The sequence below is a fragment of the Lagenorhynchus albirostris genome, chromosome 20, assembly GCF_949774975.1.
Source record: "Lagenorhynchus albirostris chromosome 20, mLagAlb1.1, whole genome shotgun sequence".
Classification (NCBI taxonomy): Eukaryota; Metazoa; Chordata; class Mammalia; order Artiodactyla; family Delphinidae; genus Lagenorhynchus; species Lagenorhynchus albirostris.
Window position 1 is genome coordinate 31,426,895 of NC_083114.1, and position 487,587 is coordinate 31,914,481.

At 37.0% G+C, this 487,587-nt stretch overlaps 4 protein-coding genes and 1 pseudogene across 5 annotated transcripts; 3 read left to right on the forward strand and 2 right to left on the reverse strand.

Annotated features, from left to right (window-relative positions):
- The first annotated feature begins 116,208 nt into the window (after window positions 1-116,208).
- On the forward strand, window positions 116,209-210,831 carry MED13 (mediator complex subunit 13). 2 transcript variants are annotated; one of them, XM_060133170.1, is made up of 30 exons: window positions 116,209-116,345; window positions 118,169-118,403; window positions 126,559-126,727; window positions 142,148-142,293; window positions 143,143-143,340; window positions 144,813-145,007; window positions 145,599-145,782; window positions 145,971-146,081; window positions 154,519-155,202; window positions 165,206-165,419; window positions 166,424-166,505; window positions 168,514-168,635; window positions 170,786-170,876; window positions 171,009-171,223; window positions 171,504-171,700; window positions 172,425-173,341; window positions 180,659-180,820; window positions 184,499-184,722; window positions 186,362-186,551; window positions 187,458-187,920; window positions 189,108-189,327; window positions 190,217-190,408; window positions 190,968-191,191; window positions 193,206-193,348; window positions 199,260-199,418; window positions 199,537-199,722; window positions 201,723-201,871; window positions 203,545-203,718; window positions 206,351-206,451; window positions 206,807-210,831. In XM_060133170.1, exons 1-30 carry the CDS (start codon window positions 116,280-116,282, stop codon window positions 206,937-206,939), a joined length of 6,546 nt encoding a protein of 2,181 aa, XP_059989153.1. In that variant the 5' UTR covers window positions 116,209-116,279; the 3' UTR covers window positions 206,940-210,831. The 2 variants fall into 2 exon arrangements, with proteins under 2 accessions (XP_059989153.1, XP_059989154.1); XM_060133171.1 differs by having other exon boundaries at window positions 145,620-145,782.
- Window positions 210,832-221,102: 10,271 nt separating this feature from the next.
- On the forward strand, window positions 221,103-271,612 carry INTS2 (integrator complex subunit 2). Its single transcript, XM_060134283.1, has 24 exons — window positions 221,103-221,437; window positions 222,703-222,841; window positions 225,221-225,323; window positions 226,158-226,271; window positions 228,296-228,426; window positions 228,674-228,847; window positions 231,870-232,096; window positions 233,768-233,893; window positions 238,414-238,485; window positions 238,573-238,687; window positions 240,944-241,012; window positions 243,572-243,706; window positions 245,061-245,237; window positions 246,616-246,724; window positions 255,831-255,935; window positions 258,108-258,272; window positions 259,308-259,509; window positions 262,278-262,403; window positions 266,110-266,308; window positions 268,371-268,622; window positions 268,977-269,084; window positions 269,217-269,322; window positions 270,301-270,477; window positions 270,581-271,612. Exons 1-24 carry the CDS (start codon window positions 221,145-221,147, stop codon window positions 270,748-270,750), a joined length of 3,594 nt encoding a protein of 1,197 aa, XP_059990266.1. The 5' UTR covers window positions 221,103-221,144; the 3' UTR covers window positions 270,751-271,612.
- Window positions 271,613-274,401: 2,789 nt separating this feature from the next.
- BRIP1 (BRCA1 interacting helicase 1) lies at window positions 274,402-478,617 on the forward strand. The gene is made up of 19 exons (XM_060135882.1): window positions 274,402-274,464; window positions 276,055-276,173; window positions 279,491-279,664; window positions 287,167-287,294; window positions 289,084-289,203; window positions 346,770-347,060; window positions 352,129-352,350; window positions 354,431-354,630; window positions 360,886-361,018; window positions 369,307-369,461; window positions 371,909-372,074; window positions 372,193-372,333; window positions 378,858-379,019; window positions 425,884-426,043; window positions 427,056-427,177; window positions 453,417-453,529; window positions 473,628-473,710; window positions 475,957-476,190; window positions 477,725-478,617. The coding sequence occupies exons 4-19, from the start codon at window positions 287,223-287,225 to the stop codon at window positions 478,459-478,461; spliced, it is 3,111 nt and encodes a 1,036-aa protein (XP_059991865.1). The 5' UTR covers window positions 274,402-274,464; window positions 276,055-276,173; window positions 279,491-279,664; window positions 287,167-287,222; the 3' UTR covers window positions 478,462-478,617.
- Window positions 326,410-330,195, reverse strand: LOC132511425 (LYR motif-containing protein 4-like). The gene is made up of 2 exons (XM_060134599.1): window positions 330,160-330,195; window positions 326,410-326,661 (listed from the first exon to the last, which is right to left on the reverse strand). Exons 1-2 carry the CDS (start codon window positions 330,193-330,195, stop codon window positions 326,410-326,412), a joined length of 288 nt encoding a protein of 95 aa, XP_059990582.1.
- On the reverse strand, window positions 376,059-376,554 carry LOC132511239 (protein tyrosine phosphatase type IVA 1-like; annotated as a pseudogene).
- Window positions 478,618-487,587: the final 8,970 nt, after the last annotated feature.

Here is a 487,587-nt window from a genome sequence, read left to right on the forward strand (position 1 = left end):
GTTTATCCATTCTATATGTAATAGTTTGCATCTGCTAACCCCAAACTCCCATTCCATCCCTCTCCCATCCCCCTTCTCCTTGGCAACCATGAGTCTGTTCTCTATGTCTGTGAGTCTGTTTCTGCTTCATGGATAGGTTCATTTGTGTAGTGTTTTAGATTCCACATATAAATGATATCATATGGTATTTGTCTTTCTCTTTCTGACTTACTTCACTTAGTATCATAATATCTAGTTTCATCCATGTTGCTACAAATGGCATTATTTCATTCTTTATGGCTGAGTAATATTCCATTTGTGTGTGTGTGTGTATACATATATATATATGTGTACACCATATCTTCGTTATCCATTCACCTGTTGATGGACATTGAGGTTGTTGCCATGTCTTGGCTATTGTGAATAGGCTGCTATAAACATAGGGGTGCATGTATCTTTTTGAATTATAGTTTTGTCCAGATATATGCCAAGGAGTGGGATTGCTGGATCATATGGTAATTCTATTTTTAGTCTTTTGAGGAACCTCCATAATGGCTGCACCAATGATTCTTCTTAATTAAAGTCTCCCCAGACACACCTCCACACTTTTATTATTTTATATTTAGATATCTAATTCATCGAAGTTCATTTTTGTACATGATATGAGGTAGAGGCTGAGTTTATCAAAATTTTCAATCAGCTATACATAATATAATCCCTGCTACAATGTCTTAATCAGATAGGGTTTTTTGTGTTTTTTTTAAGTATTTTTAAAATTTTTTTATTTATTTTATTTTTGACTGCGTTGGGTCTTCGTCGCTCCGCGCGGGCTTTTCTCTGGTTGCGGCAAGCAGGGGCTACTCTTCATTGCGGTGCGCGGGCTTCTCATTGTGGTGGCTTGTTGTGGGGTACAGGCTCTAGGCACACGGGCTTCAGTAGTTGTGGCTCACGGGCTCAGTAGTTGTGGCTTGTGGACTCTAGAGCACAGGCTCAGTTAGTTGTGGTGCATGGGCTTTGTTGCTCCATGGCACGTGGGATCTTCTCGGTCCAGGGCTCAAACCTGTGTCCCCTGCATTAGCAGGTGGATTCTTAACAACTGTGCCACCAGGGAAGCCCCAGATAGGGTTTTTTTATTTTTATTTTTTTCATGTAACATGAAGAATAGAAGCAAAAGATCAGGACTGGTGTGTGGCTCTACCATGCCATCAAGGATCTAGGCTGCTTCTCACTTTCTGTTCCACAATCCTTAGATTATGATTTTCTTTCTCATGAAATACAGTTTCTATACTCTAAGCATCACATTTATGTTATAGACAGGAAGAATTTTTCAGGGAGAAGGGTAAGAGGCAATTTCTTTTTTATCAGAAAACAATAGCTTTCCTGGAAGTTCTACCCATTAGACTTATAATTATGTCTCATTGAGTAGGGCATGGCCACCCTTATTTTCAAGAGAGTCTAGGGAGGTGAATAGTTTTGACTGGACACATTGCTGTCCTAAACAAAGTCAGGGTTCTGAATGGAAATTGTGTAGGCAGCTATCAGTGTCTGCCATAAGAAATAGGTTTATTTTCTTCCAAATGTATACTCAATTATTCCAGCACCATGTAATATATAAAACCATCTTGGTCCTTTGGTGGATTCTAATGTATAGTTTAATCAGTTTTGGACTCTCCATACTTTCTGCTGATCTATTTGTCTATTCCTGTGCCAATAGCATACTCTTGTTTACTATAGCTTCATTTTAAGTTGAATTACGGTAAGACATGTCTTCCTTTGCTGGTCTTCTTTTCCAAATATTCTTAACTATTCTCATGTATTCTTCCATATGAATGTTAAAGTTACTGTCCAGTAAAATCAATGTATCAATCAGTACATTATTGATGTAAAATCAGTGTATTCTGACTGGAATTGCATTTATATGTTAATTTTTAAAAATAAATGTATTCTGGTTGGATTGTTAATTTGGGAACAATTGACATCTTTATGATTTTAATTCTTCTTATTCAAGAACATGGTATATGTCTCCTTTTTTTAAAGTAGTATTTTATGTCATTTTAAAAGGTCTAAGTTTTTTTTTTTTATGTAGCAAAAATTTATAAAAATTTTTTCTTTATACAGTCTGAATTTGGTAACACATGCTTGAAAAGGCCTTTTCCACTCCAGGATTATAAAAATATTCATCCATGTTCCCCTTAGTATTTTTATACTTTCATATTTTATCTTTAAATTTTGATACATATGGACTTTATTTTGGTATAAAGTAATGATTCAGCTTTTAAAAAAAGTCTAACCAGTTGTCTCATTACATTTATTGAATAAGTCATCTTTCTCCCACTGATCTGGAATGCTTATCATATATTGAATTCAATATGTATTTGGGTCCAGATTTGGTTTTGCACTTTGTCCTGTTTCTATACTAATACAGTAAACATTCAGCCTCTTTATAGTAGTAGGTGATTTCGTCAAGACGATTAACCTTTAATTCCCTGTGAGTTCAGTATTTTTCTTCCATTTTGAGATAAGGAAGATGAGCCTAGCAAAGGTTATTTCTCATATGTTTGGATTTGGCAGAGAAGTCACTTGTCCTTTCCCCAGGGATGGCAGCTAGTCTTCATTACCTTAGGGTAGGGATGAGCATCTATATTAGAGGACACAGATGAGGTTCTGAGGTATTTTTACGGTATTAATTCAGAGACCAAGGAATGCCTGTGTCCCCTCCTCCCTTTGACGTCCCAGATTGAGGAAGCTTTAGGGAACTACATACAAGGATGAGAATGCAATAACTCCTACTATGGAGCTGTTATGTCTTTTTCTCCCTTTTCCAAAACTAACATGGCACAGTCTTCAGAGGAGACCCCAGTAACAGGCAGAAAAGAAGAGAGACCTGAATCAGGAAGAAGAAGCAAATAGGCCCAATAAATGCCTTGGACTCTGACCGGTCATATTAACCACTCATCCTAAGAGCTTATGCGGGACTTCCCTGGTGGCGCAGTGGTTAAGAATCCGCCTGCCGGGCTTCCCTGGTGGCGCAGTGGTTGGGAGTCCGCCTGCCGATGCAGGGGACGAGGGTTCATACCCCAGTCCGGGAAGATCCCACATGCCGCGGAGCGGCTGGGCCCGTGAGCCATGGCCGCTGAGCCTGCGCGTCCGGAGCCTGTGCTCCGCAACGGGAGAGGCCACAACAGTGAGAGGCTCGCGTACCGCAAAAAAAAAAAGAAAAAAAAAAAGAATCCGCCTGCCAATGCAGGGGACAGGGGTTTGATCCCTGGTCCGGGAAGATCCCACATGCTGCGGAGCAACTAAGCACAGCTACTGAAGTCTGCGCGCTTAGAGCCCATGCTCAAAAAGACAACAAGAGAAGCCACTGCAATGAGAAGCCTGTTCACCGCAACGAAGAGAAGAGTAGCCCCAGCTTGCTGCAACTAGAGAAAGCCTGTGAGCAGCAGCGAAGACCCAACGCAGCCAAAAGTAAATAAATTAAATACATAAATTTTTAAAAAAAGAGCTTATGGGCCCAGGAAAGCCTTTTCGGGTTGGTAGCATGAGGAGATGGAGCAGAAGTGTTCCCTTCCCTGAAATCTGCAAAAGTAAACCATATACCTCCAGTGTAACCAAAATGTTCCAGAGATTAAAAGTGAAGGTGGGGTTGGTAGTAGTTGTGGTTAGAGCCAATGTCCCCTTAGTCTTTTTGTGTTCTCAGCCTATGCATTTTCACACCTTTTACAAACCCCAGTTCCTCAGAATTTCTCACTAGAAAGTTCAAGAATTACCTTTAGGATATTTGACCTCCTAGTTGCTGGTATCTTCCTCAGCCTTTCTGAAAATATCATTATTTCAAGATCTTTTTTGAGGTGGTTTTGCTAGGACATAATTCTAGGTTGACAGTTATTTTCCTCTCAGACTTTAAAGATACTATTCCACTGTCTTCTGGCTTTCATTGTTGCCACTGAGAAATATCCTGTTATTTTCGTTTGTAGGTAAGCTGTATTTCTCTCTACTTGTTTTAGGATCTTTTTCTTATCTTTGGTTTTTTGTAGTTTCACAATGATGTGTCTTGGTGTGGATTTCTTTTTATTTAGATTGGGATTCATTTAGTTTCTTCAAACTCAGAATTTGAATTTCATTAATTATGGAAGATTCTCAGTCATAATTTTTCAAATATGACCTCTCCTCTGTTCTCGCCATTTTCTTCTTCTGGCTCCAGGTGTACATTGGACCTTTCCACTTTATTGTCTATGACCCATAATTTTTCTTTCATCCTTTCCATTTCTTTGTCTCTATTGTACATTCTAGGTAATTTCTTTGGGACTATCTTTAGGTCACTATTCAGCTGTTTAATCTTTCCATTGATTTTGTACTTTTAAATATTATATTTTTGTTTCAAAAATTCTGTTTGATTCTCTAATTACTACCCACTCTCGTGCCTTTTTTTTTTTTTTTTTTGGACATGCAAAATCTCAGCTCAACCAGGGATTGAACCCAGGCCACAACAGTGAAAGCTTCAAATCCTAACCACTAGAACAACAGGGAACTTCCATTGTTATGCTATTTTAACTAAGTCAAAATGCTTTTAGTTTCCCATATGTTGACAGTAGTTAAAGCTGGATGATGGGTATGTGGGGGATTCATTATACTTTTTTACCTACTTTTGATATGTTAAATAATTTCCATAGTAAGTTTAAAAATTGGAGGAGGGGGGATGTCATCAAACTTTAAAAGGTTGGAAACAATTGAATAATAGGCCACATAAAACCATGGGAATTTATACTGGGGCATGGAGAAGACAGAATTGTGGGACATGGAACTTTATTTTTAATGCAGTGGTGGATTCTGAATGGGTAGAGGACAGCAGAAAGGAAGGCTGTGGTATGTGGGAGATAGGAAAGGGGAAGCTGGAAGTAGGAAATGGATTCTAACCCTTGGTGGGAGGACCCCAAAACAGTCTATTCAATTTTCTACAGGGCCTAGAATCAGAGAATCACTAAGAATCATATCATATACTACCTACATTTGTACATCATGGTTTTGCTGGTGTTTTTGGTTTCAGGTATTTTGGAAAAATGAAAATGCTGGCTCTGCCAGGTTAGCATCATTGCTCCATTCTGGCTAGTCTAGTGTAGCCAATCTGACCTCTTGACTTAACTGGTATCCCCAACCAATCCATGCCCTGCCTTATAAAGAGAAAGAAGGTAAGAGGCAATGAGGAAAATAATAGTTCAGACTTCTTTTCTTAGGTGACAAAATTCTCTCTTCCCACTTTCTCTCCTGTCATGAAAATTTGAAGAAAAACTAATTTAAAGAAGTCAGTAGAGGGACTTCCCTGGTGGTCCAGTGGTTAAGACTCTGCGCTTCCACTGCAGGGGCATGGGTTCAATCCCTGGTTGGGGCTAAGATCCCACATGCCATGCAGTGCGACCCCCCCCCGCCCCGAAAGAGAAGTCAGTAGAGCCTCACGTTCAAAGATTTTCCACACGCAAAGCAACCCCTAAAATATGTCCTTGGAATCACCAAGGTTTCTCTTGCAAACATTTTAATAACATTTCTCTCTTTTAAAAGATGTGGTTACATATGTTATTAGATCTTTACAGTAACTCTCTTGGGTGAGGCATTTATTACTAAGTCATTTCATAAAAGGAGAAAAAAACAGTACTTTTTGCTTTACTTTAGTAACTTTGGGTTCCTCAGTTTGACATCTCATTCCTAGCACATAGTGGGAGCCCTCAATAAATACTTGTTGGATAAATGCCATTTAAAATATTATCAGGTTTATGAGATTTTTATTTTATGTACAGTTCCAAAAAATGAAATTCTCTTTTGGCTCCCTCCAATACAGTCTTTTTGAGTAGAAAGAAATCTCTTTGCAATGATTTAGACAAGTAAATTTTTATTTGGAAAAACTGAGTTAGGCTCCTTGAGCTGTTATCCACCCCTGAAAATGTATAGTCAGGCTATCACATATAATTAATAACTTAATTGGCTACATCTTTTCATTCAGGCATGATAATAAAATAACATTATAGTGAAAAACTTATCTTAGAAGATTTAAAGAAAAAACTCTTTAAGTCATTAAAATTTGAACCGAGACAAATAATAACTTCATTACTTTAGAATAATATTTGGCATATGAAAAGTTTGATAGTGAACTATCACACTCTTTAACATTTACTGAGTGATACTTGAAGCCATTATAAATGGGAAAATAATTTATAATTGTATTGCTGCTGAGATTAATACTATCTTTTTCAGATATCTAAAACATTACAACAAAGACACACATGAGGGCGCTCTAATCAGTCAGAAACTGGAAGTGCGTAAGTATTTGTTACCAGGAATTAGAATTTTAAGAAGTTAAAGCCACTACTATACTTTTAGAGATGGAAAAAGTAAGGTGCAAAGAGATTGTGGGTCTACATGCCCTATTATTTAGAGTAAATACATTGAGTCTTAAAAATTTTAAGAATTCCCTTGTTGGTGAATTTATGCTAGAGAATTTTGACTCTCATCCTGGCAAGTCTTTATTGAAAATCTTTATGCATGGCATGGGTAAAGATTTATTTATAGGGCTTCCCTGGTGGCGCAGTGGTTGAGAGTCCGCCTGCCAGTGCGGGGGACAGGGGTTCGTGCCCCGGCCCGGGAAGATCCCACATGCCGCGGAGCGGCTGGGCCCGTGAGCCATGGCCGCTGAGCCTGAGCGTCCGGAGCCTGTGCTCTGCAAGGGGTGAGGCCACAGCAGTGAGAGGCCCGCGTACCGCAAAAAAAAAAAAAAAAAAAAAAAAAAAAAAAAAAAAAAAGATTTATCTATAAGGTGTAAGAAGAAACAATTAGTTAGAATATTTATTTTTAAGAATTTTTGCTCCACAAAATGTTACTTGTGCTTTGTTTATACTTGAAACTCAACTGATTTCTTTGGTTACTATCCTTAGTCTTTTCCCCATCTCTGATATGTTCCTAGTTTGTTCTTTGGCTTTCAGATAAATATAAAGTTACCAGGCTGCCCACAGATTTTCCAAAGAGAAGGCCTATAAACATCCACAAGTATTTTATTATAAAGAAGCTATAATGAGAATATAGAATGTAGGTGTTTTTCACCCCTAAAACAGTATGTATATGGCAAGATTTGTTTTATAGGCAAATTTTCTTCAACTTAAATACTACCATTGTCACAGGATGATTTGTTTCATTAGGCACCCCACACAGCTTGGCCAGTTCCACATTTCTACTTTTTCAAAGGAGTTTCTTTTCCTTAAATAATAAACTAATTTTTTAAAAAACAGAACAAAGTAAAAAAAGAAACAAACAAACAAAACAAGACTCAGGGCTCTGAATGAAAAAGATTTCTCCTTTACGGTGCTATGTGATGGGAAAGAAAGTATATCATGAATTTTATTTTCTAATTTGTCTTTGTTAATAACATATATATATTTCAGTTCGAGACATGGCTATACATTTGATCACCTTAATTTATTTGTATTTTCCAATCAGAAACTAAGCTTTTTCCTGTCCTTGAAAGTACTTGACAATCCTACAATACAAAGCATAAGGTTTTTAAATCAAGGATGCAAATAACAGATTATATTACAAATACTGAATGTTGTGTTTTTATTCATGTTTTGTCTATATTTAGTTAAATATATCAGACAAGTAAAAATATAATAGTATGCATATGACTCTGTATGATCTGGCCCTGCCCACCTCTTCACTTCCTTTCTTATTACTCCCCATTGAGTCATTCCACATTAGTCACACTGGCCTTTCTACACAACAAACATACCAAGCATCTACCTGGAACAGCACCATTGTACTTTCTGTTCCCTCTGCCTGGAATATTCTTATTAATTTCTCTTCTTTGATCATCGGAATGAAAACTCTAAGCTAGCAGAGGTCTTGTCTGCCTGGTTTAGTAAAGGTCTCAATAGAAAATAGGTTATATGCTCAGAATAATTTTAGGAAGATTTATTTACAAAGTGGTTATTTATTTACTAAGGGGTTATTTGCAAAGATGCAATATAGGGAAACCACAAAGACTCCTACAGTATTCTGGGGCTGGTAGCAGCTGTGATGTTACCATCTTTAGGCCCAAAATGGCTAGAGGAGTAATTATAGTAGTTAGTAGAACCTAAAAGGGACAGTATGTAAAGTTGCCGCTCTTGGAAGATCAGTGACTTTCATTGGAGAGACACAGCAGGCACAAGGTGCCCTCTCAGTGAGGGAGCTGAAAGAATAAATATCATGATCCCACTTTCCTTCCCACTCTGATCTCCTGCCTGGGCTCCCTGTTGGCCAAATTCAACCAAGGCCTGAGAACCCTTTTGATGTGGTCTGTTAGATCAGCCCCTATGGGCAGAGCACATGATGGAGAAGGGTGGAGAGTGAATCTGGAAGGGTAAATGGAAAACATATGTCAGCTGCTGTATTTGTAGTGTCTAGAACATTGCGAGACATTTTTTTTTTTAATGTAACAGCTTTTTTGAGGTATAAGTCACATATCATAAAATTGACCTATTTAAAGTGTATAATTCAATGGGTTTTCGTATGCTCACATACTAAAGAGTTGTGCAACCATTATCATAATTAATTTTAGAACATTTCATCACCCCTAGAAAGAAACCCCATGCCCATTACTAGTCACTCCCATTTCGTCCACTTCCTGGTCCTGTGCAACCACTAATCAACTTTCTGTCTCTATAGGATTTGCTTATTCTGGACATTTCATATAAATGGTATCCTAAAATAGATGGTCTTTTATGACTGGCTTCTTTGGCTTAGCATGTTTTCAAGGTTCATCCATATTGTAGCATGCATGCATACTTCATTCCTTTTTATTGCTTAAAAATATTGCATTGTATGAATATACCACATTTTATTTATTCGGTCATCAGTTGATGGGTATTTGAATTGTTTCTGCTTTTTGGCTATTATGAATAATGCTGCTATGAACATTCGTTTACAATTTTTTGTATGACTGTGTTTTCTTTTTTTAATTTATTTATTTTTGGCTGCGTTGGGTCTTCATTGCTGCGCGCGAGCTTTCTCTAGTTGCGGTGAGCAGGGGCTACTCTTCATTGTGGTGCATGGGCTTCTCATCGCGGTGGCTTCTCTTGTTGCGGAGCATGGGCTCTAGGCATGCGGGCTTCAGTAGTTGTGGCGCAAGGGCTCTAGAGCGCAGGCTCAGTAGTTGTGGCACACGGGCTTAGTTGCTCTGCAGAACATGGGAATCTTCCCAAACCAGGGCTCGAACCCATGTCCCCTGCACTGGCAGGCGGATTCTTAACCACTGCGCCACCAGGGAAGCCCTATATGTTTAACATTTTAAGGAACTGCCAGGCTGTTGTCCAAAACTGTTGTACCGTTTTACATTCCCACCAGCAACGTATTAGGATTCCAGTTTCCCCACACCTCTCCAATACTTATTATCTTTTTTATTATAGCCATCCAGTGAATGTGAAGTGGTATATTACAGTGGTTTTGATTTATATTTCCCTGATGGCCAATGATATTGAGCATCTTTTCATATGCTTTAGGCCATTTGTATAATTTCTTTGAAGAAATGTCTATTCAGATCTTTTGCCTACTGTTATATAGGGTTATTTCTCTTTTTAAAATTGAGTTGTAAGTGTTCTTTATATATTCTAGATACAAGTCCATTGTAAATATATGATTTTAAAATATTTTTCCCATTCTCTGTGTTGTCACAAAAGTTTTTAATTTTGATAAAGTCAAATTTATCTGTTTTTTCTTTTGTCACTTGTGTTTTGGTGTCATATCTAAGATGACTTTGCCTAACCTAAGAGCACAGAGATTTACTTCTGTATTTTTTACTTCATATGTTTGGGCTGCTATAACAAAAATATCATAAAGAACAATAGAAACTTGTGGGTGGCTAATAAACAACAGAAATTTATTTCTCACTCTTCTGGAAACTGGAAAGTCCAAGATCAAGATGCTGGCAAATTTGCTGTCTGGTGAGGACCTGTTTCCTTGTTCATAGACTGCTGTCTCTCGCCATATCCTCACATGGCAGAAGGGGCAAGCGAGCTCTCTGGGTTCTCTTTTATAAGGGCACTAATCCCATTTATGAGGACTTCACCTTCATGACCTAGTCACTTCCCAAAGGTTTCACTTCTAAATACCATCACTTTGGGTGCTGGGATATAACATATGAATTTTGAGGGATACAAATATTCAGTCTATAGCAGTTGTCTTCTATGAATTTTACAGTTTTAACTCTCACATTTAGGTCTATGATCCATTTTGAGTTAATTTTATACATAGAAATTTTAATAAATATTGTTGAATAAATTAATAAATAGCATTGTTAGATTTAAACTGTTCATTATATCCAATATTGGTGCAGATATCTAAGAAATAAAAACTCTCGCACAATATTTTTGGGAATATAAACTGTGGCAACCTTTCTGGAGAACTATTTGACAATAGCTGTATAAGTTTCAAGTGCATATACCCTCTAATCCACTAATTTCATTTCTAAGAATTTATCTTACAAATATATGGTAGAAGTTCTCTTAATCAGTCTCCACTTAAACAACTCCCCAGAATAACCAACACTATAATTCCCTCTCTAAAGTACACTAACAGATACTGAACTTTACACTGAAAAAAAGCTGAAGTGGGGAATTGTAAAACTTGTGTTTTGGCAATGGTTTATGCAAGAAACATGATATAAAACTACATGTAATTAGTGAACTCATTCTCAAAATAAAAGACCCTATTTGTCAAAATATTGGAGAAGAGCACATTTATGTGTCAAGTTAATCTAAAGCATTTAAAACGTGTTGTATCAATTTTTATGATTCCTTGCTTGAACTGATTAACCAACCAACTACTGGTTCCAGTAGAGTTAGATGAGATGGCTTCTACTCTACTCATTCAAGAATATTCACTGCAGCATTACATAAAGTAGCAAAAGTTTGGAAATAACCAAATGTCCCACAGTAGGGGTTTGGCTAAATAAATTATGAAACACTTACGTAATGAAATGCTAAGTGACTATAAAACATGATGTAGATCTATTTATACTGACATCCACAGATGTTTAACATATATTAAATGAAAAATCACAAAGCAGAATGTATAATGTAATCTCATCTTTATTAAAATAACTCAAAAAACTCTTCATATAATAGATAAAGCCACACATGTATGATAAGGAAAGAATGTTAAATTATGAGTATTTTCCATTGCTGCTGCTGCCCTCCTAATCTTTCTGAGGAGGAAAGGTCCTTGATTTACTTGACTAATTAATAATGGGATCAGTCTGACTGAAAACTAGAAAAACCTACAAACTGCTTCACTTGAGAAAAGGGAAACATAAGAGACAGGGAAGAGGAAGGAGTTTTGAGAAAAGGTGGCTATGAGTTTGGAGGAAGAGACAGAGGGAGGGAGAGAGAGCAATTTTGTGATGTGGAGGAACAATAACTAAAGTGAACACTTCGGAAGTTTTATAATGACATGCAATGTAATTTTCATGTTATTCATTTTCTCAAAGATGCAATAAAGCTCTCTGTTGCTCTCCAAGGCTTTTGGAGTTGGTATTGTATTTTTAAACACAGATAGACGCTGATCTCATATTTGGATAGAAAAAACTTTTGAAAAATTATGTACCATATTCCTGGTAGTGATAATCTCTGGGGAGATAATTTTATGGGAGAACTTTCATTTTCTTTATTGTGTCTTTCTTTAAGGTTTCAATGTTCTGTAGTGAGCATGCGTTCCCTTAGTTAATAGGAAGCAAAATGTAAAACTGGGGTTTGTTCCCTTATTTCAGGGCAAAAGGTTAAAGTCGTGAAATAAAAATGACTTAATTCTAGCCAGTGCTTTTTTTTTTTTTTGCGGTACGCAGGCCTCTCTCTGTTGTGGCCTCTCCCGTTGCAGAGCACAGGCTCCGGACGCGCAGGCTCAGCAGCCAAGGCTCACGGACCCAGCCGCTCCGCGGCATGTTGGATCTTCCCAGACCGGGGCACGAACCCGCGTCCCCTAGCAACGGCAGGCGAACTCTCAACCACTGCGCCACCAGGGAAGCCCCAGTGCTTTTATTTTATTTAAAGATTTTCAATTTTTAAAAAATTAACTTATGTATTTATTTTTGGCTGCATTGGGTCTTCATTGCTGCTTGTGGGCTTTCTCTAGTTGCGGTGTGCCGGTTTCTCATTGTGGTGGCTTCTCTTGTTGTAGAGCACGGGCTCTAGGCCCGCAGCCTTCAGTAGTTGTGGCACGCAGGCTCAGTAGTTGTGGCGCATAGCTTTAGTCGCTCCGTGGCATGTGGGATCTTCCCGGACCAGGGCTCGAACCCGTGTCCCCTGCATTGGCAGGTGGTATCAATGAGAAAGCTTTGATCTAAAAACACTGCATATGGGACTTCCCTGGTTGCACAGTGGTTAAGAATCCACCTGCCAATGCAGGGGACGCGGGTTCGAGCCCTGGTCCGGGAAGATCCCACGTGCCACGGAGCAACTAAGCCCATGCTCCAAAACTACTGAGCCTGCACTCTAGAGCCCATGAGCCACAACTGATGAACCCAAGAAGGACAACTACTAAAGCCTGTGCATCCAGAGCCCGTGCTCCGCAACGAGAAACCACCACAATGAGAGGCCCGCGTACCGCAATGAAGAATAGCCCCTGCTCGCCGCAACTAGAGAAAACCCGTGCACAGCAACGAAGACCCAATGCAGCCAAAAATAAGTAAAATAAAATAATATGAATAATTTTTTTAAAAAATTAAGAAATGCTTTAAAAATACAAAAATAAAACAACCAGCTGCATTTATTTTTTTTATTGAGGTATAGTTGATGTACAATATATGTATCAAGTATACAACATAGTGATACAAAAGTTTTAAAGGTTATACTCCATGTATAGTTATTATAAAATTATAAATTATAAAATATTGGATATATTCCCTTTGCTGTACAATATATCCTGTCAGCTGCCTTTATTTTTGAAGGCATTGACTAAACTTAATTTTCATTACAGATATTTGTTCAAGTACTGTAGCACTTGGGATTGTCAGCTATGTAAGGGCTGTGTGTATGTGTGTGTGTGTGCACATAACCACATATGGTTGAACAACTTTTATCAACTTTAGTTCATAAGCCTTTTGCAAACAGTTTCAATGACTGCTTGCTCATATATAATTTTTTCTTGTTTTAAAAATAGACTATTTTTTAGAGAAGTTTTAGGTTCAGAGCAAAATTGAGAGGAAGGTTCAGAGATTTCCCATGTACACCCTGCCCCTACACATGCATAGCCTTCCCCATTATCAATATCCCCCACCAGAGTGTTACATTTGTTACAACTGATGAACCTACACTGACACATCATTATTGTCCAGCGTTCATAATTTACATTAGTATTCACTCCTGGTGTTGCACATTCTGTGGGTTTGGACAAATGTGTGATGACATATATCCACCATTATGGTATCATATAAAGTAGTGTCACTGCCCTAAAAATCCTCTGTGCTCCAACTAATTATGCTTCTCTCTCTCCTAAACCCTGGCAAAAACTGGTCTTTTCACTATCTCAATAGTTCTGTTTTTTTCCAGAATGTCATGTAGTTGAAATCGTATAGTATGTAGCTTTTTCAGATTGGCTTCTTTCACTTAGTAATATGCATTTAAGATTCCTCCATGTTTTTTTCATGGCCTGATGGGTGGCTCATTTCTTTTCAGTGTTGAATACTATTCCATTCTCTGGAGACACCACTGTTTACTTATCCAGTTACCTACTGAAGGACATCTTGATTCCTTCCAAGTTCTGGCAGTATGAATAAAGCTGCTATAAACGTTCCTGTGCACATTTGTGTGTGTGTGTGTGTGGACTTAAAACACAAAACTCCTTTGGGTAAATACCAAAGAGCGTGATTGCTGAATTGGTATGGTAAGAATACCTTTAGTTTTGTTAGAAACTGCCAAACTGTCTTCCAAAGTGGCTGTACCATTTTGCAGTACAAATAGCAGTAAATGAGAGTTCTTGTTGCTCCATGTCTTCGCCAGCATTTGGTGTTGTCAGCGTTCTGGCCATTCTAATTGGTGTGTAGTGATATCTCATTGTTTTAATTTGCATTTCCCTGATGACATATGATGTGGAGCATCTTTTCATGTGCTTATTTGCCATCTATATTTCTTCTTTGGTGAGGTTTCTCTTAAGGTCTTTGGCCCATTTTTAAATCGGGTTGTTTTCTTATTGTTGAATTTTAAGAGTTCTTTGTATATTTTGTATAACAGTCCTTTATCTGATATGTCTTTTGAAAATATTTTCTCCCAGTGTATGCTTTGTCTTTTCATTCTCTTGACAGGGTCTTTTGCAGAGCAGAAAATTTTAGTTTTAATGAAGTCCAGCTTATCAATTTTTTCTTTCTTGGATTGTGCCTTTGGTATTGCAACTAAAAAGTCACTGCCAAACCCAAGGTTATCTAGGTTTTCTCCTATGCAAAAAATTTATATATATAAATTTATATGTATATAAATAAATTTATATATAGATAGATACATATGGGTATATATATATTTAATTGAAGTATAGTTGGGGACTTCCCTGGTGATCCAGTGGTTAAGACTCTGCACTTCCACTACAGGGGGCGCAGGTTTGATCCCTGGTCAGGGAACTAAGATCCTGCATCCTGCATGCCGCTTGGTGCAGCCTAAAAATTTTCTTTAAATAAAAATAAAAAACAGAAATGAAGTATAGTTGATTTACAATGTTTCAGGTGTACAGCAAAGTGATTCAGTTTATATATATATATATACACACACACACACACACACACATATATATACTAGTATATATATATTCTTTTTCAGATTCCCATTATAGGTTATTACAAGATATTGAATATAGTTCCCTGTGCTATACAGTAGGTCCTTGTTGTTTATCTATTTTATATATAGTAGTATGTATCTGTTAATCCTAAATTCTTAATTTATCCCTCCTCCACCTTTCTCCCTTGGTAACCATAAGTTTGTTTTCTCTGTCTGTGAGTCTATTTCTGTTTTGTAAATAAGCTCCTTTATTTTTTGAGATTCCACATATAAGTGATATCATATGATATTTGTCTTTGTCTGACTTACTTAGTATGATAATCTCTATGTCCATTCATGTTGCTGCAAGTGGCATTACTTCATTCTTTTTTATGGCTGAGTAGTATTCCATTGTATATATATTCCCACATCTTTCTTATCCATTCATCTGTTGATGGACATTTAGGTTGCTTCCATGTCTTGGCTATTGTAAATAGTGCTGCTATGAACATTGGGGTGCATGTATCTTTTTGAATTAGAGTTTTTGTGTTTTCTGGATATATGCCCAAGAGTGGGATTACTGGATCATATGGTAACTCTATTTTTAGTTTTTTAAGGAACCTCCATACTCTTCTCCAGAGTGGCTGCACCAATTTACATTCCCACCAACAGTGTAGGAGGGTTCTCTGTTCTGGTCTGTGGTCCATTTTAAGTTAATTTTGTGAAGGCTGTAAGGTCTTTGTCTAGATTCTTTTTTTTTTTTTTTTTTTTGCATGTGGATGTCTAGTTGTTCTAGCACCATTTGTTGAAAAGAATATCTTTTCTCCAATGTATTGCTCTTGCTTCTTTGTCAAAGATCAGTTGACTATATTTATGTGGGTCTATTTCTTTTTTTTTTAATGGTATTATCTTTTTTAAAAATATTTATTATTACTTTTGGCTGCGTTGGGTCTTAGTTGCAGCATGCGGGATCTTTTGTTGCAGCGTGTGGGCTGTTTGTTGCAGTGCGCGGGCTTCTCTCTAGTTGTGGAGCACAGGCTCAGTAGTTGTGGTGTGAAGGCTCTCTAGTTGTGGCATGCGGGCTCCAGAGTGCGTGGGCTCTGTAGTTGTGGCATGCAGGTTCAGTAGTTGCAGCTCATGGGCTTAGTTGCTCCGCAGCATGTGGGATCTTAGTTCCCCGACGAGGGATTGAACCTGCGTCCCCTGCATTGGAAGGCAATTCTTAACCACTGGACCACCAGGGAAATCCCTATGTGGGTCTATTTCTGCACTCTGTTCTCTGTTCCACTGATCTATTTGTTCTTTTATAAATACCACAGTCTTGATTACTGTAGCTTTATAGTGCGTCTTGAAGTCAGGTGTCAGTCCTCCAGCTGGGTCTTTCTCTTTTAATACTGAGTTGGCTATTCTGGGTATTTTGCCTCTCCATATAAACTAAAGAACTTGTCAATATCCACAAAATAATTTTCTAGGGTTTTGATTGGGATTGATTGACTCTATAGATCAAGTTGGGAAGAACTGACATCTTGAAAAACTTGAGTATTTCTGTCCATGAACATGGAATCTCTGCATTTATTTAGTTATTTGGTTTCTTTCATCAGAGTTTTGTAATTTTCCTCATGTATATAATTTTGTATGTTGCAAACTGACCTTAGAAATTGTAACAAATAGTTCACCATATTTACATAGTAGGTCCAGGTTCAAATAAGCTGTGGGAACTGGGAGCCAGAAAGCAGTACTAAGGAGCTCTCAAATTTTCTTTGTTTGAAAGGGCACTTCTTCTTGGACTTTCATGTTTTAATGGAGAAAGCAGTAAAAAGTTACCAAATTCTATCCTTGCATTGAGATAGTATAACATGGTGTTTATCATAGCAGCTCTTAGTTTCAAATCCTAGTTTTGTGACCTTGAGCAAGTTAGTTCACCTATCTGTGCCTCCCGTTTTCTTATTTATAAAATGAAGGAATCATACCCTACTTTGTAAGGTTGCTATAAAAGTTAAATAAGGGAATACATATATAGCACCTGTTATATAGTTTGTACTCAATAAATGGTAGCTAGTAGTAGTTTGCCGTTATTGAATTTTCTTTCTCCAAGATTTTTAAGCTGTGTCAGAAACGACAAACAGCTATCAGCTTTACCAAATTGTACACTGAATTCAATCTGATGTAAATCTAGTTGTGATTATGATAAGGTAGTAATGTAAAAGGGTTTTGTTTGGCATTTGGTGTTTTAAAAAAATATTTATGTATTTATTTATTTTGGCCGTGCCGGGTCTTAGTTGCGGCATGCGAACTCTTAGTTGTGGCATGTGGGATCTAATTCCCCGACCAGAGATGGAAGCCAGGCCCCCTGCATTGGGAGCACGGAGTCTTATCCACTGAACCGCCAGGGAAGTCCCTGGTATTTGTTTTTTAAATTAAGTTATGAAAGGAGTTCAAAGGAGCAACAGAATCAAATATATATTTAAGTGGTGGAACAATATTCCCTTCCACCTACTTCCCCATTCCCCTGCAGTCATCAGAATTCAGTGCTTTGAGCAAAGGATGATACAAGTGAAAAGCTTTTGAGTTACAAGAACCTGAACTTTTAAGTTTCAGAAACCCAAAGCCTAAAAGATTCAAAGTATAAAGGTCTTGCCATGAATGGTGTATTTGGTAGAATAGACGCAGAACCAGGCTGCCTACTCCATTCTGGACTAATAGAGTGTTTATGGGCCCAAAAGGTTGTGGGAACAAAGGAATGTTATTCATGAGTGTGAACATGGATTGTGAGGCAATAGGCCTGAGAGAGAGCCTACCTCAGCAAAGGGGCCAGCAGACCCAAAAAGGTCAGAAGGAGGAAGGCATCCCAATACCTAGCAGGGCCCAGGTAGGAATGAACACATGTCAGCTTGAATAGATGGCAACTAGAGGCCCCAATATCATGTCCATCTCCGGAATTTAGGTGCAGCTCAGGAAAAGTAGGAGAGGGACATTCTGCTTTCACTGAGATTAAGTGCCTGCCCATTGGGCAGAATGGTAGCTCAAAATAGGAATTAAGTGTAGTGATATAAAAATAAAATTAATTTCTTACACTTCTGAGTTAAGGTCTTAAATCTGTAAAAATCTAAATATGCTCCCAATGTCTTACTAGAATGTTTTGAAATGCAGTATCTTTCTTGGATCTGAAAAACTGTCTGCTGCCTTCCAAACATCGTGACTAGAAAAAAGGTGTCATTGTCCATGATGCTGAGTACATAATTACATAAAGAGTAGATGTATTAACCATACTTGTGTAGAATTAAAATAGTACCTTGATATATACTCAACAAAAATATGTACTTATATTCACTAAAGGATATGCTCCAGAATATTCATAGCAGTATTATTTGTAATAGCTAAAATCTAGAAACTCACCAGATGCCCATGGACAGTATAATGGAGAAAGAAATTGTGGTATGTTTAAAAAATGAAATAGTATGTAAGAATGAGAAGGAGCAAGCTATATATGACAGTAAGACTACATTTCACAAATCTAAGTTGGGTGGAAGAAACCATTCACAAAAGTACTAATGTATTATCCCGTTTATATCAAGTATCAAAACAAGAAAAACTATCAGTTAGCAGTGCGGATAGTAGTTATCTTGGGGGTTGTGGTGGCTAGTGACCAAAAGTGAGTCTGAGTGCTGCTTCTGGGGAGTTAGTAACATTCTATTTCTTGATCTGGTTGAGGATTATATGGATGTGTTTGTTTTGTGAAAATTCATTCATCTGTACTTGTATGTGCCTTTAAAAAATGCTGTGGCTATTATGTATGTGTTCTTCCTTATGTAAGTCAATTGTGCAGTTTCCAGTTTATGATTTGTCAAAAGAAGATAGTCAGGTAATGAATAAAAGTTAAGGACTTCCCTGGTGGTGCAGTGGTTAAGAATCCACCTGCCAATGCAGGGGACACGGGTTCGATCCTTGCTCTGGGAAGATCCCACATGCCTCGGAGCAACTAAGCCCGTGCGCCACAACTACTGAGCCTGCGCTCTAGAGCCCGCGAGCCACAACTACTGAGCCTGTGTGCCACAGCTACTGAAGCCCATGCACCTAGAGCCCATGCTCCGCAACAAGAGAAGCCACCGCAATGAGAAGCCCAAGCAGCGCAACGAAGAGTAGCCCCTGCTCTCTGCAGCTAGGGAAAACCTGCGCGCAGCAACGAAGACTCAACGCAGCCAAAAATAAATAAATAATAACTAAATTTATATTAAAAAAGGATAAAAGTTAAGCCCTGAGAAATAGGATGATCAAAATTTTTAAAAGTTTTTTACTTTACATTATATTGATAGGTATTTTCTTCCACTTAAAAGATAATAGATTGCTCAATATAGTAGAGCAATTTTGGAAACACTCCTGAATTTTAAAGAAAACTACATTTTGGAATACCCAGTAGTTAAGATGATTTCTATGTATGGATGCTAAGGGGTCTAAACTTGCTTTATGAAGATGGACTTTCTTGAACACCACCACTCAGATAATACAGCATTCACAGCATCAGTGAAAACTTAGCACTTTAAATCTGGCTGGATTATAGATAGAGACTGTCATGTTAGATTTAGTACAACTGTAGAATTAATACTCAAAACCCCCATGCTGCACAGTTTTCCCATATGCTACATAAAAATGCTATATAGTTTTACACTCACAAGCTGCTATATTAGAGTGCTAGCTGATTTTATGCCTTCAGCTTGCTTAATGTGTTCATTTATATACAACAGAGTTTTACGCCACATTGGTCAATCTATTGCAAAATAGTTTACAGTAAAACTATAATAAATTTGTACAAAGTATTGGTTTAACATTAATTTTCAAACTATGAAAGTCAGTGAACTATAAATCTGTAAATAAATTAGTAAAGCAAAAGACATAAATGACAAAAAATTGGTCACTGTGTTGTGTATGTGTTTTTTAGATAGCTCCATAGGGAAAATATATAGGAGGAAGCTTCATAAAATTTAAAATTAGTAACATAAAAATAACGTAATGCACAAAGAAGTAGACTATCTCAACAAAATTGTGAAGAAAACCACCCAAGAATCTGGTTCATAATCTTGACATACTGGCTTCACAATTCAGTTGAATGATACCCCACAAAGGAAAGCATCTTCACACTCTCGCGCTTCCAAAGATTTCTGGAGGCAAATTGATAGCACAGTCTATTTAATTCTTAGAATATCATGTTTCTGTTTGTGTGCATATGTTTGAATATCTTTACTATTTAAAAGACCACATTGAAGACATCACCTTGGGAATATGATAGTCCAAGCCCCCAGTGGATATTTGAATCCCCTCTACTACATGCTTTAAACAGTCACTCAGCCTCGATTTGATCACCTGCGGTGTTGGAAACTCACTACCTCCAGTACATTTTGATCCATTTGTTCTAGCCTTGACTGGTTACTTAGGGATTATGGCAATGCCAGTTCAGTCTCATTTTGTCAGACAAAACTTTTTTTCTAGAAGACCCTTTGAAACCCAATCTCAATGGTGTCAACTGGGCACAGGAGAGACCAAACAAGAGAGTCACTATGTTAATGAAGATACCATCATCCTTGCTAAGAAAAAAACATGAGTCCTTCATTTTGACACATTTAATTGATAGCTGCTGTCTTCATTAGGGACTAGTAGTGAGAAAAAAAAAGTTGGGGTTTTCATTTGGAAAATTATGCCATAAGGATGTACATTCCCAAGGATCCCTGAGATCCACTCTGATTGGACTAGTTTAGGTTTAGTTCGTGCGCCCACCACTGACCCAGGGGCCAGGGGAATGGGATGTACTAGGCCTGGTCATGTGCTCTAACTCTAGGGTGATACCCTGTCAGATCATGTTAACTGTGACAGGGTGAGCAGTGAATCACAAAGGAAAATTACGGCTGTGGCTAGGTCTACTTTGAATGTTGTGCAGGTTGTGTGCTGCACAACTCCCAGGGTTACCTTTCACACAATCTGCAATGTGATTGGGACCCCCTTGGAGTTGTGTGGTGCACAACCTATGCAGCTGTATGCAGTAACTCTGGCTGTGACTTGGAAAAGGAATTATTATTATGCTGGAGAGGCAAATTACAAATATCCACTGTTCTGATTAACTGTATTTGCTTATCTATTTGTTCCCAAAAGGCTTAAGAGGGTACTTTTTTGAAAAAAAAAAAAAAGGTAAAAATTATTTTATTATTATTATTTTTTTAATTTTTATTTATTTATTTATTTTTGGCTGCAATGGGTTTTTGGTGCTGAGTGCGGGCTTTCTCTAGCTGCAGCGAGCGGGGGCTACTCTTCCTTGCGGTGCGCGGGATTCTCATTGCGGTGGCTTCTCTTGTTGTGGAGCATGCGATCTAGGTGCGCGGGCTTCAGTAGTTGTGGCACACGGGTTCAGTAGTTGTGGCTTGTGGGCTCTAGAGCGCAGGCTCAGTAACTGTGGTGCACTGGCTTAGTTGCTCCGCAGCATGTGGGATCTTCCTGGACCAGGGATTGAACCTGTGTCTCCTGCATTGACAGGCATATTCTTAACCACTGCACCACCAGGGAAGTCCCCTATTTTATTTTTTAACCTAATTTTATTTTTTAAACATCTTTATTGGAGTATAATTGCTTTACAATGTTGTGTTAGTTTCTGCTGTATAGCAAAGTGAATCAGCTACATGAACATCTCCATATCCCCTCCCTCTTGCGTCTCCCTCCCACCCTCCTTATCACACCCGTTCAGGTGGTCACAAAGCATCAAGCTGATCTCCCTGTGCCGTGCAGCTGCTTCCCACTAGCTATCTATTTTACATTTGGTAGTGTATATATGTCAATGCTACTCTCTCACTTCGTCCCAGCATACCCTTCCCCCTCCCCTTGTTGTGAGGTCCATTCTCTACTCTGTGTCTTTATTCCTGCCCTGCCCCAGGGTTAATCAGAACCATTTTTTTTTTTAGATCCAATACATATGTGTTAGTGTACAGTATTTGTTTTACTGTTTCTAACTTACTTCACTCTGTATGACAGACTCTAGGTCCATCCACCTCACTACAAATAACTCAATTTCGTTTCTTTTTATGGCTAATATTCCACTGTTTATATGTGCCACATCTTCTATATCCATGCATCTGTCAGTGGACACTTCGGTTGCTTCCATGTCCTGTCTATTGTAAATAGTGCTGCAGTGAATATTGTGGTACATGTCTCTTTTTGAACTATGGTTTTCTCAGGGTATATGCCAAGTAGTGGGATTGCTGGGTCATATGGTAGTTCTATTTATATATATATATTTTTATTTTGCGGTACGCAGGCCTCTCACTGTTGTGGCCTCTCCCGTTGCGGAGCACAGGCTCCAGACGCGCAGGCTCAGCGGCCATGGCTCACGGGCCCAGCCCCTTTGCAGCATGTGGGATCCTCCCGGACCAGGGCACGAACCCGTGTCCCCTGCATCGGCAGGCGGACTCTCAACCACTGCGCCACCAGGGAAGCCCCTATTTTTAGTTTTTTAAGGAACCTCCATACTGTTCTCGAAAGTGGCTCTATCAATTTACATTTCAATACATATCAAATTACATACAATTTACAAAAACATACGGTTTTTCTCTTTCTGACTTATTTCACTCTGTATGACAGACTCTAGGTCCATCCACCTCACTACAAATAACTCAATTTTGTTTCTTTTTATGGCTAAGTAATATTCCATTGTATATTTGTGCCACATCTTCTTTATCCATTCGTCTGTCAATGGAGACTTAGGTTGCTTCCATGTCCTGGCTATTGTATATAGAACAGCGATGAACATTGTGCTTCATGACTCTTTTTGAATTATGGTTTTCTCAGGGTATATGCCCAGGAGTAGGATTGCTGGGTCGTATGGTAGTTCTATTTTTAGTTTTTTAAGGACCTCCATACTGTTCTCCATAGTGGCTGTATCAATTCACATTCCCACCAACAGTGCACGAGGGTTCCCTTTTCTCCACACCCTCTCCAGCATTTATTGTTTGTAGATTTTTTGATGATGGCCGTTCTGACTGGTGTGAGGTGATATCTCATTGTAGTTTTGATTTGCAATTCTGTAATGGTTAGTGATGTTGAGCATTCTTTCATGTGTTTGTTGGCTACCAGTATATCTTCTTTGGAAAAATGTCTATTTAGGTCTTCTGCCCATTTTGGGATTGGGTTGTGTGTTTTTTTGATATTGAGCTGCATGAGCTGCTTGTAAATTTTGGAGATTACTCCTTTGTCAGTTGCTTCATTTGCAAATATTTTCTCCCATTCTGAGGGTTGTCTTTTGGTCTTGTTTATGGTTTCCTTTGCCGGACAAAAGCTTTTAAGTTTCTTTAGGTCCCATTTGTGTATTTTTGTTCTTATTTCCATTTCTCTAGGAGGTGGGTCCAAAAGGATCTTGCTGTGATTTATGTCATAGAGTGTTCTGCCTTTGTTTTCCTTAAGAGTTTTATATTGTCTGGCCTTACATTGAGGTCTTTAATCCACTTTGAGTTTATTTTTGTGTATGGTGTTAGGGAGTGTTCTAATTTCATTCTTTTACATGTAGCTGTCCAGTTTTCCCAGCACCACTAGCTTTATTGAAGAGGGTATCTTTTTTCCATTATATATTCTTGCCTCCTTTATCAAAAATAAGGTGATCATATGTGCGTGGGTTTATCTCTGGGCTTTCTATCCTGTTCCATTGATCTATATTTCTGTTTTTGTGCCAGTACCATACTGTCTTGATTACTATAGCTTTGTAGTATAGTCTGAAGTCCAGGAGCCTGATTCCTCCAGCTCCGTTTTTCTTTCTTAAGATCCTTTGGCTATTCGGGGTCTTTTGTGTTTCCGTACAAATTGTGAAATTTTTCGTTCTAGTTCTGTGAAAAATGACATTGATAATTTGATAAGGATTGCATTGAATCTGTAGATTGCTTTGGGTAGTATAGTCATTTTCATAATGTTGGTTCTTCCAATCCAAGAATATGGTATATCTCTCCATCTGTTTGTATCATCTTTAATTTCTTTCATTAGTGTCTTATAGTTTTCTGCATACAGGTCTTTTGTCTCCTTAGGTAGGTTTATTCCTAGGTATTCTATTCTTTTTGTTGCAATGGTAAATGGGAGTGTCTCCTTAATATCTTTCAGATTTTTAATCATTAGTGTATAGGAATACAAGAGATTTCTGTGCATTAATTTTGTATCCTGCTACTTTACCAAATTCGTTGATTAGCTCTAGTAGTTTTCTGGTAGCATATTTAGGACTCTCTATGTATAGTATCATATCATCTGCAAACAGTGACAGTTTTACTTCTTCTTTTCCAATTTAGATTGCTTTTATTTCTTTTTCTTCTCTGATTGCTGTGGCTAAAACTTCCAAAACTATGTTGAATAATAGTGGTGAGAGTGGACAACCTTGTCTTGTTCCTCATCTTAGATGAAATGGTTTCACTTTTTCACCATTGAGAACGATGTTGGCTGTGGGTTTGTCATATATGGCCTTTATTATGTTGAGGTAAGTTCCCTCTATGCCTACTTTCTGGAGGGTTTTTATCATAAATGGGTGTTGAATTTTGTTGAAAGCTTTTTCTGCATCTATTGAGATGATCATATTGTTTTTCTCCTTCAGTTTGTTAATATACTGTATCACATTGATTGATTTGTGTATATTGAAGAATACTTGCATTCCCAGGATAAACCCCACTTGATCATGGTGTATGATCCTTTTAATGTGCTGTTGGATTCTGTTTGCTAGTATTTTGTTGAGGATTTTTGCATCTATGTTCATCAGTGATATTGGCCTATAGTTTTCATTCTTTGTGACATCTTTGTCTGGTTTGGGTATCAGGGTGATGGTGGCCTCGTAGAATGAGTTTAGGAGTGTTCCTCCCTCTGCTATATTTTGGAAGAGTTTGAGAAGGATAGGTATTAGCTCTTCTCAAAATGTTTGATAGAATTCACCTGTGAAGCCATTTGGTCCTGGGCTTTTGTTTGTTGGAAGATTTTTAATCACAGTCTCAATTTCAGTGCTTGTGATTGGTCTGTTTATATTTTCTATTTCTTCCTGGTTCAGTCTCGGAAGGTTGTGCTTTACTAAGAATGTGTCCATTTCTTCCAGGTTGTCCATTTTATTGGCATATAGTTGCATGTAGTAATCTCTCATGATCCTTTTTATTTCTTCAGTGTCGTTTGTTACTTCTCCTTTTTCATTTCTAATTCTGTTGATTTGAGTCTTCTCCCTTTTTTTCTTGATGAGTCTGGCTAATGGTTTATCAATTTTGTTTATCTTCTCAAAGCACCAGCTTTTAATTTTACTGATCTTTGCTATTGTTTCCTTCATTTCTTTTTCCTTTATTTCTGATCTGATCTTTGATTTCTTTCCTTCTAACTTTGGGGTTTTTTTGTTCTTCTTTCTCTAATTGCTTTAAATGTAAGGTTAGGTTGTTTATTTGAGATGTTTCTTGTTTCTTGAGGTAGGAGTGTATGGCTATAAACTTCCCTCTTAGAACTGCTTTTGCTGCATCCCATAGGTTTTGGGTCGTCGTGTTTTCATTGTCATTTGTTTCTAGGTATTTTTTGATTTCCTCTTTGATGTCTTCAGTGATCTCTTGGTTATTAAGTAGTGTATTGTTTAGCCTCCATGTGTTTGTATATTTTACAGAATTTTTCCTGTAATTGATATCTAGTCTCATAGCGTTGTGGTCGCAAAAGATACTTGGTACGATTTCAATTTTCTTAAATTTACCAGGGCTTGATTTGTGACCCAAGATATGATCTATCCTGGAGAATGTTCCATGAGCACTTGAGAAGAATGTGTATTCTGTTGTTTTTGGATGGAATGTCCTATAAATATCAATAAAGTTCATCTTGTTGAATGTATCATTTAAAGCTTGTGTTTCCTTATTTGTTTTCATTTTGTATGATCTGTCCATTGGTGAAAGTGGGGTGTTAAAGTCCCCTACTATGACTGTGTTACTGTCGATTTCCCCTTTTATGGTTGTTAACAGTTGCCTTATATATTGAGGTGCTCCTATGTTGGGTGCATAAATATTTACAAGTGTCATATCTTCTTGGATTGATCCCTTGATCATTATGTAGTGTCCTTCTTTGTGTCTTATAATAGTCTTTATTTTAAAGTCTATTTTGTCTGATAAGAGATTTGCTACTCCAGCGTTCTTTTGATTTCCATTTGCATGGAATATCTTTTTCCACCCCCTCACTTTCAGTCTGTATGTGTCCCTAGGTCTGAAGTGGGTCTCTTGTAGACAGCATATATATGGGTCTTGTTTTTGTATCCATTCAGCCAGTCTGTGTCTTTTGGTTGGAGCATTTAATCCATTTACATTTAAGGTAATTATCGATATGTATGTTCCTATTACCATTTTCTTAACTGTTTTGCATTTGTTTTTGTACGTCTTTTCCTTCTCTTGTGTTTCCTGCCTAGAGAAGTTCCCTTAGCATTTTTTGTAAAGCTGGTTTGGTGGTGCTGAATTCTTTTAGCTTCTCCTTGTCTGTAAAGGTTTTAATTTCTCCATCAAATGTGAGTGAGATCCTGCTGGGTAGAGTAATCTTGGTTGTAGGTTTTTCCCTTTCATCAATTTAAATATGTCCTGCAACTCCCTTCTGCTTGCAGAGTTTCTGCTGAAAGATCAGCTGTTAACCTTATGGGGATTCCCTTGTATGTTATTTGTTGTTTTTCCCTTGCTACTTTTAATATCTTTTCTTTACATTTAATTTTTGATAGTTTGATTAATATATGTCTTGGAGTGTTTCTCCTTGGATTTATCCTGTATGGGACTCTCTGCACTTCCTGGACTTGGTTAACTATTTCCTTTCCCATATTAGGGAAGTTTTCAACTATAATCTCTTCAAATATTTTCTCAGTCCCTTTCTTTTTCTCTTCTTCTTCTGGGACCCCTATAATTCAAATGTTGGTGCATTTAATGTTGTCCCAGAGGTCTGTGAGACTGTCCTCAATTCTTTTCATTCTTTTTTCTTTTTGCTGCTCTGCAGTAGTTATTTCCACTATTTTACCTTCCTGGGCACTTACCTGTTCTTCTCCCTCAGTTATTCTGCTATTGATTCCTTCTAGAGAATTTTTAATTTCATTTATTGTGTTGTTTATCATTGTTTGTTTGCTCTTTAGTTCTTCTAGGTCCTTGTTAAACGTTTCTTGTGTTTTCTCCTTTCTATTTCCAAGATTTTGGATCATCTTTACTATCATTACCCTGAATTCTTTTTCAGGTAGACTGCCTATTTCCTCTTCATTTGTTTGGTCTGGTCGGTTTTTACATTGCTCCTTCATCTGCTGTGTGTTTCTTGTCTTCTTATTTTGCTTAACTTACTGTGTTTAGGGTCTGCTTTTCGCAGGCTGCAGGTTCGTAGTTTCTGTTGTTTTTGGTGTCTACCCCCAGTGGCTAAGGTTGGTTCAGTGAGTTGTGTATGTTTCCTGGTGGAAGGGACTAGTGCCTGTGTTCTGATGGATGAGGCTGGATCTTGTCTTTCTGGTGAGCAGGACGATGTCCGGTGGTGTGTTTTGTGGTATCTGTGACCTTATTATGATTTTAGGCAGCCTCTCTGCTAATGGGTGGGGTTGTGTTCCTGTCTTGGTAGTTTTTGGCATAGGGTGTCCAGCAATGTAGCTTGCTGGTCGTTGAGTGGAGCTGGGTCTTAGCGTTGAGATGGAGATCTCTAGGAGAGCTTTCACCATTTGATATTATGTGGTGCCGGGAGGTCTCTGGTGGACCAGTGTCCTGAACTCGGCTCTCCCAGCTCAGAGGCACAGGCCTGCAACCCGGCCAGAGCACCAAGACCCTGTCAGCCACATGGCTCAGAAGAAAAGGGAGAATAAAAGAAAGAAAAAAATTATAATAATAATAATGTTATTAAAATAAACAATAATTATTTAAAATTTTTAAAATTAAAAAAAGAGAAACAGAAGAAAAGAAGAGAGCAACCAAACCAAAAAACAAATCCACCAATGATAACAAGCACTAAAAACTATACTAAAAAAAAAAAAAAATGGACAGACAGAACCCTAGGACAAATGGTAAAAGCAAAGCTATACAGACAAAATCACACAAAGAAGCATGCACATACACACTGAAAGGGAAAAAAATATATATCATTGCTCCCAAAGTCCACCACCTCAATTTTGGGATGATTCCTTGTCTATTCAGGTATTCCACAGATGCAGGGTACATCAAGTTGACTGTGGAGATTTAAACCGTTGCTTCTGAGGCTGCTGGGAGAGATTTCCCTTTCTCCTCTTTGTACGCACTGCTCCTGGGGTTCAGCTTTGGATTTCCCTGTGCCTCTGTGTGTAGGTCGCCTGACGGCATCTGTTCTTCACTCAGACAGGACGGGGTTAAAGTAGCAGCTGATTAGGGGGATCTGGCTCACTCAGGCCAGGGGGAGGGAGGGGTACGGAATGCAGGGTGAGCCTGCGGCGGCAGAGGCCAGTGTGACGTTGCACCAGCCTGAGGCGTGCCGTGCGTTCTCCCGGGGACGTTGTCCCTGGATCACAGGACCCTGGCAGTGGCGGGCTACACAGGCTCCCGGGAGGGGAAGTGTGGATAGTGACCTGTGCTTGCACACAGGCTTCTTGGTGGCGGCAGCAGCAGCCTTAGCATTTCATGCCCGTCTCTGGGGTCCGTGCTGATAGCCGCGGTTTGCGCTCTTCTCTAGAGCTTGTTTAGGTAGTGCTCTCAATCTCCTCTCCTCGCGCACCCCGAAGCAATGGTCTCTTGCCTCTTCGGCAGCTCCAGACTTTTTCCCGGACTCCCTCCCGGCTAGCCGTGGTGCACTATCCCCCTTCAGGCTGTGTTCACGGAGACAACCCCAGTCCTCTCCCTAGGATCCGACCTCCGAAGCCAGAGGCTCAGCTCCCAGCCCCTGCCCGCCCCGGCGGGTGAGCAGACAAGCCTCTCGGGCTGGTGGGTGCCGGTCGGCACCGATCCTCTGTGCGGGAATCTCTCCGCTTTGCCCTCTGCACCCCTGTTGCTGTGCTCTCCTCTGTGGCTCCGAAGCTTCTCCCCACCCACCCCCTGTCTCCACCAGTGAAGCGGCTTCCTAGTGTGTGGAAACTTTTCCTCCTTCACAGCTCCCTCCCAGAGGGGCAGGTCCCGTCCCTATTCTTTTGTCTCTGTTTTTTCTTTTTTCTTTTTCCCTACCCAGGAACGTGGGGAGTTTCTTGCCTTTTGGGAGGTCTGAGGTCTTCTGCCAGCGTTCAGTAGGTGTTCTGTAGGAGGTGTTCCACGTGTAGATGTATTTCTGATGTATTTGTGGGGAGGAAGGTGATCTCCACGTCTTACTCTTCTGCCATCTTGAAGGTCTCTCTTTTGAACTTTTGAGTGTCTAAGAATAGAGGAAATACTGACTCTCCCCCACCATCTGCTTCATCACCTGCCCTTGCCCCAGGTTGAAGGGGCTGTACTGACCAGAAAAGCTGAGTCATATCCCAAACACAGAGGAATGACCAGCTCTCTAGGAAAACTAATAGGATTGGGGAAGGGGTGGCCAAAGGAGACTTTAGCCATAATTCTAGTGCTTGCTTTTTTGCAAAGAGAATGTATTTCAGCATTGCTCATATAATTAGAAATATTGGGCTAAACAAAACCCATAAGCACCTGAGTACATTTTACTATATTTCCCACTAACCTTTAACCTTTATTTCTCACTTAACAATCTTTTGCTGGTTTTCTTACTGGGCTCAGATGGAATTCTGTTTTCTAACTCATCTCAAATACTTGTCTCAGAGTAATGTCCTTTGCAAGGTTCACATAGAAACTTCAGGACTTGAGGCTATTTTACCACTAAATGTCTACTCTGGCTTGTCCTGTCACAGGCACTACCCATCAAGTGACCCTGTTTGGGGGTTGGGTTAAGTAATGAGGTGTCCTGCCTCAGGTTCCACTTCTTGTTTCTTCCCTCCTTCCTCTGTATGGTCCTGTAAGGATGTCTCCAAACAAGGAGCCTCTGAGAAAAAGAGCATTTCACTGAAGAATCCAGGTACCCCAGCTATTAGTTTCTCATACAGCATAGAATCACCACTTTAGCAATTGGTAATCTGCCAATTATAAAATCTTCATTTAATCCAGAAACTTTTTTCTAAAAGGGTCAACATATATAGCAGAATAAATGCTATCTTTAAGTCAAAATCCAATATTTAAGCCAAAAACATTTGGAAACAGAACTATATAATGTATTTTTATCACAATTCACTAAGAAGAGAGCAAAAGGAGATGGGTTTAGGTCTAGGTTTGCTAAAAGGAAGGACCTTCTCAAAATATAGATTATATATCAAAACAGGTTATTAGGGATTGCCTTCCTTGAGGATCTTTAAAAATAGAATAGATAATCATTCTTCTTGAATGATTTAGATGCAGATGTTAGAAGCAAGAACTGAAATAAATGCTCTCCTTCAGTCCCCTATGGTTTGTCTAATCTATGATTTCTGACAACCCTTGTCCCCACCCACTGACTTTATCCCAGGTCATCATGGAATAGCAGAGATGTGGAAGTGGATGAGAAGTAGACACTGGTAATGACATTTGGGTTACTTCATCACAAGAATTTAGAAGAAATGATTACAGTGCTCTGTCAGTCCACCAACTGAGCCATTAGTGTAAGCTAGCAGTACAGCATAATCCTTCAGTTATTTCTAGAATCTTGATGAATCAATCAATCCATTCTTGAACAAACGAAAGAAAATAGGTAACCCATCCCCAAAGAAATATGGTAAAGCTGAGGTTCCAATCTGAGCATAATATTGATCAGAACACAACAATGATATTCTTTTCTTCATACTCCTATATGATGTCCAACTCTTATTCAAAGTGTAATACATATGACATTTTTAGAAAGGTGTTTGGTTTGTGGTGTACATTTATTGAAAATTCTATAGGATGCATGTAATCGGCATAAATCTCATCATATATGAATTAATTTTTCAAGAAATGTACCTTTCTTCATTTTTATTTTTATTTTTTATTTTTTATTTTATTTTTGGCTGCATTGGGTCTTTGTTGCTGCGCGCAGGCTTTTCTCTGGTTGCAGTGAGCGGGGGCTACTCTTCGTTGTGGTGCACAGGCTTCTCATTGCGGTGGCTTCTCTTGTTGGGAGCATGGGCTCTAGGTGTGCGGGCTTCAGTAGTTGTGGCACATGGGCTCAGTAGTTGTGGCTCACGGGCTCTCGAGCACAGGCTCAGTAGTTGTGGCCACAGGCTTAGTTGCTCTGCGGTGTGTGGGATCTTCCCGGACCAGGGCTCGAACCCATGTCCCCTGCATTGGCAGGCGGATTCTTAACCACTGTGCCACCAGGGAACCCCCTTCTTCATTTTTCTACAACTTAATTTCCTCTTTCTTTAGTATCATTCTGCCAAGTGACAGATACTAAATCCTAGTCAGTTTAGGGTTCCCACTGCTCTTTTCCTCTGACATCTGGGGCCTTATATAGTGCCACAGCATCAGGGTGGGGATGGGTAGTGTCTTGTTCTTGTTCATCAGTCTATGCTAGCATCTGCTGGAGTGTACCACGTCCTGTCCAGTTCCTCTGTCTTTGGCCCAAGTGGCAGTTCCATTGTCTCTCTTCCTGACTGCAGAGCCTCTCTGGATACACTCTCTTTCCCTACTTCCATGTTCCCTCACCATTCCTGGACTGCAGAAAACTAGGTAGGGTGTCTAAGCTTCTGCCCCAAGTCTGTGTTATTCTCAGGTGTGTGGAAAACATTTTGCTTCTCTCCACACCACACTGAGGCCCGAGGGATGCTTCAAGGCTGCCTCTGTCCCACCTGCCAAGGCACAGATATTTCCTCTATGCCCTCACCATGCTGGGTGAGGAGGACTCTGGTATCTTGAAACCTCCTTGGGCTCTATCTGGGGATGCACCACAGGTTTCCTCTACCCCTGTTCCTCACACCACGCGGGAAGAATTGGAGAAGGACCCTGAACTCTTTCTTAGGAACCCACCAGTGTCTAAACCTTCTTCTTTCCTTTGGATTTTCTCTCTTCATCTTCCAGTCCACGTAAACTTTATTTACTTTCAGAGGTGGCACCTACAGATCTTCCAAACTGTCCATGCTCAGAGAGCTTCAGGGTTTGGGTTTGTCATATTCAAAAACCTTTCCTGCTGTAACAGCTCTTCTCCAAGGTAATCAGTGCTTCACAGTATAGCTTTAAATGGGGGTATAAATGAACTAGCAGGAATTATAAACATCTGTCAATATATCAAAATATGGTGCCCCACTATACTGTTATAAAAAATTTAATGACAAGAGGCAATGAGAGCTGGAAGATTTCAGTGCCAGGTAAGAAGTAGAGCGTCCCCTTCTCTGTCTGTCTCTCTCTGTCTCTCTGTCTGTCTCTCTGTCTCTCTGTCTGTCTGTCTCTGTCTTTCCCCCCTCTCCCCACCTCTGGTACCCAGCTGTTTCTTTTGGTTCAGTCTGATTTTAGTTTTTACTGCACTCTCAGGCAGGTATCTATTACTACATCAGTTGAGGTATACTTGATTGGCATCTGGAAAACCCTCTCCTGGGAAAAGGAGAGTGTATTTCTCTGCTACTTCAGGGTTTGAGTTAGAGCCTAATCCTACTAAACCTTGAGGGGGGTGTCCCTCAGTGGATGCATGATGGCTGCCCACATACCCTTAGATAGGAAAACTGGCAAGAAAAAAGTAGAAATAAATGAATCTCCCCTTGGAAATTAGTTCTTTCAACAGATTGCGTTAGCACTTGGAATCACTGCCTTAACTACTAAAATTGATTAAATTAGCAGCTCTGTATTTTGCCAAGATTTTTATAGGCTTTTTCCCCCTTCTCAACAAATTAAAACCTGGCTTGGAGGGGAGTGTAGTAGACTGGAGACATTTCTCCTCCTGTTGCTGGATGCTGGTGTAGCAAGCTTTTGACAGTTTTAAAGAGAAAATTTTAATTCTTGATTACTACTCCTTATATGTCTTATATCAAGACTGCAGTATGGGTATGTGGGAGGAAAACTGATGTAACATTGAAGAGTTTAATAAATATTTGTAATTTGGGGTTTTTTAATCATTGATTCACAGAAGTCTATTATTATTCTTATAAAGAGAATTATTTCATGTCAAAGGTTATGCTAGATCTTTGGTAATATGTTAATGAGTTGAATAAAATATTCCATGATATAAATGTCAGACCTAGTGCAATCTAACAAATTTAAAACATCATTTTTAATTTGTCATAAAATATAATAACTGCTAACAATCATATTCACTGTGCAAAATGATAACACTCTCCAAAATTTAGAAAAGATATAATATTCAACTTAAATAATGCAACAAAAGGATGTGGTAGAATGAAGAAATGTGTATTATGATGTTCAAAGTGATATTATAATCTTGACTTCCAATTCAAATGAAACACATATTTTTACTAAACTCTGTATTTGCAACTTTTGAAGTATCCATTTTTGCTTGTGTTATAATTGGAAGTGAAAATAGGACACACACACACACACACACACACACTATATATATATATATATATATATATATAAAATGATCAAAGGAATGTTTTTTTTTAAACTGACATGACTAAAAGCCCAAAAGGAAATCCAGTGAAGTATTATTAATGGTTATCTTTTGGATGGTGGGTATATAAACACGATTTTTTATATCTTTCTCCTTTTTGACACTCTCAAAATCTTCTATAATGAGGATGTATTTCTTTTATATTGACCAAATGAATTAAAAACTCTACTTTTAAAAGTAAGTATTTATTTCCCACACTATCACTTTTGTTTATTAAGTACAATCTTTTCCTTCTTTATGCTCCTCATGATTGTTTGGGAAGGTGGTATGAGCAAGAATTAAATGCTAAAGTGGACTCTGAGATGCATCAATCTGCTCCCTACAGTGTTACCAGGAAGCAGGTATCAGAGCAAGGATCAAACACACTTTGGTCTTCAAAGTAATAAAGACACTGAATAGTCATAATTTCAGTTTAACTCTCCTCCCTCTTTGACTAGATAGATGGCTTTGCCTTTGAACTGCCCACTGTAAGGATCCAGGTGTGTAAATGCTCAGATCTTTCTAAGGTTGACAACTGCTTCCCTTCACATTTCATTTTACACAATGATTTTGGTGTAGGAATGTCATGGTATAAAGTGGTAGGGAAATATAAAGTGCTAAAATAAGGTAAAGCGCTATAGCTAAAAGGCTGTGGAGTTGCCTGTTGATTGCTGAGGTTTCTGCAGATTTTATCTGTACACCCAGTGAATTCTACTGATGAGGAAAGCAATAGAATCCGAACAACTAGAATCAAAAGGAGAGGATGTCTTTGATCATCTATTTGACTGAAAGTAGTAGTCACAATTTACTTGAGTATTTTGTAGGTGCTAAACTCATCCAAAATAACTCTTTCTCATCTACTTTTAATGCAGTTATTGGCATTGGTTTGTACCAAAAATTTGTTTAAGAGTCTAGGAAAACAGGGACTTCCCTGGCGGGCCAGTGGTTAAGAGTTCACCTTCCAATGCAGGGGGTGCAGCTTTGATCCCTGGTCAGGGAGCTAAGATCCCACATGCCTCAAGGCCAGAAAACCAAACATAAAACAGAAGCAATACTGTAACAAATTCAATAAAGACTTTAAAAATGGTCCACATCAAAAAAACTTAAAAGTAAAAGCGTCTAGGGGACTTCCCTGGTGATGCAGTGGTTAAGAATCCACCTGCCAATGCAGGGGACATGGGTTCGAGCCCTGGTCTGGGAAGATCCCACATGCCACAGAACAACTAAGCCCGTGCGCCACAACTACTGAGCCTGCGCTCTAGAGCCTGCGAGCCACAACTACTGAGCCCATGTGCCACAACTAATGAAGCCTGCGCACCTAGAGCCTGTACTCTGCAACAAGAGAAGCCACCACAGTGAGAAGCCCGTGCACCACAACGAAGAGTAGCCCCGGCTCGCCGCAACTAGAGAAAGCCCGCAGTCAGCAATAGACCCAATGCAGCCATAAATAAATAAATAAATAAATAGGTAATTAAAAAAAAAAAGAGTCTAGGAAAACAGGCAAATGCGTACCTTCTATTTCCCTACCACTATTTCTTCAGCCTCTATTCTTCCCCAGCCCTATAACTCTAAGAAAAATCACTATTTTATTAAACTTGTATTCAGAGACTTAGGGGAAATCCCTAGTGCTATATCTCAGAGACCATCTTTAAAATTTTATAAATAAATTATTTAAATGAATCTCCAAAGATTGTTTCATTGTTTCCCTGTCAGAGAGGAGACCTTGGGTAATTATTTAAGATGTTAAGTAAAAGAAAGATCCAATGTATGCAACAAGATGTAGAGTAGAAATCACAAAAATATAGGTTTCCAGGACAGAATGAGCCTTGATGGGTGCCCCACTTGAGAGTGTTCAAAATATGATATAGCTCTGAAGCCTGCCAAAAAAGACTCCCACCTATTTTTTTTTATACTAACACCTTCTACACCTCGCAGAGTCCATGTGTTAGGACTAATTGACCAAGGCAGCAAGGAGGGAGAGGACAGGCTGGAATATTGGCTAAATGGGAAACTTTCTAGGTCTGGAACATGGTCAGGAGTGGATAATGACCCCCAAGTTCTGACAGGTGCAGTCAGTCAGGCCCAGGCAGATGGAGGTGCAAGGGTGGAACCAAAAGTAAAGAAATGGTAAAGAGTTGGATAGTGGGTCTACCTGTAAGAAGGATTCTAAGAGCAGAGAGAGACCTGGTAGCCAGAAAGGGGTGGAGAGTTGGAATGGATAGACAAAGACAAAGTCAGGATCAGTTCCTCCTGTATAAAAGGGTGGTAGTAATAAAACCACCCTCAAGATATTGTTGAAATAATTAAATGAGGAAATGCCTGGAGGAAAAAAAAAAAACCAAAACCTCACCAGGTAACCAAAAATGGATCCAGAGCAAGAAAGAGCATAAAAGAAATAAGCAAAGTAGATGCCCAGAGTGGATGTCCAGGATTCTTTGAATGGTTTTTATGTGCCCAAGTTTTCTAATTAGTGCTGCTTCTCATTTCTAGACTCTCAAAGCCTTCTGAGACAGGTATGTTTCCTGTCATACCTTCCAGCTAACACCAACTCTACAGAAGTATGATTTCATCACCACAACTAAAGTCAGGTTCTACATAGCAAAGCTATTTATGCAGCCCCCAAATAATGTATATCAATGGCAGTTTGTTTTCATCTGCTTAGTATTAACTCCCCATAGGGGAATAATCTTTTAGGCAAGTACATCGTCTCATACCTGATCATAGTTTCTCAAAGCCAAAGGGATCATAAAAGACAGAATAGTCCAACACAATACCTGAACCATCTATAATATCCCTGTATTTGTTGTCTGGTGCTACATAAAAAATTACCCCAATATTTATCGACTTAAAACACAATTATTATCTCACACATTTCAGAGTGTCAGGAATCCTGGAGTACCTTAGCTGGGTGGTTCTGTTAACCAAAAACTGCGTTCGCCTCTTGGTGGGTGTTGAACCAAAAGATACAACCAAGCCAAATATGGGAAGAAGGGACTTCCCTGGTGGTCCAGTGGCTAAGACTCCACGCTCCCAATGCAGGGGGCCTGGGTTCGATCCCTGGTAACTAGATCCCACATGCCGCAACTAAGAGTTCGCATGCCGCAACTAAAGATCCCGCATGCTGCAACTAAAAAAGATCCTGCACACGGCAACAAAGATCCTGCATGCCGCAACTAAGACCTGGCGCAGCCAAATAATAAATAAATTTTAAAAACCAAATAACAAATGGGAGAACACTATGGGGATCTTTCCCGAAGCAGTGTCTCCCCAAACAGCAAAATTGGGGAAGTTTTAAGCTAAGGTACATGCATATTCATGAAAGGGCTTGGGCAGTCAACAGAGTCCAAACTTGAGTTGATTGAAATCACAAGGATCAGAAAAGGTCAACATCATCATCCCTTAGGTTCCAGTTGATCTAGTGGTTGAGCACTTCAGGCTAATCTTTACCACTGAAACAGAACTGAGAGTCTTTACAATTGATATATTATCTTAGCTGTTGTTACTTCTCTTCCCTGATAATAGCCATTTGCTTGTGCATTCTTTTGTTCCCTTAAGATCATTAATTACTGAGACCTGTTCAACGGTAGCATTGTGGCCAGGCTTAGATCACAAAATGGCTTAGGCCAAAAATGGCTTCTCTTAATGTCAAGAAAGCCTGTGTGATGAAGGTTCCATAAAAATGCCAATAATATGGGGTTCAGAGAGCTTCCAGGTTGGTGAACACATCCATGTACGTGGAAGGTGATGCACCCTAACTCCACAGAAACAAGCTCCTGTGCTCAGGACCCTCCCAGACCTCTTCCTATGTATCTCCTTAGCTGGCTGTTGTCTGTATTCTTGATCATATCCTTTATTATGTAATAAACCAGTAAATATAAATAAGTGTTTCCCTGAGTTCTGTGAGCCATTCTAGCAAATTATCAAAGCCAAGAAGGGGGTCATGGGAACCCTGATTTATAGCCAATAGCCAGTCTGTCAGAAGTACAGGTGACAAGCTAGGACGCGTGATTGGCATCTGAAGTGTGGGGGGAGGGCAGTCTTGTGGGACTGAGCCCTTATCCTGTGAGATTTGATGCTAACTCCAGGTAGATAGTTTCAGAATTGAATTATAGGACACCCAGGTGATGTCACAGAGGATAGCTTTGTGGTGGAAAAACATCCACACATTTGGTGACTAGAAGTGTCACAAGTGAAGTGTTCTGTGTGAGTAGTAAAGGAGAAACACACAGGAGGGAAGAGTGAGTTTTTCCTACTCACATGCATAGACCATTATCACTCACTTTAATTCTTAGGTTGTAAGTAGAGGGCTGAACCTAACTTCCTTAAATTTCCTAAACACTGGAAATTTCCTAAATTCCTGCATCTATATATCTATCTATCTACCTACCTACAACTTTATTGAGATGTAATTTACATACTATACAATTCAGCCACTTAAAGCGTACCATTCAGTGGTTTTTAAGTATATTCACAGATTTATGCAGCCATCATCACTATTAATTTTAGAATATTTTTATCACCCCAAGAAGAAACCTCATACCCGTTTGACCCAGTAAGCACTCCCCATTGACCCCAACCCCCTAGCAGCCCTAGGCAACCACTAATGTACTTTCTGTCTCTATAGATTTATCTGTGCTGGACATTTCCTATAAATGGAATCATATGGTCTTTTGTGATGGCTTCTTTCACTTAGCATAATGTTTTCAAGACTCATCCATGTTGTAGCATGTATCATTTTTTCATTCTTTCTTATTGCTGAATAATATTCCGTTGTATGGATATACACATTTGTCCATTCATCAATTAATGGACATTGTATTCTTTCCATTACAGGGCTATTGTGAATAATGCTGTTATAAACATACATATACGAGTTTTTGTGTGGATGTATGTTTTCATCTCTCTTGGGTGGAATTGCTGGGTCACATAGTAATTCTATGTTTAATCTTTTGAGGAACTGCCCGACTGTTTTAAAGTGGATGAACCATTTTACATTCCCAACAGTAGTGAATAAGGGTTTTAGTTTCTCCACATCCTCATCAACACTTGTCACTGTTTTTTGACTCACATAATGATGGGTGTTAAGTGGTATCTCATTGTGGCTTAAATTTGCATTTCTCTAATGACCAATGTTGAGAATCCCTACATTATTAGTATGTTTACATAATGTTGAACGTTCCCTAATGGCGAGCATCTTTTCATTTGCTCTTGGCCATTGTATATGTTTTCAGAAATGTCTATCCAGATATTTTATTCATTTTTAGGTTGTTGGTTATTGGTCCTTTTTTCCTTTTTTTTTCTTTTTTACTCTCTTAACTTTCATATATAACATACAGCACTGTTAATTATATTTATCATCTGTACATTACATCCCTAGTACTTATTTATCTTATAACTAGAAGTTTGTACCTTTCGACTGCCTTCATCCCATTCTCCCTTCCCACACCCCTACTGGTCTTTTATTATTGAGTTGTAAGCATTTCTTAATATATTCTGGATACCAGTCCATTATCAGATATATGATTTGCAAATATTTTCTCCCATTCTGTTAGTTGTCTTTTGTCTTTCTTAATGGTATCTTTTGAAGCACAAAAGTTTTTAATTTTTGTGAAGTCCAACTTACCTTTTTTTGGGTCAGTTGTGCTTTCAGTGTCATACCTAAGAAGGCTTTGCCTAACCCCAAATCACAAAGATTTATACTTATATTTTCTTCTAAGAGTTTAATAGCTTTAGCACTTACATTTAGGTCTAGAATCAGTTTGAGTTGATTTTTGTGTGTGGTGTGAGGAAGGGGGTCCAACTTTATTCTCTTGCATGTTGATATTCAGTTGTTCCAACATCATTTGTTGAAAGACTTATTTTTCCTTTTAAATTGTAGGTTATTTTGGGTAAATATTAATACTGTCTAAAATTTGTTGAGCACTCTGTATGTGCTAAGCACTGTTCCAAGGCTTTTACATATGTTACCATATTTAACCCTTACACTAATCTAAGGGACTTTATCTCCCTATGAGGCAATGATTGGGGAAACAAGTATGGAGAGAAGAAGGAAGCTGAATGTTAATTGCTTCTCAATGGCAGAAGGAAGAACTAGAAAAAGGTAAACCCAGCTCTTTTATTCTTTTCCTTGCTTTTAGTAACAATGGCAGTAACTAGACTCCCTGATGTGGATGGAATAATGTTAAGGGAAAAGCAAAAGCGAAGGATGGGATCTATTCAAATTCTACTTTGCTGCCATCAAGAAGGATGGTATACTGATCAGAAAAGGTGATAAGATGTTTAAGAGACCAGCAATGGTGGTGGTGATGCTTAGAGAATACTGTATGATCTCAATGAGTTTAAAGCCCTTGGCCCAGAGGGATTATAGCTAAGAATGAAAGATTTTACAGGTGCAGTAACTCAGTTGTTGGCATCATTTTCACTGAAATGTGAACAACAGACATGCTGGAAGACTGAAGACTTGCTGGTTTTCAAAATGAATCAGGTGCTCAATTCTGTCAATCCTAGAAAAAAGGTTGGCAGCCAGTGCAGACAAAATCCTAGAATGGCTTTTAAAGTGGATGGTTTGTGATTATTTAGGAAGAGAAGTGGTGACCAGTGGGAGATGGCGTGGGTTCACCATTCAAGTTGACATCAATTCGTTAGTAATCCTCTATCTGTATGTGTACGAATAAGGTGTAATAGTTTGCAGTAACAGCTCTCCATAAATTATATTTTCAGGTTGAAAAACAATATTTGAAGGGATAGGATTGGCAATAATTTGAAGAAGTAGTACTTCTTTTCCAACAACGATTTGGCACTTTAAATTTGAATAAGGTTTAGAAAAAGATTTTATCTCTGTGTATAAGTGCATTCCTTTGTTGACATGATTAATTAGATCTGTTCTGTTTACATAAGAACATAAATATTTTAGAGTAAAATCCAATTTAATAAATGAACAGACTTATTAAGATATAATTACTTTTCTAAGATCTATGTTTTAAAAGTCATAATTAAAATGTGGATTGCAAACTATTCTACATGGAACCTTCAGAGAGGTTTGGCTTATATTTCTATAATTTTATTTGGTTTAAAGCTAAACATGCATTAATCTGGAGTGCAAGATTTATAATTGGAGTCATTTCATACTGATAAAGCAAAGTTTTATTAAAAACAAATTATTGGGACTTCCATGATGGTGCAGTGGTTAAGAATCCTCCTGCCAATGCAGGGGACACAGGTTCAATCCCTGGTCCAGGAAGATCCTACATGGTGCGGAGCAACTAAGCCCACTAGCCACAACTACTGAGCCTGCGTTCTACAGCCCGCGTGCCACAACTACTGAAGCCCATGTGCCTAGAGCCCGCAGCAAGAGAAGCCACCGCAATGAGAAGCCCGTGCACCATAACGAAGAGTAGCCCCTGCTCGCCAGAACTAGAGAAAGCCCACGCAGCAACGAAGACCCAATGCAGCCAAAAAACAAAAGAAAACAAAAAAGAAAAAACTGTTAAAACAAAAAACAAATTATTGTTTAAGGTGGGAAATGGGGAAGAAAAGCATCTCGAGTGGAAGGAATTTCTGATTAGGCTTCATGTTTCCCCACACATAAACATACATTATTTATGGACATAAAGTATGGATGTAAATATGGATAGTATGGATATAAGTAGAAAGAGTACAAAAGTGTGCATGGAAGTAATATAAGTCAGCTTTAGGATTGTGATTATCTCTGGAGAGATAGGAAAGAAGAAGGGAGAGTTTAGGGCTTTAGTTTTACCTATAATATTTCACTTCTAAGAAGAGTAAGAAAGAGGGTAGGTTTCTCTTTTTATTTTCTGTATGTTTGAAATATTTCATTAATTGAACATTTGAAAACAAAAAAAGCAGCTTAGTTTTGATTTTCTAAAGGATCAAAGTGTTTACCTCCTGTTGATTTGAAAATATGGTTAAATAAGGCTTAAAAGGTGCCTAGAGAGTTTATTTTTATTATCTTAGTATATACTACTAATAACAACAGCTGCCTTTGATTAAGTACAATACAGTATGCCAGGCATTATGTGAGGTGCTTTAAATAAGTTCTCTATTGCTGTAACAGTAACTGTGTGAAGAAGGTAGTTCCTTCATTCACATTTAACAGATGGCAAGGTGAGCTATAGTTCCAATCCATTACTGATGATAAAATATGCTAAATGAAGGGTTTCCCTGGTCGCGCAGTGGTTGAGAGTCCGCCTGCCGATGCAGGGGACACAAGTTCGTGCCCCGGTCCGGGAAGATCCCACATGCCGCAGAGCGGCTGGGCCCGTGAGCCATGGCCGCTAAGCCTGCGCATCTGGAGCCTGTGCTCCGCAACTGGAGAGGTCACGACAGTGAGAGGCCCGCGTACCGCAAAAAAAAAAAAAAATGCCAAATGAAAATTCAGACTTCCAACTGTCAAGTTTAGTATTCCAAAGATAATTTCTCATGTAATAGTTTTCTTTTTCCCAAGTATTATCTCTATATTTTAATATATTTGCTTGAGAAAAATAAACATGGATGGGAAAAAGAAGATAAAAATTGCCCGTAATTTCACTGTCACTGAGAGGAAATTACTGCTAGATCTTGATAGGCACCCTTTCATATGTTTTCCATGCAGAAATTTGTATGATTTTTCAAATGCTTTGAGAAGGAACTGTGTCAGGGATTTCTCTATTATTATTGCTTAATGGCATATAATATATTGGGTTGACCAAAAAGCCCACAATAGAATAAATTTTAAATCTGACTTTTTATTCCATACATGTTTATATTTTTAAAAGCAGAGTTTAGGGCTTCCCTGGTGGCGTGGTGGTTAAGAATCTGCCTGCCAATGCAGGGAACATGGGTTCAATCCCTGGCCCGGGAAGATCCCATATGCCACAGAACAGCTAAGCCCGTGTGCCACAACTACGTTGGCCTGCCCTCTAGAGCCCGCAAGCCACAACTACTGAGCCCAAGTGCCTAGAGCCCATGCTCCGCAACAAGAGAAGCCACAACAATGAGAAGCCTGCAAACCGCAAAGAAGAGTATCCCCCGCTCGCCGCAACTAGAGAAAGCCCACGCACAGCAACGAAGACCCAACACAACAAAAAATAAAAACAAATAAATAAATTAATTTTTAAAAGAAAGCAGAGTTTAAAACTAAAAAAAAATTTTTTTTAATCTATAAAACATATATGAAAAACAAATTAGATAGGTAACTTTTTTTTAAATCCTCGCAGGGAATTCCCTGGTGGTCAAATGGTTAGGACTTGGCACTTTCACTGCCAGGGCCCAGGTTCGATCTCTGGTCAGGGAACAAAGATCCTGCAAGCTGCATGGTGCAGCCAAAAAAAAAAAAAAAAAGAATAAATAATCCTGGCACTTATTATAACAATATATCTAATGCAAAGACCAACTGGACAATTACTACATTATATCTCCCAGTAAATTTTGGAGTCAATAATGAGGATGTTACTTACTGTGGATAGTTTATTTCAAAGGGCAGGTGGCTCTTCATTTTAAGAAAAAAGGAAAATGGCTGTATAAAATATGAAAAGCAGTATTTCTAAATTTTAAATTTCTATCTTGCAGTTGTAATCCAAAATGCTCAAAAGAGAAAAGCAAAAGTTAAATAGAGAAAAGGTACAACTTATATATTGTTTCTAAAAATCCGTATAGATATCTTATATTTTTCCCAAACTTCTTTGCTTAATTCAAGAAGTGTGCCATAAAGATTATGACATTTCTCTGCTCTTCATTCCTGGAGAATATCCCCATAAGAAATGAAACATTCAATAACAAATATTTATTAAGTACCCTCGTATTCAAGGTATTACGCTTTCATCAGTTACATAAATCCAAAGTAACAGTGCAGTTTTAGACCACCCAGGTAGGATTTGTTATGTGTCATGGACAGGAAACATTGATTTCTACTTTTTTTTTTTTTTTTTGCGGTACGCGAGCCTCTCACTGTTGTGACCTCTCCCGTTGCGGAGCACAGGCTCCGGATGCGCAGGCCCAGCGGCCATGGCTCACGGGCCCAGCCGCTCCGCGGCATGTGGGATCCTCCCGGACCGGGGCACGAACCCGTGTTCCCTGCATCGGCAGGCGGACTCTCAACCACTGCGCCACCAGGGAAGCCCTCTGCTTTTATTTCCAATTTTTTTTATCATGGTAGTGTAGATATAACATAAAATTTACTATTGTAACTGTTTTTGTGTATAGTGCAGAGGCATTAATACAGTGATATTGCTGTGCAGCCCTCACCACCATCTATCTCCAGAACTCTTTTCATCTTGCAAAAGTGCAACTCTAGACCCCTTAAAGAATAAGTCTCCATCCCCTCCTCCCCTAGCCCCTAGTAACCACCACTCTACTTTCTGACTCTATGAATTTGGTTAGTCTAGGTATCTCATGTAAGTGGAAGCATACAGTATTTGTCTTTTTGTGACTGGCATATTTCACTTAGCAAAATGTCCTCGAGGTTCATCCATGTTGTAGCATATGTCAGAATTTCCTTCCTTTTTAAGGCTGAGTAATATACCATTGTATGTATATAGCACATTTTACTTATCCATTCATCTGTTGATGGACACTTGAGTTGCTTTTGTGTATTAGCTATTGTGAATGATGCTGCTGTGAGCATGGGCGTACAGATACCTCTTCAGGACTTTGCTTTCAATTCTTTTGGTTATATACTCCAAAGTGGAATTGCTAGGTACGTGGTAATTCTATTTTAATTTTTTTAAGAACTTCCATACCATTTTCCATAGACACTGTACCATTTAATATTCCCATCAATGCACAGATGTTCCAATTTCTCCATATCTTTGCTAATACTTTTTTTTTTAGTTTTTGCCATTCTAATAGGTGTGAGGTGGTATTTTTCTGCAGTTTTGATTTATATTTCCCTAATGATTAGTAATTTTGAATATCTTTTCATGTGCTTATTGGCTATTTATATATCTTCTTTGGAGAAATGTCTAGTCAAGTTCTTTGCCCATTTTCGTGTGTGTGTGTGTGTGTGTGTGTGTGTGTGTGTGTGTGTGAGTTTTAGGAATTCTCTATATATTCTGGATATTAATCCTTTATCAGACATATTTACAAATATTTTCTCCCATTCTTTGGGTTGATTTTTTACCGTCTTGATTGTGTCTTTTCCCGTAAAACATTTTTAATTTTTATGAAGTTGAATTTGTCTCTTTTTCCTTTGTTGCCTGTGCCTGTAGTGTCATATCCAAGAAACCATTGCCAAGTCAAATGTTATGAAGATTCTGTCCCATGTTTTCTTCTAAGTGTTTTACAGTTTTAGGTCTTACATTTAGGTCATGGATCCACTTAGAGTTAATTTTTGTACATGGTGTTAGGTAAGGGTCCAACTTCATTCTTTTGCATGTGGATATCCAGTTGTTCTGTTCATTATTGAGAATGGGATATTGAACTCCAGCTGTTATTGCAGAACTATTTCTCCCTTCAGTTCTATCAATCTTTGCTTCATATATTTTGATGGTCTGTTATTAGGTGCATGAATTTCTATAATTGTTATATCTTGTTGTATTGAACCTTCTATTAATATATAATGTCCTTTATCTCTTATAAGCTTTTTTGATTTAATATCTATTTTGTCTGATATTAGTATAGCCATTATACTATTGCATGGATTTTCTTTTCCATCCTTTCACTTGCAACCTATTTATTTCTTTGTACCTAAGGTGAGTTTTGTAGATAGCATATGGTTGGATCATGTGTTTTTATCCATTTTGCCAATCTGTCTTTTGACTGGAGAATTTTATCCATTTACATTTAAAGTATCAATAACTACTGGTAAGGAGGGATTTACTTGTCATTTTGCTATTTGTTATCTATATGCCTTATAGCTTTTTGGCCCTCATTTCTTACATTACTGTCTTTTTTTTGTGTTTAGTTTGATTTTTTTGTAATGAGACATTTAAATCATTTCCTTTTTTTGTAAATTCTTTAGCTGTTTTCTTTGTGGTTACCATGGGGATTACAGTTAACATCCTGTAACTTTAATTATAACACTCTAATTTGAATTTATACCAGCTTACCTTCAATAACATAACAAAACCTCTGCTCCTTTAACAGTTCCATCTTTATCTCATTCAGTTGTTGATGTCAGAAAATTATACCTTTATACATTGTGTGTCTAAAAACATAAGTTAATAATATTTTAATGCATCAGTCTCTTAAATTATGTAGAAAACAAAAAGTGGAGTTACACAATACTAACTTTTATAACTGCCCATGTTTTTACCTTTACCGAGATCTTTATTTCTTCATATAGCTTTGAGTCACTGTCTAGTGTCTTTTTGTTTCAACCTGCAGGACTCATTTTAGTATTTCTTGCAGGCAGGGTCACAAATTCCCCACAGTTTTTGTTTATTTGGGAATGTCTCAATTTTTTCCTCACTTTTGAAAGTCAGTTTTGCCAAGTATAAGCTTCTTGGTTGACAGTTTCTTCTAGCACTTTGAATATATCAGCCCACTGATTTCTGACCTCCAAAATTTCTGATGAGAAATCTGCTAGTTATCTTACTGAGGATCCCTTGTATGTGACGAGTTGCTTCCTCACTGCTTTCAAAATTCCCTCTTTGGCTGTGGGCAGTTTGATTATAAAGTATCCTGGTGTTTGTCTCTTTGAGTTCATCTGGGAGTTCATTGAACTTCTTGGATGTTTATATTCAGGTATTTCATGAAATTTTATAAGTTTTTAGCCATTAGTTTTTCAAATATTCTCTCTGCCTTTTTATCTTTTTCTTCCTTTTAGGACTTCCATGATGTGTATGTCAGTCTACTGGATGGTATCCCATAATTCCCTTAGGCTCTGTTCACTTCAATCTTTTTTCTCTCTGTTTCTCGGATTCAATAATTCCATTGTCCTGTCTTAAACTATGCTGATTCTTTTTTCTGCCAGCTCAAACTTGCCTTTGAATCTTTCTAGTGAACTTTTCATTTTAATTATTGTACTTTTCACCTCCAGAATTTCTTTCTGTTTCTTTTAAGGTTTTTATCTCTTTGCTAATATTTCCATTTTGTTCATACATTGTTTTCTTTTTTTTACTGAGGTATAATTGACATTATATTAATTTCAGGTGACATCATAATGATTCAATATTTGTATACACTGAGAGATGATCACAATAAGTCTAGTTACCATCTGTCACCATAAAAACTTACAAAAAGTTTTTTTCTTGTGATATGAAATTTTAAGATTTCCTCTTACGGCAACTTTCAAAAATGCACTATAATATTACTGACTATAGTCACATGCTGCACGTTACATCCTCATGAGTTACTTATTTTATACATTGTTTTTTTGACTTTCTCCACATATTTCTTTAGTTCTTTGAGCATCTTTAAGACAGTTGTGCTAAAGTCTTTGTCTAGTAGATTCACCATCAGGTCTTTTTCAGGGACAGTTTCTGTTTTTTGTTTTTTTCCTTTTTCTTTAATAAAGTTATTTATTTACTTATTTATTTTTGGCTGCATTGGGTCTTCATTGCAGTATGTGGGCTTTCTCTAGTTGCGGCAAGTGGGGGCTACTCTTCATTGTGGTGCACAGGCTTCTCTTGTTGCGGAGCATGGGCTGTAGGCTCATGAGCTTCAGTAGTTGTGACACATGGGCTCAGTAGTTGTGGCTCGCGGGCTTAGTTGCTCCGCGGCATGTGGGATCCTCCTAGAACAGGGATCGAACCTGTGTCCCCTGCGTTGGCAGGCAGATTTTTAACCACTGTGCCACCAGGGAACTCCCTGTTTTGTTCCTTTGAATGGGCCATCTTTTCCTGTTTTTGTGTACTTTGTGGGTTTTTTGTTGAAAACTGTACATTGAATCTTATACTCTAATAATTAGAATCTAATAATGTGATAACTCTGGAAATCAGACTCTTCCTGTTTTTGGTTATAGTTTTTGTTTTTTTGATTATTGCAGGCTTTCTCTGTGCCAAGGATTAGCTTGAGGTGTAAACTTAAGGTCTGCTCAGGTCTTTTCTGAGTATGGGGCTTCCCCTGGCCATGCATGGTGACTTTCTAATTTTTCCTATATATGTGGTTGCTTTTGAATGTCCTAGTCTGGCCCTTTAGATCCCTTGAAAATCACTTCACTTGGTGGGGGGCATTTACAACAAGGGGTGTGGTGTGTGCAACAACAATGGCCACAGCCTCTTTATCTGCATCTATGGATTAGAAGCATCAATCAGTGATTAGAGCACAGATTCCTGATATTTGGAGGACAGGGTTTTTTTTGCCCACTCTGACTTCAGAAAGCTGTGTACAGGCTGCTTCAGAAACACATGCATAGCTACCTGCAATGGGGCTGAAGTGTGGGGGATGCTTCGCTGCTACTGTGCTAAGAGCTGAAATTGACTAAAATTAACCACAATTTACCATTCACCTTTCCTCTGGAAGTTGTGAGCCTTCCTCTAGAGTTCCAAAATTACATCAGACAGATTCTTCCAGTACCATTGTTGTCTAGATGGGGAGACAGATTTCTGTTGCTTTCTACTCTGCCATCTTCCCAGAATCCACTCTCTTAATTTTTTTAAAGCTATTGAGTGCTTACTATGTACCAGGCACTGTTCTAAACATCTAGTAGTTTATTGTAATTTTTTTCTCATTTTAAATAAACATATTCTTTTACACCTAAAAGTGTTCTTTTTGTTCTTGTAACTTTGCATTCTTTTTCTTTGTTTTTTTAAATGTAGAGTGTGTCTTTATGTATATATATATATATATATATATATATATATATATACATTTATTTATTTTGGCTGCACTGGGTCTCAGTTGCAGCACTCGGGATCTTTGTTGCGGTATGAGGGATCCTTAGTTGCAGTATGTGGGACCTTTAGTTGTGGCATGCAAACTCTTAGTTGTGGCCTAAATGTGGGATCTAGTTCGCTGACCGGGGATCAAACCTGGGACCCCTGCATTGGGAGCTCGGAGCCCTAGCCACTGGACTACGAGGGAAGTCCCTGCGTTCTTCTTCTTAAAGAGCATCCCCAACATTTTATAGATTTCAGAATACGCAAAGCTTGAATCTGCCCCTGCTGTGGCATCAAGAAAGTGACATGCTTTAATTCAAAATGATCCCTAAATTGTCTAATCTTCAGCGTGGGTCCTGACTTTCATTTTTGCTTCTTGAACACATTATTATCCCTATCCAACTCTCTGCCAATAGAAAAGTGTTACAAGATCTGGAAGGCAAGCTCACTGAAACACATCACCTTTTCCCTGCTGATAGAGTAAATTTCTAGGGTTGCCAGAATTAGCAAATAAAAATATAGGATTCCCAGTTAAATTTGAATTTCAGATAAATGTTACGTGGGACTAAAAAATGTTGTTTATCTGAAATTCAGATTTAAGTGGCAACCTGTATTTTATCTGGCAACTCTATGAATTTCTCAAAAATAGTCCCTCCAGCACAAGAATTAAGTTTTGTTTATCTTTCTATAGAACTAGAACAGTTCTCAGATCAGTGACAGTGGTGTTGAATACCAACATCAGTGGCTTTTCTTAACCTTTTCTGAGAAATAAATATCTAATGCAATTTATGGACCTTCTTCCCAGAAAAATGCACAAAAACAAAACACTTTCCACACAATTTCAGAGCCCTAAGCCCAACTTGTAAACTGTCCCCTCCTGCCCTCCCCCTAACTCAGATCCCTTATGTAGAGCTCCTCGTTTGTATAATGTTTTATGATTTACAAAGTACTTTTATCTTTACAACAGTCTTCTAATAAAACTAACCCATTTTGTAGATGAAGAAACTGAGACTTGCATACCCAATAATTATGATTTGAGCTTAAATTCAGTTCTTCCCATTTCAGTTCATGGGCTCTTTGCACCATGCTAGCCTGCCTCATAAGTCTTCCCTCTTAAAATGTTCTGATTTCTGCCAGTTTTTTTTTTTTTTTTTTTTGGTTGCCCTGCACAGCTTGTGGGGGATCTTAGTTCCCTGATCAGGGGTTGAACCTGGGCCCACGGCAGTGAAAGCACCGAGTCCTAATCACTGGACTGCCAGGGAACTCCTTTTACCAGTATTTTTTAATGAAAGTCAGAGTGAAAGAGTGAAAAGGACATTCGGATGAGGAGTCCTGGGTACTAGTCTTAGTGCCTTCACTAAGAAGCTATATGACTGGCTTCTGGTTTCCAGACAGCCTGCTCTCATCCTTTCTCAAGAGCATACTTCCCCTTTTGCTTAATAAAACTCTTGCTGCTTAATACTGCAAAAAACAAACAAACAAACAGAAAAAGAAGCTATATGATTTTGGCCAAGACACTTTACCTTTCTGGGCCTTAGGTTATCTATCTGTACAATAAAGGGGCTGGACAACATTCTCTGAAAAGCGCTAATATTCTATGATTCTAAAGGCCCTTACGTTGTCCCAATTTTCCTAGCGGGCCAAAATAAAACCTACTCTTTATTATTTTATTATTTACTCTGACCTTCTAAGGTGCAGAGATTGCAGATGTACTCATAGGAATTTGGGGTTGAAAAGGCTTAGGAGTCAGAGAGATATGAAGTTGCTCTACTTGAGGGGTTCCAGGAACTATAGTATAAAAAGTTCTGTCTCCACCCAGTTCTGTTTCCAGCCAGGGTATGAAGGGAGTCTCAAGGCACAGAGGAGTGGAATGAACCCCCCATGCAGACCCTTGGTTTACAGTGGGAGAAGAGCATTGCTATAGTTAAATTCTAGGCTTTGCTTTTACCATCACTCTTTGGCTCAGAGCCTAAGAGCTGGGAGATCCCACTCAGATCATCAGCTCTGTTCAACTGTCCTTGGCTACCTTACATGGAGCAAATGACTTACAGCCACTAGTACTTGGAGGTACTTTCCCCACTTCCGGATTTAAAGGGAGGCTCTTTCTTTGAAGTTCAAGGGAAGAGGATCCTGGATTCTATTCCCTGGTACCCCAAAGAGCAACAAACTAAATTCCTGTGCCAAAGGTTGTATTTTCTTCCCAAACATTGGTCCAACATGCCTGAGCCTAATAAACATTTGATACCTCATGGGAATCCTAACTAATAACCTTAAGTCAAAATAACGTGTCAAGAAATATCTTGGCAGCTATCTTAGTGGGTTTTCCAATTTGGAAAAGTTTCTAAGAAATCCTTACAAACCAAACTGCTATGCTTCACCTTCATGGTGGTGAAATGGTCAGAGTCAGGAAATGCCATTCCAAAGAGAGAACACAGCGTAAGAAATCAGAGACCTGCTTTGGAAGTTTTAGCCATGGCAATCGGAGAAGAAAAAGAAATAAAAGGAATCCAGGGCTTCCCTGGTGGCGCAGTGGTTGGGAGTCTGCCTGCCAATGCAGGGGACACGGGTTCGAGCCCTGGTGTGGGAAGATCCCACATGCCACGCAGCAGCTGGGCCCGTGAGCCACAATTACTGAGCCTGCGCGTCTGGAGCCTGTGCTCCGCAACAACAGAGGCCGCGATAGTGAGAGACCTGCGCACCGCGATAAAGAGTGGCCCCCACTTGCCGCAACTGGAGAAAGCCCTCGCACAGAAACGAAGACCCAACACAGCCAAAAATAAATAAATAAATAAAATTAAAAAAAAAAAAAGTAATCCAAATCGGAAAAGAAGTAAAACTGTCACTGTTTGCAGATGATATGATACTATACATAGAGAGTCCTAAAGATGCTACCAGAAAACTACTTGAGCTAATCAATGAATCTGGTAAAGTAGCAGGATACAAAATTAATACACAGAAATCTCTTGCATCCCTATACACTAACAATGAAAACTCTGAAAGAGAAATTAAGGAAACACTCTCATTTACCACTGCAACAAAAAGAGTAAAATACCTAGGAATAAACCTACCTAAAGAGACAAAAGGCCTATATGCAGAAAATTATAAGACAGTGATGAAAGAAATCAAAGATGTTACAAACAAATGGAGAGATATACCATGTTCTTGGATTGGAAGAATCAACATTGTGAAAATGACTATACTACCCAAAGCAATCTACAGATTCAATGCAATCCCTATCAAACTACAAAGGGCATTTTTCACAAAACTAGAGCAAAAAATGTTACAATTTGTATGGAGACATAAAAGACCCCAAATAGCCAAAGCAATCTTGGGAAAGAAAAACAGAGCTGGAGGAATCAGGTTCCCTGACTTCACACCATACTACAAAGCTACAGTAATCAAGACAGTATGGTACTGGCACAAAAACAGAAATATAGATCAATGGAACAGGATAGAAAGCCCAGAGATAAACCCACGCAATATGGTCACCTTATTTTTGATAAAGGAGGCAAGAATATATAATGGAGAAAAGATAGCCTCTTAAATAAGGCTAGTGGTGCTGGGAAAACTGGACAGCTACATGTAAAAGAATGAAATTAGAACACTCCCTAACACCATACACAAAAATAAACTCAAAATGGATTAAAGATCTAAATGTAAGGCCAGACACTATAAAACTCTTAAGGAAAACAAAGGCAGAACACTCTATGACATAAATCACAGCAAGATCCTTTTGGACCCACCTCCTAGAGCAATGGAAATAAGAACAAAAATACACAAATGGGACCTAAAGAAACTTAAAAGCTTTTGTACAGCAAAGGAAACCATAAACAAGACCAAAAGACAACCCTCAGAATGGGAGAAAATATTTGCAAACGAAGCAACGGACAAAGGATTAATCTCTAAAATATACAAGCAGCTCATGTGGCTTAATATCAAAAAAATACACAACCCAATCCAAAAATCGGCAGAAGACCTAAACAGACATTTTTCCAAAGAAGATATACAGATTGTCAACAAACACATGAAAGGATGCTCAACATCACTAATCGTTAGAGAAATGCAAATGAAAACTACAGTGAGGTACCACCTCACACCAGTCAGAATAGCCATCATCAAAAATCTACAAACAGTAAATGCTGGAGATGGTGTGGAGAAAAGGGAACCCTCTTGCACCATTGGTGAGAATGTAAATTGATAACAGCCACTATGGAGAACAATATGGAGGTTCCTTAAAAAACTAAAAATAGAACTACCATATGACCCAGCAATCCTACTATACTACTGGGCATATACCCTGAGAAAACCACAATTCAAAAAGAGACATGTACCACAATGTGCTCTGCAGCGCTGTTTACAATAGCCAGGACATGGAAGCAACCTAAGCGTCCACCGACAGATGAATGGATATAGAAGATGTGGCACATATATACAATGGAATATTACTCAGCCATAAAAAGAAATGAAATTGAATTATTTGTAGTGAGGTGGATGCACCTAGAGTCAGTCATACAGAGTGAAGTAAGTCAGAAAGAGAAAAACAAATATCGTATGCTAACACATATATATGGAATCTAAAAAAAAAAAGGTTCTGATGAACCTAGGGGCAGGACAGTAATAAAGACTCAGATGTAGAGAATGGACTTGAGGACACAGGGGTGGGGAGGGTAAGCTGGGATGAAGTGAGAGAGTGGCATGGACATATATACACTACCAAATGTAAAATAGATAGCTAATGGGAAGCAGCCGCATAGCACAGGGAGATCAGCTCGGTACTTTGTGACCACCTAGAAGGGTGGGATAGGGAGGGTGGGAGGGAGGCTCAAGGGGGAGGGGATATGGGGATATATGTATATGTGTAGCTGATTCACTTTGTTATACAGCAGAAACTAACACAACATTAGTAAAGCAATTATACTCCAGTAAAGACGTAAAATAAAAAAGAAAAAGAAATCAGAGACCTTGGTATAGTGAATCTGGGGGAAAAGGAGGGAGCATTCCTTTTTCTCCTCTTCCTCCTCCCAGACAACCTTCATCCCTAGAGGTACCCACAAGTCCCCTCGTCTGTGATGCCTTTACCATTCCATTCCTATTCTAGGGAGAGTTTGAGACACAGAGTATGCCAGACAGACTAATAATTTGGTGCCTCTTCAAAATAATGCATTTAGAATATTTATTCAACATCTATTTGGTGTGTTTAGGGACAAACCAATATTTTTATTATTATATGAAAAAAGACGTTCAACTACTCCCACTGCCTGAAGTAGAGTCAGTGTTCTGGAAAAGAGAAATCTTATTTTTCTGTAATTCTTGTTCTCATTTCTATTTTCTTTTGCAATTTACTGAATCAGACTACTTGGGAGACATACCAAAGAATTTAAAATTTAGGCTTTGTTCAACAATTTAAAATTCATTCCAGTAAAAACAGCTTGGTGCTATGCATGACTTGATTTCAGAATTTCGTTTGACTTCATCTGCAGCTGCTCATGGCAAAACTAATCAACAGACATAGGTCATCTCTAGAGAGGAGGTTTTTGGTTTTTTAATTTTAATTTTTTTCATGACATTTCTTTTTTTAATTTATTTTTATTTATTTGGTTGCACTGGGTCTTAGTTGCGGCAGGCAGGCTCCTTAGTTGCAGCTTGTGGGCTCCTTAATTGAGGCTCGCTGGCTCCTTAATTGTGTCATGCCAACTCTTAGTTGCGGCATGCATGTGGGATCTAGTTCCCTGACTAGGGATCGAACCTGGGCCCCCTGCACTGGGAGCTTGGAGTTTTAACCACTGCGCCACCAGGGAAGTCCCGATTTTTGGTTTTTTAAATTTCCGTGTGAAAGTATTGTCTTTGGTGGAAGCAAAACCAAATTACTTTTTACCAGGAAGGTAAGGAGTTCTGTACAGAAACCTGAGTTAACTAGCACATTTCTGGTTTTCGTGGCATCCTGTACTGGTGCCTAAACAAGTACCTGGATCTCTCATTCCTCAATACAGCTGTGTCCCTCAAATGAACAGAGCTGTGTGCTCCCTTTGGCTTTCCACAGCCCTCTACCTTGCCTTGATTAGGGATGATACTTATCGCATGATATTGCGATTGCTTTTATATCTTTGTCCTCTACTAGACTGTGAACTTGCTTAGGTCAGAGAGAGACCATATTATCTTCATGATGACTGGTGAGCCCTCAACAAATGAGTGAATAAATGCCATAGGAAGCTAAGAAAGATTAACAGGCACTAGGGCTGTATGTGGGACATCAATGAAAAATCTGAAGTCTCACTGGGCAGAGCCTTCTATGTGATGGTCAGGAACCCTGAGCAATCTTCAGTTGCAGAAAATTCAAAGAATTTAGTCATCCATTGGTCTTTTGTGTGTGTGTGTGCATAGTCCACATTAAGCCCTCACCATCTATAATTTGATATAAAGCAAAATTAACTGTAATCCAGGTACTGACCCAGGATCTTTACACATATTTCTTGTTAAATAATCATAACAAAACTGTGAGGAGGTGTTATTCATCTCTGTTTTATAGGTTAAGTAACTGAATTCAGAAAGGCTTAATAAGTTCACAATCACTGAGTCAGGAAGAGATGAAGCTGGCCTTTGAATCCACCTCTGCCTTCTCGTTCCACCATAATTCCTGTTATAGTCACACATTACATATCTCACTGTGGAGCTATATGGAACAAGGAACACTCAAGAGTTATATTAATTAGAACTTTCACATGATATTCAAGAAGTCAGAGACTAATTCTCTCCACCCTCAGCCCTGAAGTTGAAATACAGTAATGTTAGACATAAAAATCTATTTTGGTTTTCCTGCAAGGTATCTCCTTCTCTTATCCATGTAGTGAGCATTAACAATTAATGGGAATTGCTTTCCAAACCATATAACATCGTTCTTAATATTTATGATGCCCATGAAACACACAAACATCTGTTCTGTAGAGTGATAGCTATGAAATGTTGCTTAAGTGCCAAGCACTCTCATTCGTGTAGATGAGTCAAAGCTTTAATCAGTTGCCCCTCCGGAGATATCTAAACAGCAAGGATTCCAAGAAGATGGGAAGAAGATAATTTTAGACTCAACTAGTCTTAAGGAGTATTAGTTCATTTTATTATGACCAAAAGCATGTAGTAATTTTAAATGGAATAAAGTTATGTTTAAATGGTGGACATGATCTTTCATATTGGGGATGACTTTCCCCAATGAATTTCCCTTTGAGAAATAAAATTAGTAGACTCGGGACTTCCCTGGTGGCGCAGTGGTTAAGAATCCGCCTGCCAGTGCAGGGGACACGGGTCCTATCCCTAGTCTGGGAAGATCCCACGTGCTGCAGAGCAACTAAGCCCGTGCACTACAACTACTGAAGCCCGCGTGCCTAGAGCCCGTGCTCCACAACAAGAGAAGCCACCACAATGAGAAGCCCATGCACCACAACAAAGAGTAGCCCCCGCTCGCCACAACTAGAGAAAGCCCGCGCACAGCAACAAAGACCCAACGCAGCCAAAAAATAAAATTAAAAAAAAATTAGAAGACTCAAAAGTTCTTTTGGTAGATGAGATCATTCATCAGCAGGAATGAAAGATCTAAGAAATCTGCTGTTAAAGTAAGACTGAAGAATTGGGCACACCCAAAACCTAATCAAGGTGGCTCAGAGAGCAGCCTTGGCTTGAAGTATTTACTAAGAAAGTCTTGTACTCTGCTTGTAAGGAGAACATGTTGGGCTTCCCTGGTGGCTCAGTGGTTGAGAATCTGCCTGCCAATGCAGGGGACAAGGGTTCGATCCCTGGTCCGGGAAGATCCCACATGCCGTGGAGCAGCTAAGCCCATGCGCTACAATTACTGAGCCTGTGCTCTAGAGCCCGCGAGCCACAACTACTGAGCCTGCATGCTGCAACTACTGAAGCCCGTGCGCCTAGAGCCCATGTTCTGCAGCAAGAGAAGCCACTGCAGTAAGAAGACTGCGCACCTCAACGAGGAGTAGCCACTGCTCGCTGCAACTAGAGAAAGCCTGCACGCAGCAGCAAAGACCCAATGCAGCCAAAAATAAATAAGTAAAATTAATTTAAAAAAAAAAGAGAAAGGATATGTTAATGGAAGACAGTGGTCAGCTTGGATTTCTGATAGCAGCAGTTGAGACACTATAGCCAGTACCTTCACAGGAACTTCCTGACTATTGACAATAAATAACTATTTGTGATAAAATAACTAGTATAGTTGTATACATACATACATATATGTACAAACAAGTACTGCTACCTAGCCTTTCCCAGCTGACACTTCTTAAAATTGCAACGGGCACAAGATTAACATAAGAGCAGTAGCAACAACAACAATAATGGCAACTAACAATTGTTGAGTACTTATCAAACATCAGGCATACTTCCAAAGCTCTACATATGAATTACTCATTGAGTGTTCACAGCAATCCCATGAAGTAAAAGGAAAACCTGATGCACACATAGGTTCCATAATATGTGCCAGATCGTGTGCCAATGAGTGGTGAAGCCTAATTCTAACCTAGGTAGGCTGTAAAGCATTCTTAACCACTTGCTGAGGTTAGAGAATGGGATGAACAATATAAATAAATTTAAATTAGATGTTCAAGCAGGGGTTCTTTTGTTCTTTTGGCTGCAAGATACAGAACTTAAACTATTTTGAATAAAATGTCGAGTGAGGCTCACCCTAAGCCTAGTAAGGTATTCTTCTCCTGTAACATTTTGTATTTATCTCTGTCATTGCATTTACTGCCCTGTGTTATAATTCTCTGTTTATATGTTCATTATAATGACCCCACTTGATCCCAATAACTTCATTTTTTTCCCTTTTATTTACTACCATATTCCTCGTACAAAGAACAGTGTCTGACAGATGGTAGGTGCTGAAGAAATATTTGTTCAAATAAAAAGCAGGGTTGGGACACTGGGCAGGGTCAGGGGTGTTAGTTGATTACTTTAATAATTAAAAAAAGCAAGAAACAAAGTCAGCCAGACTTCATGGGAACTGAAAATTCAGGAACAGTGCTTATTCCCTTATCCTGCACCGTACCCATGGTGTCTTGCCTTTGCATTTTTTAGCATAAAAGCTCCATTCTCCTTTTTTTAAAATAGCCTTCCTTTGCTTATGTATAATTTCTGCGCCCTCATAATTTTGGCTTTTGTGAAACTTTGGATAACCTTGATACAAGTCTTCCAGGCTAATGCTGCAAACTCCAGGCCCCCTCGAGATGAGTCGGAACTCTTCAAGTTCTGGATCCCACTACGGGCTCAATGCCTACTAATTTAGATTTTCAGGAGAAAGATTCTGAATGGTTCAGCTTAGGTCAAGAGTTTTCCAGTTGTCCAATAAGCTGTGGCTAGAGTGTTATGTGACAAAACTCGCTGTGTAGGCTTATCTTTTTGTCAAGGAGTCAAGTTTATCAGAAAGAATTGTGGGCTGGGTATGTACCCGCAAAATAGGTCTCCTACAGATGTCAAACTGATATTTCTTTCATTTTCAAATGTAGACAATTTTTAAAACCATCAAGGAGTATAGTCTAAATTACAAAGAAAGTTTATAGTCACACATTTACTATATTTTAACAGGGAATTTCTATGGGCTGCCATTTTCCAGTTGCTCACATTTTCAATTTTGTTCTTTGAGTACTTAAAACACAGATGTATTTTCTTTCTTGTCATGCAATGAAAATGTTCTATTTTGATATGATATGTGTTATTCATAGTGTTTGCATTTTCTTTATGATATCAAGAAGTTAATCTGTTCCACTGTTTCTAACTCGTGTAGTTAAGAGCTTTTGATGGTTTCTTGTGATAATTGCATTATGATTTTCACCCTCTTATGTTTTTGACTACATAATTTCTGAAGCATTAAGAGAATTGCCTGAAATTTTACTTGTAGTTCTTGATTTAATACACATGCTGAAGATCCCTAGATTGCCCTTAATTTACAAATGAATTTCAAAAGATCACTTCTAAGTCAGTTGTTTGAAACTGAAATGCATTCTCCTAGTGTTTCACAAGAGGTTATTTAACCTATAATATATTCACTCAGTTATTCATTCCATTAGGAGCCACTATTTGCCTGGCACTGTGTTAAACAACTGTAAGTGCAACATGAAAGAAACAGATACAGTCTCTGTCCCCATGAAGCTTATACTCTATGGGAGGAACACAAATTGGCAATTACATTAGGGCTAATAGTAACAGCTGACCCTGCGTGCCTAGTGCTTAATAGGTTCTCCAAAAATATTCATGGATGTGTGACTCAATAGGTTAAAACTGAGTAATTTACATTCATTATATCATTTAATCTTAACAATTCTCTGAGGACTTAACCTTTTAAAATCTCTAATCATAATTAAACTGGTTAGTAATTCCATTCAGAAGACAAATTTACAATGGGTATATTTTTAAACTTTTATTGATAAATAAAATATATACAGAGAAGTGTGCCTATCTCAAGTACACCTCAATGCATTTTCAGAAACTGAAGCTGATCAAGAAACAAACTTTATCAGCATCCTAGAACCTTCCTTGTGACTCTTTATAGTCACTACACCCTCAAAGATAAAGAATATTATTTAAAACTTAAAATATATCGGCTTGCAGTCATTTAATAAGGTATTTGAGAAGAAAGATATTTAAGTAAATTCTAATTTGTCCATTTGGAATTCAATAAAATGTGCTACTAAGCTTGTTTATTTTGTTATGATTAGATTCAGCTGAACATAATTAAAAATTCAAACTAACAGTGGCTTAAGTAAGGCAGTTCTTTTTCACATGAAAGAGGTTTAGAAGGAGATATTTAGGGTTGGTTTGGCAGCCCCAGAGTTATCAGACACCAGGTTTCTCGACCTTACAGATCAACCATTCTAGTACAGAGCTAGTGATGGTCCAAGATGGCTATTGGAAATCCAACTATCACATCCATATTCCAGACAGGAAAAAGAAGGAAGGGCAAAAGGACTCTACCTCCCAGCTGCTTAAGTTCACCTCCGAGGGGTGTGTCCCCAAGTCCCTCATCATATTTCTGCTTTTATCTAATTGTCCAGAATTCAGTCATGAGGCCACATGGTTTTTAAGGGACACTGGGTTTTTAGCTGTGTACACTGATACCTCCAACAACATAGGGATTCTGTTAGTTAGGAAGAAGGAGAGAACATATTTGGAGTAGACAACTACTAGTGTTTGCTATAGTTATGTTAATTTTCATTATAATTACTTACCATACATCATATTGTCTAACGAAAATTTTCCTCCTAGGAAGGAAAAAAAAATGGAAACTTGAGTGTTATATATAAGAAAGTGAGGGATGAGAGTTCAAAGAAAGTTCATTTACTATACAAAGTGATCTTCTAGCCAGATTCAATTTCTTGCTGGAGGCCCTGGAAGCCTCTCTCAGCCCTAGACTCACTGGCAGAATGTGGAGATATACCTTCCCTTTAATTACAGCACAGAGTCATGGTTAGAAAAATTTCTCTAGGGGCTTCCCTGGTGGCTCAGTGGTTGAGAGTCCGCCTGCCGATGCAAGGGACACGGGTTCGTGCCCCGGTCCGGGAAGATCCCACATGCTGCGGAGCGGCTGGGCCCATGAGCCATGGCCGCTGAGCCTGCGCATCCGGAGCCTGTGCTCTGCAACTGGAGAGGCCACGACAGTGAGAGGCCCGCGTACTGCAAAAAAAAAAAAAAAGTTCGTTTGTAACATCTTACGGAAAAACCCAAACGAACTTTTTGGTCAACCCAATACTTTGCGGCCTTCTTGCATATCGTTTTGTTTTTTGTTTTTTTGCATATCGTTTTTTTTTGTTTGTTTTTTTTTTTGGTGGTACGCGGGCCTCTCACTGTTGTGGCCTCTCCTGTTGCGGAGCACAGGCTCCGGACGCGCAGGCTCAGCGGCCATGGCTCACGGGCCCAGCCGCTCCGCAGCATGTGGGATCTTCCCGGACCAGGGCACGAACCCGTGTCCCCTGTATCGGCAGGGGGACTCTCAACCACTGCGCCACCCGGGAAGCCCTGCATATCGTTTTTGAACAGGTGAAATCTGGTTAGAGTGAGCCTCAAGGGCAGTTTGTACTAGTAGAGTTAAGGATGTAAACATCAGGAAGAACAGGAGGTAGAAAGGGAGATCAACAGCTGCCAAAATGGCACGTCCCTAAAGAAGTATTGCCTGGGATTAACTAGGAGATGGTGCAGCGAAGCGAAGGTAAGAGATGAGAATTGTTGTAGAGGGAGAGAATGAAAAAAGGGAGGGAAGGGATAGAGGGAGGTTCCCAAGTAGGCAAGAGAGTTGCAGTGAGCGCATGCAGGGCCCCATGCTTCAGGAGAATGGCAATTGTAGTGGAGCGAGGGCCAAGTGATTGATTCAGTGGACGTGATGGAGCACCTACTATATCGAAGTCACTGTACTAGGAGCCACGGGGGACACAGATTTAAATCAGACATGGATCCTGCCCAGAGAGTGCTGTTGGTCACCAGCCTCCATCGAGAGAGATAAGAAGACATTTGCTTAAAGTATGTCACAAGGTTCAAGGTGATCAATGCTGTGAAAGAAGGGTAAGTGATGTATTTGAGAAGTTCAGGGGAGGGGGATAGCTGAAAGAACGATAAGGTGAGGTGAGGTAGGGAGAGGGAACTGTAGAAGGTTTGAGGAGACATGCCCTTGGAGTTGGATCTTGAAGGTTGAGCAGGAGGGATAGGAGTCTTAAAGGTAAGAAGAATAGAGTTCTTGGCAATGGGAGGATAGATCTTAAGAGACATATGGGAGCTGTGAAGAAGGCATGCTAAGAGACATGGCAGGATGTCAAAATTTTATTGTCCTGCAGAGCATAGATGGGCACCCAGGGCCTTATAATGGAGAATCTATTCTTGGGAATAGCCTCTGAAATGAGAGCAAGGAAAATACCTGCTCTTTCCCTCAGTCTGGAGTTTCTGCTTCTCTCCTAATTTCCCTGCCGTACCTCTACTTTGTCATCCCCATCTGCTGCCATCATCACAAGGAGACTTAGGGATACTGTGCTCTGTGACCTTTCAGCCTAGATGTAGTGGCTGTAGACACACCTGGAGAAGGTGGAGCAAATTAGAGAGAGACACGGGTGAAAAGAGAAAGTGGGGCAGAGAGAGAGAGAGGAAGAGAGAGAATGATGATTACAACAGTTGTCGCTTCATAATAAACTTGGTGGATTTATTCACAAGATTCTCTTGATTTGTATCTTTGAAATCCTTCCTGAGGAGTAATTTCCTTTAAGGTGCAGCAGAAGACACATTCTTCTCAAGTGCACATGAAACATTCTCCAGGTTAGATCATGTATTGGGCCACAAAACAAGCCTTAATAAGTTTAAGAAGTCTAAAATCATACCAAGTATATTTTCTATGTACCGTACTACAATGGTATGAAACTAGAAATAGGTAATAGGAAGAAAATTGGAATATTCACAAGTATGTGGAAATTAAACAACATACTCCTGAACAACCAATGGGTCAAAGAATAAATAAAGAGAGAAATAAAAAAGTATCTTGAGACAAACAAAAATGGAAACACAACATGCCAAAACTTATGGATACAGCAAAAGCAGTTCTAAGAGGGGAGTTCGTAGCAATAAATGCCTACACTTAAAAAAAAACCTCGGGACTTCCCTGGTGGCACAGTGGTTAAGAATCTGCCTGCCAATGCAGGGTTTAAGCCCTGGTCCAGGAAGATCCCACATGCCACGGAGCAACTAAGCCTGTGTGCCACAACCACTGAGCCCGTGCACCACAACTACTGAAGCCCATGCCCCTAAAGCCCGTGCTCTGCAAGAAGAGAAGCCACCGCAACGAGAAGCCCACACATTGCAATGGAGAGTAGCCCCCGATCGCCACAACTAGAGAAAGCCTGTGTGCAGCAACAAAGACCCAATGCAGCCAAAAATAAGTAAATAAATACCTTAAATAACAACCTAATTCACACCTCAAGGAGCCAGAAAAAGAACAAACTAATCTCAAAGTTAGCAGAAGGAAATAACAAAGATTAGAGTAGATGTAAATGAAACAGAAACTAGAAAGACAACAGAAAAGATCTGTGAAACTAAGAGTTGGTTTTTTTGCAAAGATAAACAAAACAAATCTTTGGCTAGACTGACGAAGATAAAAAAGAGGAATCAAATAAATAAAATTATAAATAAAAGAGGAAACTTATAACTGATACCACAGAAATGAAAAGGATCATGAGACACTACTAAGAATCACATGCCAACAAATTGGACAGCCTAGAAGAAATGGATAAATTTCTAGAAACATAAAACCTGCCAAGACTGAATCATGAATAGAAAATCTGAACAGATCTATAATGAGTAAGGAGATTGAAGCAGTAATCAAAAATCTCTCAACTAAGAAAAGCCCAGAACCAGATGGCTTCTCAGGTGAATTCCATCAAACATTTAAAGAAGAATTAATACCAATTCTCAAACTCTTCCAAAAATTGAAAACTCACTTTATGAGTCCAGCATTACCCTGATACCAAAGCCAGTTAAGGACACTTTTCTAAGTGAAAAGAAAATTACAGGCCAAATATCCCTGATGAACATAGATGCAAAAATCCTCAACAAAATACTAGCAAACCAAATTTAACAGCACATTAAAAGGATTATCCACCAGGATCAAGTGGGATTTCTAAGGATCCAATTTTAATTCTTCTCCATGTGATTATCTAGTTTTTCTAATACCATTTACTGTAGGAGAAGGAAACCCAGCAAGTACTTTCACCAAACTTCCCTGTTAACAGCCTTGCCAAGGGAGATTTGGAAGGTAGAAGAGAAGCAGAAGCCATTATTGTTTCTCCAACATCAAAGGCACATGGACTTCAAGAGACAGCAAAATGAACTTTTTCAGTGGCCACCTGAATTCCCTCTTCCTTGGCCATGCAGGTAGCTGAGAGAGCTTTCAGGATTTCCTTATTTCCTCGGATTTTTGGTGGTTTTCCATGACCTTTGCTCCCCCAACACTTTCCGAAGAGTTATAAGCATATTATTTCCCATATTAAATCCCCTCCTGCCTGAAACACCTACAGTGGTTTCTCTCTTCTTAGTACTTTCTGATTGATACACCTGATGGAATGGAAACTTTGAGAAGAAAGTAAGTATTATAGGAAAATAAACTTACATTCTTTGCACACCTGAATTTGTGGTTGAGATACACACATACTCACTTCACCACAAGCAGTTGCATCATGGATCTTTAATTAATAGCAACACCTCCTCCTCTATCTACCCTCCCCTCTGATTCATTGGACTAGGTCCAATGTAATCTTGAAATCCAAAAGAGTAGGGTTTAGGAAATGTGCCAGTTTCTGAATCCTAGGTATAACTATTTCAGGATGAACAAAATTTTGTTTCATACTTGCCCTCGTTTCCTTTCCATGTTTTCTGTTTTTTTTTAAGAATCAATTTTATTTATTTATTGGCTGCTTTGGGTCTTCGTAGCTGCTTGTGAGCTTTTCTGTAGTTGCGATGAGCAGGGGCCATTCTTCGTTGTGGGGCATGGGCTTCTCATTGTGGTGGCTTCTCTTGTTGCAGAGCACGGGCTCTAGGCACGCGGGCTTCCATAGTTGCAGCACATGGGCTCAGTAGTTGTGGCTCATGGGCTCTAGAGCGCAGGCTCAGTAGTTGTGGCTAGTGGGCTTAGTTGCTCCGCGGCATGTGGGATCTTCCCGGACCAGGGATAGAACTCGTGTCTCCTGCATTGGCAGGCGGATTCTTAACCACCCCAGCATGCAGGTGCTGGGAGTAAGGAAAATAAGAAAGGCATAATCCCTGCTCCGAGGAGCTTACAGAGTATTTTGAGATACTATATGTGATTTCAATTCTGATGTTACTCAAATGTTAATTGCAAAATGTCCTCTTTAAGGACATCTTGCAAAACATAGAATTAGATATGGTGAGACTATAATCCATAGATTTACGACTTGACTGAACTCTTGTATATCAGGTTTATTTAAAGCATGCCTACTTGGCTATTAGTGAGCTGTTCTTAATGGAAAGGAGTTGCATCAATTGATTTATTATACATAGGGCAAGATCCAAGCTAGCACTGGTTTGTATCTAAATTTGATTCCCAAAAGGTATCCAGGTGAAAGAATCATTTTTCATATGAAAGAAGAAAATTCTGAAGAACACATGATAGAGTCATAAATACTTATGTTAGCCTGAGGCAAGCAAAGTTTATGTACTACTCTTTTTGAATATTTATTTATTCCAGGAGTGGTTTAAATTAGAACTTTCACTCAAAGCCCCAAAGGCGTTATATTTTCAGCAAAACTTAAAGATCACTTCCTGATAACACTAACTGACTTATGTATGTTTTTCTTCTTATCTTGTTGATTAAGAGAAGGAAGTCATAAAGCTAAGCATCTGGTTTCAGTATTAGGTTTCAAAGAAAGAGATAGACCTATATTGCAGAGAACTGATATATTGAAATCCTTTTACTCTTTTAATTTACCTCCTAAATCTAGTTGTACAGTATAACCTGTGGACCACCCAGATAAGAAGGGGCCACCTTCAGTAATGATGCTCCTTACTTGGTATGTTCACTGAGCCCCAAAATCTTGTTCACGAAAGTCGGATTGAATCCAACAGGTTCAGGTACCATTCTTTAACAAAAGGATTCTTAACTTTATGACACCAGTAAGATATCAAAAGGATTATGTGTATATATATAGAGAGAGAGAGAGAGAGAGAGAGAGAGAGAGAGAGTTCAGCATAAATATGTGTATTAGGACTCTTGGTGAAGGTAACAGAAACCGACTTAGGTAACAGAAACCAACTTAAAGTAGCTAGAAGCTGAAGAGGGAATTTATTATATCGGTTAAAGGTTATTTCAGGCTGGGATACAGCCAGGTTTCAGGAAACTAGTGTCATTGGGTACAGGGGAATTATTAAGATTCTGGCTCTCTTGTAGTCTGCTTCTCTGTGCACAGCTTGATTTTTCTCTCCATAGACCAAGTTTTGTGCTACAGAGTTTTACTTTTGTTGTTGTTGTTTTGATTGTTTTAAATTTGGGGAATCATAAAGGCCTCTGGACAAATGGCTTGCAAATGTCAAAGTCTACTCTATGTTCACAAACATATTTAAACTAATGAATATCACTTTTAAAAACTAAAAAAACTGTAAAAGGAGTGTTTGAGACCTGGCATACTAGTAAATACAGATTCAATAGGGTTGCATTTTGAGAGCTTAATTACCTATGGGAAAAGCCTTTTTACTTTTCCAGGAAATTATAGTATTAATTTCAGATTGTATTACTAATCAAAGGAATGAAAAATTATACAGAAATCTTTTAAATCATGCCTTCCAATTTATAACACATTAAACCACTAGGCTGGTGTACCCTTATTAAAACAAATTAATCTTCATTTCTCATGAAGGGAAAATTGCATGTAATATGTCTACTAAACCCTCTCCTGTACTAAGAGAGTATGAGATGTTGAGTTTTTTTTGGTGAAATTCTTGAAAGAAGATCAAGTTTATGGACTTTGATTAGGGAAAGATAGTATAGACCTCTATTATTGCATTAAACATACACACCTATACAAAACAGGTAAACTGAATGTTGGTGGCAGGTAAGTCATCCAACTCAAAGCTACTTTAGTGGTAATCAGAAATTATTAAGGTATGCAGGAAATATAGAGAATAGGAGAAATAATTTTTAAATCGGTCTAGTGATTTTGAATTTATAGTATAAGGATTGAAAAATAAGACAGTATCATCAATATCATTTCAAAGAGTTCTCTCTCTTAAGATGTAGTATGAAAATATCAAACTATTTTGCTTTCTAATTGTTAATTAGTGTTTCTGGCTTGGGAACTTTCCAAACATTCTGAAAAATGTTTAAATAGCAGTAAATATATTTGCATAAAATTGGCTAAAAAAAAATTTAGAACTTGATTAATATGTAAATTTAGTCCAGTGGAAATACATCTATTTCGAGTTTATCTAGTAAATCTCTCTTGCTGCAATAGAAACCCAGGTGTATTTATTTACTTTAAAATTGAGCAAATTGGTTCATAAAATTTTTGATCTGAGAAAGTGAATTTGCTTTATAATCCTACAACCAAAAAAAATAAATTTTTTTATTTGTTATCAACTTAATTACAAGTCCTCAAACACAAAATGAAACTAGCTTTTTCTAATATAGTTATCCTATAAACACTTTTCCTATGTAGAAATTTTTCCTTACCATCTGGAATATAAGGTTAAAGATACACACACAAATGATGTGAATAAAACACCTCTTATTAGAGCTGTGTGAATAGACTGCTCCATTTGGAGAGAACATACAAGACCAGGAATTTAAAATCCCATGCCAGGAATGACTTCCATTATTGTCTTCCAGTAATTATGTAGGAAGCCTTTTTGAGATTCACTACAAAAAATTGGCAGTTAAATTCTAGAGGCTAATTATATTCCTCACTTATCAGTCAGAAGGATTAACCAGTGGCTTTTAAATCTACATTGTAAAAGTCCAGTTAAAAATGAGTCCTTTGGCGATTTATTTTTTTTTATTTTTATTATGTAACATTTGATGCATACCAAAGAGTAGAAGTGACATGTCTAAATATAATGATAATGAGTGCCTGCTACCTAACCCCCAATGTAAGAACTAGAACATTACCTTTGCCTTTGCAGTATGTGCTTCTCCCTATCATATTTTTCTGCTCTACCTCCCAGGAGGTAACTATTACGATAAGTATTGTGTATTTTCCTGTCTTGGTCTGTTCAGGCTGCTATAACAAAATACCACAGACAGGATGACTTATAAGCAACAGAAATTTGTTTCTCACAGTAACGGAGGCTAGAATTCCAAAATCAGAGTGCTCACATGGTTAGTGTCCATGTCTGGTGAAAGCGTGATTCCCAGTTCATAAACAGCCATCTCTTCACAGTAACCTCGCCATGGTGAAAGGGGTTAGGGAGCTCTCTCAGGCTTCTTCTAAAGGGCACTAATCGCATTCACGAGAGCTCTGTTGTCGTGACCTAGTCACCTCCCAAAGACCCCACCTCCTAATATCATCACATTGGGTTTCAACATAGGAGTTTGGGGGGGAGCATAAACATTCAGACTATAACAATTACTCTCTTGCTTTTAAAATAATTTAATCATATATATGTATTTCTAAGCAATGTATTACTTAGTTTTGTTTGTGTGCCTTATAAAAATGATATTCTGTATGTAGTTTTTTTTAACCCAGTGTTGTGTTTCTAAGATTCATCCTAAGATTATGTTCTAAGATTCATATGCTGTTGTATATAGCTGAAGCAGTTTTATGACCTACTTTTCCCACTCATTCTTGTGTTTCTAAGCTACATCCTTGTTGCTGCGTATCTGAGTGACCTTGAGCTTTCCTTCTGAGCCAGAGTTTTATTACCTTAAAATATGAACAATAATAGTAACTACCTCATAGGGTTGTTGTGAGCACAATAAATTATTGTTATACTTCCTTTTAAAAAAGTCTTCTGGTAGTTTATTGTTTGTTCCTCGTAGATGCCCTGGCTTTTTTCTCTGAGATTTTTTTTTTTTTTTTTTTGCGGTACGCGGGCCTCTCACTGTTGTGGCCTCTCCCATTGCGGAGCACAGGCTCCAGACGTGCAGGCCCAGCAGCCATGGCTCAAGGGACTAGCCACTCTGCAGCATGTGGGATCTTCCCGGATGGGGGCATGAACCCGTGTCCCCTGCATCGGCAGGCAGAGTCTCAACCACTGCGCCACCAGGGAAGCTCTTTCTCTGAGATTTTTAAGGTCTTCACTTTTGGTGTCACACCATTTCATTATCCCAGTATGTCTAGGTGTGGATTTCTCTTTATTTATCATACTTGATCTATGCTGTGCTTTATCTATGCATTTACCTTTAATGACTTCAGGAAAATTCTTGGCCGTTGCCTTTCAATTTCAATATTGCCTTTCTCCTATTTTTTTTCTATTCTTTTCTTCTAGAACTCTCATTAGACATATATTAAACCTTGTTCTATCCTTCATGTCTTTCAATCCCTCTTTCATATTTTCCATCTCCTGTACTCTCTGTGCTGCATTCTAAGTAATTTCCTCAGATACAGTTTCCAGGTTACTAATCCTGTCTTTAGCTGTTTTTGTTCTATTTTTAACACATTCACTGAATTGTTAATTTCAAAATCTATACCTATACCTATTGGCCAAAAAGTTCTACTTGGTTCTTTTACTGATCTTTTTGGTCATTTTATTTTTTTTTCTGGTCATTTTAGTAGTCTTTTGTTTCTTTATTTAATTCCATATTTGCTTTCTTTAAATAGTTCATAAATGGTTATTTAATAATCTGTAAATGACAGTTCCAGTTCTTCAGTTCTTATAAATTTATTTTTTATTGTTTCTGTTGATCCTAACTCATGGTGGCTTATGTGTTGGTCGATATTTTAAAATTGTGAGCTCACATTTTATTGAACTTAATTTATGGAAATCCAAGGACCCAAATTGGGAGTGGCTTTCCTCCAGAAAGTACTTACATTTGATTCTGAGGAGTGGTCTGGGATTCAGTTGATCAGAGATCTTTGAAGCTCCTCTTGCAGAACCAGGCTCAAAGCAGGAATCTCAGGTGTAATTCTCATACCTTGCAGTGTGTCCTCATGCTTTGTCTCCTTGTCCTGGACTGGTACTGGCATTTGCCCATGGCAGCTCTGACTTTTATGACTGCTTATTGCTTCCTGTTCTTATTTGAGCTCATTTTTTTTCTTTTTGAGCTCTTTCATGAAACCCCAGAAAAGCTTTTAAATGCCTTTTAGTTTTGATTCAAGTCAGTGTTTAACTGTCTCATAGCTAATAGCCCTTCAGGTTATCTAACTTTCCAGTTGCCAGAAATACATGTCTGTACAACCTTTCTAGCTGAGTAACAATTCTAGGATGAAAGCTGTGGAGGATTCTTCCACTAGTATAATATTAAGCTTCTCCTTTCACTAAAGTCCCTGTCACAGAACTTAAGTTCTGTGCAAAAGGAACACTCATTTGAAAGTATACATGTGAATTATTGTCTATGTTACCTTGGGAAAAATCACTTATCCTGGATAAATTATTTAACCTCTCTGTTTCCATTTGTTGTACTATAAAATGGAGATATACTTACCACCATACCTACCCACAAGTTGTAAGGATAAAGTGAGAAACTGCTAAAAACAAAAACACAGAAAAAACCTTGAAAAATAATGAGGTGAGAAACAAAATACAATGATAATTTATAGTAACTAACATTTACTGAGCACTTACTATGTTTGGCAGTTTGCTAATAAGCTCTTTATAAAGCTGTCATTGGCTGATTACAGCAACCCAATAAGATGGGTACTAATATCCTGACTTAACAGTTGAGGAAATTGAGACTCGGAAAGACTAAACGTATAAGATGATGGTACTGTAATTTAGGAGCTCCTTATTTTCATCACATCCAGTTCAGTTGTTATATTAAAGGGCAGATGATTCCTCCAAGTAAGTTAAGTACTGCCATATCTCAATTTTCTGGATGATTTTCTCTCAAGTAATGAGAAGTATTTTGCAAGGATGCATGCCCATAGAGATGCCTGTGATGTTAAAACTTCCACCCTGAAGAAGTGATGTGTTTTTGATAAAAGCAACTTGAGCTATGAAGACTCCATTGCAATTTGTACAGCTGTGTAATCGAAACTACTAAAAAGCAAGTTAATATATTATTCTACTCACAGAACAGCAGTTTGATTCCTATGACTTCTTGGCACATCTGTTTGGGATATAAATCCTAAGCAGACTGAGCAGTCACTTTCTAAATCTTCAAAATGCTTTACTAAGCAAAGTCTTTTGTGTGGTTAAGGGGGAAAAAAATTAATAGACTCGCAAGTGAGTGGAGTAGTCTAGCTCACTGCGGAGTGTTTAGGGTAGGTGCAGGCAGACTGGGAACTTGAAGAAGGTGCACTCTGAGGTAGAGGATGGCATGCAAGCCTAAAAGCACCAGAAGGTGAACTCTCTTGCCAACTTGAGATAACTAAAGAGAGTCTTTGGGAAATGGGTTGCCCATGTTTGCAACATGTTTCATTTTTCTTATTGGCAAGAGTTCAAATTCTATTCAAGTGGGCTCGATTAGAGATGCCAGTTATTACTGGCCTGCTCACATCCCTTTCTAATAAAATCCCTACCCAATGACCTTTCTGAGTGGTCTGTGGGCCACATGACCATGGCTAATTGGACACCTGGTCCAAGGGCCTGACCATAAATTATATCCAGTGACATATGCCTCATGTATTTTTGTTTAAAAGGAAAAAAAGAAGTCAAATCTTCTCTCTTGGGAACTTACAATAAGAGACACAAAGGGAAGCTACAATTTTGGTATATCCTGGAACTGGAAGGCCATAAAGGTATAGAGGCTAGAGTGGCCACTTTTGTAGACAGGTACAAGATGAGTCAGTGAAGAAGGCCGGTCCAGAGAGAGAGTGGTGCTGATTCACTGAGAGGTCAAAAAGCCCTGAGAGGGATGACGGAGTGGCTGTTGCATACTATCGCTACAGTTCCACCTCTTCCTTAGGCCTTCTGCTTCAGTTTACTGAAGTTTTAGTGCACATGTATGTTTTTTCTATAAACCCTCCTTTTGACTTATGTCTTAGTGATGAGTAACTTGTCTCTAGTAACTTGACTCAATCTCTGTTTCTTGCGAAGTAAAGAACCCAGTATGGATCAGACAGTTCATCACTATTCTGTCAAATGCTGCTCTGGGTGTTCATACCTAGACTATATTCAAAAGTACCCTACTTGTTTCCTGTTTTAGTAGGACTCCTGCATTGCAAGTGGCAGAAAGCCACTGACCTAAAAGGGGTAGTTTATGGGAAGAACTGAAATATCTGATGAAACTATCAAGTCTGGAGAAGGACAAGGATGCTCCTGAGCCTTAGGAACAACTGGAAGCAAGGACTCAAGCCCTGTTGGAATCTAGCTCTACCTCTTGTCTCTGCTTCTCTTCCTCCTTTTTTGATTTTTTCCTCTTGCTGCAGACTAACGTCTTCTATGTGATAGAAAACATGGCCTCTGAGCATCCCAGTTTTCTACAGAGCTGTATGGTTTAGTGATTAGGGAACATGGGACCCAAGTCAGGTGGGGTGGTTTTGAATGCAAACTTAGCCATCAACTGGTAGGGAGATCTTGACCTTTAAGCTTAACCTTGACTTTTGCATAACTTCTCTAAGCCTCTGTTTCCTCCTGTGTAAAATGGAGATTAAAAATAGGTGCCTATCCAGAAATAGAGACACAGATGTAGAGAGCAAATGTATGGACACCAAGGGGGAAAGGGGAAGTGGGATGAACTGGGACATTGGGATTAACATATATACACTAATATGTATAAAATAGATAACTAATGAGAACCTGCTGTACAGCACAGGGAACTCCACTTCGCTGTACGGTAGAAACTAACACAACATTGTAAAACAACTATACCCCAATTAAAAAAAAAGTAGGTGCCTATCTCCCAGCATTGTTGTGAAGATTATGTGTGATAATGTATGTAAAGCATCTAGCTCAGCATCTGACACTCAATTAAGTTAGTACTTAGCAGAACCAGAAAAGGCTTTTCCTTTGAGAATGTAGATCTTAGCATCTGATACAAATACATTTACAGGAAAAAGGAAGGCAGGACCTTCGGTAAATTTCTCCATCAGCAAGTTGCAGGAGGTTGAATTGCAAGGGACCAGTCAGAAGTAAGGTTTGCCAAGATCTGATAGTAGATTCTGATAGCAGCTCCTTTTAACTGTCACTGGAGGGCCCTAACAGGCCTGGGGATTCTCAAGTAGGATTTAGCTCTGAAACTCACTGCTAGCCAAGGCACAGCCATCCATGACCACCGGAGGGTGCCAGATCATCAGGATGGGGAGTTGGCACTTCAGCGGCCTAGGAGGCTGTTCGTGGAGAACAAGCTGAGAGAAGGAAAGAGGACCGATAAAGAAGTGTGTACCTAACTGGCTTATATATGGAGGTATCAGGCCAGCCAGGGACCCTGGAAACCTGGGAACAAGAAAATCCAGAGCCTCAGGAAATCTCTGTATGTGCTTGGTCTGGGTTGAAGTCTCAAACGAACAAGTCTCAAAGGGAGCAGGCTGGAAAACCAGGGAACTGGTAAAACATCAAGACAAGAGGGTTGTGAGAGGTAAAGAATCAAATTTGAGTTGAAGAGCCTACACAGAAGGCAAGCCAAGGCCAAGAAGAAGACGAAGATGGAGCCTAGAGATATGACCGAAGGCAAAGTCAGCAGAGGGCAAGAGCATCTAGGATGCTATCTGGGTGGGGTCTGCTGAAACTGTCAAACCAGTTTGGACTAAACTGTTAGAATGATTATTTCAGCCTTAAAGTAAACTCTGCTAATTAATTCAATCATGCTTCAAGATAATAGATATTAAAACACAGTTATCTAATATGTAATTATCTAATATATAGAATGGATTTGCCAGTTATTATCTAAGCTGCAGCTCTTTGTGCTCCATCAGAAAATTCATCATAGGATAAAGTTGTGGAAAAAAATGAAAGCGCTACTAGTCAGAAGTCCAGAGGCAATTTAAAGGATAACATTTATTGGGCTTCAAAAATATGGAAAATATAGAAAAGTATAAATAAAACAAAAGTGATTTGTACTCCCACAATTTTAGTTGGTCTTTTAGTCTTATTTTATTTATTTATTTTTTATAAATTTATTTATTTTTGGCTGCATTGGGTCTTCGTTGCTGTGTGCGGGTTTTTATCTAGTTGTGGCAAGCGGGGGCTACTCTTCGTTGCAGTGCGTGGGCTGCTTGTTGTGGTGGCTTCTCTTGTTGCAGAGCACAGGCTTTAGGCGCACGGGCTCCAGTAGTTGTGGCACAGGCTCAGTAGTTGTGGCTTGGGGGCTCTAGAGCACAGGCTCAGTAGTTGTGGCACACGGGCTTTGTTGATGCGCGGCATGTGGGATCTTGCTGGACCAGGGCTTGAACCTGTGTCTCCTGCATTGGCAGGCAGATTCTTAACCATTGCGCCACCAGGGAAGCCCTGTTATTCTGTCTTTTACACCTACCATCACTTTACAAGTATCTCTCTATGTAACATAATTTTGTGTGTGTGTGTGTGTGGTACGCGGGCCTCTCACTGTTGTGGCCTCTCCCGTTGCGGAGCACAGGCTCCGGACACGCAGGCTCAGCGGCCATGGCTCATGGGCCCAGCCACTCTGCGGCATGTGGGATCTTCCCGGACCGGGGCACGAACCCGTGTCCCCTGCATCGGCAGGCGGACTCTCAACCACTATGCCACCAGGGAAGCCCAACATAATTATTTTTAATGACTGCATATGGGAGCCATGAATTTCATGTGGATGTACCATAAATTACTTGAACACGCTTTCACTCTTACTGAATATTTTGTTTTCAATTATAAGTTATACTATGATAAATATCTTTTGTGCATAAAACTGTGTTCACATTTCTGATTATTTCTTTAGAAGCTATTCTGGGGACTTCCTTGGTGGTCCAGTGGTAAAGAATCTGCCTTATAGTGTAGGGGACGTGGGTTTGATCCCTGGTCAGGGAACTAAGATCCCACGTGCTGCGGGGCAGCTAAGCCTGCTTGCCACAACTACTGAGCTCTCAACTAGAGCCCACGTGCCACGAACTACAGAGCCCACGCGCCCTGGAGCCCATGCGCCACAACTAGAGAGAGAAAACCCCCCACGCCACAACTAGAGAGAAGCCCGTGCACCACAATGAAGAGCCCGTGGGCTGCAACGAAAGATCCCTCATCCCTTAACGAAGATCCAGTGTGCCGCAACTAAGACCCGACACAGCCAAAAAAAAAATTTAAATAAATAAGTAAATAAAAAATAAATCTTTAAAACAACAAAAAAGAAGCTATTCTGGAAAACAGAGTTGTTGGCTCACAGAGCCTGAGTGTTTTAAGACTCTTGGTATATAAGGTCAAATTGTTTTACAGAAATTTTGGCCAAATCTACATTTTTCTCTGCATTCTCACCAGCATTGAATGTTTTCTGCTTAAGTAATGTGGTTTTTGATAAACAATACTAATAGAACTGTAGATTTTAAAATATTTCTTTATTCATTTGTATTTTATCTGTTATGAATTATCTGTTTATGTCTTTTACCTATTCTTCTAAATTTGGACCACAGTGTTCTTCTTATGCATTTATTTAAATAAAACATAATAAAGATTTTAAAGTATATTAACCGTTTGTCATATTAACAATTGGCATTTTTAAAAACATTTATTTATTTGGTTGCACCAGGTCTTAGTTGCAGCACGCGGGCTCCTTAGTTGTGGCATGCATGTGGGATCTAGTTCCCTGACCAGGGATCGAACCCAGGCCCCCTGCATTGGGAGTGCACAGTCTTATCCACTGCACCACCAGGGAAGTCCTGGAGTTTATTTTTATTATGATACCTTGGTTAGAGAAGATATTTATTTTGTTTAATTGAATTTATTTATTATTTGGCATTTCATCTATTGATTTAATGATTATAAAGTTTTTCCTTATCTGAGAGATAAGATGAATATTCTTATCTTTTTATCTTATTGCATTTTCTTTTAGTATTTTAAGATTTTATCTTATATTTAATGCTTGAAATTAGCAGGATTTCCTTTTGAGCTATGATATAAGATGAGAATCAATGTACCCTTATAGTTAGGCCAAGTGCTTGTGACCTATAGCCACTGGACCTGGTGAAGGAGCTTCATAGCACTCAGGGTCTCCCTGGCTTGCTCCTGGGTGACTCTCGTTCTATGCTGGTTGCCTATGCTAGGCACCATGAACATCACACACTGGATTGCTTCTGTTAGTTGTAGCCACAGGAGAATTTCCAAGGTTTTCCCTACTCCCTGGTACTTTGAAATAGGGAACCCACCTGGCCATTTCACTCCCTAGTTTATAAGAGATAGAAAAATCAGAACACTCAAAGAAAGGGGTTCACTTGGGTCTATCTCAGCTGTTCCAGGCTCTAGTTGTCCAAGCACACTGTCACAGGATACTGGATACCTTGTATCCAGTTTGATGCTTTCAAACCTCTAAGGTAGCAGTGACAATAAATGATTCCCATTCTTAAATCAGGTAGTTGATATCAACCAGGCCAGCTTCTTCCACGTGTATTGATTGTTGCCAGAGCCATGGCTCTCTTGTGTAATATTTGGGCAACATGGCCCTCACTGCACTGTTAAGGGCATTGGTTTCAATGGTGTAGAGCTGTTTGGATCAAGGGAAGTGAAAGTTGGGAAGGAGACAAGCAAGTCATCAACTGCTATCATGCTTTATCTAACTCTGGATCTGAGGGAAACTTTTTCTTCCTTTTAAGAAGGTTAATTTTGGTCCAGGAAAGGCAGAGACCTGTGAGAATTCCAGGAATAACTCAATGCCTTTAGTGAACCTGGCTGAGTAGAAAGTACAAGGTCACCACGTAGACATCTATGAGGATCTCTAACACAGTTTTTGGAGTTGGCCTGGAGTCAGTCAGCCTGCTACTGCCAGCGGTCAAAGAACCTGTTTTGTGGGCTCATGTCAGATTGGGGAAGTATCTCCTGAAATTGTGCAGATAGAGCATGACCTCCAGGAAGCTGTACAAGTTGCTGTTCATAAATGATTAAGACGATGCATAGGCAACACGGCAATGCCACGTATTTAGACTTACTCAGTCATAGGCAGTCTTTCTTTCATTTTCCTTCCAGATCAGGGAGAAGTTGCAGGTTCCTTAAAGTTTTTATTTTGTAAAGACCGATGCCGGATGTCAGAGATCAGTAGGAGCAGATAGTGGTCTCAGATAGAGAACTTGTAGAAGTTGTAATTCTACAGAGGCAGAATTCCGTATTTATTACAAAGGACACTGGGACTGGGATGAAGGAGGTAAAGAGACTGATAAAACTGTCACAAAAGGGAGGTGGCCAGTTACACTGCTGAAGGTCTCTGACTCTAACTCTGAAGGCAATATACGTGAAGGACACTGGATCTGTTGAATGGTCTCACTTATGTAGTAGGGAGGCTCCTAAACTTCTATCTAAAACCACTTCCCTGAAGGTCTCGTGCTCATCCAGAATTCTGGAAACCGAGATCATGGGTGAGATCTGGCTTGGATGGGAGCTGGGGTGATGAGAGGCACAAGCTATAATGATGGCAGAAATATGACAGTGAGGAGAGGGAGTGGGTTTTCCAGGATATGGTAGGGTCATGGGCCTCTAGTCAGAGCCAGAAATCCAGGGACAACACATACATTGAATGTCCCCAGTTCCTATCCATGCTGCAGTGGCCTTATATCAGGTGGGAGAGAGACCAGCCAGACCAGAGAAAGCTGTCTGACCTACTTGAGTCCATCATTGTTTCAATCTAAAGACTGGAACCCACAAACCTATGTTTCACTGGCATGTGAAACATCCCTTCATGAGCCTAAGAACCAGGCTACCCCGTGGGCTGAGATCCAGCAGACTATCTGGTGGGATGAATGGGACCTCTTTGAACCAGGCATCAATAGATGAAGTAGGCTGCTCTTTCTCAGACAAGCCCAGCCACCCAGCCTGCTAGCTGTGGAACGAATAGAAAATGTCAACTAGTTGAGTTGAAACATACCTCACTTTATTTGGCCAATTGTTTGGTTTAATTAACAGACACTTCCAGACACACTTTGTCTCAGTTGTTCTTTTCAATTTAACATTGAATCTTAATTCAGTCCTTATAAATGATGACGAAGGAATGACATTGCAATTTGCCTGTTTTCCTGAACATCTTTCTGTTACTGTAAATAAATATATTTATTTCTGTAAATAAATGAGATAAAACCATGGTTACTATTGAGTACAACCATTGTAATTATTATGTCATGATGATATAGAGCATAGTGCAGGGCTAGTAATTGATAGCCTGCTCCCAGGGCAATGTTTATGTTAACCTTCCCTCTATCCACCCACCTTGGCCTTCTGAGGTAAAAGTGGAGCCCATTACTTCTCAATGACATGAATTATCTTTTTTTTTTTAGTTGTTTTTTTTTTTTTAAATATTTACTTATTTATTTGGCTGTGCCAGGTCTTAGTTGAGGCATGCAGGATCTTCATTGCGGCATGTGAACGCTGAGTTGCAGCATGTGGGATCTAGTTCCCTGACCAAGGATGGAACCCGGGACCCCACATTGGTAGCATGGAGTCCTAGCCACTGGACCGCCAGGGAAGTCCCATGAATTATTATTTTTGTATGTGGGGATGACATGGTATAACTATGTCCTTGGTAGATTTATGCTTTGAGTTGCTTTACAAATTGTAGTAGCAGATTTGCCCTGATTGATCAACGTTCTGCAGTTAGGGTCTATATTAGTTAGAGTTCCTCAGTTGTACACAACAGAAACAGACTCTGGAAAATTTGAGTAGAAAATAAATGTTTTAGAAGGATAATGGGAAAGTTGGGGAATCTTCCTAGAGAAGGACAGGAACCAGGATATCTCTAGAGGTTTGGACGGCAGGAAGTCCTCAAGAGTCTAAGGGCACAGCTGCGGGACAATGGGTGCCAACCAGATTTTCAGTGTCTAGGTCACATCATTCAAGATTCATATCTCAGGGGCTTCCCTGGTGATGCACTGGTTAAGAATCTGCCTGCCAATGCAGGGGACATGGGTTCGAGCCCTGGTCCGGGAAGATCCCAAGTGCCGAGGAGCAACTAAGCCCGTGTGCCACAACTACTGAGCCTGCGCTCTAGAGCCCGCAAGCCACAACTACTGAGCCCACACACCGCAACTACTGAAGCCCACGTGCCTAGAGCCCATGCTCTGCAACAAGAGAAGCCACCGCAATGAGAAGCCCGGGCACCACAACGAAGAGTAGCCCCCAATTCTCGCAACTAGAGAAAGCCTGCGCGCAGCTACGAAGACCCAACGCAGCCAAAAATTTAAAAATATTAAAAAAAAAAAAGATTCACATCTCAGGAGAGCCTGTTGGCCTAGCTCCTTGATTATGGGATAAACAAGGCAGTTTGATTTAGTCCCACCAAGACTATACACACTGGGGGCAAGGTAGTTTCCCAATCAGAGTGCTGTTCCAAAATAAGCCTTGTGTGGTACAAGGGCTCCAAGCCCCAATGGTCCACAGTTGCTCTAATCCTGAATGCCCCAGGGCTTTTTCTCCTTCAGTGGCTTCTGCAGCTCTCCTAGGGTCAAATTTGAATCCTCACCACTTCTCCTGGTCACCAGGACCACCACCTGTCATTGTCCTCCACCACTGTGGCTGGGACTTTGGATGTAATGAAAAGGTTTCCTACAATTCCAACTTTTATAGCCAACAGGCAAGACATTTTGCCTACAGAGAAATGACAGTTCTGTTTTTAGGCCCCCAAAATACCATATGGATCCTAAAGTTTTCTCCAAGTGAGCTCCCCAAGTGGGAATATGTGAGTGCGCTCCTCTGTGTCACACTCAGGAATACTTCTCCCTGCCAAAGTCATCAGTATCCTAACCTGAAGCGTGTTTCATCTTATTCTAACCAACATCAGGGTGAATTCTTTTCTTGATCATGCTATCCACTCTTCAAAGGTATTCCTAGGCTTATCCTCCCTCCCAGTGTTTCAGGGGTGGTATTAGTCCCAAAGTCTCCTACGCCACTTCTCTCATGAAATGAGGACTCCTGGTTGTGTCCGCTGATGTCCCAGATATGTGCAAGTGAGGTCCTTAATGTGACAGAGTTTAAGTGTCAGCTTGTGGTAGGGCATGCAAGGCATGTACAAATAAGAGGCTGCATATTGTGCTGGGGAGGCTAAACTTATCATGGGCCAGGATACATGGTGGGGGCTGGGATTGTTTCAGTGGAGATAAATTACTTGGAACTCCAGCTTGAATCCTGTAGCAACAGAAAGCAACGAATCTGCCCTCCACCACATATGGGGCCATTCTGATAAGAATCAGCACTGTGGGAATAAGGTCAAGAGTCCAGAGGACTCCCAGGGCTGAGGAATATGTGTTACTGGTACTAAAACTCTAAACGTACTTTCCCACAGAAATACCGTTATAAATAGTGGTCAGGGTCTTTAGTATTATTAGTACAATATTTAGGTACATTAGGGTTCTGTAAGCTTTTGTGGGCTTGCCTTGGGGCAGAGACACAATTTGTAATATTGTTTCTGTAGGAAAACTAGTTCCCAGTTCCAGACAACAACCCAACAAATAATCTAATAAGCTGGGAATTGCCTATTTTGAGGCTTTTCACTGGTAAACACAATAGATTCATAAGGCTTTCATAGTCAAAATGAACTTGCAGCCTGTAGTCTAAGATATTGGCTCTGAGCCCAGAAGCCCTCCTCTGCCCCTCTGTCCTCTCTCTGCTGAATGTTTTGATTGAATTCCTCGTAGCCTCAAGAGTCCCTCAGGGGCTCTATCCCCAGATCCACCTGCAGGCATTGCACTAAGTTAAAAGCTTAGTACAGTCGGCCCTCCATATTGATGAGTTCTGCATCCAAGGATGCAGAGGACTAACTATGGGATTTGAGCATCCACGGATTTTGATATCTGCAGAGGGTCCTGAAACCAGTTCCCCCACAAATACCGAGGGCTAACTGTACCTTTAATCCTAAATTTTTAAATGGAAACTTTTCAGAATTACAAAAAGGCATAAAGAATAATGAATGCTTATGTCTCCATCTTCAGAAACAAAGTATGAACTATATAGTTGAAGCCCTTATGGCCTGTCCCTGGTCTCATCCCATCCTGGCCCTAATCCAGGGGACTCAGCCCATGTTGTAGAGGTATCAATTTTAGGAAATGGAGAAAACAGTCAGTATGTGTCAGGCCCATATTCTAGAAGGAGGCAGGGAAGGCAGTCCAGGAAGAATCAGGACAGGGTGTCTCATGAGCCGGATTGGTCTAGCCCGGCAGTTGGTCTATGTCTGACAAGCATGGAATCAAGGCCAGGAAATCAGTAATCATAGGAAAGGGTGGGCAAAAATGGAAAAAGTCTCATCAGAGAGACCACCTCTCTGAGTTCAACATTTCTAGGCTACAGGAACAGGGCAATAATAGATAAAAGTCCATTCACTCACTCAATCATTCATTCAGTCATTCATCCAACAAATTCATCCCTGTCTAGGTCACAAGCATTAGAGGGGAGAAATATAAACAAGAACAACAACAACAACAAAAATGGCCCTGTTCTGAAGAAACCTTGATTAGAAGAGGACAGGACATATAAAAATAGTTACAATATAACATGGTAAGTTAAAAGATAAAAGGGGGCTTGACAGGGCTTAGGAGGCAGGCTGGGTCAGCATCAAACCCGTACACCAGGTGTTAGTTTAAGAAATAATCCAGAATGAAGCTTCTTAGGGAGGGAGTAGAGGGTTTGGTGGCACAGTGAGGATCTAAGAGATGTTCTGGGCCAAAGGAAGGAGATGAGATGGTGGAGGTCAGAAATTCAAATTCAGTGGGTAAAGATGAATCAGGAGCAGACAGAGATCTGGAATGAAACTGGAGTTCAGGCACTGGACAGGTGGGATAACCGTCACCTTGTGCTTACAGGTCCTCCTTTAGCTACCATTCTAGATACCACCTTCCTGACACCACCATTTGGACTCCATAAACCGCTCTAATCCCCATACTTCTCTATTTCTGCTTCTCTTTACCCCACCAGACATTTATTTGTGTCCTTACAACTCCTGTCTGTTGGTGAACAATTTCTCCTACTTCTTCACAGAACTAACTGTAGTAGACAAAATCTGGAGTACCTCCACAGCTCACAAAGACCTCATAGCACCTCCCCTCACCCATAATGGTTCCTCCCCCAACCCTCTACTCCCTACTGGCCACAGATAGCTAGAGTTGATTTCTGTTACATGCAACTAGAGACCTAGGTAATCTCCCACCACCTTCTAGCCTGAACTGAAACCTGGCTTTCCCCTGAGGTTACCACTTCCCCTGCAGTCCTTTCAAGTAGAAGCTATTTATTCCTCCCTGCCCCACGTAGAGAGAGGCACTAGCAACATTCTTCTAGCTCCTGCAGCTAGAAATTGAGCAGTTTCTCCTCTATTCTAGTATGAAAAACCTGCCCTATTGAGATCCGTGCCATTCAACTAGCCACCTTCTCTCCTGTCATCTACCAACCTGGTTACACCCTCATATTTTGTTAAACGCCTGGCTCATTTCTTCATCCTGTGGGGAGAGGGATTTTGCTGACTTTGTGGAACACCCACTCAGTGTCCCAGCTTCTTAGTTCCTTGACCTTTCAAACTCAGTGTCTTCACTTCCCAGTCTACTTCAGTGTACTCCTGTGACCACACCCTGTACTTTGTCACCACCGGTACAGTTTCACCATGGAAAATGTAAACTCTCTATCACTATGCCTACCTGTCCAGCTCTCTCTGACACAATCTGATGGATTGAGGTCTCTACAGATTTTCAGTATGTTTTCAGCGTATTGGATAAAGCTTTTTACTTGTTTCTCATTTTACTTGCCCTTTCATCCCCGGCAGTCATTACAAACCTTCACTATTCGTCCCAAGCTCTACACAATCAGGTGAAACTCTGTTCATTTATTAATTTACTCATTAATACTATTCAACAAATATTTATTACATACCTACTATGTGCCAGGTACTGTGGCTACAGTGGCACAACTTTGCCAGTGAGGAGCTCAGAGTCAATAAGGAGGCCAATCCAATAACCACAGAACATAATTACAAACCATGATAAGACCTGGGGGTGGAGCCAGGAGGTAGAAAGGAGACTATCAGGAAGAAACAGCATGAGCAAAACTCTGAGGCAGGGCTTCCCTGGTGGCATAGTGGTTGAGAGTCCGCCTGCCGATGCAGGGGACACGGGTTCGTGCCCCGGTCCGGGAGGATCCCACATGCCACGGAGCGGCTGGGCCCGTGAGCCATGGCCGCTGAGCCTGTGCGTCGGGAGAGGCCACAACAGTGAGAGGCCCGCGTACCGCAAAACAAACAAACAAACAAACAAAACAAAACAAAAAAACTCTGAGGCAGCATGGAGTGTAGTTTGAGGAAATGAAACAAAAAGACCTATATGATTGGAGACAGAAAACTAGAAAGAGAGTGGAACCAGGGGAAGCCGAGTGAGGGGAGTGATAGGGTAAGATCTGCACTTTGAAAAGACCATTGTCAAGGGATGAATAGGTGGAGCCCAGGGCCTTTTTTTTTTTTTACATCTTTATTGGAGTATAATTGCTTCACAATGGTGTGTTAGTTTCTGCTTTATAACAAAGTGAATCAGTTATACATATACACGTGTTCCCATATCTCTTCCCTCTTGCGTCTCCCTCCCTCCCACCCTCCTTATCCCTCCCCTCTAGGCGGTCACAAAGCACCAAGCTGATCTCCCTGTGCTATGCGGCTGCTTCCCACTAGCTATCTATTTTACGTTTGGTGGTGTATATATGTCCATGCCACTCTCTCGCTTTGTCACAGCTCACCCTTCCCCCTCCCCATATCCTCAAGTCCATTCTCTAGTAGGTCTGTATCTTTATTCCTGTCTTACCCCTAGGTTCTTCATGACAATTTTTTTTCTTAAATTCCATATATATGTGTTAGCATACTGTATTTGTCTTTCTCTTTCTGACTTATTTCACTCTGTATGACAGACTCTAGGTCCACCCACCTCATTATAAATAGCTCAATTTCGTTTCTTTTTATGGCTGAGTAATATTCCATTGTATATATGTGCCACATCTTCTTTATCCATTCATCCGATGATGGACACTTAGGTTGTTTCCATCTCCTGGCTATTGTAAATAGAGCTACAATGAACATTGTGGTACATGACTCTTTCTGAATTATGGTTTTCTCAGGGTATATGCCCAGTAGTGGGATTGCTGGGTCATATGGTAGTTCTATTTGTAGTTTTTTAAGGAACCTCCATACTGTTCTCCATAGTGGCTGTACCAATTCACATTCCCACCAGCAGTGCAAGAGTGTTCCCTTTTCTCCACACCCTCTACAGCATTTATTGTTTCTAGATTTTTTGATGATGGCCATTCTGACTGGTGTGACATGATATCTCATTGTAGTGTTGATTTGCAATTCTCTAATGATTAATGATGTTGAGCATTCTTTCATGTGTTTGTTGGCAGTCTGTATATCTTCTTTGGAGAAATGTCTGTTTAGGTCTTCTGCCCATTTTTGGATTGGGTTTTTTGTTTTCTTGTTATTGAGTTGCATGAGCTGCTTGTAAATTTTGGAGATTAATCCTTTGTCAGTTGCTTCATTGCAAATATTTTCTCCCATTCTGAGGGTTGTCTTTTGGTCTTCTTTATGGTTTCCTTTGCTGTGCAAAAGCTTTGGAGTTTCATTAGGTCCCACTTGTTTATTTTTGTTTTTATTTCCATTTCTCTAGGAGGTGGGTCAAAAAGGATCTTGCTGTGATTTATGTCATAGAGTGTTCTGCCTATGTTTTCCTCGAAGAGTTTGATAGTTTCTGGCCTTACATTTAGGTCTTTAATCCATTTTGAGCTTATTTTTGTGTATGGTGTTAGGGAGTGATCTAATCTCATACTTTTACATGTACCTGTCCAGATTTCCCAGCACCACTTATTGAAGAGGCTGTCCTTTCTCCACTGTACATTCCTGCCTCCTTTATCAAAGATAAGGTGACCATATGTGCATGAGTTTATCTCTGGGCTTTCTATCCTGTTCCATTGATCTATCTTTCTGTTTTTGTGCCAGTACCATACTGTCTTGATTACTGTAGCTTTGTAGTATAGTCTGAAGTCAGGGAGCCTGATTCCTCCAGCTCCGTTTTTCATTCTCAAGATTGCTTTGGCTATTCGGGGTCTTTTGTGTTTCCATACAAATTGTGAAATTTTTTGTTCTAGTTCTGTGAAAAATGCCAGTGGTAGTTTGATAGGGATTGCATTGAATCTGTAGATTGCTTTGGACAGTAGAGTCATTTTCACAATGTTGATTCTCCAATCCAAGAACATGGTATATCTCCATCTATTTATATCATCTTTAATTTCTTTCATCAGTGTCTTATAATTTTCTGCATACAGGTCTTTTGTCTCCTTAGGTAGGTTTATTCCTAGATATTTTATTCTTTTTGTAGCAGTGGTAAATGGGAGTGTTTTCTTAATTTCACTTTCAGATTTTTCATCATTAGTGTATAGGAATGCAAGAGATTTCTGTGCATTCATTTTGTATCCTGCTACTTTACCAAATTCATTGATTAGCTCTAGTAGTTTTCTGGTAGCATCTTTAGGATTCTCTATGTATAGTATCATGTCATCTGCAAACAGTGACAGCTTTACTTCTTTTCTGATTTGGATTCCTTTTATTTCCTTTTCTTCTCTGATTGCTGTGGCTAAAACTTCCAAAACTATGTTGAATAAGAGTGGTGAGAGTGAGCAACCTTGTCTTTTTCCTGATCTTAGTGGAAATGGTTTCACTTTTTCACCATTGAGGACGATGTTGGCTGTGGGTTTGTCATATATTGCCTTTGTTATGTTGAGGAAAGTTCCCTCTCTGCCTACTTTCTGCAGGGTTTTTATCATAAATGGGTGTTGAAGTTTGTTGAAAGCTTTCTCTGCATCTATTGAGATGATCATATGGCTTTTCTCCTTCAATTTGTTAATATGGTGTATCACATTGATTGATTTGCATATATTGAAGAGTCCTTGCATTCCTGGAATAAACCCCACTTGATCATGGTGTATGATCCTTTTAATGTGCTGTTGGATTCTGTTTGGTAGTATTTTGTTGAGGATTTTTGCATCTATGTTCATCAGTGATATTGGCCTGTAGTTTTCTTTCTTTGTGACATCCTTGTCTGGTTTTGGTATCAGGGTGATGGTGGCCTCATAGAATGAGTTTGGGAGTGTTCCTCCCTCTGCTATATTTTGGAAGAGTTTGAGAAGGATAGGTTTTAGCTCTTCTCTAAATGTTTGATAGAATTTGCCTATGAATCCATCTGGTCCTGGGCTTTTGTTTGTTGGAAGATTTTTTTTTTTTTTTTTTTTTGCGGTACGCAAGCCTCTCACTGTTGTGGCCTCTCCCGTTGCGGAGCACAGGCTCTGGATGTGCAGGCTCAGCGGCCATGGCTCGCGGGCCTAGCTGCTCTGCGGCATGTGGGATCTTCCCAGACCGGGCCACGAACCCGTGTCCCCTGCATCGGCAGGTGGACTCTCACCACTGCACCACCAGGGAAGCCCTGTTGGAAGATTTTTAATCACAGTTTCAATTTCAGTGCTTGTGATTGGTCTGTTCATATTTTCTATTTCTTCCTGATTCAGTCTTGGCAGGTTGCGCATTTCTAAGAATTTGTCCATTTCTTCCATGTTGTCCATTTTATTGGCATAGAGTTGCTTGTAGTAATCTCTCATGATCTTTTGTATTTCGCCAGTGTCAGTTGTTACTTCTCCTTTTTCATTTCTGAATCTATTGATTTGAGTCTTCTTCCTTTTTTTCTTGATGAGAGTGGCTAATGGTTTATCAATTTTGTTTATCTTCTCAAAGAACCAGCTTTTAGTTTTAATGATCTTTGCTATCCTTTCCTTCATTTCTTTTTCATTTATTTCTGATCTGATCTTTATGATTTCTTTCCTTCTGCTAGCTTTGGGGTTTTTTTGTTCTTCTTTCTCTAATTGCTTTAGGTGCAAGGTTAGGTTGTTTATTGGAGATGTTTCCTGTTTCTTAAGGTAGGATTGTATTGCTATAAACTTCCCTCTTGGAACTGCTTTTGCTGCATCCCACAGGTTTTGGGTCATCGTGTCTCCATTGTCATTTGTTTCTAGGTATTTTTTGATTTCCTCTTTGATCTCTTCAGTGATCACTTCGTTATTAAGTAGTGTATTGCTTAGCCTCCATGTGTTTGTATTCTTTACAGATCTTTTCCTGTAATTGATATCTAGTCTCATGGCGTTGTGGTCAGAAAAGATACTTGATACAATTTCAATTTTCTTAAATTTACGAAGACTTGATTTGTGACCCAAGATATGATCTATCCTGGAGAATGTTCCATGAGCACTTGAGAAAAATGTGTATTCTGTTGTTTTTGGATGGAATGTCCTATAAATATCAATTAAGTCCATCTTGTTTAATGTATCGTTTAAAATTTGTGTTTCCTTATTTATTTTCATTTTGGATGATCTGTCCATTGGTGAAAGTGGGGTGTTAAAGTCCCCTACTATGAATGTGTTACTGTCGATTTCCCCTTTTATGGTTGTTAGTACTTGCCTTATGTATTGAGGTGCTCCTATGTTGGGTGCATAAATATTTACAATTGTTATATCTTCTTCTTGGATCAATCCCTTGATCATTATATAGTGTCCTTCTCTGTGTCTTGTAATGGTCTTTATTTTAAAGTCTATTTTGTCTGATATGAGAATTGCTACTCCAGCTTTCTTTTCGTTTCCATTTGCATGGAATATCTTTTTCCACCCCCTCACTTTCAGTCTGTATGTGTCTCTAGGTCTGAAGTGGGTCTCTTGTAGACAGCATATATATGGGTCTTGTTTTTGTATCCATTCAGCCAGTCTGTGTCTTTTGGTGGGAGCATTTAATCCATTTACATTTAAGGTAATTATTGATATGTATGTTCCTATTCCCATTTTATTAATTGTTTGGGTTTGTTATTATAGGTCTTTTCCTTCTCTTGTGTTTCTTGCCTAGAGAAGATCCTTTAGCATTTGTTGTAAAGCTGGTTTGGTGGTGCTGAACTCTCTCAGCTTTTGCTTGTCTGTAAAGGTTTTAATCTCTCCATCAAATCTGAATGAGATCCTTGCTGTTTAGAGTAATCTTGGTTGTAGGTTTTTCTCCTTCATCACTTTAAATATGTCCTGCCACTCCCTTCTGGCTTGTAGGGTTTCTGCTGAAAGATCAGCTGTTAACCTTATGGGGATTCCCTTGTGTGTTATTTGTTGTCTTTCCCTTGCTGCTTTTAATATGTTTTCTTTGTATTTAATTTTTGACAGTTTGATTAATATGTGTCTTGGTGTGTTTCTCCTTGGATTTTTCCTGTATGGGACTCTCTGTGCTTCCTGGACTTGATTAACCATTTCCTTTCCCATATTAGGGAAGTTTTCAACTATAATCTCTTCAAATATTTTCTCAGTCCCTTTCTTTTTCTCTTCTTCTTCTGGAACCCCTATAATTCGAATGTTGGTGCATTTAATGTTGTCCCAGAGGTCTCTGAGACTGTCCTCAGTTCTTTTCATTCTTTTTTCTTTTTTCTGCTCTGCAGTAGTTATTTCCACTATTTTATCTTCCAGGTCACTTATCCGTTCTTCTGCCTCAGTTATTCTGCTGTTGATCCCATCTAGAGTATTTTTAATTTCATTTATTGTGTTGTTCATCGTTGCTTGTTTCATCTTTAGTTCTTCTAGGTCTTTGTTAAACGTTTCTTGTGTTTTCTCCTATTTCCAAGATTTTGGATCATCTTTACTATCATTATTCTGAATTCTTTTTCAGGTAGACTGCCTATTCCCTCTTCATTTGTTAGGTCTGGTGGGTTTTTATCTTGCTCCTTCATCTGTTGTGTGTTTTTCTGTCTTCTAATTTTGCTTATCTTACTGTGTTTGGGGTCTCCTTTTTGCAGGCTGCATGTTCGTAGTTCCCGTTGTTTTTGGTGTCTGTCCCCAGTGGCTAAAGTTGGTTCAGTGGATTGTGTAGGCTTCCTGGTGGAGGGGACTAGTGCCTGTGTTCTGGTGGATGAGGCTGGATCTTGTATTTCTGGTGGGCAGGTCCACATCTGGTGGTGTGTTTTGGGGTGTCTGTGAACTTATTATGATTTTAGGCAGCCTCTCTGCTAATGGGTGGGGTTGTGTTCCTGTCTTGCTAGTTGTTTGGCATAGGGTGTCCAGCAATATAGCTTGCTGGTCATTGAGTGAAGCTGGGTGCTGGTGTTGAGATGGAGATCTCTGGGAGATTTTTGCCATTTGATATTATGTGGAGCTGGGAGATCTCTTGTGGACCAGTGCCCTGAAGTTGGCTCTCCCACCTCAGAGACACAGCACTGACTCCTGGCTGCAGCACCAAGAGCCTTTCATCCACAGGGCTCAGAATAAAAGGGAGAAAAAGTAGAAAGAAAGAAAGAGAGAGAGAGAGAGAGAGAGAGAGAGAGAGAGAGAGAGCGAGAGAGAGAAAGGGGATAAAATAAAATAAAGTAGAGTTATTAAAATAAAAAGTAATTATTAAGAAAAACAATTTTTTTAAGGAAAAAAAACGGACAGGTAGAACCCTAGGTCAAATGGTGAAAGCAAAGCTATACAGACAAAATCTCACACAGAAGCATACACATACACACTCACAAAAAGAGGAAAAGGGGAAAAAATAATAAATCTTGCTCTCAAAGTCCACCTCCTCAATTTGGGATGATTCGTTGTCTATTCAGGTATTCCACAGATGCAGGTACATCAAGTTGATTGTGGAGATTTAATCCGCTGCTTCTGAGGCTGCTGGGAGAGATTTCCCTTTCTCTCCTTCATTCTCACAGCTCCCGGGGTTTAGCTTTGGATTTGGCCCTGCCTCTGCATGTAGGTCGCCAGAGGACGTCTGTTCTTCGCTCAGACAGGACAGGGTTAAAGGAGCTGCTGCTTCGGGGGCTCTGGCTCACTCAGGCCGGGGGGAGGGAGGGGTGCGGATGCGGGGCGAGCCTGCGGCGGCAGAGGCCAGTGTGACGTTGCACCAGCCTGAGGCGCGCCGTGTGTTCTCCTGGGGAAGTTGTCCCTGGATCCCGGGACCCTGGCAGTGGCGGGCTGCACAGGCTCCCCGGAAGGGAGGTGTGGATAGTGACCTGTGCTCGCACACAGGCTTCTTGGTGGCGGCAGCAGCAGCCGTAGCGTCTCATGCCCGTCTCTAGGGTCCGCGATGTTAGCCGCGGCTCACGCCCCAGGGCCTTTTTTAGGGCAGTGAAACTGTTCTGAATGACACTGTAATGGTGAATACATGACAATATGCGTTTGTCAAAATCCATTGAACTGTATAATACAAAGTGTGAACCCCAATAGGAAGATGGGCTTTAATTAATAATAGTATATTAACATTGGTTCATCAACTGTAACAAATGTACCACACGAATATGAGATATTAATAATAGAGGAAACTGGGAGTAGAGTAGAGAGGAGGTATAAGGGAACTCTATGTGCTCGATTTTTGTAAACCTAAAACTGCTCTAAGAAATAAAGTCTATAATAAAGTCTAAATAAAGAAATAAAATATAAATAAGGGGAAGGGAGAAGACCACTGGCTGCTGTGAGGAAAGTAGATTGGAGGCAGAGGAAATGTGGGCAAACCATTAGAAAGCTGTCTGAGAAGTCCAGACAAGAGAAGATGGTAGCTCGGACTAGAGTGGTTATAGAGAAAAAGGAGAGGGACTTCCCTGGTGGCGCAGTGGTTAAGAATCTGCCTGCCAATGCAGGGGACATGAGTTTGATCCCTGGTCCAGGAAGATCCCACGTACCACGGAGCCACTAAGCCCATGTGCCACAACTACTGAGCCTGAGTTCTAGAGCCTGTGAGCCACAACTACTGAAGCCCACGCGCCTAGAGCCTGTGATCTGCAATAAGAGAAGCCACTGCAATGAGAAGCCTGCATACTGCAATGAAGACCCACTGCAGCCAAAAAATAAATAAATAAATTTTTAAAAAAAGAAAAAGAAAAAAGGAGAGAAATGGTTAGAAGATGGTATTGACAAGACTTGGTATTGGATTGGATATGGGTTGGGGACCAAGGACCACTGAGATTTCTGGCTTGCCCTACTTGATGATTGAATGATGTCCCTTGATGATTAAATGAGGATCTAGGACAACTTTATCAACACTGTTACTACTTGCTAAGAAACCACTGAACACAGATTCTCAGCATGCATGTAAATATGACGCTCATACGAAAGACATTTCATTGCCTGCTTTTCAGCTCTGACTGTGATGATTCTCCACCAGACCTTGTTTAAAAGAGGGGGTCATCACATGAGTTTCAACCATTAACTGAAGTAGACAAGGTTATTTGGCTTTTCTGGGCCTCAGTATTTACACCAGTAACACAAGAAAGCTGAACCAGATGGCCTCTGAAGGGTAGTACAGATTTGGAGTGGGGGATGCCAGTGGTTTCTGGTAGCCAGAGGTCTTCCAAACACTGAGTACTCTTCATGACTGTCTCTCCTCAACCCCTGGGCTTTCACAGTGAATGCTAATATAGCCTATTGGTTGGTCATTGTTCTGCTCCTGGCAGAGCTACAGTTCCTGGATTCCTGCTTCCGTGTTCCAGGACCGTGACTAGGGTCTCTGCATGAACCACCATAACCTCAAGTAATTATGGACCAACATCAAATACTTCTCTCTAAGTCAGTTTTGGGACACAATACCAGATGGTCCCAGAGAAACTTTAGTCCTCTGTGTGTTTTTATTTCAAAATCGAGCCTGTCTTCAGACAGCAGAACAAATGTGCCGAAATCCTGTTCCAAAAACCAAAATACACAAACTCCAAGGAACCACCAGCCCTTTAGTCAATCTGCCTTCTAGAGAATGCTCTTACTATTCAGTACTCCTGGGTTTACCTCCTTTCCAGCCACACCACTAACACAGCATAGCACCTGTAGCCAATTGAGCCATGCCAACTTTGTTGCCAACCACAATCAACAGGTAGGGGGCTGCCCCTCGATCTGAATTTCTCCACATAAACTCCTATCTATGGGTTCCTACAGGGGAACTCAGGGTCATATGCTTTAGTTGTGGCCGTGATGCCTTTGCATACCATGGCTTGTCTAAAACACTTTATTGAGGGAATTCCCTGGCGGTCCAGTGGTTAGGACTCCGTGCTTCCACTGCAGGAGGCACGGATTCGATCTCTGTGGTTGGGGAACTGAGATCCCGCAAGCCATGCAGCACGGCCAAACAAACAAAAAATAAAATAAAGTACTTCATTGAGAACTGCCTAAAGTAAACACGATGACATAAGTCTGGCATAAAAACCAGCACTATGTTGAAAGCTTTGGCACTTAGGCTCAGACTAAGGACTGTCTCAGAGAATCCAAAGGCCTCTTGCTCTTGCCACATCTTCCAGCCAGCCCTAAGAAGCACACCTCATGGAAACTATCACTGATTTATCCCTACCTAAGGCTATGATACCTTCCAGCAAGGAACATGGCAGAGTTTCCCTACACCTCACTCTGGCCATGATTTGAGTGATGAACTCTGCCTTATGTTATGTTCAAGAGCACTCCTGCTCTCTGCCCTGCTTCCTTCTCAGAGTCGCTGAATCAGATAAGTACCTTCTAACTTTCTATCTCATGAATGAGAAAGCTCCCTATGGATGACATCCTTCCACATTTAGATTACTGCTCTGGAGTGTAAGCTTATTCCCCAGTGGTAAATATGTTAATTCTATATACTGTCTGCTACACTATGATTTCTTCCTTCTATGGGAAGCTTATTATTAATAGTTTGAGTCAAACTGCAGTTTCCTGGCCAGCCACTGTATTAATTGTCCTTGGTCAAATGCCAGCCCTTAGTCTGATCAGCTCTGTCTGGGGAAAGGGGAGTGTCGTAGTAATAAACATGACAACCTATTGCTGCTGCTCCTGAAGGCAGCCAGTTGGTCCACAGAGTTTCCAGCAACTGATCCCAACGCCTGGTTTGAACAAAGAAACTGAGGCAATTAGAATACACCTGAAGCACTTTTGTGATTATGTGATGAATGTCTCTCTTTCTGACTAAACAATAAGCTGCATGGGGGAACATAGTAAGTGGTCAATAGGTATTTTTCAAATTAATGAATAAATGCATAAATAAAGCTGAAAGGCGGTAGGATTAAGAGAAGTTGGGGGCGGGGGGCTTCCCTGGTGGCGCAGTGGTTGAGAGTCTGCCTGCTGATGCAGGGGACGTGGGTTCGTGCCCTGGTCCGGGAGGATCCCACATGCCGCGGAGCGGCTGGGCCTGTGGGCCATGGCCACTGAGCCTGCGTGTCCGGAGCCTGTGCTCCGCAGCGGGAGAGGCCACGACAGTGAGAGGTACGCGTACAGCAAAAAAAAAAAAAAAAAAAAAGAGAAGTTGGGGAAGTCAGGAGGAAACTTGAATGAGTCAAAGCTTTGACTAAGTCAAGTTATGAGTAACCTAAGTTATGAGTAAGCAGAGCCTATTATGCAGAAAAGACACAGAGTAGATGGTAAGAAAGCCAGGAGGTAGTGAGTGGAGAGTGTGGCGACACACAGGGAGTAGCTGAGTCACTTAAAAGTAAAGATTCACAAAATCTGTGGCTGAGGTCTTGGAACTGCCTGGAATCCATAGCCACTCTCCTATCCTGTTCTTCCTTACCCTGATTGCTCATCCTTCCCTGGGTTTCCATAAATATGTATCTTTATAATAAACCATTCAGTAAAGGTAACTTGAGTGAATTGCCATTTGTTGGGGGGTCTCAGCTTTGGGCAGCCTGAGGATAGTACATGAGCTCCAAGGAATCCAATTATTTGAAGCACATTATCCCTTTCTGTGGCCAGCCCATATGGAAGTGTCCCGACATGCTTGAATTCAGAGTGGAGCTGAGGCTCAGTCTACAACTCCTGCCATCCATATCTTATTTTTTTACTCCACATTTTAAGAAAACTCTCTTATCATTCTTGAGCTAGGGTAGCCAGATTTGCTTGGCCACATCTGCATTTTAAAATGGAAGATTAGAAGGAAAAAAATAAGTATTATTTTGGAATAATATTTATGAGTTATGAAGATCATTTTCATCATATCATCAATAATTACTGCTTGATTATTATGAGTCATCAGTTGGTTAATTAGACAGCCGTGCCATCAATTATCCCCATGGTCCTGAGCCATTTTTGGTGCCTGTATATATTGGTTTTTATTGCTGCTAGAACAAATTACCACACCTTTAGTGGCTTAAACAATAGAAATTTATTATCTTACAGCTCTGAAGTTTTGAAGTTCAACATGGACCCCACTGGACTAAAATCAAGATATTATCAGGGCTTCATTCCTTTCTGGAGGCTCTAGGGAAAAATCTGCTTCCTAGGCTTTTCCAGCTTCTACAGGATGCCTGCATTCCTTGGCTCATGGTACCCTTCTTCCATTTTCAAAGCCAGTAATGGTGAGTCAAGTCCTCTTTCCATCATATCTCTCTGACCCTCCAGAGTCACATCTCCCTCTGACTGACCTCACCTGGCAAAGGTTTGCTGCTTTTAAGGACTCATGTGATTATCTTGGGCCCACCTAGATAGTCCAGAATAATCTTCCCTTCTCAAGGTGTTAACCTTAATCACATCTGCAAAATCCATTTGCCAAGTAAGGTAACATATTCAACATACTTGCAGGTTACAGGGATTAGGACATGGACATTTTTGAGGAGCAATTATTCTGCAGTTACACACTGTAGTTACAAATTCTTTTATGTTTTATTATCTCCATTTTATAGTTGGGGAAACTGAGACTCAGAGTGGTTAAATAATTTGTGCAAAGTCACATAGCTGTTAAGTGGTAAAGCTGAAATTCAAACTAGATTAGTCAGACACTAAAACCCATGCACTTTCACTATGTCACTTGGCCTCCCAAATTTTCTGTGGAACTTAGCTCATCTATATAAAAATTGATACACCACCAGACAAAAGATTCCTTCAGGGGCTTTAAGATTGACATTTTTGGACTCTTTAAAGATGTACTTGGCATTGCACATCTGAAAGGAAAACATATTTCTAGGGCAATACTCTCTATTTCTCCACTGAGGTGTAAAACCAGAAAAACTACTAGACACATTAAATATTTTCCTTAGAAAGACACTGTGGATAATCCCGCCATTTTATTAACCAGGAACGCTGTGGACCTGAGGACTGCCCATGGGGATTTACTGATCAGATTCATGATTCAATCGAGTTTCTTTCCATCAATGACACTCAGATAAACCTGCCTCCAAGAAGTCAGTGAAGACAGCACTGAAATACTTTTCCAGAGAACTTTGTCAAGTCTCACCCCCACTCCTAATCATACAGTGACTTATCACCAGTAAGAGTACAGACCAGGCTCACTACAGATGCATTCTCACCAGGGTGAGAGGACTATAATGGCTGCTGAGGCTAAGAGAGCGCGTTGCTTCTGTATTGAGAGTCCTTCTCTGCTGGATCTGGGTACTGTATGTTCTCCCTTCAACTCTGCCTCTTCCACATTTCCTGTGACCCTCTCTGACGCCAGCTGTTTGACTGATCAACAGCTCTCCTCCCTGCAAATTGTTTGCATGTACTTTGGTCATCCTATCTTGCTCTGCCCTCTGATATTTATTTATTCACTCTTGATTTCTGTCGATTAATTGGCCTGTGTCTTATTGCTGCTCAAACCTTTGCATTTCGTTTTTTTTTTTTTTTTTTTTTTTTTTTTGCGGTACGCGGGCCTCACACTGTTGTGGCCTCTCCCGTTGCGGAGCACAGGCTCCGGACGCGCAGGCTCAGCGGCCATGGCTCACGGGCCCAGCTGCTCCGCTGCATGTGGGATCTTCCCGGACCAGGGCACGAACCCACGTCCCCTGCATCGGCAGGCGGACTCTCAACCACTGCGCCACCAGGGAAGCCCACCCTTGCATTTCTTGTTGCTGCCTTGTTCTCTCATACCCTCAGCCTGCTGCCACATTCAACCTGAACACTATTTCTCTCTAGAATTCTATACAGGTAGACTGAGCATAGAGTACTTTGGAGCCAACTTCCCTTAGGCCCTTCCACAGTCAACAGCCATTTATTGAGATCAGCAATGTCTTAGGACTGTGACTTTTTCTTGATTCTATCATTTTCTTACTATTTGTGTTTTTTAATGCATAATGTGATTTTGGTGCTTAATTTTTATCCTTGAATTGCATTCTTCTGCACCTCAGAATGTGCTTCTTTGCAGAGCTTGTTGTGTATTCTTCTCTTGGTGGATGCTCATAGAGAGGGATTCATTTGTGTGCTTCGCGGCAAATGCATTTTATTTTTCAGATCAGCTGAACTTCTTAACACTATTCAGTAACTGGGAAGGTGGATAATAACTGTTCTCATAACAAATCTTCCAATAATAATAACAAGCATTTAGTAAGTAGTTCACATAAGTCTCACATAATATTCCTTAATCTTCCCAACAACTCTCCAAGACTAGATCACTGTTTTACAAATGATGAAACTGGGGCTTAAAAAGGTCAGGTAACATGTCCAAAGTCTCCTTACTAGCAGGTGATAGACAGATTCAGGAATTCCACCCCATTTTACCAGTTTCCAAAATGCAGATTTCCACTACCCATTATTGCTGCTGTTGGTTCAGATCCTAGTTTGCAACATTTTAGGAAAGAGAATATCAAATAGCCAGGTAAGCAGCAAAAACTACCATAGAAACAAAGGGAATTTTGATTACCCTCTCCTGATAGGATAAAATGGAACAAAGGTGGCCAAGTAGGGTAGCATCCTAGAGGGACCAGGATACGGTGCCTGGTCCCCTCACTGTCCTAGAGTGGTGCCAAGGTACGGAGCCAATATGGGTAGGAAAACAAGGGGAGGCAATGAATAAGTAGAAGCAAAGGGGACAGAAAGGACTATAGCCTAGAGGAATTCCCAGCATGGAAACAGACATTAGTGGACTTTGTTATAAGACTCCCACGTCAACTTGGATGGATTTGCCAAGTACAATAACACAGTCTGAAAGGGACCAAACTAGAACAGGGGCAGAATAAGAGACAGTATATGGTGGCTCCAGCAGCAAAGAAATGATTCTGAGTTCTGAGACAACAGGCTTGCTTGGTTCCTTCTATCAAGGATCTCCTGCACCCCCTATCAGGGTGATGGTGACTGAAGGAGAGGAGTATGGTTGACCTGGGAGGGGTCAGGAGGTTGTTGGCTAATGTGTGGAATTTCTCACCCAAGACAGTGAGAGATGCCCAAGTCATAGAAGCCAGCAGAGCTGAGAAATGTTCAAGGAACCAAAATCCTAGAAGCTAGAAGGAGAGTTTGGAGGTAGGAAGTGAGTGAGGAATGTCACCCACACAAAGAGCCCAGAAAGGGAGGCTGGGTAGAACAGTGGAAAGAGTACAGCATTTTTGTCTAAAACAGCTCAGCCCTTTCACAGTTCTTTCCCAATCCGCTAAGACTGTAAAGGCTCTATGGCCAGCCTGCGGCTGCTCACTCCCATGCTCCATTTTCTACCAAATCCACTTTCTCTGTCCTGATGGTCTCCATTTCTATCCTGTCTTCCTGTACCTACCCTCTGCTGCTCTGCCTGTTTCTTTGGCTAGGTCAGAAAATTCACTAAGATAAGATAATCTAAGATAATCTTCTTGGTCCTCTATTCCAGCTTCAACCCTTGACAGTGTCCAGATTTGCTATGGCCCCATGCTCTGCAGCCTGCAGGCTGTCTTATCCAGCCAACCTGGTTAACTCATCCCAGAACACCCCCCTGAATCCTTCTTAAAGCTAGTGTTGTTCCTTCCATTCCACCTGGGAACCTGTAGAGTGTTGGCTGTGTGTCATACCACTGACCATGTCCTGCTAAATATTATGATGTTCACTTGGAGGTTGGGGGGAATGTTTCCATTACAGCAGAGGAATCTATAGGCTTTTTAGGTTAATAGGAATTGCTAGGTTTTCCAGAATGACAAATAAGAATACCAGAAAACCCATTTACTGAGCCACTAACCTTGAGTGTCCTTTATAATGACATTTTCAAGACAAGGCAAGGAAATTTTTCTTTCTGTCGTTCACTTTATTCACATATACCATATATAGGAAAATACATGAATCTTAAGTGTACAGCTGGATGAATTTTTGCAAAATGGACACACTAGTTTAATCAGTACACAGATTAAGAAACAAAACATTATCAGCATCCAGTCCTCTCATATCCCCACCTGATTACCACTCCCCATATGGTAACCACTTTTCTGACTTCTAACAACATCGATCAGTTTCTTCTGTTTTAGAATTTCACATAAATGGAATATATATCATGTATTTTTTTGTTTGTGGCTTTTTTGGGTCAACATTGTATCTGTAAGAGTCATCCACATTGTTGGGCATAGCAGTAGTCTGTTCTTTTTCATTGTTATATAGAATATTATATGAATATATATTGAATGAACTCTATTCATTCTACTGCTGTTGGACATTTGGATTGTTTCCAGTTTTTAGCTATTATGAATAATCCTGCTATGAGCATTCTTGTACATATCTTTTGGTGAACATATGTATGCATTTCTGTTGGGTATATATCTAGGAGTAGAATTGTTTGGTAAAAGTATACACACGTGTTCGATTTTAGCAGATACTGCGAAACAGTTTTCCAAAGTTGTTGTAACCAAGGATATTTTGTTATCCTTCCTAAATCTCTTGGATCCAGCAGGAAAGGGGTGCAGCGGCAAGCAGAAATTTGGCTGGCAGTGCCAGCAAGCGTGAGTTAAAAGCAACTCTTCCCTCTCCTCTGCCATTGTTTTTGTCAGGTAGTTTTCTTTCCAAGGCAAAGGGCTTGGAAAATAGATGCCACCCAGCTGCAGTTGGCAGGTGGAATTCCACAATACCAGGGCTTAGTATGAAAGAATGTCAGCTAAGTCAATATAGGATACCAAGCCAGAGGAGTTAGAACAACCGAAAACTGGGCAAGAGGTCAAAGTCCATGTGGCCTAGAGGAGAAAGTGGAGTCCCGCGAAGAAAGAAGTGGGATTGACACAAAGAAAGAGGGAGATGCCGACATCAAACTGGCATGTAGGGCCAAGAATCCAGGATGAGGAGAGAAAGAACAAGCAGGTGAAAGGTGAACGGGAATGGGTGTGTGGTTCATGACCAGCTTTTATACACCAGCCTAGAATGGTCAACCAAGTTAAAAGAAATGGGGAAAAAAAATCAAAACAAAATAATCTCATCCTACTGAAAACCAAAGTTGAGTAAGCCTTGTTTGGAAACAAGGCTTTTGAGGATAATTGCAAACTTCTGGGAACTTGAATGGAGAATGTGGGGGTGGAACAAATATAGAGTTTTCTGTCAGAGATGTAATGTTTGTGTAACACACATCTCTCCAGACCACTCTAGTTTGACACTACAATTGGATAATATGGACAGGAGCAGCCTCCACAAGAAGGTCATTGGAACCACAGGTCCCTTCTGAATCTCTCAAGGATGTGGGGGGAGACAAAATCTCACATGCATTTCTGAGTGGCTATTCACTGACTCATATCATTAACCACAGCCGGTGTGCAGCCACTTCTCTGCTGAAGTAGAGAGAGATGCCTTCCTCCCACCTGTTCCATAATTAAGCCACAAAAAAGGGTGACTTTGGGCCCTGTTTCCTTGGGTGTCTTTAACGGTACAGGATGTTCATTTCACTTGAACAAGAAACTGAGATGACAATGTGAGTGATTTCACATTGCGCCATACTCAAAACTCACCTCTTCTTACTGACCTCCCCCAGCCCACCCATGTCATTCCTAATACTAATTGTGTGACCTCAAACAAATTACTCAACCTCTCTAATATTTAACTTTCTCATGGGTAATATGGCAAGAAAAATATCTACCTTTCAGAGTTACTGTGAGGATTAAATGAGATAATATGTAAGGGGTCACCCGTGGTGTTCCCCTACCTCCATGGAGGAGTGACTAGTCTGGCTGGTTAGATTCCAAGACACTGACCAGGCCATTTCCCCCAGCAGATAGGGTCATGCATGATGTGTTGGATCATACACAAGAGAAGGATTGCTCCGGGTTTTTCTCCCTTTGTCCCCATGGGACCGAGTGACAATCCAACCCAGGCATGCGCTCAGGCTTAGAGAGAGGGAACAGCTAGGTTGTAGTTACACTGTGAAGGTGTGGCCTGGTTCAGCCAGTGTCCATTTTGATTAGGCAGCGTCCTAGCTGTCCTAGTGGTTAGATATTTTTAATTTGGCCCCTGAAAAAGGGCCCTGTAAGCCTCCAGTTCTAGGTATGTGACCTCAGACCACCTTATCAGAAAGTGTAAGCCTAGCTAAAATTCAGGTGTTATTTTTCTTCTGCCACTGTCTCCTGTGTGTAGTTCTCTCTCCAGACCTGGAAGGTGGGGGATGGTTGGGGTCTAAGATGGGATTCTGGTATTCTTTTTTTTCTTTAATTTTTACTAGGGTATAATTTATTTACAGTGTTGTGTTAGTTTCAGGTGTACAGCAAAGTGAATCTGTTATACGAAAACATATATCCACTCTCTTTTAGATTCTTTTCGAATTCTGGTATTCTTAAGCCTCTTGATCTAATATTAATTAATGGGACTCCAAACCAACCATAACCTTTAACATTATTAATATTAGTACTGTTTTGGTTATTTATTACTGCTTAGTAAACCACTCAAAAATGTAATGGCTTAAAACAACAATCTTGGGTTTTTGTTTGTTTGTTTTTGGCCACACGGCTTGTGGGATCTTAGTTCGCCGACCAGGGATTGAACCCAGGCCCTCGGTAGTAAGAGCACACAGAGTCCTAACCACTGGACCACCAGGGAATTCCCAACCACAGTCTTGTTGGGAATCAAGATCACGCAAGCTCTGCGGCGCGGCCAAAACAAACAAACAACAACAGTCTTTTGTTGTTGTTGTTATTAATTTCTCATGATTGTGTGGGTTGACTGGTTGGTGCTCTGCTGGTCTCATCTGGGTCTCTAACATGGCTGTAGTCAGATAGCAGCTGGGGCTGGAATCTCCAGGATGGCTTCACTTCCAGGTCTGACACCTTGTCAGGGATGTCCAGAAGGCCAGACCCAACTGGGATGGATGTTGGCAAGGCAAGAACTCACTTTCTCACCGTGAAGACCCAGGGCTTCTCCCTCTCCACATGGACTTATCAAATGGTGCTTGGGGCTCCTGCAAGCAGAGCAGTAGATGCTACCAGACATTCTTAAAGCATAGGCTTGGAACAGACACAGTGTCACTTCTGCCATTTCTATTCCTTAAAGTAAGTCACACATCCAGCCCTGATTCAAGGGGAGGGGCTACATAAGGATATGAATGCCATCAAGTGTAGTTGACTGGGGGTCACTGATGTAATTGACTTCCATAAGAAGTATTAGTATCTGTTTCATTTGCAGTTTCTAGATTCAGTAAATGTACACCAGGATTTACCTCTCTTCTGACTCAGGATAAGTTTTGTTCTGCATATGGTACGATCTCCATAAAGAGTTTCCTGAGAGTTGGGGGTCTCGGTGTATAGGACTGGTCATATAACCCCCACATATCCAGCCACTATCTTTTGTATGTGGTTTAATTTAAATCATTCAAAGAAAGCCTCTGTTGACCCACCCTCTCAAATTTGACCTCGAAGGGCTGTGTAGAGGATTAAGTAAAATCACCTGTGTAAATCGCCTGGCACTCTGTGTAAGAACTCAATAATGGTAATTATTATTTTATTATTACCAGGGTCCCTAAGGTATTGGGCTGGCCTTGGTAAAAACGTAATGAGATGACTTTGGGACGTCCCAGTTTCCCAGGGCACGTGAGTGATTAATACCCAAGAAAGCGGGTGGAATTGTTAACCTGAGATAATGGGGACAGAACAGGTTATCAGCTGCCCACATGCAAGATGAAAAGAGAATCAACAAGTGCAGTGGCAGGAAGTATCAGAAAAACAACAACAACAACAACAAGAAAAAATAGAAATAGTCTGAGATCAGGTGAATTGGAGAAAAGAATCTAGAGGATAGATATCAGAACAAAAGGAAGAACCATTTATTTCTTAGTCAGCAATAGGCCCCTAACAGGTGATAAGGGTAAGCTAATAGAGAGATTACCTGGGAGGGGAATGAGATGAGGAGCTGCCAGTTTCCACCTTGCAAGGAAGACAGAGCCAGGTACGGACTAGACTGAGAGACAAGTGGGACCCACATTCCCTTTGGAGCAGTATCAACCTTCCAACACAACCAATTATGGATGATCCAGACAGTGGAGGACAAAGGAAAAAACAGCCCTTGGAAGGTAATAAATCAACTCTGTCCAGAGTGAGGAACCTGAGCCAATCAAAACAGCTTTGGTCTCATCATGATTACAGGGTTAGCATTTAGTCAGTTTATAACTCACTATCTAGAAACTTCCTTTTCCCGCATCTATTACTCAAGCTTTCCTCTTAGTTCTCTGAGAAAAACAAAACAAAAACTAATAATCTGTTTGAGAACAAAGAGATTAAATAAGATGTAAGTAAGATCATAGAGGTAAAAAGCATTTTGTAGACTTACAAGCACTCTACAAATGGGAAGTGCTATTATTTTTAAGGGAAGGAGATTCAAGTGTTGCTCAGAGAGGGGGGTGTTAGAGCCCCATGACTGAGGTGAGCAGCTAAAGCTGAAGAGAGAGGGGAGTTGTAAAAACCACAGAGAGATGGTAGTAAAACCATTGCTAATTGTTGACCTTCTGAGCCCTCCTCCAACCTCACCACCCCCAACCCCTCACCTCTGACCCTCACCTCTGTCCCTTTTCCCAACAGCTTTGAGAGAGAAAGTGTTTGGTATTATTTACATTCAACTAAGTTTGTGAACTGAAGTTGCAAGGAAAAAGCTAATGAATATTTAACCACTCTATTAAATTAATAAACAAAAATCTAGATACAAGTAATTCAGAAAGAAGTGCTGAGAGTAAAGCATAGATAATCATCTCTCTCCTAGCTTCATTTCTACCAGAGAAAGATGACTTTCTGAACAGAAAGGGAGCAAAATTTATGGGGAAATACTTTAGTAGTAGGCTGAAAGGAGGGCAGTCATAGCAATAATTTAATTTTATCATAAACACAGCAGGAGGGTCTTTTGGTACTAAATTAGCCTGAAGCTACAAAGCTGTAGAACTGTATCAGAAAAGATATTTGACTTTGTCTATAAGGTTCAGTATAATTTTCATTTATTCTTTAATTCAGCAAGTATTTGTTGAGTATTTATACATATGGTCTGTCTGCCCTCATGGAACTTCTTTTCTGGAGGGTGAGACAGAAAATAAAATAATACATAAACAAACAAATATGTAAGTGGAATTTCAGGTAATGATAAATTCTATGAAGATAATTAAATTGGGAAAGGGGATGGAGAATAATTGTGTACTCATAGTATATTTGTTCCCTCTGAATTTAGCACGGTAAGGGTCCATAAGTGCCAACCAAATAAATGAATAAATGACCGCTTCCTCCCAAGTTCAAGCCCTCACTACCTCATGCCTAGCATATTGTCAATCGCCAATATGGGTCATTCTGCGTACATTCTCCCTTTGTTTTCAGGCATGATGCACACCATTGCCTGATTTAAAATGCAACTTTTTAAAATAGATTTTATTTATTTATTTGTTTGTTTATTTATTTATTTTTGGCTGCGTTGAGTCTTCCTTGCTGTGCGCGGGCTTTCTCTAGTTGCGGCGAGCGGGGGCTACTCTTCATTGCAGTGCGCAGGCTTATTGCGGTGGCTTGTCTAGTTGTGGTGCATGGGCTCTAGGCGTGCGGGCTTCAGTAGTTGCGGCACGTGGGCTCAGTAGTTGTGGCTCACAGGCTCTAGAGCACAGGCTCAGTAGTTGTGGCACACGCGGCATGTGGGATCTTCCCGCACCAGGGATCAAACTCACGTCCCCTGCATTAGCAGGCGGATTCTCAACCACTGTGCCAGCAGGGAAGCCCTGAGCCCCAGGTTTCTCATCTGAGGGAAGGGAATGACTACACAGTTGTATTGGTGAGGTTAGGCTAAGTTATGCTGCAGGAACAAACAATCCCAGATCTCAAGGTTTAATACACATGAATATGTATTTACCACTTATTTGATATGTCCACTGTGGGCCAGCATGGGCTTTGTTTCACCTGCACTGGTGGAGGCTCCACCCTCTAGTAAATGCCTCAGACTCCACGGCAACTAAGTCACATGATCTCACTAACAGCAAGGGAGCCTGGGAAATGTGAGCGGGCAGATAGAAGCTGTGGGGCATCCCTGGCACACCCTTTCCCATGCCCCACATTCTAGGCAGGAGGCTCAGCATGTGATCTGCTTGTTATGTTAAAAAATGGAGACAGTCTCTAGGTCCATCCACGTCTCTGCAAATGGCACAATTTCATTCCTTTTTATGGATGTAATATTCCATTGTATATACGCACCACATCTTCTTTATCCATTCCTCTCTTGATGGACATTTAGGTTGCTTCCATGTCCTGGCTATCATAAATAGTGCTGCAGTGAACATTGGGGTGCATGTATCTTTTGGAATCATGGTCTTCTCTGGGTATATGTGCAGGAGTGGGATTGCTGGGTCATATGGTAGCTCTATTTTTAGTTTTTTAAGGAACCTCCATACTGTTCTCCATAGTGGCTGTATCAATTTGCATTCTCACCAACAGTGTAAGAGGATTCACTTTTCTCCATACCTTCTCCAGCATTTATTGTTTGTAGATTTTTTGGTGATGGCCATTCTGACCAGTGTGAGGTGGTACCTCACTATAGTTTTGATTTGCATTTCTCTAATAATTAGTGATGTTGAGTCTTTTCATGTGCCTGTTGGCCATCTGTATATCTTCTTTGGAGAAAAGTCTATTTAGGTCTTCCACCCATTTTTTGATTGAGTTGTTTGTTTTTTGATATTGAGCTGCATGAGCTGTTTGCATATTTTGGAGATTAATCATTTGTCCTTTGCTTCATTTGCAAATATTTTCTCCCATTCTGAGGGTTGTCTTTTCATGTTGTTTATGGTTTCTTTTACTGTGGAAAAGCCTTTAAGTTTCATTAGGTCCCATTTGTTTATTTTTTTGTTTTTATTTTCATTACTCTAGGAGGTGAATCAAAAAAGATCTTCCTGTGATTTATGTCAAAGGGTGTCCTGCCTATGTTTTCCTCTAAGAATTTTATAGTGTCCAACCTTACATTTGGGTCTTTAATCCATTTTGAGTTTATTTTTGTGTATGGTGTTAGGGAGTGTTCTAATTTCATTCTTTTACATGTAGCTGTCCAGTTTTCCCAGCACCACTTATTGGAGAGGCTGTCTTTTCTCCATTGTATATTGTATATTCTTGCCCCCTTTGCCATAGATTAGGTGACCATAGGTGCATGGCTTTATCTCTGGGCTTTCTATCCTGTTCCATTGATATATATTTCTGTTTTTGTGCCAGTACCATACTGCCTTGATTATTGTAGCTTTGTAGTATAGTCTGAAGTTACGGAGCCTGATTCCTCCAACTCCATTTTTCTTTCTCAAGATTGCTTTGGGTGTTTGGGGTCTTTTGTGTTTCTATACAAGTTGTAAATTTTTTTGTTCTAATTCTGTGAAAAATGACATTGGTAATTTGATAAGGATTGCACTGAATCTGTAGATTGCTTTGGGTAGTATAGTCATTTTCACAATATTCATTCTTTCAATCCAAGAACATGGTATATCTCTCCATCTATTTGTGTTATCTTTGATTTCTTTCATCAGTATCTTATAGTTTTCTGAGTACAGGTCTTTTGCCTCCTTTGTAGGTTTATTCCTAGAGATGTACAGCAAAGGGAAGTCTACTCAACATTCTGCAAAAACCAGCTCCCCAGCAGCCTGCGCCCTCTTGGCTGTGACAGTCAGAGCCCTGGTTTGGGTGTAAGTGATAGCACCTGGTGCTGGTGCGTGGTGAGCACCCTAAAATGCATCTTTATCATGCCACTTTTCTACTCCAAAACCTTCAGTGACTTCCTATTGCCTTTTTGTTTTTTTAAACAAAGTTTAAAGAAAATAGTACATTTATCTATCACTGAATCTTATTTATTGATGAATATTATTTCTCTCCTAGGTCTTACTAAAGACATGTGGTATCCTTTTAATATTATTATTAACCTGAAAAACTTTACAGGAAAGAAGATAGTAAACAGTAAACTATATTTATGTCACTCCAAACCTTTGAACTATGAAATCACTAAACGTTAGCACTGAGAATGGCCTTGAAATCAGTCGAGATCAACTCCTTCATTTCATAGGTGAGGAAACTGAGAACAAGCAGATAAATTGCTCAGATATGGATACCCAGCCAAGGGAAGGCCCTGTCACAACTAGAACTCAGCTCTTCTATTCTCTCTTTCTTTCCACTACACTACATTATACGTATATTTACATATATACATTATACATATATTTCTACATGGTTTAATCAGTATACATGCTATTTTGTGTCTCTTCTATTTATATTACTCTATGTACACATTTCCACGTATGGACATTAAGCTAGGTTCTTGTCATTTTTGGTAGCTACATGGCATTCCATCATATCCGTATAGGCTATGGTCCTTTATAAACCATCATTTTGAGTTGCATAAGAAAGAAAACTAGCCTACACTAATACTTTGTGTTAACTGTTTTCAATAATAAAATAATATCTGCTGCTGCTTTGTAAATTAAGTTTGAAAACATCATATATTCTTAATCTGGTTTACTCATATTTTCTTTTCTAAAACCGGGCCTGCTCATTTTGTGTGTTTTCTAAGTGCCATTTGTATTTAAGTTTTTTAAAGTATGCAAATAGGTCAAGGTATAAATAATATGAAGTATGAAATTATTTTGCATTGAAAACTGCGAAACCCACTTACTACTGATTCAAAATATGTACATATTTATGTTCCTGATCATTCTTTGTAATTCATCTCTTTGATCATGGCTATTCTGCATTTGAATATATAAAAAGGGCTTTGGAAAGTATTATTCTTTTCCGCCTTCCATCTGAAAAACAGAGGGAAAGAGTCTTAAACAAAGGTGAATACCTCCAAAGTTCATTCAATACTTCTCAAAATGTCTCAAGATTTATGTCTTTGGGAAAATTAAGCCCAGAGTGGTAATCTAATGATCATTTTGTGGTGTTTCAGTATCTTATATTTCTTGAAATTCATTACTATAAGAAAAAGCAGATTTAAAAAATTTTTTCTAGTTCATATTTGAATTAGGTATTGAATGGACTGCTTTGCATCCAGAGAAAACTTTAAAGAGCAACACACTCATAAATTGAGCTTTTTAATCATTGTTATTTTTGTAGTTCCTTCATTTCAACGTTTGAAAATCACTAACCATGGATGCTGTGTAGAACTAGGAGTAGGTAAGAACTGAAGAGTAGAAGAAACTTCTCATGGGTAGCATTTCTTGCCCAAATTGTTAATAATAACTATCATTCATTGAGCCCTTACTCTAATTGGCATTGTGCTAAGCATTAATACTACATTATATCATCTAATTCTTATGACAGTTTGGTGTTATTAGCCCCATTTTACATATTGGTAAACAGAGGTTTGGAGAAGTTAGGTAACTTGCCCAAGGTCACACAGCTAGCAGAATCAGAATATAGAGCTTTAATACCAAAGCTTATGCTTTTCATACACCACACTGCCTCTGTTTGGCAAATCACTGAAGGAAAGGACAGTAGTTTACCTTTGGAAGGGTCTCATAGGGGAGAACTACATAAAGGGTGAGGTGGTTCCTATGAGAAGAATATAAGTCCTTTTATTAATTGAAATGTAACATCTATTCTGGACATATAATTTAGTAACTTATCCCACATTGAAAGATAAAGGTTTTGAATGAATGCAATGGGCTTATTAAAGAAAAAGAAATTACTGATTATTTACATAGTTTTCATGTTTTTTAAAAAGAAGCCTTCTAAAATCAAGCATGTCACATATTACACATACCTGTCCCAGAAGAAGACAGATGAATTTGTTTATGGTGAGCAGAGAAATGAAACTGGTGTCACGATAATACATTTCCTCATCAATGATGACTCTTCAGCCTTTGGATCAATCTTCATTCTTAAGAGGTTCCTGACTTGCTTAACTTGTGCAATAAGGACTTTTTTTTAAAAAAAAAAAAAAGATAGAAATTCAGAAGGCTGGCTTAATTTGTGCGGAAATTCTTTAAAATTTGACCAGGTAATATGATGTTTTTCAATACGGCATATATCTATTTTGAAAGTAGCTTTGTTGAGGGAAAGAGTATTAACAAAGGAACCTAGAAAGGTAGAAAACATGCTATGGTAGCCAGCCTTCAGGATAACCTAGAACAATCCTCATGTATTGGTATTCCCCTCATACATTGAATCAGAGCTGATTTGTGTGACAAATAGATTACTGTAGAATTGACAGTGTAGGATTTCTGAGGCTAGATAATAAAAGACATTGTAACTTCTGCCTTGGCGCCTTAGATCCCTTGCTCTAGGAAAAGCCACCTACCATGGATGCAAGGACCCCTGAAGACAGACCTATGTGAAAAGATTCTGAGGTCTCCTGCCAACAGCCAGCACCAACTTGCCATCCATGTGAGTGAGTCACCTTAGAAGCAGATCTGGTAGCCTCAGAAACTGTAAGAGATAATAAATAGTTGTTGCTTTAAACTGCTAAGTTTCAGAATAATATGTTACACAGAAATAGATATCTAATATAGATGTTGCTACCTGGAAGTGAGATTCAGCCATAACAAAATCCTAAGATGCATAAGTAACTTTGGAACTGGACAACAGACTTTGGGGAGAGTGTTAGTGAAAGCCTAAAGTACCTTGAAGAAACTGTTAATAGAAGTATCCCACTGTTTTATATGGCTACAGGTGAAGGCTTGCAGAAAAATGAGGTAATGTAATTGGAAACTGGAGGAAAGGCAATCCTTATTATATAGTGGCAGAAAGTTCAGTAACACTGTTCCCTGCAGTAACCAAAAGGTAGAAAATGTGTCTAATGAATTGGGTGATCTAGCTAGGGAGATTTCCAAGCAAAGGTTTCTTCTTGTTGCTTGTAGTAAAATGTGAGAGGAGAGAGGTAAACTAAAGGAAGAACTGTTAACAGTTTAAACAAAAAGGAGACAGAATTTGATGGTTTTGAAAATTCTTACCTTCTCTGAATGGCAGACAATGCTAAAATTAAGATGTAGCTTCTGAGCTACAAATCCAGGGCACTGCTAGTAAAACATGGTCCTAAGATGAAGCCAAGGGAGTGATTGTAAAATCTTTTGTTACAGTCTCAGAAAGATTTAAGGTTGTGCATCAGAATACTATTTGGCCAGACAAAAAGTCCTCTAAAGAGATTAAAGGTATGTGTCACACAGTCTCTCAATAAAATGATAAAGCACCTAGGAAGCTTAAGGGCATTGTCCATCAGTTATCTCACCAGAAGCCAAGGTAGAGAAGAGCTTATCTGAAAGATATTTGTAGGTGTGGCTTTCATCTAATGGAGTGGACCCCAATAACATTCATGGAAGGCTCATAACATTTAAAAAATAAATATGTATGAAGAAACATTGCCATCTTGGACCAAAAGGGATAGAGATAGTACAAAACGAAAAGAGGTCTTTGGATCCTCAAAGTTCCACTGGCAAGAAGTAAGCTGAGAAAAGTTCTCAGTGGTAAACATGGACTATCTTTCATAAAAAAAAAAAAAAAAAAAAAGGGAGAAAGGGAGGATGACTCAGGGGTCAGATCCAAAACTCCAGAACATGGAGCTGAGAGCCAGGGAGAATTATTCCCAGGATTTGAGACTTAATCAAGGAATGTTCAACATTTGTTCAGCTGGTTTTCAGAATTATAATGGACCAGTGACTCCTTTGTGCCCGCCATTTTCCCTCTTTTTGAACAGTTACCCTGTTACACCTGTCTCACCATGGTGTGTTGGGTGTATGGAGGGGCACATAAGTTGTTGTTTTAGTTTCACAGGGGGAGAGGAACTGTACTCAAGGGGCTGTACTTAAGGGACTACACCCAAGGAGCCTCAGATGTACCTGGACCTGATTTAGAGGATGAGATGTTGGACTTTAAGCTAACGCTATAATGAGATGAGACTTTTGGTGACTTCGGGAGGAAATGAGTGTATTTTGCATGTGGGAGGGACATGAATCATTGGAGACCAGAGGATGGACTGTGGTAGCCAGCCTTCAAGATAGCCCTTAATTATCCTTCCCTCCTTGTATTCACACCCTTGTGTAGGCCCCTCCCACACTCTATCACAGTTGGTCTTTGTGACCAAAATGATATAGCAGAAATGATGGTAAGTTACTTCTGAGAATAGGTTATTAAAAAAACTGCACCTTCCATTCTGGTATCTCTGTCTTTCTCTATCTCTATCTCTTGGATAACTCCCTATTGGAGAAACAAGCTGCCGTGTTGTATGCAGCTCTAAGGAGAAGGCCACCTGGAAGAATACTGAAGCCTCTGGCCAATGGCCAGCTAGGAACTATGTCCTGCCAACAACCATGTGAGTGAACTTGGAAATCAAGTCTTCAGCCCTCCTCTAGCCTTGAGATGACTGCAGCCCCAGCCAATATCTTGACTGCAACCTCATGAGAGAGCCTGAGCCAGAACCTGGCTAAGTCGCTCTTGGATTACTAAACCTCAGGAACTGTGTGAGATAATGAAATGTTTGTTGTTTTAAGATGTGAAGTTTCAAGGTAATTTATTATGCAGCAATAGATAACAAATACACCAGCCCAAGAGCCGGGACTTCACAGCAGAAGCTGAGACCACAGATGGAGGTCTGATGCACTCTTGCATATTGCCCCATCATCATAACACCTAGTACAGAACCTTGCTCATAGTAAATTTCAGTAGGTATTAAGTGAATGAATGAGTGAATATCAAAGCCAGTGATAGAAATGGTATAAAACTCTGCTACCTTCGTCTATATTACTATTAAATCCCTTATATACTCTTGGTAGAACCAAGAGATTCTAGAATAATCTTCCTATTTTCTTGGCTGGTCACATCCTTTGAACTCCTCTGAACCATTTCTTGGGGGAAGAGAACAATAAAATTGCAAACCGGTTTGTATCTTGGCAGGAGTAATTATCCTGCATGACCAAAGTCCTGCCTGGAACCTTTTAGCAGGAGGAGGAGGTTCAGCAAACTGCACTTGTCTCCTCTCTCAACTGTGGCTATTCTGAGAAAAATCATCTGCTCAATAAGAAAGGAATGCTCAGCATTTTGCAGAAGTGATTTCCTCTACTTCCCTATCTTCCTTGCTGATACCTTGATGGAGGGAATAAATGTGAAACAGAAAGAAAGGATGTTCTCAGATAAGCTCCTCTTAATTAGTTCAGGCCTCTTCACTTCCTGCCTGGATTACGACAATGCCCCCAACAAGTCTCTTGGCATCTTGTTTCTAAAAACAAATCTTAGCTCAGCACTCTCATGTTTAAAGTTTTCAGTGGTTATTCATCCTCTTCTGGACAAAATCCAAACTCTTCATGATTTGGCCTTGAGGGTTACTTCTTCAGCCAAATCTTTTCTTACCAACACCAGGCTTTCCAGTCCTCCCCCTATTCCTTCTGTCCCTCTCCTTCCCCTCTCATCTGCATCTTCAAGCTCAACCCAACTCATCCTTCAAGATTTAGTTTCAACGCCCATCCAGGAAGTTTCTCTTGAGCCCCTCACAATAGATTAGCATACTTTACAGACCTCTTTGGCCTTGGGCAAGTTGCTCTCTAAATCTCAGTGTCCCAATCTAGAAAATTGGGATAATATAGTACGTACTTACCTTAGAAGCTTGTGGCAAGGTTTATAGATAATTAATGCAAAATACTTAGCACAGGGCCTGACATATATTAAGTATTACATATTAGGTGATAAATCATACCAATTATTTAATCCAATCTGTTTATTATGTTTGAGGAAACAGAGATCCAGAGGAGTCAAATGACTATCTCAAGTAGGATAAAGATAGGGGGAGGGGAATATCTGATTTGCTTATGCAGGTTTACAAGCCAAATTTCAAAGTGAGGAAATTAGGGGGAACTGGCTTCAAACTTAATATTAAAATAAAACATTTATTGAGAAATAAATGAGGTTGAGAGTAGATGCTGTACTACTAAGAAAAATGGCAAGTCAGGGCAACTGTCAAGACAATTCAGGATATTTGAGGCTTAGAACTGTAAAGTGTTCTTATTGTCTCAACTTGCTAATTTACTTTATCTGTTTATTTCTATTTTCAACTAAGAGTGTCTGTGCATTCACTAAATAAAATGGTTTGTACTGCCTCAGGCTTTTGTTTTCTATTGAATTAAGTACAACATTAAACCATTAACATGACCTTAAGGAAATCAATATTGTCCCCGGGCTCAGGACCACTCACTCCACAGCTTAATTGGTCCTTAGCTTTAAGCTTTTTTTTTTTTTTTTTTTTTTTACAGTACACGGGCCTCTCACTGTTGTGACCTCTCTAGCACAGGCTCCGGACGCGCAGGCTCAGCGGCCATGGCTCACGGGCCCAGCCGCTCCGCGGTATGTGGGATCGTCCCGGACCGGGGCACGAACCCGCGTCCCCTGAATCGGCAGGCGGACTCTCAACCACTGTGCCACCACGGAAGCCCAGCTTTCAGCTTTTGACTGTAGACTTGTGTTATCCAACACAGTAGCCACTAGCCACATGTAGCTGTTAGGCACTTGAAATGTGACTGGTCCAAACTGAAATGTGCTATAAGTGAAAGTACATGCAGATTTTAAAGTTTTGGTTAGAAAAGCAAACCATCCCAATAATAAATTTTTATGTTGACTACATGTGAAATAATAGTATTTATGTTACATTGGGATAAATATAATACATAACTAAAATTAATGTCACCTATTTCTTTTTCTCTCTTTTAATGCGGCTACTGAAAAAATTTTAATTATTTATTTAGCTCTTATATTTCTACTGGACAGAGCTGCTCTAAACCCTGGAGCAGGGGATCAGGAGGGGAGCATAAGTCCTAAGGCCAAACATTGCCCTTTCCTGGACTTTCTCAGTCTCGGGTGATGTAAGTCTGTCACCCTTCCTGGAGGACTGGCACCTCCATTTTCCCATTCAGAATGGAGCCCTTAAAAGGATGAAGAAGTTAAAGAACAGTTTTATTGTTTTATTTTTTAACATCTTTATTGGAGTATAATTGCTTTACAATGGTGTGTTAGTTTCTGCTTTATAACAAACTGGACCAGCTATACATATACATATATCCCCATATCCCCTCCCTCTTGCATCTCCCTCCCACCCTCCCTATCCCACCCCTCTAGGTCGTGACAAAGCACCGAGCTGATCTCCCTGTGCTATGCAGCTGCTTCCCACTAGCTATCTATTTTACGTTTGGTAGTGTATATATGTCCATGCCACTCTCTCACTTCGTCCCAGCTTACCCTTCCCCCTCCCCGTGTCCTCAAGTCCATTCTCTATGTAAAGAACAGTTTTAAATGTAGATCACTGAGTGAATCCATGTTTCAAAGAGTAGAAGACAGTAGGTGATTATTGACTCAAGGCAACCTCTCAGTGTATCTTAAGATTCCTGGTTGGCTCTCCTATTTTACTTGGATTATCTCTTTTAATTTTCACAACAACACTAACATATATGTGCTCTTATTACATGCATTTTATAAATTAGTAAATGGAAGTTAGGGAGCTAGCAGGCATGGTGTGGAGTTTTGATCCTAGTTTGTCCAACAGTCCAAGTGCCATATCTAGCAAGATTATGAGCTCCTTGTGTATCCTGTACCTTGTCCTTACATGACCTGACTGACACATTCTAGATGACAAATATGTGTAGTAAAGTGTATATATAGTATGACTTCAACCATATATGTATATATGTATATATATGATATATATATGGAAAGTCATGGGCATATGGGGGGGTAATATACATTTAAAATTTTTTCATCTTTACACTTTTCTGTATCTTCCAAACTTCTGACAACATACATATACTGTTATTTCCCTTATTCTTTAAATCACACAAAATGTCATTTTAAGAGAATGTAGGTGGCTACTGACATGTTCTCTGTATGCTGACATTGCTCTTTTCTCTCCTCCCCATGATGTTTCCAGTCCTCTCACAGTTGGTGTCCCTTTCCTCCACTTTGTTTCTCAATTCTTTTTCTCTCAATCTCTCTTCTACTTTTTCACCTCTCCCTCCTGCCTCCCCGCCCCCCTCTCTCCCTTCTTTTTGAGAAGATTGACATTCAAATGAAAAGTCAATCAAATGTTACTTCCCACCTGGTGGGTTTCAGGCAGATTCTATCTGCCTCCTCTGAGGAAGGGGCTCAGGTTGGGGGGAGGGGGTGTGGGCAGTGGAGGGCAAGACTTCTAAAAAGGATGGTTTTAGATAAAATAAAAGGTGGGGGAGGACTTTTCAGAGTGACAAAAGCAGTGGGAACAAGGGTCTGAGGATTCTCTCAGGGAAACAGAGATGAGCAGAGGGTCTCTTACCTTACTGGGCCTGGAGATTGCTGCCTCCCAGTGTGGGAACTCAGTTAGAAAGGCTGTGAACCTTAGTTGATTTGAACTCCTGGATTGAATTAGTCCTGGTTGTATAATTGACTTTGATATGTGGCCTTTGGATCTGAATTGGGTTTAATAAGATTTAACTGTTTCAAAGGGCTTTATAAGAATTCATTTTATCCTTCAAATCTGATTTCAAATGCTACCTACTTTGAGATGCCTGCTCTGACTTTGGTGCTCCTCCTTCAGCACTCCTATTGTGACATAGTTGATACATACATATTAAAGCAATTACCTACTTTGTATTTTATCTTTTTTAAAAAATTAATTAATTTATTTCTGTATTGGGTCTTCGTTTCTGTGAGAGGACTTTCTCTAGTTGCGGCAAGTGGGGGCCCCTCTTCATCGCGGTGCGCGGGCCTCTCACTATCTCAGCCTCTCTTGTTGCGGAATACAGGCTCCAGACGCGCAGGCTCAGTAGTTGTGGCTCATGGGTGCAGTTGCTCCGCGGCATGTGGAATCTTCCCACACCAGGGCTCAAACCCGTGTCCCCTGCGTTGGCAGGCAGATTCTCAACCACTGCGCCACCAGGGAAGCCCCTGTATTTTATCTTTTTCTGTGGGAAATGGTTCCTTTATTGCCTTGCTTCAGGAATCTTTAGGGATATGCATGTATCTTATTCATATTTGTATCGCAGGCCTAGCACAGACCAGGAACATAGTCAGTTGAGCATCAGGTGCTCAATAATGATTTTTAAAAATATATTAATAGCTAACATTTAGTAAATACTGTGGCAAGCCCCATGCCTTCACCGTTTCATCCACCAGACACTTTAGGAGAAAAGTATTTTCATTATTTTTAAAAAATATTTATTTATTTACTGTTAAATTTTTGGCTGCGGTGGGTCTTAGTTGCGGTGTGTGGGCTCTTCCTTGAGGCTCGAGGGCTTCTAGTTGAGGCACGTGGGCTCCAGAGCGCGAGGGTTCTGTAGTTTGCGGCAGGCAGACTCTCTAGTTGAGGCACGTAGGCTTAGTTGCCCCGTGGCATGTAGGATCTTAGTTCCCCCACCAGGTATTAAACCTGCGTCTCCTGCATTGGAAAGTGGATTCTTTACCACTGGACCACCAGGGAAGTCCTGAAAAGTACTTTTATTATCACTATTTTACAATGAGAAAACTGAGAGTAAGAGAAATTAATTTGCCCTGAAGTCCAAGATCGGCAAGTGGCAGAACTTTTTCTATAGGCCTTTGGCTTCAAGATCTGGACTCTTCACCACCATGCATGAATCTATATAGGTAGAGGAGGAAAGCTTTTTAATCTGTGGCTGAGGAAGTGACATATAAGAATCCATCATTATTTTACAGAGGCAATTAAAATTAAAAATTGGTAAAGTCCTAACTCACTGATGTCTCCAATTTTTTGAATCACCTTTACTTCTTCCTCCCTCCTTCCTTTCCCCCGTCCTTTCTTTCTGTCTCTCTCTCTCTCCTCTCCCAGCTAAAACTCTCAGGCAAAAAATGTTTGAACTCCTACGTTGAAGTGTAATCCAGTCAAGAACTAAATGTTTTGTGGGAAAGGGAACTAACGTTTTATTTGACTCCTACTTTTTACCATTCATTCATTTGCAAATTTACATCTATCAAGCACCTACTGTGTGCTAGGAACCTTTTTTAGACACTAGAGGTGCAGCGGTGAACCAAAGTAAGTCCGTGTTCTCACAGAGATGATGCTCTAGTGGGCACTTACATACACTGGTTCACTTATTCCTCACAATAGCCACACCTAATGATGACAACAATAACAGATAACTCCAAACAGTGTTTATCTGTGCCGGGCACTGGGCTACGTGATTTCTTTGTGTTAACTCAATTACCACAACAACCTGTGAGGTAGGGGATATGTTTTCCTCATGTCGCAGATGAGTAAACTGAGACACAGAGAGGTAAGTGATTCGCTCAAAGTTCGAAACCAGGCAGGGTGCCTCTAACTCCCAGGCTGTTAACCACAGGCTATATTGTTCCGTTTATGTTTCTTAACATCACAACTTTCAAGTGACCGAATCCTCTCTCAGATCATCTGACTCCCAAGCCCAGGGGTTTGCTCTGCGCCCCACGGCCTTGTGGAATAAATGAGAATGGCTTGGAATTTTTGCAACACTTTCTCTTCCAAAGAATTCAAACTGATTTCAACGTAATTCTCAGATTTGTGATGTGAACCCTCTTGTACTGTAAATTCTCCGGCAAGGAGAAAGATAGCGCCAGGGCCCGGGTCATCTCACACTGGCCGGGGCACCCAGCAGATGGCGCTATTTTAGTGGCCACCAGCTGGCTACCCTGTGCCCCTGGGCTCACCGCCTCTGCTGAAAGCTTCCCGGCCCTCCCTCGCTCCCTCCTCTCTCCTCCTCCCCACGGAGACCCGGGCCCATGTGACCTTCAGGCGGCCAATGGGCGAGCAGAGAGGGCGAGCTGGTCCCTGTGGCCGCCATTAAAGCGAAGGGAAAACCCGTGAATTCGGATTAAAGGGGGAAAAACACCGCCCGCTGGGCCCACAAAATGGGGGAGTCTACGGCGTCCCGGAGGTGAGGCCGCAGGAGAGCGGACGCTGGTCCGGCTTGGCTCAGGGACGACACGAAGACACAGCCAGAGAATGGTCTGAGCCCGCAGACGCCGCCACCACCTCCGCCACAGAGGAGACTCTGGGCTTAAGGACATCGCCGCTGCCGGGCCGGGGGCCTCGGCTTCTCTCCCCGTTCTCGCCCTTCCCGCCCCTCTGCGGGCGCCTCTTTGCCCGGGAGAACCCTCCAGGGCTTGGGCTCTGCCCTCTCGGACTCGATTTTAATTATTTATTGTGTAATTTATTATTTTTTCTTGTGGCAGGGGCACACATCCCCTCTGTCCCCCAGAGAGGGACGAGCGTCCGCGGGCTCCGCGGCGGCCTCAGTCCGGCCGGCGGGGCGAGCGCGGCGCGGCCCTCCCGCCTCCGGCCCTCGGCCCCGGGCGGCTGGGTGCCGGCCGGGCGGCGGGGGCTGCTCGCGGCGGCGGGGGGGTGGGTGGAGAGGGCTGGCGGCCCGGCGGCCTCCTCTTCCACCGCCCCCCCCCAACCACCACCCCCCCGCCCTCCCCGGTGTCTGTGTTTCTCTCTCTGGTCGGAGGCGGCGGTAATGGCGGATGGTGGGTTGTGGCGCCGGCGGCGGCTGCTGTGAGGGACGATGAGTTCCTCCTTCGTGCCGAACGGGGCCAGCCTGGAAGATTGTCACTGTAACCTCTTCTGCCTGGTGAGTGACGGGCGGGGGCCGCGGCGAGTGGGCGGTGGGGGAGGGGCCGCGAGGTGCGCCCTTGGGCCGTGGGGGAGGGGGTCCGGGTCGGATCCAGATGCCCGAGTCCCCGGGCGAGGCCCAGCCGGAGCCGGCGCCGCGGCAAGCTCGGCACCAGCCCGGAGACGCGTTCCACCCCCGCCGTCCTGGGCTCTGTTTTAGGAGTGTCGGCCTTTTTTCTTGTTTCCGACTCCTTTTTCCTCACCGTAGTCTTGTCTTCAACTTGGGCTCCTTATCTGGCAGGACGCTAGCATTTCCCTCTGTGTTTCTTGCTTAACTGTTGCTTTTCTCCTTGTTGACCATGTACCCCCTCCTCCCACTTTCCACTGTCGCCCGTTCTCCCACTGCCTCACTCTGCTCATTTGGTTTCTCCCAGTAAACAGGACCCCGGAACTTAAGCACTCTTTTCGTTTTGCGTTTTTTCATATGAGTCAAACTGTAGGGGTCTAGTTTCTTCCTTGGGTGACTTCAGACTCTGTGTAAAAAACAGTAAATGCCATTTCATATGTTTTCTCTTTTAAACTCTGCAAAGAGTTTGCCATTTTGACAATTTCTGGCCGTCTTGCTTTTATTAGAACGTTATGTTTGTGTGAGAGTGGAGCGGGCTGATGGAGGAGGTTCTGTGGTTCTGTACTGAATGTTTTGATATTTGTCTGTTCTGCCTGCGTATTTAGAATGTTTTGAGGAGGCTGCTCCTCCTTTTATTGAAAAGTCAGGGGAAGCTGCATGTAGGGAAGACAATTGTGTAGGTTGGCCCAGGTCTGGGAACATCCAATAAAGACTTTGAAAGTACCAACTGTTGCAAAATTAAGTCTTCAGTTAGATAGTAGCTTAGCTTCATAAATGATTTAAAGTTTCGGTAACTTTCTTTTTTCGATTTCCCTGTCCTATGAGAAATATTAAGAGAGTGTGTGATAGGTAAGTGAATTGAGTGGGCGGAGCACAACTAGTTGGCAAGTGTAAACTGCCAGTCGTGTATCAGCAGTTTCATTTTTGGCACCTTAGGCTTTGCACCTTTAAGTTATATTAAAGAGTTATTGAATTTGCTCTGATGAATTACTTTCACAATGCTAAGTAGAGCTCTTTAACGCCTTTCCCCCTTATAAAATGTTTTCTTGTACAATATCCATTAATCAGCATCTCTTCAGATGTAATAAGACAAACGGGTTTTACGTTTCTGTCTTCTTCACCTCAGTCTATTTTTGGTACTTTTAGGATCAGGTTCTTTGAAGATAAGACTAGCACAAATCTGATGGTTCTTTGTAAGCAGCTATTTGACTTTTCCTAAAAGGGATGTGTAAAGATTTAACAAGATTTTTTTCAAATGTAGTTCACATTTCATTAGAGCCATGACTTCTATAAACATGGAATGATGAATCTTTAAAAGTTAATTTTGGTATAAGTTTGACACCAAGAAACAAATGTAACCAGTTACAGCAGAACTTAGGACAGAGTAAATGTTTACTCAGTGTGCAGCATTAAAGTACATGTTTATATTTAACATTGTTAAGTTTCTTTTATTTCTCCTTGGGACACATTTATTGACTTGCTATTCAGTGACATGTCAGCATTAATTTTTTAACTGTTTTTTTCCTTTAAGTTTTGGTTGCTGAATTATCAGAATAAGCTTTTTTTTTTTTTTTTTTTGGTCAGTCTGCTTTAATATCGTAAGCATATGTTGAAAAATTGTAATGTCTTAATGAAATAAGGGACTTTAATAGTGAGTACTTTTGATTTTGAGTGAATACGCAGTAATAAAAAAAATCATGCTTTCTTTTCTTCAGGCTGACTTGACGGGAATTAAATGGAAAAGATATGTATGGCAAGGCCCAACTTCTGCCCCCATTCTGTTTCCGGTGACAGAGGAAGACCCCATTTTGAGCAGTTTTAGTCGCTGCCTTAAGGCAGACGTACTTGGTGTTTGGCGGCGAGATCAAAGACCTGGAAGAAGAGAATTGTGGATATTTTGGTGGGGCGAAGACCCCAATTTTGCTGACCTTATTCACCATGACCTGTCAGGTGAAAGCAACTTATTTCTAACTGACGATATAGCAATGTTGTATACTTTTCTTAAAAACATTTGTATTAAAAATTAAGATTTTTTTGGTGGAACATTGTTGAGTATGAAACCAGATAAAAATTCAGCTTCATGTTTTAGTTCACTGGGGTTATTTTATTTTACTTAAAATTATGCATATTATGGCAGGTTTTTTAAGCCTTGAATAACTTTATTCTTTTACCACCCAGCTTTCTCATGAATTTCTGGCAGACAGGGCCCAAGGAAGGCATGTTACGTTAATTAACTTAAGAAAAATGGAATTGGGGAGCATTTCCTAACAAAGTCATAAAATACTTTGGAAGCCAAGTGTAACTCATCTTTGAGTCAGTTCTGCCACTGCTGTCTTCTGTATGAATGTGTAAACAGTTGTAGAAGGATCTAGAAATGTTGTATTGTAACTTTCACGTGTTTTTTTCCCCAAGCATATAGTTACTTTATTATTTTTATTTGTGGCTGTTACATTATTAACATATGAATGCATATGTTAATTTTCTTATTCTTGGAAAGTGATACTTTTATTTTAGATACTGTTCCATCAAAGACTGTCTTTGATATGAAACAGTGCCAACTTGTTAGCTTTTACAGTGGGACATGGAATCATAATCTGAAAAGTTAGAGAAATAATCTTATGAGCAAATCAGTAAAATTAAAGTAAAATTAAATGTAAGTTGTTTTGATGTATATTAAAATATTATGTGGGTATTTTTTTTCGATGTTTTATGTTATGTGTTTAAATATGTTTTCTCCTGAAACTTCAGTTATATAAAAAAAATTTCTTCTCTAGTTTAACTGTTTTTTAGCATATTTTCTTAAAAATGGTAATACCGACACCTTAAAATATTGATTTGAACATAATGAAAGTAATTTTGGAAGATTAGGCTTTACTTGTCAGATTTTGCTGAATGCCATTGAATACTAAGAGTTTATCAGAGTGAAAGCAATTGAAGTAGTAAAGAAAAATATATTAGTAGTTGTATGTAATCATATTTACTGTTCCAAGTCTGTCCTATACTGTTTTAAACAGGTGGTGTAGCCAATGGTATTTTTATAATGTTTTAGCTTTTTTTTTTAACTTGTCATTTACTTTAGAATGTTTATACCTAAATCAGACATATCTTAGAGAATAATAAGGTCTTTGCTGATAGAGTATATTTGTCGCGCCCTTTTGTTTGCTCCAGGGACACCGTCTGCCTCCCTTTTGGGGTAATTAGTCTGCCTCTGTCTCTCTAGCTAACCCCTTTTTCATTTCTTCCCATCTGTGGCACTCTATCCCCTTCTTTTAAGCTCCCCTGAGAAGAGAGCAGCTGGACAGTAGGGGTGGCATCAGCTGCAGGAGGCAATCCTCAGTTCCAAGTGGAGGTGTAGTAGTGAGGAAAAGGGAACCGGAATGACCCAGGTGGTAACAGAAAGCTGGTTAATTTAGTTTCAGCCTGCTCTTCACAGGCAGTGTCCTTCTGTTTGCTTCAGCACCTACCAGATCTTGTGACTGAAATATTTGTGATTATGGTGATAATGGTGCCCCTCTTGTTGGTGAGGGAAGGAGGGAGGCATTCCTTTTTGCAGATTAGAATTCTCAGTTTTTCTTATTAACTCAGTAATAAAAGTACAGAGTTGCCTTTGCTTAACCCCCTTAATCTCCTTTGTGTCATCCATAGTGTATATTTTAAAAGTAACTTTTTGTTTTAAAATAGTTTTAGATTTACATAAAAGTTAGAGATAGTATAGAGAGTTCCTGAATAACAACCCTCACCTAATTTCTTTTATTGTTAACGTCTTCCATCAAAATGTACATTTTTCACAGCTAATGAACCAGTATTGATACATTGGTATTACCTAAAATTGATAGTTTCTTTGGTTTTCTTTTATTGTTACCTAATGTCCTTTTTCTATCCTATGATCTTATCAAAGATACCATATTACATTTAGTTGTCATGTTTCCTTCAACTGTTCTAGACTGTGACAGTTTCTCAGACTTGCTTTATTTTTGATGATCTTGATAGTTCTGAAGAGTTCGGTCAGGTTCCATAGTGCCTTTTAAATTTCTGCCTGCCTCTTACATGTAGCACATGTTTGGGTCACCTTCCTTTCAAGATTTGCTGATATGTAGAAATAGAATGTAAACTGGTTTTATTGCTAATTGGTGAAAGTCTGTTACAGCAAACCAGATCTGATTTGATACATACTTTAACTCTCAGTTACCTGTTTTGTAGCAGTAGTTGTATTTAGTAATTTGCAAAGACTTGATGATTTTGGGGTCAGGATTTGTGCTAACTAGTACTGGCCTAACTGTTAACATTCCAGAAAGATCATTTGTTCATAATGTCCTTTGAATCCCAAAGCCAAACACTTTTTTTCTTGTACTTTTTACTCTGTTCCCTCTAAGAGAATGGATAGTTGGATCAGTATCCATATGTTTTGATAGAAAAAGAATTGGAGAACAGAACTCCTCTTTGATTACAACCTTTTAAATTTTAATTTTTTTTAAATAAATTTATTTTATTTTAATTTATTTTTGGCTGTGTTGGGTCTTTGTTGCTGCAGGCAGGCTTTCTCTAGTTGCGGTGAGCAGGGGCTACTCTTTATTGTGGTGGCTTCTCTTGTTGCGGAGCACGTGCTCCAGGGCGCAGGCTCAGTAGTTGTGGCTCACGGAGCAACAGGCTTAGTTGCTCCGCGGCATGTGGGACCCTCCCAGACCAGGGCTCGAACCTGTGTCCTCAGCACTGGCAGGTGGATTCTTAACCGCTGTGCCACCAGGGAAGCCTTAAATTTTAATTTTTTTAAATTTAAACTTTGTAGCAGTCCTCATTCAGTGGTTGTGTGATAGAGGTGTAAATGTGGTGGTGGGAAAATTTTAGTTTAATTCCTCTGGTCAAAAGTCTTTATATTGGTTCTTTTAAGTGTACTGTTAGTTTGCTTCAGAGCAAAGTTGTTTCATTATTATTAGTGTGTTCTCAAAGGAGAAGAGTTTTGTGGGTATTTTTATTCTGTGCCTTACCCTTTTTTGAATTTTATTGCTGTCATCATTGGCTTTTAGTTTTTCCCTTGAAACAAAAATAAAAACAACTGCTCCCTCTCTGAGGTTTGCATCTTAAAAAGAAAATCATAGTAGCTAGAATGTGATAAGACTCTTTGAGAAAACTGATACCTTGAGAACTGAAAAAACAGAATCAGTCCGGGCTAAAAATATTTATTTTTCCTGGCTCCTGTGGTATATATATGGGATTTCAGCAACATGTCCAAATACTTTTCATTATAACAGAATTTCATTGTAAATAGTGTCAAACTAAACAGGCCGTTGTTTAGTCTTAGAATTTAATTTTGGATGCTTTTACTGAAGGATTTTTTTTTTTTAATTTATTTTTGGCTGCATTGGGTCTTTGTTGCTGTGCACGGGCTTTCTCTAGTTGCGGAGAGAGGGGGCTGCTCTTCGTTGCTGTGCGTAGGCTTCTCATTGCGGTGGCTTCTCTTGTTGCTCTAGAGCACAGGCTCAGTAGTTGTGGCTCACGGGCTTTGCTGCTCTGCGGCATGTGGGATCTTCCCGGACCAGGGCTCGAACCCATGTCCCCTGCATTGGCAGGTGGATTCTTAACCACTGCGCCACCAGGGAAGCCCTGAAGGGTATTAATTACAGTGGAATTTAACCTTAAGTGGCAGCTTTAACAAGGTTGACAAATAGGTAAATAGCAGCCAAATATAGGAGTTTAGTGTCAGCCAAACTAAAAAATTGTTTTGTTCCCCAGGTAGCCGAAGAGAGTTAATTCATTTCTGTCTTCTGTTCCATAATTTACTTGTGACCCAACTTTTTATGTTTGCTAATCTCTAGGGACAACTTTGTTTGCCATGCTTTTTTGTGTACTATCAGTTTTGAGCAGGAAAGTGTGTCTTTTAAATCTTCAAATGAAAGGTAAGCATATTAGGCTTCTTTTAAACCAAAATTTTTCAGGTTTTGCCGATCAGTAATGCTGCCAGTTTAAGGCTGTCAGTAATATTTGTTGAATGAATAGCTTATGAATGGGCAATTGTTGTTCAAGACAGACACTGAGCTACACATTTAAACATTTCTCTTTATATACACAGTATTTTCTACAGTGATCATTTTTGGCCCATTTATTATTCATTAGTGCATGTTGCATTTTAATAGTTTGGCAGACTTACTTAGGAAAAGATTCCTTTTTTACTGGCTTACCGCCGTGGAGATATTTAAAGATGTCAGTTTTGAGAAAACTGAGTACAAGTGCTAGGTATATCAACTTTTTTTGTTTTTTTTCCCCCACTCATGGAAAATTATTCTGATGACCTATCACATACTTTTGCATCACTATAATATGTATCCTCAGAAAAATTTTTTTTATGGAAACCAAATTTAGCATTTGAACTTATGCATTGTTTTCTTCGAATACTTTGTAAAATTTTTTCAAGTAATGACGATTAAGAGTTCTAATGCTAAGGGTAATGGAACAGTACTAAAAACACAGAATTGAAACTGTTTTCTCTGGGGATACAGATACAAGAGGAGGAAAACATTTATTTAAATATATTAAGTAGACTTTTTCCAGTAGGCTATGGTTGATTAAGTTCAAAAGAGCTAGGTAAAGATTTGCTATGTGTTCCTTCTCCCTCCCTTTTCTGTTATAATACTGGTGTTGAGATTCAAGGACTTATTTTAATTAATGTAAGAGGTGCATATCACTATGTCTTGGGTGGCTTAGTTGTACCATTTCACTCTTCTTTTTTTTAATATTTATTGATTTATTTATTTGGCTGTGCTGGGTCTTAGTTGTGGTATGCGGGATCTTTAGTTGTGGCATGCGGGATCTTTAGTTGTGGCATGAGGGGATCTTTTATTCATTTTTAAATTTTATTTATTTTATTTTTGGCTGCGTTGGGTCTTCGCTGCTGCCCTCGAGCTTTCTCTAGTTGCAGCGAGCGGGGGCTACTCTTCGTTGCAGTACAAGGGCTTCTCACTGCGGTGGCTTCTCTTGTTGAGGAGCACAGGCCCTAGGCTTGTGGGCTTCAGTAGTTGCGGCTCGCAGGCTCTAGAGCGTAGGCTTATTAGTTGCTTAGTTGCTTCCCGATATGTGGGATCTTCCTGGACCAGGGATCAAACCCGTGTCCCCTGCGTTGGCAGGCAGATTCTTAACCACTGCACCATCAGGGAAGCTCTGAGGGAATTGTTTAGTTGCAGCATGTGGGCTCCTTTAGTTGCGGCATGTGGGATCTAGTTCTAGTTCCCTGACCAGAGATCGAACCCGGGCCCCCTGCATTGGAGCGCGGAGGCTTAATCCCACCATTTCACTTTTTATATCTCTGAATACAACATGTAGAAGTACTTTTATTATGGTTATAATATCAAAATAGAAGCTTGGCTCAGTAGGCTTCTTGTTGCTAAGTGACACCCCCCCCCCAAAAAAAAAAACCTTCAAGCTTTTCACTGAATGTTATTAGGATTATTCTTATTATTTCCTCAGCAATGAAAAATGAAATTATGTTACTTTTGTGATGGTTGCTTAGTTACCAACCATATAGATGAAGATATACTCAAGATATTTGTTGGCCTTAGAAAATCCTAACAAGTGGTCTGTTTGTTTTATGCGTAACTCCCATTTAGTGTTAATGAGCATTGTGGGCATTTGAGGGTATAATGTAAAATGAGTAGTAAGTTCACCTGAGTTTCTCTAGACAAAAAAATTTAGAGCAATGAGGGAGAAATGCTTGAATATTAATACTGGTTAATTTTCTAAACTATATTTATATTCTTAAACTATTTAAGTACAGGTTTAACTGAAATAGATTTTTAAAAATAAAGCCATAAAATATTCAGAATTTTATGTGAAAATTTATATAAATTGTATTTATGTAATACAGTCGTATTACTTACTATTCTAAAGATTTTTAATTTACTCTTTTGGGGAAGAAGGCAAATTCAGTCTCAAGTTTTCAGTGAATAATTTTCTGATATTTGAAGTTTATAGTGACTGTACAACTTTGAAATGTAATGGTAAACTGTGTGTCTTGGTTCTTTGTTGGTTTAAAACTTAGAAGTAGTCAGAAAAAAGATTTTGGTAGGGGCTACTTACGTATGACAAATGTTACTCCATTGTGCTTCGTAGAAGGTAAGGATTTTTGAGGTAAAAGGCAATAAAAGTAAAAGTACACTAAATAGGTTATGAAGAAGTGAAGAATTCGGCATAATTCTCTTGGAATTAAGAATATGTGTACTTTTAGTAATCATAAATCACATAACTTTAGATAAATCTCTTAATGTTGTAGGTATTTAATTTTGAAATAATAGAACCTGATTAGGCTGAAAGCAGATTGCAAAAGATTCACTTTTTTTTCTCTCAGCAACTCACAAATATGCTTGTGACCTTCTAAATAAAGTGAAATCACTATGTGCCACTTCCCTTTTCTTCTAGCCTGTTTTCTTTAATAATGTGAAACTTGTAAAATTTTGGCTTTAAATGGAAGTAGATAAGGATGTCTGTAATATAGTATAGTAGAATGTGAAGACCTTTCTCTGTTTATTATTAATGATTTAAAAATTATTTCAACTCTCAAGTATTGTCATTTTCTAAAGCTTACCTCATTTTTTAAGAGCTTACCTTTATTGAAAAAATACAATTAGTTTATTTGAAAGACTTCAACTATAATTTAGGAAACACTTTAAAGAGCAACGTAAAATCAACATTAACCTTTGTAGTGGCACAAATTTCTAGTGCAGTTAAAGTCCACTGTCATGCTTTTGAGTTAATGTTTATTCTGCCCATTTGTTTTGTAAGTTATGAATATAAACCATGTGTCACTCTTAATATGTGTCTCTGCTTTTATTCAAAAGCATCTTAGTTTATTTTTTTTCTATTGGAATGTTACATACATTTTTAGTGTTTAATTAAGAAAGATTATTTTTACTTAAATTGAAAGAAGACCCATATTTATAAAATGTTTATAAAGTTATAGAAGTTATAGAAGGATACTAAATTATATTTGAAATAGCAGTTTAAAATATTACAAAAGTTAAAATGCTGACGGTAGTAGCTATCATTTATAGTAGGATTCCTTGGATAGTTTGTTATAGGTATGAGATGGATAGAGAGTAAAAAGCTTTTTTTTCTGAACTACATCCATACTTATATCAAAATGACTGCATTTTTTTTTTTTCGCGCGCGGTACGCGGGCCTCTCACTGTTGTGGCCTCTCCCGTTGCTGAGTGCAGGCTCAGCGGCCATGGCTCACGGGCCTAGCCACTCCGCGGCATGTGGGATCTTCCTGCACCGGGGCACGAACCCACGTCCCCTGCATCGGCAGGCGGACTCTCAACCACTGCACCACCAGGGAAGCCCTGACTGCATTTTTTTTGTTGTTGTTGTTTTTGTTTTGGTAACTTCACTTGGGTGGTTAATAGATTTGCTGGAAAAATTGAGGCTGTATAGTTAGTGAAGATTGCTATAACTTTATATCAGATGTGCCATTTAAAATTTGTCTTTGAATTTTTAAGTTTCTCCCCCCAAGTAGAGAATCCTATACTGAATAGTAAACATGGGAATCATTAGGTTGTAATGAGACCTAAGGTGGCTGATAATGCACTGCTTGTTGGGCTCTTTGCCAAAAGCTTCCTTTTTATCCATCACTTATTTTTATAGTTGAGTCATGGATTAGAATGCTGATGGACATAAAATATTTTGAGTTTAATTATTAACTGTCTAGTTTTTTTGGCAAGGTCCGTTTTGTAAAGTAACTAACAAGTGAGCCAGCTTAGAAATTGGCATCTTAGGTGTAGAATGTGTATTATTTCCCTTGGTTATACAAATGTCCTTTACATTTATACAGAAACCAAATCAGTCTGTTTGCAGTATATCGTTGCCTTTTTATATGGTGGAAAAATAATTTTCTGGTAATTTAATAGAATACATGGCACTTTGGCCTTTTATTCTCTATGGAGTAGCTTTGAAACCTGATATTTTAATGTCTAGAGAGATACCGAAGTGATTGTAGCTCACTATTCTGAGGTGAAGTAGGGTTTATGAATTTAGGGGTTAAACTATCACACTTTTTACTTAGCTCTAAGTAGATATAGTGCCACAGTGTTACCTTTTGTTTCTTTCATTTCTTTTATAGAAGAGGAAGATGGAGTGTGGGAGAATGGACTTTCCTATGAATGCCGTACTTTGCTTTTCAAAGCAGTTCATAATCTGTTGGAACGGTGTTTAATGAACCGGAACTTTGTACGTATTGGCAAGTGGTTTGTAAAGCCTTATGAAAAAGATGAAAAACCTATAAATAAAAGGTAAGCTATCTTATTTAAACTCTTACTTGATATTTCTTTAGGCTTGTTAATTTTAATGACTTTATAGAAAATGTGTGATCAATTAATATCTTGCAGACATTCAGGAGGTTAAGTTTGGCAAAGTACTATAAGTATTTAGTTTTCTTGGACCCCTTCATTCTTTCTTTTACACATTTGAATAATTTTCTTGCAGTGAGGTTAGGCTGTGTGTCAATGCAGTGGCCTAAGTTTTGTTCTGGGATGGTAGAAAAAATGTGGGATGAAAAGCAGAGACTTATGCATTGAAGTATACTTTTTTTTTTTTTTTTTTTTTTGGCGGTACGCGGGCCTCTCACTGTTGTGGCCTCTCCCGTTGCGGAGCACAGGCTCCGGACGCACAGGCTCAGCGGCCATGGCTCACGGGCCCAGCCGCTCCGCGGCATGTGGGATCTTCCCAGACCGGGGCACAAACCCGTGTCCCCTGCATCGGCAGGCAGACTCTCAACCACGGCGCCACCAGGGAAGCCCTGAAGTATACTTCTTTAGTACTAGTGGAAATACAGTCATGGTACTCTGTTAAAATTAAGCAGTATTAATATTTGTTTTTAGATGGTGATCTGTAGTCATGTTTTGGGTTGAGGTAATCTTTCTCATTCTCAAGCCTCTGTTTTTGCTCTAATTAAAGTAATTTAAATCTGTAATTTTCTATATAAGACATATTTACTTTTGGGGTGTTTTTCAATTTTCTTCAACTTTGAATTAGGCAAATTTAGGACACTTAATTTGTAGGATAATTACAGATGCACAGAAGACTTTAAGACCTGTAGTCTTAAAAGCTTTAGGTTACTACAGTTCTCTGATTTAAATAATATAAGGCACGATCTGTTAGAAGATTTAGAGCCAAGCAGTTGTTGAATTAGTGAGACTTGAAGAGAGATGAAACAGTGGTGAGTAAGATGGGATGTGGGAAAAAGAGAAAATGAAGGAAATTTATTAGTTTTCCCTAAATGATGTGAGGATATGAAGTATTGGTTGTGACAGTAATCATTGTTGAGATGTCATTTTTTTACATCACGTGCACATCTATTTTCATGCGCACCCGAAATTTTTTCAGACTTCTCTTATTAGTTTCAGTGAAATGGATGACCAGGTAAGCCTGGAGAAATCAAGACTCTTTTCATTTTTTTCTCTCTGAAAATTAAAATAAACCTTTATTGTCAACAGAATAATTAATCGTAGAAGTTAGGAGTGCATTCAGTTGCAAATGACAGAAAACCTAACTACCTGGCTTATGTAGGAATTGAATTTTCTCAATAGCAAGGAGTCTGCAGGTAGATAATCTGTTCAATAACGTCATCAAAAACTAAGGTTCCCTCGAGTTTTCTGCTCTTTCATCTTTAGCCTTTGGGTTTTATCGTCATGGCCCCAGTAAGTGTTGCATCTCCAAACCTCACTCACAGTGGATTCCAGGCAGGAAGAGGAAGGGAGAGAGGAAGTGAGAAGTGATGACCCTTGGATCAGAAAGTAGATTCTTTTCTGGAAACTTTAGCTGACGTTTAATTGGCTGTACTACTGAGAGAAATATTTTTTTATATGGGAACACTGCCACTCTGAGCAAAATAAGGCTCTGATTAGTAAGAAATGGAGAATAGATACTAGGTAGGCAGTTAATTAGAGGAAGGGGAATAAGTATCAGGTAGGCAATTAGCATTGTTCACTGTATATATTTATATAGTTTTAAGAAGTCAAGCTGATTACCAAGATTTAAAATGAAATGCTATAATCCTGAGCCCAGCTACTAGATGTGCTCCTCAGAGGCAGTCCCTTTTAATTCTTTTAACTGTCTTTTAATTTATGTATTTAAAAACTTATAAGCAAATACTGTGCTGATTCCTGAGTTTTCTGTTATTTCAGTTATTCAGGATTTAATCTGTTGACTTTCTATTAATGGTTTAGCTATCTAACTACCCCAGATGCTTAGACATCGGCATACCTATATACTCTGTTCCCTCTTCCCTTCTCTTTTTTCCCAATATAGTTATGAGATTTGGTAAAAACAATACCTATTGTTTCTATTACTATAATTTTATAAATATTATTTTCAGTGAGCCATTTGGTATATTAAGATTACATTCCATTTCCTCTCTATAATTTTGTTTTCCCCAGTGTTAATGATTATCTCTTTTTTCACTTAATTTTCTATGCCAGGGGCTGGTAAACTACCACCCCACAGGGCAAGTATAGCCTGCCACCTGTTTCTGTAAATAAAATTTTTATTGTAACACAGCCCTGTTCCTTCATTTGGATTATTTTATGCCTGCTTTCACACTACAGCAGAATTGAATAGTTGTGACAAGAGACAGATGACTCCACAAAGCCTAAAATATTTAGCCTAAAATATTTCTCTGGCTCTTTACAGATAAAGTTTGCTGAACCCTGATCTATGTACTTATTGGTAATTTGCCCCTAGGCTATGTACCAGAAGTATAAAGTCCAGTTTGGACTTCTTGTTCTGTAAGTCCTGTTTCACAGCAGTCATCTTGGGAATTCTCGTCGCCTTTTTGTCTGTGTTGGATCCCTTATTTTCTGGATCTCATGTTTTCTTTTTTTGTCTTACTGTTTTGGTAGTGCCCATCTACCTGTAGTTTCCTGAAGTACATAAGAAGTAATATTTTTGAGCTCCTGAATGTCTGAATTACCTCCTTTTCTACTCTTAAGACTTTTGGGCACTAAAATGCTGACTGGAAATCCTGTGTATGTGAATAGCTCTGAAGTTGCAGGCTTTAGTATGGTGATTGGTCAGGAACCTGGCCATTTTTATTTAGAACTCTGTTGTTATTATAGTAACCACCAGCCAGTTGTAGCTATTTAAATTTCAATTAATTGAAAAAATAAAAATTCAGTTCCTCAGTTGTGCAGACCACATTTCAAATGCTCTTATGACTGCTGGCTATTGTATTGGGTAGTGTAGGTAGAGAATATTTCTATCATTGCAGAAAATTCTTTTGGATGGTATTGCTTCCACCAGAGCCTTTACACTTATAATTAAAATAATACCTTAGGAGCATCACTAAAGAAGTCAGTCAAGGTTTTTTTGTTTTATTTTTGGCAGTCAATGAAAGACTATACTTTAAATTTTACCATAAAGCTATGTTTATCTTCTGCCACACCTGTGGCTTTTACACAGTCTCTTTATCTCCATTTTCATTAAATATAAGCACCACAAGATTTAAGGTGGCATATTAGTAGCCATTTTATATAGCTTTAGGATGTCCTTTGGTTGGGTTCCTCAATACCTCTGAAAACCTGAACTTCTAGGGAAGCTAAGAGCTATCACTGTTATGTTTTCTAAGGACTCAGTTCCTTTCTTCTTGTCTTCTAAGGTAGCACTGTCTAATAGAAGTATAATGTGAGTCGAAATATAATGTGAGTCGCATATGTGGTTTTTTTTTTTTTTTTTTTTTTTTTTTGCGGTACGCGGGCCTCTCACTGCTGTGGCCTCTCCCGTTGCGGAGCACAGGCTCCAGACATGCAGGCTCAGCAGCCATGGCTCACGGGCCTAGCCGCTCTGCGGCATATGGGATCTTCCCAGACCGGGTAATGAACCCATGTCCCCTGCATCGGCAGGCGGACTCTCAACCACTGCGCCACCAGGGAAGCCCGCATATGTGTTTTTAAATCTGGTAGTAGGCACATTAAAGAAAGTTTTTAAAAAAGTGAAATTAATTTTAATATATTTAATCTAATATATCTATTTCAGCATGTAATTACATATAAAGATGATATGAGCGAGGTATTTTCTTTTCTTTTTTAACTAAGTCTTTGAAATCTAATATGCATTCTGTACTTAGAGTACACCTCGGCGTTGTCTGGTCACATTTACAAGTGCTGAATAGTCATTTGTATATTGGTTTGCATTAACAGCGCAGTTCTAGGGCTTGAAGCCCAGCCGGGCTTGGTAGTGCTTATTGGTAAAAGATCTCTTCTGTCTGGCTTATGAACCCTCTTGGAATTGTATGCTAAATTGTGACTGTACTCTAGCATCTCAAAGGTAGGGGAAACTTCCATCTTATGTCAAGGTATCCACTGTTTGCCAAGTTGGGCATAGTTACTGTCTTGTTTTTCCTCCTTTTAGCCTGTCTGTGCTAGTCTATTATTAATGTCTGTCATCAAGATTATTATGCATCCTATTTCTGAAGTCTTAAGTGATGATATATAATAGTACTTATGACCCATGAAATTTCTCTGTGATGCTTGAGTCATTAGGATTTGCATGGTCAGTTTTCCACATTCTCATGCTTTGCAGAAACATTAATGAGAAAAAAAATGAAGTGCTAAGAAAGACTTTTTTTCCTCCCCATTAAGCTTTTCTTACTATCGTTTCTTACTATGATTCTTAGCGATTCATACAAATCTGTCTTTTTCAACTGTTGGTTTTAGATATGAACCATAATAGAGAAATTTTTTTTCTGAAGGGGAGAAGGGAATGAGCATAACTGGCCAAGCAGTGTTTGAAATCAGGGCTTAATATGTATTAAATCAATTCTCAAAACAGACCTATTACTCCAGTTTTACAGTTGATAAATCTGAAGCATAGGAAGGTTAAGGAACTTGTCCAAGGTCATATTTCTTGCAGGTATTGGAGCTGGATTATAGGGCATGAAAAATATGAGACAGATTGTGGACCCTGTGGACCAGTGTATCTCCTGTACCTACATCTTTTTAAAGTTATTGGAAATAGTAAAACAGAAGACTTAAAAATTTAAAATATTAGGGAGATACGGTATTTCCTGAACACTTGAAGTTGTAAACCAGAATAATATGTCATTGCTTTCTAAGTATTCTTTACTGTATGATGTAAGTATTGTGTTCACTGAGTGAGCAGAAGTATGTACAAAATCACAGATAAGGTGTTTTATTCTGGATTTTAATATAGATCTTTTGTTCATTGAGATACGGCAAGGATACCTGATATTGAAATTACACTTATAAATTCAAGAAATTTAAAAAGTGACTGAGGGGGCTTCCCTCATGGTGCAGTGGTTGAGAATCTGCCTGCCAATTCAGGGGACACGGGTTTCATCCCTGGTCCAGGAAAATCCCACATGCCGCAGAGCCACTAAGCCCGTGAGTCACAACTACTGAGCCTGTGCTCTAGAGCCCGCGAGCCATAACTACTGAGCCTTCATGCTGCAACGAGTGAAGCCCGTGTGACTAGAGCCTGTGCTCCACAGCAAGAGAAGCCACCACGGTGAGAAGCCAGCGCACTACAACAAAGAGTAGCCCCCACTCACTGCAACTAGAGAAAGCCCCACGTGCAGCAACGAAGACCCAATGCAGCCAAAAATAAATAAATATATATATATTAAAAAAAAAAGAACTTAAAAAAAAAATTACTCTGAGGGCTACAGAAATACAGATTAATGCAGTGGTCCCCAAACTTGTCCGGATGTGGAATCACCTTGAGAGATTAAAAAAATAACCTGTGTATTAACCTGGGAGTGTGGTCTGGGCTTTGGAATTTTTAAAAGATCTCTGTGTGATTCTAATGAAAGACAGGTTTGAAAACTATTGAATTGATGGAATAAAAATCTAGGAATTAGGATGACTAGGATTTTTTTGGGGGGGGATGTTAATTATTTCAAATAATGTTAAAATGGATGATTGTGAAAGAGTTGTGCATAATTTTTAAAGTATCACCATAACGTGTTGCTATTAGATAACACAACATAAATAGAAATATAGGACCAATTACATAAATTTTATCAATCCAATGATAGAATAGGATTCTTTTTTTTTTCATTGTGGTAAAATATACATAACAAAATTTACCATTTTAGCCATTTTTCAAGTGTATGGTTCCGTGGCATTAAGTATATTCACATTGTCGTGCAGCCATCACATTATCTATCTCCAGAACTTTTTCATCATCCTAAACTGAAGATCTGCCCATTAAATGATAACTGAACTTTTTCATCATCCTAAACTGAGAATCTGCCCATTAAATGATAACTCCCTGTTTTCTCCCCCTCCCAGCCCCTGGTAACCACCATTTTGCTTTCTGTCTCTATGAATTTGACTGTTCTAAGTACCTTACACAAGTGGAATCATACAGTATTTGTCTTTTTGTGTCTGGCTTATTTCACTTAGCATAATGTCCTCAAGGTTCTCATCTAGGTTGCAGCATGCATTTTCATTTCTTTTTAAGGCTGAATAATTTTCCGTTGTATTTTTATACCACATCTTGTTTATCCATTCACCTGGCATCTGACATTTGGGTTGTTTCCACTTTTTGTCTATTGTGAATAACACTGCTGTAGATAGTGTACAAATATCTGCTTTCAGTTCTTTTGGGAATATACATAGAAGTGGAATTGCGAGATCATACAGTAGTTCTATTTTTATTTATTTTTTGAGGAATCGCTGAAGTCTTTTCCACATTGGCTGTACCGTTTTATATTCCTACGAGCAGTGCAGGAGGATTCCAATTCCTCCACATCCTCACCAACACTTCCTTTCTTTTTAAAAAAGTAGTAGCCATCCTTAGGGTGTGAAGGGGTTATCTCATTGTCGTTTTGATTTGCATTTTCCAAATGATTAATGATGTTGAGCATCTTTTCACATGTTCGGTGGCTATTTATGTATCTTTGGAGAAATGTCTCTTCAAGTCTTTTATCCATTTTTAATTGGTTGTTAGGATGACTAGAATTTTAAGTCAACATTCCCTTTAACTAGGTTTATGATTTTAAGACAAGTCACTTAACTTCATTGTGCCTTGAATTCCCTACTAGCAAAATGGGATGTCATCTTTCTGTAACTACCTAACAAGTGCTAAAAATAGATTAGATATAGTACCTCCTAAAGCAGTATAGATAACTGTTATATTATTAGAACAGCTAACTTTATTAGCATATTTTCATTTTCTGTCTTAGAATAAAGAATCTTTTGTTTAATTTCAGTACTTAAGGAACATTTTTCTACAATAGAAGATTATCTGTTGAGGTTTCATCTGTAAAATTCTGCCTCACTCATGCCTTTTTATTTTGGTTATTATAGTAAAAGCTCCTGGCGAGCAGTTTTACTGTATACAATACTTTATAGTAGCCTAACGGTACCTTGGAGTCTCATTGTAGTTGCACATATTTGTTTTAACTCCACTTTTCTAAGTGCTAAGTACCAAAAATCAGGTGATGTTATAAAATGATCTCTCTCCTTGAAAGACAAGACATTGTGAATTTAGTATGGCAGTATTATCTAACATTCGCTTTGGCCTATAATATTTTCTGACTAGATTACCTTTAATATAGACATACTTTGGAGATATTGCAGGTTCTTTTCCAGACTACCACAGTACAGCACATATAATAAATCGAGTCACAAGAATTTATTTGGTTTCCAGTGCATTTAAAAGTTATGTTTACACTAACTGTAGTCTATTAAGTGTGCAGTAGCATTATGTCTAAAAAAACAGTGTATATAGCTTAATTAAAAATACTTTATTTAAAAAATACTAACCATCATCTGAACTTTCAGCAAGTCGTAATTTTTTTGCAATAGTAACATCAGAGATCACTTATCACAGATCACCATAACTAGTATAATAATGAAAAAGTTGGAAATGTGAGAATTACCAAAATGTGACACAGAAATATGAAGTGAACATATGCTTGAAAAAATGGTGCTGACAGACTTGCTCGATGCAGGGTTATCATACACCTTCAGTTTGTAAAGCACTCAATTATCTGTGAAGTACAATAAAGCAAGGTATACCTCTGTTAAGAATTTCAGAAATTTTATCCCATATTTAGAATGTTTAGTTTTTTCCTCCTATATCATGCACAAACTTGGCTTATTTTCAACCGTTTTATAACTAGATCAGACTGTATTGGAAACATATGCTAGCAGTATAGGAGGTGATGTTTTTTTTAAAATAGGTAACTGAAAGTGAGAGCTTGCTGTTAAGTAGGGCAGTGCAGATAAATAGTGGGAGCAGAGAGATGATTCTCTTTTAGTATTTTATGTATGAAATGAAACAGTTGAAAGCTGTATTTTTTTTTTAGACTTTTTTTTGATGTGGACCTTTTTTTTTAAAAAATAAATTTATTTATTTGTCTGCTTTGGGTCTTCGTTGCTGTGTGCGGGCTTTCTCTAGTTGCGGCAAGCGGGGGCTACTTTTTGTCGTGGTGTGCAGACTTCTTGTTGCGGTGGCTTCTCTTTATTGCGGAGCACAGTCTCTAGGCATGCGGGCTGCAGTAGTTGTGGCACGCGGGCTCAGTAGTTGTGGCACGCGGGCTCAGCAGTTGTGGCTTGCGGGCTCTAGAGCGCAGGCTCAGTAGTTGTGTGGCACACGGGCTTAGTTGCTCCGCGGCATGTGGGATCTTCCTGGGCCAGGGCTCGAACACGTGTCCCCTCCATTGGCAGGCGAATTCTTAACCACTGCGCCACCAGGGAAGTCAGATGTGGACCATTTTTAAAGTCTTTATCGAATTTGTTATAATATATATTTTTTTATGTTTTGGTTTTTTGGCCATGAGGCATGTGGGATCTTAGCTCCCTGACCAGGGATCGAATCCACACCCCCTGCACTGGAAGGCAAAGTCTTAACCACTGGACCCCCAGGGAAGTCCCGAAAGCTGTATTTTTAAGAACTCTAGTTCACTAATTAAGTATGAGGATATAAAGTTCAGGTCTCCTAGCCTCTTTGTCTTTAAGGATAAAGAACATGAGACTGTTTTAGGTTGTTGCATAAACTTACAGATGTTCTTGGAAGTATTTGCAATTTAGATTTGGGAATTTGCTGTTGAGTTACTGAGTAAGCACACAGCAGTCATAATCATTTGTATAGAGAGCATACTTACTTGATCCCTAAAACTAATCAAATTACAATTTCTCTGTGTTTCGATTATTATTGCTTGAGTCATTTCCTTAATAAATGTTTTCCTTGACATAAAGTATTTTTAGTAATTTCCCTTTATACTCTTAAATTTTGCCCCTACCAAGAAATTTGTCCTTTAATGTTACCTGAAAAATACGTAAAAAGCTTGTAATGTTAAAAAATATATATTCGTTCTAACCAGTTTAATATGAAATTTTCTTAACTTTTTTAGCGTGTTGTGTTTTTGTTTTTGTTTTGCGGTATGCGGGCCTCCCACTGCTGTGACCTCTCCCACTGCAGAGCACAGGCTCTGGACACGCAGGCCCAGTGGCCATGGCTCATGGGCCCAGCCGCTCCGCGGCATGTGGGATCCTCCCAGACCGGGGCACGAACCCGCGGACCCTCAACCACTGCGCCACCAGGGAAGCCCTAGCGTGTTGTCTTTTAAATTCTCATATCCTTTTTTGCTGTTTAGAGAGAGATGCTTTGAAAATTGATTTCTGCCTGTTTTACGTCAATACACATAATGGGCATTTCCCTCTCAAAAGTTAAACACTAGTGTTTGCTAAGATAAAAATACTATCTAGAAATTGTTATGTATTTATACATTCTGTAACTCAACCTTAACAGTTACAGAAGAATTCTATCAGAAGACACTCGAAAGAGAAGCACAAATATCGCTTCATAGGCATTCCCACATTTAGTAATGAGATTAGTTGCATATATGTTTGTTTACTTTAGGTGCATTCTTTGAGGAAAATAAATGTATGAGACTTATGAATAATTTTTAAAAATTCTAATGTTTCAGCTGGTATCAAGAGTAATGTTTGGTATTAACAAAAGGTACGAGAGTCACACTCTTGATTTAGTGTTTTTCTTGATCTGTGTTATAACATAGGCCACACTATCGCTTTGTTGAGAAACTTTTCTTTTTCCAGCCCTACAGTTTTTGGGCTGTTTATATTTCCTTAAATTACGGTTGCAAACCAGCAAGTTGTTTTCTGAGTTCTTCTCTTTCTTTTAGTAGTTTATCAAGTGTAACTAGTAACAGTCAAACTACATTTTCACTTGATGTGTTCCCCCAATTCTGTAAGTTCATTTAGGCATGTTTTCTGCATTCCAGATTATTTCAGGCAACAGTTTTATGAAGTATTTATCCAATAACGTAACATGGGTTACCATTTTCCTCACTGTTTTTCAGTGTTTTATATTCCTTGCTACCAGTCCTCTGATTGCAAAACTAATGCCACATATTTAGGTTTTTGTCATGGTAGTCCCTCACCTTTGGTGCCAGTTTCTGTATCAGCTATTGCTGTGTAACAAACTACCCCAAAACATAGGGGTTTAAAACCACAGTTATGTATTCTCACTAATGTACCTACAGGTTAGCCAGGGGTTAGCCAATCTAGTCACACTATAAACCATAGTGTGGGTAGAAGTGTATTCTGTATGATTCTCATCCTATTTAGACCAGTGAGCCAGTCAAGGCATGTTCTAATGGCAATTAAAGAAGCACCAGAGGGCAAGCTAAATTGCATAAGCATATTTCAAGCTTCTGCTTGGCCAAAGCAAGTCACAAGGTGAACCTAAGTCAAAGGTTGGGGAAGTATATTTCACTTCTAATAAGAGGGACTACAAAGTCTGGATAAAGGGAGGGATGAACAAAACATGACGAAGCTACAGTAATCAAAACAGTGTGGTACTGTCATAAAGACAGACATGTAAACCAGTGGAAGAGAATAGAAAGTTCAGAAGTAAATTCTTGTGTACGTATTCAAATAATCTTTGACAAGGGTGCCAGGACCACTCAATGGGGAAAGGATATTCTCTTCAACAAATGGTATTGGGAAAACAGGGTATCCACATGTAAAAGAAAGAAGTTGGACCCTTATATACAAAAAATAACTTAAAATGGATTAAAAACGTAAGACCTATAACTATAAAACTTCTAGGAAAAAACATAGTGGAAAAGCTTCATGTCACTGGATTTGGCAATGATTTTGTGGTTATGACACCAAAAACATAGGCAGCAGAAGCAAAAATAGACAAGTGGGACTATATCAAGCCTAAATACCTTTGTGCGTCAAAGGACATAATCAACAGGGAAAAGGCAGTTTATGGAATGGGAGAGAATATTTGCAAGTCATGTATCTGATAAGGTGTTAATATCCAGCATTATAAAGAACTCCTACAACTCCACAAAATATCAAATAACCCAATCTAAAAATGGGCAAAAGACTTAAGTAGACATTTCTTCAAAGCATGACATATACAAATGGCGAATAAGCATATGAAAGATGTTCAGCATCACTAATCAGAGAAATATAAATCCAAACCACAGTGAGATACCACCTCACATATGTTAGGATGACTACTATGGCGAAAATAAAGAATAACAAATGTTAGTGAGGGCAGAGAAATTGGAACCCATGTGCACAGTTAGTGGGATTGTAAAATGGTGCAGTCACTATGGAAAATGATGTGGAGGTTCCTCCAAAAATTGAAAACGAAACTACCATATGATCCTACTACTACTTCTGAGTGTGTAACCAAAAGAAGCAATCCTACTTCTGAATGTGTATCCAAAAGAATCTAAAGCAGGATTTTGAAGAGATACTTGCACACCCATGTTCATAGCAGCATTATTCCTAATAGCCAAGAGGTAGAACCAACCCAAATATCCATTGATGGATGATGGCTAAGCAAAATGTGTTATATGCATAAAATGAATTATTATTCATCCTTAAAAGGAAAGAAATCCTGTTACGTGCTACACCATGGATGAACCTTGAGGACATTATGCCAAGTGAAATAAGCCAGTCACAAAAAGACATACTGTATGATCCTACTTATGCGAGGTATCTAAAGTAGTCAAGTTCATAGAAGCAGAAAGTAGAATGGTGCTTTTAAGGGGCTGGTGCGGGGGGAGTAGAAAGGGGAATTGTTGTTTAATGAGTGTAGTTTCAGATTTGCAAGATGATAAAGTTTTGAAGATCTGTTTTACAACAGTATGCATATACTTAACACTACTGACTGGTACACTTAAAATTGGTTAAGGTGGTACATGTTATGTTCTGTTTTTCTACAGTGATTAAGAAAATGAGAGAGGGTTGAAGAATTGGGACCAATAACTCTATCTTCCACAGATACTAAAGTTATGATTCCTTTTATCAAGGAATTTACAACCTGGCAGGGAGTTAAACTAGTAAATAATAGTAATTCTATGATAAATATTATTATAAGCATAGAATATTATGGGAGCACAGAAATCATGCTTAAAGGAGTCTTAAGGAATGATTAAGAAATGGAGAGAAATTTGTGGTAAACAAAGGGGTAGTTCTTGGTGGATTCAGTATCTGTCTAGAGAGTTTGGCAAGGATCAGATTGTGAAGGGTCTAAAGGGCTGTGCTAAGGTTTTAGGGGTTTTTTGACTTAGTCCTGAAGGCATTGGGGAGCTGTTGATTTTGAGCCTCCCAGTTACATGATTAGAATTAATTTTTAGATATCTGGCAGTGGTGTAAAGAAAGATAAATTAGAGATTTTAACAGCTACTCAGACCTTAAAGAGGCAAAAACCAAAAAATAATAAATTATTTAAGAACTAGAATCACTAGCAATTGGTGATAAATTAGCTGAACGTAGGGAGTTTCAGGAAAGTGAAAAATTTGGGATGATTTATATTTCTGGCATGTACAACTATATACAGATATAGACTTGATAAGAAAAGGAATATGTTTGGGTAGAAATAATAGGTGGTTCAGATGTGGACTTTACAGTATTTAGTACTGTGTGCCAAGGACCTATTCTAGATGCTGGGGATACAACATTGAACAAAGGAAACAGATTCCTCCTCCAATAGCACTTACAATCTTGGTGACTATAAGAAATAAACAAACTGTATAATATGTTAGATTGTGATTATTTTTTTAAGCCAAAACAAATCCCAGAAGAGGAATTGAGGGACAATTTAAAGTAGGGTGATCAGTGAGCACCTCACCTAGAAAGTCTTTAAACAAAAATCTGATGAAGGTGAATATAGCTATTTAGAGTGTTCCAGATGGAGTAACAGTAGGTAAAAAGGCCTGATGTGTTTAAGGAGCAGCAGAGAGGTCAGTTGAGGGAGAAGGGTAAGTATTAGAGGAAGACTAGTAAGAAATGAGATTGGCGAAGTAATAGGTATTGGGGGGTAGGCTGATGTAAGGCACCATAAGAAATAAGATAACTTTTATGACGTTACCCAAGTGTGATTCTTTTTCCCTTAGGAATTAAAAGTTTATTTTCATTATCTAGGTCTTGTTAAGACCGTATCTTAGTATCCTGTACCTGATTTTTGTTACAGCACTTACCATAACTGTAATTAAATGTGCTTAGCATAGTGTCGTGTGCTTTGCTATAAAATACTTTTTGAATAAAGCATTTTATACTTTTGAATAAAGGAATAACACTTGCCTTCACTTGGTGGTTTAGTATATCTGAATATAATACTAAGTTTAATGCAGAGTTGTTTTGAATGTGTGTGGGTGGGGAGGGTGACATGTATGTTTTGTTTTAAGCATTTAGAGTTAGGTTTGCGTTTGGTTACTTTTTTTTTTTCTTTTGTCTATTTTGTAGTATAGGTTCCTTGCCACTGCTGAAAAGCAGTAATAAAATTGAGTTTATTTTAAATGAGCATTAGCAATGGTCTGTCTTTGGATGGATGGTTTTCTAAGTATATTCGTTAACAAGTCTCTTATCTTGATTTGGTGATTATTTTAGATTTATATGTCGACCCTTGAACAGCACGGGTTCACTTATATGCAGATTTTTTTCAGTAGTAAATACTGTATAGTACTGCATGATCCATGGTTGGTCAAATCTGTGGATTCAGAACCTTGCATATGGAGGATGGACTAGGTTATATGGGGATATTCCATTGCATGGGGAGGGTTGGCACCCCTAACCCCCCTGTGTTGTTCAAGGGTCAACTGTACTCTTATATCAAAGCAAATGTCTGTAGTTTCTGTAATTACTCAACCGTAGTTATTCAAATAGACTTAGTTTTTTAATCAGAAGAAACAAGCTTAATTTATTAAATAATGTAAATAATTTTATTTCCTATAATCATCAATTATATCTCAATAAGGCAGGAACAAAAAAATTGGCTAAATGCAGTGTGGTATCTTGGATTGGACTCTGGAACATAAAAAGGGCATAAGTGGAAAAATCTGGTGAAGAAATAAAAGACTGGCGTTAGTTAATAGTAGTAATGTGCCAATGTTAATTACTTGTTTGACAAATGTAGCATGATTATGTAGGATGTTAGGGGAAACCGGGTGAAGGGTATATGGGAACTTTCTACACTATCTTTGTAACTGTTCTATAAATTCAAAATTATTCTGAAAATAAGTTTTTTTTTGAAGCAACAAAAGCTACTGGGATGGGGAAGAATACAGTAATCACTAATTAATGTATAGAATTCATAAATTTTTTAAATTTAAGAGTAAAATGATTCAGGTAGTACAGAATGGTATCATAAATTTAGAAAAAGCAAAGATCCTTGCTTAATTACTCTAGTCCTGTTCCCTGGAAGTAACCAGGTTTTGTTTGTTTTTTATTTTTGTTTTTTAATTTTTTGTTTACTTCTTCTGGTGGTTACTGCCATAATTCCAGAGATGCTTATACCTCTAGGCCTTGATTGATGAACTTTAGACAGTGTCTCCTGACTCTTTACCATGAAAGATTTGTTTTATTAGTTATATTATTAATTTTTTTTTTTGCGGTACATGGGCCTCTCACTGTTGTGGCCTCTCCCGTTGTGGAGCACAGGCTCCAGACGTGCAGGCTCAGCTGCCATGGCTCACGGGCCCAGCCGCTCCGCGGCATGTGGGATCTTCCCGGACCGGGGCACAAACCCATGTCCCCTGCATCGGCAGGCGAACTCTCAACCACTGCGCCACCAGGGAAGCCCTTGCGTATAACTTTGATTCTAGGATGCCTTCAGTTGTAAGACCCATCGTTGCTTTAAAAAAACTATTCATTGGGGATGGGGGACGCAGTACATTAAATGCTTGGTTAATTGAATTCAGCCCAATTTCAGAAATACTAAAATGAGAAAATATATCTGTAGTTAATGTTTTTATATAGAGGGGAAAACAAACAAAAAAATTAGGTCATCTTTAATTCTATTGTACACCTAGATTTTTTTTCACCAAAGTAACCTTTCTTTTTTTCTTTAAAAAAAAATTGAGACTATAAGCCTGCCTTTTCCATTAAACCCACTCCCCCACCTTTATTTATTTTGGTGGCTATATCATAATTGTATGTGTGGGTGTACCTAACTTGTTTAACTGGTTCCTTTCTTTGCAGCTCTTTCTATTATAAGCAGTACTGTGAAGAACATTTCTTATAGCTAAATCTTTGCTCATATCTATGGTTTTTGGGGTTTTTTTTCCCTTTAGATGATGAGATGGAATTTCTGGGTTAAAGAGAATGTACATTTTTGTGGTATAACTTCGTAAAAAAGAAAAGCAACTTGACTTTTTTTGGCTATAAATCATTACTAAAATATAACTTTTTCTTCTTTATTAGTGAACACTTGTCCTGCTCTTTCACCTTTTTCTTGCATGGAGACAGCAACGTTTGTACCAGTGTGGAAATTAACCAACATCAACCTGTATATCTTCTTAGTGAAGAACATATCACCCTTGCTCAACAGTCTAATAGCCCATTTCAAGGTAGATTATTTTATTGGCTTAGTTATTTGATCTTTTATTGTTGTTTCAAGAAAAAATCCTTACTGAAATTGGTAGCGATTAATGAGATTTCCCCGCTCTTTAGCCTAATGATGATTCTGATGTAGTTTACTTCTTTCCCATTTGAGTATTAAGTCAATGAAATAAGTTTTTTAATACAAATATTTAAAAAATTTCTTGTACATGAATGTTAGCGTAATTTAAAGTGTTTCTTTAAATAGCCTCTAGGTGGTGTACATGTTTATATTTTCAGAGTTATCTTGTGTTTCAGGTCACATAAGTCATTTTTAACATAGGTACACAGAACTTTTGATATAATTCTTACTGTGAAAGTGGTTGAACTCTAGAGGAAATATTTTATAAGATTGATGATTTGTTTTTAAGAACTGGCAGTATGTTCTTGTTTTAATTCTAAGCCTAGTATTTGCTCTTTAAAAATTTACATGGCAGCATATAATAAGTACTTAGATTTATTTACACACACACACACACACACACACACACACATTATTTTTCCTCAAATTGCTTTTCCTTAGGGGAAAGTCAAGAGAAGTTGAAGGATATACAAGTATTCCCAGTTTATGTAGGAATTCTGTCCATCTGAGATTTTTGGGTAGACAAAATTTTAAGTTTTTTATAATAAACTCAGTGTTGTACTTTGTCTTCAAAATAATGAAGTACAATAAATTGATATTTTCTGGAATTGATCATTATGGATTTCTTTTTCTTCCTTTTTTTGAATTGCATAATTACTTGCTGTACTGTTCAGTGTCATCTTATTTGGTATAATCATCTTTAGGTACTTACTTGATATCTGTTTTGGGTTTCTAGTTATCTTAAGCCCATTTGGACTAAATGGCACTCTCACAGGACAGGCATTCAAGATGTCCGATTCAGCTACAAAAAAATTGATTGGTGAATGGAAACAGTTCTATCCTGTCTCATCTTGTTTGAAGGAGATGTCTGAAGAAAAACAGGAAGATATGGATTGGGAAGATGATTCTTTAGCTGCAGTAGAAGTTCTTGTTGGTAGGGATTCCGAGTATTTAATCCTAAGGGGGGAAATATGTGACTATATGTATTAGTTAGATTTTGCTGAATAATAATAACTCTGATATCTTAGTGGCTTTTAACAGCAAACATTTATTTCTTCCTTATTTCCTGCTTACAGTACATAAGGGCTGCAGTTTGGTTGTGGTTTGGCTCCTTGTGTCTTCTCATCCTTCAGCCTAGGTTCAAAGAGTACCCCAGTATCTGGGACATACTATTCTTACAAGAACAGAGTCCCTATTATTCAATAGGGACTGAGCCTAACCATATAAGTGTATTTAAAGCTTCTGCTAGGGATATGATGTATGTTGCATCTGTTCACGCTCCATTAGGTAAAACTAGTCATATGGCCAAACCAAAGTCATTAGGGCAGGGAAATATATTCCACCTAGAGGGAAAAATGCTAAAGGTGGGAAGAAAATAATTATGAATGAATAATATTTGGAGGTTGGAAAGTTGACAGCGTGTGTGCTGCAGTATTTTAACATTTGGTAAAGCTGTTGCCTCTGATAAAAGACAGAAAATGTATACCAAAAGGACTTGTGGCTTTGATTTGCTTTGTCCAGGTCAGCACTATTTAGGTTGGCTTTATTATATTTATCTTCTTACTTAGGGACCTAGGTTAACAAGGTAAACTATATTTGAGACATGCCAGAGACAAGGCAGAGGACATAAAGTAGGAGAGGCTGCATCGATCCTGCAAGTACATCTGAAGTTCCTATTGGGTTGTGGCATCTATCACATGCGCTTACATTCCAGAGCAAGTTGCACAGCCCAGCTTAACAATGAGGTGAAGATGTATACTCCACCTTAGAGAGACATGGGAGGTGTGGGGAATGTATGGGTGAACAGATAATTGGTTGAGCAGATTAGAATTTGCAACACTGTATTTAATGGATTCATATGGTAAATGTTATATATGAGATTACCTTATTTTTTTTAGTAAAAGAAATATCAGTATTCAATTTCAGTAAATTTATTACCAGAGTAGTTGTGTCAAAAACAAAAACAAAACACAAACATATATTTGGCTTTTTAAATAGAGGCATATAAAGAAGAAAACAGAAAATGGTCCGTATTTCTAGTGCCAGTTACCTTTGTTAAAGTTTTAAAATAAACTTGGTCAAATTTGCAAATAAAGATCTTTTTTTTAAAAAAGAAATACACATTCATGGTTAGAAAATCCAAAAGCAAAAAGAGAAATCTGCTTTCTTCTAAGTCTCTGTCTGTCACTAAAGGTAACCACTACTACCAGGCTCTTGTGGCTTGTTCAAGAAAAACCTTATGCCAGAAAGAGTACATTTATAAAAGTACATTAAATGTATTTTTATTTTAACAAGTGTGATCATATTATATCTACTTTTCCGTTATTGCACTTTTGAGTGAAACTAATCCCACTACAGTCACAATAGTAATTGATTTTCTTATCCTTTTTTTTTTTTTCCTTTTAGCTGGTGTCCGAATGATCTACCCAGCATGCTTTGTTCTAGTCCCTCAGTCAGACATTCCTACTCCTAGCTCTGTGGGATCCTCTCACTGTTCAGCTTCTTGCTTGGGTGTCCACCAAGTGCCTGCTTCCACAAGAGATCCTGCTATGTCTTCAGTTACTCTTACACCACCTACATCTCCTGAGGAAGTTCAAACAGGTATTGTACTAGTTTGTTTCATTAGCTCTAGTGATAAATCTGTTATCTTGAATATAGTAAACACTTAAAAAATAATTATTTTGGAATAATTTCAAACTTACTGAAGTGTTTGTAAGTACAGTGCAAGGAACTCTTCTCATTCAGATTCCCAAACTGTTAACATTTGCTCCATCACCCTCTGTCTATGCATACATTCCTTATAACTGATCTTTTTCTGAACCATTTGAGAAAAAGCTGCAGACATGATGCCCCATCATGGGATGATGCCCCATCACCCCTAAGTGCTCAGTCTGTTTCCCAAAATTAAGTACGCTTTCCTATATGACTACCATTTAATCTTCCAAGTCAGGAAATTAACATTGATATAACACTATCATCCAGTTCCCATTCCCTGTTCAAATTTTTTTTTTGCTTTCTGTATTTTAAATAAAGTGACATGCTTTTTTGCCTCAAAATATAAGTAGGCTTACCAGATAGCTACTGGTAAGCTATCTATCCAGCTGTCTGTCTTACCAGGGCAAGTTATATCAGAAATTAAAAAAAACAAAAACAAAATAATGTTATTTTAAACCTACCTTTATTCTCCTACAGCCTGTTCTTTTTTGTTTTCAGTTGACCCTCAGTCTGCCCAGAAATGGATCACATTTTCTTCAGTATCTGATGGCTTCAGCTCTGATAGTACTAGCCATCATGGTGGGAAAATACCCAGAAAATTAGCAAATCATGTGGTGGATAGAGTTTGGCAAGAATGTAATTTGAACAGAGCACAGAACAAGTATGTATTTTCATCTTCAAGTTTAAAAATTGCATGTTGGTAGTTACTTGTAGATATTTAAAGTATAAACTGTTACTCATATGATTTTAATTGAAAAAATGGATTTTTAAAAATTCAACTTCAATGCTTAATTCAGGGTTACAAAAAATTTTATGAATTCTAAAGAGTTTTATAATTTCAAATCTTAGGAGGAAGTATTCGGCTTCATCAGGTGGTCTATGTGAAGAAGAGACAGCCGATAAAGTAGCATCCTGGGATTTTGTTGAAGCTACACAAAGAACAAATTGCAGCTGTTTGAGGTAGATTTTTTTTTCTTTTCCGTTTGGTTGATGTCGGTATATACATGTATGTGTGGTAGTTTCTTATGCTGTTGCATACTTAGGCCCCACTTTGTTTGAGATACCTTACGTAAACACAGGATTTTTTCCAAAAGAAAAAACCATGAGGAAAATAAAAATTCAGTAATACGGAGCTGATTGTAGAAGGACATACAAATGTGTAGGTTCTTATACAGTTACCAGAGCTGGACTGTGAAAGCTTGGATTCATAGCCAAATAAAAGAATTTTATACTGAATTATGGAATATATAGCATCTATAAGGTAAGAGGAACACAAGTCTCTTGAGAAAAGTGTTCATAAATGGCACTGTGCTTGAGAAATTTCTCCCAAGCGTTCTCATAGAAAAGATGATATATGATATACTGAGGTAAAATTTTTCTCAGTCTTTTTTTATAGTAAATACAATATTGGGTTTTGCGCAGCAGTTTCTTATAACATCCCTTTGGTCAAGCTGTAGGTGAAATGCTGAACTAAGATTCAGAAAATAAGATTCTACAAGGGACCAAAGCTGTTATGTAAAAATACAGGCTTTCTAATAGACTGTGTTGGTTGAAAGGTCGGTAGAAGAATGGATGTACTTGGAATTTTTTAGGCAATGATATTTATTTTATATATTGGGGATTTTGATGAGATTTGTTTATCACAGGCATAAAGATTATGTTGCCTAGCGTTTATTATTTTATTCTACAGATTAAAGATAGATCATATGTTTTTGCAGTCAAGTAAATAAATAATGGCATTGACGTCCCTAACCATGACTTACAAATGCACAGTTGGCCACCCCTTCTTGTCATGGCCATGAGCCAAAGGGATGGAGTGCTTGCAGGTTAGGGCTAAGGTTTTTCTTACATTAGCTCTGTTTGATTGAGTGCAGTGACAGACTCTCAAGTGTTCTGATGTGTTTTTGCATAGATTAAGTTTTCTTTTATATAGATTCTTTGGATTAAAGACTGTACAATTTTTTAAAGTCTGGCAACCTTGTTAAAAACTTGCCTCTGTTGTTGACAAGAGAGATTGGAATAAAAATATGGATAGATTAGCTCCTGTTTAACAGTTTAAAGTAGTAAAAACCACACTCACCTTGAGGGGAAAAAAAACCAAACTTAGTCTTTTATTTTGGCCGCGTTGGGTCTTCGTTGCTGTGCGTGGATTTTTCTCTAGTTGGCAGCGAGCAGGGGCTACTCTTCGCTGCAGCGCGTGGGCTTCTCATTGCAGTGGCTTCTCATTGCGGAGCATGGGCTCTGGGCATGCGGGCTCAGTAATTGTGGCTCGCGGGCTCTAGAGTGCAGGCTCAGTAGTTGTTGCACATGGGATTAGTTGCTCCGCGGCATGTGGGATCTTCCCGGACCAGGGCTGGAACCCGTGTCCCCTGCATTGGCAGGCAGATTCGTAACCACTGCACCACCAGGGAAGTCCCAAACTTAGTCTTGAAATGCAGGGCTTCAATGCATTATTTGACTAAGACCAGGGGTTGTTGGCAAACTACGATCTGTTGACCACATTTGGCTCACCTATTTTGTATGGTGTGTGAGCTGAAATGATTTTTACAGTTGTAAATATTTGAAAAAAATGAAAGGAAAATATTTTGCGAAAGTTATGTGAAATTCAAATTTTAGTGTCCATAAATAAGAATTTATTGGGACAGAGCCACATCTGTTCATACACATATTAACTGGCTGCTTTTACAGAGTTGAGTGGTTACAAGACAGACTGTATGGCCCCCCACAGTCTAAAATGTTTACCATCTGGTCCTTTACCAAAAAACGTTTGCCAATCCCTGGTCTAAGACCAATAGAATGCTTAAATGAAATTAGATTTTTCTTTCACTGTATTGGCATTTTTATCAAGCAGCTCTTCTTTTTTAGTTTCTAACCTAGGCATTGCTTTATTCTTTTTGAAAGATTTGGGTTTTAAGTCTATTTGTCTAGAATAGTTGTAGAGGAAGACACTCAAAATGCATGTTGGTAAACGTAAGTTTTAATTCTTGCTCTAAGCCGAACTTTTATTTTTAAAAACATACTTTCTTTCCTAATTCCAGAAATTCCTCCTAGGTATTTAGAGCTTTGATATGATGAAATTTCCTATAATATATATGTTCGACTAGCTTTGGTAAATTTACCCTTCTAGTAAATACAGTGTTTCTAATCATTTACTTTTTTATATTTTTCATTCACTTTTTTTTTTTTTTTTTACTACTGCATATTGTAAATTCCTCCTGTACCCCTGCCTCTCCCCCCCAAATCTGGTTCTCTTCTTTAGTTCATAAGTAAGGCTTGAAACAGACTTGGAGCCACCCTATTATGTGTATCCTCTCCTGGTATAGAATATAGGAGGTAGCACATACATTGATAACTGACTGTACTAGTCAGCCAGTCTGTTCTCAAATCTGTCCCTACATTTTCCCTGCTCTGTTCTGTTTTGCAGGGAGTTAGAATTCCTAGGCTCCCTTGCTTTTAACATGTGTTTTTTGGTTTTCACCCCCAGTTTTATTGCGATATAACTGACAAATGATATTGTATGATTTTAAGATGTCAGTGTGATGATTTGATTAGGCTCACTTGCTTTTTGGAGTTGGCTAGTTGGAGGTACTAAGAGAAGATTGGTTGATAAGAGGAGGAAAGAAGCCAGGGTATTTCCCCACCCCTTTTTCGAGCCAACTTCAGCAGCAGCTCTGTGTCCCGTTAACAGCCCCTTCTTCTGTGGTCCCAGTTACCATTGGGCAGTTCCTGCTGTGGTTGTAGCACCATCCCAAGCTTCTGTGATCTGATGAGACTACTTCATCTTATTGTCCTTCCAGCCATAGAAGTGATTGAAGCTCCCCTGCTGTTACTGCTTTCTCCGTTACCTCATTTTCCTCTGTTTTGTTTTTTGATAAATGATTGTAGTACATTTACTCTGTGTGAAAGATAGGACTGGACCCTTCTCTTAGAAATTGATTTGAAAAAAAAATTGCATAAATATAAGCAGTTTGCATGATATATATGTGATTTTAAGAAATTTAAATTACACAAATAAGGCTGAAGTACTGCTTGACCACTCTCTTTCCCAATCCTACTCTCTCTCCCTAGAAGTAACTACTTGCCAATTAGGTATTATCCTTTCATGCTTTTCTCTGTAATATTGTATGTATATGTGTTTTTCCTCCCAACACATGAACATAATACAGATGTATTTGGCAGTTTATTTTTTCACTTCATGTGCCTTAGATCTCTCCATTCTAGTTACTTGTGGATCTGCTTTACTGTTTTAAAAAAAATTCTTGGCATTCCACTGAATGGAAGTACCATAGTGTATTTAATCATTCTGGGTTTGATGGACAAATAGGTTGTTTCCAAAGGTTTTTTTGTTCTTGTTTACTTTTTAAAAAATAATACTTTTGTGACTATTAGTTATTTATTAGATTTTTTTTTGACACTCTGTGATAGATGATGTCCAAGGCTCAGGATACATTAGTGAACAAGGCTCCTGCTGTTGTGAAGCCTGCGTGCTAAGGGGAGTGGGGCAGATAATTAGTTTTCAAAAAAAATTCTTAATCCTTTTAAAATTTAAGAGTGGTGAGTGCTAAGAAGGAAATAAAATTAGGTGGGTGATGTGATAGAGAGTTGTGGGCAAGGGGGCTATTTAAATACTTTGCTTGTGACTTCAGAAAGCTTCTACCAGTTTCACTCCCACTTCTTGCATATAAGAGTGCTGGTTTTTCTTACGCTTTCACTGATCTGAGAACTGTCCTTAAAATTATTTTTTTCCCATTATAGTAAGTGAAAAGCATAAAATTGTTCTAATTGGCATTTTTCAGTTGTTAGTGAGATTAAAAACTGCACATTTATGGATATTAGGCTTTGGTCTCGTGGAATGTTCATAAGAAAATTAGCACTTAGCAAGCTGTATAAGTAGAAAGCAATACAATAAATTTTAGATATTAACACTAAAATACTAGGAACTTCAACTAATAGGAAAAATAATTAAAGGAATCACTCTGATGCTTTCAGGACAACTTCTTTTTTAGAAAGATTCTCCAACTTGGTTGACTTGTAATATGAAATGCAGTTGTCTCTAAAGAAGACTAGCTTTTAGAAGAAGGTCTATACAGAAGAAAGGAACTATGATTTAACGTTACCAAAGTTTTGGAGAGCCATTGCTATTCGTATATAGCCCAAATTAATAGTTTCTTTGCCTTATGGAAGGACAAAGGAATGTATGGCTGTTTACTTTTCACATCCCTTGTATACTTGGAATGTAACCAGGTAGCTCACCTCCGATTATTGGAGATTGTTTTTCTCCTTAGTGCCTTGCATAACTTGATGAATTCTTAAACTTTCGGTTTCAAAGCTCATTTACACTCTTAAAAATTATAGGGTATCCAAATATGCTTTTATTTATGTGGGTCACGTCTATTTATATCATTTTAGGGAAATTTTAAAGCAGTGCTTAGTTTATTTAAAAAATAACAAAAGCCAGTACAAATTAACATGAATAAAATACTTTTATAGAAATCAACTATATTTTCCAAAGCAAAAAGCAGATTAGAGGACTTCCCTGGTGACGCAGTGGTTAAGAATCTGCCTGCCAAAAACACAGGGGACACGGGTTCAAGCTTTGGTCCAGGAAGATCCCACATGCCGGGGAGCACCTAAGCCCATGCACCACGACTACCGAGCCTATGCTCTAGAGCCCGTGAGCCACGACTACTGAGCCCACGTGCCGCAACTACTGAAGCCCACATACCTAGAGCCTGTGCTCCGCAACAAGAGAAGCCACCGCAATGAGAAGCCTGTGCACCGCACTGAAGAGTAGCCCCCAGTTGCCGCAACTAGAGAAAGCCCACACACAGCAACAAAGACCCAACGCAGCCAAGAATAAATTAAAAAGAGAAAAAACTATATGTCATAAGATAACCTTAAAAAAAGAAACAGATTAGAAGAGATAGTTGACATTCTTTCCTTCATAAATGCCTTTAAAAATTGGTGGATATTTACACTTACAGCACATCTCAATTTGTACTCTTCCACGTTTTGAGTTCCTAGTTAGCCACATGTGACTTTGGATACCGTTCTTGGACAGCACAGCTTTAGAAATAGAGTTCAAAATAGGACTAATGTCTGGATATAGGGGAAAAAATATACATACACACATATATATAAATGTCTGATATAGAAAAGACAAGTTTCTAGTCAATATATTATTTTCTAACAACTGGAGGAGCTGCATTTCCTCAAGGTAATGTGGTCCTTGTCATTGAAAATATTCGAAGAGGGGTTGGTTAGAGAAGGGGTTATTCTTACATTGGATAGAACCTACTGTTTGTTTTTTTAATGACCAATAACTTCATTAAATTTTTTAAAATGCTATTTAAAAAATTTAAATAATGCACACGAATATAAAACTTAAAATAACAAGTTCTCCCTGTTATGCATGTATGTAGATCTGCCTGCCTGTTTTCTTTTCTACAAATGGAATCATGCTTTGTATACTGTTCTTCAACGTGCTTTTTTTGAAAAACAGTTATCCTGGGTATCTTTCTTTATTAGCACATATAGTTCCACTCTCTTTTTTCTTTTAAGTTCATAGTACTCCGTGATACTGTCGAGGTATAATGCTTTATTTGGCCAGTCACCTGTGCTGCACTCTTGCCGAAGACTTTTTTTTTTTTTTTTTTTTGCGCGGTACGCGGGCCTCTCACTGTTGCGGCCTCTCCCGTTGCAGAGCACAGTCTCAGCGGCCATGGCTCACGGGCCCAGCTGCTCCGCGGCACGTGGGATCCTCCCGGACCGGGGCACCAACCCGCGTCCCCTGCATCGGCAGGTGGACTCTCAACCACTGCGCCACCAGGGAATCCCTCTTGCTAAAGATTTTTAAAGCAAATCTTAAATACCGTCATTTCACTCCTACTTCAGTATGCAACTCTAAAAAATGTTAATATTTTCTTATGTAGCTATAATTCCATTATCACACCTGGTAAAAGGAACAGTATTTTATTGGTATCATCTGATACCTTCTACAGATATGTCTCAGAAATATCTTTTTGTAGTTGGTTGGTTTGACTAGGATTCAAATAAGGAGTAGACATTTGATTGTTAAGTTTTCGAGGTCTCTCTTTTAATCCTCTTCCTCCTTTCATGACATTGACTTGGTTGGAGAAACTAGGTCAGTTGTTCTATAGAATGTCCCACATTATGGATTTTCTCAATTTGTCATGTGTTTTAATTTGTTCTTCTGGTGTCATTTAACTTCTTTTATCCCTTGCATTTCTGTAAATGGAAGGTAGCTCTAGAGCCATGTCCCCTAATACTAGCTATGTTTGTAACCACTAGTGACTATTTAAATTTATTTATTTACTTGGCTACACCACTCGGCATGCAGGATCTTAGTTCCTGGACCAGGGATTGAACTCATGCCCCCTGCAGTGGAAGCATGGAGTCTTAACCACTGGACCACCAGGGAAGTCGCTGTGGCTATTTAAATTCAAAGTAACTGGATTTAAATAAAAATTTAGCCCCTCCATTGCACAAGTCACATTTCTAGTTCTCAGTAACCACATATAGAACATTTCTGTCATCACAGAAAGTTATTTTGGACACTGCTGATCTAGAGGCTTAATTAGGTTCAGGTTTAATATTTTTGGCGAGAATACTACATAGGCAGTGCTGTGTTGCTTTGTATGGTGTCACATCAGAAGAGACATATGCCTGGTTATCCCACTTTTAATAATGTTAAAACTAAGAAGGTGGGGATCAGCCTGATGCCGTCATTGTAAAGTTCTAATCATGTTTACTATGAATAAAGACAGTTTTTCTTCTTCTTTTGAAATCTCTGATCTCTTTTTTTTTCCTTGACTTATTGCATTGGCTAAAACTTTCAATAAAATTGTTGAAAAGAAATGTTGAGAGTTAATATTCTTGCTTTGTTCCCAGTCTTTGGGGAGAAAATATTTAGTCTTCCATCATTAAGTATGATGTTAGTTGTAGTTTTTCATAGACGTCCTTCATTGGACTAAGTTCTAATACTTGCTTGCTGCATCTTTTTATATGAATAGGTGTTGAATTTTGTCATGTTTTTCTATATTTATTGAGATAATCATATGGTTTTGTTTTATTCTGTTACGTGATGAATAATATTGGTTTTTTTCTTGTGAATGTTACACCTTACATTCGTGGGACAAATTCCATTTGGTTATGATGTATTCTCAGTTTATATATTACTCATTTGCTCATTTTGTTAATGATTTACATCTGTTTTCTTAAGGAATATTGATTTCCTTTTCTTATGATGTCTTTGGTTTTGGTGTCAGAGTAATGATGGATTTCTCCTGTGTCCTTTTGACGTAACTGCAGTTTTCTTTGATAACTTTCATGCTTTTTTTCCCCTCCTGTACAATAAGAGGTCCCAGGCTCTGTACAAAAGGGTGTCTCAGCATGTTCCCTCAGTAGAGAGGGTTCTTTGAAAAAGTGCCTGCCACTGCTTTTTAATAGTCTTTCAAGTTACCTCTGATATAACAAAACCATTAATAAAGTATATTGTAAAAAGAAAACAAACAAAAAAAACCTAATGAATACTTAATGCTTTAACTCCAAATCCCTACAAATTTTTTTTCTAGTTTTTTACTTAAAAAATATTTTATAAACATTAATATCAGTTGAGTTTGGAAATCTCCAAGTGCACAGTATTTTTACTGCACTGAAAGAAATCTTAAACTTTGAATAAAATTATTAGATTTTAAGGTATATAGTTTTAAATTCTTCAATTTAGAATTGCTTCACATCATGAGGAATAAATTCTTTTAGGTACTTCCTTTTCTTTTTCCTTTCCAGTCAGCTTATTCTTTCTGTATTGGTAAGCCTTGGGAGAAGGAAGGTAGGTATGGTATGGGGCATCAACCAGTCAATTCCAGAACTATCCAGATGGATATAACTACAATCTTGATTGATCTAACTTCAGTCCAGTAGAGTAAGTTTCCTAGCTGGTTGCTGTAGGATTGTAGATGATGACTGAGCTCAGCCAAGCTGTGACATTGATTTATAACAATTACTAATGGTAAAATATCAGGTACATTCATAAATGAATAAATTTGAGGACATTTTATACCTTTTTCTATTAAAATAACTAGAATCTTATCTCTGTATTCAGATACTAAGATATTTAGGTTATGTAAGGCAGGTCATCTTTGGCTATCTGTTCACATGTTAAATGAGGATGAGAGATTGGCTTTTATGAAGCTTTCTGCATGCTCTTAGTTTTAGGCCACTGAACAAAGTATTTTTTTTCTATGTAAATTCAAATAATTTTACTTTTAGGATTATGTGTGAAAAACAAATGACATCCAAAATTTCTAATGCCGTTAACTTGTACACTCTGATATAATAGTTATACTATAAATAAACCTTTCTTTTAACTTTTCAGGCACAAAAATCTCAAACCAAGAAATCCTGGACAACAAGGACAGGCACCAACTTTAAGTCAGCAACAACAAGTACTTCCGAAGCACAAGACCAATGAAAAGCAAGAAAAGAGTGAAAAACCACAAAAACGCCCCTTGACTCCTTTTCACCATCGTGTATCTGTTAGCGATGATGTTGGCATGGACACAGATTCAGCCAGCCAAAGACTTGTGATCTCTGCTCCAGACAGTCAAGTGAGATTTTCAAACATCCGAACTAATGATGTAGCAAAGACTCCTCAGATGCATGGCACTGAAATGGCAAATTCACCTCAACCACCCCCACTTAGTCCTCACCCATGTGATGTGGTTGATGAAGGAGTGACTAAAACACCTTCAACTCCTCAAAGTCAACATTTTTATCAAATGCCAACACCGGATCCCTTGGTTCCTTCTAAACCAATTGAAGATAGGATAGACAGTTTATCCCAGTCTTTCCCAGCTCAATTCCAGGAAGCTGTAGAACCTACAATATATGTTGGTACAGCAGTAAACTTGGAAGAAGATGAAGCTAATATAGCCTGGAAGTATTACAAGGTCCCAAAGAAAAAAGATTTAGAGTTTTTACCACCTCAACTTCCAAGTGATAAATTCAAGGATGATCCAGTTGGACCTTTTGGACAGGAAAGTGTAACATCAGTTACAGAGTATGTATTTTTTTTAATAGTCACTATTATAATTTAAGGGTGGAAATGATGTAGGTTCTTAATAGTAGGACTCCAGAATGGTTTCAGGGTAGAATTTACAATAATAAATCCTTTGAGTATTTGAGTATTAATTTTGCATAATTTCTTTACTGTGTTTTTTCCTCAGGGCAACTCTTTATTATGAAATATTTTAGTCACAGAAAAGTGGAGAAAATAATAACATTTATCCATCAACAAACTTAAGAATTTTACATACAGTTAGAACCCCTGTGTACTATTTTTCTTCCTCCATTTTTCCTTCCACTGTCCTGAATTTGGTATTTATCATTTCTATACATGTTTTTATTCATGTAGCTCTAGTCAATTCATTTTACTTGCTCTCTAGTATTTCTTTGTTATGAATATGCCATAATTTATCTACTCTCTTGAGATGGACATGTTGGTTATTTTCAATTTTTCACAAAGGATGTAGCAGTAAACTTTTTTGTACACATTTCCTTGTGTACGTATATATATAAGAATTCCTCTAGGGAATACAGCAAAAAGTGGAATTGTTGGGCCACGGGGTATGTCGATATTCAACATGAAGGGTTGTTGCCAAGTTACTCTCCAAACTATACTAGTTTACACCCTCATCAACCAGCAGAGTATGGGAATAGCTGTTCTACATTTTCCTCAGTACTTGGTATTATGAGACTTTTAATTTGGTTAATCTGCTGCATGCAGAATGGCCTGTTATTGTCTTACTGTATTTTAGATTTCTAGTGAGGTTAAGCATCACTAAAAGTGTTTACAGGCCTGTATATCATATGTTTTAGTCTATTTTCGTTTCTTTTTTTTCCTGATTTATTCTTTTCATATTCTGGTTATTAATCTTATATTAATTATATGTGCCTCGGATATCATTTTTAGTCCATTTTTTTTTCTTTTCTTTTCCTCCTAATTATTCTTTGTATATTCTGGCTATCAATTTTGTATTAGTTATATGTGCTACAGATACCTTCCTCTGTTCTGTGGTTTGCCGCCTTTGTCCACAATATGTATGACATACTTTGGGGCAGAAATAGGGTTTTTTTCAGGTCTCCCTTTACTTTCTGTGTTGTTCTGATTATATTTATTATCTGTCCCACAAGCTTTTTGCATTTTTATCTATAGTGGGTTTTTAAAAAATTTTTATTGGAGTATTAGTTTACAATGTTGTGTTAGTTTCAGGTGTAAAGCAAAGTAAATCAGTTACAGTGTTTTTTTAAAGGTGAAAGTCAACCAACCATTATATTCATTTTACCGTTATATTCATTAAAACTGTCTACCTATTTATTAATGCAAGGCCAAGTAGTTTGCAAAGATTACATTTCCTTCTCTATCAGTCTCTCAAACTTTTAGGGTCTTTAGCTTAGAATGTTGAAATTTTGCAAGAATATGTGTATACATAGTGGTCTTTTATTCAGTCCTTGTACTGAACTTTTGAGGAAGGCTGGTTCAATTTGAAGTCTTTTTTGTCCCGTCACTGGGAAGTTTCTCTTTTCTTGGAAACTATCTCCATTTTTTTCCCCCATTCTCTGCAGAACCTCTAGAATGAATTCAGATGTTGAACTTCTGTATTTTCTTTCATTTTCCATCTTTTTTTCCTGAGGGGATTCCTCAACTTCTAGCCCTTTTCTTAAAGTCTTAATATTTGTTTCTCATGTTTTTTTAATTTCTAAGCTTTTTTTTTTTTAAATAGCAACCCCTTGTTTAATGTCCTGTAACTTTTTTTCCTTTAGAATTACTTTGAGTCTTTTTCTTTACTATACTGATTCTCATATTTCTTCTTACTGTTTGAGCTTACACATTTTAGAATGAGGGAATGAATAGATGAGCTGATTGGAAATTTTGTGTATAAAGGCAGAGCCTTGTTGATTGGCAGGACTTAACTCACTCAACAAATATTTTAGAATGAACTGTATCAGTTCCAGAAACTTTGCTTTATGGTAATGGGGTAGGGGATGTTTAGGAGGGGAGACCTTGTACCTAAACTTCCAGGATGAAAAGGATCTTGTGCCTTCACCAGGTAGTTTATTCATTTTTCTTAGAAAAGGAACCCGTTCAGGACTGGGGGGCAGGGGCAGGGGAATAAATCAGGAGTTTGGGATTAACGTATACACGCTACTATATATAAAATAGATAAACAACAAGGACCTGCTGTATAGCACAGGGAACTATATTACAATATCTTGTAATAACCTATAATGGAAAAGAATCTGAAAAAGAATATATATATACACACACAAAACAGAATCACTTTGCTGTACACCTGAAACACACAACATTGTAAATAAACTATACTTCGATTTTTTAAATGGTTATAAAAAAATAGGAACACTTCGTTTCTCCTTTTTCAGCTTTTTTTCATTTCTGTCTAGAGATGTAAGTCCAGGTTTTCTCTGGTTTTTAGGCAGTTTGGCTCTCCTGTTGTTTATATAGTTTGCCCTTAGCCCCCTCTTGCATATTGTAAGCCATGAACTTTCTCTGCTGTGTTTCGTTGATTTTGAGCTTCCCTGAGACTAAGTAAAATTCCTGATCTATTTATAGCTTCTTTCTCATTTTCCCTACTGTTAGAGATGTATTTTCTTTTAAAATTTCTTGGTTATTATTTTAGTAGACAAACCCGTGTGCTTCATCTAGCACTTTGAATCTTAAAAGCATTCTAGTATGACTTTTTTTTTTTAATTAAAATTAATCTGGACTTGAAATTGAGGGACTTCAGAATACCCTTATGATCATGGAAGATGACTAACTTAGTTAATAAATTAGTCAGCAGATTTCTTGAAAGCAAATGATGTCTTGGAAGCAAGCCTTAAAAGGTCTTAATCTGTGCTGGATGTAATATAAAAATCCAAGCTAACTTCAACTCTTGCCTGAAACTGTTGGTCTCCTTGATTCTATACTTCTCTTTATGTAGTCTCTATACAGCAGTCAGAGTGATCATTGTAAGTTAAATATAATGTTACTCATTTGCTTAAAACTCTTCATATTTAGAATAAAATCCATACTTCTGCCCTCATCTGTAAGGTTCTACACAATCTCCTGCATACCTAGTTCTTTACTTGTATTTGCTACTCTCCTGTTTGCTTCCTGATTTAACCACACCAGCTTTCTTGCTATTCCTTCAAAAAAGTTAAGGTCATTCTTCATGGCCTTTAGAATTGCATTACGGGGTGGGGGGAATACCTCGCCCCTTACTGTTCAGTTGAACTCAAAAGTTACCTTCTCAGGAGGTATTTCCTTGACCACAGTACCTAAACTGTGACCTCTCTTTAATCCCCAAGTCACAACCTATCCTGTGTACCACTTTCATTTTCTCCATATATATAGTTATCTGAAATTATATATTTGTTAATGGTCTCTTCCCTATTAGAATGTAAGCTCTATGAGGGCAAGGACTTGGTCTTGTGCACTACTGTGTTCTTCCAACTTACATGCACGCACGCACGCACGCCTTCCCAGAACAATCCTAGGCACATAGACATTCAGCAAATGTTGGATGAATGAAATGACAATATGGTCCTAGATTACTTTATGATTTTAAAACATTTCTTTCTAGGTGTTATATTTTCTTATTTAATGTATGTAAAAATGTAGTGATGTAAATATTTTCAGTTTTAAGAACTTTAAGAGTGAGTTTTTATGGACATATTATATTCATTGGGTTTAAGAATTCTAGCCATAACTTTAGTTAGTGTATTGGCTGCTTGTGTGCATGAGCATCTGTAAGTGAAATGAGGGTCTCTTAGAGGTTAATACAGCTTAACCTTAAGAGTCGGTTCTAAAAGTACTTTGGCATTTTTCTCATTGAATAAGAATGAGAAAGAAGCATAGTGTATGCTGAGTAGAATGGTTCTGGGTCATGATTATGTAAATTAAGAAAAATACATGCCTTTACCTGTTCCTGGTCACCATCTTTTTCTGCCTTATAAAAAGAAGACATAAAAGATTGAATAGAGGTTTTTTTGTTTTTAAAGTTGAATATGAATACAGTTTTGGTTATGCTAGTTACTAAAATGTGTGTTGTGTCACAAATTACTTGTAGGTAGAATCCTTGTTTTCATATTGTAATACTAGATTAGGATAGGGTAGATATCACAGAAGGTCAACCATCAGAGTCCTCGTTGCTATATGAACTGAGAAATATTTGTGGAATACACCTGTTTTATACTTGGTAGGTTAGAAGTTTTGGTCTTACGTTTTAATCATCTAGATGATTTTATTTTATCTTCCTGAAGTTACTGGCAGTAGTTCTCAATTGGAGCAGTTTCTGGCCGCTTCCCACCCCCCCCACCCCCAGGTGACATTTGGCAATGACTAGAGACATTTTGGTTGTCACAGCTGGGTGTGTGCTACTGACATCTGGTAGGTAGAGGCCAGGGATGCTGCTAAATATCTTAACAGTGTATAGGACTGTCCCCCACAACAAGGAATTTTCCAGCCCAAAATGTTAGTAATGTTGAGGTGCCTTAATGTTACAAATAACTTACTCTAGAGTTCAAGTTTCTGTTAAAAGTTATTAAATTAGATACGCCAAACATGTTTAATGATTAAGTTTCACTAGGGAGCTCTCTCCCATACTGCTTTAGTCTCCCCAAACCACAGTAAAATACCTGGCATGGTCTTCAGTGTTCGTGTTATGCTAAAACAAAAGTTATTTTTTCTCATAGTTAAAAAGATCGTGTTGGAATAGCTTATTAATTCAAGTACCTGCTCTTAATATTACTTGAGATGGGATATCATGTGAGGGTCAGTCATCTCCTTGTAGCAAGTTGGCAAAGCCAGTTGACAAAGTCAGATGATGTCCCTTGTCATTAAAAATAAATTCTAAGAATTACTATTACGCTTTCTTAATGTCATTTAAACAATCTTAAATTCTTTGTAGAAGCATTCTGTATTTTTAAAGATACAATATGATCAAACATATTTCTGGTAATAGGAGTAATCCATTCAGAAACCTGGTTTGTTTTATATAAAAAAATTTGTGAATTTGTGTTACCCAGTCATTGTAAATTTCTATTATCTTTTTCCATGCTTTGAGTTTTGAAAATGTTTTAAAATATATAGCAGTTAATTTTAATGAGGTTAATTAGAGGGCTGTTGCAACTTCTATATTCTTTATCCTTTCTTAGGAAGATTATCTTTCTTTTTTAATTCATACTCCTCAAAGATGCACTTTTTCAGTTTGAATAAAACTGAAATTTCTATAATATACAAGATACTGTAAGGCACTGTTGGGGTATAAAGTAAATTTGGGTCCTGGCCTTAAATGAAATTGTAGTCTAATGGAAAATAGTATTAAATTCTCTGACACAGCTATATATATAAGATATAGTAGGGATGCAGAGCCAGAGTGGAGAATAATTCCATTTATGGAGATCAGAAGCTTTATGTAGTTTTGTATGGATAGATTATAGGGTGCTGCTTAGTGGTTTGGTGTGTTATGGTGAGAAATGAGACCTAAAGAGTGGGGTAGGGTTATATAATGGAGTGGCAAAATATTATTTATAAGGTGATACAGGGGCCTCATTAGGAAATTAGAAAGACATGGTAGGGATGGAGGGATTTTATAGATGTGGAGTAGACTAAAGAACTTTATGGCCAATTAGATATATAATGAATGCAGAGGGACAAGAATGCATCAGTAGAAATTTAAAAATGGTTTCTTTATAGTAGTTGACTTCTACAGATGTGTGCCTTTTTAGAAAATTATGGAGGAGAAATTTAGACCTTTGTTTTATTTATGCTAAGTGACAACTCAGTTTCCATTTGGCATAAATAAATGAAGTTTTCCATTGATTGGTATTAAGGGGTGGGCACTAGGCTTTCATAATAGGTAGTTAAAAAGAGGTACTCTTTTTCAGTTTTAGATGGTGGTGGCTGCTTAACTAGTGCAGAGAAATTACTTCATCATTTCTAAGCATTTCCTTTATTCTTAGACTTCATGTGCAGCAGTCGATGCCAAATTTTTTAGCAACTACTTTAAAGCGAAATTCCTTTTCTAATTTGTTAGAATTTATTTGGAGGGCAGAGAGAGGTTGGGGCTGGAGCATAGCATATCTCCTACACAAGATATACACATCTGTGGCAAATATCTTTATTTTCTTTTTGCTTCTAATTATTTTTAGTTTCTTTATTAGTTAATGATAACATCTATTTTAGAATAGTGGCTTAAGACCTTGTAAGTTTTAAAGAAAGCAAAATTTCTGCCAAGAAACATTACAGTTGTTTTTAAATATATTTTTTCAAGGGTCTAGCACTTAGTTTTAGTAGAATTTGTGCCAGCCTTAAAGAGTCTGTAACTCTTGATTCAGAAGGAACATTTCTAAACCCTGAGCAAAGAGCTGTACTTGAGCATAGTTCTTATTATGTCTTGTTCAGTATAAAAAATACATCATGATATCTTAACCGTAATATCCCTCAATAGAATTAGCTCTTACGTTGTATATAATATGTATATACCAGATTTTTATTGTATGTATCTAGTTATATAATGCATTATTTGATCTCTAAAAGATAGTTTCTAATTTTTTGTTTCATAGAAAGAAGTCTATGATGAAATAAACTTGTTTTGATTTATTGTATTCTAAATCTTAAGATTTTTTTCTTTTTAAGATTTTTTTTCTTTAAGTCTTCCTTATTTGATATCTTATTTTAATGCAATAAAGCTATACTTTTGACAGCTAGCTTGACTCAGTTTAAGGATTGGTTATGAATATTGGAGATGGTACTGGAAAAGTTACTACTAAAATTTTTTTGAGATTTATTGAATTCATTTCTTCATTAACATTTCCTGAACTGTAGCTTATCTCCTGTAATTGCCAATTCTAAAATATTGTCACACCTTGTCTAGAAGAATTTTTATTGAATAAAGACATAAAAGCATATGCCATAGGCCATGTTAAATTCTCTACAAGTATTTTAGGATAGTATATGTAACTGTCACAGTGAGAGGAAGGAGATATAGTTAATGAATAATATAAAAGTAATTTCAGTTTGCTGTGGGCATTGCAAAGCTTCCTGTTCATGGCTGTACCTAATTATTCTTTTCCAGTTTGTGTGTATTTAGCTTTATATTTGATTGAAACTATCTCTGTAGTTAACTATTTGGCTATATGTGAAAGTTCCTTTTAGAAAAGGAGAGGTGTGTTGTTCCTATTCACAAAAAGTGTATGTATACTATATAATTGGAGAGTGAAGAAATGCTAACTTGAGTTTTTAATCTGGCATCTCTTAAAAAAATAGCAATTTTAATTTCTATTTTTATCAGTTTTAAATATAGAAGGATGTGGAATGTAAATAATTTATATTTTTAATTTATTGTGACGATACTCTTGATATTATTGACTTCATTTAAATTCTTTGCATATCCCACTGTCTGTGAGAACCATTCAATAAAGTAACAAAAAGTTGTCTTTAGGTATTGCATTTGATTTACTCATTTTTATTCCTAGTAGAGCCCTGTGCAGTAGGATTTTTCCTTTTAATGTTACTGCCTACTAGCTTAACAACTACTTGCATAAAGAGTGTGGCAGTTTTTATGCTTCTGCTAGAGGACAACTTAATATGAAAAACAGTTGTTTTACTCACGTCAACACAGAGTAGTCTTTCAGCTTAGTGACTGGGGGTGAGGGGGGTAGGTTCTTATACTTTTCGCCTATGAATAGTTATGTGAATTGGCATACTTAAAATCTTTCCAGCCCTAACTCTGCCACCATGTGACGATTTCTTTCAACATAATTTTCATATCAAAGAGAGCACACCCTCTGGTTCCTATTTTCATGATGTTATTTTAAGTATTAAATAAGAAAATATATGTCAAAATAGATGGAAATGCTATTTTGAAAAGATTCACATTGATATCTGATAGACAATTCAGGAAACATTTAGGATCTGATATGGTGAGGTACAAAGCTTCTTCTAAGAAATAAATGCTTATTCATTTATAGACCAGAACTATTCTAACAGGTAATTGTAGAATATAGCCCATTGACAGTTATGTTAGCACTATGTTCCTATGGAAGAAAGTTTTTGTAGACTTGGGATTTTAGTTTGGGGATAAATCTGAGGTACATTGAAATAACAGTGACATATATCATATTTGATAGCATGTTTAGAAAATGTCAGTTATTCTTTTGATGACCTCTGTTTCAACCTTAGTGTATAGGGTATGGAGTGCTTCTAGTGCTGGACATTGGTGAATAGATTAACAAGATACGATATCTCTGTCATTCAAAGAATTTATAAACTAGCAAATACCTTTATTGATTCCAAACCTTACTTCTCTTATGATTGTTTTGTCCTGATACTCAGGACAGACAAGTAGTGGCAGCAGTATCACTTCCTAATGAATAAAGAGGATTTATTTCAAAGTACAGCATACTGTATTTTAGAATTATTAATGCAAACACAGTATCTCAATCCTGTGTGGCTTTTAGATTTCATGTATTAATTTAGCAGGTATTTATTGAGCACCTATTATGTGCCAGGCACTCTTCTAGGCATTTGGGATAGTTCAGTAAACAAAGTTAAGATCCCTGACATTTAGAGGCTTATAGTCTAGTGGGAGTGACAGACAACCATGAACATAAGCAAATTATATAGTATATTAAGAGATAAATGCTATGGAGGGAAAAACAGAGCCCGGTGAGATCAATGTTGAGGCAGTGGGCATATTGCAATTTTAAATAAGATCTCGTAGATAAGGTGACATTTAAAGACTTGAAGTGAGGGAGTTGGCCATGCAGATATTTGGAGGAAGAATGTCCCAGACAGAGAACAGCCAGAAGTGTGTCTGACCTGTTTGAGGAATATCAAGGAAGACCTTGGAAGAAGAGTAAGAGAGGGAGGAGTAGAATAATAGAAGATGAAGTTGGAGGGGAAAAGAGGAGACTGATCATGGAAAGCTTTGGTAGGATATTATAAGGACTTTGTTTTTTACTCAGGGTAAAATAGTCATTGCAGGATTTTGAGCATTATCTGACTAGAAGCCTGGCTGCCATTATTATGGCAGCATGGGAATCTCAGCTTTGCAAACCATAGAGAACATGAATTTGGGAGTCTAAAAGTGTCATACACAAACCAAAAATGAATCATTTCTCTATTCCCACTCACTAAGCACCTTGGTCTTCAGAGATGTAAAAGTCCTGATGATTTCCAGGGTTCTGTGGTGCAGATCAGCTTCTTTTGTCTTCCCTCTCTAAGCCGTAGATTTCACCTTTCTTTGGTCTCTTTCCAGTAGTTTATCTTTCTAACTTCAGTGTTGTCTTCTCGCCTGTTCTGTTGCCCTTTGTCATTTTATTGGATATTTTAGGAGAGTATAAACATATATTTATCATTCACCATGTGGAACCAAAAAACTAATAATTGATTTTCCAACGTGATTAGTAAAAAACCTCTGAGATACTTGCGCCGAAACTCTGTTTGACACTGTAAAACGTTTTGCTGGATTTATGGTAATAATGTTATTTTTATGAAACACAGGTCATGCTCTTAAGTTTTTTAAACTTAAAATATATCCACTCATGGCAGTAGGAAAAGGATAATCACTTTCATTGTAAAAAGGTATAAATTGTATAAAAGTAGTGTCTCACTGTATAGCCCACACTTTGAGAGTTTCTGTGCTGGAACAGTTTAGATTTGAATCCCTTTCAAGTGAATGGATTTGGACAAGTTAATGCAATTGAGGACTTGGGAACAGAGTGGATAACCAAAAGACAGCACATTTTGGTGGAAAGACTATGAGACCAGGATTTTAGCTCCATTTCTCTATTGCTAAATTTGATACTTCAGTAAATCACATAACCTTTCTATGCCTCAGTTTTTTCATTTGTAAAATGAAGGATTGAAAATTAGATCATCTTTAAATAATTCTTTTTTAATAATTCTAAAAAGTTTATGATACTTAAGTCATTTTGGAAATTTGTTATACTTTTATGGAGAATATGATTAATTTTCTATTGTTATTTTTTTTATGCAGGTTAATGGTGCAGTGTAAGAAACCTTTAAAAGTTTCTGATGAATTAGTGCAGCAATATCAAATTAAAAATCAGTATCTTTCAGCAATAGCATCTGATTCAGAACAAGAACCTAAAATTGATCCATATGCATTTGTTGAAGGAGATGAGGAATTCCTTTTTCCTGATAAGAAAGATAGACAAAATAATGAGAGAGAAGCTGGAAAAAAACACAAGGTAAGAGAAATCAAAGTACACCAGAGTGTCACTGATGATCTGTAGCTCTGCATATAGTACCACACTTGTATTTGGAAAAAAAAGAATCATCATTTTAACTTAGAAAAACATTTTTTAAAAATAGGTAAATCAGGCACATTGTACATAATTTAAGAGCTTGTATGGGCTTGAAATTGTAGCTGGTCTCTGATAATGAAAAGATCTTTATTTTTTGTTGTATAAGTTTTGAGGTTGGAGAAAGAGTGCATTAATTTCTGTTATATTGAAATCAGGACATTTAGGTAGACGAACTGTTTTGATTCTGAGTTAAACTATGCTGTAAGTGAATTACCAGTTTTCAAAATTGCAGTAAAATATACATCACTGAGTTTATAAAATACATGATACTTTGAATATGTGAATCAAGAACCTGTAGTGCCCCTGAAAGTAAATTGTTATGAGAATAAAGTGTGAGATGTACAAATACTTACTTGATTAAAATTTTAAAAATCAAATATTTGAGGATCTATTAAGGACAGAGAAATCTATTAAGATAACTCTGCTAGATAAGAATTTTGCCGTAAATACAAAATTGGAAATTGAAAGCTGTAAAATTGCAAAAAGGACCCAATAGTATGTTTAATACAAAGAATTCATTTCACAAAGTTTTATTTAGCCTTACTGTGTGCCAGGTACTTGACATTTTGTTCTTCTGTAAATGTGGAAACAGTAGTATCTGGGAAGGCAGTAGGTATTGTAGAAAGAACATGGACTTTGGGATTTGGCAGATTTAGGTTGAAATCCCAGCTCCACTACTTATCAGCTGTATTTCCTGGGTTATCTTTAGAACTATTTTTTGTCTGTAAAATGAGTGTACTATTTCCTTATCACGTAGGTTAGTTGTGAGAGTTATTGATGTCTGTACTACACCCAGCAGAATGCTTGATACATAGCTACTCAATAGTTGGTATATTTTATTATTGGTAAAATATGTATTTCAGTCTAATATGTAATATTGTGTGCAGGTAGAAGATGTGCCATCTAGTGTAACAGTGTTATCACATGAAGAAGATGCTATGTCATTATTTAGTCCCTCTATCAAGCAAGGTAAAACTTTAATTTTCTTTTTTAAAATACTGCATTCCAGGATTGTTACTCCAAAGTAATCTGACATTGTTGGACTTTTAGTGTTCCTTTTTGCATAATTCATATGTTTCATAGAAAGGGACCTATCTTAAAATGATGGATTTATTGTTTATCTTGTACTGGGAGAAGCAAGTTTAGGTGATAGAAATTCTGTTTTGAATTGTTGGAACGTCTTTCCTTTTTTTTTTTTAATTTTTATTTTTGACTTCCTTGGATCTTCATTGCTGTGCGTGGGTTTTTTCTAGTTGCGGTGAGTGGGGGCTACTCCTTGTTGCGGCGCATAGGTCTCTCACTGTAGTGGCTTCTCTGTTGTCAAGTACGGGCTCTAGGTGCTTGGGCTTCAGTAGTTGTGGCACACGGGCTTAGTTGCTCTGCAGCATGTGGGATCTTCCCGGACCAGGGATCGAACCTGTGTCCCTTACATTGGCAGGCGGATTCTTAACCCCTGTGCCACTAGGGAAGTCCCTCCTTTTTTAACAAATAAAAATAATTTTCAGCTGTAAAATGAAGGGATAGGATAAGATCATCGCCTGAGATCTCTCTCAGATCTAAAAACTCAATTTATGAATTAGACTTTACTGTAATTTAGTTGTCCTTTTCTGCCCCTCTCCCCAAGTTAGAAGAACTGTTGCTGAGGTCATTAATTTAACAAATATTTATTGAGCACGTGTTATGTGTAGGCACTGTTCTCGGCACTGGAGATACAGTGGTGAAGACTCCACTTTGAAAGTGTCTGACTTGTGCTACTTGTGAATAGAATAGAGAGACATGATATTATTAGTTCTTTTACAAGATCTATTTAATTTTTGATGGAGGCAGAAGAAGTTGTCCTTTGGTATGTGTCTTTTAGCGGCAAAGTTTTGTTTTAGTATTTGGAATAAATAGAGAAGGTCAGTCAGGCTCTGTGCAACCAAAAACAGGAATAAGAAAAAAAGTCCATCTGAATAAGGAAGAGATGGTCTTTCATGAAATAAATTTAGTGGTCAGTGGTTCTAAGTAGCTTAAAGTGAGTTAACAATTCGGGTTTTTTAGCCTGTTTACCTACCCTAGGATATAGGAAATGTGTAGTTGTCCCTGTGGTGTGGCTTTCTCAAAATGTGGACCGTCTGCCACATTCTGGAGCATGTTTTGAAGTGAAACTGGGAAATCTTGGTTTTTAATAAATGTCCTAGATGATTTTTACACACTCTAAAAATTTCACAACTACTGCTTTAGTGAATCTTTAGGACAATGTGCAGAGGCACTTGGAAAGTGACTTTCACCTTTCTGAAAGGGAGGGCTATTTCAAGTTGTTTAACCATTCTGAGGATGCTTTGGAAGGTTTATACACCAAATTGCTTTCTTTTTTTTCTTTCTTGTGTGGGAATATAAGAGGAATTTAACTTTCATTTGTATTTTTATTTTTTCTAAAGTCATTTTTTTCACTAAAACTGGGGGGAAAAAAAGGAAAATAAAATTTTAGAACTGAAATGAAACTTAACTAAGAGGTACTTAAGTGAGTACTTAAGTGCCTGGCACTGGGCAAAAGTGCTTTATCTACATTCTGTCACGTTTAATTCTTGTCATACTGTTAGTGTTGGCGTTGGGATTCAAATTAATAGTCTGTCTGACTCAAGAGCCAGAGAATCTGTGCTTCCTTTATATTTCAGGAAGATAGAAAAATTAAATGTGTGTGTGTTTAATTCTGTTTAATTCTGTTGTCCTGATAGTGTTTATATTTTTATTTGACATATTATTAATGTAGATTACTTAGCTGTGTTATGGATTACATAGCCTTTGGTGAGCTTCCTGGGGAAGGTATGACCATATATTTAAAAGTTTATTTCTATGAACTAAATTTTAAACAAGTCACCATTTCTTATTGCATAACACCCTTATAAAGTTATATGTCTAGCTTAAATAAATAGAATAATACCCATTTGGTCAGTAGTAGAATTTTTGATTTTTTTTTTCTGGTTGACATATGTAGATGCTCCACGCCCTACTAGTCATGCCCGTCCTCCATCAACCAGTTTGATTTATGACTCAGACCTGGCTGTCTCTTATACTGACCTTGATAATCTTTTTAATTCTGATGAAGATGAACTGACAGTGAGTATCTTATTAATGATTACAATTATAATTTGTTTTCCTTCATTTTATATAAGTTTATTTTTCAGAAGTGATATGTGACTTGAATACTATGTTTTAGCCCTGAACAATAGGATATATTTTGGAAGAAATTAATTGGTGTCCTTTTTTAACCTCATGTTTGAGCCTTTTTTGTTTTTTTCTCTGGCTGCACCGCCTGGCTTGCAGAATCCCGACCAGGGATTGAACCCGGGCCCTCGGCAGTGAAAGCAGAGTCCTAACTACTGGACCGCCAGGGAATTCCCTGAGCATTCTTGATATAATGTCACCTATAAACTTTGAGGGGTTTTTTTCTTCATTTTTTTGTCTTTGAAGGACATGTATAATTAAGCTTAATTTGAGCTCTGCCGTATGTTCTTTTTCTCCAGTCCTTAGGAAGCAGAATTATTATTATTACTTTAATAACTAGAATTATGACTTATAACATTATACCAGAACATATAAGATTTTTAGAGATTTCATGTAATGTCTGAAACATTTATATTAACATACTTGCAAACAAATAACCCAAAGAAAGTTTAGTATTGTTTTTTGTTCGTTTGTTTGTTTGTTTGTACTGCAGGTTATTATTAGTCATCAATTTTATACACATCAGTGTATACATGTCAATCCCAATCGCCCAATTCAGCACACCACCATTCCCACCCCACCGCGGTTTTCCCCCCTTGGTGTCCATGTTTCTTCTCTACATCTGTGTCTCAGCTTCTGCCTTGCAAACTGGTTCATCTGTACCATTTTTCTAGGTTCCACATACATGCGTTAATATACGGTATTTGTTTTTCTCTTTCTGACTTACTTCACTCTGTATGACAGTCTCTAGATGCATCCACGTCTCAACAAATGACTCAGTTTCGAGGAAGCAGAATTATTAACCTAATCTTTGATCCTCTAGTTTTAGAAATGACCGAAAAATTGACTCAATTAGAGAATAATAAGTAATTAACATTAAAGTTATATGCCTTGTCAATTTGTTAAGGAATACTACTTCTTCTGAATTTGTTTGGCTTCACAGCCATTATTATAAGACACCTACATACTATAATAATGAAAGAGGAAGAAAAAGTAATGCTTAATCTTTAACACCCATTTGCAGGGAAAGGTGAAGATAAAAGAAATTAAAGCTTAAAATGAGATTCCCTAGAATGTCAAGTCTCTGGCAAATTAATGAATTGGGTGCTGCATTATAAAAGGGAATTCCTTTTTCATCTGCATAAAGATAGCTTGGAAACTTATATAGTGCATTTGGTCTCTTCAATTAAGTGACATAAAGCAGATATCACTATACATAAACTTTTACTCCACATCCCGTAATATAGTATATTTTAGGTGAATATATCCCTGAATACTTTGATACTTTTGTACTTTGTCTACCATTCACGTATCAGCAGTGGCTCTTCTGAGGTCAAAGGTTGTAATCAGAGCTCAGTCTACATATTTAAGACAAGGTGGCTAACAGGAGACAAGGAACCAAGTTGTCAGCTCTAACAACACTGGTGACAGATTAGAGATTCTAAAACTTGTTTTGTTCAATGTATTAAAACTACCTTTAGTTAGGGATCCTATTGCTTTGTCGTATGAGATCTTTCTGAAGTTTTGCTTAGTTTTACCTGTTGTAGCGTTTTTGCAGGGCAAGAAGATTATTAAACAAGGTAAAAGTGTAAACAAGAATTTGGAGGGGTGATTGATTATATAGGAATCTTTAACGTCTTTTATTTAAAAGGGACAAATGCTTTATGAGTATCTTTTACTAAGAGGCAATTCTGATGTTAATTACAAACCCTTATAGTAGGTTTTCTTACTTTTTTTTTTTAATAGGTTTTAAGTAATAGGTTGTTCTGTGTATTTTGAAAGTATTGGTCATTTTCTTGAAGGAACTTTTTCCTCTGTTATTTGGAGCATTATCAAATCAGTAGAAAAACTAATCTGGGTTATTGATTACCTAAAATGTGTTTTATGTCTTTAAATTATTTTGTATCTTTAAATTGTATCTTGTATATATTTGGCTCTAGCACAAATGGGCTCTACTTTCAAGTTACTCTGAATGATTACTGTCTTGATCATGTTGGATTTAAATTTCAGAGCAATATGTGTATGTGTGTGTTTTTTAATAGCCTGGATCTAAAAAATCGGCGAATGGATCAGATGATAAATCCAGCTGCAAGGAGTCAAAGACAGGAAATCTGGACCCATTATCTTGCATAAGTAAGCTTCCCAAATCTGTGTTCCAGATAAATCTGCAAACTTAATCTCAACAAAGTTCTCCACCGCTTTGTTTTAAGCACAGAGTAACTTCTTTTTAGTCTTATGTTAAAATGTGTGTTTTATTAAATATAGGCACTGCAGATCTTCATAAAATGTATCCTACACCACCGTCATTGGAACAACATATTATGGGATTTTCCCCAATGAATATGAATAATAAAGAATATGGTAGTATGGATACAACACCTGGAGGAACTGTTCTAGAAGGAAATAGTTCTAGTATAGGAGCACAGTTCAAAATTGAGGTTGATGAAGGATTCTGTAGCCCAAAACCTTCTGAAATTAAAGTAAGTATTTTATTTTTCTAGAAAAATAATTCACTTCCTATATTTTTGTATAGAATTAGTTTATTGCTAGATTCAAAAATCCTTTCTTAGTGATTCTAATTTTGTTATTAACAAATTTGAATTATGGTGACACTATTAAGAATGCATTTAAGAAAAGAGTAGGATTACATTTACATTGTATTATTTTGTTTAAAGACAGGAAAAAAGGGCTAGAGTCAGTTTGTTGGTTTTTTTTCCCTTGGAAAATAAGATGCTAAAAGTCATGGTCTTTATATTGTAGGATTTTTCTTATGTCTATAAGCCTGAAAATTGTCAAGTTCTAGTGGGATGTTCCATGTTTGCACCTCTAAAAACTCTACCAAGCCAGTGTCTGCCTACTATCAAATTGCCAGAAGAGTGTATTTACCGTCAGAGTTGGACTGTTGGAAAATTGGAATTGCTTCCTTCAGGGCCTACAATGCCATTCATCAAAGAGGGGTATGATTTAAATGTATAGTATTGGTATAGTATATGAATGCTTATATAGCTTTAATTTTTTTCATAGAAGCACCTAGTATGTTGGTACCCGGAAAAAAGATACTGGTTTTTGAAAGTTCTAAAAATCATTTTCTGATTAATAGCTTATAATGGTGTTTGTTCGGTATGGTTAAAGTATTGGAACACTAAAGACCAATAAACTTTGTCTTTGGAAGCACCTTTTATTTTGGTCTGAAATCCTAATCACTCTCATTTGTACATTTGCCGTATTTCACACACTTTTTATATTTAAGTATCTCTGAAATTGGGGTGTCTTATAATTCGTAACATCTTAGAATTGCCATTGTCCTTTTTTTACACATAAATATCTCTAAAATTGGGTTTGTTTTTTTTAAACAGTGGCATCTTAGAATCAATGAAATACGGGTATTTGTAGTACAAGAAATATATAGATAGTAATTGTGGATGTCTAGGTGTGGAAGAGTGTATACAAATTTTATTTATAATGGAACTAGTTAGTTGGGTCTCACCCCACAACAATCACCTAGAGTGGATGTACTAACCAAAAATACATTTTAATTGTACTTGTAATTTTTGCACTAATCGTATTTTCATAATTTTTGGTGTTATTGAAAAACATTTGGGACATTTTTAGTTGTATTTAACATTACTAATATGTTCCTTTATGCATGTTTTTGATTCTCTTTTGCCCTGGTGACACTAGTGATGGAAGTACTATGGATCAAGAATATGGCCCTGCTTATACACCTCAAACTCATGCTTCTTTTGGGATGCCTCCTAGCAGTGCACCTCCTAGTAACAGTGGAGCAGGAATTCTTCCTTCTCCATCTACCCCTAGGTTTCCGACTCCAAGGACTCCAAGGACTCCAAGGACTCCTCGTGGAGCTGGTGGACCAGCTAGTGCTCAAGGTTCAGTCAAATATGAAAATTCAGACTTATATTCACCAGCTTCCACCCCATCCACGTGCAGACCCCTTAATTCTGTTGAACCTGCAACTGTTCCTTCCATCCCTGAAGCACACAGTCTTTATGTAAACCTCATTCTTTCAGAATCAGTTATGAATTTGTTTAAAGACTGTAACTTTGATAGTTGCTGTATCTGTGTCTGCAACATGAATATCAAGGGTGCCGATGTTGGAGTTTACATTCCAGATCCAACACAGGAAGCACAGTATAGGTGTACCTGTGGCTTCAGTGCTGTCATGAACAGAAAATTTGGAAACAATTCAGGATTATTTCTTGAAGATGAACTAGATATCATAGGACGCAACACAGAATGTGGCAAAGAAGCAGAAAAACGTTTTGAAGCTCTCAGGGCTACTTCTGCTGAACATGTTAATGGAGGACTAAAGGAATCTGAAAAATTGCCTGATGAGTTGATATTATTGCTACAAGATCAGTGCACTAATTTATTTTCACCTTTTGGAGCTGCAGACCAAGATCCTTTTCCCAAAATTGGTATAACTAACAACTGGGTACGTGTTGAAGAGCGGGACTGTTGCAATGACTGCTACCTTGCATTAGAACATGGGCGTCAGTTCATGGATAACATGTCAGGAGGAAAAGTTGATGAAGCACTTGTGAAAAGTTCATGCTTACACCCCTGGTCCAAAAGAAATGGTAAGTATGCTAATGGAATAATTTTTCTCTTTATTTTCCTTTAGTTGTATGACTTTTCTTTCTTAGGAAAAGGTATTAAAGGCAGTTTCCCATGTAGCTGATAGAGACACTTAAATTTGGACTTAAAACTCCTTTAAGAATGATATTTTTAGGGCTTCCCTGGTGGCGCAGTGGTTGAGAGTCCGCCTGCCGATGCAGGGGACATGGGTTCGTGCCCCAGTCCGGGAAGATCCCACACGCTGCACAGCGGCTGGGCCTGTGAGCCATGGCCTCTGAGCCTGCGCATCTGGAGCCTGTGTTCCGCAATGGGAGAGGCCACAGCAGTGAGAGGCCCGCGTACCGCCAAAAAAAAAAAAAAAAATGATATTTTTAAAGGGAGAATTTCCTAGCAGTTTCATTTCACCAACAGAAGTATGGTTATTAGAGGTCTGTAATTATGTACTTGAGTAGGACTATAAAAGGTGCTTTGCACATGTCAATTAGCAGAAAATTACTAGTTGTCTGATTTATTCAACATTCTATCACTCATTATTTATTGAGCAGCTAGTATGTGCCAGGCACTGTTCTTTTACAAAGTACAGTATTAAAACAAACATATTTCCTGCCCTTTTTGAGCCTGTAATTCTCAAAATAACAAAATAAACAAAAATAAGTAATTATATGATATCAGATAGCGACAAGTGCTTTGACGGAAAAGCAGGGTAAAGGAGTGGAAAAAGACAAGAATATGCTACTTTAGATGTATGTTTAGAGAAGATACTACTGAGGGACAGCATTTGAGCAAAGACCTACATAGAGTGGGGGAATGTGAGCTGTGTGGCTGAGAGAAGAGTGTTTTCAGGTAGTGCAAAGACTGTGAGGGAGTAGTGTGCCTAATATGTCTGAGAAACTGTAAGGAGGCCCTGTTGCTGGAATGAATTGAGTGATGGGGAGACTGTTAGGAGTTGGAAGGCTAAGAGATGGCCGAGCACCAGAATCATGTAGGGTCTTATGTACCATGTAAGTAAGGCCTTTATAGTTTATTCTAAGAGTTACGGGAAGCTGTAGGACAGTTTTGAGCAGAGAAGTAACATGATCCTTTTACTGTTTATTTTTTTAAAAGATCACTCTAGCTGTTGTGCTGTGGGTGGTGAAGGTGAGAGTAGAAGCAGATAGATCAGTTAGGAGGCGGTTACAGTAGTTCAGGTGAAAGATGACAGTACCTTAGACAAGATTGGAAGCAATAGAGATGTGAGTAGTAGGTTCTAGGCATATTTGGGAAATAGAACCTACAGGATTTGCTGATATAAGGAAAGATGAGGCATCAAGGATAGCTTGAGCGAATGGATGAATGATGGTGCTAATTATAGAGGAGGGGAACAACTGGGGGAGAAGGTCAAGTACTTATTTGGAGAAACGAATTTTAAATTCGGAGGAGTAGTTGGGGCTAGAGATTAAAAAATGTTGTGTGTGAGTTATCAGTATTTTAAGCTATGGAGATGGATGAAAAAACTTAGAGAGTGACTCTAGATAGAGAAGTCCAAGGATGGAACTGACATTTAGAGATGGGGGAGAAGAGGAGGATCCAGGATAGGCCACAAAGGAGGTAGGAAGAAAACCAAGAGAGTGTGTTGTGCTGGTAGCTAAGTATAGGAAATGTTTGAAGAAGGAGAGAAATGTCATCCATGTCAAATACTTGTGTGTAGTTATAAAGATCTAATGAGTTAATACATATGAGCTGCTTAACACAATCCTTGGCACATAGTAAGTACTGAATTTATATAAGCTGCCATTATTAAAGTCATCATTTAGGGTTTTTTTTCAGGCATAGCCACTGGGAAACGTATTTCTAAAAAGATGTCTCAGTATACCACTAATTAACTTTTTCCTAACTTTTGGTGGTTATGCAGAAAGTTAGCCTTCTTCAGAATGTGGTTTTTGTTAAGAATTTTTGTTCTTAGGTGATACATGACATTTAATAACTTTTATTTGGTTCCTTATGTCATTTGCTAATCCAGCCATTTTTGGACACGTGCAAAACAATGTGCTTGGTATTCTGGAAGATATGAAGATATCCTATATTTAAGTTGCTTATAGACTACTTGGAGAACTAAAACTGTAATACAGGGTTGAAGTAAAAATACTCTAAATGCCCATTGACAGGAGAATGGATAATATGATAGTACAGATAGAATGTTACATAAGCTCTGAAAATGAGTAAAACTCTTGTAACAGATGAATCTTGGTAAAAGTTTTGAGGGGAGGGAGAGGGAACAAGTCCCAGAAGATTGTATATAGTGAGATATTTCTTCATAAAGTTCTAAAACAGGCAAAACTAAATGTATTTTATAGATGCACATAAAATTCAGGATGGTGGTTAATTCTTAAAAGCTGAGGGATAGGATAGGGAGAAGCACTTAATAAGATTGAGTAATCTACTTCTTGGGCAGTGAGATCGTAGTTGTTCATAATATTATTAAGAAAATTTGTGAATAAGATAAGGCTATGCATGGACCAGTGGTTACATTTTGTTCATGATAATAGTTTGATGATTCATCAAACTCACTATACTCAAGGATCAAATTTTTAAAGAAAAAGGTATAAATAAATGTCATATAGATTTTCAAAAAAACGGCAGGATTATTTTCAGCCATAGATAGTAGTTAAGAACATAGGCTGTGGAACCGACTACTTGGGTTTGCAACATGGCTCCATCACTATATACTATGACCTTGGGCAAGTTATTTAACCTCTGTCTCAGTTTCTTGAGATAGTGTCAGTAATAGTATTTACCTCAGTGTTAGAGGATCGAATGAACTAATACATATAAAACAGACCAGTGCCTGGCACAAAGTACTCAAATATTACCAGTAGTAACAGGAGTAGTAATAGCAGCAGCAGTAGCATTAGTGGTATTCTGTTTATTTTTATTATTATTAATTGTTTTTAAGATCCAGCTTATCTTGAAAGTTGTCACAAGAAAAAAAATTTTGTAACTGTGTATGATGATGGATGTTAACTGGACTTACTGTGGTGATCTTTTTACAGTATATACAGATAACAAATCATCACTTCTTACACCTAAAACATAACTAATGTTATGTCAGTTATACCTCAAAAAAAAAATCCAACTTATTTGCCAAGTAATAGAAAATATTGAGTTGTTAACCTTGTGTGCATTTTTTCTATAACAATAAAGATTGATGTAAACAGATTACTCTGCCGCCATAAAGATGAATTTCATCCTAAGAATTTATATCGAGAAAATAATTCAAAACAAAAAAGAAATATCTTTATATTTCAATTTAAAATTTCAACATTAAAATAAATAATGCTGCAAAACCTAAATGGGCAATATTGGAATACTTTCTCATTCAATTATAACAGCTTCATAAAATAGTATCAAACTCCTGTATTAGGACCTTTGCCCTGATTGTTTCCTCTGCCTGGGACACTGTTCTTCCAAGTATTTACATGGGTAACTCTCTTGTCTTTTTAAATTTTGTCAGAAGTCATCTTCTCCATCCTGCTCCTTTTTTTTTTTTTTCCCCATAGTGTTTGCTTATTACCTTCTAATATACTGTATAATTTATTAATTATCTCTCCATTAAGTTCAGCCTATGCAAGTTCTGTTTAAGAGAAAGGGTTTTTGTCTATTTTGTTTGTTTGTTGATATGTCCAAGTACCTAGAACAGTGCCTGGCATATAGATGCCCAAGGTGTTGAAATATTTGTTTGAAGGAATTAAAAGTCTACAAACTGTAGTTTGTATAATTTAATGGTAATGTTTATTTTTCTCAAGATAGAAAAAGCTTTGTTCCAATTATAAAAAATACATACTTGCTGAAAAGAAAGTTAAGAATCTAAACAATACAGAAAAGTAGAAGTAAAAATTGCCCCCAATTTTTGCCCATCCCCATCATTACACCACTCCATGATCACTCATTTTTAAGCAACTTTATTGACATACCATACAATTCATTTAAAGTGTACAACTGAATGGTTTTTAGTATTCACAGAGTTGTGTAGCCATCACCACAATCAATTTTAGAACATTTTCATCATCCTCAAAAGGAGTCCCATGTTTATTAGCAATCACTCCCCATTTTCCTCCAACCACTCCCTCCCAGCACTAGGCAACCACCAGTGTACTTTCTGTCTCTATAGATTTGCCTCTTTTATACATTTCATATAAATAAAATCATATCCTATATGGTCTTTTGTGACTGACTTCTTTTTCTTAGAATAATGTTTTCAAGATTTATCCATGTTGTAGCATGTGTTAGGACTTCACTTGTTTTTATTGCCAAATAATATTCCATTTATGAGCATCCCACATTTTATTTACCCATTCGTCTGTTCATGGACATTTGGACTGTTTCCACTCTTCGGCTGATATGAATAATGGTACTATGAACATATGTGTACCAGTTTTTGTGTAAACATACGTTTTTATTACCCTTAGGTGGACTTGATAACTGTTTTACGTTTTGAGGAACTGCAAGACTATTTTCTAAAGCAGTGCACCATTTTACATTCCCATCAGCAATGTGTGAGGGTTCCACTTTTTCCATGTCCTAATTAACACTTGTCCTTGTGTGTTTTATTATTATTATAATCATCTTATTGGGTTGTGAAGTATTATCTCATTGTGGTTTTGATTTGCATTTCCCTAATAACTAATGAAGTTGAGCATCTTTTCATGTGCTTACTGCCCATTTCTCTTTCCTCTTTGGAGAAATGTCTTTTCAGATACTTTGTCCATTTTTAAATTAGGTTTTTTGTCTTTTCATTATTGAGTTATAAGTGTTCTTTATATCTTCTGGATACAAGTTCCTTATCAGATTATGATTTGCACATATTTTCTCCTGTTCTCTGGGTTCTCTTTTCACTTTCTTGATGGTATCATTTGAAGCAGAAAAGTTTTTAATTTTGATGTTCAGTGTATTATTCTATTTTGTTGTTTGTACTTTTGGTTTCATATCTAAAAAGGCTTTACCTAATCCTAAGTCATGGAGATTTACTTCTATGTTTTTTTCTAAGAGTTTTATAGATTTAGCACTTATATTTAGCTCTATAATCCATTCTGAATTAACTTTTGTATATAACATAAGGAAGGGGTTCCGTATTCATTCCTTTGCATGTGGATATCCAATTGTCCTAGAACCATTTGTTGAAAAGATTATCTTTCCCCATTAAATTGTCTTGGCACCTTTGTCAAAAATCAGTTGACTGTAGGGCTTCCCTGGTGGTGCAGTGGTTGAGAGTCCGCCTGCCGATGCAGGGGACACGGGTTTCTGCCCCGGTCAGGGAAGATCCCACGTGCCGCGGAGCAGCTGGGCCTGTGAGCCATGGCTGCTGAGCCTGCGCGTCTGGAGCCTGTGCTCCGCAATGGGAGAGGCCACAGCAGTGAGAGGCCCGCGTACCGCAAAAAAAATCAGTTGACAGTAAATGTGAAGTTTTATTTCTGGATGTTTACTTCTATTGATCTATCTATCTGTCCTTCATGATCACTCTTAAAAATCATTATATATTCTAAAAACCATTGCTTTCCACCAGATCTCAGTATAGAGACCTGGCACTTGTCATAATATACAATTATATTATTTTTCATGCATTCTCCTGCACAAGATTGTAAGATCCCTGAAGACATGAATAAGAATTTATTTACACAATATTCCCAGCAGCTAGCATAGTTCCTGACCCATAGTAGGTCTTCATTAAATATATATTTTTTTAAGAATGAAAGAGTATCTATGGGAATCTCTCTGAATTAAAATCAAACTGTAGTTTCCTGAGCTTCACTCAGATCAGAATTTCTCAGGGTAAGCTCTGTGTATATGTTTTTTAAAAGTTCCCCATTTGATTATGATAAACAACCTTAGCCAATGACAACTTTTTCTAGATTTTATGTAAATAGTCACATATGAATACACATAGTTCTGTTTGTGTAAAATTATCTGCCATACTTTTAAAACCTGTTTTTTAATTTATTAGTTTATTAGTCATTTGTCCATTTCAAATAGCTCTGTTATCACTTTTTTTTTTTTTTTTTTTTTTGCGGTACGTGGGCCTCTCACTGCTGTGGCCTCTCCTGCTGCGGAGCACAGGCTCCGGACGCGCGGGCCCAGCGGCCATGGCTCACGGGCCCAGCCGCTTCGCGGCACGTGTGATCTTCCTGGACCGGGGCACGAACCCACGTCCCCTGCATCGGCAGGCAGACTCCCAACCACTGCGCCACCAGGGAAGCCCTGTTATCACTTTTAATGACTAGTATTCTATTATGTATATAATAGTTTATTTAAACATAATAATTATTAAGCAGTATATCTGAAATTAAATTACTTCTGATTCTGTACACTATTTAGATATAGGGAATTAAAACAAGAAATAAATAAGGCAATAATAATAATGAATTAAAGTTGAATGATTTAACATAACAGAGTGCTCAAACAGGTTTAATGATACAGCTGAACCATAATGGAGGGACAGATTACTTATATCAGTAATATTTCATGGTTTTTTAAAAAGCCATTTGACATTTAAGAGCGACACCCTCCATATCCATCCTGATAGTTGGTCAGAAATGTAGGTCATAATAATTTGATAATCTGTAAATCTGTTACGTCTAGGTTAATAAAATATCTTCGGATATTACAGCACTTTTTAGCAGTATGAACAAGTTTATCTGTTACTGTACAAGTTGTATACTTCAGAGTTGTTACATACAGTCTACTATTTTTCACAAGTTAAGCTTTAATCATTGTAACCAGTCTTGTCCATCTGGTCATTTTACCAAAGTGGTGGTAATGAAGGTGCATAATTTATAACTCATTTCTGTGTGAGGCAAAGTTCTTTCTAGTAAGATACCTATAAGCACCAAAAACAACCAAAATAGGGACTTCCCTGGCGGTCCAGTGGTTAAGACTCTGCGCTTCCACTGCAAGGGGCACGGGTTTGATGCCTGGTAGGGGAACTAAGATCCTGCGTGCCGAGCTGCACAGTCTAAATAAATAAATAGATAAAACAACCAAAATAAATGCAAAAAGGAAGAAATTTATTTGATTAATTTATAAATTGATCAATGAGCTAATGAATGACTTTTTATGAAGACGAGTTACAATAACTTTTTTATTGTCTCTTCTTGGTTTTAAATACCTAGAAAAATCATTTCTACAGATCATTTTAGATACAACTTACTATAGTTCTCTACACAAGCAGATGCTTAATCTTGGTGATGAAGAGCTAAACTTCCCTAGATGTCTTGTTATCATAAAAATTTTTGTGTTGACAATAGCAATTCTTATTCTTTTTTCTTTTTTTTTTTTAATGGTTGTAGATGTGAGTATGCAGTGCTCACAAGATATACTTCGAATGCTTCTATCTCTTCAGCCAGTTCTTCAGGATGCTATTCAGAAAAAAAGAACAGTAAGGCCTTGGGGGGTTCAAGGTCCTCTCACTTGGCAACAATTTCATAAAATGGCTGGCCGAGGCTCTTATGGTAAGTAATTTATAGTAATGTGTATTGACTTATTTTATATCATTTCTCAGTTTTTTTGCCCAACTTTAATAAGCACATTTATCTTTAAATATTTCGGTGGCATATGCTTGACTTAAGGCCAGTGTGGTCAATCTTAGCCTTCCTTACTTTGAACGTTTTCAACATTCACTTTACTGGGTTCTCCAATCCCACTTCAGAAAGAACAGCTTGTTTTTACATATTTTACTGACCAGAAAGATTTTATGTGAAGAAAGAATCATACTGCCAAATAAAGACTGAAACACTACTTTTCTTGTAAGTTTACTATTTTACAAAATTTAATGAAAAATGGGGTAAAAAAGAGAGAGTAATACTAGTGATAAAAGGCCCCAAGGTCTTCATTTAAAAAAAAAAGAAAGAACAAAGACAGAAATTTGCCCCTTGTGACAAGAGTAACAAATGAATACTCTCAGTATGGTAAACAGTAGATTTATGGTCAACTGTAATGGAAGGAACATTCAAAATGCTTGAACTATCTGTTGAAGATTATCTCTGGGGAAAAAAAACCCAGAAAAGATTGGGGACTTCCCTGGTGGTGCAGTGGTTAAGAATCTGCCTGCCAGTGCAGGGGCCACGGGTTTGATCCTTGGTCCGGGAAGGTCCCATGTGCCATGGAGCAACTAAGCCCATGCGCCACAACTACTGAGCCTGTGCTCTAGAGCCCATGAGCCACAACTGCTGAGCCTGAGTGCTGCAACTACTGAAGCCCATGCACCTAGAGCCTGTGCTACGCAACAAGAGAAGCCATTGCAATGAGAAGCCTGCGCACCGCAACGAAGAGTAGCCCCCCACTCGCCGCAACTAGAGAAAGTCCACGCACAGCAATGAAGACCCAACACAGCCAAAAATAAATAAAATTTTTAAAAACCCCAAAAAAACAAAAAAGAGTGTTTCTGAAAGGTGGGATGTAATTGAAACTTTTAAAATATATTTGAAATAATAGTTTTTATTCTGAAGTCCTTGACTTTTTTTGCATGGTTTTAGAATGCATTATGTACAGAAGTAGTAGATGATTTGCTCATATTTTCCTTTTCCTCCTTTTATTAATGGCTGAATAATTTAAATTTCATTTAAAAAAACTTGATAATCAGTGAAAAATGCAGTTTAATTATAGTATTTATATATATATATTTTCTACTTTTTAAAAAATATTTCAGTTTTACTGGAGTATAGTTGATGTACAATGTTGTGTTAGTTTCAGGTGTACAGCAAAGTGATTCAGTTATACATATACATATATTCATTCCTTTTTAGTTTCTTTTCTCATATAGATCGTCACAGAATATTGAGTTAGGGTTTCCTGTGCTATACAGTAGGTCCTTGTTGGCTGTCTATCTTGTATACTACGAGTGTGTGTGTATGTTCATCCCAAGCTCCTGATTTATCCCTCCCTGCCACGTTTCCCCTTTGGTAACCATAGTTTGCTTTCTATGTCTGTAAGTCTGTTTCTGTTTTGTGAATAAGTTCATTTACATGGTTTTTTTTTAAATTGGATTCCACATATGAGCGATATCATATATTTGTCTTTTTCTGACTTACTTAGTATGATAATCTCTAGGTCCATCCATGTTGCTTCAAATGGCATTATTTCATTCTTTTTTTTAATAGCTGAGTAATATTCCATTGTACATACGTGCTGCATCTTCTTTATCCATTCCTTTGTCGATGGACATTTAGGTTGCTTCCATGTCTTGACTATTATAAATAGTGCTGCAGTGAACATTGGGGTGCATGTATCCTTCCAGGTTATGGTTTTCTCCAGATATATGCCCAGGAGTGAGATTGCTGGATCATATGGTAGTTCTGTTTAAGGAACCTCCATACTGTTCTCCATAGTGGTTGTACCAATTTACATTCCCACCAGTGGTGTAGGAGGGTTCCCTCTTCTCCACACCCTCTCCAGCATTTATTGTTATAGTATTTTTACGTTCTTTTTGAAGCCAAAATAGTAGACACATGCAGAGTTCTACACCTTACCGTTCAGTACATATGAGCTTTTATTTTTCGTTTTTTTTTAAATGGCTGCATATATTCCATTGTTCTTTTTTTTTTTCCCCATTGTTCTTTACATATGTTATTTTACCAGTCTACTGTTTATGGACTTAACATTATTTGCATCATTATCATTACAACTATTCTAGAATGCACACAATCCCTGGCTTAAAGCATGTGTATATTTAAAAATATATATATTGCCAAATTACTCTCTCTGATAGTGGTTTAAACTCCCACCAATAAAATGTTTGTTTCCCCAAACCCTTGCCAGTAGGGTGCTGAGTAGATGGGAGAAACTGGTTTGTTTCATTATAGTTTGAGACGTAGACTAGTACAGACTTTAAGGGTAGATTTCCTAGATTCTAAATCCCACCTCTGCCACTTCTTATGTGATACTGGGCATGTTGTTTAACGTCTCTATTCGTGCTTTCTCATCTCTAAAATAAGGTTGATATTAGTATCTGCTTCATGGTTTTTGTGGGGATTAAATGAGTGAATACATGTAAAGATCTTTGAACATTACCTAGCACATAGTAAATGTTACAATTGTTTGCTATTAATTATTTTAAATTCCTTGCTCTTAATGAGATTGAGCATCTTTTTATGTATAAGAGGTATTTCTGTTTCTGTGGACTTTGTTCATATCCTTTACCTGTTTTTCTGTTAGGATGTTGATCAATTCCTTACGGATTTATAGGTCCCCTTTCTATGGTAAGGAAATTAACCTTTTGTTATACACATTGCACATCTTTTTTCCAATTTATTGTTAATTGTTTGGCTTTGTTTATAGTGTTTTTTCATGCCAAAATTTAAAATTTATGTTGTCAGATTAATCAGTTTTTAAATGGACAGGTTTTACATTATGCTTAAAAAGGCTTTCCCCAGTCTTGAGTTTATTCAAAATAAAATGATGACAATTAGGTGACGTTGATTAAGAGGTACAGACTTCCAACTATAAAATAAATAAATCATGGGGATGTAATGTACACATGGGGAATGTAGTCAGTAATGTTATAACAACTTTGTATGGTGACGGATGGAGACTAGTCTTATTGTGGTCATTATTTCATAATGTATAAAAATATCAAATCACTATGTTGTGCACCTGAAACTAATATAATTTTTTTAAAAACCCTCCCATATCTTCTTTTGTACTAATAAGTTTTTTGTTCTAATTTTTTTACATTTAAGTGAAGGTATAAGTCACATATTTTATAAAAGGTCATTTAGCAAATTCCTAACTGTGAAAGTCTCAATCACTGGCTTTTAGGTATTTTTTGTCTTTAATTAAATATTTTTACTACTAATAATGACTACACTAACTCTTGACATTTAAATGTTCCTCTTGGGACTTCCCTGATGGTCCAGTGGTAAAGAATCTGCCTTCCAATGCAGAGGACACGGGTTCGATCCCTGGTTGGGGAACTAAGATCTCACATGCTGAGGGGCAGCTAAGCCTGCGCACCACAACTACTGAGCCCGCACGCTGCAATGGAAGAACCCGCAACGGAGATCCTGCATGTTGCAACTAAGACCTGACATAGCCAAAAATAAATAAAATTTTAAAAATATTCTAAAAATAATATATAAAAATAAATGTTATTCTTTTAAATCTTTTCTTAAAATATGTCTTTTCTTATTTAGGAACTGATGAATCCCCAGAACCACTGCCAATCCCCACGTTTTTGTTGGGTTATGATTTTGATTTTCTGGTGCTTTCTCCATTTGCTCTCCCTTATTGGGAGAGACTTATGCTGGAACCCTATGGATCTCAAAGAGATATAGCTTATGTTGTACTATGTCCAGAAAATGAAGCCTTGTTAAATGGAGCCAAAAGCTTTTTTAGAGATCTTACTGCAATATATGAGGTAGGTGCTTAAAAAGAGGTGTCGTTTTAAAACTACCTCATGATTTGTATGTTTATATATAAAATATACTGGATATTTCAGTTGATTGGTAAAGAATAATAACAATGTCAGACTAGGTGTTTAGTTCTCATAAAAGCCAGTTACATTCTTTACAGCTTTGAGCCAGACCCTTTGTGAGATGTGTGCACCATGGGTCACTGTGGAAATTGCCGTACTGGGGGAAAACCATTGAGAGCATGTATGTCCCATTTAAGATAATCTTTTTCTGAAACAAAGGGTAGCATTGTAAATGGCCAGGAACAAATTACATTTATAAAAATTCTAGTCTTGATTCTCTAGGACCTCAGGTTTAGACACTAGGCCTTACTTACCTCATATGTAAAATAAAGCTATGATAGGCCTCTCTAAGATCCATTTTATTTCTGAAATTCTTGGCTGGTCTTTTAAGTTACAATTCTCATGTTGTATCCATCATTGAGTACAATGATTATAAATTTTAAGTACCCTGGAACATACAGTCTTAACTTCATTTTATAGTCGTTCCTGAATATCCTGAGGGTATTGGTTCTAGGACCCCTTGCAGACACCAAAATTTATGGATGCTCAATCTTATATAAAATGGCATGGTGTTTGTATATAATCTATACACATCCTCCCTTGTACATTAAATCATCTCTAGATTACTTATAGATGATATTTACATAGCATTACATACCTAATGCTTTGTAAATAGTTGCAGACATGGGAAATTCAAGTTTTGCTTTTTGGAACTTTCTGGATTTTTTTTTTTTTTGGAATATTTTTGATCCATGGTCGGTTGAATCTGTGGATTCAGAACCTAAGGATACAAAGGGCCAACGGTATCTCCCTTTTCCCACAAATGCTTGGAAATCTAGTCTTTAAAATTTAGTTTCTTTTACAATCTGAATCGTTAGTTTGAGCTGGTTTAGCTCCTCATTAATGTTCTACTTAACTTTAATTGCAAGGTATCTGTAGTGTGTTTTGTAAAAGTAAATATTTCCAAAGAGTGTTATTTAGAACACTAGTCCTGCAAAATCTTCCCAGAAAAAAGTTCCATAGTTAGATAGGTTTGGGGAGACATTTTGTATCTATTTACCTTTTAGAGATTCACTATACATGTTAGCTTATTAAAGCCTTTGAAAGTCTTACAGTAAAGAAATCCTTGTCTAAACTTACTTAATCCAGTGTTGCAAACCTGTTTGAGATTGGGCTTCCTGTAACAAACATTAGTGGCCTGCAGAATTGGAGGGAGAGGTGGATAATGCATTTATATACATGAATTGGGATGGATGTACAACTTAAAATGACTGTATATTCATGCTCAGTTATTTCTGTATTCTGCAAGTTTTCATTATTCAAACTACGTGGATCTAGTGCCATTATTATCTAGGTGTTTTATTTCATTGGAGATATTTTAATTTTGATAGAAATTCAATGGATTTCTAATGTAGAAAAGTAAAAAGACCTGTGGCACCATTTCACCTTGATATTATTATTGCAAATGTTAGTTATAAATGATAAAGCTTATTTTTAAATAGCTTAAATCCTTTATTTTATGATATGAACTAAAAAACTATAGCACACTCACTAATTCTGATTTCTGTATCTGTATTTGTAGTCTTGTCGATTGGGTCAACATAGACCTATTTCTCGACTATTGACGGATGGGATCATGAGAGTTGGATCTACTGCATCAAAGAAACTATCAGAAAAGTTGGTAGCAGAATGGTTTTCTCAGGCAGCTGATGGTAACAGTGAAGCATTTTCTAAACTCAAGCTTTATGCACAAGTCTGCAGATATGACCTAGGTATTGAATTTGTATTTATTGTATAAGGTCATTTTAGCAAAGTATGACCCAGTCCACCAGCTTTTTGTAAATAATATTTTAATGCAACACAGCCATGCTCATTTATTTACAGATGTCTGTGGCTTCTTTTATGCTACAAGATCAGGGCTGAGTCGTTGTGACAGAGACTGTGTAACTTGGAAAGGCAAAAATATTTACTATCTGATCCTTTACAGAAAAAGTTTGTTGATCACTACGGTAGGGATCCCATCAAGTAGGAAGATTTGTGTTTTTATTTAAGTTTATTAAAATTAAGATTTTTGATTTGTTAATGGTTTAGAGGTAAAACAACTTGTAGTTCCCTCTACAACACAGAGAGACAGTTCTTTGTTGGAATTAAGAAATGACAGCTGTTGAAGACTTGCTTTTAACACCCTTGAATTAAATATCAATGGACTTAACTTTAGACTTAATCCAAAGAGACACAGAACCAAAACATTGAACCTCATTAGACATTCCTATAATTTGAACCCCATAACATTCCTCCATTTTATATTTAATTAGTTCCCAGTATAGTCACTATTCAACTTGTGACCTAGGAACTTGTTGAATGGTTTAATGAAAATTTGCTAGATACTGTTATTTTTATTTAATTAATTATGCCTTCAAAATAGAATTTTATTATATTTCATGGAAACCATTTCTTTATTTTGTATAAACTGGTTTATTTTTCAATTCCATTTAAAAATTTTTTTCACTTTGTAGGGGAAATAGAAAGCTAGTGTTTGCTACACTGTTAGCAGGCAAATTAGGGGGAGGGTAATGACCAAAAGAGTATAAACTAGAAATTATTATTCACATAGTAGATTAAATAAAGAACCAATCAGTGAAATAAAGAATTAAATATCCTGTTTTTATTGTCTTTAGGTCCTTACCTTGCTTCCCAGCCATTGGACAGCTCTCTACTTTCCCAACCAAATTTAGTTGCCCCTACAAGTCAGCCTTTGATTACTCCACCTCAGATGACAAGTACTGGAAATGCTAATATTCCATCTGCCACCCTAGCATCTACAGCAAGCAGCACTGTGACAATGACTTCAGGTGTTGCCATATCTTCTTCAGTTGCCACAGCTAACTCAACTTTGACCACAACCTCAGCTTCATCTTCATCATCCTCCAACTTGAATAGTGGAATGTCATCAAATAAACTACCTTCATTTCCACCCTTTGGCAGTATGAACAGTAGTGTTGCGGGATCCATGTCTACGCAAGCGAGTACAGTTCAGAATGGCCAGCTAGGAGGGCAACCACCATCAGCTCTACAAACAGCTGGGATTTCTGGAGAGTCGTCTTCGATTCTGAGTCAGCCACATCCTGATGTGTCTGAAAGGTATATTTAAATATACCAACCTTTGCAGAAGTATAAATATATGCTTCTTCTTGTCCAAATAACATAAAGAGCCTTTGGTCTTATCCTTGAAATTTTAGTTTTTATAATGTCGAATATTTATTCTATAAAATTATAATGAAGACTCTTCATAAAGTCTTTATCATAGAATCTCAGGGTGGGAATGAAGACCTTAAAAACCATTTAGTCTAACTATCCTGTGATGTTTGAGTCTGTTCTGTGACGTAACTGTCAAGTAGACTTGCCTATGCAAATCACTCCAGTGATTTAGAAGTCACTATTGAATGACCCTGTTCAGTGGCATAAGAGTTGTACCAGAATTTGAATCTGTCGTTTACTGGCTATGTCACTTTAGGAAAGTTACCTAACGTTTTTGAGCATGTTTTCTTATCTGTAGAGTGGGAGCAATAGGATATAATGCATATTATGCTCTTTACAAAATGCTTCCACTTAAGTTATTTATAACAACAATGATGGTGACAGCTCTCTATTACTTTATGAAGAAGGCATTCCCTTTGGATTTATAGGTTAAGTTAGCCTAAGCTTGGTTATATCTTTCAGCTACCTGGATGCAGTTTTGCCCAAAGTTATACTTACATGTGATTAAAAGCAGACTCTTAATTACCCAGCTAGATCTTGCATTTTGAACATCTAAAAAGATTTGGAGTTTTAAAAAATCATATCACCATCAAAGAATGAAGCTTAATCACCATTGAAGTTATGAAGTATGAAATGAATATATATATTCTAAAAATGTAATAGAACATTGACTAAGTCTGGAGAATTGGTTTCTTTTTGGTCTAGCTCTGCCTCTAGCCAGCCTTGTGATCTTGGGCAGCTCATTTAACTTATTTTTGTCTTACTTTTATCACTTAAGCACTAAGCTCTCTGACATTTCTAATGCTCTGTGGTTTTAAGAATTCTGTTTCTTCTTTTTAATGCAAGACCTCTTAATGCCAAGGGTCTTTGTACACCATCAAATTGTGAACTTTTTGGTTCTCTTTGGAGAGAAAGCTGTCCCTCATTTTTAGAGAGGCTCTCAACACCACACGCCCCCCCCCCAAAAAAAAAAAAAGAAAAAAGGGTATTAAGAACCTGTTTTGATGCTATTCCGAGAAGGTACAGGAGAACTTTTTCCCTAACTGTCTTATTTCTACTTCAAATTTTAGCACAATGGATCGGGACAAAGTGGGCATTCCCACAGATGGTGATTCACATGCAATCACTTATCCACCTGCAATTGTTGTTTATATAATTGATCCTTTTACATATGAAAACAAAGATGAGAGCACTAATTCTTCTAATGTATGGACTTTGGGGTTACTTCGATGTTTTCTGGAAATGGTCCAGACTCTTCCTCCTCATGTTAAGAGCACTGTTTCTGTACAGGTGAGAATGATAAATGTTATAAGTTAATTTATTTAAAACGCTTGACGTTGATAGAAGTTTCAAAGTTACTATTCTGTATCCACATTGATTTTCTAAAGGCCAGGTTCTATTATATTGACTTTATATAAATAATATTATAATAGAAATCTTAGTTTATAAAAGGTAAACTTGCAGTGATACAACAGTAAGAATAGAGAATAAAAAGACCACATTAAGTATGTTAAATATCTCTCCCGTGTTACTTTTATAAACTAATTTTTAAATTCATAAGCTTAGGGGCTTCCCTGCTGGCACAGTGGTTGAGAGTCCGCCTGCCGATGCAGGGGACATGGGTTCGTGCCCCGGTCCGGGAAGATCCCACATGGCGCAGAGCGGCTGGGCCCGTGAGCCATGGCCGCTGAGCCTGTGCGTCCAGAGCCTGTGCTCCACACCGGGAGAGGCCACAACAGTGAGAGGCCCGCGTACCGCAAAAAAAAAAAAAAGGATAAAATTCATAAGCTTAAATAGGAAAAGAATGGACTTATATAAACTAGAGTTCTAAATAAGAGGTTACAAACTAGAAGTAGAGAGAAATTAACCATATGAAGTTGTATGCAGAGAATTTGAATTATTCTTTATAGACTACAACAGGACTATGGCAGTCAGTGGCAGTATTGATCAGTATAACTGCTATGTAGAAATGTTTAAAGATTTTTACATAGCATATTAATAAAATTGAGTATTCATTAAAAATCTATATAATAGATAAGAAAATATCATTCTTTAGATTATCATTTTAATTATGTTTTGTTTAAATTTTCTAATAAAATGTTTAGAGTTTTAGACTCACTGTTCTTTTTATTCTCTTGTGGAAAGTCTAACATTTGTAATGTTTGCCTGTAATTCTTAGATTGTTCCCTGTCAGTACCTGTTGCAACCTGTGAAGCATGAAGATAGACAAATCTATACCCAGCATTTAAAATCCCTGGCTTTTTCGGCCTTTACCCAGTGTCGGAGACCACTTCCAACATCAACCAATGTGAAAACATTGACTGGTTTTGGTCCAGGTTTAGCCATGGAAACTGCTCTTAAAAGTCCTGATGTAAGTATGTTTTCCATTACCAAAGTTATTGAAAGACTACATTTTATGATTTTATGCAAAACTAAGTGCAAGTCTCTGATTAGCTCTCATTTTCCAGTTATCTTATAATGGGTAGATACACTATATTTCTTTTATTTTTATTTTTTAATTAATTTATTTATTTTTGGCTGTGTTGGGTCTTCGTTGCTGCGCATGGGCTTTCCCTGGTTGCGGCGAGTAGGGGCTACTCTTCGTTGCAGTGCGTGGGCTTCTCATTGCGGTGGCTCCTCTTGTTGCAGCTTACGGGCTCTAGGCCCATGGGCTTCAGTAGTTGTGGCATGCAGGCTCAGTAGTTGTGGCTCACAGGCTCTAGAGCACAGGCTCAGTAGTTGTGGCTCACGGGCTTAGTTGCTCTGTGGCATGTGGGATCTTCCTGGACCAGGGCTCAAACCCACGTCCCCTGCATTGGCAGGCGGATTCTTAACCACTGCGCGACCAGAGAAGTTCCTATCTTTATTTTCAATAAAAAATTTTTTTGTGATTGTATAGTACCGTAGTAACTTAATTTTTTACTTTACAGAGACCAGAGTGTATTCGACTTTATACACCTCCTTTTATTCTGGCTCCAGTGAAGGATAAACAGACAGAGCTAGGAGAAACATTTGGAGAAGCTGGACAGAAATACAATGTTCTTTTCGTGGGCTACTGTTTATCACATGATCAAAGATGGATTCTTGCATCTTGCACAGATCTATATGGAGAACTTTTAGAAACTTGTATCATTAACATCGATGTCCCAAATAGGTACTTTTATTTCCTTAAGTGTATCATTGTATCATCCCTTGAAAAAAAATTCATACATGCACATTATGTTTCATTTTTAATGAATAGAAAATGGTTTGGAAGGTATATATATTAAAATATTAAGTCTTGGGATTGTGGGTGCTTTTCATTTCTTTTGTAGTGAATATTTACATTGTATAATTTAATGGACTCAAAAATAATTTTGATTATCTCGGTTACATAGACAAAAGAGGTTAAAGCCCCTGTATTCTGTGTAATAAACCTTGAGGTAATGATTTTAGCCTAACAAATTTTGGGACATGGAACTAGAAAGCCATCTGCAAATTAAAATCTAGTAAGGTTTCCTAGAACATTTACTTTTCTCATATACCATCTAAGATATAGTCCCTAATAAACTGAGTTAACTTTCTTTACTAAAAATTTTCCTCTTTAAATGTTGGAGTGTCTTCTGAAAATGGTGGTCTTCTTTTTAGAATTCTTCTTGATAGTAGTTAGGTATCATGAGCAGTTATTCATGAAGTCTGTAACTAATAGGTCACAAAAGATGAGCCTCATTGAATTATCACTTAATAGACACTTGTAATAACATATTTCAAGGCTAGTGAACATTGCCTAAGAGAACCTGAAAAATCCATGAAGTAACTTTAATTTTCAGATTTGGTTCTGTTCTTTATTTTCTTCTTTATTATCTAAACGTTCTGTTCTTTTAATTTCAGAAATTGGTTATGTGCAAAAAAACTTAGTGATTATTTGGTTATAGTGGCGCTGAATATAGAAACATTAATCTGTGAAGGATGAGAAAGAGAATAGAGAAAGAATAATACCACCCTCCCAATAAAAAAATAGTGTATTGCCATTTTACTGAAAGTAGAAGTGAGATGACGGTTAAGAGGTCCAACTCTAGAGTCATAGAGATCTGGGTTCAAATCCCAGTCCTGCCACTTATTGGCTGTGTGATCTCGACAAAATTACTTTATCCGACTGAGCTGTAGCTTACTTCTCTGTAAAATTAGGAGGATAATTTTATCTGCCTTATAGGGTTGTTAAGATGAAATGAGGTATTACATGTAAATTGATTGGACATACTGCTTGGTACATAGGAAGTACTCAATAAATGGTAGCTACTGTTGCTCAGCCACAGAGCACTTAATGTTATGTACTTGCCTAATAAAGGATGTGCATGCAGAAAACAGCATTGTTTTGTTCTGGGAAGTGTGGGGAGGGGTTTGTTGGATATTCTTCAATTTAAAGTATGAAGCAAGGGACTTCCCTGGTGGCGCAGCGGTTAAGAATTCCACCTGCCAATGTAGGGGACATGGGTTCGAGCCCTGGTCTGGGAAGATTCCACATGCCACGGAGCAACTAAGCCCGTGCGCCACAGCTACTGAGCCTGCGAACCACAACTACTGGGCCCATGTGCCTAGAGCCCGTGCTCCGCAACAAGAGAAGCCACCAAAATGAGAAGCCTGAGTGCCGCAATGAAGAGTAGCCCCTACTCGCCGCAACTAAAGGAAGCCCGTGCGCAGCAACGAAGACCCGACACAGCCAAAAATAAATAAAAAAATAAATTTATTAAAAAAAAAATAAAGTATGAAGCAAGGGTTGGCAAACTCCAGGCCATAGGCCAAATCTGGCCACACTCATTTGTTTAATTATTGTCCATGGCTGCTTTAGTGCTGCAGCAGGTTGAATTCTTGTAGAAGAATCCTGATGGCCTGCAAAGCTTAAAATGTTGGCCCTTTAAAGAAAAAGTGTGCCAATCTCTGGTATAGAGCAGTGTTTCTGGTGAATTTTGGTGGTTCTTGGACAATTTTTAAGTATATATTTTAATATGTATTAAACAAAATACAAACTATCATGCCAAACCTGTGATTTTATATATATTCTTGCTTAGGACTTGTGTAAAAACTATCAAGCATTAAAATGAAGGGACCAGTTTTTCACAAATTTGAGCTCTTTCGAAATGTCATCATAGGAATTTTAGAAATATTTATGACTCTATTCCATACAACAGGGCTCGTCGGAAAAAAGGATCTGCTAGAAGATTTGGTCTACAGAAACTTTGGGAGTGGTGCTTAGGACTTGTACAGATGAGTTCATTGCCATGGAGAGTTGTAATTGGCCGTCTAGGAAGGATTGGTCATGGAGAATTAAAAGGTAAAATTGTGCTTTTATTATTTAATACTTAAATTTCTGTGTTTTTTTGAATTTTATTTTATTTTTTTATACAGCAGGTTCTTATTAGACATCAATTTTATACACATCAGTGCATACATGTTAATTCCAATTGCCCAATTCATCACACCACCATCCCCACCCCACCCCCCACCGCAGCTTTCCCCCCTTGGTGTCCATACGTTTGTTTTCTACATCTGTGTCTCAACTTCTGCCCTGCAAACCGGTTCATCTGTACCATTTTTCTAGGTTTCACATACATGTGTTAATATACGATATTTGTTTTTCTCTTTCTGACTTACTTCACTTTGTATGACAGTCTCTAGATCCACCCGCGTCTCACCAAATGACCCAATTTCATTCCTTTTTATGGCTGAGTAATATTGCATTATATATATGTACCACATCTTCTTTATCCTTTCATCTGTTGATGGGCATTTAGGTTGCTTCCATGACCTGGCTATTGTAAATAGTGCTGCAGTGAACATTGGGGTGCATGTGTCTTTGAATTATGGTTTTCTCTGGGTATATGCCCAGTAGTGGGATTGCTGGGTCATACGTTAATTCTATTTTTAGATTTTTAAGGAACCTCCGTACTGTTCTCCATAGTGGCTGTATCAATTTACATTCCCACCAACAGTGCAAGAGGGTTCCCTTTTCTCCACGCCCTCTCCAGCATTTGTTGTTTGTAGATTTTCTGATGATGCCTATTCTAACTGGTGTGAGGTGATACCTCATTGTAATTTTGATTTACATTTCTCTAATAATTAGTGATGTTGAGCACCTTTTCATGTGCTTCTTGGCCATCTGTATGTCTTTGGAGAAATGTCTATGTAGGTCTTCTGCCCATTTTTGGATTGTGTTGTTTGTTTCTTTAATATTGAGCTGCATGAGCTGTTTATATATTTTGGAGATTAATCCTTTGTCCATTGATTCATTTGCAAATATTTTCTCCCATTCTGAGGCTTGTCTTTTCGTCTTGTTTGTGGTTTCCTTTGCTGTGCAAAAGCTTTGAAGTTTCATTAGGTCCCATTTGTTTATTTTTGTTTTTATTTCCATTACTCTAGGAGGTGGAACAAAAAAGATCTTGCTGTGACTTATGTCAAAGAGTGTTCTTCCTATGTTTTCCTCTGAGTTTTATAGTGTCCAGTCTTACATCTAGGTCTCTAATCCATTTTGAGTTTATTTTTGTGTATGGTGTTAGGGAGTGTTCTAATTTCATTCTTTTACATGTAGCTGTCCAGTTTTCCCAGCACCACTATTGAAGAGGTTGTCTTTTCTCCACTGTATATCCTTGCCTCCTTTGTCATAGATTAGTTGACCATAGGTGCATGGCTTTATCTCTGGGCTTTCTATCTTGTTCCATTGTTCTGTATTTCTGTTTTTGTGCCAGTACCGTATTATCTTGATTACTGTAGCTTTGTAGTATAGTCTGAAGTCAGGGAGTCTGATTCCTCCAGCTCCGTTTTTTTCCCTCAAGACTGCTTTGGCTATTCGGGGTCTTTTGTGTCTCCATACAGATTTTAAGATTTTTTTGTTCTAGTTCTGTAAAAAATGCCATTGGTAATTTGATAGGGATTGCACTGAATCTGTAGATTGCTTTGGGTAGTATAGTAATTTTCACAATATTGATTCTTCTAATCCAAGAACATGGTATATCTCTCCATCTCTTGGTATCATCTTTAATTTCTTTCATCAGTGTCTTATAGTTCTCTGCATACAGGTCTTTTGTCTCCCTAGGTAGGTTTATTCCTAAGTATTTTATTCTTTTTGTTGCAATGGTAAATGGGACTGTTTCCTTAATTTCTCTTTTCAGATTTTTCATCATTAGTGTATAGGAATGCAAGAGATTTCTGTGCATTAATTTTGTATCCTGCAACTTTACCAAATTCATTGATTAGCTCTAGTAGTTTTCTGGTGGCATTTTTAGGATTCTCTGTGTATAATATAATGTCATCTGCAAAGAGTGACAGCTTAACTTCTTCTTTTCCAATTTGTATTCCTTTTATTTCTTTTTCTTCTCTGATTGCCATGGCTAGGACTTCCAAAACTATGTTGAATAATAGTGATGAGAGTGGACAATCCTTGTCTTGTTCCTGATCTTAGAGGAAATGCTTTCAGTTTTTCACCATTGAGAATGATGTTTGCGGTGGGTTTGTCATATATGGCCTTTATTATGTTGAGGTAGATTCCCTCTATGCCCACCTTCTGGAGAGTTTTTATCATAAATGAGTGTTGAATTTTGTCAAAAGCTTTTTCTGTATCTATTGAGATGATCATATGGTTTTTATTCTTCAGTTTGTTAATATGGTGTATCACATTGATTTGCGTATATTGAAGAATCCTTGCATCCCTGAGATAAATCCCACTTGATCATGGTGTATGATCCTTTTAATGTGTTGTTAGATTCTGTTTGCTAGTATTTTGTTGAGGATTTTTGCATCTGTATTCATCAGTGTTATTGGTCTATAATTTTCTTATTTTGTAGTATCTTTGTCTGCTGTTGGTATCAGGGTGATGGTTGCCTCATAGAATGAGTTTGGGAGTGTTACTTCCTCTGCAATTTTTTGGAAGAGTTTGAGAAGGTTGGGTGTTAACTCTTCTCTAAATGTTTGATAGACTTCACCTGTGAAGTCATCTGGTCCTGGACTTTGTTGGAAGATTTTTAATCACAGTTTCAGTTTCATTACTTGTGATTGTTCTGTTCATATTTTCTATTTCTTCCTGGTTCAGTCTTGGGAAGTTATATCTTTCTAAGAAGTTGTCATTTCTTCCCGGTTGTCCATTTTATTGGCATAGAGTTGCTTGTAGTAGTCTCTTAGGATGTTTTGTATTTCTGCGGTGTCTGTTGTAGCTTCTCCTTTTTCATTTCTAATTTTATTGATTTGAGTCCTTTCCCTCTTTTTCTTGATGAGTCTGGCTAATGGTTTATCAATTTTGTTTATCTTCTCAAAGAACCAGCTTTTAGTTTTATTAATCTTTACTATTGTTTTCTTTGTTTCTATTTCATTTATTTCTGCTCTGATCTTTATGATTTCTTTCCTCTGCTAACTTTGGGTTTTTTTGTTTTTTTGTTTTTTTTAAAATAAATTCATTTATTTTTGGCTGCACTGGGTCTTCCTTGCTGTGCACGGGCTTTCTCTAGTTGCAGTGAGCAGGGGCTACTCTTTGTGGTGGTGCAAGGGCTTCTCATTGCAGTGGCTTCTCATGTTACATAGCATGGGCTATAGACATGCAGGCTTCAGTAGTTGTGGCTCACGGGCTCAGTAGTTGTGGCACACGGACTTAGTTGCTCCGTGGCATGTGGGATCTTCCCGGACCAGGGCTTGAACCTCTCTTCCCTGCATTGGCAGGTGGATTCTTAACCACTGTGCCACCAGGGGAGTCCCTAACTTTGGGTTTTGTTTGTTCTTTTTTCTCTAGTTCCTTTAGGTGTAAGGTTAGATTGTTTGAGATTTTTCTTGTTTCTTGAGGTAGGCTTTATAGCCATAAACATCCCTCTTAGAACTGCTTTTGCTGCATCCCATAGGTTTTGGATTGTCGTGTTTTCATTGTCATTTGTCTCTAGGTATTTTTTGATTTCCTCTTTGATTTTTTCAGTGATCTCTTGGTTGTTTAGTAACGTATTGTTTAGCCTCCATGTGTTTGTGTTTTTTAGGTTTTTTGTCCCTGTAATTGATTTCTAATCTCATAGCATTGTGGTCAGAAAAGATGCTTGCTATGATTTCAATTTTCTTAAATTTACTGAGGCTTGATTTGTGACCCAATATGTGATCTATCCTGGAGAATGTTCTGTGCACCCTTGAGGAGAAAGTGTAATCTGCTGTTTTCAGATGGAATGTCCTATAAATATCAGTTGAATCTATCTGGTCTGTTGTGTCATTTAAAGCTTCTGTTTCCTTATTTATTTTCATTTTGGATGATCTGTCCATTGGTGTAAGTGAGGTGTTAAAGTCCCCCACTGTTATTGTGTTACTGTCGATTTTCTCTTTTATGGCTGTTAGTAGTTGCCTTATGTATCGAGGTCTCCTATGTTGGGTGCATGTATATTTATAATTGTTATATCTTCTTCTTGGATTGATCCCTTGATCATTATGTAGTGTCCTTCCTTGTCACATTCTTTATTTTAAAGTCTATTTTATCAGATATGAATATTGCTACTCCAGCTTTCTTTTGATTTCCATTTGCATGGAATATCTTTTTCCATCCCCTCACTTTCAGTCTGTATGTGTCCCTAGGTCTGAAGTGGGTCTCTTGTAGGCAGCATATATATGGGTCTTGTTTTTGTATTCATTCATCAAGCCTGTGTCTTTTGGTTGGAGCATTTAATGCATTCACGTTTAAGTTAATTATCGATATGTATGTTCCCATGACCATTTTCTTAATTGTTTTGGGTTTGTTTTTGTAGGTCCTTTTCTTCTCTTGTGTTTCCCACTTAAGTTCCTTTAGCATTTGTTGTAGAGCTGGCTTGGTGGTGCTGAATTCTCTTAGTTTTTGCTTGCCTGTAAAGCTTTTGATTTCTCCATCGAATCTGAATGAGATCCTTGCCGGGTAGAGTGATCTTGGTTTTAGGTTCTTCCCTTTCATCACTTTAAGTATATCATGCCACTCCCTTCTGGCTTGTAGAGTTTCTGCTAAGAAATCAGCGGTTAACCTTGTGGGAGTTCCCTGGTATGTTGTTTGTCGTTTTTCCCTTGCTGCTTTCAATAATTTTTCTTTGCCTTTAATTTTTGCCAGTTTGATTACTGTATGTCTTGGCGTGTTTCTCCTTGGGTTTATCCTGTATGGGACTCGCTGTGCTTCCTGGACTATTTCCTTTCCCGTGTTAGGGAAGTTTTCCACTATAATGTCTTCAGATATTTTCTCGGGTCCTTTCTCTCTTCTCCTTCTGGGACCCTTATAAAGCGAATGTTGGTGCATTTAATGTCGTCCCAGAGGTCTCTTAGGCTGTCTTCATTTCTTTTCATTCTTTTTTCTTTATTCTGTTCTGCAGCAGTGAAGTCCACCATTCTGTCTTCCAGGTCACTTATCCATTCTTCTGCCTCCGTTATTCTGCTATTGATTCCTTCTAGTGCAGTTTTCATTTCATTTATTTTATTGTTCTTCTCTGTTTGTTTGTTCTTTTAATTCTTCTAGGTCTTTGTGAAACATTTCTTGCATCTTCGTGATCTTTGCCCCCATTCTTTTTCTGAGGTCCTGGATCATCTTCACTATCATTATTCTGAATTCTTTTTCTGGAAGGCTGCCTATCTCCACTTCATTTAGTTGTTTTTCTGGGGTTTTATCTTGTTCCTTCATCTGGTACATAGCCCTCTGCCTTTTCATCTTGTCTGTCTTTCTGTGAATGTGGTTTTTGATCCACAGGCTGCAGGATTGTAGTTCTTCTTGCTTCTGCTGTTTGTAAGCCATACTTTGCAGGAGAATGGTTAATTTCTGTTTTATGTTAATTCATATACTATTCTGACCATATCTCGGAATAGGTACTGAATAAAATGCAAAGGTTATAAAAATCTAGTTTTTTGTTGTGTTTTTAAAGAGTAACCACATATGTCCAGTCCACAAATGGCTTAACTCAGATTTTAAAAGGACATATTGGAACTTTATATCAGTGTTATTACTACTATTCTTGTCATCTTCCATTTTTTCCCCCTTTCTGTTTAGTGTGCAACTCATCCTGTGTTCAGCAGGTCCTAATTGATATTAATGTACATTAAAGTTGGGATAAAGGATGTTGAGTAAAGTCAGCAATAAGAGTTTTTTGACTTAATGATGACTCTTGAAGAATACATTAATTTTAAAACCATCAGGTTTTAACTTTTTGTTCTATACAGTGTTAACAATGCTGTTACTTTAGATATTTTCTTTTTTTTTTTTTTACTGTTGATACCCACAGATTGGAGCTGTTTGCTGAGTCGTCGAAACTTGCAGTCCCTAAGTAAAAGGCTGAAAGACATGTGTAGAATGTGTGGTATATCTGCTGCAGACTCTCCCAGCATTCTCAGTGCTTGCTTGGTAGCAATGGAACCCCAAGGCTCTTTTGTTATTATGCCAGGTTAGCTATCTTTAGTTTATATCAGATTTAATTCTTTATGCACTTAAGTTTCTACGTATTTTGTAAAATCGATTTTTCATTTATTAAAAGAAAAAAATACCTTTCATTTTCTTTCCAGATTCTGTGTCAACTGGTTCTGTATTTGGAAGAAGCACCACTCTAAACATGCAGACGTCTCAGCTTAACACCCCACAGGATACATCATGTACTCATATACTTGTGTTTCCTACTTCTGCTTCTGTGCAAGTAGCTTCAGCTACTTATACCACTGAAAATTTGGACTTAGCTTTCAATCCCAACAATGGTAGGTGGATTGTTCTGTACAGGTTTGCAAATATAAAATAAATCTGGATGATTGTGGCTGATTATAGGGTGGATAATACCTCCCAAAACATCTGTGTCCTGTGAATGTTCCTGAAACCTGTGAATGTTGCCTTATATTCCCTCTCCCCCACCTAAAAAAAAGACTTGCAGATCTGATTAAATTAAGGATCCTAAGATGGAGAGATTACCCTGGCTTATGCAGGTGGGCCCAAAATGCAATCTTACAGATTCTTATAAGAGGGAGATAGAGAGAAATTTGACTGTACACAAAAGAGGAGAAGGGCATGTGGTGGAAACAGAGGAAAGCAAAGTCAGAGAGAAATGACTATGCCGCTGACCTTGAAGATGGATCTAGATGCTGGAAAAGACACGGAAACTGATTTTCCCCTGGAGCCTCAAGGGAGAACATAGCCCTGCCAGTACCTTCATTTTGGCCTAATGACTAACACTTTGATTTCAACCCAATAAAACTGATTTTGGACTTCTCGCCCCCAGAACTGTAAGAGAATAATGTATGTTGTTTCACGTCAGCGAGTTTGTGGTAATTTGTTGAAGTGCAACAGGAAACAGCCATTCTTCTACCTTATTGATATCAGAACTAGTGCTATGAATTATCCCATAAATGTTTACTTATTTTAAAAGTCAACATGGATCATAAAATATTTGTACAGGTTTTTTTTTTTTTAAGATGATGTCGGGGGTAGGAGTTTATTAATTAATTAATTAATTTTTGCTGTGTTGGGTCTTCGTTTCTGTGCAAGGGCTTTCCCTAGTTGTGGCAAGTGGGGTCACTCTTCATCCCGGTGCATGGGCCTCTCACTATCACAGCCTCTCCTGTTGCAGAGCACAGGCTCCAGACGCGCAGGCTCAGTAGCTGTAGCTCACGGGCCCAGTCACTCCATGGCATGTGGGATCCTCCCAGACCAGGGCTCGAACCAGTGTCCCCTGCACTGGCAGGCGGATTCCCAACCACTGCGCCACCAGGGAAGTCCCAATGTACAGGTTTATGTATGTGCTGTTGAGTTACCTGTACATGAACTTTGCAGGTCATTTTATATTCTTTTGTGTTTTGATTTGCCAGAATAATATAGTAATTTGTAAGTTTTCTAGATGAACCTATTGATTGCATTTTAGAAGAAGAGAAAATAAGTGATATTCCATTGTTGCTCTGAGTGGTTACCTTAGAAAATGGCATCTCTCTAAAATCACAAGTATGGGTATTAATTATTCTCCTCTTTTAGTGTGTTATACAGTAACTTGAATATTTTAATAGTAAAGAATTTAGGAATTAGTCAGGAATGGTCTCATTTTAAATATGTTTTCATTTCCAGCATTTGTATTAGTTTCCTATTGCTATTTGTAACAAATTACCAGATAGTTCGTGGCTTAAAACAACACACACTGTCTTACAGTTCTGGAAGTCAGAAGTCCCAAACTCAGTCTTACTGGGCTATAAAGTCAAGGTGTCTGCAGGGTTGGTTCTTTCCAGAGGCCGTAAGGGAGAATCTGTTTGCTTGCCTTTGCCAGCTTCTAGAGACCACCTACATCTCTTTCTCATGGCCCCTTTTTCCATCTTCAGTGCCAGCAGTTTAGTGTAGTCACATCTTCACTGACTCTTAATGGTACTGCCTCCCTCTTACTAGGACCCCTGTGATTACATTGGACCCACCTGGATAATCCAGAATAATCTCCCCATTTCAAGATCTTTAGCTTGATCACATCTGCAAAGTTCTTTATGGTAACATATTCACAGATTCCTGGGATAAGGATTTGGACATCTTTGGGGGGCCATTATTCAGACTACCACACGCTTATTTATGCATAGTTGATTATTTGGCTCCCAGCACAATAGTTGGCACATAGTAGACATTCGGTAGATGTTGATTAACTCATTTTGGTTAAAGTCCCTTAACTCTCTCCTGTAAATGACCATAGGATATGAAAAATGGAGTATTTAATTTTTTTCTTCCTCCTATATAGATGGAGCAGATGGAATGGGTATCTTTGATTTGCTAGACACAGGAGATGATCTTGACCCTGATATCATTAATATCCTTCCTGCATCTCCAACGGGATCTCCTGTTCATTCTCCAGGATCTCATTACCCCCATGGAGGTGATGCTGGCAAGGTAACCTTGTTATAAAAGTTCAGTTTATCTACGTGTCATTCATTAACTTAGTAATGGATTATATCAATGAAATAGAACACTTTTTTTCCTTGAAAATTAGCCAGAGCATTACAGCAGTACATTCATGTACTTCTACCTTAGAGACATCAGTATGTTGAGTTGTACGTTATTAAGAGAGTCTCTAAGGTTCTGCTTTCTCGGACTTCGTATTTTCTAGACTACTTGGCATTAATCCTTTTATATTTATAGTTTTCCTGCTACTTCACCATAGCAGGATATAGGATTATATTATCTGAGAATCAGTATATTACTCTAAGAGCTGCCATTCGTATCAGGGCTGTGACAAGGAACATAAAGGAAATAATTTTCTAATAAGAACAGAAAAAACAGACTCTCACATGCGCCCCTCCCCCGCCCCCCCTTATTTTTAGCAGCTATGGAAGCAGGCTGTCATGTCATTCTATTTGAACTCAAAACTAATTGGGCTTCATTTGAATAACATTATTTGAATGAAATTATATATAGTGGTTATTTGATTATTGTAATGTTACATAAGTTTAAAATAAAGCATCTTTGTCCAACCTTACCTTCCTCCTTTTTCTTTTTTAACTGGAAAGAAATGAGATTACAGAAAAAAGAGAAAAAATATATAAGGAGAAGCATACCTCTTTACTAAAATCAGTTTTACCTTTTTTTTGGCTGCTCTGTGCAGCTTGCGAGATCTTAGTTCCCAGACCAGGATTGAACCCGCACCCTCGTCAGTGAAAGTGTGGGGTCCTAATCACTGGACCTCCAGGGAATTCCCAGAAACCATTTTTGCTTTTAGCAAATTACCTTCCTTTCACATGTTGCAGCTTTCAAAAAGTGTAAGCAGCTTTTTATATTTTTTATTTTTGGCCACTCAGCTTGCAGGATCTTAGTTCCCCGACCAGGGATCAAACACGTGTACCCCTGCAGTGGAAGCATGGAGTCCTAACCACTGGACCGCCAGGGAGTTCCCTTAGCAGCTTTTTAATGTTACATTGTTGCTTTACCATAATTTGTTATATCATTCCCCAAACGTTGGACATTTAAGTCTTTTATTTTTTTCTGTTTTAGGTAATAATTGCAAAGAGCATTTCCATGTATATCATTTTTTTTCTTTTTATGTTTCCTTAAAATAAATACCAAAGAATGCGTTGACTAATCTAAAGGATATGAGCATCACTTTAATAGTTGGCTCTTCATGTTGCCATATTTCTTTCCAAAACACTATTAACTGCATTTTATAGATAGTGCTAGATAAACAAAGCTAAATTTAATCCACCTTTTGGATTGGGGTGTGATGGTCAGGAATTAGTTGAGGGCATATTAGGAAATAAGAAAGTTCATTGAGTATTTTGTATTTTTCAGTCAGATGCAAAGGTTTATATACACACACACTGAACACGGGCTTGACATAATAATACAAACTTGTTAAATACTTGGTATATTCATTTCCTCATGCAACTCTTAAAACTCATTATTTAATGCGAATTATGATACATAGCAATTGACTTTCTAAAATATCCTTCAGTATATTTTAAATTGAAGTAATAAAATAATGAGACTTATTGCCATAAACCATTCTGTATTTATAGCTAGTGCTAGCTATATCAAATGAACTAACACAGTTTTAATTTTGTCTTTTTAAGGGTCAGGGTACTGATCGGCTACTTTCAACAGAATCTCATGATGAAGTAACTAATATTCTTCAGCAACCATTGGCCCTTGGTTACTTTGTATCAACTGCCAAAGCGGGTCCGTTACCTGACTGGTTCTGGTCAGCATGTCCTCAAGCACAATATCAGTGTCCCCTTTTTCTTAAGGTATTGCTTTTTTTTTTTTTTTTTTTTTGCCAATTCCTAATTGACGGCTTAAGTCCTAAGAAACAGAGAAGTGGCGTTTTGAACTCTTGTAACTTTTGTCTGAGGTCTTAAATGCATTGCCATATACGACTCTCTAGACAAGATTACAGAGAGAATTATGAATCTAATTATGAAACAACTGTAATTCTTAAATTCATATTAAGTTTAAACCTTTAAATAACTTTAAATCGAATTTCTGGGACCCTTACTCTTAGTTATTTTCAGCTGCACGTATAGACGTGTAGAGCTGGGAGAAACCTTATATTACCCTTAATCTAACTTCTTCATTTTCTCGGTGAGCATATTAAAAGTTCAGGAAAACTCATTTGTCCAAAGTCATAAATTGGTAGTAGACTCAAGATTAAAACCCGGATCTTTTCATGATTATATAGTATTATTCTTTGAATTATGTCATTCTGCACTCCTATTATGCCTCATTTTGGGAATTAAAGGTTTCATAATCTTTGTAAAAATATTTGATATTTAGATCCATTTACTACCTCCTTAAAAAAGCTTTCTAGCTTTGTGTAAATTGCTGTTAAAACTATTGAGTGGTTTTCAAGTAATGAGATTCTCAGACCCACAGTGACTTATTTTATCGAAACAAATTCATTAGCAAGTGATATAACAAGGTTGAGATAAATCATAAAATGGTAAAACGAGACGTGAAAGCCCTATCTAGAGTTTGTTCCTGCTGCTACTACTCCTATTCCAAAATAACAAATTTAGATCTGATTTCACTTATGTAAACCCACCAGAAGTTGACTGATTTAGTCCATAAATCATGCTAACTTAACTACTTGCCAGCTGATTTTTATTTGTAGGGTAAAAATTGAATAGTATGCTTTAGTTTTTTAGTGTTATATTTTAGTGGTTACTTTAACCAATAGGCTTGTTGCTGTCTTTTAAGCCTGTTGCTATTAAATCTTGGTTCCCTTGGCTCACATACCATTGAGTCAGTGACATTTGTGATTAAGCAATGAATTGCTGTGGCACATTCATGAAGAATACAAGAGCTGTTGATCTGAATTGACTATTAGTGAGGTAATATAATTAGAGAGTGTTGGCCAAGGTAATAGTTCTAGCATATGACTTTTCTTCCTCTTTCAGTCTATTCTTTGTGCAATGGTCTATACAGATCTCATTACAAGAACATATTCCCAAGGGGGTTTCTGCATCATAGTAAACCTTGGAGTTTCTACAAAACAAAGTGTTCTTCGGTGCTTTCGGAAGTGCTACATGTGCTTTCTGCCCCCACCCCCCTTTTGTTGTTAGAATACACATTAAAAGCTCTGAAAAACAGCAGCAAATAACATTGTTTGCCTGCCATTTACCACCAAACTTACTTTAATACACAGGAAAAGGGTAACACCTATTAATAGTGTTTCACAGAACATATTTTTAAGAAACACCACTTCACAAAAAGTCCAAGGGACTATCCAGATTCTTTTCTACTCAATATTTGCAGAGAGGATAGTGTAAAGTGGGCATTCACCCTCAGATACAGTGTAACAAGATTAGGACTTCTGGTCTGAATTACCAGGTAAGGCATAACTTACCATAATTTTGTTCACCTTTTGTTTTCATACATCCCATTTTATTTCTATACCATAGGCAAATAAAACCATCTGGTATGTTTCTCTTGGCTTGGGAAAAAAATAGGTTGTTACCTAGATGATTAAAAAATCTTTTTATCATTGAAATTAGAGCACTGGTACTAAGTACATTCATTTATTTGTAGTGATCTGCCACATGAGAGACGTTTGCTTATAACTCAAATCAAGAGTTTATGGGCAGTTGAAACATATTTTTGGTTATATTTCTGAATATACAACAAGATTTTATACGTATATTACAATTGTAGAGGAGAGAACACCTAAATATAAAATAGTACCTTTTACAGTAGTATACAGAGTGAGACCTGTCAAGAGTTTCTACAGGGACTTCCCTGGTGGTCCAGTGGTTAGGACTGTGCACTTCCATTGCAGGGGGCTCGGGTTTGATCCCTGGTCGTGGAACTGAAATGTGAAACGAGTACCACATTCCTTTCTTTCATTCTTCATTGCCATACCTAAATGGGTGTGCCAGTTGTTATTAAGCCTCCATTGTGAAATTGAGTGGGCAAAGGAATGCATCTGTGCTCACAATTCCACCAGAGGTAGCTCTGCTTAAGGTTTATCACTTCCTAAGTAAAATATTTGCATATGCTTACTTCTATTACTGTTTTCATTGCTAGGCCTAGGTTAATTTGCACAGTCTATGTAACCTAGAGACTGTACTCAGGTTTATCAATTTTGTGCTTTCTTAAACATTTACTTTACATATCTAGGCAGGTTACACTTAGCAAATAATTAGAGATCCTTTTTCAGGATTATTATGCGGTCTCAAAAGCAATAAAGCTGAAAAAGTTTTAAGTTCACACTTAAAAATTACTTATGTAATGAATTAAAGAAGAAGATCGAACATGTTTATAGTGGCTCCCATTCATTACATAGATCTAAAATGTATTTCATCAAGGAAGAGACCTTGCGAGAATAAGGTAAAACCAACAGATCTTTTCCATTTGGCTGACTGATTACCTGTTATTTTTTAGGCCTCTTTGCACCTCCACGTGCCTTCAGTGCAATCTGACGAGCTGCTTCACAGTAAACACTCCCACCCACTTGACTCAAATCAGACTTCAGATGTCCTCAGGTACAGCTCTTTTTACCATTAAGAGTTCTCCATAACAACTTTGCAAGAATACAATGTTGATCCTTATGTATTTTTCTCATTTTTGGCGGTAGTTTACAGTTATGCACCCTTGGATTGCTAGATGAATTATATATCATTCAGAGTGAGTGCTTTTCTTTCTAACACGTGTAGTCTACTTTTGAGAACAATTTTAATGAAAATCAGTTTTCTTTAGTCTCCTCAAGACTCTCTATTTTCATACCTTCCACTTTTTTCTTTAAATTGACTTTGAATCTTAGATGCCATCATTGGAAATTGCTTCCAGAATTTAAAGTGCAAGTAAACACGTGACTTACATAGTTTACTTGCTTTTCAGGTTTGTTTTGGAACAGTACAATGCACTCTCCTGGCTAACCTGTGACCCTGCAATCCAGGACAGACGCTCATGTCTCCCAATTCATTTTGTGGTGCTGAATCAGTTATATAACTTTATCATGAATATGCTGTGATCTTCATTTGATGGAACTGTGCAAGAAAAGAACAAGGGAAAAAGATATTTCGCTGCAAGATTAAGTTACAATTATCTTCTCAGTGAAAGTCATTTGTGATGGGGTCTAATTCTTATTACTTCAACAAATATTGTTTTGACTTGGGGGTATGGGCGATAACCCTGTTATTTTTCATTGACTATACTGAACTCTTTAGGATGATGACTGATCATACAAAGCGTATTATAACATTTTCGTAGCAAAATTAACCTTTTTTTTCCAGTCACAGTATTTGTGAAAAGTAATGAGCCATAGTACCCAGTCATGTTAAATGAATATTAAAAGCATGGAGAAGGAAACATGAGGAACAATGAATTTCAACATATGGCTTCAGAACATCAAGATGTTCTTGTATTGGATTATAGTATCTAGTATTCAAAATGCCTGCATCTCTTATTTATTGTAAGTTTTTAAATGTATAAATTGTCTTATATTTCTTAACCTCTTTTATAAAAATTTTCCTAGAAGGTTTATACTGCCTTCTTGCTTTAAAGCAATTGGTCTAAAATATATGTAATCGTCTTAATTAAAAAGTTGCAGTAGGGTTGCTTTTAGAGTATTATTTTTTTGTAAGGGGGTGGGTGGGACAGTAAATTTGTATTGTCTTGATGTACAGTTTAATGGGGATAGAGGGGGAATAATGTCCATACCATTGTGTGTGGAGGATTTACAGCTAAGCTGTAGTTGCAGAGTACATGTACAGTAATGAAGTTCACTGTGTTTATAAATTGAAAAGGTACCAGGTCTTACAACATTTTATATATCAGTCACACCTTTACAGAATAACATGATGGCAATATACAAGTGATATTGTTAGGTGGTTTAACTTAGAATAAAATGAGAATTCTTCAGTTATATTTTGTACTATGGTTTAGGGCTATGACTAATATTTCAGGCCATTTCCAGTGAAAGAAACTTAGTTTTACAAGAAAAACATTTGCTACTGAATGCTTAAACTAATTTTGGTGTTTAATGTTACATGCTTACATTTTTTGTTGTTGTTTTAACAGTGGCACATCTAGGCATGGGAATATTATTACTTATGAAAATTATCTTCAGGATCTGCTATAAGGTTGAAATTTAGCCCAGCTCTAGGCATTTTACAAATTATTTTAAGAGCAGTCACTCTTGATTGACTTTTTTTTTTTTAATTAAAGATTGGGAATGTGTGTGAGAGTATGCATATGTATGGATGTGTGAGTGCAATCAAACTGTGGTGTAAATAGATCCTCAGTGAATTCTGGTATTCAGACTATTCCACTAGTTAAAGAACCATTTTCTAAACTTAACCCGTTTCCTTTTGCCTTTTTATTTATTTAATTTTCTTGGTTTGGAGATGGCAGTCCCAAACACCAGAGTCTGTACTTTTCTGTAACACAGCTCAGATTAAGGCAGGGCATATGCCAAGGAGGTTCTCACCTCCCTAAAGAAGGGACTTGAATTTTAGGGACTTTAATTCACCCCTTCCTTCAATACAGCTTTCCCTCTTCTTGTTTGCACATGCCAAGATAACTGCTTCTATGCAGGCTTTATCCCCTTAAAAAATCCTTTCTACAGTGCTGCTCACAAGAGAGTCCAAGTTAGCCTCCTACCTGTGTCGCTGACTTGAATTCACAGTCGCCAAGTCTACCTGTCTTTCTTGGAAGCAGTCTAGCTAAATTTTGAATTTGTATGTTCACTAATTCTCTACAAGGACAAAATTGATTGTATTTACAAAACTGTAATTTGGTATGTTTTGTTGTTTTTTGGTTGGCTTTTGATTTTTTAACTGAAACTTGTTTTGTAAATACTATATGCTTAGCTTAAATATCACTTTCTTATGAACAATATAATTTCTTCAAATTGTGTATATTGAAACATTAGCAAGTCTTGTTTTTCCTATAGAAAAAAACAATTGGTGACAGAGGTTTTTGATCATTTCTTCAAAATTATAATGCAATCCCAATGGTCAGCATATTTTGAAGTTAAAATTTAAAGATCACATCTCTGCATTTGTTCTTAAATTATGCTAACACACTACAGATTATGTTGGCATATTTTGTTCTGTACTTTAAAAAAACACTTGTCTGAGATTTGAGGGGAAAGATGCTTATTTGGAATTTCTATTAAAACAGTATCCTTTTTTATATGTTTTATTAACTCAATAGTGACTCTTACAAATAAAAGCTGTATTCTCAATTGTTTAAATCACTAGCCTATAGTAACCACACCTCAGTTTGAAAACAGATTTTTAAAAAATTATTCCCTGATAGTTTCTTTTATATGGAGCCATAAGGAAGGAACCCATTATACAATTCCTTTTTATCTGGGAATCAGGGAATAGTTCCCAAATATACAGGATTTACTGATAAGATTTTTTTTGCCCTTCATATATAAATTCACACTCAAATAGAAAATTATTAAATAGCCATTAGAAAAGGTCAGGAGATTTGGTTCAGGAAAAAAAAATAAATTAAGCCTTTCATGCAGGATGATGGATCTGACTACTAATGTACTGTCACAGACAAGTATGGGTAGTTTTGTTTTGTTTAAATAGGTAAGCAAAGTAATATACTTTATACCAGTTGATCACCAACACCTTGACTTCTTTGTTACAGTGCTAATGTCTGTTTTTTGTGCAGTTATCCATTACAAAGCAGGGTGGGAGTTGAATATTTTGGCATTTTAAAAGATTAGTTATATAATGTCTGCTTCCAGCCAGTGAGAAACATCTAGCCATACCTTTCTTATGCAAGCCATTCAGTTATCAGGACTGTGAATTAACACTGTATGAATAAATTTCTGTACACCTTATTGTTTGGCCAGAAGGCCACCAAGTGTACTTATATGTAATCCTTAAATTTTAAAGTAGCTGTAATTTTTAAATCTTTCTAACTTTTCTTAAACCACTAAAATTAAGCTCTTACTACTTAGTCAACTATCCTCAGCTGTATTCGTACTCAATTGTCAGTATGGCACAGATTACTGTATTAAAATATTCTCCTTTCGTCTTCATATTTACCTTCTGAGGTAATTTTTTAACTTAATGTGTTACTACAAAGATTTTCAGATCTTTAATCAAGCACTATGTTAATACTGTAATATCAAAGTACTATGTTGCATTATTTAAAATGTTCAAATTGAATACATTAAAAGGAAGTTTTTAAATGCTGTTGCATCATATAATTTGCTGTTCATCCACTATGGCATCGCATATCAGTCTGTTAATACATTTAATGTTGCATGAGTGATGTTTTGGTCTGGGTTTCCTCTTAAGAGTTTAGTTTGTCTAAATTAAGGAAAAATGTTTTTGACATACATTTTTTTTTGTTTCCCCCCACCCCTCAAAAAAATCTGCTAGAAATCTTGACCTTTCGATTTTTCCTGGTGTTTTAATGGGCCCAGAACTGTGTTTAAATTTTTATATATATGTTTTCTTTTTTGTGGAGTATTAATTTAAAAACTGGATTTGGGACCTAAAATACTCCTCAGGTTGATGTATTCATGAAGTTTTAAAATAGCTTTAGTTTTCAAAGTAAACTGGATTTGTGGACCTTAAAGTTACTGAGTTTAAACTACAAATTGTAATGTCATTACTGGACATGTCCGCATCAACTCTCTCAAAATAGCTTGGTCACTTTATGAAGGGGCGTTTTAAAGTTGTTTAGCAGTGAGATTTAATATGGTCCAATTGCTTTTTTTTTTTCTTTAACGCAACAAAAAAAGAAGAAGGAACAAACACTATTGCTGCCGAATGCCATAACACTGAGTTGTACAAATTGTGATTGAGGAAATGAAAAGGTTTATACTTTTTAAAAAAAAACAAAAACAAAAAAAAAACTTCAAATGGAATAAATTATTCATGAAGCCTTCATTGTGGTGTCTCATTCTGTTGAAAATATTTGTCTTAAATTTGTGTAAAAAGTAGTATTTTTATGTCACTTATAAATGAAAAGGGGCAACCTAAAAACTGACTAATGGAGTTTCAATTTCTTCATCTGAAGTATTTTATTTTTTTAAAGATTTTAATCATACCTCGGTGTATAATATACAGGAAAATTGTATATGTACCTACGTATTAATTCCTTTTAGGCTGATCAGTTTGATATGTTTTCTAGTCTAAACAAGTTACCTTCAAATATTTAAAGCTTAATTGTGTCTCTTTTAAATCACACAGATGTTTTTGAAACATAAGAAAAGTGGGTTTTTTTGTTTTTTTGTTTTTTTTTTTTTTTGGCTGTGCCGCACAGCTTGGGGGATCTTAGTTCCTGGACCAGGGATTGAACCTGGGTTTTTGGCAGTGAAAGCACAGAGTCCTAACCACTGGACTGCCAGGGAACTCCCAGAAAAGTGTGTTCACATATGAACAACCCACTGAAAATATCTCTGCTCATTTTTTATAAGCTTCTGTTTAAAATATTTTTGTCCAAACTTAAGCTGAGTAAGGACAGATCCCAAAATTGTTGTGGTCATTTTAAAATCGTTTCTGACAGCGGAAGTAAAAAGAAAGAATCCTGTATGTTGTTGGAACATTTATTTAAAATTTTTTTGTCTTATGGTTTATATTACCTCTGATTTTTTTTCTAACTATTAAAACAGTTTAACTTTATGTTAAAGTTAAAAAGCAGGGACTTCCATGGTGGTCCAGTGGTTAAGACTCCATGGTCCCAGTGCAGGGGACCCGGGTTCGATCTCTGGTCAGGGAACTAGATCCTGCATGCTGCAACTAAAAAAAATAGATCCCATGTACAGCAACTAAGACCCAGTGCAGCCAAATAAATAAATAAATAATTTAAAATAAATAAAAACACCTGCAAATCAAGCTTTTGGGGGGGAGGGGTACTCGTTGCCCAACTACGTACACCCTTTCTTTACTGTTTGTAGTTTTAAGTATTGAAAACCAATCTCTGAAAAATCCTATTTTGAGTGGCTTACTGATATTTTTTCTTCAGTATTTGTTAAGAATTCAAGCTGCTTAGAGACAGACATGTTCCCTACCTTAGGCAAATATACTTTTTACATTGTGACCCACTGTGGAACATCATGGCAAAATCTAAGACTTGAAAGCTCAAGATGGTAGTGAATCCCTGGGAATCTTTTCTTGCAGAACTTCTGCCAAGTTCTCCATATGAATTAAGAACTACAGATTGAGAGGTAAAATCATGGAATATGGTGAACATTTTGAAATGTTCTACAAGGAATATATTGCACATGCAAGTGACCTTGGCATCTTGATATTAGTAGCACATTATTTACGTAAGTACAGGCATATCTCATTTTACTGCACTTCACTTTATTGTACTTGGCAGATAATGGGTTTTTTACAAATTGAAGGTTTGTGGCACCCTGCGTTAAGTCAGTGCCATTTTTCTAGCAGCATTTTCTCACTTCGTGTCTCGGTGTCACATTTTGGTAATTCTCACAATATTTTTAACTTTATTATTATATTTCTTACGATGATCAATGATCTTTGATGTTACTGGTACTATAGGCTCAGATGATAGCATTTTTTAGCAATAATGTATTTTTAAATTAAGGTATGTACATTGCTTTTTTAGACATAATACTGTTGCATACTTAACAGACTACAGTATAGTGTAAACATAACTTTTACATGCACTGGGAAACCAAAAATTTCATGTGACTTGCTTCATTATATTTGCTTTACTGCAGTGGCCTGAAACCAAACCCACAATGTTTCCGAGGTATACCTGTATGTATTTGCTAATGAACTTGATGAGGTCACTTGAAATAATATCAGCTTATTACTAAAGGTACAAATATACATTTATCACAATTCTAGAATCAAAATTACAACATGTTCTAACAATTTTTTTTCTGTTTAATGATTTTATTATCAAAATATGCCCAAGACAAAATTGTTACTACAGAACTATTAAATATTTGGAGCTATAGGGTCATTGTAGGTTTTTAAGAAGTCTGGAGGCAGAACATCTACTTCAGGATAAAGGTAGAAATGCTGTTTGAGCTCTATTCAAGCTATTTGTAGTAAATAAATAACCTTTGAAATGTTAGTTTCTAGGGAAACGGACCGTTATCTCTCAGGCATGTTAAATGTTCAGGCTTTGCTTAACAAGATATTCAGGGTGTATTGCTCTATTAACAACTGGTTCAGATAAGTCAATTCCCCATGCCCCCAAGAACATATAGTTAAGAGTATAAAAGTCCCTTAACAAGATATTCAGGGTGTATTGCTCTGTTAACAACTAGTTCAGGTAAGTCAATTCCCCATGCCCCCAAGAACGTATAGTTAAAGAGTATAAAAGTCCAAAGGGCACACTGGGTTATTTGAAGGGTTCACATAAGCAAAAACAAAAGAGAAAGGAAGAGAGTCTGTGGTTTCGGCTCATGGTAAAAGATAAATTTAACTGTTGTGAAAGTATTCCTGAATCATCTATACTGATACTAAGTCTACAGTTTCCAATATCTTCCTGTGTATACACTAGAAAACATCAATCCTGGACTGAAAACTAAAGAGCCCTCATTCTCAGGGTCCTATAACTGTAACCAGAAATTCTGTTTAATATTGTTTGAGGTGTTTTTTTTCTTTCAGAGCGACCCACCAGCACTGTTTCAGGAATGACCTTTTGTGAAGGTAAAAGGTTGATGTTTTAAAAACTTCCTTACTTTGCCACTCCCTACTACAGAGAAAAAAAAATCTTAGTGATACATTTCAACAGTCCCCAAACCATGTAGCGTCTTACAGGCTTGCATTCAGAATGCCTGAGTTTGTCTTGATTCTGCTTTTGTTGTTTCTTGAGTAAATCTACTTTTAACTAAAGTCAACAATCTTCCTCCACAAAAACCACCTGGTCCTTAATAGTGTTCCTTGTCACTGTGAATGGCACTACCATCCATTCAGTTGTGCCAACCACAAACTCTTCCTTGTAACCAGTCAGCAAAAACTGTTGGTCTTCTGTATTTACTGTCATATATGTCCATTTTTGCCTCTATTGGCCTGACCTTAGTCTAAATTAGCACTATGCAATGCTATAAAGGTGATTAGGGTAGAAGAACCTTATCTGGGTGGACCACTGCAATATCCTCCTAACTTCGTCTCTCTACTTTCAGTATGTTCTTTACTTGGTAGCTTAAAACCCTAAAGGCTGCTTCTTGCTCTAAAGATAGATACCAAAAGTCTTAGATGATTTGTCCTCTGCCTACTTCTCCACAAGCCCCAGAATGGGCCTTTCTCCTGTGTTCTCCTAGCCTCCTAGGCATTTGAGTTCTTTGAAAGTCCCACGGTTATTCTTCCCTTAAGGCCTCCCCCTACTTACCACGTATACCCCTGCCTCAGATCAGGGCCCCTTGTTATATACTCTTATTGTTACATATTCTTATTGTAACACTGTATGGGGACTTCATAGTGTTTTTTGTAGTTTATAATTGATTGCCTCTGCTACGAAATGACTCCATAAGGGCAGAAATTTGGTCTGTTTTGCATACAGTTCCAATGCAACACTTAGCATGTAGTAAGGCACTGTAATATTTTTCATATAGACTTCTTGTAACATACCAGAAATTACACAACTTAGCTTTAGTGTGAGTTTTGCAAATAATTTAAATGAAGTTATAACATTTTAATTACTTGGAACTTTTTTCACATTAGTAGAAGTAGTTTGGCGTCACTGGATTAGGATTCTTGTACTCCTAGTTTTGCCACCTTCTTGCTTGTGACTTCAGACAAATCATTGAACCACTTCGAAGTCTCAATTTGCTCATTTGTATGTGAACTCAACCGTAACCATATCTTCCTAACCAGCTTCGTGAACCTCCAAGGAAACGGCAAAAAACACTTTGAAATTTTTAAAATACAAATGTGAGGGATGATTAATATAATACCTATGTTCTCTAGAAGAGTCAAATCCAGAATAAACTAAGGCTTGCAAGAGAAAAAAGATGCTTAATGGCAACAACAAATACGTTTCTAGCAAGAGCAAGGATGGAAAAGATACAAAGGGTAAAGTATTTAGTACTCAAGCTTTATCTCCCTTCTGTCCCAAACTACCCCCACTAAAAAGATATCAGCTTGAAGGGTCTTCAGGCTCTAAAATGTAAAATAACATGATGGAGTTAAAATCTGAGAGACAGTTAACTGATTTAAAGGAGTCTCAAGTCTCCACACCCAAACGAATTACATCCTGGGTGCTGAAAAAACTTGCAGATACGAATTCAGAAACACTGTAAAAATGAAAGGTTCTGAAAGAGTGGAAATTACAACTTGCCCAGTTTTTAAAGTTTAAAAAACTTATGTCCTAGGAGCTACTAACAAATTTACTTGACTCTAGGAACAAGATCCTCAAAAGCCAGGATAAAGCACTATGCGTTCAATAAATGAATTGATTATCTACCCTAGTAATGAAATACAAACCTTTGACCTTAAGCCCTCGGTCTACAGAGAAACATTTGTATAAACAGTTTGATAAGCCCTCTAAAGTGGTATGAGTGACAATGCAGTGCATATACAAGAGGGAATAGCTGATACCAAGCTCATATTTTATTTTCACAGCATTGATAAACTGATCACGGAAATCCACATTCAGCAGGTTCTTTAAGGTTTCATAATTCATGCTTGAATTAATTTAAAAAACCAATAGTAAGTGCCATACTGTGTGCCAAGGACAAAGAAATAAATATGAATCCTGCCCTCAAAGTACTTACTTTCTGGTGAGAGGGACAGACTAAAAATTCTAACAGTTACAGGGTAATATATGAAGTACTACGATGGAAAGAAGCAAAGGGTGGCTTGGGAGCACTGGAGAAGGGTACTTAGGTCTAATGAAGAGATAGGTGATTTGTCAGGAAAGGATTTCTTACAAGGGAACACTAGAAGTGAGACTTAAAGGATACTTGGGGGTTACTACATAAAGAGAATAAAAGGCATTCCACACAGGAAGAACAGTAGGGGAGAAGACCCATGAATAACATGAAGGATTTGGGAAACAAGCAGTTCAGACTGACTAAAACAGAGGCACCATGGTGGGACATGGCAGAAGTCTAGGCTAGAGAGGAGTCGGACCACGAAAAAACTGTCTTTTGAGTGCCACCTTAAAGAAAGTGAACTTTATCCCTTAGAAGGGAAGTGTTTTAGTAGTTGGGATGATTCATAATTGGTTGAACAATTATACCCAAAAAGGCTTGATTGGTGGAGCTATGTCAACTTGGAGGGATGTCTCTAATGTTATGCTACAGAACCTTGGCTGGACCCAATTGTACTCAACAATTTACCTATAAAATTAATGTAGGGCTTCCCTGGTGGCGCAGTGGTTGAGAGTCCGCCTGCCGATGCAGGGGACACGGGTTCGTGCCCGGGTCCAGGAAGATCCCACATGCCGCGGAGCAGCTAGGCCCGTGAGCCATGGCCGCTGAGCCTGCGCGTCCGGAGCCTGTTCTCCGCAACGGGAGAGGCCACAACAGTGAGAGGCCCGAGTACCACAAAAAAAAAAAAAAAAAAAAAAAAAATTAATGCAGGTATGATATGTTTAGCCAAAGCAGATAGCCGGTATAAAAGAAGAGTCCAAAGGTTCTTGACAGGCAGAAACAATTGAAGAAATTTTGTAAAATAGACACACTGTTGAGGATAATTATAAAAAGAGTTCCATGTTGAGAAAACTGGAGCTAGATATCTCCTGAGATCCCTTTACTTTTGAAATTCCGTGATTCTATTTCCAAAGAACATTGGTGCTCCTTTAAATACCTAAGTCTTCTAATTTGTTGAAGCTCATTTACTGGGCAATAATTTACATAAAAGCACCTAGAGTACCTGAAACACAGTAGATACTGTTTTTTTCTCTTTTTTTGTTTCTCTTTTTCTTTCTTCCCTTAGTCTGATTGAAAAATAGTTAAAGTAGGAAAGAATAAATCAAAGTAAGCCAGTCATGGTTGAGAGTCCGCCTGCCGATGCAGGGGACACGGGTTCGTGCCCCGGTCCGGGAAGATCCCACATGCCGCAGAGTGGCTGGGCCCGTGAGCCATGGCCGCTGAGCCTGCGCGTCCGGAGCCTGTGCTCCGCAAAGTAAGCCAGTCAGAGGTGAATGTTCACTTCATCCAGGACTTAAAGTATAGGAACTTTATAACATGTTTCATCAAATCTAAGACACCAGTAATTGCAAAACATTTTATGTACCACTAAGAAAAAAAAATGCTGTCAAGAACAGCTTAACACCTAGTAATTGTAAGATGTTCCAGTTTCAGAGATGTTAAAATGTGAAAAAAAGTCATCATAGAATTGATGAAACATATCTTTTCATGAGGAGAAAAGGTAATGAGCCTCAGTACCACATTGGTCTTAAAAAGGGATTATTTCCTCAAACATTTAATAACAAAAAGGTATGCCATAATTATATAAGATACTCTTGATAATCCTTTGATAAGATACTCCTTTGATAATCAAAGGCTAATTTCTAGCATTATTTACCATTCTAGAAGTTCCCGAATCTGCCTTAAGTAAACATCTGATCTGCCAAGTCTTTAAAAATTGGTTTTAGTATAGTTAGGGAGTAGGCCTCAGAGGAAGCCAATCTAAAACTCAAAAGCTCATGAATAAATCTTTTTTCACTAGGATTTCTGAGTTCTATAGAATGATTACAAAAATGATTTCACTGGCAAACATTACAATGTAGATTTGAAAGACTTTTGTTGACTAAGTGGATATGAGGGGGAGGGGTTGGAGTCTAGGATGACTTCCAGGTTTCTAGCTTGAGCAACTCTGGGTGTTAGAAATATTCACTGAGATAAAAATTGGAAGAGAAAGGTACTTGGAGGAAGATAAGTATCAATACTCATCACCATTACACTCTAGATATCTCATTCAGGTAGGATATGATTTGCTATTCTCTACAGATCAAGATGGATGTACATGTTGTGTCTCCATTAGTGATTACAGGATCATAAACAGAATTGGAAGAGATCTTAAAAATCACTTAGTTCGGGGCTTCCCTGGTGGCGCAGTGGTTGAGTCCACCTGCTGATGCAGGGGACACGGGTTCGTGCCCCAGTCTGGGAGGATCCCGCATGCTGCGGAGCGGCTGGGCCCGTGAGCCATGGCCGCTGGGCCTGCGCGTCCGGAGCCTGTGCTCCGCGTCGGGAGAGGCCACTGCAGTGAGAGGCCCACGTACTGCGCAAAAAAAAAAAATCACTTAGTTCATATCCACCTCCTCCTCTTATTCATCCCCCAAGCCAGTGTTTGAATTCCCTTCACTCTTGTGAAATGATCATCCAGGGAGAATGAAATTGCTTAACCTCTCACTCTCGATTCCCACAACTGTAAAATGGAAATAATATTACCTACCTCAGAGAATTAAATCAGATAACAGATACAAAGCACTAGTGCCTAGCAAGTGTTCAGTAAGTAGGTCCTTAATAGATTATCAGCCTAAAAAGTAACAATATTGTACAGTTTGTAACCCATTGTGAAATTGATTGTGAAATCAATTTTAGTGTGCAGTGACCAGCAATTTAAAGAAGTGAAATAGAATACATGACACGTAATATGTGTATTATGTCATAAAACATTTGTTTCCATGTAAATGTGGATATACATGTATATCTGTGCTCTGGGTCACAATGTGAAATGTATTACTGTGGGCCAGGTGGAAAAAAGTTTGAGAAACACTGTAACACACATTAGTTCTTTTCTTCCTTTGCTGATTTTTCGTGTTGAAAGCAGACCTTATTTTTAGAGAGATTATCCCTTTGTCAAAGCTTTAGAAACTATTAAGTACTCTATCTCTGTAAAATGTTTTTGTTTCGGCTCCCCGCATAATATCTGCTGAATAGAAGGTGTTAAATACACATTGGTTGAATCAGGAACCAGAAATAATATGAAAATATATAGAGACTAGAGGTTCTTAATCTACTGGGTGATCAAAACTCCTTTGAGAAGTTGTTGCAAGTTTTGGACCCTCTTTCCAGAAGAACTGTCAAACACTCACAATTTTGCACGGATTCTAGAGAATTCCTTAAACTCCATCCATCGTCCTCTAAGGATCTATGATTCCTGAGAACCCGAAATGAAGATGTTTAATTTTAACTGATGACTGTGTGTTGAGGTCGAGAGCAGAAGAAGGCTTGGGATTAGATTGCTTTTTAAATTCTCCAACAAATCCTAGGATTATAAAACTGGTGCTGAAAGGGCACCACAGTTGTATAGGCAGAGATGGAAAGAAATGTGTACAGTCTGGTTCTATTAGTGTTCTGGTCAAAGAATAGTGGGGGCAACTTTAACTTTTTTTTTTTTTAATTATTTATTTTTGGCTGCCTTGGGTCTTCGTTGCTTCTTGCGGGCTTTCTCTAGTTGCGGTGAGTGGGGGCTATTCTTCGTTGCGGTGCGCTGGCTTCTCATTGCGGTGGCTTCTCTTGTTGCGGAGCACGGGCTCTAGGCGCGGGGGCTTCGCTAGTTGTGGCTCTCGGGCTCTAGAGCTCAGGCTCAGTAGTTGTGGCGCACGGGGCTTAGTTGCTCCGCGGCATGTGGGATCTTCCCACACCAGGGCTCGAACCCGTGTCCTCTGCATTGGCAGGCGGATTGTTAACCACTGCGCCACCAGGGAAGTCCCAACTTTAACATTTCTTTTACACACGTTGTCATTTGAATGCCACGGTAGTCCTGTGATAATGAAATTGCAGTTCGGAGGGCCTTAATGATTTATCTAAAAGGATTCAGCTGGTATGCTCTGGAAAAGAGACTGCAAACAGCACGATCCTACAACTCCCAGGGGGAAGTTGGGTAGAGCACACAGAGAAGGCGGAAGTGGGTGGAGCCGCCCATGCGTGCCGTTGCATCATCGCCGACGTCTCCGGTTTTCCTTTCGCAGCAACCCTTCTTTTCAGTCCAGTACGGTGGCCGACGGGAGCCAGGCGCTGGGGATGAATGAAGGTGCTCTGTGCAGGTTGAAGCAGTCTCCTCCGCTTTCCCCTCCCTTCAGCCCGGGCTGTGCCTTTGTGCGGTGTCCTCATCGAGCCCCCATCGCACCGCTGCCCCGATTGGTCCCGGCGACTGGGTTTTTGCTGCCCAGGTCGACTCAGGGCACAGCCAGGGCTGGGGAATCCGGATTATCGCCTAGGCCCAACTTCGGACAGCGCTCTAGATTTCTACCGCGTCCCGCCTCTAGTGCCGCCTCTAGGGCCCCGAATCCCCGTGGGGTACCGGGAGGTTGGAGGGTAGATTTCAAGGTATGAAGCTTTCACTTCTCAGGCGTCAGAGCGTTTCGGGGTCCATGTCCGCAACCTGCCCGACTTTTCTCAGCCAGAGGGATTGGTTGGTTCTCGTTACGCCCGGGGCCAGACCTATGAGCACACATGTCTTGGCGCCTCGGCTCTATCAGCCCGCCCCTCTGTTAAAAGGCCAGCTCCTTTTGCTTAAAAGCAAAACGTTTCTGCCCAGCCCTCTGTTACCCACGTTTCTGCTAGTCTGTGGGTCTCAAAGGGGATGGCTTTGGCGACCTGCTACTTGCTTTTTCTGTTTCTGAGTGCTCTTGAAGACAGAGAAGTGCCCAAGTGGGACTCAGCTTTCTCCCACAGCTAATTGCACCTACACAGCTGGTTTTTTGTTTGTTTGTTACTAGTAACACAGGGGATATAGGATAGTGTTAAGGTCTCCAGGGCGTTATAACTGTCATAACTTCTGGCTAGTGAGGCGATTTACCAGTGCTTCCACCGACTCGTGGAGGGTGGGAAAGAGAAGCTTAATGGTTCTTCACATACGTTGGGTAGGCGTGTGAAAATAAAGAGGTACAAAAGGTGAGCGTCCTTAACTATGCTGTCCTTTTACTTGCATTGTGGCACTCATAGGACTGGTACAGTGGAGAAATTACTGGACTGGGATTTAGTAGATGAGGGTTCAGCCTTGGATTTTGCCACTGACTAGTAATACTCCTCTGGGCCTGTTACTTAATCTCTCTGGGTTTCATATTCCTTCTTTGCAAAATGGGAGTGTTAGAACAGAAGGTCCCTAAGTCTGAAAGAGACATTAATATACTCTGTTTTCTTTCTCATTTTCCAGGTGGCAGTAGAAACATAGGGAGCCTTTAATTGTGCCAGGAATATTGCCAACATCAGGGCCTATTAAAGATAAACCACGTTTTTCAGAGGTTTTAAAAAGAGGGGAACTCATACATGTGGAGTTATACCCCTACTTTTTTTTTTTAACCACTAGGATCAACAGTGATAATGACCGAGTGTACAAGCCTTCAGTTTGTCAGTCCTTTTGCTTTTGAGGCAATGCAGAAGGTGGACGTTGTTCGTTTGGCATCTTTAAGTGACCCAGAATTAAGACTTCTCCTGCCCTGCTTGGTGCGGATGGCACTTTGTGCTCCTGCTGACCAGAGCCAAAGCTGGGCTCAGGATAAAAAACTCATCCTTCGTCTTCTCTCTGGAGTGGAAGCTGTCAATTCCATTGTTGCTTTGTTGTCTGTGGACTTTCATGCTTTAGAACAGGATGCCAGCAAAGAACAGCAGCTTAGGTAATGTAATACTATATAATATGTGGATTGATTGGTATTTATTTCGATTTGCGTGAAAAGAGAGAATCAAACTTTTTTGGAGATTTTAGGGCTTCTTATTACAGTGCGCTCTTCCAAAAAAGAGAAGATTGGGAATCTGAACTTTGGAGAGCATTTTTTTTTTTTTTGCGGTACGCGGGCCTCTCACTGTTGTGGCCTCTCCCGTTGCGGAGCACAGGCTCCGGACGCGCAGGCTCAGCGGCCATGGCTTACGGGCCCAGCAGCTCCGTGGCTTGTGGGATCTTACCGGACCGGGGCACGAATCCGTGTCCCCTGCATCGGCAGGCGGACTCTCAACCACTGCGCCACCAGGGAAGCCCTGGAGAGCATTTTTTAAAGTTATTTTTTATTTATAATTAAAATTTTAGGGTCTTTTGTATTTTTATTTTTTGTGGTACGCAGGCCTCTCACTGTTGTGGCCTCTCCCGTTGCGGAGCACAGGCTCCAGACGCGCAGGCTCAGCGCCCATGGCTCACGGGCCTAGCCGCTCCGCAGCATGTGGAATCTTTCTAAGCCGGGGCATGAACCCGTGTCCCCTGCATCGGCAGGCGGACTCCCAACCACTGCGCCACCAGAGAAGGCCTCTAGGGTCTTTTGAATTCCATATTGTAAAATGTTGTGCTGAGAACTTTGGCTATATACACTGTTGTGCTCAGGCTAAACTGATTAGGCTAATTACTCTCAGTGGGAAGGGGGTAGGGTAAGTTCCCCTAGAGTAGAAGGATTTATTGGAATCTCCTGAGGGGCTTTTATTTTTATTTATTTTTTATTTTTTTTTGGCTCTGCCACACAGCATGCAGGATCTTAGTTCCCTGACCAGGGATCTTAGTTCCCCAACCAGGGATGGAACCCCCACCCCCTGCAGTAGAAGTGTGGAGTCTTAACCATTGGACCTCCAGGGAAGTCCTGTAGGAGGCTTGTTAAGCTTGTACTGAGTCCCCCAAATTCTGGACATTTGTTTTGTCCTTCCTCCCCATTGTGGATCCAGTAGTGAGCCACTGTTGTTAATGGAAGTGGATGTTAACTGTCAGTTGTAATGGAGTCTTTACACAGGTTGTGAATCTCTGAAATAGAAAAACAAAATATTTCAAAAGTAATACACTCATGAAATATATGAAAAGAATTCATATATTCTTTTGTAGATTATTTCTGTAAAAGGTCATTTTTATGCTTTTATTTCTATGCCAGTGTTCTCATAATTGTTTTACACGTTTGTACTTTATTAGGCATAAACTTGGAGGAGGCAGTGGAGAGAGCATCCTGGTATCACAGCTGCAGCATGGACTGACTTTAGAGTTTGAACACAGTGATTCACCTCGTCGATTGCGTCTTGTGCTTAGTGAACTTCTGGCAATTATGAACAAGGTGCGTCTATTTTAATCACAGCTCAAAATATGCATGACTTGATGTCTACACATAGAAGGTAGAAACAGGCAAGAAGGCAGGCAGGTTGCATCCTCTCGTACACATATTTCTATTTGTTATGTAAGTGTCTTCCTTTCAAAGGCTTGAAAGGATATTAAATGCCTGCTTTTAAAGGCTGTTTCTAATTACTGTTTTCTCTAATTTATGCCTATTCTGCATTCTCTATCATAAGGTTTTTTTCTGTATGGAGTCCATTCAACGGCTTCTTGATATTTAGAAAGATATATAGCTCAAGAGTTGTATAAATGACAAAATTTGAAAATATCTCTATAGGATGTAATTTCTCCCATAAAGTGTTGTGCAATATGTACGTGATTCCAAAAAAATGTGTGAGATTCCTTTAGATACTGATTGAATTATGTACCTCATACGTAACGGTGACTGGGGAGTATCAAAGCTGAATTGAACGTGGGATATTTGACTAGCTTCACTCACTAGGTGGCTGAATTGTTCCTGTATACTAAAGAAGGCTATTCAACCTCTCATCTCAGAAAAATGATAGGTTACTTTCTTTCTTTCTTTCTTTTATTTAAAAAATTTTTTAAAAAAAATTTTATTTATTTATTTTTGGTTGCATTGGGTCTTCGTTGCTGCATGGGCTTTCTCTAGTTGCGGCGATCGGGGGCTACTCTTCCCTGCAGTGTGTGGGCTTCTCATTGCGGTGGCTTCTCTTGCTGCAGAGCATGGGCTCTAGGCATGTGGGCTCAGTAGTTGTGGCACGCAGGCTTCAGTAGTTGTGGCTCATGGGCTCTAGAGCGCAGGCTTAGTAGTTGTGGCACTCGGGCTTAGTTGCTCTGCGGCATGTGGGATCTTCCCAGAGCAGGGCTCGAACCCGTGTCCCCTGCATTGGCAGGCAGATTCTTAACCACTGCGCCACCAGGGAAGTCCCTATTTATTTATTTTTATTGAAGATTTGCAATGTTATATTAGTTTTGGGTGTACATAGGTTACTTTAGGTCATGGACTTTTGGGTGATAATGGTTAATTGAAACTCTGAATTTTAAATTTGTGAATGTTAGGAGTTACCATACAGAGAACTAAATTGGATCTTCATATTAAGATGTCTTATATAAGATTGGGCCCAGAGTTTGAGAAGCAAATGTTTTGTACTTTGAGACTCTCAAGGTTAGTTAATTTATAATAAATAAAGTTTAGTTTTATCAATTGTGGACCAAAAAAACCTAAATTCTGTTTCCGAAGAAAATACTGATGGGGGGGCGGATTTAGTTAGTTCTAGATAGTTTTTAAGATGTGTTACAAATCTTAATTTTTTTTTCTATTACAAAGTTATTTACTTCAGCTCTTTTCTACTATACTGATAGTCTTTAATTTTTTCTTTTTCTTTTATTTTTGATTTTTCTTATTTTTTTGGTCACACCATGTGGCTTGCAGGCTCTTAGTTCCCTGACCAGGGATCGAACCCGGGCCATCAGCAGTGAAAGCACAGAGTCCTTACCACTGAACTGCCGGGGAATTCTTTTTTTTTTTTTTTTTTTTCCGGTATGCGGGCCTTTCACTGTTGTGGCCTCTCCAGTTGCAGAGCACAGTCATCCAGACGCGCAGGCTCAGCGGCCATGGCTCACGGGCCCAGCCGCTCCGCGGCACGTGGGATCTTCCCGGACCGGGGCACGAACCCGCGTCCCCTGCATCGGCAGGCGGAATCCCAACCACTGCGCCACCAGGGAAGCCCTGCCGGGGAATTCTTGACAGTCTTTAATTTTAACTAATATTTTCCTACATCTTTTTCTTAATACTGTACTTGATGCCTCTAATGAAATAAGTGACCTGCCTCCTCTGAGCGGTTTCCAGTTTTTCAGTTCAGCACCCTTCAGCATATGGGAGATGTAGCAATGAAACTTCTGTAGGAAATTTTCAGAAAAGCTGGTTGGTACTTTTGATGACTTAAATTTTTATTCTTTGTTTTTCCCACACTTCATTTAGAACATGAATTTATAGCTGTTATACTGCTTTAAGTTTATAGTTTTTTAGCTTTTTTTTGAACTACAACTTATGTAGGTAGCATTCTTAGTTCATTTCTTTGGCTTGTCTTATCTTTAATTCCAGATGTCTCCAAATATTTGTATAGATATAAATTATCAAGACTCATATTGCATGTCTGGAATAACAATGTGACTTGACTAATTGTGGTTAAATTGGTACGTTCATCCAGTACTGCATATTCTACTGTAGTATATTAATGACTTATTAAGAGACATGGTCTGTAAGCTCAAAAAATAATTACAAAAATAGTAAGGGGTCTAATTCATTACCTGAAATTAAGAGAATTCATCATTTCTTTTTTCTTTCTTTTTTTGAAAGGTATCTGAGTCTAGTGGAGAATTTTTTTTCAAGTCATCTGAGCTATTTGAGAGTCCAGTCTATTTGGAGGAAGCTGCAGATGTACTTTGTATTTTACAAGCAGGTACTATAATGAGTGCTAAGATAAATTTCAGATATAGTTTCTTGTTAAATGATACTGTGTAACTTCTTAACCTGGAGTGTTGTGCTATTTTAAGGTTCACCTAATTAAGAATGTACCTTAAAAGTTTAGGTCAAAAATGACTAATAGTAGGACAATGATTAAGTAAATTATATTATTTCTATAGTATAGCATACTGTGCAGCCATTAAAGTGGTGTATTTGAAGAAATTTAATCCTTTTGGAAAATGTTCACAATATGTTAAATGAAAAAAGCAAGTGGCAAAATGGTAAGTAGAATATAATCCCAGTTTTGTTAAAAGTAATACCCATAGGGGGATTAAAATAAAATCTTTCAAATTACTAACTTTGAGTGATGGGATTAGAGCTGATTTTATTTATATTCTTTGCACTTTTTGTATTTTCTGGGCTCTTTATAATAGGTATGCATGATCAGAATTAAAAGATAGAGGACATAAAAATGCAGAGAAAATTTTCATGAAAGTAACTCTTTTGACCAACACTGTCCACCACAGCGATGACAGTGTTCTGTGTTGTGCTGTCTAGTACAGTAGCCACTAGCCACATGTGGTTATAGAGTACTTGAAATGTGGCTAGTGTGATTGAGGAATGAAACTATTTGTAATTTAATTTGATTTTAATTTAAATAGTCACATGTGGCTACTGGCTATCCTACTGGACAGTTCAACTCTAGACTATGAAAAGAAAGTACTTTAATTACTTTTAAATGACATTGGTGAAATGTCAAAAGATGTTTAATGTATGATACAATGAAATATCCCTCCTTAGTAGTAACACTGATTTTGTTTTCTTATAGAGCTCCCATCCCTGCTTCCTATAGTTGATGTAGCTGAAGCCTTGCTCCATGTTAGAAATGGTGCCTGGTTCTTGTGTCTGTTGGTGGCCAATGTTCCTGATAGTTTTAATGAAGGTAAGTGTAATTTTAAAATGGGATATTGAAGAGATTTGCTTGGGCATGTACAGGACCTTTTTTTTTTTTTTTTTAATAAATTTATTTATTTTTGGCTGCGTTGGGTCTTCTTTGCTGTGTGCAGGCTTTCTCTAGTTGCTGCATGTGGGGGCTACTCTTCGTTATGGTGTGCGGTCTTCTCATTGCGGTGGCTTCTCTTGTTGTGGAGCACGGGCTCTAGGCTTGCGGCCTTCAGTAGTTGTGGCATGCAGGCTCAGTAGTTGTGCCCCGCGAGCTCTAGAGCACAGGCTCAGTAGTTGTGGCACACGGGCTTAGCCGCTCCTTGGCATGTGGGATCTTACCAGATCTCGAACCCATGTCCCCTGCATTGGCAGGCGGATTCTTAACCACTGCACCACCAGGGAAGTCCCTAGGACCTACTGTTTGAGCTAAGAAGAAACACTTATAGGGTTTTATTTGAGATTTTATTTTTTGAAAATTTATTAGTGCGTATTCATTGTAGAAATGCTGAGTTTAGAGAATTCAAAATTGTTTTGAGGTTACAGATTTAAGTGCAGTGAGTATGCAGCAAAATTTTTTTTTTTGGCCATTCGTCACCAGTGCTATAATAGGGAAGTAAAAAATACTAAAGAAATAGAATATATAATCCCTGTGTTCCGTGAACAAAGGGGAGAGAACATATATCTGTGAAATAGCCAAAGAGCAGTACGAGATATACGTAATCAGAAATACCAGCAATCAGACCTTTGTTTTTTAACCTTATTGCTATCAGCTTGCAGAAAAGTATAGGGTAGAAATTGAGAAAAATCAACTGAAATTTTCACCACTATTTCAAACTGCTAGTGACTGAAGATTGTTGTTTGGGTCTGAGTGAAATCAAAATTACATTTATTGAGCAAGGTAATTTGTGAATTGAGAGTCAAGCAGAAAAAGATGCTGGATCTGGGGGGCATAATTTCTTTTTTTTTTTTTTAATAAATTTATTTATTTATTTTTATTTGTTTATTTTTGGCTGCACTGGGTCTCTGTTGCTGTGCGCGGGCTTTCTCTAGTTGCAGCGAGTGAGGGCTACTCTTTGTCGCAGTGCGCGGGCTTCTCATTGTGGTGTCTTCTCTTGTTGCGGAGCACAGGCTCTAGGCACGTGGGCTTCAGTAGTTGGGGCACGCAGGCTCAGTAGTTGTGGCTTGCGGGCACTAGAGCACAGGCTCAGTAGTTGTGGCACACGGGCGCAGTTGCTCCGCGGCATGTGGGATCTTCCGGGACCAGGGCTTGAACCCCTGTTCCCTGCATTGGCAGGCAGATTCTTAACTGCTGTGCCACCAGGGAAGCCCTGGGGGGCATAATTTCTAACCTTGTCACTCACTCTCTGTGTGATCTCCATCAAGATACTTAACTTCTCATTTGAAAAATGGAGGTATTGATAATATTTCCCTTTTGTTTCTAAGAGATTTACTGAATATTACACGATAGGTTTAGGTTGACCTTTCAGCTCTTTAAAGATGTCATTCTGTTGTCTTTGGTAATTTTTATCTTTATTCCTTTGTACATGTTCCTTTTTTTCCTCTGGCTACTTTTATTTGTTTATATTTTTTTTTTATCCCTTCTGGCTACCTTTAAGATTTTCTCTTTATCACTGGTTTTCAGAGATTTGATTATGATGTGTCTTGGTATGATTTTCTTAGTGTTTATCCTTCTTGGGATTTATTGAACTTCTGGGTTTTTAGTTTTCATCAAGTTTGGAAAAATTTCTTCAAATATATATATTTGTCTTTCATTCTCTTTTTCTGAGACATTACAAGTATGTTTGACTATTTGATGTTCCACAGGTCACAGTTCATTTTTTTGAGTCTCTTTTCACTCTTGGCTTTATTTTGATCAGTTTCTATTGCTATGTTTTCAAGTTTCCTGATCATTTTCTTCTGTAGTGTCTAATCTGCATAAATGAGCGATTCTCAAGACTGAAAAAATTGTTTCTGATATCCTACTTACAAAGCTTAAGGTAATAGAGCCTATTAAATGTTCAGTTTGTAGGGGCCTGATCAAAAATGGAGAACGACAAGATGAAGAGAGTCTTGGAGGAAGGCGGAGGACGGATGCCTTACGCTTCTTATGTAAAATGAATCCTTCTCAGGCCCTGAAGGTCCGAGGCATGGTGGTAAGAGATCTTATTATTTTTGTGAGATAAAAGCCTTTATATTAGGACCAGGAACTCTTCTCAAGATGGTTTTAGAATATTATAGAGATTTGGAATTATAGTTATAGACTGGATGTATTACCTTCTTCTGTGGGTTTTTATATTTTGTGTTATGTCCTCCCCTAAACTTTAGATGCTTTAGATTCTGGCTCATCCTGGCCCTTTTCCTTATGATACTGAATTCAGTTTGTTTTCTTTGCTCTGTTAGGTGGAAGAATGTCACTTGCCAGGTCTTGGAGTGGCTTTGACCTTGGATCATACTAAAAATGAAGCTAGTGAAGACGGAGTGAGTGACTTGGTTTGTTTTGTTAGTGGTTTACTTCTTGGAACAAATGCGAAAGTCCGGACTTGGTTTGGAACTTTTATCCGAAGTGGACAGCAGGTGAGGGAGAAATACGTGTATAGACCAAGGATCAGGCTATTTTAGTAGTTAGTAAGAGAGGAAGAAACACTTTTAGAATGATGTCGTTAAGTCCGTGGTTCTCAAACTTCTTAGTCTCAGGACCTCCTAACATTTAAAATAAATCATTGAGAACTCCAAAGAGCTTTTGTATGGGCTTTTTTTTTTTTTAATTTAATTAATTTATTTTTGGCTGTGTTGGGTCTTTGTTGCTGCATGCAGGCTTTCTCTAGTTGCGGCGAGTGGGGGCTACTCTTCGCTGTGGTGTCTGGGCTTCTCATTGCTTTGGCTTCTCTTGCTGCACAGCATGGGCTCTAGGTGCATGGGCTTCAGTAGTTGTGGCACGTGGGCTCAGTAGTTGTGGCTTGAAGGCTCTAGACTGCAGACTCAGTAGTTGTGGCGCACAGGCTTAATTGTTCCACAGCATGTGGGATCTTCCCAGACCAGGGCTCGAACCCGTGTCCCCTGCATTGGCAGGCGGATTCTTAACCACTGCGCCACCAGGGAAGTCCCTGTATAGGATTTTATCTATTGATATTTACCATACTAGAAATGAAAACTGCAGTTTTTGAAATATTTATTTATAATTCATTGAAAAATAACAATAATAATCTCATTAAATGTGACTATAACATACTTTTTTAATGAAAAATAACCGTATTTTCCAAAACAAAAATTTACTGAAAAGAGTGGTATCATTGTGCATTTTTGCAAGTCTCTTTAATGTCCGGCCTTTGGAAAAACTGCACTGTATACTTGTGGGAAAATGAGTGAAAAAGATCTGTAATGTTAAGGAAATATTTTTGACCTTCTGGACCCCCAAAAGAATATTGGTAATCTCCAGGTTTCTGGGTCAGCCACGTGAGAACTGCTACGTGAGGTTGCTACATTAGGTCATCAATACAAGTTGTTATTGTAGTCTGTAATTTTAATATGTGTGTGTATATTATTATTATTATTATATTATTGTGGTAAAATATACATAATGTAAAATTTACCATTTGAATCATTTTTAAGTGTACAGTTCAGTGACATTAAGTACATTTACAGTGTTGTGCAACCAACATCACTATTCATTTTGAGAACTTTTTCATCATCCCAAACAGAAACTCTGTACCCATTAAACAATAATTTCCCATTCCTCCTTCCTCCCAGCGCCTAGTAATCTCTTTTCTACTTTCTGTTTCTATGAATTTGCCCATTCTAGGTACCTCGTATAAGTGGTATTTCTCTTTTTGAGTTTGGCTTATTTTCCTTAGCATAATGTTTATTTTATTTTTGGCTGCATTGGGTCTTTTTTGCTGTGCGTGGGCTTCCTTTAGTTGCGGCAAGCGGGGGCTACTCTTCATTGTGGTGTGCGGGCTTCTCATTGTGGTGGCTTCTCCTGTTGCAGAGCATAGGCTCTAGGTGCGCGGGCTTCAGTAGTTGCAGCGCGTGGGCTTAGTTGCTCCATGGCATGTGGGATCTTCCCGGACCAGGGCTCGAACCCGTGTCCCCTGCTTTGGCAGGGGGATTCTTAATCACTGCACCTCCAGGGAAGTCCCTAGCATTATGTTTTTAAGGTCCATGCATGTTGTGGCATGTGTCAGAATTTCCTTCCTTTCTAAGGCTAGTATTTTATTGTATGTATCTACTACGTTTATCCATCCATTGATGAATATATATTATATTTTGCAACAGTTTTTAACTTGCAAAATATTGTACTTTTTCAAAAAACATCTCATGGTAACTCTGTGAATAGAGTCCTGTCCCTACGAAGAAACTAATTCAGAATGGTTTTTAACTTGTTGAGGTCAGTGAGCTTGACAGTAACATGTATACTGCTTAGACCCTTCTTCAGTCTTTTTTTTTTTTTTTTTTTTTTTGTGGTTCGCAGGCCTCTCACCGCTGTGGCCTCTCCCGCCGCGGAGCACAGGCTCCAGATGCGCAGGCTCAGCGGCCATGGCTCACGGGCCCAGCCGCTCTGCGGCATCTGGGATCCTCCTGGACCGGGGCACGAACCCGTGTCCCCTGCATCGGCAGGTGGACTCTCAACCACTGTGCCACCAGGGAAGCCCCCAGTCTATTTTTTTTATGCCATGAATTCACCATACTTTTCTGTATCCAAGTTTTACTTTACTTCTAGCCCATTTGAAAACTAATTTTAAACTTTGCTTTTGAAAAGGAAGTGAATGTTTCTAGTATTCCTTCTATATGTCAGGCACTGTGCTAAGCACCTGGTATGATCCGCTTGTTTGTAATTGTTCTTTGTGTGCAATAAACTTTTCTTATTTGAACCTTATATCATTAATAAAACAGGCTTACCATATTTTACTTTGAAACACTCTAAAAATAATAACTAACTTTTGCCTAGTCCTTTACAGTTTAGAACTGCTTTCATATTTATTATCTTTGTTCATTCATCTATTTAACAAATATTGAACGCTTGCTGTATGTCAGGCACAATATGTCAGGCCCTGATGAGTAAGAGATGACTGGACATTATCCCTGCCTGAAGAACTGGGGGGGGGGGTAGACTTGTAAACTCCTAATTAGAGCACTCCTGGGAGTTAAATATTATTAATAAGATATTCATCTCCTTGTCATTTAAGACAAGGGGTTCAGAGAGGTTAACTTATATGCCTAAAAGTACATAATCAATTAATAGTAGAGCTTTTGTTTCCACTCAAGCCCTTGTGTCTTCACAATCTGAGCACTTTGTACATATGACTCCACTAGTCATTATGTATTTGAAAGCATCATTTACATGATGTTTTACATCTCAAATTGTTATTAATTTAGTATTTTCTGTACAACCAGTCCAAATTAGGGTGAGTAGAGTATTTGTCAAATCCACTGAATTTGCTGGATGGATTAAAATGAGATTCTGCAGTTATGATAGCCTCAGCCTCCTCAAATGGATCAGTTTCAAGTGTTTAAGTGGAGAGCTTTGTTTGAACTTCCTTCTGACTTAGTAAGTGCTCCATGCTTTCTTTCTTTTGTGGCCCATATTTTTCCCTTACAGAGAAAAAGAGAGACCAGTAGTTCTGTCCTTTGGCAAATGAGAAGGCAGCTTCTTCTGGAGTTGATGGGCATTCTTCCCACAGTAAGAAGTACCCGCATTGTGGAAGAAGCTGATGTGGAGATGGAGCCCAATGTGTCTGTGTATTCGGGGCTGAAAGAAGAGCATGTTGTGAAAGCCAGTGCACTCTTACGTCTGTACTGTGCTTTGATGGGGATCGCTGGACTCAAGTATTCAATAATTTGATATTTTACCTTTTTGTCATTTTACTTTCTTGTTTCTAATCCCAAGAAAGTGAGCCACAGGCCTTTTATTCAGAGGATTTGGGTTTTCTATTGGGCTTAGGTAGTGAGCTCGCCTATATCAAGAATGAAGGCCTCAGGCAAACATTCCTAGCTGGGATTTATCCATCTATTTTGGTCTGATTGTAAATAGAATTATGTAAATATGGGAGGAGCGAGAGCAGGTTAAGAAACCTATGACTCTACCACAGCTTCACATGACTATCATGAGCGATCTGTGAGTTATCCTTTACCTAGCCCATGCAGCTAGTTGAAGTAAATGTGTTCTGTGTTTCCTTTTACAACTGAGATCATAGATTGTTTAAAATTGATATGATGCGATTATTAAGCACGAGATTTCTTAGTCACTGGACTACATCCTTTTGAATACTGTCCTCAACTGTTATACATATAGTCCTCACTTTGCATGTCTCTGTTAACATGAGTTTCAGTTACCACACTTTAGTTAAATAACACTGCTCCCTCAACAACTACCATGATACATTAACCAAATTATTGTATAAAGTACAAACTTTGCTGAGAGCTTTTTAAGCCACAAATCACTGTGTAAATAAAAGAGGCACATCATGAGCAGTGACCAATCACATCATTTCTTTTAAAATCTTTCAGTAACTAGTCAATGTACAAGTATTACTCAGTTCATGAACAGACAGCAAAGTGAGTAGTAGTATCATCTCCTTGTCTCTCAGTGAATAAACCCATGTGATATTTTACAGAAATGGATAATTGAAAGAGGGAATTGGCCAATAAAAATGAAAGTGTAGCAAAGAAAGTAGTTAACGCTGGAAGTGACATTTGAGCCAAACGTAAATAGAAGAAACAGCTGACTGTGAGAATGTTGACAGTGCTGCCATTTGAGAGACCCCAGATACGTAGCCAGGTGAACTTAGTGAAGACGAACTTGAGGAAAGTCATTGTGACAAAAAGGATGAAGACCCAGAGGACTGATGCTGACAAAAATCTTCACATTAAAGGAATTCTCAGATATTTCATGACTGGAAGTACAAAGGATAAAATATTGGAAGCTGATCCAAACTTAGAAGGGGGTATGATAATTCATCAAGGCTTAGAGAAGATGCTCACTCCATATTATAAGTTATACAATGAGAAGATGGCAAGGGCTGTTCAAACTACTCTTGATAAATCTTTTACAAAGAAAACACTTTAATTCCCAATGTTTCTAACATATCCAATTATAGAATGCTGTATAAATATTAGTTTTACTATTTAAAAAAATTTCCCTATTCATTGTAACCAACAGTTTTTAATGTCCTGACAAAAATTTTAAAAGTTGTGGAACAGCTGTAATTTTCCCCATTGATTATTAAGATCTTGATGCAGTTTCAGCTTGCATCGTTATTTTTATGGTCCCACACTACTGTGCAAAGTAGGGACTACCTGTATTTGTGTCTGAGGAAAAACACTGGTTGTGAATTCAACAGTTTTGCTTTTGACGTCTTAAGATATTAAAGATTTTATAAATAGTGAGGTACATTATAAAGCTCAAGATTTGTATCTGAAAGGTTAAACTGTTGAGACGTCCCTTCTTCCTTCTCTCATCTGAAAAAAGCAAAACCTAATAATGTATTCCTTTTTTAGACCAACTGAGGAAGAAGCTGAGCAATTACTGCAGTTGATGACAAGCCGTCCTCCTGCCACACCAGCTGGGGTTCGCTTTGTTTCACTTTCCTTTTGTATGCTCCTGGCCTTTTCTACACTTGTCAGGTACCCAACTATATAATTGTACTATTTTCTCAAGGTCTGCTTTTGTTTATTTATTAAAACACATGTATAAAATTAATTAGGAGCTTACTACAAAATGGTCTAAGATAGGGACATTGGTATTATTTAATAAAGGGATATCAGTAGCATCTCTTGTATGCCAGTTATTTTATTTGTCTTTATCAAAGTTTCATGTACACATTGTTTAAAGGAGTCAAAAGAGTTCTTCAAGATTTGAGGCAAATTGTAGTCCTTATTCCCCCCTCTCCCTGTTTCCCCTTCCCTAGAAGCAGCTTCTTTCAGTTCTTTCAGCTGATTCTTTTGGTTTTTACTACCACATCTTTATTAACATGTTTGTATTCGCTACATCCTGATTTTTTGTTTTAGGAGTATTTGTTGACTTCCCACTATGAGAATAAGGAATTAGTTCTCTCTTTTCTCTCTGTCCTCAACATATCTACACATCCTTTCTATCTTCCCATTCTCCCAGTACAGTTATTATTTTGCTTTGACCAATACATAGTTGTTTATGTTACACTATTGGAAGCTCAACCAAGCAGTAGATGATTACTTTTCTTTTGCAAAACTTGTTTCTCCATTAATAATTATCCTGTGTTTTTGTTCTTTGTTTTTCATTTGCTCTGTATTTTGTGTGCTTACATTAATGCGATCTCAAACTCTCTGCCAATCTAAACCTCCTCTCAAGATGTTCAGACTCATTAGATATTCTGCCAGTTTCATTTTCTTGAGGAAATCTCTCCTGGAACATTTTGACCTCCCATCTGAACTGGCTACCTCTGTACCTGGTACACAGCTCTCATCTGGGAATTGCTCTTCACTATTATTTTGGGGACTTGCTTCAGCTGTCCTTTGTTGGGTCTTCTGTTTCCTGCATCTTATGTCTCCATCTTTTTACTTTTTTCTTTTATTTACTTATTGAGTTATTTATTTGGCTGTGCCAGGTCTTAGTTGAGGCACTCGGGATCTTCCTTGTGGCATGCGGTATCTTTAGTTGCAGCATGTGGGATCTTTAGTTGTGGCATGTGAGATCTTTTATTTGCAGCATATGGGATCTAGTTCCCTGACCAGGGATCGAACTGGGCCCCCTGCATTGGGAGCATGGAGTCTTAACCACCGGATTACCAGGGAAGTCCCTCCATCTTTTTAAATTTCCTCCCTCATTTTGCTTCTTTAGAATGGGTATGTGAGAGGTGAATTATTTTAAGACTGGGTATGTCTGAAAATGTCTTTATTCTGCTTTGACACTTGATTGATAGTTTGATGGGGTATAGAATTCTAAGTTGGAAATAATTCCCTTTGAGGATTTTGAAAGTCTTGCTCTATTGTCCTCTAACTTCCAATGTTACTGTTGAGAAATCTGATGACATTCTGATTCCTGGTCCTTTTTGTGGCTTGTTCTTTTTAAATATGGAGTCATGTAGGATTAGCCTTTTGTCCCTAGGGTTTTTTGTTTTGTTTTGTTTTGTTTTGTTTTTGCGGTACGCGGGCCCCTCACTGTTGTGGCCTCTCCTGTTGTGGAGCAACAGGCTCCGCACGCGCAGGCTCAGCAGCCATGGCTCACAGGCCCAGCCGCTCCGTGACATGTGGGATCCTCCCGGACCGGGGCACGAACCCGTGTCCCCTGCATCGGCAGGTGGACTCTCAACCACTGTGCCACCAGGGAAGCCCTGTCCCTAGGGTTTTGAAATTTCTGGATGATATGCCTTTGTATGGGTCTGTTTTGTCTTTCATCTTAGGTTTTTTTTTTTTTTTTTTTTTTTTTGGCCACGCCACATGGCTTGTGGGATCTTAGTTCCCCGACCAGGGTCGAACCCAGGGCCCTGACAGTGAGAGCTCTGAGTCCTAACCACTGGACCTCCAGGGAATGCCCTTATCCTAGGTATTTAGTTAGCCTTTTTAACCTGGGAACTCACAGTGTTCAGTTCTAGGAAATTTTCTTGAACTAGTTTGTTGGTAATGTCTACCACATGGGTTTTCTCTGTTTGAAACCTCCTCTTATTTGCATATTGGACTTCCTAAAATTATCATCTTATTTTCTTATTCTTTCTTATTTTCCTTATCTTTGTCTTGTTCTGCATTTTAAAAAACAGCTTTATTGAAACACAATTTACATACCATAAAATTCACCCATTTTAAAGTGTACAACTTAATAAACAATATAATAGTTTTTAGTATATTTACAAAATCATGCAGCCATTACCACAATGTAATTTTAGAACATTTCAGTCACCTCAGAAAGACACTGCCTATACTGCCTTTTAGGATTTGTTCTCAACCTTGTCCTCTAATCCTATTTAGTGTTTAATTTCTAAGAGCTCTTTTTTATTCTGATCTTTTTTTTTTTTTGCGGTACGTGGGCCTCTCACCGCTGTGGCCTCTCCCACTGCGGGGCACAGGCTCTGGACGCGCAGGCCCAGCGGCCATGGCCCATGGGCCCAGCTGCTCCGTGGCACGTGGGATCCTCCCGGACCGGGGCACGAACCCGCGTCCCCTGCATCGGCAGGCGGACTCCCAACCACTGCGCCACCAGGGAAGCCCTGTTTCTTTTTTATACTGTCTACTGCTTCATCGTGGCATGGTTTCTCTGATATTAATCAAAATGATTGAAGGGGTTTTACTTATTCTGTTTCTTTTCTCTAAGTTTCTTTTTTTCTGCCTTTTTTTGTTCTATATTTTTCAAGTTAGAAGCTTTTTTTCAAGTTTGGTAATTCTTGATTGTCTGTTCATATTTAAGAGTGGGAAACTAAAAAGCAGGTTAGAACTTCTGAATGCATAGATGGGAAACTCTTGGGCTTTTCAGAGTCTTAGAGAAGACTATTGTCTTGCTTGGGGAGTGGAGGCCTATAAATAAAGTGAGGGTTAAGGGCTGGGATGTCTCAGACTGCAGTATAAGCATTCACATAATTCTTCTACTTTCAGAAAGGTGCTCTAGATATCCCTGATTGTCCGTCAGTTCAGAGACACCCTCTTTTACTATATCCAGAGAATAGATCTCTAGTCTCCTCTCTACTGGGGGATGGGTATTCATCTAGGTGTGTAGAATGGAGGTGATTTGGAGGTCTACTGCTCATATAGACTGTCTATATTTAGTTTCTGTCTTCATTCTCACTCCCAGAACTGCCTGGAGTTGTCAGTTTCTGAGGCCTTTGGGGATTCTGTGGTGTAAGTGGTAGATTGGTTTTCCCACCTGTCAGTTTAGTATTCTGCTTTCTCGGGTCTGCTAAGTCAGTTGTCACTCATCTGTATTGGCTCTGTCTTCCAATATTTTGTGTTGTTGTCCCTCATCATCATCCTATGCATTTATGCCTTTTAAGAAAATCCCTTTAATGTAGTTTGAATTGTGTGTTTCAGGAAGGTATGAAATTAAGTACGTGAAATGAAGTACTTTCTTTTCTCTTTACCTGAAGTAGTTCCTTGCTTTTTTAAAAAATTTATTTTATTAAATTATAATTGATTTACAATGTTGTGTTAGTTTCTGGTGTATAGCAAAGTGATTCAGTTTTATATATATATATAAAACCTGAAGTAATTTCTAAGCATTGTCTCTAATCCTCATTACTTCTGTAAGGTGGGTATTTTTATCTTTATATTATACATAGGAAAGCTAAAGTTCAAAAAGATTATTTAAATTTCTTGTTCAGGGTCACACTAACAGTGATTAGCAGAGATGGGATTCCCACTCCGATCTGGCAGGCTCTAAAGCTGTAATCTTTCTACTACATAACACTGTCTTTTATTAGTGGAATGATTTAGGTGTGGTTGAGAGTGACCTTTTTAATTTTCTTAGCTTTGGGTAGCAGGCTTTGTAGTTGCTTTTCGTTTTACCTGTTTACACTGCAATGAAGTAGAAGGAGATCAATGAAAATTATTATTTTTTTTTTTAAATTATTTTTAAAAATCATAATTATTCCCTTTAAACAAGTCATTCTTGTTGGTGTGTTTTTATAACCATTTTTCATATCTGATGAGCCCCTGCCTGTTTCTTTTTACTTTTTGAATAGTGATCACTTTTTTCTCTGTCATTTTGAGTTCTGCTCAAAATGCTTCTATAAACTAAATTTCATTTTCCAGGTAAAAGATGGTCTGAGTTATTACTGTCCTTGTACTCAGTTTGTGACTTTTTGATGATTAAGTTTTAACACTAGATTTTTTTCTATATGAAATAAGTATCAGCTGTTAGTATGTACAGTTATCCTAACATTTTAATCCCAAAGGACCTTTGTTTTTCCAAGGAATGTGAGGACGTTTACTCTCTCCAACCTTCAAATGCAGTAACTGAGACTTTGAGAGGGTTTGACTGTTCATATTCATAGAGAAAAGTAAAGGTTCTCATTCTTCTTTTGTAGAACTGCTTCATATCTCAATGACAATTAATGGCCAATTCAACAAGCCATTATTTTGAGGAAAAAATAATTTCTATCAAAAATAATTCCAGAATGATGTTTTATTCTTATGCTAATATATCTGACTTAAACCAGTGACTTCTGATATGTTTTATATAGTACGCCTGAACAGGAGCAGCTAATGGTAGTGTGGCTAAGTTGGATGATAAAAGAAGAAGCTTATTTTGAAAGGTAAGACGACTTTTTGTTTCAGTTAGCTAAGTAAGTTTTTCTTATCCCTTTCTTTGGAAATTCATATTTTCTTTTCTGTTTCAACAGTACTTCAGGCGTCTCTGCTTCTTTTGGGGAGATGTTATTGTTGGTTGCTATGTACTTCCATAGCAACCAACTTAGTGCTATCATTGACTTGGTCTGTTCTACTTTGGGGATGAAGGTAATTTCTTTTTATCTTCTTTCTAAAGACGGTGTTTCTAAGCTGGACATTTTCTTGTAATGTTAAGTAAATAGATTGTTTTCATTTTGAAATAATTTTAGTTGTTTAATAGTTTGAAACTATCAAGAGCTCTTAGGAAAAAATACATTATGAAAACACTATTCACAAGAATAATAGGTGTTCTATGTAGAAAACTTAGAAAACACAATAAAGAAGGGAAAGATACAATTCCATGTTCAGAGATATCAGGTACTGTTAATAGTCTGGTATCTGTTCTTTCTTTAAATTGATATACATATTTTGTAATTTTAATGAATTTACCAATATATGATAAGTACTTCCTCATATCCATAAATATTCTAATACAATATAATATTTTTTTTTTTTTTTTTTTTTTTTTTTGTGGTACGTGGGCCTCTCACTGTTGTGGCTTCTCCCGTTGCGGAGCACAGGCTCCGGACGCGCAGGCTCAGTGGCCATGGTTTACGGGCCCAGCCGCTCCGCGGCATGTGGGATCTTCCCGGACTGGGGCACAAACCCGTGTCCTCTGCATCGGCAGGCAGACTCTCAACCACTACGCCACCAGGGAAGCCCTAATTTTTAATGGCTGCATTGTAGTTCATCATATGGACCAATCATGATATTCTTAATGGATCTTTTCTTATTTGCCGCGTAGATTTTCCAGTTTCTGAATAATGCTTAGATGAATATCCTTATGTATGTAAATATACGCACAGGCACTCATACATGTATATCTTCAAACACTTTTTGGATTATTAGGATGAAGTTCTAGAAAGCAGTACTAAGTAAAAGTATGGTGATGTTAAGCTGTTTAATGTGTATTGCCATATTATCTTCCAGAGAGATTATACCAGTTTAACTGTTCTCATTAGTGAATGAGAGTGCCTATTTTCCTAAACTCTCACCATCACTGGGCATTACCATTCTTTTTAATCTTTGCAAATATGGTGAAAAATCGTCTTACTTATTTTGCATTTCTTTGATTACTAGTAAAACTATGGTTATTATTTTTTATAGTTACAGTTTATATAGAAGTTTTTTTGGGTAGTTTTAAAAAATCTATGTGTTTTAGATGGTTTATTTCTTTTGTGAAAGGCTTATTGATGTCCCAGTTTTTCTATAGGGATTTTTATTGATTTATTTTTCCTTTTAGTGATTCAGAAGGGCTCTTTATATGTAAATGATATGCTCTTATGCCTTATATAGCATATTGGGTTGGCCAAAAAGTTCCTTTGGGATTTTCTATAACATCTTATGGAAAAACCCAAAGGAACTTTTTGGCCAACCCAATATTTCATTGATTTCAAGACATATTTTACCCAATATTGAAACTGGGATTCATTTCACAGTTGATGTGTAATGTTAATATGGTAGTGTTTCACCTCTTTTTTTCTTGAAAAGCTACTATTAAATCTGTGGTGCATCTTATAATCCTTATTGTCTTTAAAAGTGGAGAAGTACAGGGCTTCCCTGGTGACACAGTGGTTGAGAGTCCGCCTGCCGATGCAGGAGACACGGTTCGTGCCCTGGTCCGGGAAGATCCCACATGCTGCGGAGCGGCTGGGCCCGTGAGCCATGGCCACTGAGCTTGCGCGTCCGGAGCCTGTGCTCCGCAACGGGAGAGGCCACAACAGTGAGAGGCCTGCGTACCGCAAAAAAAAAAAAAAAAAGAAGTGGAGAAGTACAATATAATATGTCGCAGTTGATTTTTCCCAGTCTTTTTTGCCATGTGAAAATTATTATTTCCAATGTGTTCAATACATTAAATATTTTTTTTGTGGTTCTTACTTTGTTTTTCTGCTTAGAAATGTTTTTCTTTCCTTAGGTTTATAGAAACGGTCACCTATGTTTTCTTCTAGTGTTTTTGTGGCCTCATGTTTTAAATTTAAATTTTTAATACATTTGGAGTTGATTTTGGGTATGGTGTCATGTGCAAATCTTTATAGGTATTATCCAGAAAGATAGCTATCCTACCTCCATTTATTGAATAATCCACTTCTTCCTACTGACTTGAAATGCCAATAATGGTATATTTACTAAGTACTTTTATATGTTGGTTCAGTTTCTGAGGAAAACCACACTTTAATGTTGGGTTTGAGAAGCTACTTCTGAAATAGAGTATTTGAACATTAATTTTATATATCACAGTCATTTTAGATAATAAATTTACCAGAGAAAATTGTGCTTTATATATTTTATTTTCACATGCTGTTGAAATTCTTTTGGTTGTTTTAGATTGTAATTAAGCCAAGCTCCTTGAGCAGGATGAAGACTATCTTCACACAGGAAATTTTTACTGAGCAGGTACTTCTTTTAACTTTATTCTTAGGTACTTTAACTTTCTTTTACAACATTCTTTGGGGAAAAACTTGTATGTTTCAGTTTAGGAGCATTATATACTTTTTTTAATTCCTTTTTAGTTTCCAGTGATGATTTATTTAATCTTAGAAACTTCTGTAAAGAATAATCCTATTTAAAATTTACTTTTAAAGCTATTTACTACATACAAAAGCATGTAATAAATAAATTTACATATTTTGGAGACTTTGAATAGATACTTAAGAATATAGTCTTAGATATTGATGGTAGCAGTCTCACATAGGGTAATCAACTGGTATTGTCAGGAGAAAAATAATATAGAAACCTATTTAAACCTTTTCAGCTGTGAGGTGCATGTCTAACTAGATGATAAGCTAGAGTCTAAATTTCTTATTCTAGTATTTACCTGTTCTTATTTAGTTTTAGCACTTTTGTCCATGGGTAATCCTAATGATATTTTATTTTTCCAGTGATGGAGACTATTCTTTTTTTTTTTCTTTTTTAAAAATTGAATTATAGGTGATTTACAATATTGTGTTAGTTTTAGATATATAGCAAAATGATATGGTTGTACATATATATGTGTATATATCTATATTCTTTTTTTATTCTTTTCCATTATAGTTCATTACAATATATTGAATATAGTTTTCTGTGCTATACAGTAAATCCTTATTGTTTATCTGTTTTATATATGATACTGTGTATCTGTTAATCCTATACTCTCAATTTATCCCTCCCCATCCTTCCCCTTTGGTAATCATAAGTTTGTTTTCTATGTCTATGAGTCTGTTTCTATTTTGTAAATAAGTTCATTTGTACTGTTTTTCAGATTCCACATATAAGTGGTATCATACAATATTTTTCTTTCTCTAACTTACTTCACTTAGTTTGATAATCTCTAGGTCATTCCATGTTGATAAAAATGGCATTATTTCATTCTTTTTTATGGCAGAGTAATATTCCATCACACACACACACACACACACACACACACACACACACACACACCATTCATCTGTTAATGGACACTTAGGTCACTTCCATGTCTTGGCTATTGTAAATAGTGTTGCCATGAACATTGGGGTGCGTGTATCTTTTTGAATTAGGGTTTTTGTCTTTGACGGAGACTATGCTAAAATTTAAAATTAATTCCTGGGACTTCCTTGGTGGCGTGGTGGTTAAGAATCCGCCTGCCAATGCAGGGGACACAGGTTCGATCCCTGGTGCAGGAAGATCCCACGTGCTGCAGAGCAACTAAGCCCATGCACCACAGCTTCTGAGCCTGTGCTCTGGAGCCTGCAAGCCACAACTACTGAAGCCCGCGTGCCTAGAGCCCCTGCTCTGCAATTACAGAAGCCACTGCAGTGAGAAGCCCATGCACCGCAACGAAGACCCAATGCAGCCAAAAATAAATAAATTAATTAAGAAAATAAATAAAATTAGTTCCCAGGTTCATTTATCGATTTAAATCTCATAATACAAAAATATGTATATCTTAAAAAATGAAATATTTGAAAATACTCATAGATCTGTAATTCTTGCTTCTTTTTTTTTTTTTTTTGGCGGTACGTGGGCCTCTCACTGTTGTGGCCTCTCCTGTTGCAGAGCACAGGCTCCGGACGTGCAGGCTCAGCGGCCATGGCTCACGGGCCCAGCCACTCCGCGGCATGTGGGATCTTCCCTGACCGGGGCACGCGGACTCTCAACCACTGTGCCACCAGGGAAGCCCAATTCTTGCTTCTTTTAGTTTAATTAATGTTCTCGGGAATTCCCTGGCAGTCCACTGGTTAGGTCTCTGCCTTTCCACTGCCAAGGGCGTGGGTTCAATCCCTGGTCAGGGAACTAAGATCATGCAAGCTGTGTGGTGCAGCCAAAAAAAAAAAATTCTCATTCCTTTACCAAACTCTGCCTTCTCCCATCAATGCACATACACTCCCACATAACAGTCACACATAGGATGTAGGAGACTCATAAGTTATTTTTCATGTGTTTAGTTTGAACTAACTGGAAGACACCTTTGGGGAGGGTCTCTGAAAGACAGTTAGTGGTCTGTGCATGACACAGTGAGAATAACAATAAAAATTCCTGTTTATATTTATGTGATACTTTATAAGTCACATATATTTTTCCAAAGAAATTTATTTCCCTCTCGCAAAAACCTTTTGAAGCAAGTAAGACAATATTGTCTCGTTTTGTAGATGTGAAAATAGAAGATAAAATGACTTAGCTAAAGTCATTGAGTCCAGATTTTATGATTCCAAATTTTATATATTTTTTAACCTTACTCTAACCCCCATCAACATATCTGTGTTCAGAAGCAACTTTTAAAATGTAGAGAACTTTACAAATACCTAAATATTTGTATGATGCTACCTCATCACTCAAAAATAATTAAATCACGTAATAATTGGTTTTTATCATTCCTTCCTGAGGACCACATTTGTATTAAGTTTTGACAGTCTACCTGGCTAATCCTCCCTCTTTCAGAATAATTTTATATTTGGTTCTGTCATATGTATTAATACTATTTTTCCCTTTTAGGTTGTCACAGCTCATGCAGTTCGTGTCCCTGTCACCAGCAACCTGAGTGCCAACATTACTGGATTTTTGCCTATTCATTGTATTTACCAGCTTCTGAGGAGTCGTTCCTTTACAAAGCACAAAGTATCAATAAAAGTATGACCTTACATTTATATTTCAAGCTACAACCTAAGTTAGTGCTTTCTTCCCAGTTCCGTTTCAGTTTGTAGACCTTTGCTGTGGGTTTCGTGTGTGAAGTGTGTCTAGTTACTAGTCGTTTATATAGTTATAGTAATTAGGCTCTCAATTTCAGATTTTTTTTAAAAATTTTTTTTTGCGGTACGTGGGCCTCTCACTGTTGTGGCCTCTCCCATTGCGGAGCACAGGCTCCAGACGCGCAGGCTCAGCGGCCATGGCTCACGGGCCCAGCCGCTCCGTGGCATGTGGGATCTTTCCGGACCGGGGCACGAACCCGTGTCCCCTGCATCGGCAGGTGGACTCTCAACCACTGCTCCACCAGGGAAGCCCAATTTCAGATTTTTAAAACAGTATAACTGTTCAGTTATTTACAAAATGTACACTAGTACCTTTTAAATTCTCAGTAATATCGTTTAGCTATTTCGTTAAACCTTAGTAAAAATTGCCGTTTTCTGTACTTGGTTTTGTTCACCAAACTGAGAAAGTTGCTGGTTAGCCATGACCAGTATTTGTACATTTGTCATAAGGATATCTAACATCTAACTTGAACATATTTTTGATATGTTTTCAATTTGTTATGTAGTTGGCTATACCAAACGGTTAAAAGGTCCTCTAAAGAAAAGGCTGAACCCCAGGAGGTAAAAGAACTCTGGACCATTTCTAAGAGGCAATTTTATTTATAAAGAACCATGAACAATATATACATTGATATATCACATTTAATTATCCTTGTTATCATGATTTAGTGAAGTTATTTTCCACCTTGATTGTATCGTCTGCTTCTTTATATTTTTAGCAATATAATAGATAAGAATTAAGAGTCCAAATGCACACCCAGCGTATCTTCTTGGCCTCTATTTGTGTAGATAGTTAATCTCCCATAAGTGGTTGTCAGAGTCACTTTCTTAATCTGTCTGAGGGTTTGTTGTGAAGAGCTGTCCCTCTCGCTAAATTTCTTTCTGTTGTGGGGTCTTCTACAACAACACATATGGTGCTCTAAATACTGATATAGAAGGGACTTAACAGTGTTTTTCCCACTACTTGAAAACTAATAGATTAAAAACCCGAAGTCCAAACTCAAAACTCATCATTTTAGATTTATCTTCCACTTCATGGTATTCTCAACTTTAGGGTATAAAAGTATTTCCTATTTTTAAATCAAAGACAACTGTGAAACTGGATAATTAATAACTGCTAAAAGTTAATAGTTTCACTGATTCATAAATAATGTAAAATTATATGTGCTTTTAAAATTTTGCTTGCCTTTTCTTATCGCCATAATTGATTTGGTGCCTGCAACCTTCTTTTTTAGGACTGGATTTATAGACAGCTCTGTGAAACCTCCACTCCACTCCATCCTCAACTACTTCCTCTGATTGACGTGTACATAAATTCTATACTTACTCCTGCATCTAAATCTAATCCAGAAGCCACAAATCAGCCAGTCACAGAACAGGAGATACTCAATATTTTCCAAGGAGTCATTGGGGTAAAATAGTGGCTTTTCTACATTTATTAGCTTATTTTTCTTTTATTCTTTGGACTGACTCCATGTTTTTTCCCTGATTATTAGAGGAGAACAACTTCTAGGTGGTTCTGAATTTAAGATGGTATTCAGTTTTTTTAGATTACTTATAAATATTAAAAGAATGGTATTAGTTCCAAGTAGTTTGTTGAATAGGCACTTTTTGAGGAATTCTTTCAAGAGCTCCATTTTCCTTTTGTTTTTTTTTGGCTGCGCTGTGCCCCTTGCATTGGGAGTATGGAGTCTTAACAACTGGACCTCCAGGGAAGTCCCAGGAGCTCCATTTTAAAGCTTAAGGAGTGCTGTGGAAGTTGTGTGTTTACCAACGGACTACATGACATTTCCACACATTCAACCAGCTTTATTTAGTTTCCTGGGGATCTGAGATCTACCTAGACTATTAATGGAAAACTTGAAGAAAATCTTTTTTCTCCAAATATACTTAACTGTCCAATATCATTTTTAGGAATTATTTTCTTTGTGGTAATTTCAGATAATACTTGAGACTCCTGTAAAGCTTTTTGAGAAGCAGCCTGATGGGGCTGCTGTTGCCTTTTTTTCCCTATCTTCTTTTTTTTGTGGTACGTGGGCCTCTCACTATTGTGGCCTCTCCTGTTGCGGAGCACAGTCTCTGGACGTGCAGGCGCCGCGGCCATGGCTCATGGGCCCAGCTGCTCCGCGGCATGTGGGATCTTCCCGGACCGGGGCACGAACCTGTGTCCCTTGCATCGGCAGGTGGACTCTCAACCACTGTGCCACCAGGGAAGCCCTATCTTCTTTTTTTTTAAAAAAACAGTAACTTTTTAAAAATTTTATTTATTTTTGGCTGCGTTGGGTCTTTGTTGCTGCACGTGGGCTTTCTCTAGTTGCAGTGAGCGGGGGCTACCCTTCGTTGCGGTGCATGGGCTTCTCATTGCGGTGGCTTCTCTTGTTGCTGAGCACGGGCTCTAGGGCGCGCGGGCTCAGTAGTTGTGACACGTGGGCTCAGTAGTTGTGGTGCACGGGCTTAGTTGCTCCACGGCATGTAGGATTGTCCCGGACCAGGGTTCGAACCCATGTCCCCTGCATTGGCAGGTGGATTCTTAACTACCGCATCACCAGGGAAGCCCCTTCCTATCTTAAAAACTGTTAAGCATGTTGCTTTTCATCTCCCAAGCCATCTCAAATTTAACTTAGACTTCAAGTTGTCTCTTTGAGTTTAATGCGAACACAGCAACACTTCTCCCAACTTGTTCGAGCTTGGGAGCAGCAACACTGAATAATCTATTTTGAATGCTTTTGCTATCAAAAAGCACTCATGAAATTTAACAGTATTTTAAAGTATTTATAATATTACCTCCAGGGTGACAACATCCGCCTTAATCAGCGTTTCAGTATCACAGCACAGCTTTTGGTGCTTTATTATACACTGTCTTACGAAGAAGCTCTCCTAGCAAACACAAAGACTTTAGGTAAGTTGTGCATAGGCGAATGTTTCTAGTGATAGTTCATCTTATTTGCTTATATTTTGTTACTCTCTAGGCTGCTGTATGAGAAAATAAGGTCAAATATTCTAACAAGCTCCAGCATCATTCTACAGTCTTTGCAATGGAGGCATTGTGTACTCTGATGCATAAATACATGTATGTGTGGGCATATAACCACCTCTTAAGGCTCAGTGCTGCTTTTAGCAGGCTGAATTAATGGGTAACTGAATTGTTTGTATTTTAACAATTTTAGTGACCTTACTAACTAAATGTAAATTAAGAGATAAACCTAAAGGGACTGCAACTGAAATATTTTTACTTGATTTCAATCTGTGCCCTATTCTTCCTTCCATTAGTGTGAAGAGTAACAGTCTAATCAAAGCAGTAGAAAAAACTAGTAGTAGGTTTTCCTTTGCCATTGAAATTATCACTGAACTAGGCTTTCAGACTTAGCTATTTCATATAATATCAGAAGGTTAGATTTAGCATAAATGATATCAGTATAAAGTAGTACGTTTTCCTCTATTTGAAAAAGAATATTCACCTGTATTTTAGGCTTGTTAAATATATTTAGTTCCATATTTGAAACACAAAGAGTGTCATTAAAAAGTCGTAGGCATATAATGCAGGGAGAATTCTTTTAAGGGAGGTAATTTGTCATAGCTGAGTGGTTTTACTTTTTGAAAGTTATAAATTAAAGTTACTCTTCAGTGTGTGGCAGACCAGTTTCTTTTATTTTTCTGAAGTATTGTGTTTTAAGTATTCTGTGCATTTCTCAGCTGCTTTCTTTTCTGACTACAGGTGTCAGGGTTGTACAGATGATATACCACAACTGTAATTATAGTCTTTGTCATATCGGGGACAAGATGGGCTAATAATAAGCATTAGGGGGCTCCCACTTTTATCCACATGTAATGAATTCTGTTAAGGAATATGACACTTGTGATTTAATGGATAGTAGGGGAATGAGTTACGAGGAGGTATTCTGGGGAGAACTCAGACCATTAATACTGTAGCAGGGGACTAAGATACACCCTTAGTTTTTGTTTAAATTAATGTCTAGCAAAAAAAATCTTAATACAGAAAAGTACAGAGACTAGTGTAGCCAACTTTTGTGTATATACCATGCAGAATTAACAGGTCACTCAGAATTTTTTGGACTGGAAGGACCTTTAAAGATTATGTATCCCAGTCCCCAATGACATGCTCAGTTCAACCCTGGTTCGTGTGAAGCTGCTGTTCTTTATGCAATAGTCTGATGGATCTTAATTGGAAAGTTAAGGATTTTAGGTTAGGAGTACAACCCAGCCTGGATTGAGTCTTGGAAAAGGAACTGGGAGATTAGAGGAAAGTTGTTAGGTTTTTCTAAGATTCTAGGCAAGAGATGGTGGTGGTCTGGACTGGTAGCAGTGTATATGTATTTTTTTCTTTTTTGGCTGCGCTGGGTCTTCATTACTGCGCGCAGGCTTTTCTCTAGTTGTGGCGAGAGGGGACTACTCTTCGTTGTGGTGCACTGGCTTCTCATTGCGGTGGCTTCTCTTGTTGTGGAGCATGGGCTCTAGGCACGCAGGGTTCAGTAGTTGTGGCATGTGGGCTCAGTAGTTGTGGTTTGTGGGCTCTAGATCGCAGGCTCAGTAATGGTGCAGGGGCTTAGTTGCTCTGTGGCATGTGGGATCTTCCTGGACCAGGGATCGAACCGTGTCCCCTGCATTGGCAGGCAGATTCTTAACCATTGCACCACCAGGGAAGTCCCTGTATATGTATTTTGAGGGTAGAGCTGAGAGGTTTTGCTGATGGATTCATGAGGTTTGAGAGACAGGAGCCAAGGTTGATGTGGAGGCTTTTGGCCTAACCTATAAAATGGCTATGGACTGAAATAAATGAGCAGGTATGTGGGGGATCAGGAGCTCGTTTTGGATGTATGGAGTTTGAGATGTCTGATAGACTTTCAAGTGGGGATGTTATGGAAACAGTTGTAAATACTGGCCTAGAATTTAGGGGAGATACCAGCACTGAAGCTTTGAGATTCTTCAGCACATATATGGTATTTAAAATCATGACATTAAGTAAGATTACCAAACGGGAAGGTGTAGGAGGAGACTCAGGAGGATGTGTTGTCCTGGATGCCAAGGAAAGAATGTTTCAAAGAGGAGAGAGAGATCACCTGTGTAAAATGATGTTGATGGATCAAGTAAGGTTAGGACTCAGCTGATGACCGCATATAGCTTGCTGGAGGTCCTTTGACCTTTACAGTTTTATTAGTAAAGTGAACACTTGTTTTTAGGATGAAAGCCTGATTGTAGTGGATTCAAAAGAAAATTAGAGGAGATATACTGGAGACAGTGCGTACAGACAGTTCTTTTGAGGAACTGTAAAGAGAAGGAGAGAAATGAATGTGATAATTGGAGAGGAAAATGAGGTCAGGAGAGGACTTTTTTTTTTTTTCTTTTTAAGGTGAAAGAGCTAAGAGAATGTTTGTATTCTGTTGGGAGTAATCTAGTAGAGAAGGAAGGCTCATGAGAGAATCCCTGGAGGGATGTCCTTGATAAGTGAGAGGAGATGGGATGTAGAAGACAGATGGAGGGATCAACCTTTCCTTGGAGAATTTTTTCCCATAGTTCAGGAGATTTTTTTCTAGTCTAGTTTCTTATCTCCACAGGGAATAAATAATTGGAGAATATGTCACAACATGAGAGAATTTTGCTTTTCCACAGCCAAAAAAGATAAGTATTCTTCCTCAAATTTATTCCTACCTGTGAAGTTGTGTTGTAGTTTCAGTAGCTTGTTAACTGGTCTGTGGTTTTGGCCTTTATATTAAACATTATTAGCAGCCACCAGGTAGCTGTAGAAGCTCAAATATGGAATTCTGACACTTGAGATAGAGCCAAGTATTAGAATATCATAGTCATTAAAAAATGGGTTTGTATATGTACATATTTTTTCACATATGCATATTTTTGATTTGTTTTAAAATATTTATAATACATGTGTATATATTAATTTTAGTTAAATAGTGTATTGATCCAAAAGAATATGTGTAAGAAATAATAATACAATAAATCCCTGTGTAATAATACCCAATTAAAATATGAACATTACCATTATATTTCCAGTTTTTATACTTAAAAGTGTTTCCTATTTATTATATCTGAAGACTTTATTACTAGGTAAAAGTTTGTTTTTACATGCTTTTGAAGTAAAAACAATACTAATGAATATTGAACATATGAGAAACTGTTTATCTGCTCTTAAAGCAGCCAGTGGGATCCTAAACACAGTCTCACTCCTAAGTAGCTAAAAGTATTACTTGCTTAACTCTCTCCCTCAAGCTTAACTTCATTTAAAAACAGGGTCTGGCTGCCTTTTCTGCTTCTGTCCCGTTTCGTGTGAAGTTTCCTCCTTTGTCAGCAGCCGAACAAGACACATACTGTGGTATTTGGGAAACTGTAATGTTTACTGCCTCTGAATTCCTGAACTTGAAGTTTTTCTTTGCACCCGATAGTTAATTATTTTCTTCCTAGAAGAAAGTTAACTCTAACTGCCTCTATCAAAATGCAAAAACCTTTAAGCAAACACTGGCAGATGTTTTTTCTTGGCAGCTTGAAGTTTCAGTGCTGTAAAATCAAGTTTGACCAAAAAAGGTTCTAAGAGTTAAATGATTGTAGTGTAGAGTAACCGTATAAGAATTTTAAACTTATTTACCTGATTGCTTTCATATCTTAATGCAAAAGAACTGGCTTTTAAAATAAAAACATTTATTAAAAGTGTGTTTACTGGAGGAAATTGAGGAAGTGAAAAATGTACAAAGACCAAAGTAAAACCACCCATAATTCTGCTGCCCAGAGGTAATCACCATAGAATTTTGCTAGAAAACCCTTTAGTCTTTGCACATATGATAACTTTCACGAAGTTGGAATCATATGTTTTTAATCTACCCTTTTAATTTTTTACTTATTTATTTATTTTTTTGCGGTACGGGGGCCTCTCACTGTTGTGGCCTCTCCTGTTGCGGAGCACAGGCTCCGGACGCGCAGGCTCAGCGGCCATGGCTCACGGGCCCAGCCGCTCCGCGGCATGTGGGATCTTCCCAGACCGGGGCACGAACCCGTGTCCCCTGCATTGGCAGGCGGACTCTCAACCACTGCGCCACCAGGGAAGCCCCAGATTTGAATCTTTGAAAGCGACACGTTGGAAGAAAATTGGAAGTGTGATTGCTCATGTTGAATATATAAAACCAGTGATCTTCCCATAGGCCTTTCATAATTATAGTTTTGTCTTTTACTGGAAGATTAAGTATCCTTGATGTTGTATTTCACAGAGATGTTAAAGAGAAATAATTGCTTTAGGTAGGGCTTCATGGGCTGCTAGTTCTTTGATGGAATTATTAAGATGTGAACAGGATTTTGTCTTCAGTTTCATAGGTCCAGAAACTTAAATGTTGATACTTTACCCTAAGTTGATCTTGGGGACTCTAGATCTTAATAATACTGGCTAACATTTGCGTTCTTGTTATGTGCCAAACACTACTTGAAGCTCTTTACACCTGTTAACTCATGTAAACCCTCACAACAATTCTGTGAGATAGGTACTGTTGTTGTCTTTATATAACAGGTGAGAACACTGAGGCACAGGGAAGTTAAGTGACTTCCCTTAGTTGTAAGGGTTGGAACCAGGATTTGACCATCACTGGAACTTATATATATTTAATATTAATCCGTTTTTATTATTCAAAATAATCTATCTTTACTAGTGTATATTAGCATTTTGCCTAGTTATAATCAATCTATCTTAATACCATTTTATATTCCATTTTTCCTCTTTAATGTTATTTTGTACAAACAGTAATATTATTTTATATCCATCAAGATGGGCCACAGAGTTGTGGTTTCAAATTGGTTTTTAGTATTGAATTTCTTTTTCTTTTTTTTTCTTTTCTTTTTTCTCTTTTTTAGCTTTTGACGCTCTTCCCCTATTTCTTTTACCCCTCATCCCCTGTTATTTATTCTCTGTATTATTATTTCTTCTATTATTATTATTATTTCTCTGTAATTATTTCTCTGTATCTTTGAAGGTTTTTTTGTTTTTGTTTTTTTATGATTCCACATATAAAAGAGGTCATATGGTATTTGTCTTTCTCTGTCTGACTTATTTTGCTTAGCATTATGCCCTCCAGTTCCACCCATGTTGTCACAAATGGCAAAGTTTCATTCTTTTTTATGGCTGAATAACGTTCCATTGTATGTATATGTGTGTGTGTGTGTGTGTGTGTGTGTGTGTGTGTATGTGTATGTAGCTCATATTTTCTTTACCCATTCATCCATTGATGGACACTTAGATTGTTTCTATATCTTGGCTATTGTAAATAATGTGGCAGTGAACATGTGGGTATATATAATCTATTCAAGTTAGTGTTTTCATTTTCTTCAGATAAATACCTAGATGGGAAATTGCTGGATCATATGGTAGTTCTATTTTTAATTTTTCGAGTAACCTCATACTGTTTTCTTTCTTTTAATTAATTTATTTTTTATTTATTTGTTTTTGGCTGGGTTGGCTCTTCATTGCTGTGTACGGGCTTTCTCTAGTTACTGCAAGCAGGGGCTACTCTTCGTTGCGGTGTGCGGGCTTCTCATTGTGGTGGCTTCTCTTGTTGTGGAGCACGGGCTGTAGGCGTATGGGCTTTAGTAGTTGTGGCATGCAGGCTCAGTAGTTGCGGCACACGGGCCCTAGAGCGCGTGGGCTTCAGTAGTTGTGGCGTGTGGGCTCAGTAGTTGTGGTGTGTGGGCTTTAGGATGCGCGGGCTTCAGTAGTTGTGGCTCATGGACTTAGTTGTGCCACAGCATGTGGGATCTTCCCAGACCAGGAATTGAGCCCATGTCCCCTGCATTGGCAGGTGGATTTTTAACCACTACACCACCAGGGAAGTCCTTCCATACTGTTTTTTATAGTGGCTGCACCAATTTACATTCCTACCAATAGTGCACAAGTGTTTCCTTTTGTCCTTATCTTCATCAACACTTGTTTATTGTCTTTTTGATAATACTCCTTCCAACAGGTATGAGGTGATAGCTTATTGTGGTTTTGATTTCCATTTCCCCGATGATTAGTGACGTTGAGCATCTTTTCATGTACCTGTTGTACCTCTGTATGTCTTCTTTGGGAAAATGTCTATTCAGATCTTCTGCCCATTTATTAAAAATTTATTTATTTTTAATTTATTATTTATTTTTGGCTGCATTGTGTCTTCATTGCTGTGTGTGGGCTTTCTCTAGTTGCAGTGAGCGGGGGCTACTCTTCTTTGCAGTGCATGTGCTTCTCATTGTGGTGGCTTCTCTTGTTGCAGAGCATGGGCTCTAGGCGTGCAGGCTTCAGTAGTTGTGGCAGGCAGGCTCAGTAGTTGTGGCTTGCGGGCACTAGAGCGCAGGCTCAGTAGTTGTGGCGCATGGGGTTTGTTGCTCCGCAGCATGTGGGATCTTCCCAGACCAGGGATCAAACTGTGTCCCCTGCATTGGCAGGCGGATTCTTAACCACTGTGCCACCAGGGAAGTCCCCTTCTGCCCATTTTTAAATTGGATTGTTTGATTTTTTGCTCTTGAGTTATTAAATATATTTTGCATATTAGCCCCATATCAGATATATGATTTGCAAATATTTTCTCCCGTTTAGTAGGTTGCCTTTTCATTTTATTGATGGTTTCCTTTGCTGTTCTGAAGCTTTATAGTTTGCAGTAGTCCCACTTGTTTATTTTGCTTTTGTTGGTTTTGCTTTTGGTGTCAGATTCAAAAAAATCAGCCAAGACCTGTGTCCGGGAGCTTAGCACCTGTGTTTTCTTCTGAGAGTTATATGGTTTCCGGTCTTAGATTCAAGTCTTTAATCCATTTTGAGTTCATTTTTGTGTGTGGTGTAAGATAGTGGTCTAGTTTCATCTTTTTTCATGTATTTTTATCTTCAATTTCTTTCATTAATGTCTTGTAGTTTTCAATATATAGGTCTTTCACCTCCTTGATTACATTTATTCATAGGTGTTTTATTCTTTTTGATGCAGTTATAAATGGGGTTGATTTCTTTTTTTTTTTTTAACATCTGTATTGGAGTATAATTGCTTTACAGTGGTGTGTTAGTTTCTGCTCTATAACAAAGTGAATCAGCTATACGTATACATATATCCCCAAATGGGGTTGATTTCTTAATTTCTCTTTCTGATTGTTTGTTATTGGTGTATTAGAAACACAACAGATTTTTGTGTATTGATTTTATATCTTGCAACTTTACTGAATTTGTTTATTAATTTTAACAGGTTTTTTCTTTCTTTTTTTTTTATTCTTGTTACCTTTATGGAACTTTGACATCCAGAAAAGCCTCCTCAGCCCCTCATTTACCAACCAACTCTACTTTACTCTTTAGGAAATTATTTGGTTCTGGCACAAAGCCATGTACCCTAAGGTGCTCCTTAAATGCTAGCTCCCTCATCTTACTGTAGAGGTCCCAAGTATTCACCTCAGCGTTTGCATGAGAGTCACTTAAGTGAGCCGAAATACTTGTTGCTTTTATCACCTTTTTTTTTTTTTTTTTTAGTTCTAACAGTTTTTTGATAGAGTCTGTAAGGTTTTCTGTATAATACCATATCTGCAAATGGTGACAGTTTTACTTCTTCCTTTTCAATCTGGATGGTGTTGGGACCAGAATTTGACTGTCACTGGAAGCTATGTTTTATTTATTTATTTTTATTTTTAATTTTTTTGCAGTACGCGGGCCTCTCACTGCTGTGGCCTCTCCCGTTGCGGAGGCTCCGGACGTGCAGGCTCAGCGGCCATGGCCCACGGGCCCAGCCGCTCCGCGGCATGTGGGATCCTCCCAGACCCGGGCACAAACCCGTGTCCCCTGCATTGGCAGGCGGACTCTCAACCACTGTGCCACCAGGGAAGCCCTATGTTTTTTTTCAACTGTGCTTTGAGATACATTCTTACTCAGTTCATAAAAGATTTGTGTGGAAAACTGGGATGCTAATTTATTAATTTACAAGGGGGATTATATCTAACCTAGAGGTATATGGTCTGTTTAGGCAATGATTCTCAACCTTTATTCTAACACTTGCACTCATATGCTTCTTATCTTCAATAAAAATTTGTTGAGCTTTACACTGTGTGGTTTGTATTTGGAAAAGAAAAAGTATATTGGAAATGCTTTTTCAAACTATGGACACCCTGGTTGAGATGCTCATATAGTTTTGTTGTGTACAAGCAAAGTGCCTTGGAATGAGATGAGGGTGTCAGGCATATAGCATATGGTGGAGATAAGACAAAGAAAGATAGCGTTGATTTGCAAGGACCTTTACTCTGTGGGATCTGGGAATCCATGGAAGGTTTCTGAGCATGGAGCCAGAGACATGTGATCTGGCCAAATCTCAATTTAAATAAGAGGACTAGGGCAGCAGTGTGAAGGATGGATCAAAGACCAGAGAAATTGGAGTCTGGGAAATTGAGCCGTAATAGTTATTTAAATAAATGATGAGTAGGCACTGATTTAGGATAGCAGAAAAGGAACAGAAATTAAGATGGATTGGTTTAAAAAAAAAAAAAAGCATGTACTTGTTAGTTGAAGGTAGAAGTTGTGAGAGAAGGAAGTCATTCATATTTCCCAACTTTCATCAAAACGAGTCACCACTAATACATAATATGATTAATTTAAGGCTGTTGGCATCATGAAGCTTTAAGCCATGCTGGCATGACTGCATTTGGTCTTCCTAACTAGATTTGGGAGAGTCTTGACTGACTTCTCAGGTTTCGGTGTTTTTTTTGTTGTTGTTTTCTAGTGCAGGGCACTTCTGCAGGTGGCTTCTCTCACTCATGATTTTTCTTCCCCCTAGTTTCAGTTTTGGGGCATTTTCCGAGATATTGCCCTTAAGTATGTTCTTGCTTGTCCTGTGTATTCATTATTGTGGTAGTGATTCTTCATGTTTTATGAACTATATTCACAGATTAAGTGAATTAAAAGTAATTTGACATTGTGTTTGTTCCCATTTGTGTTGAAGGTTAAAATTTCTACTGTTACTGACACTGTATCTTAACATTTTTTAATCTTTGACTGACAGCTGCCATGCAAAGAAAGCCCAAATCATATTCGTCTTCTTTAATGGATCAGATTCCCATCAAATTTCTTATTCGACAGGCTCAAGGACTGCAGCAGGAGTTGGGAGGTATTTGTTTTATTTGCTTTTTACTGCTAACGTTTATTGTTTAAAAGTACCTACCGTTTATGATGTTATAAAGTGTAATAGGTGCTCAATGTTTAAAGCCCAATTCAAGAGTGAAATTCCTCTTTACCTCCCTTGCTGTCTTACTCCCTGCAAACCGCTCCTCACCCCCAAGGCCCTAGTTTCATTTTGGTGTGTAATTTCAGATATTCCTTTCTATAGGGTGAATCATATGAAATTACAGGTATTCAACTATTTTTGACCTCCAAAAATGCAGTTTCATATGGTTGAAGCTAATAGATACACAAGTAAAAAATTATTTTTTTAAGCTTTAAATGGTATTATACCCATCTCTTCTGAGATTTGCTTTTTTCTCTTTGAGTCTTGGAAATCTTATCATGTCACTTCATCTAGATCTACCTTATTGTTTTTAATTGCTCCATAACATTCCTTAGTGTGGAATTACTATAATATGTTTACTGTAAAACTGTCAAATAGAAATATAGTACTATTTTTTGAAATTCAAATTTTTTCTTAAATTAACACCTTTTTATAATGTTTGAATGTGTGGGTTGTGTTTTTTTCTTTTTGGTTTGTTTTTTTGAAGTTGGGGATTTTCTTTGTCTGTCTTTGTTACGGTTGGTTTCCAGGATGAACGGGAGCTTGCTTTCGTCATCTTTAGCCAGATGTCTGCATTTATTTTTTATATCTTTGCATTATCTCTTTCTAGAGAAATGATGTTATATTTGGCAGCTTTTGGCAACTAACATGTTTTACTGAAGAGATTATGAAGTGTAGATTAATTTACACTATTGTAAGCAGTCATTTTTGTGACTGTTTGGGAAAGTCTTGACTACACATGTACTTGTGCATTAAATTTAATACCACTTTTGATTGTTATAGTGCCTTTTCAAACAGAAGCATTTATTTTAAGCAGTTTCTATGAGAAAGGAAACAGATACTTAACCCTCTTGGGACTAAGCAGTGGTTTGATTTGATCTAAGTTGCATAATAAGGGGGTGATTGGATCTAACGTACTTTTATTACTACTGATACTCTTACTGCTAACTCTTGCAACTTTGGAGATGATGATAATTGTTTAGTAGCAGCAGCATTTATTAGGTAAATAACATAGTGACGCTTCATATGTCTAAATAGGCATTTTTACAGTATCATCATTTATTTTTCTCATTTTTAATATTACACAATAATAATAATGAGTAGTCTAACTGCTGTAAGCAAAAGATTAGAAACAAGACTTAGATTTAGTCAAAGGAAGGCTTCCCGATCCTTTTGAGCTTCCTTAACCCTTTTTAAAAGAAGACAAATGCACCCTCTTGTGGGTATCGTCAGTACTGCTTGGGTTGGGTGACAGCTGTGTGACTTTGGGAACATTAATAAGTATCTTTCAGCCTGTTTCTTCATAGTAGAATGGAGACAATATTGCTTACCTTGTAGGAATGTCAGGGTGAAATGAGGAAATGCACATAAAGTGTAAATTTAGGTACTCAAGTTGGGCAACTTTAATTTTACTCATCTGTAGCAATGATTCTCAACTGGGTTGGAGGAGAGGACATGTTCTCCTATAGAAGCCTATCAGAATTTCTTCTTTTAAAATCTTTTAAAATTTTTATTTATTTATGTTTTGGCTGTGCCGCTCAGCATGCGGGAGCCTAGTTCCCCAACCAGGGATCAAACCCGTGCCCCCTGCAGTGGAAGTGCGGCATCCTAACTACTGGACCGCCAGGGAATTACCAAGCCTATCAGAATTTCTGAGTGAGGCCTTTTTCAAACCATATATGATCTCCCTGAAATGAACATTCTTTTCCCTTCTCTTTTTCTCCTCCCCACTCAACTCTTGAACTACTGCTATGTCAAACTAATTTTCCTGATGGGAGACTTTTATGCTGGGATAGGGTGGAAGAAAGCTTGAGAACTTTTGACAAAAGTAGTGGCTTCCAGCTTCCTGTGTATCAATTCACTTGGCGATCTTTAAGCAGATTCCCTGGCTGAACTATTGAACAGAAGTTCTTAAGCTGTAGTATGCATGCATAAGAAGGGCAGATGCCTTTGGCTTGCTGTACATGAACGGGAGAAGAGAGAGGGGAAAGAAGAGAGAGAAGATTTTGATGTTTAAGAATAAAGAATCCAATTGACTTCTTTTAAATTTTCAAGGGTTGCATTCTGCTTTACTTCGTCTCCTTGCAACTAACTACCCACATTTATGCATTGTGGATGATTGGATCTGTGAAGAAGAAATCACAGGGACTGATGCCCTGTTAAGAAGAATGCTCCTGACTAGTAATGCCAAAAACCACTCTCCTAAACAACTTCAAGAAGGTATAATAAATTGGTATGCCTTTTACCCCTTTAGTAGTACACAGAGGTGTTAGGCCTGTGGAAATCTTAAAATCATGCAGAATTTTCCTGGAGATATAACAGGGTTTTGGTGAATATATTTAAAGTAATTCTCTTTGAGTTAAAGGATTTTTTACCATTTTTTTCTGACATGCTTGCATCTGTTTCCTCATAGGTTCTACGTTATATCACTAAACAGGTCATGTGGTTTTAGGAAAGTCCTAAAACTGGTCAGAAATAAGTACTGTGGAATAGAACAATGTATCTGCTGTTAATGGATAATAAGCTAGATCAGCACTTTAAAATAGAAATATGATGTGAGCCACACATGCAATTTTAAACTTTCTATATATTGCCACATTAAAAAAGTTAAAAAAAGGCAAATTTAAATAACTATTTTGTATAACCCAGTATATCTAATATATTATGATTTCATCACATAATCAGTATAAAAAGACTGTTAGATATTTTATTATTTTTTCATACTGAGTCCATGGATTTTATACTTACAGCACATCTCATTTTGGACTAGCTGCATTTCAAGTGCTCAGTAGCCAGAAGTGGTTAGTGACTATTCTATTGAAGGAGGACGGTTCTAGCTATTTTTTTGATAACAGTTGCTTACAGCCCATAAAGGGCTACCCGAAGGAAGGTGTCAAGAAGTTTGAATTTTTCAAATGAATGTTAATACCAAGAGCAATAGTTCGGTATATTTTCATGTTCCAGTCAGTTTTTTAAATCAGTGTGAATTGTTGTCTTTGGGTCACTCTCACTAATGTGATTTTTAAAATGAGGTATTTTTTGTTCTTTACGAAATAACTGCACCTTAACATGAATTTTTCTTAAGGGCCTAATTTTAAGTATACCCACAACTATGACTAGAATGGAAAGTTTTACTTTTTTTAAAGCAATATTGCTTTCTTGATTTGTTTCGCCTATAGTTTGATAGAGCAATATTACTTCCTATTTGGTAAGCTGTATAGTATTTAGATTATGACTATAAAGTTTTCCTTTTAGCATTTTCAGCTGTCCCAGTAAGTCACACACAAGTGATGCAGATTCTAGAACACTTGACTCTACTCTCTGCCAGTGAACTTATACCATATGCAGAAGTATTAACATCCAATATGAATCAGCTGTTGAATTCAGGGGTTCCGAGGCGAATTCTTCAAACGGTCAATAAACTATGGATGGTTCTTAATACTGTGATGCCTAGAAGGTAATTTCAGTGTATTGTTACATGTAATAGATAAGTGTATAGCAGTGATTGTATACAATAACTTAAACTTAAATGTTGAAAAAAATTGTTAAAAAAAACTTTTTGACAATATAAATCCTTTCTGAAGACCACTAATTAAAAGAGTTGTTATAACTTTAAGGAAAAGAATAAACTCTATCTTAAGAAACAGAGAGAAACCTTGAAGTATTTCCAACTTGGGAAATTTCTTTAAAAGGGAGTTCTCATGTAGAGTTATTTGTGGCTAATTGTGATTTAGATTACCATTGTGTCTTGCATCATTGCAGTGGCTCCAAATTTTGCTGTACATTAAAATCACCTGGAGAGCTTTTAAAACTCCTGATCCCCAAGTTGTAACCCATGCCAATTAAATCACAGTGGAACGCTGGATTTGTCTTTAGTCAAATGGGTCTCTGCTGTTCCATAGATTGCATCAAAAACACTTGGTCTGCTCTAGAAACAATACTGGGCTGGACTTACCTGAGATTCTGATTCAGTAGGTCTGGGAATATTTATACTTTTTAAGTTTGATTTTTACTTATATCAAATTAATAAATGCACGTAAGTTAAATAGTGTATAAGGTCAGCCCCCACCTTCCCATTTTAGACTATTGATCCTCAGAGACAATTATTCTTAGCTCCTTTATCTTTTAATTCTGGCATTTATGTCCCACCATGTATCTCAATCATATGCTTATAATTACTATGATTTCCTGACTTTCCAATTTAGAAATTATCTTTTGACTTCCTACAAAATCCTTCATACAAGATGAAGATTTAGCACTCTTACTTGCTTCCCCTGTGAGTCCCTCTTCTTCCATATATTCTCCCTTCCTCCATTTCTCCCAACAGTTATATCAGAATTTTTGGTTAAAGAAATATTCAGTGTGCATATTATTATGACTACATAAGTGTTATTTATGTTGATATATATGATATCCTTTGATTACAATTTCTTTCTTAAACAACTGCCCTCCTTCATACCCCACATACACACCCTGAGTTGTTTGCCTCTTTAACATTTGTTCAGGTTTTTTGTTTTCTTTGTATCAATAACCAATTCACTCTCAAACTCTATTATTGAATGGAAATTTACATTAATTGTTAACACATCAGGTAACATATTAGTAACATTTTTCCTTGGAAACCTTCCTTTCAGATCTTTCCACCCTTATGTTTCAATCTGGGACATTCACAGTAGCCATCTGGAATTGCTTTGTCTCTTGGTTTGAGTCCATGTTTTTGTCTTTCTTGATTTAGTTCCTTATTTAAGTGAGTGGAACTAACGCTCAAGTTGCTTCCTGGGAAAGATGTTTGGGAAATATTTTTTTTTTTGAGGCTTTCATATGTGAAAAGGTTTTTATTCTTCCCCTCACGTGATTGATATTAGGCTAGGTGTAGAATTCTAGCTTACTTTTCCTCTTAGCAATTTGAAAGCTTTATTCTATTGAAGTAATTAGAGCTTTCCTGATTACTTTTGAGTAATCTAATCTTATACCAATTCCCAATCCTTTGTATGTGACCATTGTTTTTTCTCTTAAAGGTTTTAGGTTCTTTTTCATTGTTTCTGAAATTTCATGATGATACATTTTGGTTTGGGTCTTTTTTAATTCATGGTGCTGGGCACTTGGTTGGCCTTTTTTTTTGTCGGGGGACTAATCTGATGTCTTCACTTCTAGGACAGTTTCTTGTATTTTTTTTTTTTTCAGTAATTTCTTTCCCTCTGTTTTCTGGAATTTTTTGCAATTTGGATTTTAAACCTCTTGAACTTACTCTGATTTTCTCCTTCTTTCTCCTCTATTTTTAAATTTCTCTTTTATGTACATTTTCTGGATATTTCGTCTGTTATCTTCTGATCTTTCCTTTGAATTTAAAATATTTCTGTTATAGTCTTAATTTCTAAGAGCTCTTTCTTATCTGAGAATCTATAAATGCCTCCTATTCTTGTTTCATATACGAAATATTCTGTCCTTTAAGGAAATTAATTATAGGTTTAAGAATTTTTTTTTCTTCTCATCTCTATATTGTTTCTTTGGCATTCCTTTCTTTCTGTTTGTATATTTTAATCTTTTTCAAAGTAGAAACTTTCTTTAAATGTCTGATGATTGTTGGCTATCCACTCATTTAAGAGTGGGCAAGCTCTGTGTGTGAGGTGGGGTTGATGGACTCCTGGGCTTCACTGTAAGAGGTCAGATACCCTACATATTGGCATATTCTTCAGTAATTCTGATGTGTAGTCAGGTTAGTAACCACTTTTATAGTCTATTGATGTTTAATCTCAAAGTGGCATCTCATATTTAGATTCTGTGATGATAAATGTAGAACAATAATTTATGGGGCCAGTTACAGTTTCAAAGTGCTTTGGTGGATATCATTTCATTTACAGGTATTATAGTCATATTTTACAGAGGAGGAAACAGTTCAGAGAGGTTCCATGACTTACACAGAGTCATACAGCAAGTGGTATAACTTAGGTTTTAATTCAAATTCTGATTTTATATGCCATGATTATTCCCTTACAACTGTGAAGATTTTTGAAACTACTTTTGTTTATTGTTTTATCTTCATTTGTTTTAGAAACATAATAATAGGTTAGATTTCTATAGTTTTTAATTTTTCCAAGTTCATTTACACCTGTTCTCTAATTTTTTTCCTGACTATATCTTTCTAAGATAAAAGGAACTGGATGGTGGCTACAGGTTTCAATTATGATATAGCTGGTTTTGAACATATGATTATTTTCTCATCAGGCTGTGGGTAATGACAGTTAATGCACTTCAACCATCAGTAAAGTTTGTACGACAGCAAAAGTATACTCAGAATGATCTGATGATAGATCCTCTCATTGTGCTAAGATGTGATCAGAGGGTGTACAGGTATGTGTCATTTGAGTTCATTTTTACTATAGAGTTATGCTTTGGAGAGTCAAAGGAAATTGAAGAAATTCAGTTTAAACTTATATCTTCGTGTTCTTGCAGGTAACTTGGCAGTATGACCTGTGAGGTTTTTGTGTTTTTTTTGGTTGTCTATATTCATGAACTTCAGTTTAATATGTGATTAATAAACCTAGCCTTAACAAAATGTCATCTTTGGTTTTGGCAGCCCTCAATAGTGTTCTTTCTCTCAGAGTCAAGATAGTGAAAAATGATACCATTTCTCATAGCATTGTTGAAAAAAGCTTTAAAAAAACCGGTTTATTATGAAATCATTACATGCATTAAAATTGTGATCCTTTTGGAATCCTTAATTGTGATGTTAGCTTTATTGATTCCACATTTGTCTATACTTCCTTGCTAATTGCTTAACTTAATCAGTTGCTTTGAAGTAGCTTCACCTCAAGAGGTGGGATTAATTAATCCACATCATTAATATTTGAATTTCTAGTTGCTAAGCTAAATAGTAACAAAGATATACAAGTTGAGGGGTCTGCCTTTAAAGTGATTATCACTTGTATCGGGAAATAAGATAAATACCTGAAAAGTTAAATAATATGGTCATATGCAGATGAATGGTACAGTAAATGAACGGTGTTAAAAGTTTCAGGAGGAAGTGAGACTTTGAGTAGTATTTTGAAGTATAGAAATAGGGTTTAGATGAACAGATACTGTAATGATGGGGCGTAAGAGGTCAGAGAAGGTATTGTGAGAAAAAGAATAGTGTGAGCAGAAGTGTAAAAGCAAGAGTGAAAAAGCCTTGAGTGGAAGGCTTAGTTTTTGAGAACACACTTTAGAGTTGGAATGTTAGGTTAAGGTCAGGCTATGGAGGGCCTTGAATGTTAGGCTGAAGAGGTCATTTAGGTGGTAACTTACGAAGAGAAGGTTCACACTAGATAGTTCAGAGGGGAAAGAAACTGGAGTAAAGAAGACTAACTAGGATACAGTAATATACTCATCTGCCTTTAACCCTGGGGATGAAATTCTTGAAGTGGCAAAATCTGCAGAATCAGCCAAATATGGTTTGGTGAGATCAAGGTCTCGGAGGGAAGAGGAACCAGAAGAATAAACAGTATAAATGACATTAAGTATCTATTTAATAAAAAGAAAACAACAGTAAATAACATTTCTAGAGAAGAGCCATTTCTAAAACAATTTATCAGTGTTAAAAATCCACTTAAGTAGGTAACCTTTCACCTAAATCACCCGCAGTTGTTCAGGAGGCTGTTAAATTATGCTATCATAATGTATGAAATGTTTTTGTAGCCTAGATCTTTCACTTAACAACTTGTGAACCTTTTCTCATGTTAATAGATCTTCTTATGTTAATTGGCTACGTAGTATTCCACATAGATATGCTATGCTTAATTCAGTTCCCTATTGTTGGATATTTTATTTCCATTTTTTGTTATTATTGATAGTGCTGTGGTAACTATTGTGTACTGAGTATTTCCTTAGAAATGATTATTAAAAATGGAATTATTATTTTATTTTTTTATTTTTTTTTCTTTTTACGCGGGCCTCTCACTGTTGTGGCCTCTCCCAACCGCGGAGCACAGGCTCCGGACGCGCAGGCCCAGCGGCCATGGCTCACGGGCCCAGCCGCTCCGCGGCACGTGGGATCCTCCCAGACCGGAGCACGAACCCATGCCCCCTGCATCGGCAGGGGGACCCCCAACCACTGCGCCACCAGGGAAGCCCTAAAAATGGAATTATTGAGGCAAAAGGAACATGCTCATTTTTAAGTCCTTTGATTCATGTTTTCATTCTGCCACTCAGAATGGCTGAACCTGTTGACATTCCTATAGTGATGTTTGATATTGTACACTTTCCTATACAGTTTTATATAATTTTTCCAATTTGATAAGTGAAAAATAGATTCCCACTTTAATTTATATTTTTCTTAGATTGAATATTTTAATATACTTATTGGTTATTGGTATTTCTTCTTTACATTTAGCCTAGTTTTCTATTAGAATGCTTACCTTTTTTGATTTAAAGAGCTTTTTACGTATAAAGGATATCAGCTTTTTGTATATAGAGTGCAGTTTTTTCTTTTATTGTTCTATTGTTTTGCCTTTAATTTTGTTCATTTTTTAAAATTTGATTTTTTCTAAGTGATCATTTAGGTGGTTTTTAAAAATGTCAAACAATATGAAAAGATACGACATTTTGGATTTGCTTTGAACTAACCAGTGGTGATGGTGGGAAAGTGGATGGTGGGGTATGGGTGAAATAAGACTAGCGATGTGTCGATAACTGTTGCTGCTGGGTGATGAGTTCTTAGAGGTTCATTATAATATTCCCTTTTTTATGTGTGCATGAAAGTTTTCATTATATACATTAATAAGTGCACAAACAAGAAGATTAACAAGGAAAAGGTGTACAGTGAAAAGTCTTGTTCTCTCGTATCTACCCTGCTGCCATTTTTAAAGCAAAGTTCCTCTTTGAACTATTGACCAATCCCAGTTCCATCTCCAGAGGAAACTTTATTGTCATAATGGTGTGTATGTAGCTTCATTTTCTATGTATTTACAAATTTATAAACAAATATTTACTTTTTTGTTTTGGGTGGTGTTAAAAAACGTAAGTGGTTTTTGGTAGGCTCTATTTTGTTCTTTTTTTAAAAAAACTTACCATTCTGAACATGTTTTCCATATTGGTATGCATAGTTCCATCTCATTGTTTTAACTGCTACATAGTATTCCATATATACAGGCCTCTACAAACTCTGATCCAGAATGTCTGGTGGAGTTTAGGATTTTTTTTTTTAATAAATACTCCAGGTGATTCTTATCTTCATTTTTGGGAATATTGCCATGGTTTATTTAACCATTGACATGTTTCTTTTTTTCCACTATTAATACATGCATGTTTACTGTAGAAAATTTGAACATTTCAGAAAAAGTATTGACATTTCTAGTGTTTCATAGTTAAAACCAAAGCTGTACTGCCTGTTTATGCACACATACTCAGTCTGTGATAGGCTGGGAAGTGGCATTGTCAGGTTTTTCTAAGGGCTTGGCTTTTAATATTTTAGTGGTTACTGATTTATCTGTTTTGGTTTCCTTTTTTACATTTAATTCTTACATCTATTATCTCATTTAAATTTAATTTATAACAATTTTTGAGGAATGAATAACTCTATTCATTTTTTGTTTTGTTTTGTTTTGTCTTGACTGTGCTATGGGGCATGTGGGATCTTAGTTCCCTGACCAGGGATCGAAACCCATGCCCCCTGCATTGGGAGAGTGGAGTCTTAACCACTGGACCACCAGGGAAGTCCCTAGACTATTTGTCTTTGAGGACAGCTGCCTTGCAGGCTCATATCTAAGAGATTTAATGGTAGTGCCATTTTTTTGTAAAAAGGAATGCCTTTTTTCTAGGGTATATATTACATTTGATTTTAGTTGATAAGATGAAATAGATAATACTATTCATACAGTCTTGAAATACAGAGAATTATATATATATTAAGCTTTCATTTTTGAGAATGAATATTTTGGTGGGAAAAGTGTTAACTTTCTACTCTTTTAATGTTTTCAGGTACTGTTCAGGTTTTTCTAATTATTCAAATTGATTGACCATGTTCTGACTAATTTATAAATTTATATTTTTTCTCACATATTTTTCTTCTTTCTGTGTTTAGATGCCCCCCACTGATGGATATTACTCTACATATGTTGAATGGATATCTTCTGGCATCCAAAGCCTACCTTAGTGCTCATCTGAAGGAAACAGCAGAGCAAGATAGGCTTTCTCAGAATAATACAATAGGTTTAGTTGGACAGACTGATGGCCCAGAAGTTACCAGAGAGGAATTGAAAAATGCATTACTGGCTGCTCAGGTAATAAAGTAAAATTAATCAAAAAGGCCAAGGGCTTTCCTGTTAATATAATCATTTAAATAGATGGCCTTCTACATAAAATGGTGACATATTATACATTCCTTTTATTACAGAAGGTATATTATAATGGTGTTACCTTTGCTTCTGAATTATTAAAATCAGGAATAATCTTCATGGCTTTATTTAATAGCCATTTTAGTGAGATTTATATTTTAACAAAATATGACTTTTGTTTCTTAAAATCAAATGGAAAAAAAATCAAATGGTGGAGACAGACAAAAGTGTGTGTGTGTGTGTGTGTATATATATATATATATATAAAAAATAAAATGTCAGGCAGTGATAAATACTATAACAACACAAGTAGTTAAAGTTTGTATTTAGAAAAGTTTTATAACAATATAGAATTTACTGCAGCCTTAGGTAGTAATTTTGGACTAATGCAGGACATGCGAGATGATTGAATGTTAAGCAGTTTGAGGTCTTCAAAGTAGAAATGTTTTCTTAGTTTGAAATATATTTTCTGAAATCTTTTCATTGGCAATAAGGGGAATTAGAGTAATAATATAGGTCCACAATCCCTTATCTGTAATACAGAAATCCAAAAAGCTATGAAAACTGAGGCATTTTTTTTGGTAATTCAGTTGGCAGAAAAACCTGACCTGATATGACCTTGTTTGTGTCAAAACTTGACCTGAATTGATGTGAAGCTATTTATGGCCTTTATCCCACTTAATATGAATGTTGGTATGTTTTGTTGCAGAAATATTAATACATTTGATTACAATGTACTGCCTTAGTCTCTGCTGGAGGTGTTATATAATATTACAGAAAAAAAAAATCTGAGTTCTAAAATAAATCTGACCCTCAGAGTTTCAGATAAGGGCTTGAGGATGGTAATAGCTACCATTTATATAATGCTTATTATATGGTGGATGCTATTCTGAGTTTTTTATGTATATTAACTCATTTACTCTTTACAACCAACCTATGAGGTATGGAGTATTATCTCCATTTTTACAGATTAGGAAAACGAGATCCAGAGAGGTTAAGTGACTTGCTCAAGGTTATACATTTAGTAACTGGGGAAGCTGGGATTCAAGCTGGGGGAGGCTGGCTCCAGAGTCTATAAAAAAACAAACAAACATAAAACAGTAACAACCGAAAACCCGTCAAGAATGATTACAAAGTTTACTTTATAAATGATTATAATGTAAGGCTAACCTTAGTTTATAATTAAGTTATTAAACAGGTAGATGGAGTAATTGTTTTCTTCTATCCCAGGCAGTGGCAGTCTTTCAGAGATGCATATTATGTATTCATTTTCTTTTTCCTTCTTCCTGCTAGATGCAAGTGATTATAGCTCTCCTTTATAGGCAGGGGCATTAAGTAGATCACCCCTCAAGAAACTACTTTTCTATGAAATGGCACTCAAGCTTGTAGACTGAGCAATAATGAGTTGTACAGTTGGAATGGATGGTAAGGCAGAATCTTTCCAGAGCCTTAAAGAGCCTATCTTAAAATTAAAAGGAAAAAGAGCTTTGGGGAGTGACTTTTAGGCATTAATTATTAACCACCATCTTCAGAGGTGAGAAAAAGAGGGGAATACAAGATAGGATCCTGGGAGAAGTAGGAATTTAAGAGGAAGGAAAGGAGATTCCAGTAGAAGTCATTTTTTGCCCTAGGGCCTGTTTTGGATGACACCGAATTTGAATACTCTTGTAGTAGATGTTCTTAAACTCGAGTTCATGTATCTGCCTTAGAGGTGTGTGACCACTCTGAAATTATGCCATATGTTGCTGTGTTTACATATGTTAATTTTTATGCTGAGAGGGTATACAGTTTTCTTCAGATTCTTAAGAGGGTTCATGGCCCTGAAAAAGATGAGAACCACTGGCCTATAGATTGTTCACTCTTTCTCTTAGAAGTACCTCTTTGCTTTTTGTTCTTAAAGAAACAGTTATTTTTATCACATGTGTTCATGTGAAAACAAAATCAAATTTGGTTTTCAAACAAACTTCTCAGAAACTTCTTAAATTCACTGTGTTTTATTTGCTTGTAGGATAGTGCAGCTGTCCAGATTCTCTTGGAGATTTGCTTACCTACTGAAGATGAGAAGGCAAAGCGTGTCAATCCAGACAGCTTGCTAAGGAATGTTCAAAGCGTTATTACTGCCAGCACTCCAACTAAGGGAATGGAGGAAGGAGAAGACAATTTGCTCTGTAACCTTCGAGAAGTTCAGTGCCTTATCTGTTGTCTGTTGCACCAAATGTACATTGCGGATCCCAACATTGCTAAGCTTGTTCACTTTCAGGTCTGGTTTCAAAGAATGATTCTTTATGGTTGAACTTTATTTTGGGGGTAGTTTTGAAGTACTAAATTAATAGGAATCATTTAGAAACTGGAGGTCACGCAAATGATCATGGTCCTTTGCAATATGGAGAAAAATCCAGATTTTTAAAATTTGATTTCAGCCTAATGAAGTGTTCATAGAATTTATTTGTATTTTAGTGCATCAGAGAGGTGAAATGCCAGGAAACATGTAGGGCATTGTAGCTTTCTGAGCAACTGTTACATAAAGGAAGTGAAACCTTCCTTTATATTTTTATCTGTATTTGACTTGCAGCTATTTTATTTCTAACTTTTCCCCCCTTTCTTGTTGAGATAGGGTTATCCATGTGAACTTTTGCCTCTGACAGTCGCAGGTATTCCATCTATGCACATCTGTCTGGATTTCATACCTGAGCTTATTGCACAGCCAGAACTTGAAAAACAGGTAATGAGCATTTTGGAACTTTAGGAGAATTTTGATCTCCCTTTAATCTTCTAGTTATATAAAACATTTTACAATTTTTAATACTTAAAGACCTTCTTCAAAAACATGTAATATTTGGATTTTGTGTTACAGATATTTGCTATCCAGTTGCTTTCTCACTTGTGTATCCAGTATGCATTACCAAAGTCACTCAGTGTGGCTCGCTTAGCTGTCAATGTCATGGGAACTCTGCTAACAGGTGTGTAGCCAACTGACATCAATAACAAAAATTTCTAACATAAAGTAGTACATATTTTTTCTGACTTTAGTGACACCATGTTTTCTGTGTCACTAATAGTTATGCCATCTTTTGAATTATTCTTTTTGAAAATTTTCCTATGACAAATGTGATGTATAGTGTAGAGGAGATGAGTAGGTAGGCAAATTGTATCTTTCATTTTTGTGAATGACTGTATATAGATTTATAGTAAATATACTAAGCATTCCACATTTTACAAATGGAAATCAAGTCTACCTTCTGAATATAATTATGTCAATAGAAAACAAGTTACAATCTATTACAAATGCTTAGAATTCAAGAAAAATATAATCATATGTATAAATAAGAGATAAATATATAAGTTGTTTCCTTAAGTTCTAAAACATACCCTAACATTTTAACCACCTTCTAGGTTGTTAAGTAAAATGGTATGAAAATCAACTAAAAGATATGAACTATAATTCAACCTTTAAAAGTTATGGCTTAGTCAATTTCATATTCTTAGTGCTCCCATAATAATCTATTCATTTATCTTTCCATCGTATTCACTTCATGTTATAATTATTTGCAGTGGTTAAGATCTTACACTGCCTGAGTTCTATCCCAACTCCACTGCTAACTGGAGTTGAAGAAGCTTCTTAATCTCTCTAAGGTTTATTTAAGAGTTTCCTCATATATTAAATAGTATCACAGAAATACTTTTTTCATTCATAAGATTGTGGGAATTAAATGAAACAATGCATGAACTGCACCTATCACAGTGTTTGGACATAAGCATTTATGTGTTGGATGATGGCTGACTACTAGATTATGAGCTCCCTGAAGGCAGGGGCTGGCCATGTCTTAGAAAACTTAGTATCCTCAGCACAGAGCATGGTGCTTAGTATATTGTATAGGTCATGTATGTTGAATTTGTATCTGTAAAATGAAAAATTCTGTTTTATTTCTTTCTAACAGTTTTAACACAGGCTAAGCGATATGCTTTTTTCATGCCAACTCTGCCAAGTTTGGTCTCTTTTTGTCGAGCATTTCCTCCACTGTATGAGGATATTATGTCTTTGTTGATCCAAATAGGGCAAGTCTGTGCCTCTGATGTTGCCACTCAGACAAGAGACATCGATCCGATTATTACGCGTAAGTAGTAACTTATTTTCAAGAGTTGTTTTAATATCTCAAACAGAAAGGCCCAAATCCTTTCCAGATTTCTTGCCTTATTTATTTTTCCTTATGTTTTTAGGCCTTCAACAAATAAAGGAGAAACCAACTGGATGGTCTGGAATCTGTAAAGATCCATCTTACAAAAATGGACCTAGGGACACTGGAAGCATGGATCCTGATGTACAGCTCTGTCATTGTATTGAAAGCACAATAATTGAAATAATAAACATGAGTGTTAGTGGAATTTAAGAAAAACAAAAACAAAAAAAACTTAAAACAAAAAAATGAAGCTGTTTTGCTGCATATACCCAACATGAATTTGCATCTTATAACAACTAAACTGAATGGGAACAGTAACGTCTTGGAATCACTAAAACGATTCAATTCAACATGAATACAATTTAGAACTCTCTTGAGAATTATGCTTGCTTGTATTTGATTGGCAGTTCTTTGGATCTACTTTGCTGGTATGTTTTTTGTAGCAGCTGAGCTTTTTCTGTTGGGAACACATTTAAGAAACTCATTACTGGAAAGTGAATATGGCCTTGTATTAAGCTTTTGAAGTGAAGAAAAACTGCCATGCCTTTGATTTAATTTCTTATAAAAATAAGTCTGTGGGTAGCCCTAGTATTTACCTGTCAGCTAGTAACAGAGTATATTGATGCAATGATGAGAGGGAGAAAAAGGGAAGGGAGAATTCAGGAAAAATTAGGAGTTTAGATACCCAAATAGAAACCTCTAAACTTGCAATGCAAGTAAGAGTAATGCAAGATGGAATTCCTTTTCTCAAGAAATAGTATTGAGAAGGCTTTAAAAAAGGCAAGTAGCTTTTTGTGAATGATTTTCATGGAATTACAGATGAGGATTTTAAGATTTTACATATTTGCTTCAATTTTTACTAATATATGAAGCCATATGTTTAAAGAGATACTTGAATAATTTGGAATTTTAAGATACTGGTTTAAAAGTGTTTACAGAAACATCTTTGTGCAGAGAAGAACCTGAAAGGATGTCTCATTTAGTTTTTTTAAAGTTTATTTTTATAATGGTCAGAGGGGGGAAATACTTTGGTATCTAAAGTTTAGAGCAATAAAACCCACTGGATTAAAGAGTTCTTGGTTTGTCATTAGGATTATAATTCACATCATAATTCTAGATTTTGAAGTACAAAAATATATACAGTGTTTGGACCACAGGAAAAATTAAAAAGGGGAAAATACTGTGTTGTGGAAGGATTTTGCAGTCCTCTTTTAGGAATGTCCATTGATTAGGTAGATGCATTCAGATAACCCATAATCCTCATTTTTTTTTCTTTCTTTTTTTTTTTTTTTTTTGGCGGTACGTGGGCCTCTCACTGTTGTGGCCTCTCCCGTTGTGGAGCACAGGCTCCAGATGTGCAGGCTCAGCGGCCATGGCTCACGGGCCCAGCTGCTCCGCGGCATGTGGGATCTTCCCAGGCCGGGGCATGAACCTGTGTCCCCTGCATCGGCAGGCGGACTCTCAACCACTGCACCACCAGGGAAGCCCCTCATTTTTATTCTTAATGAAGTATCCAGTGTAGAAGGTACTTCTCTTTGCTTTCTGAGATATACCTGAATGAACGCCCCCTTCCCACCCCACTTGAAACAGACCTCTTCACTTATAAAAGAAATAAGGCAGGCTAATAAGAAAGTGTGGTTTTTAAGAAAAAAAATTTAATTTCAACCTTTTCACTAGCAAATAGTCACATCTTATTTTCCTTCTGTGTAAAATGGGATTACTGCTGGCCCTACCTCATAAGGGTATAAGAACTAATTTGTATCTGTTTCAAATCATGAAGTGCACAGTATCAATGATGAGAGTATTTATAACTTATTAGATGCTTAAAGTTCAATTAAGTAATTTTGATGCAAAAAATAAAAGCGTACACTTAAAAACAAACTATAAGAATTTTCATATTTTTAAACAAGGCAGTTTTGTAGTCTTTTAAAATTAAGTACAACTGCTCCTGTTTTGTTTTGTTTAAACTGAGGCTTTGGAATATCTTGTGTGAGTAGGTAACCTCTAGGAATTCAGAAGAGGTTTTCTAACTAAATGCTGTGCACATTCCTGGATCAATTTTCAAAGACTGGTCAAAACCTGCTGTGTTAAAATAATAACATATGCTGTTTTTCATCACGTTTGTTGATGATGTAAATAAAATGTGTAAATATATTAGTAAATGTTAATATTCATGTATTTTAAGTTAAGGTTATAACATTTGTCACAATGTGATTTTTTTTTCAAGTGAAAAACAGATGTGTGCAGCTATTTTGAATATTGGTTTATAAACATTCATATTCTTTATCAAATGAACTTGTAGCTTTTTGTGTTTCATTTCACCACTGTTAACCTGAAAGGAACAGTTCAAGGGACTGGAATCCAGGACTTTCTGGCTCCAGAAACTATGTGTATCCCTTTTTGTTACGCTACATACATCAAAAGGCAATACAAGGTGAGAGTCAGTTGAGAGCCTTAGGAATTCAGGAGAGGAAAATCAGAGTAGTTACCCTGGAGCAGTTACTTAAAAGATTTTGATATTTAAAAAAAATTGTAAAAGCAGAATAATAATTTGAAGGTATTTTTAAGGATTTATTTTTATAAATTATCTTCCATAGCACTGTCTTACCAGTATTTCATTTTTTTGTACTTTCCCTTCATCTTTGTTTATGCATATGTATTTTCACATAATGGAATTCCATAATACCCAGTTTGGCATCTGCTTTTTTTTCATTTTTTATATGGAAATTTTTTGCAAGTTGTTTGGTTTTTATAATTATTCTATTGGCTCCAGAATGACTGAATTGATATAACCATCTCCCTATTACTACTAGACTGGGAAGTTAATGATTTTTTTCCGAACAGAATGGGCACTATTATCAACTGAGGTACTATTTCCTACTTTTAGATTACTTCTTTAGGGTAAATTTCTGAGCCTGAGATTACTAAATTAAAGGGTAGAATTTATTTTTATGATTGTACGTTGTCATTTTGGGAAGATACAGTAAAACAAAGTGAGGCAAACAAATCAACTCGCCTTTTGCTGCTCCGACCTGCAGCAAATCTCTGTCCCAAACTGGTTTCTCGGGATGTGAGAAACTGTCTCAGGTTTTGCTTTTGGGGGGCACTAGTATTTGAGCCAAGTTTAGGCTAGAGTTTAAAAAAAAACCCAACAGTTTCGCGACATCATGGTTAACTCCGTACCTTTGAGGAAACTGAAGTGTCCTTGGCAAAGAATAAATTGGTCTTAGGAGGGACAGAAGGCTGACAAGCCTTAAAGGAGGTACTGGAGACCTCGAGAGCGTTTCTCTGGTTGAACGTGGTATCTGAGAAGGCCTTGACTATCAGGAGATTCTGTAGCCAGCTGTCATCGAACCTTTTTGCCTAATTTGGCTCAGCAGTCTGGCAATTCCCTCCTGGGTCTTTTTGATACTCTGGCTTCCGGAAAGTTCAGAAGTTTGAATCGGGTGCCCCTGAGGAATGCTGAGAGAACTCGGCGCGGCTTAACGGTGTTTCCTCTTCGTTGGTCTACAGACCTTAAATGTGAGACTTAAGAGTTTCCAAGAAAACTGAGGCACGGATTAAATCACCGGTTTCAAAAAGTCCAACGGAGAACGCTCTTTTAGTTCTAAATCCCTGGGCTCTGCGGAAGTCCATCACTCTCGAGGCAATCGCCTTCCGGTGCCGCCAAGTAGCTTGGGCCCTTCCTTACTGCGGGGGCTTCCGTTGGGCGCCCCCTGACCTCGAGCCGGGATTGGTTGCTTGGTTTCTCGTCTTGGCGGGGATTGGTTGTCTGAGCTCGCCCGGTGATTGGTGCTGGGAGTCGAGGGGGTGGGAGGCGGGAATTCGTCTGCGCGGGTGTTGTGGAAGTGACTGATGAGAGCTGAAGGGCCGAAAAGGTAAAGCGGACGCAAGCCCGCGACCGGGCCCGGGGGTCGCAGCCAGGTGAGGAAGAGGGGCTAGGACCTTTCTTCTCTACCAGGGCTCCGCTGTGGTTGCTCGCAGTTTTCAGCTTCCTTTTCTCCCGTGAGTGGGAGTGCAGTAGGCGTTGTTTGGGTTTTCCTCAGGGCGGGCAAGTCTGTCTGGCGGGAAGGGCGCGAACTCGGCCAGGAGAGTGCCTTCTGCTTTCGTCCACCCGCTTTGCAGGCCCGTCGGTTGACTGGATCACCAAGGCCTCGGGGGTTCCAGCTTGCCGAGGGAGGAGGGAATGTGAGGAAGAAAACCTGGGGAGCGGGGAGACTGCAGCTTACCTCCTTGGAACAGAGGCCTGTTATTAGCCCCGGGCCCCGCGTTACCTCGGGGCAGGAGGGGGCGACGGCGGGAACCTGATCTTGGTTTGTCCTTTATTCAGTGTGTGGGGAAGCTTCCCCATTTTGAGATGAGTGTAGCCGCAACTGGGGCGGGGGGGGGTCGATTGTTTTCTAGGTTATATCTGAGTTACTAGGCCAGCCTTGAGCTGTTGGTTTAGATTTAGGGGTGAGATTCCACCAAATTTCATCCTCAGAGCTTCACAGAAACACAAAATGTTAGAACTGGAAAAGACCTTAGAATAGTGGTTCTTAACTTCTTTGGGAACACGTAAGCTTTGGTGATGGTTGTTATTGGCTTCATCATCTGTTGAGTTGGTATTTTAACCATCTCTCCATCCCCAGATCGAATTTACCTTTTTATCACCATTGCAAATAATTTTTCAGTTGATAACGGTGTATGTCATCTTCCCTCAGTTTTCAGTTATTTCCTTAGGATATATTTCTGGGTATGAGAAATCTTTGGAATTTCTCTCTAGAAAAATGCAGTCATACACAGAAATTTCTGCATGCAGTATCAAGAGATCACAGTCTTTCAATTACATCTGTGGATCCTAGGTTAAGAAAAGGTGGTTTACAAGAGGTGGGGATTAAAGTAGATCACTTCCTCTGTATCAGATGCTGGAGTTGAGGCACATTCTGTACATTACCTTATTTAATTCTTAAGTCAGTGCCTGGCTAATTTTCATAAAAACCCTATCAGGTGGATATCTCTATTTCACAGATGAAGAAACAGGCTCTGTGAGATTCACAGTGAAATTCAAATTTAGGCTTGCCTTACTTCAAAGTCCATCTTCCTTCCATTATACCCTACTGACCTTTAAGTAAGAATTATTGAGCACCTACCACGTGCCAAGGCGCTTTGTTCCTTACAACAATTTTTAAATTATGGATTTTTACAGATAAGGATCTCAGTCTAGAGAAGTGAAGAGACATGATCAGGGTAACATATCCGAGTTGTTGTCAGAACCTGATGTAGAAACTGCTTCCTAACTCCTGGTCCACAGCTTTGGCAGAATAAGGTTACAGATCCAGATTTGTTAGATTCCAAGACATGCTCTCAACCACTGTGATTTATAAGAGTAGGAAATCCTTTTACTTCCATTTGTTTTGTTTATACATTTATTAATTCCAATTTTTGTTTCTAGACTTCTTTCCTAGTCTTAGGTATCTGATTTTCTTTGAATGGCTTTGTTTCAGTATTGACTTTGGTTTCTGTTGCAGTTAGGAATCTGAAGTAAACAGTAAAACATGATGTCTTCAGTATGTTCTGAGTATACAATTGGTGGGGTGAAGATTAACTTTCCTTGTAAAGCTTATCCATCACAGCTTGCTATGATGAATTCTGTAAGTATTGTTCAGCAGTTATTTTAAGTCTTTATTAAGATACAGATGCTTATAATTCATAACATACATTGAGTCTGTGACTACATTTTCTCAGATAGTAAATGGATTGAAAATATTTGCTGGGTTCATTGAAGAACATCTAACCTTTGGAAGAGTAATACTGATTGCTGCTAAACTGTATATGTCTATGATTAGGAGGTAAAGGAGAACATCCTGAAAAATGTTCTCAGCTCATTTAGAACTTCTGTTTACTTTACTGAATTACTTTGAAATAGAAAGTATTTACTATCTTTTACACAGACTACTATACTTTGCACCATAATTTTTTTGAGATATTTCAATCATATAGAAAATTAATATACAAACTTGAGTAAACCAACTTACCAGCTTTGTTAAATCTTAATATTTTGCCTTATTTACTTTATACCTTGTTTATGAGTAACAAGATAACTAATATCCTGAATTTGTTATTTTTCTTTCCTAGCCATGTTTTTATACTTTTATTGCATATGTATGTATCCATAAACAATATAGTATATATGTTTTTATAACTTTGCACAATGATATGATATTATACTTATCTTTCTGGAGAACTTGATTTTTTTTTTTTTACTTAATATTCTTCTTCTTATTATTATTTTTTAAGGATTTATACCATAAGTTTTTTTATAGACGTACCTAGTATGTTGAGTTGGTGTCTTACTATAAAGAAAGGAGAAACAAATCCAGATCAGAAGTACAAAGTCATTGTAACTAGTAATCGCCCCTTGTTTTCCACTGAAAATGGTAAATTCTTCCCTGGACCCTCCTCATAGTGGCTCCTATGGACCACAGAGGTTGTGAACCTCCAGATGCTCTGTCCCAGCGTAGTGCTGTTGGAAGCCTGTGGAAGGTGCAGAGACTGAAGGCGGAAGAAATGGCAGCAGCACACCAAGCCTTCCTTTCCTCATGACCTTGTTCGCTTGTCTAACATTATTTTTAAGATGTAGCCCTATTGATTGATAACTCATTTTCACTGCTGTATGGTATTCCATTGTATGAATATACCAGAATTTTATATTTGCCCATTTTCCTCTTGATAGACATTTGGGTTGTTTACATTATTTTGCAATTATAAACAGTGCTGCTATGAACTTTCTTATACATGTTTCCTTGTGTTCCTGTGGAAAAGGTTTTGGGTGTTTACATAGGACTGGATTGCTGGAGTTCAGTATCTTTAACTTTACTAGAAATTGATAATTTCTATACAGAGTGGTTGTAACACTCCCACCAACAGTATCCCCCATTAAGTTTTCATCAAAGATATTAGTATATTCTAGTTTTACAGAAATGATGGTGCTTGCATAAGTAAGGCACAAATTGCTTTTCATTTCTTTTGTGCTTGGTATGGTTTAAATCTAACAGAATTTTAGGGAGAGATACAAAGGAATAAAGTCTAGATTTAACTAAATTCTAGTTCTCCTTTCTGCTATTGCTCTGTTCCCTGAAGTGCATGCAACTTTACTTCTTGTTGTTATATGGAGAGAGACTTTAATGAGATAAGTTGTTGAGTTTTTAAAATTGTTTTTGTGTCCATAGATTGTCAGAGGATTAAATAGTAAGCAGCATTGTTTGTTGGAGAGCCCCACAGGGAGTGGGAAAAGCTTAGCCTTACTTTGCTCTGCTTTAGCATGGCAGCAATCTCTTAGTGGTAAGTAGTTGGTTGATGTCTTCAGGTTGCTTATTGGGACCTGAAAAAAAATCTAATAAAGTACTTTTTACCCAGAATGATTCAGCCATGTTCTAGCTAATTTAAATATTCTCTTTTAAGATATTTCTTTATAATCAGTTATATATCTTCCAAAAGAGTTTCAATATAGCAAAATATGTTCAGTTAATCCTAAAATAATTTTGAACATAAGATAGTCCTTTATTTGATGATTCAGCATGTATATAAGAATCTAGGATTTTATTTTTATTATTTTTCATAATACTGATTATGAAAATAATTAGATGATAATTTTTATATAAAAGTTGCAAGAGATGGGGCTGTCATGATTATATAGCATATCAATACAAATAATTGCTTTTTTTGAGTAAATCCTTTAATATAGCTGCTTATCTCACAACATTAGAAAATGGAATACATAAAAAAGAAAAATTCTAGTTGACCTTTCTACTTGTTTGGATGCCAGATAAGCAGAAGTTTATTGTAATATTGTTTTTATTAATTCATATTATTTCCCATAGCTTTATTGGCTAGCAAATGTCTAGTTACTTTTGTGAAAGACTAATGTACATAATGAATCTGAAATACAATATTGGTCACATTTTAGTTACATAATTAGATGACTCTGTCCTAAAGTATTAGGAGATTTTAAAGTTAACCATGGGTGTATATGTGTATGTATGTATGTGTGTATATATATGTACACACATATATATGTTTTTTGAAAAGAAATAGTTGTGTTACTGGTAAGACTATTAAAAATAAAGAGTAAATATTTTATAAGCTTTTGGTTGTCCATTTTGTTTCTTATTGATGTTTATCTTTGGGGAAAATGAGATTATCTGTTAATAAATTTTTAGTGGGAGACTCTGGAAAATAAAATTAGTAGTATTTATGTAGTGCAGATGGGAAAATAATGTCAGTACTGTTTATAGAAAATAAAATAAATTATTCAGCTTTTATATATCTATGAATTGTATATTTATACGATGTAGGCACACGAAGAACTATTACAATTTTGTATTATATTTAAGTATTGAAAATTACCTGTTTAATTTGAATATTGACTTTAAAATGTATTTTGATACATGTATCAGAAATGATATCATGAAACATGTTTTTTGAAATAGAAGTATAATGTGGGAATAATTTAACGTTATGTGTTTACATTATTATTTTATATTGAACTTTCAAATTTTTCATTTAGGGAAATAGCAGTAATTAAGAGTATAAATAATTAAGAATATAGGTATACTTGGTATTTTAATATATCTCAATATAAATGAATACTCGAGTGGTTGTGCCTCTGTTACATTATTAATCTTTGACTGTTATTAGATTATTGTAAATCATGTAAATTGTTGATAACTTCTCTATAAATGTTTCTGGCATAAGTGTTTCTCACCTGTCCTAATTTGATGCTGCAGGATGGGTGACCAACTTGTCCAGATTTGCCAGGTACTTTCCTCGTTTTAGAACTGAAATTCTGAATCCTGGGAAACCTCCCAATCCTGGGCAAAAAATAAGGTGGTTACACACCCTAGCTGAAGAGGAAGATTAGTGTTTTTTTAATTAGAAATATTATAAATAGAGGTTATTTCATTTTTAGGGAAGCCAGTGAACGAAGGCTTAAGTAAAAAAGCTGAAGTACCATTGTCGTGTTGTTGTACATGCCATTCAAAGAATTTTACAAACAATGACGTGAACCAGGGAACTTCATATCATTTCAACAGTCCAAGTATACCAACTTCTGAAAGAAATGGCACTTTGTCAACTTGTCAAGGTAGTTTATATTTTGTCTGGGTCTTTTGGTATCTGTAATAGGGGTCTTATTTATTGCTGTTATGAGACCTAATGTAGATAAATTTGGTTAGCATAATTGGTTATGTATTTCCACCTAATTTCTCTGGAATTATTTTGAATAATGCATAGAGTGGTCAGAAATCCTTGGAATATTTTATTCTTGGCCTCACTTTTAACTGATTCAGACATCTTGCTAGTTTAAATCATTTTTGAGGAAGCAAGGCAAAATTGATATTCAGAAATTGATGTTATTTGTAAGCAGTATTAATTATATGTCAGAATTTTATAAAACATTTTGATTTGTATTGTAAGGCAAAATCTAATTAGCCTCATTCACTCTTGATAAGTTTGCCTAGACTTCTGAGACCAGTATCCTATATGAGAATGAGGTATGTTTCAAATATGATCCTTAGATGTTCTTACTAGATTTATTTAAGAGAAATGTATTATCAATAACATAAGACTATTAATTTAAAGAATATTTCTTTTGCTTTGACTGTATGGAAAAGATTGACCATTACTTGCCTAAGCCAGAAACCTAGGAGACATCCTGTACACTTTGCTATTCCTTATTCCTCCATGCAAATCTCCACCTCCATTGGTAACTTCTCTAGTACAGACTACCATTTGTTCTTTAGACCGTGTAATAACTCCTTTCCTGCTTTCACTCATGCCATTCCTTAATTAATCACTGGCAGGGAGAAAAGAGGTTGCCATGACTGGTTTAAGTCTAAACAGTATCCACTTCCTAAAATCAAGGATCGAGTTGTCTTCCTCTAAAGCACATGACAGTGTGGAGGATGGTAGCTGCTTGAACCGAAGTGTGATTCTTTTAGGAATGAGGAAGAGGAAGTGGAATAGATGCCGGAGAGGTGACCAATAGTGTTGTCTACTCGGTTTTGACCCTTAGCATTTTTGGCTTTCTTTCCGAACATTCTTTCAAAGGGTCATGCTTTCTGCTGCCTTCAGAGCCTTTGCTTGTGTTAGTGTCTCTTCTGAGGAAAATTTCATCTTCAACTTGTCCTGCTCTTCCTTTAGCTCTCAGCTTAGATATCACTTCTTTAAGGCAGCCATACTGATCTTTCCGTCACACTACATTTGGTTTCCCTATTATATTCTGTCATCTCACTGTGTACCTCTCCTTCATAGCACTTGTTACAATTTGTATTATCCACGTGTCTGTGTGCATCTTTTATTAATCTCTGCTTCCCCTAGCAGACTGTATACTCCATGAGGTCAGGAACTGTGTCAGTTTGCTCGCCATTGCATACCTAGCAGTGCCTGGCATATAGTAGGAGCTAGATAAATATTTGTTGTATGAATGAATGGAATTGTTTTTAAGCTAATTATTAATATAAGAACTCTTGGCTTATAATGTTAATGTACAACCTGTATTTTTTTTTAAAGACAGCTTTACTGAAATATTCTTGACATAACAGACTCTATATATTTAAATGGTACATTTTGATAAGGTTCGACATAAGAGTATTTCCCTGAAACTTTCACTAACATCAAGATAGTGAATATATCCATCAGCTTCAAAAGTTTTCTCATGCCCCTTTATTATCCCTCCTTTCCACCATTTTATAATTTATCCTCCCCAAACAACCACTGAGTGTTTTCGGTCACTGTAGATTAGTTTGCATTTTCTAGAGTTTATATGAATGAAATAATACAGTTTGTATACTTATTTTGCCTAGCTTCTTTCACTTAACATAATTCTTTTAAAATTCATCCATGTTGTTGCATGTATCAACAGTTGGTTCTTTTTTATTGCTGAGTAATATTCTATTGTATGGATATACTGCAAATTGTTTATGCAGTCACCTGTTGATGTGTATTTGAGTTGTTTCTAGTTTCTGGTTGTTACAAATAAAGCTGCTGTGAACATTTGTGTATAAGTCGTTGTTATGGACATGTGCTTTCACTTTTCTGGGTAAATACCTAGGAGTGTAATGACTGGATCACTTACGTTTAACTTTAAGAAACTTCAAAAGTGTTTCCCAAAATAGTTATGCCATTTTACATTTCCACCAGCAGTGTATGAGAGTTCCCATTTCTCTGCATCCTTGCCAGCACTTGGTATGGTAAATCTTTTTAGCCATTCTAATAAGCTTATAGTGGTATCTTATTGTGGTTTTATTTTGCTTTTCCCTGATGACTTGTGATGTTGAGCATATTTTCATGTGCTTATTAGCCATTTGTATATCTTCTTTGATGAAATGTCTGTTGAAATCTTTTGCCTGTTTATTGTTTTTTTCTTATTGTTAAGTTTGGGATTTCTTTATATACTCGAGTACAAGCTTCTTTTTTTAATCAAGTATAGTTTTAGGTTTTACTTTTAAGTCTAAAGAGTAATTTTTATATACGGTGTGAGATGTGGATCCAAGTTCGTTTATTTTGCCTATGAATATCTAATTTTTCATCAACATTTATTGAAAAGGCTACCCTTTGTCTGCTGCATTGCCTTTGTGCCTTCGTAAAAATCAGTTTTCAATACACTTGAATTTTAATATAATTGTGAGTTAGAGTTGTTTAGAGTAGTCTCTTCAAGGATCAGATGGGGTAAATCTGGGTTGTATTCTGATGCTCTCTTTACATTTTTAAGTAAATTCTTTAAAAATATAACCTAAATACAGAAAAATGCACAAATTCTATGTGTATAGCTGGATGAATTTTCACAAAGTAAACACACTCGTGTAACTACCACTAGATGAAAAATAGGACATAGCCAACACCCCAGCGGCACTTCTCATGTTCTTTTCCTGTCACTATTCTCTCTCTCCACAGGTAGTAGCTATCCTCCCTCTGTCACCATTGATGAGTTTTGCTTCTTTATAGAAATGGAATTATATCTGTACTCTTGTGTCTGTCAGCTTTTACTTAACATATTTCTCAGATTCATTTGTGTTGTATATAGCAGTAGTTCTTATTGCTGTATTTTGTGGTATATAATAAATTATATACCATAATTTATTATTTCATTCTACAATTGTTAGACATTTGGGTGGTTTCTAATTTTGGTTATTAAAGCTATTATGAACATTCTTGTTCATTCTGGTACAGATAGGTAAACACTTTCTATTAGATATAGATCTAGGAATGGAATTGCTGGTCATAGTGTATGCATATGTTGAACTATAGTGGATACTGCCAACGTTTTCCAAAATGGTTGAACCAATTTATTCATCCCCCTTGCCCCGACTCTACATCTAGTAGTATATGGAAGTTACATTGTTCAACATTCTTTTTTTTAAATTTATTAATTTAATTTATATTTTATTTTTGCCTGCGTTGGGTCTTTGTTGCTGCTCGCGGGCTTTCTCTAGTTGTGGCGAGTGGGGACTACTCTTTGTTGCAGTGTGCGGGCTTCTCATTGTGGTGGCTTCTCTTGTTGTGGAGCACAGGCTGTAGGTACGCAGGCTTCAGTAGTTGTGGCACGTGGGCTCTAGAGCGCAGGCTCAGTAGTTGTGGCACACGGGCTTAGTTGCTCCGCGGCATGTGGGATCTTCCCGGACCAGGGCTCGAACCCGTGTCCCCTGCATTGGCAGGCAGATTCTTAACCACTGCACCACCAAGGAAGCCCCCAGCATTCTTGTTATCACTTGATATTCAAGTCTTTTTAAGTTTTAGTCGTTATGGTGCCTGTGTGTTGTTCTCGTGAATTTTAATTGTTATCTCTGTGGTAACTAATGAGGTTGATAATCTTTTTTTTTTAATCTTTATTGGAGTATAATTGTTAGTTTCTGTTGCACAGCAAAGTGAATCAGCCATATGCATACACATGTCCCCATATCCCCTCCCTCTTGAGCCTCTCTCCCATCCTTCCTATCCCACCCCTCTAGGTCATTGCAAAGCACCAAGCCAGTCTCTCTGTGCTATGCTGCTGCTTCCCACCAGCCAACTATTTTACATTCGGTAGTGTATGTATGTCAATGCTACTATCACTTTGCCCCAGCTTTGCCCTCCCGCCCCGTGTCATCATGTCCATTCTGTATGTCTACTTCTTTATTCCTGCCCTGCAACTAGGTTCATCAGTACCATTTTTTTTTTTTTAGATTCCATATACATGTGTTAGCATACAGTATTTGTTTTTCTCTTTCTGACTTACTTCACTCTGTATGACAGACTCTACGTCCATCTACCTCACTACAAATAACTCCATTTCGTTTCTTTTTGTGGCTGAGTAATATTCCATTGTATATATGTGCCACCTCTTCTTTATCCATTCATCTGTCGATGGACATTTAGGTTGGTTCCATGTCCTGGCTATTGTAAGTAGTGGAATTGCTGGGTCATATGGTAGTTCTACTTTTAGTTTTTTAAGGAACCCTCATGCTGTTTTCTATAGTAGTTTTATCAATTTACATTACCACCAACAGTGTAGGAGGGTTCCCTTTTCACCACACCCTTTCCAGCATTTACTGTTTCTAGGTTTTTTGATAATGGCTATTCTGACCAGTGTGAGGTGATACCTCACTGTAGTTTTGATTTGCATTTCTCTAATAATTAGTGATGTTGAGCATCTTTTCATGTGCCTCTTGGCCATCTGTATGTCTTCCTTAGTGAAATGTCTATTTAGGTCTTCTGCCCATTTTTTAACTGGATTGTTTGATTTTTGATATTGAGCTCCAAGAGCTGCTTGTATATTTTCAAGATTAATCCTTTGTCTGTTGTTTCATTTGCAAATGTTTTCTCTCATTCTGAGGGTTGTCTTTTTGTCTTGTTTATGGTTTCCTTTGCTGTGCAAAAGCTTTGAAGTTTAATTAAGTCCCATTTGTTTATTTTTGTTTTTATTTCTGTTACTCTAGGAGGTGGGTCAAAAAAGATCTCGCTGTGGTTTATGTTAAAGAGTGTTTTTCCTATGTTTTCCTTTAAAAGTTTTATAGTGTCTGGTCTTACATTTAAGTCTTTAATTCATTTGGAGTTTAGTTTTGTGTATGGTGTTAGGAAGTGTTCTAATTTCATTCTTTGACATGTAGCTGTCCAGTTTTCCCAGCAGCACTTATTGAAGAGGCTGTCTTTTCACTGTTGTATGTTCTTGCCTCCTTTGTCGTAAGTTAGGTGCCCATATGTGCATGGGTTTATCTTTGGGTATTCTATCCTGTACCATTGATCTATATTTCTGTTTTTGTGCCAGTACCATACTGTCTTGATTACTGTAGCTTTGTGGTATAGTTTGAAGTCGGGGAGGCTGATTCCTCAAACTATTTTCTTTCTCAAGATTGCTTTGGCTATTGGGGGTCCTTTGTGTTTCCATACGAATTGTGAGATTTTTTGTTCTAATTCTGTGAAGAATGCCATTGCTAGTTTGATAGGGATTGCATTGAATCTGTAGATTGATTTGGGTAGTATAGTCATTTTCACAATGTTGATTCTTTCAACCCAAGAACATGGTATATTTCTCCATCTGTTTATGTCATCTTTGATTTCTTTCATCTGTGTTTCATAGTTTTGTGAGTTCAAGTCTTTCGCCTCCTTAGGCAGGTTTATTCCTAGGTATTTTTCTTTTTGTTGCAATGGTAAATGGGAGTGTTTCCTTAATTTCTCTTTCTGATTTTTCGTCATTGGTGTATAGGAATGCCAGAGATTCCTGTGCATTAATCTTGTATCCTGCAACCTTACCAAATTGCTGATTAGTTCTAGTAGTTTTCTGGTGCCATCTTTAGGATTTTCTATGTGCAGTATCATGTCATCGGCAAATAGTGACAGTTTTGCTGCTTCTTTTGCAATTTGTATTCCTTCTATTTCTTTTTCTTCCCTGATTGCTGTAGCTAGGACTTTCAAACTATGTTGAATAAGAGTGACGAGAGTGACATCCTTGTCTTCTTCCTGATCCTAGTGGAAGTGCTTTCAGTTTTTCACCATTGAGTGTGATGCTTCCTGTGTGTTTGTCATATTTTGTCTTTATTATGTTGAGGTAGGTTTCCTCTGTGCCCATTTTGTGGAGAGTTTTTATCATAAATGGATGTTGAATTTTGTCAAAAGCTTTTTCTGCATCTGTTGAGATGATCATATGGTTTTTAATTTGTTAATGTGGTGTATCACATTGATTGATTTGCATATGCTGAAGAATCCTTGCATCCCTGGGATAAATTCCACTTGATCCTGGTGTATGATACTTTCAGTGTGCTGTTGGATTCTGTTTGCTAGTATTTTGTTTAGGATTTTTGCATCTATGTTCATCAGTGATATTGGTCTATAATTTTCTTTTTGTGTAGACTTTTTGATGATGGCCATTTTGACTGGTGTGAGGTGATATCTCATTGTCGTTTTTCATTTTTTTTTTTTTGGCCACCCTGCATGGCTTTGGGATTTTAATCCCCCGACCCGGGATTGAACCCGGGCCCTGGGCAGTGAGAGCGCAGAGTCCTAACCACTGGACCGTCATTGTAGTTTTGATTTGCATTTCTCTAATAATTAGCGATGTTGAACATCTTTTCATGTGCCTCTTGGCCATCTGTATGTCTTCTTTGGAGAAATGTCTGTTTAGGTCTTCAGCCCATTTTTTGATTGGGTTGTTTGTTTTTTTGATATTGAGCCATATGAGCTGTTTGTACATTTTGGAGATTAATCCCTTTTTGGTTGCATCATTTGCAAATATTTTCTCCCATTCTGCAGGTTGTCTTTTTGTTTTGTTTATCATCTCCTTTGCTGTGCAAAAGCTTTTGAGTTTAATTAGGTCCCTTTTATTTTTTTTTAACATCTTTATTGGGGTATACTTGCTTTACATTGTTGTGTTAGTTTCTGCTGTATAGCAAAGTGAATCAGCTATGTGTATGCATATATCCCCATATCCCCTCCCTCTTGCATTTCCCTCCCACCCTCCCTGTCTCACCCCTCTAGGTGGTCACAAAGCACTGAGCTGATCTATGAGTCTGCTTCCCGCTAGCTATCTATTTTACATTTGGTAGTGTACATCCATTTGTTTATTTTTGTTTTTATTTCCATTACTCAGGGAGATGGATTGAAAAAGATATTTCTGCGATTTATGTCAGAGAGTGTTCTGCCTGTGTTTTCCTCTAAGAGTTTTTTTTATAGTATCCCATCTTACATTTAGGTCTTTAATCCATTTTGAGTTTATTTTTGTGTATGGTGTTAAAGAATGTTCTAATTTCATTTTTTTACATGTAGCTGTCCAGTTTTCCCAGCACCATTTATAGACGTCCCTCTTGAAAGCATATTTCTAAAAATGTTTGCTGTGTCTTTGTTAAAGTATACTGAGCGGTAAATAAGTGCTTTTAAAGATGTTTAGCATTTCCTATTTTAAACTATGTTATGAAGTTTTTAGAAATAAGTCTTAACATCTTTTTTAAAGTTGAAGCATAGTTTATTTACAGTATTATCTTAGTTTTGGGTGTACAGCATAGTGATTCAATATTTTTACAGATTAAAGTCTTACATCTTGATTTCAATTTTTTTCTAAAAATATTACCTAAATGTAAGTTATTTATACTGATTTTTTATGACTTCTTATATAAGACTCTCCTGAAAAAACTACACTGGCTGCAAAGCTATCTGCTAAGAAACAGGCATCCATGTACAGAGATGAAAATGATGATTTTCAAGTAGAGAAGAAAAGAATTCGACCCTTAGAAACTACACAGCAGGTAAACAGTTTATTGGCAGTGGAATAATCCCATTAGTTATAGCTGAACAAGGTAGTCAAGTATCAATCATTTTTCAGTGGCATCTGTAGAGATTATTTTGGGTAGTGTCAGATGTGAATTAAATGGTAAATTATTATAATTTCATTGTATAGAGTTACTCATTACAAAGGAGTTTATTATAGTAAATTATTCATAGTAGCATGTCATTAAAGTGAAACTGAATGGTGCTTTCTTATATATAAGGAATTTGACAATAAAATATTTACTTAAGGCATGTATCAGTAACAGAGCTACTTGGTACTTTTTAACTCCTCTGTTGTTTTTATCTAATAATGGCATTTTCTTTTGGCTAATATACCTCTGATATGAATATTTAGGTCATAGATACTTTTGGTATTGATAGTTTTAATGTAATGACAAGGTTTACTGTTATTTATTGAGTTTTTAATATCAATACATTATAAAATGTTTATTTCTAAAAATTATTGAAGAACCGAAATTACTAGAAATTTTAAATGAAATGTTTTCATAGGTGAAAACAGTGTTTTCTCATAGAGTTCATGGCATTGAGGTAAGGAGGATGGACTTTAATAGACTTAGTTACAAATAAAAAAGATTATTAAATTAACATGTCCTTTGTAGATAATTGTATATTTTTAATTGAATATACTCAAAAGGTATTTGCATTTTTATGTAGTTTATCTGTTCCATTTACAATCTTTATTAACTTCCATGATTAAACCTTGTTTTTAGAAATAGAATGAAATCGTTTTCTAGTTTTATATTTGGAAAATCACCAATTACAAATGAAGTATCTCTAGAGATTTCTTTCCCACAAAATGTGTACTTAGAGTTGGATGTTGTGAGGTAGAGCTCAACATATAGCATTTATTCCCTGACTTCATTGGCTCTCGTTTCTTTTTTGTAGGAATGGAATTATCAACAGAAATCCTTCTTTTCCTCTTTATAATTTAAGTAAATAGGTTTTGGCAAGTAAGAAAAAGCATAGATAGTTTGGAAAGAAAACAGTGGTGTTTATAAAAGAAATTTAGTCAAATACAATTTGGATTATCAAATATCTAGTAAGTAATATAATAATAGTAATCAAGTAATTTATTTCATCAGGTAGGAAATAATGAATATTTACATTTAAAGTTGTTTTTTTTTTTTTTTTTTTTTTTTGCTGTACGCGGGTCTCTCACCGCTGCGGCCCCTCCCACTGCGGAGCACAGGCTCCAGACACGCAGGCTCAGCGGCCATGGCTCATGGGCCCAGCCGCTCCGCGGCATGTGGGATCTTCCCGGACCGAGGCACGAACCTGTGTCCCCTGCATCGGCAGGCGGACTTTCAACCACTGCGCCACCAGGGAAGCCCTACATTTAAAGTTTTTATTCTGTGTTTTTTTTTTCAATTTAGAATAAGGTTTCCATTTTTATTTACTTTTATTTTCCAATTAGATATGTAATCGGACTTTGCCATAATACTATTCTTGGTATCCATATGGTGGGACTGTTTTATGGGAAGATCATTTTACAATGCTATAGTTTTGCCACATCATTAATTAAAGCTATTTTGGTCGGAATTTGAGAGGTATTACTGTATTCTGTTTTATTTAAGTCTTATAATAAGGTACGTATTTGTTTTTAGAAACTTTTTGATTGTTGCCAGTGAGAAATAGTCATTTTTTTTAATGCTGAAAACACATTATAGCTATTCTGATCTTTGAGAGCAACTAGCCTCATCAAACTTCCTAGTTACAATAAATTTTATTTTGGTTCTGTATTTACAGATTAGAAAACGTCATTGTTTTGAAAAGGAGGTGCACCATTTGGATGCAAAAGTTGCTTCAGGAAAGACCACAAAACTCAACTCCCCATTAGGAAAGATAAACTCCTTTTCTCCACAAAATGTATGTATTTATGCCATTGTTCAGTTTAAAGAAGGAAAATGTGGAATTTGCTAAATCCATTTTTGAAAAAGATGAAGAATAGTGTAATCAAAGAAGAGTAGAAAACAACTCAGAGGTGCTAAGTGCTGTCACATGTCTTCTGCTGTGTGAGATGGTAAACCTATGCTCTTTGTGCCCCAGTTTCCTCATTTATAAAATAAGAGAATTGGACTAGAACGAGATCTGAAAGTTTTTTTCCTCTTTTACATTCTAATGTTTGTGAACTCTACTTCCTAGAGTTCTTTCAGTGTCCTTAGGGCATTAGTTCTCAAAGGAGTAGTCCAGGGAGCTCTGGAGATTCCTGAGATCTTTTTCCAGATAGTCTGTGAGGTCAAAGGTATTTTCATAGTGATGTTAAGATGTTATTTACCTTTTTTTTTTTTTTTTTTTACCATCTTTGACATTGGCACTGATGGTACAAAAGCATAGGTTGGTAAAACTGTTGGTGCTTTAGCACAATAAGGGTAGTGGCATCAACCTGTATTAATAGTTATTTTCTTCACTGTCGTTAATGCACAGTTAAGAAAAGCCAGTTTCATTTAAGTCCTTGATGAAGCAGTAAAAATTACTAATTTTATTAAATCTTCACCCTTGAGATTTTTAACATTCTGTGTGAAGAATAGAGTAGTTTTCGTAAATCACTTTTGCATTCAGGAGTAGGATGGTTTTCTTGAGGGAAAGCACTTACAGGATTGTTTGGATTGTGAGCTGAACTAGCCACTTTTTTCACAGAACATTGTTTTTACTTGAAAGAATAACTGAGACTAACTTCGGTAATTCTCGAAAATAAACAAAGTGAGCCTGATAAAATTTGAGTTTTCAGTGAAAAATCAGAATTTTGAAAAATTGTGTATACTATGAGCTTAGCAGTTTTCTGATACTTAAAGACTGATGATATTTATTGGTGGTGATATTGTATATGTGACTTTTTGATATTGTATAATGAAATATGTTTCATTTATATAGTTTTATATAAATGGAATCATGCCTGGAATTTTTTATTGAATTCCAAATATTGTGAAGTTTACCTTGTTGGGTACTGGATATTATTGTATTTCTATAAGTACTCTTGAGTTTTGCTCTGGGATGCAGTTAAATTACTTGGAATCAGCTTGATCCTTTTGGTTCTTGCTTTTAGGATTTGTTAGGTAGGACCTGAGCCGGGTTTAGTTTTGGGCTACCTCAGTAGAGGCTACCTCCTTTTGAGTCCTCTACCTAATGCTCCATGAATTGTGAAGTTTTCCAGCCTGGCTGGTGGGAACAGGCACTGTTCCATGCTGTCTGTGAGTGTCTCATCATTTCAGGTGGTTCTTGCCACTATCTTGGATTGTTTCCTCATTGGCATGTGCTGATCAGTACTCTAGTAGATACTTGAGAGGTCCTTCTGCAGATCTCTGGAGTGCATTCTTTGTGCAGCACTCTCCATTCTGCTTTCTTCTCTGTGAACTTTAGTCTTGGTCTCCCTGGACTCTCAGCAGTGTCTCTTCAACTTGGGTTTGCTGGACTATATCTGGGTTCCCCTTCCCCATGCCACAGCATGCAAACTCTCAGGACAACAAGCTGAAAGAATCATAAGGCTTAATCTCATTTGTTTCCCATCTCTCAGGGATCACTCTTCCTTACCTGATGTCCTGTATCTTAAAAACTATTGTTTCATATAGTCTGTCTGTATTTTTAGGTTTTCAGGTAGGGGATGAAACAACTCACTGACAAATTCCAGAAGTCTTTAGGTGGCTTATAAAGCTCCTGTTTACCGGTACAGTCTTTAGGCCATTATAAACTTTTTGCATTCTTTTGCCCCTTCTCCTCTTTCCCACTTTTTTTGTCTGACTTCTGATAATCCTTCAGGAAGCCTTCCTTGGTGTCCCCAGTTTTGAGTTAGATTCTCATCTGGAATGTTCCTTGTATTTCTCAAGAACATTTTCTTTTTTTTTTTTAATTAACATTTTATTTTTATTTTATGTAATTAAATTAATTAATTTATTATTTTATTATTTTTGGCTGCATCAGGTGTTTCTTTTTTTATCATCTTTATTGGAGTATAATTGTATGGATATGTATGTTCCTATTACCATTTTCTTAATTGTTTTGGGTTTGTTATTGTAGGTCTTTTCCTTCTCTTGTGTTTCCTGCCAAGAGAAGTTCCTTTAGGATTTGTTGTAAAGCTGGTTTGGGCGTGCTGAATTCTCTTAGCTTTTGCTTGTCTGTAAAGGTTTTAATTTCTCTGTCAAATGTGAAATGAGATCCTTGCTGGGTAGAGTAATCTTGGTTGTAGGTTTTTCCCTTTCATCACTTTAAATATGTCCTGCCACTCCCTTCTGTCTTGCAGAGTTTTTTGCTGAAAGATCAGCTGTTAACCTTATGGGGATTCCCTTGTATGTTGTTTTTCCCTTGCTGCTTTTAATATATTTTCTTTGTAGTTAATTTTTGGTAGTCTGATTAATATGTGTTTTGGCATGTTTCTCTTTGGATTTATCCTGTATGGGACTTTTCTGTGCTTTTTGGACTTCATTGACTATTTCCTTTCCCGTATTAGGGAAGTTTTCAACTATAATCTCTTCAAATGTTTTCTCAGTCCCTTTCTTTTTCTCTTCTTCTGGGACTCCTATAATTCGAATGTTGGTGCGTTTAATGTTGTCCTAGAGGTCTCTGAGACTGTCCTCAATTCTTTTCATTCTTTTTTCTTAATTCTGCTCTGCAGTAGTTATTTCCACTATTTTATTTTCCAGGTCACTTATATGTTTTTCTGCCTCATTTATTCTGCTATTGATCCCTTCTGGAGAATTTTTAATTTCGTTTATTGTGTTTTTCATCGTTAGTTTGCTCTTTAGTTCTTCTAGGTTCTTGTTAAACGTTTCTTGTATTTTCTCCATTTTATTTCCAAGATTTTGGATCATCTTTACTATCATTACTCTGAATTCTTTTTCAGGTAGATTGCCTATTTCCTCTTTGCATCAGGTCTTAGCTGTGGCACACGGGATCTTTCGTTGTGGCGCACAGGCTCTTCGTTTCAGTGTACAGGCTTCTCTCTAGTTGTGTGCGGGCTCCAGAGTGCACAGGGCTCAGTAGTTGTGGTGTGCAGGCTCTCTAGTTGTGTCATGTGGGGTCCAGAGTGCGTGGGCTCTATAGTTGTGGCACGTGGGGTCACCAGTTGTGACACTCAGGCTCTGTAGTTGTGGTGCGTGGGCTTAGTTGCCCTGCGGCATGTAGGATCCTAGTTCCCTGACTAGGGATCGAACCCACATCCCCTGCATTGGAAGGCGGATTCTTAACCACTGGACCACGAGGGAAGTCCCTACTTCCCAGTTTTTAACACTTACCTTACTCTTAATATCCTCTCCACAGGCTCTTAGTTACATTATGGACAACACCAGTTTCTCTGAGACCTCCTTGAAGACTGTGACTGTTTTATTCATCTTTTTGTTTCAAGCACCTAACGTAGTGCCAGGAACCTAGTTGTAGACTGAGTAAATGAATACCATAATCCCTGCCCTCAAAGAGCCTTCTTTTAAATTCTTGAAAATACTGAGTGGGGGAAAAGAATAGTCGGTTATCTTCAGAGAAGCCTTTATGTTTGGAGAAGTCATCTCAGGAGATTTTAATGTCAGTAAAAATATATGCTTTATGTTTGCCAGTGTTTTCTTGCTCGTTTTCTTTAACTGTACCTTATTGTCTTCATAGCCCTTACTATTTGAATTTATTAGTCTACTTGTTTATTATCTATTTGCCCTGTTAGAATGTAATGTCAATCTTTTTCACGGGCATCTCGGCTACCTAGAACAGTGTATGGCATATATTAGTTGCCTAATAAATATTTGTTGGTAGAATCTTATTGAATTCTTTTTTTTTTTTTTTTTTTTTATGGTACACGGGCCTCTCACTGCTGTGGCGTCTCCCGCTGCGGAGCACAGGCTCCGGACGCGCAGGCTCAGCGGCCATGGCTCAGGAGCCCAGCCGCTCCGCGGCATGTGGGATCTTCCCAGACCGGGGCACGAACACGTGTCCCCTGCATCGGCAGGCGGACTCTCAACCACTGCGCCACCAGGGAAGCCCCTTGAATTCTTATAATGACTTTGAGGCAGGTACTATTGTTATTCTCATCTTACAGATAAGGAAACTCTGAGAAGTAAGTAATTTGCCTAAGGTCACAAAGCTGGCAAATAGTGGAGTTAGATCCTACCTAAGGAGTCTGATGCTCTGGCAAATGCTCTAATTACTTTATTATACATTCTCTAAAATGCCTCAGAAATTCTGGAGCCGTGTAAACAGTATTCTAGCACCAAGATAAGGGAAAAAATATGTAGAAGCCTCAAGGCTAAAGAAATCAAGTATAGAATAATATGATTGATAATAGCTAAAATAAGATAAAGTTTTTTGCTTTTTAAGGATTTTTTTTGTTTCGTTTTGTTTTTACTGGTTAAGAGAATGAGCTCAAATCAGAGTGCCTGGGTTTTAATCACAGTTCTGCTCTTTACAACCTTTGTAACCTTGATTAAGGTTTTAAACTATTGCTACTTCATTTTCCCATTTGTTAAATGGGGATGGTAATAGTATCTGTCTTACAGGGCAGCTAGAGGATTAAACAAGTTAATACTTACAAAGTGCTTAGATTATACTTGGCATATCTTGGAGCTTATTAAGTGGTAAGTGGTAGTAAAAGTATCATCAGCAGCAGTTGTAGTAGTAGCAGCAAATACTTACATATTTGTATGCTGCTGATAAAAGGTATTATATAATACTGGTTAATAATATTAATTTTCAGAAGTTAGGTTTATAATTAGCAAATTCTTTTAATATGTGTTAAAGATGTTTATAGCTCAGCGTGTTTAGGATCTAGACCACTTGACCATAAGCAGAGCTATTGTGCTCCTGGCTGAGTATCTTAATTTTAAACTAAGTTCTTTGATTGATTTCTTGTTTTGGTTATGTACTATGTTGATCATTTATTATGATCTTCTTATTGGCAAAGTATAATTGTATCTGTACATGTGTATCTATATCTTTATATCAGTTTTATTTTTAAACCAGAAGTTACAAGTTTTCTTCCTTGGCTTTAGCTGGTATAGGTCTACATTGCTTTAGAAATGCAATAATTTTTCATAGATGGGTGATTTATTACTCATAATGTTAAAGGTATGGGTTTCTGACAGTTTCTTATAAGTTTGAAGATTTATTGAAGAAGCTAAATCTCAACTAACTCTAGTAACTCAAATGGTAACATTTCACTAGTCAACAGAACTTTTGTTTGTAAGAAGACATAAGTGATATATGCCATGCTAATTAAGCATGCATAAAGTAAATTTGTCAGACACCAGAGTACTTTTGCAATGACAGAAAAGACCATATGGCCGAGCTCTAATATTTGTTCTTTTTTTGGTAGTCTATAGTGAAAAGCATGAATATATAAAGTAACTTTATGAAAACCCCCACAAATACTTAGGTAAAATGATCTGTATTCTCAAAGTAATTTTTTTTGTTTCTAACAAAAATAGAGTAAGCAGTTACAATAGAAACATAATTAGTACAAAATGTAAAGTTTTAGCTAATGTGAATGTTTCTTCCTTTTGTACTTTAGTAAATTGTTAGTGAATTTTAGTAAATTGTTAAGAAAACCTGTAGTTTTTTGTATTTTGGCTATCATCTTAATTTTAAAAGCTTATGGTAATATTTTTAATAAATCTTACATGGATATTTAGCAGTAAATAATACTTCTCGTTTTTCAGAGAACCAGGGCTAAACATTTTCATGGATATAATATAATAAAGAATAATGGGGATACGCGTAGGGGTAATTTATTTAAAGAAACGAGTCTTTGAGTATAGTAATATGTTTTTCCCTGCTAGAAATTTACTTTGGTTTCTGGTACAACTTTTTTTCTCTTTCTCTTTTTTAATGAAGGTATAATTAACATTTAATATGTTAGTTTCAGGTGTACAACATAATGGTTCAATATTTGTATACATTGCGAAATGATCACCGTAAGTCTAGTTAATATCTGTCACCTTACATAGTTACAAGATTTTTTTTTCTTATGATGAGAGCTTTTAAGATTTACTCTCTTAGCTGCTGTCAAATATTTAACACAGTATTATTAACTGTAGTCACCATCCTGTACATGACATCCACATGACTTATTTATTTTATAACTGGAAGTTTGTACCTTTTGACCTCCTTCACCCATTTCTTCTGCTCTTCACCACCATCTCTAGCAGCCACCAATCTGTTCTCTGCATCTGTGAGCTTGTTTTTTTTGTTTTTGCATTGTTTTTGTTTTTAGATTTTACATACAAATTTGCCTTTCTCAGTCTGACTTATTCCACTACACGTAATATCCTCCATGTTCATCCACGTTGTCCCAAATGCCAAGATTTTATTCTTTTTTATGGCTGAATAATATTCCATTGTGTATATATACATATACATATATATGTGTGTGTGTATACACACACACACACACACACACACACACACCACATTTTCTTTATGCATTCATCCATCTATGGACACATATTGTTTCCATATCTTGGCCATTATAAGTAATGCTGCAGTGAACATGGGAGTGCATATATGTTTTTGAGTTACTGTTTTCATTTTCTTCAGGTAAATTCTCAGATGTGGAATTCCTGTATCATATGGTTATTCTATTTTTAATTTTTCTGAGTAACTTTCATACTGTTTCCATAGTGACTGCATCAGTTTACATTCTGCCAACAGTTCACAAGGATTCCCTTTTCTCCACATCCTTGCCAATACTTGCTGTTTTTTGTCTTTTTGATAATAGTCATTTTAACAGGTGTGAGGTGATGTTTCATTGTGATTTCGATTTGCATTTCCCTGATGATTAGTGATGTTGAGCATCTTTTCATATACTTGTTGGCCATCTGTATGTCTTCTTTGGAAAAATGTCTCTTCATATCTTCTGCCATTTTTTGTTCGGATTGCTATTGAGTTGTATGAATTCTTTGTATATTAGATATTCGTCCCTTATCAGATACATGATTTGCAAATATTTTCTCCTTTTCAGTAGGTTGCCTTTTCACTTTGTTGATGGTTTCCTTTGCTGTGCCGAAGCTTTTTAGTTTGATGTAGTCCCCCTTGTTTATTTTTGCTTTTGTTGCTTTTGCTTTTAGAGTCAGATTAAAAAAACTATTGCCAAGACCTCTGTTAAGGAGTTTACCCACCTATGTTTTCTTCCAGGAGTTTTATGATTTCAGGCCTGAGGTCCAAGTGTTTAATCCATTTTGCGTTAATTTTTGTAGGTAATGTAAGATAGTTGTCCAGTTTCATTCTTTTGCATGTGGCTGTCCAGTTTTCCAAGCACCATTTATTAAAGAGACTGTCCTTTCCCCATTGTATAACATTTTAAAATCATTGCAAAGTGGCTTGCTATAAATCACGAAAAATATTTTCTGTAAATTCTGGGATAGGTGATTTCATAAAAAGTAGAAGAAAAATGTAGTTTCATAATGTTTAATATTTATTTTATATCAGTTTCTGAAGTGAGTTTATCACCAAAACTTTTAGATAAAGTAATTTTAGAAATGCAGTCCATATTTTAGAACTTTTCTTATGTTGAAAGATCATATGCCTCATATTTAGGTATCATATTTTAATCTAGATTATCTACAGATTTGAATAAAGTAAATTGAGGAACATGGGAAAGAAACATTTCTTTTTAGGACCTTTTCCTTCAAATGGGAGGAAAAAGAGGGTGGGACTAGATTTAATATACCTTATATCCCATTTAACTGTGATACCTCTAAATTCTAATGATGCTTTTCCTATTTTGATCCTTATAAGATTATATTAGGGAGCATTTATTTTTTAGAAGAATAGTTATTTGGATTGGTATATTAATTGTTTAGTTCTCTTATCCCTACAAAGATATAAATGTTACAGTTTTCATACATTTAAAAACTGCACTTGTATTATTTTCTGGAAAACTCTCCTCCATAAATTAAATGATAAATTAGTTTAATGATTTCTGTTTTCCTCTAAATTTGACATTAAACTTTTTTATGTTTTTCTTTTAAGTCTTAGTTTTTATGAAAATAATTTAGCTTCCAACCTGTGAATTGAATTGGGTAGTTGTCTTTTACCTTCCTATCATCTCCAGTTTCCTCACTCTCTTCAAGTCAGAAAATGGTGTCAGTACCTCCTCTCTTAAATGAATTACCTTCCAATGTCCCCTGCTTTTTCCCTTTCCTTGCATTTTACTTAGTTTTATTATTTTTTTAATACATCTTTATTGGAGTATAATTGCTTTATGATGTTGTGTTAACTTCTGCTGTACAACACAGTGAATCAAGTATATGCATACATATATCCCCATATTCCTTCCCTCTTGAGCCTCCCTCCCACCCTCCCTATCCTACCCCTGTAGGTTGTCACAAAGCACCGAGCTGATCTCACTGTGGTATGCAGCAGCTTCCCACTAGCTAGCTATTTCACATTTGGTACTTGTATATATGTCAGTGCTACTCTCTCACTACGTCCCAGCCTCCCCATCCCCCCACCCCCATGTCCTCAAGTCCGTTCTCAATGTCTGCATCTTTATTCCTGCCCTACCACTAGGTTCGTCAGTACCATTTTTTCTAGATTCCATATATATATGCGTTAGCATACAGTATTTGTTTTTCTCTTTTTGACTTCACTCTGTATGACAGACTCTAGGTCCATCCACCTCACTACAAATAACTCAATTTTGTTTCTTTTTATGGCTGAGTAATATTCCATTGTATATATATGCCACAACTTCTTTATCCACTCGTCTGTCAGTGGACATTTAGGTTGTTTCCATGTCCTGGCTATCGTAAATAGTGCTGAAAATGAACATTGGGGTACATGACTCTTTTTGAATTATGGTTCTCTCAGGGTATATGCCCAGTAGTGGGATTGCTGGGTCACATGGTAGTTCTATTTTTAGTTTTTTTAGTTCTCCATACTCTTCTCCATAATGGCTGCACCAATTTACATTTCCACCAACAGTGCAGGAGGGTTCCCTTTTCTCCACACCCTCTCCAGCATTTATTGTTTGTAGACATTTTGATGATGGCCATTCTGACCAGTGTGAGGTAATACCTCATTGTAGTTTTGATTTGCATTTCTCTAATGATTAGTGATATTGAGCATCTTTTCATGTGTTTGTTGGCCATCTGTATATCTTCTTTGGAGAAATGTCTGTAGGTCTTCCGCCCATTTTTGCACTGGGTTGTTTGTTTTTTTGAGATTGAGCTGCATGAGCTGCTTGTATATTTTGGAGATTAATCCTTTGTCAGTTGCTTCATTTGCAAATATTTTCTCCCATTCTGAGGGTTGTCTTTTCATCTTGCTTATGGTTTCCTTTGTTGTGCAAAAGCTTTGAAGTTTCATTACGTCCCATTTGTTTATTTTTGTTTTTATTTCCATTACTCTATGAGGTGGGTCGAAAAGGATGTTCCTGTGATTTATGTCATAGAGTGTTCTGCCTATGTTTTCCTCTAAGAGTTTTATAGCATCTGGCCTTATATTTAGGTCTTTAATCCATCTTGAGTTTATTTTTGTGTATGGTGTTAGGAAGTGTTCTAATTTCATTCTTTTACATGTAGCTGTCCAGTTTTCCGAGCACCACTTATTGAAGAGGCTGCCTTTTCTCCATTGTATATTCTTGCCTGCCTACATTTTATTTATGTATTTATGTATGTATTTCTTTTTGGTCTCACCATGCGGCATGTGGGATCTTAGTTCCCCCTACCAGGGATTGAACCCATGCCCCCTGCAGTGGAAGCACAGAGAGTTAACCACTGGACCGCCAGAGAAGTCCCTCTTTACATTTTAGATTCATGTTTTTATACAGATAATTCATATTATCAAGGATCAAGGATAATTCATATTGTCAAGGATCTAGTGAGGCATCAGTCTCCGTGTGGTCAAAATCTAGTTAAGAAAAAACATATTTTAGAATAGAATGTTAAAATTCTGATATTACCTTGTTCTACCGCTCATAACCATTTTCTCTAGAATTTATTTATATGTATTCTCTTAATTCTTTTAGCAAATCCTCACAATGAGTGAGGTATTCTCACAGACACATTCTTATGCTTATACCTGCTGTTTATTAAACAAGTGCTAACATTGTGTATATACTTCTAGAAAACGTAGTGTCTATTTTTGCCTAGTGTGTAGAAAAGAGGTGGGTCCAGCAGAGTGCGCTGTTGATCTTCAGGTAAAGTGTTGGTGTTGGGCAAAGCCTTGGTCTGTTCTTCTTCCTCTTAAACCCTGCCTTTACTTTCTTTTCTCTCTGTCTCTCTTTTTCTCTCCCTCTCTTTCCTCCCCCTCTTCCCCTCCGTATCTCCCTTTAATGCTGAAGATATTCTCAGGAGAAAATGACCAATTTATTTTGAAAAGCTGTTATTTTACAAGTCATTTTCTCGTAGTTTTACTGTACTTTTTATTTAAAATAACTGCTTGTATAGTGAAATAATGCTTACTGTGTTTCAGGAACTCTTAAATAGTCTAGAAATACTAATTTACCTGGTAAATACAGGTTCATGTGAGTTAATGCTTATTGCAGGTCCTTTTAAGTTTTCAGTGGATTTGACAATTTTCAGAATAAAACAAAAGAATTTAATTGAATCCCTATAATAACCTTATGAGGAAGGTGTTAATATTTTCTTCAATGACAGAAGAGGAAGTTGAGTCACAGATAGTTTAAGTTCATGTCACGAAGCTGATGAGTAGAGGCTGGTTTAAAACTCAGGCATTCTGGCTCTAGAATTAATCCTCTCAGCCACCTCACTATTATGCCTCTGAATCAACTCTTCCCGATGACCTTTAGATTAAAGACAGTTCATTTATATACTTTCACAGGTAATATTATGTAGATATTTCATTTAATATTAGTTCCTCTTTCAGTCTCTCTCTCTCAACACCCTGTTCTTTTATGATGCTTACCAAAGTTTATGATTACATATTTATTTATAGGTTTCATGGTTTTACTTGCCCCTTTCCAGGCTGTCCATAAGGACAAGTGTATTGTCTCTCTTGTTCACTTTTTTATAACCAGCATCTGGCACAGGACCTGTGCTTATATTTGTTGAATAAATGAATGGAAAAATGGCTAAAATTAAGAAAATGTACTCTTTACCACCATTTCTTGTGGCTTACAGCTTTTACTCAGATCCATATACTTAAAAAGGTGTGACAGTACTGTTAAATAGAGGAGACTGAAAGCAGGTTTTTAAATGTTTTTTTGCTTCTTCTGCAGTACATTTTGGTTGTAGTTTATGTACTAGCACACAAAAATAAAAGATCAAATAATGATTTCAGGGACCAAGAGGTAAATTGGTGCTTAATATAAACAAAAGATTAGAAACAACTTTTGTTTTCTGTAGCTACTCTGTGACCACACTGTTAAATAATATGACCATCTAGTTGAAGTATAGTTTATTCAAGACAGCAAAATTTTTGAAAACCATTATATGCCAAACACTTAAAAACAACTTACATTTCTTTGACAGTTAATAATAATGATATAATGATAGCTTTTTGGAACATGTACGTGTGCCAGGCAGTTTGTACGTTCTGTCATATATCCTTACGTGAACTCTGTGAAGAAAATAGAGCGGATATTAGTCTCATTTTATAGATAAGAAAATTGGAGCCCAAAGATACTAGATCATTTGACAATGGTCATAATTATGGATATATGGTAGGACTGTGATTTGAGTCTAGTTCTAAAATTGAGCTGAATATAGATTCATGGAAAGGAGAGAAAAGGAATGGCTGGGAAAATTTTTTGTTTTCCTGTTGGCTTATGAGGAAAAAACAAAGTTACTTGTCAGGAGAAAAGAGATTTTATTATTCAGTATGTCTGGCCTTAAAATATCTTCTTTTAAATAGTCTGCAGTTGGGGAAGATTAAATTATCTTAAACATTTTGTGTATTTTACCTACTAAAGAGTCAAAGGAAGTTTTAAACTCAAATTTTAAAAAAAATTATGAGGAACATACATTGTTTGAAAAACCTTTAACAATATAAAGCAGTACAGAGTAAAAAATTAAATATTCTCCCTTAAACTATTACTTCCATCCCCCTTTCTGCTTCCCAGAAGTAAACAAGAGTAACACTTTCATGAGAATCTTTCTGGATCTTTTTGTATAAATTTACAACAGATATTTTTCATAGTTCTGTTATAGTTAAATTTTGTTTTTTGTTTTTTTTTTACATTTAACCCTCTTATTTATAGAGTTTATTTTAATATATGTATGAGGCCAGGTTCTAACTGTATTCTTTTCCAAATAGATGATCAATTGTCCTAGGGTCAACTAAAGAATAATTTTTCCTGATTTAATTTTTCCTTTGCTGTTATCATATACTAAATTGTTATATATACTTGGATTGGTTCCTGGCCTTTTTTTTTTTTTTGCGGTACGCGGGCCTCTCACCGCTGTGGCCTCTCCCGTTGCGGATCACAGGCTCCGGACGCGCAGGCTCAACGGCCATGGCTCACGGGCCCAGCCGCTCCGCGGCATGTGGGATCTTCCCGGACCGGGGCACGAACCCGTGTCCCCTGCATCCGCAGGCGGACTCTCAACCACTGCGCCACCAGGGAAGCCCCCTGGCCTTTTTTTAAAAATTTTTTTTTTTTTTTAACATCTTTATTGGAGTATAATTGCTTTACAATGGTATGTTAGTTTCAGCTTCACAACAAAATGAATCAGTTATATATATACATATATTCCCATATCTCTTTCCGCTTGCGTCTCCCTCCCTCCCACCCTCCCTATCCCACCCCTCCAGGCGGTCACAAAGCACCGAGCTGATCTCCCTGTGCTATGCGGCTGCTTCCCACTAGCTAACTACCTTACTTTTGGTAGTGTATATATGTCCATGCCTCTTTATCGCTTTGTCACCGTTTACCCTTCCCCCTCCCCATAGCCTCAAGCCCATTCTCTAGTAAGTCTGTGTCTTTATTCCTGTTTCACCCCTAGGTTTTTCATGACATTTTTTTTTTAAATTCCATATATATGTGTTAGCATACGGTATTTGTCTCTCTCTTTCTGACTTACTTCACTCTGTATGACAGACTCTAGGTCTATCCACCTCATTACAAATAGCTCAATTTCGTCTCTTTTTATGGCTGAGTAATATTCCATTGTATATATGTGCCACATCTTCTTTATCCATTCATCCGATGATGGACACTTAGGTTGTTTCCATCTCTGGGCTATTGTAAATAGAGCTGCAATGAACATTTTGGTACATAACTCTTTTTGAATTATGGTTTTCTCAGGGTATATGCCCAGTAGTGGGATTGCTGGGTCATATGGTAGTTCGATTTGTAGCTTTTTAAGGAACCTCCATACTGTTCTCCACAGTGGCTGTATCAATTTACATTCCCACCAACAGTGTAAGAGGGTTCCCTTTTCTCCACACCCTCTCCAGCATTTATTGTTTCTAGATTTTTTGATGATGGCCATTCTGACTGGTGTGAGATGATATCTCATTGTAGTTTTGATTTGCATTTCTCTAATGATTAGTGATGTTGAGCATTCTTTCATGTGTTTGTTGGCACTCTGTATATCTTCTTTGGAGAAATGTCTATTTAGGTCTTCTGCCCATTTTTGGATTGGGTTGTTTGTTTTTTTGTTATTAAGCTGCATGAGCTGCTTATAAATTTTGGAGATTAATCCTTTGTCCGTTGCTTCATTTGCAAATATTTTCTCCCATTCTGAGGGTTGTCTTTTGGTCTTCTTTATGGTTTCCTTTGCTGTGCAAAAGCTTTTAAGTTTCATTAGGTCCCATTTGTTTACTTTTGTTTTTATTTCCATTTCTCTAGGAGGTGGGTCAAAAAGGACCTTGCTGTGATTTATGTCATAGAGTGTTCTGCCTATGTTTTCCTCTAAGAGTTTGATAGTTTCTGGCCTTACATTTAGGTCTTTAATCCATTTTGAGCTTATTTTTGTGTATGGTGTTAGGGAGTGATCTAATCTCATACTTTTACATGTAGCTGTCCAGTTTTCCCAGCACCACTTATTGAAGAGGCTGTCCTTTCTCCACTGTACATTTCTGCCTCCTTTGTCAAAGATAAGGTGACCATATGTGCGTGGGTTTATCTCTGGGCTTTCTATCCTGTTCCATTGATCTATCTTTCTGTTTTTGTGCCAGTACCATACCGTCTTGATAACTGTAGCTTTGTAGTATAGTCTGAAGTCTGGGATCCTGATTCCTCCAGTTCCTTCTTTCGTTCTCAAGATTGCTTTGGCTATTCGGGGTCTTTTGTGTTTCCATACAAATTGTGAAATTTTTTGTTCTAGTTCTGTGAAAAATGCCATTGGTAGTTTGATAGGGATTGCATTGAATCTATAGATTGCTTTGGGTAGTAGAGTCATTTTCACAATGTTGATTCTTCCAATCCAAGAACATGGTATATCTCTCCATCTATTTGTATCATCTTTAATTTCTTTCATCAGTGTCTTATAATTTTCTGCATACAGATCTTTTGTCTCCTTAGGTAGGTTTATTCCTAGATATTTTATTCTTTTTGTTGCAATGGTAAATGGGAGTGTTTTCTTGATTTCACTTTCAGATTTTTCATCATTAGTATATAGGAATGCCAGAGATTTCTGTGCATTAATTTTGTATCCTGCCACTTTACCAAATTCATTGATTAGCTCTAGTAGTTTTCTGGTAGCATCTTTAGGGTTCTCTATGTATAGGATCATGTCATCTGCAAACAGTGACAGCTTTACTTCTTCTTTTCCGATTTGGATTCCTTTTATTTCCTTTTCTTCTCTGATTGCTGTGGCTAAAACTTCCAAAACTATGTTGAATAAGAGTGGTGAGAGTGGGCAACCTTGTCTTGTTCCTGATCTTAGTGGAAATGCTTTCAGTTTTTCACCATTGAGGATGATGTTTGCTGTGGGCTTGTCATATATGGCCTTTATTATGTTGAGGAAAGTTCCCTCTATGCCTACTTTCTGCAGGGTTTTTATCATAAATGGGTGTTGAATTTTGTCAAAAGCTTTCTCTGCATCTATTGAGATGATCATATGGTTTTTCTCCTTCAGTTTGTTAATATGGTTTATCACATTGATAGATTTGCGTATATTGAAGAGTCCTTGCATTCCTGGAATAAACCCCACTTGATCATGGTGTATGATCCTTTTAATGTGCTGTTGGATTCTGTTTGCTAGTATTTTGTTGAGGATTTTTGCATCTATGTTCATCAGTGATATTGGCCTGTAGTTTTCTTTCTTTGTGACATCCTTGTCTGGTTTTGGTATCAAGGTGATGGTGGCCTCGTAGAAGGAGTTTGGGAGTTTTCCTCCCTCTGCTATATTTTGGAAGAGTTTCAGAAGGATAGGTGTTAGCTCTTCTCTAAATGTTTGATAGAATTCGCCTGTGAAGCCATCTGGTCCTGGGCTTTTCTTTGTTGGAAGATTTTTAATCACAGTTTCAATTTCAGTGCTTGTGATTGGTCTGTTCATATTTTCTATTTCTTCCTGATTCAGTCTTGGCAGGTTGTGCATTTCTAAGAATTTGTCCATTTCTTCCAGATTGTCCATTTTATTGGCATAGAGTTGCTTGTAGTAATCTCTCATGATCTCTTTTATTTCTGCAGTGTCAGTTGTTACCTCTCCTTTTTCATTTCTAATTCTATTGATTTGAGTCTTCTCCCTTTTTTTCTTGATGAGTCTGGCTAGTGGTTTATCTATTTTGTTTATCTTCTCAAAGAACCAGCTTTTAGTTTTATTGATCTTTGCTATTGTTTCCTTCATTTCTTTTTCATTTATTTCTGATCTGATTTTTATGATTTCTTTCCTTCTGCTAGCTTTGGGGTTTTTTTGTTCTTCTTTCTCCAATTGCTTGAGGTGCAAGGTTAGGTTGTTTATTCGAGATGTTTCCTGCTTCTTAAGGTGGGCTTGTATTGCTATAAACTTCCCCCTTAGAACTGCTTTTGCTGCATCCCACAGGTTTTGGGTCGTTGTGTCTCCATTGTCATTTGTTTCTAGGTATTTTTTGATTTCCTCTTTGATTTCTTCAGTGATCACTTCATTATTAAGTAGTGTATTGTTTAGCCTCCATGTGTTTGTATTTTTTACAGATCTTTTCCTGTAATTGATATCTAGTCTCATGGCGTTGTGGTCAGAAAAGATACTTGATACAATTTCAATTTTCTTAAATTTACCAAGGCTTGATTTGTGGCCCAAGATATGATCTATCCTGGAGAATGTTCCATGAGCACTTGAGAAAAATGTGTATTCTGTTGTTTTTGGATGGAATGTCCTATAAATATCAATTAACTCCATCTCGTTTAATGTATCATTTAAAGCTTGTGTTTCCTTATTTATTTTCATTTTGGATGATCTGTCCATTGGTGAAAGTGGGGTGTTAAAGTCCCCTACTATGAATGTGTTACTGTCGATTTCCCCTTTTATGGTTGTCAGTATTTGCCTTATGTATTGAGGTGCACCTATGTTGGGTGCATAAATATTTACAATTGTTATATCTTCCTCTTGGATCGATCCCTTGATCATTATGTAGTGTCCTTCTTTGTCTCTTCTAATAGTCTTTGTTTTAAAGTCTATTCTGTCTGATATGAGAATTGCTACTCCAGGTTTCTTTTGGTTTCCATTTGCATGAAATACCTTTTTCCATCCCCTTTCAATATTTTTCAAAACATATATGTGTATAGTCAGAGTCAAAGAGTTCTACATGGCTTCAAACAAAAAGCAGTAAACCTCTGCCCTAGTTCTAGTCTCTACCAGTTCCCCCTATCTGAAGTCAATAACTTAATCATTTTACCTGTTTATTCTGATATTTATCTATTTTTTAAAAAAAGTAACAAGCATGTTCTGCCTTTTTCTTGAATTTTCAGTTTTGGATACCTTCCATTTTCCTTCCATTGTCTTCCTACTGTCCTTTCTTTTTCCTTTTGGGCTGCGTCAGGTCTTAGTTGCAGCACGCAGGATCTTCATTGAGGCATGCAAGATCTTTCATTGCGGTGCATGGGCTTCTGTACTTGTAATGTGCAGGCTTCTCTCTAGTTGTGGCGTGCGCTCCAGGGCACGTGAGCTCCAGAGCGCATGGGCTCTGTTGTTTGCAGCATGCGGGCTCTCTCGTTGAGGCATGTGAGCTCAGTAGTTGTGGCGGGCAGGCTTAGTTGCCCCACGGCATGTGGGATCTTAGTTCCCCGACCAGGGATCGAACCCACATCCCCTGCGTTGGAAGGCAGATTCTCTACCACTGTACCACCAGGGAAGTCCCCTGTCCTTTCTAATTTTCTCATTACTTTTCCCCCTCAAGCCTCACAATATTTGATGTTTACATTATTGTAATTATGTAAATATCATTAAAAACTGAGCCAAGTGTTAGATTATGATTACAGTTCTTTCCCCAAACCAGGTTTTATTTTTTCTAGTGCTTAATATTTGTCTTGTCATTTACTTAGTTTTCTGTATATCTGTAACTATTTATCTCCAAATTCTGATAGAGCTTAAAATCTGTTAACTCATTCAAATGTATCAGGTCAAGAATGTCCATATTTCTTAGACTCTCAATATTTAGTGAAAATAATGAAAAATACTTTTTTGATGTTGAATTTTATTATATGTATTTTAATGACATTGACCTTTTTTTTTTGTTTCTTCTTTTTTTTTTTTTTTGCGTTACGCGGGCCTCTCACTGTTGTGGCCTCTCCCGCTGCGGAGCAACAGGCTCCGGACGCGCAGGCTCAGCAGCCATGGCTCACGGGCACAGCCGCTCCGCGGCATGTGGGATCTTCCCGGACTGGGGCATGAACCCGTGTCCCCTGCATCCGCAGGCGGACTCTCAACCACTGTGCCACCAGGGAAGCCCTGACCTTTTTTGAATGCAAAAGCATTATGTATTCCTTAGTGAAAATTTGGAAACCACCAAAATGTATACTCAAGTTATTAACATTAATCTTTAATTCAACTATCACCTTAGTATCAACCCCTTGTTATTTTGCTTGCTATCCTTTTACACACACACACACACACACACACACACACACACACACACACACACAGTTTTTTACCAATTGCTGTGTAACAAATCAACCATTTATTTAGCTTACTATTCTGAGGGTCAGCAATTTAGGCTGGGCTCAGCTGGGCATTTCTTCTGCTGATCTCAGCTGGTCCACTCATGCATCCGTGGTCAGTTGCAGGTCAGCTGCAAGTCAGCAAGGCGGCTCTGCTTCTTAGGCTTGGTTGGCAGTTGACTAGGACCATGGGACCATGGCGTGGGTACCTCTCATCATCCAGCAGACTAATCCCAGCTTATATATATGGTGGCCCCAAGGTTCCAGGAACAGCAAGAGAGCAAACCCCAATGTGCAAAATACCTTTTGAGCCTCTGTTTATGCCACATTTCCTAATATCCCAGTCACCAAAGTAAGTCACATGGCCAAACTGAGATTTGAGGTAAGGAGTTCACCTCTTTTTTTTTTTTTAATTAATTAATTAATTAATATTTTTATTTTTGGCTGTGTTGGGTCTTCATTTCTGTGCGAGGGCTTTCTCTAGTTGTGGCAAGCGGGGGCCACTCTTCATCGTGGTGCGTGGGCCTCTCACTATCGTGGCCTCTCTTGCTGTGGAGCACAGGCTCCAGACGCGCAGGCTCAGTAGTTGTGGCTCATGGGCCTAGTGGCTCCGCAGCATGTGGGATCTTCCCAGGCCAGGGCTCAAACCCGTGTCCCCTGCATTGGCAGGCAGATTCTCAACCACTGTACCACCAGGGAAGCCCAGGAGTTCACCTCTTGGTGAGAAGAGCTTCAGGGTGACCTTGCAAAGGGGACTTACATATAGAAATGAGAAGAATTTTTGGCCATTAAAAAATATATCTGTATATCTGTATATAATATGCATTATGCATATACTTTTTTTTTTTTTATATACTTTTTTAAAAACAAAATTTGGATAGGATTTATTATTAAAAAAATTTTTTTTTATTTAGCTGCACTTCAGGTTCTTAGTTCCCCAACCATGAATCGAACCTGGGTCCTGGGAGTGAAAGTGTGGAGTCCGAAGCACTGGACTGCCAGGAAGTTCCCAACAAAATTTGGATTATAGTGTATATAGCGTATATAGCATTTATTTTTCACCTAATATATCATGGTCATAGAAAAGGCTTTTAGAAATCTCTTTGATGCATACTTTTTTGATACAACCTTTTTTTTCTATGTTAGGAGTTTGCAAACTACAATCCATGGGCTGAATATGGCCCACTGTCTGTTTTTATAAATTTTGGGGAACACAGTTTACATTCATTTACTTACTGTTTGTGGCTAATTTTGTGCTCTAAATTGAGTAGTTGTGACAGATACGATATGGCTAACAAAACTTAAAATATTTACTCTTTGGCCCTTTAAAGAAAGTTTACCAACCCTTGTCCTATGCTATTTTAATCTTGGTAAGTGAGGCCAGAAGTTGGTGGCATTAGTGAGAACCTCTTGCTTTATCTGCAAATTTGCCTAAGGGCAGGATGATAGAATGGATGAATAATTGCTTGAGTGAGTTTCCTTCAGCTCCAATAATTATGATTTTTTAAGAGCTTGTAGAAGACATAATAGTGACCTCTACAGTGGAAATAGAAAGGATAATTCTCAAAAATTTCAAATCTTCATGTTGAATGAACTTGGTGAATGTTCCAGAAAGATTTGACAGTTATTTTTCTTGATCTGTAGAAATATTTAATACGTATAGCAATCTAGCTGACGTGTGTACATATTTAGTGATAATAGAATCTATAATTGCCATTTAGAAGGTTTTCACTCATTGATAGTGGGTATGGAAAGATAACTTTACCTCAGAAAACTACTTTAATTGACGAATTGTCTGACCAGTAGACAGACAGATGGATATATAGATTTACTTAGTAAAGTTTTTAAAGATTTTCACATAGTCACAAAATTATACAAAAATTGAAAATACAATACAAATATATATTTTTTCCCCTGAACCACTTGAGAGTAAGTTATTGATGTGATGCTCCATCACCCTGGAATACTTTAGTGTCTTATTTCCTAAAGCAAAGACATTCTTCAATATAACCATAAAAATCAGGAAATTATAATTGATTCATTGTTATCTAATACTCAGAATCAGATCAAATTTTGCAAGTTGTCTCTATGTAGTTTTTATAGCAGAAAGATCTAGTTCAGAATCACACATTGCATTTAGTTGTCATTTTGCTATTTTCTTCAGTCTGGAACAGTTCCTCAGTCTTCCCTTGTCTTTCATGACCTTGACACTTTAGAAGATTATAGCCTTTCTAGAATGTCTCTCAACTTTGGGTTTTATTATCATTAGATTAAAGTTATATATCTTTGGCAAGAATGTCACAGAAGTGATGCTGCATTCTACCTACTGCATCCTATGAGGTGGCAAATAGTTTCATTTTGTTTCATTACTGATGATTACTTTGATAACTTGATTAATATGATACCTGCTAGGCATCACTGTAAAGTTATCTGTCTCCCTTCATAATTAAAGAGGACTTTGTAGGGAGGAACTCTGAAACTATATAAATAGCATGTCCTCATCAAGCATTCAGTTTATTAATTTTATATTTATCTTTATGGACTCGTGATTTTACATTTTATTAAGTGAGTGATAATCTGTTACTATATGATTTGTTTAAATGCTCAAGTGCGAGTTCAGTTAAGTTGCTTCTGTCTTTCTGACATGTATCCATTATCTTAGAGCACTTACTTGCTTTCTGGCATAATAAGATGTTCTAGGGTCATCTCCATCTTGTCGTTTCCCCACCCCAGTCCTGGATTCATCCATTTTTTCAGAGAACCCTGGTTTCTTTTAAATGCTTACAGAAGCCAAGTTTTCAGCATTGATTTTGCCCATTGCTATTGGGGTTGCTGTTCCAGGCCCTTTCAGCAGACAGAACTAGGCAATACGTGTCTTTGTAATATGTGTGTATATATACATGTGAACACATACACAGACAAATATATACTTACAGATATATATCTATATTTTTCTCTATTTATATGTTCAAAATTATGTATTTATAACAATACATCCAATTCCAGTTCAACACCAGAGAGTTCATTCTAAGTTTCTTCCTTTTTATAATTTTCAGTGAAAAATCTATTCCCAGTTTTTCAAAAAGTTAAAAATAAAATTACCATATAATCCAGAAATTCCATTTCTAGGTATATATCCCAAAGGATTGAAAGCAGGTATTGAAGCACATACCTGTACACCAATGTTCATAGCAGTATTATTCACAAGACCCAAAGGATGAAAAGAACCTATGTGTCTGTCAAGAGATGGATGGATAAACAAATGTGTTATATACATGGAATATTTAGCCCTAAAATGGAAGGAAATTCTGACACATGCTGCGACAAAGATTGAAGATATTATGCTAAGAGAAATAAGCCAGTTAGAAAAGGACAAATACTGTATGATTCCACTTATAATTTCCTTTGTGTTCCTATTATAGAAATAGAATTCATTTTTTTATATTGACCATATAACCTGAAAATTTGCTAAGTCACTTTTTGGTTCTAGCTGATATATATATATATTTTTTTTAAGAGCTAGCTGATATTTTTGGAGATTTTATAGGACTTCCTAAGAATACAGAGCTGTATGTTTTCATTCTCTAATAAACATTTTACTTCTTTTAGTGTTTGGCTTTTAATATGTTTTCTTGTTTTATCTCAGTGGCTAGGATATGCCAAGGTTGAATTGGAGTGGTGAGAGTAGACATCTTTGCCTTGTTCAAATCTTAGGGGGAAACAAAACCATTAAGAATGATGTTTGATGTAGGTGTTTTGTATATGGTCTTTATCAGGTTGAGGAAGTTTCCTTCTGTTCCTAGTTTTTTTCTTTCTTTTTTTTTGGCTGCACTGTGCAGCTTGCAGGATCTTAGTTCCCTGACCAGGGGTTGAACCTGTGCCCCCTGCACTGGAAGTGTGGAGTCTTAACCACTGGACCGCCAGGGAAGTCCCCCCTTCTATTCCTAGTTTGCTGAAAGTATTTTAATGAATGAATGTTGAATTTTGTATTTTAAATTTTATTGCATCCATTAGTAGGATCATATGGTTTTACTCCTATATCCTGTGGATATGTTGAATTACATTTGTTTGGTTTTTGGATGATGACCCAACCTCACATTCAAATGAAAGCTGGAATAGAACCCACTTGGTCATGGTTCAGTACCCTTTTTATATATTGCTAAATTTGATTTGCCAAGTTTTGTTAAGGATTTCTTGCATCTCTGCTAATAAGATATTGGTCTTTAGTGTTTTGTGTGTGTGTGTTATCTTTGTCTGGTTTTGATATGAGGGTAATGCTGACCTTATGAATTGGAAGTATTGGTATTCTTAAATTTTTGATAGAATTCACCAATGAAGCCATCTGGGCCTTGCATCTTATTTTTGGAAAGGGTTTCACTTACACATTTAATTTCTTTAATAAATATAGGACTATTCAGATTTTCTGCTGCTCCTTGAGTTGGTTTTGGTAATTATATCTTTCAAGAAATTTGTCCGTTTCAGTCAAGTTTTTAAATTTATTGGCATAATATTCAAAATATTCTCTTTTTTTTAAAAAAACTGTAGGATCTATAGTGATATGCCCTCTTCATTTCTGATACTCAGAATTCACATTTTTTTCTCTTTATTTTTTGATCAGTCTAGGTAGAGATGTATACATTTTATTATCTTTAAAAAACGGTTTTGGGCTTCCCTGGTGGCGCAGTGGTTGAGAGTCTGCCTGCCGATGCAGGGGACGCGGGTCCGTGCCCCGGTCCGGGAAGATCCCACATGCCGCGGAGCGGCTGGGTCCGTGAGCCATGGCCACCGAGCCTGCGCGTCCGGAGCCTGTGCTCCGCAACGGGAGAGGCCACAACAGTGAGAGGCCCGCGTACCGCGAAAAAAAAAAAAAAAAAAAGAAAAAACGGTTTTGTTTTTATTGATTTTTCTTTAATGATTTTTCCATTTTCTCTTTCATTGATTTCTACTTCTGTCTTTATGTCCTTCGTTTTACATTTTTTAGATTTAATTTACTCTTTTTCTAATTTCTTGAGGTTGAAGCTTATCAGATAATTGATTTTGGTCCTTCCTCCCCCCAAAACAACCATTGAAAGCTATACATTTCCTTCTGCTTTACGCGCATCACAGATTTTGATATTATGTTACTTTTTATATCATTCCTTTTGATTTCTTTTCTGACCCAAGATTTATTTACAATAAATAAACACTAAATAGTTTAGTTTTTTCCCCAGATATGTTTCTCTTATTGATTTGTGATTTGTGTGGTTAGAGAACATATTTTATATGATTCCAATTCCTTTCAATTTAATAATCAGTGAAAGCTCTGAATTCTTAGGAAAAATGTGTATTCATTTATAGACTTCTACTCTGTTATTTGGTGTAGTAGTCTATAAATGTCAGTTGGCTCAAGTTGGCTGATTATGTTGTTCATGCCTTCTATAACCTTACTGAATTTTTTGGTCTACTTTTAAAGTAGAGAAGAGTGCTAAAGGCCCTATAATTGTGGATTTGTTTCTTTCAGTTCTATGAATTTTCGCTTCCTGGAATTTAAGTTCTGATATTAGTTGTATAAACATTTAAGATTATGTCTTCTTGATGAATTAACCCATCTGTCATTAGGAAATGTCTTTGTTCTGAAATCTATTTTGCCTAATTAATCAAATCAGTCTAGCTTTCTTATGATTAGTGTTTGAGTAGTGTATCTTTTTTCATCCTTTTAACTTATCTGTGTCTTTACATTTAAAACGGGTTTCTTGTACATCGTTCAATCTTCCTTTTTTTTTTTTTTTTTTTTTTTGTGTTATGCGGGCCTCTCACTGCTGTGGCCTCTCCCGCTGCAGAGCACAGACTCCGGACGCGCAGGCTCAGCGGCCATGGCTCACGGGCCCAGCCGCTCCGCGGCATGTGGGATCCTCCCAGACCGGGGCACGAACCCGTGTCCCCTGCATTGGCAGGCAGACTCTCAACCACTGCGCCACCAGGGAAGCCCCCAATCTTCCTTTTTTATCCACTCTGACAAACTCTGCCTTTTAATTGGAGTATTTACACCCTATACGTGTAAATATAATAATCAGTATGGTTGCTGTATATTTTCAGTGTGTCTCAGTTGTTCCTTATTTGCCTTAAAATTTTTTTTGGCCTTCTTTAGGATCAATTGAACATGTTTTAGGATTACATCTTTTCTCCACCATTTTCTTCTTAGTATAACTCTTAGCTTATTTGTTTCGGGGTTTCTCTGAGATTTACAATTTCTGTCTTAAATTTATCACGTACTTTCAAATATTTTACTTCACATACAGCAGGGGTCCCCAACCCCCACAGCCTGTTAGGAACCGGGCTGCACAGCAGGAGGTGAGTGGTGAGCAAGTGAGCAAAGCTTCATCTGCCACTCCCCATCACTAGCATTACCACCTGAATCATCCCTCTCATTGCTTGCATTACCGCCTGAACCATTGCTCTCATTACCGCCTGAACCATCCCCCTCAATCCGTGGAAAAATTGTCTTCTACGAAACTGGTCCCTGGTGCCAAACAGGTTGGGAACTGCTGACATACAGTGTATAAAAACTTTCTCCCACTATACTTTCATTTCCACTTTCTCATATGTAATTATTTTTTATTGGACTGTAATTGGTTTACAATGTTGTGTTAGTTTCTGCTGTACATTGAAGTGAATCAGCAATATGTTTACATATATCCCCTCCCGCTTGGACCCCCCCCCCATGAATCTAGGTCATCACAGAGCACCGAACTGAGTTCCCTGTGCTATATAGCAGGTTCCCACTAGCTATTTATTTTACACATTTAGTAAAATACTGTATTTATGTCAAACCTAATCTCCCAATTCATCCCACCCTCCCCTTCCCACCCTGTGTCCACGCGTTCGTACTCTATGCCAGCGTCTCTACTCTTGCCCTGGAGATAGGTTCATCTGTACCATTTTTCTAGATTCCATATATATGTGTTAATATATGGTATTTGTTTTTCTCTTTCTGACTTACTTCACTCTGTATGACAGACTCTAGGTCCATCCACATCTCTACAAATGACCCAATTTCATTTCTTCTTATGGCTGAGTAATATATATTATGTATATGTACCATGTCTTCTTTATCCATTCATTTGTCAATGGATATTTAGATTGTTTCCACGTCCTGGCTATTGTAAATAGTGCTGCAATGAACATTGAGGTACATATGACTTTTTGAATTATGGTTTTCTCAGGGTATATGCCCAGTAGTGGGATTGCTGGGTCATATGGTAGTTCTGTTTTTAGTTTTTCAATGAACGTCCATACTGTTCTCCACAGTGGCTGTATCAATTTACATTCCCATCAACAGTGATAGAGGGTTCCCTTTTCTCCACACCCTCTCCAGCATTTATTGTTTGTAGATTTTTTGATAATGGCCATTCTGACCAGTGTGAGGTGATACCTCATTGTAGTTTTGGTTTGCATTTCTCTAATAAATAGTGGTGTTGAGCATCTTTTTCATGTGCCTTTTGGCCATCAGTATGTGTTCTTTGTAGAAATGTCTATTTAGGTATTCTGCCTATTTTTTGATTGGCTTGTTTGTTTTTTTGATATTGAGCTGCATGAGCTGCTGGTATATTTTGGACATTGATCCTTTGTCCGTTGCTTCATTTGCAAATATTTTCTCCCATTCTGAGGGTTGTCTTTTGGTCTTGTTTATGGTTTCCTTTGCTGTGCAAAAGCTTTTAAGTTTCATAGGTGTCATTTGCTTTTTTTTTTCCCCCCCAATACGTAGGCCTCTCGCTGTTGTGGCCTTTCCTGTTGCAGAGCACAGGCTCCGGACACGCAGGCCCAGCGGCCATGGCCCACAGGCCCAGCTGCTCCGCGGCATGTGGGATCCTCCCGGACCAGGGCACGAACCCGTGTCCCCTGCATCGGCAGGCGGACTCTCAACCACTGTGCCACTGGGGAAGCCCTCATTTGCTTATTTTTGATTTTATTTTCATTACTATAGGAAATGGGTCAAAAAAGATCTTGCGGGGCTTCCCCGGTGGCGCAGTGGTTGAGAGTCCGCCTGCCGATGCAGGGGACACGGGTTCGTGCCCCGGTTCGGGAAGATCCCACATGCCGCGGAGTGGCTAGGCCCGTGAGCCATGGCCACTGAGCCTGAGTGTCTGGAGCCTGTGCTCCGCAACGGGAGAGGCCACAACAGTGAGAGGCCCGTGTACCACACCCAAAAAAAAGGGCTTCCCTGGTGGCACGGTGGTTGAGAGTCCACCTGCCGATGCAGGGGACATGGGTTCATGACCCGGTCCGGGAAGATCCCACATGCTGCAGAGTAGCTGGGCCCGTGAGCCATGGCCGCTGAGCCTGCGCGTCCGGAGCCTGTGCTCTGCAACGGGAGAGACCACAACAGTGAGAGGCCCGCGTACCGCGAAAAAAAAAAGATCTTGCTGTGATTTATGTCATAGGGTGTTCTTCGTCTGTTTCCCGCTAAGAGTTTTATAGTGTCCAATCTTACATTTAGGTCTTTAATCCATTTTGAGTTTATTTTTGTGTATGGTGTTAGGTAATGTTCTAATTTCATTCTTTTACATGTAGCTGTCCAGTTTTCCCAGCACCCCTTATTGAAGAGGGTGTCTTTTCTCCATTGTATATTCTTGCCTCCTTTGTCATAGATTAGGTTACCATAGGTGCATGGGTTTATCTCTGGGCTTTCTATCTTGTACCATTGATCTATATTTCTGTTTTTGTGCCAGTACCATACTGTCTTGATTTCTGTAGCTTTGTAGTATAATCTGAAGTTGGGTAACCTGATTGCTCCAACTCCATTTTCTTTCACAAGATTCGCTTTGGCTATTCGGAGTCTTTTGTGTTTCCATACAAATTATAAAATTTTTTGTTCTAATTCTGTGAAAAATGCCACTGGGAATTTGATAGAGATTGCACTGAATCTGTCGATTGCTTTGGGTAGTACAGTCAATTTCACAATATTGATTCTTCCAGTCCAAGAACATGTGTATCTTTCCATATGTTTTTGTCATCTTTGATTTCTTTCATCAGTGTCTTATAATTTTCTGAGAACAGGTCTTTTGCCTCCTTAGGTAGGTTTATTCCTAGGTATTTTATTCTTTTTGTTGCAATCGTAAATAGGATTGTTTCCTTAATTTCTCTTTTTGATCTTTTGTTGTTAGTGTATAGGAATGCAAGAGATTTCTGTGCATTAACTTGGTATCCCTCAACTTCACTAAATTCATTGATTAGCTCCAGTAGTGGCATCTTGAGGATTTTCTATGTATAGTATCGTATCATCTGCAAACAGTGACAGTTTTACTTCTTCTTTTCCAATTTGGTTTCCTTTTATTTCTTTTTCTTCTCTGATTACCATGGCTAGGACTTCCAAAACTGTTGAATAATAGTGGCGACAGTGGAAGTCCTTGTCTTGTTCCTGATCTTAGAGAAAATGCTTTCAGTTTTTCACCATTGAGAATGATGTTTGCTGTGGGTTTTTCGAATATGGCCTTTATTATGTTGAGGTAGGTTCCCTCTGTGCCCACTTTCTGGAGAGTTTTTATCATAAATGGGCGTTGATTTTGTCAAAAGCTTTTTCTGCATCTATTGAGATATATAGTTTTTTTTCTTCAATTTGTTAATATGGTGTATCACATTGATTGATTTGCATTTATTGAAGAATCCTTGCATTCCTGGGATAAACCCCAGTTGATCATGGTGTTATGTTATGATCCTTTTAATACGTTGTTGGATTCAGTTTGCTAGCGTTTTGTTGAGCATTTTTATGTCTGTATTCATCAGTGATATTGCTGTGTAGTTTTCTTTTTTTGTGGTATCTTTGTCTGGTTTTGGTGTCAGGGTGATGGTGGCCTCGTAGAACGAGTTTGAGAGTGTTCTGCCCTTTGCTATTTTTTGGAAGAGTTTGAGAAGGATAGGTGTTAGGTCTTCTCTAAATGTTTGATAGAATTCACCTGTGAAGCCATCTGGTCCTGGACTTTTGTTTGTTGGAAGATTTTTAATTACAGTTTCAATTTCATTATTTGTGATTTGTCTGTTTATATTTTCTAATTCTTCCTGGTGCAGTCTTGGAAGGTTGTACCTTTCCAGGAATTTGTCCATTTCTTCCAGGTTGTCCATTTCATTGTCATATAGTTGCTTGTAGTAGTCTCTTATAATCCTTTGTATTTCTGCAGTGTCAGTTGTAATTTCTCCTTTTTCATTTCTGATTGTATTGATTGAGACGTCTCCCTTTTTTTCTTGATGAGTCTGGCTAAAAGTTTATCAATTTTGTTTATCTTCTCAAAGAGTCAACTTTTAATTTTATGTACCTTTGCTATTGTTTTCTTCATTTCTATTTCATTTATTTCTGCTCTGATCTTTATGGTTTCTTTCCTTCTACTAACTTTGGGTTTTTTTTGTTCTTCTTTCTGTAGTTGCTTTAGGTGTAAGGTTAGATTGTTTATTTGAGATTTTTCTTGTTTCTTGAGGTAAGATTGAATTGCTATAAACTTTCCTCTTAGAACTGCTTTTGCTGCATCCCATAGGTTTTGGGTCTTCATGTTTTTGTTGTCATTTGTTTCTAGGTATTATTTATTTCCTTTCGATTTCTTCAGTGATCTCTTGGTTATTTAGCAGCACACTGTTTAGCCTCCATGTGTTTGTGTTTTTTCCAGTTTTTTTCCTGTGATTGATTTCTAATCTCATAGTGTTGTGGTCAGAAAAGATGCTTGATACGATTTCAGTTTTCTTAAAAATTCCAAGGCTTGATCTGTGACCCAAGATGTGATCTATCTGGAGAATGTTCTGTGGGCACTTGAGAAGGAAGTGTATTCTGCTTTTGGGTGGAATGTCCTATAAATATCAATTAAATCTATCTGGACTGTTGTGTCATTTAAAGCTTGTGTTTCCTTATTTATTTTCTGTCTGGATGACTTGTCCATTGGTGTAAGTGGAGTGTTAAAGTCCCTCACTATTATTGTGTTATTGTCAATATCCCCTTTTATGGGAAAATGTAGATTTCCCTGTTAGCATTTGCCTTATGTATTGAGATGCTCCTATGTTGGGTGCATAAATATTTATAATTGTTATATTTTCTTCTTGGATTGATCATTATGTAGTGCCTTTCCTTATCTCTTTTAACAGTCTTTATTTTAAAGTCTATTTTATTTGATATGAATATTGCTACTCTAGCTTTCTTGTGATTTCCATTTGCTTGGAATATCTTTTTTTTTTTTTTTTGGAATATCTTTTTACATCCCCTCACTTTTTGTCTTTATGTATCCCTAGGTCTGAAGTGGGTCTCTTGTAAGACAGCATATATATGAGTCTTGTTTTTGTATCCTTTCAGCCAGTCTGTGTCTTTTGGTTGGACATTTAATCCATTTACTTTCAAGGTAATTATCGATATGTATGTTCCTATTACCATTTTCTTAATTGTTTTGGGTTTGTTTTTGTGGGTCTTTTTCCTCTCTTGTGTTTCCCTCCTAGAGAAGTTTCTTTAGCATTTGTTGTAAAGCTGGTTTGGGAGTGCTGAATTCTCTTAGCTTTTGCTTGTTTGTGAAGGTTTTGATTTCTCTGTTGAATCTGAATGAGATCCTTGCTGGGTAGAGTAATCTTGGTTGTAGGCGTTTCCCTTTCATCACTTTAAATATGTCCTGCCAGTTCCTTCTGGCCTGCAGAGTTTCTGCTGAAAAATCAGCTGATAACCTTATAGGGATTCCCTTGTATGTTATTTGTTGCTTTTCCCTTGCTGCTTTTGATATTTTTTTTATTTCTGTTTAAATTTTGTTCGTTTGTAAATTATGTGTCTTGGTGTGTTTCTTGTTGGGTTTATCCCGTAGGGACTCTTTGCACTTCCTGGACTTGGTTGGCTGTTTCCTTTCCCGTGTTAGGGAAGTTTTCAACCATAATCTCTTCATATATTTTCTCAGACCCTTTTTCTTTTTCTTCTTCTTCTTCTGGGACCCCTGTGATTCAAATGTTGGTACGTTTAATGTTGTCCCAGAGATCTCTGAAACTGTCCTCTATTCTTTTCATTCTTTTTTCTTTATTTTGCTCCTTGGCAGTTATTTCCACCATTCTATCTTCCAGCTCACTTATTCGTTCTTCAGCCTCAGTTTTTCTGCTATTGATTTCTTGTAGTGTATTATTCATTTTAGTTATTGTGGTGTTCATCACTCTTTGTTCTTTAGTTCTTATAGGTCTTTGTTAAACATTTCTTGTATTTTCTCCGTCCTTGCCTCCATTCTGTTTCTGAGATTTTGGATCATTTTTACTAACATTACTCTGAATTCTCTTTCAGGTAGGTTGCCTATTTCCTTTCATTTATTTGGTCCTGTAGGTTTTTACCTGGCCCCTTCATCTGTAACGTATTCTTTTGTTCTCTGTTTTTTTTGATGAGTGGGCCTGTGTTCCTGTCTTACTGATTGTTTGACCTGAGGCATCCAGCACTGGAATTTTTAGGCTGTTGGGTAGAGCCGGGTCTTTGTGCCGAGATGAGGATCTCTGGGAGACCTCACTCTGATGAATATTCCCTGAGGTCTGAGGTTCTCTTTTAGTCCAGCAGTTTGGACTTGGCACTCCCACCACAGGAACTGAGACCTCACCTCTTACCTGGGAACCAAGATCCCACCAGCCACATCGTGACAAAAGAAAAAAAAAAGCAGTGCAATAACAAAGAATAAAAAATAAAATAATATTAGAGAAATAGAAAATATATTAGAAAAAATAAAAATATAAGTGAAACAAAAACAACAGGGTTAAACAGAACCACAACAGCAAAAAGAAAAGAGGGGGGAACAAACCAAAAGGAGCAGAAAAATAACAAAGAATAAAAGATAAAATTAGAAAAATAAAAAGATTATTAGAAAAAATGAAAGTATAAGTGAAACAACAACAACAAGGTAAAACAGAACCACAACCACAAAAAGAAAAAGAAATGGAAAAAGAAAAAAATGCCTGTAAAGCCCTTGGCTGTGGTGGATGGAGTCTAGGTGGGGCAGGGTCTAGCCTCAGATAAGGCCCTGAGTGGGGGTGCGGAGACAGGACTTAGACCCAGTGTGGCTGGACGGGGCCTCAAGAGGGCAGAGGATCAAGTCTGGGACCTTAGTAGGCTCCTGGGGGCTCGAGTGGGTGGGGGAAATGCTTGCCTATTCTCTTCCAGTCCTCTAATCCCCTGAGGGTCTCTCCCTGTCCCCACTGATCCCCTCATTGTGAGTGGACCCCTCCTGAGCGTGGGAACCCGTCCCCTCCTGCAGCCACCCCTCAGGGGTGCCAGCCCCATCCCACCTCCAGTTCTCCTCTCCCCTTGTCCTACTCAGTTGCTCGGGGGTTCTTCCTGTCCCCTTAGGTGTCCATGGTCCCCCACCAGTGCCTGGTAGGTGCCCTAGTTGTGGGGAGACGCAAACTCTGTGTCCTCTTACTCTGCCATATTGACTCCGCCCTGGTAATTTTTGTTATATACTTTTGTATGTATTGTGAACCATAGAGTATTTTTTTATTATTTTTTCTCTTAAATCATCAGTTATTTTTTTAATTATGAATTTTTTTTTTTTTTTTTTTTGCGATACGCGGGCCTCTCACTGTTGTGGCCTCTCCCGTTGCGGAGTACAGGCTCCGGACACGCAGGCTCAGCGGCCGTGGCTCATGGGCCCAGCCGCTCCGCAGCATGTGGGATCTTCCCGGACCAGGGCACAAACCCGTGTCCCCTGCATTGGCAGGCAGACTCTCAACCACTACGCCACCAGGGAAGCCCAATTATGAATTTTTAATTGAGGCTCTATAAAGCAGTTTAAGGATCACTGTAAAATTGAAGGGAGGGTACACAGATTTTCCATATATGCCCTTCCCCAGCCACCTCATTATCAACATCCCCCACCAGAATGATACATTTCTTACGACTGATGAACCTACATTGAGAGGTCATAATCACCCAATGTCCATAGTTTACATTACCATTCACTCTGGGTGCTGTACATTGAATGGGTTTGGGCAAATGTATAATAACATGTATCTACCATTATATTGTACAGAGTATTTTCACTGCCCGAAAAATCCTTTGTGTTCTGCCTATTCATCCCTTCCCTCTCTCCCTGCAAACCACTGTCAATCGCTGATCTTATTACTCTCTCCATAGTTTTGCCTTTTCCAGAATGGCATATATAGTTGGAATCATACAGTATGTAGCCCTTCAGACTACAGCCCTTCAGTATGTAGTAATATTTAAGATTCCTCCTTGTCTTTTTATGGCTTAATAGCTCATTTCCTTTTAGTGCTAAGTACTATTCCATTGTCTGGATGTACCACAGTTTATTTATCCATTCACCTACTGAAGGACACAGTGATTGCTTCCAAGTTTTGGCAGTTATGAATAGAGCTGCTCTCATCATTTGTGTGCAGGTTTTGTGTGGGCATATGTTTTCACCTCCTATGGGTAAATACTAAGGAGCATGACTGCTTGATCATATGGTAAGAGTAGGTTTAGTTTTGTAAGAGACTGCCAAACTTTCTTTCGAAGTGTCTGTACTACTTTGCATTCCACTGGCAATGAATGAATTCCTTTTGTTCTAGATCTCCACATTCTTGTCAGCATTTGCTGTTGTCATTTTTCCTGATTTTAGCCATTCTAATAAGTGTGTGGTAGTATCTCGTTTAACATGCATTAGTCTAATGACATATGATGTTGAGCATCTTTTCATATGCTTATTTGCTACATTTTAAAATAATTAATCAATTATTTAATATTTTGGACTGCATTGGGTCCTCGTTGCTGTGCACAGGCTTTCTCTAGTTACAGTGAGCAGGCGCTACTCTTTGTTGCGGTGAGAAGACTTCTCATTGCGGTGGCTTCTCTTGTTGTGGAGCACGGGCTCTAGGCACGCGGGCTCAGTAGTTGTGGCTCGTGGGTTCTAGAGCACAGGCTCAGTAGTTGTGGCACACAGGCTTAGTTGCTCCGTGGCATGTGGGATCTTCCCAGACCAGGGCTCAAACCTGTGTCCCCTGCATTGGCAGGCAGATTCTTAACCACTGCACCACCAGGGAAGCCCTATTTGCTACATTTTTGTCTTCTTTGGTGAGGTGTCTAAGGTCTTTGGCCCATTTTTAAATTGGGTTGTTTGTTTTCTTCTTGTTGAGTTTTAAGAGTGCTTTTTTGTATATTTTGGTTAATTCCTTTATCAGATGTGTCTTTGGCAAGTATTCTTTTCCCAGGCTGAGGTTTGCCTTCTCATTCTCTTGACATTGTCTTTCACAGAGCAGAAGTTTTTAATTTTAATGAAATCTAGATTATTAATTATTTCTTTCACAGATGGTACCTGTGGTGTTATATCTAAAAAGTCAGCACCATACCCAAGGTCATCTAGGTTTTTGCCTTTGTTCTTTTCTAGGAGTTTCATACTTTAGTGTTTTACATTTAGGTCTGGGTTCACTTTGAGTTTATTTATGTGTAGGTGGTGAGATGTGGATCTAGGTTCATTCTTTTTGCATGTGGATGTCCAGTGGTTCCAGTGCCATTTGTTGAAGAGGCTGTCTTTGCTCCAGTGTTTTGCCTTTGCTCTTTTATCAAAGTTCAATTAACTATATTTATGTTGGCTTATTTCTGGACTCTCTATTCTGTTCCATCAGTGTATTTGTCAGTTCTTTTGCCTGTCATACTGTCTTGATTATAATAAGTGTTGAAGTTGGATGGCATAGTCCTCCAATTTTGTTCTTCTCCTTCAGTATTGTGTTGGCTATTTTGGATCTTTTACCTTTTCATATACAGTTTAGAATTAGTTTGTCAGTATTCACAAAATTACTTACTGGGATCTTGATTGAGATTGAATTTAATCTATAGATGAAGTTGGGAAGAACTGACATCTTAATGATACTGAGTCTTCCTGTCCATGAACATGGAATGTTTCTGCATTTATTTTGTTTTTCTTTGATTTTGTTCATCAGAATTTTGTAGTTTCCCTCCTATAGATCTTGTACATATTTTGTCAGATTTAGACCTAGGTATTTCATTTTCGGGGGTGCTAATGTAATTGGTATTGTGTTTTTAATTGCAAAATCCACTTGTTCATTGTTAGTATATAGGAAAGTAATTGACCTTTATAAATAAACCTTGTATCCTCGAACCTTGATATAATCACTTATTAGTTTCAGGAGGTTTTTTATTGATACTTCCAAATTTTCTACATAGACGATTGGCAAACAGAGACAGTTTTATATCTTCCTTCTCAATTTTTTTTTAAATAAATAAATTTATTTATTTATTTTTGGCTCGTTGGGTCTTTGTTGCTGCGTGCGGGCTTTCTCTAGTCATGGTGAGCGGGGGCTGCTCTTTGTTGCAGTGCGTGGGCTTCTCCCTGTGGTGGCTTCTCTTGTTGCACAGGCTCTAGGCACATGGGCTTCAGTAGTTGTGGCACATGGGCTTCAGTAGTTGTGGCACATGGGCTTCAGTAGTTGTGGCACATGGGCTCAGTAGTTGTGGCTCGCGGGCTATAGAGCACAGGCTCAGTAGTTGTGGAGCATTGGCTTGGTTGCTCTGCAGCATGTGGGATCTTCCTGGACCAGGGCTCGAACCCATGTCCCATGCATTGGCAGGAGGATTCTTATCCACTGAGCCACTAGGGAAGCCCTCTCAATTTGTATACCTATATTTTCTTTTCTTGTCTTATAACATAAGGAAAGACATACAGTTGAAAAGAAATGGTGAGGGGGAATGTCATTGCCTTGTACCTGATCTCAGAAATCTTTTAAGTTTCTCACTATTAAGTATGATGTTAGCTTTAGGGTTTTTTTTGTAGACGTTCTTTCTCAACTTGAGGAAGTGCTCCTCTCTTCCTAGTATACTGAGGGTTTTTATCATGTATGTGTGGATTTTGTCAAATCCTTTTTTGCAGCTATTGATATGATCATGTGATTTTTCTTTCGTAGCCCACCAGTGTGTGATGGATTATATTAATTGATTTTCAAATGTTGAACCAACCTGCATAGCTGGGATAGATCACACTTGGTCATGGTTTATAATTCTTTTTACACACTGTTGGATTAATTTTCTTAATATTATCTTGCTATTATTTGGTTGAGGATTTTTGCATTTGTGTCCATGAGAGATATTGGTGTGTAGCTTTCTTTTAATGTCTTTGCCTGGTTTTGGTATTAGGATAATGCTGGCCTAATAGAATGAGTTGGCAGCATTCCCTCTGCATCTATCTTCTGAAAAAGATTGTAGAGAACTGGTGTAGTTTCTTCCTTAAATGTTTGGTAGGATTCACAAGTGAACCTGTCTGGATGTGGTGCTCTCTTTTTGGAAGGTTACTAATTATTGATTTAATTGTTTAATACATCTAGGCCTATTCATATTGTCCATTTCTTCTTGTGTCAGATTTGGCAAATTGTATCTTTCAAGGAATTGGTCTATTTCATTAGATTATCAAATTTGTGGGCATAGAGTTGTTCATAGTATGTTTTTTTAATTATCCTTAGCATCCATAGGCTCTGTAGTGATGTTGCTCTTTCATTTCTGGTATTAGTAATTTTTGTCTTCTCTCTTTTTTTCTTAGTGAGCCTGGCTAGAGACTTACTGATTTTATTGATTTTTTTTCAAAGAAGCAGGTTTTTGGTTTCATTGATTTTTCTCCATTGAGTTTCTGGTTTCAATTTCACTGATTTAAGCTCTAATTATTATTCTTTTCTTCTGCTTAATTTGGATTTAGTTTGCTCTTTTTCTAGTTTTCTAAGGTAGCAGCTCAGATTATTGACTTTAGATCTTTCTTCTTTTCTAATATATGCTTTCAGTGCTATAAATTCTTCTCACAATACTACTTTCACTGCCTACCATGTATTTTGATAAGGTGTGTTTTTATTTTCATTAAGCTCAAACTATTTTTAAATTACTCTTGGGATTTTTTCATTGATCCATGTGTTATTTAGCCATGTGTTGTTTAATCCTCACATATTTTGGGATATTCTAGTTATCTTTCTGTTACTGATTTCTAATTTAATTCGATTGTGGCCTGAGTGCAGACATTGTTATGATTTTTATTTTTTTAAACTTGTTAAAGTATGTTTTATCTCCAGAATGTGGTCTATCTTGGTAAATGGTCCACGTGAAGTTGGGAAGAATGTGTATTCTACCACTGTTGTATGAAGTAGTCTATAGACTATGAAGTAGTCTATAGACTACTTCAGTTATGTCAGTTATATCCAGTTGATTGGTGATATTGTTGAGTTCAGCTATGTCCTTAGTGATTTTCTGCTTGCTAGGTTTGTCCATTTCTGATAGCAACTCCACCTATGATAGTGGATTTATCTGTTTCTCTTGCAGTTCTATTAATTTTTGCTCCATATAGTTTGACACACTGTTGTTAGGCACATACATGTTAAGGATTGGTATTTTTTTCTTGGAGAATTGGCCCCTTTATCATTATGTAATGCCCTTTTTTTTTTTTAATCTCTGATAACTTTCCTTTCTTTGAGGTCTTCTGTGTCTGGAATTAATATAGGTACTCTGCTTTCTTCTGATTAGTGTTAGCATGGTATATATTTCTCCCTTCATTTACTTTTAATATATAAGTTTTTTCATCTCTAAAGTGGGTTTCTTTTAGACATCAAATATTTGGGTCTTGTTTTATGATCTTCTCTGACAATTTGTCTTTTAATTGGTGTATTTAGACCATTGATGTTCAAAGTGATTATTTATAAGGTTGGATTAATATTTACCATATTTATGACTGTTTTCTATTTTTTGCTTTTGTTCTGTGTTCCTCTTTTTGTTTCCCACTATTTTTATGCATTTTGTAGTTTATTGTCAAGGACCAACAAACAAAATCTGGAAATGCTCTATACAAGTGCTGAGGAGCTACAAAAGAGAGGTGGGGTGGAGGAGACACAATAATACACAACAGTCTTTTGAGGAGCTCCAGCTCTTCATTCTAACACTTGAACCAAGGAGAGACAGCCATCCTTTGTCACTAAGGCTGCAGAAGAATGGAAACCTCATTCAGTTTATCAGTTCTTAGGGCAGATACAGCAAGAGCCTATTTAAAGCTGATGCAAAGGCCACTCGTGGTCTGCTGGGAGCCCCCATGCAAAGCAGAATGGATGCTGAAGGTGGTCCATGGCTGCCGGTGGTGGCTGGTCCCAGCTCCCTAGGTCCTGGGCTTCTCTTGATTCTAACTGACAAGCTTGTCAGTCAAATATAGTTGGCCAATGTGGACCTGTCTATGGATTATCCCAGGGTCTCTTTTGGCTTTATTCATTAGGGCTTGAATTTTTACAGGATCCTTTACATTCTTATTTTCTCTGAAGACATCTCTTATCCTCCTGATGGTGTAAGTTTTGTAGTTGTCGGCACTGAAGTGCTTGCTCTCCCTCAGCATTGCCTGGTACATATCCAGCACTCGTGTGTGGCTGGAGGCTGCAATCTCGGAACGAAAAAAACCCAGATGGTCTTCTTTGCAGAGGTCCCAAGTTCAATGCAACCTGCAGAACTTCTGCCACCGCAGGGAGCACCAGTGGGACGCACGCGTGGGGCTTGGCCCAGGTAGTGGCCCAGGGTCTGGCCCAGGTGGGCTCTGGCCCTGTGCAGTGGCACAGACACTAAATAAGTATTTTATTTGATTCCATTTTCTCTCCTTTCTAGCATAACCATCATATTCCTTCCCTCCCTCCCTCCCTTCCCCTTTTTTACTTGTTGCCCTAGGTTTTGCAATATGTATTTATGGCAAATCCAAATGTGCTTTCCCATAACACTATATCACTTCATGGGTAGTGTGAGTACCTTATAAAAATAACAGTGTAATCTTAATTCCTCACTCCATCCCTTGTATGATTGCTGTCATTTATTTCACGCATATACAGTTGACTCTTGAACGATGCAGGGGTTAGGGGCACCACCCCCCCAGCAGTCAAAAATCTGTGTATAATTTTTGACTCCCCCAAAACTTAAGTACTAGTAGCCTACTGTTGACCAGAAGCCTTACCAATAGATAACATAAAGTCAATTAATGCATATTTTGCATGTTATATGTATTCTTACAATAAAGTAAGCTAGAGAGAGGAAAATGTTATTAAGAAAATCATAAGGAAGAGAAAATATATCTACAGTACTGTATCAATACTGTAAGTTTACATCATCTATAAGATGATGAAGCATCTGTCAATACCTACAACAATATTATCTTATATGATACAAAGCACTGTAAATGTTATATGCATTTCTAACACTGGACATCAAAAATGAAAAGATGATGTGAAAAAGAAATGTATATTTATTTAGAGGTATAAAAATTCATACGTTGATAATGAAAAAGCAGCAGTATGTTTACTTTATGGTAACTTAGTGTAATTGATACAGTTGCTTCACAGTAGCCTGACCTATACATGAATGAATGAATCATTTAAAATTGTAAGGTATAAAGTATTACAGTCATATTCATAATATGGTCTTGGAAACATTGTTACATTTTTTAAAAAACACTTACCTGTGATGATATGCTGATGTGCAGTTTCTCCAGTTATGAAACAGAGAGGAATATTATATGGTAATGTAATTCTTTGAAAGTTATAAAATAGTAAGAAAACTAACACATTAATTTTATATTAAATATCACTCACCTTATGCCTATGTAAGGATAGACTAGCATCTACGTATATTTCATGCATTTATGACATACCTTTTTCCTATTTATTTATTTATTTGTATTTCTAAGCTCCATGGTTCATCTGTGAGTTTTTTCAAATTCTTGCAAATCTTCAAAAAAATTTCCAATATATTTACCAAAAAAAACTTATGTAAGTGGAACTGTGCAGTTCAAACCTGTTTTAAGGGTCAACTGTATACTATTATTTATTGATATTATTGGTATTATTATTTTGAACAAACTGTTATATGTTAGGTCAAATAAGAAAAATGAAAGTTTTAAATTCATATTTACTATTCCTTTTTCCATGCTCTTTCTTACTTTATGTATATAAAGAATTTTTCCTCTCTTTGAAGAACTTCTTTTAATATTTCTTGAAAGTTACTGGCAACAAATTCCCTCAATTTTTGTTTGAGAAAGTCTTTATTTCTCCTTCACTTTTGAAGGACAATTTCTCAGGGTACAGAATTTTAGGTTGGTGTTTTCTTTCTGTCAACGCTTTAAATATTTCACTCCACTCTCTTCTTGCTTGCATGCTTTCGAGGAGAAGTTGGATGTAATTCTTATCTTTGTTCCTCTGTGGGTAACTGGTTTCTTTCAGGATTTTTTTTTTTATCTTTGATTTTCTGTAGTTTGAAGATGATATGTTTACATGTAATTTTTTGGACATTTATCTTGTTTGGTGTTCTCTGAGCTTCCTGAATCTGTGGTTTCGTGCCTGACATCAGTTTGGGGAAAATCTTGGTCATTATTACTTCAAATATGTCTTCTGTTCCTTTCTTTTTTTTCCTTCTAGTATTCCCTTTATGCATATCTTAACTTTTGTAGTTGTCCCACAGTCCTTGGATATTCTGTTCTGTTTTTTTCAGATTTTTCTTAGGTTTTTTGTTTTCAAGCATTCTATTGATATATCTAGCTCAGAGAGTCCTTTGTCAGCCATGTCCAGTCTACTAAGAAGCCCATCAAAAGCATTTTTCATTTCTGCTACAGTGTTTTATTCCTAGCATTAAAAAAATTCTTCCTTAGGACTTCTGTCTCTCAGCTTACATTGCTTGTCTGCTCTTACGTGCTATATGCTTTATCCAGTAGAGCCTTTAGCATATTAATCATAGTTGTTTTAAATTCCTGATATGATAATTCTAACATCCCTGACATATCTGGCTTTGATGCTTGTTCAGTCTCTTCAGGTTGTGTTTTTTGCCTTTTGGTATGCCTTATAATTTTTTTCTTGTTAGCTGGACATGACATACTGGGTAAAAGAAGTTGCTTTAAACAGGCCTTTAGTAATTTGGTGGTGAGATATGGCAGGGAGGGCAAGTGTTCTATATCCCATGATTGGGTCTTAGTCTTTTAGTGAGCCTGTGCCTCTGGACTGGGAACTTCACAGAAGTTTCTCAGGTTTTTCACCCCCTTAGGTGGGACAGGATGGCTTGAGTGGACTGGAGTTGTTTTTTTCTCTTCTCCGATATAGGAGGGACTGCTAGACTGCTAGAGTTGGGTATTAGATTAGACTCCGATAATACCCCAGCTGGTTAGGCTCTGGTTAACTAGTTTCCCCTGAGGGCAGGCTTTGTTAAGAAGAACAAAGTGCCCTGGTATTTCAAAATGGTTCCTTTTCAACTCCCCTTACTAGGAGCACAAGGGTATATTTCTCTGATGTGTATTGTAGGAACCTGGTCTGGCTCCTGGACGTAAATGTCACAATATTTGGGAGCCCTCCATGACTGGGCACCCCTGGAATTTTTAACTCAGAGAGTTATGCATACTGAGCCTCTAGCAGTTCATCACTTACATTTCAGGTTTTGTTAGCCCAGCACTTGTTCCTGCACTGGTTTCCACTGGTGTCTCTGCTCCTGTGTGCTATTACTCCCTGTATTCACCTGTCTGTCTCTCCAATCTTAAAGGCAATGGTTTGTCCTCCCCTCTCTTACAAACCCAGGAAAAGTTGTTGATTTTTCAGTCTTTTCAGCTTTTTACTTGTTAGGATGGAGTGGTGACTTCCAAGCTATTTATATTCAAAAATGGAAACCGGAAGTCTACCTTCGTTATTTTACATAAATTTACAAATCAGGAAAATTATTTCTTCCCTCATTTTCCTATTTGTTACTTCTGGTGCCCTTCATTCCTTTATGTAGGTTCGTTTCTATTTTGTATAATTTTTCTTTTAGCTTGAAAAGCTTTAACATTTGTAGTGCAGACCTGCTCCTAACAGATTTTTCTCAGCTTTTCTTTCCCTTCATTTAAAAAAAAATATGATACAGTGTATGTAAGAAAATTTACCGTTTTAACCATTTTTTGTGTTCGGTTCAGTGGCATTAAGTCTATTCACATTGCTATGCAACCAGAATGTTTTCATCTTCCCAAACTGAAACTCTGTAACTATTTTTTTTGAATTTTATTTTGTTTTATATAGCAGGTTCTTATTAGTCATCAATTTTTTACACATCAGTGTATACATGTCAATCCCAATCGCCCAATTCATCACACCCCCACCCCCACCCCCACCCACCTGCTGCTTTCCCCCCTTGGTGTCCATACATTTGTTCTCTACATCTGTGTCTCAATTTCTACCCTGCAAACTGGTTCATCTGTACCATTTTTCTAGGTTCCACATATATGCGTTAATATACGATATTTGTTTTTCTCTTTCTGACTTACTTCACTCTGTATGGCAGTCTAGATCCATCCATGTCTCAACAAATGACCCAATTGTGTTCCTTTTTATGACTGAGTAATATTCCATTGTATATATGTACCACATCTTCTTTATCCAGTCATCTGTTGATGGGCATTTAGGTTGCTTCCATGACCTGGCTATTGTAAATAGTGCTGCAGTGAACATTGGGGTGCATGTGTCTTTTTGAATTATGGTTTTCTCTGGGTATATGCCCAGTAGTGGGATTGCTGGATCATATGGTAATTCTACTTTTAGTTTTTTAAGGAACCTCCATACTGTTCTCCATAGTGGCTGTATCAGTTTATATTCCCACCAACAGTGCAAGAGGGTTCCCTTTTCTCCACACCCTCTCCAGCATTTGTTGTTTGTAGATTTTCTGATGATGCCCATTCTAACTGGTGTGAGGTGATACCTCATTGTAGTTTTGGTTTGCATTTCTCTAATAGTGATGTTGAGCAGCTTTTCATGTGCTTCTTGGCAATCAGTATGTCTTCTTTGTAGAAATGTCTATTTAGGTGTTCTCCCCATTTTTGGATTGGGTTGTTTGTTTTTTTAATATTGAGCTGCATGAAATGTTTATATATTTTGGAGATTAATCCTTTGTCCATTGATTTGTATGCAAATATTTTCTCCCATTCTGAGGGTTGTCTTTTCGTGTTGTTTATGTTTTCCTTTGCTATGCAAAAGCTTTGAAGTTTCATTAGATCCCATTTGTTTATTTTTGGGTTTTATTCCCATTACTCTAGGAGGTGGATCAAAAAAGATCTTGCTGTGATTTATGTCAAAGAGTGTTCTTCCTATGTTTTCCTCTAAGAGTTTTATAGTGTCCAGTCTTACATTTAGGTCTCTAATCCATTTTGAGTTTATTTTTGTGTATGGTGTTAGGGAGTGTTATAGTTTCATTCTTTTACATGTAGCTGTCCAATTTTCCCAGCACCACTTACTGAAGGGACTGTCTTTTCTCCATTGTATATCCTTGCCTCGTTTGTCATAGATTAGTTGACCATAGGTGCGTGGGTTTATCGCTGGGCTTTCTATCTTGTCCCATTGATCTATGAAACTCTGTAACTGTTAAACAGTAACTCCTATTCCCCCTTGCCTCAGCTGCTGGTAACTACCATTCTCCTTTCTGTCTCTGTGAATTTGACTACTCTAGGAACCTCATATAAGTGGAATCATACAATGTTTGTCCTTTTGTGTCTGAGTTATTTCACTTAGCATGTCTTCAGTGTTCATCCATGTTGTAGCATGTGTCACAATTCCTTTCCTTTTTATGATTAAATAATATTCCATTTATGGAATTCCATTATGGAATATCCAGTCATACTTCAGTGGGTATTTGGGTTGTTTTCCTCTTTTGGCTACTGTGAATAATGCTGCTGTATAAACGTTGGTGTACAAATATCTATGTGTTCAAGTCGCTGCTTTCACTTCTTATGGATATATACCCAGAAGTGTGATTGCTGGATCACATGGTAATTCTGTTTAATTTTTTGAGGAATTTCCATCCAGTTTTCCACAGTGACTGTGCTATTTCATATTTCCACCAGCAATGTAGGAAGTTTCCAGTTTCTTTTTCTTTTTTTTTGTCCGTGCCTTGCAGTGTGTGAGATCTTAGTTTCCCGACTAGGGATTGAACCTATGCTCCCCACAGTGGAAGCACGGACCCCTAACCACTGGATCACCAGGGAATTCGCAGGAAGGTTCCAGTTTCTTCACATCCTTGCCAGACACTTGTAATTTTCTATTTTGTTTTCTTTTCTTTTTAAATAATAACCATCCTGATGGATGTGAAATCGTATGTCTTTTCGGTTTTGATTTGCATTTCCTAATGATAGGGATGTTGAACATTTTTTCATGTGCTTATTGTCCATTTGTATATCTTCTTTGGAGAAATGTCTATTCAAGCCCTTTGCCTATTTTTTTGAATAGGGTTATTTGTTTCTTGTTGTTGTTGAGTTGGAGTTCCTTGTATATTCTGGACATTAACCCCTTTTTAGATTTTACAGATATTTTTTCCCATTCTGTGGATTGCCTTTCATTCTGTTTGGTGGTGTCTTTGATGCACAAAGGTTTTTAATTTTCATGAAATCCAGTTTACCTTTTTTTTTTGCTTTTGTTGCCTATACTTTTGGTAAAGTTTTATAGTTTCAGCTCTTATTTTTAAGTTTTTGATCCATTTTTAGTTTTTATATATAGTATAAGGTTAGCATCTAACTTCATTGTTTTGTATGTGAATATCCATTTTTGACAGCATTATTTGTTGAAAAAATTGTCCCTTTCCCACTGAATGGTCTTAGCACCCTGGTTGAGAGTTATTTGACTATATGTACGAGAGTTTCTTTCTGACTTTTCTATTTGATTCGATTATTTTTGTCTGTATTTGTGCTAGTACCACACTGTTCTAACATATTTAGTATTTCTATTTGAAGTTTTGCTAGTCACAGTTTTGTCACATAATTGGTTCTTCTGTCAGTTTTCAGTCAATGAGAAAATTTTATCTTGTGCAGTTATAACTAGTGTGAGATTGTTGTTGCTGTTGTTGCTGCTACTAGTAATGTTCACTGAGTCTTCATTCTCTTTTGAGAATAAAATTGTGATGTCAGTATATCCTACCTCTGTATACATTGTTATCAACATTATAGGGAGTTAGTATGTCTATAATACCAGAGGAAGGCAATTTGGTATTTTAATTTTTAAAACTTACATTTTACTTATCTATCTTTGAAAAGTGATAATGTCTATGGTATAAAAAACAAGAAGAACAAAAGGGTTTATATTAAAAAGTCTCCCACACTCAGTTTCTCAGCCATTCTGTTTCCTGCCCCAGATGCAGCTATTGTTATTGGTTTCTTGTGAATCCTATCAGAATTGTAAAAGCAAGGATATACATATAATATATAGACAAATTATATACATGGTGTACATGTACATACTCATATCAAACACATATATGTGTCTCTAGTCTCTCGCAAATAAGTGTGTTATCAAAGTCTTTGATCATTTTTCTGCCTGATTGGTTAAAAAATGCATCTCATACTTTTTTTTTTTCTTTGCGGTACGCGGGCCTCTCACTGTTGTGGCCTCTCCCGCTGCGGAGCACAGGCTCTGGACACGCAGGCTCAGCGGCCATGGCTCACGGGCCCAGCCGCTCCGCGGCATGTGGGATCCTCCTGGACCGGGGCACGAGCCCGTGTCCCCTGCATCAGCAGGCAGACTCTCAACCACTGCGCCACCAGGGAAGCCCTCATACTTTTAATGTATACTTATCTTTCTTGTTATGAGGGAGGTTGAGTATCTTTTCAAATAATCTGGTTATCTCCTGTGTCAATTAGGTTGTTGGTCTTTTTTTCTTTTCTTTTTTACTGTTTTACAGGGTTCTTCAGTATTAAATTAGGCCTTTATTTGTGTTATGAATTCCAGAACAGCGTTTTTTAAAAAAAATAACTGATTTGTTCTTGGTCTTTTGACTTTGTTTATAATGTTTGCATTCCAAATTCCTTAATGTATCTAGTTCTATTTCTGGACTTTTCTATTTTCTTTTTCATTGATCTATACTGTTTTGATTATTGTAGTTCATTAATATTTTATGTGTCTAGTTCCTCTTTATGACCCTTTTATTTAAGATGTCTTGGCTATTCTTGCTTGTTTATTTTTACGTATGTACTTTAGAGTTAACCTATATAGTTAACAAAATATCCTTGATATATTTTATAGATTATTTGGAAGAGAACTGACTTCTTTATGATAGTAAGTCATCTACTTAAGACCATGCTTTGTTTCTGATGTTTTCTTTATTTCCTTCAGGCATGTTTAAAGTTTTCTTATTTTTTTCAGCTTTATTGAGGTATGATTGACAAAATTGTAAGATATTTAAAGTATACATCATGATGATTTGATATACATGTAGATCGTGAAAGGATATCCCGTATCTAATTAATTAAGCATCCTCTTACTAACTTCTTAAATGTATTTTTAAGTTGATTTTTAAGTTGATTCTTAGTAATTTACCTTTTATTTCTGTGTAATTGAGATTTTTTCTTCTATTACATTTTCTAATTAGTTGTAGTTTTATACATAAAGAATATTAGTTTCTCTTTGTTTCCCCCAAACCACATTTACTGTCGTTGTTGTTGTTTTTTCCTGAGCCACATTAATGAATTCTTCTATTTGTAATAGTTTCAATACATTTTCTCAGGTTTTCCAAGTATACAGTCATATCTTCTGTAAATAATGATCATTTACCTTCTTTGCAATTTTTATAATATCTCAGGAAAAAAGTGTTAAGTATAATAATAGTAACAGATTGAATGATCATATATGCTGAAAGAACAGATATAAACTCAGATAGTCCCAGGCACCCGGGAAGTATGGTCATCCTTGTCTCATTTGAGACCTTAATGAGAGTGCTTCTAGTTTCTGTAAGTAAGCATGATACTGGCTTTTGAAACCTTTTACATATGTATATAAGTTATAATAGTAAAACATATAAGTTATATATTTTTTATATATACATTATATGTTAAATGACACAAATTATATTATTGATTTAATTATATATTAATCATATATTTTTTCTTGTTAGTCATTTTATTCCTATTTTGTTCAGCATTTTCATCAAGGATTAATATTAAACTGTAAAGGTGAATAAGATTTATTTTCACATTTTATTTTTTAATATGTTAAAGTGTATTGATAAATGTCCTAATACTGAATTATACTTTTGTTCTTGGTTTTTTGGTTTTGTGTGTTTTGTGTATGTGTAGAAGAGTCCTATTTGCTATTACATTTAGAATTCATTGTTTTAATAATGCATTAGTTTCATTTTCATCAATGGTTGTTCTGCAGTTAGTTGTGGTTTTGGTGTGCTTATGAGAGGAGGTGAGCTCAGGGTCTTTCTACTCTGCCATCTTGGGCTGCCAGATAATATTCATTAGTGATATTACACCAAATCTAGATAAACTGAGAGAAAGTTTATCTAGATCTGGTTTAGGATCAATGTTGTATTTGTTTTATAGAAACATATTTGTAAATGCTCCTTATTTTTAGAATCTTTTTTTTAGGAAATTTCATATACGAAGCAGAGAGAGGGCAGAATAATGAAGCTTCTTGTGCCCATCACTCAGCTTTAACAATTATCAATATATTTTACCTCCCCTGTTTGTTTTATTTACCCCCTGCCGTTTTTTTTCTTTTCTTTTTTGGGGGAATCAGTGGAGGAAAGGGTGAGGGACTAGAATATTTTAAAGCAGCTATCAGACATCATATATCTATTTACCCATAAAACAATTTATATATTTAAAACAGATAAACACTTTAAAAAACATAGCAATGGGGCTTCCCTTGTGGTGCAGTGGTTGAGAGTCCACCTGCTGATGCAGGGGACATGGGTTCGTGCCCTGGTCCTGGAGGATCCCACATGCCGCGGAGCGGCTGGGCCCGTGAGCCATGGCCGCTGAGCCTGCGCTCCGGAGCCTGTGCTCCACAACAGGAGAGGCTGCAGCAGTGAGAGGCCCGTGTACCGCAAAAAAACAAGCAAACAAACAAAACCCATAGCAATGACATTTAAAAAGTAATATTATTATAGCTGGAAAAAAACAGTAACTCTTAGTCTAATATCCATCCCGGTTACAATTTTCTTGGATTGCTTAAAAAATGTCATTTTAGAGTTGGCTTTTTAAATATCAGAATCCAAACAAGGTATGTGCATGACATTTCTTTTAAGAGAGGTGCCATTTATTTGTTGAAAAAACTGTGTTATTTGTTCTGTGGGATTCCTCATATTCAGGATTTGTTTGAATTTGTCCACCTGGTGTCATTTAAGATTGTCCTCTATCCCCATATTTCTAGTAATGGTAGTTAGGTCTACAGGTTGAATTAGATTCAGGTTTGATTTTGTCCTTGTTTTTTTCTTTTTTGTTTTTCAGAATAACACAAGTCCTGTATGCTTGCTGTTAACATTACTCAGGAGGCAAATAATGTCCAATTATCTCTCCTTGTAATAATAGATCAGTACTGTGTTTTGATGTCATTTGATATTTTTCTACATCATTTTTAATGACTACATTGCATTCTTTTGAATGGCTGTTCTATAATTTCTAATCTCTATGACTGGATGTTTAAGTGAGAGTCTTTTTCATTTACGATGCTAGTTACTTAGTGGGTTTAATTATTATATTGAAGATTCAGAGACGTTTTCAATTTAGGAAAATTCTCTCTTGTTATTTCTCTGATATTTCAACCCCTGACTTAATCAGGAGTGATTTGCTTTTGAAGAATTAGAAGCCTACTCCAGAAGGATCAAGCAAGATATACAGCTGCCCTATTGGAACTGAGAGGTTTTTAGGCAGCTTCTGTCTTCTCTTTGGGGCCTCAAGTGTATCTTTTCTGCCTCTGTGTGCAGAGTTCTCTCGTTTTTGTAGATTTTTTCTGGATACTTATTCTCTGTTATATGACCTTACCATCACATCTCAAAATGAAAGGCTTAAAGTCTATGAAATGTTCTGGTCTGTTCCCTGTAGTTTAATCAACTCAGTCTAAATGACCCAAATACAGATTCCTAGGAAAGTGAATCTTACTGGTCTTGCTATATTTGGGAGTGTGTTTGGGCTTGGTCATGTGGTATTAATGTAGATACTGGGTCTGCCTTTTCAGCAGGGGCTATAATTGATGAACTGTTTTCAGAATAAAGAGTTGAACATGTGTCTAAAGAGGTGCCTAGTATAACATCTTTATCATATATACTAAATTCTTACATATATGAGAATATATACTATTTTTAACCATCTTTTTTCTAAAATTTTTTGGTTATTCTCACTAGTTTATTTTCCAGATTAAGTTTAGAACCCACAGTAATAATTAATTAATTGTTAATTTTAACATTGTCTTCATCAAGTAATATAGCTATTTGAAACAGGAGGTTTTAAGAGAGTTGAATACAGCAAACTGAAGGGTTACTCTATTAGGATAGCATCTATGAATTTATTTATTTTTTTCATTTATTATTATTGGCTGCGTTGGGTCTTCATTGCTGCGTGCGGGCTTTCTCTAGTTGCGGCGAGCAGGGGCTACTCTTCGTTGTGGTGCGCGGGCTTCTCACTGCGGTGGCTTCTCTTGTTGCCGAGCACGGGCTCTAGGCGCAAGGGCTTCAGGAGTTGTGGCTCATGGGCTCTAGAGTGCAGGCTCAGTAGTTGTGGCGCACGGGCTTAGTTGCTCCGCAGCACATGGGATCTTCCCGGACCAGGGCTCGAACCTGTGTCCCCTGCATTGGCAGGCGGATTCTTAACCACTGCACCACCAGGGAAGCCCAGGATAGCATCTATGAATAAAATTCTTACTATGTGGATTTGAATTCCATTGGAAGTTTGGCACCAGACTGAACACTGGTCTAAGTCAAAATTTTCTCTTTAGTCCTGTGGTAATATTTAAAATCTACACTTCTGCTATGGTAGCTGCTAGCCACATGTGACTATTTAATTTAATTAAAATTCAGTTCCTCAGTTGCACTAATCACATTTCAGGTTCTCAGTAGCCACATGTGGCTAGTGGCAAGTACATTCAATAGTTCAGGTAAAGAACATTCCACCATCGCAGAGAGTTCTATTGGGTAGTGCTGCTTTAGAGGCTTGTATATTGATAATAACTTGTCTACTAATTTTTTTAAAAATTTTTAAAATTTATTTATTTAGGCTGGGCCAGGTCTTAGTTGTGGCAGTCAGGATCTTTGTTGAAGCACATGGGATCTTCATTGTGGCATGCGGGATCTTTAGTTGTGGCAGGTAGACTCTTAGTTGTGGCATGCATACAGGATCTAGTTCCCTGATCAGGGATCAAATCCAGGCCTGCTGCATTGGGAGCGTGGAGTCTTACCCACTGGTCCACCAGGGAAGTCCCAACTTGTCTACTAAATTTTTTTTTTTGCGGTACGTGGGCTTCTCACTGCTGTGGCCTCTCCCGTTGTGGAGCACAGGCCCCGGACGCACAGGCTCAGCGGCCATGGCTCACGGGCCCAGCCGCTCCACGGTATGTGGAATCTTCCCGGACTGGGGCACGAACCCGTGTCCCCTGCATCGGCAGGCGGACTCTTCAACTGCTGTGCCACCAGGGAAGCCCTTGTCTACTAATTTTTAATGGTGGTGAAAGACGCAAAAATGTCTATTTTGTATAAGTTTTATTTATAGCATTTTGGTCAGTATGTAGAAGATGATGTCGCAGGATGGCTTTGTTTTCTCATTTTAAAAGGGTCATTGAAGAAAGTTTGAAAAATACCAAAATACTATACAATAAAGGAGAAAATAAAAATGTCAGGCAATCCCAAGGGATAGGATTTTTGAAGTATAATATACAAGTGCAAATATCACAAGAGTGCAGCTGGATTAATTTTCACCAACTAAATAATACACATATATGTCTTTTTACCACGGGTTCTCTATTCCTGGGATCTTTTTGATTCATGGCTTGATTGTTTGGATTTCATAATCATGCAGTTTTGTTCAAGAAGAGTACATAAACATATTTCTTATTATATCACATCAAGAGGCACTTAATGCCACTTTGTCTCACTACTGCTAATGTTAAAATTGACCACTTGGTTAAAGTGGTGACTACCAGGTCTCCATTATAAAGGCACATTTTTCTTTTGTAATTAATAAGTAATCTGTGGGGTGATGTTTGGAAACTATGTGAATATCTTGTTTCCCAACAGCTTTTCACCCAGTGATTTTAGCATCCATTTATGTACCTTGCAGGAATCACTTATTACATGGGAGTTGCAAAATGGTGATTTTTAAAATTTTGTCATTCTATTTATAATTTTTAGCTAGCATTCTTCTTGAAGGAAGAACTTTCCCTTTCTCTCCCATTTCCTTTCTTTGATTCTTCTTTTTTCCTTTTTGTTGTTGTTGTTGTAAATACCCCAGGTATTTGTCATGAAGTTGGTCAGTGTGACTAATCACTATACTTTGAGACTCATTGCTATAGTCACATCTGTATAAGTTCTACTATACCAGGAGAATTTTTGCTTTATACAGGTTGGTCATCTTTATGATGTGTTTGTTCTTAAACTGAGAAGTCTTACAGAATATAATTGTTCTAGTATAAATTTAGATTAAAAATTAAAAATACCACTTTGGATTTTCCTTGATTATAAACTTTTCAGAATCTGAGGCAACTGTGTTAAGGAATTCCCATTTACACTAGGCAAGAAAGTAAACAGTAAGTGGAGAGTAGGGTAACAAACACTTACGGTATCAAAAAACAACCGTGAAAAGGATCTGTCTTAATGTGCTAGCCCATTGCAGTTTAACATATTGCTTACAACCTTCACAATAGAATTTGAGTGACTTCAGTTACACATTCCAGGAGACTGGCAGTCTGTTACAATCAGAGTCTGAACTTTAGAGCAGGCTAATTTACAGCAATGGGATGAAGAAAGTTGTGGATTTGTATTACACACTCTCACCTGACACTGTATCTGATCCCTTACCTGCCGATTGACATCTTGAATGAGCTCTTTGAAGCAAGTTCCAGCTTAATTAAAACGTTTGCTTGGTTAGCAGTGATCTGTGAAAGCCTGTGATAAATATTGAATCAGGTTCACCTGCTGGTTGCTGTGAGTAGATAAACAGCTGCCTTGTGCAGTTTAATCATGAAACTGGCAGTAGAGTACTACTGTTTGAATTTTTAAAAAAGAATAGTGGAAAAGGTATAGTTATGTCACTTTTGCTATCTTACTAGAGTGTGTGCTTATGTGAGATTTTGCACAACAGGCATTCAGTACCTGTTTAGGTGGCTTGGACAACAGCAAATGGTTGATAAAGGTTAACAGTAAACCCTCCTTCATATGCCTCAAAGTATAATTCAGTATTCATTGACTTTTTTACCACTAACTCTTTAGGTGCATGATGCTTTGAAATAAAAAAGGGCAGTATTTTGCTTTTTTGCCAAGTTAAATCGTAGGTAAAAATGATCCTGTTAAAGCTTTAAGATTTAAGGTTATGACTTCCAGCTTCTCACAAATTATCATGAATTTTGTAGCAACTTGAAGAACTTTAGATTTTACTTTACCATATGTAAAATGGAGTTAGAAATATACATCAGTGAACTAAGTATTTTAGAATTACGTTAACATTATGTAATTAACAAACATTAAAAGAGAAATTAATTTACAAACAGTAGAGGAACCTTTATAAAATTATCTCCTTTGGACTGTCAACTTGTTTATTCCTTTACAGAATTAATGTGACTAACCAAGTTGGTTGTTAAGAAAATGCTATTTCTATTTTATTTCCATTGTAAAATCAGACATAAATTCTGGAATAAAGCCCTCATCCAAATAAGTCACAATCTTCTTTGAGTACATGATGAAAGTTATGGACTGACTTTCTAAAAATGCATACAAAATTGTGTTTGTAGTTTCTGGGTGATCTCAAACTCTCTCCTCTGTAACAGTCCATGGATGTAAATTAAGAACCTATTTCCTAATAAATTAGTTGAAAATTTTGGTCAGGACGGATTAAGATGAAAGTTATTCTGCTAGGTATTAAGCTGCTGAGGACGAACAAGTGTATTTGCTGTTTTAGGTTCCTTTTAAGCATTTTTCAGGTATATTGTCTACTACAGTCCTTAGCTCCAAGGGTTATCTACCATAGTGGGGATTCCTAATTCTTTTCATAAAGTTTTCATAGTTTTATTCCTGTCATCAGTTTGTTTGGAAGTTTATGGGGAAAATAAAATGTTATTTAAGTCATACTCAGCCTGCTCAACAATTTTTTTTGATATTTATGTCAATACATGGGACTCTCTGGTTCATATTTTTTTATTATATACAATATTCCATAGATTGACAGAACTCCACAGTTTATCCATTGTTTTGTTGACACACTTGGCTTATTTTCCTCACTATTAAAACAGTACTGCAAAGAATATCCCTATTGTATCTGTCTTAATTTGCAAGAGTTTCTCTGGCATATATGCCTAGCAGGGTCATGCTGGATCAAAGGGTCTATGTATCCTTGATTTCACTAGATCACCAATTTGTTCTCCAAAGTGGATGTGCCACTTTATACTTGGATCAGCAATGTATGAGAGAGTTGCTGTATATCCTCTCTACCCAGTCTGGTGGATGTGAAATGGAATCTAATTATGGTTTTAATTTGCATTTTCCTAATTAGTAATGAGGTTGAGCATTAGGTTGCACATCTTTTCAGAAGTTTATTGGCTTTTCCGCTTTTCTCTCCTGTGGTTTTCTTGTTCTTGGGCTCTTTTTCTTCTATTGGGTTTGTTTTTTAAAAATTGATTTGCTGGAATTCTTTATATATTGTGAATAATGATCCTCAGTTGGTTATATACAGTGCACATATCTTCTCGAGATTGTGATTTCAGTCATTTGTGCTTTTGGTGTATTGTTTAAGAAATCCTTTCCTATGTTGAGATAATGAAGATATTTTCCTGTATAGGGACAGAGAGTTTATGGCCCACAAAACCTAGAATATTTATTTTCTGGCCCTTTACAGAAAAAGTTTGTTGAATCTTGCTCTAAAGAGTCTCTTATTTGAGAATTTTTGTTTTTTTCCCTTTTGGAATATAATATCCATCCTGTTAGAAAATATTTGACTTAAATGTCAACTAATAATAAGTTAAAATAGTTTTTGTGAAATAAATTGTATAGCTTATCCTTAAGAATATTTTGTAGTTGCATTCAGGAAATAATGCACTTAGAGTACCAACTTTAAACAGTTCTTTACCTCCTGAGCGAAACTGGTATTGATAAACACACCTTGTAGAACAATTAAAAAGTAAAGCCCTCTTTGTCAGTGGGGTGAAGTGACCCTTGTCATTGTCTTCTACTTGGCTTGATATATCAGGAATTCTAATGTTTCTTGAATGAATGAATGAATGAATGAGAGAGTACATGTAGAGTGCTTAGCACAGGGACAGCCTTAATAAATGACAGCTATTAATAATGAATATATCAGGATATGTGTTTGTCACCCACAACTACCGTGGCCCAGATATTAGCATAACAAGATGATTTTTCTTTTTATTCTTGAAAAATAACAAATTGTCCTGTATTTTTTCTTTTAAAAGCTAACCTTTTTATTTTGAAGTAATTTTTTGATATGTGAAGGACTTCAAATTAGGGCATCAGTTAAGCATCTACAGATAAAATGTGGTACATGGGTACAGTATTTGGTTTAAGGACATTAGTCACAATCTATCAATTTAAAAAAATTAAGTTACAGTTATATGCAAAACACCATGCTCAATGAATGAGTAGATGAAGTAATGTAAGACAGTTTCTGTCCTCAAATAATTTGGAGTGTGGTTGAAAGACAATGCATGCACATATGTTACTATTTCATGGACCTAGTTTTCCCTTTATTTCATACCAGTAAGATTCTTTTTGGTCTCTTTTCCTCTCCACTTCTTTATTACTTATCTTTCATATTAAATATATCCTTTTATGCTTGCTTTTAGAATTCAGTTCATAAACAGCTTTTAGATACTCCCCTGATTTATGAATTTACAAAATAACATCTCTGACAATGCAATAGTTTCTAACTACTCCTTTATTATTTTTCTTTTTAAGGCATAGTCACCATGCTAATTTTTATTTTTCCAAGTATTTAGGCATAGTAATTTTTGTTGTTGTTGTGGGGAAAGGCTGGAGAGAACTATGAAACTTTAGAGGTTGATGTAGTTATCTTAATCTACTTAAACTTCTGATTGTAGCCTTGTGAAAGGAATAGTGGCAAGGAATCAGCAGTTGGCCTTTCAAGATCAAATGTTATATTCTTTCTTTATCCTTTCAAAAAATTTCAATATATGTCTCTATGTAGTATGACAGGAGAGGGAATAAATAGAAATTGTTAGACACAAAATTTTCTAAAATCCTTGGTTGTTGACCTAAGAACAGTTTTGGCTACTGTAAATTTGAAATGTATTTTTAAACAATTGACTCCTGCATGTGGAACTAATAATAGAGCTGTCACACCCACATGTATCTCTTGTGTTTCTCTTTAAATGATAATAGATTTTTTTGCTGTTATTTGGGTTAAGTTTTCTTGCCTTTTGTTGAAGTAAAAGAACTCTAGACAGTTTCCAGCTATGGGAAAAGAAGCCATCTCTTAAAGAGTTTTGTTCTACCATACAGTGTAGCTATTTACAGTTCTTAGAGATTACAGGTGTTGGGAGCCCATGTGTTTTGTCTTCTTGACGTTCAGATATATTAGATGAGAGAGAATATTTTTTAATTTATTCTCCAGTTTCCTAATATAGTCTCTGTAAATTTAAAGAGCAAAAACAAAAGGAAGACATCCCTATGAAAGATAAACTTGATCATTTGTTAGCAGGAGAAATGCTTAGTGAAAAATATTTAATTTTGTTCATCTATTGTTTCAAAACCCCTAGGTCAAAGGGTTTCAGAGAGAGACCAGAAAATATTAGCCTATTATTGGAGTGGAGGATATTATGACTTCCTGTCATTGCTGTTTCAGGATTCTTTCTCTAGTTTTCTTACAGAATTGAAACTTGCTGATTTTGGTACAAATAATTCTCTTTTGTTACTAAATAATTGTCTGTTTTAAGCCTCTGTTCTATTGCTACATTCATTTTTTTCCATCTTCAAATATGATTATACCGAATCCTTTAAATAGAAACTCCAATAGAAGATCACTTCTGAAGAAATAATTCCCCTGTAATATTGCAAATAAATAAGAATCACCTTTCTTAATTTCTGTCTTCTACTCTACTTGTGCAACCACCCACTGAAAAACCATCTTCTTTGAGGAGTCACCCTTGAGTTCATAGATGGTAAAATTACTTCAGAGCATTTTAAGACTTAAACAGAAAACATTTTTAGTATAAAATTAGCTGTGGTTTAAAATTTTCTCAGTTATGGAGTGAAAAACTAATTTAAGTTACCTAAATAAAGCTGCTCTAGTGGGAAGAGTTTTCTGAAGCTAGTTCTTGATCTTTTACTTTTGTTAGTACAGCTACTAGCATAATATTTTAAGATAAGCAGATCCCTTTTTAAAATTATTAGTGCAAATACCCCTTTTAAGAATTAAAACATTTGAATACAAGGCAGCAAGTTATAAGTCTATATAATAGCATCCCTTTCTATTTGAAAAAATATGGAAGATATAATTATATGTAGAAGGGTCTGCAAGTTATTTGTGGTGGTGGTTGACTTACTTTGTATTTTTCTGTAGCATTTGAATTTTTTGTTTAGAAAAATAGTGGAATTAAAATAAAAGGAGTGGGTGATAAAGCTTTAAGTGGAATTCATGTTGAAAAGTGTTATATCAAAAAGTAGGTTTCCGAGCTTTGAAAAAAGGCCACATTATTGAGTAACTTTTATGCTTGTGTATAATATATCCATGTGGAATATAACAATGCATTGATCCCTAGCATTCTAATATTCAGAGTGAATTTAACTGTATCATAGGGAAGAGATATAGTATAACTGAGTGAAAGATTGAAGGTATGGAAAAGTCAACTAATTCTGCTACCAAGAGTTACCTTAATTCTTTTACTGAGTTAACTAATTAGTGTGATCATTGCAAAGGCTAGAAAGGAATTCAGTCAGAAATATCATGATATAGTTTGCATGCCATTTTCTGTGTGACCATAAATTGTTAGATATTGCAACATATGTAACATAAACCACATGTCAGCTGTTTCCTGCCTCACTGTTGACAAGAGCCCCATTCATAACTCTTCTTTTTATCCTTTCAGTGAATAAGTAATTATTCAATATAGAAGGCAGGATATTTGGAACTGGCTATTTAATGTGGCAGCACTCTGTAATGAAATCTGCTGTTACTGGCAACCTGAGAGGGGAATGTAACAATTCCAGCATGGCTGTAACTTTATCTGCTTTGACTGACTGTTTATTTGGCACATCAGTGAACCTTTTATCCCAGTGAGTGACAGCTCCAGAAGGGTCACATTTACATCCATTCTATCATGTATTGTAATATTTAATGGCGGACAAGGTTGAGCGAGACTGGGAGTAATTTGAACTTGCTTTTCCACTGAGTTGAGGCTAAAAGACAGCTTGATCCCCAGTATTGTGGTGTAACATGCTATGACTTAGCATTTGTTTATGAAGGCTAATCTTACTGATTATAATTTTAAAAAAATCTGCAGTTAAATGGTGTGTTTGTTCTACTAAACTAAAACTCTCTAGTACAAATTCTCTTAAGCTACTGTGCTATTTAGTTTTTTTCCCTATCAGTGACCATTCCTATAAACTAACCATTTCATAGTCTTTCTCTTAAATGAGGCTGCATTCTGTCTCATTTTATAGTAACTGAGGTTGAGAAGGGAGTAGTTATTAAGAATCCCTGGGTTCTAATATATAGCATAAAGCTTTTTAAATTTTTTTATTTTTGAGAGTTTGGAAACAGGAGAGAAAAACCAGCTAAATACTAGACTAAACTCCTGATGTTCCATAAGGTGCCTTTATATAACTATTTTAATTATGAAACTGAATTGAGTAAAATTGTCCAGGAAAAGCTATCCTGACTGGTAATTTTACTGATGGATTTACATTCCATGACAGGTAATTGAATTTCAGATGTACTTGTTCCACACAAGCAACCTGCCTTTATTATTAAATATTAATAATTTGCATTCATTTCCATACTTTTGCTAGAGAATAGTTTTCTTTTCTTGTTTTTGACTGATGCTTTAGATTCAGCTTGATATTTCTATTCTTCTGTAAGCTATATTTAAAATGCTTTTTAAGATGTTGGTATATTATAGGATATTTGAATGGACTGTGCTGTAAAGAAAAATAGCACTATCAACTCTAAATTGTAATATCACAAGTTCACTTGAAGCCTAAGCAAAAATGAAAATTGTCCTTTGTTTTATCTTATTTTTATAATTTATAAAAGAGGATAATTAAAATATACTTAAAACATTTGGAATTTGAGAGTTGGAGTAGTATGTTAGAATACAATGCAAATATGGAAACATCATTTATAATGATAAAATGGTTTATCATTTATTTATGAAGGAGAACCAATTTGAAATTGAATTTGTAGTTTCTTCTTTAATGGCAAGTTTTAGATGATGTAACATCATGAATTTCTCTTTATCTGACGGTTGTGATTCACTGCTTATAGTTTTGATTCCATGAGAGGTTTGATAACAATTTTATGGTAGTCCAGACATTAGTTATCTTTTCTTTCCTTTGTTACAGCCCCCTGGTAACTGTTCTAGGTGCTGTTGTTCTACTAAACAAGGAGACAGTCAAGATTCTTCAAATACCACTAAGAAGGATCATGGGGTGAAGTCCAAGATACCCAAAATATATTTTGGGACACGCACACACAAGCAGATTGCTCAGATTACTAGAGAGCTCCGGAGGACAGCATACTCAGGGGTCCCAATGACTATTCTTTCCAGCAGGGATCACACTTGTGTCCATCCTGAAGTAGTAGGTAACTTCAACAGAAATGAAAAGTGCATGGAATTGCTAGATGGAAAAAATGTGAGTAAGTTAATGTATTTTAGAGGAAAAATTAGCTGAAAAGATTGATTACTTTTTAATGTGTTCATTTTATATGTACATTTACAGCAATAATCAAATAACTTACAAAAATCAAATTGATTGCTAGTGTTGATATTTTTTAAAAAATAATTTTACTATAAGAAAGTCTTTACTCAAGTTTTAAATTATGGGTTTTTGTCCTAAAGCTTGGGGATATTTATTTATTTCCTTGAAAATTAATTTTCATTTTAGTCACCCGTCTTCATACTTTCTTCTTTTAAATCTCTCTACCCAAAATAGTCAAACATGGATGTCATATGAGGAGATTAAAAACATTTAAGTGATTTAGTCTAACTAGATCTAATTAATGTATTTAACATATTTAAAAACTTCAAAATAAGGTAGTTTACATAGGCCCTCTCTTTGAGCAAATTTTTAAATGTTTTTTAATTGAGAAATGTAATGACTATACTGTCTCATAATTCTGATTAGTACAGACTTCTTTCAAAAAATTATGTTAAATTATTAACTGAAGATATGTTGATGGTTTTGAAATTTTCCAGGGATATTTAGAATAATACGAATTTTAGCTAGGTAGATAAATCTTTCTTACTAAAGACATGATTTTTTAATAATATTTTGGCAGTATTAGTTTGGCAGTCTGTGTACCAGTTTGATAACTGGTGTACTCTAAAATTGAAGTTATGGGTCTGGAATTATACCCAGAAATTATTGGTGAAGCATAAGTTGATAGTATATGAAATGACCAATGATATTTTAATATATTTTGAAAGTTGTTCTGTCTTTCTGTATTTTGTCAAACATAAGTGGTTCTACACAAAAGGCTAAGAGCTACAGCCTCTAGAGTTTCATTTAATTGATATATCACCTCCTACCATATAATGCGAATAGATTATTTTGTTTTATGCTTTTCTTTGTCAGTGCTTTCTTTTATTAGATGGAAATTTTTTCAAGCCTTATTTGGGGTTATTCAAAAGAAACTTCAACAGATATTCAAACCTGATAATATGAAGTATAATTACTAAGGGGCTTCAGTGGAAAAACTTAAATGACTTGTTCAGAACCAGGAAGAGAATACAGAATAATTGAATCAAAACCATTGTTGAAATTCTGTGATCATACTTGTTTTCATATCAGTTCTTTTTAATTAACTGAGGAACTGTAAAATCTCTTCACTCTGTATATTTAAAAAGTTCTCTTCAAAGAGAGATAAAAATACTAAAAAGCCAAATGGTAAAAAAAAATAAAATAGAGAAAAGGCTCTTCATGATAAAACCCCATAAATTTTATATTTAAGTAGACTTCTTTCTGTAAGTGGCTAACTGATCTACTAAATTCCTCAAATGCTTGAAATTTGTTTTCTGGCTATAATAGTCTATGTAAGAAGACTTGCTGGCATTGTCATTATCTTTTACTACTTGTTATTGAGAAAATTATTATGTAATTTATTATGTGTTTGTTATCCCATTAGTAAAAACAATTATAAAGTTTAAGATTGTGTATTGAAAGCAAATATTTTATGTAATCCTCTAGAATTGTGCAGTGGTGGTGATGTTTTTTGATTGGTCTTTATCCTCCAAAGTTTGAATCATGTCAAAATAAAAATCCAATAGACTTTTTCATTGGCCTTTGGGTTCTGTTTTCAAGTAAACAATTCTTTTATTTTTGAATATTAGTATTATAAATAATTGAAGATACCTGCTTGTAGTTGTTTTGACCTAATTCTGCCTCAGAATGCCTAGCTCATAGGTGTACATGAACATTCTTTTTCTTGTTCGCAAGCCCTCAGGGTAATTTGGTATTGTAATGAGGGCCAATTACAAAGTCACTAAAGGTGTCTATGTTTACGATGGCTGAATTACCAAAGAGAAATGATAAATAGATACCTGACAGTTTGAGTGAAAAAGAGTTTAAAGTGTGATAACGCTTCAATTGACAGACTCCCCTCAGGGTTATATTACACTGCTAAAATGGATGAGCTTTTCTGGTTTTGCTATCAGCCTCCACAGCAGTGTCATTCTAAGTGCCCTTAAAGTGTAAACTTTCTGAGTTTTTGGCTTGATCCAAAGGCACATGTTTTTTTGTTCACTGTTTCTTTTATGCTCCTATACTGGAAAAGCAATGCACTTATCTGCTAAAAGTTAAATTTTGTTTCAACTAAGAAAAAATAATCTTAACTAGCCCTAGAAATAACTCTAAAAAGTTATTTTAGGTATAGAAGAATATCTGTTTTTTGTTAAGATGAGATTTAACAGTCCATAACCATAGACTCTGAAGGCACCTTAGTGATCATTTTGTACAAATAAAAACTTTCAGAATAGTATGGAAGATACTTGGAATGAAGAAATGGTGAATGTCATATTATTAAGCTCAATCTGTATCAAGCTCAGTATGAAAGATACTTGGCACATCTTCAACTGTCTCTTGACCTCAGAATCATAGAATTTTAGAGCTAGAAGGAACCTTAGAAATGGCATAGTCAGCGGGTCAGAGGAATCTTAAAAGGCTTCTAATTCAACTACTCTTTTGATGCCTAGTCACATGAGAAAAATGGGCCCTGAAGTTTGCCCAGTGTCAGACAACTAATTAGCAAGAAAGGAAGCAAGTCTTCTAACTGCTAACCATTGCTGTTTTTACTACACTAGAAACAAAAACGAAAGATGGCATCATAGTGTGGGGAAGTTGACATGGCATGAAGGGTAAAAAAGAGTAGTAGAGATTAGACAAAGTAAGTGAAAATAATATAAAAATGAAGCAAATAAAGAAGGTTAGGTGAGCCCTTTCTTCCTAATTTTTATTTTTAATACCTTGGAGGACCAATAAGCAGCATGGCTTTAGGAGAATTAGCAGTCCTCAGCTGATCATGCCTTGTCCTTGGATTTGCTGACATTCTTTTATAGGTTATGACCTTTTTATGATTTACTCCATTTCTAGCAATGTCTAGATATTTTTGTGTATGTAATGAGGTATGAATGTTTTAAAAACATAGATTTGCCTTTTGTATAGTTCATAGATAAAAATACACACACACACACACACACGTGTACATATCCCCCCACTGGTTAAGGACAGCAAACTGGGAAAGATAAATATTGGATTTCAAAATCACATTTAATTTTTTTCGATATATAAAATTAATGAATTAAAATGGCTCATTATTTCACCACTTAGTCCCAAATGACAATTGAAAAAGAAAAGTAACATATACATGGTTAAAGACTCAAAATTATAGAAAGGCATTAAATGAAAAGATCTCTCTTTCCGGTTCTTTCCATCCCCTTAAGGGAACTACTGTAAGGTTTTATGTGTATTCTTCTAAAACATTTAAAATATGTATTTTCTATAATGTATGTGTATAGATTATTTTTAAAGCTTAAACCCATCAGCACATAGACAAATCTAACTTATTTTTTAAGGGCTATATCTTTTGTATGAATTTTTGCCACAATTTATTTAACATATCCCCTGTGGGTAGACGTTTGGTTTATTTCCAGTTTGGGGGGCTATTAAACAGTGCAGTATATATATATTTAAATGGTGAAATTTTATTTGGTAGTTACTGACAAATTTCCAGTGCACTTCTAATAGAAGTAGAAGTTTATACTTCTAATTTTATACATCTTTTAATAGGATATGCCACACCTTTGCTAGGACTGGATTTTATCAAACATCTTATTTTTTGATTGGTGTATGTTAATAAAATTTTTTTACTTCTAATAATAGAATGGCAAAGGACATTAGTAAATAGTACATGAAAGAAGGTATGCAAATTACTGTTGAAACTTTTTAGAATGTTCGTACAATGTAGTGTTAAACCTTGCTAGAAAGTGTGAAAAATACAAATCAAAGCAACAGTCTTCTATTTTTACCTTTAAAATAGGCAAAGATAAGAAAAGATAATATTAATGTTGATAAGGGTGTGGAAAAAGGATAATGTAAAATGCTATACATTTTCTGGAGAATAATTTGGTGATATGGTTTTCAAGAAACTTAAAAATATTTTTACTCTCTGATCCTATAATGCCATTTCTAAAACTGTATACTAAGAAAATATTTAGAAATGAGCATAAAAATTCTTATTGCAGATTATTTATAAAGCAAAAATTGAGAACAGTCTAAATGTCTAGTAATAAACTGGTTCATCAACTATGGCACATTAATCCAGTGTACATATATAGGCAACAATGAAAAGAAACTTGGTGATATGAAAAAATATTTCTGATAGGATTTTTAATGAAATAGGCTAAGAGAAAAAAGGAGATCCCAGTTTTGTAAAAAAAAATATTTAGTGGCTAGATTGTTAATAATCCTCAGTGCCTGGGGAAAATTTGCTTTGTTCTCATTATTTTAAAATTGGGTCTCATTATAGAGATATATCCACAAGTATATATGTATAGAAGAAATGTGAAATGAAATACATCAAAATCTTGGTAGTACATTCTTTGTATAATGGGATTTTAGGTAATTTAGGGCTTTTTGGTACTCTTATATTTTCCAACTTTTTGTAGTAAATACTCCTTTTTCCCCTAGGACATTTCTCCTGCCCTCCTTCCCAGTTTCCATTCTTCTTTTGTTTTTAGTTATTTATATTTGATTAAGTAATACTGTCTCATGGCTCAAATTGAAAAGGTACAAAAGTGTCTATAGAGAAAAATGTCTTTCAGTCCTGTTCCCAAGTCACTTGGCTCTCATCTTTGAAAGCAACTAGTAATACCATTGCCCTTGTGTATCCTTCCAGATCCTTCCAGAAATATTTTTGTTTAATACCACTTTAATCAGAACAAAGTCACAACAAACATACTTTGAAAAATATGTTTCTCAAGTTAATTTGGGATATTTCCAGCTATACTGATCTGGAGCTCTATCTGAGTTAACTAATATAGTTCTTTAAAATGGTTGTATTATAGATGTGGTGTATGTACTCTGTCTCCTCTGTTAAATCTTTACTTTGTGGCTTTAATGATGTTTCTAAAATTCTGAGGTGAACTTGTGTTATTTCTTCTGTTCTAGTATTGCTTCATATTTCAGCTATGCATTTTTTTTTTAGGGAAAATTCTGCTATTTTTATCATGGTGTTCATAAAATTAGTGATCAACACATATTACAGACTCTGCAAGGGATGTGCAAGGCCTGGGATATAGAAGAATTCGTCAGCTTGGGGAAAAAACTAAAGGCATGTCCATATTACACAGCACGAGAACTAATGCAGGATGCTGACATAATATTTTGTCCCTACAACTATCTTCTAGATGCACAAATAAGGGAAAGTGTGAGTAGATATGTAAAAATTAAAAGAACTGTTTTCCTGCTATTGGGATATAAGTGATGAATGTAAAGCTTTTAGATGTTTTAATGTCTTTTACTTTATTCTTTGCTTTATATTTAATTTATGGAAATGTGTAAACAGATTAGAGTATTGAAAACGTATTCTAGGGGGTATTAAAAACTGAATTTTAGACATTGTCATTTTAATTTCCAAAGTAATAAGCACTTCTAAGGACCTAGTACTGAAGTGGAATCGTAACAGGGTTTTTCAACCTTGACGGTAATGACATTTTGGGCTGGATAATTCCTTGTTGTGGTGGGCTGTCTGTGCATTGTAGGATGTTTATTAGCATCTCTGGTTTTATCCACTAGGTGCCAGTGGTACCCTCGCAGTTGTCACAATCAAAAATGTCTCCAGACATTGCCAAATATCCCCTGGGGTACAAAAAATTGCCCCCATTTGAGACCCTTATATGTGATCTCTTTATGAATAGAAAGAATGATTTTAAAACATTTATCTAAAGAATCTGTGTTTTGAAGAACTTACATTGGGAGAATATGCATACTATGCAAATTATGCTCTGTGAACTTTGAATAAGTGAATTTGGATACAGCATTTGTGTTTATCTGCCTGGTTCTTAGAGACATCCAGTTGTTACAGCATAAGACAAAAAGTGAATAACTTCATATATTCAGTTGTTATTCCTCTCTTTAGATCTGACTGTACAACTTTCATTAGCTTTCTATTTCTATAAGTTTAAAATGAATAGGCATTATGTTTAATACCCCTGCTATCCTTCCTCTTATTTGGCTGCCTTTCAGCTAGGTCTCTTTCCGTTGAGCAACGGTATATATCAATGCCAAGTCAGTCTTCCTCTGCTTAAAAATCTCTTATATCTCTCTTTGCTCATGGGATAAAGTCATATTTCTTAAGCTTACTCCCAAGATGATCAATAGTCTGACCTAAATCTGCCTTTTCAGCCTTCTCTGCTACAGACTCCCAACTTGAACTCTTCAAAAACTTACCTCAAAGTCCCCTGAGGACACCTTGTTCTTTCCTGTATCTCTGCTTTTGATTACACCTATATTGAATTGCCCTACTCTCTCTTTGTGTATCCAAATCCAAATCCTGCTCACTTTTTAAACCTCAGTATATTTCCTACTCTTTTATGGTTCTTTCTCAGCCATCTACAGCCCTCTGTATATTATTATTTCCTCAGAATAACTCAGTGGCAATTGCTTTGTGACATTTTGTATTAGTCAGGACTCTTTCAGTTGCATTTGACACAAACCCAGCTTCAATAGAGCTTAAAAAAATATACTTGACTATCGTGATGACTTTGTAATCAGGCAAGTTCTTCCCAGTAGGAACAAAGATAACCATAATCAGCTAGCTTTTTTCCAGCTAGGTAACCTGGAAAAAAGAATATGATTTCACATTAGTCGCCCGTAATTACTCTGATTGGCCTAGCTCGGATCTCATACCCATTCTTGAACCAGTCATTGTGACCATAGACAGATGGAATACTTTATTTAATTGACAAGCCTGGGTTCTAAGTCCACCCACATTATGAGAGTGGTGATGTCCCTTGATTAACAGCTTAACAGTCCTACAGACATCACATGGGAGCTGGGGAAGAGCACTTCTCAAAAGGGTTGCAGAAGAGACTGAAATGAAATAGATACATACTATATTGTATTAGTATTTTGAGAGTCTTTTGAATCTTGTGTTGTTATTTTCGTTTTAAAGGTTTTTTTTTTTTATTCTACTTTTTATATTATGTTGGAGATCCCTTATACCCCTTTGTGTAACCAGCCATATGTTGATCCTGGCTCACTTAACACATATTATTTTGGTTGATAGGTTTACAAGTATTTTGAGAGTGAAAAATGGAAAACTGTAATGCTGAGCTGATATTTGGTTGGCCTAAGTGCTTTAAAATTTTAAGACTGAGAATCAGTTGCTTATATAGTTGGACTTGTGATATTGGCCTATAGTGTGAATTTTTTAATGAAATATCTTGCCTATTGCTGTTAAATCCATTTTGCTGAATGTTTTACAGGAAAACTCTTTTATCTTATAGATGGATATCAATCTGAAAGAACAGGTTGTCATTTTAGATGAAGCTCATAACATTGAGGACTGTGCTCGGGAATCAGCAAGTTACAGTATAACGGAAGTTCAGCTTCGGTTTGCTCGGGATGAACTAGATAGTATGGTTAACAATAATATAAGGAAGAAAGACCATGAACCCCTACGAGCTGTGTGCTATAGCCTCATTAAGTAAGAACATTTGTCTTTCAGTGTCATTTGTGCTGCCTTTGTATTAAAAACATGTTTTATTGTGCCAAGTATTTTACAATTAGTAAACTTTGACCAGGCTACTTGGGAAATGGATTGTTGTTTGCCCATTAAAGGTAGAGATAGGCTAGTCCAAACTTCTGTCTTGTTCAAAAGAATATAGTGAACGTAACTGATTTTTAAAATTGATAATTGTGAATCTTATTCCTAATTTAGCAGGATAATTTAGTAGTCCCATAGGATGTGTGTAGGATATTGGGCTGAACATTAACTAAACATGGTTTTAATTAACATATTTTAAAATTCTGGACCATGGCTTTATTTTATCGCTTTATCCTGCAGTTTGAGTAGGATTCTGGTTTGATGAGTTTCATTTAACCAAGATTTCAATACTGTAAAATAATAGATTTAGTATTTTATTTATTTATTTTTAAAATTATTTATTTATTTGGCTGTGTCAGGTCTTTGTTGTGGCACACAGGATCTTCGTTGTGGAATGTGGGATCTTTTCATTGCAGCACCTGGGCTCTTCTCTGGTTGCAGAGTGTAGGCTCTCTAGTTGTGGTGCATGGGCTCTAGAGTGCACAAGCTCAGTAGTTGCGGCGCATGGGCTTAGTTGCCCCACGGCATGTGGGATCTTAATTCCCTGACCAGGGATCCAACCTGCGTCCTCTGCTTCGGAAGGAGGATTCTTAACCACCGGACCACCAGTGAAGTCCTGATTTAGTATTTTATTGAAACTTACATTAGATCGTTTCCCTTTAATTAGATGTTATGTTGTTGATCTAGAATCTCTTTACCTTAGAAAAAAATGTTACCTGACACTACATCCCGTTCCATTTATTGCAGCACTTTTCTGTTCCCTTCACAGTATATTTTTTAAAAAATTTGCATGTTTATACATCCACATGTTTGAACATAAGAGGTTTACAAATTTATATAGTAAAAACCTTTTTCCCACCCCATCTTCCATCTGCTTAATTTCTGTCTTCCTGAACAAGTTTATCATTTAGTTCATATTTATGCAAAAATGAGCCAATATAGATACTTTCTCTTATCCCTCCTTTTTACCCAAATGATGACATCTATACATATACTTTTTTCTTCTCCATTTTAAACGTAAAATATATTTTATTTTTGGGTCTTCCCTGGTGGCACAGTGGTTAAGAATCTGCCTACCAATGCAGGGGATACGGGTTCAATCCCTGGTCCGGGAGAATCCCACATGCTGCGGAGCAACTAAGCCCACGTGCCACAACTACTGAGCCTGCGCGCCTCGAGCCCATGCTCCACAAGTAGAGAAGCCACTGCAATGAGAAGCCCGCGCGCCACAACAAAGACTAGCCCCCGCTCGCCACACCTAGAGAAAGCCTGTGCGCAGCAATGAAGACCCAATGCAGCGCCCCCCCCCGCCAAAATATCTATATAGATGTATGTTTTATTTTTTCTGCTGTATAGCAAAGTGAATCAGTTATACATATACATATATCCACTCTTTTTTTTTTTTCGGTACGCGGGCCTTTCACTGTTGTGGCCTCTCCCGTTGCGGAGCACAGGCTCCGGATGCGCAGGCTCAGCAGCCATGGTTCACGGGCCCAGCCGCTCCACGGCATGTGGGATCTTCCCGGACCAGGGCACGAACCTGTGTCCTCTGTATCAGCAGGCAGACTCTCAACCACTGCGCCACCAAGGAAGCCCTTATGTTTTATTTTTTAAAAGCCAGTTTATCGAGGTATGGTTGACATATATAAAACTATTAATATTTAATGTATAAAACTTGATGAGTTTGAGATAAGTATACATCTGTGAAACCATCACCACGGTTTTTAACATAAGCATACTCATTGCCTCTAGAAGTTTCCTTCTGCCCTCTTTATTTATTATTATTTGTGATAAGAACACTTAATATAAGACATACCCTCTTAGCAAATTTTTAAGTATACAATGCAGTATTGTTAACTGTAGGCATTGTACTTCATATGTACATTTTTCTGTATCTTGCCTTTTTTCACTTAACAATATATTTTGGAGATCTTTCCATATCAAGACCGAGAAAGCTTCTCAGTTTTAAAAAAAATAGTTGCCTAGAATTCCATTGCATGGATGTACAGTGATTTATTTAACCAGCCTCTGATAGTAGATATTGAAGTTGTTTTACAATCTTTTGCTATTACATTGCTGTAACGAATAACTTTGAACATATGCCCTTTCATCTGTCTGGGAGTATATCTATAGCAAAATTTTTAGAAGTGGGATTCTTGGGTCAAAGCATAGATCTACATGTAATTTTGATAGATATTTTTTAAATTTACACAGTAGATGGGTGAGTGGAAGACTAATTTATACTCTGACCAGCAAAGTATGAGAATATGAAAGTTGTTTTTTTCCTAACCTGATGGGTGAAAAGTATCCCAGTGTACTTTTCATTTACATTTCTCTCTTTTTTTTTAAATGTATTTATTTATTTGGCTGTGCCAGGTCTTAGTTGTGGCACGCGGGATTTTTGCTGTGGCACATGGAATCTTTGCTGCGGCATGTGAGATCTTTAGTTGCAGCATGAAGGATCTAGTTCCCTGACCAGGGATCGAACCTGGGCCCCTGCATTGGGAGCACAGAGTCTTAACTGCTGGACCACCAGGGAAGTCCCTCATTTACATTTCTCTTAATGTGTGATTAAGCATTTTTAAGGGCCATATATATGTCCTTTTCTGTCAACTCTCTGTTGACATTTGTCTTTGTTCTTGTTTTTATGGTTCTTTTTCTTATTGATTTGTAGATGTTCTTTGTAAATTGGCCCTTTGCTTGTGATAAGAGTTGCAAACATTTTCCCCTCCATTTTGCTATATGCTTGTGTCTTTCCTTGTGGTATTTTTGCCATGTAGAAGTTTGTCATTTCTATTTCACAGCATAATTTGTTGAAAGAGTTGGCTGTAGTTGCTGATTTTATTTTCTCACTTCCCATTCTTTCCTTATCCATCCCAGTAGTGTTGCTGTCTGCATAATTCTACTGAAACTGTTCTTATCGAGATCTCCAGTGATCCAGAGATTGCTAAGTGCAAAGGTTATTTTTCTGTTATTTTACTTAGCCTCTCAGCATTGTTGGATACTGTTGACTACCACCTCTATGAAAAGTGTTTTTGTCTTCTGTGGAATAATAGAAAATATGTATTCAATATATTGGTCTCTGTCCCCAGTTCCTGGCACGGAAGTCCTAAAACCTTTATAATTTCCTAAGTGATAAGAGCACTAAGAGCATTTTCTGTTCTACTATTTCATTTTTGGCCCCGGTTCCTGACAGAGTTCCTAAATCCCCTGGGATTTCCTGGATGACAGGTCTGTCTTTTGTTCTAATGAGGTGATGGGTTTGTGGGCTCCTGGATGGGTCTGGTCACTAGAAAGACCAAGGCATGTTTAAAAGCTTGGAACTTTCAGCCCACCTCCCCTCTGGGAAGGGGAGAAGGGCTGGATATTGAGTTAATGTTCCATCATGTCTTTGTAATGAAGTCTTCATAAAAATACCAAAAGTACAGGGTTCAGAGAGCTTCTGCATTGTTGAACACACCTATGTACTTGGAGTGGGGTGCACTTCACCTCCACAAGGACAGAAGCTTCTGTGCTTGGGACCCTTACAGACCTCACCCTATATATCTCTTCATCTGACTGTTAATCCTTTATTATATAATAAACTGGTAAATGTTTTCCTGATTTCTGTGAGCTGTTCTAATAAATGCTCAAACTTGAGGAGGGGGTCATGGGAGCCTCTGATTTACAGCTGCTTGGTCAGAAGCACAGATGACAACCTGGACTTTTACAACTGGCATCTAGGTTGGGGGTGGGAGGGACAGTCTTGTGAGACTGAGTGCTTAACCAGTAGGGTCTGTGCTAACTCCGATTAGTGTCAAAATTGAATTGAATTATAGGACACCCATCTGATGTCTCAGAGAATTGCCTGTGTGGGAAAAAACCCCACATACACGTAGAGACCAGAGGTGTTAGAAGTGAAGTAGTGAGAGTAGAGCAGACACACAGGAATGTGTTTTCCTAGACGGCTTCCATGACATCTTCTGGTTTTCCTCCTCCTCACAGTTCATTCTTTGTCAGTTGCTTTTGATAGTTCTTACTTTGTTTGATGTCTAAACGTTGAAGTACCTCAGGGCTTGGTCTTGGGACTTCATTTCTTTTCTAGTTCTGCACTCTCCTTAATTTACATAACCCTAGTGCAGTGCAAATGAGGCCTGAATCTGTGTCTGTCCCAACCTGTCCCTGGAATGCCATTTTCATATACCCAACTATACTTTCTATCTCTGTTTGGATATAAAATTTCAACTTTCCAAAACACTCCTTTCCTTCCCCTACCTACTCCCCCCCACTGCCCCTGTCTTCCTTGTCTAAGCAAATAGTACCGACCAGTTCCTCAAATCAAAAATCTAAGTGTTATCCTTGATTACTGCCTCACCTCATGCAATTCATCAGTAAGTTTTATAAATGCCACCTACACAATATATCCCAAATCCTTCAATCTCATACCTGTCATCCCAGAATCATCCCTCAACTAGAACAACTGTAACAGCCTCCTAATAGGTCTCTCCTTTCATTTTTGTCTTTCTCCTATAATCCATTCTGGCTTATAAGCTGGAATCATCTTTTAAACACTTAAAATAGATTCTCTCTCTCTTATTTAAAATTTTCTGTTTAAAATCTTCCCATTGCACTTTGAAGAGAATCCAGACTTCTTATCCTGGCCCAACATGATCTGATTCCTGCTTATCACTCTAACATTGCTCATACCGTTATTCCTTTCTGCCCATTGTGGTCCAACTACATTGGCTTTCTTTCGGGTCTTTAAATAAGCAAAATTTGTTAAATCACCTGAGGATCTTTGCACCAGGTGAAAATGGCATTCTTCTACTTGGAGTACTCTTTTTTCCCTGATCCTCCCATGACTGAATACTTTTTGTATTCAGTTAGAATATATGTCATCTCAAAAAGAGCTTCCTTGACATTCAAATGAAAGTAGCAGTTAGATTACATTAATCCAGTTTATTTTCATTATATCACTGTCACTACCTGATATTGTCTTGTTCATGGAATTGTTTCTGAGTTTATTTCTGTCTCTCTTAGTAGAATCTAATTTCCATGAGAATAAGGACCTTGCCTATTTTATTTACTGCTGTATTTCCACTATCCAGTATAGTGTCTGGCATAATATAGGCATTTAAGCACTCACTGAATGTACAAATGTCTGTGTGTGTGTGTGTAAATGAATATATTTTCTAGTAATTCTCTTTTTTGTGTTAATATTTAACACTATAATCTTTTTATTAGGCTTTTAAATTTTTATTTATTTATTTTATTTTTGGCTGTGTTGGGTCTTCGTTGCTGCACGCGGGCTTTCTCTAGTTGCGGCGAGCATGGGCTACTCTTGGTTGCAGTGCGCTGGCTTCTCACTGAGGTGGCTTGTTGCGGAGCACGAGCTCTAGGCACGCGGGCTTCAGTAATTGGGGCATGCAGGCTCAGTAATTGTGGCTCATGGGCTCTAGAGTACAGGCTCAGTAGTTGTGGTGTGCAGGCTTAGTTGCCCCACAGCATGTGGGACCTTCCCGGACCGGGGCTTGAACCCATGTCCCCTGCATTGGCAGGCAGATTCTTAACCACTGTGCCAGCAGGGAAATCCCTATTAGGCTTATTTGTATTTCCTTTTATGTGCATTTGGGATAAGCTCCTAAGAGCTGACTGTCATTTGGAGAGACAGACAAGTAAAGCAGTGTGAGTCCACAAAACACAAATGGGGAACCACACACATCTTTCTCTTTTTTGAGTGAAAGCTTACTTTTTTAGCTGTATATTTATTTTGCAATGTGAAACATGCATGGTATTTAAAATGTGTCTTGGGCTTCCCTGGTGGCGCAGTGGTTGAGAGTCCGCCTGCCGATGCAGGGGACACGGGTTTGTGCCCCGGTCCGGGAAGATCCCACATGCCGCGGAGCGGCTGGGCCCGTGAGCCATGGCCGCTGAGCCTGCGCGTCCGGAGCCTGTGCTCCGCAACGGGAGAGGCCACAGCAGTGAGAGGCCCGCGTACCGCAAAAATAAATAAATAAAATGTGTCTTAATTAATCCACATATATGTGCTCAGAGCTTCAAGGAATACAGATCAATGTATCACATTTCTCTTTGCTCTGTTGAAGTAGTGCACATAAGGATGATACTGGTTGATGGAATTGTTTTATTTTATTCCAGTTGGTTAGAAGCAAACTCTGAACATCTTGTGGAAAGGGGTTATGAATCATCCTGTAAAGTATGGAGTGGAAGTGACATGCTCTTAAATTTACACAAAATGGGCATAACCACTGCTACTTTTCCTATTTTGCAGGTAAGTTTTTTTTCTACCTGTGAGATTTATTTAGTGAATTAGAAATGACTTAATAGTGAATAGTTAATCCAGAGTAAAGAAAAAAAAAGTAGCAAGTTAATTGTTTCAAAGTTTTATTTTATTTTATTATGTAAGTTCGGTAATCTTTAAGTGATGGCATAAATTATGGATGAAAAAGTAGCATTATTAGTTTGAAGGCTATATGGCTTAATTAATACAGAATTAATTGCTTTGTTTAAAGCTAAAATAAGTCAGTATTTTTAGGTTATAAATATTTTGTCAATTATAAAAGTTAAAAATTTGGAAAATAAAAAGATAAGAAATTCATGTTTTATTCTCCTTAACTTAGAGGTTATAAACCTGGGTATATAGAGATTATGGGTGGGCTATGGGATACTGTGAGCCTTATGAAATTACATTCAAAATTTTATGAGTATTTACTTTTGTACATTTTTCTGGATAGAACCTTCATGACTTACATTATTCTCAAACGAGTGTTTGTTTGGGGTTGTTTTTTTGTGTTTTTTGCAGATGAGAATGTTTTTACTTTCTCTTTTTGTTCTTATTTATTTATATTAATTGACTTTACTTTTAAAGTGGTTGTTATAGGTTTATAGAAAAAGTGAACAAAAAGGACAGAATTCTCATGTACCAGCACCCCCAACCACACACGTATTCACAGATACTATAGATTCTCTTATTATTAACATCTTGCAGTAGTAGTACATTTATTACAATTGAACCAATATTGGTTACATTATTTTTAACTAAAGTCCATAGTTTATGTTAGGGTACACTTTTTGTGTTGTACATACAGTTCTATGAGTCGTTATGAAAACATAAAGTCACGTATCTACCGTTACAGTATCATACAGAATACATTCATTGCCTTAAAAATCTTGTGTTGCACTTATTCATCCCTTCAACACACTTTATTTCCTCTGCTGAACCTCTGGCAATCACTGATTTTTGTTTTTCTGACTCCATAGTGTTGCCTTTTCCAGAATGTTATATAGTTGTAATCATACAGTATGTGGTCTTTTTAGACTGGCTTCTTCCACTTAACAGTATACATTTAAGGTTCCTCCATGTCTTTTTTTGTTTTGACAACTCATTCCTTTTTATTTCTGAACTATATTTATTGTATGTATGTACCACAGTTTGTTTATCCGTTTACCTACTGAAAGACACATTGGTGGTTTCCAAGTTTTGGCAATTATGACTAAAGCTGCTATAAACATTTGTGTGCATGTGTTTGTATGGACATACTTCCTGCTCATTTGGATAAATACTTAGGAGCACAATCGCTGGATTGTATGGTAAGACTATGTTTAGCTTGCAGTAAACTGCTAAACTGTCTTCCAAAGTGATTGTACCATTTTACATTCCCACAGGCAGTGAATAAGAGTTCCTGCTGTTCCACATCCTTGCCAACATTTGGTGTTGTCAGTGTTTTGAATGTTAACCAGTCTAATAGATATGTATTAGTATCCCATTGTTTTAATTTACATTTCCCTAATGATATATGATGTGGAGCATCTTTTCACATGCTTATTTTCCATCTACATATTTTATTTGGTGAGGTATCTCTTCAGATATTTTGCCTACTTTTTAATTGAGTTGTTTGTTTTCTTATTGTTGAGTTTTTTTCTTTTTTTTTTGCGATACGCGGGCCTCTCACTGTTGTGGCTTCTCCCGTTGCGGAGCACAGGCTCCGGACGCGCAGGCTTAGCGGCCATGGCTCACGGGCCCAGCCGCGGATCTTCCCAGACCGGGGCACGAACCCGTGTCCCCTGCATTGGCAGGCAGACCCTCAACCACTGTGCCACCAGGGAATCCCATATTGTTGAGTTTTAAGAGTTCTTTGGGTATTTTGTATACAAGACCTTCATCTGATATGTGTTTGCAAATATATTCTTCCAGCCTGTGACTTGTTTTTTCATCCTATTAATAGAGTCTTTCATATAGCATAAGTTTTTAGTTTTAATAAAGTTCAAATTTTTTTCTTTGATGGATCCTCCTTTTGGTGTTGCAACTAAAAATTCATCACCGAACCCAAAGTCACCTAGATTTTCTCCTATCTTTTCTTCTACAAGTTTTATAGTTTTGTATTTTACATTTAAGTCTGTGGTCCATTTTGAGTTAATTTTTGTGAAGGGTGTAAGTTCTGTGTCTAGATTCATTTCTTTGGATGTAGATGTTACTGTGTCACCATTGGTTGAAAAGACCATCCTCTCTCCATTGGATTATCTTTGGTCCTTTGACAAAAGATCAGTTTACTATATTTGTGTTGGCCCATTTCTGGGCTCTCTATTCTTTTTTTTTTTTTTTTTTTTTTGCGGTATGTGGGCCTCTCACTGTCGTGGCCTCTCCCGTTGCGGAGCACAGGCTCCGGATGCGCAGGCTCAGCGGCCATGGCTCACGGGCCCAGCCGCTCTGCGGCATGTGGGATCTTCCTGGACCGGGGCACGAACCCGTGTCCCCTGCATTGGCAGGCGGACTCTCAACCACTGCGCCACCAGGGAACGGGCTCTCTATTCTTTTCCATTGATATACTTGTCTGTTCCTTCATCAGTTCCACACTGTCTTGATTACTGTAGCTTTATAGTAAGTCTTGAAGTCAGGTAGTGTCAGTCCTCTGACTTTGTTCTTCAGCATTGTGTTTGCTATTCTGAGTCTTTCATCTTTCCATATAAACTTAGAATTGAAACTGAGCCCCTGTGGGGCTCCTGAGCATGGAAGCCTTTCTGTCCCCCATTTCTTGTATATAGGGAACAGACTCCAGCCTCCATGACCTTCCCTGGGTTCCAAAGGGCAGATTGGAACAGTTGTTAGGGAAGGGAGGGGATGAAGAAACAAGGGAGGAGAAGCCAAGAAACTACCGGAGGCAAGATTAAAGGAACCAGAGAAGCTAATCAAGATTAGGAGACCACCTGAGACGAGATCAAAGGAGTTCAGGCCCTGCACACACCCTAATCTTGTCAGCAACCCCATCCTTGAACTATTGCTATAAAACCCCTCACCAAATCCCCCGGGGTTGGGGGACACAGTTTTTCAGGGGCATGAGCCTGCTGTATCTCCCTTTGAGTGGCAAAGCAATAAAGTTATCCTCTTCTACTTCACGTAAAACTCTTGTCTTCAAGATTCAGTTTGGCACAGTGCACAGAGACCAAGCTTTCTGCATCAGAATCAGTTTGTCAGTATCCACCAAGTAACTTGGTGGGATTTTGATTGGGACTGCATTAAATCTGTAAATCAGTCTGGGAAGAACTGACATCTGAACAATATTGAGTGTTCCTATCCATGAACACGGAGTATCTCTCCATTTATTTGGATCTTTGATTTCTTTTATCAGACTTTTATAGTTTTCCTCATTTAGTTTTAAAGAGGTTTTTGAACCAAAAAAGGTAAGAACTGTTGCTAACATGAACTAGCATTATGGGCATATGAGTATTAAAAATATATTTTAATAAGACCGTACTTATAATTTTTGCCCTGAATTTTTAAAGTGCAATGTATCATAAGTAGTTTTTCATATGACACTTTTTCTTTTTTTTGCATAAACTTTTTGCATTCTAAAGACTTTTCATATCAACAGTAAAATGGGTTAAATAAATTGTGGGAAATTCATACAGTAGACTACTGTACAGCAATTTACAAAATGAACCACTGCCACCACAACCATATGAATGAATCTTACAGACATAAAGTTGCATAAGAGAAACCAGCACAAAAGAGTACAAACTGTATGGCTTCATTTTTATGAAATTTAAGAACAGACAAACATAGTTATGCTAATAGAAGTCAGAATACTGGTTACCACTGGTTACCTTACCAGTGCAGGGGTAAGGAGTAGTTTGGGCTAAGATGGGACACAAAGGAACTTTCTGGGATTCGAGGAATGTTTTGAATCCTGATTTAAAATCACACACACAAGTGTGTGCGTGCGTGTGTGTGTGTGTGTGTGTGTGTGTGTGTATGTGCTTCTGTTTAGTGACCTATACACTTAAGATTAATGCACTCTATAAAAAATGTACAAATAAAATACATGTCAAAGGAAAAAACTTGGAAAATAACAGAGAAAGTTACAGAGGAAAAAAAAAACTCGTAAACTTAAAAATGATTATTATTAACTTTTAGATTTGTGTCTACCTATGTCTTCTTCTATGCATATATTCACTTAACATAAATTTTTGAGATGATACATATTTATTTTTACCTCTTCATTTAGTAATATGAGTACTTCCCTATTTTAATAAAAATTGTTTCACATGATTTTTAGTTGCAGTGTAGCGTTTTTGTGAGTGCATATATTCTAAATTATTTGACTAATCTGGCATTTGAAATACAGGTTGTTGCCAGTTTTCCCAGAATAAGAAAAGGTTCTGATATGAACATCCTTGAAAATATATATTTGTATGTATCTCTGATTGTTTCCTTTATATATGGTAAATATTAATTCTTCGTTGCTTGTTGTATTACATGTATATTCTTGTATCTGTGGTTTGTTTATGGTATTTTTTAATAAGTTTTTAAATTTTAGTGCATTCAAATGTATCATTGTTTTTTCTTTTATGAATTGTGATATTTGAGTTTAAGCAAGCTTTTCTTACACTCTGCACCATTTTCTTCTAAAACTGTTAAAGTTTTTTTTAATAAATATTTTCAATCAGCCTGGGATTCATTTTTGTTTATGTTGTGAGATATGTAATCCATCTTATTTCCTGTATGGATTTTCTCAGCATCATTACTAAATTATCCATCCATTTCACTCTGATTTGTAATGCCACATCTGCCACATATCTGATTTTCGTTTATGTATAAGCTTATTACTGGACTCTATTGTGCTCTTTGATTCTGTTTATCTAAGTTATCCTATTTATTAATCACTGTAGCATTAGAAAAATGCTGATGCATGGTAGGGCATATCTCCTCACTTGATTTTCCTTTGGAATGATCCTGGCTGTTCTTTGCCTTACTCTGCCATCTGAATTTTAGACTTAGCTTATAAATTTCTATGAACAATTCTATTGGAATTTTGACTGGAATTGCATTGAATTTATGGATTAATTTCGAAAGAGTTGACTTATTTACAATATGAAGTTTTTCCATTCATGAACAAGATAGAATTCTAATCATTTATTCTCTCTTTCTATATATCTTTCAATAACATTTTATAATTTTTGAAAGTCTTAGGTACTTTTGGTTAATTTATTCCTAAGTTAAAGTTTGTTTCTTTTTCAAATGGTATAATTCAAAAATTGCATTTTCTAATTTTTATCAGTGTATAAGGATGGTAGTTGATTCTTACAATCAACCACTTTGCTGGACTATCCTATAGGTTCATCTATAGATTATTAAATTTTCTATGTAGACAGTCATCCTGTCTGTGAATATGACTATTTTCTTTCTTTCCATTTCCTTCACATTTTATTCATTTCTTACTTTGCTAGCTTAAACTTTCAGTACATGGTTCATCACAGTAAAAAGACATCCTAATCTTGTTGCTTACTTTAAAAGGACTGTATTACTAGTATTACAGCATTTAGCAATATGTCTGCTGTATTTTAAAAAAAAATTTTTTTAACAGTTTGAGATACAATTCACATGCCATGAAATTTACCCCTTTAGAGTATACAATTCAGTGGTTTTTCATGTAGTCATAGAGTTGTGCAACTACCACTGCTGTGTAATTTCAGAACATTTTTATCACCTCAGAAAGAAACCTTGTACCCATTAGCAATTAGTCACTCCCATTTCCTCCTACCCCAGATCCTGGAAACCACTAATCTACTTTCTGTTTCTGTGGATCTACCTATTCTGGACATTTTATGTTAATGGAAACACGATATGTGGTGTTTTGTTACTGCCTTTTTTCACTTTGCGTAATGTTCTCAAGGTTCATCTATGTTGTAGGTTCAATCTATCAATACTTCATTCCTTTTTATTACCAAATAATATTGCATTTTATGAATATACTGTATTTTATTTATCCATTATCAGGTGTTTCTACTTTTTGGCTGTTATAAACAATGCAGCTATGACCATTCATAGACAGATTTTTGTGTGGACATGTATTTTCAATTCTCTTGGGTATATACTTAAGACTAGAATTGCTGGTCCATATGGTAACTTTATGTTTAACATTTTGAGGAACTGCCAAACTTTTCCAAAGGGGCTGTACCATTTTACAATTCCATCTATAATGTATGAGGATTCTAATTTCTTCCACATCCTCACCAACACTTGTTATTATCTCTTTTTTATTATAATCTTCCCAGGGGGAATGAAGTGGTATCTTCATGTGATTTGATTTTCATTTCCCTAATGACTCATAATGCCAAGCATTGTTTCAACTGCTTATTGTCCATTTATATATCTTCTCTGGAGAAATCTATATTCAAATCCTTTGCCCATTTTGAACTTGTGTTGTCTTTTATTGACTGTAAGTTCTTTATGTATTCTGGATATGAACAATGTATTGGATATATGATTTGAAAATACTTTTTCTCATTCCATAGATGCTGTAGGATTTTTAGTTATTTTAAAAATTAGGTTAAGGAAATTTCCTTTGATCTTAAGAAATTCATCATTGTGATTATTAAATTTTTTACAAGTTAATTTTACCACAGTAACATATGAACATAATTTAAAAGTCGATTACTACTATCAAGAAAAGCATTCATTTGTGCCACTCCTCTGTCCAAATTTTCATTCTCGGTGGCTCTTTTAACTCATAGTGGCTTCCTCTGATGTTTAACCCCAATTTTCTAAATAACATGTGGATTCTGCTACTTTCGAGTTTTCAATTTTTGATATTCTCTATTGACTTCCTATTAAGTATGATGATGATTTAGCTCCTTTACACACACACACTTTTCTCTCTCTCTCTCTCACACACACATACACACACACACACACACACACACACACACACACACACACTCTCATACTCACCCTCTCTTTTCCTCTCTGTCCCTCCCTTTCTCCTTTTCCTCCCTCCTTCTTTCCCTTTCTTCACTCTCCATTTTCTCAGCATAATTATATTACTATTCAGTGTGCATATCATTATGTATATATATTATCATAGTTTATGATAGTCATCTCATGTAACTTACTTGATTAAATTTTTAATACAACTCTAGGTTTCTATGAAGTAATAATTACCTGTCTGTGTCTATGTGTGTGTTTCCCCATTTGCTTAGTTTTCTATTTGTCTATAAACCCAGCTGTCATTGTTTAGGTAACCTAGCCAGAAGTAGCCTTGGAGTTGTCTCATGATGTAGAACGTCATTCAGTCCGTTTGTTTTTACTACAGTGCCTTACCTTCAGGAGTTCAGAAGTTCTGTAGTTTTACAGAGTAAATTGCCAGTAGTCTGCCAGTGTTGGAGAGGAATAGTAGCCTTCCTGTAAGGTGTTTCTCAGGGAACTTGATTTTTTAAAAAGAACAATTTAATACTTGTTTTTCATTAATATCATTAATAATTTGTAGTGCTGAATGTTTTTCCAAGTTCATGTTGTCTTTTTTGTTCTTTGTTTCTTGACGTTTTGTTCAGTAGAGACTAATTTTACTTTTTTAAATGTCTATTATTTCACAGTATATCTGAATATTGAAATTTATCTGTCTTATTTATCTTAACTATTTTCCCATTTTATTTTCATTGAACACACATTTTATTGTCAAACATCAAAGTTGTCACCAGTATCTTTTATTGCTTCAATATTCAGGGTTTTCTCTTTCACAATCTGGGAAGACATACTTTTCTGTTTTATTATTTTGTCTTAATGTCCACACTTCTTTCTGTATTTAAGCTTACGAGCCATGTAAAAACTAATGAGCTAGTTAGCATACATTTTGTATCTAGTGTGTATTCTTTCTTTGAGTTGTTCTTTTACTTTTGCTTGTCACATAGTTATATTATTCTCAGCATCAGAGTACTCCCTGGAAATAATTCAGGCATTTAAGTGGCATATCAAATCTTTTTAAAAACTATTTGGTACATTTTTATTTAGTTCATTGCTTTTCAAAGGCACTGAATAAAACCCTAATTGCCTGAAGAAGTAATGAACCTCCTAAATGTGTAACTTCTTATTTAAATAAGTCTGAAGAGAATTTTAGAATATATGGGAATTCAAAATATATTGTTAGCATTTGTGTATTAATGTTTGACTAAAATTTCAATGTATATTTCATTTGGGTTTTATTACAGTTTTAAGAATTTTGTTTTCCCCCTCTTTCCCTCCCCCCGCCCTTGCCCCGGTACACTTAATATGGTAATTCCTTATAGGGACATTTTTCTGCTATCCTTCAAAAAGAAGAAAAAGTCTCATCAGTTCATGGTAAAGAGGAGGCAAGAGAAGTACCTATTATTAGTGCTTCAACTCAAATAATGCTCAAAGGACTTTTTATGGTGCTTGACTATCTTTTTAGGCAAAATAGCAGGTAAGTGAAGATAATCTGGTCTGTATTCTTTCTCTTAAAAATATTAGCCTTATTGGGTGCTACCATGTGTTTAATACCTACTAATTTTATATGAGTACATGGGATAGTGATAAACAAGTGGTATAAATATTGCTCTTACTTACTGGCACAGACTCAGTCAATTGATGTTAGTTTTTATTAATGAAAATGAGTATTGAAACCAGTTAATAAATACAGTTAGTTAATTCAGCATTAAAGTCCTCTAAGACTAAATTTAAGTTTTCTTTTAAGTATAATCTAGATGTTTCTTCCAGTGTCAGAAAGTCTCTCTTATTGTGTAAATCCTCTATTTAATGAAATGTGGGAAATGAAAAGCAGTCAACTCCCCACACACTACTCCTTAAGTTATAGTACTACCTGGTTCCAGTATTTTTTTAAGTGTTTTTTTATGGTAAAATATACACAATATAAAATTTACCTTTTTTTTTTTGCGATACGTGGGCCTCTCACTGTTGTGGCCTCTCCTGTTGCGGAGCACAGGCTCCGGACGCGCAGGCTCAGTGGCCATGGCTCACGGGCCCAGCCGCTCTGCAGCATGTGGGATCTTCCCGAACCGGGGCACGAACCCGTGTCTCCTGCATCGGCAGGCGAACTCTCAACCACTGCACCACCAGGGAAGCCCAAATTTACCATTTTTAAGTGTACATTTTAATAGTATTAAGTATGTTCACATTGTTGTACAACTACCACCACTGTCAATTTCTAGAACTTTTTCATCATCCCAAACAGGAACTCTATACCCATGGAACAGTATCTTCCATTTCCCTCTCACCACAGCCTTTGGTAACCTCTATGCTACTTTCATCTCTATGGATTTGCCCTTTCTAGGTGTCTCATATAAGTGGAATCATACAATCTAATGTTTTCAAGGTTAATCCATGTAACATATGTCATTCCTTTTTATGGCTGAATAATATTCCGTGTGTATATATACCACATTTTGTTTACCCATTCTTACATTGATAGACATTTGTATTGTTTCTAGCTTTTGCATATTGTGAATCATGCTGCAGTGAACATTGATGTACTAGTATCTGTTTGAGTGCCTGCTTTCAGTTTTTCTGGGTACATACCTAGCAGTAGAATTGCAGGATTATATGGTAATTCTGTATTTAACTTTTTGAGGAGCCAGTGTGCTATTTGTCATAGCAGCTGCACATTCTAGATTCACATAGTTATGCACAAGAGTTCCCAATTTCTCTACATCCTTGCCAATACTTGTTATTTTTTGTTTTTTGGATCATAGCCATCCTAATGGGTATAAAGTGGTATCTCCTTATGGTTTTTTTTTTAACATCTTTATTGGGGTATAATTGCTTTACAATGGTGTGTTAGTTTCTGCTTTATCGCCTTATGGTTTTGATTTACACTTCCCTAATGACTAGAGATGTTGAGCATCTTTTCATGTGCTTATTGTCCATTTCTATATCTTCATTGGAGAAGTGTCTACTCAAGTCCTTTGTCCATTTTTAAATGGGGTTTTTGTGTTGAGTTGTAAGAGTTATTCTGCATATTAATCCTTTATCAGATATTTGCTTTACAAATATTTTCTCCCATTCTGTGGGTTCTCTTTTCACTCTCTTGATAGTATTCTTCGATGCACAAGTTTTGAAATTTTGATGCAGTCCAATTTATCGATTTTTTTTCTTTTATTGCTTGTGCTTTTGGGATCCATTGAACATAGCCAAATATGATGTCATGAAGATTTTCCCCAATGTTTTCTTCTAAGATTTTTATAGTTTTTAGCTCCCAGTATTTTTATAAAATTCCCTCCACATAGTGCAGGGTTCCTGACTTGAACTTCGAATTCTGATCTCTCTAAGGGTAAAATTAACAGTCAGTATTACTGTGAGGACATGGTAGAGAATACCAAATTTTATTCTGTTTAAGCTTAGGTGTTTATAGCCTCTTATTGAGAGAAATTATAAGCTGGATGGGATCACAGAGTTCATCTGGTTTAGTACTTTCATTAAAAATAGATGAAGACTGAGATCCACATTTTAAAGGAACTTAAAAATTAGTTTCCTAAAATTTCAGTAAAAATTGTCTTTCTATTTTCTTATGCAATAAAAAAGTTTAACCCACTTTTTAGTTTCTTTAACAGTAATACTGTTAACAATTTTATAACTAATGATGTAACATAGAATGCAAAGAGCTCTGAACTAGGAGTTAGGAGGCTTGCATTTTAATTCTGACTCTGCCATGATTTATGCAATGTTTGAACATAGGGATGGGAAGTGATAAAGGGTGATATTTAAGTGATATCTAACCTCTGTAAGGGGGGACTGACTCTAAGGTTTAATGCCTTATTTCTATCAGGATTACTGAATTTTAGTGGTGTGGGTTGTTGGTGGGGGACAATGTTATCTAAAATTTTCCCATTTAATTACCATTTTATTTTTATTTAGATTTGCAGATGATTATAAAGTCGCTATTCAACAGACTTACTCTTGGATAAATCAGACTGATACTTCAGATAAAAATGGGTTCTTGGTTCTACCAAAAAATAAGAAACGTTTACGACAGAAAGCAGCAGTTCATGTGCTGAATTTTTGGTGCTTAAATCCAGCTGTGGTAAGCTTATCATGCTGTAAATGAGAATACTGTCTTCTTGCTCAATACCAACAATTAGATAAATGTGCTTGACTGTTTTAAAGATGATTTTTATGTATCTAATGTTGTTTCCTTTTAGGCCTTTTCAGATATTAATGGCAAGGTTTGGACGATTGTTTTGACATCTGGGACATTATCACCAATGAAATCCTTTTCATCAGAACTTGGTGTTAAATTTAGTATCCAACTGGAGGCTAATCATGTCATTAATAACTCACAGGTTAGGTTTTTTGTTTTGTTGTTGGTTTTTTGAAGGCTCTTAGTCTTTTTACCTCAGTATAATTTATAAACAAATTAAAAGGTAACTGAAGTACTGGCAAACAAATCCTGATAGGAAAGTCAACATTTCAGTTTTAGAATAAAGGAAAATTTGTCAGCTACTTGGTAGTGTCAACAAAAGGAAATACCAATAAATAGCATTCCTTCAACCCAGTGAGTAAAAATATACACTTTCAAGGCAAAGACCGCATTGCAATTTCCTTATTTAAATAAGTTTTAAGTTTTTTAATGAAAATGAAAACAAAAATTCAACTTTTTTTTTTTACTGTAGTTCCTGATAGTTTAGTTATTTGTGTTTTTCTTTTCCATTAGACTATGGTATATCCTTATTCTAATTTTTACATCCTCATCTTTCCACTGCACCTAGATTAATACCTGGTATTAGTTAGCAAGTATTCAGCACGTTTGAATATCTGAAATGAATTAAAAGTATTCTTATGAGTCCTGTAACTTAAGATTTTAATTTTATTATTTATTTATTTATTCATTTGTTTGTTTGTTTTTATTTTTGTCTGTGTTGGGTCTTCGTTGCTGTCTGTGGGCTTCTCTAGTTGTGGTGAGCGGGGGCTTCTCCATTGAGGTGCACAGGCTTCTCATTGTCATGGCCTCTCTTGTTGTGGAACATGGGCTCTAGGCGCACAAGCTTCAGTAGTTGTGGCTGTGGGCTCTAGAGCACAGGCTCAGTAGTTGTGGCGCACGGGCTTAGTTGCTCTGAGGCATGTGGGATCTTCCCGGGCCGGGGCTCTAACCTGTGTGCCTTGCATTGGCAGGCAGATTCTTAACCACTGCGCCACGAGGGAAGCCCAGATTTTAATTTTTTATAACAATACCATGTAAATGTTACTTTAATTTTCCTAAGAATGTTTGAATTGTCATTTGTCAGTCTGCCTTCTATTTCTTTTTAGGAAGTAATTTAAAGTGGTTAGCTACATGCTTAATACCACCTGTGGGCCTAATATAATTCTAGTTCTTTATAAAGAGCTATAGTTTTCAACTAAGAAGTATTTTTGGAAATTACTGGCATTTAGTAGGTGAGAGCCTTATGCTAAACTCCTATATAACCAAGGATTGTGCTTTCCAAAATCCAGAATGCTCCTGTATAGAAACATTGATATAAGCAGTAGCAAAGGAAAAATATATGTTGCACATTTTCAAGATATTTCCTTAGAGGTTCAAATAAATATGGGAAGTATTAGTAAATTCAGCATATATTTTTTCAAAAGAATGTTATTATAGGTTCTGTGTTCTCAATCTAGCGCACAAAAGCCCGTTTAACCTGTAATGTCACTAAATAATAATTAACAATAATAATAATGCTAGTTCAGCTGGATTCTGTTACATTTCCCCCAACTTTTAAAAAGTTTTTTATTTTAATTGTGGTAAAAAACACATGCCATAAAATTTGCCATCTTAACCATTTTTAAGTGTATAGTTCAGTTTTGTTAAGTATATTCACACTGTTGTATATAACCAATCTCTAGAGCTTTTTCATATAGCAACACTGAAATTCTATTCTTAAACAGCAATTCTCCATTACCCCCTCCTCTCAGCCCCTGGTAACCACCATTACACTTTTTGTTTTTATGAATTTGACTATTCTAAATACCTCATGTAAGTGGAATCACAAGGTTTTTGTGATTAGTTTATTTCGCTTAGCCTGGTGTCTTCAAGGTTCATCCTTGTAACATGAATCAGAATTTCCTTCCTTTTTAAGGCTTAGTAATATTCCAGTTTGTGTGTGTGTGTGTGTGTGTGTGTGTGTATCACATTTTGTTTGGTCATTCATTCCTTGATCACCCCAAATTTTTACTTAATTATAACTTGAAAAATGGAAAAAATAGTATTAATATAGTGAATATCTTTATACCCTTAACCTAGATTCATCAGTTTTTAACATTTTGCATCTGTATATATATGAGACAAAGGAAGAGAAGAGTAATATTGCAAAATGTTGATGATTACATTAATTTTGGTTATGGTATTAGAAAGTAATTTGTAGACATAGTGACACCTTGCCCTTAATTAGTTTAGCATGTTTCTCCTAAGAACAAGTACATAATCTTGCATAACCACAGTATCATGATCATATCCAAGCAATTTAATATTGATACAATAGAATCTATATTTTTCCAGATATTCCCAATGTGTCTTTTGTTATTTTTTGATGATAAATGCATTTCACCATTTATTTAATGTTTAAGCTCTCACACTAGATTTTTACAAGCTGGTGAACACTGACAAATTATTTCTCCCACAGAACTATAACCACATGTTCCGGGACAGTATAAATATATGGTTGAGCTAACGTTAATACTCATCACCATTTTATCTATTACATAATAAAACAAATTGTCAAGTATCCACATATTAAGTTACACAGCTCAAAAGACATAAAACATTAAATGTCTGCTCAATTCATTAGCAGAAACTCACTTTTTTTTTGGCAAGAGAGGTTGGGAATCACACTTCAAACCAAAATAAGTTGGTAAACAACTTCAGATAAGTTTGAAAAAAAATTACAAGAATTTCAGAAATTTTATGATTAAGAATTGTTTTAGCTACAATAACAAAGTATTTCTACCTTTTAAAAACATATTTATAAATTAAAATACATATTCTACATGTTCTTCACAAGACAAAGGCAACATTTTACTAAAAATACTTAATAGCCCCCTCCCATTCTTTTTTCAGGCCCTCCCTGTAAGTTACACCCCAAAGTGCAAACATTAAAATTAACTGTAAGGCTTTTTTGTCTGGAGACATTAAAGGCCTGTGCTTCCGTACAATGTAGATTTTATATAACAGCACAAAATGAGTTTTATAGAAAGACATTAAATAATCACTGTAAGACTTGGTTAATTAAAAAAAAAGAGCAAATCTCATATATACTGGTATGAATGTAGAAGATGTAAACATATCGTGAGCAAATAACCTCATAGGCCCTACTTTCTATGTTGGAAAAGCTGGAAGGAATAAACCACATAAGGTCCAGAGTTTTCATAGTTCCTGGGATTTTAGTTCTATATCATACTAAAAATATACAAGATCTGTGCTGGGTATTTTGGCACCTAGTCTTTCTAAATTTCTTATATATTGATAAGATTCTGGCATGGAAACATTTAAAGACATGACTCAATACTGCATGATTTCAGGAAAGGTAATTTGGTACAAATGATAAGCACATTTTATTTTTTATTTATTTATTTTTTTTGCGGTATGCGGGCCTCTCACTGTTGTGGCCTCTCCCGTTGTGGAGCACAGGCTCCGGACGCGCAGGCTCAGTGGCCATGGCTCACGGGCCCAGCCGCTCCGCGGCATGTGGGATCTTCCCGAACCGGGGCACGAACCCGTGTCCCCTGCATCGGCAGGCGGACTCTCAACCACTGCGCCACCAGGGAAGCCCGATAAGCACATTTTAAATGCTGAACAGAAAGAATCCTTTGCTAAGTGGCTAAGTAGGTTGATCATAGCCCAAACATAGAAGTTGCAATTCTGCCAGGCTTGTGACCTGGTAAAACTGCTTTTCGACACTCCTATGGAAGTTTCATCAGACTTTACCAAGCCAACGTGCTGGCTAACATGTATGACAGATTCTGTCTGTCTAGGTTCCACTTCTAAGCAATGGCATCAGGCACCCCAGTTTTATTGAATGCAACAATTGTTTCTATGACCATTGGAGTCTTTGAAGCGCAGCCACATTTTAGGACGCTACTTCTCCAAATAGAAAAGTTGCTTGCTGTTAAAAGCTCCATGCCGCTTTTGTCTTATGAACTGTACTGCATCTTCATATTTCATTCCACCTTCAATTAATGCTAGGACGACAAGCAATGGACCTCTCCCAAGGCCTGCAACACAATGAAAGGCAGTACAACAACCAGGGTCTTCATGAAACTTAATTTTCACAAGACTTAACCAGTCATCAACCATCTGGTTACATGGTGGTACACCATCATCAAAAGGCCAGTCGAGAACATGGATGCCTTCTTTCTCTACAAGAGTAGTGTCATAAGTTGCTTCACATACTCTTACTATTGTGGTAACCATACTTCTTAAGTTCCTCTATAAATTTGTTTAAGGTTGCATTAGTTGGATTGTGTGTAATGAGAAATCTCACGTTCTTGTAAGTGACTTCCACGGGAGCTGAGCGGTTCATTCGAGCCATGTTAATTTAGTTAAAAAACACTCAATAGGCTTATGAAAGAATTTTAAAAATTGAATACAGAAATGATGCAAATAAACTGAGTCTACTTCAATATACTGCACTTGAAATTCTCAGTGCTTTCGAGTATGAAGTTGGGAGTAATGGGAAATGAAATGAACCTCCTGACAAGAAGCAGCAGTTCTTCAATCCAGTAATACTGAGGTAGTAGAAAAGGAGTTTACTGAGGTTTACCCCATCCAGGTCAGAACTCTTGTAAAAAATGCTCTGTGGATTTCAATTCAACACTTCTGTGTCCAGGTTAGCCACTCTTATGGGGGCTTCTTGGTGGAGTAGTAATGAATTTCTACAGTTCACTTGTCTGCATAGAGGTTGTGCTGTGCCTGGCAGTAGTCTCCACTGCCATTCAGAAACTCCATAAATGTGTGACCAAGAACACCACAGAACTGCCTCTCTCTAGCCTGTTCTCTTGGCATAGGTTTGGTTATCCCAAGAAAGGTCCACTCTTGTAGCTTCACTCTCAGGGCACCGAATGCTCCCAATGTGTCTTTTATACCTGTTTATTTTTCTTATTCTTGATTCAGGATCCAGTCAAGTATTATATATTGCATTTGGTTTTCAAGTCTCTTTAGTTTTTTTTTTTTTCTTATTTTAAACTGAAGTATAGTTGATTTACAGTATTAGTTTCAGGTGTACAACATAGTGATTCAAAGTTTTTATAGATTATTAAAACTCCATTTAAAGTTTATACTCCATTTAAAGTTATAAAATATTGGCTATTATCCCTATGCGGTACAATATATCCTTGTAGCTTATTTATTTTATACATAGTAGTTTGTACCTCTTAATTCGCTACCCCTATCTTGCCCTTCCCCCCACTAGTAACCACTAGTTTGTTCTATTTGGAAATCTTTTCTGTTATATTCATTTGTGTTGTAATTTTTAGATTCCACATGTAAGTGATAACATACAGTATTTGTCTTTCTCTGTCTGACTTATTTCACTTAGCCTAATACCCTCCAGGTCCATCCATGTTGTTGCAAATGGCAAGATTTCGTTCTTTTTTATGGCTGAGTACTCTTCCAGTGTGTGTGTGTGTGTGTGTGTGTGTGTGTGTGTGTGTGTGTATACCACATCTTATTTATCTGTTCATCTGTGATGGACATTTAGGTTGCTTCCATATCTTTAACTATTGGAAATAACACTACTATGAATATTGGGGTACATGTATCTTTTCAAATTAGTGTTTTTGTTTTCTTCAGATATACTCCCAGAATTGGAATTGCTGGATCATGTGGTAGTTCTATTTTTAGTTTTTTGAGGAACCTCCATACAGTTTTCCATAGTGGCTGCACCAGTTCATGCCTCTTTAGTACTTAAAATAGTTTCCTTGCCCTTTTTTTCTGTCTTTCATGACATTTTTAAAGAATTCAAGTCACCAGTTGTCCTTAGGAATATTTTATAATCTGGAATTTTCTGATTGTTTTCTCATGATAAGATTCAAGTTAAAGTGTTTGGTAAGAATACTATATAAGTGATATTGTTGCTTCCCATTGTATCATATCAAGAAACACATACTATCAGTTTGTCTTATTACTAGTTGATCATTTGGTTTAAAGTTGATTAAACTGGTATCCATCAGATGTCATCTTGCAAAATGTACCTCAATCTTGTATATCATTTCCAAATATAAGACTATTACATTTTTCAACAATCTGAAGTGTTTATATTGTCTTTAGAATACTAATAAAATTTGTACTTTCTCTTAGTCAAATTAACTATACTAAGGCTAGACCTATGTGAATGTAGAGGAATTGCACATAACTGTAAAATTTGGTGGGTCTGATTTTCTGACTATAGATCTTTGAGCATCAGGGAATTTGTGAAACAGTAGTTCCTGTCATAATTGAATCTTAGAGACTTAACTATAGCAGATCGTACCAGCCCTCATCTCTTATTTTGGATTCATTTCTGATTTATTCATTTCATTTGTTCCTATCATCTAACAAAATGTTGTTACCTGCTTAATTTTGTAAAGCTGTTGAGGAAATACATAAATATAACCTGTTTTTCTTTCATCCTAAGAGAATTCAGTGGTCTGCCTAAAGTAAAACTTTCATAAATTAAATCTATATATAATTAATTAAAGGTAATAGGAAAAACCCCCAACAATTTAAAAGTAAATTTTCTTTAAACTCATTGCTTGATCTTTTTTTGAGATACACGTAATTAAGGCTCCCAAATTAAATGCTAATTTGCCTGCCTCATTTAAGCATAACTCTAATACTGACATATTTATATTCTAGGTTTGGGTTGGCACCATTGGGTCAGGCCCCAAGGGTCGCAATCTCTGTGCTACCTTCCAGCACACGGAAACATTTGAGTTCCAGGATGAAGTGGGAGCACTTGTGTTATCTGTGTGCCAGACTGTGAGCCAAGGAATTTTGTGTTTCCTGCCATCTTACAAGGTAAAGGAATATTTATTTTTTCTTTTGCCTTTAAAAGATCATGTGGCATAACCACCACAAGCAACAGGGGAATTACAGTTTCCTAAACTTCATATATTATTTTACTTGTTTACTAAGATGCTGCCTGATGGTTCTACCACAGATTTTTATTCTTAGAGGCAGGTTGATATTTTCATGGTTAAAGGAAAAAGCATTATTTTCACTTTGATAAATTATACTATTTGAATGTTTCAGTAATCTGAATAAGACTTTCTTTGTTGCCTATCTTTTTTTTTTGGAGTATAATTGCTTTACAATGTTGTGTTGGTTTCTGCTGTACAGTGAAGAGAATCAGCTATATGTATACATATATCCCCTCCCTCTTTGACCTCCCTCCCACCCACTTCCCCCCATCCCACCCATCTAGGTCATCTCAGAGCATGGAGTTGAGCTCCCTGTGCTATACCGGAGGTTCTCACTAGCTATCTATTAGGTTGGCCCAACCCAATATTTTACACCTGGTAGTGTATTTATGTCAAACCTAGTCTCCCACTTCATCCCACCCTCGCTTTCCCTCCCTGTGTCCACATGTCCATTCTCTACGTCTCTATTCCTGCCCTCGAACTAGGTTCATCTGTACCATTTTCCTAGATTCCACATACATGCATTAATATATGATATTTGTTTTTCTCTTTCTGACTTACTTCACTCTGTATGACAAACTCTAGGTCCATACACATCTCTACAAATGACCCAGTTTCGTTCCTTTTTATGGCTGAGTAATATTCCATTATATATATGTACCACATCTTCTTTATCCATTCATTTTTCAATGGAAATTTAAGTTGTTTCCATGTCCTGGCTATTGTAAATAGTGCTGCAGTGAACATTGGGGTACATGTGACTTTTTGAATTATGGTTTTCTCAGAGTATATGCCCAGCTGTGGGATTACTGGGTCATATGGTACTTCTATTTTTAGTTTTTAAAGGAAACTTCATACTGTTCTCCATAGTGGCTGTATCAGTACATTCCCACCAACAGTGCAAGAGGGTTCCCTTTTCTCCACACCGTCTCCAGCATTTACTGTTTGTAAATTTTTTTTTTTTTGTAGATTTTTTGATGATGGGCATTCTGACCTGTGTGAGGTGATACCTCACTGTAGTTTTGATTTGCATTTCTCTACTAATTAGTGATGTTGAGCATCTTTTCATGTGCCTCTTGGCCATCTGTATGTCTTCTTTGGAGAAATGTCTATTTAGGTCATCCTTGCATTTTTTTTTTTTTTGCAGTATGCAGGCCTCTCACTGTTGCGGCCTCTCCCGTTGTGGAGCACAGGCTCCAGACGCGCAGGCTCAGCGGCCATGGCTCATGGGCCCAGCCGCTCCGCGGCAAGTGGGACCTTCCTGGACCGGGGCATGAACCTGTGTCCCCTGCATTGGCAGGCGGACTCTCAACCACTGCGCCACCAGGGAAGCCCATTGTCCTTCCATTTTTTGATTGGGTTGTTTGTTTTTTGATATTGAGCTGCATGAGCTATTTGTATATTTTGGAGATTAATCCTTTGTCCGTTGCTTTGTTTGCAAATATTTTCTCCCATTCTGAGGGTTGTCTTTCCGTGTTGTTTATGGTTTCCTTTGCTGTGCAAAAGCTTTGAAGTTTAATTAGGTCCCATTTGCTTACTTTTGTTTTTATTTTCATTACTCTGGGAGGTGGATTTAAAAAGATCTTGCTATGATTTATGTCATAGAGTATTCTTCCTACGTTTTCCCCTAAGAGTTTTGTAGTGACCGGTCTTACATTTAGGTCTTTAATCCATTTTGAGTTTATTTTTGTGTATGGTGCTAGGCAGTGTTCTAATTTCATTCTTTTACCTGTAGCTGTCCTGTTTTCCCAGCACCACTTACTGAAGAGGCTGTCTTTTCTGCATTGTATGTCCTTGCCTCCTTTGTCATAGATTAGGTTACCATAGGTGCTTGCATTTATCTCTGAGCTTTCTATCCTGTACCATTGATCTATATTTCTGTTTCTGTGCCAATACCGTACTGTATTGATTACTGTAGCTTTGTAGTATAGTCTGAAGACAGGAAGCCTAATTCCTCCATCTCCGTTTTTCTCTCTCAAGATTGCTTTGGCTATTCGGGATCTTTTGTGTTTCCATACAAATTGTAAAATTTTTTGTTCTAATTCTGTAAAAAATGTTTTGGGTCGTATAGTCATTTGCACAGTATTGATTCTTCCAATCCAAGAACATGGTATACCTCTCCATCTGTTTGTGTCATCTTTGATTTCTTTCATCAGTGTTTTATAGTTTTCTGAGTACAGGTCTTTTGCCTCCTTAGGTAGGTTTATTCCTAGGTATTTTATTCTTTTTGTTGCAATCTTAAATAGGATTGTTTCCTTAATTTCTCTTTCTGCTCTTTCGTTGTTAGTCTATAGGAATACAAAAGATTTCTGTGCATTAACTTGGTATCCCTCAACTTTACTAAATTCATTGATTAGCTCTAGTAGTTTTCTGGTGGTATCTTTAGGGTTTTCTATGTATAGTATCATATCATCTGCAAACAGTGACAGTTTTACTTCTTTTCCAATCTGGATTCCTTTTATTTCCTTTTCTTCTCTGATTACCATGGCTAGGACTTCCAAAACTATGCTGAATAATAGTGGTGAGAGTAGACATCTTTGTCTTGTTCCTGATCTTAGAGGAAATGCTTTCAATTTTTCACCATTGAGAATGATGTTTACTGAGTTTGTTGTATATGGCCTTTATTATGTTGAGGTAGGTTCCCTCTTAGCCCACTTTCTGGAGAGTTTTTATCATAAATGGGTGTTGAATTTTCTCAAAAGCTTTTTCTGCATCTATTGAGATGATCATATGGTTTTTATTCTTTAATTTGTTACTATGGTGTATCACGTCGATTGATTTGCATATATTGAAAATCCTTACATCCCTGGGATAAATCCCATTTGATCATGGTGTATGATCCTTTTAATGTGTTGTTGGATTCGGTTTGCTAGTATTTTGTTGAGGATTTTTGCGTCTATGTTCATCAGTGATATTGGTCTGTAATTTTCTTTTTTTGTGATATTTTTGTCTGGTTTAGTATCAGGGTGATGGTGGCCTCGTAGAACGAGTTTGAGAGTATTCCTCCCGCTGAAATTTTTTAGAAGAGTTTGAGAAGGATAGGTGTTAGGTCTTCTCTAAATGTTTGGTAGAATTCACCTGTGAAGCCATCTGGTCCTGGACTTTTGTTTGTTGGAAGATTTTTAATTACAATTTCAATTTCATTACTTGTGATTTGTCTGTTTATATTTTCTAATTCTTCCTGGTGCAGTCTTGGAAAGTTGTAACTTTCCAAGAATTTGTCCATTTCTTCCAGGTTGTCCATTATATTGTCATATAGTTGCTTGTAATAGTCTCTTATAATCCTTTGTATTTCTGCAGTGTCAGTTGTAATTTCTCCTTTTTCATTTCTGATTGTATTGATTTGAGTCCTCTCCCTTTTCTCTTGATGAGTCTTGCTAAAGGTTTATCAATTTTGTTTAATTTCTCAAAGAGCCGACTTTTAGTTTTATGTAATTCCTGTTTGATTTCTTCAGTGATCTCTTGATTATTTAGCAGTGCACTGTTTAGTCTCCATGTAGTTATGGGGTTTTTTTTCCTGTGGTTGATTTCTAATCTCAGTGTCGTGGTCAGAAAAGATGCTTGATACAATTTCAGTTTTCTTAAATTTTCCAAGGCTTGATCTGTCCAACATGTGATCTATCCTAGAGAATGTTCCGTGTGCTCTTGAGAAGAAAGTGTATTCTGCCACTTTCAGGTCGAATATCCTATCAATATCAATTAAGTCTATCTGGTCTGTTGTGTCATTTAAAGCTTGTGTTTCCTTATTTATTTTCTGTCTGGATGATCTGTCCGTTGGTGTAAGTGGGGTGTTAAAGTCCGCTACTATTACTGTGTTACTGTCAATTTCCCCTTTTATGGCTGTTAGCATTTGCCTTATGTATTGAGGTGCTCCTATGTTGGGTGCATAAATATTTATAATTGTTATACCTTCTTCTTGGTTTGATCCCTTAATCATTATGTAGTGCCCTTCCTTATCTTTTGTAAGTCTTTATTTTAAAGTCTATTTTATCTAATTTGCAGTATTGCAAACTATCTGCAGTATTGCTACTTCAGCTTTCTTTTAATTTACAGTTGCATGGAATATCTTTTTCCATCCCGTCACATTCAGTCGGTATGTATCCCTGGGTCTGAAGTGGGTCTCTTGTAAGACAGCATATATATGAGTCTTGTTTCTGTATCCATTCAGCCAGTTTGTGTCTTTTGGTTGGACATTTAATCCATTTACATTCAAGGTAATTATCGATATGTATGTTCCTATTACCATTTTCTTAATTGTTTTGGGTTTCTTTTTGTGGGTCTTTTCCTTCTCTTGTGTTTCCCACCTAGAGAAGTTCCTTTAGCATTTGCTGTAAAGCTGGTTTGGGGGTGCCGAATTCTCTCAGCTTTTGTTTGTTTGTGAAGGTTTTGATTTCTTCATTGAATCTGAATGAGATCCTTGCTGGGTAGAGTAATCTTGGTTGCAGGTGTTTCCCTTTCATCACTTTAAATATGTCCTACTACTCCCTTCTGGCCTGCAGAGTTTCTGCTGAAAAATCAGCTGATAACCTTATAGGGATTCCCTTGTATGTTATTTGTTGCTTTTTCCTTACTGCTTTTAATATTTTTTCTTTGAATTTAATTTTTGTTAGTTTGATTATTATGTTTCTTGGTGTGTTTTCTACTTGGGTTTATCCTGCCTGGGATTCTCTGTGCTTCCTGGACTTGGGTGGCTATTTTCTTTCCCATGTTAGGGAAGTTTTCGACCATAATCTCTTCAAATATTTTCTTGGACCCTTTGTCTTTCTCTTCTTCTTCTGGGACCCCTAGGATTCGAATGTTGGTGTGTTTAATGTTGTCCTAGAGTTCTCTGAGACCATCCTCATTTCTTTTCATTCTTTTTTCTTTTTTCTGCTCCTCGGCAGTTATTTCCACCGTTCCGTCTTCCAGCTCACTTATTCATTCTTCAGCCTCAGTTATTCTGCTATTGATTCCTTCTAGGGTATTTTTCATTTCATTTATTGTGTTGTTCATCATTGTTTGTTCTTTAGTTCTTCTCGGACCTTGTTAAACATTTCTTGTATTTTCTCGATCCATGCCTCCATTCTATTTCCAAGATACTGGATCATTTTTACTATCATTACTCTGAATTCTTTTTCAGGTAGGTTGCCTATTTCCTCTTAATTTATTTGGTCTCGTAGGTTTTTATCTTGCTCCTTCATCTGTTAACATATTGTTTTGTCATCTCATTTTTCTTGATGGGTGGGGCTGTGTTCCTGTCTTACTGGTTGGTCTGAGTCATCCAGCCCTGGAGTTTGCAGTTAGTTCGGTAGAGCTGGGTCTTGGAGCCAAGATGAGGACCTCTGGGAGACCTCACTCTGATTAATATTCCCTGGGGTCTGAGGTTCCCTGTTAGTCCAGCTGTTTGGACTCGAAGCTCCCATCACAGGAGCTCAGGCCTGACTCCCAGCCTGGAACCAAGATTCTGCAAGTTGCACAGCACAGAAAAAAAAAAAAAGGAGCTGAACAATAAGAAAGAATAAAAAATAAAATAAAATTGGAAAAGTTAAAAATGTACTAGAAAAAATTAAGATATAAATGAAACAACAATAACTAGCCAAAACAGAACCACAACAGGAAAAACAAAAGGGGTGGCCAGAAAATGCTTTGGCTGTTGGGAAGCGGAGTTTAGGCGGAGGTGGGGCCTAGGCTCAGGACCAGTGTGGCTAGAAAAGGTCCTGGGGGTTGGTGGCGGGACTTGGACTCAGCACAGCTGGAGGGGGCCTCAGAGGGTGGAGGTTCAGGCCCAGGACCCCAGCAGGCTCCTTGGGGTCCGAGTGGGTAGGGGCCCCATTCCCTTCCAGTCCTCTGATCTCTCAAAGGTCTCTCACCATCCCTGCTGATCTCCTCACTGTGAGTGGGCCCTTCCTAGCGTGGGAACCTTTCCCCTGCCCCAGCCACCCCTCAGGGGCACTGGTCTGGTCTCGCCTGCACTTCACCCCCTCCCTCCCCCCTGTGTCGTACCTGGTTGCGTGGGGGTTCCTCCCATCCCCTTAGGTTTCTGAGGTCCCCCACCAGTGCCTGGTAGGTGCCCTAGTTATGAGGAGATGTAAACTCTGCATCCTCCTACTCTGCCATCTTGACTCCGCCTCCTGTTGGCCGTCTTTTTACTTCATGTATTTGAGTAGAAAAAAATTTTTTTTCTTGTTTTTAGAGTTGCTGTGAGTTTTAATAATATTTTCTTATGTTAAATTGAGTTATATCTTGTATTTTAGTCCTCCTAATACTCAAAGCATTAAAAACACATGTAATTCCTGAGAGTAAAATCATACGTTATGAAAATCTAAGCTAAATTTCAATGTAGAGAAGTGGCATTCCCTTTTCTTTTTTCATAGGAAGTTATTATATATGTAAGACATTAGCGTAAGTAATATATTTGAATGGGAATATTGATACTTTTGGCTCTTCTTCTGTCTACATACTGCTATGGTCTGATGTTTCTCCCCATATGTTTCTCCCCATATGTTAAAATCCTAACCCCCAAAGATGATGACATTAGGAAGTGGGGCCTTTGGGAGATGCTTATGTCATGAGGATAGAGTCCTCATGAATGGGATTAATGACTTACAAAAGAGGCTCCAGAGAGATTCCTTGTCCTTTCCACCATGTGAGGACACAGTGAGAAGGTGCCCACTGTGAACCAGGAAGAGGGCCCTCACCAAACATGACCATGCCGGTGCCTTGATCTTGTACTTTCCAGAACTGTAAATGATAAATTTCTGTTGTTTATAAGCTACCCAGTTCCTGGCACTTTGTTGTAGCAGCTGGAATGGGACTAAGACGCATAGTTTGTTCGCCAAATATGCAGTAAATTAGTTCTTCTGTAGATAAATTGAAGGAATTACTTTCAGAAGAAATTTAGTCGTATAGGTTTTTTTTTTAATAAGAATGTCTAAAAATGGACATATACATATTCAAAATTCTTAATACAAAGCAATATTTATTCCAGAGTGTAAACACCTACACCAAAAGTTATGTTAAGGAAAACTAATAATTAAGACTGGAATTAAAGAAAAGCAAGGTCTCAGCACATTAAGAGAACGTTTTAAATTGACACCACAATGTAAATCAACTATATTTCAATAGAATAAAATTTTAAAGAAAGAAACCCTTTTTATAGTTTCCAATCACAATCACAAAAAGTGAGCCAGGAATTGCCCAGTTGAGTAAATGAACAATTTCATTTTCTGTTAGGCTTCAACAAAGTTTTTAATTACTAATTCAATCTTCTCACTAGCTTTAAAATTCTTCAGATTGTCTACTTCTCCATGATTTGGTTTTTGTAGATCATGTTTCTAGGAATTCATCCATTTTGTCTAGGTTATCCAGTTTCTTTCCTTCTGCTAGTTTTAGGTTGTTTGCTCTTCTTTTTCTAGTTTCTTAAGGTGTAATATTAGGTTATTGATTTAAAATGTTTTTCAAGTGTGTGATTACAGATATAAATTTCCCTCTTAGCACTGCTTTCTTTGCATCCTATAAATTTTGGTATGTTTTGTTTTCATTTTCATATTTGTCAAGGTATTTTCTGATTTCTCTTGTGATTTCTTCTTTGACCTATTGGTTGCTTAAAAAGTGTGCTTGATTTCCTTACATTTGAATTTTCTAGTTTTCTTTCTGTTATTTATTACTTGTTTTATTCCATTGTGATCAGAAAAGGCATTTTGTATGATTACAGTCTTTTATTGAGACTTGATTTGTGGACTAGCATGTGGTCTCTCCTGGAAAATGTTCCATGTGCATTTGGGGAAAATGTGTATTCTCCTGTTGTTTGGTGGTGGTCTATATATGTCTGTTAGGTCCAGTTGCTTTACAGTGTTGTTCAAGTTCTCTATTTCCTTATCTATCTCTGTCCAGTTTATATGCATTATTAGAAATGGGGTATTGAAATCTCCAACTGTTATTGTAGAATTATCAGTTTCTCTCTTCAACTCTGTCATTGTGTGCTTCATATGTCTTGGGTGCTCTAGTTTTGGTTTTGTTTACAATTGTTACATGTTCTTCTGAATTGGCCCGTTTTATCAATATGTAGTATCCTTTGTCCATTGTAACAATTTCTGGTGTATTTGTCTCATATTAATAATGGCATCCTACCTTTCTTTTGGTAATCATTTGCATGGAATCCCTTTTTCCGTCCTTTTACTTTTGACCTTCACATCTTTAGATCTAAAGTGAATCTCTGTCTCTTTTTTAAATTGAACTATAATTGATTTACAGTATTGCATTAGTTTCAGGTATACAACACAGTGACTTGGGTTATTACAAGATGTTGGGTATAATTCCCAGTGCTAAACAGTAAATCCTTGTTGCTTATCTATTTTATATATAGTAGTTTGAACCTGTTAATAAAGTGAATCTCTTGTAGTCAACATATAGTTGGACCATATATATTTTTAATCCATTCTGCCAATGTCTGCTTTTTGATTGGAGAATTTAATTCACTTATTTTTAAAGTAATAAATGTAAGAAAAGACTTCAGCCATTTTATTATTTGTTTTCTGTATGTTTTACAGCTATTATGTACCTCACATTTCCTCCATCATTACCTTTTTTGTTTGGTTGATTTTTTTGTAGTTACACATTTTGATTCTTTTCTCATATTCTTTCGTGTATATTTCATAGGTTTTTTTTTTTTTGTGGCTAACATGGGGATTGCCTATAACATCCTAAAGTTATAACAGTCTGATTTTTTAAAAATTTATGTTATTGAAGTATAGTTGATTTACAGTGTTGTGTTAATTTCTGCTGTATAGCAAAGTGATTCAGGTGTGTGTGTGTGTGTATGTATATTTTTTCATATTCTTTTTCATTATGGTTTATCACAGTGCTATGCAGTAGGACCTTGTTTATCCATTCTGTATATAATAGTTTGCATCTGCTCATCCCAAACTCCTGATCCATCCCTCCCCCCACCACACTTGGCAACCACAAGTCTGTTCTCTATGTCTGTGAGTCTGTTTCTGTTTCGTAGATAAGTTCATTTGTGTCATATTTTAGATTTCATATATAAGTGATATCCTATGGTATTTGTCTTTCTCATTCTGATTTACTTCACTTAGTATGATAATCTCTGGGTCCATCCATGTTGCTGCAAATGGCATTATTTCATTCTTTTTTATGGCCGAGTAGTATTCCATTGTATATATGTACCACATCTTTATCCATTCGTCTGTCAATGGGCATTTAGGTTGTTTCTGTGTCTTGGCTATTGAGAATAGTTCTGCTATGAACATAGGGGTGCAGGTATCTTTTTGAATTATAGTTTTGTCTGGATATATGCCCAGGAGCAGGATTGCTGGATCAAATGGCAACTCTAGTTTTAGTTCTCTGAGGAACCTCTGTACTGTTTTCCATTGTGGCTGCACCAACTTACATTCCCACCAACAGTGTAGGAGGGTTCCCTTTTCTCCACACCCTCTTCAGCATTTGTTGTTTGTAGCTTTTTTAATAATGGCCATTCTGACTGGTGTGAGGTGGTACCTCATTGTAGTTTTTTTTTTTTTTTTTGCGGTATGTGGGCCTCTCACTGTTGCGGCCTCTCCTGTTGCAGAGCACAGGCTCCGGATGCGCAGGCTCAGCGGCTATGGCTCACGAGCCTAGCTGCTCCGCGGCACGTGGGATCTTCCCAGACCGGGGCACGAACCCTTGTCCCCTGCATTGGCATGTGGACTCTCAACCACTGCGCCACCAGGGAAGCCCCTCATGGTAGTTTTGATTTGCATTTCTCTAATAATTAGTGATGCTGAGCATCTTTTCATGTTCCTATAGCAGTCTGATTTGAATTGATACCAACTTAACTTCATTTGTGTACAAATACTCCACTTGTAGACAGCTCCATCCCCCCATTATGTTACTGATGTTACAAATTATTTCTTTATACATATGTTCTTGATAACTCAGGATTGTAATAATTTTTATGCATTTGCCTTTTAAATCCTGTAAAAATTAAAAATAGAGTCCTAAACCAAAATTACAATAATAGTGGCTTTGTATTTGCCCATATATTTACCTTTACCTTTATTATACCATTATATGGTCTTAAGTTGCTGTCTTGAATCCTTTCATTTCATAATGAAGGACTCCCTTTAGCATTTCTTGTAGGGAAAGTCTAGTGTAATGAACTCTCTCAGCTTTTGTTTATCTGGATATGTCATAATTTCTTTCTCATATTTGAAGGACAGTTTTGTCATATGTAGAATTCTCAGTTGATAGTTTTTTCTTCAGCATTTTAAATATGTCATCCCACTGCTTCCTGGCCTCCAAGGTTTCTGATGAGAAGCGAGCTTATGATCTTATTGAGGATCCTTGTATGTGATGAGTTGTTTCTCTCTTGCTTGCTTTTATAGCTTTTAATGCTTATTAGAAAAAAGAGAGAAATATCTTAAAATTATAGTCTAAGTTTGCACATTATAAAAAAAGAGGAAAATAAACACAAAGAGAGAAGGAAATAAGTAAGAACAAAACAATAAAATAGAAAACTGATAAATAATAGAAACAAATAAATGGAACTAAGAGCTATAGTCATTATTAAAGTATACTAATAAAATGAAAAACTTAACCAGACCGGGCTTCCCTGGTGGTGCAGTGGTTGAGAGTCTGCCTGCCGATGCAGGGGACACGGGTTCGTGCCCCGGTCCGGGAAGATCCCACATGCCGCGGAGCGGCTGGGCCTGTGAGCCATGGCCACTGAGCCTGCACGTCCGGAGTCTGTGCTCCGCAATGGGAGAAGCTACAACAGTGAGAGGCCCGCATACCGCAAAAAAAAAAAAAAAAAAAAAAAAAAACTTAACCAGACCAATTAAGAATAAATAAATAAATAAATAGAATAGAATAAATGTTACCAATATTAGGAATTAAGAGGGAACATGGTTACAGATTCTGTTGAGTTAAAAAGATAATAGAGAAATAATTTCAAAAACTTTATGCCAGGGACGAAGTGAGAGAGTGGCATGGACATATATACACTACCAAATGTAAAATAGATAGCTAGTGGGAAGCAACCACATAGCACAGGGAGATCAGCTCAGTGCTTTGTGACCATCTAGAGGGGTGGGATAGGGAGGCTGGGAGGGAGATGCCGGAGGGAGGAGATATGGGGATATACTTATATGTATGGCTGATTCACTGTTGTAAAGCAGAAACTAACACACCATTGTAAAGCAATTATACTCCAATAAAGATGTTTAAAAAAAAAACTTTATGCCAAGCAGTTAAACACCTTACCTGAAATAGACAAATTCCTTGAAAGACACGGATTATGAAAATTGACTCAACAAGAACCAGGTAATTCAAATAAAATATCTGTTGAAAAAATTAAAGTAGTAATTCAAATTTTTCAACAAGGAAAAGTGTAGGCTCAGATGTCTTCATTGCTGAATTCTATCAAGAATACACACATTTGGGGGACTTCCCTGGTGGTGCAGTGGATAAGACTCCACGCTCCCAATGCAGGGGGCCCAGGTTCAATCCCTGGTTAGGAAACTAGATCCTACATGTATGCCGCAACTAAGAGTTCATATGCCACAACTAAGGACCCCACAAGCTGCAGCTAAGGAGCCCACCTGCCACAACTAAGGAGCCCACCTGCTGCAGTTAAGACCCGGTGCAACCAAATAAATAAATATTTTTTAAAAAGTACACAAACTCAAGAAATAGAGGAAGAAGGAGCACTTCCCAACTCATCAGGCAAGCATAACTCTGATATCAGAGCCAAACAAGGACATTACAAAAAACAAAATTGTAGACCAACACAGTCCTAAAAGTCTTTAATAAAAAATTGGTAAATTTAATCCATTAATATAAAAAGGATCATACATAGTGACTAAGTGGGATTCATTCTGGGAAGCCAATAATTGTTCAGTCTTTAAAAATCAAGCATTATAATTTACCAGAACAGGATAAATTAGAAAAAATACATGTTTATCTAAATTTTTCAGGTAAAGCATTTTACAAATTCATTGCCAATTTATGATGTAAACTTTTAGTAAACAAAGAACAACCTGATAAAGGGGAATCTATGAAAAACTTACAGCTAACATCCTGCTTAATGTTGTAAGAGTGAATGCTTTTTTGCCTAACTAGGCACAGATATCAATTCTCACTGCTTGCATTCAACATTGTATTCAGTGCAGTAAGGCAAGAAAAGGAAATAAAAGATATAAGGATTTGAAAGGAAGTAAAATTGTTTTTGGTCAGACTTCGTGATTGTGTACTTAGAAAATCCTAACGAATCTACCAAAAAGCTATTAGAATTAATAACTAAACGTAGCAACCTCTCAGTCTAGAGCAGGTCAATATACATAAACAGATTGTATGTCTATACTAGTAATGAACTATTGGAAAATAAAATTTAAAACAGTACCACTTAAAAAGCATGAAATTATGTGCATGACATGTATGACCTGAACACTAAAAAGTATAAACATTGCTGAGAGAAATTAAAGCCTATATAAAAAATCTATGTAAATGTGGAGACATACCACGTTAATGAGTTGGAAGTCTCAGTATTGCTAAGGTGTCTGTTTTCCTGAAATTTATCTATACACTCAAGCCAATCTTAGTATAAAAATAGAAATTTCAGTAGCCTTTTTCTTTAGAAATTGATATGATTCTATAATGCACACAAAAATGCAATTACTTTGATTTTTTTAACTTAGAAAAATAAATAAACAGAAAGCTAGAAGTTGTAAAATACTTGGTTTCAAGATTTACTGTAAAGCTACAAAATTCAAGACAGTTGGGTATGGGTATAAGAATAGACAATACAGTTGACCCTTGAACAATGTGGGGGTTGGGGCACCAACTTTCTGAGCAGTTAGAAATTTGCTATCACTTTACAATTGGCCCTTCATGTCTGTGGTCCTGTATCCTCAGATTCAACCAACCACTGATTGTGTAGTACTGTAGTATGTATTTACTGGAAAAAAAAAATCTGCATATTTAAGTATGAAGCAGTTCAAGCCCATGTTGTTCATGTGTATATCAGTGGAACAAAACAGAGTCCAGAAATAGATCCACATGTATATATGTATGGTCAACTGACTTTTGACAAAGATATCAGGGTAATTTAATGGAGAAGTGGCAGTCTTTTCAAGAAAACAGAACACTTGTATATCCATTTGAGATAAAATGAATATTGATACCTTATAACCTTTTATAACCTTATAAAAATTAACTCAAAAGTGATCACATACCTAAACATAAAAGCTAAAACATAACTAAAATCACCTCTTCAAAGAGCTTATCTCCAAATATAGTCACATTCTGAGGTACGGGGGGTTAGGGCTTTAACATATGAATTTGGGGGAAGAACAAAGCCCATAACAGGGTGCAAAAGAACTTTTGAGGGAAACGTAAATGTTCCATATTTTGATTATGGTAGGAGTTTCTTGGGGACATGCATTTGTCAGAACTCATTGAGCTGTTTGCTTAAAATGGTTGTATTTTGTTATGTGTAAATTATACCTCAATAAAATTGCTTTTTGAAACAGCAAAACATCAACTCAAATAAAACAGAAGAAATAAAAATTCTCATTGCAAATCTGATTAAAATTTAATTAAGATAGGGACTTCCCTGACGGTCCAGTGGTTCAGACTCCACACTTCCGCTGTAGGGGGCAAAGGTTCAATCCTTCGTTGGGGAGCTAAGATCCCACGTGCTATACCAGGCACCCAAAAATTTAAAAAATAAATAAATAAATAAAATATGTTTATCTGGAAAGGATAATATAGGATTTTCCCACACAGGAATATGGTGTGTGACTATACTACGAATTGTTTTTGTATCCTTCAGTAAAATTAGGTAGTTAAACCAACAATGAAACAATGACCTTACCACTTTGCCTTTAACAGAAGTACATAAATAGATACATTCTGCTTTTCATTAGGTTAGCTGGTATTCTACTATAAATAAATAGCTGAAAAATTAACTTTTTGATATGAAAATCTGTGTGTTTGAATGTAGTTCAAATTCACTTATAAAATGAATGTTGAATTATTCATACAAATTGACATGCCATGAGTTTTTAGTTAATCAATCTTATGTTATAATTTATACTCCCAACAAGCTTCTACTTCACCTTCATGAAGTCTAGAATGTTTAATAATGTAGGTGCAATAGGCAGGTAAGAGTTCAGCTAAAGCAAATCATCAACCCAAAAAAAAAAAAGGGGGAGGGAAAGATGTTATAAGATTTTAAAATGGTAAACAAAATAATGAAATTCTATTTTAATTAATGAATAATATGTCTATATATACAACATTAAGACTAGAATGCTATTAACATCTAATATTAGATACCAATCCATAATTATGACATAATGAGAATAATTGATGAAGTATTTTTTTAATGTTCTTTTTAAAATTTATTTATTTTATTTATTTTTAGTTGCATTGGGTCTTTGTTGCATGTGGGCTTTCTCTAGTTGTGGGGCTACTCTTCATTGTGGTGCGCGTGCTTCTCATTGCAGTGGCTTCTCTTGTTGCAGAGCACAGGCTCTAGGCATGTGGGCTTCAGTAGTTGTGGCATACAGGCTCAATAGTTGTAGCTCACAGGCTCCAGAGCGCAGTCTCAATAGTTGTGGCGCACGGGTTTAATTGCTCCGTGACATGTGGGATCCTTCCGGACCAGGGATCAAACCCATGTCCCCTGCATTGGCAGGTGGATTCTTAACCACTGTGCCACTAGGGAAGTCCCGATAAAGTATTATTATTGTTTTACAGATGTATAACTCACAATTTTAAAACATATCTAATTACAATGGCCATAGTAAACATCTTCCATAGAAACATCAGTAACTGATGATAAATCAACTGAAGTTTATAGGCATTAGCCCTTTTCTCTTTGTTGGATACTTTGTCTTTGATAAGATAACAGGTCCCAGGACTTTTTACATCTTAATGTAGACAGATTGATGACTTGTACACTAATGGTTTTTATCTTAATCTTGTTTAAAAGCATCTTTTTACTTTCTGATACTCTGATACCCTTTGAGTATCAATTCTGATACTCATTTTCAAAAGTTACTTTTGCTAGCACTGCTACTGATTTTACCATAGATACATTTTTTTTTAGTGTATGTTCACCTTGTCTTGTAACAGTAAAAAAAATCTTAAAAATGACAATTGTAACATAGCTTCCTAGTAAAAGTACATTTTCTAAATAAGTGAATATTTTAAGTAAATTTTTAAAAGTGCTGGCTTTATTATAATAAACATTGCATACTTAAATATCCTACTTTTTGTTTCTATTGATTTTCCTTTTCCGGATGTTTCATGTAAATGGAATCATACAATATGTGGCCTTTTGTGTGTGGCTTCTTCACTTAGCATAATGTTTTCATGGTTTATCTGTGTTGTAAGATGAATCAATACTTTATTCCTTTTTATGGATGAATGTATTCCTTTTACTTTCAATCTGTTTGTATCTTTGAATTTAAAGTGTGTCTTTTGTAGATAGCATGTAGTTGGATCATTTTAAAAAGTCTGTTCTGGGGCTTCCCTGGCGGCGCAGTGGTTGAGAGTCCACCTGCCGATGCAGGGGACACGGGTTCGTGCCCCGGTCCAGGAAGATCCCACATGCCGCGGAGCGGCTGGGCCCGTGAGCCATGGCCACTGAGCTTGCGCGTCCGGAGCCTGTGCTCCGCAGCGGGAGAGGCCACAACAGTGAGAGGCCAGTGTACCACCAAAAAAAAAAAAAAAAAAAGTGTTCTGCTAGTCTCTGCCTTTTTAGAGTGTTTACTCCATTTAAATTTAACGTAATTATTGATAAGGTAATTTTTACATCTGCCACTTTGCTATTTGTTTTATGTATGTTGTCTTTCTCTCCCTCTATTCCTCCATTACTTCCTTCTTTTCTGTTAGATATATATTTTCTAGTGTGCCATTTAAATTTTTCTAGTGTGCTCTTTTAATTTCATTAGCATTTCTTTTACTATATATTTTTGAGTTATTTTCTTAATGGCTGTCCTGGGAATTACAATAAACAATTTATACAATGTAGTTTGAATTGATACTAAATTTCAATAGTATGTTAAAACTTAGATCTTCTATAGCTATATTATGTGCCACTTTCTTTGTGCTATCGTTGTCATAAAAATTACATATTTATACATTGTATGCCTATCAGAACAGATTTATAATTATTGCTTTATGCATTTGTCTTTTAAAGGAGACAAAAAGTTACAAATAAAAAATATATTTATACTGCCTTTTTTTGTTTACGTATGTTGTTACTTTTACCAGTACTCTAATTCTTCCTGTAGATTTCACTTACTGTCTAGTGTCTCTAAACACTCATTCTTAAATAGAGTCTGCCGTGCACCTCTCTCAGTTGTAATCCATTGTCATTATCATGGAGCCCTTTTGATCTGATGGTAAGGTATTGGGAAAGGCAAAGCATCCTCTAATTCTTTGATTAAGTCTCAGTCCTTTAGTGGGCCTGTGTCCTTGGGCTATAACCTTCACATGTGTTTCTCAGCTCTTTATTCATCTCCTTAGATGAGTCAGGAAGTCTAGAGGGAGCTGAAGTTTGGATAATTTTCCTTTTCCCCAATTTTGGATAAGGCTGTAGCAAAGTCTTCTCCCTTACTGGGAGATTGGCATTTGTTATGGCGAATGCCTAGAGTATATTTCAAAATGGTTGTTTTCCCCCTCTCCCTGCCAGAAAAAGGAGGGTTTTTCTTAACTCTTTACTGTGATAACTTTGGGGGGGATGTTCCTGGAGGTAGTATCTACAAAATATGGGGGCCCCCTAGGGATGTGGCCCATAGGAGTTTCTCACTATTACACTAGTATACACTGTGCCTCCGGCAATTAATCCAAATTATCATTTAAGCATTCCTACCAATTTATGGTTTTAGTGTCTTCTGCGCCCAGTAGCATTTCTGGACTGTGATTCTCTGTATTCACTATCTCTTCAGATTTTAGGATAGCAGTTTGCCTTATGACCTCAGTTCTCTGATGTGTCCAAGTCATTGATTTTCAGTTTGTTCAGCTTTTTTCTTGGTGTAAGTTGGGTATGATGACTTCTGAGTTCTTTACATATTGGAGCTGAAAGTAGAAGTCCTAATTTTATCTTTTAAAATATATTTTCAACTGAGTTTCAGAATGTAGATAGAATTTACTTAAAAGATAGAACCAACACATTGTAATAGTCTTTGTCTGTACCACTGTCAACTCTTACACGTTACAGTGGCTAGAGTCATTGAATGTCATCTCTTTTGCATTTTGAAGGGGTTAGACATTGGACATGCAGAAGACATGAGAGCTTACATTAGAATTTATTTCGGGGGAAATTTGGGACATACAAATTTAAGTTTTCAAATCACACATTGCAGTGGTAAATAATTGTTTCCTGTATGTCTAGATAATTACAATCCATGTTTTACTCAAAACTTTACTCTTTTACTGAGAGAAATGAAATGAATTTCCTTTTATTATAAACTGCAACATTTGTGTAAGGATAAAAATGAGAAAGTTGTCGTTCTAGATTCCCCTCACACACACACACACACACACACACACACACACACACACACACACTTCTTTCAGAGCCTTCTAAAGTTACTAAATATTGTAATAGTTTCATGAGGAATACCATTCCTCCACTAAGATAAATTTGATTTTGACTCTATTGTCATTTAACTAGTGGCACCACTGCTTTAGAACTCTCTGAGAGATCATTTTTATGGGTACAAGAGTTTTTAAACTCTTTTTATGGATAGAGAAGTTTCCATTAAATCATTTTGAAAAGAGACTCTCTGGTGCCAAAGTAGCAACTTGGATCTTTTTATTTGTACATTGCAGACAGTGATTTTCTTTTACATCTTTGAGTAAAAACTATTTTCCCTGAGGGGACTTTTTGCATTCACCACTGATTGTCAGATAAGGAATAAAATGCAAAATGTTTCAGTCTCTATTTACAATTTTTATAAATATTGTTTAATATTAAGCTTGTAAGTTGAGAAATATTGCAATGCTACTAGTTTGACGTTTCTCATTTTTAAGCTATACTGCATTTAATTTAAAGGAGAAACCAAATTGTTCCACGTAAAACATTTTTCTTTTTTCTTGTTTAGATACGTGAAGTTTCGGTAGATTATGGATTTGCCTTATTTTAAGTGATCAACTGAGCCTTTTTAAGGAATTTTTTCCACTGTGTTAAATAAAAGGAATCTTGATGTTGTTGAACCCTTTGGGATGGTAATAAGGAGGTTGTACATCTCTGAGAAGTGAGGAGTAGTTCTTAAGAACTTCTGCTCTTTTTTATTCACTCATTTGTTTATTCCTTCATTAATGTATTCATTTGACAAACATTTATTGGGCACATACTGCATTCTGGGTAGAGAATTCAAATGACTTGGCCAAGGTCATATGTTTAATTAGTGAATGTACATGCCTTAGAACTCTTGAGATTCTAGTCCAGTTCTGTCTTCGTAATAGTATTTCTAGAGTTTGATATATGAAATATAGTTGATCTGATAAAATTAATTTGATCCATTACTTTTTGTTTAGAACAATATGCACATGTGTACAAATACCTGCATATTGGTATATTTCAGTTTTTATATTTGCTTTGCACATTTGGCTTTGCTTGTGAGCTAAACTGTTATTGTTAGGAAGATAGATACAAGAGGTACGCTGAAGGAATAGGTTGAAAAGCTGCTTTAATGAGTAAGTGATCAAATATTCTGAAAAATAGAGTAATTGGAAAGTAGCTATTTAAATAACCATTTTTTTGCTTTGTTTTGTTTTATATGCATGTATGGAGTCATGTATACCCTTCGTCTATACATGCATACATCTGGCTCCAAAAAAGCATTATAAAAATGTATTGGTTATATGTATAACTGATTCACTTTGCTGTACACCCGAAACTAATACAACATTGTAAACAACTATACTCCAATAAAAATTTTAAAATATATATTTATTGGTTATAAGTTTTAAGTGAAAAATCTAGGGAGAATAAGAGAACTTAAGATTAAACTAGAGTCAAGGATGGCCATGTAACAGTTTGGCAAAGGATCAAGTAATAAATCTGTATTCATTCTAACTGCTTGTGCATCCTTCACTCCCCAACATTGGTTCTAAATTGTATTTTCCTTGAATAAAAGCATAGTTAGAGAAAGCACTTTTGGGGGAATAACAGACAAATTGGTTAAATTTAACTTATGATTAATTTACTATACATTTCCATATTAAAGCAATTTATTTGAACTTGATGTGGGCTAGACAAAGTTGGAGGCTCCAGGCATTCATCTTGGTTACAGTCTTTTAATATCCATTTATAGTTAATCTTTGTAAAAGAGACCAATGGATTTTTCCTTGTGGCTGATACTCTCAGATTGGCAGCTTTTGAGTTTAGGCGATTTGGGTATCACCAGTTGGGAAATTACCTTGATGCAATAGTTACCCCTAAATACACTCATCAGACAGGCTGTCCCAAAGGTAATGAGAGAAGCTAATAGACAAATTAAGATGCTTGAATCAGAAAGTTTATTTAAATAAATTTCAAACACGTACTTAGAAGTAAAAGGAAAGAGTTGAGGGTAAGTTAACACATTTAGGAGAGGATACAAGTGGGTGGTAGGACCACATCACCTAAATCCTGGGTTACACAGTGTTCATATGTCTTGTCTTTCATTCTCTGCCACATCAGCATTTTTTGCTGATACTGTAGCTACAAAGACTAGAAATGAGTTTGAGCAGCTTGGCCCAGTAGATGGAAAGTGCTCAAGGCTAATGACACAGCCTTACTTTATTAAAGAAAAGCAGGGGCAGGTGTACTTGGCCAGAGCTCTAGCCTACCAGTTAGCCTACCGAGCAACTATGGCTTTTATTTGCCTTTCTTGGGGAAGGGTATACATGGGGCCAGGATGGGTTTCAACAATGGGTGGCTGAATTAAGATTTCATGAATAATTGAGTGTTTCATATGCCTCAGATATATTTGGTATATCTTGACTATTTATTGCTTCATGTATATATAGCATATCTTGAACACTTAGTGTCTACTTGATCTAACCATCCCTTTCCATCTGTGTTCATACATATGTGCTGTACTTATTTTATCTGTTTAACATGTCTTATAGGTTTCCAACTTCTATCTATAGTTTAAACATCTTACGAGTTTCACATATCCATTTGGTTTCTTGTCTTTTATAATAGAATTGAATATTCTCAAATACTACAACAAATGCAAATTACAGATGTGAATTCCCTCAATTTCTTGCTTTCAATTTTAAGGTGCCAGATTCTCAAGGGTTACCACGTTTTAAAACGTTTTCAGAAAAAAATATGACATTTTCTATAGGACATAGTAAATGAATAGTTAGAGCCCATACCAGTGCATTGGTATTTACCTTGGTACAAAGTACTATTTTTGAAGAGTTTTTAGAAATAACATTTGCCTTAGTTACCTGGTTTAGATAATGCTAGCTTGAAGATGGTATAACTAGGAAATCATGGTAACATAACAGATCATAAAGGGAAAAATATCATCAAGGAAAAAATTCTACAGATAGCAGCTTAATGTAGAAAAGTCTATTGATTATATAATTTTTTTAAAAATAGAGTTTATTTTTTTAGAGCAGTTTTAGGTTCACAGCAAAATTGAGTGATCAGTACAGAGAATTTTTGTACTAGTCTCACACATGCATAGCCTAGGACATTATCGATACTCCTCACCAAAATGGTACATTTATTATACCGATGACCTTATATTGACACATCATGATCACCTGAAGTCCATAGTTTAAATTCGGGTTGCTCTTGGTATTATATATTCTATAATACTTATAGAATGAGTTTTTATAAATGTGTAATGACATGTTTCCACCATTATAGTATCATACAGAGTAGTTTCACTGCCCTAAAAATGTCCTGTGCTCCTCCTGTTCATTCCTCCCTCCCTCTAACCCTTAGCAATCACTGGACTTTTTACTGACTTCATAGTTTTGCCTTTTCCAGAATGTGATATAGTTGGAATCATATAAGAAGTAGTCTTCTCAGATTAGCTTCTTTCACTTAGCTGTATGCATTTAAGTTTCCTCCCTGTCTTTTCATGGCTTGAATAGCTCATTTCTTTTTAGTGTGGAATACTATTCCATTGTCTGGATGTACCAGTTTATCCATTTACCTACTGAAGGCTTTGGCAGTTACGAATAAAGCTGCTGTAAACATCTGTGTGTAGGTTTTTATGTGGATGTAAGTTTTCAGTTCATTTGGGTAAATATCAAGGAGCATAATTGCTGGATCATATGGTAAGCGTATGTTTGGTTTTATAGGAAACTGTGAAATTGTCTTTCAGTGTCTGTACTATTTTGTATTCCCACCACATCCTTGTCAGCATTTGGTGTTGTCAGTGTTTTAGATTTTGGTCATTCTAATAAGTGTGTAGTGCTACCTTGTTTTTTTTGATTTGCAATTCCCTGCTGACCTAAAATGTGGAACATCTTTTAATATACTTATTGGCCATCTGTATACTTCTTAGGTGAGGTGACTCTTCATATCTTTGGCCCATTTTTCAATTGGATTGTTTTCTTATTGTTGAATTTTAGGAGTTCTTTGTATATTTTGGATAATAGTTCTTTATCAGATGTGTCTTTTGCCCAGATGTATATTTTCTCCCAGTCTGTGGCTTGTTTTCTCATTCATTTATTAAATACTGTTTCTACTGTTAGCTTTGGTTTGGTCCTCATCTCTAAATAAAATTATTCTTAACTGATCTTTCTCCCTTCAGTCTTTCCCTCACCAGTTTTTCCCCATATTGATCATCATATTACTCTCCTTTTTAACCCTCAGTAAACCAGTAAAAAGTCATAACCATTTCTCATTTTTCTCTTTTATATTTTAAGTCATTATAGGAATAATTTATAGAAGCAAGAAAAAAAAGAATAGTAAAAAACAAAAGCCAACATTATTAGAAACTAAAGAGGTTAGACATAAAATCTCTTTGTAGCAAGTAAATTTTGGTGTATTAATATAAAAAAATCAGAGTAATGTCAGGTGTCTTTTTAGCAACAATGAGATGGGAAGAGACAGTCAATGTTGCTGTCACAAAATATTGTCATGAAGTCCTTCCTGCTGAGTAATTAACTGGATGAGAATACCATTGTTTCCTCTTGTCCTTAGATATGTATTGATCACATATCAATTCTTGAATTTGAGAAGTTTTGTGCAGTATATTGTTATCTGAAAATTCATAGTCTGAGATTTCACTTACACCATCCAATTTCACCATTGTCACTAGAACTGTAGTGTTGCTCTGACTCTTTTGTCTTCTTATTCATCTAATAATTATGATATATCTTCCTTTGTTGATTTCCTTTTCTTTGCTGTTGTGGACATAAATGAAAAATTTTCAGTTCTCAACACTTCAGTGAAAGCTAAAAACAGCTTACAAATATGGTGTCCTCAGTTTTCTTTTCTACTTTCTGGAAAGATGATGCAATACTTTGAACAATACTGTAAGAAGAAAGAATGGCAGATAATTATTGCATCATCCTAGGTGACTCCATCATTCTTCTCTTATTATTTTAGTTTTTTTAGAATTATTAGGAATAATTTGATCAGTAATAATGGGTAATGATGGAATTATTTGTAGGATATTGAAACAGCTGAATGTTTCAAGATGTAGGAAAAGTAATGTCAGTAAGATCCCATAATTTCTTAGAATTATAGAAGAGTTCAGTTAACCCATGTGGTAATTGCAAGATACAGTAGGTTTTATCCTATTTTATTAAAGTACATTTTCTCTTGGTTTTTTTTGGAAGTGTGCTAAGAGAAAAAAGTGATGAAATATCTTTACAAATAGTTAGAAATGTTCAGAAATGAAAAATGGATCCATTGGACCCTAATGGTATACCAAGGGTTAAAAACCTTTAATAATTCCCAGTTTTCTTTTCTTTAATAAACTTATTTATTTATGGCTGTGTTGGGTCTTCGTTGCTGTGTGCGGGCTTTCTCTAGTTGCGGTGAGCGGGGGCTACTCTTTGTTTCCGTGCGTGGGCTTCTCATTGTCGTGGCTTCTCTTGTTGTGGAGCACGGGCTCTAGGCTCGCAGGCTTCAGTAGTTGTGGCACGTGGGCTCAGTAGTTGTGGCTTGCGGGCTCTAGAGCTCAGGCTCAGTAGTTGTGGCACATGGGCTTAGTTGCTCCGCGGCATGTGGCACCTTCCCAGGCCAGGGCTCAAACCCATATCCCTTGCATTGACAGGCAGATTCTTAACCACTGCACCACCAGGGAAGCTCCCCCCGCCCCACCAGTTTTCTAAAAGAAAATCCTTTGCACTTCCTGGAAGCCTTGGTTATTTTTCAGCCTTATGCCTAGAACTCCCCCATCCTATATATACTCTTTTTTAAGGCATATTGTATTATTATGAGTGCTTTCAGCTGCCGTGTATTTTCATACCTAAAAAAAAGTGGTAGGCAGAGTTCTTAAGATGGCCCCCCACAATTCCTGGCCCCTGATGTACACACTCCTTCCCTCATTTATTCAGTCAAATACTAATCTAGGTACTGTGAAGGGATTTTGCAAATGACATTAGTTGACTTTAAAATAGGGAGATTATTTAGCTGTCTCTTATATAATCATATGAACCCTTTAAAAGCAGAGAGTTTTCTGAAGCTGGTTGCAGAAGAGAGTGTCAGAGGCATGACATCTAGGTGGTCGGGAAGAAAGCAGCATCCATGTTGAACTGACTGGTGGGAGGGTGGGGCACATAACAAGGAATTGCAGGTGGCCTCTATGAGCTGAGAGCAGTCCCAGCCAACGACTAGCAGAAAAATGGGAGCAATTGTCCTACAGCCAGTAGGAAATAAATTCTGCCAATAACCAGTGACCTTGGAAAAGAACCCCAAGTCCCAGATAACTGTAGCCCTGGCCAACAACTTAATTTTAGCCCAGTGAGACCCTGAGCAGAGAATCCAGTCTGTTTTGCTATGCCTGGACTTCTGACCTACAGAAACTGAGATAATAAAATGGGTGTTGTTTTTATGCTACAGCATGGATGAACCTGGAGGACATTATACTAAGTGAACTTAGCCAATCACAAAAAAATAAACACTGTATGATTCCATTTGTGTGAGAGATCTAGAGTAGTCAAATTCATAGAGACCAAATGTAGAAGGGAAGTTGCCAGCGGCTGGGGGAAGAAGGGAGTTGTTTAATGGATATGGTTTCAGTTTTGCAAGATGAATAGAGTTTTGGAAATTGGTTGTACAATAGTGTGAATATACATAACACTACTGAACTATACACTTAAAAATGGTTAAGATGGCAAATTTTATGTTATATATATTTCACCAAAATTTTAAAAATTATTTCAAAAAGTGGGTCTTGTTTTAAGACACTAGATTTGTGGATAATTTGTTATGCAGCAGTAGTGTTCATAGTGTTGTGTCTGCTTGAAATCCACTCTCTGACTCTTTTATTATCCAGAAATTTTATACTCTATCCAGCTCAAAGGTTTACTCTATTAAACCATCCTTAACCCTCAGGCAAAGTTAGTCACTCTTTCCTCTGCCTAACCATATACATCTATAATAGCGCTTACCACATTGTATTTTAAGCATTTTTCTTTTAGGTCTTCTCCACTAGGTTGTGAAGTGGTGTTTTTTCCAAAGCATTTCACCTTCAAGTTTTATAATGACAGGTTTACAACAGATTCAGGTTGGCAATACCTGAAAGTAGTAGGTTTTAGGAAACATTGTAGTGGTTGCTTATTACTCATTTTCTTTTCTCAGCCTGGATTCTACCTTAGATTCTAATAGTGCAGGAGCACTGACCTTGTTTGGTTTACTTTAATTATTAGCCTTTTAACGAAGGGATAGAAAATGAGTTGCTTCCCCACCCCCACACACACTTGTAAACTACAATCAATCTACTCAGGTAAGAAATGAAACATATAAATGAATTTGTGTGAATAAATTTATTGATTCGAATTTCAGCCAACATTTATTAAGCCAACAGTTCTTGACTCTAAAGTAGCAAAACTGGTTAAATACATACTTTTTAACCAGATGGTTACTTCAGACATTGATGAACCAACTATGTTGATCAATCAACAGAAATTCAGAATTCATGTTTTAAAGAGTTAAGAATTTGTTCCGTGCATAAATAGCTATTGCGTTCTTAGTATCTTCTTTTCAAGAGATTTCAACAAAGTAGGTGCGGAAATGTATGAGTTATTTCTGAAATGCTGTTTTCTTTGAAAATTTTTACAATGTAAGTATTGTATGTTTTTATTAAAATATATCAATAAATGACTCCAAATAAGCATATCAGTATCAGTAGTGCAGCTGTAACATTTTCATAGTCCTCATTCTCTTAACAGATTTGTGAGAGGGAATATTCCTTGTCAGAGACTGTATGACCTTTCATTTCCATATAGATAGCCAACAACTACAAGTGATCTTACTTTCACTTCAGGACAGTATTCCTCCATATTATTCTTCCTAGTATATTACTGACTGCATGCATATTCATTGAATGTTTGATCCTGAGCTATAACCCAGCCTCTCTTGAGATATCACCAAATAGTTAGAGTATAGGAAATTGTTTCAATAGAAATTAATATTTTTGGTTTTCTCATGTTTTAGATATGAATACAGCAAGAATTAAGGATGTACCCATTTTTCCTTTAAAATGTTATAAAATACGCTACCACTTATTTTCCATGTTTATTACTATTTAAAAGGAACTGTAATATCAGGTGCCAAAATTTATACATATGGATACATATCAACTGAATAAAAGAAAGTAGGTATTTCTTAAATATTAGTACCTCATGAATGTGAAGAATCATCTTCAGATGGAAAAGTGTGACAGGTTTTACCTATGAAATAAATTATGTGAAAAAGATTACAAAAGATGGTAGTCTGTTTAGGCAGCCTATTAAAAGCATTAAGACTTGAGTACTGGCTATTAAAGTGAGTAAATGGCAATATTATAAAGTTAAACACATGCGAAAAAACATTTTCCAGAGGACTGGGATTGTAACAATACCATTAATGAGGGCAAAGAGGTCTTAATGCAGTTTGCACTTTCTAAAGTTTCAAAAAGAGCCTTTGAGTTAGTGCATTATTAATGTACTGAACATCTGGAACTGTGTAAAACCTATAGACATTGAGCAAATGCAGGATTTCCCCACTAGGTTGCATTCTAACTTACTGCCTCCCTAGTGAGAAACTGGTTTTAAGAAGTTTTAAAATGACAATATCCAGATAAGGCATAAACATTCCAAAGTGTCTTTTAATTTTTGAGATCTGACTCAAAAAAAAAAATTCTGAAGTTATCAAATCTAAGTGATGTGAACATCAGTTAGTAGATTAAACCATCTGATCACTATATGTAGGCTAGTCTCTGTATGTGAATAGTATTTGCTCTTTATGAGCTAAATAAACTATTTTATAACAGAGATACCTCACACTTTTCTTATATGTAAATCTTAAAACCTGAGAGATGGTTCTGTGTCAGTGTACTTTCTTCAAGTTATTTGATTTTTAGGTGCCTATTTGGGATACTTAAGAAAATTTTAGAAGTTGAGATATGTGTGTGTGTGGTTTTTTTGTATGAATTTTCTGGCAAGGGGGAAATAATTAAGATGTATAGATGTGCAATTTGAGTGTCACCTGTAATGAGAACGGAAAAGCTATAGACCTAAATTTTTTTTTTTCACTTATAACTGAGAATTTGCCACAGACCATTTTCACCAAAATAATCGGTATGTTTTTGCTGTAGAGCTATACTCTAGATTTGCATGTAGCCCTTGTATAATCCTGAACAGAAGGCTTTTAAGTTACTTTAAAAAAATCTTCACTGAAACAGTTAAAATAAACACATTGTGTTCTGTGGGAATGTTGTCTCATAGTTACCAAATTCCCCTACCCCTTTTTCACAGTGTTCCTTGTACCTCCATACCTGAACTAAAACCTGGATATACCCAGAGGACATGTCATTTTCTTGTCAACCCTTTCATGTTGTGACCACTTTTTTCTCTCTAGTACCTCAGGTTTCGTATCCTATTTACTCTCCATTGCTCTTTCTAAACCTTAACCTCTCCACCTTTTTCTGAAGGAAAGAAGGAAGGAAGGAAAGAAGGAAAAAGAGAGAGAGAAACTCACTAAAAAAAAAAGCTCTGGTCTCTGAGCTCATGTCTTTTAATCATGTCATTCTTTCCCCTTCATCTTTACTGACATCTTACAAATCACATGAATACTCTTCTTTTATTATGGACTTTGGCACCTGATTTTACAGGGGTTTTTTTTTCCTCCTTACTCCCCTCTCTGACCTTCCATTCTTTTGACTCTCTGACCTTCCATTCTTTTGAATCTTCCTTTTTTATTCATTTATTAAATTAGTTCAAATATTTGTTGCCTACTTTCTGTGTGTCAAGATACTGTTCTAGGTACTGGACAGTCAGCAGTGAGCAAAACAAACAAAAATCATTGTCCTTATGGAGGTTATATTCCAGGGGTGAGAGACAGAAAATAAACCAGACACATAGAAAGATACTTATATATTAGATGGTGTCATGGACTCAGTGTTTATGTCCCCCTCCCCCCAAATTCATACATTGAAACCCTAACCCCCAGTGTGGCTGTGTTTGGAAATGGGGTCTCTAAGGAAGTAATTAAGGTTAAATGAGGTCATAAGGGTGGGGCCCTGATCTGATAACATTAGTGTTCCTGTAAGAAGACATACTAGAAATCTTGCTGTCTTCCAACAACATGAGCACAGAGGAAAAGGTGTGTGAGGATTCAGTGAGGTGGCCATCTGCAAGCCTGAATGAGAGTCTCACCAGGAAATCAATCAGCCAGCACCTTGATCTTCGACCTCCCAGTGTCCAGAACTGTGAAAAATAAATTTCTGTTTAAGCCACCCCATCTGCGGTATATTTTTTTCCAACTTTATTGAGATATTATTGTTACATATGTAAGTTTAAGTTGTACAGTGTGATGAGTTGATACGTGTATATATTGTGAAACGATTATGTGGGGTTTTGTTCGTTTTTGCTTTTTGTTAGTTTTTGTTTGTTTTTTTTAATGGTAGCCTGAATGGACTAGTACGGATAATGGTAAATGCTGTATAGAAAAATAATGCAAAGAAGAGGGAAATGAGACTCCTGGGGGAGTGGATAGAGGTAGTTTCAAATTTTATGGTTCTGGAAGGCCTGTCAGAGAAGGTGACATTGAGTAAAGGCCCATGGGGGAAGAATATTCAGACAGAGGGAACCTTATGGTAGGAGAGTGTCTGGTTTGTTTGACCAACAGGAAGGCTACCTGGGCTGAAGCAGAGTAGGAGTGGGGTGAGAGGTGTAGCAGAACATGAGGTCAGAGAAGTAGCTATGGTAAAATCATGCCACAGTAGGGATTTGGATTTTATTCTAATGCAATAGGAAGCCATTGGAGGCTTTAGACTTAATTTTAAAAGGATTGTGCTGGCTACTATATGGAAATGGACTGTAGAGAGTACAAGAAGCAGCACGTGACTGTGTAGGAGTTGACTGTAATAACTCATGTGAGAGATGGTGGTGGCCTGGACCACTGTGGTAGCGGTGTTTGGAGTCTAGGTATCATTTGAAAGTAGTGCTGGCAGGAATTGCTGATGGATTGGATGTGCAGTGTGATAGAAAGAGAGGGAGTAAGATTTTCTTGCTGGGCTTTTTTCTTTATCTGTACTCTACTGCTGGTCAGTCTCATCTATGTTCATTCTTTTAGTTATGTCTATTTGTCTTGGTTTCCCAATTTATAATTCACTTCTGACTTTTCCTCTTTAAGTACCATAGTCAAGAGAAAAAACACCGTTTTTATGTCTTCTCTACTTTCAGTAATCTACTACAACACAGCTTCACTTCTGATACCTGATGTGTGGATTTCCATACATTAAACAATTCTGTGACACCAGCTGGGTGTCCTACATTTTAACTCAGTTATGACAATATCTACCTAGAGCACAGCATCAGATACCAGAGGTTAAGAGCTTCATCCCACAAGGCTGCCCCCACTTCGGACACCAATCTCATGTCCAGGTTGTTATCTTTGTGTCTGACTGACTGGCTATAAGTTAGAAGTTCCCACAACTCCCTTCTCAAGTTCAATTAATTTACTAGAGTGGTTCACAGAACTCAGAGAAACATTGACTTACATTTACCAGTTTAATATAAAGGATATATAGATGAACAGCCAGATGAAGTATATAGGGTGAGGTCCGGAAGGGTCCCGAGCACAGGAGCTTCTGTCCCCGTGGAACTGGGGTATACTACCCTCTGGCATGTGGTTGCATTCACCAACCCGGAAGCTCTCTGAGTTCCATTCTTTTTGGGTTTTATGCAGGCTTCATTACATAGGTACAATTGGTTAAATCATTGGCCATTGGCAGTTGACTCAACCTCTAGCCCCTTTCCCCTCCCTGGAGGTTGGGGGTGGGGTTGAAAATTTCATATGGTTGGTTCCTGAAAAGAGTTCCCAACTCTTTTCCAGCCTGTGCAACATCTGTGTGTGTGTGTGTGTGTGTGTGTGTGTGTGTGTGTGTGTGTGTGTGTGTGTGTGTAAGTGTAAGCTTCCCTACACCAACAAGCAATTCTTAGATGCCAGCAGGATGTCCAAGATTCAACTCAATTCTGACACTATCTACCCAGAGATAGAATCAGATTCCACAGGTAAAGGGCTCATTCCCACAAGACCACCCTCTACTTCAGACACTAGTTGCAAGCCCAGATTGTTACCTATACTTCTGACAGAGTGGCTGTAAACCAGAGGTTCCCATGACCCACTCCTTGGGTTCAGTTAATTTGCTGGAACAGCTCACAGAACTCAGGAAAACTCATTTACTCACTAGGTTACCAATTTATTATAAAAGAATATCAATCAATAGCCAGATGGAGAGATACGCAGTGCGAGGCTCTGAACAACTGAGAGGGTGAGACTGATAGTTTCATCCCGCTAATCAGGTGGTTGGCTCCATTGACAACTAGTCCGCATCCTAAACTGTTTTGCTAAAGTCACCTCATTAGTATAACAAAAGACATCTTTATCACTCTCAACACTTAGGATATTCCAAGGATTTGGGGAGCTGTGAGCCAGGAATGGTGGATGAAGACCAAATATATATGAGCAATATATTTTGGTTACCTGAATGACCAAATGTCACTGTTGTGGCCTCTCCCGTTGCGGAGCACAGGCTCCAGACGTGCAGGCTCAGTGGCCATGGCTCACGGGCCTAGCCGCTCCGCGGCCTATGGGATCTTCCCAGACCAGGGCATGAACCCGTGTCCCCTGCATCGGCAGGCAGACTCTCAACCACTGTGCCACCAGGGAAGCCCTGTAGCTTGCTTTTTTAACTCAACATCTATAGATCGTGTTCATCCTTGTTGATACCTGTGTTAACTAATTTATTCATTTATGCTACTGTTAACTAATTTGTTCATTTATACTACTGTGTTGTATTTGTCTTTGCATGTGTGGGTGTGTTTATATTTTTTCAATTTACAAAATGGTGGTAAAATATACATAACCTAAAACTTGCTGTTTAGCCATTCAGTGTCATTAAGTAGATTTACAATGTTGTACAACTATCACTACTATCCATTTCCAAAACATTTTCATCATCCCAATCAGAAATTCTGTATTCACTAAACAGTAACTCCTCATTCTCCCCTTGTCGTTCCCCGCCCCCCACCCCACTGTCCCTAGCAACTCCTATTCTACTTACTTTCTCTATGAATTTGTCTATTCTAGGTACCTCATAAAAATGAAATCATACTACATTTGTCCTTTTGTGTCTGGCTTATTTCATTTACCATAATGTTTTCAGGGTTCATCCACATTGTACCATGTATCAGGATTTCACTCCTTTTTATGGCTGAATATTATTTCATTATATGTATTTACTACTTTGTTTATCCATTCATTGTTGACGGATGCTTTCGTTGTTTCCACCTTTTTGCTATTGTGAATAATGCTGCTATTAATATTGATGTGCAACTATCTGTTTGAGTCCCTGCCTTCAGTTCTTTTGGTGATATACCTAGCAGTGGAAATTGCTGCTGGATCATATTGTAATTTTATGTTTATAAGAACTGACAAACTATTTTCCATAGTAGCTATACCATTTTACATTTTCACCAGCAATGTATGAATATTCCAATTTTTCCACATCCTTTGCAACACTAATTTTCTGTTTTTTGGAAAGCAGCCTTCCTAATGAGTTTGAGGTGGTATCTCATTGTAGTTTTGATTTGCATTTCCCTAATGATTAATGAAGTTGTGCATCTTTTCATGTGCTTATTGACCATCTGTATACCTTCTTTGGAGAAATGTCTATTCAAGTCCTTTGCCCATTTTTGAATTGGATTATTTGTTTTTGAGTTGTAGGAATTCTTTCTGTATTCTGGATATTAATCTCTTAACAGATAAATGACTTGCAGATATTTTTCCCATTCTGTGGATTACCTTTTCACTTTCTTGATAGTATGTTTTGATGCACAAAAATTTTTAATTTTGATCAAGTCCAATTTTTTCTTTTGTTACCTGTGCTTTTTGGTGTTGTATCCAAGAAATCATTGCCAAATCCAGTGTCCTGAATATTTTGCCCTATTTTTTTTTCAAATAGTTTTATAGTTTTTAGGTCTTATACTTTGGTAATTTTGAGTTAATTTATATATGGTATAGGCAAGGGTTAACTTGATTTTTTTTTTTTTTTTTGGTATGTGGCTATCCAGTTTTCCCAGCATCATTTGTTGAAAAGACTTTTTTTTCCCCATTGAATGGTCTTGGCACCCTGGTTGAAAATCAGTTGACTGTATATTCGAAGGTTTATTTCCGGGCTCCCTATTCTGTTCCTTTGGTCTATATGTTTGTCCTTATGCCAGTAGTACACTGTTTGATTGCTATATCTTTGTAGTAAGTTTTGAAATTTGGAAATGTTAGTCCTTCAGCTTTGTCCGTTTACTTTCAAGATTGTTTTGGCTATTTGGGATCCCTTTTGATTTCATATGAATTTTAAGATATGTTTTTCTCATTCTGCAAAAAATAAAAAGTTGTTATTTTGGTAAGGATTGCACTGAATCTGTAAATTGCTTTAGGTAATATTGTTACATTAACAATATTAAATGTTCCAGTCCATGAACATTGGATGTCTTTCCATTTATTTATGTTTCTTTAATTTCTTTCAACAGTTTTGTAGTTTTCAGTATACAAGTCTTTTATCCCTTGGTTAAATTTATTCCTAAGTATTTTATTCTTTTTGATGATATTGTGAATGGAAATTTTTTTTTAGAACTTTCCTTTTATGGTTGTTCATTGTTAGTATATAGGAATGAAACTAATTTTTGCATGTTGATTTTATATCATGCAACTTTACTGATCTCATTTATTAGCTCTAAAAACTGTGATTTTTTTTGTTTGTTTTAGTTTATGCGTGTGTGTGTGTGTGTGTGTGTGTGTGTGTGTGTGTATTCTTTAGTGTTTTCTAGATATAAGCCCGTGTCATCTGTGAACAGAGGTAGTTTTACTTCTTCCTTTCCAATTTGAATACCTTTTATTTTAGGGGAAAAGCTTTCAGTTGTTCACCACTGAGTATGATGTTTGGAGTGGGCTTTTCATATACGACCTTTAATATGTTTAGGAAATTCCCTTCCATTCCTAGTTTGAGTGTGTGTGTGTTTGTAATCATGAGAGGGTGCTGAATTTTGTCAGATTACTTTTTTGCATCAATTGAGATGATCATGTGGGGTTTTTTTCTTCATTCTATTAATGTAGTATATTACATTGATTGATTTTCATATGTTGAACAACCCCTGAATTCCAGGAGTAAATCCCAGTTGGTCCTGATGTATAATACTTTTGGTATGTTGCTGAATTTTGTTTGCTAGTATATGTTGAAGATTTTTTTAAATCAATTTTTAAATTTGTTTATTTTTTGGCTGCATTGGGTCTTCATTGCTGCCCACAAGCTTTCTCTAGTTGCAGCAAGCGGGGGCTACTCTTCGTTGCAGTGTGCAGGCTTCTTATTGCAGTGGCTTCTCTTGTTGCGGAGCACAGGCTCTAGGCGCGTGGGCTTCAGTAGTTGTGGCACGCGGGCTCAGTAGCTATGGCATGAGGGCTCTAGGGTGCGGGCTCAGTAGTTGTGGCACACGGGCTTAGTTGCTCTGCGGCATGTGGGATCTTCCTGGACCAGGGATCATACCCGTGTCCCCTGCATGGGCAGGCGGATTCTTAACCACTGCTCCACCAGGGAAGTCCCATATGTTGAAGAGTTTTGCAGTGATATTCGTAAAGGATACTGGTCTGTAGTTTTCTTTGCCTGAATGTCTTTGTCTGCCTTTTGTATCAGGGTAAGTCTGGCCTCTAGAATGAGTTAGGAAATGTTCCCTCCTTTTCATTTTTTTGAAAAAGTGTGAAAAGGATTGATATTAACTCTTCTTTAATATTTGATGGAATTCATCAGTGAAGCCATCTGGTCTAGGGCTTTTCTTTGTTGAAAGGTTTTCGATTACTGATTCAGTCTCCTTACTTGTTATAAGTCTATTCAGATTTTCTATTTTCTTCATGATTCAGTTTTTTTTAGACTTATGTGTTTATAGAAATTTATCCATTACATCCAGATTATTAACCAATTTGGTGGCATACAGTTGTTCATAGTATTGTCTTATAATGCTTTTTATTTCTGTAAAGTTGCTCGTAATATCTCCACTTTCTTTTGTGGTTTAAGTAATTTGAGTCTTCTCCTTTTTTTCCTTAGCCAGTCTAGCTAAATATTTGTCACTTTTGTAACTTTTGTCTATTTTTTCTATTCTCTATTTTATTTACTCTGCTCTTTCTTTTATCTTTCTGCTAGTTTTCGGCTTAATTTGCTATACTGTAAAATGTACAGTTAGGTATTTGAGATCTTTCTTTTTTTAATGTTTGCATTTACAGCTAAAATATCTTTCATAGCACTGTTTCACTGTATCTCTAAGTTATGGTATGTTTGTATTTTTGTTTTCATATGTATCAAGGTATTTTCTAATTTTCCTTGTGATATTTGGTTTGATCCAGGGATTGTTTAAGAGTGTGTTGTTTATATTGTATAGCACAGGGAATTATAGCCATTATTTTGTAATATAAGGGAATATAATCTGAAAAAATACTGAATCACTATGCTGTACACCTGAAAGCAATATAATATTGTAAATCAATATACTTCAATTTAAAAAAAGAGTGTGTTGTTTAATTTTCATTTATGTGTGAATTTTCCAGTTTTCTTTATTATTGATTTCTATTTCATTTCATTATAGTCAGAAAAACCACTCAATCCTTTTAAAATTTGACTTGTATTGTGGCCTGACCTATGGTCTATCCTAGAGGATGTTCTGCACACACTTGAGAAGAATGTGTATTCTGCTTTGTTAGGTGCAGTGTTCTATATATGTCTGTTAGGTCTAATTAGTTTATGGTATTTTTCAAGTCCTCTTTTCCTCCTTGAATTTCTATCTGGTTGGTTTTTCCATTATTGACATTGGGATATTAAAGTTTCCTACTATTATTATAGAACTATATTTCTCTCTATTCTGTCAGTTTTTGTTTTATATATTTTGGGGCTCTGTTCTTATGCATTTCTATGTTTATAATTATATCTTCATGAATTGACACTTTTTCAATATATAATATTATTCTTTGTCTCTAACAGTTTTTGACTTAAAGTCCATTTTTTATGGCTTTGTGTTACTGTCTAGCATCTTTTAATTTCAACTGAGGGACTCCCCTTAGCATTTCTGGTAAGGCAGCTCTAGTGGTGATGAACTCCCCCAGCTTTTGTTATTCTGTGAAAGTGTTTCTCCTCCTCCTCCTCCTCCTCCACCTGTCCCCTTCCCTTCCCCTCTATACTCCTCCCCCTCCCATCTTTCCTTCATTTTTTTTTTTAAATTTTTTTTTTTTTGCCATACGTGGGCCTCTCACTGTTGTGGCCTCTCCCGTTGCGGAGCACAGGCTCCAGACGCGCAGGCTCAGAGGCCATGGCCATGGCTCACAGGCCCAGCCGCTCCGTGGCATGTGGGATCTTCCCAGACCAGGGCACGAACCCATGTCCCCTGCATCGGCAGGTGGACTCTCAACCACTGCGCCACCAGGGAAGCCCTTTCCTTCATTTTTGAAGGACAGTTTTACTGGACATAGTGTTCTTGGTAGGTAGACTTTTTTTTTCTCTTTCAGCACTTTGAATATATCATCCCACTCCTTTTTTGCTTTGCTCTTGCTGCTTTCAAAATTCTCTCCATCTTTGATTTTTGACAGTTTGTTTATAATGTGTCTCAGTGTAACCTTCTTTGGATTCACCTTTTTCGCTGTCTGTTGGCTTCTTGAACCTGGATATCCATTCCCTCCCTCCACCCTTTTTAGGAAGTTTTTGGCTACTATTTCATTAAATAAACTTTGTACCTTTCTCTCACTTTTTTCACCTTCTGAGACTGCCATTTGTGTATATTTGTCTGCTTGAGGGTATCCTATAAATCCTCCAGGCTTTCTTCATTCTCTTTCATTCTCTTTTCTTTATACTTGTCTGACTGGATCATTTAAATGTCCTGTGTTTGAATTCACTGATTCTTAATTTGATTGACCATGCTGCTGTTGAACCCCTCTAGTGAGTTTTTAATTTCAGTTACTGTATTCTTCAGCTCCAAAATTTTTGTTTGGCTCTGTGTTTTGTCTCTTTTTTTTGAAATTCTCATTTTCTTCATGTATCATTTCCCTGAGCTTGTTGAGCATCTTTATGATGGTGATTTTAAATTCTTTTTCACGCAATTCATATACCTCCATTTCTTTATGGTTGATTCCTGGAATTTATTTTGTTCCTTTGATTGGGCCATTTTCCCATTTCTTCATGTTCCATATAACTTTGGGTTTGTATCTACACATTTGGAAAAACAGCCACCTCTCCCAGTTTTCTATGAACTGGCTTTGTACAGGGAAAGATCTTCACCAGTTAACTCAGCTGCAGATTCTGGAGGCCTCTCAAACCTTTTCTGTGGATGTGCCTTCTCTTGACTTGAGTGTGTAGATTCCTGATTAGGAGGATATTCCAGTTTTTTTTTTTTCCAAGAACTTGTAATTTTTTGTTCCCTCTGGGTTTTGTCTGTGGTACTACAGATTCTCTGGAACTGCTGCAAGCCACCTAGCTCTCTTTTGTTCTCTGCAGGCCTTTAGAGTATGCCAGGTCCCATGAGCTCTCTGAGTTAAGCAAGCAGAAACTAGTCCCTCAGGACACACCCCCACCCCCACCCCTACCCCCCAAAAAGTGGAATGTTGTACATTCTCCACTCTTCTCTTTTCCTCATCCAAGGTAGAGGCCGCCAAGCTGTACTGGCCTCTTTCTCCTAGTCCTCTGGAGTGGCAGCAAGCTGCTCAGCTCTCTTTTGTTCTCAGTGGCCCCTTGGCATCTAGAGTATTCTGTATCTTGTCAGTATTCTGAGATATGTGGCACATAAACCAGTCCCTCAGGCAGCTCCCTGCCTGAACATTGGACGTATGGTCCAATAATTTCCATCCTCAGGGAGAAGCTGGGAGTTGGGGATTTTATCACAGTAGTTAAGTGCTGAACCAGGGGAAGAGACTATGGCAAATGAGTGCATGCTAGTTTAAACCTTTGCCTTTGTACTCAGCGGCCCCCAACCTGGCAACATTTCCTGTTAGTGCATAGATTCAGGCAAGACAGAAACCAGTCCCCTGGGTAGCCCCCCTAAAAGTCTGCACATTAGACATGTTTCAGTCTCCTTTTAACTCCCTTAGGGAGAAGCTGGGAATTAGAAGTCTCCCAGTTGCACCATGCTGAGCTGGGTGGGGGGACAAAGACAAAAGTTATGCCACAAATTTTCCTGCCATCTTCATTGCAGCTGGTTTTATATTCATCTGGGAGGTAGGAACCTCTTAACTGTTTTCTGGATTTCTCACAACAGTAACTGGTCCATGTGTTGTTGTTGAATCAGGGTTTCCATGGAGGCAAGGAGAAGCTGTTGACTTACCCCTTACTGAATTTTTAAAGTGGAGATGTGAGTAGATGAAGTGGTAGGATTTGTATTTTGAAAATATTGCTCTGGCTGAAATGTAAAGACCTAGGAGTGATAGATAAGAAACAGAAAATCCAGTTAGGAACCTATCAGAGTAGTCCTTCAGGAGATTATGATAGCTTAGATTGAACTGGTGGCTTTGGATATGGAGAGTTATTTGGAAGACAAATTAATAAGGCTTGGTAATAGATTGAATATGGGTGATGAGGGGGAGAGGGAATTGTTAAGGATGATTCATTGTTCAAAGCAACTCAGTGGATGGTGATATCCTTTGTTGATAAAAAAAATACTAGAATAGTATAAATTTGGTCTTTTATGAAACATTTCAGGTGCCTTTGAAATACCTAACTGGTGAATTTTATTAGGCCATCGGACATATGAATATTCATGTAGAGGAGCAGTTGGGGCTTTAAATACATACAAAATTTGGAGTTTTAGGCTGTGTTTATTCTGCATCTTTAGGTATGTAATATTCTCTCACTATAAGTGCCGTGAAGGCAAGGACTTTTTCTGTCCTGTTCTCTGCTTTATTCTTAGATTTCTGATGTTTCTGGCACATTGTAGGGTTTAATATTTTTGTTGTTGTTTTTGTTTGTTTTCTTATCTTCATCCTCTATCGCCACTGTCTTGGTATTACTAAAAACATAAATAAGAAATAGATATTTCATATTTATATAAGATCACATAATGTATCATCTATATATGAATCATAAATTATATTAATAAAATGAAAACATCAAAACTATCACTTGAGAACTAAATATTACTGTTAAAGTTATCTGGATGCTCCTTCAAATTCCCATCACTTTGTTCACTCCCACAGAATTAATAATTGTCCTAAAGCAGGGGTCCCCAGGCCACAGACCGGTACCAGTCCATGGCCTGTTAGGAACCAGGCCGCACAGCAGGAGGTGAGTGGTGGGTGAGTGAGCAAAGCTTCACCTGTATTTACAGCTGCTCCGCATCGCTCACATTACTGCCTGAGCTCTGCCTGCTGTCAGATCAGTGGTGGCATTAGATTCTCATAGGAGCGCAAACCCTACTGTGCATGCGAGGGATCTAGGTTGCACGCTCCTTATAAGAATTTAATGCCTGATGACCTGAGGTGGAGCTGAGGCAGAGATGCTAGTGCTGCGGAGCGGCTGCAAATACAGATTATCATTTGCAGAGAGGTTTGACTCCACAGAGACCATAATAAATCAGTTGCTTGCAGACTCATATCAGAACCTTATCAGTAAGTGGCAAGTGACAATTAAGCTGCATCTGGTGGCAGGCTTTATAGTGGCAAGTAAATTGATGGACTTCAATTATACAGCTGCATCTGGTGGCAGGCTTTAAGTCAGAATCCGACACTTATTTTAGTCCACGCATGGCCTGCCCATTATTTTATTTACCACTTCCATTTACCACTCTTTCCCGCGCTGCACTCTTGTCTCAGTCACAGTTTTGGTAAGCCCACAAGCTAACCCTAGCCAAAATGACTAAAAAACAAACGTCACTGGAGAGCTTCTTTGAAAAGGGGGAAAGACCCAATGATGAGATAGCAGAATACTCTAAGACTGCCAACAGAAAGAAAGCTGCATTTGAAAGAAAATACCAAGAATCCAACTTAAATTATGGGTTCATTGCTACAGGTGATTCACATTCTCCAAGCCCGCTTTGTATATAATATGTGGTGACAGGCTATCCAGCGAAGCCATGAAAACTTCAAAACTGCTTAGCCACTTGGAGACCAAGCACCTTGAATTAAAAGACAAGACTTTGGAGTTTTTCAAAAGAAAAAAACGTGAACACGAACAGAAGCAACTGTTGAAGGCCACCACTTCATCAAATATGTCTGCACTGAGAGCATCATTCTTAGTGGCAAACCGCATTGCTAAAGCTAAGAAGCCCTTTACTATTGGTGAAGAGTTGATCCTGCCTGCTGCTAAGGACATTTGTCATGAACTTTTAGGAGAGGCTGCAGGTCAAAAGGTGGCATGTGTTCCTCTTTCGGCTAGCACCATAACTGGACAAATTGATGAAATAGCAGAGGATATTGAGGCACAGTTGTTAAGATTAATGAATCACCATGGTATGCAGTCCAGGTTGACAAGTCTACCAATGTTGACAGCAAGGCAACATTGCTTGTTTCTGTGCGATATACTTTTCAGAAGGATGTACATGAGAATATGTTACGTGCACTTTTGTTGCCAACCAACACCACAGCTGCAGAACTACTCAAGTCCTTGAATGATTACATATCAGGAAAGCTGAATTGGCCATTTTGTGTTGGTATATGCACTGACAGAGTGGCTGCCGTGACTGGACGGCTTTCTTTCTGACTACTCGGGTCAAAGAGGTCACTTCTGAACGTGAGTTTTCGCACTGTGTCATCCATAGAGAAATGCTGGCTAGCCAAAAAATGGCACCTGAACTTAACAACGTTTTGCAGGATGTGATCAAAATTATCAGCCACATTAAAGTACATGCCCTTAACTCACATCTGTTCGCGCAGCTCTGTGAGTAGATGGACGCAGAGCACACACGTCTTCTCTTATACACAGAAGTGAGATGGCTTTCTAAAGGTAGATCACTGGCCAGAGTTTTTGATTTACGAGAGCCGCTCCAGAGATTTCTTTTAGAAAAACAGTCACCACTGGCAGCACATTTCAGTGACACAGAATGGGTCGCAAAACTTGCTTACTTGTGTGACATATTCAACCTGTTCAGCAAATTCAATCTGTCACTTCAGGGGAGAATGACAACTGTATTCAAGTTGGCAGATAAAGTGGCTGCATTCAAGGCAAAATGGAATTATGGGGGCGACGAGTGAACATTGGGATTTTTGACATGTTTCAAACATTAGCAGAGATTTTGAAAGAGACTGAGCTAGGGCCTTCTTTCTCCCACCTGGTGCATGACCACTTATCTCAGCTTTCAAAAGAGTTTGAGCATTATTTCCCAACCACAAAAGACCCCCGAACTGGGAAGGAATGGATCTGTGACCCATTTGTGATATAAGCCAGGTGAATCGACTTTGTGCTAGAAGAGAATCAGCTGCTTGAGATCGCAGATGACAGTGGCCTTAAGAGTATTGTTTGAGACAACTTCAAATCTCCACACATTCTGGATTAAAGTCAAGGCAGAATATCCTGAGATTGCCACAAAAGCACTGAAAAGCCTGCTTCCATTTCCAACATTCTATCTTTGTGAAGCAGGGTTTTCTACAGTGACAGAAACCAAAATGAGATTACAGAGTAGAATGGACATAAGCAACACACTTCAGGTGTCACTGTCCCCCATCGCCCCCAGATGGGACCATCTAGTTGCAGGAAAACAAGCTCAGGGCTCCCACTGATTCTGCGTTATAGTGAGTTGTATAATTATTTCATTATATATTACAATTTAATAGTAATAGAAATAAAGTGCACAATAAATGTAATGTGCTTGAATCATCCTGAAACCATCCCCCCCGTCCCCCCAACCCCCCCAGGTCTATGGAAAAATTGTCTTCCACGAAACTGATCCCTGGTGCCAAAAAGGTTGGGGAATGCTTTCTTAAAGTTTATAATTTTCATTATTTTTTTAAAGTGGCTTTACCACATACACATGTATTCCACAATACATGTATTTCTAAACAATGTTACTTAGTTTTGCTTTTTTTTGAGTTTTTAAAAAATGGCATGATATTATATATAATTTTTACCATTTTGCTTTTTTTAATCCATGACAAGTTCATTTATTTTCATTACTTATTATAATCCATTGTATTCCTATAGCACAATTTACACATTACCGTTAATAAATATTTTTAAGACCTTTCTAGTCTTATTTGTTTTTATGTTCTGCTGTTTAAATAATGCTGCTATTGACATACTGTAGAAAATGACAAGCTGATTCTAAATTTCATATGGAAAAGCAAAGGACCTAGAATAATTACAGTGTTTCTAAGTTATTTTTTTTCCATTTTGTTTTCCTCTTCAACCTAGAATTTTATGGGAGTTTTTTCAGATTTCTATGTAGATAAATTTATTTGTTTGGGTATGAATGACCCTTCTGTTAATATCTATTTCCAGTGAATCTGTATGATTCCAGATTTTTTAAATTTATTGATATGTCCTTTGTGAATTTATGTATATTGTTCCACATGTAAAAGAATTATTATTTTCCATTCAGCGCCAAGTTTCCTATATATATTAGAATAAGGTTGATGATTCTTATAAATTTAAATCTTCTATATTCATATTTCATCTAATTCATTTGTAGATATCTTAGGTATGTTGAAGTCCTCTATAGTATTTAGGGAGTTGGTCAGTTTATCATTGTATTTCTTGCCAGTTTTTTCTTTCCATATTTTCAAACTATGTCTTAAGTACATAGAGATTCATGAGTGCTATATCTTGTTGGTGGATGCACTTTTTTTTTTTTCGTGGTATGCGGGCCTCTCTCTGTTGTGGCCTCTCCCGTTGCGGAGCACAGGCTCTGAACGCGCAGGCTCAGCGGTCATGGCTCACAGGCCCAGCCGCTCCGCGGCATGTGGGATCTTCCCAGACTGGGGCACGAACCAGTGTCCCCTGCATCGGCAGGCAGACTCTCAACCACTGCGCCACCAGGGAAGCCCGGATGCACTTTTATGTGTATGGAATATATATCTGTGTTTCTTTTAAAGCTTTTTACTTTGAAGTCTATTTTTTTATGACAGTGATACACCTGATTTCTTTTGATAAATATACGCCTCGCATATCTTTTTCCATATCTTTATTTTCAAGGTTTCTTTGTTGTTTAATTTTAAGTGTCTCTTAAAATATATAGAGACACTTAATATATAGCTGGTTTTCTTTTTTTCTCTCCCACTCTCCTTTCCTCCTTCCCTCCCTTCTTCCAAACAATCTGATTGTCTCATTTTTAATAAATGAGTTAACTTTATGTTTGCTTTGATTCTTTGGCATATTTGGACTTATTTTCTACCATCTTATTTTGTGCGTTCTTTTACCTCTTTTCCCGTCTTGTTTACCTTATTCTATTGACTTGGGTTTTTTGCCCCCCTCCCTTTTTAGTTGTTTGGAAGTTCTGTATCCTATTTATCATTGTTTTAATAAAATATCTTTACTGTGATATAATTTGCATACCATACAATTCACTCATATAAAGTGTATAATTCAGTGGTTTTTATTAGATTTACAAAGTTCACTAATTTTAGAACATTTTCATCACTTTTTTTTTTTTTTTTTTTGCGATACGCGGGCCTCTCACTGTTGTGGCCTCTCCCGTTGCGGAGCACAGGCTCCGGACGCAGGCTCAGCAGCCATGGCTCACGGGCCCAGCCGCCCCGCAGGATGTGGGATCTTCCCGGACCGGGGCACGAACCCGTGTCCCTTGCATCGGCAAGCAGACTCAACCACTGCGCCACCAGGGAAGCCCCTTTCATCACTCTTAAAAGAAGCCCCATACTCATTTAATCCCCTGTCTTCCACCACATTTTCTCCTTTCCCCAGCCTTGGGCAACCTCTAATTTACTTTTGTCCCAATGCATTTGCCTATTCTGGAACTTTCATATAAATGGAATTACACAATAGGTGGTCTTTTGTGTCTGGCGTCTTTTACTTAGTATGTTGTTTTCAGGATTCATCCATGTTCTTGCATGCATCAGTACTTCATTCATTTTTATGGCCAAATAATATTACATTGTATGAATATACCATGTTTTACTTATCTGTTAATCAATGGAAAGATATTTGGATTTTTCTACTTTTTGAATGTTATGAATAAGGCTGCTGTGAACACTCATATATAAGTTTTTGTGTGGACATATGTTTTCATTTCTCTTGGATATTTGTTTATGAGTGTAATTGCTGGGTCATATGGTAGCTCTATGTTTAACCTTTTGAAGAACTGCTAGACTTCTTTCCCAAGCACCCTCACCATCTTATATTCCTACAACAGTGTATGAGAGTTCTAATTTCTCCATATTCTCACCAACACATTAACAATAGATACAACTGAAGAGCAGATTTCTGAATAAGACTTCTCCTAGTCATGATCGATATTTTGTCTCTTGCTGCCTCAGCTTTGCTAGAGTTGCCCAAAATATACCTCTGGACCTGGCTCTAAATATACCTTTGGAAAGGGTAATAGGTGTCAGACTGCATTAATTTTTTCTTGAAACAAATTACTTTAATAACTTCTTAGCTATGTTTAGATAGTTTAAATAGTCTTTCCTTTTTAAATTAAAGCAAATTTGAATGATTTATATAGGGAAAAAATTTTGCCCAAGTTATAAAATTTGCATTAACAATAAAGTTTTTCAGATCTAATGCAAACCTAGAAAAAAGTAGTTTGTTTTTGAGTGGCCCACCTTTCTCCTTTTCGTTGTCTCCTATTCTCCAAATTGTAATCTTATATGTCAGTATTATACCCTGACAAATCAGTTTTTAAAATTTAATAGAATCAAAGAACTTTAAAACTAAAAGTTCCTTCAGATATGTCAACAAGCTTAACAGCTTTATTTTGCAGGTAAAATTTTTTAAAGACCCAGTAACATGTGACAGTTTAATCTGTATTTGCTATAGAAGTTTTCTGACGTGATTGATAGTGCATATCGTACTTTTTAATTGTGATACGCACGATTTATTTACAAACCTGTCACCATTTTCATTGTCCATAAATTTCTGAAGTTCTTAGAATCCAAAATCAGTGGATAAAATGTCTTTTCTTGTAACAAATTTTGAAATATTGCATATATCATTCTTGCTTTAAAATTTTCTAAGCTTTTGTGAACACAAAGTTAGACGTTTTCTAAAGCATGTATAACTCTTTGATATTCTGAATTCTGTTCTGTATAATGGGGAAGAATTCCCTACTGGATTTCTTTGGGGGGAATTTTGTGCATTGAACCAGTTTCTTTCTTATTTCTCAGGTTTCCCTTCTTAAATAGATGTTAGTCTATTAAAATGGACTATATTTTGGAATCATCAACTTAATGGTCTTCCTTAAGTAAAATGTTAGGTACTTCTCCAGATCTTGAATGTTCAAAACATTGAAATTGCTGTTATCTCAGACTCAAGGAAAAAGAGTTGAAATATTATCTGTGTTTTCAGAAAAAGGTATACCACCATTGAATTTCATTCTACTAAGAATCAACAATTATGCAAATTCATGACACACTTCATCTGGTTTTACATCCTTGGGATATTTTTACACTCTTCTAACTGAATTACAGCAGCCAGAACAGACTAAGAATTTGCATGGTTAGAAACTTTGATTCAGAAAGTGCATATTCAAAAAGCAAATTCTAATAGCCAACGTTGAGGCACTCAAAGATTTTTAAATTAATAATATCCCTATGTTTTTTTACCTGTTAACATGGTGTTATGGGGAATTTTTATTTTTATTGATCAGGACACCATGATCAATGTATAATATGCAGTGAACTATTTTACCAATTAGTGATTTTCTTAGTGATTATAGTGTGTTCTGGCTGCTATAACAAAATACCACAGACTTGGTAGCATGTAAACAACGGAAACTTATCTCTCACAGCTCTGGAGGCTGGAAGTCCGAGATTAGGGTGCCAGCATGGTTGGGTGAGAGCTCTCTTCCTGTCAGAAGCCAGTGGCTTCTTGCTGTGTCCTGTGGTGGAAGGGGCAAGGGAGCTCTGTGGGATCTTTTTTATAAGAGTACTAATTCCATTTGTGAAAGTTCCGCCCTCATGACCTAATCACCTTTAAAGACCCCACTTCCTAATACCTTCATCTTTGGGGATTAGGATTTCAAAAAATGATTTTGGGGCTTCCCTGGTGGCGCAGTGGTTGAGAGTCCGCCTGCCGATGCAGGGGACGCGGGTTTGTGCCCCGGTCCGGGAAGATCCCACATGCCGCGGAGCGGCTGGGCCCGTGAGCCATGGCCGCTGAGCCTGTGCGTCCGGAGCCTGTGCTCCGCAACGGGAGAGGCCACAACAGTGAGAGGCCGGCGTACCGCAAAAAAAAAAAAGATTTTGGAGGACCACCAACATTTAGACCATAGCAGTGATTTTTAAAAAAATTTGTTTTATAATCTTATTAAGATTATTTCTGAAAACAGATAAGGTAAAATTCTGAGGAAATAAACCATCTTATAAAAATTAGTTTTTTTCTCTAGAGAATTTGCAGTAATTTCTTGGTGCTTGCCTGTATTGTAATAATTGGTCCATATTGCATAGAATTCTGCATAAAACAAGTAGGTAAAGCAGTTCAGTTTAAATCATAATAATCTCTACTACTGGCTTTTGTCTTTTTTAATTTATTTCAGCTCTTATATTTATTAACTTTTGCTTTCTTTTCATTTTCTGTTTAATTTTCTAGCTTCTTAAAAAGAATGCTTAATTCCAATAGTTTTAAATTTTTTAAATACATTTCAAGTTATAAGCATATTTCTTTTTTTTTTTTTTTTTTTTTTTTGCGGTACGCGGGCCTCTCACTGCCGTGGCCTCTCCCGCCGTGGAGCACAGGCTCCGGACACGCAGGCCCAGCGGCCATGGCTCACGGGCCCAGCCGCTCCGCGGCATGTGGGATCTTCCAGGACCGGGGCACAAACCAGTGTCCCCTGCATCGGCAGGCGGACTCTCAACCACTGCGCCACCAGGGAAGCCCTATAAGCATATTTCTAAGTATTGCCTTTACCTCATCCCACATGTTTCGAATTATGGGTGCTTTTTTATCATTCATATCTAAAGATGTCATGAATTTTATTGTGTTTTCCTCTCTAAACCATATGTTCTTGGGAATTCCCCGGCGGTCCAGTGGTTGGGACTTTGTGCTTCCACTGCAGGGGGCACAGGTTCGATCCCTTGTTGAGGAACTAAGATCCTGCATGCTGTGTGGTACAGCCAAAAAAATAAAATAAATTTTAAACCATATGTTCTTTTTTGTTGTTATTTTTTTTCTTCCAGTTTTATTGAAATATAATTGACATATAATACATATGCTCTTTCAGAATACAATCTTTAGTGTCGGGCTTGTATGTTTGTTTTTTCCCACTAACTTAATATTATTGACTTTTAATCTAAAATTGCATTGTTGTTAGGATATGTGGTTAATCTGATAAGGATTCTTTGAAATTTGTTGAAAGTCCTTTTGTAATCTAGCACGTTTATTTTTGTAAATGTTCCATTTCTGCCTTTATATTTTCTACTTGTTGGCTACCTGAATCTCTGTTTATATATTTACTCAATTCAGGTTATTAATGATGATCAAATTTTAAAACAGCATAGCTGCCTATGGACTAGGTAGAATGATCTTAAAGAATCTTCATTTAAAGTATCTTTAGTTAAAGATATTAAGAACTTCACCTTAGATTTAGAGATAACTTAAAATTTATGAATTTTGACAGAAGTAATTTTTTCCTGCTTTTGAAATCCCTAAGATAGCAATGATAGAAGCAGTAGCAGTAGCAGCAGTAATGTTAGTAGTAATAGTAATAGTAACAGCAGCCACAACAGCTAACATCTGTGGAGCTCTTACTGGGTGCCAGACATCATTCAAAGCTTTCTATATCAGTTAATGAATTTACCCAATAACAACTCTATGACATATAATTGTTTTCCTCTTTTTATGGAGTCAAACACAGAAAGGTTAATACTCTTGCCGTTGTAGTCACATGGTCTTTCAACAAATAAATGTAAGTTCAGTTGGACACACACACAAAACATTTTTTTTCTTTCCCCTTTCCAGTTACTAGAAAAGTTAAAAGAACGTTGGCTCTCCACTGGTGTATGGCATAATCTGGAGTTGGTGAAGACAGTCATTGTAGAACCACAGAGAGGAGAAAAAACTGATTTTGATGAATTACTGCAGATGTACTATGATGCGATCAAGTACAAAGGAGAAAAAGGTAATTGGAAATTATTTGATGGTCAGTGAAAAAAAATTTTTCCCATAAAGTGAAAAGTTGGTGCTGTTAGAATTTTATTTGTGTTATCTTTTTTAAATGAATTGCACTTGAGAAAAATTATATTTTATAATCCTAAGTGAAAAGAACATAGGTTAAAGAAATTCTTTTATTTGGAGTTGTTCTCCTATGAATATTTTCACTTGAAGATGACAGTTCAGTTTTATGAAATGGCATGCGTTCAGGTATTATCCCATAGACTTCCTTACGCTAACTAAAATGTTTTGTTAAAGAAGGTAGGTAGAGTATGCATTAATATCTTCCTTACTAGCCAAATGAGCCCTACATTTTTATGTAAAAAATATACTTTGTGCTTATATTTTATTACATAAGGTAAACTTGAGTTTTCAAAACATAACTGAAGGCTAAATTTCAAAGTTAGAGAATGCCCATAAAAAGTTTGACAAGAAGGGCTAATAGTAATTTATGAACAGTGCAACATCATAAAGATATTATAACATAATTGTCAGTATCCTTGTATGGTAAGTTTATACACAGAGTATTCTGTGTATGTGTGTTTTAAATACTTTTCAATATAATATTGATTCAATATGATATATAGTAAATATTAGAGTTATTTAAATCATTCTGATAACTTTACATTCTGGTGGTAAAGATAGTGATTTCAATTCAGTATTTTAAAGTTAAAACAGTTGGTTCACAGTTGCTCAGCTCACATGCAAGTTACTACTCTGACATGGTTTTTCTGTATAGTTTAACTGGGAGATACACCGTTTATAAGTTGGTTCTACCATGTTGCACCTAAATGTAATTTTGTTTCTTTTATTTATTTGAAGACATTGAATTTTAAAAACTTTATAATAGTTTTAAATTTTGTTTCTTTAAAATTTGGTATTATAATTACTTAATAATCAGATCTTTTCAAAACGACAAGAATAAGAATTTCTGGGAATTTTGAGTGTGCTTATAAAAATGTTGATTTTTGTTGCTTAAGATGGCGCCCTCCTGGTGGCAGTTTGTCGTGGTAAAGTGAGTGAGGGTCTGGATTTCTCAGATGACAACGCCCGTGCTGTCATAACAATAGGAATTCCTTTTCCAAATGTGAAAGATCTACAGGTAGGCCAGCAAAGCCTTAAGAAGTTTTATTTATCACAGAAGTTGTTGATTTTGTGTAAGGTTAATTAGACATTTTTCTTGTATCCTCAGGCATTTTATATTATTTTTTAATTTATTTATTTTTGGCTGCATTGGGTCTTGGTTGCTGCACACAGGCTTTTCTCTAGTTGTGGCGAGCAGGGGTTACTCTTCATTGCGCTGCACGGGCTTCTCATTGCGGTGGCTTCTCTTGTTGCAGAGCACAGGCTTTGTTGCAGAGCACAGGCTCTAAGCGCACAGGCTCTAGAGTACAGGCTCAGTAGTTGTGGCACACGGGCTTAGTTGCTCCGCGGCATGTGGGATCTTCCTGGACAGGGCTCAAACCCATGTCCCCTGCACTAGCAGGCGGATTCTCAACCACTGCGCCACCAGGGAAGCCCCAGACATTTTATTTTAATGCTCTAGTGACTCAGAATGAGTGAGAAAGCTTTAGGAGATACGGGTTTATTTTATTTTTAACTTACCCTGTCTTCTGCTTAGTAAGAGTGATTTTCAAAGTGTGGTCCTGGGTCGGGAGCATCACTATTATCTGGGAACTTAATAGAAATAGATATTTCCAGGCTCCATCGAGACCTACTGAATCAGAAGCTTTGGAGGTAGAGCCCAGCAATTTGTGTTTTATCAAACTCTTAGTCGCAGACTGACAGGGGGCCCCCGGGGAATTCTAGGGCCCTTTCTCTATCTATCTCTATCCCTTCTCTCCAATGCCATGCCTTGCCCTGCAGATTTTAGTGATTTTCACTGTTTCAAGTTCTGATATTTTCCATTTCAGCTCGGCAGAAACACCATACTCTGCTTGTACTTCAGTGCTCTGTGCTACTGTCGGAAAATTATACCTGGGAAGAGAGCTGAGAATCATAGAGTTCACCTAATGGATCTTATGAGATTATTTTATCTCTGAGATTACAGTTTTAGGCTGCCTGGTGTCTACTCCCTAAAAGCAGTTGCTTTATCTGTTTTGTCCAGTTTTACAGTTACTTACAATGGGAGGGATATTCCTAAACCAGGTATTCTACCTTGGTCAGAAACAGGAGTTTTGCTTCATTATCACTAATTGTTTGCTAAACGTACTTGAAAAATTATTTGTAGTAATAATTTGAAGCCTAAGGTGATGTTATCTTTATCGGGGAGGATTTTCTTTTACTTCCTACAGGAATTTGAAGTTGCTAGCAACCTGAGACCAAGACTTGAGGTTTTCTGGCCACTGAGCTGACTCCGTTGAGTATAATCCATATCCCTCCCAGGATACAACCTGTTAGGATCTCATACTAAAACAAGAATTCTTTCCCTAGGCAGTTATCTTCTTTATTGATAATATTTTACTAGACACTGAGATTTATATAGTAGTAACAGTAATAATATTTCTCTAATTAGCTTCTACTCTTCCCTGACCTCTGGACCTTGTCAAAATTTCTGAAAGTCCTCAGGAGGTATTTAATCCTTTCAGCCTACAGTACTTTGGTGGCTTCTACTGCCTTTCTCCAGCCACCAGTGCTACCACTGAGAGTGCTGATGACCATTCCCAGGGCTCCTATTCTAAAGTGGCTAATGCTGCCTCTGACTACTACTACTGATGAAACAGTAGACATCCACTCAAGAAAACTGTTGTGTTCACCATCAATAGTATTAGTGCTCATTCCACTGAAGCTGAGTTCTGCTGATTGTACTGCTGTCGGCAGTGGTACTGTCTTTTTTTGATGTCTTATCATTTTACCTTGGCCCTATATTACTGTACTAACGCTGCTTTGTTTAAGTGGAGAGAATCTCTTTCCCACACTTTCTACTACGCATTCTTCCCACATCTTAAATATAAATTTTTCCCCCTAAAACTAGCTCTTTCAACTTTTGCTTGTATCTTATTTCATTCTTGGACCTATGTATGAGTCCTTGAGAGCTGGAAAAGGAGCTTTATGGCTAATAACTAGGTTGTACTAAATATTACACTCACAAAGCAACAAATCCTGAAAGAATTCACATCAAACTCATAATAGTGATTGTGATTGAGAAGAGAAAGGAATGATATTGGGGGTAGTTATCAAAAGGGCTTTAGCTTTTCCTATAATAGCTGTTTTACTAAAAAACAAGCTTAAAGAAAATATGGGGAGAACACAAGTGTTTATTATGTTATTCTTTGAAAAATCCTTAAAATTAAATAAAGTGTTACTTGTGAAGGAAAAAAAAATTACATTTACCTTCTGTTTTCTCTACTGTCATTCCCAACAACTGTGATTCTGGGTGTTGTTATTGCACCAATCTTGGATTTCTTAATGCTTTCTTTCCTCAGGATAAGTTCTTCCCAGGCAACATCTCAGTCTGTTGTTTAAAAAACAAGATACCGGTGACCTGCTCTGACATCCCTCAGTAATGGTCCTACTTGTCGTAGTTGTGCTTATTTGAATTCCAATGGCTCCAGTTGTATAAAATAGCAAAATAACAGAAGCTTCAATGAGGTCTGCATAGGGAGGAGAGGAGGGTGATTCTAAAGGAGTTTCCCTAGTGGTTCCTAAAAGGGACAAGTAGGGTGGACCCAAGAGTAGTCTGAGCTGCAGGATCAAGGGACAGACAGAAAAAGAGGAAAAGTCATTATTGCAAAGACTTGGAAGTGTATTTCTTGTTGCATATGTCTGGATCACTTCTTCCTGTCTAACAAACAATTCTAAAACTCAGTGGCTTAAAATACCAGTCATTTACTATGGGTCAGCATCTATGAGGGTGGGGTGGGCAACAGATGATTTCAGCTGGGCTCAGTCACCCTGCTATGGTTTGACCAACATAGGTTGCACTCAACTGGATCAGCTGTGCTGATGGATCTCATCCTTTGTGGACCAACAGACCAGCCAAAGCATGTTATTGCAATGGCAGGGTACAAGAGAGCAGGCTTGACTGTGTAAGCACTTTTCAAATACCTGTTTATGTCACATCTACTAACATATTGCCCAAAGTATGTCATATGCCCAAGCCCAAAGTCAACAGCAGTGGCGGGGTTGGGGGAAGGGGGTATTTTCCACCACACATGGCAAAGGGCTTAGAATAAGGACTCCAAAAAGGAGTCTTGGCCTTTTTTTTTTAATAACTAAAGGATATTTATAAAGCATTCATTCAAAAGACTGATGTTTATAAGCTTTAAGAGTATAGATAAAAAAAAAAAAAGATAAAAAAAAAAAGAGTATAGATATGCAATTTTTATAATAATTAAGGACTTTTATCTTCTGGAAATGACCAGAATATAATAGTACCTGAAATATCTGAGTATATGAAATAACTCAGAGCACCATTATGGATTTCTTAAAATTTATAAATGATCAAACAAGTTATTGAAAATAATAGTACACTTCTATAAGATATAAAAGAAATACAAAGTTTGAAATTTTAATAAAGCTCACTTCATTTTTTGTCGTTGTTGCCTGTGTTTTTGGTGTTATATTTAGGAAAACATTGCCAAATCCATGGTCATGCAGATTTGCCCCTAATGTTTTTTGTCAGAGTTTCATAGTTTTTGCTCTTAAATTTAAGTATTTGATCCATTTTGAGTAAAGTTTTGTGTATGTTGTAAAATGAGTCTAACTTCCTTATATCTAAAATGAGTCTCGGGCTTCCCTGGTGGCGCAGTGGTTGAGAGTCCGCCTGCCGATGCAGGGGACATGGGTTCGTGCCCTGGTCCGGGAAGATCCCACATGCCGCGGAGCGGCTAGGCCCGTGAGCCATGGCCGCTGAGCCTGCGCGTCTGGAGCCTGTGCTCCACAGCGGGAGAGGCCACAACAGTGAGAGGCCCGCGTACCGCAAAAACAACAACAACAACAATAAAATGAGTCTTTTGTAGACATCATATAGTTGGATCATGTTTTTTTTTTTTAATTAATTAATTTATTTTTGGCTGCGTTGGGTCTTTGATGCTGCTCGTGGGCTTTCTCTAGTTGAATCGAGCAGGGGCTACTCATCGTTGCGGTGTGTGGGCATCTCATTGTGATGGCTTCTCTTGCTGCGGAGCACGGGCTCTAGGTGTGTGGGCTTCAGTAGTTTTGGCGTGCAGGCTCAGTAGTTGTGGATCGTGGGCTCTAGAGCGCAGGCTCAGTAGGTGTGGCACATGGGCTTAGTTGCTCCACGGCATGTGGGATCTTCCCAGACCAGGGCTCGAACCCACGTCCCCTGCATTGGCAGGGAGATCCGTAACCACCGCGCCACCAGGGAAGTCCTGGATCATGTTTTTTAATTTATTCTGCCAATATCTGCCTTTCTGTTGGAGAGTTTAATCCATTTACGTTTAAAGTAATTACTGATAAGGAAGGGCTTGTTTTACCATTTAACTATTTGTTTTCTGCATGTCTTATGTGCTTTTTGTTCCTCAGTTCACTCATTATTGCCTTTTTTGTGTTTAGCTGTTTTTTGCTATGTACTATGTTGATTCCCTTCTTTCCTTTTGTGTATATTTTTCAGTTATTTTCTTAGTGTTACCTTGGAGTTAATCTCTGTCTCTCCCTTTTTATATTGTTATTGTCATAGATTACATCTTTATATATACATTGTGTGCCATTAACATAATTTACAGTTATTGTTTTATGCATTTGCCTTTTAAATCACATGAAAAAAAACAGTTACAAACGAAAAGTATGATAATGTTGGCTTTTATATTTACCTACATAGTTATTTTTACCAGTATTTTTTATTACTTCCTAAAGCACATACTTACACTGCCTTCATTATATTATATTTTAGTGTTTATAAATATGTTTTATAATCTGTTAGATTACCTCAAAGATTAGGACAATTTCTTAAATATCTTTGTCTCTACAATTAAATATTGCCTTGGAATATAGTGAGTGTTCAATAAGTTGATTTAATTAATGATTAATATGTTTATTATTTAATATATTTATATTTAAAGTCTTAAATATATGTATACTTATATATTTAAATATAATTAAGTATTAAATATATACTAAATATTAAAGTAAAATTAATTAAAATAAAACAAAGTTCAGTATATTTAATATAAGTTATCAAAATAGTAATTTGGTTTTGTTGTTTGTTTTACTTGGCATTGTTATTAAAAAACAACAACCCTCCATTCCTGGACTCTTTAATTAAGGCATCATAATGATAGTGATCATTATTTGATGATAATGACTAGGACAGTAGTAAACATTAATATTACTTATAATAAGGCAGTACAGTATGTTGTTACAATCATAAATCATTAAAGGAGTTATGAAGGGAATACTCAATTCCAATAGCATTTTACACCCTAATACATAGTAGAACATAATAATGGAGAGAGTATATTAATCATACTGGCTACCACTCTTTATATTAGTGTTCTCTTTTTGTGTTACAAATTACCACAAACATAGTGGCTTAAAACAGCACACATTTCTTATGTCACAGTTTCCATGGGTCAGGAGCCTGGGTGTGGCTTAGCTGGGTCCTTTGCTCACGTTTCCGCAAAACTGCAGTCAATGTTGGCTGGGCTGCTTTTTCATCTGGCTCTTGGGGTCTTCTTCCGAGTTCATTTAGGATGTTGGCAGAGTTCAGTTCCTTATAGTTGTAGGACTGATCTAGCCAGGGGCTGCTCTCATCTCCTGCAGGCTACTCAGAATTCCTCGTTATGTGGCCTTCTCACAGGCCCTCTCACAGCATGGCAGGTTATTTATGCAAGGCCAACAAGATACTGTCTAGCTGCAGTCTCCTAAGATGGAGCCATACAACAACATAATAACAGGAGTAACTTCCTCACACCTTTGCGTTATAACATGATCTAATCAAGGGAGTGACTACCCCATCCCCTTGCCACATTCTGTTGGCTAGAAGCAAGTCACAGGTTCTGCTCACACTCAAGGTGAGAGGATTATACAAGACATGACTCTCTGGGAGTCACCTCAGGGTGTGTCTGCCATATTCTGGTTTTCTATAAAATGCATTGATGAACTAAATGATTTCCATAAATGGTTCTTCCAAACCTAAAACAATACTTCAAATTACTGGACCATAAATTAGGACTTCACAGTTTTCTTTTACATTAGTACTCAGCCTATCATGCAGAATAAGTGGAAATTATTTGTAAATGAGAACCTGAAATATTCTATCTTATGAAAACAAAACAATCTATTTCTGTCTTGTTTTCTCTATTGTTTTATTTGAATTCATATTTTAAAGAGTTAAGGTCAGTGTCCGAGTTAGAAAAGTGATTTGAGTGGGACAAAGAGGGCAATGACCTTAATTTTATGATACTAAAATTTTTTTCTTAAATTTGAGACAGATTATGGAAGTCAAAATTAAAATACAGTTTAAAATACTAACTTAAGACTCTTGTAGTCTCAACTGCAGAGTTAGGCTTTTAGAGAAGCAGGAAAATGTATGTTAGAGCCAAAAATATGACTTCTTTGGCTGTGACCAGGATTTCCTCTTCCCACCTTGGGGACTAGAAAGTAGAGGTAGGAAAATTTCATTTTGGAGCCAAGTGTGACTTGTTTAGTTCAAGTCATAATTTATTGCACATACCTCAGGGACCTGAAAATAAAGAAACCCACTGTGAAATGTTGATAACGGGCCACTCTGAAGGACAGGCATTAAGCTAACTTTCCTGGTGAGGATTTTTTTCACTTCCACCTTTCCCAGATGCTTCTTATCATTCTATAAGGACATACTTAATCATGTAATAGCTAAAAAGGAAACTTTCTGTGCACTAAAGCAAAGTATTTGAGGGACAGGAGAGTGAACCAAGGCCTTTATATGATTAGATGTTGGTGGAAAAATATAACTAAAAGAAAAGTTGTTTTCTTTTAATGCAATTAAGTCACAGTATAACAACACTGCCCTTTTAGTGGATATCTAAAACAAATCCTTTGGCCAATTAGTATGATATAAAAACTTAGACAGCCTTCAACTTTATAATTCAGGCATCCACATCTCAAGTTGGTGGCATGGGCATAATTTGTGAGACGTTGTAAGGTACGATATTTCGAGTTTAAAATTCCATTTTATTTGTATTCTTTAGCACAATTTAGTAGTATATAAAAATATTCTCCCTTCATGGGTATTGTGCCTTTTCCTCTGAAGAAAAATGCATAAACCATGGCATGTGCCTAAAAATTTTTATGCTTTAAAAATGTTCCAGTTGGTATCTTAGATTTCTACAACAAGTTTAGTAAAATTTGATGGTAATATTCTATATCAGAAGAGCTCTTACAATTATTAAAATAAGATATAAATTTTATGTTTGTGTATTATTTTGCTTTAGTAATATAGTATGTTGAATCACCAAAATAGATTTCATTTGGAAACTATTTAAAATTCTGATAGTGATCTGATTAGTTATCTCAGTATTGGCATATGATAATCATTATGAATTCCTTTTTTCATTTGGGAAACTTGTTTTAGCTCTGAAGATACTGGACTATTTAAGTATATTATTTTTTAATCAGTTTTGAAAAATTACATTAATGATTGAAAGATACTGGCATCTATTTTAATTTTGTTAGTTATTGACTTTATATCAAACACACATAAATTTATAAGCTACCATGCATTCTTGGCATTTTATAAACCTCAGAAAAGGGCTGTTATCCCTTGCTTGCCCCAGAGGATAACAGCATTAATAAAATTGAGTGCACATTAAACCAGTGCTTTCAAGTGTCAAAATATTATTAGATGATGGCAGTATTAGAATTCTTGAATCTGACATTTCTTTTTAAGTAGACTGTTGTTGTTCCTTCATTATTCTTGTTGCTTTGACAGCAATATGAATATTCCTGAGGAGATGAATGGAGGCGGGAATGCAAGGGGTTATAGTATATCAAGACAAACTTGATTTCAGAAACAAAAACCTTTACTAATAATTTTGAGTAGATTCGTATTTTCCTTTTGAATCACTTTTATCATTGTGTTAATGATGTTGAGTGTTTTAGCGTTCATTTATTCATTCAGTAACAAACTTTCACTAAGAGCCTGATTTGTACTAAATACAGTTAAGTGCGGAAATAAACAAGATGCTACTTCTAATGATGTCTATAATTTAGTAAAGTACTTGAACGTGTAACAGGATGTTTTGGTTGGACAGGGTCTGGGTGTTCCAATGCTTAGGGAAAGTGAAGTTGAGCAGCACCTTTCACCTCCCATCCAGATATCCATTTACTTTGAGTGATTTGCCTAAAATAGATGGAAATTCAAATCTCAGAGAAATGAGATTTGAATCTTGTCTATGTTGAGATTCAAACATACAAACATTTGATCAAGTGGAATGGCCTCATCAAAGGCCAGATTATAAAACTATTCAAGTTATTAAGACTATTCAGAAAAGTGAAACAACCACTTTTTGAATATCTGGCTAGAGTACCAAGTACTTTATAGACTGGTGACATGGTGATACATTCACAGATTATAGCCCCTTGTCTCATGGAGCTTACACTCTTGTGAGGAATGTTGAAATTAAAGTAATAAAGAAGCAATTAATTGCAGTTGTGATGAAGACTGTAAGAAAAAAGTCACAGGAACTATGAGAATGTATAACAGGATCCTAACCTAGTCTTTAGGGGTAAACAAAGACTTCCTGAGGAAGTGATATTTCAGCTGACACAGGAAAGAAGGCTCAGAGTTATGTAGGTGAGCAGAATGGGTAAGAGTATTCTCAGCAGATAGAACAGCATATGCTAAGGCCCTGAGGTGTGAAAGAGGATAGCTATTCCCAGGAATTGAAAGAAGCTGAGGAAGAGAGTGAGTTGGGGAGAATGGCATGTGAATAGAGGCTGGGAGACTTATTAAGAAGCCAAATCATTGAGGGCCCTGTGTGCCATTTTAAGGATTTGAGACTTTATTCTAAGCTATGGGAAACCAGATCCAGTAATAGAGCCTGAGGTCAGAATGTAGTGGGGTTCCGGTTATAGTGTAGCATCTGATACAGAAACCCACCTGGATCTAGCCCTGATAATAATATGTGGATACCCAAGGGAAATGGCTGTGTATATAAACTTAAAGGGCTGTAATACTAAACTCTAACATTTAGGAGTCCAGCAACTGGCTTTTGGAATTGTTAGAAACATTTAGGCCAAATCACAGATATGGAAGAAAAACCTCGTCACCTCTGAATGTCTGGAATAAGTTTATCCTCATTATTTAAACCTTTTTTTCCTCCTCAGAAAACTTTTTTTTCTAGTTTGTTTTTTTTTTTAAGATTGGCCAGAAGTATTATTAAAGCAGGTTCTAAGTATATCTTGAAATTCAAAAATTAAAATCTAGTTTAAATCTAAGTATTCCATCTACACTGACAACTTATAATTTGCCTTGGACAGAGAAAAATGAGATAACCAAACTCTTTGTTCCCATCCGTCCTGCAAAACAAACAAACAAATATAAAGTTACAAAATAAATGGATGAATTGCTGAGGTATTTTTAAATTAAAAATTTTTTCCCCCATATTTATTAAAGGAATCTTTTGGGTTTGGGGGAGGAAACATTTAAAATCACAAAATTTTCATCAAGTCTGATTGATAGCCTTTTCTTTCCAATACTCATATCATTGTATTTCCTTAGGCAAAAAGCCATACCTGAATATAGCTACAAGTTAAACCTTTGGATAATTAATAAAGCAAATAAAACTTTTGTTTGTTTTTTGAAAAATTCTGAAGTTATTTTCCTGTGTTTATCTCTTTTTTTGGTGAGAACAAGAAATTTTTAACCTTTATATTTTACTTTTGCTCTCATAGTAGGTTGAAGGTTTTAAAAGTGAGTTTATCACGCTGGGGACTTGTAAGGTTGATTGACACTTAACTTATTCTGTTGGCACAGAGCATAATCAGTAGCACTACCTCAAGAGAAACAGTGGAATTGTTTCTTAACCTCTCTGAAAATAATTTTAATTTTTTTTCTTCAGAGCAGAATTTTAGTTGTAGTAGATTTTAATCAATTTACTTAGATTCTCTTAAAGCCTACAGGGTGCAGATATATAGATGGGCTTCAGGTGAGTGTGTCACTTGTTTTTTTCCAATTATAAAGTCTTAAGGTCAAAGATAATATAAACTGTAGTAGACATCAGTGTTTACAGCATCAGTCTTTACTGTTTTTCACTGAGATTAAGGTTTGATACCTTGGGAATGAGTTCAATTTATGCTTTCTACCTTTGGGACAGATAATCCCGGTGTGCCAAGGAATATAGTAAGCTATGTAATAAGTCATAGTGTAATTTCCTATCACATCAAAATGACCAGATTTGTTCTTTAAAATTACTTAATAGCAGGGTTTCTCTAGCTTGGCAGTAGTGACATTTTGGGCAGGATAATTTTTTGTTGTGAGTGATGTCCTGTGCATTGTAGGATGTTTAGCTGCATCTCTGGACTTACCTGTAGATGCCAGCAGCAAATGTTTCTCCCTCACCAGTTGTGACAACCAAAAATGTCTTCAGATAGTGCCAGTATCTTCTGGTAGGCAAAATCACTCTCAGTTGAACACCATTGTTTTATATAATGAAACATACAAGTGTATGTCATGAATTAAAATGAACAATCTACATTTATTTTTTTGTTATTTTTTATCAAGTTGAAAAAAATCCAATAAAACTTTTACTAAGAGCCTGATTTATACTAAAAACATTAGATGGTTTCTTATATTAACAATCTCTTGGCTTCTACCCCTTTCCCAGCCCCTGCTTCTGAGAAGCAGTGACTTTCACTTCTTTTATCTATTTCATCTGGTATTTACATCCATATAATCAATTTTAGACATTAACTATTTACTTCCTACGTGAGATAGGATTTTAGCTCACTTACTCCGCCTTTCCCTTCTTACATCCTCCCAATATCGTTAAATCACAATTTTTTATTAAATCCATAGTCAACATTCACATTATCATGACTATGAAAATATTGTTCACTGTAGTCAAATGATTTCCTTTAACTATTTTATTTTTTCTTTTAAAAATATCTTTAGGGACTTCTCCAGTGGCACAGTGGTTAAGATTCTGCGCTCCCAATGCAGGGGGTCCGGGTTCGATCCCTGGTCAGGGAACTAGATCCCACATGCATGCCACAACTAAGAGTTCACATTGCCACAACTAAGGAGCCAGTGAGCCACAACTAAGACCCAGCACAACCAAATAAATAAATAAATATTTTAAATATATATATCTTTAAAGAAATCTTTAATAAATCTGCAACACCTCTCAATACAGTTTTCCTATGAGACCTGTCAGATAATAGGTCAGTTCTTTTTCTCCCCCTGAAGACATCCCTTTTGGATCCTTCTGATCTCCTGCTTCAATCAAGACTTAAGTTGCTCTTTAAGCTCACTTAACTGCCAATATCCTGAGATTTCCCTTTGCTGTCATCCTAGGAATTTGATTTGCTTGTCTTCTGTGTTAGGTCCCAAGTTTCCTGAATCTCAGACCTTGTTCCTGTTTCTTGTTTCTTATTTCATCTTTGTGGTACATATCCTCCAGCAGTTTCCCTATGCATCAATTTCCTCAGCCTTTCTGGACTCCTGCTGGCCTAACTGGCTTATTTCCCATCAGTAGCTCTGTGGGTACTTCGGTTTGAACTTTCGCCTCTCTGCTTAGTCATTTAGTCTGCTTTTCACAGTCATCTATTTGGGTTTAAAGTTACAGATGTCTTAGTTTCATTGAAGATAGAGACTATTTCTCTTTCTTATTTATCTTTTAATTTGGGGTCGGTTTTTAAGAGGCAAGGAGAGAAGAAAAATTTTTTTGCCTTCCTGAAACCAGAAGTCTTCATTACTTTCTAAGATAAAGTAGGAGACTTTGAAGTGCTATGATTCCCACATGCTTTATTCCCACACTCACACCTTCACTTTTGAGAAGCTCTGAATCAAACATTCCTAACAATAATATTGCAAAGGTAGAAAGTAACAAATGTTTTTTAGAAATCAAATATTTACTTACGTTTGAAAGATGTTTCAATATAATAATATAAAAATCTAGATGGCAAAAGTATCAGAATTCATTTGTTGGGCTGTGGAGGTAATAAACAGAGGTTTAAGTATGTTTAAGTATGTTTTCAGTGTTTTCTAGTACTCACGTAATCTTTTACGTGCACATTTTCTCTTGCTCAAGTTCATTTTTAAAGGTATTTAATCATGTGAACTCTGAGTCTGAGCCTCCTCTCACTGGGATTAGCTTCTACTTTCTATGCCTGCCATTGCCACTAAACTTTTGTGGAGTCCTCCCAGAGCCTCAGTGCTTAGTTTTATATCTTTTCGCATCCACAAGCCTCTTCCATGAGAGACCTCCTTATCTTCCAGTGTTGTATAGGAGCAGGTGCAGATCTCTATCACTTGCTGAATGCAGCACTACTCACTTCCCTTAACAAAACCTCTAAATATTGTCACATTCCTTCAAGAGCCTATGGTTCCATATACAGTCTCACATTGCTTTCTCATGTAAGACAATATTTCATTTTGTTAGTTATTATTGCTAGAAGGGTTTTATTCATAGTATTTGGCTCTTGTATGAGACTTTAACAAGGGAAGCTCTAGATTGTAAGATATATGTAAGGAATAATATTTAGACTAATAGAGGACAATGAGGTACTCATTCTGTAGATTACACCACTAACATATTTTATATAGTTCTCTTCAAATACAGCTCATAGGTTGCAAAGTGGTCAAAAAATATTTTGAAGGATATTAAAGAGTGCTAATGTTAGTTATAATTTCTCAGAAAATTTAATATCAATTGCAGAAGTCATTTAGAAAAAGGTATGTTTCAAAACTAAATACTGTTCTCTATGAGTCTTGCCAATGTACATATTTTCATTGATATATGATGAAAAAGTAGCCACTCCATAAGCTGAAGAAACTTTTAAGTCACATAAAATAATGTGTCCTTATGTTGAGTAGTATAGGTTAAGCGCCTTCAGAGAGAGTTGATCTAAGTGTCAGAACTCTAAGGTAGATGACCTACGTTGTCTGTCAGTCCTATGACTTTTTTCATTTACATGCGACAATATATTACAACAGCATGCCACCCAAACCTATATTGGTTTTTAGAAATACAGGATAAGTAATGACTCTCCAGCTTGCTTACCTCTAATATATGATGCTTTACAGTTTCGTGTCCATTGTCATTTCTTTCTTGAACCAGCTGTATGAGGTAATGCGGGCAGGAATTATTTTCTTCCATTTACAGAGGAGGAAACTGAGAAAGGAAGCTAAATGGGGTACTGTGAATTACCCAAGGTCAAACAACTAATAAATGTCAAAGCTTTGACTCTAAGCCGTGTGCTTTTTCCATATCTCCTTTCCTCAAAAAAAAAAAAATATATATATATATATATATATATACATATATATAGTATTTTCTAGAGATGATAATTTAAGCATTTTCAGGTGTATCTGGATAATATTTTATTATGGGTAGCATAACTAAATTGCAACAAAGCCTATTTTTCTTTAAAAAAATTTTAACCTTATCCCTTTACAGAATAAGCATATATTGTTGTTTCTTGCATGTCTTAAAGTATTAACTGTCTTTTTTTCTTTTAATAGAAAAATATTAATTTCTACCTTTTTCCTGGGCTCTTATCTTGACAAATTATTTTCATAATTTAAAAGAAACACTAAGATCTACTGCTTCGTACTGACAGATGTTTTTGCATTATTATTATCTAAAGCCTTTATTCAGAATTGCTTGAATGTTACTGTGTTACCAATAAACTATTCTGGGCTAGCAGCTAAATTATTTTAACCACTTGAGGTTGAATATGTTGAGAGCAAGAGATGCTTGATTTGAGGGGAATACATTTTGTTCTTTTTTTTATATTTGAAATTTTTAGGCTGTTTATTTCAACACTGACAATTTATGACACAAAGTATAACAGGTTTCTCTGCAAAAAGTGTCTTATTCAAAGCAACCTTCAAGCATATGTGAGATAAGCTATATTATTCTTACTATGTCTGTTACTATGTCTTGATTCTTATTTCTTGGTAGATTACTGTGGTCAGCTCCTAGTGTAGTGTAACAAGGAGAGTAAGTAACAATTGAAAACCATTTCGAGTGTGTGTGTGTGTGTTTGTGTGTGTGTGTGTTTATTTAAGTCTAAAAGGGAGCCTGGCTTCTTAGCTCTTGGCAGAAACCCATTTTTCCCCATTTAAAACAATATATATACTATATTTGGTTAACTTGGTGTTTCAGAAATTTTGAAAATATGCCAGATGAAATAAAACCAGCTATATTCCTTTTATCTAGCTAACTTATTTCATATACAAGCTCTTATGCTGAATTTAGAACTCTAACCATTGGAATTTATATTGTGATACCCTGATAAAAGTGTTTACACTGTGAAGATATGGAGCAATAAATGTCTAATGCACAGTCTCTGTCTTCCAGATTTGGTTTGCTATAAATGTTTACATTTTAGGTTCTGTACCTTGGCTAAATATAAAACTGTTCTTCTTGAATGTTTGCTAGACAAATGTGTTTATTTTTCTGAGGCAAAGTTTTCTTAATATTTTTAATTAGTAAGTTTAGCTGATCATTTGTTCTTAGTCTTATTACCAGGCTTGAACTTTTGTCATAAAACTTACATACAAGAAAATAGGGGCTACCCTGGTGGCACAGTGGTTGAGAGTCCACCTGCTGATGCAGGGGACGTGGGTTCATGCCCCGGTCCAGGAGGATCCCACATGCCGTGGAGCGGCTGGGCCCATGAGCCATGGCCGCTGAGCCTGTGTGTCCGGAGCCTGTGCTCCGCAACGGGAGAGACCACAACAGTGACAGGCCTGCATACCGCAAAAAAAATAAATAATAATAAATAAATAAAGCTTACATACAAGAAAATAAAAGTATATTCTGCCTATATTGATTGCTTTTAGGAGAGCATTTATTACTGAAATCATAATACATATGTATACGAATTGGGACAAATTCCACCGTCTTTCATATGAGGCAGTAGTAAAGAGATGCATTTATAGTTCCAGCTCATATTTATCACACCATTTATTTCTTCAGAAGCTACTTGTAAAACTTGTAAAAGGCTACTCTTGTACAGAGCTATTTAAAGCCAGCACTGTTGGGTTTGACTAAGTGGAAAAAATAATACTCAAAATTGTGACTTAAATTTTTTGTTGACATATACAGTATGATCCTTTTGGTTATTTTATATATACTACTGCTATCAGTAGTATACTACTTATACTGTCTCCAATAAAACTGAGTCATTGGAGGACTTAAGGAACTTACTATTTGATCTCAAGCATTTTGTAATGTTAAAATCAGAATCCAAACCCACATAACTTCTGCTTGAATGCTATATGGGTATTTTAACATAATTCCCTAAGTCCCACTTCAGTCTTGATTATCTATCTTTGCTATTCAGGATCTCATCTCTACTTATATCAGGTTAGCCTGTGATGCAGAGATATTTTCAGCTGTCTAGAAACTACCATATTAAGGGTGTTTTTCATTTTGTATGAATGTTGAACTCCAGTTATGAAAAAATGTTCTGTGAATCAGTGTAGCATCTGAACCAGTGGGTTACAAACACAAGCTGCTACAGGAGTTAAATAGATTATTTAAATGAGTGAGCTAGTTGAGAGTTGGCATGGGCCTTCAGTTTGCAACCTCTGATAAAATAGTTTGCCTTCTCTCTGCTGTTCACATACTCCTCCAAAATTACACATACACTAATTTATTGGGGATGGGGAGCAAGTGGTTTAAACTCCTTCCAGAGTATACACTTAAATGTAGCTTTCTAATTTGGGAAAGCCTTGTAAAATGTATTTGAAAAGTAATATTAACTGGTTTAAAAGATCATCTTTCCAAACCACACTTGAGCTCACTTTATGGTGTTTACTTTCTGTCAAAACTTAGAAAAACCATTCACAGTTAACTTCCATAACATAAAATGTCTGTCTCATTAGGCATTAAAGAAGCATTGGTCAACAGGTATAATGCTATTAGACTGTATAGCTAATGTGAATGTGGACATGACCTCCCAAATAGATCAAAGACTAATCTCTTTGACAGTTACAAGATGGCAGAGCTTGCCATGGGCCTTTTGCTGCTGCACATTGAAACTATTTGTTTGGAAAGCATGCCTGAGGGATGAGAGTCTGTTTATAAGGATGAGCAGGTAAAAGTAAAATGTTGTCTTTTGACATTTCAACTAATCTCTTCTAGCCTTTGGTTTACTTAACATTTAAGCTATTTGCTGGCAGGAGAAACTGGCTTTTTCACATATGCTTTATGTCATTTTAAATTGGGCATTGATTTTCGTACCTGATAATTCCTAAGTGTACAATGAAATAGATTCTGATGTCGTTAAAAAGAGGTGTACTGTCTTTCTACCTTTTCCAAACCCTTAGTTTTGCTTTCCCTAATTAAATGTGTTCACCCAAAGACAATTTTTTAATTTATTTTTAAAAATCTGCTTCTTTATATAATAAAAAATATTTCAAAGTTAGCCTTTATATATATTTACTTTCAAAAGTTTTTTCTTTACTTTTTACCTAAAATAATTTCCCTAGGTAAAATATTGGCAGTAATTTAAAGGCCATTTGGATTGTAAAAAATTATTTGAAAATTTTCAAGAAGTTGAAATAATGTAGTCATACATAAAAGTTAATTCATTTTAATGAAAAATAAAAGACCAAGGAGAATTTTGTTTATTTAATCTAATATTTGCTATATTACCTCTAAATATTTCAATTATAACTAATATTTCCTAAAGCAACTGTTGTCATAGGCAGAGTGATCATTATAAAGTATTTGTTTCAACATGGTATAGTAAATTTTGAAAATCCTTAAGCTATTATGTCTGGCAAAGGATAAATGCAAATTTGGGGGAGGGGAAATAATGTTAATATAGATAAATGCTTAGTTACATTTTGAGAGATGGTAGGAAATGTATAGTTGGATAGAATTTTTAAGTATTCTTATCTCTAAATATTATAATATACTTTATTGCTGAATTGTCAAATTATTTTTTTAATATTACCTAATATTTCCTATGGTGCCATATTATTCACTATACTACTTTAAAAAGCATATTCTATGATGCTTACAGGAAAGTTTGCTTTATATTCAAGTTATAAAGTTTTAATTTAGAAATTTTACAGGTTCTTTTGAGGGGATATAAAATAAAATGTCTTATATACCAATTTGAAAGCTACTTGTCAGAAGTGTACATATATATATATATATATATATGTCAGAAGGTTAATAGTATACAGTGTTTTGAAGAGATTTTGTTTTCTCTTAAGTAGTTTTACAACTTCTTAAAACTGTAAATTGTTAATTTATCTTGAAAGTCTGAAATTTTTTCAAGAAAATAACTTTATACCTTTGATTAGGCTTATATTACAAAAATATACTATTTGATAAATACTTGCCCAGAAATACCACATAGGGGATCTTTAAAAGCTGACTGACTGAAAAGAACAATTCCTACTGTTTCACATTGGATTAACTAGTTGCTAGGAATTATAGTCAGTTTGTGAACTTACAATGCTAGCAGTTTGTTATGTGAATAAATTGTTGTGATTAAATTTGAGAACCATCTTTTATTTTAATTAGATTTTAATACTCATTCCATTTTTAAATAGGAGAAAGCCACAATAGAATTGAGTTACCTAAGATCTCACTCAGAGAAGCTGTAGGGTGTCCTGACTCTTGGGTTTTTACTCTTAAGAGAGCAAGCTCTGGAGAGAGACAGACTAGATTCAAATCCCAGCTTTACTACTTACATACTGGGTCACCTTCCACATGTTACTTAATTTTTTAAAACTTATTTTTCTAATCTGTAAAGTGAGGTAACAGTACCAACTTTTTAAGATTGTTATGAGGATTAAATGAGATAATAATACCTATTAAGCACTGCACTGTGCATGGAATGTTATAGCAGCTTGACAGATATTGTTATCATTTATTATTAAGATCTTTGATTCCCTACTTTTCCAATTTTGACTTTCTGATTAGCTAACTCATTATCAATTTCTATTCTTGGTTTAGAAATTTTTTTTTAATTTTTTATTTATTTATGGCTGTGTTGAGTCTTCGTTTCTGTGTGTGGGCTTTCTCTAGTTGTGGCAAGCGTGTGCCACCCTTCATCACAGTGCGCCAGTGCGCGGGCCTCTTACTATCGCGGCCTCTATTGTTGTGGAACACAGGCTCCAGACGCGCAGGCTCAGTAATTGTGGCTCACGGGCCCAGTTGCTCTGCGGCATGTGGGATCTTCCCAGACCAGGGCTCGAACCCGTGTCCCCTGCACTGGCAGACAGATTCTCAACCACTGCGCCATCAGGGAAGCCCTAGAAATTATTTCTTTAACATGGCATGAGCCAAGTTTATCTTCTTCCTTCAACATACTTTTCTTTTTGTCTTCTCTTGGTGGGTTACTGGATTCCTTCTCTCAGTGGCTGGAAACTTTGGAGTCATTTTTGACTTTTCCCCCTTTAATAAACCCACATCTACTTTGTCACTTAAGTTCTGTAACTCCACAATGTGTTATGAACTGGGTCTCTTTTCCATTCCCTTTGACTTTCCAGGTAAGGCCCTCATTACTCTCGTATCAAATTCATAACATGTCTTCATTTCTCAACTCCTCTTATTTTTATACACTGTAATCAAAGTTAATATTTTAGCACTTATATTTACTTGATGGCCATTTGTACTCAATCGTTTCTGTTCTTGTAATCTCTTGCTGGGCAGAAAATATTTTTAACTTGTCTTTGTATTCCTAGTGCATATCACAGATACCTTACACACAGCCAAAACTATAAACATTGAATGGAATTAGTATTTTTTTAAGTTATCAAATATTTCTTCTTTTCATTATATCAATTTTTATACTTTAAATGCATATTTTTAATGTTTCTACAGCATTCTTTTTTATTTAGTTTCTTTTTTTAAGCTTTATTGAGGCATAATTGACTATAGCATTCTTGAGAGCAGCTTAAAAAACTCACTTTTTTCATTCAGTTAGTATATGAAAAATGTGAAATCATAATACGTAATTTTCTTGCCCTCAAAACTTGCATTTTCTAACACAACATTGTAAATTAACTATACTTCAGTAAAAAAAGAAGGAACTTTTATACAAGAGAGCTTTTTACAGGAAAAAGCTCATTAACTTATATATTTGAATAGGTCAATCTGATCTGTGTATACCATACATTCTGACCTTGTATAAAAGTAGTTCACTTTTGAGATGATGTAATTTTAAAGATTTTTATGAAGACCAGATGAAGGCTGGGTATGTGGTACCCTTTGGTGTGACATTTCTTTTAATAGGAATGTAGTTTTATGCCCTGTAATTAATTATGAGTCTTTTTGAAAGGGATATGATTATAATATCAAATTCAAGGACTAGATAGCAAAATTTATTATGATTTCTGTTCCAGAAAAGAAGCAGAAGTTTAATTTAACACAGTCTCTGTGTGTTATTACCTAGATAGAAAATGAACGTACATTCGGTCACTCGGAAAAGTGAGAAATTCTTGATGTCCTTTAACAGTGGAGCATTTGAGTCAATAAATATTGTATCAAATGCATTAGTACTGTTTCAACTCTGATTTTTAAATTTGTTTAGATCATCATTGACTGCTTTTTATTTATTTATTTAATTTTTGGCTGTGTTGGGTCTTCATTGCTGTGCATGGGCTTTCTCTAGTTGCGGCGAGCAGGGGCTACTCTTCGTTGCGGTCCGTGGGCTTCTCATTGCAGTGGCTTCTCTTGTTGCAGAGCACGGGATCTAAGCATGCGGGCTTCAGTAGTTGTGGCTTATGGGCCCTAGGGCGCAGGTTCAGTAGTTGTGATGCATGGGCTTAGTCACTCTGAGGCATGTGGGATCTTCCCGGACCAGGGCTTGAACATGTGTCCCCTGCATTGGCAGGTGGATTCTTAACCACTGTGCCACCAGGGAAGTCCCTCTGACTGCTTTTTTATGCTTTGATTCTTTTACACCAACCAGTGTCTTTGGTGTGTATGAAGTTATTTTGCTCCGATTGATGTGTTTCATTATTTCTATTGATCTGTCTTAAGATTTACTGACTAATTCTTCTGCCTTCTCCAATATGCTGTTAAATCCATCCAATGAATTTTTTTTAAGTTATTGTATTTTGCAGTTGTAGAATTTCTATTTGGGTCTTTTTTATATTTCCGTTTCTCTGATGAGATTCTCCAAATTTCAGTCGTTAAAACATATGTTTTTAAGTTATTTAAATATATTTATAACAGCTACTTTAAAGTCTTTGTCAACTAATTCCAATAGCTGAGCCCTTTCTAGATTGGTTTCTATTGACTGCCTGTTTTTCCTTGATTATGGATCATCTTTCTAGTAATTTCTATTGTATAGAAATTATACAATTTCTATTGTATAGAAACAAAAACATATTTTTGTTTTTGTAGGCAGTTCAATTAGTAGGTGATCATCTTGAACTTATATGGACACGATTTGACAGTATATTAGGGGAGATCTGGGAAAAGCTCAAAGTACGGTCTTTAAATTCTGTTTCCCCTGTGGTTCTTGTTAGAGTTTGGTTTAAGTCTTTTGAGGGGCTAGTTTAAAATTGGTATTGCTCTATATTGTGGTCCTTATTCCTAACATGACACCTGGCCATTTGTATGTGTGTGTTTTACTTGATTTTTTATTTAAAATATATATCTTGGCTAAATTTCTATGTCAAAACATATAGATCTGTTTCTTTCTATATAATAGCCCAATATTTATCTCAGAATAATTGTAGTATATTTCATTGTACTTGATGTACATTTAGATTGTTTCTTAATTTACTTCAATACAAAGATGCAATGAGTATTCTCGTACATATTATCTATCTGTACTTGTTGGAAAATATAAATACATTTGGTAAATATTTGTCAGTATTCTACAGACAAAAACAATGGAAATATTAAATTTGCATTTCTTGGTTTACTAGTAAAGTTGAGCATCTTTTCATGTGGGTTACCAGCCATTTATCATTCAATTTGATGACTTGCTTTCTCACAGATTATTTACTTTTAGTAGTTAGATTTTGTAAACATTGATTGTGTATGAGTTCATTGTATATTAGTTAACAGAACTTTTTCTCCAGGTTTTCATTTGGCTTTCAATGTTATTTATGGTATTTTGAGGCCATGAAAGGTTTTTACTAGGGAAATAAGAGGTCCATCTTTCCAAAACCAGAATCAAGGCCAGCAGAAAGTTTGCCACAACACTGTATGGACTTCTTCCCCCCCCCACCCCAATTTCTTTGAGATATAATTGACAAATAAAAATTCTGTATATTTAAGGTGTAAATTGTGGTGACAATATATAGTCAAATTACCGTAATCAGGTTAATTAACACAACCATCACCTCACATAGTTAACCATTTTTTCAGCATATGATGAGAACACTTAAGGTCGTAGCATAGTTCAAGTATACAATACATTACTGTTGAGTATAGTTACCATGCTATACATTCAAATCCCAGAACTTACTCATCTTGTAACCAAAAGTCACTGATAATTTATACTCTTTAACCAGTATCTCCCCATTTCCTCCACCCCTCACCTACTGCCAACCACCATTCTACTCTTGGGTTCAATGTGTTTAACAGTTTTAGATGCCACGTATAAGTGAGGTCATGGCTATGTTTCTCTGTCTGGCCTATTTCACTTAGTATAATATACTCCAGGTTCATCCATGTGGTTGCAAATGGCAGGATTTCCTTTTTATGCCTGAATAATATTCCCTTATATATACGCGCGTGTGTGTGTGTGTGTGTGTGTGTATGTGTATATATATTTTACATTTACTTTGCCCGTTCATTCATTCATCAATAACATGTTGTTTTCATGTCTTGCCAATGTGAAGAATGTTGTAATGAACATGAGACTGCACACATCTCTTCAAGACAGTGATTTTATTTCTTTTAGATATATACCCAGCAGTGGGATTGCTGGATTATATGGTAGTTCTATTTTTAATTCTTTGGGGAACGTCCATACCATTTTCCATAATGGCTATACCAATTTTACGTTCCCACCAACAGCGTATAAGTGTTCCTTTTACTCCATACCCTTGCCGACACTTGTCATCTCGTCTTTTTTTTTTTTTTTTTTTTTTGCGGTACGCGGGCCTCTTACTGTCGCGGCCTCTTCCGTTGCGGAGCACAGGCTCCAGACGCGCAGGCTCAGCGGCCATGGCTCACGGGCCCAGCTGCTCCGCGGCATGTGGGATCTTCCCAGACCGGAGCACGAACCTGTGTCCCCTGTACTGGCAGGCAGACTCTCAACCACTGCCACCAGGGAAGCCCCTCTTGTCTTTTTGATAATAGCCATCCTAACAAGTATTAGGTGATATCTCATTTTTGTTTTAATTTGCATTTCCCTGATGATTAGTGATGTTAAACACCTTTTCATATACCCATCGGCCACTTGTATGTCTTCTTTGAAAAAATGTCTATTCAGGACTTCTGCTTATTTTTTAATCAGGTTTTCTTCTGTGTTTTCCTTTTTTTTTTTTTTTTTGTGGGGCGGGGTGTTGGTTTTGCATGAGTTCCTTATATATTTTAGATATAAACCTCTTATCAGATTATGGTTCTCCTGTTCCATAGGTTGTCTTTTCATTTTGTTGATTGTTTCTTTTTCTGTGCAGAAGTGTTTTAGTTTAATGTAGTCCCACTTGTTTATTTTTGCTTTTGTTCCCTGTGCTTTTGGTGTCATATCCAAAAAATCATTGCTGAGACCAAGGAGCTTTTTCCTGTTTTCTTCTAGGAGTGTTATGGTCTCAGAGTATACATTTAAATCTTTAATTCATTTAGAGTTGATTTTTATATATGGTATAAGATAAGGATCCAGTTTCATTCTTTGGCATGCAGATATCCAGTTTTCCCACACCATTCCTAAAGAGACTGTCTTTCCCCATTGTCTATTCTTGGTGCCCTTGTCAAAGATCAGTTAACCATATATGCATGGGTTTATTTCGAATTCTCTCTTCTGTTCCATTGGCCTGAGTGTCTGATTTTATGCCAGTACCGTACTGTTTTGATTACTAAAGTTTTATAATATAGTTTGAAATCAGGAAATGTGTTGCCTCCAGCTTTGTTCTTCCTTAACATTGCTTTGGCTATTCGGGATCTTTTGTGGTTCCATACAAATTTTAGAATTCTTTTTTCTATTTCTGTAAAAAATGTCACTTGAGGCTTCCCTGGTGGCGCAGTGGTTGAGAGTCCACCTGCTGATGCAGGGGACATGGGTTCGTGCCCCGGTCCAGGAAGATCCCACATGCCGTGGAGCGGCTGGGCCCGTGAGCCATGGCTGCTGAGCCTGCGTGTCTGGAGCCTGTGCTCCGCAACGGGAGAGGCCACAACAGTGAGAGGCCCGTGTACCGCCAAAAAAAAAAAAAAATGTCTCTTGGATTTTGATAGAGATTTTACTGGATCTGTAGATCACTTTGGGTAATAAGGACATTTTAACGATACTAATTATTCCAATCCATAAACAGGATCTTTCCTGTTTTATTTGTGTTTCTTCAATTTCTTTCATCAGTGTTTTATAGTTTTTAGTGTAAAGATTTTCACCTCCTTAGTTAAATTTATTCTAAAGTGTTTTATTCTTTTTGATGCTATCGTAAATGGGATTGTTTTCCTAATTTCTTGGATAGGTTGTTGTTAGTGTGTAGGAACACAACTGATTTTTGTATCCTGCAACCTTACTGAATTTTATTAATTCTAAGAGTTTTTTGGTGGATCTTTAGGCTTTTCCACATATAAGATCATGTATCTGCAAACAGACAATTTTAGTTCTTCTTCTCTGTTTTGGATGCCTTTTATTACTTTTTCTTCCCTAATTGCTCTGGCTAAGACTTTTAATAACTTGTTGAATAGAAGTGGTAAGAGTGGGCACCTCTGTCTCATTCCTGACCTTAGAGGAAAAGCTTTTAGCTTTTCACTATTAAGTGTGATGTTTCTGTGGGCTTGTCTATATGGCCTTTAGTATATGGAAGTATGTTTCCTCTATGCCTAATTTTTGAGAATTTTTATCACGAAAGGATGTTGAATTTTGTCAAGTGCTTTTTCTGCGTCTATTGAGATAATGTGATTTTTATCCTTCATTTTGTTATAGTGGTGTGTCACATTTATTGATTTATGTATGTTAAACCAATGTGTATTTCAGGGATAAATCACCCTTGATCGTGGTGTATGATCCTTTTACTGTGCTATTGAATTCAGTTTTGTTGTTGTTGTTGTTACTGAGGATTTTTGCCACTATGTTTATCAGGATGTTGGCCTGTAATTTTCTCTTCTTAAAGTCCCTACATGCCTTTGTTATGAGAATAATGCTGACCTCTTAAAACGAGTTTGGAAGTGTTCCCTCCCCTTCAGTATTTCAGAAGCATTTGAGAAGAACTGGTGTTAATTCTTCCTTAAATGCTTAGTAGAGTTTCAGTCTCACCAATGAAGTTATCTGGTCCTGAGCTTTTCTTCGTTTGGGAGGTTTTTGATTACTGCGTTAATGTCCTTACTTGTTATAGGTCTGTTCAGATTTTTTATATCTTTATGATTATTCTTGGTAGGTTGATTTTTTTCTAGGAATTTATCCATTTCTTCTAAGTTATCCTTTTTTTTCACATATAATTGTTCATAGTAGTCTCTTAGGATTCATTGTATTTCTGTAGTATCAGCTGTAATCTATGCTTTCATTTGTAATTTTATTTGAGTCCTTTTTTTTTGCTTAATTAATTAGCAAAAGTATATCAGTTTTATTTATCTTTAAAAAAACAACTCTTAGTTTCATTGATTTTTTGTTGTCGTTTTTTCTGGTCTGTTTCATATATTTTTGCTCTCATCTTAGTAGTTTCCTTCCTTCTGCTGAGATTAGTTTGTTCTTTTTTCTAGTTTCTTAAGATGTAAAGTTATGTTGTTTATCTGAGATCTTTGTTTTTTCTTCATGTCGGCATTTTTTGCTATAAACTTCTCTCTTAGAACTGCTATTGTTACATCCCATAGTTTTGGTTTGTTGTGTTTCCATTTTCATTTGTATTGAGATAATTTTTAAAAATTATTTATTTTTGGCTGCATCGGGTCTTAGTTGTGGCACGTGGGATCTTCCTTGCGGCATGTGGGATCTTTCATTGCAGCATGCGGTCTCTTCATTGCGGCACTTGCGCTTCTCTCTCTAGTTGCAGTGCGTGGGCTCCAGAGCACATGGGCTCAGTAGTTGCAGCATGGGCTCTCTAGTTGCGGTGTGCATACTCAGTAGTTGCAGCACGTGGGCTTAGTTGCCCTGTGGTATGTGGGATCTTAGTTCCCCAACCAGGGATTGAACCCGTGTCACCTGCATTGGAAGGTGGATTCTCAACCACTGGACCGCCAGGGATGTCCCTCAAGATGCTATTTTATTTCTCTCTTGATTTCTTCTTTGACCCATTGGTTGTTCAGGTGCATGTTCTTCAATTTCCACGTATTTGTGACTATTTCAGTTTTCCTTATGTTATTAATTTCTAATTTCTTACCATTGTGGTTGGAAAAGATACTTGATGTAATTTCAGTCTTAAATTTGTTAAGACTTATTTTGTGGTCCGACATATAATCTATCTTGGAGAATGTTCCATGTGCACTTGAGAAGAATGTATATTCTATGCTGTAGATTTAAACTAAATCATAACAATAATTAACATTAAATGTAAATGGACTAAACATCCCAATTAAAAAGCAGAGATTATCAGGCTGGATAAACATAAAATAATGAACTATTTTGGAATGAATTCCAAAATCATTATGCTAAATGAAAAAAAAACAGAGACAAATGATTACATACTGTATAATAACATTTACATAGAATTCTAAAAAAGGCAAAACAGAAAGTAGACCATTGGTTGACAGGGTCAACAATAAAGGAAATTGCCTGAAGAGGGATAGGAAGGAGTTTTTAGGTAGTGAAAATATTCTAAATTATGATTGTGGTGGTGGTTACATGACTATACATTTATTAAAATTTATCTACATGTACATTGAAAGTTTGTGAATTTTGTCATATATAAATTATTTCTCAATAAAACTGATTGCTATCACACAGCTACTTAACTAAGTTCATGTAGGCATTTAGGAAATGTAAAGATGAATAGAAATGTTTTAAATGAACTGAAAAATGTTTAGTACTGAAAAACAAATCTTTCTACCCTAATTAAATGATACTCAAAATGTTAGAAGTTAATGAGTTTTTAAATGACCTTTAATTACCTACTATCTTTTTTTAATATATTTTTAAATTATTAGGTTGAACTAAAGCGACAATATAATGACCAGCATTCAAAATTAAGAGGTCTTTTACCAGGTCGTCAGTGGTATGAAATTCAAGCATACAGGGCCTTAAACCAGGCCCTAGGTAGGTAAGTGGAGTGAAATTTAATGTAATATTACTGTAATATTATCTCTGACCAGGACTGTTTGTAGAGCTAGTCTTGCTACTTTATTCCTTATAGTAAATTTGATGGAATTTTATTTCACTAGAACCCTGGGAACTGGTATATATTCAGTGATAGATGTCAGGAGTGAAAGTTGAAAGAGTCAATGGAATAATTGAAACCCAAAATAAAACTCAATATTTGCTAAAGGTTAAAGATTTATGATTGGTCAGTGAGCGTACAACAGAGTGCTCAGTAAACATTTATAGAAGCTCACCACCAAACAATAAAATTTTATCTTGTGAACATCAGAACCTAAATGATGATTTTATGGGTAAAAAGCAAACCATTTAAGAAGAGTTAAAACAAACTGTGTTCATGGTACTAAAGAATTCACACCAACTAACAGTAAAATTTAATTATAATACTCTTTTTTCTAAAGATTCTGGTCCATTAAGATTTGTGCTTTGTGGAACTAGTTTTTAAATCACCATTTTATACCATAATTTCACAGGACATCAACACTTTAAATTTATAAATACTATAATTATTAGATTATTTATAGTCTAATTTAACACTTTATGTTCTCTATGAAATTATAATTAGTTTAACCATGTAATAGTTTTTTCCTGTGAAGCTGTACAAATAAAATTCAGATAATTCAAATAGAAGAACACAGATTAAGAGTAAAGTCATGAAAATATGGCCATTTGACACGTTTTCCGATCAGCCAGAAGACCCACAGCTAACCATTATCTGCCCTAACCAATCTAGAAATTGGACTTTTCTCAAGTGTCCTGTTTACTCACATTAACTCATTTAAACATAAGCAGACCAGCTTGCATTTGAGTTCAGATTTACCTATGCTGATGACATGACTGCAACAGCTGGATTTAAGTCCCAGAACACATCACCCACTCCCCTCCCCATCATTTCAGAATGATATTCTGCACTTGTTTCTCTTCAAACTGAGTGATTCAGTTCTATGTTTAACCTACTGCCCTTCTCTGCCTAGAAATCCCACTGGTACTTGGCATCAGGTTTCACTGGAAATTGTTCTTGAAGCATTTCATCTACTTACTTTGTCTCTCCCTGTTGATTGACCTGTTTGTTTTATTTTAATATTCAGCAAATAGTTTCTAGGGGAGCCTTAATGTTTGTTTTACAATTCTTGCCTTTTAGTCAGTAGGCTTAATTTCAGGAAAATAAATATTTTTACCTCAGTTGATTTTTTCTCTTAATATAAGCAATGCCTTGGATTTTAAGAAACGATTTGAAGCGAAAGTACATTTGTATCCTATTTTGTCATTTATAAACCTTTTCTACATATATTAAACAGGTTGTGAAAGATGAAATTACTTGTCTAATGTTACATAGCTACTAAATGCACCTTCGTGTCTTGACACCACCTACATTTAAAACCTTAAGACTTGGTTTTTCATCCTTATGCCAACCTGTATCCACTAAAATTCTCACTATTAAATATAAACATCTCACTATTAAACTGTTAAATGTACCATATCCTTTCATTATTCTTTGCCTTGGCATACAAGTTACCATACAATTCATTTGGCAAGTTTACCAATCAAAACCTAGTTGAAGAGGTCATGTCCTTTATGAAGACTTTTTTTATTTCTCCAACTAGAGTTATTTACTCCTTAGGAAACCCATAGCACTTTATACTTATCTCTATTATAGCATATATCTCATTGTTTTGGAGTAGCCTGTTTATCTGTCTCCTTCCCTAAACATGTATTAGACATTTTTCCATTCTCAGCAACCACCTGTGCCTCATCTTGGGACATAGATGCACAATAAGTACTTGTTGAATTAGTGAAAAATGCCAGGTTCAGTGCTTTTCCAGCTATACCATATTGGCCAGAGAGCTTCTAGAGCTTCAAAACATACTTTTCAAGAATTTCAGAAAAAGCATGTGTTTATAATGTTGATGTAGAATACTATAGTTTCAGTATTTTATTAATTAAAAAGTGGATAGCCCAACTGTCATTGTACTGATTTTCAGGGAAACAGTATCAACAAGTAGCAACTTATGCCAAAGAAACATCCACTAAAAATAATCAAGTGAATGTTTTACATCATTTGATAAAACTCATGTGTATTGATTGACATAAAAGGTGCTTATACTAATGCACTGTTCTTATAAGGGATATGTCTAGAAGGACTAAAGTAAGCAGAAACAAATTGAGTTTAAAAAAATGTTATCTTTTTTTTAAGCTCACATGGGACTGTTAGAGTAGTTGAAGTAATGTAAATCCATAAAAAGTAATAACAGCTTTCAGGAATGTACCAGGTGGTTTTGTGACCAGGTTACAACTGCACTATAAGTTTCCTAAAGGGTCTGCTTTACTAAAATATAATCTTTGTCTCAAGTGGGCATAATTCATTTGAGCAAGGCAGTATGAAAACAATGGAAAAAAGAGAAGGTGAAACCTTTTTCTCAGAACTGTTTTGTTAACTTAAATGCCTTTCTGCCATAGGACACTTTAAACATAAACCAAAATATATTAGCACCCTGACTTTGCATTGATTTTCAACACTGTTATATAATATTGGCAATATACATCTTCCTATCCTGCCCAATTTTATGGTTGGTCTGATGCCTCAGAACCTATGGATTACTTTAAAATATCACACAAGAACGTCATATAAAATTTAGATTTTTAATGTCCCTATGGAATAATCAAACCTTTATGTTAATTTTCACTCCCCTTTCAAAATCCCATGATAGTTAAGGAATAAAAATGTCAAACCTATAAAGTTGAAAAGAGTGGGAGAAGAGGCAATGACAAATGAGCTGTCAATAAATTTTGAACACTGGAAAACAGATGAATAATTGAATGACTTAGCAGGCAAGAGAAAGCTGAAATTTAAATCTGTAATCATGAAAGCTAACAAGATCTTCCAGATTCAAGCATGGAAAAGCTTAGGACTTGAGGGTACTCTAAGGTGTTGGTTAAAGCACTGTTAAACTAAAGAGGATTGGTTACAAGTTAGTATATGTAGTAGTTAGACAGCCCCCTCCCCCACCCAGGTTTACTCTCTGGATAGAATGAACTAGAGAATCTGTATATTCTTTAACTACAGTTACAGCTAAGGATGTATTAAAGATGTGGGGTAAGAAAAGTCTACCTACTGAATGTGAGAGCTCCATTCTCTTTTTCTTCTCAGCTCTGAGTAGGCTGACAATCAATCTTATATCTTCACGGCAGGAAAGTACAGTGTTCCTGTCTAAGAAAACGGGCCACCCCATGAATAAGGGCCTACAGATAGTAACAAAGTGGCCCTGTTCCTACCTTACTGCAAGTCTCCCAGCCTATAAGTCTCACCCATGTACACAAAGCTACCAATCAGCACTTTAGTGCCTTACTCTTAAATAAGTGCATGGAGTCTTCACCAGATATTCAAAGAATGTCTGTAATATGAAAAACAGAGACCAAAACAATACCAACGAAACAAAAGCAGGGTGGAATAACTTGTAGAAAACAGAAACAGTGCAGTAGAAAAGAAGTTGGCAAACTTTTTCTGTAAAGGGCCAGATAAGTACATATTTTATGTTTTTCAGGCCACATACAGTCTGCATCCACATTCTTCTTTGTTTTTTCTTTAACCTTTAAAATGTAAATACCATTCCTAGATTGCAGGCTATACAAAAACATGATATGGACCAGATTTTCCCTGTGGACTATAGTTTGCCAACTGTTGGATAAAAGAAAACTTTAAAAAATTTTATCAGTAATACCCATAGGGGGAGGTAAGATATTGCCTCCATAAAACAAGAACAGAAAATAAGAAAAAACTCCTAGACATTAATATGGTAGCAACAAATTTTAAATGCAGAATTGGGCTTAGGAGAGAAAATTGAAATTTCCCACATCCAAAAATCAAAGAGAAAGAAAATGGGAAAGAATAACTAGAAAATTAGAGGATCAGTATGCAGGAAACAACTTCTGATAAATAGGAGCTCCATATGAAGAGACTAGAGAAAATAAAGAAAGAAACATGTCAAAGGAATAATTCAAGAAAAATGCTCAGAATTGAAGGACATACTTTCCTGATGAAAGCATCCACTCAAGCACCAGTAAAGGGGGAAAAGCTACAAAGCTCCTCACTATGCAGTTTCAAAGTACCCAAGGTAAAGAAAAGGTCCTGAAACCTTCCAGGGAGAAAAAGAGAACTCTCATACAAAAGATACAGAATCAGTATTGAAACAGACTTCTAAAAAGCAACACTAGAAGCTGAAAGACAGTTGAAAATTATCTTCAATTATTTGAGGGAAATTTTTGACTTGCAATCTAAGTTCTTAGCAATGCAAATGATCAATAAACTGTAAGACAGACTAAAGCATTCAGTATTCAATATTAAAGGACCTAAACATTTGCTTCAAATGCACACTTTCTCAGGATCCAACTGAAAGATATTCTCCAACAAAGAAGAGAAAATTCAGAAAGAGGAATACCAAAGATGCAGGAAACTGGAGTTCCAACCCAGAAAAGTGAAATTCCCAAAACAATCAAGGAAGAAAGCTCTGGGATGAATCTGTGTGGCAGTCCCATAGTAGTTAGTCTAGATTGGTTTTTTTTTGTTTTTTGTTTTTTTTTTTGCTGTAGGTGAGCCTCTCACTGTTGTGGCCTCTCCGGTTGCGGAGCACAGGCTCCGGACGCGCAGGCTCAGCGGCCATGGCTCACGGGCCCAGCCGCTCTGCGGCATGTGGGATCTTCCCGGACCGGGGCACGAACTCGTGTCTCCTGCATCGGCAGGCAGACTCTCAACCACTGCGCCACCAGGGAAGCCCCTAGATTGGTTTTTGAGGATGGAAGGTTTTGCCCTTATTGAGAAAAATTCTTGCAGCTGTGACAAAGTGGGAATTAATTAATGATAGAAACATAGAAAATTAAGCAAAAAAGGAAAGAGGGAGAGTTATTAACTCCAAGGCAGACAAAAACGTCTTATATGGGAAAGGACATGTAATCATACTGGATCATGTAATTCACCTTTAAATGGTAATCCACTGAATATTGATTTACAAAAGAATTGTGATATAATGCTGCTGGAAGAATGGAGAGGTAGTGAAGTTATCAGTGATGTGAGATAAACATCTTCTGTAGGAAGAGTCAGTAAATGATTTCTAATGGTTAAAAACCAGGAAGTAGTAGTAGTATGTTATTTAGAAATATGGAGGCAAATGACCACAAGAACTATGTAAAATATTTTCAATTACTTGTTTCTGAGATTGGGAATTGGAGATGTGGTGTGGGTAGGCAAAAGAAAATTCTGTTTTTATTAAAACAATTATAATACTATTTGACTTTTAAACTATGCTTGTGTATTTGATTAAAAATTAAAATTTACAAGCTAAAATTAACTTTTTAAAGAGTCTGGAGATTGGTTCAAGATGGCAGAGTAGAAGGACACACTCTCATTCTTTCGAGAACACCAGAATCACAACTAACTGCTGAACAGTCATCGACAGGAAGACACTGGAACTCACCAAAAAAGATACCCCACGTGCAAAGACAAAGAGGCTGCAGTGAGACAGGAGGGGCGCTATCACAATAAAATCAAATCCCATAACTGCTGGGTGGGTGACTGACAAACTGGAGAACACTTATACCACAGAAGTCCACCCACTGGAGTGAAGGTTCTGAGCCACACGTCAGACTTCCCAACCTGGGGGCCTGGCAACGGGAGGAGAAATTCCTAGAGAATCAGACTTTGAAGGCTAGTGGGATTTGATTGCAAGACTTCGGCAGGACTGGGGAAAACAGAGACTCCACTCCTGGAGGGCACACACAAAGTAGTGTGCGCATCAGGACCCAAGGGAAGAAGCAGTGACCCAATAGGAGACTGAGCTAGACCTACCTGCCAGTGTTGGAGGATCTCCTGTGGAGGTGGGGACAGCTGTGGCTCACCAAGGGACAAGGACACTGGCAGCAGAAGTTCTGGGAAGGACTCCTTGGTGTGAGCCCTTCCCAGAGTCCACCATTGGCCCCCACCAAAGAGCCTGGGTAGGCTCCAGTGTTGGATCGCCTCAGGCCAAACACCCAACAGGGAGGGAACTCAGCCCCACCCATCAGCAGACAAGGGGATTAAAGTTTTACTGAGCTCTGCCCACAAGAGCAACAGCCAGCTCTACCCACCACCAGTCCCTCCCATCAGGAAGCTTCCACAAGCCTCTTAGATAGCCTCATCCACCAGAGGGCAGAGAGCAGAAGCAAGAAGAACTGCAGTCATGCAGCCTGTGGAACAAAAACCACATTCACAGAAAGATAGACAAGATGAAAAGTCAGAGGGCTATGTCCAGATGAAGGAACAAGATAAAACCCCAGAAAAACAACTAAATGAAGTGGAGAAAGGCAACCTTCCAGAAAAAGAATTCAGAATAATGATAGTGAAAATAATCCAGGACCTCGGAAAAAGAATGGAGGCAAAGATCAAGAAGATGCAAGAAATGTTTAACAAAGATCTAGAAGAATTAAAGAACAAACAAACAGAGATGAGCAATACAATAACTGAAATGAAAACTACACTAGAAGGAATCAATAGCAGAATAACCAAGGCAGAAGAACGGATAAGTGACCTGGAAGACAGAATGGTGGAATTCACTGCCATGTAACAGAATAAAGAAAAAAGAATGAAAAGAAATGAAGACAGCCTAAGAGACCTCTGGGACAACATGAAATGCAACAACATTCACGTTATAGGGGTCCCAGAAGGAGAAGAGAGAGAGAAAGGACCCGAGAAAATATTTGAAGAGATTATAGTCGAAAACTTCCCTAACGTGGGAAAGGAAATAGCCACCCAAGTCCAGGAAACACAGAGAGTCCCATACAGGATAAACCCAAGTAGAAACACGCCGAGACACATAGTAATCAAATTGGCAAAAATTAAAGATAGAAAAATTATTGAAAGCAGCAAGGGAAAAATGACAAATAACATACAAGGGAACTCCCATAAGGTTAACAGCTGATTTCTCAGCAGAAACTCTACAAGCCAGAAGGGAGTGGCATGATATACTTAAAGTGATGAAAGGGAAGGACCTACAACCAAGATTACTCTACCAAGCGAGGATCTCATTCAGATTTGATGGAGAAATCAAAAGCTTTACAGACAAGCAAAAGCTAAGAGAATTCACCACCACCAAACCAGCTGTACAACAAATGCTAGAGGAACTTCTGTAAGTGGGAAACACAAGAAAAGGACCTACAAAAACAAATGCAAAACAATTAAGAAAATGGTCATAGGAACATACATATCAATAATTACCTTAAATGTGAATAGATTAAATGTTCCAACCAAAAGACACAGGCTTACTGAATGGGTACAAAAACAAGACCCATATATATGCTGTCTACAAGAGACCCACTTCAGACCTAGGGACACATACAGACTGAAAGTGAGGGGATGGAAAAAGATATTCCATACAAATGGAAATCAAAAGAAAGCTGAAGTAGCAATACTCATATCAGATAAAATAGACTTTAAAATAAAGAATGTTACAAGAGACAAGGAAGGACATTACGTAATGATCAAGGGATCAATTCAAGAAGAAGATATAACAATTATAAATATATATGCACCCAACATAGGAGCACCTCAATACATAAGGCAACTGCTAACAGCTCTAAAAGAGGAAATCGACAGTAACACAATAATAGTGGGGGACTTTAACACCTCACTTACACCAATGGACAGATCATCCAAAATGAAAATTAATAAGGAAACACAAGCTTTAAATGACACAGTAGACCAGATATATTTAATTGATATTTATAGGACATTCCATCCAAAAACAGCAGATTACACTTTCTTCTCAAGTGCACACGGAATGTTCTCCAGGATAGATTACATCTTGGGTCACAAATCAAGCCTCAGTAAATTTAAGAAAATTGAAATCATATCAAGCATCATTTCTGACCACAATGCTATGAGATTAGAAATCAATTAGAAGGGAAAAAATGTAAAAAACACAAACACATGGAAACGAAACAATACATTACTAAATAACCAAGAGATCACTAAATAAATCAAAGAGGAAATCAAAAAATACCTAAAGACAAATGACAATGAAAACACGACGGTCCAAAACCTATGGGATGCAGCAAAAGCAGTTCTAAGAGGAAAGTTGATAGCTATACAAGCCTACCTCAAGAAACAAGAAAAATCTCAAATAAACAATCTAACATTACACCTAAAGGAACTAGAGAAAGAAGAACAAACTAAACCCAAAGTTAGCAGAAGGAAAAATATAAATATCAGAGCAGAAATAAATGAATTAGAAACAAAGAAAACAGTAGCAAAGACCAATAAAACTAAAAGCTGGTTCTTTGAGAAGATAAAATTGATAAACCATTAGCTAGACTCATCAAGAAAAAGAGGGAGAGGACTGAAATCAATAAAATTAGAAATGAAAAAGGAGAAGTTACAACAGACACCACAGAAGTACAAAGCATCCTAAGAGACTACTACAGGCAACTCTATGCCAATAAAATGGACAACCTGGAAGAAATGGACAGATTCTTAGGTATAACCTGCCAAGACTGAACCAGGAAGAATTAGAAAATATGAACAGACCAATCACAAGTAATGAAATTGAAACTGTGATTTAAAATCTTCCAACAAACAAAAGTCCAGGACCAGATGGCTTTACAGGTGAATTCTATCAAACATTTAGAGAAGAGCTAACACCTATTCTTCTCAAAATCTTCCATTCAAAAAAATTGCAGAGGAAGGAAAACTCCCCAACTCATTCTGTGAGGCCACCATCACCCTGATAACCAAAACGAAACATACTACAAAAAAAGAAAAAGACCAATATAACTGATAAATATACATGCAAAAATCCTCAACAAAATACTAGCAAACAGTATCTAACAACACATTAAAGGGATCATACACCATGAGCAAGTGGGATTTATCCCAGAGATGCAAGGATTCTTCAGTATACACAGATCAATCAATGTGATACACCATATCAACAAATTGAAGAATCAAAACATATGATCATCTCAATAGATGCAGAAATAGCTTTTCACAAAATTCAACACCCATTTATGATAAAAACTCTCCAGAAAGTGGGCATAGAGGGAACCTACCTCAACATAATAAAGGCCATATATGACAAACCCACAACAAACATCATTCTCAATGGTGAAAAACTGAAAGCATTTCCTGTAAGATCAGGAACAAGACAAGGATGTCCACCCTCACCACTATTATTCAACATAGTTTTGGAAGTCCTAGCCATGGCAATCAGAGAAGAAAAAGAAATAAAAGGAATAGAAATTGGAAAAGAAGAAGTAAAACTGTCACTGTTAGCAGATGACATAATACTATACATAGAGAATCCTAAAGATGCCACCAGAAAACTACTAGAGCTAATCAATGAATTTGGTAAAGTTGCAGGATACAAAATTTATGCACAGAAATCTGTTGCATTCCTATACACTAATGATGAAAAATCTGAAAGAGAAATTAAGGAACCACTCCCATTTACCATTGCGACAAAAAGAATAAAATACCTAGGAATAAACCTACCTAGGGAGACAAAAGACCTGTATGCAGAAAACTATAAGACACTGATGAAAGAAATTAAAGTTGATACCAGCAGATAGAGAGATATACCATGTTCTTGGATTGGAAGTATCAATATTGTGAAAATGACTATACAAAAGCAATCTACCCAAAGCAATCTGCAGATTCAATGAAATCCCTGTCAAATTACCAATGGCATTTTTTACAGAACTAGAATAAAAAAATCTCAAAATTTGTATGGAGACACAAAAGATCCCGAATAGCCAAAGCAGTCTTGAGGGAAAAAAACAGAGCTGGAGGAATCAGACTCCCTGACTTCAGACTATACTACAAACCTACAGTAATCAAGACAGTATGGTACTGGCACAAGAACCGAAATATAGATCAATGGAACAGGATAGAACGCCCAGAGATAAACCCATGCATCTGTGGTCAACTAATCTATGACAGAGGAGACAAGGATATACAATGGAGAAAAGACAGTCTCTTCAGTAATTGGTGCTGGGAAAACTGGACAGCTACATTTAAAAGAATGAAATTAGAACACTCCCTAACACCATACACAAAAATAAACTCAAACTGGACTAGAGACCTAAGTGTAAGACCGGGCACTGTAAAACTCTTAGAGGAAAACATCGGAAGAACACTCTTTGACATAAATCACAGCAAGATATTTTTTGATCCACCTCCAGAGTAATGGAAATAAAAATAAACAAATGGGACCTAATGAAACTTAAAAGCTTTTGCACAGCAAAGGAGACCATAAACAAGACAAAAAGACAACCCTCAGAATGGGAGAAATATTTGCAAATGTATCATCGGACAAAGGATTAATCTCCAAAATATATAAACAGCTCATGCAGCTCGATATTAAAAGAACAAACAACCAATCCAAAAATGGGCAGAAGACCTAAATAGACATTTCTTCAAAGAAGACATACAGATGGCCAAGAAGCACATGAAAAGCTGCTCAACATCACTAATTATTAGAGAAATGCAAATCAAAACTACAATGAGGTATCACCTCACACCAGTTAGAATGGGCATCATCAGAAGATCTACAAACAGCAAATGCTGGAGAGGGTGTGGAGAAAAGGGAACCCTCTTGCACTGTTGGTGGGAATGTAAATTGATACAGCCACTATGGAGAACAGTACGGAGGTTCCTTAAAAAACTAAAAATAGAATTACCGTATAACCCAGCAATCCCACTACTGGGCATATACCCTGAGAAAACCATAATTCAAAAAGACACATGCACCCCAATGTTCATTGCAGCACTATTTACAATAGCCAGGTTATGGAAGCAACCTAAATGCCCATTGACAGACGAATGTGTAAAGAAGATGTACATATATACAATGGAATATTATTCAGTCATAAGAAGGAAGGAAATTGGGTCATTTGTCGATACATGGATGCATCTAGAGACTGTCATACAGAGTGAAGTAAGTCAGAAAGAGAAAAACAAATATCGTATATTTACGCATATATGTGGAACCCAGAAAATGGTACAGATGAACTGGTTTGCAGAGCAGAAACCGAGACACAGAAGTAGAGAACAAACATATGGACACCAAGGGGGCAAAGCGGCAGGTGGTGGGGGTTGTGGTGTGATGGATTGGGAGATTGGAATTGACATGTATACACTGATGTGTATAAAATGGATGACTCATAAGAAAATAAATAAATAAACATTAAAAAAATAAAGAGTCTGGAGGTTTCAATTCTAGATAAGATGGAGTAAGTACATTCTGTACTGTCTTTAAAAGCTAGACAGAATGCATGGAGCAGCTATTTGAGTACCGTGAAAAGTGAATAATAGTAGACAGATTGCGGAAGAAGACCAGAATTCAAAATACCAATGAACTGGTTGGAATAACTATATTAATATCAGGACAAAGTAGAATTAAGAGGAAAGAATATTATTGGGGTGTTAGAAGAAAATTTACATAATGATGAAAGGGTCAATTTATCAGAAAGACATAACAATCCTAAATGTGTATGCACCTAAAAATAGAGCTTCAAAATACATGACACAAAAGCTGACATCTGAATAGAGAAATAGACAAATCCACAAGCATGGTTGGAGACTTTAAAATTCCTCTCTCAGTAATAGATAGAAGTAGTAAACAGAAAACCAATAAAGAGATGGAAGACTTAAACAATATTATTAGCCAGCTAGATTGAATTGACATTATAGAGCACTCCACCCAACAATAGCAGAATAAACACAAGGAATATGTACCAATTTAGACAATATCCTGGGTGATAAACTTAAAATTTTTTTTAAGGATTTGAAATCAGTGTGTGTTCTTTGATCATGCTGCAAATAAACAAACTAGAAGTCAATAACAAAAATAACGTAAAAATGTCCAAGTACTTGGAAATTAATAACATCTTTAAAAATCCATAGGAAAAACAGGATGTCTTAGGATAATTAGAAAATATTGTGAACTCACCAGAAATGAAAATCATCATATCAAAATTTGTGGACCACAGGTATAGCAGAGCTCACTGGGAAATTTATATCATTAAATGTTTATTTTCAGAAACAAAGATTTCTAATCAGTTATCTAAACTTCTACCTTAAGAAGCTAGAAAAGAAGAGCAAAATAAATGTAAAGCAAACAGAAAAAAGAAAAGAATATAAGTCAATGAAACTAAAAAATCAATAAAATCCATTTTTAAAGCAATCAATAAAATCTACTGACTTATAGGTAAACTGACAAAAAAAAAAGCCGCAAATTGCCAATATCTGGAATAAAGGAGGTGATATTACTACATATCCTGCAGACATTCAAAGGATAATATGGGGAAATTTTTACCTGTCTCAGAGCTCACTTAAGCAGTTGTTTAACTTCACAGCTTCCTGAGACAATGAATGAAAATTGGGACAAATAACAAACTAACTGAAAAGCTTAAAGAGAAAAGCTGGGAAATGAGATTTCCATGGGGGCTTTAAAAGTTCCGACATATTCCTGAGACTCTAGTAGGAATGTTTAGGAGTGTGCACATGACCAGGGATGTGCACATGCTCATAAGACCTGAGAAGGTCCTAAGCTGTCACCTCTGTGTGACCTTGAGGCTCTGCTGAAGCAGGAAGTAAAGACTAAGGTAGAGTTTTTGCCTGCCTGATCAAGGCTCAAAAATGTATCCAAAAACACATGCAAAGCCTCTTGGCAAAGAATGGGAGACTGTGGATTCCAGATGTTTAAGGAAATCTCTGTCTAATCATTAGCTGACCACTAAGCTGACCTAGCAATGGTCACACATGACAGAATACAGACTTTACAAAATGATTTCAGAAAAGTCACAGCAACAACAACAGCAGCATCAACAACAAAAATCCTTGGGGAGGGAGAAAGAATCTGATTTCTACAGTTGCCAGATTACAAAAATTATGGCATGTGCAAAGAAGAATATATTCCCCATACACAGGGGAGAAAGCAGTCAATAAGAATTATCCCTAAGGGAGTCCAGATGTTGTAGTTAGTATATAAAGCTATTTTAAATGTGATCAAGGAACCAAGGAAATTATGTCTAAAGAGCTATAGGAAACTATGAGAATGATGTTTCACCAGATGGAGAATATCAATAGTTAGATAGAATTTTTAAAAAAAAAAAAAAACCTAATGGAAATTCTGTAGTTGAAACCTACAATAAGTGAAATGAAAAATTTAGTAGAGGGGCTCAACAGCAGTTTTGAGCAGGAAGAAGAAAGAATTGGTTTCCAGTCTGAGGAACAGAAAGAAAAAGAATGAAGAATAATTAAGATAGCCTCAGGAACCTGTACAACCCCATCAAGCATACCAACATACACATAAAGAGAGTCTTAGAGGGAGAGAAGAGAGAGAAAGAAACAAAGATTTTTTTGAAAAAGTAATGGCTGGAAACTTCCCTAATTTGGTGACACATCTAATTTGATGACACATCTAAGAAAATCAGAAAACTCCAATAGTTTGAACTCAAAGAGATCCATACATAGAAATGTCATGATCAAGCTGTCAAAAGACAAAGAGAGAATCTAGAAAGCAGCAAGAGAAAAACAGCTCATTATACAAGGTATCCTCAATAATTTAAGCAGATTTCTCACTGGAAACCATGGAGAGAAGAAAGCAGTGAAATGACATGTTTAAAACGCCAAAAGAAAAAGACTGTCAGTTGAATCTATATCTAACAAAACTATCCTTCAAAAATTAAGGAGAAAGTAGAACATTTCCAAATAAACAAAAACTGAGAGAATTAATCTCTAGAAAACTTATTGTACAAGAAATACTAAAGGGAGTCTTTTTCTGGCTGAAATGAAAGGACACTAACCAGTAACTATATCCACATGAAGAAATAAAGAGCATCTGTAAAGGTAATTTCATAGGTAGATATAAAAAACAATATAACTTGTTTTTGTTTTTGTTTTTTTTGCGGTATGTGGGCCTCTCACTGTTGTGGCCTGTCCCGTTGCGGAGCACAGGCTCAGTGGCCATGGCTCACAGGCCCAGCTGCTCCGCGGCATGTGGGATCTTCCCGGACCAGGGCACGAACCCGTGTCCCCTGCATCGGCAGGCGGACTCTCAACCACTGTGCCACCGGGGAAGCCCAATATAACTATATTTTAATAACTTTTTCTCCTGTTTGATTTTTGAAAACAACTGCATAAAGCAATAAACTTAAGTCTGTGGTAATAGGCATTGTATTGGCAGTCCCAAAGACGATGTTTAGGTTCAGTTATTCACCAGGAGCAGTGATAGACTCAGCATATAGCTGTATGCACACCTAGGATTTATTACAGTGAAAGGATACAAAGCAAAAACAGCAAAGGGAATAGGCACATGGGCAAACTCCAGGGGAAGCCAGGTACAATCTTCCGAGGGTCCTCTCTCAATGGAGTCACACAGGGCACACTTAGTTTCCCAGCAATGAATTGTGGTAACGTGTGAAATAATAGCCAATCGGGAGAGCTTGTTAGAGACTCAGCACCCGGTTTTTGTATTTGGGCTGGTTGTATAGGCAGACTCTGCCTAACATTTCCCCAAAGTCTAGACTCTCAGAAGCAAAGCAGGTGTTCAGCATTAACCATATTTTTCCACAGACATTGTAGACACAGTGAGATTTTCTTTTAGTTAGTGATTGGAACCCTCCCTGAAATCTAAACACCAACCAAGGGCTACCTTATATTCAGGCCTTTCTAGTGATAAGCAACTTGGCCTGCTGTATTAACTCTTTTCTGCACAGGTGTACAATGTTTAAAGTTATAATTTATATTAAAGTAATAGCACAAGGGCTGGGGGGAAGAAACAGAGTTATACAGGAGCAGTGTTTTTGTATACTACTGAAATTAAGTTGCTATCAATCCAAAATAGATTTTTATAAATTAAGGTGTTTATTATAATCCTCAAAGCAACCATTAATAAAATAACTCAAATATCTATTGCACACAGAAGAAGGCAGTAATGAAGGAATAGTGGAAGAACAATAACAAAAAAGACAGAAAACAAATAGTAAAGTGGATATTTGCAAAATAGCTAAGTAAATTCTACCTTATCAGTAATTACATTAAGTGTAAATGGACTAAGCACTCCAATCAAAAGAAAAAGATTGGCAAAATGAATTTTTTTAAAAAGAACATGATCCAACTTTATGCTGCCTGAAAGATAAATTCTTTGGTTAAAAAACACAACTAGATCAAGTGTAAACAGAAAAAAACATGCAAGCAGTAAACAAAAGACAACTGATTTGGTTCTACTAATACCAGACAAAATAACCTTTTTGTTACTAGAGATTTTCTAATAAAATTTTCACTCCATTAATTCAACAGTTATAGTTGGAGACTTTAATACCCCACTTTCAATAATGGATAGAACAGTTAGAAAGAAAAACAACAGAAAAGGAAAGTCTTGAACAGCACTATAAACCAACAATTACAAACCTAACATATTTATTACACTCTACCCTACAATAACAGAATGCACATTCTTCTTAAGTGTACATGACACATACTTCAGGATAGACCATATGTTAGGCTACAGAATAAATTTCAATACATTTTAAATGGTTAAAATCATAGAAAGTATCTTTTCTGATCACAGTGGAATGATAGTATAAATCAGTAACAGACAGAAAATTTAAAAACTTACAAATACGTGGAAATTAAAGAACATACTCCTAACCAGTGGATCAAAGAAGAAATCAAAAGGGAGATTAGAAAATACCTTGTGATAAATGAATATGATAACACAGTGTACCAAAATTTTGAGGGTAGAGTGAAAGCAGTGCTCAGAGAGAAATTTATTTTTATAAATGCCTATATTAAAAAAAAAAGAATATCTGAAATCAGTACTCTAACCTTCTACCTTAAGGAATTAAGGAAAGAAGGGCAAATCAAACCCAAGGCAAGCAGATCAAAGGAATAGTAGAGATTAGAATGGAAATAAAGGAAATAGAAAATAAAGTAGAAAAAGTCAGGGTAACAAAAGTTGGCTCTTTGAAAAGATCAAGAAAATTGACATTTAACTAGACTGACCAAGAAAAAATGCAGAAAGGACTCAAATTACTAAAATTAGGAATGAAAGAGGGGTTGTTACTGCCAAACTTACAGAAATATAAAGCATTATAAGAGAATACTTGAACAATTGTATGACAACAAAATAGATAATTTAGATAAGTTGGACAAATTCAGGACTTCCCTGGTGGCACAGTTGTTAAGAATCCTCCTGCCAATGCAGGGGACACACGTTAAAGCCCTGGCCTGGGAAGATCCCACATGCTGTGGAGCAGCTAAGCCTGTGTGCCACAACTACTGAGCCTGTGCTCTAGAGCCCGCAGTTCACAACTACTGAGCCCACATGCCACAACTAATGAAGCCTGTGTGCCGAGAGCCCATGCTCAGCAACAAGAGAAGCCACCAGCCCCTGCTCGCCGCAATTAGAGAAAGCCCATGTGCAGCAATGAAGACCCAACATGGCCAAAAATAAAAAGATAATAAATAAATTTATTTTTTTAAAAAAAAGATGGACAAATTCATAGAAAGACACGGCTATGGAAACTGACACTCAAGCAGTAGAATGTCTGAATAGATCTATAACAAGTGAAGAGGTGGAAGAATTAGTAATACGAAAATTTCACACAAAGAAAAGCCCAGGAAAGAATGACTCCACTGATGAATTCTAGCAAACATTTAAAGAGAATCCTTTACAAACGCTTAGGAAAAATAGAACAGGAAACATGTACCAGTTTATTCCATGAGGCCAGTGTTGCCTGATACCAAAAGTAATCAAAGACATCACAAGAAAGCTACAGAGCAGTATCTCTTATGGTTATAGATGCAAAAATCCTCAACAGAAAAGTAGAACACTGAATCCAGCAACTTACTAAAAGGATTGTACACAGTGACCAAGTGGAATTTATCTCAGGACTACAAGGTGGTTCAACACCCTGCCAGTTTATTGGTTCAGCTAAAATCAGTGTAACACCATATTAAAGTACAAAAACCACAAGATCATCTCAAGATGAGAAAAAGCAATTGACAATATAACACTCAACAAAGTAGGAATAGCAGGTACTTCCTAAACCTTAAAGGGCATCTATGCATACAATAGTTAACATCATACTGAATGGTGAAAGTTATCATTTTTCTCTTAAGTGTGAGAATAAAATAAGGATGGCCACTCTCACCACTTGTATTCATTTTTGTGTTGGAGGTTCTAGCTAGGGCAATTAGGCAAGAAAAAGAAATAAAAGGTATCCAGACTGGAAAAGAAGTAAAATTATCTTTAAATTTGCAAATGACGTGATATTCTACATAGAAATACTAAGGAGTCCATAAAAAATAACTATTTAGAACTAAAACAAGTTCAGCAAAGTTATAGGATGCATATTCACTATACAAATATCAGTTACATTTTTATACACCAGCAGTGAACAATCCAAAAATGAAATCAAGTTAATTCCATTTACAGTAGCATCAAAAAGAGCAAGATACTTAGAAATAACTTTAATGAAAGTACCCTGAAAGCTTCAAAATATTGTTGAAAGAAATTTCTAAATAAATGGGAGAATTCCATGATGACAAATTGGAAAACATTATTATTAAGATAACATTCTCCCCCAAATTGATCTACAGATTTAATATAATCCCAACCAGAATTCCAACTGGATTGGGTGCAGAAATTGAGAAGCTGATCCTAAAATTCATATGGAAATTGAAAGAGACCCAGAATAGCCACAAAAAATTTGAAAAAGAAGAACAAAACTGGAGAACTGACAATTCTCAATTTCAAACTTACTGCAAAACTACAGTAATCAAGACTGTATTGTATTGATGTAATACAGACATGTAGAACAAGGGGTAAAATTGAGGGTCCAGAAACAAACCCATGCATTTACAGTGAATGGATTTTTGACAAAAGTGTCAAGACAATTTAATGAGGAAAGAATAGTCTTTTTCACAGATAATTCTTGGATAATTGGATATCCACCTGGAAAGGAATGAAGTTAGACCCCTACCTCACACCATATACAAAAGTTAACTCAAAATGGATCAAAGACTAACAAGGTATAAATTTTCTTGACCTTGGATTAGGCAACGGTTTCTAAAATATTTGCAAATCATGTATCTGATAAGGGTCTTATATCCAGAATATATAAAGAACTCTTACAGTTCAACAATAAAAATATAAATAATGCAATTTTAATTTGGACCAATAACTTAAATAGACATTTCTCCAAAAAAGGATACACACGTGACCATTGTGCACATGAAAAGATGCAGAACATCATTAGTCATTAGGGAAATGCACATCAAAACCAGAGTGAAATACCACTTCATACCTCCTGGTACATCTATTGAAAAAGATGGACAGTAACAAGTGTTGGTGAAGCTATGGAGAAATTGGAAATCTCATACATAGCTAATGGAAATGTAAAATTATGTGACTGCTTTGGAAAAAAAAAAATGTAGCAGTTCCTCTAAAAGTTAAACGTAGAGTTATACAACCTAGCAATTCTATTCCTAAGTATATACCCAAAAGAATTTTTTAAATGTATCCATATAAAAACTTATACACACACTGGGCTTCCCTGGTGGCGCAGTGGTTGAGGGTCCGCCTGCCGATGCAGGGGACGCGGGTTCGTGCCCCGGTCCGGGAGGATCCCACATGCCGCGGAGCGGCTGGGCCCGTGAGCCATGGCCGCTGAGCCTGCGCGTCCGGAGCCTGTGCTCCGCAACGGGAGAGGCCACGGCAGTGAGAGGCCCGCGTACCGCAAAAAAAAAAAAAAAAAAAAAAAACTTATACACAAATGTTTATAGTAGCATTATTCATAATAGTCAAAAGGTGGAAACAACCCAAATGCCCATTAACTTATGAATGGATACATTATGGTATATCCATATAATGGAATATTATTCAGCCATAAGAAGGAACAAAGTACTGATGCATGATACAAGTAACCTTGAAAACATCATGCTAAGTGAAAGAAGCCAGACACAAAATGACATATATGATTCTAGTTATATGAAGTGTCCAAAATAGGTATATCTATACAGACAGAAAGTAGATTGTGGTTGCAAGGGGTTAGGGGGAATGATCTGGGTAATTGGGAGTGACTAATGGGCATGGGGTTTCTTTTTGGTGAGGTAAAAATGTTCTGTAATAGACAGTGGTATAGGTTGCAGAACCTTGTAAATGTAACCACTGAATTTTATTTTTAATTTTTTTTTTATGCAGCAGGTCCTTGTTAGCCATCAGTTTTATACACATCAGTGTATACATGTCAATCCCAATCGCCCAATTCATCACACCACCACCACCACCACCACCACCCCCCCGCTGCTTTCTCCCCTTGGTGTCCATATGTTTATTCTCTACATCTGTGTCACAATTTCTGCCCTGCAAACTGAAAAACCACTAAATTTTAAAATTTTTAATAATGTTTAAAATTTTAAAAATTAGCAAATTGAACCCAACAATCTATAAAAAGAATAATGCACATGACCATAATGGTTATTCTAGGGATGAAAGAAAGGCAAGCTCAGTATTTGAAATTTTGCCAGTATAATCCACCATGTTAACAGTCTAAAAAGAACAACTACATGATTATATCAATTGGTGCAAAAATTTTTTTACAAACTTATTCATTTATGATAAAAACTTGTTAAACCAGAATAAAAGTTATGTACATAAAATCTACAGCTAATATAATACTTAAGGTAAACAATATTGTGTGTGTAAAGAATGTTTTGGGAAATACTTTCTATAATTTTTTTGTCTTTCAAAATAGAATGCATGTAACATTTTTGGGTATGTTATCAGTAGTTGGCAAAAGTAGGAGAGTTTTTAATACATCTACTTTGGTACATTGTACTGAGTAGTTTCTAAAAACTTTACTCATAATAATGACTTTGATTAAAGGACATGTCATTGATTTTGATACCTGACAGACACATCATTGATTTTCTCAACCTTCTGTCTGTCCCACTAGAAATGTGGCTTTATTTTCACTGTTACATTTATTTCATTTTCTCCCTATTTTTTTAGGTGTATTCGACACAAAAATGATTGGGGAGCTCTTATTCTAGTGGATGATCGCTTCAGGAGTAACCCAAGTCGATACATATCTGGTAAGATTCTCTGCTGGGCTTAGAGTACGAATTAGTAACAATCTTTGGTATTTAATGACTTCTATTTTTAAAGCAAAGAATTGGATAGAGAATTTGAATTACTAGATCGAACATGGAAAAATTCACATTGACTGGAAATCTAGCCTTTTAATGCTTCTGTGTTTACAAAAAATCTTTATAGAGGAGAATCTGGTTACTGATGTAGTATTAATCAATCAAGATCCTTCAATTTCACCAGAATGTGGGATTTGATTCAGTAACATAGCAATAATTTATTTACCATTGTCAGGGAAAAAGCTGTTCCACAGAAATGAGTTTTCCAAGAAATATTAAGTTTTTACATTTAAGCACACAAGCAATCCTTTGGTGCTTAGGATTCTTTTTATTCTTTCATTCTGGATTATTTGAGTTTTATTGTTGTATGTGTGTGTGTTTGTTTGTTTAGAAATGCTTCAGTTGTTATAGAGTTTATATTAGAGCTAGTATTTTCTAAAAAGAAAAAAAAGCACCACTGCATGCTGCAAGATCAAGTACATGGTCATTTTTCTCCACTCAAATGAACAAATACTGTGTGCCTATAGTTTTCATCCGAATTAATACCAGGAATCCATCTGTTATTAAAGAACTGTTGGAAGTACTTGCGTTTTTGTTATCTTTAGAGCTAAAAAGTTCATACCATACTATAATGAAAAGATGCTAATTTTTTAATTTGTTTCAGATTAGCTGTCTATGGGTATGGACTCTACTTTTTATATTTCAGAGCCTAATTATTATATTTGGTTCAATATTAAAACATATCCACCTGGATTGAAGCAGGAAATGCTGTTTTATTAGTCTTTTCTTCTCTTTCCCTGTAAAGCAAGCCAAGGCCAAGATATAACCAAAAACAAATGTTAAGTGCTTATGTTTAGTCAGCAGGTGGAGCTCAGATTCTTGCAAGTTTTCAAAAGCAAACTGACATTTTACACTGAAAAGGCTTTCTTTGATCACAAAAAGTTCGAAATGAAAGCAATAACTATAACGCTAAAATTTTTCAATTTGGGAAATTTTCATATTCTTATTTGGTATAATTATTTTCCCCAAGCAAACAAAAATAAAGAACTTTAAAGAAATGCTGTTTAAGTTTTTTTTTCTTATTTTAAAATCTAGAACTGAAATTTTTACCTTGTAGTTCAGATTTGTTGAGAGATTTTTTTGAATTAAGTATTTTCCATTATTTTCTGTAAGGTTTTTATTTTTTCTGAGACTCATAAACTTTGAAATCTTATCTAGGCAATACAGCACAACAACATACAAATTCCATTTGATGACTAATTTTTGTTTAAATTCAACATGCAAAAGAATAGTTGATAGAAAAGCTCCATTAAACAAAAAAACTAAAGGAATGTATTTGAAATGAAAGAATAATAGTTCAAGTTGCTTGAAGCCCTGTCTTACCTTCCTCTCAACTTAAAATACCATAGTGACTTTTTAAATTACTCCAAAAGATGATGTTTTAGTAACATCAGCAGAGAATATTTATTTTCTAAAGTCCAAATATCTGAATTTCATTCTGAAGTGAGTCATACTCCAAAACACCTTATACTGTTAATATGGTTTATTTTTATGCAGTTTTCACATGTCACAGGGTCAAACCTTGTCCCTTACAACTTGATTATTTATATATTAAAAAATAATTATGTAATAAATATTCAGATAGGACATGATTTGCCCATAAAACAGTGTTATTCCTTTTACTCCCAGAATAGTTTGATATATTTGGAATTGGAAGGAGAAGGGAAACAAACAAGCAAACAAAAAAACTATGAGACTGTGATCTTGAATTTATTTTTGCTAAAGGAGTCAAATTTAAAAGTCGGAATAAAAGATTGTGTTTAGAACTTGTATTTTCTCTGCAATTAAAAGGTAGGTAATTTTTTGTGGGGAATTATGATAAAATTAAATTTGCCTTATTCCCCAGTTATTCTTAATTGACAAATAATATTTTCCCATCTCCATTCTACTCCCACTGCCTCTTCCCTCCATCCAGTTGGCAATCACTGCATGTAAAGAGAAATGCTACTGATACAAGAGCCTATTGTACACACGAAGGTAAAAAGGCAGGAAAAATGTAGAGAACCACTCTGTATCCTCTAAATTCAAAGTAGATTACCTCACCAGAGAAGTTATCTAATTTTTTTTTCTTAATACATAATATCTTCACTGAATAACCAAAGTTTCTTTGCTGGGTTGACTTTTTGCCTTAGGACTTTCTAAGTGGGTTCGGCAGCTGATTCAGCACCATTCAACCTTTGAGAGTGCGCTGGAGTCCTTGGCTGAATTTTCCAAAAGGCACCGAAAGGTCATTGATGTATACAAAGAAGACAGAAAATCTGTACAGGACAATGAGTCTCCGCTTACAGTGGCTTGTTTGAAGGATAATACCTCAACTTATTTATTAGAAGCAGCAAGCCATCTATCACCAGAATATCCTAGGGAAGGTAAAGTAAAAATGTGTCTAAGAGCTACAGTGTCCTAAAATGAGAGATAAAAGTCCATCTTTACCAAGAGACATCATCTCCAGAAAGGAGAAAAATATGAAAAGTTCTAACCATTTACATTTGGTAGAGAAGTCTTTCATTGTGTTTAGTGAAATGATATTTGTTATGCTACAGATTAATGTCCTTAAATATGTTGGTTATTATAAGGTGTTATCATAAAACAATTTGTATCAGAATGGGAACAAATTTTTGAGGAGATCTACACATATTTTCTGGTTTTCCACTTAGAAGCTTTGCCACTAACTAACTTTGTGACCCCCACTCCCGAGCAAGTCAGTTAACTTTTTGAGTCTTAATAGAAGGGATATCTGCCTACCTATCCCTCCAGGTTGGGTTGTAAAGATCTAATAAGATGATAAATGTCACAACATTGTAAAGCACTATGCAAATGGTAATGTTTTTCTAAAGGTGATATTAAAAATTGACCTAATTTATAGATAATTGTCTTAACATGAATTTCTTATTTTAGAGAAGTGAGAGTCATTTATTCTAAATGATAAAAAAATAATATTTTAAAATATCAGAATATACTGTATTAAAATATAATTTAGAAAATTAAAATATAGTTTAAAATATATTAGAATATAATACATCAGGGATTAGCAAACTATGGCCTGCGGACCAAATTCGGCCTGCTGTTTTTGTAAGTAAAATTTAATGGAATACAGTCACACCCAATCATTTATATATTGTACACAACAATAGAGTTGAGTAGTTGTATGTATTGCACTAGAACAGCATAATTGAGTAGTTGCAACAGATACAATGTGATCCACAAAGCCTAAAATATTTACTGTCTGGCCTATTATAGAAAAAGTTTGTCAAACTGTTCTGTATCATTGGATATCATTTTAATTGTTTTAATTAATATATAATGGTAGTTTAATATATTACTTTTTAAATATTTTATAGTATATGCTTCTATCCTAGCTAAATGTCATAGTGAATTCTAGGCCATTATACTGATAATCAGGAAAGCTAGGTTCTAGTCCAGGTCTGATTACCAACCAATTCTATAACTTTAAGCAAATAACTTAGTCTTGGTGGCTGTCAGTTTCCTTAAGGGAATTAGTCTAGGTCAGTTTTTCTCAATCACTGGTGAGTGGATTTTTAAGGCATTTTTACAGCCTGTTCCCTCCTTTACTCATCCTTCTTCCTCTTCCTTTTTACCATTTCTTTTCTTGTTCACTTCTGAGGTCCCTGGTGTGGAATTTGATAGTTTACCAGACAGCATTATAACTTGGACTGGGAACAACTGGAGACCTAAGATTCCTTTCAGAGTTAACATGTTGTGCTTGAAGATGGCTTGCTTAGAATGCTTCCATTCTAAGATGGAAGTCCTGCTACTACCTGTTATGGGCTCTCAATTATGTATCCTATACAGTTATTTCAGTATTTCTAACAAAAATTGTTTTAATATAACAAATATTACATTAGGAACAGAAAGTTAACACTCATATCTTTGTATTTGTAGATGATCCATTATTATTGGAAGAGTCTGCCCAGGCAGTAGGAGCAGAAAAAATTGTGATTTCCAGATCCACAAGCCCAACCTTCAACAAACAAACAAACAGAGTTAGCTGGTCTGGCAGTAATTTTCTGGAACAGTATCTTACTGGTAAAATTCTGACTGGAACACCTAAGTTTAGGTCATCAGAGGACTGTGCCTCTAATTCTTCCACTTTCAAAACAGAAAAGGGACGTGAAGCAGTTTTGCCACTCACTGATAAATATGAGTCCTCCTGTCTGACAGTAAACACATCACTTGGACCATGCCCTCAATCGGAAACCATTGTTCCATCAATAAAGATTAATGCTACTCTCCTGAATCCAGAAGATCCAGACATTCTGTTATCTCTAGTAAGTGAAGAAGCTGAACTTTCTACTTCAAATACAGAAGCAGAGGATGAATCTATCTATTTTACACCCGAACTTTATGATCCCATAGATACAAATGAAGAAAAGAATGAAGTAGTTGGAACTGATAGAGACAACAGATTGGCTAATAATTCAAATTGCATTTTAGCTGAAGATCTTTTTGGAATTAAAACTATGAAAGGAATGGATTCAGTCAGAGAAATGAAAGCTGAGGATTGCACAGGCACAAAGTTGAATAGACTCACACATATTAAAGAAAGTAAAGTTGATGACATTGGTAGTAATGTAAAAATGACTCATATAAATGAATTGGAACTGGGAAAAAACTCATGAAACGGATATAAAGAACTTTAAACAGTCTCCTCCCAAAAATAAAGATGTGTTCCCTGGTGTTAGGTAGTAATACTTAACTGTCAAGGTATAAAAACATGTCGTCATGCTTATATTAAACTCTATTGTAAATGATAATTTGTACATTGGATAAGTGACATAGCTTTTTTTTTTAATTTGAGATATATAATTCACTTTAATCCAAAGTCTATATTATGTTCAGAAATATAAGTTTTACTATTCTCAAGTTTTGATAAATTGATTCATAAAAAATATTTTCCTCCAAGTCTTCCTTAGCTAAATGCAATATTAAATTAATCAATCTGGAAGATACGTAGTTTCCTAAGGCACTTTAAATTTCACATAAATATTTGTATTTTGTAGCCCTCTTCATCCATTTTTTTTCATACTGATGTGTAAAAATTAATAGCAATCTAATCCAGTTACCCCTCAGTCATGTTTCACTGTAGATTTTACCTCAGATCAGTCTGAGGTTTTTTTTTTTTAGAAATCAGTTTTCTTGAAAAGTATATTCCTGTATTAAACTGCCTACTTATAAGTAATTAAGAATTAAGGAAGAAAACTACATGTATTTTTAATTGAAATTGTTTTACATTTTTGTTTGTTAAATCAAAACCAAGCATGTTTTAAACAAATTTATGTAAAATTATGCCAAATGAAGGACTCCAAATTTTCATTTCTAATTATTTAGCTTCATCACCATTGCGGAAAAAAGTGACATGTTCTAGCATAAAGGCTTCAGTTATGCAACTAAGATAGAAAACTTCAAATATAAATTTAATAAGTAAAGCTAAACATGTAACTGTAGCTGAAAAATGTTCCCTTATAGCCCAGTAAGCTTTTCTGTAAATTTTGACTCTTGGTTTTTGTGAATGAAGCTACACTTCTGATCAAAAATGCTTATAAAAGTAGCTCTTCTCTGACATCATTCTAAAAATGCATTCACCAATCTTTTCCAAGAAACATCTGTTACTCAATAGACATTTAGCCTTCTTGGAGTGATTTGAATCGAAATTTTATGAGCTGTTCAAGTTGTTGATGCGGTTTATTATTTTCAAGTCAAAATTCTCAGCAGTCAGGTATCTTTTATATTCATTTGGAACAATGATTTATTATATATGCATATGTTTACTTTCATTTTGATGACATTTATATTGAATACAGCTTAATTGTTTCTATAACATTGGATGTTACAACTCTAAGCATAGTTCAAAGAAATTTAAATTGATAATTTACCAGTTAAAGAATTTATCTGCAGATTGGGATCTGCAGTATTAGATCTTTTTCTTAGGTGATCAGTAAAAAGTTTCAAGCACTGGATTAGAAGGTAATTTTTAAATTGTTTTGAAAGGGTGAAATCATTTGTCATCTTTGGAACAGTTCTTAATCCACACATCAAGGGTGGTGTGGTAGTAGAAAAAATACCAGGTGGAAGACAAGAGACTTGGGCTCTATTCTTGGCTCTGCCACTAATTTGCTAAGTCATGTTGGCAATCACCATGCCTTTTGGGGAATTAGTTTCATCTGTGAAATGTGTACTTTAGTACTATAAAATCATGCAAATCCCTTTCAGCTTTAAAAATCCATAATTTAAAGGAATATATGTTGATAATTTTATTCTGAATAAATTTTCATTTGCTTTGGTTGCAAAATGCTTAAAATAAAGCAAACCATTTGTATAAAAGGTAACATGAATAATTGTATGAATATGTACATAATAACTTGGGAAGCAAGTATTTATTTTACCAGTGCTGCAATTAAAATATTTTTGAATCCTTAAAATTGCCCTTAGAAGATTTGGTAAACTACCTGAGAAAAATCAAACACATTATTTTTTAGTGTTATTATCCAGCTTGATCTCAATACCATCCCTTTCCCTAGATATAATTTATTCTTTCCAAAATCTAATTCTCTCCAAGGCTAAAAATTTCCATTACTGAGAATGTACATAGAGATGTGGCACAAGCTTTTAGTAATTCCAAGAGGTGCTTCAAAAATTTTGTACAATGGTATCATGGTTGAATCAGGTATATAGTCTCCTCAGATCACAGCCTTGACCAGGTTGGTATTGCAAGAAGTAAAGTCTAGCCTTTATAAAGAGTGTGAGGTAAAACATTTTCATTAGTGATAAAATACTTTTTAAAGAGATGTTTTAGAAAGTTTAAGTTAAAACATGTAAAAGCATTTAAAAGAGTATCTGGCACATGGCAAGCCCTCAATTATTACTTGGTAAATCAATCATGTATCTGGAGTACACTCTTGCTTTATACAAAGACTTCCCTAATGATGATAGATAGATAGATAGACAGACAGATAGACAGATAGGAGATAAACTGACAATAAAGAAGCATTGTGTAGTAGGAAGGGTAAGTTACTTGTCTCGTTTATTTTTTAAGGCTGAGATATATAAGATAGAAATTGTTTATCAAGTAATTTGCCTTACCCGTTCCATGCATATGAAATAATCATCTAATACTGAATTTATTTAAGGGCTGAAAATACATAGAACATTCAGGCCACGAATCAGGAAAACTACCAGCTGGAGAAGGGGCTTGGTTCATGGAAGAAAGGTACATTGTGAAGAGTAGATGCTTCATGACTTGACTTTTAAAGTTTACATGAATCATTTAAAACCTTTAATAATTGTGTTGGAAATTAATGACAACTCTTTGTGCTACTACTATGCATTTAATTATTAAGTGGTTTTTAATTTTGTATTGTTTCTAAGTTCACATGCTTTTCCATATTATTTTTCTGCAATATGACCTTCTCATGCTATGTTCCTGTAGTAAAACACATTCAAAATATTTAATTCTTTGAAATTGCTTATAAAACTCCATGAAGTCAAAACACCTATTGTAAAATCACTTGAAAGACTGGTTATTTAGTTATTTAATCTCTGATGGCATTATTTTGGTATTTGCTTACTACAGAATTATTCTTGCTCATGATCTTTTCAGCCTCAGATTTATCAGTAAGCTGCACAAGATTTTACTTTAACTGTTACGAATTTGTGGTAGAGTCTTGTCTATTTTTATAGACAAATGCAGTCAATTTTTTGTAAATAAAAAGGCAGTATTAAAACTGAACTTATTTTTTCTGAACTTTTTCATAATAAAAAATAAATTTAATACCACATCAAACAGTGAATGTCTAAGGAAGATAAAACTTTAATATAAAGTATCTGTGCAGCGATTAAACATAAAGACATCACTTCAGGAAATGGAAATTTAAATAGATGACCTAGGCTTATGATTCTCTAGCCTGAAACAATTTTCATGTCTACCAAAAAAAAAAGCATTTTGTTTCTTAAGGTTTCATTTGATAGACCATTAGCTGCCTGGCTTCCTGTACTCTACAATGGGGCCTTGTTGTAAAATCCATGTGATCTGAGCCAGTGGATCACCTTATTGGTGAAGCCATCTTATAATGAAGTGCTTTCAGTAACTGAACTCCTGGACAAGATCCAAAACAACCCATCTTATACCAAATTCTACTCTATAATAAACAAGTTTCAATGTATTACAAGGAAAACAAAAATTGTATTCCCAGAAATTAACCTTTGAAAATCTAATGGTAAATTCTGATTAAAAGGAATATTTGTTCACAAGGCACAGTGAGGTACATATTTTAGTATGCTTTATAGTTTGTGTTTTTTAATTTTGGTCTTTTGTGATTTTGATTCTCTTGTGCTTTTACCCAAAATTTCACCATCTCACATGATTTTACATCTGTATTTACAAAGCTTAATTTAAAAGGTTTCCTTTGTCTCCTTTCTGTTACAAAGTACTGATTGTACAGGTGGCATGTCATGTATGTAAACTAAGTTAGATGCCATCGTCTTTTATGTATGATTCATATATAGTGAAAAGATTTAGAGATATTAAATACTGATTGTTGTTATTTTGGATCAAGAATTGTCTTGGTATATTTTCCCTTTTTTTCAAACTAGTGTTGTGGTATTCATATTTAAATGTTAACCATCCTTTCAAACATTGATCTCTTTTATTGTATCTGTTGTAAAAGGACCCAAGTAATCCACCTTGCCAGTCAGGATTTTATTGCTTGTGGTTACCTAAAGCAGAAGGCAGTAGGAAATATAAAAAATTACTCTGTGCCATCCTTAGTATGGACCAACCTAAATTACAGTAAGGTAGATTGATGTATTAATATTTCCATATTTCAGTCTTTAAAGTTGATTGGCAATATACATGGACTTTGTTACCATTAGACATGGAAACATGTTCTGATACCACCTGCTGACTTACTTTGGGCAAGTTACTTATCTTCTCTGGACTTCTGTTTCTTCACCTTAAAATGTTAATAAATAATAATTTCATAAGAAATAAATCAAACATTATGAGTATCAGATGCAATAGAGTGCATAATAGCTTTTTTTTTTTTACATCAGACAAGGAGACAGATAACAGAATTGGGGGTCAAAAGTATGACTTTGAGTTTTGGCCCTGCTATTTACTGAGTGGCCTTGGTCATATTATTTTAACTCATTGAGCCTCAGCTTTATTTTCTGGGGGTGAAAAAAGTGAGCAGTTTCTACCTAAGAAAAGTATTGTGATGATTAAATGAGATGATATACAATATGTGAAAGTACTTTATAAATGTTGGACCACTGTCCAAATGGTAGTTGTTAGGAAACTGCAACAATAATCTAGTACAATTGTTTTCTCAGTATCCTGAAATTGCACCTTCAAAAGGACTAATAAACCTGTTAGAATTTGGTCCAAGCGCTGAAAGGCACTTGGAGCTTTATTAAAAATTCTGTGTAGTTAAATATTGTGAAAATGTATTTTCCATTTTTTACATTTCATTTTTATATCTTAAAATGTGTGCACATTACAAACAAAAATGTCATCAGCAGAACACTGAAATCTGTAATTTGCACTGAGAACATTCTATGTACAATTCATAGGGCAGGGATTTTTGTTGGGGGTGGGGGCAGTCTGTGTTGTTTACTGCTGTACTCCCAACATTATATTTACTGACTAAATTAATGGATACATTCTATTAATAATGTATTTCTATCAGGACTTTATATATGAATACGTGGCTTTCATAAATGCCTATTTCATTTGACTAATTTCAAGACTAGTGACCCTTCTCTTTCCAAATTTGTTATTCTTACCCTAACAGCATTAAATCCCTTACATTTTCTCTAATCCTTCAGCTGTGGGCCAGAGATTGTCTTTTCTCTTTCTTTTTTTCCAAAGGGTGTGATTTTACCAATTTTAACTTACAAAGAATTTTGTACATTCTCTTTGAGATATTCATAAACAGTACTATTCTGACACATTGGATTCTAAAATAGGAATTGGATTTCATGCTAACTAATTGATTAGCCAAAAATGACAGCTATTTTGTAAACCTTTTAAGCCCATTATGACCCTGGGACAAAGTTAATTTTTCCTGCCTTTGTCCCAGTGTAGTATTTGTTGTTTGGTATTGCAATTAATTGTTGAGAAGTCTGTCTCTCTGGCCCACTGTGACCCCTAAGAATCCAGACACTTTTCATATTACCTGGCATTTAATCATTCATCTACTTTTTCATCTGCTGTATTTTGAGAGCCTACTTTGTATTAAGAGCAGTGCTATACTCTAGGGATACCAAAGATGAGTATGATGAGGATATATCTACTAGGAATTCACAGCCTAATTCACATATAAGTAAACACTTATTTATAGTACAGTGTGATAGGAGCTGTAATACAGGCAAGGCAGTGTTTGTTGAGTATATGCATACTGTTAAGCACAATTAAGATTATAGAGGATCTGTAAGTTAACAGCATAATCTGTTTAACACAGGAAAATTCTTAACAGATTTTTTTTTAATTTTAATGGAAAAATGCTCAATTTTAAAATATATTCTTGAGGAATTTCAGGATATGCTACGTTTCCTGAAGTGCCCATCTTCAGATCTCTTAACTTCTCTATTCTGGATTATTGAGTGTTAACTTACCCAAACAGAACAAAATAAGAACATAACAAGTACATCTGTAGTGCCTTAGAGTATAGCATGTAGTATAGTGTATCATAGAGCTTTGACAACTGTTAGTTCATTTGGTTCTCAAAATAGCCTGCCAAAGTCAGCAACACAGGTGGTATTATCCTCATTCTTATAAATGAGGAAAATAAAACATAGTAATGAGACCACAATCAAGGTCTTGGTTGATGTATTTTTGGGCTTTGTATTGATTTTATTAGTCCACTTTTGTTTTCCAGAATCTCTCTATGAAAGGTATAGTCTTGGAATTCTGAAAGCAAGCCTCACGATCCTACTTTTTATCCTAAGGGGCATTTTCCAGAATAATTTTACAACATTTTAATAATATCAAATGAAGGTACATTAACATCCATTAAGGAGTATTAGCTTTTTGAGGGTAGAAACCATCCTGGAGAATAGTAAACTGCTTGACACGTAGTACGTACTTAGTAAATATTTTTCGATGAAAAAAAGGAATCTCCTTAAAACAACTCAAAAAAGCTTAACATTACCTTGGGTAACATAGCTAACTAGTGACATTTGAGTCAGAACTAGTACCAAAGTGTCATAACTTTCAATTCCAGTTTCTTAACACCTTACCAGCATACCTAACACCAAAGCCTCAGTTTCTGACTTCAACTCCTATGATTTCACCTCCATTTCATCTACCCTTTTCCATTGACTACACCCTACTCCATTCCTCCTCCTATACCTACTCCCTCAGTTTTCTCCCAGCTTATCAGCCTCCTTCCTTCAGTCTTTCTTCCTTACTTCCAGGTTTGGACTTCATAATGTCACTGGAACTATTCTCCCGCTGGTGTCCTGAACTCCTATCCACCTTTGTCATTCTATCCCAGTCCTGCAGAATCCCCAAACCTAGTTTAATATCAGTTTGTCTTTGCTGTTACTACACTGGAAAGTTGAGCACTGCTGAAGTTTATGTATAGTAGTGTGGATTGGTGTCACTACAGTAGATGGCTTCTAGTCTTGATTGGATTCTCAGCGTTGCTTTTCAGCTCATGTATTTTCCCTGACTAGTTCCCCTCTCTTCCCTAACCACCAGTAACTGGACTAAATTTACATGTTGTTTCTTTTCTCACCCCTGCTCCCTTCCCAGTTGATATGCTTCCTCTGGATAATCGTATCCTGTTTTGAACTACTTGCTAATGATTCCTGACCCATCATCCAGCTGACTGCTCAACATCCTAGATATCCCATAGCATCTCAAACTCAATTTGTATAAAACAATTCTTTTCTGAAACCTGCTCTTCCTGTTTCACTGGTGGCACCATCATCCATCTAGTTCTCCAAATATTAAATATCAGGTCATCCAAGTTTTTGAGTTGAGCAATATCGCTCAACTACACCCTACTTTCCATCTTCACAGTGACTGCATTAATTCAGACCTTCATAATCTCTTTTCTAGACTAGTATAATGGTTGTGTTTTTTTTAATATTTATTTATTTGACTGCACCGGGTCTTAGTTGCAGTACGTGGGATCTTCGTTGCTGCGTGTGGGATCTTCAGTTGCGGCATGCTGGATCTTCACTTGCGGCATATGGGATCTTTTAGTTGCAACATGCGGGATCTAGTTCCCTGACCAGGGATCGAACCCAGGCCTCCTGCATTGGGAGCATGGAGTCTTGACTGCTGGACCACCAGGGAAGTCCTAGACTAGTGTAATAGTTCTTTACTAGTCACTTTGCCACCAGTCCATCCCCAAAAGTCCCCCTTCTACTTTGTTGCCATTTAACTAGTCTAAAAAACAAATCACTTCACTCACCTGTTTAAAATCTTTTTATATACAAGATCAAGTCAAAACTCTACATGAAAACATAACAGACTTTTTTTTTCATTTTAGTGAAGTATAGTTGATTTACAATGTCATGTTAGTTTCAGGTGTACAGCACATTCAGTTTAATATATATATATATATATATATATAAATACAAATATATATATATATGTTCTTTTTCAGGTTCTTCTCCCTTATAGGTTATTACAAGATATTGAGTACAGTTCCCTGTGCTATACAGTAGGTCCTTGTTGGTTATCTATTTTATATATAGTAGTGTGTATGTGTTAATCCCAGCCTCCTAATTTATCCCCCTGCCCTTTCCCCTTTGGTAACCATAAGTTTGTTTTCTAAGACATACCAGACTTTTGTGATCTGGTCTTTGCTAACGTCTCCAACCTCATCTCCTGGCACCCTGTGCTAACTTTATACTTAAGAATAGTTTTTAAAACAAACCATGCTGTTTCACATCCATTGCCTGTGCTAATGTTCTTCCATCTGTGCAGAGTTCCCTTCTCCTTTACCTGACAAACTCATACTCATCTTGAGAAGTTCAACTAAGGCATTAGTCCTCTGAAAACTTACCATGTCCTCCCAAATGCATTAAGTATACTTCATCTAACTTTCTTGCTCCCCCCTGCAGTGCACAACTTCAACATAGTATTTTCAACATTAAGTTGTTTATTTTTGCTTCTGTCTTTTGTACCAGACTTGTATGTTTGTACAAATTAAGACCTTGTTTGCTTTGGCACTCTTGCATCTGGTACATGCTTTAAAATAGTAAGTACCCAATTTATGGCACTGTTTAGTTCCACAAACCGAACTGAATCATGTTATCTTGAGACTAGCAACTTCTAGTTAAGTACTGCTTTTATTTGTTTACTATACTTTTATTACTGTTTTAATATTCTAGAGTAGGCCAGAACTTTAGAAGTCATCTACTTCCCTTATATTAAACATGAGGTAACTGAGGCCCAGAGTGATTTAGTACCTAGACAAAGGTCATTGATAGCAACACGCCACACGGTTTTTAACATAGTTTAGTTCATATTAACTTAGCCTCTTTCTCAAGGCACTCTAAGAGAAAGGTACAATTTTAGACAACTAAGAATATAAAAATTAAGATACCAGTTATAAAGCCACTCAATCTCATTCTTTGCACTTCATCTAACTAAAGAGTTTTTTATGAGAAGCAGTACATATTGCTGATAATATATTTTAATGATAATATACTTGTTTTATTGTTACCACTATGTGCAATAATTCTCCATTGAGTTGTCTTCTGATTGACATACATATACAAACACCTTAATA

What these genes read in the sequence shown, in the direction of transcription:
- MED13 (XM_060133170.1), top strand. Translation starts at nt 116,280, where the DNA reads ATGAGTTCCTCCTTCGTGCCGAACGGGGCCAGCCTGGAAGATTGTCAC. An exon ending in AGTGTAACATCAGTTACAGA is followed by an intron (nt 155,203 to 165,205) that starts GTATGTATTTTT and finishes TTTTTTATGCAG; the next exon opens with GTTAATGGTGCAGTGTAAGA. An exon ending in CTGATGAAGATGAACTGACA is followed by an intron (nt 168,636 to 170,785) that starts GTGAGTATCTTA and finishes GTTTTTTAATAG; the next exon opens with CCTGGATCTAAAAAATCGGC.
- INTS2 (XM_060134283.1), top strand. Translation starts at nt 221,145, where the DNA reads ATGACCGAGTGTACAAGCCTTCAGTTTGTCAGTCCTTTTGCTTTTGAG. An exon ending in TCCTGATAGTTTTAATGAAG is followed by an intron (nt 226,272 to 228,295) that starts GTAAGTGTAATT and finishes TTAAATGTTCAG; the next exon opens with TTTGTAGGGGCCTGATCAAA. An exon ending in AGCCAGAACTTGAAAAACAG is followed by an intron (nt 269,085 to 269,216) that starts GTAATGAGCATT and finishes TTTGTGTTACAG; the next exon opens with ATATTTGCTATCCAGTTGCT.
- BRIP1 (XM_060135882.1), top strand. Translation starts at nt 287,223, where the DNA reads ATGTACAGAGATGAAAATGATGATTTTCAAGTAGAGAAGAAAAGAATT. An exon ending in ATGTCATTAATAACTCACAG is followed by an intron (nt 372,334 to 378,857) that starts GTTAGGTTTTTT and finishes TTTATATTCTAG; the next exon opens with GTTTGGGTTGGCACCATTGG. An exon ending in CAAGTACAAAGGAGAAAAAG is followed by an intron (nt 426,044 to 427,055) that starts GTAATTGGAAAT and finishes TTGTTGCTTAAG; the next exon opens with ATGGCGCCCTCCTGGTGGCA.
- LOC132511425 (XM_060134599.1), bottom strand. Translation starts at nt 330,195, where the DNA reads ATGCCACTGAACCGAACACAAAAAATGGTTAAAACG. An exon ending in CACAAAAAATGGTTAAAACG is followed by an intron (nt 326,662 to 330,159) that starts GTAAATTTTCTT and finishes TTTCGTTCCGAG; the next exon opens with ATTGCAGCCTCCAGCCACAC.